General features: G+C 48.6%; 11 protein-coding genes, 13 long non-coding RNA genes and 1 pseudogene across 61 annotated transcripts in view; 16 read left to right on the forward strand and 9 right to left on the reverse strand.

Moving 5' to 3' along the window:
• The window catches only part of Timm17a (translocase of inner mitochondrial membrane 17A), an 11,509-nt gene extending 11,241 nt beyond the window's left edge, over nucleotides 1-268 (reverse strand). Inside the window, exon 1 of the mRNA NM_019351.2 lies at nucleotides 225-268. Within this exon, the coding sequence (NP_062224.1) occupies nucleotides 225-250 (26 nt within the window). The 5' untranslated portion in view covers nucleotides 251-268. The remainder of the gene's footprint in view (nucleotides 1-224) is intronic.
• An 11,409-nt stretch (nucleotides 269-11,677) lies between these two features.
• On the forward strand, nucleotides 11,678-53,322 carry Lmod1 (leiomodin 1). 3 transcript variants are annotated; one of them, NM_001430078.1, is given in 3 exon segments: nucleotides 11,678-12,158; nucleotides 50,157-51,660; nucleotides 52,623-53,322. In NM_001430078.1, coding segments are annotated over 3 exon segments (1,788 nt in total). In that variant the 5' UTR covers nucleotides 11,678-11,897; the 3' UTR covers nucleotides 52,646-53,322.
• LOC148001629 (uncharacterized) lies at nucleotides 31,743-37,717 on the forward strand. The gene is made up of 2 exons (XR_015635956.1): nucleotides 31,743-33,491; nucleotides 34,380-37,717. It is a non-coding gene; the product is annotated as an uncharacterized LOC148001629 (long non-coding RNA).
• A 4,922-nt stretch (nucleotides 53,323-58,244) lies between the features above and the next one.
• Shisa4 (shisa family member 4) lies at nucleotides 58,245-62,364 on the reverse strand. Its single transcript, NM_001077826.2, is given in 5 exon segments — nucleotides 58,245-59,043; nucleotides 59,271-59,438; nucleotides 60,418-60,551; nucleotides 61,666-61,837; nucleotides 62,179-62,364. Coding segments are annotated over 5 exon segments (594 nt in total). The 5' UTR covers nucleotides 62,252-62,364; the 3' UTR covers nucleotides 58,245-58,996.
• Nucleotides 62,365-71,723: 9,359 nt separating this feature from the next.
• Nucleotides 71,724-121,316, reverse strand: Ipo9 (importin 9). 15 transcript variants are annotated; one of them, XM_087580799.1, is made up of 26 exons: nucleotides 121,106-121,295; nucleotides 117,014-117,124; nucleotides 116,023-116,093; nucleotides 110,279-110,340; nucleotides 109,989-110,075; nucleotides 109,239-109,440; nucleotides 97,823-97,911; nucleotides 96,486-96,572; nucleotides 95,727-95,846; nucleotides 95,538-95,638; nucleotides 95,296-95,354; nucleotides 94,671-94,822; nucleotides 93,013-93,111; nucleotides 92,074-92,180; nucleotides 90,989-91,128; nucleotides 88,571-88,730; nucleotides 80,960-81,186; nucleotides 78,582-78,730; nucleotides 77,610-77,738; nucleotides 76,621-76,896; nucleotides 75,811-75,977; nucleotides 74,764-74,897; nucleotides 74,050-74,172; nucleotides 73,561-73,665; nucleotides 73,271-73,347; nucleotides 71,724-72,823 (listed from the first exon to the last, which is right to left on the reverse strand). In XM_087580799.1, exons 6-26 carry the CDS (start codon nucleotides 109,297-109,299, stop codon nucleotides 72,713-72,715), a joined length of 2,673 nt encoding a protein of 890 aa, XP_087436925.1. In that variant the 5' UTR covers nucleotides 109,300-109,440; nucleotides 109,989-110,075; nucleotides 110,279-110,340; nucleotides 116,023-116,093; nucleotides 117,014-117,124; nucleotides 121,106-121,295; the 3' UTR covers nucleotides 71,724-72,712.
• On the reverse strand, nucleotides 111,299-116,093 carry LOC148001630 (uncharacterized). Its single transcript, XR_015635967.1, has 2 exons — nucleotides 115,288-116,093; nucleotides 111,299-113,356 (listed from the first exon to the last, which is right to left on the reverse strand). It is a non-coding gene; the product is annotated as an uncharacterized LOC148001630 (long non-coding RNA).
• Nucleotides 121,317-125,603: 4,287 nt separating the features above from the next.
• Nucleotides 125,604-378,949, reverse strand: Nav1 (neuron navigator 1). Of its 9 annotated transcripts, NM_001427517.2 has the most exon segments (34): nucleotides 125,604-126,476; nucleotides 126,512-132,714; nucleotides 134,547-134,744; nucleotides 137,687-137,805; nucleotides 138,492-138,688; nucleotides 139,162-139,233; nucleotides 139,377-139,531; nucleotides 140,910-141,145; nucleotides 141,535-141,694; nucleotides 141,923-142,018; nucleotides 142,804-142,901; nucleotides 143,185-143,353; nucleotides 143,442-143,634; nucleotides 143,874-144,070; nucleotides 146,655-146,663; nucleotides 147,408-147,529; nucleotides 151,711-151,822; nucleotides 152,065-152,148; nucleotides 155,906-155,983; nucleotides 156,091-156,114; nucleotides 156,859-156,911; nucleotides 158,003-158,173; nucleotides 159,743-159,891; nucleotides 161,027-161,068; nucleotides 161,555-161,989; nucleotides 162,399-163,089; nucleotides 164,832-165,129; nucleotides 165,440-165,578; nucleotides 225,478-225,843; nucleotides 230,098-230,200; nucleotides 278,712-279,512; nucleotides 296,384-296,487; nucleotides 301,055-301,779; nucleotides 378,744-378,949. In NM_001427517.2, coding segments are annotated over 32 exon segments (6,459 nt in total). In that variant the 5' UTR covers nucleotides 301,747-301,779; nucleotides 378,744-378,949; the 3' UTR covers nucleotides 125,604-126,476; nucleotides 126,512-132,618.
• On the forward strand, nucleotides 139,395-142,532 carry LOC148001631 (uncharacterized). The gene is made up of 2 exons (XR_015635968.1): nucleotides 139,395-139,553; nucleotides 141,416-142,532. It is a non-coding gene; the product is annotated as an uncharacterized LOC148001631 (long non-coding RNA).
• Nucleotides 173,700-181,489, reverse strand: LOC148001632 (uncharacterized). The gene is made up of 2 exons (XR_015635966.1): nucleotides 173,948-181,489; nucleotides 173,700-173,891 (listed from the first exon to the last, which is right to left on the reverse strand). It is a non-coding gene; the product is annotated as an uncharacterized LOC148001632 (long non-coding RNA).
• On the reverse strand, nucleotides 194,787-199,049 carry LOC148001633 (uncharacterized). The gene is made up of 2 exons (XR_015635964.1): nucleotides 196,610-199,049; nucleotides 194,787-196,476 (listed from the first exon to the last, which is right to left on the reverse strand). It is a non-coding gene; the product is annotated as an uncharacterized LOC148001633 (long non-coding RNA).
• Nucleotides 205,750-211,899, forward strand: LOC148001634 (uncharacterized). Its single transcript, XR_015635963.1, has 3 exons — nucleotides 205,750-206,630; nucleotides 207,395-210,571; nucleotides 210,613-211,899. It is a non-coding gene; the product is annotated as an uncharacterized LOC148001634 (long non-coding RNA).
• On the forward strand, nucleotides 234,202-240,124 carry LOC134481562 (uncharacterized). Its single transcript, XR_015635965.1, has 4 exons — nucleotides 234,202-237,738; nucleotides 237,908-238,071; nucleotides 238,690-238,780; nucleotides 238,876-240,124. It is a non-coding gene; the product is annotated as an uncharacterized LOC134481562 (long non-coding RNA).
• Nucleotides 326,900-329,763, forward strand: LOC148001635 (uncharacterized). Of its 2 annotated transcripts, none has more exons than XR_015635961.1 (3): nucleotides 326,900-326,981; nucleotides 328,311-328,361; nucleotides 329,598-329,763. It is a non-coding gene; the product is annotated as an uncharacterized LOC148001635 (long non-coding RNA). The 2 variants fall into 2 exon arrangements; XR_015635962.1 differs by having other exon boundaries at nucleotides 326,902-326,958.
• LOC120096254 (uncharacterized) lies at nucleotides 349,230-357,097 on the forward strand. Its single transcript, XR_015635960.1, has 3 exons — nucleotides 349,230-349,340; nucleotides 353,369-353,468; nucleotides 356,821-357,097. It is a non-coding gene; the product is annotated as an uncharacterized LOC120096254 (long non-coding RNA).
• LOC102553722 (uncharacterized) lies at nucleotides 359,016-386,339 on the forward strand. 3 transcript variants are annotated; one of them, XR_015635958.1, is made up of 5 exons: nucleotides 359,016-359,194; nucleotides 370,951-371,096; nucleotides 377,279-377,405; nucleotides 377,799-377,891; nucleotides 379,361-380,329. It is a non-coding gene; the product is annotated as an uncharacterized LOC102553722 (long non-coding RNA). The 3 variants fall into 3 exon arrangements; XR_015635959.1 differs by lacking the exons at nucleotides 359,016-359,194; nucleotides 370,951-371,096; nucleotides 377,279-377,405 and adding exons at nucleotides 381,819-384,219; nucleotides 385,774-386,339 and having other exon boundaries at nucleotides 377,593-377,891; nucleotides 379,361-379,552; XR_015635957.1 differs by lacking the exons at nucleotides 359,016-359,194; nucleotides 370,951-371,096; nucleotides 377,279-377,405 and having other exon boundaries at nucleotides 377,593-377,891.
• Nucleotides 386,340-401,280: 14,941 nt separating this feature from the next.
• On the reverse strand, nucleotides 401,281-413,877 carry LOC148001636 (uncharacterized). The gene is made up of 3 exons (XR_015635478.1): nucleotides 413,533-413,877; nucleotides 403,475-403,539; nucleotides 401,281-402,746 (listed from the first exon to the last, which is right to left on the reverse strand). It is a non-coding gene; the product is annotated as an uncharacterized LOC148001636 (long non-coding RNA).
• Nucleotides 413,878-417,937: 4,060 nt separating this feature from the next.
• On the forward strand, nucleotides 417,938-439,167 carry Csrp1 (cysteine and glycine-rich protein 1). Its single transcript, NM_017148.2, is given in 6 exon segments — nucleotides 417,938-417,975; nucleotides 427,792-427,904; nucleotides 432,612-432,780; nucleotides 434,135-434,264; nucleotides 437,548-437,641; nucleotides 438,032-439,167. Coding segments are annotated over 5 exon segments (582 nt in total). The 5' UTR covers nucleotides 417,938-417,975; nucleotide 427,792; the 3' UTR covers nucleotides 438,109-439,167.
• Nucleotides 439,168-440,111: 944 nt separating this feature from the next.
• LOC148001637 (uncharacterized) lies at nucleotides 440,112-447,964 on the forward strand. Of its 3 annotated transcripts, XR_015635971.1 has the most exons (5): nucleotides 440,112-440,801; nucleotides 441,407-441,533; nucleotides 444,084-444,849; nucleotides 445,690-445,812; nucleotides 447,524-447,964. It is a non-coding gene; the product is annotated as an uncharacterized LOC148001637 (long non-coding RNA). The 3 variants fall into 3 exon arrangements; XR_015635972.1 differs by lacking the exon at nucleotides 445,690-445,812 and having other exon boundaries at nucleotides 444,701-444,849; XR_015635970.1 differs by lacking the exon at nucleotides 445,690-445,812 and having other exon boundaries at nucleotides 447,524-447,759.
• Nucleotides 447,965-451,033: 3,069 nt separating this feature from the next.
• LOC148001638 (uncharacterized) lies at nucleotides 451,034-453,243 on the reverse strand. Its single transcript, XM_087581962.1, has 2 exons — nucleotides 452,548-453,243; nucleotides 451,034-451,914 (listed from the first exon to the last, which is right to left on the reverse strand). The coding sequence occupies exons 1-2, from the start codon at nucleotides 453,241-453,243 to the stop codon at nucleotides 451,831-451,833; spliced, it is 780 nt and encodes a 259-aa protein (XP_087438088.1). The 3' UTR covers nucleotides 451,034-451,830.
• On the forward strand, nucleotides 452,923-456,009 carry Phlda3 (pleckstrin homology-like domain, family A, member 3). Its single transcript, NM_001012206.2, is given in 2 exon segments — nucleotides 452,923-453,684; nucleotides 455,348-456,009. A coding segment is annotated over 1 exon segment (378 nt). The 5' UTR covers nucleotides 452,923-453,241; the 3' UTR covers nucleotides 453,620-453,684; nucleotides 455,348-456,009.
• Nucleotides 456,010-465,554: 9,545 nt separating this feature from the next.
• On the forward strand, nucleotides 465,555-466,522 carry Rpl11-ps12 (ribosomal protein L11, pseudogene 12; annotated as a pseudogene).
• Nucleotides 466,523-471,692: 5,170 nt separating this feature from the next.
• LOC134481563 (uncharacterized) lies at nucleotides 471,693-473,165 on the forward strand. Its single transcript, XR_015635973.1, has 2 exons — nucleotides 471,693-471,830; nucleotides 472,799-473,165. It is a non-coding gene; the product is annotated as an uncharacterized LOC134481563 (long non-coding RNA).
• Nucleotides 473,166-488,272: 15,107 nt separating this feature from the next.
• Tnni1 (troponin I1, slow skeletal type) lies at nucleotides 488,273-500,538 on the forward strand. Of its 5 annotated transcripts, none has more exons than XM_087580518.1 (10): nucleotides 488,273-488,328; nucleotides 488,786-488,833; nucleotides 491,921-491,950; nucleotides 492,645-494,236; nucleotides 494,548-494,589; nucleotides 495,055-495,186; nucleotides 497,096-497,185; nucleotides 498,218-498,394; nucleotides 499,177-499,286; nucleotides 500,185-500,538. In XM_087580518.1, the coding sequence occupies exons 4-9, from the start codon at nucleotides 494,075-494,077 to the stop codon at nucleotides 499,282-499,284; spliced, it is 711 nt and encodes a 236-aa protein (XP_087436644.1). In that variant the 5' UTR covers nucleotides 488,273-488,328; nucleotides 488,786-488,833; nucleotides 491,921-491,950; nucleotides 492,645-494,074; the 3' UTR covers nucleotides 499,285-499,286; nucleotides 500,185-500,538.
• A 7,886-nt stretch (nucleotides 500,539-508,424) lies between these two features.
• Nucleotides 508,425-522,843, forward strand: Lad1 (ladinin 1). 2 transcript variants are annotated; one of them, XM_087581120.1, is made up of 10 exons: nucleotides 508,425-509,314; nucleotides 515,297-515,434; nucleotides 517,024-517,882; nucleotides 518,500-518,601; nucleotides 519,391-519,434; nucleotides 520,798-520,870; nucleotides 520,979-521,116; nucleotides 521,423-521,509; nucleotides 521,771-521,845; nucleotides 522,199-522,843. In XM_087581120.1, the coding sequence occupies exons 3-10, from the start codon at nucleotides 517,637-517,639 to the stop codon at nucleotides 522,202-522,204; spliced, it is 771 nt and encodes a 256-aa protein (XP_087437246.1). In that variant the 5' UTR covers nucleotides 508,425-509,314; nucleotides 515,297-515,434; nucleotides 517,024-517,636; the 3' UTR covers nucleotides 522,205-522,843.
• Nucleotides 522,844-526,200: 3,357 nt separating this feature from the next.
• Nucleotides 526,201-544,024, forward strand: Tnnt2 (troponin T2, cardiac type). 4 transcript variants are annotated; one of them, XM_087580053.1, is made up of 17 exons: nucleotides 526,201-526,300; nucleotides 526,492-526,500; nucleotides 531,185-531,236; nucleotides 532,192-532,202; nucleotides 532,313-532,324; nucleotides 534,641-534,670; nucleotides 536,811-536,897; nucleotides 537,172-537,207; nucleotides 537,999-538,032; nucleotides 538,939-539,002; nucleotides 539,200-539,316; nucleotides 540,437-540,514; nucleotides 540,986-541,096; nucleotides 542,449-542,558; nucleotides 543,098-543,188; nucleotides 543,450-543,490; nucleotides 543,781-544,024. In XM_087580053.1, the coding sequence occupies exons 1-17, from the start codon at nucleotides 526,240-526,242 to the stop codon at nucleotides 543,824-543,826; spliced, it is 990 nt and encodes a 329-aa protein (XP_087436179.1). In that variant the 5' UTR covers nucleotides 526,201-526,239; the 3' UTR covers nucleotides 543,827-544,024.
• Nucleotides 544,025-561,845: the final 17,821 nt, after the last annotated feature.

A 561,845-nucleotide genomic window follows, 5' to 3' on the forward strand; every position in this document is an offset into this window, starting at 1 on the left:
AAAGCTCCACCAAGCCGGGCACCGGACCTCCTCCCTATGCACAAGGTCATCGGGGTGCTGAGTTCCCGCACACTGCATTAAAAAGCCACCTTGGTCACGCTCATTCGCGCCACCCACAGCTGCCCAGCTCTCGGAGCCATGCGGCGCGGACCTCCGCTTGCACTTCGAACTCCGACCACAGCGGGCGGAGGGGGTAAGGGACAAGGGCGACGGCGGCAGCTCACCACGGCTCTCTCGCGTACTCCTCCATCTTGGCTCCAACCCGCGCGAGAGTGTAGGGCACGCTAGGCGGAAATTGATCCCCGCGACGGAAGTGATCCCAGGCGGAGGCGTGTTACTGGACGAGGATTGGGTCATCATTCCCCTCCGCAGCCAATAGCAATCGAGCTCCGCTCCCCCGCCAGGCTGTGGAAGGTTTGAGGGTTCGGAGTACAGCGACGGAGTTCAGGTTACCCCCGTGGCCTGGGATAAACATTTATTGTTCTTTTTTCCCCCCTTTAATCCCTGAGACAGAGTTTCTCTGTGTAACTCTGGCTGTCCTGGAACTCGCTTATGTAGATCAGGCTAGCTTCGGACTTAGAGGTGAGCTAACCTCAGCCTCCCGAGTGCTGGGATTAAAGGTGTGTGTCACCACTCCCCACACGCTGTTTTTTGTTGTTTTTGGATTGTTTGTTTTTTTTTTAAGTACTTTTGCTGTTTATTAATATTCCTACTTAATTTGCCGTGAATAGTGACTCTTTTTTTTTTTTTTGAATAGTGACTCTTTAGAAAATATATGAAGCTCTTGTAGGGGAGAACTGTTTGGTCATAGCGTCTGGAATGTAATATATAACTTTTTTAATAAAAATTCTTTTTATTACATTTATTTATGGATTTATATCCAGGATCTGGTGGATGCATAGAGGTCTGAGGAGAACCTACAGAACTGGAGTTATCAGGGTTGACAGCGAGCACTTTACCACTGAGCCAACTCACCAGGACGAAAATAAGTGTGCCTCTTACAGAGCTACTTGGACCATTTCAGGGGCCGTGACCAATTTGCGACCATTGATTTTGGGAGTTATTGATGCAGGACCCTCTTCCATGCCTCTCTACAAAGGATACCCAGAAAGCACGAGCTATGTTTAGCCCAGAGAAAAGAGACTAAAAATAGGGCTAAAGTCATACTTAAATTGGTAAAAGGTTTGCCTAGCAGGCACAAAACCCTGAGTCAGATCTCCAGCGTCACATACTCGGGTATGGTGGTACAAAGTGAAGGCATCGGTTCAGTGTTATATCCTCAGTTGCACGTGGAGTTCAATGCCAGCCTGAGATGTGAGACCTCCCTGGTTAAGGAAAAAACACTAAAAGCATGAAATTCTATCAGCCTAATTTTAACTACTATCAGGAAAACTTAGTCACTGTGCCAGCTGTGAAGGGAGTTTCTATCCATTCCACCTTTTCTTTTTCTTTCTTTCTTCTTTTTTTTTTTTAACTGTAGATATTTGAGGCTAGAAAGATGGCAATGACTGCTTTTCTAGAAGACTGGGGTTCAATTCCTGGCACAAATATGGCAGCTCCCAATTGTCTCTGGCTCCAGGGATCTAACACCCTCTTCTGGCCTCTGCAGGCACCAGGCCCACTTGTGCTACACAGACATAATACCCATTTTAAAGTTTTTTTTAAAAAAATATAGATACACACACACATACTTATTTTATGGAAAGGCCAATTGAATACTTAATAGACTGCAATGACAAATGAGGTGTTTTCCAGACTTTTGGAAGTAAGTGTCAACCAGCCAGATAGCTACAGCATAGAGACAAAATGTTTCTAGCCACAGAATAGCAACAAAATGTCAAGTCATCTTAAGCCCGGGTAGTGCACACCTGTAATCCCAGCAGAGAAGGGGGAGACAAGAGGATCCCAAATTCAAGCTCATCCCCACTTACAGAGCAAGTTCCAGGCCATCCTGGGCAAAAGAAAAAAGAAAGAAAAGGAAAAGTAGGGGTTGGGGATTTAGCTCAGTGGTAGAGCGCTTGCCTAGGAAGCGCAAGGCCCTGGGTTCGGTCCCCAGCTCCAGAAAAAAAAGAACCAAAAAAAAGAAAAGAAAAGAAAAAGAAAAGAAAAAAAAAGAAAAGAAGAAAAGGAAAAGTAAAAAAAAAAAAAAAAAAAAAAACCACTATCTGGCTAACTGTCCTGAGTTCAGTCAGAATCCACCGGGTGGAAGGAAGGAACCAGCTCCTATGTTCTATGACCTCCACATTCCATGTTGCCATGGTATTCAGGTAAACACACATGTGAACATGTTAATGAACTCTGATACTTGGAGTCCTTTAACATTTGAGGTTAGCTTCAAACAAACGGGACTGGAGAGGAAGCTCAAGATGCTTCACAATTTTAAGGACAGGAGTTTGTATCATAGCACCCATCAAACAAGCCCGGTGTCCTGCAAATGCCTAGAACTTGGATTCTAGAAGATCCAACACCCTCCACTGGCCTCCACATGCCTGCAGGTGTGCACACCCTACACACACTTGAGCATACAACCACACAGGCACATACACATAAATGTATTGTTTTGAGACAGGGTTTTTCTGTGTAGCCCTTGCTGTCCTGTGTAAATAAATCTTTAAAGAAACAAGTTATTGAATATACATATATATATATATACATACACACACATACACACACATATTTCTGTTCTGTGTGGCTGTAATCAAGAATAGTTTAATTAGTTGTACAAGCTGAATAGGGAATGTGAGAGGGACAGCATGTAGCGTAAGAGGAGGAGCTCAAAGAGCAAGGATTTGATGTTTAGTTTGTGTTCTAGACCTGTTAGGCACAACAGGCATGCACTCTTCTGGGTTAAGATATATTTTCTGGCTTTATGAGGTCCTAGAAATACCCTGAGGCCTGAGTATGTTCTTCTGCTTCCTACAGGAACTAAGAGCTTCTCAAGTGTTTGCTAAGAGCTTCGTAGCTCACGGTGCCACAGCATCAGTGAGGGAGAGCTTTTTCTTGGAGCTCTCTCTACCTCCTTGTCCTCAAGACCCTGTGTTATCCCAGCTTTTATTTCACACTCCCTGGGCGCTCTTCAGGTTGTTTGTTAGCTTCTGGGTAGATTCCCATGTCGGAATGAGCGCTCTGTCCTTTGCTTGTGACTGTTCTTCTCTACCTTGGAGTTAGGTATGCATCTCTCTCTCATGTGCTTGATTCTTTTGATTCGATCGCTAGCAATAATCAGGTTCTGCAGAGAAACAGAACTAATAGTAGGTAGGTATGTAGACAGATAAGTAGATTACTTGTGGTTAGCTAGGTAGATAGATGATAGAAAGATAGGTAAGAAGATGATAGATAGGTAGATGATAGATGGATGGATAGATAGATATGATAGGTAGAGTGGATGAATGCAGTTGTGGACATGTGATCGCAGAGGCTAGGAGGGACCATCATCTATATATCTGAAAAATGGAGACCCTGGGAAGCTGGTATTGTAATTCTATCTGAAGACAGAGGCCTAAGAAGCAGGAGAGCCACAGTGTAAACTCCCATCTGAAACAGGAATAGACTAGTTTAAATGACTAAGCAATGAGGAGAAACAGGAAGAATTCCTCTTTCTCCATCTTTTGTTCCGGGCCTAGACCACTTAACTTGGATATGAAGTTAACCAAGTGTTTGTATCTGCCTCCGGTGGGATTAAAGGCTTTCTTCTTCTTCTTTTTTTTTTTTTTTTTTGGGGGGGGGGTTCTTTTTTTTTTCGGAGCTGGGGACCGAACCCAGGGCCTTGCGCTTTCTAGGTAAGCGCTCTACCACTGAGCTAAATCCCCAGCCCCAAGGCTTTCTTCTTGAATCTTGTAAGTCTTTCTCTTCCTTGTAAGAAGTAATGTTTCAATTCAGAAGAAATGACTACACGGTGTAAGTGCATGCCACACTCAGATTACTCATCCTGTGAGAAAGTATTAAGTGCTTCCTGCATGTCTGATGCTGTTACATTTTCCATACATTATTTTCCTTATCATGTTTAATTCCATATCTAATGCCACAGACATGCAATCCCAGCGATCTGAGAGGCTGAATCCAGGGGATCCCAGGTTCAAGGGTGGCCTGAGCAACTTAGTAAGACCTTGTCTTAAAATTTTTAAAGTGACCAGGTGTGGTGCTGCTTGCTTTTAATCCCAGCACTTGAAAGGCAGAAGCAAATGGATTCACTGTGAGCTCAAGGCCAATCAATATATAGATATTGAATACCAGGCCAAGCCAGGGCTACATAGGAAGACCAAGTCTCAAAAAAGAAACAAACAAATACAAACAAAACCCCACCTACCCACAAATGTAAAAAGGCCAGGTGTGATGTCACACACTAACAGAAAACTTGAGGTAAGTCTGGACTACATGACACTCTGTCGCACCAACACCAGCTAGAGTTGAAATGGCCCAGATGGCAGTTTTCAGCAGCCACATCAAGCATTTTATCACCAGATGTAACTTTCGCTCCAAGAGGTCCAGTGACCTCTGGCCTCCTTAGGCACTTACGTGCTCTTGGTACAGGTAAATGTATGCAGACATGACTAAAATAGGGCCAGCAAGATGGCTCAGAGAGTAAAGGCTCCTGCGGCCAAGTCTGACAACCTGAGTTTGATCCCCAGAACCCACATGGTGGAAGGAGAGAACTGAGTCCTGCAAGTTCTGACCTCCACACATGTGCAATACTGTATACGTACTCATACACACAAACAAGACGGATAAATAGGTTTTAAAAACTGATGAGGATCCAGGGACTAAGCCACTACCCAAAGACTATACATGGACTGACCCTGGGCTCCAGCCTCATAGGTAGCAATGAATAGCCTAGTAAGAGCACCAGTGGAAGGGGAAGCCCTTGGTCCTGCCAAGACTGAACCCCCAGTGAACGTGATTGTTGGGGGGAGGGCGGTAATGGGGGGAGGATGGGGAGGGGAACACCCATTAGAAGGGGAGGGAGAGGGGTTGGGGGATGTTGGCCCGGAAACCGGGAAGGGGAATAACAATCGAAATGTAAATAAGAAATACTCAAGTTAATAAAGATCAAATAAAAAAAAAAACCTGATGAGGAGGGGGGAAATGGAATGAAATGGGGGCTTTCGGAGGGGAAACCAGGAAGGAGGGTAAGATTTGAAATGTAAATAAAATAACCAATAAAAAATAAAATAAATGATAATCTTAAGAGAAAAGAATAGTGAAATCACAAAAAAAGAATAATAATAGTAATAATAATAATAGTAATAATGGGGCTAGAGATACAGATCAGTGGTAGAGCCTTTGCCTCCCATACACAAAGCCCCAAATTCACTTCTCAGTACCACAGGAAGGAACAAGGCATCAAACCCTCACTCCCTATCTGTGAGGTCGGTCCTTGTTTTCTTCTTCCCCCTTAAAGGAAAAAGGTAAATACTTTTGACACCTACATTTTCCATTTCCAGAGGCTCAGAGAGGTTGAACAAGTTACACAGGTTACAGTCTCAGATTTGAGTCCAGTGTCATTTGACTCCAGAGCCTGCCATCTTACCTGCCACACTACACTGCCACTCTGTATTCATGGGAAGATGGCCGTTTGGGGTCATCCACCCTCTTCAAAAGCCGCTTAAAGGACCTTGTGCTCGCTCGGTGGTGGACATCTTTAATATCAGCGCTAAAGAGGCAGAGGCAGGTGGATCTCTGAGGGGTTTTTGTTTGCTTTTCTTTTTCTTCTTTAATGATTTATTCTTATTTCATGTGCATTGGAGTTTTGCCTGTAAGAGGGTGTCAGATCCCCTGGAACTGGAGTTACAGACAGTTATGGGTTGCCAAGTAATTGCTGGGAATTGAACCTGGGTTTTCTGGAAGAAAACCCACTGCTCTTAACATCTGAGACATCTCCCAGCCCTGCGTATTTTTTCATTGTTGTTGGATTTTGTTGTTCCTGTTTTCTTTGTTTTTTGTTGTTTTGTTTTTCAAGACAAGATTTCTCTGTGTAGCCTTGGCTGTAACATACTCAGTCTGGAACTCACTCTGTAGACTAGGTTAGCCTTGAACTCTGAATCCTCTGATGGATTTCTGAGTTTAAAGCCAGCCTGGCTAGCAAGTTGCAGGTAGACCAGGGCTATATAATGAGAGTTTTCTCAATTAAAAAAAATTTTTTTTTGAGACAGGCTGTCTTTGTGCAACAACCCTTGCTCTCCTGGAACTTGGTATGTAGACCAGGCTGGCCTCGAACTCACAGAGATCCACCTGCCTCTGCCTCCTGAATGCTGGGATTAAAGGCACATCATTGCTCTCAATAAAAAATTAGTTTTTAAAAAGTCATTAAAGCATTGGTTAAATTGGTTCTGAATAGTTAGTGTACCTTGATCTCATCACATTTTTTTTAAAGATGTATTTATTATATTTATGTGAGTACACTGTCGCTGTCTTCAGACACACCAGAAGAGGGCATCAGATCTCATTATGGATGGTTGTGAGCCACCATGTGCTTGCTGGGAATTGAACTCAGGACCTCTGGAAGAGCAGTCAGTGCTCCTAACCTCTGAGCCTTCTCTTCAACCCTCATCACATTTTGACCTTGAAGCCTCTCCTCCCCCACCCCCTCTGCCTCTCTCTCATCTAGCCACAGCAATGCTCACCTTCTGAGGACTCAGACAAGACAGAACACTCTGGTGCCCGAATGAATTGTTTTAACTAGAAGTAGATTCTCAGCTTGGACAACAATTGTGTCTTACAGTGTCCTTGACTTCAGAGTCTGAGCTACAGAATCTGCAGCTGTGGGTTCCAACATCCTCTGACCACAGCTGGGGCATCTTTCAAGAAAATATTCTCAATCCACGAGCAGTTTCCAGGGTTACAAAGATTTCAGTTTGAGTCAGAGTTGGAAGCTGTGGAACTGGAGGCAGAGAAGTTACAGGGGTTTGGGTGTAGACCCACCATTAGGATGCTGTACGTCCTGCTATTTGGGTTTGTAAACTGTGAGTTTAGAATGAATATATGTACTTTAGTGTACTCCTAGAGCAAAGGCAGAGCTCAGAAGTGACGGTCACTCAACCAATGCACTGAGGCTGGCCTTGGAGCTGAAGGGAGTTATTTGCATCAGGCCTGACCTCCTCAGGTAACAGCAAACATTTTGGTCACAAAGAGTCCCAGGAAGCTGGAGAGGGGTTCTTTCAGATTACAGATGGGCAGGTTGGGGATGGCTGAGGGGCCTTCAGAGTCTGGTGTCCCAGAAGGTTCTCTTCTAGGCAACAGTGAGAATGAGAACTGACCTGGGGGGATGTCAGGGGATCAAGAGACTTGGTGACAGGGCTGGCCTGGTGGCACACCTTTAATCCTAGCACTTGGAGGGCAGGAGTTCTCTGTGAGCTCCAGGCCATCCATGTCCACATAGCAAGCTCAGGTTCCAAGGCTGCATTGTGAGACCTGGTCTCAAATAAGGGACAAAAAGGAGAGAGGGAGGGAGGGAAGGAGGGACAGAGAGAGGAGCTTAGTAGGAACAGGGAGCAAGGAGCAAGGAATACTTGCTTGTCTACTAACAAGTTTAGCTAAACACAGACTCCAGCCCATATGAGTCTTTGTTGTGCCTCTGGAAGGAACCCACTGCCTCCTCCCCACACATAATGTGTCTTCTGCTGTCTCCTAACAGTCCGTTTGCCCTTTAAGTTTTCCTTACAGTAGAATTTTACAAACACCATTAAATGATAGATTTTCAAGAGGAGAACAATAATTTTCTTTACATAATACCCAACCAAGCACCTAAATGAGTTTTCCAACAAATAAGAATCCGGTAAGAGGGAATAAGTATGCTTTTATTTAAGTCATTTGCTGCTGGAGGAAAGAGAACAGAAGAGTAGACTAGAGAGAGAAGAACGCAGAATAAAGATAAGAATAACACAGGCCTGGGGTTGTATCCTTCCAGTTCCAGCTTCTCAAGGGTCCAAGGCAGAAGGATCGCAAATTCACAATTCACGGCCTGCCTGGGCCATAGAGTGAGTCAAGGCCAGTCTGGGCAACAGAGTGAGATCAACTTCAGAATAAAAAGTAAAGAGAAGGCCTGAGAGATGTCTAAGTGGCTAAGAGCTTGTGCTGCTCTTGCAGAGGACCTGAGTCTTGTTCCCAGCAACCATGTTGGGTGACTCATGACCACCTATAACTTCAGATCCAGTGGGTCCAACACCCCTAACCAATGTGGTCTCTGCTTTCATATGTTCACACACATGTAAACATGTATAACAATACACATAATTAAAAATAAATCTTTTAGGAAGGAAAAAGTAATTGAAATAAAGGTAGTTAGAGTAGCACTCCCCTTTAATTCCAGCATCTCAGACGCAGAGGCAGGATCTCTGTGAGTTCAAGGCCAGCCTGATTTACATAGTTACAGGCTAGCCATAGCTACATAGTGAGACCCTCTGGAAAAAGAGAGAGAGAGAGAGAGAGAGAGAGAGAGGAAAGAAGGAAGGAAAGAAAAGAAAAGAAATGGGCTGGAGAGATGGCTCAGCGGTTAAGAGCACTGACTGCTCTTCCAGAGGTCCTGAGTTCAATTCCCAGCAACCACATGGTGGCTCACAACCATCTGTAATGGGGTCTGGTGCCCTCTTCTGGCCTGCAGTCACATATGCAGGCAGAATGCTGTACATAAAATAAATAAATAAATCTTAAAAAAAAAAAAAAGAAAGAAAAGAAAAGAAATATGATAGTGTATGTCCCTTTATTCCCAACAGTCAGGAGGCAAAGGCAAGTGGATCTTCATGATTTTTGAGACCTGTCTGGTCTACAGAGTGAGTTCCAAACTTGCCAAGGATACATAGTGAGACCTCGTCTCAAAAACAAACAGGCAAACAAGGGAAAAAAAAAACCACCTTAACCTTTCCCCCAAAACTGTTAAAAATGGTCAGGGAGTGTATCTTAGCCATAGAAAGCTTACTTAGTACATACAAAGTCCTGGGTTCAAGCTTGGTTTTAACTCCATCATTGAAAAAAAAAGGTGCAAATATGGAGCTGGAGCAGTGGTTCAGAGGTTAAAAGCCCTGGCTATCTTCCAGGGGTGTAGGTTCAGTTCAGTTCCCAGCACCCACAAGGCAGCTCGAAACTCTGCAACTGCAGTCCCAGGGCACCAGCACAGGTGTGCACATACATAATCCAGTCAACCTGCTCATGTGCATAAAATTTAAAAAAATGTTTTTTAAAGGGAAATATAAGTAGTTGTAAGAGCTGCTAATGACTACTGTGCTCACGTGCTTCAGGTAAATGTCTTCTTGTATCTTGCAACTTAATGTTCACCTTACTTTGCCTTAGAATAGACTTTGTAAAAACTCCATTAATTGATCCATCTTAAGTTTTCAAAACTGCATTTATGTGCTATGGTGGAGGTGCACACACATACCTCAGAAAGAGTGAAGGTCAGAGGAGAGCCTGTCACATGCAACCACAGCTGATGAGCTCTGCTATACCCGCCCTGCCATGCTGGGTTAAGACCCCCTGAAACTGTGAGTCAGAATAACCCGTTCTCCCCACGGCTGACCTGTCAGGGGTTTGTGACGGTGACAAGAGAGTAAGCAACACAGGCAGATATGGCTGCCGTTCTTACTTTATAGGTAGAGAAGCCACTGCTCAAGAAGGGAGTTACTCAGGGTCATGTGGTCAGCCGGTGACAGTAACAGGACCTAAGGAGGGTCTTTTAGCCTAAAGAGCATAAGGCCTTGTCCATCTGTGTTGTTTTATTTCCTCAGAGCCCTGCACACACACAATCCTCTCTTTGAGACAGGGTTTCCCTGTGTAGCTCTGGCTGTCACTGTAGACCCTTTGATTGTGCTGCTTCCAGCTCAGAGATCCACCTGCCTCTGCCTCCTGAGTGCTTGGATTAAAGGTGTGTGTCGCCACGTCCAGCTTCTACACATCTCTTTTGAAGTGCTTTGCAAACTTATCTGAAACCATCTGTTTAATATCAGCCCTGTTGTTCTGCCTTTATGTCATGTGGCATACAGACTCAAAGGGAGGAGGCATTTATGTTGGCTCACAGGGACTCCAGACAACGGTTCCTGGCTTCTTTGCTTTGGAGCTTGCAGTGAGACAGGAGCATGGTGGCGGTGGGAACATGTGGCAGGGGCTGCTCCCTTCATGACTACCAGGAAGCAGAGAGAGGGCATGGGACCTGCAACGAGTTAGAATTTTTAAAAGCTTACCCCTGGCGACCTACTCCCTCCAGCTAGGCCCCATGCCCTAAAGTTTCTAGAACATCTCAAATTGAGCTACTAGCTAGGGACCTAATGTGGAATATGTGTGGCTGTGAGTGACATTTCGTCGTCAGACACAACAGTTATTGTTACTGACTGTGGGCTCCACAATGACAGGCTCACACTAGACGGTATCTTTAGTTACATCACCTGCTCTCTCGGCAGAGTGTGACAAGTGCTATTCACTGATGGGCATGTGACTGGAATTCAACTGCCAGGGTTCTCCAGCCCCTCCTCCATTCACCCTCCCGGGTTTGCCTGCCTCATTTCTGCCTTCCAGCCCCACCAGGCAGCATCAGCCCCTCTCCCGGCCTTAAACTAAAGCTGAGTTAGTGGGCATTAAATGCCATGGCTAAGTCTTAGTCCTAGATGATCTTTGGACTCAGCAAATGCTGATCAAGTGACTGGCTCTCTCTGGCTTAGGATGGAGAGATGCCAGGAAAGATCGAAGCATCTACCCTGATGGGTTACACCAGAGCTTCTAGAAGGGATTTTGTGGCAGGAAGGAGGGGGGCAGGAGATTGAATGTCTCTGAGACTTGCACAGGGCAGCATGATGGATGAGTAGTGGAAAGCCCTTCTATGAAAGAAACCAGACCTGTTGCAACAGTATCTCCCAGTGGCCCAGAACTGCATTTCCCTTAAGACAAGCTAAACTGTGCTCTGGATTTGTGGCTGGTGCCTGCTGGCTCCTCGTCTGTGCACCCAGAGAAGGTTGTCTATAGATGCCCCTGCAGAGGCGGGAACCTAGGAAGGTCACAATCCTCTTCCCAAGAGCCTTGGAAACAGAGCCCTTTAAGAGTTTCTTCCTCCTGCAGATCCCACCTCTTCCGCAAACACCTTCACATTTTCAGTTTGTATGCACAGTGAGGATGCCACCCCCACCCCTCCTCCCGCCCCTCCCCCCACCCACGCCCCACCCCACCCCCACCCCGTCGCCCATCCTCTTTTTCTCTTCAGAGGTGGTGAACACGCATTAGGGTAACTGATGCTCCGCTTTCAGGTGGGATGGTTATGAGAGCTGCCCCTCATCTTGAATTTGTGTCTTTCTGGAATTGTAAACGCCGGGGACTCCCCAGCCCGCCCCCGAACATTACCAAATACAGTAGAAAGGTGGCTGTGGCCACCCAGTGACCGAAAATGCGTTCTCAAACAGAGTTTGCTTCAGGCTGGCGAGGTAGCGAACCTCACGGCCCCAGTCCCTGCTACCCTGGCTTCCAGTGTCCGGCGGCTTCTGCCAGCCTTCGCATTTTTCTCTCTTTTTCTCATTGCGTGGCCCCCTTGTCTTTAAAAGGCTAAACTGCTCTGTACTAAATTTGGTCACGCAGCGCTCCAAGATTCCCTGGAATGTCCTCAAGTTTCAAACAGCTCTGACAGTGAGGCAGGCCCGCCCCCTGGCTTGGGGATTGGCTTCTCCTCTCTGGCTGGGCAGCTGTCAGGTTTTATTGGTTGCTGGTTAGATCAAGCAGGGTCCACTAGCCTTGGGCTGCAGGGAGGCTGCTGTGTCCCCCGGAACACCTGTAGTACAGCAGGGCCCACGGAGCTGCAGTGCTCACCTAGCTGGGGCTTTGCACTCAAGCCCGCTCAGTTCTAACCAGACTAGCGCTCCCTGTCCCTTCCCTGCCTACCACCAGCAAGCCCGCCAGACCTGGTAGGAGCAACTGCTCACTTTGCCAAGATGTCCAAGGTAGCTAAGTATCGGCGGCAGGTGAGTGAAGACCCCGACATCGACAGCCTGCTGTCTACCCTCTCCCCTGAAGAAATGGAAGAGCTGGAGAAGGAGCTGGATGTGGTGGACCCTGATGGGAGCATTCCCGTGGGGCTGCGGCAGAGGAATCAAACGGACAAACAGCCCTCCGGCTCGTTCAACCGGGAAGCCATGCTCAACTTCTGTGAAAAGGAGAGCAAGAAAATTATTCAGAGGGAGATGTCTGTGGATGTGAGTGACACACCCTGGAGGAAAGTAGGGTGGGGAGGGAGGGCGGGGCCCCTAACTCCAGGACTAGAACCCCTCTTTCTTAGAAAAACAGCTCTTACTGGCAGGGTACCAGATGCTTCAGAATAGGCTATTACGTGTTAAACTGACAGTGTGAACCTTTGCCCTTAATCTGCATGGTAAGCAGAAGTTGGATATGTTGGAGAGACATGGCACTTCAAAAATCAAGTAGGAAAAGGGAGCTGAGGCTGGAGGTGTCCTTGAAGGATGTGTCTGAGCTGATGCCGTCCTGCTCTCAGTATTCTTTCTTCACCTCCATCCTGTGCTAGGAGGGAGGGAGAGAGACTAGGATGGTGTTTGTGTCTTCAAGCACTCAAGAAGAGAAAGCCGAGCTGATGAGATTGGCCCAACTCCTAAGAATAGGAATGTAGGGAGACACAGTGGGAGGGTGGGTCACTGTCTCTGTCCCTGCCATCTATCCCCCAGGCCATGTTCATGGCTTTACCAAGGGGCTCAGGAGTTCTTACCCTGTGGGTAGGGTGGTTATTTCTTCTACAGCTTTGATAATGATGACTAAATATCAATACAAGTATGGGGGAATGAGGGGCTGGTGACCCAGAGCAGGAAACAGAGAAATGAAACTCAGTCAAGCTCTTGACACTTTTGTGACCATCCCCATCCCCACCCTCATCTCCACCCCCATCCCCACTCCCCCCTCCCCCTAAGCATTCACTCTGGAGTTTGGCTTTGCTCTTCTCTTCCATCCCCTGGGCTCTGGGCCCAATGACTGACTTGTGTCTGTGGCTTCTGGAGACTGAGGTCAAACAGAACTGTTTTCAGCCCTGGAACCAAACCCAGGGCCTCTCACATGCCGTGTAAGGGTGTTACCCTCCAGCTATGCAATTCTAAAACTAAAGCCCTTATTTAATTATAAAGCAAGAGGTTTAGGTCAAAGAGCACGGAAGGACTCTAGCCCTCCTGGGACTTTGATTCTCCAATGTTTCTGCTCTTAGTAATACTGCACCCTGACTCTCTCTCCTCTCTTGCCCGGTTTCCTGGCTTTGCCCAGGGATGGACTTACTTCTCCAGATGGAGCCAAGTCAAGCAATAGAGGGTGGGAGAGTAGGCATCTTTGGTCGGATTGCTGCCTTTAGGGCCATTCTTGCCTTGTAGAGATACTCTGTTACAGTCCGCTCCTTGCTCCCAGTGCAGGCAAAGGGCATGTGTCAGCACAGTGGGCAGCTAGGCTTTGGAATGTACAGAGTAGTGGGCCGAAGTCTCTGGCAACCTGGGGGAATGTGAGTGAACCATAACATGTAGCCTCTTTAGTGTTACTCTCAAAAGAATGATGGTGAAGTTAATTAAGGCCTCGTATTTAAATTCCAGAAAACCCTGCATGAGTACTAGCAACCCTTGCTGCCCTGTCTATGTGACTGAGCCACTCCCGAGCTACCTAGACCTCAAGGACAGCAGTACCTGCCTCAGAGGCTGTTGAGGCAGCTAAGAGGGTGATGGAGAGTGCCCGGCACTGTGCCTGGCACATTAGCACTCAATAAGTGGCAGCAACTGCCCTTGTCCAGCCCTGCCCACCCCTCAGTCTAGGCACTTGTCCCTTTAATTAGTGGCCAGAACAAAACAGCAAAGCTTGGGTGATCAGGTAGAGTGTCAGCTCCAGGCTGGGGAACTAACTCCAGCTCTCGCTGCCTGGGCCTTCGCTCTTCATGAAGACATAGCAATCCAATCGATTCGATAGCAAGCCAACCAATTAGCCCAGCCTGTGGAAGCAAGGTGGGCTCCAGAGAACCTTCTACATGCCCACCACAAGATCCTTCTTTTTCATAAGCCTTAACAGTCTTAGGAGATAACTTTTATCCTCGTCATAAAAAAAAAAAAAAAGTCCCAAAGAGGCTAAATGCCTGTCCCAGAGCGACACAGCTAAGAGGTGACCTCCCTCTTAGTTGAAGTTTGTACTTCCTCCCTTCACAGGATATCAGAGTAAAGGAAGGAAGACAATGTCAGCCCTTGCTTTTTTATGTTTTAGATAAGTTCTCATGTGGCTCAGGCTTGGTCAAACTGGACAGCTAGTGAGGATGACTTTGAACTCCCGATCGTCCAGTTTCTACCTCCAAAGCAATGGGGTTGCCGGTGTGAGCCACCACTGTGCCCACTTATACAGTTGAACACGCGGGGTCTTGGTGCATGCTAGACCAGCTCTGTGCTAACTGAGCTCCATTAGGATCATATAGTAGCTACATGTGAGAGCCCAGAGAGGTGTGACCCAGTGTGCTTGTATGTTGTCAGACAAGCAGTGACTGTGACAGTCTGGATAGTCTCCCCACTTTCTGAGGAATACCATTAACCACTAAACCAACCGTTGGCTAGGAAAAGTTATGGGGCGGTTTCAAGGAATTTTAGCTGATTCCTGGAGATGGGATGATGGCATTATGAACATTCTTTCAAAAGGATGCTTGTGTTTTAGACATAAGTAATGAAATATTCTTAGGACAACTGATCGAATTGGGGGATTTGCTTTAAAAGGATGGGGATAGGGATATGGGTCCACATAATCATTACAGTGAGCCCTACTTTTGTTTGAAACTAACCATACTAAGAGTCCAATAGGAATGAAGAGTGGTAAGCAGGCCCCTTCGACTTCTCCTGGGAGGGAAACTCTAAGACACTGTGGCTGGAGTGCTAGGGTGGGGACCCTGAAAGGGATCGGGGTTACCTCACCTTCACTGGGCTAGAATAGTCCAGGGATCCTTTGGATTGTTTAGAGATAGTTTTCATGAATATTCCTCCCATACCTCTTCCAGGTCTCCACCTCCAGGTAGTTGTCCCAGATTCTTAGCCAAAGCTGGGCACGTTGATTGAACATTCCCGTATCCTAACATTCTATCCTTTAGAGTATTTGTCATTAAGGAAGGGGGAGCGCGTGTGTCGTGGTGTGCGTGTGGAAGTCACAGGACAGTTTTCAAGAGTCAGCTCTCTACTCCCACTGTAGGTTCCAAAGATGTAACTCATGTTGTCAGGTTTGCCCGGCAAGGAGTTTTTCTCTTGCTGACCCACAGTCTTTTTCATGATGATGGAGATCGAACCCAGGGCCTTGAGTGCAGCTAACATCCCTGCTGTGGTGCCATATACCCCTGCCCCTCTCTTTTTGCATTTTGCTTTCTTGGCTGTTTCCCTCACCAGCATATATGATTCAGGAGGTAAATACTTACATAAGACCTCCCTACAGAAGATCCCAGGCTGCTTATGAAACGAATTTTTGTTAGCAGGAGATTCAGGGAAGGCTGGAGGCGGACTCCGTCCCTGCCTGTAAATGGGGTGGATCTGGCAGCCAAGCTCCTCTCTGGTCCTCTGGGAGTTCTCCCTTAGCCCAGGTGGAAGACAGAGCCCTCCCCAGTGCATGAGCCAGCTGTGGAGTGAAGCAGTCCTTGTCTCATGTTTCAGGGACCTGATCACCACAGGTCAACTCTTATTCTCTTCCCTTCCCAAGTGGTAGTGGTGGTGGGTGACCCCCTCAGCCAGCCTCCCCTGTCCTCCCTAGGGTGACAGGGACCCAGGATTATCACCTGCATGAAACTGGGGTCAGGGGCCAGAGCAGCTGGGCTCGGGGGTAGAGGAAGCTCTTTTAGGTTTTCCCTAGAGGTTAACCTGAGACTCTGAGCAACCCACTGCTGTCCTCAGCCTCCCGCTGCCTGTTAGCCTCCACAGTCCCTTCCTCCCCGTCTTCATTCAACTCCAGGCCCCTCTGGCTCCCTTCAGGAATGGGAATCCCTGAGGCCTCAGCAACCCTCAGAGTGCCCTTAGCAGATAGCTGGGTTAGTCAGGAGCATAGCAGGCAGCACGGCTCACCGATTAAGGAGATTAACCCCAACTGGTGCACACTCAAAATAGCCCTGGAGGTCAGGGTAGAGAGGGCAGGAGAGGTGATGGGGGCCTGGTGAGCTAGGTAGGCACAAGCACACCCCTAGACAAGGCTAGCCACGTTTAAAACCCACCTCCATCTGTAGTTGGAAAAGCAGCTGACTTGATCTCCAGCTGGGTGGCGGCAGCTGTAGGTGTTTGTCTCGGTGTGTTGTTTTTAAATCTTTCATTGGTAGTGCGTTTAATAATATTTAAAGAACTTTGTGGCCCGACTATGGAGGCACACATTTTTAACGCTCGCACTTGGAAGGTAGAGGCAGGCAGATCTCTATGAGTCCAAGGCCAGCCTGGTCTATGGAGAGGTTCCAGGACAGATAAGGATAACAACAACAAAAACAATACAAAACAAAACACAACCTAGATCCCATCTGTAGCATGGCTTCTGATGCTCTCCCCTTCTTGGGACAGCAGATCTGAGAACTTGAGAGCTTGGCAGAATAGGAAACATGAGAGAGAGGTGGGCAAGCCAGATGGATGATGGACAGGAATGAGGAAGATTTCCAACAACGAGAGGAACATGGGATGTTTTCAAAGTGGTCTGGATGCTGTCGATCAAGGAAGGCTGTCAACAGCAACCTGGGGAGTTGGAAGCATCAGGGCTTCAGGGACTTCATGGTCCCAGGCCTGGATAAAACAAGGAAGACAAAGCTTTCATCAAGTCTATCTGCCTTCCCAGCCTCTTTCCCTCCTCCAAGAGACTGTGGAATTATGGGTGTCAGCTCGTGCCAGCATGTCCGTAGCTGGCTCAGACTAGGCAAGCCTTGAGTGATAGATAGGTACTAAGAGATTTGCAGCGTGTGTGTGTGTGTGTGTGTGTGTGTGTGTGTGTGTGTGTGTACTCAAAACAAGAAGGACCACAAGGTACAGAGGTAGCGGGAGGAAGAAGCTGATATTCATGGGCCTGCCACATTGGATAAACAGGAATATCCTGATTCACAGGGTAAGGTCCAGCTTAGGTTGTATTGTGGTAATTGAACAACAGCACTAGGCATAACCAGCAGAAAGCGGTGGTTGACAGCCAGGGTTTAAGTCCCTGTTCAAGACTTCACTCTCTGCAGCCGGGCCAGGAGTGAGCTAGAAAACCATAGGCATCTGGACTCAGTTAGGTCTAGATTTGGGTTCTGCTTCTGCCCCTTACAGTGTCAATGAAGCTGAGTACCTTAGGGGAAGGGGAGAGGGAGGGGAAGGGGGGAGAGAGGGAGAGAGAGAGAGAGAGGACATTAACTTATTTAGCACGTGCTGGTCCCAAGGGCAATACCAATACCCTCATTGGCTTAGCTTCTTCTGCTCCATTACTTGTCAAGTAGGAATGATAAATACCAGCCTCGAAGGGCTATTGGAGGATTAAAGAGGACCAAGTATTGAGAGTTTACTTCATCAAGGGAGAGACTGTCTTCGCTCTAAATTCTCCAGGCTTTGTACCTGTCCAGATGCCAAAACGACATTAAAAAAAAAAAAAGTTCTCACAAGGCTAAAAACATTCTGTTGGCAGGAGTGAGGCAATGACAAAAGGGGGTGAGGGGAAAGGAGAAAAGCAAGGAAGTGATTTAGGGAAGAAAGCGAGGGTTATTTGTCACTTACTGCCTGACTCCAGTCACCTGATGTCACAGAACTACCTTTATTTCACCTCCTCCTCATGCCAGGCCCAGGGACCCATGCTAGTTTACTGGTTCTGAAACCTGGCGGGAAAGAGAAAGCTGAGGGGCTGTTCGGGCACGGAGAACTAACTCTCCTCGCCAGCCCTGTTCCATCCCAGCATGATCTCAGAAAAGCCAGGGCTGCTTTGGGAGTTTTGGCTTCAGCCATCTCTGGGGTCCACTGCAGAGGCCAGGCCAGGTTGTCAGGACACTGTGTACAAACAGCTAGGAATAGAAAGGCCTCCTGCTCCTCGCTCCACCCTCTCCTGCCCTCACTTCTTCCCTGCTCAGGATCCTTAGGCTCCACTATCTCACCAGCCCCTGGCTCCAGAGCAGGGGGCAGGGACAGCAGAAGGCAACTCCTACCTCCTGCACTGAGGTGCACAGGCCTCGGAGCAGGGCTCCAGAAGGCACGGAGGGTGCTGGGTGTGTCTAGTGGTTGGAATAGTCCCTTCAGAGTCCAAGCAGATCTGGGCTCCCATCGTACTGTGCATGGTAGCAGCCAGAGTGTCTGTCAGTGGAAGCTGAAGTGCCTGGTCCTGGGGAAGGGGAAAGGCTTGATATCTCCAAAGGGCTCCAAGAAGTGTGCTGGGTTGGAGATCTGGTACTGAAGGCTCATGAATGTTTGTTTCTTGCCTTTCCTTCGCGCCACCTCAGCCCACTCGTTCCCCTTCCCACTACGTATGCTTCCCTCTCCCCACCCCTTCTCCCTCGAGCACCCAGAGCCTCATACATTTCAAGCCTAGGCTCTGACCCACACCCCTGGCTCCCCACTCCCTTTATACACAGAATTCACAAATCATGTCTTATGCTTACAAGGACAAGGAGGAGTCTACTAAATCATTAATTTGTTAAGTATTCGTTGAGCTTCTGCTCTATTGGGCATGTTCTAAATGCTAGGACAGAGTGTGTAGCATAGAGACTGTCCTTGCCAACCCAGAGATTACATTTATTGTTTGCATAATTCTCATGGTCAGGGCAGATATTGTACTTTGCTTTCTACTGTCATAGGCAATGGTCTTTAGACCATGACCCAAAGCAACCTGGAGGGTTTACTTGATTTGGATCTCCAGATCACAGTCCACTTACAGTCCGTCCTTAATGGAAGCCAAGGTGAAAACTTAAGCAGGGCAGGGACCTGGAGGCAGGAGCTGAAGCAGAGACTGTGGAGGGACGCTGCTCACTGCTTGCTTTCCAAAGCCTGTTCTGCCCGCTTACTTATGCAACCCTGGACCACCTGCCCAGGGGTGGCACTACCTACAGCGTGCTGGGCCTTCCACAGCCATCATTGGTCAAGAAAATCACCCCACAGACCAATCTGATGATGATTTTTTTTTTCAGCTGAGGTTCCCTGTTCCCAGAGAACCTTAGCTTGTGTGTCAAGTTAACAAAACTAACCATCATGCTGGACTACACACACACACACACACACACACACACGGGGGGGGGCAGGAAGAGAGAGAGAGAGAGAGAGAGAGAGAGAGAGAGAGAGAGAGAGAGAGAGAGAACATAATCCCAACACTTGAGATACAGAATCAGGCAGACCTCTGAGTTCAAGGCCAGCCTGGTCTACAAAGCTAGTCCCAGGACAGCTAGAGGTACACAGAGAAAACAAGCCCAAAGCAAACCAAAAGAAAAGCCTATTTCCTATTTATTTGTTTTATGTTTGTGCACCGTGTGTGTGCCTGGTTCCCACAGTGGCCAGAAGAAGGGGTTAGATTCCCTGAAACTGAGGTAATGAATGATCATGAGCTGGGTGTCGGGAGCTGCTCTCTGCAAGAGCAGCAGGTGCTCTTGACCACTGAGACATCTTCCCAGCCTTTGAATAAGATTTAAAACCATGAGCCTAGAAGGGATCAATTAGGAGTGTGGTGTGTGGGTGGAGAAGAAGAGCAGACATTGGGCATTGGTAGAGGAGAGAGAATTAGTAGACTGAGGTGGGGAGGAACCTGGTGATCTCGTAAAAGCAAGTAGAAAAAAAGGAGTCAGGGAAAAGAGAGCTCTGCTCTCCACCTTGACCTTATTGCTAAGAGGTTTAAGAAGGCCAGGGGTCAGCCACAGTACCTGGAACATGGAAGCCACCGGAATAATGGAGTTATTTCACTATAGTGAGGAGTACACTCAGCAGTGTACACAGATTCAAGGAAGAATATAGGAGGTGTGTGTGTGTGTGTGTGTGTGTGTGTGTGTGTGTGTGTGTGTGTGTAACACAACCAAGAGATCCGAGGTAAATTTGGCATCGGAGAGGACTTTTATGAGACAGAGAACATTGTTGCCTATCTGTATGCTGTTGGGAATAAGTCGGCAAAAAGAAACACTTTGATGACACTGGGAAAGGAGTGAGGAAGAGACGGAGCTCACATGCAGAGGGCCACATGCCAGGCAGAGTCTCACCTCTGTGTGGAGGGAGAGCAAAGGAGATATCAAAGGAGTGATGCAGCCGGATTGAAAAATGTGGGGAGGGGGTTAGCGAAGCTGTTCTCTGATGCATTGACACGTGCACAGAGCGAGCTGGGAAGACACCACGGCAGCCATATATAGGCTGGATTGAAGCAGGGAGAATTTTAGGACGCCGAACAATAGTCAGAGGTCAAGGCCTAGGTCACCAGAAGAATGCTCCGTGCTCCCTGGGAGAGGTAGAGAAAACAGGAAAACACTTCTAGTCAAGATATCTGGCCTGCAAGCTGTCACCAGACTACAGCCAGGGCCAGCATTGCTTAAAATTCCAGTAGACTTTCTATTTCGTGTGCATCTGTCTGTTCTCAAGGCCACCCATGCTCAGGCATGAGGGATACACCATTCCTTCTCAGTACCTAGCTGACACCTGAGAGGTGGGACCTGAGCAGATTTCCAAGTCAAGTCAGGGAACATGGGGACTTTCCTGCTGACTCCTGACACTGTGTGGCTTCAGACAAGTGCCTAGCATCCATAGAAGCACTACCTTCTTTTGTTTTTTATTCTTTTTCGTACTGGATTTGTACTTCGCAAAGTGAGCCTTCCCCCATACAGCTTTTACAGCAACAAAAGCCATGCAGACGTGTGCACAGTACATACGTGTAGACAGAGTTGGGTGACTGACCAGAGTGATCAGGACATTGAACACATTGACAGTACCACAGCACCCAGCCAAGCTTCCTCCCCAGGGCTAACACCTACCTCAACTCCCAACCTCAGAGTTTAGTTTCATCTGGTTTTATAGAGTCCTATGGGAAGAGTTCTCTGTCTAGAGACGTTCACTCCACTGTAGGTAAAACCAAGGGTGGTGTCATCCATAGCATTTGGTTTTGTTTTGGTTTTGTTTTCTGAGATAGGGTTTCTCTGTGTAGCCCTATCTGTTCTGGAACTTGCTCTGTAGACCAGACTGGCCTCGAACTCAGAGATGTGCCCGCCTCTGCCTTCAGAGTGCTGGGATTAAAGATATGTTCCACCACACTTTTATACCTCCATCCTGTGCAATATTCCACAGCCTGAGTATATCATAGCTTATTTAATCCATCTTCCTGTTAACGGGAATGTGGGTGGTCTCCAGTCCAGGGCTATTACAAACCATGATGCTAACAAGGACATGGCTCTCCCACTTGCGACTTCCTTTCTGTTTGGTGTGTGTCTAAGTATGGAATTTATGATTCAAAACCACTTGACTTACTTCAAGGGATGACGCTACTGATTTGAAGAGTCTTTATGAAGATGAGATTTAAAAAGATGGAGTTAGTCTGACCCCATGCTTTGCAAATAATGGGTGCTTGGCAGATGGCTGTCTTGGTCATTTCCAGGCGAGCCCATCTTTGAGAGCAGCCAGGGTGCAGGCACGATCTTTGGATATAGTCTGTACCCATCTTCTTTCTAACATAGTCTTCTAAGAGTCAGACACTTTCCTAAAGCTGAGGCTAGGTTCTTTTACTCCGGACTCTCTAGCTTTCCAAACCGCGTGGACAGGAACAGTGTCTTCTAGCAGAGCCTGGTGGCAGAAGCAGGTGGATCTCCGTGAGTTCAAGGCCAGCCCCGTCCATAAATCAAGTTCTTTGACAACAAGAGCTATGTAGTAGGGAAACCCTGTCTCAAAAAAAAAAAAAAAAAAAAGCCACAAGTAGGAGCTGGAGAGATGACTACTCTTCTAGAAAACCGGGGTTCAAATCCCAGCACCCACATGGCAGTTCACACCAAGATCGAATAACCTCACACAGAAAAAATACATGCAAAACAAAATGTGCACATTTTTTTAAAAGAAAAAGGTAAATAAATAAAAGAAAGAAAAAGGAGGGGTTTTCTACTTGACACCTCCTCCCCTCCTCTTTGCTTGCTCCCATGCGGCAGCCCACTGCCTCTTCAGCTAAGTTCCAGGCCCCTCTTGGCTTAGTTTCCTCTTATGTCTGCGTTTCGAGTCGCTCTAAACATTGTTCTCAGCGCTCAGATTCAATCTTCTCCAGCCTGTTGTCTCCTCAGTGTGGTAGGACTGTCAGCATTTCCAAGCCACATCTGAACCCCAGTCACACCTGGAGAGAACGTCCCTGCCATCCATACCGGGCCTCTGTGAACTGAAAGCCCATTCCTCAGCTGTCCCTCAGAGCCACCCAGGACGTCTTGCCCTGACCCTCACACTCCCCAAAGGCAGCCGTGCTCTATGAACCATTTCTTTTCACCCTGAACAGATGACCTAGCCCACATTTCACAGAGAAACGTGAAGCCTGCACGGAAGATGCTTGAAAGCCTGTGAGCACCCAATGCAAACCCTCTTCTCTCTCTGCCCATGGAAAGGGCTTCTTTTCTCCTGCCCACCTTGGGATTTCACTCCCTCCTGGCTCCACAAGGACCTTTGCTACTTTGCACCCCTCCCTTCGGCTGCAGCATCCTCTGCCCTCAGGTCTCAGCTCAGCTCTTTTGCCTCCTAACCAGGCTACAGAAAAACCATCACCGCTGAGCATCTGCCTCTCCACAATGCCCTCAGCTTCGATGGGGCAGCCTGGGACCTCCCATTGCTGGGTCTAGGGCACATGCCTTGGTTTTTTGGAGACAGAGTTTCTTTGTGTAGCCTAGCCCTGCTATCCTGGAACTCACTCTGCGGATCAGACTGGCCTTGATCTCACAGAGATTTACCTGCTTCTGCTTCCTGACTGCTGGGATTAAAGGCTTGTGCCACCACCGTCTGGCCATTCTCTTGTTTTTTGTTTTGTTTTTACTTTTTAAAAAGTTACTTATTTAGTTTATGTACATTGTTGATTTGCCTGCATGCATGTCTGTGTGAGGGTGCTGGGTCTCCTGGAACAGGAGCTATAGACAGTTGGGAGCTACCATGAGGGTGCTAGGAATTGAACCCAGGTCCTCAGAAAGAGCAGCCAATGCGCTTAATCTCTGAGCCATCTCTCCAGCCCCTCTCTTGTTCTTTTTTTTTTTTTTAAGTTTTTTAAAAAGATGTATTTATTTACTATATATAAGTACACTGTAGTCATCTTCAGACACACCAGAAGAGGGCATCCGATCTCATTACAGATGGTTGTGAGCCACCATGTGGTTGCTGGGATTTGAACTCAGGACCTCTAGAAGAGCAGCCAATGCGCTTAATCTCTGAGCCATCTCTCCAGTCCCTCCCTTGTTCTTAAAACACTCACTTCTGCGGCACCAAGACACCATCCATGTCCACCTGGCTCTCCTTTTTTTCCCCCTAGTTACTCCTTCCCGCCTGCAGAGGGACATGGTGCCCTCTGTAATGGCCGGCTGGCCACACATCCTCTGCAGTCTCCCCAGGTGCCTTCTGCCCCACAGCCACAGCTACCACCCTATGCTCAGCCTCTATCTGTGGCCTAGATCTCTATTTTGGGTTCTAGATCATTCAGTTGCCTCTTGGATACCTCAAGTGTCTCAAATTCAACCCGTCTAAAAATAAATTAGTCATCGACACCCCAACTTCTTCCTGAACCTGCTTTTCCTCTACCTTCTGCACTTTGGCGCTAGAAATACCATCTAACCCAGAACCAAGGACACAACCCTGGAGGTTAGGCAGCCCTCTTGTCTCCCCTGGTTTCCAGGCTTGATGAGTGATAGAATCCTGCCTGTGACCCCTGTGATCTCTTAGCTCCTCTCTCTCTTACACATCCACCGCCTCCACCCATGTCATCAGACTCATGTCCTCCCGGCTCCCCGTCTCTCGACATTGCAACCTTTCCTGGCCTTGCCTGCCAGTCTTATTATAAGATGAAACCATGATCTTGCCCCTCCCTGCAGAAAAGCCTTCAGTTGCTCAACAGAGCTTCCATGATCAAATTTACCCTCCTTAGCATGGCTTAGGAGGTCCTTGGCGAGCCAGCGCCTGTCACTCTCAAGCCTCTAATACCCTTCTCCTTCACCTCTACCCTTTTCTGTAGTTGGAGTCCATTTGTTGGTTCTTCATAGCTGCCAAGCCTTCTCCTGCTCGAGCCCTCAGTGCCTTTGAAAGTTCTGTCACCTGAGTGGGACGCTAGGTCTCGAGAGACCTTGCTTCATTGACATCCTCTTTAGAAAGATGTCATGGCCGAGTGGTGGTACTCACCTTTAACTTCAGCACTTGGTAGGCAGAGACAAAATGGATCTCTGAGTTCAAGGCTAGCCTGGTCTACAAAGTGAGTTTCAGGACAGCCAGGGCTACACAGAGAAAAAAAAATTAAAACTGAAAACAAACAAACAAAAAAACCAACAACAAAAAACAACCAACCAACAAACCACACAAACCAGCAGAATTTTCCTGACCTCCAGTCTAGACCTGTATGCTCCGTTCCTGGGTTCACAGCAGCATCTGCGATGTCTGGCACTTTGCACCGCACCTAACACATCATTTTAGCATCTCCCTCTGTTCCTCCCCAAGCTCCTCCTCCTTCCTTTCCCTCCTCTTCTTCCTCTTCCTCCATTCCTACTTCCTCCTCTTTAATTTCAGAAGACTTATTATTGCGTGTGTATGATGTGTTTGTATATGTGAGTGTGGGTGGGTGAGTCATATCACCTGTGTGGACGTCAGAGGACAATTTTGGGGTGTCTTTTCTCTTCTACCACGGATTGTGGTTGAATGGGGTAACCAGGCTCCAGGGCTAAACGTGTTTGCTTTGCAAGCCTGAGGAGGAAGAGGACAAGGAAAGGTTGTAAATGTCATTTTTTACTTTATTTTACTTATGATTAGGGTGGGGTTTTACTTGGTACAGCACACTTGTGGAGGTCAAAGGAGAGTTTGCAGAAGTTGGTCCTCTCTTTCTACCATGTGGACTTAAGAATTGAACTCATGCCTAGCAAGCGCAAGGCCCTGGGTTCGGTCCCCAGCTCCGGAAAAAAAAAAAAAAAAAAAAAGAATCGAACTCAGGTTGTCAGTCTTTTTTTTTTTTTTCCGGAGCTGGGGACCGAACCCAGGGCCTTGCGCTTGCTAGGCAAGCACTCTACCACTGAGCTAAATCCCCAACCCAGGTTGTCAGTCTTAGTACAGGCCCCTACCCACAGATTCATCTTGCTGGTCTCAAGTATTAGAAAATTGAGCTTAACTCTTCTGAGAATTTTTTTTTTTTTTTTTTTGGCTTTTCGAGACTAGGTTTCTCTTCATTCCCCTATTGTCCTGGAACTCGCTCTGTAGACCAGGCTGGTCTTGAACTCAGAGACTTGCCTGCCTCTGCCTCCTGAGTGCTTGGATTATAGACATGAGCCACCACCACCAGACTTTCTTCTGAGGCTCTGAAAATACGGTTTTGTGCAAATTGTCAAAGGAAGAGGCCTTTGGCAGTGGTGTGCCACCGTATCCCAGTTTCTGTGAACAAAGAAATAAGCCCAAGCCTCATGTTCTTGGATAGGCAGATGTCTGGCAAGACATTCATACATCCCATTCTCTTCCTCGTCTTGTCTCTCTTTCTGAGCTCTGTAGGGATGTGAAATCACAGACGGACACTTGGACACTTCCTAGGAAACATGGTCAAATCCACCCAGGGCCCATGAACCGCTCAGGGCCCCTGAAGATGGAGTGAGCCTCCCATCATTTAGGTTCCCCCTTAAGCCTCCAGGAGCTTTGCCTGTAGAGCCAGGACAAACAGCATAGCTTCCCTAGAGAACTTGCTACAAGCAGTGTCCCTCTGGACCCTCCCATTCCCCTGCAGAGAGTCAGGAAGGGAGCTACCGTTCTCACAGCACTCACAGGACCTCCTCTCTGGGAGCCTGGGGCCTAGATATGTAGATTTGGAACCTAGAAAGGTCTGGGTAACCTGCTGCTGCAGCTATGGAAACATGTCTACTGGACAGGGCAGAGCTAAGATTAGGTCCTTATACAATAGACAATCCTCTGTCTTTCTTAGTCAGACTTCCACAAGAGAATTAAACCCTATGAGAGAGAGAGAGAGAGAGAGAGAGAGAGAGAGAGAGAGAGAGATCAAATGACTATTTTCTCAGTTCCCCTGGTGTTTCTATAACAGAAGACCAGTCTGGGAAATTATTACTTCTTTTACTTTTTTTTTTTCCCCCGGAGCTGGAGACCGAACCCAGGGCCTCGCGCTTGCTAGGCAAGCGCTCTACCGCTGAGCTAAATCCCCAACCCCGGCTTCTTTTTTTTAAATTGGATATTTTTATTTACATTTCAAATGTTATTCCCTTTTCTGGTTTCCGGTCCATAAGCCCTCCTATCCCATCCCCCTCCCCCTTCTTCTATAAGGGTGTTCCCCCTCCCCAACCACCCCCCTAGGAAGCCCATTTCAACTGTAACTCTCACAAAGATGTGGGACAGCTAGCCCTGTTCTCAATCCATAAGAAGGAAATAGATTCATTATTTGTAATGGATGCTTTGAGGAATTAGTGGTTGGTATTTCCTGCTAGAGTTCCATCTGCCTCAGGCTGGCGTTAGGACATTTTGCTTCTACCAAGTTTTCTGAGAACGGGCCATTTCACCTATCCCAATGGGAGCGCATCTGCCACTGAGCGATGACACGCCCGTCCCCTGTCCCCTGTCACAGCTAGGCTTAACTCAATCTCAGAATCGCTGGAAGGATGTTGGCAGTGACCATAAAGTACTGGAGATGCAACTGTTTCTGTGGTCAAGGGGGTTAGGCTGAAGTCTTCAGACTGGCTTCCAGGTCTGACAGTTCTTGCTTTAAAGAGCGGTGTGAGCAGGCCTGGTAGCGCACGTCTCTTTTGTTCGTTTGCTTTTGTTCTTTTCATAACTGCATTTCACTCTGTAGCCCTGGGTGTCCTAGAGCTTGGAGATCCACCTGCCTCTGCCTCCTCGGTGTGGTGCTAAAGGTGTGTCATGCCTGTTAGGTGGCACAGTCTTTTTTTTTTTTTTTTTTCCCGGAGCCGGGGACCGAACCCAGGGCCTTGCACTTGCTAGGCAAGTGCTCTACCACTGAGCTAAATCCCCAACCCCTAAAGTGGCACAGTCTTTAATCCCAGTAGAGGCAGACTAATCTCTGTGAGTTAGAGGCCAGCCTGGTCTACTACTAAATTCCAGTTTAGCTAAGGCAGCATAGTGAGACCCGGTCTCAACAAAACAAGAACGAAAAAGAGCAGCGTGCTACTTGTGGCTGGCTTTCTTTAAAATATAACTTATAACAGGAAGCGCTGGTGCATGGCTTTAGACCCAGCACTCAGGGGGCAGAGGCAGGTGGATCTCTGACTTCGAGGCCAGCCTGGTCTACAGAGATCATTTCAGGACAGCCAGGGCTCCACAGAGAACTCCTGTCTTGAAAAAGGAAGAAAAAAATTATATATAATTTATATATAATACATATATAATTTATAATGTATTATAGAAGTGTGACCTTCCCTGTCTTTCTGTCTTTTAAAAGTTAGCGTAATTATAATGTGTTTCTTTATGGCATTTTGGGGAGCAATTCATCCTTCCCCTTTGTCCTTACATATTTTTCTCCAGCATGGCTCTCCTGTGGAGAGGATGGCTCCAACTGCCCCCAGAGGGCTCTCCCTCTCTGGCCGCTTTCCTGTCACAGCCCCCATGCTCTCTTCCTCCCGATTACAGAGCTCCCTCCTCAGCAGAGGCCTCTCTCTGTGCTTTCCCGTTTGTGCCTGAGACCTTTCTGTGCACATGTACGTTCCATTAAGTTTTCTCTCCTGCTCATCCCATTCGTCCTTTCTTCATTTCACTAAAACTTCTTCCTAAACACCACTTTCAGTGGGCGTCATCACAGCCCACTGTACGGCAGTATGGAACCACTTGCCTATATTTGGACATTTACATGGTTCTCAATAAATATACTTTCCAAGGCCCCAAACAGATCTCTAGAGCCTCAACACAAGCTCTTTCCCTTGGCCCCTGGCGCTCATCCCCAGAGCTGAGGCCAGCCGAACCAGATGATAAATAGACCCATTATCGCATTTGTCTCCCAGCTGAGTCTCTGATGAAACGAAAGTCCCCGAGGAGAGCAAAGACTCCCTGATGCTGGAAACGCAGGACTGATGGGCAGCTTACAGGGCAGACATCCCATAGTGTGGGGAAACATGAGGTCACAAATGTTATTTTTCAGGGGATCATGTTCCCAGTGTTGGCTCATCTGCCAAGCAGAGCGCTTTTCCTCTTTCTCAGCTCCCTGGGCTATGCCAGGGTGTATGCACCCTGAGAGAGCAGATGCACCAAGGTTCCCTCTGTTTTGGAAAGAAGACTTATTGCTACTTAAAAATAACCAGAGGCTGGGGTGTGTGGCACAGTTGGTATAGGGCTTCCCTCTGGTACGTGAAGCCCTGGGTTTGATCCCAAGTGCTGCAAAACAAAACAAAACAAACAAACAAACAAATAAGGCAAAACAAAAGAAACCTACCAGCAGCAACACAAATGCAATAAAACCAGAATGCAGTCAAGACTCCAGCCTTGGGCAATATCAAGTAAGTCCAGAGAGAATATCAGGAAGGGGGAGTAACTGGTCCCTCCCTCTACTATGCCAGATGCACACAACACCAAGGGAAGCAGTAATTTCTCTTGGTGAAAACCACAGAGAAGCACCACACATACGGAGTAGCTAGAATCTGGACATGCATCTGGACCTGCCAGATTCATTCAGCCACAGTGAGTCTAATACCTCCTGTCTGTGTCAACCTTTGTGGGTTCCACATGTGTCACATGTGAACCTCCTGTGTGCTTGGTATGGCTAGATGACCTTTAACCTACCTGACAGATGAGAAAACTGAGTCTTCCTGAGGCCACGCAGCTGGCACCCAAGAAAGGTCTCAATTCTTCCTTTTGTCTTTAACTTGAAACAAATCACGTATAATTTGAAAGAAAAACAAACAACAATACTTTCCTATTATCTGTGTATGTGTGTGTGCATATGATGTGTGTGCATATGAAGTGTGTGCATATGATGTGTGTGCATATGAAGTGTGTGCATATGATGATGTGTGCATATGATACGTGTGCATATGAAGTGTGTGCATATGATGTGTGCATATGATATGTGTGCATATGAAGTGTGTGCATATGATGTGTGCATATGATATGTGTGCATATGAAGTGTGTGCATATGATGTGTGCATATGATATGTGTACATATGAAGTGTGTGCATATGATGTGTGTGCATATGAAGTGTGTGCATATGAAGTGTGTGCATATGATGTGTGCATATGATATGTGTGCATATGAAGTGTGTGCATATGAAGTGTGTGCATATGATGTGTGTGCATATGAAGTGTGTGCATATGAAGTGTGTGCATATGAAGTGTGTGCATATGATGTGTGTGCATATGAAGTGTGTGCATATGATGTGTGTGCATATGATGTGTGTGCAGAAGACAATTTTGCAGAGTCGTTTCTTTCTGTCCACTTTTATGTGGGGGCTGATGCTCTAACCCAGGTCATTAGGGTTACCCGGCAAGCACCTTTACCCACTGAACCATATTGCTGGTTCAAACTGTGTGTGACTTAATGGAAAACAAAAACCCAACCAACCTTGTTCCTCTGCTAGAACAGAGAGTGCATTTGTTCATTTGCATGTTTAAGGCTAAGGACTGTTGAGTCCTGGTGGCTGCCTGGCCCTGGGCAAACCCTGAAAACCCACTCTAAGATGGGCTCTGGTGGGAAGAATGGCTGCTGAGAAGCACGTTGGGCCTTTCTGTCCTGATTCCTTCTTCTGCTGGCCCAGCAGGGCCTGGTGTCCTGACTCCCTTTCCCACCCTTCTCCCTTACCACAGACTTTATTTAACTCGTGAAACTTCTGTCCTCTCTTCAAAACTGTCTCATCTCTTTCTTAAAGCTTTTGTCCCCAAACTTTGCTCTGGAAGAGGCCATGATTTCCCGCTTGCCTCTACGGACACTGCAGCAACCATACAAGCCTAGAGGTTTTCTAGTTAATCAGAGACAAAAATAAACTTAAAGAAAAGAAAAGAAAAGAAATGGGTCCCAGGGGAAGTGACAGACATTCTAGGCTTAAATTGTCCCCTACAGCCACCATTGGCCACATACTCAGTGATGGTTTGCTGTACAAGGGAGAGGACTTGAGTTCAGGCCTCAGAGCCCACATAGAAGCCCAGGCACAGTGGCATGTGCTCACACTCCACGGGCTGAGGAGGCAGAGCCAGGTGACCCCTGGAGTTTGTTTGTGGCCAGAATTTGGCTTCCAGTTCCAGAGAGACAAGAGTTGATCATGGGGTGAGAGAGTGGCAGAAACAGGAAGCCGGGAGATCACATCTTTAACTGAAAGCAGGAAGCAGAGAGATGGACCTTGTTGCAGGGTCAGAGTTTAAGCTTTCAAAGGCCACTCCCAGCAATGAACTCCTCTAGCACGGTTACACTTCCTCACGACTGCATCAAATAGTGACGCCAACTGAGGACTAAATATTCAATGCCTGAGCCTACAGGAGACATGTCTCTTTCAAACCACCCCCCCCCACAAAGCACAATTTTATTATACAGCTATATATGTATTATATGATAGATTAGTATACAATATGATATATTTGTATGTTGAAATGGTACCATTTGAATTGTTAAACTTAATTTTATCTTTTATGGTTTTTTCTGTGATGTGACTACCAAAAACATTTTGAGTTTATACACACACACACACACACACACACACACACACACACACAAACATGTATATATATATTATATATATATTATATATATTTCACATTATATTTCCTTCAGGATGTACAATATAAGATGGTTATTGTTTAAATATCCTTATAAGTCAGAGAAAATAGAAACATCGCTCTTCTGTAGTCTTAAGTGGAATTGGAAGACGGAGCGTGTCCTTTGCTTAAATAGCATTTATTAAGATGAAATTTCAAGCCGGGCACAGTGGTGCATGCTTTTTGTCCCAGCACTCAAGAGATCGAGGCAGGAGGATCTCTGTGAGTTTGAGGCCAGCCTGGTCTACAGAAGAAGTTCCAAGACAGTCATGGCTACACAGAGAAGCCCTGTTTGAAACACCAAAATAAAACAAAACAAAACAAAACAGCAACAACAACAAAAACAGTGAAAAATAAGTTTAGTCCTGGGGCTGGAGAGATGGCTCAGTGGTTAGGAGCACTGACTGCTTTTCCAGAGGTCCTGAGATCAAATCCCAGCAACCACATGGTAGCTCACAACCATCTGTAATGAGATCTGGTGCCCTTTTCTAATGTGTTTGGGGACAGTGACAGTGTACTCACTTACATAAAATAAATAAAATCTAAAAAAAAAAAGTTTAGTCCTATCGCTTGAGAGGCAGAAGCAGGTAGATCTCTGAGTTCAAAGCCAGCCTGGTCTACAGAGTGAGTTCCAAAACAGGCAGGAACCCCTGTCTTGAAAAGCCATAACGAATGAATGAATGAATGAATGAATGAATGAATGAATGAATAAATACATAAATAAATAAATGTTTGAGCAATATAAGATAAGAAATGAATCCAGCATGGTGGCTTTGTGCCCGTAATCCCAGCACCTAGCATGCTGAGGCAGGAGCATCACCATTAGTTCGAGGACAGCATAGCTCCAAAACCTAAATAGGACGAAACAAAGGAGGGAAAGACACAAGAAGGCAGGAAGAGTGGGACCGAGGAACGGAAGGAAGGAAGAGTAAACAGAAAGGTTGTGGGTTTTTTTTTTTTTTTTTTTTTTTTGGTTCTTTTTTTTTGGAGCTGGGGACCAAACCCAGGGCCTTGCGCTTCCTAGGCAAGCGCTCTACCACTGAGCTAAATCCCCAACCCCAAGGTTGTGGTTTTGTTTGCTGTAATTTTTCTATTATTTGTACACATATAAGGCCAAGATGCTTTCAGTTGTCTTTTCTTTCCATTGAGATACAACTCATATACTGTAAGACTTGCCCTTCTGCAGTATGTAGTTCAGGCCTGGGGCTGCAGCCCAGTGGTACAGCACCTGCCTCGTTCCTGTGAGGCCCTAGACTCATTCCCCAGTACTGCCCCAAAGGGGCGTGGCTCGATAGACTGGGTGTAACTATATTCAAAGTATTGTACAATCAACAATACTACCGAATTCCAAACTATTTTTTGATACCCTCCAAACCCTTTAGCAAGATGACAAGATGACTCAACTCATAAAGGCACAGACTTCCAAGCCTCTTGACCTGAATTTGATCCCCGACTCTCACAAGTTGTCTTCTGATCTCCGCGTGTGCACCATGACACATGTGCCTTGTGTCTACCACCAATCACTTATATTACTACTACTACTACTACTACTACTATTACTACTACTACTACTATTATTACTACTACTACTGCTACTACCACCACCACCACCACCACCACCACCACCACCACCACCACCACTACTATTCTGGATCCTTCCTGTAAGTGCAATCATACCATATGTAGTCCTTGGGTTCTGATTTCTTTAAACTATGTGACTTTGAGTTTCCATAATTTGCAATGGCACTTTGTTCTATTTTACGGCTGAATAGTTTTTCATTGTGTGGCTAACACACATTTCATTTGTATCCACTTTGAGGCTGTTGTGAATGATGCTGTTCTGGGCATCGGTAGGTAAGTTTTCTGGTGGATTCTTCTAGTTCTAGTTCTCTTGGGGTAAAACTACTGGTTCTGTGGTAGTTTTGTGTGTAGCTTTCTGAGCTCCACACTACTTTCCAATATGGCAGTACTTGTCTGCAGTATGTGAGCATTTCAGCTTCTCCGCCTCCTTACTGATGGTTATTATTGTCTGACACATCTAGTGGGTGTGATTAACACCCAGAGATCTGATTGTTGCTCCCCGGTTGTTACGCTTCTCTCTTGACTCTACTTCTAAACGGCTTCCACGAAAGAGGTTACCTCTGACTCTTTGGTCGAGTTCCTGCTTCCCCTGAGCATTCACACCGTGTTGAGGCCACTTAGCACCGGAGAGCAGGCCCCTTAGCCTGTTCCTTCCCCCTCAATCTTGACTTCATAACACGCATGCCTCTGCCAAGGGCTGGAGGCTGGCACCCATTGGTTCATGTGGGTAGAACAGCAAAAGGAATTACTATTATTACCTGTTTAAGTGTGATATGGATTCTGCACGCTTTTTTTTTTAAGTTTTTTTTTTTTTTTTTTTTGGAGCTGGGGACCGAACCCAGGGCCTTGCGTTTGCTTGGCAAGCGCTCTACCACTGAGCTAAATCCCCAACCCCCACTCCTGTCCTTTTAATCCACCCCTCTCCCAATCAGGCTTTAGGCTGGCCACAGTATTTGCGGGACCCAATGTAAAATGAGACTTGTTCAGAATTAAGACTTTCAAGGGGAAGCAGGAAAGAGTTCAAGGTTGAGGTTGGCTTGGGCCAGGACAGAGAAGCAAATAGGGCAAAGAATGAAGACTTGCAAGGCAGTCAAAGGAGAGCATTAAAAGAAGGCAGTCTGAATATTACTCAGCTATCAAAAACAACGAGTTTATGAAATTCGTAGGCAAATGGTTGGAACTGGAAAATATCATCCTGAGTGAGCTAACCCAATCACAGAAAGACATACATGGTATGCACTCATTGATAAGTGGCTATTAGCCCAAATGCTTGAATTACCCTAGATCCCTAGAACAAACGAAACTCAAGACGGATGATCAAAATGTGAATGCTTCACTCCTTCTTTAAATGAGGAAGAAGAATACCCTTGGCAGGGAAGGGAGAGGCAAAGATTAAAACAGAGACTGAAGGAACACCCATTCAGAGCCTGCCCCACATGTGGCCCATACATATACAGCCACCCAATTAGACAAGATGGATGAAGCAAAGAAGTGCAGACCGACAGGAGCCGGATGTAGATCGCTCCTGAGAGACACAGCCAGAATACAGCAAATATAGAGGCGAATGCCAGCAGCAAACCACTGAACTGAGAATAGGTCCCCTATTGAAGGAATCAGAGAAAGAACTGGAAGAGCTTGAAGGGGCTCGAGACCCCAAAAGTACAACAATGCCAAGCAACCAGAGCTTCCAGGGACTAAGCCACTACCTAAAGACTATACATGGACTGACCCTGGACTCTGACCCCATAGGTAGCAATGAATATCCTAGTAAGAGCACCAGTGGAAGGGGAAGCCCTGGGTCCTGCTAAGACTGAACCCACAGTGAACTAGTCTATGGGGGGAGGGCGGCAATGGGGGGAGGGTTGGGAGGGGAACACCCATAAGGAAGGGGAGGGGGGAGGGGGATGTTTGCCCGGAAACCGGGAAAGGGAATAACACTCGAAATGTATATAAGAAATACTCAAGTTAATAAAAAAAAAAAAAAAAAAAAAAAAAAGAAGGCAGTCCTTTCTGAGCCCATAGGAGAGCATTAAAAGAAGGCAGTCCTTTCTGAGCCCAAAGGAGAGCATTAAAAGAAGGCAGTCCTTTCTGAGCCCGGACCCTGTAGTGCTGCAGAGGCCAAGTGCTGGTCCCAATTAGGCCATTGTAGCGGCTTTGTTTAGAAAAGGCAGGAGGGTGGCTGGGTGGGAGCCAGGGCTCTGCTCAAACAGCTCCAGGCAGCAAGAGGACAGCATGTTCCTCCTGCCAACCCCCTCTCCCCAACCCCCCAGTACTCCAGAGGGACCCAGCATGCTGAGACAAATAGCTTACTTTTAAGTAAATCTTTACAATGTTTCCAAGCTTGCTGAGCTTCCTATCTCCGCTGAATGATAAGGCAGAAAGTAGCAGGCAAGCTTTTTCGAGTGCAGAGCGCTGAAGTGGCTTGTTTGTCTCTCCAAAGAGATTTCCTGGTTTCTCCAAAAATGGGGCTTGCTACAAGCTTCCCAGTGTGAGTCACCAGACCAGTTGGCAAAACAATGGAGCTGCCCCTCCAAGGACATAGAAAGTCTGCCCCATAGACGGCAGGCCCAGGCTGTAGCCCTCAGGAATCTCAAAGGGAACCCAGAACAGCTGGCTTGAAAGGTTGCCAGCCCAGCCGTGCCTCACCTTGCACCTCTCACTAGCCCTAGAATGCAGGGGTTCTGTGGAAGGAGGAGGCCAGGGGGAGAGCTCTCTCTCCCACCTGCTCTCTTCTGGTGCCTCTGGCAGAACTGCTCCTCCAAGCCAGGTCACCGCCTCCATTCAACACTCCCTGATTGGAAATCCTGACTCTTCAAGACTCAAGCAGTCAAGGGTCCCCAACCCCTTTAGTAGAATGAGCTGACAGATGACACGTTTTAGGAGTGTAGCCACCCAAGCTTGTACATCACTCCTGTTCTCTCGGAAGCTGCTTCTGATCCCATCACTTCCAGAGGCAAGGCAGGCACATCTGTGCGTGCATATCTGGTTTCTTGCCCATGTGGCCAACAAAGACCATTTTTCTCAGGATCCCCCAGCATCACCAGGAGATTACCTGGAAGGCGAAAGCAAGTTGAGGTTATGTTTACATCAACTCCAATTCTTGGATTTTTGGGTTTGGGGTGTGTGTGTGTGTGTGTGTGTGTGTGTGTGTGTGTGTGTGTGTGTGTGTGTTTGAGACAGGGGCATCTATGTAGTCCAGGCTAGCCCAGATTTGTGATCCTCCTGCCTCTTAAGTACTGAGATTTAAGTACATACTATCACGCCTAGCAGGCTTTGGTTTTTAGATTTATGTTTACTATTTTTTTTTTTTTTGGTTCTTTTTTTTCCGGAGCTGGGGACCGAACCCAGGGCCTTGCACTTCCTAGGCAAGCGCTCTACCACTGAGCTAAATCCCCAACCCCTATGTTTACTATTTTTAATTATGTGTGTATGTGTGGGTCTGCCCACGTGAGCTCAGGTGCCTTTAAATGTAACTATCCCTGAACTGGAATTACAGACAGGTGTGAACTAGCAGCCTAACGTGAGTTCTGGGAACTGAACTTTTAACCCACTGAGCCATCCCTCCAGCTCCTGAATTTTATTTTTGTTCTATGGATTAAGCGATTCAATGATAATTTTCTGTTTTAGTGAATAACTCTACTTTCTGTGGACAAGATTCCCCCATCATAAAAGCACTTCAGATATTAAACATCCGTTGGAAAAGAAACAGTGACATTGTTACCTTGTGTATATTCCAAAGTACTGCCCTGAATGACAAGTCTAGACTGACCCTCTCTCCTCCTCAGCCAGAGCTCACCAGGAAGAAAAGGGAAGAGCTTGGGAAAGGGTGGGGACAGCCCTGCAAAGGCCTAGCACCTCCAAGCTTCGGCCAGAGCAGAGCTGAGGAATTATGGGTGCAGGGAGGAAGAACCCCAGGCTGGGAGGAGGCTGGGTGTCTACATCTGACCCTGAAGGCAGCCAGGGAGCCATTGGCATGCTTAGGCAAAGATCTGAGAGGTGTGTGCCTCAGAAAGGCCTAGTGGCTGCAGGGCCCTGTTACTGGGAACATGGTTAACACTGGGGACAAGGCTGTTAGCCTAACCCTGTGAGGGGAAGGAGAGCCTGGACCAAGAGAAGTGTTATGGAATGTAGGACCTATATGGTGGAGACGAATAAAGAGCTCCTGTGTGAAATAGGATAGTTTGGGGTTGGGGATTTGGCTCAGTGGTAGAGTGCTTGCCTAGCAACCGCAAGGCCCTGGGTTCGGTCCCCAGCTCCGAAAAAAAGAAAAAAAAAAAAAAAGAAAAGAAATAGGATAGTTTTCCAGCCTCCTACTTTGGGCCACTGGTTGGACAGAAGGGAAAAGTGAGTACAGAAGGACCCATGTGACCACCATGTCTCCTCTCCTTCTCCAGCAGAGCCAACACTGGGTGTATAGGGAACCCTACACCTACTGTGTGACGCACACAGTAGATAGGAGGCAAGAGTTGATGGGCCCACATTTTGAGGTACTTAGAGTACACAGACCAAGAAGGTTACTAAACCTTAAGTACAAGGTTCTGGATCTGTAGTGTTGTGTGGCCCAGAGACAGAGCTTTGAGAGGCATTGAAACTGAATACGAGTGAACTGGGGCTGGAGAGATGGCTCAGGGATTAAGAGCACTTATTGCTTTTGCAGGGGACCTAGATTCTGTTCCCAGCACACTATGGTGGTACACAACCATTTGTAACTACGTTCCAGGGGATTCAGAAGCCCTCTTCTGATCTCCCAGAGATGTTGTGCATCCATACATGCAGGTGAAACATTCATGAACAAAAAATGAAATTAATATTTTTTAAAAAATAAAGACATAAAATCAATACACACACACACACACACACACACACACACACACACACACACACGAATGGCCCGAGGGTGGCTAAGTTACCAGGAAAGAGGGTGGGAATGTGAAAGCAAGGTTTGAGATTTGATCAGACAACACTGCTGGTCCTGTGTCTAGCGGAGGAAAAGGCACCTTGAGGACGGTTGAAGAAGATGCTAAAGCAAAAGAAAACCATGGCTGGAGACTGAGGGAAGGATGTGTGCTACAGGAGGCTCTGGTCGCCCCCAAGTGCTCCCTAGGCAGTTAAGGAAGGCAAGGAACAAGGAACAGAGATGCTGGGGTCATCGAGAGGGCTCAGCAGGCAAAGGTACTTGCCAGGGGACCCTGGCGACTGAATCCCATACGTAAAGGTGGAAGGAGAAAAACAGCTCCTGAAAGGTGTGTCTGCCCTGCACCGGTGCGCCGTGGCACAGGAGCCCACACACAGCGTTCGGATGTGCGCACACTATCAATAGCATTTAAGTAAGTAAAAGAAAATGTAAAAGACGGAAACCTGCTTTGGCAACAAGGGGTGGTAGGGAGCGATCTGGACGGAACTAACTTCTGTGGTGTGCTGAGAGGGAGGCAGGATTGTGTTGGTCCGAGGTGAAAACGTGGGACTCTCTGAGGAAGCTAGAGGTGGGCGAATCCTGGATACTAATGCCGGTTGGAGATAGAATCCTGATTTACAGGGGTGTATGAGCAAGTGAGAGGAGGAGCTGGAGAGAGGCAGTAAGCTTAGCCTGCGTCTCAGGACAGGGAGTGGGAAGGGAGGGGAGGAAGAGGAGAGTTTGTAGGTGTGACACAGGACAGTAGAATACCCTACAGCTGGGTTTTTGATCCTTTCTGGAATGTAGAGGAGATTCTTTGCAGAGGATAGAATAGAATGGGATTAAAGAGGCAATTGGGGGGGTGGTGGAGAGATGGCTCAGTGGTTAAGAGCACTGACTGCTCTTCCAGAGGTCCTGAGTTCAAATCCCAGCAACCACATGGTGGCTCAAAACCATCTGTAATGGGATCTGATGTCCTCTTCTGGTGTATCTGAAGACAGCTACAGTGTACTCATATACATAAAATAAATAAATCTTTAAAAAAAAAAAAAAGAGGCAATGGGGGAGAGGAATCCAGCAACTGTGCAGAGATGTGGAAACCGGACCGGAAGTAACAGTTGACTTATCCTGTAGGTGCCTCACTGAAGCCCTAGCAAATGGTCCGGCCAACAAGATGGTTTAATACAGCCAGTAGGATGTTTTTCTGTCCTGAAAGAGAAAGGAAGTGATGAGCAGACATTTATGAGATGTTTTCATTTCCTGGGTGGTCTCCTCCATTTAGCAGAACTTACGTGTCCTTTCTGTTTGGGTCTTAGAGACAGGGTCCTACTGTGTAGCCCTGCTGACCCAACACTTGCTACACAGACCAGGCTGGCCTTGAACTTACACTGATCCTCCTCCTTCCCCAGTGTTGGGATTACAGCTGTGTGCATGGCTTTTAAGTATTGTTCCAGCCTACATATTCCTCGACATCTAGAGTATTGGTAATGAGCTGGGTGTGAATTTAAGACTGAGAAAAGTCGGGGTTGGGGATTTAGCTCAGTGGTAGAGCGCTTGCCTAGCAAGCGCAAGGCCCTGGGTTCAGTCCTCAGCTCTGAAAAAAGGAAAAAAAAAAAGAAAAGACTGAGAAAAGTCAGCCTTCTTTGGAAAGATGATATTTATAGAGTGGTGGCCCGGAGGAAAGCCACTAGAAAGTCACTAATGGAGGACAGAGCTTGGACAATGTGGTGTGTTATATGTGTTTGGCCCAGGGTGTGGCACTATTAGAAGGTGTGGCCTTGTTGGAGTATGTGTGTCATTGTGGGTGTGGGCTTTAAGACCCTCACTCTAGCTGTCTTCCACTAGCAGCCTTCAGATGAAGATGTAGAACTCTCAGCTTCTCCTGCACCATGCCTACCTGGGTGCTGCCATGTTCTTGCCTTGATGATAATTAACTGAACCTCTGAACCTGTGAGCCAACCCCAATTATATGTTATCCTTATAAGAGTTGCCTTGGTCATGGTGTCTGTTCACAGAGCAGTAAAACCCTAAGACAGACAAAGATCTTAGTCTGACACTGAAAAACCTTTGCTTTAGAAAACAAACTTGGTTTCTTTCCAGCTACACAGTCCTTTGGGATAAAGTGGTAAAAATGGAGAATAAAATGGCCGTCAGCCCCTCCCAGTCTCCCACTTCTGGCCCAGTGAGGCAGGCTTCCTTGTTTATTGCATTCTTTTAAGGAACATCAGTGGTGGGCAGTCTCTGGGGACTGGACTGGCTGGCTTAGCTACTTCTTGGCTTCAACACCCTTCCTCTGCTTGAGCCGTCTTCAAGGTTACAGGAGAGGGAAGAAAAGACGCCACAGAAGATTTTGTGGATTCCAGAAAGTCTTAACTCATGGATATGCTCTAGCCTTCCACCTGGCATTGGGCTAGCCTAGTCCAAACCTAGACCCAATAGTTCAGCTGAGGGTACAAACTGATCAGGGGCTTTGAATGTACATCGTATGGACCTAAGCTTGTGGGAGAGTGAGGATCTCTCAGGATGGAGTGAGGGTGTGTGCATCCATTCTCTCCTGGCCCCTCTACTGGACGTCCTCCTATCTTACCCCTGGCTCGGATTGCCTGGGGCACATCCACTATACAAGCAGGTCACCTCCACTGGGCCTAACCAGTACCACAGTGAGGCTTGGGGACTGTGGCTCTGAGCCAGGACTGGCGGTGCACACTGTGTTCCCAGCATCTAGAAGGCTAAAGAAGGAGGATTTTGAATCCAAGGTTAGCTGGGGCTACATTTCAAGACTCTGAACCAGGCCGAGAGAGCCAGTGAATGTGTTTCTCAGATCTGCAGCCTCCCTAGACACAGAGTCGTTAGCATTCCATAGCTTCTGGTAGCCACTGACTTGTATTCTGGTTCCGATTTCAAAATTTGTTTATTTGTGTCAATTCTTTAAGAATTCCATTCAGTGAGTTTTGACCATATTCATCCTCCCGAGACTTCTGTCCATCCCCTTCCTTCCTACCCAACTTCCTGTCCTCTTTTTTCCTCCACCCTTAAAGTCTGATTTGGGCTGAAGACTCTGTGAATAGCTGCGTGGGTGTATGTGTACCATGTCTAAGGAAGCCAGAAGACAGTGTCGGATCCCCTGGAGCTGGAGTTACAGATGGCTGTGAGCCTCCATGTGGGTGCTGGGAACAGAACCGGGGTCCTTTGCAAAAGCAAACATCTAACCACTTAACTACTTAGCCATTTCTCCAACCTAAAACCTTAAAAAAAAATCTTTTACTACATTTTATTTGTGTTTTCCGTGTGAACAAGTGTGCTGTGTATGACACACATGGACACATAGGAACACATATGGACAACTTTCAGGAGTTCAGATCTCACCTTCTACCACATCCTGAAAATCTAACTCAGGTCCCCAGGGATGAATGTGAGCTCCTGTATCTACTGGGCCATCTGACTGGCTCCAGGGTCAGTCAGTCAGTCAGTCTGTCTGTCTGTCTGTCTGTCTGTCTTCTTTCTTTTTCCTTCTTTCTTCCTTTCTTCTTTCTTTCTTTCTTTCTATTTTATGTATGTGAGTACACTGTAGCTGTCTTCAGACACACCAGAAGAGGGTGTCAGACTCCATTACAGATGGTTCTGAGCCACCATGTGGTTGCTGGGAATTGAATTCAGGACCTCTGGAAGAGCAGTCAGTGCTCGTAACCACTGGGCCATCCATCTCTCCAACCCTTGTTTCTTCCTTTTATTTTGTTTTTATTTTGTCTCTGTATAGCCCTGGCTGTCCTGGAACTCACTCTGTAGACCAGGCAGGCCTCAAACTCATAGAGATCCTCCTGCCTCTGCCTCCCAAATGCTGGGATTAAAGGCATGCATCACCACTGTCTAGCCAGCACTGGCTTTAGTTTTTTGTTTATTTCTTTTTAAAGATTTATGTATTTATTTTATGTGGGTACACGTAGCTGTCTCAGACACACCAGAAGAGGGCATCAGATCCCATTACAGATGGTTGTGAGCCACCATGTGGTTGTTGGGAATTGAACTCAATCTTCCAAAGAGCAGTCAATGCTCTTAGCCTCTGAGCCATCTCTCCAGCCCTGGCTTTAGTTTTTTGGTGTACATTCTCTCTTTTCTCTGCTCTCTCTCTTCCCTTCCCCTTAAAACTGTCTCAAACAGCCCAGGTAACTAATGTAGAATGTGCTATGTAGCTGAGGCTGGCCTTGGATGTCTGATCCTTCTGTCTCTACTTCCCAAGTGCTGGGGTTTTAGGTGTGGGCCACTGTGTCTGGCCTACAGACTCTCTTGACCTTCATTCCCGACACGGACCTGGCTTCAGTTCGTGGACATCGTTCTCTCAGTGCGCCATTCACTTACTCCGAGTCAGAATAGATGCTGTGTGCGCCCCATGCTGTGTGCACCCCATGCTGTGTGTGCCCCATGCTGTGTGCTGGGCACCAGTAACTGGGAATGCATACTTGGTGGCCCTGATCCACTGAAAGAGACAGAGAGAATGAGAAAGACCAATGCAAGGAAGGGAAGAAAGGTATCTGTGGGGCAGTGGTACAGGGGGAAGAGCTTGACTTTTCCAAAGCAGACCTTGGTTTAGGCTTATACTAACTCTGGGTGATGGGAAGGCTGAGGCCCAGAGAAAGTGGGCTGAGAAATGCCCATGCCAAGGAGCAAAATGGTAGGGAGCGCAGAGAAGGAGCAAAATGCTAAGGCCCAAGAGGGACCCCCTCTCCACAGTGTGATCCGTTTACCAGGCCTCTTTCTCCTTCAGGAGTCAGCCCCGCATCCCTGGTGGCATGGAGCCTCCTCATCCTACTTATCCTTTCTCCCTCTCTGCTCCACGCGTGTCACTGCCTCGAAGGACTTTATCCGGCTTGTTTCCACCAGGAGCACTGCTGTCCGCCCAGCCTGTTCCTCAGCTCACTTGCGGGAACACCCATGTCTCCTTTGGGTCTCCTCTTGCAAGTCTGGTTTTCTCATTACTATGCCTTGCAATTTTAGCCTCAAAGTTTAGTGTCTCGTGGAGAAACAGTACGGAACAAACACAGGAACATGGCAGACTAAGGCAGCCTACAGTGAGGACCTCCGGCTGTGGTTCTGTTCCCGATGGTGGGGAGTTAGGAACACATGGATGTCCGATCTTGTTTTCCATCTCTGATGATGGCTGCTTCCTCCTCCTTTCCTCCTGGAAGGCCCCTCCTCTCACCTACATACGAAAGCTAAGGGAAGGCCGGTGTCCCTGCTAGAGCATCTGAGGCTGACACTCATGCAGCCTCCTGACTCTCTGCAGAGATCCAGGCCTCATCCATCTCCACCCACAGAGCCGAGACCACTGTTGCTCAAGTGTGCTGACCACAGCAGGACACTGGGGTGCCAGAAGGGTCACTGCTTTTCTCAACCCCATGACTGCCCTGTGGTGGTTTGATGGGGACTGGCATGGTAGCTCACTGATAAAGCTTTCCCTAGTATGTAAGTCCCTGGGTTCCATTCCCAGAACCTTAAAGAAGATGGCTAACACAGTCTTCTTACCACTCATTCCTCATATACCGAATCCATGCTTGGCCTCTCAGTTCAACATTTCCCAAGTAGGCAGGCTTCCCTGGGTGTCCAGCATGACCCTTCTGAAGCCCTGAGCTTTTGGGAAGCTGTGTACAATAGCCTGAAGCCTTTGGAGATAAGGGAGCCACCCTGCCCCCCACCCCCAAGTACATGTCTCCCGACCAGGTGCCAAGGGTGGGAACAGGCTGGCTAAGGCATAGCTAACCTCTGCTGCGGAAGGGTCTGCCTGAGCCTGACACCCCCATTTCTGGCAGTCTCCTGAGGGACTCTCTGAGGATAGTGCCCTGGGTTGTCAGCAGCAGCAAGCACTCAGAGAGCTCTTGGGCTGTGGAAAGGCCTCATCAAGGTATCTCATTACCCTTCCTCTCCCTTTCTTTCACCCTAGAGGCTGAAAGTTCCTTGGGCAAGGGAGTCCTCTGCAGGCTCATCAGAAAGTTCTGGGAGGGGCTGCTGGTATAGTTCAGTTGGTAGATAGAGTGCTTGCCTTCTATGTACAAGACCCTTTGATCTACAGCACACCCTGAGGCAGATGTGGCAAAGCACTCCGGAAGTAGAGGCAGGGGGATCAGAAGGTCAAGCTTATCCTCAGCCACACTGTGAGTTGAGATCAACCAGAACCTACATGAGACTCCTTTGAGAAGAAAACCTGTGAGAGGTGGCCCTGCAGCCCCACAGTAGATGATGACAGAGCCCACGTCAGTGTGAGGAATTGTTTTAGCCTTAATTCTCACAGGGTTTACTGTACAGTTGAGGTGTGATGGGGGCCAGAGTGGGAGACCCTTCCCAAAACCACCTGGTCTCATCCCAGCTTCCTATCCTCCAGGTAGGCTCCTGGCATCTGAGATGTCATTTCTTTTTCCATGGAAAAGTTCAAATTATAGTTCCCTTGGCCATTGAGTAAGTGTTCAATTTTTCGTACTATAAAAATTCTAAAATCCTTTTGAGCACGAACAGTCTCAAGTAGACAAGGGATTGGACCCTAATGATGTTATCATGGTTTCAGTGAGCATCTCTTGCTTTTTTCCTTCTTTCTTTCTTCCTTCCTTTCTTTCTTTCTTTCTTTCTCTCTTCCTTCCTTCCTTCCTTCCTCCTTTCTTTCTTTCTTTCTTTCTTTCTTTTTCTTTCTTTTTTCTAAATTTGAGACAGGGTTTCTCTGTGTAACCCTGGCTATCCTGGAACTCACTCTGTAAACCAGGCTGGCCTCGAACTCAGAGATGTGCCTGCCTCTGGCTCCCGAGTGCTGGGTTGAAGGCAGGCTCCACCACACCTGGCCCCAGTGAGCCTTTGTCCCAAGGCTTTCTGAACAGTCACACTGTGTCTCCTTTCCAGTCCTGCTTGGCAGCGAGCGAAGCTAGATCTGAGTCTGGCCCCAGCACACAGCCAGTTGAGAAACTAGGTGAAGAATCCCAGGGGACCAGCTCTGTTGTACGTGGGACAAGAGGTTAGAGGGCCACACAACTATGTAGAGACACATGTGGGGTTTGCACACAGGCCAACTGTAAGCAGAACATTTCTAGAACAATGTGAAATTCTCCCAACGGTGCTGATGGGAGGCGGAGGCTTTCCAGGACAGTAGCATTACCTCTTCTATCTATGTAAGGAACTGCCTCAGAGCAGGGGACATTACCCACAGGCTACCTAGGCACTACTGTGTGTCTGGAATGCTATAGTCTCCAAAGGGCAGGGGACCCCCCAGGAGAATCTGGAACCTTTACTGTCACTTCAGGTAGAATGAAGCAGGAGCCTGGGGGGAGTTCACTCCCTCTGTCCCCACCAGCCCTGGCTGTGTGTCTGTTTTGCCCTTCACACCAGCTTGAAAGGGAGCTATTCTCCCAGGGGATTTGTGGCCAGCTCCTCTCTGCCCTCCCTTGTGCAAACAGATGGCACTAGCAGCTTTGGAGACTGGGACTGGGGGCAGCGGGGGGGGGAGGGTTGGGGGAGGTACTAGAATTTGGGATTCTGAGAGAACGTATAGGACCAGGATGGAGAGGCAGCAAGGGGTTTGCCTTCTATAAGCAGGACCAGGAGACACCACCTTGTGCTTCTCTTGCTTTCCTGGTGAAAGAACAGCCTTGATCCTGGAGGAAGCAGCTGGCCAAGGCCAAAGGCAAGAGGAGACCTGCCAAGTTCTAGCTCTCCACACTGAGGCTGCCCATGCTGTGACACTCCACAGAGCACCAAGGTCAACACCAACATTGCTAAGGCCTAGAAAGAATACCCAGCAAAGACAGAATGGGGGACTCAGAGCCACTGCTCCAATCTAGAGCTCAGGCTGGGGCGATCTGGTTGCTTCCAGCTGGAGGGTCTTCCGGCGCCTCTCAGATCCTGGAAATGCAGTAAGAGTGGCTTTGAGCCTCTGAAGCAGAGTCACCTCAGACTTGCTGTGGGGAAGAAGCAAATGTGCCTGAAATGGAGGAGGCAGTGGGATCCCAGCTGAGGAGGGTGGTCACTGCTGCCTCCTAGGTAAGGTGCTGTCAACGTGGCTCAGAAGCAAAGGCAATTCCCTTCCAGCCTTCCTGTGACCAGCTTTGCAGGAACCACCTTCAAACTTGTTCTTCACAGCTGTGTGGGGCCAAGGAGACTCCTCATCATCAGGTGAAAAAGATAGTAGGATAGAGTTAGCCTGGGCTAACAGGGCTCCACTGTACAGAGCCTTAGTTCTTGCCTTCAGTGAGCTCTCGTGTCATGGACTTTCAAATAGACAAACCTCCCCTCTCCTGTCCTCTCCTGTCCTGTCCTCTCCTCCTCTCTCGGCACTGGAAATGTTGGCATGGTGGCTTCTCTGTAATCAGATATGACTTTACAGGAAGTAGCTTCAAGGGTATCTGGTGATGGGGACAATGCTGTGTTTTGTTCACCAGAGCCCTTGGGGCTTTTAGCAAACAAGACACCATCTCATGGCCATAGGCCTAGAGGAAACAGGTGAGGAGTTGTTTCTCACCTCTGACCCTGGGAGAGGTCCCTCCATGTGTCACAGGCCACCGGAGGTCCTCTACGGTCATAGTCTAGTGCATGACTCTAGTTAGACCCAGACCCACCCTCTGGGCTTCCTGTAACCTTCAAGCTTTTCCCAGAAAGAACAATCGCACTACCTAGATTCCCTCATCGGAAGGCTGACAGGCCTTAGTTCTCTTGAGTCCTTTGTTACATTTAACCTAAACTCGTTTTGCCATAAATGATGAAAAGTCTAGAGATAGCCAGCACCAGCAAAAAAAATAAATAAATAAATAAATAAATAAATAAATAAATAAATAAATAAATAACCTGTGGAGGGTGTCAGGATGCTCACCATTAATTCTGAAAACAAAAATCAAGCCACCAGCCCAAACTCCCTCTCAGATAAGCATAAAGGAGGAGGCTTGGCTGTGTGCAAGGAGCTGGACTCTGCAAAATCCCAGGCCTGGGAGCAGTCTGTGCTCCTTGTCCTTTTAAGGCAAGGTCTGAGATCCCAGGGCTGAGCTTGCTCCAACAAGCCACAGCCCCATTCATTCCTGGCTATTTGGAGGAAAGCAGTGATTAATCAACGTTTCCCCACCCCACCCCCCCACTCAGCCTGTTTTACATTTGGTTCTTTTTAAAGTGTTGGCTCACCTCTTGGTAGATCTCAGTCAACCTAGACGCCAGGTCAGGGGTATAACTGGAGGAGCAGCAGCTGATGTCTGAAAAGGTCAAAGGTCAGGATGTGAGAGATCTGGGAAGAGAAAGGGTTAAAATGTAAAGATCAAGACTTACTTACTTGGAGGTTCTGAATAGGGGTGGGAGTGGGGGTGATCTGTGAAGCTCTGGGGGTGGTGTGGCACTCAGGTAAGAGGAGTGTAGAGCAGGCAGGGCACGGAGCCTTGACCCCTAATAGGAAAGACCAGATGATACTCTCCTATTGACTTGATGGCTGCTAATGAGACAGTTGGGCCTGAGCTCCAGTTTTGTTTGCCTACGTCTGCCCAGTACACTTGGTGGTTATCTCAGCCTCCCTTGAAGGCAAGGCTGTGAGCTGAGCAGTCTGGGCGTTCTGGAGAGGTGTTTGAGCAATAAACAGTAAGCAGATGGCCATACCCGGGCAACAGAGAGAGAAGGGAAGGTAGCAGGCTCTGTCCCAAGCCGGACCTCCTCCAGAGCTATCGCTCTCCACCGTGCTCCTGCAATGAGAGGAAGGCGTTAAGGGCCCAATGAGATGGGATGGGAGAAGGGATTCCCAGGCTAGCTCGAGGAGGTCTTCTAAAGCAGCTGTAGATGGAAAGCTGCCCCAGGATCTCATGGGCCAGACCCAGCTCCTGGGAGCCAGTTAGAGAGTAAAGGGCTCTGCTCACCACACAGCTCCAGTGACACACAGTACAGCTGTTTTTTCTGGGCTTAAGATTGAAAGGGGCACAGTCCAAGGCCCAGTCTCCCAGGCCTCCAGCCCTTGCCTGCCTATGTGATCGTGGGAGAGAAGTCAAAAAACTCCAGGGCTGGTCCCTACTAGGGTGTTTGCAATTCAGGCCCAACCTCGTCTCTATCCCCTCTGGGAAGGGTCGTGGTAAGGAAGGGCTGCATGGCCAGAGGGTGCCATGGACTATTGCTCTTCCAAACCCTGACTCTCCATCTTCCTACACTCTGTTGGGCACACCTGAAAGAAAGAAGCTGTTCCTGGTCTCGTCATAGTAAAAAAGAAAAACTGCAGGAAAAGATCTCACACATCCCTTAGTGACGCAGTTGCTCCTGACTCTCCGTCCTATGTCTAGTCAAATGGCCTGCATCCTCTGAGGCAATCTACTGCTCCCTCTGCCTCTCCTGCAGCGATGAGAAGCAAGCACTGTGAAATGCCCATTCACACCTCTGCAGAGGAAGGAAGTGGGCTCTGTGGAGGTGCTGGGTGGCCTGTGCTGCCTGGAACACTCAAGCCTCTACTGACTGAAGTCGATTCCATCTCAGGGCCTCTCCAGACAACATCAGAGCATCTGTATTCAGAGTAGGCTGCCCTCAGTGGTTTCCAGGGCTCTGCACAGAGAGGAACTTGTCCCTGGCAAAGTGGTTTTTGTTTCTCCTCCTTCCTCTTCCTCCTCCTTCCTCCTCCTCCTCTTCCTCCTCCTCCTTCTTCTTCCTCACCTCTTTCTCCTCCTCCTCTTCCTCCTCCTCTTCCTCTTCATCCTCTTCCTTCCTCCTCCTCCTTCTTCCTCCTCCTTCCTCCTCCTTCTTCTTCTTCCTCGCCTCTTTCTCCTCCTCCTCCTCTTCCTCTTCCTCTTCCCCCTCGTTCTTTCTCCTCCTTCCTCTTCCCCTCCTCTCCCTCCTCATCTCCCTCCTCCTCATCTCCCTCCTCCTCTTCCTCCTCTTCTTCTTTGGATAGGATTTCACTACATAGCCCTAGTTAGCCTGGAACTCACTACATAGACCAAGCCAGTCTCAAACTCATATAGACTTGACTGCCTCTGTCTCCCTAATACTAAAACTAGAGGCGTTTGCCACCATGCTTGGCCCCATCAAAGTCCTTACTAAATAATAAAGATGACAAAACTGTGGACTGTTACAGAAGACACACACTCGATGGAACGGTTCAGCTCTATTATGTCTACCTAATTAATTAGTTCCTTTTTATTTCAAGGTGTGTCCATGTGTATATATATGCACACATATTCATTCAATGGTACAGAGAATAGAATTTAGAAATAACCTTGGTTGGTAAAATAAAATGTTAGCAACATTATCTTGATCATTCCAACATTTTCCCCTTTTGCAAATGTATTGGCTTCAGCTGAGGGTACAGCTCCATGGAAGGTGCACTTGCCTAGCATGTTTTGATCCTTAGTCACACACACACACACACACACACACACACACACACTTACAAAATTCATTATCCGAAGCCCTTGACTCCCTCAGGATTAGACTGAAGGATATTAAGCACTTACTATGAATGCAGAATGAATGCGAGGGGAGTCAGACACTCAAGGAGTCAGCCAACTGACACTTTATTGCAGTTAATGTATTATACTCAGTGTGTGTGCTTGTGAGTGCACACATCAGTATGCTCAGAGGACAACTTTTAGGAACTGGTTTTCTTCACCATGGGATCTAGGTGGTGAATAACTTTGCCTCTGAGTCATCTTACTGCCCTCTTTAATGTATATTACAACATAAACTTGGAGCTGGAGAAGTGGCTTAGTAGCTAAGCTCTCGGTGCTCTTGGTCAGGCATGGTGTTGCATGTCTTTAATTCTAAAACTTGGGAGGCGGAGGCAGGGGAATCTCTGTGAGTTTGAGGCCAGTCTGGCCTACATAGCAAGTTTCAGGACAGCTAAGGCTGTCTCAACATCCAACCTCCCACCCCTTTCCAAAACAACAGAACAGAAAACAAAACAAAAAAAGGGCAGGCTATTCTTGTAAAGTACCCAGGGTTCCCAGCACCCACATGGGTTCTCACAACCTTGTGTGACTCCAATTCCTAGGGAATCCAGTGCCCTCTTCTGCCCTCTGTGGGAACTGCAGGCATGTAGTATACATACAAGCATGCAGGCAAACACATAAAACACAAAATAAGTAAGTTTATTTGTTGTTTTGTTTTCTTCTTACTTGTGTTTATTTGTTTGTTTGCTTGTTTATTGAGACAAGGTTTCTCTGTATATCCCTCTGTAGACCAGGCTGGCTTCAGATTCAGAGATCCACCTGCCTCTGCCTCCCTAGTGCTGGGATTAAAGGTGTGAGCAACCACTGTCCAGCATAAATAAGTCTTTTAAAAATATTTTTTATGGTATCATTTGTATGGGCATTTTACCTGCATGTGTGTTCAGGGTACCACTTGCATGCCTGGTATCCAAGGAGGCCAATGGAAGGCATCTGAAGCAACACGTGGTTGTTAGGCTCCTCGTGGGTGCTGGGAATTGAACCTGGGTCTTTCTTGACCCCTGAGCCATCTTTCCAGCCCAACAATTAAATCTTTAAAAAAGAAAAAATAAATGCAAACAAATCTATGAACATTTAGCACTATAAACAAGACAGAGATTTTTCTGGCAAGAGTGGTTTTCCTTAGTTTACCATGTGTGTAGCAGGAAACTAAATTTTCACCCATGACTGGAAAGGCCTAAGGTACTCTGTGGAGGAACTGATCTCTCGGCATATTTTTTCCATTTACACATGGCCCAAACCCGAGGCCATGAGTCTGATGTCAGTCCTCTCTCTTGAGGCCAGAACCCAGTCCTGCCTCTACAGAACTCAACCGAGGCAGGCTGTCAACCTTCCCCAAATGTAACGTCCTTCAGAGATTCAAGGGCACTTATACAAGCCCTCCCTCTGGTCCGTACACGCTCTCTCTCCCTCCCTCTGGGGCCAGCTCTGTGTGCTTATTTTTCTTTTCTGAATTCTTAGGAAAGCAAGCAAGTGGGGAGGAAGACTGATGCCAAGAACGGAGAGGACAAGGGCAGCAATGCCAGCAGAAAGGCCCTAGGCCCCAGACAGGACTCAGACGTGGGCAAGGAGCCGAAGAAGGGCGTTTTAAAGAAAAGCTTCTCCAGGGATCGAGAGGAGGCCGACAGCAGAGGTAGTGAGAAGCCCAAGGAGGAGAAGGTCATCAGGGGCATTGACAAGGGCAGGGTCAGGGCTGCAGTGGACAGGAAGGAAGCCGGGAAAGATGGCAGAGAAGAAAGGGCAGCCGCCACCACGAAGAAGGAAGAGGAGAAGACAGGGAGTGTCAGGAACGCAGGCTTGAGCAGAGACAAAGACAAGAAGAGAGAGGAGGTAAAGGAGCCCAGCAAGAAAGAGGAGGTGAAGCTAACAGCAGAGAACAGGAGCACAGTTGGGAGACAGGAGGACGGGAAGCAGAAAGAGTCACGCGAAGATAGGGACAAGAAACCAGAGGTCAAGGGCATAGGATGTGGGAGCAGAGACTCGAGAAAGGAAGACGAAAAAGTGAAGAAGGAAGAAACCCAACCTGATAAAGGAGTCAGAGAAGAGGGCAAGACCAGAGAGAAGCAGCCCCCCAGCGGCCCCAGCAAGCCCTCTGATGGGCAAGCCAGGGCAGAAGAGGAAGCAGCTCCCAGTATATTTGACGAACCTCTGGAGAAAGTGAAGAACAATGACCCAGAGATGACCGAGGTGAACGTCAACAACTCAGACTGCATCACCAATGAAATCCTAGTCCGGTTTACCGAGGCCTTGGAGTTCAACACCGTGGTCAAGGTGTTTGCCTTGGCCAACACTCGGGCCGACGACCACGTGGCCTTTGCCATTGCCATCATGCTGAAGGCCAATAAGACCATCACCAGCCTCAACCTGGACTCCAATCACATCACTGGCAAAGGCATCCTGGCCATCTTCCGGGCCCTCCTCCAGAACAACACGCTGACGGAGCTGCGTTTTCACAACCAGAGGCACATCTGTGGAGGCAAGACGGAGATGGAGATTGCCAAGCTGCTCAAGGAGAACACCACCCTACTCAAGCTGGGCTACCATTTCGAGTTGGCTGGACCCCGGATGACTGTCACCAATCTGCTTAGCCGAAACATGGACAAGCAGCGACAGAAACGGCTGCAAGAGCAAAAGCAGGCCCAGGAAGCCAGTGGGGAGAAGAAGGACCGGCTGGAGGTACCCAAGGTCGGGGCTCTGCCCAAGGGCTCCCCCAAACCTTCACCCCAGCCATCCCCAAAGTCTGCTCCAAAGAACTCACCCAAGAAAGCGGGTGTCCCAGCAGCCCCGCCTCCCCCTCCCCCTCCACTGGCCCCACCCCTTATCATGGAGAACCTAAAGAACTCACTCTCACCAGCCACCCAGAGGAAGATGGGAGACAAAGTGCTCCCTGCCCAGGAGAAGAACTCACGCGACCAACTCCTGGCTGCCATCCGTTCCAGCAACCTTAAGCAGCTGAAGAAGGCAAGTGGTGGTGGGCGTGGCTATGGCGCCAGGACAGGTCTAGGCTTATTGGATAAGGCAGGGTACACAGGGAACGCACACGGAGGAGCCCGTGTCAGGCCACAGGGCCTCAGACTCCCAGGGCCTCTCAGCCATCCAGCCTCCAACAGGCCACATCATCTCTCTTAGAGGAAAGACCTTTCGCTCTTCCTCTGGACTCTGTTCTCTGCCTTCTCCACTTGTGGTGAAACCTGCTTCCCCTAGAAATGGAGAAGCGGCCCCTATATATACAAGGCTGCCATAGGTCCTGGCACGTGGCCTTTCTATGCTCTGGTTTTTCCAACAAAAGCCATCATTGTTCTATTTCGTTCACTCTCAGGATCAGCCCAAGTCCATGGGCCAGTCTATCCTAAAGGTCACCCCTAGGAGGGTATGCTTTTAACTCCCAGTGCCCTGGACACAGGACTGTCTCATTATCTCTCGATTCTCACATCCTTGCCTCCCTGCCAGTCCCACGTGAGTGACAGAGCCCAGAAACATTTGCCTTTCTGACTGGACACTTGGCTTTCCTCACCATCATTTGTGACTAAAGACCAAAACATAGAGGGGAAGGCAGCTGTGATCCAGAGGCTTCTTGCTGACATCTGTTTTGGTTTGTCTTTTAAAGATTTATTTATTTAATGTATATGAGTACGCTGTCGCTGTCTTCAGACACACCAGAAGAGGGTATCGGATCTCATAATGGTTGTGAGCCACCATGTGATTGCTGGGAATTGAACTCAGGACCTCTGGAAGAGCAGTCAGTGCTCTTAACTGCTGAGCCATCTCTCCAGCCCCAGCATATGGTTTTTGCAGAACATTCATCCCACAGACACATGCTGAGGTGTTTGCGTGGTGTCCTTTGGCAGGGAAGGAAAGTGAGTTAGACTCTAGGGTACGGTGTTGGATTCCTTGAGCTAACCCATCTCTGCTTTGCCTTACAGGTAGAGGTGCCCAAGCTGCTTCAATAGGACAGGCAGCCAGGCATTGGTACCAATGCCTGACTGCCTAGACTCTTGTTCCAGGGCTACACAGACCCCCGCCACCCCACCCTGGCTGAGCTGCTACAGCTGCCCCTGTCCACCATGGGAGAGCTCGAGACCTGGGCCGCGCTCGAGGGAGGACACCTCATCTCTTCTCCCTTTCCTTTTCTTGTCTCTGAGGCTCTTCAAAAATTGCTTTGAAACCTGGAGCTGGAGTGAAGTGTCGGGACAAGAGGAGTCCTTTAAGTACGTCACAGAGAAGATGTCTCCCAGGGACCACATATCCACCCCAGCCTCACTGCCTCCAGGGTCAGGATTCAGGCCTCTGAGGAGCCCTTGGGGCCAAGCGGCTGGGCCAGTGGCACTCCATGGGGCAGAGGTAGAAAGATGGAGGGCAAGGGAGTCGGAAGGCAGAGCAGGAGGGCTGGGAACACTATAAAGCCTCCATCTGATGTGCCTGGGCAGCGGACATGGTTGGACAGTACCTGAGAGAAGGTAGGCTCCAGCTGGGAGTAGACAGACAGACAGCAGCTGGACCTGAAGGGTTGATGCCAAAGCAGACGTTTCCTTCACACCACCTGCTGCTGTATAATAGCTATATATCTGTTTTTCCATAAGATTTTGATAATATATACAAACCTTTAGCTGCGAGTGGCTATACCTCACCTTTTCTTCATGTGTTAATGGTTCTAATGTTCACCCCGGGTTCCCTAGAAGGCCTCCAAAAGCTCAGGGTCCCTGCCAAACCATTCAAGGTGACCATAGACAGAGAGGGCAATATGGGGGAAAGCTTGAACTCTTGAGACAACCTCCCGACCTGGTGTTGCAGGTCTGTTCCTCGCCAGTCTCTTTGCCTCGTATCTGTGCCCAGAGCTGTTCTCAGGGGCAGAGAGTCACACAGGGCCCTGGCGATGGCTATATAAGGCACGTTCAGGGATGACCATTCCGTGACTCTTCCTACTGTAGGCTCAGGGCCAGTTCTTCACAGCAGTTACAGGCGAAGGAAGGCAGAGTGAGTCAGAGTGACTCAGGGAGGGACACCAGTGTGACTTAGGGCATGCTCCCACTGGAGGCAGGGCCACTACAGCTATCACTGGGGGTTTATGGAATACTGTTCCAACTAGGGATGAAGCCCAGCGTCAGCTCCCATGCCTAGCATGGAGGCCTTGGTTTCCATCTCCAACATGATCTCTTTCTGACTTACTGGCCTGAAGATTACTGTGCCACCATGAAATTACCACCTTGGTTCTGGGTCACAGACATCTGTCTGTCTGTCTGTCTGTCTGTCTGTCTGTCTGTCTCTCTCTCTAGAAGCAGAGAGGAAAGCAGTTGGAATATGGGTGGGGTCCCACCTCCCTAAGGAAGTAGGATAGCTGTTGTAGGTCTGGCTAAAATCAGAGAGGGCCTACTCATATCCCAGGGTACCTTCTGATTCCATTCCTTCCCCACCCCATTACTGCTTAAGTAATGGGCTGGCCCAGGGGAGGAGATATCCCAGCGCTGGCTCCCAGATCTCAAAGATCCTGATTTGGAGCCAAGCCCACGAGCTTGCATCTGATGGTGCAGGGCACTAGGTAGATCTTTACAGATGGTTGTGAGCCACCATGTGGTTACTGAGATTTGAACTCAGGACCTGTGGAAGAGCAGTCAGTGCTCTTAACCGCTGAGCCATCTCTCCAGCCCCCACTAGGTAGATCTTAAGGGTGCTTCTGCTTATCTTCCAACTCTGCGAGGTGGAAGCCAATAGCCTCACTGGTTTGCAGATAGAAATTAATCAGCTTCACATGGGTACATGGCTGATAAGAGGCAGGACCGAAGTCTTCACTCCTCTCTGCTGCTGAAAAATGGACCAGTGATAGTTTTTCACAATGACATTGGAAGCCAAACAGAAATATAGATAGGTAGATGATAGGTAGATAGATGTCGATGTAGATATAGATATCTTCCTCTTCTCTATGTAGTCCTGGCTGACTTAGAACTCCCTACATAAAGCAGGCTAACTTCGAACTCACAAACATCTGTTTGCCTCCACAGGGATTAAAGGTGTGTGCTACCACACCCGGCCAATCTCCAATCTTAAAGTCTCCTTTAGAACTTTTCACCTTTGCTTTCTTGTTTGTTTGTGTGTTTGTTTACTTAGCTGGAAACACGATTTAGGCGGGGTGGGGACTGGAGTCACACACACTCCCCAACCCTCTGCCTCCCAGAGCCCATTAAGCTTGGAATGATGTAATCACAGAATTCTAAGTGCCTTTAAACCTGATGTGGGGGCGCAGCGCCACCTCGAGGAGAACTGCGTCCCAGGCTCTTCTGCTCCAGAGAGCAGCCTAAAGCTTGGACCTGGAGCTGGCTGCGGAGGTCAGAGAAGACCAGAGATGGGGAAGGGAAGCTAGCCCCACCCTACGCGACTGTCGGTGCGGTACCGGACCCGCTCGAGGTGCGGGGCGGATGCTTGAGCTCAGGACACGCGGGATTCGCAGAAGCGTTTCTGTCGGCTCCGCGAGTTCTGCTGTCCGCCTGAGGATCCTGAACCCGGAGTCACGCGTCTAGCGGGTTTTTCCTTCCTAAAACCAAGGAAGGTCAGAACTAGCATTAGAAAAGATCTATCCCCATCTATCACCTACGTTTTACGCGGGGGAGGGGCGAACAGAGAGGTTCAAAGAAAGCAAATGGGGGTTGGGGATTTGGCTCAGTGGTAGAGCGCTTGCCTAGCAAACACAAGGCCCTGGGTTCGGTCCCCAGCTCCGGAAAAAAAAAAAAAAAAAAAAAAAAAAAAAGCAAATGATTCGTTCAAGTTAATGAATCCAGACTCAACTCCAGGTCGCTCCCCCAACCCCCACCCTGTGAGAGCAGGTCTTCTAGATCCAAGAGAAACCAACACCTGACCTCAGCCTTTTTTAGCATCCGTCCTGTTCTTTCTGAGGTTCCATTACATGCCTACTGCCCCCAAACCGAGAAGTTCCTCCTCCCGCTCTTCACTTTCCCTAGCCAGAGTGGGGGACTCGGGCGGGCCTAGGACAAGGGTCTGCCTGGCACGTGGGCACGGGCAGTTGGCTAGGCTTTTATATCATATCCCATATTGTCACTGGAGCTCAACATATGATGAGCTATGGCAATCAATGGGCTCCGGTCTCAGGGCCGAGCGTGGACTCCGCGCTTACTTGACCACTGTTGAGGCATAGATCTGGACGTGGGACACTCGCTCACGACCAAGCTTTTCTGGAAAACCAAGTTCTCTTGTCGCCATCTGGAGGACGGAGCACAACCCCCGCCCCTGATAGCAGATGCTATCCAGCTGAAATCAACCTGGAAGTCAGGCGCCAGGGGTGCTGCATTGGAAGTCCTGTCAGTGCCCCAAAAGCCTTCTCCTCTTCTGGAACTCCCCCTTCCAGGCCTGCCTCCCCATTTCCCCTCCAGGCCTCCTTCCCCTTCTTCCCTCTAGGCCAGAAGTGACTTTTTTGTTAAGGTGCACCTCCCTTCTAGTCAGCTACCCTGCTTCCTCCTCTTTCTCACTTAACTTTCCCTTGACCCCTGCGGTATTCTCATGTTGTCTTTGCTCTAACCCTCTCCCCTCACAGCACCCAAACCCCTTGGAGCTCTGTCACTCTACCCCTGACAAACAAACGCACCTGAACAGGTCCACGTTTGTCTAGGTTTGTGTGTGCTTCAGTTGAGAAGCAAGCCCAGGGCTGCATACAGTGTATAGACCATTCATTCATTCATTCATTCATTCATTCATTCATTCATTCATTTTATAAAAGCACACCTCCCCCACCCCCAACTAGATTCCTGCACCAGCCCTGAGGCTGTTCAATGTCTCCTCCTATCCTAGCAAGACCATGGTTCCATCACTGAGGTCTCCTAGTTCTTAACGGCCAATCTCCCCCCCCCCCCCAACCCCAGCGCTCCTCTTTCTGACCTGCCTGTGGTTTTTGGGACTGCTAAGTAATGGAAAGGGGCAAATATAGGCCTCTAGGCTCCCCCAGGTCTTGTCTTTTTTTTTTTTTTTTGTTTTGTTTTGTTCTTTTTTTTGGAGCTGGGGACCGAACCCAGGGCCTTGCGCTTCCTAGGCAAGCGCTCTACCACTGAGCTAAATCCCCAACCCCGGCTCCCCCAGGTCTTGCTGGGCTCTGTTTACTCTCCAATGAGACACACGCAGCAGGCTGGAAATTAAGAGTGTTTGAGGGAGATAGAATGTTATCCTCCATGAAGAAGCTCCAGTGTATGCTAGAAGTCTGCAACCCACTGCCCCCAGCACTGGAATGCTTCCTCTTTCTCCTTAGAATTCTTTTTTTTCGGAGTTGGGGACCGAACCCAGGGCCTTCCGCTTGCTAGGCAAGTGCTCTACCACTGAGCTAAATCCCCAACCCCTCTCCTTAGAATTCTTATTTCTGGTGCTTTGCTGTGTTAGCTGGAAATAGCCCTTCTCCACCTGCAGTTCTAGCTGGTGTAAACCTCCCATCCTACCCTACAAAGGTCCCAGATTGCTGACTCAAGGGCAATGAATTCCGTTATGTCATTCCCATTAACATCACCCCACCCCCACCTTCACCCCTCTCCCCCTCCCAGCTCCCCAGCAGAGATGGTCTTCTGAAGTCTAATGGAAGAAACAAGGTGTAACACCAGCTCCATCTCTTCCCTCTGCCCTCAAAGAGAGAGCGAATCTGCAGCTGTAGGCCAAGGCACGTCCCCAGGAGCATCAGCTGCCCCTCTGTGACAAGGTTCAGGCTCAGAGGATAAATTCAGGGACCCCTTGACTTCACTGAGGAGAGGAAAGCTGTGAACTCTGGGGCAGATCCTTGCTCTAGGGAGTCTATGACTCAGGCCCCAATGTTTCCACTTCTGGGCTATGTGATATGAGGTAGTGCCCCCTGGGTATGTGGCTACAGAGGGCTCTGGGGACATTGTGAGGACAATGGTCCTGCCTAGAACCTATAAAGGCTGCTGGAAGCCAGAAACTTGAGGCTGCACTGGGCTAGATTTCCTGAAGGTGGTTATAAAAATAAAAAAAAAGCTGAACTTAAAGAAATGGGAGTAGGGGACACTGGATAACTTGGCATTTTCCCTACTTGACCCAAAACTATTAAAAATGGTCTCAGGGTGAGTCCTAGTAGCAGGGCACTTAGTTATCATGACTGAGGCTCTCACAGCCCATACCAGCATCCCCAAACCTCAGAACTTCCTGCATCTGTCACCAGTTGTCCCGAGAGCACAAAGACTATGACTTTAAGGATCCAAGCAAGGGAAGATGGGCAGACAGCTCTGTGCATCCACTGATACCCCCCGGTCACCTCTTCTAGGTAGCCTTCACAGACCTTATACCTAGCTTCTGTGGACCGGGACATTGGCCTGTAGGACCTGACACCTTAGCATCTCGTGAGGATCAAGCAGTCCAGTACCTTACACCAGTGTGTTAGGGGACCACATCTCTGTACTTGGCTCTGAGTCCTGGGCCTCTCTGATCAGGAGGAAAGGACGGATTTATAGTTTCAATGCCAGTGTGTATCCTCCTGACAACTGTTATCCCCATTCAATACATGAAGATGTTCAGAGGCATGTTCAAGGTCAGGCAGTGAAGAGACCCACATTCGAATAGAGAGGTGCCTTTATATAGCTGGTAATGCCTTGGATGTCTCAGAGGCCTGGCCCTGAGAAGCACATGAGCACCCTCTTTTTGGCTGCCACAAATCTGCCCCGACAGCATTGGAAAACAGTTCAGGGATCCTCAGGGGTTTTCCCCGGGATGGGGCTGATGGCAGGGCTCTTCTCCCACTGGCGCTGCCCTCCCCTGCCGTGGAATGTGGAGCGGCGGGCAGCAGTCTGGGTTCAGCAGAAGGCAGGGTTAGGAGAAGGGGCCAATGATTCCACTGACGAGTGATATCGTTACAGCTTTAATCCAGGAGGCCTGAGCTCTGGCCAGTCGGGCAGCCAGAGGGAAGGGCTGTGGCCAGCTGTTGATAGAGCCCACCCCCCCCACCGGTCTCCACCTCTGCCCAAACTGGGCAAATAGGAGGGGCCCCACCTTTCTGATTGGGATCCTGGGAGGAGGGACTACTTGAAAACAGAGACTGTGACCCAGGCTCTCATCTTACTCCCAGTGAAAATAGCTCATGAATCCCAAGCCCTCCCTACCCACCCCTCATCCACGGCCTGGTTCCAGCTCAGCTCACGTTCCACTTCTCTGGGCTCTGTCCTCAGCAGGGCCCAAGGCTTGGCTTGACCTGGGGCCTGGTGACCAGAAGACCCATGCCCACCCTCAGGGCTAGATGCAGGTACAGGATGGGGACTCTCCCAACAAAACGGCGTCATGGAAGGGACAGCAGAGCCACAGCTGTTTCTTCAGGCTCCTGGGTAAGAGGGCTGTGGTGGCATATAGGGTGGAGGAGCTGAAAACCAAGGAGACAGGATGAGGGTCAGTGGGACACAGGAAGACAGGAAGTACTCCCCCCAACCCCCTTCATGGTGTGCAGATTCCACGGGAAAATGCCTAGAAGTTTCCAAGGAGACACGGAAGGAGCCTGGGAAAGGCACTCTACCAGGGAAAGAGGTAAGGGAGGTTGTGGAGCAAGGAGTGGGGACGAGAAGGAGCGAGGATTCCAGGCTGTGCATTTACCTGCAGGGTTGTAGATTGGGGGCCCAGCTGGATAGAGAGGATACTGAGGAGCAGGACCACTAGGTGGGTACATGAAACCAGGCTGTGGGGGTCCAGGTCCAGCTTTGGGGTCCGGGGGGTACTGGTATACTGGCTGCATTGGGATGCCTGTCATCGGAATCTCTTGGCCTAGAAGAGGGACAGGGGTCAGCATTTAAATACCCGGCTGGCTTTTGGTACCGAACGAGCCAGGGTTTCCCACTGTGCTTCCCAGATATTTTCTACCTGGTGTACTTGGGGTATATATTTGGTGAATAAAGTTACAGGAGGCCCTTCCTCTTCTGGCTTGACACGAAAAAATAAATAAATAAATAAATACCCGGCTGCTATGCAAACCTTCTCCCATCCAGGGAACCAAGATAAGTACTCTGGCGACTGCCTGGCAGGCTACTGGGTGGCCACTTGTGGCCTTTGCCTCCAAAGCCTGCTTGCCCCGAGTTGAGCAGGGAGCTATGTATGAAGCTAAGCAGGTCCGTCTGTGTTGACCAAGTTTGTTCCCCCAAGCAGCTTTGAGAGCCCTCTGGAGGCGGTCTAGCCTGGGGAAGCGCCACTTGGGTAGAAAATGGGCAGCTCCAGATGCTGGTATCTTGTCATCCAACACAGCTGCCGCTAAGGGGGTCCTCTCCCAGTCCTCCCCTCACACTGATCTCCCATATGGTACCATCACCCCATGTTTATCAGGCTTGGGCAGTTACACACAACACTCAAATATACATCCGGAGGTACTGAGACACACCCAATTACTGTCCACCACTGTGGACCCCACCTCATATACTCGGCCACAGGCAGGCTTATGCCTACAGCTTACTTGCCACCAACCGATGCATTCCCGCACATGACTGTATGTGCATGTGCACGCACACACGAGGGCACAGTAACTATGTGCATGTGCACGCACACACGAGGGCACAGTAGCCTGCTCCCATACATTCCTGGACAGACGCAGTCTAATGCTCAAGGGTTCACCTGCATGCATTTCTGGGTGGCGGTGTCCGGGCATACGGAAACTCACCACTGCAGAATTCACCAATCCTTGACCCCTTTGGTGCCCAGTGCAGGAATCAATCCCAGCCCATTTCAGACTCATCTTGCCTGACTCTGTGCATACCTTCAAATGTGCTCTGGAGCTGCTGGCGCCTTCGGTATAGGTAACAACAGGAACAGAGGAAGCAGCAGATGGTGGTGGCAACCACGGCAACAAAGAGGATTACAGCAGAGGCGATGCCTGCTATGGTCTTGGGACTTTAGACAAAAAAACAGGTCCTCTCACCTTCTGACACTCACAGAGGGACTCCTCACTGTGCCGGCTCCAACTCTTGGCCAGCAGGGAGCCACAGCATGCTAAGACTTGGGGTTCCCTGTGGGATTAACTCTGCCCACCCGGTTTAGTAGATCTAAGAGATCTCTACTTCCCAGGAGGCTATGCTGTCTGGCTAGTTAGTATGAGGCATGCTGGGATTTGTAGTGTGCCCACCTACTCCTGCTTTTACATCTACCATTTAATTGGTTAGGTTTACAACATGTTGGCCTCAATGGAGCCTTTGAAATAATGTAGGGCCATTATCACCAAATCTCACAAGAACTTGTAATTCTCTTATATCAATGTTATATGCTTGCTGCTCCCTTTAAAAAAGTTTGAAACCACTAATTTGGGGGCTAGGAGTGTAGCTTACCAGTAGCATGTCCGCTTGCCTGAGAACCTACCCTCAGCCCTGGGCTGGATAGGGGAAGGACCAGCAAAACCTTTAATTTTGGCAACTCTGTTTCTCTTCTTTTCTTTTCTTCTTTTTTTTCTTTCTTTCTTTCTTTCTTTTTTCTTTTTTTTTTTTTTTTTTTTTTTTTTTTTTTTTTTTTTTTTTTTTTTTTTTGGCGGTAGCATTATTTTTGAGATAGTCTCACTTTGTAGCCCAGACTGGTCTGGAACTCCTTAGTGATCCTCCTGCCTCAGCCTTCTGAGTGCTGGGATTACAGGTGTGAACCGCCAGGCCAGGTTAGCAACTTCCATATTATTCAAAAAGGTAACAACGATCTATAGAGGGCAAGTGTCACAGTGGATCACAGTGCTAGTAAGAAGCCAGCCTGGAAACAAACCCCAAGTCTTCCTGTCCTCTCACCAACTGCCTACCAAGCCACTTTGCTGTTTGAGTGTTAACTCAGCAAACTCCCTCCCAAGACCTATCAGGATCCAGAAAGCCCCTGGAGACAGCTCGGGCAAGCCCATGGTAACTAACACCAACCACCCGGCTCTGTCACCACTTGGAGTACTGGTGACTCCTTCAGTTAAGAATGTGGAGGTGGGCATTGGAGCCAGCAGGAGGCCTCTTAAGAGGGGGTGGAGTGGGAGTCCGCAGCCCACCTGAAGGCCAGGCAGTGTTTCTGCTGTCTCTCGGTGATGAGTAAGGTCAGGTCCCTGCAGCAGTACCGCTGGTAGCAGGTCCCGCAGCAGAAGGTGAAAAACTCGCAGTCAAATCCCGGATGCCAGGAGCCATTCCGGTCCAGATACCACAAGCAGTCTTCACTCGCCAGTGCTGCGGGCAGGGGTGGGGGTTGCCCAGTAGATACCAGTCCCGTTCAGTTCTGGACACCCTCAACCCCACTGCCTTGGGAAGCTGAAAGCTCACTTTTGTTTCCACCCTGAGGGGCTCAGCCCTAGAAGCCCCCCTCTCCCTGAAGTCACCCCGCGCCTGGCCGGGGTTAGGTTCCCACCGCCTGACCTCTCAGCGCCATTTCTTCTTGCTCCAAGAACAACCGTAAGCATCTGGGGCACATGGACAGCCGGAGGATAGCCTCTGAGGACACGGCTGGTCCCTTTAACCTCTCCCTGATCCCGCCCCACCCCACCCATCTCGTGTCGCTCTCCATCCCTTACCCAGAGGAGCCCCAAGCACCAGCAGGACGACGGCAGCGAGTGGCGCGACCCCGCGGGGCCCCGCGGGCGGCATGGCCGGAGGGGGCTGGGCGCGGCCAGGACGGCCTTGAAAAGGGGCCGCAGGACAAAGCTGGACGAAGCCGGCCGGCGGGAGCTGCAGCACCGCCCAGCCCTCCGCCAGGCTCTGGCTCCTCTCCCGCCTTTTGGGGGCGGGACTAACGCCCCGCCTGCAGTAACCCTGCCTGGGCTCCGCCCAGGAGTCTGCCCACCAGTGACGCCCACCAGCCTCAGCACCAGCCTTGTGCCCCTCACCCCAAGGCACAGCCCTGCTCTCCCTGTCCACAACAGTGCGGTGACTCCTTCAGTCTGAGCCCTTAAGGGCACAGCCAACAGCTGGTCACTGCGGTCAGGGAGGCCTGGCAGTACCCTGTGCCCGCCCCTCTCCTGAGACCAATCATTATCCCAGACCCCAGAAACACTGATCCTGGTGCCACCTCCTAATGACCAGCTCATGGGCCAACTCTGGAGGGGCAGAGCCGCACCTTCCCTTGTGTGGAACCTCCTCTGCTCTGGTGTCCAGTCTTGGACATCCTGCAGGGGGAGGATGGGGCAGCGTCACCCTGCCCCCATTCCTAGAAACAGGCGTCCATTGAGAGGAAGTTCAGAGAAGCTTTGTCCCCATCGGTGCCCACAGGCCTGGGCCCTGGCAGCTGCACTGGCTCCCTGAGATGGCCCCTTCTCCCTCTGAATGGACAGCTCCAACTATAGCCTCACTCCTCACCGGTAGGGGTGGCCCAGGCCACTTGAGACACAGCCAGCTAATCTCTTTACAGTGGAAGCTCTTTTTTTCTTCATGGAGCAAGCCTGCAAAAATACTACATAAGCTATCAGAGTCGACAGTTAGTTACAGGTGGAAAGTCTCAGGGTAGAGAGAGAGCCAATGTACCTTCACAAACTCATGTGGAGTTGATACAGGACTTAGAGTCACAGCCTGGGCTCCAACAAGCCAGGTTTAGCCACTCATCCTCGATAAGACAACTAAAATAACCAAGTTAATACTGAAAAACAACAAGGAAATTTATTCAATATGGCCACATTGGAAAGAGGAACAAGGAAATCCAGCGATTCCTTTCCAAGCTCTAATACAGTGAGTCTCAGTCTCCCTACCGTGGCAACCCTTTAACACAGTTCCTCACGCTGTGGTGATCCCCAATCATAACGTTATTTTTGTTGCTACTTCATAATTGCACTTTTGCTACTGATATGAACGTAATGTAAATATCTGTTTTCTGATGGTCTTAGGCTCTTGTGTAAAAGGGTGCTTCTAACCCCAAGAGGGGTCTGGGCACACAGGTCTAGTCCATCTTCAGGATCCTCAAGTAAGGGTAAAGTTTCAATAGAGGGTAAGCAGTCAAGGGAAAATGTGATTCCCCTGGCCATCACTGCCTTAGCTCCTAGTCTCCCCTGCAAGGTTACTGACAAACTGTAAATCTCTTACCAGGACACCAGTTCCTCCTCTGGATGCCCCTGGGCTTTAACCGATTCCTCACCCAGTTGGAAGTTCCTGGGAAAAGTCTAAATTTCTTGGGGTCCATTCTTTCAATAATCTGGCAGCTAAAGAGGGAGCCAAAGGGGTTGGGGATTCAGCTCAGTGGTACAGTGCTTGCCTAGCAAATGCAAGGCCCTGGGTTCGGTCCTCAGCTCTGGGATCGGGATGGGGGTGGGGGTGGGGGGTTTGAGGGGTTGGGTGGGGGGAGAAATAACAAGAGGGAGCCAAAGTTTCTAATCATATTTTCACTGCTGCCAGACAGGTAGTTACAGAATGTCAGTGGTCATGCTTCACCCTGCAGGCAACACCCCGACCAGGACTACCAATCAACTAAGGCAGAGTAATGATGACTTTCGTCTCCTGCCATGGACACTTAAACATATTCATGTGTATGATTATTTGCCTGCTTGTGCATGTGTGCACTACATGCATGCCTGTTGCCCTCAAGAGCATCTGATACTCTGGAGCGAGACTCATGGGCAGTTGCGAGCCACTGCATGGGCGCTGGGAACCAAACCTGTGTCTTCTTCAGCAAGAGCACCAAGTGCTCTGAACTGCTGAGCCATCTTTGACGCCCATCCCAAAATGGTAAATATTTTTATCATTATGTTACCAACACAGACTATAACCCAAATGTTAAAGGATTAGGGTAAAAGAGTACATGGGAAAGAAAATGGTAGGACCCATGATTTCTAGACAGGTGGATCTTTACTCACAGCTACAGATGGTGGCTGATGGCAAACGTTTCTGGTGTTCAGGGAGAGGGAATCAGAGGTCACGGGCGGCAAAGTTGAACGTTGGTGAGTTAGGAAAAGGAAATCACAGAAGGGTGGTCATAAACCGGGTCTTGTAGGTGCCTTCCAGAGAGGGAACAAGGAAGCTGCCAGCCACAGATGGGCTGGCAGGAGTGCCTACTTCAGTCGGACAGTCACTGCTGAGGACATGTCTTGACTCAGTACCCCCTATGCCTGCCATTGCTGTCCTTCTTCCTCCTTTATCCTGAGCTCTATGGAAGCAAGGGCTACGGTCACCAAGCTCGGGCCACAGGTGCTCAGCAAAAGGCTGTCCTTCCTGTTCTGCGAGTGTGCTTTAGGTCCTGCCTCGCCTGTCTCTGCATTATTCGGTATCTTTAGTTTTGTTTTTTGTTTTTTGTTTTTGTTTTTTTTTTTGAACATTCTTTATTTGTGTGACACAAAGTGAGAGGACAGCTTGTAAGCATTGGTTCTCTCCTCTCATCATGTAGGTTCCAGGGATTTAACTCAGGTCTTCGGGCTTGACAATAATTGCATTTTTCAGCTGATTCATCTCACTAGACCAAACTCCCTCCCCCCAACCCCCTTTTTGAGACAGATTCTCCTGTGTAGCCCTAGCTGGCCCGGAGCTTGAAGGCTGGCCTCTGACTCATAGAGACCCAACTGCCTCTGCCTCCCAAGCACTGGGATTAAAGGCATGAACCACCATGCCCAGCTACACCCGTGGTTTTCTGTTTGAGAAATTCTAGGACGGAGGATTAGGAGGAGTTAGTGGTTAGGGTGCCCATGCAGGTTGGGACACTCATGTAGGAACGTGCCCGCAGACATGGACAAAGGGTAGCCTTGCCTCAAAACTCCTAATCCTTGTGCCCCGGCCTTCTGGGTTCTGGCGGAAGCAATGACCCACCACTTCCCAACTGGCACTCTTTGACAGGGGATGGGGAAGCACAGAATGGAATGGTTACCATGAGCTATAGTTCCACAACGAACTAGACCCGCGTCCTGAGGGGGCCATGGAGCAAAGACTGAAGAGTGGATGTGAAGACTTGCTGCAAAAAATAGCGTTCTCGGGGCTGGGGATTTAGCTCAGTGGTAGAGCGCTTGCTTAGCAACCGCAAGGCCCTGGGTTCAGTCCCCAGCTCCGAAAAAAAGAAAAAAAAATAGCGTTCTCGGGGTTGGGGATTTGGCTCAGTGGTAGAGCGCTTGCCTAGCAACCGCAAGGCCCTGGGTTCAGTCCCCAGCTCCGAAAAAAAGAAAAAAAAAAAAATAGCGTTCTCGGGGTTGGGGATTTAGCTCAGTGGTAGAGCACTTGCCTAGCAAGAGCAAGGCCCTGGGTTTGGTCTCCAGCTCCGAAAAAAAGAATTAAAAAAAAAAAAAAAAGTAGCGTTCTCTGTATTTGTTCTTGTAGCAGGAGGCAGCACCTTTGCGGGGAGGTCAAAGGTATTGGCCAGTGTAGGGCGTCATCCTGCCTCCCAGCCACTGGTAGGAAGGGGTACTCTTTAAAATGTCTTTTAGGAGCACCTCTCAGAACGCCAAGGTCCTGCTTGTCTGCAGCGTTCTCAGCGATCTGAGCAAAGCTTCCGCAGCGTGGACTCCAAGATGAAGGGTGAAGCGGGCGGATGTGCTGGCGTGAGTGGAAGGGGAAGGGGCGGCCGCCTTCTTAGGCAGCCTCAGTCTGCTCTTAGGAGCTGGCCCAGGCAGTAGGGTGTGTGGAGAGTGCCAGGTTATCTTTAAATGGCAGTTTACTCAGCCTGCAGCTCTGCCAGCTGGGCAGGGTGGAGGCAGACAAGTTATTTTGAGACCTGAGAGTGAGTGGCGAAGGCTGTTTACAGCTCTCCTGTCTGTCCCCTCTCCTGGGAAGAGCTTCGGGCCAGAGCCTTGTCTCAAAACTCAGCTGCCGTTTTGTTTGCAGCCTTCCTAGCACAGATGGGAACTGTTGAATTCGGATGCACAGGACCTTTCTTAACAGGTTTAGGTGATGATAATTCCATTAGATTCCAGATCACACTAACAAGCTAAATCTAATACTGTAAGCTTCACTTCAAAGGACTTTGTATTATACAGACTTTATTGATCCTTACAGTCCCCTGTGGTACAGAGACCAGCATACCTATTGTGTGGATTTGGAAATGTGGATATAAAATTTTAAGTACAGCTTGCTCCAAATTACCAAAGCTGGTATGTGGTCCTGCAGATACTCAAATTCTAGCCTGGCTTCAGAGCCCACGCTGTGAATCACCAACTATGTCTGTGTCCTGCTCTGCCACTTCCTGACTGCCACTGAAAGCCACCTGAGCCCTCTGGTCTGGCTGGCTTCTCTCTTGTAGAAACTCCACCCTCTCTTTGTCTGATCGGGAGAGGGCTTAAGGTAAGGTAAAGTAAAGGTAAGGTGAAGGTCACTGTCACTGGCCTGGCTTCTCTGCAGTTGCTAGTTAACCTTCCTGCCAGGCACGAGGAAAGAGGCTATCGAGGGAAATGAGAGTTAAGAATCTGCAGCAACGGACTGGAGAGATGGCTCAGTGGTTAAAAGCACGGACTAGGGGTTGGGGATTTAGCTCAGTGGTAGAGCGCTTGCCTAGGAAGCACAAGGCCCTGGGTTCGGTCCCCAGCTCCGGAAAAAAAAAAAAAGAAAAAAAAAAAAAAAAAAAAAAGCACTGACTGCTCTTCCAGAGGTCCTGAGTTCAAATCCCAGCAACCACATGGTGGCTCAAAACCATCTGTAATGAGATCTGATGCCCTCTTCTGGTGTGTCTGAAGGCAGGAACAGTGGACTTATAAGTAGAAAAAAAAGGAATCTGCAATTACAAAGTCAGAAAAATTCTTTTTTCTTTTTGGAATATAGTTTTCTGTGTAGCCCTAGCTGTCCTGGAACTCACTATATAGACCAAGTTGGCCTTGAAATCAGAGGTCAGCCTGCCCGCCAGTCTCTGCCTCCTAAGTACTGGGATTAAAGGTGTGCACACCACCACCTGGTTGAAATTTTTTTTTTTTTAAATATTGAAATAAATCAGACTGAGTCTATCCTACCACCTAGCGGGGGAATTTAGTGCCAAACTCTGGGGTAAGCATTCCAGGCCTGTTTCCTCTGGTTTTAACACATGCTCACGATATGCAGGAAGTTCTGGTCTGTGTACAGAGCTCTTCAGGTATCCCATTCGGCCTTCTCCCAAAGTCTTTCTGTCACCTGACCGAGGCTCCATGGACTTCCTACTGTGGGATTCTAGGTCCCTCCTTTTACCCTCCCCCTCCCCCCAGGCTCTGCACTTGACCTCAGCTGAGCTTCCCCCTTCAGATTTAGAAATGTGGCTATCCTCAAGCCGTGGATTTCCACCTTTCAGAACCCACTAAGGTGATGAATTACAAAGAACTTAATTATGTTCGGAGAATGAGAGGTGGTGGTGGGGGGATAGGGAAAGCAAACCAATATACCAGCGATTTGTCATAGATAACCACAGAGCAACTGCATAGTGGGTGGTGGGTGGGAGCTGGGGCCACCACCTGTTCCCACCCTGTTCCTCAGGCAGGTCCACAGAGCTGTCCTCCTAGAGGCTCACCAAGCCTTTGGTTTAGCAGCAGCACTGGCATCTGTGAGGCTGATTTGAGTCACAGTCAAATCCAACCAGGCAAGAGCAGCCAGATACAGCTAGTTCCTGCTCTGTGGTGGGGGCTAGGATGGGGCTCTTCTCATATCCCGGTGAGATGGGCACCAGTCCCACTTTACAGACTGGGAAACCAAGGTCCCAGCCCCCTTCCAGCTACATTGTTATGCCAAGACTTGAAGGGCTTTCTGGGCCTTCTAGTCAGGCCAGTGACTGTTTTCCTTCTCATTGCCTGCTTGCCACATGGGCATGAGAAACCTTTTGTAATCATCTAAAAACAAAACAAAAAATGAGATCATTAGCTGGCTGGTGCCAACCTGCGTTATCCTCACAGAAAGGCAAATGGGTCACTGATTTCATAATTTTATTAACACGTACTTTCAGCTGCTTGCTGCTGGAATCTTCAAAAAGCACTGAGATTTAGTGTCAGTCTGTGTGAGTGGGGCTTTGGCCATGACTAACAGAATGCTTGACCCCTCTGATGCAGAGGACCTGGTAACATTGAGAAGACACAGTTGACACTTGTCCTTTTGGGGAAACTCTCCCAGGGGGTCACCAAACCTTCATGAGGCTTCACCGATTCATCTCTTCTCCCCGGGTTACGGTCTCGGCACACGCTGCAGCTCTTCCACCCAGATCTGCTGCCAGATGGCATTCCTACCTTCCATGGCCTCCCACTTCAGCTCAGGCTCCAAACTACTTTTAGTTTCTCTTAGGTGGGGAGTTCCTCTAGAGGAAGCAGGCCTTGTTGGAGCCTTTACCATTTGGCTCTACTTATCTTTACAGCTTTATTTCTGGCCTAGACTCCAGGAATCACAACCCCTTAATGTTTTTCTCTAGCTGGGCTGCTGATGTGGAGAGTAGAACCCTGGGCCTCGTGAATGCTAATTGGATGCTCTACCCCTGGGCTATATATGGCTCAGGATCCATTCTTTTTTTTTTTTTTTTTTTTTTTTTTTTTCTTTTTAAAGACATGGGCTCACAATGTAGCCCTGCTTGGCCTGAAATTTAGTGAGTTCTGTCCACTGTCCTCCACAGTATGTCACCTTCTATCCCTCTAGAATACCCTAACCAACTTTGACTGGCAAATACACAGGAGAGGTAAGAGTGTCCTAAGGACGGGATTTTGGATGGTAATCTCACACTAGCAGGCAACATTCAGCATCCACTCTCCTCAATCTATAAAAGGGTCAAGGAAAAGGACCTGCTTTGCAAGGTTAGCAGGTGTGAGGTCATTCACAGACCTGTTCAACAGCTCTAGCATTTCAGTGCTCACATTTTAGCAAGACGCTTTACTGAAGGGTCGTCATCTTCATGCCAGCGACTCACCTTCAATTACTGCTATCCCAGTCTTTCTTTGGGGGTGGAGGTGACAGTACACAGTACCCATTTTTCCTATAGCACTTGCCTCATTTGTTATTGATTTCCTATCTCATAATCAGCTTCCCCTGCCCCACTCCAAGACAAGGTCTTGTGGGCCTAGAACTTGCTATGTAGGCCAGGCTGACCATGGACTCAGAGATTTGCCTGTCAATAAGTGCTAGGATTTAGGGTGGGCACCACCATGGAGCCCTAGCCTAGCTTCTTGAGAAAAGCCTAAGGCATTGGCCTTCTGTACCTGACAGAAGCTAAATATTCACTGAAACTGACAAGAGGCAGAAATGCATCTTTTATTACGTTCTTGGGCACAGCTGGCCTGGCTGGTGGGCTGGAGCAGCACTTGTTGAACAAGCCCACACCGTGCTGAAGTGCTGTCCTGAGCCCAGCCTGTTCAGCCACGTCACTGCTTTCCCTCAACAGTGTAGGCCTTGGTTGTCCTTTTACAGAGTACTGTCATTGGTCAGGATCACTGAGAGGGATGGGGGTGGAGGAAAACCTGCAGTATTCTAACCTGGGCCCACACTGGAACTATATGGACTCCTAACACTCAGTACTTTTAATGAGGTACACAGTACTCTGATCTTCAATCTTCCTGATAAATACTGTTGCCAATCTCCTTTTCTTATGACTTGATCTCCTTGGATCCTAAATGTCACCCTTCCTAGGTTTCCCGTCATCTAAACTTTGATACGCACTCTTTCCTTGTTTAGGTCAGTTTCTTTTGCAAATGGCTTCAAACTTGTTAGCATGAATAAGCCCCCTCATCTCCACAGCAAAGACCCAGCCTGATTCTTCCACCAAGGGTTGACTTGTGGCTTGGTTACTTAGTGCTCACTCTACCTCTCCGGGGTGTGTTGGAGAGGCTAGTTTCCATTAGCTTACCACTTTAGCTCTTTGGCTCACAATGGCCACCTCAGCCCTGGTCGTCCCTTTCTCCACAGATATTCATCTGCTTTTGAACCATTTGCTTCTTAGTGACTTGCAGAACAGTTCCCTTTCTTGGAATTTTATCTGCTTTTCAGCTTTCCAGTGTTTCACCCACAAACTGGAAACCCTTCACACAGGGAGCTCACACCGCTCTCATGAGCTTGCTGATCTTAGTCTTTCAACAGTCCGCCTCGCCCCTTTCCCAAATGAAGTTGCCTTTCGTAGGAGACAAAATAGGAGCCAGAGGTCAACTTTGTCACACCAAGTCACCAACAGAACTTTCGCCTCGATCTTGGGAACAGTCTCTCAGCAGGATGGGAGATTCCACTGTTCCAGGAGGCAAATGCTCTGAAAACACAAGAATCTGTCCATCAAGGTGCATAAGACCCTCCACCTCCAATCACTTATGTACGTTGGCCAGGATGGCTTCCTAGGAACCTGTTTTTCAAGTTTCCCTAAGGCAGGAGCTTAGCCTTCCTATCAAGTGAAGCACTCGAACGGGACAGGCCCTTTGGACTAATTTTGGCACTACACATTGGGAACTGTTCAAACGTGCAGGCTTAGAATAGATATATGTCACTGTCAGCATATGAACTGGGGTCCCCAAGCTTCCTCAAATTCAGCAGGCCAATGCTTCTAACCTGGTACCAGTCTAACATGCTGAATCCACTGGACGCCTAAATCATGTGGAATGGTCTACTGTTTTTAGCACCAAATCCAGTTGGCTTTGAGGTCAACTGTGGAATGAGGTTCTAAAGTTTCTGCTGTGGTTCTCTGGGGACCACTGGGCAGGTATGCTATCATTTCTCTTTATCAGGAAATTCAACTTTAGGAGGAAAAGCAGCAAGGGCAGAGGACATACTGGTCTCCACTGCCAGGCAGAAGACAACTATACACACTTTCCTAGGCTTTTACAGTTGGTGCCTCTGACTCCAGGCCGAGCACTAAGGCATCAGGTGGTGTAGGCAACAAGCTGCCAAGTCCTTAGGCTCCAGAAAGGCCTCGTGCAGGATACACCCTGACCCTTCCGCTCAAGTTACCACTACATTCCCCTTCCTTTGTTAGCGCATCACCCCAAAGAAATAGCTCTGGCTATGTAAAATGGACATCAGACCTGGGCACTACCAAACAGAGGGAACACTGCTCTTAATCTTCACCCATTCTCAATTCGTAATACAAAGAAAACCCATTGAGGGATCTCCCTTGTTTTTTAGTACTGGGGCCTGAACTCAGGGCCATCCACATGCTGTACCACTGACTCTTAAACATATCTGGATGAAAAATATCAGTTCTCTAAGATTTCTGAGTTGCTTGCCAAATCACAGTAGGATGCCAAAATATGTTATGCTTTTTTCTGTTTTTACTTTGCTTCTAGAGGGAATAAACAGAAGGTAGAGGTGTTGAGATACCTTAGAGTATGCAGACTAAATTCATTTGTAAAGATTGCTTTACTGTCCTAGAAAAATACATGTTGCAAATTCGAGGGCTACAACTCAACCACTTTAGAGGATTCCTGAGGGAGAGGGATAACCTTTGAATATCAGACTCTGTGGTTATGTGCAGAAGAGGCATATTAAATATAGATGGGTCAGGCAGATTTAGAAATAAAAATCCTTTTCCTGATTTTTTTCCCTAAAAAAACAAAAAAACACAAAAAAACCAAAACAAGTTGCCATCCATCTGGCTTGCTCTCTCTCTCTCTGTGTGTGTGTGTGTGTGTGTGTGTAACAGCCTGGGGGAGGGGCTGTGGCATGCAAAGATGGGAAGATGGAACCTTTGACAAGGACCCTTAGTGTTGCATGAGGAAAGCATGAAGGTGAGGTTACTGGAAATGGCTTAGTATGTGGCTGCTCCAGCTTCTTACTGAAAACCGAGAGCATCACTGGCCGAGGGCAGAAAGCATAATGACCTCCCAAGGGGTTCCTATCTGAACACATCAGATGTCCTATGAAAGCAAACAGGTATGTTTCTGAAGAGTAATGGCAGTAACTTCCTGTGCTCCTGAAGTGGGGCAAAATGAGGAACCCACATCCGGGTCAATGTTTCTGGTCTGGCCAACAGAGGATGCTAGGAATGAAGGGGGTCAGAGCTGGGGAGAAAGTTCCAGATTTGGGGTATCTTCACAGGACTTTGATAAATGTTCTTTGCTTTAGCTTTTAAAATGCCAGCCCTGGTAAACAAGGGCTGAGTGTCAGTGTCACTGTCGAGGCTAAGGGCCAGAAGCCACTCCAGGCTGAGAAAAAGTGCATCTCAAGGCTGGAGAGGACTGTAGAATGGTCTGTGGCTGGGCCAGGAGGGAGCACACAGGCTGAAGAAGACTCTCCTTGTTAGATGCCGATAGTCTGTAGGACCCGCCTCTCGGTGTCGTTAAGGTGGCATGAAAACATTATGTAACAGGGCTGCTGAGCAAACTGGCAAAGGAAGTCTGTGAGATATGCCTGCAGGGAGGAGAGGAAGGAGAGAGCATCAGCAAACTTCCCCAAGGCCAACAGTGTGCAGCAAGAGGTACAGGAATGCTGGCTTTCAGACACATGCCAGCTTCCTAAGGGGTAGGTTTTCACACTGTGGACCTGCTGGACATTCAACCCAGTGACAGAAGTCCATAGGGAATCCAAAAACATTTCCAAAACTCCATCTCCTATTTCACCTGGAGAATTTCACAAAGTAGACGTAAAAGACGGATTATTGCTGGTATAGACAACTGGATAAAAATCCCAGTACCCCTCTCTACCCCAGGGCCCTGAGAACTCAAATAGACACTACCCACCCCCACTTTCTTGCAGTTCTAATGACGAACCATGAGTGGATTTGAACCCATAATATTGCTCCCATGCCTTTGAAAGCCATTGTAACTTGTATGTAATTGTCATCTATGGATGCCTCACCTGCAGATCGATCTGGTAGAGAGGGTCCTTCAGGGCATCGGGGTCATCTTCTTCATCGTCTTCATAGTAATCCTCCTCTGTTAGACACAGCCAACACAGGCAAGTCAGGACAGAGGCCACCATCAGGCCTAAGGTGGCACTCACTGCACAGCTGAGGCAGAAGGGGCAAAAGCCCAAGGAGCACCCCTTATGAGCCCACATCTCCTTTTTCCTGGGTACTCCATTCTTGGCACCAATGTGCAAAGAAAAGGTATTTACCATGTTGTCTTGTCTTTTCTCAAATAGCTTACCATATTTACTTGTAGCAAGAATGTCAGATAAAAGCTGGCCAGCTAAACCATCCTCTTCCTCCTCTTCCTCTTCCTCCTGGTCCTCCCACATATCATTGGAATCATCTATTTGAAGACAAAAAGCAGCTCAAACAATCATGCAGTTTACCTCCCCAAACCTTACTAGGACAGAACAGAAGGCCCCGAGGGTTTCTGCAATGTGGCCTACAGTCCCCAAATGTGACAGCACAAAGACTGGCCAAACCCTCCCGGGTGTCTGAATAGAAAAACTAAAGCTTTAAGGAGGAAGAAGGTAGCTGCTTCCTGGCTGCCCTCACCATCAACACTGAGATTTGAGTAAATCTGCCAGCGTCAGCCATGACACAGCTGCTTAGTAACACTCCGCACCACACCCTTAAACCTGTTCCTGGATAAACCTAATTGCCATCTGACAACATGGAACTTCACTCTCCCAGTGAGAAGTCTCCTGGGAGTAAGGGTCTGGTGCACCTTGGTTCCACTCGGCGGGAGTGGCCTGGCGAGCAGCGTTGGCCTCCATGACGTTGGAAAGCTCATTGATAATCAGCTTTAGGATCTTGACCAACAAAGGAATGTTTGTCCAGCGCTCAGGGTCTAGGAAGGAAGCAGAAACCCTCCAGTTAGACTGTCAGTGGGCTCAATATGGCAGCACCTCCATCCTTCTTCCGGCTCTACAGCAGGGTTCACATTCTCCCAGGTGCCTTCTGCCGCCCCTGATTACATCCTGCAAGGAATGAGGTACATTTAATTCTGCTGGTTCAGGAAAAGGGAGATGTAAAAGCGTTCCGGGATTAGAGATCAGTTCCTACTAGTGACAAAGCTGTGAAGCCAGCATGGGGTGCCAGTCCCTGCCAGAACTTTAACTTCTGAGACAGGGCAGACAATCACAGACTTCCAGTTAAGGCAGCAACTCGGTACAGTCCACTGCAGCCACAAGCCAGAGGTGACCAGAGAGCCAAGACATACTGAGCATGTGCCAGAGCCCCAAGGTGAAGCTGGAAGCTGGGAGCATTGTCCCAAGATTATTTTTGTCAATTTTCAACAACAAGGACCCACACATTCTGATTCATTATTGTTTAGTTTTCCGATTCTCCTTTATGAAACCCAGCAATAGAAACCCAGAACACAGTGTAGCCCTTCCCTATCCCAGGTCTGGAGCCCCTACAGATTGGACGCATGACTCACTTTTGGCTGACTTAGAGCGGGTGCGGATGCCCTCATCCATGCTGTAGATTTCTTCTCCCTTCACACGAATGTCTTGTAGCCGCTTGTCATCTGCATTGATGCCATGCTGAAGCAGTTTACATAGTGCCACAGAGCTGGCAAGGGCCAGGAAATATCATCAGCTCCCATCTAGAGCTTTCACTAAGTAGATTAGCTCACCCTCAGAAAACGAAGACCCTCTCTTTGATGGTGTAACTTCTTTTTACTACTAATTAGAAGAGGTAGCAGAGTTCAGTTAAGAATGGGGTTTGGTGTACACAAGGTGGTCTACTGATATTTGCTCATCTTGAACAAAGTTAGGGTGGGCAAGTGCACTGGACAGTGTATTTGGGTGATAAGACCTAGTGGAATACGCCCAGGCTAGAGAGTTGGGGATTTAGCCCAGGAGTAGAGGCTTGTCTATCAGACTCAAGGCCTGGGCACCAGAAAAAATAGAAGATAGAAGTGTAGGCTATGGAGTTGCAAAGGTTGGGTTGGTCAGTCATCTGTCTGTCTGTCTATCTAAAGAAGGATTTCTGTATGTATGTATGTATGTATGTATGTATGTATGTATGTATGTATGTATGTATGTATCTATCTATCTATCTATCTATCTATCTAAAGAAAGATTTCTCTGTATAGCCCTGGCTGCCTTCGAGCTAGCTCTGTAGACCAGGCTGGCCTTGAACTCACAGAGATCCACCTGCCTCTGCTTCCTGTGTGATGGGATTAAAGATGAACACTACGAATGCCAGGGTTAGGTTTGGGTTTATAAGGAAGGATAAGACACTAATCTGTACTTAACCAAGTAAAGTCTGTTCAAGAGGAGGGTCTTAGCAGAAATCAGAAATACACCTACTATGCTGATTGTTTTATTGGGAATTTCAACATGGAGATATTAAATTATATGGTTATCAAGAGAGACAGAACAGAGACTACAGGGACAGCTTGGTATGTTAAACCAGGGAAGAAAGATTTAACTATGAGCAGAAGTAGAAGGCCCAGAGCAGATATACGGCAGGGCCTTACCTAACTTTGCCTTCATACTGTCCATAGAACAGGTGCTGCCGACTCGTCCACTCAGCCATCACAAACTCCAGGGCAGGTTTCCCAGTTGGTCCTGGGAGGCTACACAGGAACTCCAACAGAGGTTCCAGCTGAGTGTGCACCAGATGAGCAAACACCATGATGAGCGACTAGAAGGGAACAGAAGGTACCTTTTTTTAGGAAAAGAGATTTCATAGACATAGGAAAGAGGGAATGGGCTGGTCAGTCAGGAAACAGACTCTGACGCTGGGCGTGGTAGCACATACCTTTAATCCAATACTCATGAAGTACAGGCAGACAGATCACTGAGTTTGTGGTTAGCCTGGTCTATACAGAGGATTCCAGGCTAGCCAGAGTTACACACTGAGACCATCTCAAATAAAACCAAAACCAAAACCAAAACCAAAACCAAAACCAAACTAGAAACAGAGTCTGGGGAGAGATGGCTCGGTGGTTAGGGCACTGCTGTTCTTGCTGAGAAGCTATGCTCGGTTCCTGGAATCCAAACCGGTGGCTCCCAAACATTTCTAACTACAGCTCCAAGAAGCTGGACTCCAGGTACGTGGTGCATATAGATGCATACAAGCAAAACACTTATAATGTGACATAAGTCTGTCTATATAGAGCAGAGTCCACTCATAGGACAGAACATGGGGCTTTCCCTCTCCATGTCTCTCTAGCCAGAGCAGATCCAATTTTACTGAGCTGTTGCACAAGCACAGGGAGAGAGTAAGACAGCCTGGGACCCACACACTCATGTGACCCCATGCACTAGTGCCCCACTGTCCTTACCTGCATGACACTGAGTGTCTCTGCCTGCTGCATCTTACTGAGGATGGCACGAAGAATCTGATCCAGATTCTCCCCAAGCTCCCGCCCTGCCTTGGAGATGAGGGTGGAGACCAGGCGGCCCACAAAGGCTGCAGTGAACTCTGAGGTTCGTGGGTCAAGGAGCTGGCTCACTACTTGCATCACGTACCATAGTCCATTGTGGCCTTGCTCATCATGCCACTGGGCTACCTGTTCCAGTGTCACTGACACATAGGCCCGCAAACACTCACCACCATTCTATGGAGACAGAAATGACAAGCAAGATTAGCCACTGGAGAACAGATGCAAGGAGACCCTCAAACTGTTACCGACAGACGTCTATACCTCCCGGGAGCAACAGGCTTACAGGGCTCGTGTGTCACTAGACACAGGAATTTACTGTCTATGGATAAAGACGGGCACTAACATGATCCTTCTTTTACCCAAATATCTATCTCAAAACTGCTTACTTCTCATTTCAGTGACCAATGACCAAGAAACCTGAGGTTTAGCAGTAAAGATTTACCTTTGGAATTGAAAAACCCTCTTAGATGTAGCCCTAATTAGGAGCATGGAAGGTCTTCATGGGATGCAGATGGACCTCACGCAAATCACCGTCTGGCTAGGGATCTCTACTCTGACCAGATCTACTATCTCTTCCCTACAGCCTTTACAAACAGAATAAAGACCCGAGAGTACCAGCGCCCTTCACTTCTCCAGGTCTATCACTCTGTTGACTATCAACTAAATATTCAGAAAGGTCTCAAATCTGGACCTCTATAGAGGCAATCTATAGGCTCCTCCATAGCATCAGTAATCAAATACAGATAGCCAGATGTCTGGTATTCACACTTTTCAAGACCATTAACAGACTTATATTTCAAAAGCATAATCACACGTCACATTTCCTGTCCTACTATATGGCTATGGCGGGGAAACTGTCTTCTCTCCAGTCTCTGAGTCTCAGATACCTGCATGGTGGCATTATCATCCGTGTGAAGGGTGCACTGTGCCACAGCAGGGAAAGCTTGACAGATGAGGAGCTGGGAAAGGGGAGGCTTTGTATTTCGAACTACTGTAGTCAAGATATCAATGGCTGTCTGAAAAAAGAAAAGTAAAAGTTACTTCTGGGGCGGGAGGCATCCAACAACCAAGATGCTTGCCAGGTATGTGGAGCTCTTAGCTTCACTGAAGCACTTATGATTTCAATAGCCATGGGGGTAGGTGGCATTGACAGGTAGGGTGACACGTGTGTTTATAATCCTGGGGCTGGGGAGGCAGAGGAAGGAGGCTTCCTAGGGCTTCCTGGCTGGTCAGCATACCTTACTTACTTGGCAAGATTCAAGCCAATGAGAAGTCTTGTTTCAAAGGAGGTAGATTGTGCTCTTGAGTATGACCAGAGTTTGTCCTCCTGTCCCCACGTGCATATATAGACACACATTGGTAGCAGTGGGGGAAAATGGCACCAGGCATGGTGGAGCATGCCTATAATTCCAGAGTTGGGCAGACAGAGGCAGGCGGCATATTTCTGTGAGTCCAAGGTCAGCCCTATAGCTAGTCCACATAGTGAGACCACGCCTCACACCACATACACTTCCTCTCTTACTACCCAGCCCCGCACTCCTCCACCTTTCCAAGACTGGTTTCTTTGTGTAGCCATGGCTGTCATGGACTCACTCGATAGACCAGGCTACCCTCAAACTCATAGATCTACCTGCCTCTGCCTCTCAAGTGCTGGGATTAAAGAGGTATGCTGCCAAACTCCCCACCCCTTTTTACAAAATCCTTAGGCAGTCAACCACTGTCCTCATGGACAGAGTAGCTCGTATGAAATACCACTCTGAACCTTCAAGTTCTGACTGATGTCCTGACCACAGGTGGGATCTGTGGGTGGTACCTGCTCTTTCCTTCTCTTACGCACTCACAAACTTGTAATCACTTACCGCACAGAGCCCTGCAGGGATCTTGTCTGCTGGGGCCTGCATTATGCTGACCAGAGTGGGAATCAGCCTCATCTGCATTGGACCTTGGCAGGCTTCAATCTGGGACAGTTCCTTGAAGATGTCCTGAGCCAGCGAGGCAACCACAGGGTCTGAGGTGGACAAGGTAACATGAAACCCATCTACCTCAGGTCAGATGGTGCTTGCTTCTTGCTCTAAGTCTAACATGAGTCAGACATTTCTGCATACAGTAAAACCTCACACACTTGGGAAATGGGAAGTGGAACAGCTACCTACAAGAGTCACCTCAAGAACAAGGGATGCTAAGTCTTCAAAAGATACATGTTTTCTTCAGGGCACAGACTCTTAAATAGCTACCCCTAAAATTAAAGGGCTTTTAGGGGTAAAAGTTAAAGGGGCTTTTAGGCTTTTCTTCTGGCGCAAAATTTTTTTCTTTTCTTTTTTTTGGAGCTGGGGACCAAATCCAGGGCCTTGTGCTTGCTAGGCAAGTTCTGGCGCAAATTTTAAGGTCTTTGTTTTCCTGAAACCTGGAATGATAATGAAACCCAATGATAAAAGACTCCAAACCAAAAAGCAAACAAACTTCCCTGCTACTTTGTTAAGAAGAAAGGGGCTGGAGAGATGGCTCAGTGGTTAAGAGCACTGACTGCTCTTCCAGAGGTCCTGAGTTCAAATCCCAGCAACCACATGGTGGCTCAGCCATCTGTTATGAGATCTGATGCCCTCTTCTGGTGTGTCTGGAGACAGCTATAGTGTACTCATATACATAAAGTGAAAAAAGAACAGAAGAATGTATAATCTTAGAGGAAGAGGAAGAACAGGAGGAGGAGGATGAGGAAGAGGAGGAAGAGGAGGAGGAGAAAGCTGGGATTGGTGGCCCATGTCTTTAATTCCGGCACTTGGGAGGCAGAGGAAGAAGGATCTACATGAGTTTCAGACTTTGAGGCCAGCCTGGTCTACAGGGTGAATTTTAGGTAGGACAGCCAGGGCTACATAAAGAGACCCTGTCTCAAAACAACAATAATAATAAGATATGAAATTTAAAATACTATTGTCCCCAGCCTCTCACATATTTAAAAAAATTTTTTTTATTTTGTATATGGGTATCTTACCTGTATACATGTCTGTGTACCCACGTGTGTAGTGCCCAAGGAGACTAGAAGAGGGGTGTCCCTTAGAACTGGAGTTGCAGAACAGTGTGGGCCACCATATGGGTAACTGGAAGAGCGGCCAATGCGCGCCCTTTCCTGCCCCTCTTACACCTTTTCAAGAAGTTGCGCATATTTCTTAGGGAGTAGTCATGTGACTGACAGGAGGGACTCCTGGGGCCCTACTTGTAGCCAAAGGTTCAGACCTCAGAAAGCAGAGCTTTACAAAGAGATGGAGCTTCTTTCTGGTGTGTTCTGAGAAAAGGTCTTATTATATAGCCTTGAATCTGTAATCCTCCAGCCTCAGCCCCTGGCTGAGAGATGGAACTTCATGTTAATCTGCTTTACCCTCGGAATAAAAGTACCTCTGTCATGTAGCATGAAAGGATACCTGTAGTGCACACTGAAGTGCATGCTAAAAGTAACTATAGCATTGTTTGTAAGAAAAAAACAGGCCACCCTAGCTCTCCAGAACAGAATGGGTAAGTAAAGCCATAGACAGCCACTTCACAGACAGTGCAGCCCAGCAGAGTGGGAGAGCAACAGGCATGCTCTGCAGAACCCATGTCAAACAGAAACCAAACACCCCCAAAGCAAATTAAATAACATGTTTAGTATGGTATCATATTAATAACTAACATTCCTGTATGACTTTTAGCTTCATTTTTTAAAACAGATATCTTTAATATTCTTCTGGTCTATTTACTATAAAAACTTAAAATGCTGAAAAGTATTACAGGAAAGAACAGACTGTGTCTCTCCCACCCAGAGACACCTTTGATATTCAATTATTTTCTTCTGGCAGAGCACTCGCCTCACGTGTGCAAGGTTTCTCGGCATGTTTCTTTCTTCAGTATCTTCTTCCCCAGTATTGGGATCAAACCCAGGGCCTTGGACATGCTAGGCAAGGGCTCTATCACTGAGCTGCACCTCCTGTCCCAGCACCTCCTTGTCCAATTCATTCTTAGGAAGTCACTTACTTTTCTACTCCATCTGAAGAGCTTTAGATTAGGTAGTTTTGCGTTAGTCGTTTACACTCTATCTTTCCTAGTCCTTATATGAATAAAATCATAGGAACTGGCATTCTACTTTACAATGCTGCTGTGTCTACAGGAGAACCAGTTCCTTTGTCAACTAGGGATAGCTCCTAAACCTCCAGTGACCACTTCTTTGGATGCTTCTCATCAACACACATATTCCTGGATGGCATACCATTACTGTACTTTAGGAAAATGGCGATGGTGAAGGGGCAGATTTTGCTTTCCACACTTGCTGTAAACTCTGGGTCAACAGTACAAACGATGCACAGGGTCTCCATCACCAGGTTGAGGACCTCGGAGCTGAACTGGGCTGCTAGGTGAATTAGGCCATCCAGGATGCTGGGGAGGAAGGGCTGAAGCACATGCGTACTCTCTGAGACTTTCAGCTGATCACAATAACTAGAGAGAGAGATACATAATTGAGAGTTACTCGTAAGCAGACCCTTCCATTTTTAGCCTTTCCAATCTTATGTGACACATGTATGCATACATAGCTTTATAAAGCTACTTCTTTAGTTAGCTATGTCTTCATATCTTTCTGTAGTATATTACATACATATCAGTGCCTCTACTTTCTTCAGAATTTCTCTTTGCCTGGGACAGAACCCAGGGTCTCTCAGACATGTTTAAGAAGGTGCTCTAACCGAAGCCACCCAGCTCTCCTATTTGCTATATTCTTTAAAATTTCATACAGTCACGTCATCACACCCAAATTATTAAGACACTAGTTAAATGCCTTAGGAGTTCTCAGACTACAGCATTAAATCACATCAAGATTTCGGTATAAAACGCTGGCAAGATAGCCGGGCAGTAAGAGTACTTGCCCCCAAACCTGATGAACCAGGCTGGATTGCTAGAGACTGCACGGTGGAAGTTATCCTCCAACGTCTACATGCTGTAGCTCATGACCAACCAGCAGACCTACAAAGCAATCCAGGCTGCAGGGGATCCACAGTGAGACCCTGTCTCAAAATCAAAACACAACCCACCAAAGGCAAAAACACCAAAGGCAGCCTTAAAACATCTCGTTATAATTGCATAATAGGAAATTATTTTTTAATTTCCATGTTACAAATTTTGTGTTTTGAGTGTCAAAATGAGTTTAATTTATATAACAGTCGATGAGACAGCTGGTGAGACGGCTCAATGATAAAGGTGCCCGAGGACAAACCTGATGCTCTCAGCTTGATCCCCAGGACCCTTGTGGGAGGAGAGAACTGAATGCCACAAGTTGTTCTTTATGTGCCACAGCAGACACACAAGCCCACACTACCTCCCACCATATACACATAAATGTAACTAAAAAATTACAATAGAATTGTTGGGAGTTGATCTAGTGCTGCTATCTATTCAAATGCTAAATACTGGCCTGCAAAATCTAGTTGCGTACCCCTCCCTCCCCAAGCAGATCCTCGAATAAACCGAGTGATGCCATATAAATCTTTTTCCCCAAACTTAAAGCTATTGGTTAAACAAAAGTGGCTATAGCCAATTACTAGGGAGAACAGTGGTAGATGGGGTTTCAGTTACCCAGCTGATCCCACGTAGGGTCCAAAATAGGGGAGGGAGGGGAGGAAGGAGGGAGGGAGGAAGGGAGGGAGAAGGAAGGAGGAAAAAGAAAACAGAGAGAACAGGAGGTCTTCATTAGACTAAATGGGCCAGGAGCACATGGCCGAGTGAAATGTCCCCCTAGAATGAACTGTTGGAGCAGAAATAACTCGTCAGACTCAAACAGCAAGTACTTGGGGAACTAACTGGAGAATTAACAGTCTAGTATACAGAAAAATAGATTAGTTATTGTGCTAAAGCTGATTTAAAAAATTCACAGCACTCTGCTTCGATTATTTGGGGGATAGCTGGGTCATATGAAAAACTAATAAAGTTATCAAATTAATATTTAAAATGCCATTCATATAGAATGGCAGTAATAAATAGAAAAAAGCGTGGTTTCTCTAAACAACACCTGTTAACAGGTACTCAATAACTTTTTTTAAAAGACGGGGTCTCCAAATGCCCTTCAACAGAGGAATGGATACAGAAAATGTGGTACATCTACACAATGTAATATTACTCAGCTATCAAAAACAATGAGTTTATGAAATTCATAGGCAAATGGAGGGAACTGGAAAATATCCTGAGTGAGGTAACCCAATCACAGAAAAACACACATGGTATGCACCCATTGGTAAGTGGATATTAGCCCAAATGCTTGAATTACCCTAGATGCACAGAACACATGAAACTTAAGACGGATGATCAAAATGTGAATGCTTCACTCCTTCTTTAAAAGGGGAACAAGAATACCCTTGGCAGGGAATAGGGAGGCAAAGATTAAAACAGAGGCAGAAGGAACACCCATTCAGACCCTGCCCCACATGTGGCCCATGCATATACAGCCACCCAATTAGACAAGATGGATGAAGCAAAGAAGTGCAGACCGACAGGAGCCGGATGTAGATCGCTCCTGAGAGACACAGCCAGAATACAGCAAATACAGAGGCGAATGCCAGCAGCAAACCACTGAACTGAGAACGGGACCCCCTTGAAAGAATCAGAGAAAGGACTGGAAGAGCTTGAAGGGGCTTGAGATCCCATATGAACAACAATGCCAACCAACCAGAGCTTCCAGGGACTAAGCCACTACCCAAAGACATGGACTGACCCTGGGCTCCAACCTCATAGGTAGCAATGAATAGCCTAGTAAGAGCACCAGTGGAAGAGGAAGCCCTTGGTCCTGCTAAGACTGAACCCCCAGTGAATGTGATTGTTGGGGGGAGGATGGGGAAGGGAACACCCATATAAAGGGGGAGGGGGAGGAGTTAGGGGGATGTTGGCACGGAAACATCCCCCTAAAGGGGAAACGTTACTCCCTTTAGGGAACAACATTCAAAATGTAAATAAGAAATACTCAAGTTAATAAAGGAAAAAAAGGAAAAAGAAAAAAAAAGACGGGGTCTCACTATGTATCCTGTGACTGGTCTGGAACTTGCTATGCAGACAAAGCTGGACTTGAACTTACAGAGATCCTCCTGCCTCTGCCTCCACAGCTCAGTGTTGGGCTTAGAGTATGTGTCCCCTTACCCACTCTTGTTTATCTTTTTGTTTTTTTAAAAGAATTTATTTTATGTGTGTGAGTACACTGCAGCTGTCTTCAGACACACCAGAAGAGGGCATTGGATCCCATTACAGATGCTTGTGAGCCACCATGTGGTTGCTGGGAATTGAACTCAGGACCTCTGGAAGGGCATCAGTACTCTTAACCCCTAAGCCATCTCTCCAGCCCTTCTTGTTTGTTTTATAGCCAAATGACATGTACTAACTGTAAAACTCCACAACCAGCGAAACCGTGGTTTATGTACGGGCTTGGTTTTGCTGTAGGGTAGACTTGCTTTTTTGCTCAGACCTAACATTTCTTTTTAAATTTATTTTCGGATTCATTTATTTAGTTTTCTGTTTGTTTGTTTTTTGAGACAGGGTTTCTTGGGGTAGCCCTGGTTGTCCTGGAACTCAAGAGATGTAACTGCCTCTGTCTGTGTTCTGGGGTTAAATGTGAGAGCCACTCCCTGCCTGGCTGGATTTATCTAAGTTTCTATGCATAAGTATACATATGCCTAGTGCCCGAAGAGACCAGAGGGTGAGGTATCCTGGAATGGGAACTATGGGTAGTGTAAGCCACCACATAGTCACTGCTTACTGGCTCTACCAGTGTGTGTGTGTGTGTGTGTGTGTGTGTGTGTGTGTGTGCGCGTGCGTGCGTGTGTGTGTGTGTGTGTGTCTATAAAATCTTACAAATGACCGAAAGTCAAATGACTGACCGCTAAGCTTACTATTTATTGCCAAGTCTACAAGACTTTCTCTACTCTCTGCTTTAGTAATGGTAAAAAATGCTGTACCCTTAGATCTTGCACATCCTGGTTTTAGACCTTGGCTCCGTCCTTATCGCTTCCTTTTCGCCTTCTACTGATCACTGCAGTAGACCCTCGTCCTTAACCACGACAGCAACTTGTACATGAGCTTCAACTTCTCACCGTGTGTTGTTATAGTTTTCTGAGCTGATCAGAGCCAGGCACCACCTTAGTGTTCAGAAGTTAGGCCTGGGGTTGGGGCTGGAGGGCCAGAGCGATGGCTCAGGGGTTTAGAGCTCAGGGGTGGCTCTTGCAGAGGACTCAGGTTCAATTCCCAGCACACAGCCCGCTCACAGTTTCAGGGGACCTGATGTCTCTGCTGGACTCCCCAGTGCACAGACAAAACACCCACACACAGGAAACAAATACACAAATAAAAAATAAGTCAGTCATAAATATGACTAAATAAATCTGACACACAGATGTATAATTATGCATCAATAAATATCTTGTTTCAGAAATCATTTAAGGTGATTACATTGAAATATAAGCCACTGCATGGAGGAATAAATTAAAGCTGGTACAAAAGATAAAAGCAGGGGCTGGGGAGATGGCTCAGTGGTTAAGAGCACTGACTGCTCTTAACCACTGAGTTCAAATCCCAGCAACCACATGGTGGCTCACAACCATCTGTAATGGGATCTGATGCTCTCTTCTGGTGTGTCTGAAGAAAGTGACAGTGTACTCATATACATAAAATAAATAAAAATATTAAAAAAAAAGATAAAAGCAAAGGCACCATGACGAACTGAAATGTTACAGTGTTAGAAATTTCAGGGACTGGAGAGGTTTCAGTGGTTAAAAAGCACAGACTGCTCTTTTTTTTTTTTTCTTCTGGAGCTGAGGACTGAACCCAGGGCCTTGTGCTTGGTAGGCAAGCGCTCTACCACTGAGCTAAATCCCCAACCCAAGACTGCGCTTTTAAAGGACCTGCATTTTTAGTATCCACTTGGGCAGCTCACAACCACCTGTAAGTCCAGGGCCATCAAAGTTACCCACGCTCCCTTGCACGTAACTGCATACACATTAATTAAATAAAATTAAACTTGGAAACAAAGAACTCTACAGTTTTAGTAATAAGGACTTAGGTGGCTAGAAAACCAAATAGGAAATGACTAAATTGAACATTTTGGCCAAGAAGAAAAGATGGCTAAGAATTTTTCATAGGGTAGCTCTTAAACATTTGTTATTTTACTTCTGTATGTGCGTGCATATGTGATATATGTATTTGCACATGTGTTTGAGTGCCCATGAAGGACAGAAGAGGGTACTGGATCCCCTGGAGCTGGAGTTACAGGAGGTTATGAACTTGGGCCTGGGACTTAAATTCAGGTCCTCTGCAAGAACAGCAAGCACTCTTTTTTTTTTTTTTTTAAAGATTTATTTATTTATTATATATAAGTACACTGTAGCTGTCTTCAGATACACCAGAAGAGGGCATCGGATCTCTTTACAGATGGTTGTGAGTTGGGCTGGGGATTTAGCTCAGTGGTAGAGCGCTTGCCTAGGAAGCGCAAGGCCCTGGGTTCGGTCCCCAGCTCTGAAAAAAAAAAAAAAGAACCAAAAAAAAAAAAAAAAAAAAAAAAAGAACACTTTGGTTATATTTGGGGTTGGGGATTTAGCTCAGTGGTAGAGCGCTTGCCTAGGAAGCGCAAGGCCCTGGGTTCAATCCCCAGCTCCGAAAAAAAGAACCAAAAAAAAAAAAAAAAAAAAAAAAAAAGTAAAAGCAGATGGTTGTGAGCCACCATGTGGTTGCTGGGAATTGAACTCATGACCTCTGGAAGAGCAGTCGGGTGCTCTTAACCGCTGAGCCATCTCTCCAGCCACAGCAAGCACTCTTAACCACTGGGCCATCTCTCCAACCCAAACATTTGTTTTTATTAATTGTTATTTAAAACATTTCTATGCTTGTGGGTATGTGTAAGGACGCAGGTGCTTATGGAGACCAGAAGTGCTGAGGCAAAGTCTCTCCCTGAGCTTGGGGCTTGTTTTTTCCTGGAAGATGGAAGTCAGCAAGCCCCAGCGGGTCTCCTGTCTCTCAACTCTCCCGGAGCTGGGGTTACAGAAGTGTGTCAGGATGGCAGCTTGTCACGGGGGGGTGGGGGTGGTGGGGGTGGTGGGGGTGGTGGGGGTGGTGGTGGCTAGGATTTAATGCAGGTCCTCATGACTTACACCAATGCTTTCAACTGCTCAGCCAGCTCTACAGCCCCTCAGTGGTTTTTTCTGACTATAAAATTTAAGCTTATTGTAAACAACCTCATTTACAACAATAAATGAAAGGTCGCTTTTGTTTTTTGTTTTTTGAATCCTATTCTTTCCTGTGAGAATCAATGTAAATAAGTTATGCCTGACAGGTACTAGTGTCTAAAATGTCCCAGAAGACGAGAGGCATTTACCTGAGCATTTATAAACTCACAAACTCTTCTCAGTTTGCAACTTTGCACACTCTGTAAAGTCACAATACAAAGCAGTCCTCGTACCAACAATCTGTTTAAATTTATTATCATCCTGATTTTATTCCTGGACCATTTTTTTTAAAAAGTTTTAAGTAATATACACAGGTTTTAATGGTTATTAGTTGGCAAAGGCTTTAAACTTTTTTCTTTAAAATGTTGTTGTTGTTATAATTATTTATTTACGTGTACATGTCCATGTGTGCAGATGTCTGGGTGTTTCAGGTCTCCGGAAGTTGGAGTTACAGGTAGCTGTGACCTGCCCGATGTGGGTGCTAGGAATCAAACTTGGGTCCTCTCTGAAGAGAGAGTTTGTTCTCTTAACTGCTGAGCTACTCTCCAACTCCTGCTTTTAATCTTATACTGACACTTGATATAAGGGATGTTTAATGCCTCAGGGACTAACTGATGCACGCATATAAAAATCAAGTTTTCCGAAGGTCAGAAGCAATGCAGGCAAGGTTAACCAGGTTAGGCTCCCTCCTCAGTCATTTAGGAGCTTCTGAAAAGCTGTACTTGGTTTCTCTTAGCACAGGGAAATTTTAAATTCATTCAGAGCCAAAGACTGGCTTTACTAAAAATACACAGGAAAAGCTGGGTCTTTGTTTGTCAATGTATGCAGGCAGAACAGGTGATTCCTCAACGTTCCCGAAGGATCCCCCCGACCCACATGCATGGATTCACAGTCACTATCTCAAATGTTAGGACAGGAACATAAACTTTGTAAATGTCATGCATAGAATTTAATTGAGATGCTTAAATTTGGATCCTTCAAATAGCAATGATTAGCTAGAGAGAGGGCTCAGCAGTTAGGAACACTTGCTACTATTGAGGACCTGGGCTCAATTCCTCGAACTCACAAGGGGGCTTACAACTGTTCTCTTCTGACTTCTGTAAGCACCAAACATGCACATGGTACAGACATGCACAAGCAAGACACTCATACACATAAAATAAAATTATAAATCTAAAAGAAAAAGATTTTCATATATCAATGTGTCCTCTGGTCTGAGCACGAACATAAATCATGACTACGAAGCTTTTTACCTATGAAAAAGAAAAATGAAACTGGGAGAAATGAGCGTGTTTTACATCATATTCTCCCAAATTTGGTTTCTAATACATAGACTACCAATGTGGCTGCTAATCAGATTTGTGTCCTTCACAACTACGCAAACATTATGCAAATTACCCCGGGCCTTGGTTAAGTGCCTTCACTGAAGAAAGGAACTGCTCCTTGAACGAAAGGGAACACCTGGAGTCACCTGCGGAGCTGCTTTCCCTTTCCCTCCAGTGCTCTTCCTGAAGAGGCAGGTCTTCAGGAGAAATCTCTAGGCACCATAATGCACGGGACAGCTGTGATGTTCTCTACCTCAGCCATTTTCCCTTCAAGCAGTTCTTACCACTCTAGAGTAGTGTACTTACCCCCAGATGGCTCTCACGGCAGAGATGCGAACTGACGGAGGCTGTGTCTCATGAAGACCACTAACTGTTGCCTGTAGGAACTGCTGAATCAGTTCAGGGGACATAGCGACAGTGAAGCGACTGGCAGCCCACAGTGCCCGGCCCAAGAGGAAAGGAGATGCTAGGAGGAAGAGCAGTCACAGGCTGGATGATGAAAAGTTCCTTTCCTGCCCAAGTCCATTTCTCAAATGTTAACAAATACTGGATGCTACATGACCTAAGTGACTTATTTGAAAGAAAAAGCACAATTTCACACGGTAAAAGCATCTGTGCACAAATGGCACATAATCCATTTCTCAACTCTACCTCTGACTATGACCATTTGGAGACCGAAGCCCTCGTTACTGCTTACCTACACTAGTCCATTTCTAAAGCCTTCTCCACTGCTGCTTCCTTCCTATTACCGTCTCAACACTAGAACATAAACTATAGCTGTTATCCCTCTATTAATAACCTGACAAATAATTTTATAGCCCCCCAAATACGCTCAATACGAGTGCTGACATTCAAGGCTCCCTTGATGGCTATGAAGCTCAGGCCCACATCCGGACTCAGAAACCACATCTCCCTTCATCAACTCTGAACTTTGTTTAAATCACAAGTCAACACATTCCTTTCTTGTTTTTTTGTTTTTTGTTTTTTGTTTTTTCAGAGCTGGGGACCGAACCCAGGGCCTTGTGCTTGCTAGGCGAGTGCTCTACCACTGAGCTAAATCCCCAACCCCAACACGTTCCTTTCATACTGTGTCCATGACCACTCAGTCTGCAGTAATCTCAAATATCAGAGCCACTCACGGCTCTGTGTGTTCAGCTTTCTCATATGCTTCTTTTGTTGATATTCTAACCTACTGGTGTAAGCATTACTACCTCCTGGCAAGAATAAGCTGTTTAAGGATACTGAACTTGGTCGGCTTGTCAGAGAGCTCAGCTTAGTTGCTCACACTAAAATGTCTAATGGAGGAATTATTGAACAGCTCGTAACAAAGCAGGAAATAATTACTAACACTTTAGATACAGAGGTAGTAACTGCCAAAGTATGGCTTAGGTATCTCTGAAAGCCCTTAAAGCTAAAACCATCACTTTTTGATTTAAACATTTTTAATTTTATGTGTATGGGAGTTTTGTTTGCATGTATGTGTGTATACTGCATGTGTGCCTGGTGCCCAGAAGAGGACATGGGACCCCTCTGGAACTGGAGCTATACACAGCTGTGGGCTACCATATGGGTGCTGGGAACCAAACCCAGGTTCTCTGAAAGAACAAGTGCTCTAAACCATGGCACTATCTTGCCAGCCCCTAAAATAATTTTTAAAGGAATACCAACGCAGTAACTTTTTATTCTCATTCCTTCCCAAAGATCAACAGCACTTTCCAGACATCATGGCTATTCTAACTACAGAAGAGATATAAGCCACATTCTTGTGGGGATTTTGTTTAAAGATTTTAATCTTATTTATTTATTTTTTTTAAGATTTTTTATTTATTATATAAGTACGCTGTAGCTGTCCTCAGACACACCAGAAGAGGGCATCAGATCTCGTTACAGATGGTTGTGAGCCACCACGTGGTTGCTGGGATTTGAACTCAGGACCTCTGGAAGAGCAGTCAGTGCTCTTAACCACTGAGCGATCTCTCCAGCCCCTAATCTCATTTATGAATATATATGTATGTGATGTGTGCCCATTACATACAGTGCCAGTGGTTGCCAGAAGAGGGCATCGGATCCCTTGGAATTTGAGGTACAAGAAGTTGTGAGCTACATCTCTTGGGGTATTAAGAACTCAACTCGATCGTTACACACACACACACACACACACACACACACACACACACACACTGAGAAAGTCAGAGACATAGCCAGACAGCCAGACAGACACACACACACAACTGAGAAAGTCAGAGATGCAGGCAGGCAGGCAGGCAGGCAGGCAGGCAGGCAGGCAGGCAGACAGACAGACAGACACACACACACACACACACACACACACACACACACACACACACACACACACTGGGGAGTGGGGGTGGCGCTAAGAGAAAAGATGGCTCAGGGGTTAAGAATGCTTTCTCTATAATCACATGGCTAGGAGTTTCAACCACAGCACCCATGCAACAAGCCAGAAGGCCCAGCAAATGTCTGTGATTGCAGCCCTGACAGTAGTGGAGACAGTAGGTCTGATGGGGTTTGCTGGATTCTGTCTAGCCAAGATGTGAACCCCAAGTCCAAGGAGAGATTCCGCCTCAAAGGACTAGGCAAAGAGTGATATAGGATACTTGACAACCTCTTCTGGCCTATGATGTGCATAGATCATACTCACACAGACTGAGTTAATAGCAGTTCCCAAGATCTTCTAGAATCCTGGTGTGTATTCAAACATACCTGACAGGTTGAGGTCTGCAAGAATGACGTTAGTCAGGAACCCATGCATATCAAAATGGATCCTGCCATTTTTCACACTGTCAGTGATGATAGATTTCACAGAGCCTAGAGCAAGCATGCAGGCTTCGTGGATCTTCCACCTGTAACAGGGATACTGCAGTTGGTAAAGCATATTACACTTCCAAAATAAGTAAGGCCACTCAAGAGTATTCCAAAGTGACTTGATCCCAAAATAATTTGTCAGTATTTCTAATTAGTCTATTTAAAAGTATATTTCTACTACCTATCAATCATCTATCTATCTATCTATCTATCTATCTATCTATCTATCTATCTATCTATCAATCAATCATCTATCATGTGGGAGCACTATCCATCCGTCCGTCCGTCTGTCCGTCCATCTACATCCATGTGTGGGAGCAACAGCAATGGTGTGGGTGCGGAGTCAGAGGACACCTTTCTAAAGTTCCTCACTTCTATGCTGTAGGCTCTGGAGACTGAACTCAGTTTGCCAAGCTTGACATCCAGCATCATCGCCTGCTGAGCCACCTCATCTGCCCTTGTTCTTTAACAAGATTTATTTATTTATTTAATGTGAGTACACTGTCGCTGTCCAGACACACCAGAAGAGGGCATCGGATCCCATTACAGATGGTTGTGAGCCACCATGTGGTTGCTGGGATTTGAACTCAGGACCTCTGGAAGAGCAGTCAGTGCTCCTAACCGCTGAGCCATCTCTCCAGCTCTAGCCTTTATTTGTTTTTATTTTTTTGAGACAGGGTCTCACACGGGCCAGGCTCGCCTCAAACTTGCTATGTATCAATGAAGATGGTTTTGGACTTCTAAATCTCTTGCTTCTACCTCCCAAATGCTAGGACAGAAGTCATGTACCACATCTAGGCTCATCCTTTCAACTTAAACACTATTAAATGTCACAGAAAACATGGAAGTATAATAGCAGAGTCTTCTAATTAAAAACAAAAGTCCCCCTTTCGAAGCTGTTTAAAAAGGGCTAGAACGAGCTCATTTTCCCTCAGATGTAGTGCTTCAGACAAGACTGTAAGCAGAGCTGCTGCTCCCCTTACCAGTGCTCAGTGCCACTGGCTTTCGTCTGCTCAGCTTCTTGTAAGTGCCGAGTGGCTGCAGTAGCCAGGGCCACTGCACTCTCATTCTGGAAATCTGTGGCCACAGCCTAGGAGAGAAGATTGAAACATAAATCTATGTGTGTGTATGGTTTAAACTCTGACGCACCCATTCTAGAGTCTCATCAGGTGTACTAAAAGTAACCCCGTTAGTTCCGGGTCTCTGATGAAATTAAGGTAACACTCGCAACTGTACAGTGTTCAGGCATTATAAGGCTAAATAGCTCTACATAGCTGATCTCTCTGGCTCTAGCATAAATGAAAAAATGATAGTTAGCTTTGGACAACAATGGACCAGATATTTATTGTCTTTGAAGCTGACTGATCATGAGAGTAAAAGGCTGCTCTAGTAGTGTATAATATTTTTCTGTTCTACTTTTATTGTTTGGTGCTGGCAGTTCAACTGAGCTCACTTTGCACATGCTAGCCGAATGCTCTAGTGCTGAGCTACACGACCAGCTCCTCCTGTAACCGTCACAGGCGCCTTAGGAACACTAAATACCAAGACACAATGTACCATAAACCCAACAGGAACTGGCAGGTTCTTCACAGCACTCAACCTAGAGGCAACCCTATGCCCTAGTTGAAGGAGCCAGAAAGTTCATGAGCTCACTTCCCAACAACCTTTTAAGTTTGTCAACTTCTTATTTGTGCCATGGAGGCCTGTTGAAGATTAAACTGAAATGTTCCTGATTCAGTGAGCCAGGTGCAAAAACTTTGCTATTTCTCAGTCTCAAATTTCATGAGCTACTTTCTCATGTTCTCAAAATGGTCTGAGGTGAAGCTGCCCCACAGCACCGCTGACCTGGGTTAGGTGTCTGGGAAGAAGAACTCTCCAGAGACTGGAGGGTTATTTGGTTGAAGTAGCAAGGTAATTCTTACCAGCAACAGGTCCTGAGCTGCAATTCTAACAGTGTAGGAGAACGTGTCGTCATCCTCGTCTTCTACAAACTGCTGTGGGTTAGCCGTCCACACTTTAATCTGCGAAGGGGAGCAAGTCGGCTCGTTCTGATCAGTCTCGTCTCCTGGTCAAAACTCTAAAGTCTTTTTCTTTTTGAGGCAGGGTCTCACTGTGTAGCTCTGGCTGGTCTTGAACTAAGAGAGATCCACCTACCTCCTAGTACTTTAAAGATTTTTTTGTAGAGAAACAAATCATTATCCAAATATATAGGACTGGTTATCTGCAGCGGAATCGTTCTCTGCTGCTGCCACCAGCGTGCTAATCTGATAAACAGACATACTGAATACATCAGGGATTTACTGTAAAAACACCAACTTCTGTGCTGGTATGTGTGGAAGACATTGCCATGTTATTTTCTTTGGGTAGCACTGGCTGTTCTGGAATGTACTTCATAGACCAGGCTGGCTTTGAACTCAGATCTGCCTATTTCTGCCTCCCGAGGGCTGCAATTTAAGGCATGCTCCACCACGTGGCATTATTTATATTATTTTTTAAAAAAATTACATTTATGCTTATGAGGGGGTCAGAGAGCAATTATCAGGAGTCAGTTCTCTCCTACCACATGGATCAGAGGATTGAACCCACGCTGTTAGGCTTGGTAGCAAATGTTTTACCTGCCAAGCCATCTCAATGGTCTAAGCTGATGCATTTTCTTTTAGTACTTTAAAAATACAGTGTTTTTATTACTCCTTTGAGAACTTCCCACAATGTGTTCTGAACATTTTCACTGCTTTGCTCATTCTGCAACTGTTCCCAGATCTGGAAAAATTAACTTATTTTCATTCTTCTTTTTCTTTCTTTATTTGAAAAAGGTTTCTCTCTGTAGCCCTTACTGTCCTGGCTTCCCTCTGTAGATCAGGCTGGCTTCAAACTCAGAAATCCACTTGCCTCTACCTCTTGAGTGCTAGCATTAAAGGTGTGTGCCACCATGCCTGGCTGGGAAAATGTTTTAAAAACCTAGTTGTTTCTTTCTTTTGTTCCTCTTCTAAGTGAAAATCAGAGAAGCCATGGAGGCTTCAACATGGCAAAGAACAGATGCTGATCAAACAATACTGACAAGTGTGGCAGCAGGGACAGGAGCAAACTGAAATAAAAGTCTATCAATATACCGCCTGCACTCCAGACTAGGCTAAGAAAATGTGACTCAGATTCAAACTCTACATTTTGATGATATGGATCACTTCATATTGGGCTTTGTAGATGGGATAAATCATGGGAACTCCCAGGGGTTCTTACACATTCCCACTAAGATCTCAGGGATCCCTAGTCTGAGCGGCTGCAGTCTGATGGCTGGCAGGTGATAAGGCCTAACCTCACTGCTTACAGGAAGTGCTGGATTGGTTCTCCTACAGACTATGATCTCTGCTCAGTAGTTTCACAGAGATTTTCCTAGTGAAAAAAATGTTCTGAAAGTCTAACATTAGAATTGATAAAAACAATACCATAACTTCTCTAGGATTTCACATAAAGTTAGTCTCTCAGTGTCTGTTTTATAGAAATGAGATGCTTACTTGACCAAGGTTTCACGTTCTTTAAGTTTCCAGTACGACTTAGTAACTGTCTCCCAAATACCAGTTACCTGCTCCTCGGTGATCTGCATGTACAGGATGATATAGTAAATGAGCTCAGGCAACGCTTTCTTAACGGTGCTTTTGAATTTGCTGTTTTCCAGTAGTGCATGGACAAATTCAAAAATGCTAAAGACGAGGTTTTCAAAGCCCAGGACTTCTCCTACAGGGATACATGAGAGTAGGAATCAATGCCATGGGAACAAAAGGAAAGCATCCATTCTGGAAACAAACTACATCGTCTTTGTGAATCAATGAACACGTAAAGTACTTGCTAATTGTCCCTGAAGGGTTGGGAGAAGAGACTAAAGAGTCAATGGAAGGAGATTAAATACGTTCAAGAGTAACACATTTCCCAGCATGTCTACTTCTGGTCACAGAAATGAAGGCTATCATCAGTGGGATTCCGAGTTAAATGAGACAGAGCGGCACAGGCGGCTTAGCTGATCAGACACCTGTTACACAGTTCTCAGCAGCTCTGCAATGTCCCTAGGATGACGTGGAAGATGGTGAATTCTCAATGGCTCACACACAATGCACTGAAAAGACACTTTCACTGCTTTTCTGTTTTCTGCCTCTGACTTGTCTGTGTCAAGATCCTTTCCCCTCAGAACTGGTATTTCCTTTACTACGTACCGTCAGAGTCCACAGGGTCTTCCACTTCTTCCGTGTAATTCACTTCTGTCCTCACATAAGTATGATGCAGAGTAAAGGAAGACAATCTGGAGTCTGCTTTACATAGTCTACACGGGAGTGCTATAAACCCCAACAAGGACAGACACATACTTAGACGTGGACACACATGACTGAGGCCCGGGCTGGATTCCCAATGTTAGGCAGTGGCGCAGCAGGACCTCTGGGTTCTCAGGAAAGGATATAAGGCAGCACTTTCAGTCAGAGTGTTCCAGACAATGGGCAGGATCTGTTGCATGGAGGATACCATGTGCTTTGGGAAGTTTTTCACCAAGGCTGTCACTGCCTGAGAGCAGAAAACACTACTAAGTAACACAAGAGCACACGGTGATCTCTGACTTCCTCAGCTCTCAGCCTACTGATAGTGTCTTTACCTTCAGAACCTCCATCTTAAAGCCACTGTCCGACGTGGGGCCGTCTGGCATCTGCAGCGCCTGAACAAAGGCCTCTGTGAACTGCTGCACCACGGGGAAGATCAGGACTTTGGCTGCACCCTGACAACAGAAACCACAGTCAATGCTGGACAAACCCTCAGAGCTTCAGCACACACTCTAAATCTCAGTTTTGAAGCATCTTTTAGGGACAGGTCCTAATCAAAGGGCACAGCTATAGTCACTGCGTGAGTTTCTCAGGCTTTCAGCCCTCAGCTCCGACCTGAGATCCTTCACTATAGTCTTCTGAAACCTAGCCCATGAGGCCACTCTCAGAACAGCATCCGGATCGCCGGGATCAGCATTCCCAGCTAGATCTCCTTCACACGAGAGGGTAGAAAGGCTTGAGATAGCCAATGTAAAAGGAACCAGGAACACTTGGAATATAGCTCAGTGACAGAGTGCTTGTCTGGAATGTGTGAGCTCCTAGGTTTAATTCCAAGCATGGAAAAAAAAACCCAAACCAAAGCAACCTCCACCCCCAAACCCCCACAAACAACAACGCCCAACCACAGAACAAAATATACAAAACAAAGCTAAAATATAGGCATTATATATGCTAAAATTTTAGTGAAAAATGCTAAATCTCTAAGACTGGCTAGCATGCTTTCTGATGGTTATGGAGTGGGTCTTTGGCAATGTAAAGTATAATAAACACTCTGAAGCACACACTCTGTTATTCCTCACCAAAGGCTCACCCACCTTTTCCAGTTCCTCCATGTTACAGATCATATGAGCACAAGTAGTAAAAATCTCCACTGCCCGGGAACGCGTTCGAATACCATACACCTGGAAAAAGATCATGGCTCAGCCACGGGACTGGAGCGCATATGTGTGTACATGCGACTAGAAGTAAACCAGGACTAACCAATCAATCCTCACAGTTAATTCCCTAAAGCGACACAGATGCAATCCACGCATCTGTATAAAAAAATGGGTTTCTGTAATTAAGAGAGCATAAGGTGGTTGATACCTTTAATCCCATCACTCGGGAGGTAGAGGCAGGCAGATCTCTGTGAGTAGAAGGCCAGCCTGGTCTACAAAGTGAGTCCGGTACAGCCAGGGATACACAGAGACCATATCTGTGTACTCAAAATACAAACAAAACAAAAACAAAAACACAAAAGAGAGAGAGGGAGAGCATAAGGCAGCAGAATGCTAAACTTAACTAGAACCAGCCTTTGATATACAGGCCTCTGTGACTTTAAAAACAGGTCCCATAACACTTAAAATCCTAACAGAGCTTGCCTCTGCCCACTGAGCGCGGTTTAGAGACGCCCTCCACCATGTCTGCCTTGGCTAATAGATGTTTTTCCTTTTGTGGAGATGGGGTTATGAGGTGCCCAGCTGCTGCTCTGTCTCTATTGTGTGATGAACCCAGGGCCTTAGAGCACATGCTCCATACTGAGCTGAATCCCTACTTCTCAATGCACTTCCTTTACAGTGGAGCACTCACTGGGGCAAGGGACCCCAGAGATTGGATACCTATTAAGTATTCCTATACTACTGTGTGCAGATCACTACTTATGTACATACTAGCAAGTACATATACAACACATTAAGATTCTATCTATTCTGGGCTGGAGGGATGGCTCAGTGGTTAAGAGCACTGACTGCTCTTCCAGAGGTCCTGAGTTCAAATCCCAGCAACCACATGGTGGCTCACAACATCTGTAATGAGATCCGATGCCCTCTTCTGAAGTGACTGAAGACAGCTACAGTGTACTTAAATATAATAAATAAATCTGAACAACAACAAAAAAAGATTCTATCCATTCTTGCAGTGAAGTAACAGATGATTTTAAATCCCTGGCTGAGTAGGTAAGGGTAGGAATGGCACTTGGGACAATAGGTGCAAAGCTCTGAGTGGTTGAGACATTTAGTTATTTCATCAAGTGCTTCCCTTGTTGTCATGAGTTCAAAGACTACGGTTAATTCAATTTCTGCTCTAGATCACACTCAGTTCTAGTGTCTTGGCATGGGCACGAGTGACAATAACCATCACTATACACCTGCAAGGTGGTACTGAGACTCCATACCTCGGCCATGGTGAATATCTTATACATCTCTGGGAGAATGACGGGAGCAACAAGTGGCATCTGTGTGTCTGTCACTTCCCGAGTAAACTCTGCAAAGACAAGAAGTAAAAGATGCTTCATAAAGACAAAGTGTAAAAACCACTTTAGTGTAAGCCACCTAGGTAGCAGTTCCCAGTCAGCACATAGGAATGGCCACTGGTCTAGCAAGCTCACTCTGAGAAAGAAAAAGGAGTCAGAAGTATCATTCATCAGAAGGGGAGAGAGATTAGGAACACAAATGAAGGTACAAGAAATGAAAAAGAAAACCACACAGATTGTAGCCATCTACAAAACAACTGCATACAAGTAAGACAAATGGGGACCCTTCTAGGTTTGTGTCATGTCAGCATTTGGGCACACTCTTGAGATCTCTCAACTGTCACTCTGGTTTCTGTCAGTTCTGTCCCCTGACAAGTTACATCGATGTAAATAACAAAACAAGATAATCATGGCATAGTGGCACTCGCCTTTAATCCCAGCACTCTGGAGGCAGAGACAACAGGCAGATTTCTGAGTTCAAGGTCAGCCTGGTCTACAGGGAGAGTTCCAGGACAGCCTGGTGAGATACTGGTCTTGAGAAAAACCAATCAACCAACCAATTAACCAATTCTCCACCCACCCATCCATCCAAAAATGTATTAAGTATTAAGCATCGACTCCGTTTATCAATGTGTAATTCTGGAGTTGCTGTTAACTGAACAGGAAGGGGATTCCTAAGTGAAGGTGTTTAACCCATGTGCAGATTTGAAAGAAGTGAGAATAGACAGGTCACATCTTCTTGTGCCTGGAAAAACTAAAATAAGAAAATGATATGCAAAGCATATAAAGACCCTGTGTCAATCCCCACAGGTCAAATACAGATCAAATACTGACTGTTCTTTAGGAATATGGCTTCCTTCTAAAAGATAAATTCCAAGCTTTATTTTAATAAAAGTGTGTCAAATTCCATTTTGATTGAAGTCAGTTGGGCTGGAGAGATGGCTCAGCAGTTAAGAGTTAAGTCTGGGGGCTGGGGATTTAGCTCAGTGGTAAGAGCGCTTACCTAGGAAGCGCAAGGCCCTGGGTTCGGTCCCCAGCTCCAAAAAAAAAGAACCAAAAAAAAAAAAAAAAAAAAAAAAAAAAGAGTTAAGTCTGTTCTTCCAGAGGTCCCGAGTTCAATTCCCAGCAACCACATGGTGGCTCACAACCATCTGTAATGGGATTAGATGCCCTCTTCTGGTGTGTCTGAAGACAGCGATAGTGTACTCGCATATATAAAATAAATAACTAATTCTTTAAAGATTGAAGACAGTCCAAATAAAATACACTGGATAGCATATTATCACGTCTGGGCCTTTGGCCTAAGATTAAGCATAGCCCGCATTTAGGAATAAAAGCTTTATGAACAAACACAGCATAGAGCTTGGGTGTAGCTGAGCACGTACAAGGGTCTGGTCAAATCCCCAGTGTCACTGCCACCATCACCACCACTACAAAGAAAAGACAGATAGAGGAGTCATTATTGAAGTGACTAACTGTACTTTTTATCTTTCCTATAATCATTCTGAGTAGTCTCAATTTGTTCATACTTTTTTTTTTTAATTTGTTTACTTATTATATGTAAGTACACTGTCGCTGTCTTCAGACACACCAGAAGAAGGCATCAGATCTCATTACAGATGGTTGTGAGCCACCATGTGGTTGCTGGGATTTGAACTCGGGACCTCTGGAAGAGCAGTCCATTCTCTTAACCACTGAGCCATCTCTACAGCCCCCAATTTGTTCATACTTTATAGGTTTAAATTCAAAGTATGTTTTCTGAGTTCATCAAGTCAGAAAAGTTTGGGACATTAATACCTAAATTTACAAAACTATAAGACAGAAGTAAAAGATTTATCTATTAGATCAAATATTTAAATTCTTAGCATATATTTCCTTTATATCATGAGATCAAGTTCTCTTTTATAAACAGAAAAATAACTCGAAAGGTCAAGAACAGTATCTTCCTCCAAAGTCTCAAAGGCCCTGGGCACAGTTGGCCAGGGCACAGTTGGCCAGCCTGCTTTCCCAACTATTCAGGGAGCTGAGGCAGGAGTTAGAAGTCAACCTGGGCAACACAGTGACCTCCATCTCAAAATACAAAGAAAACCCTACAGAACCGGTCCCATGTGTCTCACAAGGTTTATTCACACACTAATCCTTTTCTGTCCTCACGTACACCCCAGTTCCTGTGGGGTGAAGCTGAGAATCTGCCCTCTTACAAGTACACCGCAGTTCCTGTGGGGTGAGCTGAGCGTCCGCCCCCTTTTGAAATCGACTGGGTAGTCATTTGTGAATGGAGGTTGGCTGCCGTCCACCTCATGCCTGATGACTCATTACAAAGGATACAGACTTCTTCACCAGTTCCTTCTCTTGGCTGACAGAAACGTGACCTCACTGTATAGTAATTTCCTTAGTTAAGTACAAAGACTCTTCTGCATTCCAACCAGAGTAACTGTAGAACCATCCTTTCTTTCCAGCTCTGTCAGAGAGAAGCTGAACTCTGTACCTGAAGATTAGGACTTCCTCTCCGTTGCTAGATATCCTGGCACTATGAGAGCGTAAGTAAAGGATCTTGGAAGTTCAATTCCACAGAGCAGTCACCTCACTCATACAGAGGCAGGGAGGTGAAAGGTTAATCAAGGAGCACCTCAGCCTTTTTGATGTTTCTGAGCTAAAAGTCCACCAATAGGAACACAGTAGGTACTCTAACCTACTATTAATACTGAATGGGCATGTAAAACGCAGCGTAGATGCCAGGTAAACAGATTCAGTGGCTACACCTAGAAGTGCTGCTCCTCACACGCCTGTGCATAGGAAGGAGCACGGCACGCCACAGCAGGCCACATCACGCCACCCCATGCCACACAGTATGCAGGATGCAGGGAATTATTAGGAAAGGACTTTTGTTTTTGTTTGTTTTGTTTGGGACAGGGTTCCTCTGTGTATCCTTGTGTGTCCTGGAACTCACTCTAGATCAGGCTGGCCTCAAACTTAAGAGATCCACCTGCCTCTCTCTCGAATGGTGGGATTAAAGGCATGCAACACCATGCCTAGCAGGAAAGGACTTTCAATCTCCCCTCTTTCATATGCCAGAGCCCCAAGAACACAGAGGCTTCAGAGATCAAAGGCTCCTCTATCACACAACACCATGCAGAACCTATAGAGCCAGAGACTTGAGAATTAACTTGCAACTAAGTGCAGCTGAGCTAACAATTTATTCCATAACTATTCTTTTAAAAATATATATCTTATTTTTTAAATTATAAATGTGTGTGTGAGTGAGTGCAGATGTCCTCAGAGGCCAGAGACATTGGATCCCCTGAAGCTGGAGTTAAATAAAGGCAGCTATGAGCTGCTTAATGTGGGTACACAGGATTTAACTCAGGTCATCTGCAAATGCAGTATGCATGCTTCACTGCCGAGTCATCTCTCCAGCACTGTACATATTCCTTTTTTCCCCCTTTTGTTGTTTTGGAGATAGATCTCATTATGTAGACCAAGCTGGCCTCACACTCCTAAGATCTGCCTGCCCCTGCCTCTCAAGCACAAGAATCAATCTATCTACCTATCTACCTAATCTATCTATCTATCTCCACTTACTTACCTAACTACCTATGTATTCATCCATCCATTTATTATGTATTTTGGTGTTCTGCCCTAATGTATGTCTATGTGAGGGTGTTAGATCCCTTGGAACTGGAATTAGACAGTTGTGAGCTGCCATTTAGGTGCTGGGAATTCAACATGGATCCTTTGGAAGTATAGCCAGAGTGTTCCCAACTGCTGAGCCCAGAAGTGAGCAGGTTTTTGTATTTTTGCTTTGTTTCTATTTACTTACTTACTTAGATTTTTTGGCTTTCATACATGTTTGTACAGCACAGGCATGCATGGTGCCTGTGGAAGTCAGAAGAGCACATGGACGCCCTAGAACTGAAGCTACTTAACTACCTTTCCCCTTCCAGCTACACTTCACTAACCTCACACTGATCAATGCTACCTCCTCTTTCTTACCCATCCTACTTCCTATTTCTATTTCTCTTACCAATAAGAATCTGAGTCTACTCTACACTACTTCTTTTTTCATCTTTATTAACTTGGGTATTTCTTATTTACATTTCGATTGTTATTCCCTTTCCCGGTTTCCGGGCCAACATCCCCCTAACCCCTCCCCCTCCCCCTCTCTATGGGTGTTCCCCTCCCCATCCTCCCCCCCATTCCCCCCATTACTGCCCTCAATTACATTCACTGGGGGTTCAGTCTTGACGGGACCAGGGCTTCCCCTTCCACTGGTGCTCTTACTAGGCTATTCATTGCTACTTATGAGGTTGGAGCCCAGGGTCAGTCCATGGGTCTTTGGGTAGTGGCTTAGTCCCTGGAAGCTCTGGTTGGTTGGCATTGTTGTTCATATGGGGTCTCGAGCCCCTTCAAGCTCTTTCAGTCCTTTCTCTGATTCCTTCAACGGGGGTCCCGTTCTCAGTTCAGTGGTTTAATGATGGCATTCGCCCATGTATTTGCTGTATTCTGGCTGTGTCTCTCAGGAGAGATCTATATCTGGTTCCTGTCAGCCTGCACTTCTTTGCTTCATCCATCTTACCTAGTTTGGTGGCTGTATATGTATGGGCCACATGTGGGGCAGGTTCTGAATGGGCGTTCCTTCTGTCTCTGTTCTAAACTTTGCTTCCCTATTCCCTGCCAAGGGTATTCTTGTTCCCCTTTTAAAGAAGGAGTGAAGCATTCACATTTTGGTCATTCTTCTTGAGTTTCATGTGTTCTGTGCATCTAGGGTAATTCAAGCATTTGGGCTAATATCCACTTATCAATGAGTGTATACCATGTGTGTTTTTCTGAGATTGGGTTACCTCACTCAGGATGATATTTTCCAGTTCCATCCATTTTGCCTATGAATTTCATAAAGTCATTGTTTTGTTTTTTTTAATTTTTTAAGATTTATTTATTATATATAAGTACACTGTAGTTGTCTTCAGACACACCAGAAGAGGGCATTGGATCTCATTACAGATGGTTGTGAACTACCATGTGGTTGCTGGGATTTGAACTCAGGACCTCTGGGAGAGCAGTCGATGCTCTTAACCACTGAGCCATCTCTCCAACCCAAAGTCATTGTTTTTGATAGCTGAGTAATTACTCTACACTACTTAAACCTATTGTTTGTCCTCCAACAGTCTTTGACAATTGTTCAGTGGGGATATCAGGCAGCTGTGGCTGCTTTCACAGCTAATGTGGAATTCAGGGAGTAAGACAGACTATACACCAGGTCCCCAGAGCTGCTCCTGGCCCAAGGAATTATTTTCTGAACTACACATTCAATATCACCACATTCAAGTCCCATTTGAGCACTTCAAACATGCCATCTGAGATGTAACTGACAAAAAATAAATCAAGCAAAGAAAAAATATCAGATGTATAAATCCCAATGCAGTAATATAAAAAATTAGGAATAACCAAAGCAAACTAGGTCCTTCAAAATTACTAAAACTATAGCAAAGATCTCTAGTGAATCAGATTAAGTCTCTGAGAGAGAACCCAGTGTAACAAGCACATTTCAAGATACAAATAAACACCTGAATGAAATAAGGAAGACTAGGATGATTCAAAAGAATTCAAAAGAAATCAAAATACTAAAGAAAAGACAGGCACAAATGCTGGAATTAAAAGACACAGTTAAATAAATTCTGTGGGGGCTGGAGGGATGGTTTAGTGGATAAGAGCACTGACTGCCCTTCTAGAACGTCTGAGTTCAATTCCCAGCAACCACATGGTGGCACACAACCAACTATAATAGAATCTGATTCCCTCCTCTAGTGTACATGAAAACAGAACACTCGTATACATTAAATAAATAAATCTTTAAAAATCAATCAGTTAATTAATCAATCAATCAATCAATCAATCAATTAATTAATTAATTCTGTGGACAGTCTCAGCACAGAACGAATAAAGGAGAGGACTGCACCTGAAAGGTGCAGAGAGTCTGCACCTGAAAACAGGATGGAGGAACTGGAACAAGGACAAAGATAAAACATTAAGAGGGTCCGAGAGGGAATCCCAAGATAGACAAGACACTCTGAAAAGACTAAGTTGAAGGGGAGCAGGCAGAGGAAAATCTCATTGTAAAGGCATAGAAAATACTTCCTTTTATTTTATTGTTGGTTTTTAAAGGCAGGATTACTATGTGTAGCTATGGCTGTCCTAGAACTCCATCTGAGACCATGCTAGCCTCACTTCAACAGAGATCCACTTGCCTCTGCTGTCTAGCCAGAAAATATTTTCAAAAGAATCATAACAGAAACATTGCCAAAGTCAGAAAAGGAGATATCAACCCAGATTCAGGAGATAACACAAAGACAAGACCAGAAAAGAACTTTCCTTTGTTAGAATTTAACCAAAACCCTTTTTCCAGTTTACTTTTTGACACTGTAATAAAACACTGACCAAAAATAACTTGGGCAAGAAACTGCTTATTTTGGCTTACAGGTAATAATCAATTATCAAGGGAAGTCGAAGCAAGAAATGAAACCTGGGCCACAGAGGAACACTGCTACAGACTTGCTCCCTGGCTTGGTCTGCTGCCTTCTTATACAGCCCAGGTCTACCAGCCTAGGGATGGCACCGCCCACAGTGGGCTTGGCCTTCCCACATCAATTAGCAATTAAGAAAAAAAAAAAAAGTCCTCAAAGACTTTCCCACAGGCCAGTCTCATGGAACAAATTCCTCAGTTGAGGGTCTCTCTTCCCTGGTGTGTTGACAACACTAAAATACACAGAAGAAAAAAGCATAGTAAAAGAGGCAAGAGAGAAACACTGAGTCACACAACAGGCAAGCCCACTGGCCTAACTCCAGATCATTCAACTGAAGCTTTAGAAGCCAGCAGGGCTTGGAGTGATGTATTTCAAGTTCTGAAGAAGAACTATTGCCAATCCAGAGCACTGTGCCAGCAAAGCTACTTGTCATAACTAAGGGGAAGATAAAAGCTTTCTGTGATAAAAATAGACTAAAGGAATCCCTCACAGTGAAGAGAAAAACAAATCCACGAAAGAGCCACAGAAAATAAACCATGCTAGAAAAATAGCAGGCAAAAGAGGAAATGCACACCTTTCAATAATAACCAAATTGAATATAACTGAAGCACACAATCAAATGACACGGCAGGAAAATGGACGAAAACCACAATGTTAAGTGAGTGTAATCCAAGCCCAGAAGGATAAGCACATATTCTTTCTCATATGTAGATACTAGCTTTGAAATTTTAGATTTATATGCTTAATTTGGAGTATCTGAGGACAGAAGGAGTGAGGGACCAGAACCCACCTGATATGAGCATAGAGAATGCTGCAAGTTAAAGGTGAGAGGCAGGGGAGAAGAGGGAGTGAGGGCAACCAGAATCTAAAGATACTTGAAAACCCCAGATTTTAGGTCTCCTCAAAGGAGGAATTCATGTTTGTCCTGTTCTGTAAGAGACCATGGTTTGGGAGGTTCTAAGTCTTGGGGAAACATTACTTTTGTTAAGCAACTTATTCTCAAACTGCCTTCTAAATACCTGTGCTTAAACCCATGGATTAGTACTGCCCCCAACCTTGGCTAGAAAAGCCTGCTGGCCAGCAGACACTCCCTGCTGGTCAATGTGCTGAGAGTAAGTCGTGTTTATTAAGGATTAGCCCAAAAGGGAGTATCTGTATCAAGCCTCCACCTCACCACGGTTCAGGGAAACCGCAGAAGATGGGGCAGAAAGACTACAAGAGCAGTAGGATGGGTGTGCAGTGTTGTCTTCTGGACATGACAGGCCATGGAACTCACGACCTCACAGTGCTGCAATTACCTGTACAGGACTAAGCCAATAATTCTGCAGTGAGCAATGATTAGACTCAAAAAGGTGGGTGGCAGGGGCAGGGGAATGAGGACATGTTGGGGGCACTGGAAAGAGTAGAGTGGGGACTTGGGGGTAGTTATGAATAAAATACATTTTTAACATGTTTGAAACTGTCAAAAGATGCATAGGAGCTATTCTGTTAAAAAGGAGAAAAGCCAGGCAGTGACAGCACACACTTTTAATCCCAGCAAAGGAGAGGTATCTCTGAGTTCAAGGCCAGTCTGGCCTATATAATGAATTGCAGAGCAGAGAGGGAGAGAGAGTACACTTCATGATTTCATGTAAACTGGCAGGTCTCATAAGATAACTGTATGTGATTTTCATAAACCTACATGAACAGACGGGAAAGATGATTTTGAAAGAACCAGCACAAAATGGTTTGCCCAGCAGTATTATTATTATCACTATTATTTTCATTTAACATTCTGTTTGATATCTACTTAAAATTATTTTTATTATTTTTAATTACACATATGTATGTGCATGAGGGTATGTTGTCATGTAACCATTTTCTCTGAGATTAAAACATCCCATCCTGCAAGGAAGCTCCTTAAGCAGGAAGGTAAACAATTCAAAGTAGCTTCAGGAAGTCCCTGAAACTTAATGGATTCACTGGGCCCCTCCCTGCCAGAGTAAGCTATAAAAGCCACAAATTCCCTCACATGTAGCAGAGTCAAGATGCAAAAGAGAATCTCAGACTAGATCGGCTGCCTGGAAGAAGCAGAAACCAGGCAAGCTTCCTCAAAGAGGTTTAGACCAACTGAGACACCTGGAAAGGACAAGTTCCAACCTGCTGAGCCGCCTGTGCAGTATGCTCCAGGTTCCCAGCTTTGGGAGCCGTCACCTATGCTGGGGTGGGTTCAGGAAAGGTTTTGTCACACACCATATGTATATGTGACACAAGCCCATGGAAGTCAGAAGTGTCAGATCTCCTGCAGCTGGAGTTACATGTGACTATGAATTGCCCCACATTGGTGCTGGGAATTGAACCTGTGTACTATGTAAGAAGCAGTATGTGTCCATAATTGCTGAGTCATTTCTTCAGCCTCAGATCAGTATTTTTTAAAGACTTATTTTTATTTTATATGTACGAGTGCTTGTCTACATGTACATCTATGTACCACGTGTGTGTCCAAAATCCACAGAAATCCAGAAGAGATTATCAGATCCCTTGGAACTGAACTTGAATTATAACTGTGAGCTACCTTTGGGGTGCTGGGAACTGAACCCAGGTCTTCTACAAGACTGACAAGTGCTCCTATTTACTGAGGCATCTTTCCAGCAGCTCCAAATCAGGATTCGTGGAAGAATTTCCTACTGACTTTATCTAAGAGAATGAATATATGACAGAACTTTCAAAGGACCAGAAAACTTGGGCCAGACCTATGGATATATGAAAGAAAATTCCAGAAGGACTGATAAGTTAATCAGCCTTATAAGAGATATCTATCAAAACTCCTTTGAGCTGACTGTATTATGGTTGGTCAGGGTTGCATAGATTCTTTTTTTCCTTTTTTTCGGAGCTGGGGACCGAACCCAGGGCCTTGCGCTCGCTAGGCAAGCGCTCTACCACTGAGCTAAATCCCCAACCCCTCATAGATTCTTTTTATTCTTATTTCTACAGAAACTTTCATCTGACTGTGACCACTTTTGTTTTGGTTGTTTTGAGTACAGAAGACTGTACTACTCGGGGCTTTACACATACTAGACAAGTACTTCTATAACTCAAGACACACCCCCAGCCCAATCTCACTAGGCTTAAATTTTTTTGTATGTATATCTGTATGCTACATATGTGCTGGTTCCTTCAGAGGGTAAAAGATGGCATAAGATCCCCAAGAGCTGGAGTCACTGACAACTGTGAGCCACCTGATTTGGGTTCTGGGAACTGAGCTCAGGTCCTCTGGAAGAGCAGCCAGTGCTCTTAACCAAAGCTATCTCTCCAGTCCTTTAATTAAAAAAAAAAATTAATTAATCTGCATGTGAGTGAGGTCAGGAGACACATGCATGTGAGTGAAGGAGCCTGTTGAGAGGTAGGGGTCTAGAGCTGGAGTTACAACAGCAAACTGATGGAGTTAGAGGCAGCTAACAGCACATGTGCTGGGAACCTAACTTGAGTCTTCTGGAAGGGCAGCAAGCATTCTTTTTTTTTTTTTTTTTTTTTTTGGTTCTTTTTTTCCGGAGCTGGGGACCGAACCCAGGGCCTTGCGCTTCCTAGGTAAGCGCTCTACCACTGAGCTAAATCCCCAGCCCCGGCAGCAAGCATTCTTAACCAGTCTTTTTAGCCCTGACTATTCTTTTGTTCTATCTTTAAGACGGGGTTTTACTGGATAGCTCTGGCTGGCCTTGAACTCCCAGAGATTTCTGCCTTCTGAGTGCTGGGTTTAAAGGTGTGTGCTACCACCCTTAGCTGAACACTGACTACTCTTAATTTTCCCCTGGTTGAACTAAGAAGTGGAATACAAGTCTTTGAAATTAATCACTTTACACTTCCTTCATGTATTTACACATTATCATTTAAAGACGGAACTATCGAGACATTTTCTCAATAGGAAAGAATACCCCGGAATTATGTTAAGCCTAATAACTAACGCTTACTCAGAGTCTGCTATTACATGTCAGCTATTACGCTCAACACTTTACACGGGTTAGCATAGGTCAACTTCCAAAACCTCCTCCCTGGTGGTTTGAATGAGAATGGCCCTCATAGGCTCATATATTTGGGCGCTTATTTACCAGGGAATAGAACTGTTTGAGGAGGTATGGCCTTGCTGGAGTAGATGTAGCCTTTGAGAAGGAGTATGTCACTGGGGATGGGCTTTGAGGTTCCAAAGGCTTATGCCAGTTCCAGTGTCTGTCTCTCCGCTGGCAGAACAAGACATAAAGCTCTCAGCTACTGCTCTAGCACCATACCTGTCGCTTCCCGTCATGATGATCCCGGGCTCAGTCCCTAGAACTGTAGCAAGCCTCAATTTTATCAGAGTTATACTGGTCATGGTGTCTCTTTATAGCAACAGAACAGAAATAAGATTAACATTTTAAGACAGCATCTTAGAAACTAAGGCTCAAAGAGACAAAGTAAAGTTCTAAGGTGCATTCAGAATTCAAACCAAAACTCTTGAGTGCTATTCGCTATGGCACTCATGTATCTTTATATATGTGTGGTTTGGAGGCTTGAACTCAGGGACTTGGGCATGCTCTGCCGCTGAATCATACCCTCAGCCTATGGTACTGCTCTATAAAAATTTGGAAGAATCAGTAGTGCTATGCTAACTCAATTCCCAGGAAAGAATCAATAGCACTTCCGCTGGCTATAGATAAAAACTAGGAGAAAAACATTTACAAAAACCTGAGAGAGAGGAGAAACACTTAATAGATCCTTGGCCCAGGCCACATTACCACATAGCTTCTAATTGTTTCGCTCTCACTTAAGGCCCAAGAACAACACCAAGGAAAGGTTTCTAGTACCTGTCAACACACGCATGGCTCCATGGACAGCATTTAAGTCTCCGCTCACCAACATCTCCATAAGCAGGTTGAAGAGCTGGGGCCAGGCTTCGGGCCAGTCCCAGTGGGCAATGGCGGACACAGCATAGGCCACACTGGAGCGCACTTTGCTTATTGATTCTCTCAACCCGTTGGGTAATAGCTCTCGGATAACAATTTTTGCCTGTGGAGGAGGAAAGGGCACTTGTCATTGATCAGAGTGTAAGCAGCAGGCCTTGGGACGATCTTCACTGCTCAGTTACAGTAGCCACATTTCAAGAGTTCACCAGCCACAGTGGTGCTCTCTCATTGAACATCACGCATACAAAACACCCCCACAGTTGTACAAGGTTCTAACTTACAGTTCTAGACCTTTGTATCTCATCCTATCTTGGGTTTTCAGAGTGGTTGCTTAGTAATCGTACTAAGAAGAATTTTATTTAATTCTCAAGCCCTTTGAAGTTAGTAATTTTAATTCTAATTTTGGAAACTAAAGTAATTGAGTGTTCACAGCTAAATGTATCAAATGCTCTCGTGGCCTGCAGAAGGGCAGAACTGGATCTGAACACAGCCCATCCTGATGCTCACTTGTACCACAGCACTCATAATGCCACCCACCAATCCATTTTCTTCCTAGTCTTGTTTTCTGGGATCAGGAAGTGTTATATTGGTGCTGAGTGTCTTAAGGCTGTCTCTCCCATCTTTGTAGGTAGATTAACTATCAGCCTTTACCCTTTCTGTAGTTTCCGGAGGTCTGAACTTCTCTGATTGGGCACACCAGTGAGTTTCCACATACTGTTTCAAGATGACTGACGCCAGCTGGGAAGACAATAAGCCGTCATGTGCAACAAGAGATAGGACTTATTTTCACATATAAAAACTACACGTATGGCTTGATACATTGCATCTAATTCTGTACAAAAATCATGTTTTATACATTGTCCTTATTTCTTCTCCTTCCCCTAAGAAAGTTTCTGAGTTATTAAGTGAAGAGAAAGTCCTTATCAATTGAATGGACTTACCTGACGGATGGCCAGTGCCCCCTGAGGATCTACAGTCAGCTCTGCCAGGTGAACACCAAATTCTGAAAAAGAAAGTTTCCTGTGAATCTAAGGGTATTCATGAAAGCCACAGCACACCTCTGAGCTCTAGCCTTGAAGCGACAAGGGAAGAGCTCAAGAAGAAACCTGGCCCACTGCTCCTACAGCGCAGCAACTTCATTAACTATGACATTAGATTCAAGAAAACCTGGCTCAACAGGCTTACCCTAAAAAACAAAACAAAACAAAACACCAGGATTTTGCCTGGCTAGTCCTGAACAGGATCTTCCTGCCTGCCCCAGCTTTCCAAGTGCTGGGATCATGGGTATGAGTCAAACACTTAACTAACAGTCTTGAACTGCTTATTGAAAGTGTGTTATAAACTCTCACTACCAAATGAAAACAGACCCACTTACATTTGCAAAGTAATCAGTGTTTTATCGAGAATATAAGGTCAGGGCTGGAGAGATGGCTCAGTGGTCAAGAGCACTGACTGCTCTTCTAGAGGTCCTGAGTTCAATTCCCAGCAACCACCTGGTGGCTCAGAACCATCTGTAATGGGATCACAACCGTCTGTAACGCCCTATTTTGGTGTGTCTGAAGGCAGCTGTAGCACACACATATACATAAAATAAATAATTATTTAAAAAAAAGAATGTGGGCCAGAGAGATGGCTCAGAGGTTAAGAGCTGACTGCTCTTCCATTGATCCTGAGTTCAATTCCAGCAACCACATGGTGGCTCACAACCATCTGTAATGAGATCCAATGCCCTCTTCTGGTGTGTCTGAAGACAGCTACGGTGTATTAATAAAATAAACAAATCTTTAAAGAAAAAAATGTAAGATCATAATTTTATATCTCACAATCTAGGATTGCAAGCCAATATAGTTGCCGTCAGTCACAAACACTGAGATGGTTGTAAATGTAAACAATACCCTACAATTCTAATTTAGCATGAAAAACAAACATCTTTTTTTTTTTTGGTTCTTTTTTTCGGAGCTAGGGACCGAACCCAGGGCCTTGCGCTTCCTAGGTAAGCGCTCTACCACTGAGCTAAATCCCCAGCCCCGAAAAACAAACAACTTAATAATGGTTTTCTTTGCGACAAGAGTTTCACTGCACAGCCCTGGCTAGGGCTCATACAGAGCTCTCAGCCTGCTTCCTGACTGCCAGGATTAAAGGCATGTACAACCCTATCAGTCTTAACAAAACAAAAAATTGATTATACATGGGAACATCTGACATATGCCAGGTTAAATAAGTACAGTATTTAATTCATTAGCTAATTTTTAATTAATTAAATCATTTTTTTATTAATTCATTTTCTAGACAAGGCCTGGAACTCATTAAGTAAATCACGTTAACCTCTGCCTCCAGAGTGCTGGGACTAAAGGAGTGTGCCACCATGACCAGCCAGTATTAAAGCTATTACTCAGATTTCTCTCCATGCATATTGATCTGAATGAATGTATGCGGCCACATGTATACACATACCAGTGGGAGCTAGAAGGAGGCATTGGATCATAAGATTCCTGAAGCTAGAGTTACAGGCAACGTGGGTGCTGGGAACCAAACTTAGATGTGGTTCTGAAAGAGCAGCAAGTGCTCTTAACCACTGTGCTATCTCTAGCCTTAAGCATTAAAATTATTTTTACTCATTTCTTTTTTTTAAAAACCTCTTTAATATGGTTGGTAGAAAATTTAAAATTTTATGTCACCCAAACCACACACTACTGCCCCTGCCCCTCTAAACAAAGCAAACAACCCAGCAAGGTCTCTAGATTTAGGCAAGTTTCAGTTCAAATACTGAAGTCACCACACCTGTCCTTGGGTAAGTTATTTATCCTTTAAAGCCTGGTTTCCAAATCCACAAAGAAAGAATGTGGTGTCAATATAACAAACAATCCTATGGAAATTGATTTAACACACACATGTGGTTAGCATGAACCTCTCACATTGTAAAGACTGTACGATTTTGTTACTTATTTTTATTGCCCAGCTTTCTGTAGGGTTAAAGGGAACTCACCTTGTTTCTTCTAGTAGTTCTAGGACTTTGTTTTTTACATTTAGGCTCTTAAGTCACTGGGGCTTGTTTTTCTATATGATACAAATGGTTATACAGTTGTCCCAGCCCCATTTAAAAAGTCCCACCAATGGGCTGGAGAGATGGCTCAGCAGTTAAGAGCACCCGACTACTCTTCCAGAGGTTCTGAGTTCAATTCCCAGCAACCACATGGTGGCTCACAACCATCTGTAAAGAGATCCGATGCCCTCTTCTGGTGTGTCTGAAGTCAGCTACAGTGTACTTATATATAATAAATGAATAAAATATAAAAAAAAAAAAGATGTGTTTAAAAAAAAAAAAAGTCCCACCAAGCCAAGTGTGGTGGCTCACACCTTTAACCCCAGCACAGAGGCGGAGGCAGAGGCAGGTGGGTCTCTGAGTTCCAGGAGAGCTGGGCTACACAGAGAGACTATTTCCTCTCCTTTTCACACACTGCCTTTAGTGAGACGGTGTCTTACATTGGCCATGAATTGGCAACACTTCTCCTGCCTTGGCCTCTTAAGAGTTGGGATCACAAGCTACCAAGCCCAGACCATTTGTTTCTTTTTCTTTTGAACAGTATCTAACTGTGTAGTTCACGGTGGCCTTGAACTCAAGAGTCTCTTGCCTCTGGCTTCTTACCAGCTTAATACTATAAGTGTGGAGTAGCAAGCCATCAGTGTTCTTGCATTTTGACTGGCCTATCACATAATGCCAGATGCAATCTTCCATTTGCAGATTCATGCCAGTATACAAAAATTGTACCATATTTTGAAGTATATAATATTTGCAGAACAGGGATGCTCTTGTTTTACTCAGTTTCCATAGGTACTTGTGTAGAATTTTAAGACTTTCTGTCCTATAACTGCCTTTCTAGTTATGTGTCTGTGCTATAGTGTTAATTATAGAAACTTTATGCAATGTTTAAATGTCTGTAGAGCGTATCCCTTTTCTGGGAGTTCTTCTTTTCTTTTTCTTTTCTTTTTTTTTTTTTTTTTGGTTCTTTTTTTCGGAGCTGGGGACCGAACCCAGGGCCTTGCACTTCCTAGGCAAGCGCTCTACCACTGAGCTAAATCCCCAACCCGGAGTTCTTCTTTTCAATGCTATTATTAGTTACTCTTCATCCCATGTCTTTCTATACAATCCCTACAATCACCCTGTCTAGTTTATCTATGCTGTCCTATTGTTTGAGCTAATTACAGTATCTTTCCAGTTTGTTCACATGTAATGCAGACTGGAGAGATGGCTAGGCAGTTAAGAGCACTTACTGTTCTTCCAGAGGACCCAGTTTTGATTCCCAGAACTCACAGAGCAGCTCATAACCTGCTTTAATTTAGTCTTAGGGATTCAGTGCCCTTTTCTGGTGACTGATGGTACTTCATACACATGGTGGACAGCCATACATGTAGGCAAAACATCCCCCAGCACACACACAGAAAACCCACAGTGTCATCTAGAGGAATGACTCTCACAGTATCCTGTAACAACAGATTCTTACAGTTCCTGTTTGTTTTATTCCAAGTTATCTTTTTTTGTTTTTCGTTTGTTTGTTTGTTTTAGTTTTTCAAGACAGGATTCCTCAGTGTAGCCCTGGCTGTCCTATACTTGCTTTATAGACCATGCTGGCCTCAAACTCACAGAGATCCACCTTCCTCTGCCTCCTATGTGCTGGGATTAAAGGTATGCACCACCACCTCAATACCTTAGATGGAAGCTGGGCTTCTTGCCCGGCAAGTATTCTTTTGGAGAGTTAGCCCCCAGCCTCTCTAAGCTGCAGCTTTTGGTCCTTTTCTATGGCTCCCATCCTGTCACTCATGAAGAATGAGACTGTCTATAAAACCATGATAAAATGAGCTTTTCGATTAATACATGTATTAAATGTTTAAAGCACAAACACTTAAAACCTTCAGAATCATCTCTATGGATACTGAAATTCACTCTGATTCCTATGATTATTTTGGTTAGTTCAGATCCTGGGAAAATATAAAAGCCCTCTTCTTGCAATAGAAGAAACAGGTGTATAAACCCTAACATGTATGAGTCAGCTTTTAGAATGGACTTTATCAAACACACACAGGTCATTTACCATCTAAGAAGACCCTTGTTTTGTTTTTGAGATGAGGGTCTCACTACTTCTCACTCTGTAGGCCAGGCTGGCTTCCAACTCAAGAGATCTACCTGTAGTGCCTCCTGAGTGCTGGGATCGAAGGTGTGCACATCCTCGCCCAGATGTTTTGAGACCTCTTAAGTGCTAATGTTTAGGTTTAATCTAATGTGAACTATCTCACTGGAACAAAGTAAAATCCACTTTTAAAAGAACAGGTAGCCAATAAGACAGTTCAGCCAGCTAAGGCACTAGCATTAAATCTGATGCCTGAATGTGACCCCTGGAACCCACATGGTTAGGAGAACCAACCCCAACGAGTTCTCTTCTGATCTCCATACCCGTGCCATGGCACAAGCCCCATCTCCATAAATAAATGAATAAGATAGAAGGAATACTTCTAGTAAAGTTGCAATTCAGATACTCAGTGTGATAAGAGACATTAACCTGACGCCTTGAACCTGAACAGTCTTGGTCTCCTGGGACAGGGTGAATCAGTTCTAGTATGCCACGAGCAACGTCCTTCAGAGTGACCTACAAACATATTCATAAGCTACTTGGAACACACCGGACTTTCTTTTAAGGTGCTATTTAAATAAAAAATTTATGTGGGTATTAAAAGTTCCTGGCAAGAGCTTAATTTTTGCATCATTCCCATAAGGACAAGCTAGATTGAGGCAAAAAATAAGCAAAATACTCAATCATACAGCATGAAAAAGATACTGAGGAGTGGGGGGTTGGGGATTTAGCTCAGTGGTAGAGCGCTTGCCTAGGAAGCGCAAGGCCCTAGGTTCGGTCCCCAGCTCCGGAAAAAAAAAGAAAAAAAAAAAAAAAAAAGATACTGAGGAGTAAGACTTTTTGAGAAGGTTTGGAAATTTGAGTTTAAACCTAAAGCTTGAATAAATTTGAAGGAGCATTTTTGCAATGAGAACATCCGTGTTCATGGTTCTAGGTGATAACAAGGCTTAGGAAGGGAAAGGGTATGCATGTCTCTCATACCCAGGAACATTGCACACAGGTCTGGGACCACTGAGGTCCCTGACACTGAATGGAGATTGTCAAGACTACTTTCCAGAGAAACTTCTGTGGAAGGATTTTTGGTGTCTGTGCCAGGAGGAAGCAGCACTCAGTGAAGATCACAGCGCTGAGAACTTCTCCTCCACTGTCCTAAGGTAACTGTGTTTGGGAACCTAGCAAATACACAACTCACACTCCGCTCAGCAGCTAGACATAGAGGATGTGGAGAGCAGAGATTAGCCTTAGGTTAAGATCTATATAGAGTGCCTAAGAGCAAGTCAGCCAAGAGTCTCCACCTACACGTATTTTAAGATGAATTTTCCATAAAAGTTTATTTCCTTCACCTAAGAGAGAAGGTTGAAAGTTCAACTAATATGAATGTCTGTTTAAGAGTCTCCTGGGAAAGATGAGCAGACTAACTTGGCTAATTAAGACAAGATTTAAAGAAGAGCAGACAGAACAGCTTCACATTTTGGAGGAAATAGCAGATTAAAGAAAGGGAATTTCTGTGGAAACTGCATAGCTCTGAGGAAAGCATCTTACCTAAAACTGTAACTTACACCAAAGTTGACGAAGGCCTGTGTCCAATGATGATGGCGGTATGCTACTGACAATGGAGTCTGCTAGAAGGCTAATGCAGAGAAGGAAGACAGACTGTGATCAAAGAGCAAACAAATAACCAGCTGTTGAGCTCACTGGCAGAACCACAATCAACACAGTTGTTTCTTCAGAGGGCTGATGTCTAACCCAGGGCAGAGAACCCCATCTAAGGTATGGAACCTCACTTGAAGACCGGTACTGACAGAATCTATACCGTTAACTTCTGAGAAAAAAAACAAAACAGAAACAAAAACCACAACTAAGTATGTCTGTTTAAAAAAAAACAAAAAAGCAACCAACACTTTAATGAAAGCAGGGAAAACACAAGAGACACATACACTGGACTTTTGTTTTGCTTAGAAGAGTCTGATTCAGATTAAACTAAGATTCAATCTAAGATATTGAACCAAAGAACACTGTTATGGGAGCTATAGGAATTCCTAGAGCCGTTTTGTCAGGAAACATATTTCTCTTAGCTCCCTCTCCGAGGTGAAATAGGCACAGCCTTCTTTGGTTAATCGAGACTTTACTGGGTGCCTCTACTACAAACAGACATCCTTTGAGCTTTCTAAGGAACCCTTTGCCTTCTCTGACTTTCTAGTCTCATTTTCAACATTAGACTCATTTTCTAGTCTTTTGGGTGTTTGTTCTCTCTTTCTGGTGATCTTGGCCCCACTTCTCTTATCCTATTTGGCAACTAACATCTGCGTAAACTTTGACTTAGAAGGAAAAATGTAAGAGGGTAGGGAGGATAAAGGATAAGTTAAGAAATGCACACTACTGTTCTTAAGGGTCTATGAGAGAGACAAGAAACCTAAGGGAGATCTGGGAATGGAGACATCTGTCGGAAAGAGTTTTAAGCAGCACTCTGGCGAAGCCCCTATCTCTCATGGGGATAGGTAACCACCACAAAACCATTACTTAAAGGGAAAAGAAAACTCTACCACTGGCCTTTTTCCGAGCGTGGCCGCCTTCCGCTCGGTTCAGTGCCCGCCACATGCCCAGGAGTGCGTCTGGATCCTTTCGGGGTGCCCTTCGCAGGTGGACAGTGCTTATGCTATACTGTAAGAAAGCCAGAAAAGTGCCCATGAGAACCAGAAAGCATTTCCAGCCAGCAGGATCTTCTGTCTAGGCATCTAAGATGGGGAAACCATCAAACATAACCAAGCAGCATCTGAATGCCAGGGAGTCATCCATAGCCTCTGGTCAGTGCAATGGTGGGAGATGAAAAGATACCATGTATTCTCTGAGAAGGAAGGCAAAAAGACTGGGCTGGGGCTATAGCTCAGTGATAGAATGCCTCCCTGGCTAGAATGCATAAGGTTCTGGGTTCAACCCTATGCACAGAAAAGAAAAAGAAAGAAAAAGGAGAAAATATAAAAACACTTAGTTGAGGGTAAATGGTGTGTGCATGTGAGGCTGCGTGTGCATTCATTTCTAACAGATAAAAATAAATAGCAAGAGAGAAAAAAGACTAGGTCTGAACCTAATTATTTTTACAAAAATCTCAGCGGTGCTAGCTAGAGAACATAGGACTGTACATGGAAGTTACTCATCCCAACACTTAGGATGTTCTTCTTAAAGAGAAGTCAGAAAGTAAAAGAGGAAAGAATTCCATCCTGAAATATAAGAAGATATTAAATGATTAAGAAGTAATTAATATGCCAGAAGCAAAGAGGTGACATTCTGAAAGCAGTCTTACCATAAGCTGAATTAAAAAAGATGAGAAGGGAGGAGGAGGAAAAGGAAGAAGAGGAGGGGGAGGAGGAGGAGGAGGAGGAGGAAGAGGAGGAAGAGGAAGTTGTTGTTGACAGACATTAAGATTCGAGTCTCTCATCTATGCCCATGTTAGTGAATGCTTGCTACTAATGAAACAATTACAAGAACATGCTAATAAATAAAAAACCTTTTACTTTTACCCTATGTGGATAGAAGTAAATTTTCACAAACTCTCCTCATCAAACTCAAACTCTCAATCCTCTTGAGAAAAGGGGACAATCATCTGCTCAATACCACACGACACAGGAACTCCAGACTTTCCAGTACTGTCCCACTCAGCTCAGGGCTACAGCAACACCGGTAAGGTCGTAAATGGCATCATCTCTGTGGCATTTCCTCCTCCATGACTGATAAGGAGGCTTTCTAGGTAGCAGGATACTTGCCTAGTATACACAAGGCCTTAGATTCAACCCTCGACACTAGAGGGAAAATTCTATTTCTGATATAATTTGGCCAGAACTCCTTCCTTGCCCTTCCCTCTAAGAGGTAACAAGTGATGTGCCTTTCCCCCACAAGTTAGAGAGCCTTGCAAGTAATGTTCAGCTGGCAGCTAAGAAAGGCACACACCAGACATTAATGAAAAATAACAAGGCACACAACTAGCAGTGACAGTGTACACCTTTAGTCCCAGCACTCAGGAGGCCAAGGCAGGGGGATCTCTGAGTTTAAGGACAGCCTGGTCAACAGATTGAGTTCAAGGACAGCTAGGAAAAACAAAAAAGCAAAAACCTAAAATTTTATAATCCATGTGGGTCCAGTGTCTGATGTTTATGTGAGGCAATAGCAAATGGCTCACAGCGGGAGGGTAGAGGGACTAGATCTGATAAGTTACTTGACCCTGTGCTCTATTGACATAGAAAATTACCAAAACACAAAAATAAGACACCAACTCTCATAAACTTCAGATTGTAAGGAAGATGTTTTAAATGATCAGAAAGCAAGGCTCATCCTTCTGGGATAAAACTAGAACTGAAAGGCAATTCCAAGGGCGCAAATCATTTCTTCAGTCATTTGTAAGAAAGGCTCCTTATTGGGGTTGAGGATTTAGCTCAGTGGTAGAGCGCTTGCCTAGCAAACACAAGGCCCTGGGTTCGGTCCCCAGCTCTGAAAAAAAAGAAAAAGGAAAAAAAAAAAAAGAAAAAAGAAAAAGAAAGGCTCCTTATTTTTTGTCCCACTGAGATTTTCATTACAGGGACAATTCCCTGACACTCTAAGAAGCTCGTGAACTCCTCCTAGGAGACCAGATGCTGTTGTTTCATGTACAGAAGGGCCACAGCTAAGGAAGCTGTTAGCTTACGTTTAGAAGGTATCTCAGAGAGCTAGCCAGTATGTACAACTGGAGATGCCTGTGACCCAATGGGAGAGATTACTGTTGAAGACCACTCCTGGAAAAGTCTTAAGGAATGAACCACTATCCTCTAACTAAAAACAGGTACAGAGGGGGACAAGACTATTTTAAAGCCACTGAAGAGTCCAATATACTATATTCAACTCCAGGTTTGATCTAACTCTAACCGCATTCTATACTTGAGTCATATGCCTCACTACTAGGCCACCATTCCTGTTATTCTATCAGAGCTTACCCCCTGCCTCACAGCATGCCACTCAGCACATTATCAGTAGGTTATGGGGACAGGAAGAATTGAGGTGGCCTTTACCAGATTATTCACCAGTGGACTAGTTCAAAATTCTGTACTTTTGATCTCAAGACCCCAAAGGACAACAAGAGTAGGCGACAAGAACTTCAAAATGATTTCAAGAAGTTTATAACTGATTTTGCCGTAGAGGAGGCCATAGCATCTGGCCAGAGCTGGAAGAAGTCAGAGCTACTGTACAGTTTAAACATAAGCCCGCCTTTCACAGCAAGGTGTCAATTTGGGAGTTAGCTCAAACACTGGGTATTACTCATAGAAGGTTTGATTAAGGATCGGTTTGCATCAGATCCAGCAACTAAATGCAAGTAACAAGTTTAGTAAGGTTTCTGCCTATCAGCTTTCTTTCCTTATACTGAGGGAGCAGAGGTATGAACTGTAAAGTCAAGGAACATGACCGGGAAACCTCAGGTCAAGTTATGTGTTGCTTTCCAATGGCTTTCTCCCATCCACGGCTCCTTCTCTTAAGAGAGTCTGGTATGTTATAAAACTACACCTGGCCTTTGAAAAGTCTTTAACCTATTAGATCCCGAATCCCAATAGTTCCAACAGAAGGGAACTTTCCTTCAATGGTTGGGTCATATAAAAGAATATAAAAACTAAGTTCAAAGGAGGTCCCCCCACCACATCCATTTCTTTTCAATAAAAATAAGTCCCGTAGGAGCATTAATTCAAGGTTTTGGGGTTGGTTGGTCAAATATGGAAACAATCTCCCATATTTCTGAAGAAGCCTAAGTTTAAGGAGCAGTGAAAATATTCCCTTGAACTTGGGGAATCTGAGGATCTGGAATTCCAAATCAGATAGGTTTCTTACATAAAGACCAAGGAGATTTTACCCTTTTTCTTTGTAAAAAAAAAAAAAAAAAAAAAAAAGGCCTGCTGAAAGCCCACTAAACAGGAAATTAAAAGAAAACGTCAAATAGTTTCTTCTCTAACACTTTAAAAGGACATAATGGAAGGATGAGAACAAAGAATCTAAAACAAAGGAAAAACCGTTCCTGTACATAGAAATGCACAGTACTCAATAATTGCCAGTAAGTCTTTAAAAGAAAAATAAAACGGAAAGGATGGTCGGGAAAGTGATGCATCGTATGCATCGAACTGAGTTGATTTCTAGGAAAACAAGAGGTGTCTGAACAACTAGCCAGATTTAAAACTCTGATACGGAAACTTGTTTGATGGTGGCCGCCTTCTTAAGGGCCTTACCTCTCGCACTTCTCTAGCTCCCTTCCTTGATCCCACTAGAACCGAGTTGGAGAAGAAAACGGCAAAAGATCTTGTCTTGGTCTCAAATATCCAGATTGCGCGACATCGACAGCACCACGTCGAACTCCATTTCTGTCCTCTGCAGAACCCAGCCACTATCTATCTTTTCAAGTCTTCACCCACCCCATCCCCGCTAAGGCTCCACCTCCCCGGACCCTCTCGTTTCAGACGCGCCACCCTTCTTCTAGGACTTTCACGGCCGCCAGCGGCACCCCCACCCCCGTTTCCTAACCCACTCCTGACGCCCACCTCTCTCCTGGCTAAGGATCCCCAAATCCCTGTGGTCAGCGGACTGTGCGGCCGGCCCTGGTCCGAGCCATCCTCGTGACGGTCCCGCCTCACTCACCCTCTGTCACCTCCAGCACCTTAATCTGCTCCTCTGCAGCCGCCCGCACCTCCTGCACCGGGGACAGGATCCCGGTGAGGGTATCCACCAACGCCTCCTTCAATCCCTGTGCCACTGGACCCGGCAGCCCAGAAGCCGCACCAGCTGCCGCCGCCGCCGCCATCTTTCCTCCCCTCAGCCCGCCAGCCCCGCGGCCGGGACCCGCCACCGAATGACGGCTCCCGCTGACGGCCAATCCGCGAAGCCGCGCCTGCGCATCTAAGTAGGCGGGAGCGGGCGGGGGGCGGGGATAGGTCGCAGCCTCCCGAGACAGCGCCTTCTGCTGCCGGAACCGAACGGCGCTTTGCGGGCCAGCACGCTTCGGACGTATATGCACACAGAATTCCCATAACGGTTTGTAGTCCTGAAGTCGCACGCGCTGTTAGCAAACGCGCTTGGAATAAAGGCGTTTAACCTTTATTCCAACTGGGCAGCTCAGTAGAGCTGACCCCGATGGCAAGGGAGCCGGGTAAGGTACCCCCGAGGGCGTGGGCACAGAAGGCCCTGCCCCTTGTCTGCAATGGATTGTAGTGGGCACGGAAGAGATGCCTTTTCCCCCGCTCCCATCACCCCTTTCCTCCAGCGTTATTCTAGGCTCAGATTTAAGACGTGTTAGGACAGAGGTCCAGCTTTAAAGGAAGGGGATCAGAATAGCATCTTCCTTAAACCAACACCCCTCCTCTCAATTAAAAACTGCAATGATTCAATTGGGTCCGTTCATACGTTTTAGCTTTAGAGATCCAAAGACGCTGAGGGAGAGGACAGGGAAAAGGGGACATGCAGAAAAACTTAAGTGAAATTGGCAATGGGGAGTGGTCACTTTAGAAAAAGCCAGTTTTCTAGCTTTTTAGCTTAGATGGACCCAATGTCAAAAAGTGGCTGTCTAGGAGAGAGTGCCTACATGTAAAGCAGCCTTTCTCTAGAATGATTTAAGAAAAAAAAATCTACCTATTTGTCGTTATCTTGTTTTTGAGACAAGATCACATGTGGCTCAAACTGTCCTCAAACTTGCTCGGTAGCTGGCACTGACCTTGAATTCCCGGATTTTGATCTTCCTGTTTTCACCTGCCCCACTGCTGAGATTACAGGTGTATATATGTGCCACCACACACGGCTCTAGACTGATTCTCTATGTGACTACTCAGTGAATCCCGCAAATATATAACATTACTTAATTTTAAAAAAGTGTTGGGGGGGGGCTGGGGATTTAGCTCAGTGGTAGAGCGCTTACCTAGGAAGCACAAGGCCCTGGGTTCGGTCCCCAGCTCTGAAAAAAAGAACCAAAAAAAAAAAAAAAAAAGTGTTGGGGGAGGCCAGAAGAAAGACAGTCAAGCACCTGTGGTGGGTGGCACTATGATGAATGAATGTGTGATGGGAAAGAGAGAGAATGTGGTGCAGATGGAGGAGAAACCAAGCTGAGGGGTTCATACACTGTAAAGAGAGGTAGAACTAGGCTCTACCTCTAAAGGCTGTGAGGAATAGGGGGATATGAGGAGGCCATGCTGAGGTCCTGGCCCCGGCTGCTTCCAAGGGCCATGTCTGGGTTCCTGGTCCTGCTGCAGCTGCCGTCTGTGTCAATGTCTGTGACCTGAATTACCATCAAAGGCAAAGCAGATGTCAGTGATCTGGCCTGCCACCAGAAACTGTGTCAATATCTGAGGGTCGTGCTGCCAGGGGGAGGGGAGACATGCTAATCTGAATGACTGCACTGTCACTTGATGCCATGGGGACATCTGGACCCATGCTGCTGCCAGGGTCCACATGTCTGGGTCTGTGGTCCTATGGCAGCCAGATCTATGTTGACGTCCCAGACCTGTGTTACCACCAAAGGTCATGGAGATGTCCCTGGTCTGGACTGCTACCTGAGGCACTGTGCTGAGCTGACCCTGCCCCTTGCCTGGGCAGCAGAATAGAACTGACCATGATGGCAAGGGAGTGGGTTAAGCTAGCCCTGAGGGCGTGAGCACAGAGGGCCCTGCCCCTTGTCTGCTGTGGATTGTATTGGTCACGGAAGAGATGCCCTTCCCCCTACCCCCCACCCTTACCCCTCTCTCCTGCAGCAGGGGGAGAGCTGGCCCTGTCCTTCACCAGCTGTAGCACTTAGGGCCCTGTACTTTGCCTAGGCAGCACAGTAGAGCTAGCCATGGTGGTGAAGGCACAGGTGAGTCATTTGTGAGGCTATGAGAAGAGAGCTGAGGTCACTCTTGGCTGTGGCATTGGGAGAGCTACCTGAGACAGTACTGGAGCGCTTACCCTGGTGGTGCAGGTGAAGGACAGCTGGGAGGCTGACCTACTCAGCTACTTCTGGGCCCAGATCCAGGGCTTTTAATTGGCTCACCCTAACATCTACTCCATCTATGATCTGCTGGAGCCATGAAAGGCCTGTCCTGCAGATCCAGAGCTGCAGGATCTCCTTGACACAGGGCAACAACAGGATATCTGAGAGGTAGATCCAGTATTGATGGTGTAGCAGAAGCCAGAGGCCTGGAACCAGACCCAGTGACTCATTGCAAAGAACGTTTGCAAGTAAAGATTTGTAGACAAAAGGGTGTACTGTGTGACCCACTATTTCCATGACTAGATGTTTGGGTTTTTCTTGGTTTTCTTTTTTATTCTATTTTATTGGGGGTGGGGAGGTTGCAAGGGCAGAGGGCAGATATGAAGGGATGGGGAGATGAGTGGGATTGGGGTGCATGATGGGAAATTCACAAAGAAACCAATAAAAGTTTTTAAACAGTTTGTGTGTGTGTGTGTGTGTGTGTGTGTGTGTGTGTGTGTGTGTGGTGTGTGTGCGTGTGTGTATGTGTATGTGTGTATGTGTGCACATGTACACGCAGTACACTCATGCACGGGCATATTCCTTGGGATACCTGTAGAGGTCAGAGAACGACTGAGTGTGAAGTTTATCTTTGGTCCCCTTTATTTCAGAGTGAACTCGGGTTGTCAGATGTGGTATTTTACTGCCCCCTGAGCCATCTAGTTAGTCCAGCATTCTTCCCATCACCACCCCTCAGGGAAATTATAACTGGAGGGCTAAGGGAGAAAGAGTACTTTAATATGGCTAACAAGGGTAGTCACAGGAAATGGCCACAACAAAGACTCTACCCAGTAGAGCAAGTGGAGGAGATTAGAGCCAGGGATTACAATGCAGGCCACGCGTTGCCGGAACTCAGAGCAGGTATTTCTTGATAAGCTGCTAAGATTTAGTGTCTTAGATGTGCATACTTTGTAGGAACATTTCTCTTATTCACAAATGGTAAAGGAAACTAGCAATTCCAAAAACAGCCCAAGACTGTGGTTGCTAAACTGGTGACGACTGTAGTTTAAGTTGCCTAATCTGAAAATTCTTTAAAAGAACATTTGCAAGGAGTGCTCTAAACCCATCTGTCACCTCCTGTATCAAAGGGGGCCAAGGTAGCCTGTGTTACCATGGTGCTTTCAGAGGAAGAGTGCCTCTTGATTCTGCAACTCCATAGTGGAGAACAGTGAGGCTTATTTTCTGCCTTACAGTGGCCAGAGAAACTCAACTCCATTACAATAACTGTCCTTTTAGGTAAGTTCACTTTTGCCCCCCAAAAGAAAATGTTTCTCAACCTTCCTAATGCTGTGACCCTTTAATAGTTACCTTGTGGTGATCCCCAATTATATTTTTGTTGCTACTTCATAACTGTAATTTCACTTACTGTTATAAATTGTAAATATCTGATATGTAGAATATCTGGTACTTGACCCTTGGTGAAAGGGTTATTCAACCCCCAAAGGGGTCTTGGCCCACAGATTGAGAACTGTTGGTCTAGAGGATGGTGCATTTTCAACGTTTGCAGTGGATGGAGGACTCAAGACACACACACCCCTGCCCCCAGAAGTTGGAAGCCTTGATTTCTGGTGAGAGAAGCTGTCATAGTACCTGACATAAACTAGAATTACCTGGGAAGGAAGAACCTTAATGTAAGAATTATCTGCATCAGACTGGCCTGTAGCCAAGTTTGGGACCCACTTCTTAATTGCGAATTGCCACAGTGGGAGCCGGCCTACTGTAGTTAGTACCATTCCCCAGGCAGGTGGGCCTAGGCTAAGGCCAAAGGGGGCAGTCCAGTAAGCAGCACTCCTAAGTGGCTGTGGCTTCAACCCGCCTCCTAGAATTTCTGCCTTGGCTTCCCTTTATAATGGACCTGTAAGATGAAATAAAAACCCTTTCCTCCCCACGTTGCTTTTGTTCATGTTATCTGCGGCCTGAATAAAGTAAGCAACTGTCCACAATGTACAAGGTGGGCTTCTCTCCTGCCCACAAAACAGAAGTAAAAAGACTCCTGCTTATTAGCATTTGGTCAGGCGTTGACAAGCAGGTGGGGTTTGCTTCTGAGTTAGGCAAGTGGCCACAAGCTATCTGTCACTGTATACCAAGCGTTAAGATAAACGAACACAGAAACCAAGCAGAGAGTGGGCTAGAAAACCAGAGAACAGTACAGGAGATAACTTTATTGAAACGCAAATGGCAGCGAACAGATGAATTTTGCTGGATAGAGACATGCCTCGTAGACAGAGGACCCAAGGAAGGGTGGCCTCTGTGGCGATGGAGGAAGGCCATTTTCGGCTGGCCAAGGCATGGATTTAATTTTCAACCGATTTTCTTTTTCATTTAAAATGAATTACTGAGGGGACAGCCCAGCTCTCTTCATGATTGTTACCGCAACTATATACAACAATTTGCTTTTCGGATTCAGTTCTGCCTTTTCTACATCAGGTATAAAAGGGGACAGATTGGAATAGGCGAGGGTCAAATGAGAAGAAAATAAGACAAAACACACAGACACACACACATATCCTGGATTGGGATTTTTCTACCCAGTAAGTTTTAAAAAGTGATCATTCTTGCCCATCCTCCACCTGAGGAATGCCATGCATTTGAGAAACAGACTCTTACATGAGCAGTGCTGCGTAAAACAGGATAGGGAGGGGGAGGAAAGGAAGCCAGCAGGGCCTGGAACTCGCTATAAATTTGTTTTGTTAAGAGCAATAAACAGAACAGCACTAGGAAGTGGGGGTGGGGGGTGCAGCAGAGCAGTACCGGAAACTGGCAGCAGTGTGGGAGTTTGCTCTTTTTTATCTTCCTTCTTAGAGAAATGCCATGGAAGCAGGATGAGGCCACAGGAGCTAAGCAGGACGAGGCCACAGGAGCTGGGATGCAGGGAAGCAGGATGAGGCCACAGGAGCTGGGATGCAGGGAAGCAGGATGAGGCCACAGGAGCTGGGATGCAGGGAAGCAGGATGAGGCCACAGGAGCTGGGATGCAGGGAAGCAGGATGAGGCCACAGGAGCTGGGATGCAGGGAAGCAGGATGAGGCCACAGGAGCTGGGATGCAGGGAGGCAGGATGATTGTAGAGAGGATGATGTAGAGAAACAGGATGGTGCCACAAGAGCTGGATGGATGGTAAGGAGGGTGATTTTAGTTAAATGTTTTACTCTTGTTTTCCTTGGACTTTAGTCCTTCCTTTCAGTGCTTAGTCCCTGGGCTCTGGAGACCCAGTACCAGTGATCTTTAATACTCTACACAAAAGTGCTTTTATAGAAGGGAAACTGAAAATTTTGAAACAAAACTGCTTCTAACAGTCTCAGCTCTTCATGGCCACATCAGCTAGTTTATGAGTTTGGAAATCTATGAAGCTCTTTTGGGAAAAAAATTTTTTTAAATAGAGGATTTTATTTTGTTCTATTTGCTGAGTACTATATTTAGGTCCTGGTGTGGGAAAAGGCAAGGTTGAACCCAAGTACGCAGATACTATATTTTCACCATGCAGAGCTCTCTCCTGTGGGCTGAGCGCAGACATGGCTTCTGGCATAACTAGAGCCCCACAGCTGTCTACCGCTCTAGGCAAGGAGGGTCTGGCTAGTTTCTCTGGCTAGGCTCTCACACTCATCAGAACTCTTAGCCACTTAAAGAAGGGAGAGGGTTGTTGCCAGGAGAACATTTCATCATAGAAATGCAAATTAGATTTTTATTTTACTCTTCTTACACTATAATCAGAAAAAGAATCCTTCAGAACAGCAATTTGGATGAGACCTCCAACATGATTCCCCCCTTGAAGCCCGGTAGTTTGCCAGGTTGAAGTTTCAGAGGCAGGACGTCTCCTACTAGAGGCTGCACTCAAACAGGAAGCTGCAGAGCTTCCCTGACTTCCACCCCAAAGCACATATTTTCACTGTGAACTCCCAGAAACCTAAGTACGAGAAAAGTGACTTTGAAATGCTATCATTTGAATTAGACTGTACATGCTTCTTATTTGGGGTTTTCAAACATCAAACATCTTGGAGCAAGGGCTCTCATGCATTGGACTCACTAGGACTGTTAAAAGCATTGCCGGGCTCTGCCACAAAGATTTGACTTGGTAAGTCTACGTTAGAGCCTGGGAATTTTATTCCTAACACATTCCTATATGCTGCTGTTTCTCGCCTGAAAACATCCCTTTAGTGCCACTGCTGTATGGAACGAAAGGTTGAATCAAGAACCAGGGATTTCCCCTTTCAGGATCTCATGTCAGAGAATGTTCCCTGTGGCACAATCATTAAGGAAAACGGCCAGAACACCAAACCAGAATGAACTAACATAAATAGGTATACCTTTTAACGGTCGTTTTCTCCCTGCGGTTTCCAAAATCCAACTGCTCTTTCCTTCAAGGCTCTGCTGCTTTCCGGTTTACTCTGTCTTCCCTACATTGGCACGTGCTCCCAGGGCTAGAGTGTATACCAGTGTATCCTGGGCAGTGGGGAGAGCCAAGCTGGTGACCCGGTTATCCCTGAGCAGGTTGAGGATTGATAAGGCTGACTCAGTTATGAAGAACAGTGTCTTCAGGCTTTGGCCATTTGTAACATTTTCTGGGCCTCCTTGTTGGGAACTCTCACGAATAGTTCATACTACAGAGTGTATTACAGCTGAGCCTAGTGATGCAGGCTGAAATCCCAACTACTTGAGAGAAGCGTGTGTGTGTGTGTGTGTGTGTGTGTGTGTGTGTGTGTGTGTGTGTGTGTTCATCAGATTCAAAGCTTGCCTGAAATATTTAGTGAATTCAGAGCCATTATGGACAACTTAGTGAAACTTTGTCTTTAAAGCCAGAGTGAAGGCTAAAGATAGAGCTCAATGATGAAGTACTTGCCGAGTATACGAGAAACCCTAAATTCAATGGCCAATACTAGAAGAAAAAAAGGGCACCAACAACTGTTGGCACACCTATCTTATTCACCTCTATTAGCCAACCTGTTGGCACATCCATCTGATCCATCTCTATTAGCCAACCTGTCATACCAGCTATTTTAGTTCTTACCATGGGGTTGTTGGTTCGTGGAATCCATTTACTAGCTTCAGTTTAGCCACTGTGCAGGACTATGGGAAGAAAGGATAGAGAAAGATGCCGAGCTTTAACCATCTGAGTCACTTCAACACTTGAACCCTGGATTAGATTCATGATCAGCACAACTTCCTCTCCCAAACCCCTCTGCCATAAGAGATCACTAATGTCATTTGGATCACTGTAGCAGGCATGCACTCTCCGTGCACACACTGGCTGCTGTGAATGACTTCCATCTGGAATGATGGGAGGTACTGTGAGGGCCTGCTACTCCTTTCCCTGCTTTTCTGGAATAGGACAGGAAACAGTTCATCATCAGAGTCCCAGAAGGGGGTGGTACTCCTCTGAATAACGTGACTCATCTTTAAGAGCCATCAGGAAGGAGGTGGATATGTGAAGTCCACATAGACTCTTGCAAACTAGAAAAGCCACACAGCACAAAAGGAAACGGGGAGGGAAAGAAATCATTATTTTGATTTATGTCCATCAGTGTAGACAGATTAGAAGGTTGGTAACTCAAGACCCAAACGTTTACCAACCAAGAAAGGTTTTCTTGTGGGCTCTCTCTGTGGTCTTTTACCCCATTCTCCTTCCTTGCCAGCCTCTACCTTCCAAACGATTGGACTACATGAAAGACACTGGAATAAGGTTTTACGGAGACAGAAATAAGCACCAACGAGTTACCGGACAGCAGGTATCAAAAATAATAATGTTCCACAAAGCCCCAGAAGATACAAAAAACAAACTGCTCGTGTGTGAGAGGAGGACAGAGACGGAAAGATGCACAGACATCAGGTCCCATAGCAGCCTCCAATACCTAGTATTTTATTTTAGTGCTTAGGCAGGGACTGAGAAACAAACACACTGAACACAACTTATTGGTCTTCATCCCCAAGTTCAAGGGGCACTGGCGAGCCTCTCCTGGAGCTGGGGCTCTCCAAAGGTTGATGGTCTTCACTAGCCAACTTTGGTGAGGGATGGAATAGGGAGTTGGAAGGAAAGGGAATAGCAAAAAACTGCAGAATTAGATAGGTTGGGTTCTTCTGAAGGTGCCTGGAGATTGGGAATCTAGCTGTGGGACCCAGCTTTTCCTTTCTGAGGAGTCCCAGTAGTCTCAACCTAGAAGCAAGTGTGTAGGTTGGGAAGAATGCTGCGAATTTGCTCTTTGCCATGAATTCTCGGGCAGTGAGGGGGAGCTCAGGCTTTTTGCTTCTTAGAAGTCTGGGTGAGCATCCCAAGGGGTTATAGCACCATGAGGAGGCTCAACCTTCTGCAATTGCCACAGAACCATGAACCCTTTGTAGAGATGGTTGATCCTACTGTGAGGGGCCCAGATGTGCAACTGTAAACAGGGTCCCAGGCTCCAGAAGGAAAGTGGAGGCTTCAAAGAGCACTTCACTAGATGGCAACACACTTCCTGGAGGACAGCTATTTGAGGCCTGAACTAAATGCAGCAGTCAACTGAGAGAAGAGGGTGTTGGATCCCAGGAATAGAAATGAAGTTACAGTAGGAGAGGCCTCCAGACTCAACCTGCTGCAGACCCAAATAAAATTCTTGATGGTATCCATGGTCACCACAGAGACAATCCCTCCGGAGTCTGAGGCAATTGGAATGGAAGAAGGCATTTCTTACTTTCCTTCTTCTTAAGTGGCCAGTAACATCCATGTCAGAAGGCACTGACTGGGCAGCACCAGAAAAGAGAGTGAAAGGCTCAAGCGTTAGGATGTTAGCAAAAGTCCGAGCCTTGCCACGGTACTGGAGCTTTGGCTAGGGTTCAGAAGAGACCTATGTCCAAAGTAGGCCTATCCAGTCTTCCCTTCCTTTGAAGTTGGAACACCCAGCTCTGGGGGGCCTTCTCATTCTGCACAGCAGAGACCTTAAGGCAGTGACTTCAGCACCATCTTCGGACAGCCAGCCTCTTCCCACCACAGAATTGCATATTTTGCAGCTGAGTTGGGGATCTTCACAGCTCATGGAATTAGCAGCAGTAGCGACAATAGTGTCCAGAAGAGAGGACCCTGTTATTCCTGGGGCTACCAGAATATAGAAGCTTTTGCTGGGGGTGGAGGGGGCACAAGAGGGACAAGCTAGATCTTCTTCAGGATCGAAACAAAAATAGACTGTTAAAGAGTCAGATGCACGTAACTCCTTGGTGGGGTGGAATGTCGGTCCAGGTTTATTTGCCTACAGAATCTTGGTGTAGCTTACGCTAAGTCTGGTGCTACTTAGAAATCTGAAGAGCATACTCTTAGGTCCAGGCTATCATTATATATAGCCCTGAACTGCAGAGTGCTGACACATTAGCCCATGAGGAAGATTCAACCTGGAATCTGGTTTCCAGAAGCGACAAGTAATTTTCCCACTCAAGACAAGCAAGATTCCATAATTCTTCTGGCTTCACTTAAACTGATCCCCAATCTTCTGCCCACAACATATTGGAGATCTAATCAAAGGCTCCTTTTGACTCCTTGGGCTTCCCCTGCATTTCTCAGATGGTTTTCAAGGTCCAGATAATAAGGGGGTGGTTACTTAAAAGGAGGTTAACATTGCCTCCTAGACCTTGAACTTAAGGACCAAGTCCTGTCTTTTTTGTTTTAAAACATAGTGACTAGTATTCAGTTAAATACTCAGTAAGTGCTTGTCAAACGAAGGAGTGTGGGTTAGGAAGAGGGCAATTTCTGCAAGACGTAGATCTCTTTGGAAGGCAAATACTGGCCACCAAGTCGAACTCCTCGAGCCTTTTATTCTGACCTGAAGCAGCTCACATAGTTGCTTCACTTCTTGTGACTATTCACCTGTCAAAAAACAAATAATAAAGACTAGCTAGGGGATCTTGACTCAGTCAGGCAAAGTGGCTACCATCCAATAGTGCAGTGAGGGCCCTAACAGGCCATAAGACAGGCAGGTATTTCCAGTATTTTGGTTTTCCTCCCAGTCCACGGTGAAGCTCAGGGTAGGTCTATCATGCCGGAGGGTGGCAGTTGAGCTTCCAGGTAGAACATGTGCTTTCTCAAAACGAATCAAAGAGACTGAGTTCTTTTTCCCTTACTACTATGAGCCAATGTTTCTTGTCCCATATGAGCCCCAATGATGCCGGAGACAGTGGCATGGCAGGGGTCTGACTTGTACCAATAGTAATGGAATTAAATTCTCCAAAGAAAACCCACTTGGAAAGCAAAACTATCCCCTGGAAGGAAACCCGAGTATCTCATTGACGTGAGAAAACTGGAGGGAGGGGGGCAAATAAATAGGCAAACGGAAGGAAAAAAAATTAGAAATAAAATTTAAAAGTTAAAAAAATTAAAAAGTAGGGTTTATTGACTTTCATGCGCGTTCAATTAGAGGGCAGAAAGACAGCTCGTGGTCTTTCTCCGAAGGCTGTGATGTTACTCTTGTGGTTTGGTGACATTTTAGGTTGGCAGCCATCTTGCAATGTCCTCTATTGTCATCCAGAAGGCAAGATCTGGCAGCTGTCTTTCCATCTTGGCATCTGGGTCCCCTCCTTCCAGCATCATCTTTTCCACTGACGTTTTTTTACCTTCTACAGGTTGATTAACACATATATTTTTTTTTGTTTTGTTTCTGTTAAACCACATGCTTCTTTTTTCCGGGCTCTGGCCAGATCTCTGGGGGGGGAAGGTTGTTGGCAGTGTTGACAGGATTGGGAAAGATTTGCAAGAAAGTCTGTAGAGCTTCCTGCCTCCCTTAGATTTCCCCACACGTGACTGTCTTAGAGGTGTTCATGAGAACTGGCTTGAAACTGCTATAGTTGTTTTTGTTTGTTTGTTTGTTTTTATGTCTTCCAAATCCCTCCCCAGAAAGCCCAAGAGTTTGTAAGTAAAACAAAACTTGAAGAAAAGACCCAGAATCATCTTTTCTCCTAAGTCGTGAGAGGAGGCCAGCACATGTATTTAAGGGGCACGAGTTCCCAAACTCCACCCCTCCAATTCCTACTAGGAAGTTCTCAAAGGTTCAGCACCGAGAACCTATCCCTCCTCCTGCCCTCCTCTTCCCTCCTGTTCTCTTGGCGAGGCAGGTGAGCCAGAGCTATGAAAGAAGAGGGCAGAGGAGAGCTAATGACGCTGAAGCCAGCCTTCTGCCATCCAGGGTGACAGTGACTGCTGGGCCCTCAGAGTGTCGCCTGGAGGTTGGGGTCCAGGATAGTCTCTCGATCTGGCGACTCAATGTAGTTGGCAGCTTCTTGGAGCTTCAGTAGCATGGCCATCTGAAAAGAGGCAGACATGGGTGAATTCGAGAGGGGGATGCTGGGTCCTGCCTACAGGAGAACCCAACTCAAACCAACTAGCCTAAGCCTACCAGTCTATATCACACCTGATCCTCGGCGTGACTAAGAGCATGGAGTTTAGAGATGGTTCATAAAGAAGTGACAACCGCCTCGATCCGGATTGTAGCCCACGCACGTGGATGTGACCTGGGACACCTTGGCTATGGGAGCTGCCATGGGTGCAGAGGATACCAAAGAATAATACTTCACATGTTTCAAGATGCACTCCGGGGAATGAGAGAGGCCCCCACCTACCAGCTTAGACCAGGAGCAACGAGAGAAGTGCTGTAATTGGCCCTGGACTCTTGGAATTCCTTTGCAGTAGATTACACCGCAACAGCTAGGCTCTGTGCTACCCCCAGACGCTGTGTCAAGTCTACCACCACCTCAGTGTACGCCTCTGCTTTTCTGTTTTATGGTTCAGGCTTCAGCTACGTGAGAGCCTGGTTGGTGCTACTCATGCTACTGCCAGCCTCTTCTATCCATGTTATTAATCAGTCTTCCCATTAAGAGAGTATCTTGATGGAAAACGGCCATTTACAACCTTCAAAGTCCAAATTTAAGTAAAAATATATTACGACTTAACGGGAAATACTTCCTTCTGGAAAGGTGCAATGGCACACAACTGACCTGTGTGTTAAGTTTCACCGCATTCTGCTAACTTACCCTCCTCCAGCATGGTTTTAGTAACGAATATCCCCACAGTGGAGGATCAAAGTCTGCGCTTCAGACACTCTGCCCATTGCCAACGTAAAACAGTAGCTCCTTGATTTAATTTGCAGCTCAGCATTGTTAGATAGGCTGAGGATCCTACGTCTTAATGACAATCACATTTCCTCTAGTCAAATGCCTCTCCTGTCCTTCACTCAGTCTTTGGCTTTTAAGCTTATTTGTTTTCCATGTAATTTATTTTTCTTTCTTTTTTTATTGGTGTGTGTGTGTGTGTGTGTGTGTGTGTGTGTGTGTGTGAGAGAGAGAGAGAGAGAGAGAGAGAGAGAGAGAGAGATGCAGGTGTGCACATGCCATGGCATACATGTGGAGGTCAGAGGACAACTTTTGGGAGTCAATTCTGTCCTGAAACTGATTGTCTTCCACCTGTTGAGCCATTTTGCCAGCCCTGAAAGTGTCTTTTAACTTTATATATTGAAGATACTAATTGTTTTGGCTAGATCCATTGGAAATATTTTCCCCCTAGCTTACATTTTACAGAATCCATGTAGCTGATGAAGTCTCAGAAGAATAAATATCAGGGGAGGCAGAGAGGGAAGTGCTAACAGCCCTTTACTGTGCCATTTCCTTGGTTGATGAGAGGTTTTACATCTTTAATTTTATTATTTTTAACTGCGTGCGTCTGTATGTAGGTATGTCCACATGCGCACGGTGCCCCCACAGAACTGCGTCAGATCCCGTCAGAGCCGGAGTCCTAAGCTTAGATGGGTGCTGGAAGCTGAATCTGGGTTTTCTGGAATAGCAGCGAATGCTTGCAAGAGCCGAGCCATCTCTGTAGCCCTCCTCTGGTCTATCTCCTTATTGCCTGAAACTTGGTTCTTGGCTAGAATACATTTTCCTGAATATGTTATTTAGCTTCAGTTAGGATGCAGGCATGAGATCAAGGCAAGACTCCTGACGCTCAGAGTTCCTTGCTGGTCTCATTCTGGTCCTGGCTTTGCTGGAACCCTTCGATGCCTGAGTCCCATCAGCACATGCATGAAGAGTATATGAACTTAGTTCTGTTGTACTCTGTGACTTTTTTTTAGATGACTTTTACTCACCAGGGGGTCTGAATCGAGGGAGTTTGGGGTGCTGTCTTTGACTGTCCTATCCTCCGGAGGTGAGGCAATGCTGTGTGGGCCCACAGAAGGTGGGGGCAGGTGGTATAGCTTTGATTGGTCTTGCTGGGCTGATGGCCAGGGAAGAGTGTCCCGGACCCATTCCACTGGGTCTTCCCAAGCAGCTTTCTGTCCGTGAACCTGGAGAAGAAAAACGTGAACAATGAGAGGGGCAACAGAGTAGAGGTGTACTTATGTCGTCTCGTCTTTGTTTCATAAAAAAAAAAAAAAAAAAAAAAAATGGCCCCTGGAAGTATGTCCTTCCTTAAACAGAAAGATGAGGTTTTGATCTGTGAAGTTGAACTTCCCATGAAAGAAAAGAAGTAGGTATAAACTGCCAGAAAAATTAGGAATAATTTCTTATATTGTTTTAAAAGTTTGTCTAGAAGTAGGGTCTCGCTATAGCTCTTCCTAGTCTGGAATTCATTGCAAATACCAGGCTGGCCTTGAACTCACAGAGCTCATCTGTCTAAGCCTCCCAACTGCAAGTGCTGGGATTAAAGGCATGTGCCACCATAGGACTAGATAATTCAAAACAAAACAAAACAAAACAACAAAACAAAACACTGCAACTATGTGGTCCTGGCTGTCATGGTGCTTACTGTGTAGTTCAGGCTGGCCTCAAACGCAGAGCTTCCAGTCATGTGCTACAGAACTAGTTAAACCTTAAAAATTGTTCATTTTTTTCACTCTAGAGTGCAGGCTGGCCTCCAATCTGTGACACTCAGACCTTGTCCATTTATCCAAATGCTAGAATTAAAGGCATGTGACACACCAGGGCCTAGATTAAGTAAGAATATATTTAGTTAGTATCTGGGAATTGAGACTAGGGACTTAAGTCAAGTAGACAAGTGATCTACCACTGAGCTGTATTCCTGTGTTTATTTATTTTATTTAAAAATAGAAATTGCACTGAAGATAGGTGACAGGAAAGATAGGATGCGGGAAAGGAAACACGAATCACAAGAGAGGGTATAAACCTATGCTCTGTTCTAGTTTCAACTTTGCCATAGCTGCTGTTGCTGCTAGATGATGATGATGATGATGATGATGATGATGATGATGATGATGATGATTTTTGTCCATGTGGTAGATAAATGCATAAAAACGAAATCCAGGTAAAAGTGGAAAGCCATAGGTGACGCTCTATGGCTTCAGCACAGCCATTCTAACTGTATACGAGCTCACTGAGATGTGCAGACTTAGAGACTGGGCAAGCATTTAAGTGGCTCCTTAATCTAGCTGTGTGATGTTTCATTTGTGTCTTTGGGAAAACTCAATTAAAGCAATATAGAATTGTACACATTTATAAAGCCAGCATATTTAAGACACGAGTCAGATGTGGAATGGTTAAATCAGGCTAATGATACTCTATTTTGTGGTGAGAACACTTCAAGAAAACATATTTTCTTTAGAAATACACGGTAATCGACCTTAGTTGCCATGTCAGACAATATATCTCTTGAACTTACTCGCTCTGTCTGGATGAAACTCTGTCTCCTCCAGCTGACATCGACTCCACCTCTACCTCCCTAGCCCTGGCAACCACCTTCTCTGCTTCTCTGCTTCTGTGTGTTTGGCTTTGGTAAGCTCCACATATATATGAAAACATGCATTAGTATTCTTTTTTATTAGTATTCTCTGGCTTATTTCACTTAACATAATGTTCCGTAGGCTCATCTGACTAACAGGTTCTCCATTCCAGCTGACCCACATCCATGCTCACATTGCATTGAGCAAATGCATACATCTTCATTGTCTGTTCACCCATGGTGGGTGCCTGTGCTACACTAAAACTATATACAAATTTCATGACCTTGTAATTATACTGTCCAGGGAGTAATTCTTTACTTTAGTTATATAATATCTTTTAACATTTAATAATATATATATACACACACATTTTTTTTTTTTTGGATTTCAAGACAGGGTTTCTCTGAACTAAAAACTAAAGCCCTGGCTGTCCTGGACTCACTCTTGTAGACCAGGCTGGTCTTGAAATCAGAGATCCATCTGCCTCTGCCTCCGAAGGGCAGGCATTAGAGGCATGCACCACTGCCACCTGGCTAGATACTACCTCTTAAATTGAATTAACTACTAATTATACTGCAAAATTTTCTTAACAATATCACTCATTGATAAATAAAGTAATGACTGCATTTGCTAGAAAACACCTTTAGAAATTTAATACATCGTCCTAAAGATCTATCTCAATAAAATGGGGTTGGGGATTTAGCTCAGTGGTAGAGCGCTTGCCTAGCAACCACAAGGCCCTGGGTTCGGTCCCCAGCTCCGAAAAAAAAAAAAAAAAAAAGAAATGTGCATCAATAAAATTACTTTAATGGGTGATCCATCACTGAGAACTACCAGTCATTGAATCACAGGATGTCAGTGATCATTATGAGCTAATTACAGGTGATCAAATTTACCTAACTTCACAATAGACTGTAAGTAACTATTTCTCAAGAGAAGACATGAAGAGCCAAACAGTCGTTACAATTTTCTCAGGATCACTGATCACCAGGGTAATACCAATCAAAACCAAAATTAGTTGAGAGCCACCCCCCGCCCCAAAAGCTGGGGCAAATAGAAGCCTTGTACACTACTAGTGGGAATGTCAGTTAATATATCATGATGGAAAACAGTTCGAAGACACCTCAAAAAATTTAAAATAGAATCACTATATGATCCAGCAAGTATATATCTTTGCTACCATGCTGGTGCAGCACTGACACAGCCAAGTGACAGAAATTACCCGAGTGTCTACAACCAATGAATGGGACAAAGAAAATCTGTCTACATACATAGTACAACACGATTCAGTCATAGAAACTGAAGCCTTGTCAGTCACAGCAGACATGATTGCGAGTACAGAAACAGGCCGCACAGAGAAAGACAAGCATCAGAGAAAGACCAGTCCTACGTGTGTGGTACATAAAAACTCATCTTATAGATGTGTAAGAATAGTGGTTATCAGAGGCTGGGCAGCCCAGGAAGGGAAACCTGGGGAAGGCTGACCAGTGGGTAACAAGTCATAGTTAGAGCAAGCAGAAGCCTGAGTAGCAGCAGAAGGGGAGGCTGACCTTGATCCCATCCTTGGCTCCTTCCTGTAGATAGGGAATGATGGAATTGTTCCACAGGTCAATGAACCAGGTTCGGAAGTCCTCGATGCCAATGGGACAGGACAGAAAGAAGCAAGGGCCTAGAGAAAATGATGCAGCCGTGAAGAAACCTGAGAGCCTTGCCCTGCCCGGCCCTGCTTCCTTTACTCCTTACCACAAGTCACAGAGGTGTGGCATCCAGAGCATCGGAGAAAATTAAGAGGTCATTAAGAGTAATGGGTGCGGACTGTCCGGCAAACCAATGATATTTATAAGGTGGGAATGACACGAGAAAGAAGGGAAGTGTCTCAATTCCCTCCCGGATGCCTTCTCCCCCTTTTGCCATTAACCGTGAGGAGAAATGAGGGGGAGTGGCAGCTTTACTTTTTTAACCTGGGGCCTTGCACATGGTATATGCTCTACCACTGAGTGTGCACTATGCTCACAGCACATTTGTTTTAATTAACCTATCTACCTATTTTTAAGATTAGGGGAGGTTTCCATATATTGCTCAGGCTGGCCTTGAACTTGTAGTGGGTTCAAGCAATTCTGTTTCAGACGACTCAATAACTAGAACCACAGGTGCACAGCACACTGCCTGACATCTGAAGGGTTTTATCCGATCCACAGTGCTGTGTCACGAGGGCTTATTAAATACTCAAGTGGGTTGACTCCAGTAAGCAAAGAGCGCCTCCCTCCAGGAGGTAAGAGAAGGGAAACTGCTTGTAACCACTACCACCAACCACCCCCGCCCCACCGCCCCTGGGGAAGCAGCTGGACCCAGTACCAATGAGGAAGTCCGAGGTGCTGTGCTTCTCAAGGAAGGTATGGAGGTGGTACCACAGCTTGGGCACCCAGTCAAGCACCCGAAGCAGCTCTTCCTTGTTAGCGTTGACGTCGCTGTCTGACTCCACCAACTTCCTCCGCAGGTAACGGACCAGAAAGCCGTTGGCTGGCTCCACGTTGTTTGAGAAGGTTAGCATCCTGTCACCAGGGATAGGAAGAACCGAATCAGAGTGTCAGTGGGGACACTGCCAGGATCCATCCCGACAGTGTGGCCCTCTTCCTGCCTGTCTCCTGCTAATGCCCCCTTGACTTCTTCTCAAGCCACAGGGAGGTGATGATGGCACTTAGGTAGCAGCTCTGGGAATGACTTTCAATTCCGTCATCCTTCAAATAACTAACTGGCCTCACAGACTGACCAAGAGGAAAGCCCTCAGTATGACAGCCAGCCAGGGTCTCTTCTAGTCTTTTCCTTCCCTTAAAATCCTCTTCTTCGTCACTGTAACTGATATACAAGGCCATCTACTTCCTGATGTTCTACAGCCTGAAAGGGTCTGCCTGTTCTCCCTTGCTACTTACGGCTCCTCTGCCCACAAGTCCAGGATTTACTTATTATTATTATTTACAGATCCCTGGGGAAGGCCAGAAGGTTCATGCAGGGACATAGCTCTTACCTGAAGCTCAAATGTAAGCCATGGTTGGGTGTCATTTTTACAGGCTGGTTGGTGGTACCTATAATATAGGGACTGTGGGGAAAAAGGGAGGATTCACTTAGGTCACCTTAACGAGTGCTGTCTGCCACGTGCACACGGTTGGCAGCTCATAGGCTGCACCGGGCTGCATTCTCCTCCCTCTTCCCACGGTGCTAAATGGTCCTCCCCGATCTCACCATTTGTGATACTTGCAGGTGAGGGCCCCATTGACCAGCTCACTGATGGAGCCTGCTTCACTCAGATCATCCAGAAGGATCACCAAGGGCACATCCCCAATTCCTGTTTCCCGGTCTATCTGGTTGGCTAGGTTGGAGAGGTACAGTTGCAGATCCTGGAACAAACGAAGACAGTGGGTGAGCACTCAGGAATCAGCACTGGAAGAATTTGGAGAAGCTCTGTTAATTCCATATTACCTTGGGTCCCTCAATCCCTGTTGGATATATTTGTATATTGGATTGCAAAACCAGCTATCTGTCATCTATCTATCTATCTATCTATCTATCTATCTATCTATCTATCTATCTATCTATAACCTATTTGTATCAATCCATCATCCACCTATCTACATTTACCTATCATCTACCTAACTATATCTACCTACCGATATCCATCATCTGTCTGTCTGTCTATCTATCTATCATCTACTTATATCTATCAATCTATCATCTACTTATCTACACTTACCCATCATCTACCTATCTATCTCAATCTATCATCTACCTAACTATATCTACCTACCTATATCTATCATCTGTCTGTCTGTCTGTCTGTCTGTCTGTCTGTCTGTCTGTCTGTCTATCTATCTAAAGTCCTGGGAACTGAGCCTAGGACCTTGCACATGCCAGGCAAGCACTCTAACCACTAACCTAAAATACAAATCCTTTGAGCAACAATCCTAAATCCCCACAAAATATGGAGTATCTGTTCTGAAATGGCTTTTCATGGAATTGATGCCACAACCTTCTCAGTCGAGGCTTGTACCATTCCAGTTTTAGGTACACTCAAGATACATCTCTGGGGAAGATGAAATGTAATATTTAATTCTGAACACCTCCCCGCTATAGCCCACGGTCTGACGGTAAAACTGAAGAGCAAGGTGGTGGGAAGAAGATAAAACTGAATGGCCATGATTGACAGCACTGGCAGGGGGCAGAGAAGAGGCTGCAGTGAGAGAAACTACGCAGGAGGACAGTATGGGCAAAAGAAGCTAAGAGCAAGCTGGGGCTGGTGGCACAGCCTATAATCCTAGTTACTCGGGAGACTGAGGCAGGAGGATTGCAAATTCAGGCAACCTGGGAAACCATGGAGACCCTGTCTCAAAATAATAAGAGAGAGCTTGGGGATGTAGCTCAGTTTACAAAGTGCTTACCCAGCATGCACGAGGCCTTATGCTAAATACTCAACACCATACAAATTTAACTGGGGCAGAGGAGAGGATGGTGGGAGGACTGCTAGTTCCAGGCCAGTCTGGGCTACATAGCAAGACTCTGACTGGAAATAAAGAAAGGGGAGGAGGGGTGGGAAGGAGAGAAGAGATGACAAGAAAAGGGTCTCAGAGGAAGACAGGAGTGGGAAAGAACACTGGAGATTAAAAAAGTAAGGCAGAGCTGTGGGAAGGGAAAAGGACTAGGGGCAGGAAAGGGGCAGGGAAAGGCTTGCAGGAGGCTGAGGCCTGCACAGACTGGTAGGAGGTCTCAGGAGGAAGCCACCTTGCAAGACTGCTGGTGCATGTTGAAAGTGCTGACGATTCCATCCGTGACCTCGCGGCCTGAGCGCTCCACTAGATACTCGGCTAGCCGATTGGTCAGGTAGGTCTTGCCGGTGCCACTGGGGCCGGAGAGTACCAGGCGCCGGTGCTTGAGCAGAAGGCTTATGTAGTGCTGCATCATGGGCTTGGGGATGAGCGTCTCGAACACCAGGCTGTCCACACACTTCTCCTTCAGACCTGCACCCCACCCCAGAAAGCATGAGTCTTCACCAGCCCGGAGGGTGGCAAGACACCCAGTGAGCTTTCCCATCACCACCTAGGGGTCCACTGAAGAAAGTCAGAGATGCTTGTCTTACAGTTCCAGAGGAACCCCCCTCACCTCCAGCTTTGAAAACCTGGACCTCATTTTTAAGGGTACACTATGAGCTAGAAGAGAACGGGTAGAGAAAGAAGCCTGAGTTTGGCAAAAACATCTGACTGGATCTTACTAATCCTTTTACTTCCTAGATTACCCACGCTCCTTCATGTTAAGAATTTCTCATCCATTTCCTGTTACATGAATGTATGATGCGATCCTCTCCCGGCCGCCATGCTACACTATGTCACCCCAAGAGACAAAGACTGACCTTTGAGGGCGACCGATATGTTATTGACACCCCGGCGGCAAGGAGGCATCTCTGGGGGCTCAGCATCCAATACTCGTTTCACGTGGCTGAGACTATAGCCGTGTATGGACTCAGTGCTTAGTCCCAGGGTGGAAGCTGGGTCCATTTTAGAAATGTAGTCCTGATGGGAGAACAAGAGCAGTGAAAAGACGCAGCCACAGGTGGGAAAGCCGCAAGGAGGAACAACGATCATAGGCAGTAGGGGAGGCAAAGGAAGACCAGGTGGTGTGCATCCTCCTATGCTGCCCTCCTCAAGAAAGCACCGAAGGTTCCTAGGAGCCCAAGGCCTGGATGGCCAAAAGCCCCTTGGGAAGATGAGCAACGTCTGGGAGTGGGAGGAGCATCTTACCTTGAATACCTGGAAAACGGCTTCATCCAGCATCTTCCAGTCAACTTTACCACTGACCTTACTGCAACCCAGGAAGAACTCCTGCTGCTTTAAGTCCTGTAGGGTTAAAGTTGAATGAAGCATGTAAACCTCGGCAAGGCTGACACTAGAAGGGGAGGTTGTAGAACACCTCAGGAGCTGAGGACTCTGGCTGCCCAACTATTCGGAGCTCTCATTTTTCCGCACAAGTGTGATGGTACAGTTGCTCATCTCCCTTACGTGACAGCAACCCCCCAGAGGAGGATGCAGGAAGATCAGAATTTTAGGTCAGCCCCTGCTAACAGCGAGGTCGAGCTCAGCTTGAGCAGCATGAAAACCTGTCCTCCTTTCCCCAGCCCCAAAATCAAACCACTGAGTCAGAGCTGGAGAGACGGCTCAGTGGTTAAGAGCACTGACTGCTCTTCCATTGGTCCTGAGTTCAATTCCCAGCAACCACATGGTGGCTCACAACCATCTGTAATGGGATCAGATGCCCTCTTCTGGTGTGTCTGAAGACAGCGACAGTGTACTCATATCCATCCATAAAATAAATAAATCTTAAAAAATAAAAAACAAAAACAAAAAACTCAAACAGTTATGAGTTAAGATATGAGTTCAAAGTGCACTCAGCAAACTTAAGCCACAGGATCGTTTGCTGTTTAATCCCATGGCTGGGGGCTGGGGCTCACTGTCCTCATCCAGGGTCTTGGGTGTTTCAAATTACATACCATTAGCCCCAGGAACAGATTGAAACTCAAAATGGGAGTCGTTTCTGGTAAACACACATTGGTTTTGGACCAGTGTAATCTGGGGCCATCTGTATCACACTGGTTCCTACACTGGCCTTCCCTGAAGTCCCTTACCCCTTTGATGATATGCTGGGGCGGCATCCGTACCACCACCCGAAGCGTCACTTCTTCCTTCGGACCACAGGTGCTGATGCCATCCATGGGCGAAAGGTCTGTGGAGATTGAAAAGGACCGACTGGTTTTAAGGACCCAGCTTTACTTCAAGTTTGCAGTTATTTTCTTTTCCACATAATGATTCCATAGGTAGGACAGAGAGGAAGATGGGAGCATGGCTCAAAAGGCATGGAGGTAAAGTCCTAACAACTGCTACTGCCTATAGACAGCAGCATCTCCTGGACTTCAACGCCACTACCTCCTGGATGCCACAGGGCAGGTGGAAGGGTGCCGAGGAGCCCTTTCTCTTTCTACCCACACAGGCTCTTCTCAATTAAGTACCTGTGTCCGTGAGACTGGGACTGAAAGGGTGGCTGAGTGCAAGGCCCAGGGAACGGCGAGGGGACGACAGAGCAGACGACCCAGGGGCCTGCCCTGGAGTGGAGCCTGAGGAGGGGCCGGGGGCAACCTTCAGCCGGTCATTCTCTGCTTTCAGCAGGTCCACCTCCAACTGTGGGCAGAAGACACAGGGCAGGTGGCAGGGTGGCAGAGACGGTAGGCCCTGCCTCCCTCTTCTGCAGCTCTGCCCAGACACTGACCTGCATGTTGTGCATGGTCTCCCGAAGCTGGTCCAGCTGGTGGGCAGAGTTGAGGGCCTCCAACCGGATATCCGTAAGCTTCATCTCTTTCTCCCATAGTTCAGAGCGCAGTTCTGATACCTCCTTCTTCTCTGGCTCCTCCTCCTCGTTGGCTTGGAACAGTCTGGTATGCGGGGCTGAATGAGCAGGGGTCCTGTAAGAAAGCCAAGAGTCAGTCTGGATCCCACAGAAGCACTGGGTAGAAGGGGATACTGACATGCCTGGCCCATGTTTCCTTCTGGCTCCCAATTGGTCTGTCAGGAAGGGTCCCCCTCTGTGGGTCTCATATGCCCAGGGAAAGGGCATATTATGGTGGCACGTGTCAGGGTCTGTGGGCTTACTGCCAACTCCAGCCAGCAGTTTACCAGGGTGACCGGTGGGTAGAGCACTTACTCGGTGACCTCAGTGCCCACAGAGGACGAGTTGGAGGACTTGATGGAGGGGGATGCAGTCTCCGTGGAGCCATGCTGTAGTTTGGGGGATGACGGGGCTGAGGAGTCAGGAGTGGCGATCTCCTCAATATCAGAGTAGGAAGAGGCTGACTTGGGACCCTTTTTAATACTGAAGGCTTTGTTGAAGGAACTTCGAAGCTAGAAGAGAGCAGATTCCAGGGAGAGAGATGTCAAGGCTGTGTGCTGGGATGGAGAGAACAGCTTTAGGGCTGGGACAGGGACATAGAGGCAGAGGATTTACTTTTATTACACCCACTGTGTGAAGCGTTGCTTGATTGGTGACATATGGGCATAGGAGTTTATCTAGAAATCAGGACTGAGATAAAATTACAGGGCCGAGAAACTTGTTGAGTCCATGGAGGGAACTGTGTCCCTCATGTCAGAAAACAAAACAAAACAACCCAAGCCCCTCCCCAGGGGTCACATGGTGTCGCAAAAGTCCAATTTCACCTAACTTGGGCTCATTATGCAAGAACTTATTTGTCTCTTCACAAATCAATCAGAAATTGGCAATATTGTTCTGTGAAGATCCAGAGAATTAAGTGATAGCAAGTTTTGTTTAGTATTTCTTGTTCTCAGCACATAGTATAGTGGTTAAACCAACCAAATACGTGATCTCTTTCCCCTTTATTGTTTTAAAAGACCGGGTCTCTTGTAGACCAGGCTAGCCCTAAACTCTGTATGTAGCAGTGGGTGGTCTTGAACTCTGGATCCTCCTGCCTCTACCTCCCAGGTGCTTGGATGACAGGTGTTCACCCCCATGCCCACCTTGCATCACTGTCTACTGTGCCAAATGTCCTAGGACAAGAGCTATTTCCCAGCCAGTCTTCGGCTACGTGGGGCATTAAAATCTGAGCACGGCTTGTTTGATTCTGGTGTCGATGAGCTTTGGGTGTTAGGGATGTAAGCTAGATATGCAAGCCAAGGACCTGCCCCACACCCATTCACATGCCTCCATACAGCACGCACACACACACACACACACACACACACACACACACACACGGACACGGACACGGACATGGGATGGCAGCAAGAGACAGAGAGTAAAGGAGAGGTCGAAGGCTATAGGGGGCAAAGGTAAGCCAGATCTTTGGAGTGTGAGACGCGGGTGGCAGGATCTGGGTTTTATCTGCTTTCAAGGTATTTTTCCTTAGAACCCGTCTGAAGTTTCCCGGGAGCTTATGCAGCTAGTACGTGGTGTGTGTGGAACTTCCAGGTAAAATGTGAGGACCAAGCTGACTGGGCCAAATAGTTGAGTAAGAGTATGTGTTTAGTTGGCTTAGATGTATCATCATGGAGCACAGCACAGGGCTTTAAAATACCATAAAACTCAGCTCTCTGCAGAGATGAAGAGCTGAGAGCTGATTGACTGGACATTTGGGCTTCCTGATTTTCAACCCGGTGGAGTTTTCTCCACATCAGTCTCACGGGAGTCAGTCTTTTCTCTGTCTCCTTCCCTCTCTAGAGAGAAGTCCCAAGGGAACTGCTAGCCCACAGCATGAGCCCTCTGTCTGCGCTATACTTCGGACAGTGGTCCTGTAAGTGAACCTTAGCCTTCTGATAGTCAGGGCTGCAGGGAGCAGTTTGCTCTGTCCCTAATGCCTCAACCAGTGTACTTAGCCGAGAACCAGGATTCTTTGCTGAGGAGGGGGCGCCTTAGAACATTCCTGGTACAGATGTGCTAAGGAAAAATACAGTGCTCCTCAGAGGTGGGTGATGAGATCTCCACCTTCTAAGGAACATCCCAGTGGATTGGGGATCTGCGCAGCACACTTGGGAAAAGGCTACTTTAAGAATCCAGATTTAGATAACCAACTGGTCTCTTCATGTGTGTGCATCTGCTACAAACAGCATGTGCGTGTAGAGGTCAGAGGGCAACTTCATGGAGGTCACTCTCTCCTTCCACCTTCATGAAGGTCCAAAGCCAGGTGTGGAATTCCCTACGTAGCCCAGGCTGGCACTGAACTCACGGTTTTCTTCCTGTCTCAGTCTCCCTAGTGTTGGGATTTAGGCATGCTCCACCAGGCTGGCAGGCATGGTGCAATGGGTTCAGGCTTTCTCATCCTTTACAATCCAAGCACCCTGTTGGAAGGTTAGTGTAGGGCTCACACGTCTGTTTTGGAAGGGAAATTTGGGGCCATATTCTCTTTGCCTTGGACAACACTCTAGTCCCTGAGATGGTCTTAGAGGCTCCATGGTCTTTGGGGTGACAAGGATCTCTTATCCTGGATGAAATAAATCCCTTGCCTGTCTCTAGTTCACACTATTCTAAAGCTAGATTTTAGACTAGGCCCAAAATGACCAGGCCTCTAGAGACTGTGATCCAGATAATCTTCGCCCACTGGTCCTCTTCTCTACCAGGCTTCTACAGTGAGTGGGACCAAAAAAAAAAAAAAAAAAAAAAAAAAAAAAAAAAAAAAAATAGTTTTCTAGATTACCTGAGCTCAACACCTAACAGGCCTGTCTTGGAAGGAGGACGGCAGACAACAGATTTGGATTTAGTTAGGATTTCCAATTTGACCCCTAAGCAGACCACTCCTCTGTCCTCATGAGCGGCAGCGTGGATGGACCATGCAGTGGAGCGAGTTAGGAACTAGGGGGCAGTCGGGGTTATGAGTGGCCTTTTTTTTTTTTTTTAAAAGAAAGGGTGCTTTCTCTGGAAACATAAGGGTGTGCAAAGGGAAAGAAAAAGCACAGGAAGAGGAACCGAGTTTCTTACCTCATAGACCTGGAAAAAAATAGGGATTTGAGGTCAGCATTTTGAAGGAAATAAAAGGAAAAAAAAATGAAGAGAAAGCAGCAGCAGCAACACTAATCATGCATTTCACACAGTTGTTTCCCCACGCAGCTGGCTTCTGTCTGCACTAGCTCAAAAGTCTGTGGCCAGCCCTCCTCAGCAGGGACAGGGACAAGACGCTCACTCTGGGCCACTCTCCCTTTCAGTCAGTCAGGCAGTGCCCTACACCTGCTCACAGATTGTGGAAAGCTCATCCAAGGCCGGTTTAGAGTTACAGGGGACGACACACATGACAAACCCACCTCTGGACCACACAAAGGCATGCTGTGGAGCGACAGGGAAGTTCTACAGCCCTCCTCTCCCAAACTAAGGCAACGGCCCCCAGGAGCATCTAGCGTGTGCTGCTTGGCTTATAAATCCTCTCCACATGCCCCGCTCCCCCGCTCTCCCACTCGTGAATATTTTCTCAGCTCCTTCTGTGGCCAAATACATTTGATCTCATCAGTAGGCAAAGCCCCGGGATAGTAGACATTTATAAAGGCCGCAGGGTGGTGGTGGTGGTGAATTGACAATGGTTAGAAAAATGGGAGCTCAGCAGATTTTTGTCCCCAGCAGATGTCACAACACTGGCACCTTGTTAGAAGGGACCATCTCTTGGTTGATCCTGAAAGGGCCAGTTCCCTGCGGTGGGGTAAGTGACTCCTAACACGGGCCGGTCCCCAAGCCTTTACCTACCCAACTCTTTTTCTTCTTCTTCTTGGCATCGGCATCCTTGCTGCTGCCGATGCTGGAATGGCTGGTGATGCTGTTGAGGCTGGAGATGCTATCTGAGGAATTCTGTCTCTTGATCCGGAGTTCTGTCGGCCAGAGCAAGGAAGAACACAGAGGAAGATTTGAAGAAGATGCAAGGTCTAAGCAGAGTCTATCGACAGTCGACAAGAGGGAGTGGGGACTCATCAGCTTGTAGGCACACGCTAATCCAATGAACGTTTATAGTTACAGTTAGGCTTCGACAGAAGAAAACGCAACCGTGAAAAAAGAACGATTCCTAATCGCAAGAAGCTGTCAGTCCAAGTTGGTGCCCAACACTTGGGAGAGGGAGTGTGAGTTCTGGGCTAGCCTGGGTTACATAGCAACACCTTGTCCAAAGCCAAAATAAAACAAGAGCAAAACCACAACAAAAAGAAGCCCCAGTTTAGTATAAGAAATAGAAGGATTGGGTTGGGGATTTAGCTCAGTGGTAGAGCACTTGCCTAGCAAGCACAAGGCCCTGGGTTCAGTCCTCAGCTCAAAAAAAAAAAAAAAAAAAAAAAAAAAAAGAAATAGAAGGATTTAGTAATGAACTCAGATTGGCCAGTTGTAAAAAACCTGGCCCTGAATGAACACTTTTATGTAGATATCCCCAACTGTCTGTCTGTCTGCCTGCCTGCCTGTGTTTTAGCAGAGTCCCACTATATACACTAGGTTGATCTTGAACTTCTGACAGTCCTCCTGCCTTGCCTCCCAAGTGCTGGGATTACACGTGTATGAGACACCATATCGGTTTTTGTTTTTTTTGTTTTTGTTTTTTTCTTGAGATGGGGTCTCATTCCATAGCATAAGTTAAACTATAATTGCCTCTGTAGCCCAGGCTGGCTCTGAATTCTGGCAATGCTCTTAACCCATGCCCTATTACATTTTTATAAATCAATAGCTGTATTTTGCCTCAAGGTCAAGTATAAGCAGCCTTGTGCCTTGCATTTAACTTGACTGAGTTTCTCTTTGTCATCTGATAGGTGGAAAATTGAAATTCTCTGAGGTTTATAATAGCAGGAAAACCACTCTTCTTTAAGAAGGTGGAGAGAGAAGTAAAAGGACGAACAGAGGAGATGTCTGAATATTGAAAGAGCAGAGATATTTCAGACGGGAACACTGAGAAAAGCATTTAGGGCTGAAGAAAGGTAGGTGCAGACGTTTTGGGTTCAAGCCCCCTCATAAGTTTTTTAAAAAAAGGAACAGGTATTTGACTAGCATGGGGAGCTTTCAATGGTTGTGAGCCTGCCTATAAAGTTAAAAATTATGTCTACGATACTTTCAAAAGCAAACGAGAACTAGAGATACAGCCGGTGGTAGAGCGCCTCCTACTGTTCATAAGGTGCTGGGCTCGAGCCTCAGAGCTCGGGAAGGGGAAGAGTGCAGGCAGCATCGGAAATCTGCAACAGTTAGAAAACAGTTTGTACATCTTGGTTTTTGCTCCATGCAAACGCATTGCCTATATTATAATCAAAATACACCGAGGCATTACTGTTTAAGCACTCGCTCTAGTGAAGCTTCTAGAAGTCCTCCTTACGAAGCTGCTTCTTGATCGACATGAACAAGGGTGAACATTCTCAGCCGAAAGTAATAATGTACTCATTTAGAAAATGAGTACGATCTCAAGAGCAAGTTCACCTGGGAAGTTGGAAATGGCTGAATATTCTAGACCTGCGATAATAGATCAAATTATTCTCCTCGTTATAAAATATGCTTTTCAGGTTGTTGTCTGGAATTCGTGAGTACAGGTGGGAAAGTGTCCACCGGTGTGGCATGGTTCTTTATATGTGGAATACGGATCCAAGAGGAAATGACAGAAGGTGGGGCCAAAAAGAAAGGCACACCTTTGAGAAGGAGGATGCTGTCCTGCAACTCTAAAGGGCCAGAGATACATTCTTTCCTCTTGTTACCTGCCTTCCTGAAATGTTTCAAACACAGGAGAAAAGTTACAACCCAGCAAACGACTCCCAGATGCCCTGTGCCTAGTTCAACCGCAGAGTATTTAATTACACCTGTTCCCTCCCCGCTTTCTCACACAGTTTGAAAATAATGCCTGAAGATAAATCTCCTGTGAAATTGGCTATTTGTCTGATTATCAGACCAAGGAAAATCAGCCAAGTTCCTTTTTCTTTAATAACCTGCTCCTATTTAAATTCCCATGCATTCTGATGTGAATGGACAATGTGGTTACTCTGGGGGCACTCAGAGTCAGCTAGGGAATGATTACAGCAATCCAGGGAAGAACCTTGGAGGGCCCGAGCCAGGACAGGAGCAACACAGAGAGTATAATTGTGATTGCATAAGCACCAGAACGAACTCATTACAAAGACCAAACAGTGAGGAGAAAAACGTGAATCTTCTATTAACCATCCAGTACCAGCTGATGGTAATACCTGAGCTGGGCAAAACTGCAGACGGAAAAGGGTGTGTTGTGTATTTATACAAGGGTGAAGGGGAGGGTTTTCGATTTTAGGAATGTTAAGCTATGGATGCCTATAAGGTCAATTAAGCAGAAATGTCCAAAATATGATTAGGAACAAAGGTCTGGAGGTCAGGAGACTGGTCTACATAGAATTAGAAAGTGGAGTGGGTTAAAAAACAAAACAAAAACAGAGGAGGCTGGGGGAGATGGCTCAGCAGTTAAGAGCACTGACTGCTCTTCCAGAGGCCCTGAGTTCAAATCCCAGCAACCACATGGTGGCTCACAACCATCTGTAGTGGGATCAGATGCCCTCTTCTGATGTGTTGGAAGATAACTTGGTGTATTCATATACATAGAATAAATAAATCTTTTAAAAACAACAACAAACAAACAGAAAGAAGGGGGAGAGATGTCTAGCAGCTCACACCTGATTGTAACTCCAGTTCATGCAGACACATATGCAGGAAGAAAACATCCATACACATAGAATAATAAAAACCAAAGACAAAACAAAAAGACCATTGAGATAATTAAGCTAACCAAGTTTGTAAGCTATAAGATCAACACTTGTTCCAGGACAGCCAAAGCTACACAGAGAAATCCCGTCTCAAAAAATAAACAAACAAAAGGATCAAAATACAAAAATCAGTCAGCTCAATCGCAGACATGTTGCTGCAGCACTGTAATTCCAGCCCGTGGGCGAGGCAGACGCAGAGGGGTTGCTGCAAGTTTAAGGCTAGCATGGTCTACACAGTGAGTTTGAGGCCAACTAGAACCACATAGCAAGACCTTGTTAAAAACCAGATCCGTGGGGTTGGGGATTTAGCTCAGTGGTAGAGCGCTTGCCTAGCAACCGCAAGGCCCTGGGTTCGGTCCCCAGCTCCGAAAAAAAGAAAAAAGAAAAAAGAAAAAAACAAACAAAACAACAAAAAAACAAAAAACCAGATCCGTGCATATCCAGGCTTCCTGCTGGGCTATTCACAATGGCCAGGCAAGGGGGCCAGTCTGGATGTCCCTCAGCAGACGAATGAATAAAAGACATGTGCTACATGTACACAATGGAACTTTATGCAGGCACAAGGAGAAAACAAAAATTTGTTATTTACAGAAAACTGGATGCAACTGGAAATAACGTGAAGCCAAATGAGCCAGACTCAGAAAAAAATACGTTTACTTTTATATGTAGACTCTAGATCTAAAATGTGTGTGTGTGTGTGTGTGTGTGTGTTTGTGTGTGATGTATGTGGTGTATGTGTGATGTGTATGGTGTATGTGTGTGTGTGATGTATGTGGTGTATGTGTGATGTGTATGGTGTATGCGTGTGTATGTGTGTGTGTAGTACATATGGTGTGGTGTGTATGTATGTATATGTTGATGTATGTGGTACCTGTGTGATGTGTATGGTGTGTGTGTGTGTGTGTGTGTGTGTATGTGCATGTGTGATGTATTTGGTGCATGTGTGATATTGTGTGGTTGATGGGAACAGCAATGTGGTTCAGTGCAAAGCTAATCAGGGCTCCATGATGAGGCCCTGTTGAGATACCTTTGACTGGTCTTTGGCTCTGGACTAAAGGCTGAGGAGAGGAGAGCAGGTTTCCTCTGCTTGCCCTCATCCTCAGGAGATACGTTCATGTCAGGAGTTAGGGTCATGTTCCAGACGCCCCTCACTGGGCATCGAGACATCACACTGAAGAGTACCTAAGGACCCCTCTCCTTCCAGAAAGTGGATATGGAAGTTGGCATGTTGAGGGCCCCATAACAACCTTCCTTCCATCCACTCCTGTTCTTTTTCAGTTCCACTCACTCTCTGGCTTATATCCTACCTTTGGGTGTGGCTTCTGAGGCATTCAGTGCTCCCTGAATGACTGCCTGGGCCTCGGAATTCTTTTTCTTCAGAAAGTCTATAGTTTCTCGCAAATCCAACAACTCAGTGTCCTAAGAGAAATGGTGGTAGTGTTGTTAAAATGCTCAGCAGAAATACTCACTGGGCATGGGGTTCTACTGCTCTCAACAGAGAAGGCAGAGGAACCGGAAGTGAGGAGCACGGGACACTGTACTGACAGGCGGGCTGAGAACCAGGCTTGTTCTCACCGTCAGTGAGCGAATGGCTATGACGATGGAATGGAAGAGACCGCCTTGGCTAGTGGGTTTAGAATTCACCACCCTGGGCTTCTTACCTTCTCCTCGGCCGTCTCCGCCAGGTGTCGCAGGCGCGAGGTCATATTCACCAGGCTCTGCTCGAAAGCGGCCACTAGGTTCGCCTGAGACAAACACACAAAGAAGAACATAAGGCACTTGTGGCTGCAGAAGAGGAAATGGCTGGTACAGGAGTAGTTTAACAGATTTTTCCCACATCTCAGAGCTGACCGACCAACGCAAACAAAACTCTTGGTGGTTTTAACATATTGATTTCCGTGAGCAGACAAAGTGGAATCAGATAGGTTTTCTGAAGAGAAGTAGCTTCTAGAATAACGGAGCACAGGGAGGGCTGGGGGGCGGGGGGCGCTTTGGAGCTTCCGGGGAAGTGGAGATCTGGTTCCCATAGCCTCTCAGCGGTGGTAAAGTCTCTCCCTGTTTTATGTGGTAGGTGGTTGGAAGGCTTGATGAGAGGGCAACAGCCTCTGAAATCAGTCTTCCGGCTTTTGGTTTAACTCCACCACATAGGGCCAGCTCTTGTGGTACAAAATGACCTTCCAGTAGGATCTATTTGGTTATCTCGTCTGCCTCTGTGCCTGGATGGCTCCTTATTCTTCTCTCACCCTGGGTTTGGAATTAATGCCTTGTCTCTGGCAAGGCTGGCGGGGATGCTCGAAGCTGTGCAAATCACTTCAGGACATTCCCCACTTTGGCCACTAGTGGGCAGGGCTACACTGGAAAGGGTGCAGGATCCTGTGAGGACTCTGGTAGGGAGGCTGGGGAAAGGTACCCAGTGTTTGGACCTCCAGCTAGCTCCTGGAGGGTATAGGAAAAGTGAAGGGAATGGGGTACAGGAACAGAAAAGGGATCACTCAGGGATAGACAAATGGACCCCAGTGAGAGCACTGTAGCAAATGGTGAGGGTAACAAGAAGTTGAATGCTAGGGGCTGGGGATTTAGCTCAGTGGTAGAGCGCTTACCTAGGAAGCGCAAGGCCCTGGGTTCGGTCCCCAGCTCCGAAAAAAAAAAAAAAAAAAAAAAAAAAAAGAACAAAAAAAAAAAAAAAAGTTGAATGCTTTGGGCAAGTCATTCATGCAGTCCCTGTGGTGTCTGCAACACCCTCACTGCCTCTTATTACACGTCCTCTCTGACGACCAAGTCAAATTCACCAGCGCCATTGGAGCCTACAAGGCCAGAGGCAGTATCATCCATGTTTCCTGTATATCTTCTGAGTCCTGGGCTCCCAGGCAAATACATATCATGACCTAAGCATCTTTTTTTCACCTTCTGTCTTTTTGAAAGATCTGAGAGATTTCATTAAGTTACTCAGTCTGGCCTTGAACTTGTGACCCTCCTGCAGCTACAACCTCTTGAGTACTCAGGATTTTGAGCTTGCCCTCACAGGCCAAACTCTCACCTGTGCTTTCTCTCTGTCTCTGTCTCTCTTTTACATTTTAAATGCTATTTTTGTGTGAATGTGTTTTACCTGCATATATGTCTGCGTGCCTGATGGGTGCCAGGAGAGGGCGCTGGATCCACTAGGACTGAAGTTACAGATGGCTATGAGCCAGTACATGGATGTTGGGACCTGAACCAGGGTTCCCTGTAAGAGCAACCAGTGCTCTTAAGCACTGGGCCATCGCTCCAGCCTCTACCTTCTGTCTTCTTAATTTCAAGCTTGTTTACTTTTTTTTTTAAAGATTTATTCATTTATTATATATGAGTACACTGTAGCTGTCCTCAGACACACCAGAAGAGGGCATCAGATCCCATTACAGATGGTTGTGAGCCACCATGTGGTTGCTGGGGATTGAACTCAGGACCTCTGGAAGAGCAGTCAGTGCTCTTAACCACTGAGCCATCTCTCCAGCCCGCTTGTTTACTTCTAACTATACCATCCCATGCTGTTGGCAGGCAGGTAGTTTACAGTCCCTGAGAATCTACTTGGAGCCTGGAGTGCCCTGGCCTCTTCATACATTTCTACCTGGACATCTCCCTCTCTGATGAGCTGAACTTTCCTCTCTCTTCTCTCCCACCTCTCTTTTCCTCCATGGACCCTTGCTCTAAGGCAACCTCAGATTAGGGTGCCTGCCTGTAGGACTTTAGGCCAAGCAGTCCTTTTGCAGAGAATTTAGCATTGGAAGTGATACAGTGATCAGGGCCTCTTCCTGGCCAAAGCGTCTCATCTTCAGCAGCCTGGCTGTTCCATTCAACATGGCGTAAGTTTGGTTCAACGTCAGGAATCCTAAGGAGAGCTCTGGGGCCTGGCATCACATCTCCCGCTGAAGGGAAGGGCTCGGACCCTTGGCAAAAACTTGACTCTATAGATTCAGAACTCACCAGACCTGGGTGTTTAGTTTGTTTTCTCTTGGCCAAATGGAACTTCCCGTTCTAAGAAAATTCACCCTCTAAATTCATTTTCTGGAACTAGCCCAGCCTTGACAGCCACGATGGCTAACAGATTGCAGTGTAAGTGAATCAGGCATAATAATGTCCTCCGCCTCCCTGGCTGTTCTCCACCTCCCTGGCGCCTCTCCCCTTCAACATCTCCCAGACATGAATTTCTTAGGGTGTGCAGGACATGACCTACGCCACTAGCCTTAATGGGTGTGGTACAGGACGGTTCTTGTTTCTGTTATAATTCTTTTGGTCCCAGAGAGTTTGAAGCTCGATATGAACGTCAAGCAAACCAGTCAGTACAGGGCTTACGAGCTGAGGATTTGGGAAATAGAATAAAGATAACAGCCAATGTGGTAAGAGAGCTGTTGCTAAAATACATTGGAAACATGCAAAATCTTGGGGAACATTCTACCTGATCCCAAGAGCTAGGTCTCAGCCCTGGCAGCTGAACTTCCCAGAGAGGAAGGGAAGAGAGAAGAGAAGAAAGTGCTGTGGAAATTGCAGACGAGGTTATTTTTGTGCAAACACTCGGGAAGCTTCTGGAGACCCAGCTCGGCTGTTGTTTACAATTTTGGGAGAAAATGGCTCTTATGTTCTCTGTTTGTAGTTTGGTCACGGAAGAGGAACCACTCACAGTGGAGTTAGATGAGGTAGTTTCATTCCTCCTCGACTCTCAGACCAGAAAAACTAAGGTCTCGGGGAAGGTAGCCATTTTTTGTTGTTGTTTTTAAAGATTTATTTATTTACTTTATACATACGAGTACACTGTAGCTGTGTTCAGACACACCACAAGAGGGCACCTAATTCCATTACAGATGGTTGTGAGCCACCATGTGGTTGCTGGGAATTGAAGTCAGGACCCCTGGAAGAGCAGTCAGCGCTCTTAACCGCTGAGCCCTCTCTCCAGCCCCGAAGGCAGACATTCTAAGTGGACATACGGAGGTGGGTTAAATGCAGAAATGAAGGATGTTGGGCCCAAAGCTGAAGCTCAGCTCACATCAATGGCAGAATCCAGTCAGAGCCAACTGTGAACCACACAGGTAGCTAGAAAGGAGTTGGGCTTGAGCTGGCCTCATGTCACCAGGCAGAATTCTGATAATGGGCTCTGAGCCTGATTAGTTCTGTGGCATCAATAAAGAGAAAATACACCCTGGGGCAGTAGAAAGGATCCGAGGGCTCAGTAATTAAAATGCATTGCTATTTTTGTCCATGGCCAATGGCAAGGTTGTTTCTGCCTCCCTGTAGAATCACTGAAGGTCAAAGGTTACCAGACAGTAACTCATCCATACCAATTAAGGTGGGGAAAAATGGTTCTTAATGAAGGTTGGGAAAAAGTGAAGGACAGTCCCGGAGTCTTCTTTTGTAGAGCCGTGACTAAACCTGCTCCCTAGAAGTGTAAGACCAGGGCAGACCCGGTCAAATCGCCTTCTCACATTGCCTTGTTTAACTAGAGCCAGGTCTCACCCTGCTTCGGGTACTCACGTTGGCAGACAGCTGAGATGTCAGGGTGGCCACTTTTTCCTGGGATGATTCCAGTTCCCTACGAAGCTTTCGAATTTGCTGCAGAAGAGAGAGACAAACTACTGATGGCAGAGGTAGACTATTTAGAAAGAAATCGGAGTGCACAGTGGTGTTAAAGAAGCAGAGACAAAGGCTTTGTATCCTACCTCAGATTGCATCCTCTCCTCAGCCTGAAGAAGTGGGCACAGAAGGAGAGAAAGACAGAAAAAAAGCAGGTGGTTACTATGGAGGTGCAGAAGTCAGGCCCAAATGTCAGGGCAGAGACCGGAAGAAGCATGATTGACAGATGCAGAGAGGTGAGTCCCCTGTCTCTTGGCCCTGGCTCCTCAGAGCTACATTCAAGTTTAAATAATAGGTTTCCTTCTGGTGCTTATCTTTAGCCAACCTTATCGTTGCCGAGAAGGCTAGAGAATAAAGTTGGTTGGTCTGAAATAAACCTTGACTGTTAGCACCTTGAAAGAGTAAAGATTTAAGGTCAGAGCAAACCTACAGGTCAAAAGATATCTGAAAGCCAAATGCTGTGCGTGGTTCCCCACGGTGGACATTTGGTCAGTTCTGTACATTACTGGAGTCTCGAGGGTCTTGGAAAGCTACTCGGGTGCTAGAAACACTTCCAGTTCCCGTGGCAGGGAAAGGATGCTGTAACAAGGAGAGCTTCACTTTTCAGAGGGGAGAAAGCACCAGAGCTGCTTGGGAGTTGGTAGCAAGGCCAGGAAGAACACAGAGGACCCAAGACGCTCATCTGAGTGTTCCGAGCTCTAGATGCTGCCCCTACACCCACTCCCACAGCCAGCAAGTGCAGAGACAGTAGCTTCCCATCCCTATCCAGTTTACCCAGCCAAAGGAGGTCCGAGGGAGGGCATGTGCAATGGTAGGGGGTGAGGCTGACGGGGAAGGGACATTGATGGTCTTACTGAGGAGTATGTGGAAGAGGCACTGGAGGCCAGAGACAGCACCGAGCCATGAACTGGAAGAGAAGGAGAGCACAGAGGTTAGCAGGGGGCTCCAGGGCCCAGGAGATCCTGGGAGCCCACAGCAGGAGTTTGGACTCAGACTCTGGAAGGCATCTGGAGCAAACAGAAAGAACACAGGGCGCCCGTTCATATCCCAACAGCCCACAGCAGGCGAGAATCCGAGGACATGGTCCTGAGTAGAGACAGCCTCCCCTTTCATCTATTTTCTCTGACAGTCTGGGCCATGGTCCCTGGCTCAGCCTCCCTGAGGAGCATGGGGGGTCCAGAGAGAGGGAAAGGAGATTTTCATGGGTAGTCAGCATCTGGTCTGCTCAGCCAAGAAAGCACTTTAAGCTGTAAAAAGGGAGGAGTTTCTTGTCAGAGCTGCTCAGAACCAGTACTACAATTATGCCTGTGCCTCCTCTTCTTAACCTTGCAATGCCAGCCTAGGAGCCTGAGGACCACTCAGGTGGAAAAAAAAAAAATTAAGTGGTGAATATAGTGGAACCCACTGCAAGCACTAACAGAACCCACCCAGATCTATCAGGAATGCATCCTGAGAAGACTAATGGAGGTCTCATGAACCTCACGGCCTGGTCTTCCGTAACACCCAGATTAACACCAACAATCCCAGGGCCAGCCTGGGAGCTAGTCTGTGGAGCATTCTAGAAAGAGGGCTGAGATGCCTAGTTGTTTGTATGGATTTAAGTGCTACCGTTTTTTTGTTTTTGTTTTTTTGGTCCCCGTTATCTCTTTAGAGAGACCGTGAGGAAGAAAGACCACTCTTAGAACAAGGGGGACAGCTCTAGTCTCAGAGCACCTGAGGAGTCTCATTCAACCCTTCCAAATCTTGATTTCCCTTCCCTGGGCCCCAGTGGTAGATGCTCCATCCCCAGGTCCCAGTGCTAGGTGGCGCCACCCAAGGTTTCTGGGCCCCCAGACCCTTCAAAGTTATGGGACGACAGAACTGAAATGGCCCAAGTGGATGTCCTGTGAATTTTATGTATGTGTGTGGTGGTGGCAGTGGTGGCAGTGGAGGTGGTGGTGGGTGAGGGGACCCAGCAGGGCTGGAATGAGCGTGAACCGCGCTGGCATGAAGTCTCACCATCATCCGTGGGGTCTCGGAAGGATCCTGACCGAATCATTCCCTTGGGTCTCTCGGCCAGGGACAGGGTGCTCCCCATTTGGGAGCCGCTGTACAGCTCGAAGGCCGCCTCGTGGGTGGGGATGCTGTTGGAGCGGGTGATTCTTGGCGTGGTGGCCGCGGTGGGACTCACTGGAAGGACAGAGGGAAGGGGGAAGGGTATGGGAGGAGGAGGCAGGAGAAGAGGCAGGGTCATCAGCTCTCTGGTCCCTTGTGGGGACGGAGCAGGAATTGTTGAGAGGCAAACGGGAAGAGGCAAGGAGAGGAAGGAGGGGTTGGTGGGGCCGTGGGGGTGTGCAAGCAGCTGGAGGTTAGGAGCAGCCCCGCCTGGGAAGGTTGGGCCCTAATGGAGAAGGACTCCATAGTCTGTAATAAGGATCTTCTTTTAATGCTGCCTGCCTTGGAGCTGTTGCTTTTGAAGGTTAGGCTGGGGGCCCGGCAGCTTTTCTGAAACCTTCACATCACCAGGATGTGCCGATGAAAATGGGATGTTGTGGTTCTCGAAAACGTTAGCTGTCTTAGGGGGTGGGCTGATAATTCAAACCAAGACTCAGATCCAAATGAGGAAACAGAACAAGCTTCAGGGAAGCTAAGGAATCTACAGCTGTGAAACCTGTCAACCGGAGGCCGGCCCCACTTCTCTCTTGCTAGATCGACGCCTTTCAAGGTTCACATCCTTGTGTGCTCCCCTGTCTGACCTCTTGCCTCCATATAGGTGTGTGGATGCTCGCCCTCCCAGCTTATAAATTCACCCCTCTGTCTTGGCCTTTGTGAACTATCAAGATGGTTACTGTTTGGCCCAGTCCCTCATTCTACATCAAGAATGGCCTTTCTTCTGGTTTGGCCTTCAGTGTGGCTGATAAGCCCGCAGAAGCCAGGTGACTCTTCCTTAGGCACAAAGGACCCCCATTCCTAGTTTTCCTTAAACTCCCCACAGTCCCCGCACGGAGAGACGTTACAAGTTCTGGTAACCAAAGAACTCCTCCCCACGTCGCCCCCTCCCCCACTCAGCTGAAAGGAGAGATGGATTTAGAGATACACAAGCAAACAACAGGTCTATTCCAGACTTGTTCTGAAGAGATTCCTATTAAACCAGTCCTGGCACAGCGCTTCCCAGAACCAGGGCTGGTGTGCGTCTGGAGCCAGCTCCTCCTGTCTCCCCATCCCGTCTCTGAGTCACGGAGCCACTTCCTTCTCTCCCAGCTTTTTCTCCAAAGGCTTTAAAGAGGGTGTGGTGTGTCTAGGCCATGTTTAGTCAGCTTGCCCTTAGGACTAAGATGGCCCTGGCTCAGCCAGAGCAGTTGGTGAGTCTCGACTTTTCTTTTCTGGAGACAGACTTCACTCTGCCATCAATGACCCTTGTCTCTCTCGGGCTCAACAAAACCCACAGGTTGGGATTGCCCTCCCAGCAGCTGTCCACAGCAGCACTATGCATGGATCAACTTTCTTAAGCTCGAGACTTTGGTTTGTGCCCAGATTGTCATTTAGACCCTCTGATATCACCAGGACACTACAGCTGTGCCCCATGGCGACCTTTCAGTTTAAGACCTTAGAACACTTTGCCTTAATCTTTAGTTTGGGTTGGTAAACTGAGGCACCATGAAGGAACCCACTACACCTAGAGACACATGCATAGCTGCTTCGCCCCACTCTGCAGGGTGACCTCATCTCTTGCCACAGTGAATGACGTCAGACACTGACCTATGTTGGTAAGCTGGCCCTTTGCACTCAAGGACATGGAGAGCGCAGGGGGGGACGGCAGCTCTGCTTGGTCGTCGGATTCTGGAAGCCCACCGATAGTGTGGGAGTGCCGCCTCTCCTTGGTCTCCTCCTGGGACTGAAGCTGGTACCTGGAGAAGCAGCAGAGGGACTCAGTCTGAGCTGCTACAAAGTGACATCAGAGGCTTAGCCGTGTGTGGGATGTCTAAGCTCGGCTAGAGACGGAAGGAGACGGTCAAAGAGGGACAGGGAAAAGGAGGATTGGTCAGAGGCAATGGATGGCGACTCCCATGATAGCTGAAGGGACAGAAAGGATGGATGGAGGCTTTAGAAATTCATCTGAACCCAGAGCTGGGCTCTACATGCCATGTGCAGGCAGGTGACACGTCCTATCTAAGTCAGTGCTATCCTGACAGTGGAAGATCCACACTCCCTGTCCCCTGCCTATGTGAGTGGCCTCAGAAGTCCACTGTGGGGCGATGAACTGCACTGAGGCAGTTCATAGGACTGTGACAGTACATAGGACTGTGGTGGTTTGAATGAAAACGGCCCCCATAGGTTCATAGAGACTGGCATTATTAGGAGGTGGCCTTGTGGTGGTGGGCATGATGTTGGAGGAAGTGTGCTACTAGGGGTGGGCTTTGAGGTCCTAGATGTCATTCAAGCTAGGCCCAGTGTGGCTCTCTTGGTTTCTGCAGGCTGCTGATCTCTCAGCTCCTTCTCCGGCACTGTGTCTGCCCGCATGTCAACATGTTTTCTGCCTTGACGGTAATGTATTAAACCTCTGGACTATAAGCCAGCCCCAGTTAAATGTTTTCTTTGAGAAGAGTAGCTGTAGTCATGGTGTCTCTTCCCAGCAATAAAAATCCTGAGACAGAGACGAACCCTGTGTGCAAACTCACTTCTTCCCTGACACCAAAGAAAGTCACCTGCTATAAAAGCTCACACACTTGATGGTAAGTTAACAGAGGGGTTGGGTGGCATCTTTTTTTAGGACCACAATCAAATGATTGTCTAAGAAGGCCACTAAATTCATGCATGGGGTCATGGGGTAGGTTGGGTTGGGATTTTATTTTATTTATTTTTGGAGTCGAACACAATTGCTTCCGCCTCTCACATTCTGGGATTAAAGGTGTGTACTACCCAGCTAGAATTTTTTTTTTAAATAGGCTAGGAGTCTTGGATATGTATGTTATGGAAAACAAAACAAAACAAAACAAACCGGAAACAAAACAATATAACAAAAACCCCCACATTGAAGGTTACCTGAGTCCTTTCTTGGGGAGGGTATTCCGATCCCGCTGATTGCTGTGGAGAGAAAGAGAAAGACGGGTGGGCCCAGGATGGGGTTTGGGAGAGTAAGTTTGAAGGGTGTAGCCTCTAGGGATCGTGTATCAGACTGTGAAAGTCTGTATGAACAAATACTAAGACAGTCACAATCAAATTCTTGACTCAGAACTTGGGGAGGATCTGAAATGGTGCATGTTTTCCTCCTGTTAGAAGTGACGGTAGAGTTGGCCATTTAAAAGGTGCAACTGTAGAAGGTGAGGGCCAGGATATGATATAATAGAACAGATTTTGCTCTTGAGAGCAAAAGCCAGAAGACAAACACAACTAATTCTGAGACTTCAGAGACATGAGACCAAAAGAAAAACAGCTGACACTTCCCAAGGAGTTAGAAAGGAATTATTCAAAATGTGAGAAAAAGAATCAAATGTCACGACGTGGTAGTGGGGGGACCTGATAAAGGCCAAGTGAGTCTGAGGCAGGCTCAGCTCTGGCTCTACTACGTACCTGTCCAATTGTCCGGCCCTGGGGCTTCCACTCCAGGGCAGCTCTTCTGTTTCTTCCTCTGATGGAGCAGTAGGTGGGGTGGGGATGGGGGCAGTGCTGGGGAAGGCACTGGGCAGGCTCATTGGCATCTGGAGGGACTCCATGCTCCTGTGCAGGCCTGAGAGTTTGGGGTACATGCGGGTCTCCTTTGGGACACTGAAACCACTCATTAGCTCCAGGCCCTGGGAGAAGCTGGCTGAGTTAATATTGAGGATAGGTGCTGGGCTGGGGGTGAAGCAAGAAGGGAGAGGGCTCCCAGTGGATGAGCTCGTAGCATGCAGATCTGGGACCTTTGAGGCATGGGTGTCACTGGAAGATGGTAGATCCAAACTGTTGGAGTTGACCTTGTCTAGATTGGCTATGGAGGGTGGCTTGACAAAGCTTTTGGCTGTGGCCCTGAGAGGAGTGGAGACAAAAGACAACATTTAGAATTAACAAAGTACAGGGCAAAAGGGAATCCTTTTCTAGTTCCCTTTTTCTCCAGGCCACCTACTCAGTGAAATGTTTCCTCTGATGCTGCTGATAGTCAACTAGAAAGAGATTCAACACCTGACACACAGCACCTTCCATTGTAAGGGAGACACGAGGCCATTTGGGGAACATGCAAATGAACAAACGACATGCACACAGGTACTAAAGACAGTGTTGACACGGGACAATAGAAACAAAGTGAGTCTTCAGAGAGATGGGACAGAGGAGAGAGGAAGGATCCATGCAAAGGTATAGAGATGCAACAGATAGGCCATACCACATCTAGTTTAAGGCTGGAGACACAGGAAGAGAAGACATTGCCCAGTGTGGGTACCTGAGAGGGGTTGGTGGCAGCTCTGCTAACTTGGTGGCTGGAGGGTGGCTTGCTTGGTTCTTGGGAGTGCTTTCTGGGGAGCCTATACTCTTCAAGGAGATGTTGTCTGAGTCCAAGGCCACAGCCTTAGCTTTGGCCTTCTCCTTTTCCCGGTCTGTCTGATTGACGGGGGCTGGAGTGCTCCGACCACTGGCAACCTTGGAAGGTTCCTTCAGTCTGGAGGGTGTAAGGCCACCCTGCTTGGTGCTGAGAAGACTGGGATCAATGCTGCTGCTAACAGGCCGAGGTCCACCCCGCCCAGTCACACTCATAGAACTGGACTTGGCTGGCCTGGGCAGGCTACGGTATTGGATGTTGGACCGTGCTCCTGGAGCAAGGAATCCGGGCTCTACACTGTTGGACACATCCAAACTCGTCTTGCGCCCATTCAGTGGCTTGACAGGGATCCCTGAGGACTTCTGGATCTTGCTGAGAGTGGCTGAGCCACCGGTCTGCATGACAGTGGCTGTGCCGGTAGCAGGGGGAGGCTTCTTATAACCAAAGGATCCTGAAGTAGAGGGGCGAGCAATGCCCGAGGGGGGCTTCTTAGCATCACTCAGACGGTCCCGGCCAGCATCGGAAGAGGAGCGCTGGAGCCCAGTATTCTTCACTGCGAGCTTACCCTTGTCTGTAGCCTTGCCTTCAGGCTTGCCTGGGAGAGGGCAGCAAAGAGAGGAGGGGTTGCTATCATGATATCTTAAAAACACGTTTTCTTCTCTCTGGGGGAAAAGGAACAACTGGCTATATAGTATGAAGATCTAGAGGCCTAAATATGGGCAAACAGGTACTGGATAAGCAGATACAGTTTCTTGCCAGAGGGCCTGTGGGAGGAAGCAGGTTTTTCATTTAGTTTTTTTTTTTATTATTATTTTCTGTAAACTGTAGGACAGTTTATTTTTGATTAAAATGGCAGAAGTGACCACAAAAATGATCAAGAAGGAAGTGTGTCTGATAACTGGTCAAGGAAGAACAAGGAGGGAAAACTATGAATCAGACAAGGCAATGTGTAGACACCAGAGGGAAATGTCGATTAAAGCTGTAAGAGACCCACGGGGCAAGCCCTGCAAACAAAGTACTTCCGTTCTGCTGTTTCGGCTGTTTGGTATAGGATGATGTCATTATGCAGCAAGGCAGGTCCAGGATAAGGCGAAGCCTATCATTGGATAAGAAGGAAGGGTAGGTGGGGAAAAGTTGAGGAAGGAGGGAAGAGGAAGGAGAGAGATCAAGATGGAGTCTATGGAGGAGGATGGTTCAGATTTAGGTGAACTAGATCAATTTTATCTTGTCTAGGTGGGCAGTTTATATCTTTATTAACTGGCAGTGAATTTATTGCGTGGCTGTATTGTGGATTGAGAAATTAACATGTATATCCAATTGCAAAATTGCAAGTTTCTGGAACTTTGATTTACCGGGCTAAAGAGGACAGTGTGTGAAAGAAATGGCTGAGAGGCAGTTTTGGGGAGTGCAGATCTGGTTCTGTTGCCCAAGCAGAGTGAGAATGCACAAGGGCTTGCAGAACGAGATGTGTGTGTGTGTGTGTGTGTGTGTGCGCGCGCGCGCGCACGAGCGCGCTAGGTGTGGTAACTACTGCTAGGGACCTCGTGGAAAGGGTGGCTAAAAGGGACAGAGCTGGGAGAGGGCGGCTTCAGACCAAGTGGTAGAGTAGCAGCTGAAGAGCGCGGATCCAGCTCATGGGAACTTATAGAAAAACGTTCCTTTTGAATTTTTTACCGCAACAATTTGGTGTTTTAGGTTTTTGAGACACAGATTCTCTGTGTAGCCCTGACTGTCCTTAAACTCCCTCTGTAGACCAAGATGGCCTTGAACTCAGAGATCTGCCTGCCTCTGCCTCTTGAGCGATGGAGTTAAAGGCGTGCTCTACCATGCCTGGCTGTGCTTCTTCTTCTTCTTTTTTTTTTTTTTTTTCTTTTTTCTTTCTTTCGGAGCTGGGGACCGAACCCAGGGCCTTGTGCTTGCTAGGCAAGCGCTCTACCACTGAGCTAAATCCCCAACCCCCTGGCTGTGCTTCTTACTGTGTAGCCACTTGTCGTATTACTTCCGGAGGGGAGAGGAAAGAAAGAAACCAGTGGGAACCATTTGAAGGGAGGTCAAACCTGTCCCTGGGTACACTGTCTCCCTCTTTTTAGTGTTTTCAGCTGTGTGGTTGTAGCTCAGCCAGCTCACCCCTGAGTTATTTCCCACATCTGTAAAATAGTAACACCTGTCTTTCCTAACCCACAGGACTATCCTAGAGATCAGAAAGGATACTGTACACTAAAGCAGTTAGGCAAGCCTTTGCTATCATGATAGCATCATGCTAGGATGAGTTTTGTGATTCGAGGAAAACCATCCAGGAGAGGTCCCCCACCTTATCCCTCCTGTATTCCAACTCACCTGCGACTTTGAGGGCACTCTGGGCAGTGTGAGTGATGGGAGAGGTGACAGCCACCGGTGGGGTCTTTCCCTTTTTCAAGGACCCTGGGTGTCCCAGGCTGATGGGCTTTTTCAGTTCTCCACCCTTGGATGAGTCATCACAGCTCTCTGGTCGCTCTCTCCGCCACTTTGATGTCCCGGGTTCCATCTTCAGGCTGCCGCTATCGTACTCTAGTTTCTTAGGGGTCTTCTCCTCTGACTCACTGAACCAGCTGAGCCCACTCTCTGCCAGGGAGCGCTTCTCGGAGTCTGTGCGTAGCTAACGAGAAGAGGGAAAGGCAGAGTAAGTTGCTTTGGGGGGCGCAGGGGGGTGGAGGGTAGCAAGGTGAGCTGAAGGGCCTTGATTATCCCATAGCGTTAAATCAACTAGGGTTTCCCTCCATTCCTAGGGTTCTGGGGAGAAGTTACTTTATCTAATCTCTAGGATGCTTCTCCTTCTCCAATCTGTCCTTCTAGATAGGTGGGATGGAAAAATAACTGACACAATGACAACATTTATGCAGGTCCCTCCCAGTTGATTTCGTGTTCACCTTGACCTTGGGGTCTACCCGGCTGCAGAAATCACTTACCACTATCGTAGAGCTCCTCCGGGAAGCAGTGGGAGTGGTTGGGAGGGAGTTGAGGGAGGAGCTAGCGTTGAACTCTTCTGAGCTGAGGTTGTCCGAGGCATCGCTGAGCCCACTGCTGATGGAGCTGCTTTCATCCCAGCTGCAGGAAAAGAGGGAGAAAGGTGAGCTGTTTAGTTTTAAGTCAGTGCTAGACACGGCGTCTCACATGGATGATGAATGGCTTCATACTATTCTTCCCAAAGAAGGCGGCCTGGGGTTAGTCCTGGGTTTGCGGATAACTCACAGTATGACTTAAATGTTCTCGTAATTTGATATTCTACTATAGAAGGAAGAAGCAGTTGGCACTTAGCAAGAGACAGTGTCATATTTCCTTGGCAGGAAGGTGTGTTTTAAAGACAAGGAGGGGCTGTTGAGATGGCGCCATGGGTAGATCGTTGGAGTTCAATCCTCAGAACCTGCATAAAGGTGAGAGGAGAGAGCCGACTCCATAGAGCTACCTTCTAACCTCCACGTGTGCAGTGTGGCAAGAACACACCTCACAAACAACAGCAACAAATGTCAGCTCTCAACCTTACAATCTTGTGTTTTTGTTAGTTTTTAGATATATTTTTTCCAGGAATCCCTGTACTTTCTTTAAAAAAAAAAGTTCTCTGGCTTTTCAAGACAAAGTTTCTCTGTATAGCCCTGGCTGTCCTGGAACTCGCTCTGTAGATCAGGCTGGCCTCAAACTCAAGAGATCCACCTGCCTCTGCCTTAAATCCCCAGTGTTGGGTCAGAGTTGTGCGTACCACCGCCTGGCCTCTGAGACTTTCTGCACCTAGGAACGGAGACCAGGCAAAGGCTTCTCTGGGTTTGTTCTTGTTTGTGTGTTTTTCCATGCTGGAGGTTGAATCCAAGAGGGCTTTGTGCATTTGAGGTTAAGTTCTCTACTGCTGACTTTTCTCTCCAATTCACACTTCTCTTTTCCAGAACTTTCAGTCCTGGTCCTTCTCTTTGCCCTCTGGAGTCAGGTTCTGCTCCTAGGCTGCTTTTCTCCTAGAAGGGCAAGATTCCTGCCAAATAGTAATCAGTTCGTGGCCAATTCAAGAAATATATATCAGATGTAAGGTACTGAAGAGAGGTGTCCAACATCTGTTCTTAAACATTTGTATCTGGAGCCCCAGGCCTGTGTTTGAAATGAACTTAACTATACCTTGATATAGCTTGGTCCTTGAACCCTTCCTTAGTTCGATTTTTAACTTTAACAAGTTGTAGTCAGGAACTTTAATTTTTTTTATAGCAAGTTTATTCTAAATAGCTAAACCAAACGGCCACCTTTGCATGCCCACCACCTTCTTGATCTATCTTTGTACACTGGGCTGAGGCTTCTGTTAGACCACGTTCCCTAGTGTGCATGTGTGCTACCAAAGATGGAGATCAGCGACTTATATATACTAGGCATGTCATCTACTACAGCCCCAACAAAGGGACTTCTGCTCCTTTATTTCTCTTTCTCTTTTTTAAGATTTCAAAACACGGGTTTCACTAAGTTGCCCAGGTTAGCTTTGAACTCACTTATACTCATCTTCCCGCCTCGGTCTTTAGTAGCTGGGATTACCAGGCCCGGCAATGAGCACTGACTTGTAAGCCCAGAATTTGTCTCTTAGGACCCTTCTTCAAAGGTCTCCTGTTCCGAGCTCTTCCTAAAAGGATCTTAAGTTTTCACTTTGGCTTGAGAGTCTTGAACCGAACACAAGAGTTCCATAAACTCCGTAAGCTCGCTACATGCGAGAGTCTGTTTATGCTTTTGGAATTGACCTCTAAGTCTTATATCTGGTCAGAACGGACTTATTTATCAGCCCCGCGCATGTACAAGGCTGGAGGACTTTGTGCCGGTAATTGGAATAGGTTTCTTTTCTGATTTATTTTGAGTTTCAGATCATGGAACAAAAAAATCAGACATACGAGTCATTTATGAGCCCTGGCCCGGATTTCAGCTGACTCCCCTCTAATTCATGTGCTGGGAATAAGACAGTGGGTGGTTTAGCCATTTGGCTTGGCTGCTCTGTAGTGATTTAGCCAAATACATTGAGAAACAGCAGAGAAAACACGGGGGTTAGGACACACTGCAAAGTTATTTAGATTTTACTACCATTAAATATAGCTGTTACTGAATGAACCCCTGTGTCGTATATTAAATCTCCCTTTTATCCAGGGTTGAGACGCCACACAGCCCTTTTTTTGCAGAAGAAGGGTACTGGGGAAAGATCAATGCTGACTCAATGGTCGTATCAACTCTTATGGCCTCAGATAAGATCTCTGGCAGGCAAACAAAGAAACCATTCACAGCATGTTCTCTTAGGTCAGAGACAGAGGAAGCCTGGAGTACTGAATCTTTCATCTGAGATTAATTATTGGTAATCAAGGGCCTTCAGCGGGGATAGCTCTCTGTGGAAGAACTCTGCAGAAACAGAAGACCACAGCAGGCCAGGAATCCAGAATGGACCTTCGCGTGCTGGCCATTTAGACCAGTGCCAAATGGCAGCGGGGTTTTCTTTCATTCATTTGCTGGTTTATTTTATGTGTACGGGTGTTTTGTCAGCATGCATGTCTGTGCAGTGCAGTACGTGCATGCATGGTGCCCACAGAATCCCAAAGAGGGTGTCGGATCCTGTAGGACCGGAGTTAGATGGTTGTAAGCTGTCATGTGGGTGCTGGGAACTGAACCCAGGCTCCCTGGAAGTGCAGTCCTTTCTCTTAAACTCTGAGCCATCTCTCCAACCTCCAAAGCTCTTTCCTACATCAAAACAAAACAAAAAGCTAAAAGTTACCAGAGAAGGCTACACAGTAGTTAAAAATTTCCCAGCAAGTTTGCAGGTTGTACAAGGGAAAATTCTACTGTTGTCACCTAAGGCTTAAGTACCTCTATGGGGGGTACTCAGCTGGAGGGAGGCATTTCTTATCTTAAAAAAAAAAAAAATAGAAACATTGTTAATAACATTGTTCCTTTCTTGCTTTTTTCTTTTCTGTCTTGTAAGCTAACTTTGCTCATCATTTGTGTATTTACTTAGAGTCTCTGCCCATCTCTGTTCTTTGCTGTTTGCTCTCTATCTGCCTGGGAGCCGGCTCTGGGCCATGCCTCCACAGGACAGGCTGGTTAATTAAGCTAGACATTCTCACTGGGTTTTGCTTTCCTGTGCTGCCTTAATGAAGCACCTCTTCCTTGAGGTTCCTGGGAAAGTTGCTCTAGGGGTCAGTTCCCTCTCTCCGCTGCCCTGCATTCTGCAGGCAGATGGCCCCAGGAGGGAGGGTCTCCTGCCTCTGCCCTGTGTCTGCCTAGGAGTGCTGGGATTACAGATAGGAGCTACCACTGCATTTTTGGTCAGTTCTAGGATCCAACTCTTCTCATCAGGTTTTTTACTTGCTAAGCCATCTTGCTGGCTCTTTTTTCCTCTTCCTGAGACAGACTCATGTTATCAAAGCTGGCCTTTAACTCACTGTGGAGCTGAGGATGGACTTCAACTCCTGATCTTCTTGCCTTCGTCCCACAAAGTTTTGCTTTTGAGGATTTTTCTTTTCATTTTTCAATTCTCTTCTAGAATGTCTTTTATACAAATAATGGGTTTTTAGGCTGAAACTCCTGAGTTTCTTAAGCTTTTCTTTTGGTGGTGGTAGTGGGGTTTGAAACAGGGTGTCTAAGTTAGGGTTTTACTTCTGTGAACAGACACCATGATCAAGGCAACTCTTATAAGGACAACATTTAATTGGGTTGGCTTACACGTTCAGAGGTTCACTCCATTATCATCAAGGCAGGAACATGGCAGCATCCAGGCAGACATGGTGCCATAGGAGCTGAGAGTTCTACATCTTCATCTGAAGGCTGCTAGCAGAATACTCACTTCCAGGCAGCTAGGATGCTCATAGTGCCACGCCTACTGCACCAAGGCCACACCTACTCCAACAGGGCCACACCCTGGGCCAAGCATATACAAACCATCACACAGAGTTTCTCTTAAGTAGCTCTGGTTGTCCTGGAACTAGCTCTGTAGTCCAGGCTGGCCTTGAACTCACAGAAATCCACCTGCCTCTGCCTCCATATCTGACATCTTCTCTCAGCCCTCGAAGACTTTCTGAGCGCTCCTTCACTTATTGGGAAGGGAGGGAGGGCTACGATCTCTCCTCAGATCCTCATACCACAGTACTTTGTTCTATTTGCATTGGTTATCCGCGTTAGCTTGGGCTACACGGTGAGCCCCTGTCTAAGGCTGGAGTGGGTGTGGGGTGAGTGAGGAGGATTAGAAGAACAGAGATCAGTAATGAACTATAACTGGTGGGATTCTCCTACTCTTTTCATGTGTCTGATGATGTGTGACCGACCATTCTGCATAAGACAGGGACACTGTTGTTTGGAAGCTCTGTGCATACATACAGTGGTAGGACTTAGCACCTATGGCTTCAGGACAGTAGGTAGAACTGCACTGAGTCACTGAAGTACTCTTCTCTTGGGTTGGCCAGATGCTCTAGAGATGAATCTTGTAAACTCTACCCTGAAGGGGCAGAGTCTGGTGTTCTGCACACTGAGTTGGAGAAGCAGTGTGGAGCCGTCAACATTCAACATGCCAAGCTTCACTGACTCTCTACTGGATTTTGTTCAAATGCTGTGCTGACTTGTGTTAGAAATCTCAAAGTCCATACTCAGAACACACCACCACCACCACCACCACCACCACCACCACCACCACCACCACCACCACCACCACCACCACCACCACCATTTTCCTCTATCCAGAGATGGCTGGCCTTCTGTTGATAAAGAGAAAGGGCCGCTGAGGAGAGGAGAGTCCATGTGGGTTTTGCATGTGGGTTAACTATTCCTACCGTTTCAGCCTTCCTGCTGGCCCCATTATAGTGGCTGATCCCATCACCTCACAGACTTTTGAGAATTCGAGAGTACAGACGGCACCACTGCCAGACCTCACTGCTGGCTCCCAGTGTGGCTTCAGGGCTCACAGATCAGTTCCCACCTGCGCTTCTCATTCAGCCCTGTATATTCTCTTCACTATTAGCTCTTTGCTTCCTTACATAGGGTCTTTCCCCATATTTATTTATTTGTGTGTTGGGGGGGTGGGTGTTACTTGCCACAGATCATGTGTACAAGTCAAAGGACATCTTGTGGAGTTGGTTTTCTATTTCCATGTGGGTTCCGGGGATTGAACTCAGGTTGTCAGGCTTGGCGACAAGCTCCTTTACCTGCTGAACCATCTAGCCAGCCCTAGATAGTCTATAGTGACCTCTGACTTTGTGATGTTCTTTAGTTTCCTGAGTGCTGGTGTTATGATAGGTGATAGGTATCTGTTTCCCTCCCCTGAATCCCACCCGTTAACCCTCTCTCCAAGACAGGGTTTCTCTTTGCAGCTCTGGCTGTCCTGGAACTCACTCTGTAGACCAGGCTGGCACAGATCTGCCTGCCTCTACCCCCCTGAATGCTGGGACATGCACCATCCCTACCCGGCTTCTCTTATTCTTTGTATTAAAGATTTTATGACTTAAGAGAAAACTCTTTATATAAATCATTTTACTTTTGAGAAAACTCTTTAGAGTCATTTTACTTTTGTTGTAATATATATCAAATGATCAGCAATGAAACGTCCCAAATGAGTTTTAACAGAGCTTGCTTTGGGGAGAAGGGAGACGATATACCCCAGTGGGCAGCTTTTGAGTCACTAAAGAGACAGCAGATTTAAGTTTCATAATCTAATCAAACAGAGACTAAAAGAAACATCGAGAAATTTTTTTTTTTTCAATAAAGAGCTACAGGGGAAAAGAAGCTAGATGGACAGGGTCCGCCCTGAAACATGAGGCTGCTGACGGTGCAAGGACAAGAAATCTTTAGGAGAGTTTGCAGTTTATCAGCGCATGACTCAGAGCACAGCACAGTGAATAGCAGCCATTCAAGAGGTCACGGAGAAAGAAAGGCAATGTACATCTGGCCCCCAAAGAATACAGAGGAACACAGAACTCAGATAACGAGAGCTATTGCATCTGTGGTTTGATGTGCAGAATCCCTGTGCTTACTCAAAAGCTCTCTGCCGGCTCCCTCCTGTTTTTCATCTCTATTTCTCAGCCAAAAGAGAAACTCTCCACCTTTCTACCTCTCTTCCCGGACAGCACCAAACACTGAATGCTATTTGGTCCGTAGTTCCCCCACCCCGACTTCTCCTTACTTTTGTTCCTCAAGCAGATCTCAGGTGGGCACATGAGACCTGGGCAGCAACAAGCTAGACCTAAGTCCACCAGGACACGAAGCAGCAGAGAAACTTTAACATTCCTTTACGATCTAATCTTTTCAAAAGCCCAAACAACCACCCCCACCAGGCAACCGAGGCAGACAGAAGCTGAGAGCATCTCCTACGGATCACCCCACGTCACTTCGGCTGCTCTCAGGATAGAAGAGGAAACGACCGTGAATATCTGCACAAGGGGTTAGGTTGAACACAGACAGGAGCAGAGAAGAATGAAGCGCTTGCTAGCGAGCATAGGCCCAGGGTGCTCGAAGGAATTATGAGGGGTGAATGCTTTGCTCTATAGGGTACTTATTCTCCCACTGCTGTTCTATCTCCCCATCCTCCCTCCCACTAACACCTTCCTGCCCCTCACTCCATTGCTTCAGGGTTTCCTGTTTCACCACTGTCATCCAAACAAACAACAGTGAAGGAAGCTCAAACTCTTCAGCTCTTGCCCTCCCCAACATCCCGCTGCCCTTGGTTCGGTTCAGGGCCCTCTCCTCTCCCATGAACCAGTGTAAGCGTTCTCACTGGTCCTACTCTACGGATCCTCTCTCTCTCTTGTGTCACAGCTTACCTACCAGAGGCCTAATCTCCCTGGCATATGGTGCTTAACGAACCCACCGTTAGCTCCTCCCCACTAAGTCGGATCAGTAGATCCCTGAGCCATCATATGCAGTATGGTGATCAAGGGCACAGAAATCAGAATCAGACTGACGAATAGGTTTTAAGACCTGCTAACTTTTTGTTGTGCTGAACTCATTGGGCTTCTATAGCACATGTAGCATATGTAAGACACAGGGACTGCGCACAGGGCAGTGGTGGAACACGCTTTAAACCTCCACACTCTGGAGGCAGAGGCAGGGGGATCTCTGAGTTTGAGGCCAGCCTGGTCTACATAGTGAGTTCCAGGACAGACAACCACAAAGAGATATCCTGTCTCAAAAACACCCCCCCTCCGCCCCAAATTAAGGAAATAAATGTCATTACAGATTTAAAGATAACACACACAGGGAAATGTAGAAGACAGAGAAATTCATTTCTTCAGTAAAACCTTATTTGCCAAGTTAAAATATTGACATAATGGGGTTGGGGATTTAGCTCAGCGGTAGAGCGCTTGCCTAGGAAGCGCAAGGCCCTGGGTTCGGTCCCCAGCTCCGAAAAAAAAGAACCAAAAAAAAAAATATTGACATAATATGTACCTCTTCTGCTTCCATTTCCACCCTACTTTTCCTTCCCCTAGACTCCTATTAGATGACCAACTATCTCACTAGATCTCAGGGAACAAAGGCCTTGCAGGGGAATCTGGTTCTGCTCTCACAGTGCAATGATTTGGGTGCTAGTGAAGATTCTGGAGTCCAGGCATCGTCCCATGGTTTTCCCATTAGTGGACACAAGCCCTGTCCATCTCAAGGTTAAGACCAAATGACACGTCTTCCACGGGTGTCCCATGATCCTCCTTGCCAAGAAGGACCCCCCCCCCCCGCCCTCCTTTTCTCCTGCTGTATCTCTTCCTCTCTAGGAATACTCTGTCTGGAAATAAGTTTGTACATCTCTTTACTGAAATAATTTCTCTGAGGGCGGAGACCGAATCTCGTCCATCTTGCTTACATGGTATCTTGAAATAGCAGGCACTTAGCTCACTTGTGGCCTTGATTTCCTGGCTTACACAAAAGTCGGAATGCAAAACCTCAAGGAAGGAGTGGTGACTTTGGGACTGATACAAACATGACTAGCAATTTGTTTCCAAAGAATCCTTAGTGGGGAGTGGTGACACACAGGCCATAAATGTTGTCTTGGAAGTTCCAGCTAACTGTTAAAATTCACTATCTCTCCAAGAACATAATTAACCTTTACTAGGCCCTTAAGCATATTTATAAAGAATATGTATGCCTCTCATGGGCTAATTCTGATATCTTGATCTGCTTCTTCCAACTATTTTCCTCCTTAGTCATGTTTCTGACTCTTTTTGAGTCTTGTGGTTTTGTTTCTTTGCATTTTGTTTTTAATTATATGGCGATATTAAATATCTGAAAAGCACCACAGTCAAATGGTTTAGAACAGGCACCGTAAACCTTGTAGAACACTTGGGTCTGGGCTTCCCTGTACATTTGCTCAGTCGGTTCTCCAATGCAGGAGCAAGATGGTCCTTTCAGCAGGACTTTGCTCTGAGCACAAGACTCCAGGGTCTTTAGAAGCTGATGCTGCCTTCTAAACTCTGAACAGGCTCAAGAAGTCATTTGACTCTAAGCCATACAGCCCAGCCATAGGCACCGGTCACCAGCATTCTGTCCTATGGTGACATTTGCTCCTGGTGAGCCCCTTCTACACACTCAGTGAAAGGTCCTGGTTCTTCGGAGTCTTTCTCGTCTCTCCTCTTGTGCTCGCAGATTTCACTGTACTGTGCTGTGCTGTGAGCTCCTGTGCATAATGGGCATGTGCTGGGTGTTTCTCAGCATTCTGCCCTGCCTTCAGTCTTCAGCTCACCGAGACAGTGTATTTAGGGAAGACCTTCCAAGAAACAATTAGGAGTGGGTCCCCATGTTCTGTGATTAGGGTGTCTACAGCCCACACATAGGTAACTCTTATTTTGTATGAAATTCAGCTATTCTCTTCTCTTTCTCCATGGTGGATTTCTGTCCCCTGCTACCACACAAGGATAAACCTGTCGTGCATCCCTCTCCCCTAGGAACAGTGCGTGCACTCTCTTTTGGAACTTAGGCCAATTAGAATACTTGGGCCAGCAAAATGGCTCAGTGGGTAAAAGTGCTGACCTACATCAGCCTGAAGACCTGAGTTCAATTCCCAGAACCCATGTAAAATGCTGGGTGTGGTGGCATCCATCTGTAATCGCAGCACACTTAGGGCAAGATGGAGTAAAAGACGGGAGTCTCAGATATGTGGACCAGCCATCCTGGGAGTAGTTTTCATAGCAGAAACAACGAGAGGCTCTGCCTGACCAAGGAGGAAGGTGAGAACTAACTCCTCCAAAGTTGCCCTTTGACCTCTCTTCTACCTACGTGATGTGGTGTGCTCCCACCCCCCAACCCCCACCCTCCGTTTCTGGTCTCTCTCATATACACATACAAAATAGGTAAGTTTAAAAAAAAAATCTTTCTATGCTACAATGCTTACCATGCTTATCCAGTATATTCTTGTTAGGTAAGCATGCCATGTACCGTGATACTCCACCACACCTTACTGAATTCTCCCCCTGAGCGCCCTTAGAATAAATAAAGTCCTTCATCTAGGATCTAATAATGGAAACTGATTACCCTCCTTGTTTTCTTGCCTACTTCCTCGCACTGATACCCCAGTCTAAGGAACACTCTGGTGGACCCATCTCTGCTGTAGGATGAAAAGAAGGGCTGTGAGGAGGCCAGTTCCACCGAACACTGCCCTGTTTGTGTCTGTGCAGACACGTGGTGATCCACGGGGCAGGGAACTCTCCTCCCCTCTGGGAAAAACACCAGCATTCACATGGCTCTTGGCTAGGATCAGTCACCCCTCCCAGACTTCTCTCATAGTGCCTGCCCCTTACATTTGGGCCCGTGGAACCAGAATGGCCAAGGAGGCCTTTGGGCAGCCAGAGGGCCAAGGGTGTGGCCTTGCTAACCGAAGGGTGGACTAGGCTTGTGACTACATAGGAAAAAAATTATTGCTTCAGTGACACAGTGAAGTTCTCAAAAGCCACACTTGAACACTGAGCTGGTTCTTCTGTCCAGAACATATATGCCTGGAGGGTCAATGACCAAGTTGTTCAAACTAATGCTTAATGGGTGAGAACTGTGACTATGGAATCTAATCTTTCTTTCTTCTCTGATGGCAGAGAAATATCTAAACTACAGGAAGTTGTTTTAAACACCCCTGGCCCCATTTTGTTTTCTTCTTTGGAATTATGCTCGGGAAGAGTTTTGGACTTGGAAGCCTACCATGGATGCATCCAGGAGACACTTCCAACTTCCTGTTTTCCCATCTAGCACAGAGAGAAGCTGATGCTGCCTTCTAAACTCTGAACAGGCTCAAGAAGTCATTTGACCTTGAAATACACCCAACTTCAGGGAAGAAGATCACCCAACAATCATGAAAAGCCAGAACTGGAGTCAGAAGACTACGAGTCTCCATCCCTTTAACCAACATGGTAGCACTAGGTTCTACCAAGCGTACACACATCAGAGGGGATGGATGGCAGTCGACTGAGTTATAGTTAAATAGGCAATGGTGACAAAAGAATTTAGAGCACCCTCTAGCCAAGCTGAGCAGGTGGCAAATATAGTAAGCCTGGCTTTAAAGATCACCCAAGGGCTAGAACGTTCATGAATCCACAAGAATCAGTGCTTTCACAGTGCGTGTGTTTTATATATGGCTGTCACTGGATGGCTGTGGTGTGTGTGTGTGTTTATCTAACTATTCTTAATAGGTTAAGGGGAAACAGAAGTTTATAAAGCTCTATGTAGTCTGGGGTAAAATTAAGTGCTTAGGCTAAATATTCACTTGTCCTCCCAAGGAGGCTAACCTTCCTAGCTAGCTAGAAACAAGGCTGCTTTTTGTGAGCATGTCTATGTATGGGTCCTCAAAGTTCTGCTGCCTTAGCTTCCTCGTCTTGATGGACCACAGCCTTGGACCATGAGCCAAAGGACCGTGAGCCAAAGAACCATGAGCCAAAACAAACCCTCCCCCCTCCTGTCCCTCCCCACCTCTCTCCTGTGCTCCTTGCAGCAGGTGTTTTGTCATAGCAACAAGGCGAGCAACAGTATATAATCCTAGCATTTAGCAAGCAAAGGCAGGAGGACTGAGCCGAGCTCTAGTGTAATGTGGGCTGCAAAGTGAAGCCCTGTCTCAAAATATTAGAGATGGCTCAGTGGTTAAAAGCGCTGGCTTGCCTTCCAAGGACCCAAGTTCAATTCCCAGCACCCACATGGCAGCTCACAATCACCTGTAACTCCAGTTCCAGAGGATCTGATGCCCTCTTCTGGCCTCTGTGTGCACTGCATACATGCAGGCATTTAACACTCACACACATAAAATAAACATAAATGAAAATAAGTCTGTAGGAAATTAGAAGAATAAAGATAGTCATAAACAGGTGGATGAAGTAGGTCCAATCATATAAAACTTCTTGTAGGTAAAAATAATTCAATATTAAGTGTTTATTTTACTGCCTGGTTCTTACGTTAGCACTCATTTACTTTAAAAGTCCAGCAGTGTGTCGTAAGTTCTTGTTAGGAAGAGACAAAGTTATGAAGTCTCAAGGAAATGACACAAAGAACTACTTGTCTCAGGCTAAGCCTAAGTTAACACAGCTGAACAAGGGAACATGTTTGGAACTCCCAACTCAACCAATCTAGGATAGCAAAGAGATCTCACTATTCATTTGTCTTCTGTGCATTCTTTAGGGAGGTGAGATTCCATGCTTCCCCTAGGGTGAGTCAGAGTCACGGGGATATGGATTGTTCCAGCAAACAGACTCCCTTGTTCGTCCTCCCTCAGCTTCCCTCCCGTTTTGGTTTATTTTGGCTCCAGGTTTAAGAGTACTCAATCCATCATGGTGCCTGGTCCTGTCCATGGAGATGGGAGTTGGCTGCACAGCTTGTTGAATTGTTTTAAATTTTCCTCTTTTTTAAAGCAGCGTGGCGGATCTAGATCTGTGTCCCGGAGTACCTGCCATGTGGCAAGTTCAGGCTGAGATCGCAGTGGGGTTTTCAAAGACTTAGTAGGGAGAAAAGAATGGGGGAAAAATCTTTATTAATAATTTTTATATAAATTCTATTTTAGAACAATTATTTTAGATGTATTCGGTTTGAAAGATCATAGTTTCTCCTGCTTTACTTTATAAACTGATTCTACTAGAAAGTTTAAAGTCACACATGGGCCTTGTCTTTCATTTGCATTGAAAAGCTCTGTGCTAAGTAGGCAGCTGTAGGTCACTGTGCTAGATATCAGCTTAGAGGAACCGAAATCCATTAACTGCTTCGGCGGTCAGGACATCTGTCCTTCTCATCGATATCAAACATGGAAGGAAGAACTCACTTAGTGCACATGTTAGGTTTGTACCCACGGTCTTCAGAGAGTATCTAGGAGGTTAAAAAGCTACGAGTGTTTTCCAAAAAAGACAATGGGGCTATGAGTAGCAGCACATGTTGGTTATCCCAGCACTCTGGAGGCTTAGGCAGGAGGACGGCAAGGCACGTTACTTAGCGAGCTAAAAGAAAAAGAGAGGGAGACAGGGACAAGCTGGCGAGGGAGACGTGTAGCGGTGTTGGAAGAATTAGAACAAAATGGGGCAACTGCAGTGCTCAGCTTTGAAACTGTACCAAGAGCATCTAGAACAATCCTTAAAGTCAATTATCTCCCTTGCTTCTCACCCTCGTGTGGACTCGGGAGGACTCCCAGAGCAAGGGAGAGTAGGGTGTCTGCTCCAGTACATGTCTGTGGTTTGGCAGGGACTGCGGCAAGCCAGGCGAATCTGGCCAACAGAGGCAGACAACGGGAGGGGAGCATGGGTTCCACACTGAGTGAGGGGAAAGGATGCCAATACCAGGTTGTTTTGAGCTGGGAGTTATGTCACGTAAAGATAAAGCAAAGGTAAAGATCACCAAGAAGAAATTCCGAAGAATGGGTGTGTGAACTTCAGAGGATTACACAGTTAGGAAAACTCAACTTCAAGATAGATTAGCAGTAAGTGCCACAATACTCCAGTCTCAGAAAACTAAGGGTGTTAGTAATTAAAGACACTTTCTGGTTTAATGACTTTCTCACTGCTGGGACAAAATACTCTGGCCAGAGCAACTTAAGGGAGAATGGTTTATTTTATTTACTTCAGAGTTTGTGGGGGGGAGGGGTGCAGAGTTCATCATGAGGGAACCATCTTGCTGGCTGGACCACACTGTATCCTCATTCAGGAAGCAGAGAAAGAACAAAAGTAGGGCCAGGCCATACTACCTCACCAACGATCTTCAGTGATCTCCTCCTCCAGTGAGGCTTCCTGTTAAAGGTTCCGCCATCCTCCCAAACAGTGGCACCAGCTGGGACATTTCACCGTCAAACCCTAGCACATCCTTAAGGCCAGTCTGAGTAACAGAACTGTTTGATTAAATAACCCAGCTCCCAGACGCTGAGCCTTAATTCACAATAGACAATGAATTAGGGATCCCTGAAGTCAGAATTCAGTCCTATTGATCTGTTACAGGACATTAAATACAGAAGCACAGAAAGAAGTTACCATAGCCAGGGAGGCCACCACTTGTTGGTACCTGTTACCACATTTAAAGACAAATTCTGACCTAGACACAACTTGGGAAAATTAAAAGGTCAGCTTTACAGAATTGGAAATATTTCTGAGAGCAAGCCTACCGGAAGGGAAAGTCAAAACAAGCCCCCAATCCTGTTTGCCCCCATATCCTACTCTGCCCCCACTCGGTGTCCTATCCCCCATCCCCCATGTCCTGAGCCCCGCCACCGTCATTCTGTTCAACTTTGAAATCACGGGTTTCCATCACTACTCTTAAGTCACTCAGCCATAATTTCTAAAGTGACTGCCAGGGCTCCCCAAGGCATTTAGAAAGGGAGTTGGTATAAATAAACACAGAACTGGCACACCAAAGCACACCACCAGAATATAAAGCCACTCTGACGCATGCCAGGGCACTTCTGCTGCTCTTTTTGATGATGTAACAGAAAAGTGAGAAAACAGCTGTCTGCCTGGCCCCAACTCTCATCAACTTGGTCAACTCTTCCGTGCTCCAGGTCCCACAAGCCCTCGCTCACCCTGATATACCCAGGGGGCGGCATTAGGATCACTAGAGGTCCAGTTCTAGGTAGAACGGCACTTGAACAAACAAAGGCATGGTGTCCAGATGATGCTCCACCATCGGTCTGTTAGGACGGTGGCACTCACAGTCTGGAGAGCCAGGTGTCCTTATAGTTATCTACAGAATTCTGTACCCAAGGTCGAGGTTCCGGTATCTGATGACACTTTGAAGATTCTAAGCATGGGTATGATCCAGAAACTTTAAATTTCTCATCTTTCCTCCATAACACTCTGCCTTACTCATTGCACTTTTAAATTTTTATTTTATTTATGAATGCGTGTGTGTATGTGTGAGTGTGTGTGTGTGTGTGTGTATTTAGGGGCAGGGTCTCACTACGCACACTTGGCTGGCCTCAATCTCACAGAGAACTGTCTGTCTCTGCCTCCTGAGTGCTGGGATTAACACTCTCTTCCTTCTAGATATCGACTGGTATTTATATTGTTTTTTTTTCCCCTCAAGGAAAAAACTTACGATTTAGAACATTTTTCTTTGGTGCTGGGGATTAGAGCCCTGAACCTGCTAAGCATATGCACCAGCACAGAGCTTCATCTCCAGCCAAATGCTGCTTTGGACTGAATTACATCCTCCCCTCCATTCACATAGTGACTAAGATTTAGAGATGGGGATGAGGTCATAGGGTAGGGCTCTAATCCCATAGGGGCAACATCCTATTGAGGATGGAAAGCCCAGAGCCTTCTTTCAGTGTGCGGTCGTGGTGGGGAGGCAACAGGCTACACACCAGGAAGAGCAGCTCCACCAGAAACCACTCTGATAGCGCCCTGACCTGGGACTTTCAGAACTCTGAGAAAAGAAACGTTTGTTGTTGAAGCCTCCTGGTGTATATTATCTTATCGTGGCAGCCTAAGCAGACTACCGCAAGTTTTAAGGGATGGACAGTAACAGTTTCATGTAGACAGTACTACCCCAGTGCGTTACGGTGGACAGGGACTACTGCCCTGATTCAGGCTAGTTTCAACCTAGAGCTTTTTCTATCCCGGGCATTGATTGGATGGGTTGATTGATTGATTGGGATAAGAGCTTACTCTGTAGTCCAGGCTGGTCTGGAATTCACTATGTAGCTAAGCCTGACCTGGAACGGATAGTAATCCTCCTGCATCAGGCTCTCAATGCTCTGCCATCGTGCTTAGCTAATTTTAGGGCTTTTTTAAAAATAAAAGGCTTTCATTTGTTTACAGTTTGTGTGTCTATGTGATCTATCTATCATCTATCTATCTATCTATCTATCTATGCATCTATGTGTGGGTGGATGTGCACACACCATAGTGTATGTGTGAAGGTCAGAGGACAACTTTCAGGAGAGGGTTCTCTCCTTCCACCATGTATGTCCCAGGGATGGAGCTGAAGTCCAAGCTAACTCTGTCAGTTAAGGATGGGTAGAAGCTACAGTCGGGGAGAGTCAGAGTCAGGGTGAAATGGAAGGAATCATCTATCATTGCTGCTTTGACTGCAGGGAGATTCTGTCTCTCTGTGACAAAAATCAGGTTCTGTGGGTGCTCCTCGAATGACTCCGTGCCCTTCTTCACCCCGGCCAACAAACAGCACAGACGGCGCTTTGTGGGATGGGATGGATGTAATTGGATTAGAGGTATCGATATGTTTTATTGGGAGTTTCATGTGGCAGGCGGTAATTGTAGGGTAGTGGGGGACACAGAGAGAGAAGCGAGGCTATAGGGGGAGACATGAGAGACTGTTTCCGAGATGGGGGTTAAAACTTTGCCAAGTCAGCTGGCAGGGCCGGAGCATGGAATACAAAGCAGAAAGTTGAGCTCTTCCACAGGAGTCTCCTTAATGAGGACCAACTGTGGGTGAGGAATGCTGATTCCGCTGGCTGGCCGGCTGCGGCTTGCCTTTTTCTCGGGTTTCAGAGATTTCCCTTTTCCCCTGCCTCTAGTCTTTCCTGCTCTCCCCTTTTCCTTCCTTCAAAGGGATAGGGATGAAAAAAAAAAAAAAAAAAACCCAAGGCATTTTCTTGTCCTGTTCAGATGTTTCCAAGTCAGGAAATTGAAAGTCTTCAAGAGGCTGTGATGTAGCTGGAAATCCATTTCCAAAAAAACAGGGGAAACTCACAGGAACGCCGTCAAGTTCACCTTTAAAACACTCAAGGCGCAGCCTGTGGAACACGGGAAATGAGTTTCTATCTCCAATCGCTTTGTGACTGAAGTTAAATTAGTGTTTGTCTTGCCCTCAGTTTCCCCAAGTAGAGACACACCATTTAACTCCTACTAACCAAGATGCACAGAAAGCTAAACATCAAGAAAAAGATGAGGGGTTGGGGGATTTGGCTCAGTGGTAGAGCGCTTGCCTAGCAAGCGCAAGGCCCTGGGTTCGATTCCCAGCTCCAAAAAAAAGAAGAGGAAAAAAAAAAAAAAGAAAGAAAAAGAAAAAGATGAGTTTTGGGATAGGTTGTACTAAGTAGCCCTGACTGACCTGAAATTCAGAGGTCTACCTGTCTTTCCTTCCGGAGTGCTAGGATTAAAGTATGTGCCACCAGGCCCTGACACAGATAGTGACTGCTCTGACTCTTGGTCAAGAGAACGTCTTCATTCTAGAAGCTGGAAGCTAGCATGCCCCTTTTTTCTTTTTTTTCTTTTTTTTTTTTTTAAGTTTTATTTTATTGTATATGAGTACACTGTAGCTGCCTTCAGACACACCAGAAGAGGGCATCAGATGTCATTACAGATGGTTATGAGCCACCATGTGGTTGCTGGGATTTGAACTCAGGACCTCAGGAAGAGTAGTCGGTGCTCTTAACCACTGAGCCATCTCTCCAGCCCATGCCCCTTTTTTCTAATGAAGACACTCTACACTGTAGACCTCTAGGAGGATGAACATGTTTGATCTGGGTTCACAAAGTACTTCCTGCTGCCCCACCCCACTCAACCCTTCCTGAAGGCCTTCCTCGGGAGTGCATCACACAATTCCAAGGTCTCTGGTAAGGTGAAAAGGACTGAACCACACAATGTTCATATTTCCACATCTCTTGCAAACAAACAAGAAACAAGAAGAAACTGACAATAATTTGAAATGTAGGTGTACTGGCTAGCTTTGTGTGTCAACTTGACACAAACTCAAGTTATCACAGAGAAAGGAGCCTCTGTTGAGGAAATGCCTCCATGAGACCCAGCTGTCAGGCATGTTCTCAACTAGTGATCAAGGTGGGAGGAACCAGCCCAAGGGGGGTGGTGCCATCCCTGGGCTGGTGGTCTTGGGTTCTATAAGAGAGCAAGCTGAGCAAGCTACGGGAATCGAGCCAGTAAGAAACATCCCTCCATGGCCTCTGCATCAGCGCCTGCCTCCTGACCTGCTTGAGGTCCAATCCTGACTTCCTTTGGTGATGGACAGCAATGTGGAAGTGTAAGCTGAATAAACCGTTTCCTCCCCACCTTGCTTCTTGGTCATGATGTTTGTGCAGGAATAGAAACCCTGACTAAGACAGTAGGGAAAGCTCAGAGCCTGGTTTCCTGTGAGGACCAGAAAGTAACTGCTTTGGTCTCTGCAGGACATACAGTCTCTGTCACACTATTCAGAAGCAGCAAGAAGGCAATCAAGAGGAATTGGAGACAAATCACCATGCTCCCATATAACTTTATTTATGGACATTGAAATTTGAATGTCAAATGTTTGTATGTCACGAAATAATCTTCTTTTTTTTTTCAATCATACACAGATATAAAAATCATTCTTCAGCTTGTGGGCCATATAAAACCAGACAGTAAGGCAGAGTTGGCCCAGTAGGCCAACGTTCGTCAGTCCTGAGACAGACCCATAGACCCTGAAATGGGTATAGTGGTACACACTTGTAATCTCAGCGCTTGGGAGGCGGAGTCAGGAAGATTCGTCAAGTTTGAGACCAGCCTGGGGTTCACAGCAAAACCTTGTCTCACAAAACAAACAAGGAAACAAACAGGAAGCGCTGTAAACCAGAAGCTAATGATTCCCCGACAGACAAACCCTGACAGAAAGACAGTGACTTCTTAGCTTTCAACTTTTTACCAGCTTCTGATCTAAGCTGTCCACAAGCCCCAACAGGACTGCCAGGAGTGTTACAGGTTCCATTTGACTCGGGGACCATCAGGTGGGGGAGGCGACAGGCAAGAAAAGAAGCAAGGAGGCCTTAGCGTTGACTGCACCTCACTGCCCGTCCTCCAGTTTAGGAGCAGGCGACAGCTCGAAGCAGGATGGAATTCAAGCATATTTGTACCTCGTGGAATGAATCATGTAGGGCTAACAGGGACAAAAGCCCTTTTTAGTCAGAAACACAAATCCTGCTATGCAGACAGGTTGGAAGAAGTCATGTAGAGTGCCCATGTCCTGCCCATGTTCCTGGTACACCTATGGCAACAAATAAAAGTCCTGGATATTAAAAAGCTGCTGTTCATCCTCATAACCTCGGTTAGCTCGGAATGAGTGGTAGGAGGAGCAGGCAGGGCAGGATTTGGGCCTTCCATTCACACCACTGGCTCAAGAATCCATGCTAGGCATCCACTCTAAGCAGTTCTGCCAGCTCCAAGAGCTGGAGGCCAGGCTACTGGTGTGAAATGCTGACCTGGCAATAAACACCTAGAGCCAGGGAGCTGCGCTCTGAGGAATGAGGTCTCCCACCACAAAACAAACCAAAGGCCAGGCGCTCCCTTTGAACTAACACTCACTCTCTCTCTCTCCCTCTCCCTCCTCCCCACACACAGAGTCTTCACACATAAATCAGAACCCCAGGATTTCCCGTTGTCCCCCTTCTGTTAGGAAGTCCGGTCCTCTGTCACAGTGCTTCCATATGCACGCATGGACAACATCACCAAGCTTCCTTGTTTAACCCAAAAATTTTCATATCTCGATTCCAAATACAGAGCTTGTGACTCACCCAAACTTTTCTGCTAATAATTACCCTAATGCTGTCCACGTTTAATCTACCAAAGAAAAACAAAAGAAAGAACATTTTAAAAAAATCAGCAAAACAGAAAACGAATTCCAAATTCAAAAACCTTCACGGAAAAATCCTGCAGGCTGACACCTCAAGCCTGTCTGGGCGCACATCACCATACTAAAGGGCAGAACTCCCGGGAGAGAGAGACACACAGAAGTGCCTCATCAGGTCGAGGCTGAGGGAGGTAGGGTCTCGATTAAAGATGGGGGCAAGCAAAGTGCCAGTCTGGGGCTTTGTAGTATGCCTAAAACAAGGCCATCCAAACCCTGGCACACACCATAACCACAACTGCTGAAGTGTTTATTGCAAGTTAAACTGCGTGTTTTCCATTTCAAAGACAACAGGGAGAAACCAACCCACAGTGAAGTAGACTGTTTCTGTCAGGAATCCGCTCTCTTGAGATGTCTCAGAAGAAACTCAGAGAAGAACTTTGAACAAAGAATATCATTATAATACAAGTCAGATATGGGGGTCACACAAAAGTACCTGTTGCTCTTTCTCTAAACACAGAGGAAAATAAATATCCCAGGCTGGCAGAGGAGACATAGATGAGATTAAAAGATGAGGACCCTTTGCACGATGCAGCCCACACAATCCCCACCAGGACAACTTTGAGGTTCTGACCCCAGTGACCTGGGCTAGAGTTCTTCATTCCCAAAACTTCTGCAATCTCATTTAAACTCCATTAAACTTATCAAGGATATACGCTGGTAGTGACCACAGAGATGGGGTAACAGGATAACGAAGACCGTAACCCCACCCCAGCCAGCAGCCTCACAGGAGACCAGGAAGGTTAGTTTACTGATCCCTCAGCTGGAATGATGGCCGGGAGGTAGGAGAACTTAAGGACAGGCCCTCTGTTCTATGCCGTTGAGCTGTTTTTTCATCTAGGTTCAGCTGTCAGGATTTCCATTGTAGCAGAGCGATCCACGTAAGTCTGAGATTGCTTTGTGGGAGGCTGCTGTCTGTTCACTTAATCATCAGGCAGGCTGGGGTGTGACTCAACATTAGCCATTACTTGTACCCAGCCAGTTGGGCTTAACCCACAGAACCTCTGCGTTGCTGGAGAAAAGACATGGCCAGTCCACAGTTTTACCAAAATGCAAGATGGCTTTGTGGGAAACCACCTTAAATGATACGGAACTAGGAAGAGGACCAAGGGCACCAAGGAGCCCTCAAAAGATCTTTGCATGCGGAAGCCTAGGTGATGGTTGCTCTAAATCCTGGAGTCTGTGCAGCTGTTTGAGTACCCACTTGTTTATCTTTCTATAGCTTGTGTCAAATCAATTTTCTACTTCTCTACTCATTAATGCGCCTTGGAAACCCAGTGATTATGAAGGACTCACTGAGGACTCCTTAATATGCTGCCTTCTTATAATCACCTATGGCACCATTTTGGTTAAAAGAGCATGCATGTTTACATTATATTTTTAGTGGAATAGCGAGATGTATGCTAATTAATGCAAATATATTTTGTGTAATTATCACCAGGTATCATTATTAAAACAATAATTACTATATGCATACATTTATGTACGTCTGTCAAGCACTCTGCTGGGTACTTAAACATGCGTGCACAGAGACACACAGGACACATACAGCTTTGTGTAATTTTCGCATAGATTTTGAGATAAATATTTTACCTGTAAGAGGACTGAAATTTAAGACTTCATGCTTAAGGCATGACTGGTAAGGAAAAAAAAATACAAGCTTAATAAAAAAAATTTGTCTGGTTCTTAACAACATATATACTTTAAATGCTCTCAACATAAGACAGATAACTGGGGGCTGGAGAGATGGCTCAGTCGTTAAGAGCACCGACTGCTCTTCCAGAGGTCCTGAGTTCAATTCCCAGCAACCACATGGTGGCTCACAACCATCTGTAATGAGATCCGGTGCCCTCTTCTGACCCACAGGCATATATGCAGACAGAACTTAATAAATAAATCTTTGAAAACAAGAAAGGCAGATAACTGAAGTCAGGAGTGGTCACTGGGGAGCACTCAGCATCACTTCCGAGTCATGGATAGGCAGCTTTCCATTGACACATCACTAGAGAGTAAGGATCACTTATGCATCTCTAGGGCCTCCTTGCACAGAAACGTGGTCTCCAGGTCAAATTTAATTTGTATCTCCTTTGTTACTTCTACACCGAACTATAGCAGGCACTTGCTGCCAGATTTGTGGGGTTCAGCATTGTGAAAAGAGGTTAGTTCCCAGACTTCGAAAAGCCTGCAAACCAAAACTCAACGTGCTTGAAGCCGTGATATGTTCCTATTAACAAAAACAAGGCTTCAACAAAATGGGGTTGTAGCATATGCCATGTAACCTGATAGAATCCTTCCATGACTTTCAAGGAGAGATCAGTGTGTATTCTCAAGACATCACATAAAATCTCGAAGCCACATGCCTGCAGTGGAGACAAAGCCAACTGTGCCCAGGTATCGGCCGGCACAGCCAACCACCCCTGTAACAACCGGCTTAGCATCTGTCAGGCAGGTCATTCTATACCTCTCTCGTCCAGCATCTTCCTCCTAGGAACACTTGCGGAGGAATGACTAGGTTCCATAAGTCTAGGGGCAACCTTCTGGGAAGGAAAGCTTTGCACGAGACTCCAACACTGGTACTCTCTTGTGGTCAGGGGAGGAGGAAGTGCTGGATGAATCTTTCCACACATGGGATCACGATATGGAGATATCTAGCTGAGGTCCATGTTCTGTGCTCTCTGGAGGAGGAGGGAGGTACAGGGTGAACCAACAGGGGTCATTCCACACATGGATGTAAGAAAGACCTTCCATGATCACCAAGAACTGGCTGGATCATCTGCATCTCCATCCACTAGGATTAGGCAAACCAGAAACGCCAACGGTGCGGCCTAGTGTTTTAGCGGTTTCAATTAGGACTCAGACTTAACGCTGTCAATCAGCTGGCTGCCCAAGGCTTAGGTTTTGGGGTCTACTTGGCAACCACTGTTTCCCCATCACAGGAGCCCTGCCTTCTCAACAATATCCCCTGGCAATTGCTCATTGGTCTTCTTGATTCCAAGATAATGTTTACTTTACAATGATGCAAAATCAGGCGTTTTATCCAGATTGTGGGAGATGATTCTGTATCAGGAAGTAGAGATCCATGGAGTGGGGCTGTGGGTTAGTTAAAGCCATGTCTACTTCCTACTGTATGAGGTGGACGTGAAACTCCTTCCCTGGTGTAGAAGAAATCCTGCTAAGAGCCACAGTTCAAGAGGAAATGTAAAATTCTTCTGCCTCACTGGATGAAAATTAGCCCAAAATATTTTCCCAGATTGGTGGCAGACGTACCTGGCAGCTGGTTTTGGAGAACATCATTTGATGACTCCATTAAAGATTTGGTCTGAGAAATAAACTACACAGCCAGGTATGATTGCGCACACCTTTAATTCCAGCACTCGGGAGCCAGAGGCAGGCAGATCTCTGTGCATTTGAGGCCAGCCTGGTCTTACATAGAGTTCCAGGACAGCCAGAGCCATATGGTGAAACCCTGTCTGAAAAAGACAGGGGGTGGGGCTGAAATTGGGGTGTAAAGTGAATAAATAAACTAACCAAACAAACCAAACCAAGCCTCAACCAGATAAACGAAAAAGAAATTAACTACAACGAGTGTGGACTTTGTATATCAAGACAATATCCAATGTGGAGCTTGGAAGGAGCCTTCCCTGCAGGGATCTTGAGGACGGGAGTCAAGCCACAGGTGCAGGCTGCTGAAAAGGGAGGAGAGCTCTCAGGGAGAGCTCACGGGGACTGCTTCCTTGTCAGAAGGCTGACGCTGTGGGCTGCTAAAAGCCAGAAGCAAAGCACTGATGTTTTTGTAGCAAGCATGTTTTAACAGACCGCTACACCACACCTGCTTACTATTCCTGCCTTCACAGGAGGAAACGTTGGGGCAGGACAGAAGCCTTTTCTGGTCAACAACAAAGACAGACAAAGAAAGGTGTTGGGCTTGGCTGGGGTGGGTGTGGGGCGGGCTTGCTTAGTTTTGTTCCATTTTCAACCCCCACCCTCCGAAGTCTTTAAAAACTGATGCATGCGGTCTGGAGGAGGAATTTCTCTTCAGGGTGAAAATGCAGGGAATTTTGACATAAGGAATCAAGAGAAGACAAAAAAAAAAAAAAAAAAAAAATCCAAAACGCCGACTTAAAAGCAAACATCAAGGAAGTGGGGATTTTGGGGGATTATTAAGGAGCCGGTTTCCCTGCTTGGCTACAACCCAGGATATCATCAGCCTGTATGTGTGCAGAAAGGGCAAAGTGTTACTGGTCAACCATGCACAGCCATGAACATTGCTAGATGTACACTTCTCGGACCTCGCCTAGCCACTTGGTAGCGATACGTAAATTATACAAAGAGGTGGTAAGGTAGCTTTGTTGGAGATTTAGTAAGGCAAATATGAAGGATTCGGGAGCCATGCTGCTCATGTCTGAAATATGATTATTATGTAAAGACTGTGTAAACGTGAGGGGGTGGGAATCACATGAGGACTGAAGTTTCACCTCCATATAAACCCACTCCGGGTTCTCATTTGTCTGTTTTCCCTCTGTCTTCAGTCTGCGACCTAGAACACTTCCCCTTAGCAGCTTAAACAGTTATGAGGCAAGTTTTTCAGGTTAAGGCTGCTCTGCTCACTCCCTGTGAGTTAAGTAGAAAAAAAAAATGAATTCCCTTTAAAATCTCTGCCTTATGGGTCTCTTGCCGCGTGAAAGAACGGATAGGAGGAGCACGTAAGTTGTCAAATCTCACCAAGTCACACCACCTCGATTCTTGCGCTTCAGCCTCAACATGAAAATCAAATTAAGGTTGACTTGGGGTACGTGCTTGTAATGAAGCCCCTCCTGAGCTGACCCCAGGGGGGTCACCAGGGTGAGGCAGCCTGACCCTGTCTCAAAACCAACAAGAACAAGGCTCGAGAAAGCTGGTTACCATAGCAGGACAAAATCAAGTTGCCTGTGCAGTAGAAATAACCCAAGCTGTAGCATCCTAACATAGAGCACAGGCTTAGAGAAGCGAGAGCAGACAAATCCGTGTCTGTGCTTTGCTGGGTCCTGAAGTTGTAGTACTCGAGAGCCACAGGAAGAAGTTTGCAGCTGCATTTGCTAGCCAAGATCTTTCAACTTCCTCTGCTTGGTACTACGCCATCTTCCTTCCACACACTGGAACTTGGCAGGCTAGCAAAGATGTATATGCTAATATATGCTAAATTATATGCTAATCCAATTAGAGCATTTTAGGCACATCTGTCTAAACCAGTCAGTCAGTCGAGCCTTGAAATTCTTCTGCCTGCCTGACATAGGGACGGCGTTCTGTTCTTATCCCAACTCTTTCCTCTTTCTCTGTTCACTCACTAGTGTGCCTCTGTGTTGTTGTAAAAATATAAAAAAATAAGAAAAGTAAGGTTGTCATTTACCCTGCTAGGTCTAGCACCTCAGTGCCCCAAGATATCTGCTGGGTATCTTAATTCTGCTAAGAGTCTCTCCCATTCCACTATCAACCAAGACAGGAGAGTATCTTCCTACAAAGGGTATGGGATAACGGTTTGGTCAATAGATTCCAGTTATTGATTCCGGTTCTGGTCTTTTTGTTATTTTGTCTCCTTTTTTTCCCCTCGGAGCTAAGGACCACACCCAGGGCCTCGAGCTTGCTAGGCAAGCGCTCTACCACTGAGCTAAATCCCCAACCCCCAATACTTGATTCCAAATCAATGTGTCCATATGAAAATATCTTTTCCCGAACAGACAAGGCAACTACAGTGTACACATCAGAAAAGAAGACAGTTCAGAAAAAAATATTTGCTAACTGTTTTCTTCATTTTACTAATGAGTTCTAGCTTTGGACGTTTACCTGCCCTGATTCTGCCTAATGGTTTAACCCAGTAGCTTCTATACTTGGGAGAGTCAGCCCAGCACCTTCATAGGGTCCTCTTTAAACTAACAATAGCCCCATCTAAGGAAAGAGTGGTAGTGCCTGCCTTCAATCCCAGCACTCCTGAGGCAGAGGCAGGAGGATCTCTGCATTCAAAGAAACCTGGTCTATAGAGTGAGTTCCAGGACAGCCAGGACTACACAGAAAACCCTGTTTTGAAAAACCAAAGAATCGGGGCTGGGGATTTAGCTCAGTGGTAGAGCGCTTACCTAGGAAGCGCAAGGCCCTGGGTTCGGTCCCCAGCTCCGGAAAAAAAAGAACCAAAAAAAAAAAAAAAAAAAAGAAAAACCAAAGAATCAAACAATCAGTAAATAAATAACCCAGTATATTTACATACTAAATAGAAGCCTTCAGTGTATTTTTACAGTTTTCCTACCCGGTGGCCCAGCACAGGTTAAAAAACAGCACGGTGGAAGGAGGCTCTGCTATAACTGTTCGTAAAATTACTTGACCTGCTCAAAGAACCTCTTAAGACCCCGAAACCTCACCATGTCTGGGGGAAACATTTCTGCTACTCACAGAAAACTGTGTGAGCTGAGCACGGTCATTTTGAAGGATTCACTACAGGTTCTCTATCGAGTTAGCATATCACCCGAGATGTGTCTCTAGGAGGTGTGTCTGAAAGACACACTCTGACCACTCTTCAACCCCAGACAGCAGTCAAACAGAAGGTCACTAAATTTTCCTGTCATACACTGGATAGTGGGATTTAATTAAATAGAGGCTTCTCTAGTTACTCAATTATGGGCTGAAATTTAATATAGCACAACTGCTTCTGCTTTTTACATTTATAAAATATGCAATGAAGCCCTTACAAGGGGGCAGTATTCATGCTCCATCAGCTCAGAAATAGACTATTTAAAAACTATTACGTGATCATCTTTTTTTCCCCCATGAAATAGGTACCTCTCCTTAGACACATGGTGCTCCTCCTCTGGGAAGACAGTCAATGAGGGAGCAGCAGGATTTTCTTCAGTTGGGGGGAAGCAAATGGTTTCTCATCCATTCTCACATCCTAGACAGATCTGTGCTACGATACAAGGTAACCTTTAATTTAAGCCTCCCTTCACCCAAAGCACAGCCCATACATTCTTTCCTAATGTAAAGATTTCCAATAACAGCATAAAACTAGCAGTTAATAATAGGTCCCAGCATGTAAATTACAGTGGTCTCCAAAAATAAAGCTTCATGGGGGAAAAATTTGCAAGTTACCACTGTGAGGTAGACACAGTGAAAGAACGGAGTCCTCACACCACGGAAATCTGGTTGTCTCTGCGAAACTGGCAGACGCAAATACCCAGAACACAATCCTCAGAAATGGTGTTTTTTTTTTTTAAAGTGTGTGTAACCCAAACTATGCCTTTTCCCCTACCTTGTCTCTCTGCCTCCCTGTCCTCACACAACCTTCCAATTAAGTATTCAGAGCTTGTTCAGAAGCCTAAATTTCTCTTACATCTCTAAAGAGCAAAATGAAGACTAAGCCATGATCGTCCTAGTACCTTACCTAAGGTAACTCCTCAGGAAGCTCTTGTTTCTTTGTGCCACAGTCCGGAACGACTCCTCAAGAAGCATTCTCAACAGCTCCCTCCCCCATTAAGACCCCTCCTCTTCAGTTATCAATCCCACAGAGGAAAACTGGGCAGGTTTGTCCAAAGGAATCCATTAAGAAATTCTGTGGAAGAGAAAGTTCACTTGTCTCTGTAATCCAAGGAAGCTGAGTCTTCAGCCCAGGCTAAGGGGGGGAGGGGAAGATCAGTGCTCCGGCCCAGGAGGGCATTGTAATTTTTATAGACCTCTGGCCTTCATCTTTATTTCAAAACCAACCGCCCTCTTATCTTAAGTCATTTATTAGTTCATGCACTGCTTACTCTTGGTGAAATATCTTTGTTGAGGGCTCTGAAGGTTTTCACTTGAGAGAACAGGACAGCTGAATGGCACATTGTGTACAGGGGTCAAAGGTTGGTGTTGGAGCAAAAGCCCCACTAATGCATTGTGAAAGACCTTCATTTTCACCAGAGGCTTTCCATGCATGTGAAAGTAAGCGCATCTCTCACCTACGACAAAAGCTTTCAATGAGAGGGATGGAGACAAAGGGGGGGGGCAGGGGGGTGTCCTTAATTCTTAAGCAAGGAGTGAATGAAGTAAGGAACTTATAAAGAAACCAGGTGTTCAGGGGAGGGAAAAGGCATGTGATGCCTCAGGCATAACATACCAAACGAGATAAAGAATGAATGAAGTAGAGAATAATAGGAAATTGAAAAGATTTAAACTTCTTAAACCCCCACCTACGCACGCCAGATTCACCAAACAATTCTGAAAAGCAGACATTCTATGTAAGTTCACAGAATCACTTTTGAAGTCCTGAAGTGCCCTACAAATATGACGACCTAAGCATTTCTGAGGTGGTGTTGACTTCTAATATCCGCAATAGCAATTTGCATATTTGTAGAAAGTCCTTACTGATGTATTTCCTAGTCCAATGAAATGTGCAATCTCTCTCAACCTCCACACTCTCACCTGGCAGGGAAGCCCTAGTGGGGAGGGGTAGGGGGAGGACAAACAATGACAATGAAGGCTGAAAAATTTGTCTTGGCTTGTGGAACCAATCAGTGGTAAGGGTAGTATTAGATCTCTGGGTGTATAAACACCCTCACTTCAGCACCAAAAATGTCCTCCATTGTGGGCTGGATAGAAGACCCTGGCTGGGTGGATACTTGCGGAGACATCTGCACCTTCCCTGCTTCTGAGAGGTCATAGTATGATGCTTTCTCGCAGTGTCTCCTGAAAGCCAGAGCTAGTGCACATGCCTGGAATCCCAGCACTCAGAGCCTGAAGCAGGAGGATCACAAGTTCAAGGCCACCCTGGGTTATAGGAGTGAGATTCCGAATCTCAAACAAACAAAGGCTGACTCCTATGTTACCTCCTTAGATCAAGAGGGAGATCAGATTTTGTTTTCTAAAGATCCACATCTTGGGGGGGGGGGGAAATAACAAGCTTGCGAACACAGGAAATGAATGGCAAGAAAATTACTTTGGTATTAACAAGCTTTTCTTGGGCAACTATGAATAAAATCTGTTCTGAGGCTTCGGGAATCAGGCTGAGCTTTTGGCATAATCTTTAAAGAAGCTGGAGGAAGGAAGACTGAAATTAAAAGAAGAGAAAGTTAATCAAAATCAAACTGGTTTTGTTTCTGGAGAAGACTCCTTCTTACCACTGGCAGCAACAACCAAAAAGAGAAAACATCCTGTTGTACATTTATGAGGTTCTGGTGCAGGTTAAATACTGGCTCTGTCCAGTCATTCCCACTTCACCCTCTCTCGGGCACTCCAAACATTTCTGCCCGCCTTTCGGAGATTTGGGAGAGCAAAGTCCTATCCCAGTGGAGTTCTCCTTGGAGGTGGCTCTGAACGTCAGCCAAGTGTCAGGGGTGTGTAAATATAAAACTGCACGATTATCACTCCAAAGAGTTTGAAAATGAACACACTAAAAATACGTCCCCTGATCCCACTTGGGGAGATGAAGAGAAATAAGCCGTAGGGAAGACCCAACCTTGTACTTGTCCAATCTCACTCATGTTAGAGAGGAGTGACTTTTACCTTCTTGAGTGTTGAGCAGAAAACCTCAAGTGTGTAAAACACCCTGCTTTGGTTGGCAGGGTCCACCTGCCACTCCTTTCTCCTCTCCTCCTCCAGGAACATTCCCTCAACATGAAAACACTGCAGCTCATCTGGTACAGACTGCCTCTCTTCTGCATTTGAGTGTAGAGAGGTCCTTCCCAGGAAGGAGCCTGGGGCACTCATTATGTGTAAAATCCTCACAGCCACAAGTCCTTGTACAGAAAATTACACAGAAAGGCGCCAGCGAACCTCAGAGCTTGCAGCTCAGAATCTTAGAACCCACAGGGGTTTCTCCTGCCTTTCCAACTCAGATCTCCATGCCCAGATCCACGTAACATGCTGCGCCCACCACCGTCAGCTTTAAAATGGGACAGGATTTTAATGATGCAAAACAATATGAGAGCAATAGCTTTCTAGAACTTTTTAAATCTCCTCTAAACTTTAAGAATTTTTCTTTAATCAACCCCGCCCTATCAAGTTTTCTCAGCAATTTGCCTTTTTCAGAGTTTCCGTGGATCCCAAAAATAGTTCTGGTAAGAAGTGACTTTCTTTGTATTTAATAATTAAATTATACATGCGGCCATAAACAGACTTGGAAACGCACCCGAATCTTGGGAAGGAGTCCTTGTGACAGTAGGAGCAGAGATGCAGGCAGACCAGAGCAGCCTCTCTGCAGCTCCTGCTTCCTGGGCAGACGCTTGGCTAGAGACAGGGGACCAAGTGGATGCCTGCAGGGGGCTCTGCCACATCCGATGCTCAAGCCATTTCTTTTTTTTTTTTTTTTTTCTCCCCTGGAATTGGGGACCGAACCCAGGGCCTTGCACCCAGGGCCTTGCGCTTGCTAGGCAAGCACTCTACCACTGAGCTAAATCCCCAACCCAAGCCATTTCTTCTCTTCCTCCTCTTCATTTAAAAAACCCAAAGGAATAAAAAAAACTTTATTTTTAACTTTTTTTTTTTCTGAGATGGTCTTATATAGCTTAGGCTGGGCTTGAACTCCTGATCCTTCTGCCCCCACCTCCCATGTGCTAGGATTACAGGGGTATGTATGCTACCTGCCTGGACATGCATAAAAATACTTCAGGATGACAAGAGTGACAACCATGGCTCCAGTTCCACCCTCCATTGCTTTCAATATACTTCCCCTGCCTCACCTCTGAATGTCCCTGCTAGATGTAAAGATCAGAGGCGCGGGTACGGGTGTGAGGCTGACAGAGATAAATATTATGATTATTCTTGAATCTTTGGGCTGAAGTCATGGCCACTGTCATTGTATCTGGATGGGTTGTTTTACTGGCAGAAATGTTATGAGCTAGAATTAGCTAGCATGAATTTAAAACAAAGACAGAACGAAGCCAAGGCTTGCCAAAGCAGATTGGTATTTGAAACCCAGACACCAAATCCAGGACTTCTTTTGGGACGCTCCTATGGGCTCACTGATTCTCTGGAGCAGCAACATTTTCCCCAAAGGTTGGGACACTCTGGGGAATCCTAGCTACTTCTATAATGATTAGCTCTGTGCAGATTCCCAGAATTGGTGTCTCAGAGCGGGAGGGCTCCCATAGCAGTTGTGCATGAATGGGCGATGATACCCTCCCTCCTGCAGGGGGCTCATGGGAAGTTTCTGAAGCGGAAGGCTTGGTCTCTTTCCATGCCCTGGGGTTTTGAGGTCAGGGGGTGGAGTTTGATGGAAGCCGATGTGTTCTCTGGTGTGATAACTGAAGGTAGGAGCAGAATCCATAAAGCCACAGCCATATCACCAGACCAGTTTTGCCTGGGTTTCCTAGGACCTCGGGATAGAAACCGACCTGGGCTATAAAGGCAAACACGAGGATTGTCTATATAGGTTGAAAGTGATTTCTATAAATAACGTGGGGGGGGGGGGAGGACAGGTGCAATTACTGTACCTCCTCCATATTTAATTTCGAAGAGTAGAGGAGGAGGATTCTCAGTGGTGACATGAGGAAAATTAATGAATTAACATGCAGCTCCTGTTAGCTCAAAGGCAATCATCTTAAAATGCTTCCTGGTTGCTGAGAACCGGGTCTTTGTGGGCTCTACTCATTCCAAGCCACCTTCCCTAGAAAAGGGAGCTCGCCATTTTCTCTGAGGTCAGCTCAATGCAAGCTAGGAGGGATCTGCAGCCCGGATATTAGAGGACCCATTTGTGGGGATCGGGCGCACTGAAGGGAGGAGCTCTGAGTCCTAGAGGAAGCCAAGAATAAATGGCCCTAACAAGTATGCGTATGAGCTGACAACCATTGCAAGGATGATAACCTAGAATGCATGAGATGTCCGTATGAGGCAGGGTCTGGAATGTGTACGGGGGTGGGGGTTGGGGGATGGGAGTGTGGGGGAGACACCACTGCCATCTAAGCCTGGCAAAAACATTCAGAAACCTATGATGCCCAAGAGTAAATCCCAAGTATGTTTTTGCCTTAAAGGCCCAAACCTTCAGTTTTTTTTTTTTTTTTTTTTTTTTTTTTTTTTTTTGGTTCTTTTTTTCGGAGCTGGGGACCGAACCCAGGGCCTTGCGCTTCCTAGGTAAGCGCTCTACCACTGAGCTAAATCCCCAGCCCCCAAACCTTCAGTTTTAAAGCTGTTAAAACCCTACTTTTAAAAATCATACAGTGGGCAGATCACCAGGATGAAAACCTGACCATCTAGTATAGTATTATAAAAGAATTTAAAATAACGTGGGGAAATGTTCCAAGCCTGAAAAGTCACTTTCTCACACAGAAAGCCTGTGTGTTTATAGGAGCACAGAGCTCTGGGCAACTGCCACAGAGTCTCAAGAACTGGAGAACACTGAGAATTCATCAGTGGGAAGGACTTTATGATTCCAGTTCTTTACACATTTGCCTATTGGTCCCAGTGTCCCATAAACCCTCTTTAAGGTGTGTCTGGGACCTAGGGCTTTCTCTCCCTCTTTTATGCCAGAAACTTCCCTCTTCCAGAACATTCTCTACAGACTTCTCTGAAGTCTTTGAACACTTGTTGCTCCTTAATATACTGCTCCTTAGCCTGGGCATAAACATTCCTTATTTCTTTTTTTGTACAAAAAGATTTATTTATTATATGTAAGTACACTGTAGCTGTCTTCAGACACACCAGAAGAGGGCATCAGATCTCATTACAGATGGTTGTGAGCCACCACGTGGTTGCTGGGATTTGAACTCAGGACCTCTGGAAGAGCAGTCAGTGCTCTTAACCACTGAGCCATCTCTCCAGCCCTCCTTCATATTTCTGACTTGCTTGCCTCCAGTTTCCAGCTACTGTTATTCCTGATGCCAGAAATCAGCACTTAAATCCCTTATGGGTTAATTTCATTCTACTGAGGATATGAATAAATAGGTGGACTTTCATTTTCTTTGTTATGATTAAACAATTCTCGACATGGGGTAGGCCATTAATAACCACTTGCTGGTGGATTTCCTTCCATCTTGTGAATCGGTCATCCTTCAGCAAACAGGATTTGGCTCAATCTGAAGAGATCTGTGGTGGTTTGAACGAGACGTGTCTCTGGTACTCTGATAGTCTCATCCATTTGATTACTTGGTCCCTCCAACGTGGTGTTGCTGTTGGGGGAGGTTCAGATGGTACAGCCTTGCTGGAGAGGGACTTTGAAATTAAAAGCCTGGTGCCACTTCTAGTTTTTCCTCTGTATCTGCTATGTTTGAGGATGTGAGCTCTCAGGTAACTGATCCGGCTGCCATGCCTGCTGCTTGCTCTTGCTTGCCTGTCATAATGCACTCTATTCCTCTACAATTGTATGCTCATCTGTCACGACAGACTCTTATTCCTCTGGAACTGTAAGCACAAATAAACTCTTTTCTAAGTTTGCATTGGTCATGGTGTTTTATCACAGCATCAGAAAGCGTCTATTACACGATCCAAATGTAATACAAAGCGGGTTGAACAGACATTGAAAGCCGGCATGGTACATGAGCTCTCATGAGAAATCCTGTCAGTGTTTCCAGTTGTCACCACTAGTAAATGACACACCTATGTCACGTGAATAAAGGTCCTCAGACCCTATGAGCTGTGACTGGACAAACTAGAACCACGTCAAGAGCCAATATGAAAAATCAGATATAAATAGACTTGTTGGAGCGCAACTTCTCAGGAGGTTGGGGAATCTCATTAGCAGCCCCCTTTTTAATAGAAAGTGACCATCCCCAAAGGGATCTAACTTCTGCCGCAAGGCCTTCACTCTAACACATCACAGAGAGGAACGAACGCTCATGGAACCAGTCAGAGTTAGGTTTGAATTTCTACTCCACTACTTACAGGCTGTGACAGGAGACAAACGCCTTCCCTTCCTGAACACATACTTGGAGAACAATAAGGATCATATCACCATCAGCCTCTCCTATCACAATGCCCGTAGTGTCAAGAAGTAAACAAGATAAGGCTCATAAAGTACCTGGCTCAGTCCCCAGCAAATTGCATGCGGGTGGACTTCTCCCCCTGTTCCCTTCCCTTTGATTACCAACCACTACTGTGCGAATGGCACCTGCAGTCATACACTAAGTAGGAAATGTAGTTTGTAAGTTATACATACATAATATATGTTATAAATGTAATTTATAATGTCTTCTGTTTACAATGTCGTGGTTTGCACTGATCATTTCTTGACTGAGCTCAACATTTCATAAAGACCCCAGTGACCAGGCTTTTGTATATTCGCGTGCATATGGACATAAGGAGGGAAGGGGAGCCAAAGAATTTTGATGTTCCTTCTTTTTCAGTATTTCCTCCCCAGCCAGTGGTAGCGCTCGCCAGTAATCCCGGGTCTGAGGCCAGCCTGGGCTATAGAGTGAGATCATATCTCAAATTCTCTTTTTCCTTTCTCTGAGATGAACCAAGTTATCAGGAGCCTTTTAAGGTTTAAAGCAGCACACAGAAGCTGAGAATTTCCAGGGACTCCCTGAAATTAGAATTATCTGACTGTGCTTTAATGTCAGGGGCAAGGGCAGCTTATTATTCTCTGAACTTAACTAGAGATGACACTGGTCTCTAGTCCCCAAAAGAACGAGCCAGAGGCATTTCGTGAGGCTTCCAGATGTCGTATGTCACATCATGCTCAGAGCTCTTCAGATTGGGTATGGGAAAAAATTAGACACCAGTCTCAAAGGATTCTGCCTCCGAGGTTGAATCTGTCTAAGTAAGGAATCTACGCTGATGGAGGACCCAGGCAGACAGTGTAGAAGATGACGCCCCCTCATAACCCTCCCCTCTTCGAAAATAAATTCATGTCTCTCTAGAAAAGTCTTATTTCTCTCTTCCAGGTACAGTTATAATCACACACACACACACACACACACACACACACACACACACACACACACACGTACCCCGCCATGAAGCCGTTCATAGCCATTCCAAGGATGGTCCCTCCAAAGATGGCCGCTTCCTGTGTGCCTTCCAAAGGTCCTCACCACCCTGCATCCTTCTGCCATTCTCTCTTGCATTTCTCAGTTAATGTGAATGCACTGACTTTTACATGCTTATTTATCACTGTTGCATGTATGTGTATGTATACTATGTGGGAGTGCTGATGCATGCATATCAGGTGAATGCATACCATAAAGTACAAGTGCTGGTCAGGACAACTTTTGGAAGCCGATTCTTTCCTTTCGCTTTGGGATCCAGGAGTCAAACCCGCATTGCAAGTGGTTCTTACCCACTGAGCCGTCTCCCTGGCCTGCAACTATGAACTTGTCCGATTTCATTGCACAACTACAAGCTTCTGAAACCTGAGGGTCTACATCTCCCGTGCTATGCAGTATTAAATTCCCACTGTCATGCCTGACATCTGAAGGTCTCTGGGGTTGAGCTGTTTCTCTGGCATCAGCACAGTAGTTAGCAAGGAGTTATCACACACGGTAGATGCGGAGTGAATATTTCTGCTTGAAAAACAGATTGAGTTTTAAGAAAAGAGCTATATCTGTGTAAGTTGCCACTGAAATGTAAGTATACTATAAATAGCACAGAACCTAGACTATTAAAAACCTAAAGGCAGACAATGAAGAACTTCAGGGAAAATCAAAGATTCTAAGTCAGGGAGCTGACTTAGAGTTGCTTCGGGTCAAGATAGACCTAGGTGAGATGACTAGTATTATACTGATAGGCTCCGTCCTTAGAACCTGGAAGGGGATGGGTAAAATGGAAAAAACAGGCCAGGCATGGTGATACACGCCTTTAATCCCAGCACTCAGGAGGCAGAGGCAGATGAATATCTGTGAGTTCAAGGCCAGTCTGGTCTACAGAGTGAGCTCTAGGACAGCCAGAGCTACACAAATAAACTCTGTCTCAAAACAAAACCAACAACAACAACTAAAGAAAAAGAAAAGGAAGAAATACAATCTAAGGAGCTGGGAGTCTTCTTGTGGGTGGGAGGGTGCATGCTCGCCCTGGGTACCCTTGTGTTTAAAGAAAAAGCACTCTGGCTTCCACACTACCTCACTGTCCTCTCTGCACCCCAGGAAGGTAGGTAAGGGTTAAACCCATTTCACAGAGAGAGAGAAATTGAAGCAGAGGCTATGCAGCCTGTGTTCCGCCACAAAGCTGGTCAGCAGTAGAGTGACTTACAAACCAGGTCAGTTGACCTCAAGTACACAAATACCCCTTCCACCTTCCTGCCAGAGTCTGGGGCTAACCCAAAGCCCTGGCTGAGGCCTCCAATTAGCCTCAACTCAGAACCTTCAGCATTCAGCATCTCCAAGGGCCTGGATTAGTGCCACAAAGTCTCCAGTAATCACGGTAGTTAGAGTTGCTTCCGGTCAAGATAGACCTAGGTGAGATGACCTAGTGCAGCCCCTGTACTGCTGCACTGTGACATCTGGGGTGGGGTGATCTCGGACATACCTACTTACCCTCTTACATCTCTTCTTTTCATTTGTGAGACGAGATGATTAAAAGTAAAAGGGGGCTGGAGAGATGGCTCAGTGGTTAAGAGCACTGACTACTCTTCCAGAGGTCCTGAGTTCAAATCCCCGCAACCACATGGTGGCTCACAACCATCTGTAATGGGATCTGATGCCTTCTTCTGGTGTGTCTGAAGGCAGTGGCCATGTACTCGTATACGTAAAATAAATAAAATCTTTTTAAAAAAATAAATAAAAATTTAAAAAATTAAAAAAAAAACCACCCCACATGACCAAGAAGATTAAATGGGTGTCTAAAATGCCCTTAGCCTAGAGCAAAAAGGACTAGTGAGGAGAGGAGACTCCCTGGCCTGTATGGGGAAGTACTAGTGAGGGAAGGAGACTCCGGCCTCCCTTCTCAGCCAGGGCTGAGGTCTTGCAGGAGGAGGTTAAGTCAGTGAATGAGGTTTGCCTGGGGTGTGCATGTCTAGCCCCATAAAACCCCCTGAAGAGAAGCAGCTCGTTGGCTTTGGGCTTTGCAGTCCCTCACAGGTAGCTGTCCTCTCGCAGAGACTGACTACATTTGGGCCAAGCCAAAACTCTGTCCCAGGGACTTGCCCCGTGGCTCTGTGGGTTGTGTGAGCACACAGCGCATGCAGTGAATAGGCATTATTTACACCTGTTCCCCAGCTATACCTAAAGGCCATTTCTAGGAAGGAATGTTGGGGGGAGGGGGGGTTGGGAGGGGAGGGGGAAGGTGCTGAAGGAGCTCCAAGCTCGGACTTCAGGTTTCCTATTTGAATGACAGAGGAGGAAGGAATAGTTCTCTCCAGGGGGAGCCTATTGTTTGGGGTGTGTAAGGCAGTGTAGTAGTCACAGCCTTCCTGGGCATCTGCTATAGGGCAAGGAGGCATGGGGCTGAGAGCAGATCAAAAGCTGGCCATGAAACCTGTGAGGGCCAATTAAGTCATTCTCCTTGTAGCCTCAGCTGGGCTATCTCCTTCTGGGCTTGAGGGGAGCTGGAACACACAGGGAAAACATCTCTTTGATCCCCCACTGGCTTCAGCTAAACCCCATTTCCAGTGTCTAGCTGTCCTCAGAGCAAAGGCATGGATGGGTTAAGCTCCAGCTCTGTGGACCAGAGCCAGGCAAGTTAGGCTTTATAACCGAAGTGTAGCAATTCCAAGCCCGACCTACACTTTACAACATCCCCTCTCTCTGTGCTTTGTGAATGGTAATCCACATTCAGCCTGCAAATCTTGGGCCTGGATGGAGAGGAAACCACAGCCCCATCCCTGGGGAGGTGTAATGAGACCTCTGTTCTCTGGGTTTTGGCAGACAGGTCCCGCATCCCCCCCAACCCCCAGCACACCTGCCCAGAAACTGAGCCAGGTACTCAACAGCTGTGGCCCCAGGATGGGGCACTCAGCTCAACAAAGACCAGGTTCCCTGAGGACAGAGTGACTTCTCTGGAATGGCATGGGGCCAAAGAAGGGGACAGGAAAAACTATCAACCGAGAAGAAATCTTGTACCTACAGAGGATGGATGTGTAGGAAGATGAGGTGACAGATGCTGGGAGTCACTTGGAAGCTTTGGGCCACCTGGGGTTTAGGGGAAGCAAAGAACACATCTCCAGAAGGTGGCAACCCCTTGTGGAATCCAGGTAGAGTCTAGTTAGTTAGGGTGGTGGTGCTTTTAGAGTTTGGAGGCTGTGACCCACCTATCCTTCCACCTTCTCCAAGAGTCACTGAATTGAACTGTAGCTTAGCTGAAAGTCTTACCCAAAGAATCCCAGGAGGGCCCTAAGTGGATCTAGTCTCCATGAACAGCCTCGTCAGTCGCCAGTCGCAGGAACGATCAGTCAATACATTCTGCAGGCTTTCGCACCGCTGCAGCCTGTGTGCTATGGTTAGGGACCAAAAAGTTTTGGGACCTGTGTCTACAGCTCTGCAGAAGGAAACAGGCCTCCCTTCCTGAGCATTGGCCAGTTTTTTGCTTTTACCCTACCCTCGGTTTGAAGCAGAGCTACAACTTGGGAGCTCCCTCCAAGGAAACACGCGGAAGCAGGAGCCTGTCTCTAGGGGGCAAGTCTGGGCTCCCCAAGGGAGCGGTAGGGAAGCAGGCGCAGTGGGTGTGGCCACTGCACCTACAACAAGGTTCTCCGGGTCAACCCCCTCAACACCCCCTGAGGGAAACCAGTGTAGATCTTGGGATGATAGCCTAAGATAAGCTCCCAGGAAACCCGGAAAGTCCCAGCACTGGCCGCAGTAAAGGGCCACTTCTCTCAGTTTGGAGCACTTCCTAAGCTAGCTCCGGGGACTTTGGGTGGTGGACCTGTGGTCATTTCCACTTTGTAGTTTCAGCCTCCTCTCTCATCCTCATATTTATAGAAGAGGGCTGTACCTCACAATGCACCTCCTTAAGGACTCTTATTTTTTACCAGTCCCCAGGGCACAGTCCCATTCCAAAGGATCCAGGCAGCTATAGGGTCACAAATTCAACGCCCCTCCTTTCCCCCAAGTCTTATCTTTAGATCTCCCATTACCTTCTTTCCGGATTTAAAGCCCAGAGTTAGGGGTAACCTTGGCTGAGTGGCCAGAGCCATAGGCTCTCTCCAGACACCCGCCCTGGTCCCTGAGGACCCTGACCCAGCTTTGCAGCCTCCGATGCTGCAAATCACAGACCTGAGTTCAATCAACTTGTGCTATTGTCTGAATTCGTCCAGGTCTCCCGGACTCTCCCTCCAGGATCCTCTTTCCATACCTCTCCAAACCCGCAGCCCCAAACAGCAGCAAGCCAAACAGGGCGGGAGGGGAAGGGGGAGCCAGATGCACTGAGGTGCTGGCACTCCTTGCTCTGGCAGAGTAGCCCAGCCAAGATCCTCCTCCTTGCGGACCCCACGCCACTGCCCCGAGGCTGCAGATGCAGAGGACCTGGGAGCCCTGCTAGTGGGGATGCCCTAAACCGACTCTAGGGCTTACCTGCGGGGAAAATTCGCTGTTCTTCCCGACCTGGGCAGGGGCAGATGAAGCATCTTCCCTGGCTCAGTCAGCCATTCAGTAGATGAGCACCAAATATACACGAAACAGCCTTCACCTGGTACGCGGCGGGCACCCCAAATCGTAAGAGCCGCGGACCACGCGGAGGGGCGGACGCCGCACCGGTCCTCGGCCCTCTGCTCCCTTTTTTCTGCACAGCCGGCCTAGTACTTACGGCTCCAGCTGTACTTAAAGCGACAGAGCCCAATTTCTCTGTCGCTGACTTCTGTCCCGAGCCCCAGCGAAGCAGGCTGCCAGCGGGCTCTTTAACGCCCAGAGCAGGTAGACAAAGAGCTACCGCAGTCTTTACGATTTCAGTGGCCTCTGCGGCCTCTGTAGCCGGAAGGTGTGGAGGTAGTGGGGGGTTAAGGGCCTCGACCTCCACCTGGGCTGTTCCTGAGTTAACCCCTTGAATGCCAGCAGCAGTCTGGTGGGCGGCTTGCCTCGCGCCGCAAGGGTCGAATGAACGAAGGGGGCGTGAGCAGCTGAGCATTTCCAGGTCTCCCCGGCAGGGAGCCGAGGTGGTGCACCCGTGAGTAGGGCTGAAGAGGCCTGGGCAGAGCCTCCCCACAGAGAGGTCAGGTCCTTCCTCATCACTTACTAGGTTTTTACAAATTACTCAAAATTGGTGTACTAAAGTCATACACTCATCCTTGAAACAAGATGAAGGTCACAGGGGCTCCATATTGATTGAGGTTGGCTCTGGACCGTTATTGTAGGGGTGGGATAAGATAATGTGACCTCTCTCCCTTAAGGGGTGGGGAGAAAACAGATTTCTGGTATTCTGCGGACTACAGCAGAGGTGTGCTGGCTGCTGAAGGGACTGTGCAGGCAGTTTGGGGGTGGCATGCAGTTCACAGTTCCCAAGCTAGGGTCTGCACGCCTTCATCCAGCGGGCATTTCCAGCGGCCAGACTAAGTAGAAAAGGATCCCAAGATACTTGTCTTTAACCGAAGGCATTAAAAACAGTGCGGTGGGGGCTGGGGATTTAGCTCAGTGGTAGAGCGCTTGCCTAGGAAGCGCAAGGCCCTGGGTTCGGTCCCCAGCTCCGAAAAAAAGAACCAAAAAAAAAAAAAAAAAAAACAGTGCGGTGATAGCAGGGCTCAAACCTTGGGACTCTTCTGCCTTCAGGACCCGGCAGTGACAGACACCCTACTTTAAGTCAAAGGAAAGGGACAGCTGCTCTAAATATGTGGGTCTCGAACCCTCCAGGATCCAAAAACCCTTTCACAAAGGTTGCCCAAGACTATCAGAAAGCACAGATATTTACATTGCAATTTATAACAATGCCAGGATTATATTTATGAAATAGCAACAAAATAATTTTATGGTTAGAGGCTACCACAACATGAGGAACTGTATTAAAGGGCTCCAGCCTTGGGAAGGTTGAGAACCCCTGCGCTAGAGGACCACCTGCTTCCTCTGCTCCCTCCAGTCCTCAAGCCTTAAAGGAAGAAGCTCTGTGGTTGTGTCTCCAGCCAGAGGTGAGCCAAGCAAGCTAGGAAGACTGCGTTTGAGAAGCGGATGGATCGGATCTGCACTTCTTCCTTTAAAAGCCCCAGGAGGAGGCCAACGAGATGGCTCAAGTGTATGGCTTTAGCCTCTGGCCATGCTTAGACCAAGTTCAATTCCCTGGATGGCCAAAGCGGAATGAGAAGAGACTCCTAAAAATCGTGCTCTGGCATCCACACATAGGCCGTGGTACACACACAGCCACAGAAGCAAGCACGCGCGCGCACACACACACACACACACACACACACACACACACACCCCACAAATAAATCAGTAAAGTTTTACAAAGTTGAACAACTTCATGTGGACAGCACCATGGGACTGAGCTTCTCGGTCCTTAGACCTTGTAGTTTCTGCTTTAGCTAGTGAGCAGCAGGGGACATATCTGAGAGCCCACCTCCTCTTAGCCTGGGCTAAGGCCTGACGGGCTTTGAGTTTTCCCCTTAAAGCCTGACTTTCCCCGGACCTGTGACTACCCAGGGGCACTGACCTGGGGCTCTGAGGAATGAATCCTAGTTGTAGGGACCTTTGTCCCTGATTAGGCTGGGCTGGAGGGAGGACGCTTATATCAAAGGTAGACCATTGTTGAGTTCTACAAACACATTTAGAGATCCTAGGAAAGGGGAAGGCTGCAGTGACCCTGGCAGCTCTACCTTTCGGATTACTATGCCGTAGCATGGTGAGACAAGAAGATTTTATTACATAAGGAGTCTGGGTGGGTAAGACATAGGAACGATGCATTTGCCAGCTTTGTAGGAAGTAAGCACCAGGTAAATGGTCTAATACATTCTTCTGTCTTGGTGCAGAAATACTGTCCCTGGACTTATCCTTGGCCTGATACTGTCCTGGGCTCCCCATCCTCACCACAGCCACAGAGAGAGAATCCCAGGAGGTTCTGTCCCCACTGCTGAGCTGGAGTTGGCCTGGGTCATCTGGGGAACAACTTACAGCACCGTGAGGGATTCTCTTTAGCCCCAGCCAGCATGAATCCTGAATAAAATGGCTGTGTCAGCCAGAAGAATGTCATCCACAGGGGATTTTGTTCTCCAAATCTAGCTGTAGGTTTTCCATAAGGTTTTGTTTTTTTTTTTTTCTTTGTGGCTTTCTGGTCAGAGCTGGAGGGAGGATCCGAGGAAGGGTAAGAGATGGGAGTTTACTCAGAGGCAGGGTGGTGTGTGTGTGTGTGTGTGTGTGTGTGTGTGTGTGTACGCGTGTACATACAGCCACTCAGAGACCACAGGGCCATATTCTCCCTTATACTGGCAGCTTGTCTACCCAGCAGTCTCCTCTGACTCTGGCTACATCTTGCCCCACCAAAGGGACTAGGGGACCAGGCCATGAACAAGTCTTGGCCAGCAGCTTAGCCACAAGGAAAGGCTCTCAGCTTCCTGGTCCTTGTTAAGGGAATTCCTGGCTTGAAGATCTCCTTCCCAAAATGGATTTCTAAGCTGCCAGAATTCAGCAGAACAGGAGACTCCCTCCCTGGGTCCCCCTTTCCTCCTTCAAGCTGCACCTTGTGGAGTACCTAGTTTTTTGTGTAGGCTTGAGTGGGCTTTTACAGGCTAAGAAGCAGGGCCCAAGAGGTTTCACTACTTAAATAAATAGCATGCAAATTAGCACTTGCTATTTTCAGCCCACAGGTCAGGGCACTTTGGTAATTGGGCTGCAACTTAAAGGGGAATGCTGTCCCGGGCTTTTGTCAAATCAGAAAAACAGCCTTCCCTGGCAACAGGACCTACTCCTGTGCTTGAAGAGGCCCTGACCTTGCCCATCATGGAGGTGTGGCAGAATGGGGGTGATATGGTGGCCCTGGCCACAGAGGAGAGGCATGTAGAGCTGACTCCGAGTGCTCCTTTCTCAGAGAAGGAAGACACCTGCTGAAAGGGAGCTGGGTACCAGGCACTTTTCCAGAAAGAAATGCCAGCCAATGAGGGTGAGAGGAAAAAGGCCTGTGTGTGTCAGATAGACGTCCTCTGTGCTCCTTTGGCACTTCTCCTCAGAGATCCCTCAGGAGCTATGACCTCATTTATCTCCCATGCCAGCACCATCAGACTGCCTCTTTACAAGGGGAAACTGAGGTTTGGAAAGACTGGAAAACGTCCAGAGCAGAGGATAGGTCCCCCGTGTGCGTGAGCCCTTCAACGGATTACTGGGGATGATTTATGCTTCCTTCACACACTCCCCCCACTCCCCGATCTTGAAGGGTCTCCAACGAGTGTCAGGGCCCTCTTGGACAATGTCTCCTTTTCAGCAAAGATACCTAACAGAGGTTTTGAGTGGCTTCAGTTGCGTCCCTGACAAATATTTCAAAGACTGATATGGTCGGTTAGAATGGGGCAAGCAAAAAAAGACACAGGCCAGGTAGTTTGGCATGCTCTGCATTCTGAGGTCACTTGGCTAAGAATTTCTGGGGACCAGTGTCACCTAGCTGGGGCCTGATCTCATTCCTGCTTTCCTGGTGAGTCCCTTTGGTAGACTGAGTCCCTGAGTAGACACTTTTGCTTTATCCCTTGACCTGCCCAGTTCCTTTTTTCTCACCAACTCTGAGGCTATGGAATTTCTCAAATGGAAACCCCCTGCTCCTCCACAGGTCATCAGAGAACCTCCCTCCAGTCCTGTGGGTGACTGGACACAGAGACTACCCCCATACATTTGAGCTAAGCTAGTAACAGCTTCCCCTCCCTCACCCCCATCCCCCTTCTCTCCTTCATTTGTTTGAGACAGAGTCTCACTGTGCAAGTAGCTCTGACCAGCTCAGAACTTGTGAGTCTCCTGTCTCAGCCTCCTATGTATGTAGTATCTTGGCAGTGACAGGCATAAAATGGAGTGATTAAAAAAAAGAGAGAGAAAGAATTAAACAAAAAATGGTTGGACAGGGAAAGGAAAGAGAAACGATTTGGGAGAGGGAGTCAGTAAGTGAACCCTTTCCCCCACACTGTTAGAAAAATTTCTGGCTACATCCCTAATCCTGCTTCAAAGATCTCCCAGTGACTTCCAAATCTTGATGAATTCATTTGGTTTTGTTTGACCTGGAGAGAAATATCTGGAAAACTGATGTCTGGCTCTTTTTCTCAAAGGACCCAGTGATCTAAGGTCAGGTAGCTAGCTTTGTTATACTTCCTTCAGATCATCCATGGTCAGGAGGGTTGACAGTGGCCTAAGGGAACCTGCCCATGATGATGGCACTCCTAGGTCAGGAATTTCTTGACCCACTGGCAATGTCTGAGGTCTACCATAGATCTTGGAATGAGCTTTTCTTCTCTCTTAATGTCCCAGTCTGCCTCCAGGCTCTTCCGGGAGGAGGTGCCAGGAAGCCTGGACCAGATTCAACTCAGAGACCAGAGCTGAAAAGACTTGAAAGGTCACCACAGCCAGCCACAGGCCCTACAGATGAGGCCCAGAGGAGCAGGTAAGTGATGTGCATGGCATTCCTGTGCACAAGTCTCTTGGTTCCTAGACGAGGGTTTCTGCAGATTGTGGTATCGCCTCTTGCCAGATCCCTCCGCAGGGCCAGCCTGGGACTCATATTGGAAGGTATGGAGGTCAGGCTGTGGAACGGTTTGAATGCGGGCATTGAGAGTCGGCAGATGCGCACGGAGAGTTCCAAAGCCAGTCTCTAGTCCCAGCTGAGATTCCTCCCCAGTGGCAAATGAACCAGCTGAAGGAAGGGGCCCTGCTCCCAGCTGTGCTAGTGCTCAGCAAATATTTATGTAACCTTTGCCAAGCCCTGACTTTCCCACCATCCTGCAGTTGGGAACTGGAGAGAAGTGAGCCTCAACAGATCTTTCTTGGTAAGCTAGCATCTTCATAGGCTTCACTTGCCATCCCTGAGGAGAGACGGGATACTGGGGAGGGAGGAGGGAGGACAGTGGGAGGAGAGGTTGCTGCTCTAGCAAGTGCCTGATGAGCTGGGGTGGGAGATGGTGGGCAAGTGTCACTGTATGTGTATGTCATGTGTATAAGCATGTGTGTGTCCGGATGTGGGTGTGTACCATCTCATTTAATCCCGGCCCCCTCGTGCTTCCGGCTCTACACCAGGTGTGACTATCCGCGCATGCCTGCATTGTTGCAGAGGTCTCCTGTCACACTTTTCCTCCCACAAGAAAACAGACGGTGCTCATCATGGCCCACCTGGCCCCTAGCTAACTCCTGACCTCATTTCTGACCACGCTGTCCTCCGTTTACTTGGCTTCAGTGGCACTGACCTCCTTCTGGTTCCCTGACCATATATTTACTCTTGCCTTGGGGCCTTTGCACACGCTCTCCTGTTTATTGGATCAAAGAAAGCTTTCCTGATCATCCTACGTCAACTGGCCTACACCCGCTGCTCACCACTCAGCCTTGCTTTTCCTTATAGCACACAGCATTACTTAAGGTTATATTTTAATTTTTATGCATTTGCTTGCCATTTCGTTCTATATGACCCTGAGGACAACAGCCATGTTTTCTTCTCCTGTATCTGCCTTGTCTGCCATGCTGTAGCCATTCTACCAAGTATAGCTGAACTCAGAAACAAATATCATGAAGAGTGAAGCAAAAACAGGCTAGGTAACATCCCGGGTCGGTAGGAAATAGCGAACCGAAAATTAAATTATAGTCAATCAGGCTCTGGAATGTTCCGTAGACTGTCGCTCTGCTTCCCAAGAAAAGGGAACTTACCTCGGGAGCAGGTGAAGAAGCTGGTGAGATTGAATAGCTGCTGCCTCCAGAGGGCAATGGGGTCTTGGAGTGAAAAGCACACTTGGAAGTGCTTTGCCCTGACGGGTGGGCGTGGGCGACTCCAGAAAGCAGGGGACAGCTGGAGAAAGTTCACTTCAGCATGGGCTGGAACCACTGGCTATCCCCAGGGCCCTTCTCCCCAAGCTCATTACGGATTGGAAAGGGAAATGACAGCCAGATAAATCTTGTTCCTCTCCTAATAACATTCAGTGGAACACCAGTGGCCCTGGGAACCCCTGTTGCTAGCAGCTCTATGGCCACATATGTGGCCACATGTATCGCCAGATCTGTGGCCACACGTAGGTAGTGCCAGTCCTAAAGTGCCCCTAGTTATCAGACCTACAGTGTCTGAGAAAGAAGTCTGCGGGGCAGTGGAGGAAGCCTGAGACAGGAAGGGGCGGAGCAGTGAGAGGAGGGGCGGAGCAGTGAGAGGAGGGGCGGAGCAGTGAGAGGAGGGGCGGAGCAGTGAGAAGAGGGGCGGAGCAGTGAGAAGAGGGGCGGAAAGAGTGTGAAGAGCCAGGATGGGTGAGAGCTGGGTCTCTGTCTCCAGACAGGTGGTGACAGAAAGGAGAACAACTCAGGGCATAGCCCGTGAATACAAACCAGAGGAGAGAAGTGAGGACTGAGCATTCCACTTGCTCTTCCTGTTCTGGATCAAGTGCAAGATCATTCACTTCCTCTGGGAAGTCCCTCCTCCTCTCTGACGCTGCTTACTCCGTAAAGACCTGTGCATAGGTGGCTGTGCATCCCCAGGCGATCGTGCACACACATTGCTTCTACATCCAGTCACTTTTCACCATCGTGCTCAGATGGCTCTCCCACACTGTCCATCTCTCCCTCCCACTCCTGGATATGCACAGAACTTTACCCCACGCTCGGATTTACCCTCTCTCACCTGCTTGCTCTCCTTAAGCCTGCCTCCCAGATTCAGTGAGGGTCTATCCGTTTCTGACCTAGCCACACGCTTTGGATCTCTTTTCTATTCTGCTTTTCAAATCCAGACTTCTATGCAGACTTCTATGCTGGTGCTTGCACCACTGTCATCGGAACATGAAGCACGAACTGTCTTCAGCCTCTTTGGTGCACCCTCCTGAAGAGAGGAGGGTGGGTAAACCTCCTGCTTGGTCTGCTGGCCTTCCTTCAGCTGCAGTGAATGGTGCTTTGCTGCCTGGCCAGAGACATCTGATAGCCCAGAGGCCTGAGCTGGCCCCACAGGAAAATCCTGGGACAGCTATGTCTTTGAGCTGGAGTCAAGCAAGGACATACATGCAGAAGCCTGGGTTGCTCATTTGCCTGGCCCAGAGCTCCCAGCTGTGGCCACTCTGTGGCTCCCCAAAGTGAGGAAGATGGAGAGGTTGCTTAGGGGCATGTCAGCAGGGTCTCTAACAATGAGTCTCTGCGTGTTTAGCAGCATGGTCTGAGAGCCCAAGCTGCTGACAGGAGAAGCCATGGTCTCTGTCTTTGCAAAGCTGCCGATCCAGCGATCCAGCGGAAGGCCGGTGATCCCGCCTCTGACATGCTCCCAGGTCTTAGGGAAACAAGATACACACAACAAGGCAGGTGGTAGACTGGGATGGGAGTCGGGGGTCTGGGCTTGGCTCTGATTCTGCCATTCTGAAGCTAGGGAATCCCACCATCCAGCTAAGCCGAGTTCCAATTTCTTAGCTTGTAAATCAAGGTAAAGAATGTCGAATTCGTTCGTATTGTTGCTAAGATTAAATGAGATAATTCCATGTTAGTGCTCCACAAGCCGTTCCTTTACAATTGTCAAGGAATCATCAAAGCACAAATTACTGTAGCACAAATTATGCACATGAGGTTTGGAGCAGCCCAGTCAGAGAGCAACCCCACTGTAATGGGGGTAAATTAAGCAAGGCTCCCCGAGGAGAGGGGATTGTGAAAAGATGAGTGTGGCAACCAAACACTGCCACCTCAGCAGGAAACTTCCATTTCCAAGATGGCTTTTGTAGCTTAGGAGTTCCAGAGAGTCAAACAGGAGAAGCGGGACATAAACATTTACACCACGTCCCTTACATATACTGAACGGCTATTGCATACCAAGTACCTTATATATACTGGGTTCTGTCGCCTTCCAACAATCCCAGTCCCATATTGTCATCTATACTTAGAACACACAGCTTCCCTGACGCCTCAGAGACGAGATCTGACCCAGCCTATCAAACTTCCAAACTTGTGCTCTTCTGGTCATATTAGCTTGTGTGAAACTTTGAGGCACACAGAAAACATATGGGTGGCGGAACAAAGGAGGAGGCTGACAATTTAAAGAGGAGAGACAAATGGACCGGGAGACAGGTGGGTGGGGCTGGTAGAGCAAAGCCATACCCATCTCAACAGCTCCCTTCGATGCCTATCCTCCCTGCCTGTCAGCCAAATTGCACATCATCACACTCAGTGAAAACTCGAGCAGCTCAATTGTAGGTTACTAGGACACCCAGAGGAGGGGCCCCTCCTCAGCCAGCATCTGTTGCCACGGTAACACAAGCAGCCCCTCTGGAATACCTGGCTTGCTCCAGGTTTTAAGAAACACTGCGTAAGACACATACCAACTCTGCAGGCCGAGAATGGTCCACCATTGTGCTTTGAGAATAAAGTGAAATTTTGAGAGCCAAGGGCTCTCTCAAATTAACCCCTTCCATTAAGATTCTACGCACTCCCTCCCTCCCTCCCTTTCATGCAATGTCGGTGTCTCACCACTCTCCTCTCCCCACTGACAATATACATGCACCTGACGTGGTTGCAGGCACCTGTGGCTGGGACCTAGCCAGAACAGGTTCAAAGCGCTGCAGCTGGTATCTCCAGGAGTTGCTGCATTTGATAATGAATGGGAGCTGAAAGGGAAATAGCCATTCTTCCCTGACCCATGTAGGGTCCCTAACCTCCTAGAAATCTCTAAGCCTCAGAGGCCCATAGCAATATCCTGTGCACACCCTACTCACCCCATGCAATCGTGCCCCAGATCAGCTCACTCGGAGGTGCTCACCCATATGGCTTAATGTGTCACCTGAGATACGGGGCATGTGCTGGAAAATTTTCAGTGCGATGGTGTTAAAATGTAGGACTTTTTAAAAAAGATTTCATTTATTTTATGTATGTGAGTACACTGTAGCTGTCTTCAGACACACTAGAAGACAGCATCGAATCCCATTACAGATAGCTGTGAGCCACCATGTGGTGGCTGGGATTTGAACTCGGGACCTCTGGGAGAGCAGCCAGTGCTCTTAACCACTGAGCCATCTCTCCCTGGTTAGTTCCAATGGGGGTGAGTTCCTACTAAAGCAGGAGTTAAAGAGGAGTTCTCTTGACCCTCTACTCCCCACACAGGAGGTCCTCAGCAGACTGGCCCTTCAGTCTTGGGCTCCCATCTCCCAGAAATATAAGAAAGAAATCTCTATTCTCCATAAATGACCTCTTTGTGGTATTGTGTTAAAGCAGCACACAGGGAACTAAGATACTAGCCCAAATCCCCCTTTGTGTGTAAGCAACGTTTGAGTAGGGGACATCAAGCCCAGTGAGCCAGGTCACGATAGGAGAAGGCCAGAGTCCCTGTGAACCTGAGCACAGTTAGTTTAGTTCTTAGATTGTGCTTTGTAAATTTATTTTATTTTTAATCCTGTGTACGCGTGTGTATATGTTTATGTACATGAGGTGCAAGGGCCCTCTGAGACCAGATGTCAGATCCCCCCGAGCTGGGTTTAAAAGTAGTTGTGAGCCAGCCTGGCATGGGTGCGAGGAATTGAACTCAGATCCTCTGTTAGAGTGGCAGACGCCCAGCCCCTGAGCCATCTCTCCTTTCCTACAATTAGCTTAGTTCTGTGCATAGCTGTATGCTGTATTCATGACCCAGATCCCAAGCCACATGTGGGTACCACTTGTCAAAGAAGAACATTGCAAGCATAAGTGAAAAGGGTCAGAGTAACTCCTTACTCCCAGTGAAGATCAGAAACATAATTTTCAGCAAGAAGGCAAACACACGCACACACACTTGGAAATACAGCATTACCATTATTTAGGACATGCGTGTGACATCTTAGGCCTGTCAGTGTGTTGATGCCAGTCACCACACAACTGGTGACGGCTAGAATGCATTGAGTCCTTATGGTATCTAAAGTAAACATAGCAATGAGTTTAAGTCTCACGTCTTAGGAGACAGAGGCACCATGCTCCAGTCAGCAGAGAATGCATCTGACCGCACCTAGCTGGGAAGAGGACCCAGCAGGATGGCGGTGTGCTTTTAGCCCCTGCTGCTGACAGCTGTGATGTCCCTGTGTTGGTGAACCTGATCTCAAACGCCTGTCTTACTAAATGCATGCCTGGGGGACCAAAGGGATGTCAAGACAGCACTGAAAAGCAGTGAAATCGTTCTTCCAAAGAGAACTCGAGGCCTAATTCCAGTGTATCAGTTACCAAGTTTAAGCAACTTCCCTTTGGCTTCGGTTTTGCGGGACACCCCGTAAACCTCAGAACTTGGAGGAGGAATGATTGAGTTTAAGGATACGTGGCTTGCTTGGCAAAGCTCCCGCTGTATGAGTGTGAGGACCTGTGTTTGAACCACAAGCATCCATGTAAAAGTCAGGCATGGCAGTATGTACCCGTAACGCCAGCACCAGGTCTCAATGACCTGGTCTAGCTCAGCCAGCGAGCTCCAGTGTCAAACAAAATAAGGTGGAGTACATACACACACTCTCTCTCACAAACACACACGTTTACCGTATATATATGGGTTCTAAGGCAGACTGAGCTACACGGTGGGGCCAGGCTAGACCACATAATGAGACCCTGTCAAAAAAGGGGAGGGGAGTCTAGGGAGGTGGGTTGAAAGTTTAGAGCACTTGCTGCTCTTGCAGAGAACCCGGTTTCCATTCCCAGCGTGCACACAGGGTGATTCACAGCTGTGAATTCTCAGATTCCGACACAGGGTGATCTGAATGAGAAGGGCCCTCCTAGGCTCATATAGCTGAATGCTTAGTCCCCATTGGTGGAACTGGTTGGGAAGGATTAGGAGGGGTGGCATGGTTAAAGGAGGTGTGCCACTGGGGGTGTGCTTCAAAAGTCCATGTCATTCCCAGTTAGCTCTCTTGGCTTTGTGGCTGTGGATCAAGATGTGAGCTCTCAGCTACGGCTCCAGTGCCTGCCTGCCTGCCTGCCTGCTGCCTGCCTGTCTGCCTGCCTGCCTGCCTGCCTGCCTGTCTGCCTGCTGCCTGCCTGCCTGTCTGTCTGCCTGCCTGCCTGCCTGTCTGCCTGCTGCCTGCCTGCCTGCCTGCCTGCCTGCCTGCTGCCATGCTCCCTCTCATGATGGTCATGGACCCTAGCCCCCTGGCACTGCGAACCCCAAATTAAATGCTTTCTTTTATAAGTTGTCATGGCCATGGCATTTGATCACAGCAATTGAAAGGTAACCAATATAGCGACCATTTGTACCTCCAGTTCTAGAGAATCCCATACCCTTCTGACCTCTGTGGGCATCAGGCATGCTCAGGGTGTGTGGTGTGTGTGTGTGTGTGTGTGTGTGTGTGTGTGTGTGTGTGTGTGTGTGATGAATATATACATCCATGCAGGCAAAATACTCATAGAGTAAAATAAAAAAAATCTTTTAAAGTTTTCAAAAATAAAAGGAAGGGAGGGGACAGAGGGGAAGAAGGGAGGGAGGAAAAACAGGAATGTTATTTTTAATAGTCTAACAACCTCTGAGACAGAAGCCATTGGCTAAGCAAGAAGAATATGAAACTGAAATAAGCACTTCAAGCTAACGTCCCTGTGTACTTTTCAAAGTGCTCTTACACATTCTTTTCTACTTGCGCCCCACCTGGCAAAAATAATCTGTTCCCCACCCCCACCCCTTTTGGTTTTTCAAGACAGGGTTTCTTTGTGTAGCCCTGGCTATTTCTGGAACTTGCTTTGTAGACTAGAGTAGCCTCACACTCAAAAGATTTGGCTGCTTCTGCCTCCGAAATAGTCAGATTAAAGGTGTGCCCCAGTAGCCTGGCTAAAAATCTTTCTGTGGTGTTGTGTGTAGCCCTGTATAATGTGGAACTCAGTATATAGACCAGGTTGGCCTTGAACTCGCAGAGATCCACCTACCTATGTCTACCAGGTACTGGGATTAAAGGTGTACACCACTATGCCTGGCTTCAATTTCATTTTTACAGATGAGTCAACTAAGACTCAGAGAGAGGTTAAGTGACTTGCTTAGCACCACACAGCAAACTAGAGGTGTTCAGTATTGAACTCCAGATCCTAGATTAGCCCACTGCTCCTTTCCATGCAGTGAGTGGGAAGACGCCATATGCCAAGTGCACATGGATCTGCAGACCAGCACTGCAACTGTTCGGTGCTGTCCCAAAGAGTCAACAACCATTCTCTACTTCAGCTGCATTTCCTTTCATTTTTCTGTAGACCCAGAAAGTATCCACCCTACCGTTTATTTATTCATTCATTTTTTTCGTACTACACTATTATGGTTTCAATGTGAAATGTGTGTTTGAACACTTGACCCCTAGCACCGTTTGGAAGGTTGTGGAGCCTTTAGGAGGAGGAGCCTTGCTGGAGGAAGTGTGCCACTAGAGTTGGGCTTGAGGTTTTATAGCTTGGCCCACTTCCTGTCTGCTGCTCTCTACTTCCTGTCAGTGGATGTGGTTTGATCAGTCACTTCATAGTCCTGTTACCCTACCTCCTTGCCTTGATGGACTGTGCCTCTTCAAACTGGGAGCCAATGTAAGCGCCTCCTCCTTTAAGTTACTCCTCCTTAGACATATGACCACGGTGATAAGAAAAACACTTGGGGATAGAACCCAGGGCCTCCCCAGTGCTCTACCACTGAGCTATATCCCTAGCCCTTACCTCCGTTTTAGATCCTGCACTTGAGCACTGGCTCCTCCCCTTGTGTCTGCTCCACCCCCCACCCCACACACACACCCTGCATTCACTGGCCAATGAAAGAGCTGGTCCAGCTGCCCACCAGAGGGAGGCCTAGAGATTTGCCAGGAAATAGACAGCAAAGGCAAAACAAGATTGAGGGCAGCTCTTCCCTGTCCAACCGCACTCAGCGGGCTCTTTGGGAAAACTGCAAACCCAGTGCCCATGCGGGGTTCTCGTCCCTGGCAGAGCTGGATGAGCATCTTGGGGCCTGTCAGATGTGAGCTAAGATGGACAGCCATGGACAGGGGCTCTTAAGGAGCAGAGGTAGGATGCTGTGCTCTGAGACTAAAGGTATCTCTTTAAGACTTGAGCTCAGTGCCTCTGGGATAAAGAGCCAGTCTGGGAGAAGGCAGGGGCCCATGGTTTATTTTATTTGACATTTTTTAACGCCAGGACACTTTAGAGCCAAAGAGGAAACGAATCCCATCTGTTGCTGAGCCCCCAAGAGCAGTGCAAGAGAACAGGCCAGGGAGGGAAAGGAGAGGATGGGGGAGGAAGCAAGAAGTTGGAACATCTAGCCACACACAGAGCACGACACCACCTGGAAGAGACAGGGTGTGGCAGTCGCCACAGCCCCTCTATGTTTACCCACAGCTCCCTCAAGATGGAGCCCGCTGAAGCTGCCTACTGCTCTGTGGCCCTTGGCATAGGTTGTGCTGTAGCAGTCCAGTCAAGGATGCAGATGATGTGCCTCTGTGTTATAAACAGCACCCCCTGGAGTTGTGGGGCTCGGCAGGCCTGAGGATGCTTTGACCTGCCACCTCCCATCAGTGACTGCCAGAGTTCCAATGCAGCCCACCCAGACCAGCCCTGACACAGACAGACATGGAGACACAAGTCCGAACCACATCCCGGGAGTGAGATGGGGGTGGGGTGGGGTGAGGAGATGCTGACTTCCTGTTCTCTCTGCAGTGCTCAGTCCCAGCACCTGAGTCTGCCTCTGGCCTCGACTCCCTCCCGCCTGTCTCTGGATGCTAGGGATGGGAGGACAGATGGCCGGGAGACTTAACTTCTTACTTAGATTAAATTCCAGACCCCACTATTTTTAGAAAAACAAATTCCTTTTGTCTTTTCAAAGGGTAAAAATGTCCCAAGCTGTCCTCTATGACAGTCTGCAGTGCTATGGGCTGACTATCACCCCGCAGGACTCCTTCTGCTGTCAGGCCAGCAATCAGTTTAGGTGCCAGCTTTAAGAGGCTTGCTGACAACTTGAGAACTTCCATGGGAGGGGGCACCAAGACAGGAGCGGTCCGGAAAGCTGGCTCAGTTTAGAAAGCACTAACATTAGGTGGGGACCTGTGTGTTCTTTCTCATTCTCTCTTTCATTCTCTCTCTCTCTCTCTCTCTCCCTCCTCCCCTCCCTCCCTCTCTCTCTCTGTCTACAGAGTAGCTGAGCAATCATTCATTAGCAACCTGCTGACACATCTGAACAAGGAATTACTTATTTCATTTTTCCCAGACAATAATATTTGAATTAATCAGCAGGAGTTATTATGAGGCCGAGTCCAGCTGACTATTAAGAACTTTGTCATAAGAATTAATACTATGGAAAAGATAATTACTTCACAATTTTGGGAGAACTTTTAGGAAAATGCGGTTTTCTGAGGCAGCAATACTACTCTGGGGTAGAGGTTTGGAAGTTTTTGGTTTTTTTTCTTTTTTCTTTTTTTCGGAGCTGGGGACCGAACCCAGGGACCTAGCAAGCGCTCTACCACTGAGCTAAATCCCCAACCCCTTATTTTTCTTTTTTAAAATTAGCTGTGAAACTCTTAGAAGAAAACACGGGAGGATAACTATATCCCCTTGCACTTATCAGTGATTTCTTAGATATGATCCCCAAAGCACAGGCGATGGAGAGGAAAAAAAATAGATATACTAGACTTCTTCAAATGAAACCTTCAGCAGGTGTAATGGTGTGTGCCTGGGGTTCCAGCTGCTAAGGAGGCCAAGGAAAGAGGATTGCTTGAGGCCAGAACTTCAAAAACAGCCTAGAAAACAGTGAGCTCCCCCTCTCAGTCCCCTACACCACGCACGCACGCTCGCACGCACGCTCGCACGCACGCTCGCACGCACGCTCGCACGCACGCTCGCACGCACGCTCGCACGCACGCTCGCACGCACGCTCGCACGCACGCTCGCACGCACGCTCGCACGCACGCTCGCACGCACGCTCGCACGCACGCTCGCACGCACGCACGCACGCTCGCACGCACGCACGCTCGCACGCTCGCACGCACGCACGCTCGCACGCACGCTCGCTCGCTCTGAACCAGGCATGGTGTTATGATTCTGCAATTCCAGCACCCGAGTAGTTGAGGTAGGAGGATCTTGAGTTTGAGGTCAGTCTGGGATATTGAGTAAGACCTTGGTACAAATAAAAAAAAAACCAAAACCACCTAAAACCAAAACAATTTTTGTGTGTGTGCATCAAAGGACACTACCAATAAAAAGATGGGCAACCACCAGATGGTAGAAAATATCTGCAAATCATGTACATGATAAAGGATTACTACCCAAAATATATTTTAAAAAAAAGTCTAATAGCAAAGTCTAAATAATCTAATGTTTTTAAGGGCAAAGGGTTTGAGTAGATATTTCTAGAGAGAAGAGCTCTAAAGGGTCAATAATCACTTAAAGACATCACTGATCCTTGGGGAAGTGCAAACCAAAACCATAATGGGGTGTCTTCTCCCCTTTATTAGACAGGCTATTATTTAAAAAAATACTGGTTGAGGATGTGGGGAGATGACATGATGACAGTGGGGATGAAAACTAGGGCAAGCATCCCAGAGAACACGCTGGATCCCCAGACGACTAGAAAGGGTATAGACCCGTCCTGGCCCAGCAACCCCACGACTGGGTATACTGAAGATACTCCTGCAGTCACACCTTATGGTGGCACAATTAAGAACAGGCAGGGCACAGAGTCAACCTGTGTGCCCACTGACGGATCAAGGATAAAGAAAATGTGATATACATCGTAAATCGTAAAGGAATGCTGTTCAACCATAAACGGAATGTAATTGTGCCTCTCGCAGTCACATGGATGAAGATGGAGAAGCCTGTATCGGCTGCAGTCAGTAATGTGGTCTTCTCAGAAGATGGAGGGAGGGTGGTGGCTACTGGAGGTAGGGGGTGAGGGAGGCTAACAAGTACAGAAGTACAGTTGGGACTGAAGAGTGATTTTTTAAAAAAGATGTATTTTATTCTTAATTGTGTGTGTGTGTCTTTCTGTCTGTCTGTGTCTGTCTGTCTGTCAGTCATACATGCCCATGAGTGCAGGTGCCCAAGGAAGCCAGAGGCACGGGATCCCTCTGAAGCTGAGTTACAGGTGGCTGTGAACCACCTGACATGGGAACTAGGAAGCAAACTCAGGTTCTCTGTGAGAGCACCATGCACTATTAATCACTGAGCAGCCTCGCCAGTCCCAAGAGTAACTTTTAATATTCTATGGCATTAATTACTAAAGTGTGAGAAATGTCTTCTAATATTCTGTGGTTGACAGCAATTAATTGTATATTTCAAAAGAGCTAGTAGAGAGGATTTTTAATGTTTCCGACACAGGGGGATGACGTCTTCCTTGATAGATTTGTCAGTTACTTGATCTGACCACATCATATACATATATTGAAATATGCACAATCATTTTCACCAGAACAACAACAGCCAGGTGTGGCGGTACATGACTATGAGCTAGCACTTAGGAGGTGGAGACAGGAGAATCAGGAATTCATTCAAAGTCATTTTCAGCTACATAGTGCACTCGAGCCCAACCTGTGCTCTATGGCTTCATTCTGCTTCAAAAGCCAGAACTAAACAACAACAACAACAACAAAAAAAAAAACCACCAACACAACCCCCAACTAACCAAAAGCAGCATCATCATCATCATCATCATCATCATCATCATCATCATCATCATCACCATTATTGCCACTGTTGGATTTTAAGTGTTACACAGAGGTCGTGTGTTGGAAGCTTTGGGAGGTGGTGAAACCTAGCATTATGCCTTAGGTTATTAGGAGCGTGCCTTTAAAAGCTAGGAGACCTTATTCTCATCCACAGGGCCATTGGATTCACCGAGTCCCACCTCCATGACCTACTTACTGCATTGTCATGGCTTCAAAGCAACAGAGACAACCAGCCATGCACTAAATCCCCAAACTCTGACCCTAAACTTTCCTCCTTTAAAACCACACATTTCCCATCTCTACAGTCCCGGCATTTTGCTACAGTAACAGAAAGCTGACTAACACAATGAGGATGGCTACTTTTTCTTAAACCAGATATGAATAAACAGTAAGACTACAGAGACGCAGAACTGGTGGCAATGGAAAATGGTCCTGTCTCAATGGAAAACAGTACAGTGGTTCCTCAAGAGAGGACATACAGAACAGCACTCCCATGAGACCAGCAATTCCCCTCTATGTGCACGCCCCAAAGAACTCAAACAGGTTATTTATATAACAAGGTCCATAGTAACCCAATGTGGGTTTCTGAACCTAAGCTCCCTGAACCTAAACTGTGACTAAAAGAGCCAAAAAGACAAAGAAAACAGAGTATACACACTCCAGGGAATGTTATTCAGCCATGAAAAAGGAAATTCTGACACATCCTACAATATGAATGAGTTTTGATGATAGGTAGGATATATCACAAAAAAAGACACTTGCGTGAGTTGCCTAGCATAGTCCAAACCACATTTAAACTCATAGATGGTAGTTGCCAGGGGCAAGAGGGGAGCAGGAAGGGGAGCCACTGTTGAATGAGTATTGAGTTTCACCTCAGTCACCTGAATTGCAGTGGAGGTGGGGGGAGGTGACCAGGGACCACAGTGTGAACATATTTAGTGCCAGTGAACTGCATTTAAATCTGTCTCTTCTAGAACAGTGGCTCTTAACACACTTCACTCATTTTCAAACTTCATTTTAAGCATGTGACTCCACTGGCGGCAGTGCATGAGTCTCTCTCCAATCTACTGTGCTCAGTTGTTTGAAGAATGTGCACCTCCAGTTTGCTGAGTGACAAGCCAGGGAGTCACCTGCTGCTAGACAGGGCCAGGACAGCTGACTCGAAGCTGAACGCAGCTGGGAAGAACCTGTCAGAGGACAGTCCCTGTGTGATAACTGAGAAAGGGCGAGGGCCACTGCTGCCCACTGTGGCTCACGTGGACAGCTTGTGGCCAACTATGTCACCCACAGGGAGGGCAGAAGGAGGTTCAGCAATCTGGAAAGGGGACATTCAAATACTGTAGGACCCAGCTGATGGGCGGGTGGGTAGTGTCACCATGTGGGTAGGAAGGGCCCAACCCATCTTATAAGCTGGAAAGACAACGTCCTTAGTAAAGTGACTTAAAGAAAGAAAACTTTGTATGCATGCTTTTCCTGCACGTATTTCTGTGCATCATACGCACATCTGGCACTGGAGACCAGAAGAGGGCATCAGATCCCTTCCAGCTGGAGTTGTAGGCGGGGAGTGGGCTGCCACGTGGGTGCTGGGAATTGAACTCAGGTCCTCTGGAAGAGCAGCCAGTGATCCTAACCACTGAGCCATCTCTTTTGTTCACTTGGATAAATGATACAATCTAGCAGGGAACCACAGTGGGGATGAAAGCATTAATGGAAGCTGGGGTGAGGGGGCGCAGCTCAGGTTTGCAGGGTCACCTAAGGATTTCCTGGAATCGAGCATTTCCTGCTTTAACGTAAATGTATAGTCTGAGAACGGCTAACTGAAGAGCAATGATCTGCGTTAAAGTCACTGGACACTGTAAATGGATTTCCTTCAATGCTGGCTTCCTAAGCACATTCAGGACTGTGTGGTGGTTTGGATAGGATTGGCCCCATAGACTCATGTGTTTAAATGCTTGACCCATAAGGAGTGGCACTCTTGGGAAGTTTGGCCTTGTTGGAGTAGGTGTGGCCTTGTTGGAGGAAGTGTGTCACCCTGGAGGTGGGCTTAGACGTCTCCTATGGTCAAGACAGACCCAGTGTGGCACACAGGCTGCTGCCGCCAGCGGATCAGATGTGCAACTCTTAGCTCCTCCCTTCTCCAGCACCATGTCTGCCTGCACACCTCATGCTTCCTGCCAGGAGACCTCTGAACTGTGAGCCAGCCCCAATTAAATGTCCTCTTTAAGAGTTGCCATGGTCACAGTGTCTCTTCACAGCAGTGGAAACCCTAGCTATGACAGACACCCTTCTGTTTTTGGTCTGAGACAAGTACTCAGGGGCAGAGAACACTTAAAACTAGTGCAGAAAGTCACCAGTATCTGAAAATCAACCGTCAAAGACACATATGGAATGGCCCTGCAAACAGCATCACAATTTATAGTCTCGTCTACTTTGCAGACGTCATCGTGCCGTTTATCCTACACTCTCCATAGGACTCCATGCTTCCCTGGCCTCCCAGCTGCAGGGTAAGCAGAGATGTCCAGCCCTCATTCACATCATTCCTGAGGACTTTGTTTTGACTTAATCAAGGGCACACACACTACGGGAGCAAAGAGGCGAAAATGGGAGTCAGACGGCAGGTGGGCAAAGACAACAGATTTCCTTTCCTTCTTTCCCCTCAGCCCTCTGTGCTCCATACCTCACCATGTCCCCAGCATTAATCAGGAGCTACTAGATCTGTCCTTGCTACTGATTCTGGGTGAATGGGGACCCGTATAGACCATACACTCTTGTACACTCTCTGAGGGGAAGGGTGTGTCCGTTGGTTAGTCCGGGATTCTGACACCATGAGCAACTGCACTGAGCCAAGAATTATACTAAGAAATATATAAAGAATTATATGTATATTAACCCTCCTTAATCTTCATAATGGGCCATAGGTGGTCCTATGGCTATGTGCACTCAGCAGTAGGCAGATTAAAGTTAGAGGCTAACTAGTTAGCTCGAGCTCAGACAGTTGGCTCTACAAATCCTGCTACTTTAGTCAGAGTGGCTCTCTCCACACAGGGTTCGTGTGCCTTGGTACTTGGTACTTTGGGGACATCAGCGGGGTTGTAAGAAAGCTGATTATACCCTGAGGCTGAGGGTCCTGCCAGTCCTGGAATTCCTGAGCACAGATGCCACAGTCCTGAGCCCTTAGCCCCTTTGTGCTTCCCTCTGCTCTGTGGGGCTGGCACATCTGGACGGGGACTTGACGCTCTGGCACAGGCTCTTCCCAGGGCATGAGATCTGTTTGGAACAGCTTCTCCACCACCTTGGCTCTCCCTCCTCCCTATCCCAGGCTTCTGACCACAGCAGCAGCTGGGGTCTGACTACAGCAGGACTTCTCTCTATCCAGCTCCAGGCTGGCGGATCTGAGCGTGAGGTCGGGCTGCCCCTGGGACCTCTCAGGCAGTAAACAAGCCGTGCGTGCGTCACTTGTTTTGCTCCTGGGCAGCCTGATCAGCTGGACAGACCCTGACCAGACTTGCCAAGTTTATCCCCTTGGGTGGGCTGCGGGCTGGGAGTGGTGGATGGCCTGGAACTCGCCAGTCTTTCCGTGCTCCTGAAGCCGCAGGGCTTTATTAGGAGCAGCCATCTCTGGTAGCATGGTTTTAGATACCTGAGAGATAAGAAAAGGGCCACTGTGGCTTTACAGTGTATCTAAGGGATGGAGACCCCAGAAAACCGTAAAGGAAGAATGGAAGGGGGCAGGTCTGATGAGGGACACCAGAGAAGTTTCCAGAACCATGCAGCTCTCTGGTCTCAGGGCTTGAAAACGTTGGCCAGAACACCCCAAACCCCAACGGTTCAAATTCTTCCTGTCTTCTTTGCACTCCCAAGACTGCCATGTCTGCCCCAGCTGTCTCCCCAAGTCTATCCTGTCAGAGAGGGGTAAGCTGAGGGTCCATGGGCAGGAAAGAAGGCTTAGTTGGCTGGGGAAGGAATAGGGTGTAGCATTATGGATGGAAGGATTGCGGAAGCAGAAAGTCCACAGAGGATATAAGCCAAGGGTCAGAGTGGGAACCCCTGGCAGGGGAAGTGGAGTCACCACCCGACTCTCTGACTGGTTCTTCCACCTAAATTCTGCTTTCTCTTAGCAGGTGGAAGGAGATGACATTACTGGCCTCTTTTTGCAAAGGCAGAAGCAAGTTAAGTCACAGTCTACCCAGTTTGCAGAAGACCTGGGCTTCAGGTATGTTCCCAGACCTCTTTGGAGGAAGACAGGCCTAGGGAGAAGGGCACAGCCTAACAGACCAATCAGCTCCTCCGTTTCCAGCCCCACCCACCACACTCATCTTGAATAAGCCACATCCCGTTGCAGAGGCAGTCACTGCATGCACAGCCCCTGTGTGCAGATGCCTTTTGTCACAGCCCAGCAAACCCATCATCCTCTGCTGCCGTCCTCCTCCCACACCTCCTGCGCCAGCCGGCCTCTGTGCTTACCCCGTCGTGATATCATCATCCTCCGTCATGGTCTTGCCCATGAGGTCACTGTCGCTCATGTAGCCGGACTTGAGGTCCACCTCGTCAGAGTCCAGGGACTCCACCAACTCCAGTCGAGAGATATGGCTGAGCTTGCTGGGGCTCCGCATAGGCATCGTGTGGGAGTAGTGTGCCCGCTCCCCGTGCATGTACCAGGCTGGGGGCCCCTCGGAACGGCAGCTGCCCCCAACAGAGGGTGCGTCGCCAGCCTGCAGCCGGGGACTGGACTGCCCGTAGCGCCAAGAGAGAGGAGAGGAGCGGTTGGAGAGGCTGGACACACTTCGAGGGTTGGCATCATCACTGTCGTAACAGGACATCTCCAGGGAGCTGAGGAGAGAGCAGACAGCACAGAGTTAGTCCTCAGGCCATCCACTCATTGGGATGTCCCTATGTGAGGCCTTCTAAGTGCATGTTCCTTTGTTACGGTCTCTCAGGCTGTCAAAGGACAATGATCCTACTAAGTCAATGATCCTACTAAGTACCCAAGGCATGGATCCCATACTAAGCCTATCCTGCAAGTGTGGCCAGTGTTTAATATGTTTTTTGGTCATTTTTTTTTTGGTAAATGGCCCAAAGAAAGAAATTAATCTTGCTGGCCCAGTGTTTCCCATCAGTGAGATGGGGTAATGCCTACCTACCCTATGTATGGTTTGTAGAGTTGAGAGGATTGTAGCCATACAAATCTGACTGGGCCTGATATATAGATGCTCAATGAACCAGAATGAGCCAGTGAGCTGCTGATCACCAGAGCTCAGAAGACCTTGACTCTCCACTTTATTCAGGGTGGACAGTCAAGGTGGCCATCACCTCTCTTTCCCAGTGAGCAAAGAGCTAGCTGATTCCCAGGGACCAGATCTAGATAAACCTAAAATCGAATGTCGAAGGTACAAGACAAGCTTTTAGGAACCTTGAATATTAAAGCAGACCCCAGGAAGACTGGTCAGCGATAGGCCTGGGCATCAGGGGAAGAAGTGGACCTCCTACCCTACCCCCAACCCTCTAGAGAACAGACATAGTCTTCATGGGTAGAGAACCCAGGAAAACAGATGAAAGGTACAGCAAGATTCAAGGTCACAAGCCTTAAGGCCATGAGGCCAGGCCAAGGCAGCTGCAGGCAGGCAAATACCAAAGGGCCTGAGTCCCTAGGTCCTTCTCCCACAGGGCCAGAGTGGAAATATGGCTGAGATCTGGCAAGAACGGTGGTCAGTGCTTTGGTTCAGCTAGCACCACGACCAAGCCTAGCAATGGCTCTGCTCAAAATGATTTGACTCTTCTCTATAAGATGGCCTGACAGGGTTGAATCAGTGACATGCATGAGGTGTGTGGGCCACCAAAACTGGGTGAGCTGAGGCAACCTATGGCTGGATGTGGGGTACACAAAGCAAAAGAATCTTTGATCTGTGACATTAGTCATAGGCCATTGGGTTTTTTGTTTTTTTGCTTGTCTGTTTTTAATTGTAAGTTGCTTGAAAAAAGAAAAGCCCTCCCAAATGGTCTCTATTGAGCCCCAGAAAATGGTCTTCCTTTTCTTCAGCAGAGTTGGAGGAGTCCTGAAAATTCAACACTGGTCCTTGTAGCCGACCCATGGCAATGAGTGATGCCCAGCATGCTCTCCGCTGGCCTACACCCATCCTTCCCTCTGAGCCCAATAGTCCCAGCATGCCTTGCAGGTCTGCATCAGCTTCTAGATACTGTGGCCCTCCCCAGGAACACCATCTCCTGGGAGGACAATGGAAGTTCCCTGATGACAGGGAAGCCACAGTCATGGTGTAACTCAGTCTGAATGCTCACCCAGTATTCCAGCACCTCGAGAGGGATCATCAGGGACCAGACCCAGGATGACTGTGCTGAATGTGGTGGGGACTGTCTCACCACAGGTGAAAGGTCGGGGGCTCACGCAGTAAGTACTTAGCAAAAATAAGCGGACCATGAGATGATGATGACAATGGTGTTGATGATGATGATGGAGGAAGAGGAGGAGGAGCAGGAGGAGCAGCAGGAGACCATGCCAAGAACATGAGAGTATACAGGGGAACTGGTTTGTAGCAAGCACATAAGGAGGGGAGGGTTCCCCACTCACTTCTGCCTCCGGCCTACCCGCTATGTTACTCTCTGAACACAAAATTCCTCTTCCTCTATTTTGAGGCTCTATTTTTTTTTTAAATTGTTGTTGGTTTGGTTTGGTTTTGTTCCTCGAGACAGGGTTTCTCTGTGTAACAGCCCTGGCTGTCCTGGAACTCACTCTGTAAACCAGGCTGGCCTCGAACTCAGAGATCCACCTGCCTCAGCCTCCTGAGTGCTGAGATTAAAGGAATGCAATACAACCATCCAGCTGTTTGCACTAAACCCCATCTCTGGATCTCAGGGGGAAAGGGTTCTAGCTCACAGCTGATCTTCTAACCTACAGCCAGTCCCTAGCCCCAGGCTTGCCTCTCAGGGAGGTCAGTTTTTGTTTCTTCTCCTGAACATCTCTACTTCAGACTCTTCTCACGGAGGGAAACCTACCTACAGAAATAGAGGATGTGGCCCAGAAGTCAAGTTTCCAAAAGAGGAACTGAGTCTAAGTCACCCTGTGAGTCCCAGGAGAAGGGCAACCTTGGCAGAGGCACCCTTGAACCCTGAGGCCCTCGGGGATGAGACTATGTTTGCTCTGAAGGCTGGTGCCTCATGCTGTGTGGACCCACAACTGCCCCCATCAGCCTGTGGGGTCCAGCATGTGTATCTTCTCCCAGGTCTTTTTTTCTAGTCTAGGGAATATTGCTCCAAGGTACAGGGAGAGATTGATTGATAAAAAGCACTTTACAAAGCAAAAGAACCATAAAAGCTGGGACACTGGTGTTTGGGTTATCCAAGTGTGGACCAGAGCTAATGTAAACTAAAGGCTAAGAGAGGAAGTGACCCGGAGTCCACAGTAAACAGAAGGCCCAGGCGCCCGTTGGAACTTTCTTTTCCATAAAGGGAGACAGGAGCCAGAGGCCCCCAGGCCCTTGTGTCAACCAGTCAGCTTTAGGCTTCCCTTCCCATCCAAGCAGAGTCTTCCCCCCTTCCCTGGGGCCTCGGGGCAGGCATGGAGACACCAGGAGACTGGAGCAGCTGCCTCTGCCCTGCTTCTGTGGGTGAGTCATTTGGGGTGTGACTCTTACAGCAGCTCAGCAATTCTCAGCGTCTTTGGCACCATTCTGGCCGGCGACTTGGCATGGAGAGATGTTCCAGAAACTTCCTTGGATAGGGGAAAGACTCATCTATAGGGGACTAGACCGTTGGATGACTCCGCTGAGTTAGAGCCTCCTCTCTACCTGGATTCCTACTTAGGGCTTGTGAGATGGACAGTGGCTGTATCGGGGCTCCTGAAGCAACACAGACCATTTTCTTCAGACACCCTTGACCACTTCCTCTCTGGTCGGCAGGAAAATGTTTAGGCGTTTGGGAGTAAGAGCCGTGTTTTCAGGGCAGGGATATGAGTGGGGATGTGGGAGGTGGTGAGAGGTAAAGGGAAGGAGAAAGGTCTCAACGAGGAGACCTAGGGCCAATGGGTGGAGGCCCCTCAAGCTGGGATTCAACAGCAGTCATGTTTTCCCACACAGACTGAGAGGCCCTAAGGTAACAGGTCCTCTGATATTGAAAGGACACAAGTATGTCTGGATGCTCTCCTGACTAGACATGCCCTGAGCTAGTAAAAGTCCCTTTCCCACTGACCCCATGCCCCAACTCTGCACTCAGTTTTCTAGCACCAGGAGACAGAGAGGAACCTACTGAGATTCAACTGAAGAGGTTTCTGGTTCTTAATACACAGGCTTCTAGTCTCTTATGTCCGTGCCCCATGATTTCCCAATCTTGGCTGCCTGCTCACCTCCCCCCTCAGAACTTAGCCGGGCCCTCTGTCCCCCTTAGAGCTGACAGTATGAGCTCATCTGAACAGCCCAGGGAAGCCCAAAGGAACTGAATGGGAAATTCTGACTCACGGGGGCCACTGCCAGAATGCTGCTCTTGGGAAAAGGGCTGCGAGAGAGCTGTGTACCCTACAGCTGGAGGCTTGGGGGTTTCTGTAAGGGCGGGGGGATGAGAGGGATTTCACAGGGTTGATTTTGTGGGTACTAGTATGTAGGCTCTGCTGGGCACTCAGCTCTCCTTTTGCAGTGATAGAAGGGACCAGAGGACACCTGGCTGGCAGAGGCTGATGAGCCCAGGTGTTGGGGGGGTCCTTGCATCCTAGAGGGATGGGACTGGAAAGCAGGAGGAGTTTTAGTAAGCGAAGCCCTCTTGAAAGAGGAGGAGAGTGCAGCCTACAGCAAGAACAGGTACCACAGATCACAGGCCGGCTTCCCACCTATACCCAGCCTGTCACGGGTGAAACCCTGTGCTCAAGCATAAGCAGAGGAAAGACTGAGCAGGGTTTCCGCTATGGTGCTGCTGGGTTTCTCTTTCCTCACAGCGCTGGCAATATGGGGCTCCAAACGCCTGTGTTCAGAGGCCAAGGCTGTCTGGTCAACTTGGGGTGCCCATGTGGAGGTGTGGGGAGACACTGAGGCCTTGCCCTCCAGACCCAGGGAGAGCGTGTCACCAAGGTTAGCTCGAGCTTACCTGTGAGTCACCTGGGAGCCTCGAAGGCTGGACATGGTTTCTTCCAGGTTCTGTCGAAGATCCAGAACATTCTGTACTGTCCTCTTTCTCTGCGACTCTGGATCTGGCAAGGAGAGCAGAAAAAGGTGGTGAATGAAGAGAACTTCTGGAAGGGACCTGGGAGCCAGGAAAGGGAAGACTGACCATATCTCCCAGAAGCTAGACTCTAGGGCTAACCTGCTTCCTCAAAGGTGACCAACGGAGCAGGTACAGCTAATGATCTTCATGTGTGCCCTGGGCTGGCTGAAGCCCCAACCCCAACAAGAGCTGCAGACAGGGCCCTTCAGAGCCTCTCTCTGAGTGACCACTGTTATCTCTCAGGCTTTGGTTTGGGGAGGTTCTTCTCACAGCAAAGACAGAAGTTCCTGGCAAGTTTTCCTGTGGTGGAGTGAAATGGGCCCCCTCCTCAAAATAACCTCCTTTGGAGCAGTGTGTTGGTGTGTACTTGCTTGGGGGCTCCTGGAGGAGGGGACACTCTGATGGGCAGAGCTTGCCGATTTCCACCGTGTAACTATCCCTACTCGGCCAGTTTCAATCCATCAACCTATCATGGGCCACAGTTCGGAAGGATTGGGAACGTGTGGAATTGCTCTGAGGGGTCTAAGAGGCGGTTCTGACAGTGTCCTAAAGGTGAGGTGGCTGGTGGGAGACGGAGATGAGCAGCCATTTTCTGGGGCACTTCGGACCCTATTCAAAGACTCCTGACCTCGGAAGAAGCACGGGTGTAGCCAGAGTCTGAACCAGTCAGCACCACTTTGCTCAGCCTTGGTTTCTGGATGATGTTAGCCTAGACAGATGAGAGCCTCTAACCGGAAACGAAACTTCACACTTTCTCCCATCCAGGGATGGAAATAGCATCCAAAATGATGCAACGACTCAGAGGACCTTCTTCTCCCTTCTATTGACCAACCCAAGAAATCTTTATCAAACACCCACTCGGGGTTGGGCATGGTGGTGCATGCACACCTTTAACCCCGGCACTCAGAAGGCAGAGGCTGGTGAATCTCTGTGAGTTTGAGGTCAGCCTGGTTTACATAGCAAGTTCTAGGCCCGCTGAGGCTACATAGTGAGGCCCTGTTTCAAAAGAGAAAAGAAAAAAGTGGAAAGAAAGAAAACAGAAAAACAACAAAACCTCTAAAAGAAAAAAACCCAAAATGAAACAAAACAAAACAACCCTCCCCCCAAAAAATATCCAAAAAAAAAACAAAAATCCCCAAAGATTCCAACTCAACTTGGTACCAGGCACTGGGCTAGGCTCTGAGAACACGAACGAAGAGGCTTGGACCGTGTCCCCTGAGTAACCTTGTACATAGGGATCCAAGTCACTGTCACTGAGGAACCAGTCTTCCCAATCCTTAAAACTGCTTCAGTGGTTAGTGACAGAGGTAACAGTGGGGCCATCCCTCTCCTCCTGCCCTCAACACTTCCAGCCTTCTAGACAAGCCAAACTTACCCCTATTCCCAGGCCCAGCCTCTCTCCACCCACAGACTCAGCAGGAGAGCGAGCTCCTTTTCGCTGCCAAAGAGAGCATTTCTGAATCCCCTAAGAGGTATGTTTTTTTTCTCAAGACTGAGCTCAAGCTGGCTGACTGACTGTCACTGGCTGACTGTCACTGGCTGGCTGTCACTGGCTGGCTGTCACTGGCTGGCTGTCACTGGCTGGCTGGCCAAGTGAGGCTGGGTGGGGTGGAAGGGCCATGCTGTGTGGCTCTTCCCAGTGTCTCTGGGACACCTTCTTCTAGGACCAGCTCCAATCTTGGACCCAGCCATCTTGTTTCCCTCCCCTGGGGTCTTGACCCTATCCTCCAGTTTCTCAAGCCAGTCCCGTGTACTCAGGCCTCCATGTTGGTGTCAAGGAACAAGGAAAAATGGCAGGCCTCCATGCCAGTGGTCTGAGCTCTGCCCACAGCCCTGGCGTCATCTCTCTGGCTGCCAATGCCTGTTTATTCTGGCAAGTGTCACCCTGCGAGCTGCGAGCTGCCTTTAAGTGATGGCTTGGCAGGGGACACAGTCAGGGTCAGACAGCGCACACCTATATATTTTAAGGTTTAATGTGCAAGACCCTGTGTGGGATTAAGAGCATAGCATGGGTTCACAGAAGGGTGATGCCTTCTACGACTTGGACGGAAGTGAGTCAAAGGTGCGTGTATCTCTAAAGGGTGTTTCCAAAGAGGAAAAGTGATGGAGCGTTAGTCAGAGGCTTCTGGGTATGCCCAGTGCTCTGCACACATCATCCAGTCCAACCCCAATGGGAGATTTGTGCTATCAGTCCATTTTACAGATGAGAACACTGACACTTTGAGATCAAATGAATCAATCAAGCTACTCACAGCTAGCATAAAATAAAGGGTAAAACCAGAATCTGAAAGAAACTCAACCTCTTTTATTTATTTATTTATTTAGATTATGATGTGGACCTCAGACTCGCAATGTTGAAGTCATCATGCATGAAACTCAACCTCTTTTGATGTAACACAGGGCACTCCTGCAGTGTCATGCGCAGTGACTGCATACAGTAAGTGCTTAATGATATCCCAAGATTTAATGAGAGCTACCACCATTTAAAAGTTTTTGTGTATGTGTGCGTTATGGGTATGTTTGTGTGTGTATGCATGTACGTATGTGTGCATATGTGTATATATATGTGTATATGTACACATGTGTGTTGTATGTGCATGTGGTGTTGGATAAAGATGTCCCCTTCTCATTAAGGAAAAATGATTAAGCTATAGAGTTGGTCAGCTTCATTCCTAATTCTCTACTTTTACCAAGCTTCAGGGCGCCGCAGGGAATGATGGGAACTAGAACCCAGAATCTTGGTAGTGACAGAGAACACTATATCAACTCCCGACACCTTCACTATATCAAATCACGGCACCTTCTCGCCCCAGCCTCCTCAAAGACCTCTACTGCAAGCCCTACATTCTTCCACATCAACAGAGTAGGTCACACACACCCCTCCTCCCCCCACCCACCAAGGACTCGACTCTTCAAAACCAGAGGTACCAAGGTCCTGGAAATGGCTTGGCCCAGTCCTGTGTGTCACAGGGTTGGTGGGAGGTCAAGGCGCAGGGGCACAACCATCTGGGAATGTCAGAGAGGTTAAGAGTTATCTGCAGGCACCAGGGTAGATTTAGAGATGGCAAGAAGGCTGTATTTGATGGGAATGACAGATCTGTTCAGTGCCCTGGTTGGGACAGTCCTGAAGAGGCTACACCCTAAAGCTCCCTGGGTGCCTCAGCAGTGTCGCCTACTGGCCATCTAGGGTATGACACCTTACATTTCCACAGCTGAGTCTGCTCTGTGTGTATGTGTGTGTGTGTGTGTGTGTGTGTGTGTGTGTGTGTGTGTGTGTGTGTGTGTAGTATGTAGTGTATGTGGTAGTGTATGTGTGGGGGGGATGATATTCATACTTCTGATCCCCAAGTCATTTTATGTATATTAAGTTATATTTGCAAAAGAACTCAACCCACCCCTTACCCTCACCCACTCCAGATCTGTAGCCTGCTCTACCCCAGCACCCGGCCTAGTTTTACTAAGCTTTTTCTTACCGTGTGCAGTGAGAATGAAGATCTGGGAAGGGGTGGAGGGATTTGAAATACTAGTTGATTTGTGATGACGTTAACATAAACTAAAATTAATGCTACTGGTTAAGTCCCCATGTCTTGGAGGCTGCCTCCCTGTGTCTTGGTCAACCCTATGGTCTCAGCCTGGGTAGGCCTGGGGAGGGGGTGAGGTACGTCAAAAATGGAGGAGTCTGGGGTTGGGGATTTAGCTCAGCGGTAGAGCGTTTGCCTAGCGAGCGCAAGGCCCTGGGTTCGGTCCCCAGCTCCGGAAAAAAAAAAAAAAATGGAGGAGTCTACTGTTGCTCAGGAAGTTTCCAACTTATGTGACACCTTAGTGCACGTTAGAGCTAAGTTTTTGCAGAACGCATCTTAGATCTAAAGGATGAAGTATGTGTGTGAGTGCATGCATGTGTGTGTCACATGTGTATCATGTGTGTCATATATGTATCATGTGTGTATCATGTGTGTATCGTGTGTATGTCATATGTATCATGTGTGTATCATGTATGTGTGTATCGTGTGTGTATCATATGAGTGTATCATGTGTGTATTACATGTGTGTATCATGTGTGTGTCATATGTATGTATCGTGTGTGTATCATGTATGTGTGTATCATGTGTGTATCATGTGTGTATCATGTGTATCACATGTGTGTATCATGTGTGTGAATTGTATGTATGTATCATGTGTGTATATTATGTGTGTCTATATACAAAGAGCATACTGTCTGTGGAGTCTTACTACAGAACCATAATCAAATATACTCGACACACTGGTGCATGCACACAGTAATGCCAGCGACCATGTGTTTGCCCCATGTGAGGCATGACGCTAAGCACATGACTCTGTGGTATTTCACTTGATTCATCATATTTGTCTGGATTCCAACCCTCCTGTTCTTTCTATCATGATACCCTGCCTCAGAATATGCTCCTCTCACCAAGGTGTGCCGATACAGTGTTCCGCAATACACACACAAGGCGATTTGGGTGGCTCTGCCTCTCACTGTGAGACAGGAAGGTGGCTAAGAAATTCATGAAGAAAAGAGGCAATTTGTGCCTGAGAAGGGAAGGCCCAGGGTACACTGGGAGGATGACACGAGCAGATTCCTTCTACCTGCCTTGCATCAGACAAGGGGAACAGGCCTCCCAAGAACGCCAAGACCGAGGGTTTGCCGCTAAGCTAAAAACTTGGACACTGGGAAGAAACTGACTTTCAATTTGGTGACAAGAACATAGTTCTTAGGCCGGCAGCTGTGGCTCAGGACGTTAATCTTAGTACTTGAGAGGTAGAGGCCAGCGGAACTCTGAGTTTGAGGTCAGTCTCATCTACAGAGTGAGTTCTAGGACAGCCATGTCTATATAGAGAAATCCTGTCTCAAGCAAACAAACAACGAAAACAAAAAAGAACACAGTTTTTTGTGTCAAGAAGAAAACCCACCATCCAGGTCCTCCACTGCCCCTTCGCAGCTGGGCTGACCCTGACCAGGTTACTTCATCTTGCTGTAGTTTTCCTTTCTGTTAAATGGAGAGGGATGATGACCTCACTGCAGTGAGGCTTATGGGCCTAGCTCACTAACACACTTAGCCTAGCCGGTCATACAGCACACTGCCTGGAAACACAGCTGGAATCTGGCAGAGGTGGGCAGAGGTGGGGCTCGAGCTCCCCACACTCTGCCACTCCCAAACAGGTAGGACCACGCTCTTGCTTGCCGAGGCCCTCACACCTGGACTTGGGACAAGTGCGATACACTTAGCAAACCTTGCTTCTGCACCACGAAGCCTGACTAGCAGCTTTCCTCAAGGGCTAGTCTTGCCTGTGGGACTCACTTTGCTACACGGATTTCCTCGGACCAGAAGGCTGAGCCGTGAGATGGTCATGGACAGGGAGCCTCCAGCTCCAGGGTAAAAGCCCCAACAGATTCAGGCCAAGCTCCAGAAGGAGGAGGCGCAGGGGGATCCATCACCCAGTAGTCAGATTCCCCCACGTTCTGTGAGGTTTTAATTATTAGCCAGCAATTAAGTAAACTGCAATAACTTTTGACTACTGAAGCCTTAATTACCTTCACAAATGCTTCAGAACCCACAAGCCATGTAGCTCAGGGGAGGGCAACTAAGAACTAACCAGGTCTGCACCTTACCTCTAGACTGGCTTTCTCTGTGAATGGTGGGGTGAGGTACAAGCCCCCAGGAGGGACAGAAGTGAGCCAAGAGGGAGCTGGAAAGCATTTGCCACCCTCTCACATTAAAGACAGGAAGTAACCTCTCCTCTAAGTCCACACAGGGGACTCAGGGCTGCTGTGAGTTTCCGTGCATGGGTTCTTTTTCTCACTGTCCAGTACTGTGGCCTGAGACAGAGGCTCAGATGTCTGCAGAAGAGGTAAGTCACAGCCAGAATTATCCACAGGGGATGGTCTGGGCCTAGATCCATGTAGAAATCCTGGCCAGCCTAAACGACCTGGAAACAGGAAGGACCGGGCCTCTCTGTGTCTGTTCCTCTCTCACACATCTCAACAACTCCTGGGAGGAAGAAAATTCCCCAGCCCTATTTGATCCCCAGTATGGGGGTCTGATCTTTAAATTCTGGAAATCTGTCACAATTTCAGCTTCTAAAAAGATTCCAGCCCTAGCCAGCAAGTCACTTTCTCCCAGTATTTACTGCAACAATCGTAAGACGCTGGAGAATTTCACACACCGCGGCCAGGATCTGTTAGGCAGTAAGTACTCTTGTGTTTCAGTGGGCCAAATGTCTCTGAGAACTGCAATCTTTTTGCCCTTCTGCTCCACTCGAGGACATAAATCTCCCAGCTCAAGCAAGAGCAGGCCATCACAAGGTTCTCCTGGTCTAAGGGCACATCCCAGGGTGCCCCCAGGGGCTCAGGGTTAAGCTAGGCAATTCTGTGGAATCTGCACCAGTCACTTTGTACTGGAACCATTCCCACCCCTGCAAAGACTGACTCAGGCGCCATAGCAGGGAAAGCTAAAATGTGACAAGTGACTGCTACACAGATCTCCCCTGCCCGAGGTTAGAGCACAGCAGCTTGTCTGAGGGGCAACTCCACCCTCTTTCTTCACCCCTTCCCCAATCATCTGCTGGCCCCAGAGGTCCTAGAAGGAGACAGGGTGGGCGGGCCTCCATGGCAGAGACACTCCACTGTCATGGGGCAGGCAGGCAGGAAACTATTTATTCTGTTACTAATCCCATCAATTCCTCTCATCCCCCCACTTAAGTCACAATATTGTCAGAGGCGGCTAACACAGAACCCTGCAGTGCGGCAAATCCTGCGCTGGTAGCTGTTCTGTGCACAACTGCTCCCCAAAGGAGTCCCCGGGGATTTTCTCTTTACCCTGGAGAACTGAACCCACTCAGTCAATGAGTGGGCTGACTGGAGTCCTCCCGATGGCTGCTCCATCATGAGGCCCCAGACAGAGCTGGGACTTCAAAAGAGAAAAGCAAACGCATCGGCCATATGGGGGCATTAGACAAAAACTACAACTACAAAGAAACCTGGGGCTAAACAAGAGAAGTACGCGGAGGCCTGGAATCCACCAGGCAGGAGTCGCCCCGCTTCATGTGCAGTTTTGATTTTCATTGAGGTAAAAGCCCCAAGCGAACACATCTCAACCAGCTGTGGAACTTGGGGAAATGACTTCTCCCTGGGCCTCAGTTTTCCTGGTCTGTAAGTAAGGGAGCAGTGTAGTTGACTAAGCGCTGCTAGTGTGGTCCTGTGACTTTGTGCTAGACTGAAGTCTGTATAAATGCTTGCTTTTAAGCATAGATTCCAGGGTGTCGTTCCCAGAGTTTTTTTGGTTCACGCGCCTAGAGGTGGCTCCCGGGAATCTGCGAGCTGCCAGCTCCTAAATGAGGTGATGTGATCAGAGGGTCCTACTTTGCATTTGTGTGAACGTTGCAAGAACGGGAGACCCGACAAAGCACCAGGGCTCAACATCCCCACCCAAAGTGATGGAGAAATATCGCTGGCACAAGTCGGAGCTCTGCTCTTCTGCGTTAAGACAGCCACCAAAATCTTGCCAGGTCTCTGGGGCTTGTTGCAGAGAACAACCACACGGGGGCGCTAGGGGTCCTCAGCCGCTTTCAGCCTTGCTTCGGGTTGATGCCGCAATGCTGTAGGATGGGCAGCTGTCTAGCTCTCGGGTTTGGGAGAAGTCGCCCAAAGGTCTCTTTCCCTCTAAATTCTTTGCAGGCTCTGCACTCCTGGGGCAGACATCCTTTTACCTCCCAGTCTCTGACCCTGGCTAAGTTAGCACGCTTGGGGAAGAGCCCAGTGTTTGCAGCATCGATTTTGTGGCGCCATCTACCCAGTTTAAGAGCAGGGCCTGGCTTACCGGGATTTTTCAACCACTTAAGGTAGAAGTGGGCTCTGGAGACCCACAGATTCCCCTGGCAAGCTCATATTCAGAGCCAAAGTTTGAGAGCGAATCCAGTTTGCGTTTCAACACAAGCGCCCGCCCTGAGAAGTGTGCGGGGTCTAAGTCTGTTCTCTGGAGGTTTCATTTCTGCTCTTTTGCAGTGTGCTTGGGGCAGGTGGCTTTCTGGGAGAGGTAGGAGGACAGACTCCTTCCATTATGCCCCATGGAGGTCCTTTTGGGAAGAGAGGAGGTCTCTTCAACGAGCTGAAGGCAGGAAGGGAACCCACAAGGCTGGCTGCAATGGCAGCACAACTCAGCTTCACACAGCCTTGCGTACAAAGCAGCCTTTGGCAAAGAACTTGGGGAATGAGCTTACAGATCCAGGGGACAGCTACTTCTCAATGATTTGCACTTGGGGAAGGCTTTGCTAGATTAAGGACAATTAGTACTGAGGGCCAAGAGATCAGAAGAGGAAGGACCCTGTTTGGAATGACTGTTGTAAGGTCTGTTAGTTAGTCCACCTGTCCTTCCTTCCTTCCTTCTTTCCTTCCTTCCTTCCTTCCCTCCCCACCCCCTCTGTTTTGTTTGTTTTTGAGACAGGGGTTTCTCTGTGCAGCTTTGACTGTTCTGGAACTCACTCTGCAGACCAGGCTGGGCTCCAACTCAAGAGATCCACCTGCCTCTCCTTCTGAGGACTGGCATTAAAGGTGTGTGCCACTGCCACCTGGCTAGGTCTATTTCTAGTTCTTTTTCTATTACACTTCTAAAGAAATTCCTCTGATCCCATTCCCTTGAACACCAGGTTACAGGATGAGAGAGGATTCTGAAGATTTGGCGCTGGACTGGGCTTGTAAGCAGGCCTGCAGCAGAGGATAACCACTGACAGTCTGCCCATCTCAGACACTCAGGCGGGTCACTGCAGAGGGCAGGCCCTGGACCTCCTGCCTGGTGAACCTTAAGGTTTACTTTTGCTGGAAATGTTTCCCTTTTTAACAATGCCCAGAGCCTTCCTGTGACACTCTGCTCAGAAGATGTTGATGATGTCTTCTGTGCAGCTGCTTCTGGGAACCGGGAATGGTTGTTATAGCAACAGTTTACACAGCAGACAGCCATCTGCAGGCGAGGGAATGGGGAGGAGAGGAGAGGGGCTGGGCTCAGGTGTGAAGAGCATTGGGAGAGGCCTGGGGGGGTTTCTGGTTGTGACCCTAGTAATACTAGGTCTTGGCTAACTCTTCTCTCTCTGATATCAGGTACTGTCCTAGAGGCTTTATGTATATGAGCCCTGTTTGGTAGCACGACATGCCTGAGCTGGTCTATTTATTACTTCAATATCATAGCTGAGAAAACCGGAGACTGCTGTCCAGGGTGACACGCAGCACATGGCAAAGCCAAAATGTGAAGTCAGGTGTTCTAGCCTCGTCCAATACTAGCGCCACGAGCTAGAGATGGGGAGACATGTAGACGAGGTTTAATCACACGCTATAAAACCCACTTTTTAAAATATGTAATTCCATGGCTTGCACCATGTTTGTACATCATCGCTCATGTAATTTCAAAATATGTTATCGCCACCTCCCAGATAAGCCCGTACACTAAGCACTCACCTGTCTTTCTCTCCCTCCTCTAACCCTGGCAAACACTAGTCTACCTGCTGACTCTGCAGATCTACCCATTCAGGATCCCTCGTACAAACAGGATCACACACCTTTGTGGCTTCTGTCACTTCCAAGTTGGTCTATGTTGTATGTTTCACCCCCTGTTCCTTTTCATGGCTGAATAGTATTCTACAGTGTGGATAATACTTGCTCATTTAGCCATCATTTGATGAACATTTGCTTCATCTCTATCTTTTTCCCAGTATAAATAATGCTGCCATGAAAATTCACATGGGGGCTGGAGAGATGGCTCAGCGGTTAAGAGCACTGACTGCTCTTCCAGAGGTCCTGAGTTCAAATCCCAGCAACCACATGGTGGCTCACAACCATCTGTAATGAGATCTGATGCCCTCCTCTGGTGTATCTGAAGACAGCGACAGTGTACTCATATACATTAAATAAATAAATTTAAGAAAAGAAAAAAGAAAAGAAAACTCACACGTGTGTGGACATCTTCTATTTCCCTTGAGTGTGTGCTTATGCTATAGTTATGCTGTGCTTATGTTATGTACCCCTAATATGCTTAGGATCCTGTGGTGACTGTGTATTTAACATTCTGAGGAATGGCTGCGCTGTTGCCCAAAGTGTCTGCACTGTGCCTCATTCTGGCTTTGGGCTAGCCTCGGCAACACTTGCTATTATCTATCGCATTGTGGCCAGCCCAGTGTGCCAGGCTATCTCACCACAGATCCAACATGTGTCTTCCTACTGAGTTAACAATGTTGAACACCTTTTATACTGGAACTAATTAAGGTGTGATTCCCTCAACTGCACTAGCCACATTTTAAGTACTCGCCAGTGACCTCGCCACGTCGGCTATGGATACCACTCAGCCTTGCTACTAAGCATTACTGAAAGTGCTAGGCACTGTGTGCCGTGTGGGAGTCCATTGGAGTGGGGCTGGATAATACCACCAGCTCTTTCTCAAAAAGTCTCGCACACACCCTGCCCTGAGCCTCCCTTCATTCCTCCAGAATCAGCCCCCTGGGCGGGATTACACTGTGTGTCCCAAGCTTCATGTTCCCAGGGTCCTGACACTGGGACCCAAAGTGGGTCAGTCATAAGCTTGCCAAGAGCATGACTAGACCTAGTGGCGGTCAGGAGCAGAAGGTAAGACCTGGCTGTATATGTGGCTGCCTTTCACATAGCTCCACCCCCAGGATAAGGTCTCTCTCCCTCAGACCTGTTCCTAAAAGCTGCCACCCTTCCTCCCAGAACCTGTCGGTGGCAGTGACTCTGTCAAGGTGACGCAGCCTGTGGACCTCTGACCAGGCCTGACAGTGGAAGACGTCAGTGGAAGGTATAGGGTTGATTTGAAGATTCTGAGGAAGAAAGCTAGGGGCAAAGTTTGGACTTTGTAGGGTTGACCCAGAAAAAGGAGTGCCCCCAGCCATGGAAGCTATTCGCTCCTCCAGATCCCTGAATACCACCCACACAGCATCTGATGCGACCTCAGCCCTGGTGCTGACTGACACTCGGGCTGGGTTGCCTCTCAGAGGACTGTAGTTCTGAGACCGCCTTCTGTGTTGCTGATCCCCAGCCGCCATCACCGAGGACCTTCGCGTCCAGCCATCTGTCACTACCTCCAGGGTGACCCTCAATGCCCTAGACAAAGGCTTGGGAGCGTCCACCTACCCCCTCCCAGGGCTTAGGCGCAAGGCAGAGTTACCAAGCTGTTAGCTTTAAGAACAGCCTTCAACTGTGAGACAGAGAAGCCCGAGGTGAGGAAGAATGAGGTCTGCGGAAGAGATAGTGGTCTTGGGGACAGGCAGGGATGGGAAGAAGGGAGACGATGGCCTGAGCGTGTTCTACGTGCTGCAGTTGATCTTAAACTCAGGTAGACATTCTGTCCTTGGGAGACAGCGATCCCGGAGGGGATAAAAATAGTTCTCCTCATGTATAGGTGTTTGGTTGTGAGAGGCCAGTTAACTCTCTAAGGGATCTAGGTTCCGGTCTCTTTGAAGCCCTTGCCTCCCTCCTACATAAATTACCAAAGCCAACAGAGACAACCTGGCTGGGCACAGGAGGCCCCCTCCTGACTAGCGTGTTGCAGCCAGAGTCCTCACAGACCACAGGATGAGGCCTGCCCTCCACACTGGGATGAACGAGATAAATCACTGCCAGGAGACAGGGGAGTCATGGGCCACTGGCCAGGCCAAGAGTTTTCTACCTCCACGATGCAGGGCTGCCTGCCAGTCTTGCAGGACTAACTGGCAGCCACTGCTCCTGTCCAACACTTCCTCAAGGGAGTCCTTCCTCCCCAACTGGGCTTTGTCCCAGAGCAGCAACCTGCAAAGCTTCTGGCCTTGGAGAGAGCTTCCTAGAACGCCTGGCAGGCAGGGCTATGGCCTGCTTGGCAAGCCAAGGCCAGTCATTGCCTGCACAGAACATTCAGAATTCTCTCTCTCTGAGGCAGCCTGGGGACCTGGGCCACAGAGCCACCTGCGAGCACAGCAGAAGCAGCAGCAGCAACAGGCAGTGCCTTCATCTGCTGCTTCTTCACCGGGAATACCTCAGGAGGAAGAGTAGAGATTAGGACTAAGGCTTCCCTGCCCAGTCCTGCCCTCACTAGCTGGTCTCTGCCCCTGAGGAACCTGGGTCTCCTACAGCTTAAAGGACAGCACCTTCAGCAAGAGTTCCAGTCTGGGAGCAGAAGTTCTGTGTCCAAGTCTCGGGATCTTCTGGGGCCTGCGAGCAAGTAGATTAGTCTCTCTAGGCCTCAGTTTCTCCTGGGAAAGATCATTAAGCCCATTCCTTAATGATCTGTTGAGAGTGGGGGAGGGGAGCTCCGAGGGGAGAGGACTAGAAGAACACGTGAGCTGAGCGCCTGCAGAACCAGAGGGCCATGAGTTGCTGCCAGCCTCCAAGGGCAGGGGGTCCTCATGGGGGACCCCATCAGAGTGGGGCTTGGGCAAGATCAGGAATAGGGGAATGCCCAGGCCTTCCACCAGCCCATGCCTAGCCCTGCAGAGCCTGCAGTCAGCTCAACAGCCATGTACCTACTGAGTGGCTGAGCATCTTAGGGGGTGGAGCCATTCGAATGGAGGTCCCTGAACTTTCCAGGCCTACCAACCTGTATCTGAGTTAAAGGGCAATATGTCTTCCGATGTGGAGTGCCTACTACTCATACCCTACTTAGGCCTGGCTGCCCAGGTGTGTCCAAGGCTGTGGAAAAGTCTAACCTGGGTTCTTGCTGCCACAGTCCTCTCAGAAGACACAAGTACATGGAGGAAGGTCACACTTGGTGGGCAGGACATCACTTGGACTAACCAGGCACGCACACAGGGCAAAGCACAGTGAGAGCGCTATGCCCAGGGCCCTGGAGTTAGAGCCAGGAGTGTCTTTCTACAGCACAGGAAGAAGGAGACCTTGCCCTAGAGGGACTAATAGCAGCCACCAGATGCCACCTCTTGTGAATCTCTACCCTTTGAACTCATCCAGCTTGTAACAAGAGGCTCGAGCATGGCCAGATGGCCCTGGGGATTAGCTTAAAGTTGAGAAAAGGCAGCTCTTAAAGAGAGTAATCAGGGCTGGAGAGATGGCTCAGCGGTTAAGAGCACCCGACTGCTCTTCCAGAGGTCATGAGTTCAATTCCCAGCAACCACATGGTGGCTCACAACCATCTGTAAAGAGATCTGATGCCCTCTTCTGGTGTATCTGAAGACAGCTACAGTGTACTTATATATAATAAATAAATAAATCTTTAAAAAAAAAAAAAGGAGGAAAATGGAGGTGTGTGTCTGTCTGTCTGTCTGCACGTGAACATGTGTATGTGTACATGTATGTGCATTTCTCTGTGTGTGTGTGTGTGTGTGTGTGTGTGTGTGTGTGTGTGTGTGAGTCAGGGTGTGTGTGTGTGTCTATCTGTCTGCACGTGAACATGTGCATGTGTACATGTATGTGCATTTCTCTGTGTGTGTGTGTATGTGTGTGTGTGTGTTTGTGTAGGAGTCAGGGTGTGTGTGAGTGTGTGTCTGTACGTGTGCACATACCTGTGCATGTGCATGTGCATGTGCATGTATGTGTTTCCCTGGGTAGGACCCAGGGCTAGGCCGACCTCAATTCTTGGAAATACAGCAGCCTTTTGGCAGAACCTATGCCATCTGTTTCTCTACCTTTGGAAGCAACCTATTTGATGCCTACTGTGTGCCAAGCATTTCACACACTTTAAGCCTTTAAGGCTCCCACGATATCCCATGAAATATGTTCTGTGGGAGTTTATCCTGTCACAGAGAGCCTGATTAGAAGTTTGCGTTTGCTTTTAGCTCTGAGGTGCAGGGCTGGGGTTTGAACCCAAATTCACCAATTCCGACCCCAGTGCTCACCGCACCTGATCACTGTGAAGCCTGTACCTCCCCCATCGGCTGTTTTCAATGAATAAGAAACACAACAGAGCCCAGAGCCTAGAGCCTAACTAGACATGGCTCTCCCGACTCACTTCTACCTGCTACTGACTGCCATGTACCAGCTCTCCCAGCCCCTACCCCTTCTGCCTCTTCAGTCAGAGCAGGCAGTCATGGCCATGTTGACTGAAAATGATCTTCAGCCCATCTCTGGCCAGAAGCCCCAGCAGCTGGTGACCCCTGAACCCCCTCCCTTGGGTCATCTATGTTTAATGAGCAGGATGCAAAGGGACTTCAGAATCAGCTCCCTGGGCCCGGTTGAATTTCCCTGGTCCTGCCCGTTTTCTACGCTTCAACTGGGGCAGCTCATGGCAATGACTGGGGAGCTGCCCATCCCTTCCAGTTCCTTGTATTCCATACACCCTTAGACCAGGCACCGGTAGGTAGTTGCCATGGGAACAGCTGGCTAAGGCTTCACTCCTGGGGACTACTGAGCCTAGCCTGTGTGTGTTCCTTCTCCCACTGGGAAGACAAACCGGAGGACACACTCAGGAGTAAGATATTCATGCAGAAGCACCAAGGTTAGAGGCTTGGGGATGACGTGGATGGCTTCAAATGCCTCAGCCACCTACCACCTACAGAATCTCAGAGCAGGTGCGCATCCACTGAACCTGAGGTCTTTTCTTTGCATTGTCAGACTTCAGCTTCCCAGATGACCCCAGATGACCCTAGGGTCCTTGGCCTAGAGTCTGAGGCTCTCTGCTATAATTGTTTGACATGGTATTCCTCCACACCCACCCTATCTTTTCGCCCATTCCGCCAGCCTGACTCCCCCATTGCAATCTTGCCCACCTGTGCTTCCTACTGCTCTCCCGGAAGGCTCTTCCCTGCATAAGCGAATGCCTGGTTCAGACCACATCTCTTTGCAGAAACTTTCCAGGCCCACATCAGATACACCTTCTTCAGGTTCTAGGGCTTTCGATCAAAGACTTGTTGATCAAGGAGTACATGTTATACCAGAGCAGTGGAGTAGCCTGTAGTCCCAGCACAGGGGAGGTGAGGCAGGCAGATCTCTGTGTATTTGAAGCCAGTCTGGTCTACCTAGTAAGTTCTAGGACAGCCAGGGCTGCACAGTGAGAGCTTTTCTCGACAAACAAACAGAAGAGTGCACTGTCACCTCTGCAGTGGCAGTCCCTAGTAATGCCCACTGGTTTTGCCTACTGTGACATACTGTGACCGCCCTCCCAACATTCCTATCCGATGCCAGCATCACTGGTAATCAAGCAGCAGGTACCCAGGAAACTTAGCTTGAATGACCCCTAGAGAATGCAGACTGTCCTTCACCCCGCCCTTCCCCTTGTGGTGTGACACTATTCCTTTCTCAGAGTCCCCGTAGCAGCCTCTGCCACAGCCTGTGTATGCTTTCTGACCCATACCACTTTACACAGCCACTGGCTTTGAAGGCAGAAGCCATATGCCATCCATCTTTGAATGCCTGTACCCGACATGGTACTTAGGCTATAGCTGGTGTCCTAATCAGGGTTTCTATTGCTATGAAGGGACACCAGAACCATGGCAACTCTTATAAAGGAAAATATTGGATTGAGGCTGGCTGACAGTTCAGAGGTTTAGTCCATTACCATGGCATAAAGCATGTTGACATGCAGGCAGACAGGGTGCTGGAGAGGTAGCTAAAAGTTCTACATCTGGATCAGCAGGCAGCAGGAAGAGAGAGTGACGCTGGGCTTGGCTTGAGCATCTGAAACCTCAAAGCCCACACCCTGTGACATACTTCCTCCAACAAGGCCACACCTACTCCAAGGAGGCTACTCCCTATAGGCCTATGGGGTCATTCAAACCACCATAGCTCATCTTCAGTGCAGACTTTGCTATATAAACACATCTCCAGGCCTCTGGTTAGACCCTTTCTTTCCTTCCTGACTCGGGGCAGAAAAACAGAGGAATTAAGGGGACATGGGAAGGAAACTAAGCCCTTGCCTTGGGTCTGCTAGGAGCATCTTGCCAGTTGAGCAGCAACAATTCCAGCACAATTAACAAAGTCTTCTGTGAAGATTGCCTACTTAGAGACAACACACCTTTTGTACAGAGCTCTTTCAAATAGGAATGTTAAAATAGCAAAGAACCATGGGTAAGGCCCGAGCTCGCATAACCTCCAACTAATCTTCCAGATGCCCAAAGCTGGACATTTCACGAACAAGACTACTAGAGGAGTTGTGGTTTTGAGACAGGGTTTCTCTGTGTTGGTGTTGGCTGTCCTCTGTAGACCAGGCTAGCCTTGAATCGCAGAGATCTGCCTGCCTTTGCCTATGAGTTAAAGGCGTGCACCATCCCCAGCCGGCTTACTAAAGTTCTGTTACAGTAAAAAAAAAAAAAAAAAGCCTCTTTCCTCCCTCTTGCAACCCTTATGAGTCAGCTCAAATTCTAACCAGTGCACCTCAGAATCCACCCTGCTATACTAAAAACAAACTCACAATTCCTTAAAGTCCCTTAGACAAACACTATCTTCAAAAGCCACGGAATTGTATGTGTGGTGATTAAGACACAGGGTGCAACTGTCTCTGGAGGAGCTCACACCCACGCCTGGGTGTGCACTCTTTTCACTGAGAGCTTCTCCTATCAGTGTCTATGCTGACGCCATGCTGAACGCTCTTAATGAACTCCAGCTCCACTTTATACCCATTCATCCTGAACTCGTTTCCTGATGAGCAGCTTCAGCTGAGTGGAGGCCTCTGTCCCCATTCCCCACCTGTCAGGCTCCCCCTGCTCACTGATTAACAAATGAGCAAGGACAACTCTCTCTCTCTCTCTCTCTCTCTCTCTCTCTCTCTCTCTCTCTCTCACACACACACACACACACACACTCTCTCTCTCTCTCTCTCTCTCTCTCTCTCTCTCTCTCTCTCTCTCTCTCTCTCCCCCGTCACCTACAGCCTTCACTCACCTGAACTGCCATCACTCCACCTCATCCATCTCTCCAGCTCATTTCCCTCAGGTTCCATGCCCAAGGCCAGCTGTAGGGCCTCCAGTCTCAGTTTTCGCCCTTTCCTTCCAAATGCAGCAGCCTGACTCTGTCAGCTTTTTCGGCTATGACAGGCTTTATTCCCCACAGGTGGAGACCACCTTGCCCTTGATTCTGTTTCTGATTCTGAGGGGGCCCAATCCAGGACTCTGCCTTGGATCCTCCCTGCAGGTACAGTCTGTGGCTCTGCCCCATGTTCCAAGTGAGTACCTGACTTGGATAGTCTCTGTCTTACATATACATGCACACACACACACACACACACACACACACACACACTCATGCACATGTGCACACATACCACAAAAATGTATACATACATACATACATACCACACATATACACTACACATACAACACATACTACATACACACTCAACATGCATGTGAGCATATTCACACACCACACAAGAGCATACATGCATACCAAACATGCACCCCACATGCACACCACAATACACTACACACACACATACACACACACACGCACACACACATACACACACTCATGCACATGTGCACACATACCACAAAAACGTATACATACATACCACACATATACACTACACATACAACACATACTACACACACACTCAACACGCACGTGAGCATACATGCATACCAAACATGCACCCCACATGCGCCCCACAATACACTACACACACATATACACATGAACACCCCAAATACACATACCACATACATACTACACACACTCTCCAAACACACCACACACCACACACACCACACACACACACTCTCCTTTGTCTTCCTCTCCAACATCCCAGCCTCCACATTCTCCTCAAGTACAAATCAGTGGGAAATGTCTCCCCAGACACCATAAACGCTTTTAATGGAGACCAGGAACGCATTTTAAAGATTTTCCTCCGTTTTCAGGGCCATTACAAATTCCTGTTACCTGGGAGTCAGAGCAATTGTCCCCAGGCAGGCAGCATATATTTTACTGGACATACGACTTTTAAACACACACAGAAAAAAGCTACAATAAAACTCACTACCCAGACTTTTAAACGGAGCTATCTGTCACTCACCCTAATTCCCCTCTTTCAATAGCCCTTTCCCTTAAAAGGTGTCTAAAGGGCCTCACTCAGCCAGCTGTTAGGCAGCACTCTGGCTCCTGCCACATCCTCTAGTCCTTACAACTCAGTGCTCAGCGTGTGGTAATGTAGTCTCCTGCCCACTCTGTATCGTGTGTATCGAGATCCTCAGTGAGACAACATAGGCTCACTAAATGTTTGCAAACTAGAGAATGTACGCATAAATGAATGAATGAATGAATGAATGAATGAATGAGACAACTGGGAGAAGAGATTCCAGAGAGAGAGAGAGAGAGAGAGAGATATCAGCTCCACATCCAAGAAGGAATGGGGTTGGGAAGAGGGAGAGGACACAGAGTCCTGGAAGAGCTACAGCACATAAATTGTGAGCAATGACCAAGAAAGACTCATGCTTCCTGTCTGAGTCGGCTTGTAGCAGAGCATTCCCCACTGCTGACACGGGCCCCTGGTCCACAGCTGGGGAGGCCACACGTCTGCTCCATGAGCAGGTGCTAAGTTAGAACCTTACGCTGGGCTGTTCTCAGAATTCCAAGGCCACTTCCAGGTTCGCTGGGACAGAGTGCTGTGATCAATTAATGGAAGATTCAGAAAGCTGCTCCCTTCCCTCTCTCATTTAGCGTCCTCCCACCTGGCAGGAAAGGAGGCCCCACAGTTCCGTTCCTCAGCCACGAACCAGGGACAAGGTGGCTTTTCTGCACTCCATGGAAACACCCGCACCACCAACACCTCTGTGATTCCCTGGATGCATCTACCTGTCAGAGAGCACGCAAGCTCTCAGGCCGTCACTGTGCCAGATCTTGGGATAACAAGTGAGCAAAGCAAGCAAGAAGGCTGGTCCCTCACACCTCTCCCTGAGAGCCTTCTCTCATGAACCCATTCCTGGGCCCTGGATTGTTCAGCTGTGACTCAGTTACAGTGGCTCTCAACATAGAACATAAATCCTTGTGGAGACGCTTTTGACTAGATGTACTCTATTGGCAACAAGTATGTAGTGGCTGTGGATGCCACCAAACATCTAGTAGTTAAGAGCCCCTGAGGTGGAGGCAACACAGGGCCGCGGGCAGCCCAATAAGGAAGCCATAGAGGATACAGTATACAGTATACCGACACGAAGCAGGCAAAACCCACGGCCCAGATGCTCTGAGATCCTTAGCTGAGCATCCACCAACACTCCCATGAGCGCTCACACCTCTCTCAGAACGTGGGCAAACTGAGCTCCACAGACAAAGCGGCCTCCTCGGAGTCTACTCTTTGCCTTTCCCGCAGTAGCTTTCTATAAACGGCTTCTATAAATGAAAAGGAAGATGAGAGGCTTCCATGAGACGCGCGGGGTTCTTGGTGGGCACATTGGGATTATCTGCCTCTAGAAACCCTTCCTCAGAGCCGGTTAATCCCTAACTGATTGTAGACCTTGCTCTCTATTCCCCTCCTGACTCCCTGGATAAACTGAGGCCTTAAGTTCAAGGTTAGAAGTGTGTGGAGAGCCAGACACATAACCTCACACACAGGTCCCAGCCTCTGCCGCTCCCCTTACCCGCCTTCTTCTTAATGGAGGTAGAATTTATCAATGTGAGAAGCAATTTCACTCTATCATGTCAGGGACAGGGAAAGGAGATAAAAGGACATTTGACTCCCCGCTGTCAGCCTGGGATGCTAATGAATCCTTTGCTTCCGAAGACGATTATCGAACAGAATAATTCATCGCTAGAGATTAATTGGACTAATTATGTTGGCTCTCAGAATCCCCGTATAATTATTTTGTATTGGGCCAGTGTCGGTGATAATCCTGTGATACAGGAACCCCTTCCCCTATGGGAACAGCCCGCAGAACAGGATGCCTGGGTTTGAACAGTGGGCAGGTGTAAGTGACACGGACGGCCATGTTTCTGTTCTGATCTGGTTATGCAATGCCTGTGTTTTGTGTGCTAATCCTTCATTCAGGGTAATATGATCGTCTGTTAAACCCCATATCGCTTTCCATGCTCCTTCATTGAGCACATTACTCTAGCTCTCCCAGTCCTTTCGGATTGACCTCACTCCCAGGAAGCGGCTGGCCTGCTCTAGGCACACCTAATGTGCTTTGTCTTCTTAATGGATGTCTCCAGCCACCCATCCCCGGCACCACACCAAGGAGTTAAGAGCCCAGGGCCCAGCAGCAAGGTGAGTTCTATCCGCTCTGATTAGCCGGAACATCTCCTTACTTCAGTCAGCAACCTAACACCAAGCTCTATGAACGCAAAGCTTGAACAAAGCACACCCAGGTGACCCGAGTTACTCTGACCCGTCATAATCTGCATTGCCGCTCCACGCTCTGGAGCAATTAGACACAACATGGCCAGGCAGTTTCTCTCCTCTTCAGGGGGTACACAGGTGAATTAAGAATGTTTGGAATCGTGTTACAGGAGAGGGGTAAGGGTATATGAGAGCGTCTGGCTTCCTTCTCATCTGCCCACATTTGAGGGCTAGCTTTGAGGAAATAGACTTATCATTTTTTTCTTCCCTGTCCATGAATGAAGCTCAGCTTCAAGAAAAAACAAACTTGAACTATGGCTGGATAGAATAGTATCACTTTAGAATAGATGGATATAGCTAGATTCCCAACTACAGAGTCTAGGTAAGCTTAGGCAAGCATCTTTATGTTCAAAAGCCTCAGGTTTGTGTGTGTGTGTGTGTGTGTGTGTGTGTGTGTGTGTGTGTGGTAAATGAAGTAATCATACTTACTTTTCAGAGTTACTAGAGAGATTAAACTAGCTAGCCCACATTAAGTGCTAGTATAGGGCCTGGTGTCTGGTAGGGACTCAAAGGTTGTCATATGCTACCGTAATTTCCCCATATATCCCAGGTATCCCAGCAACCCCTGGTTCCCTTCAGTTTTAAACCTGGCTGTCTTCCAAGGGACCTCCGCCTTGTGCTCTTGTTAGTCCTCCAAGGAGCTGAGGGAATGACACACAGCAGATACATACGAGGCTGAGAACGTTCCCCTGGTGACTGGAGATGGCTTCCAAGATGGCTACCTAGATTCAGGCATGGAAACCTATTTATCCAATTGTAAATCCTTAGATGGAAGACCACACATCATTCCATGCAACAATTCAAATAGCTGCAGATACGCTCGCAAAGGAAACCTTCCTGGATAAGCTTATGTGGAGCTCTGAAGGAAGAGAGGGTGAGCATTTCCAAGCCTGCGAGGAGCTGAAAGGTTCTGTTAATGGGTGACGATGCATAATCTGCATAATCGCAAAACACCTTTTGAGCCAGGAAGGGGCTCAGGAATTGAATGGTAAAGCGGCTGCGGCTCTGGGCCATGGCAGCAAGCGAGTCACCTCCTGTCATCAGCAACTCCTGCTGTGGACAGGGGCAGCGGAGTGCAATCTGAGGCTGGCAAGAGAGGTGGACTGCAGGGGTTGGGTGGGCAGTTCTCCAGGAAGAAAAAGATGTTTGCTGCCCGGAAGCCAACTTAAGAGCTCTCTAGGAAGCAAAGGCAGCCAGATAAGTAACAAAGAGAAGCCCACCCACAGAAGCTTTGACAATGGGCAGTTGGTGCAGGGTGGCAACACCAGGCAGATGGAAGGAAATGCAACCTTGTAACGAAGCCCCAGAGTTTTAAGTAAAAGGAAATCAAGTTAGAAAATGCTGTGGAGGCACTAAGGACAAAGCATCCAGGGGCTGGGGGCTCAATGGTTAAGAGCAGGTACTGTTTTTGTACAAGACCTGACTTGGGTTCCCAGCACCCAAATCGGGAGGCTCACAACTCTTTCTCCAGGGATATGGTTCCCCCTTTTAGTCTCCACAGGCACCTGCACTTACGTTCACACACCACCAGCACATTAAAAATAATAAATCGTTTCTAAGTATCAAGTAGCAAGGTAGTGGTAGCACATGCCTTTGATCCCAGCCTAGGAAGGTAGAAGCAGGTGGATCTGAGGTTAAAGCCAGCCTGGTCTACAGAACAAGTTCCAGGACAAACACCAGTGCTACATAGAGAAACCCTGTCTCAAAAAAAAAAAAAAAGAAAAGAAAAAAGTTATCTAGGAAACTGTTTCCTGACATTTAATTACACTGCTTACCAAAAACTTTAACTAAATGAATTGGTGTATTGGTGGGGAAAGATGTGACACAGCATTTTGGAACAGACCTCTGCATCAAGGAGTATGATGACTGGTAAGCCATTTCGAACTTTGTGGCTTCTACTGGGAGCCCTATACATGCCTTCATTGTCCCCTCGTGGAAGTGGTTGCTGGGCCGAGGGGATGGCCAGGGATTGTCACTGAAGATTCAACTTCAGTCTATGATAATGGATCCTAGACACTCTGGCTTCACCACAGGAAGTGTCAGGTGTTCAGGGAGAGAGAGGGGGGTGGAAATGAACAGAAACACCCAAACATGGGTTAACAGACACCTTGGCAGAACTACAAGCTGTTTCCTTCCAGAATCACCTGGGGGAGGTGAGAGTAATTTGCCTCACAGCCTCGGGGCTGAACAGGCACAGGTCTGGAAACCCAGAGCACACACGAAGGGACAGATATGGGACAACACAGTTCAACTCAGCAAACACTGGCATGCATGCTAAATGTCTCTCAGCCTTTGGAACAGCCTTCAGCCTAATCTTAAAACACTGTGATTGCAAACAAATGGTGTTTGAAACTCCCAATTTGTATAGTGACAAAATGCTAATATTTAAAAACCTGGCGTTTTGAAAAGCAGCATAAAGGGAAGATTAGAATGAACCATGTGATTGTATATTAGAGTTGGGAAATCCATATTGTTTATTCATATATCCCTATATATCATGGTCACACACAGGTTAACACAGACACACATACTCCTAGTTTCCCCAACTGGAAGGGCCTAGAACAGCAATGAACGCACCCAGAACACAGGTCTCAGCTCTTAATTCCTCCTCTAACCAAAGCAACGAGGGTTCCTTAGGAAAATGGCTGATGCTTGGAACACTGAGCAAGGAAAATGCCAACTTGGTCTAGAGAAGTTTCACAGGGTCAAACACTAAAGAGAATTAAGATTTGAGAGGTAGAAGCGGAAAGCAGAAATAGCTCAGATTTGGAGCTGAGAAGCGGGACATGCCAGGGACAGCCTGGACTGGAGCCCCCTCCATTTTCCTCATCTCTCCCTACGTATCAAGACTGCTGCAGAATTCTCCAACACAGCAAAAAAGGAAGAGCACAATAAATTCAACCTCATCCACAAAATAAAAAAATACAGTCCTGGACTATATCTCAGAGGATAAGAGAAATAACCACAAGTCCGTTCTGAGATACATCAATCACTCAGTAAATAAACAGGGAAAACAATTTCACTGTAATTTATGCACCTAATCTGTATAATGATGTGAACCGGGTACCCAGCATCCTGTCTCCCTCTCTGCACCACAACCAAGCACAGCCTCTCTGGGAGGCACAGAATGAAGCAGCCAGAGACCAACTCCCTTCCCATCACTTTCTTGTGCAATGACTTCAAGCAAATTACTTAACCTCTCTGTTTCACTTTCCTTATCAGCAGGAGAGCAAAAATAATTCCAACCACATAGGCTTCCTACGTGGAGCCAATAAATGTAAAGTGCTCAGAACAGTGCAAGGGGCATTGTAAGTGTGCAGTAACATTCAGGGATTCATCTGGCTTGGAAGGGACCAGGATCCTGGGCCACGAATGAAGGGGGTCAATGGAAATTCCGAGGAAGATCAAATGAAGAGAACAGGCTGTGCCTGTAACTCGGTGACTGAACATTTGCACGGTGTGTGCACGGCCCCAGTTCCAACCCTAGCAGAGAGCGTGGCAGGCGTGACCTGGGAGAGGAAGGGAAGAGAGAGGAACACGATGAAACAACAGGGCGCTTGGTTGAGGGGATGGCAGGGAGAGAAGATCCAGGTACTGGCTACCCTGCCCCTCACAGGTGGTAGGAGCCTCGGGTTGCTGTTCGCATCCAGTTGCTTCCCTTTCCCAGATGTGCTCTGCTAATTGGAAGCCCTCAGGTTCTTGTTCTTTGAACACCTTGAGAGACAAGTTGTGAATGAGACCACTACCCAGCTTGGCGAAGGAAAAGGTGTGGAGAAGGGCCAGCTGGCTGCCTTCTGCCTAGGTGCTGGAGGGCAATGAAGGAGGGGCTTCATTTGGGTGACTGTTGAGGCAGGCAGAGGTAAGATACATTGTGGTCCCACCCCCCAGTGACTAACCCCCACCAATAGTCCTCAGCTAGGCAATACCACCTTTCATCTGGGCTATCCTACCTCAGTCTCCAACTGAACCTCCATGCTCTACCCCGCCCCCATCTCCCCAACCCCACCCCTGCCCAAGGCATCCTAGCCGGAAGCCGGGGTGGGGGGTGGGGGCGAGGGGGTAGGGGTGGGGGGGTGGGGGGTGGGTGAGGAGGGTCTGCCAAACTCTGCCCACACCCTCGGGCCTCTCCCCACCTCTGACTGGTCCTTCCTTGAGGCTTTTCAGTCTGAGATAAGTATGCGAAGCCTCCCTAGGGAGAAGAGATGGCGGGAGGCACCGCCTTGAGACTGAGATTACGAGTAGAGTAGGCGGTAGGAAGGCATGCATTACGGAGATGAATGGAAGCGCAACACTGCAGGAAGGCAGCCTCTTCTGGAGGCTGGATGAAGTCAGAAAGCTAAACAAAATTGTGGGGAAAATTACTCCTTCTATAAACCTTCCTTTCTTCCTTAAAGGCACTGAAGCCTCTGACGTTATGATAGGGGGTTAAGAATGAAGGTTCCGGGAGGGGGAGGTAGTTACGTTGGCGAAGGGCTTGTTGCGCAAGCATGAGGACCAGAGTTCCATTCCCTACAACCCCCCAGACTCTACATTTTTAAAAAGCTGAGTCTGATGGTGACAATTTGTAATCCTAGCGCCAGGGAGGCGAAGACAGGTAGATTCTTAGGGGCTGTCCATTGGAGGCCCGTGCCAGTGAGAGAGAGAGACCCTGTCTCAGAAAACAAAGTGAATGAACATCTAAGGAATAATAGCTGAGGTTGACATCCGGCCTCCATGTGTCTATACACACAGATGAAAATGCATACACGTGAATATGGGTACGCACATACACACGCACGCACGCACGCACGCACGCACGCATGCACACGCCCCAATCAAAACCAAGGCTGCAGGGTTCAAATGTGACTGCACTGGCTACCAATTCCTGACCCCTAGCAGACATGACTCTTTTCTACTTCTCAACCCTCTGCTGGTTAGTGTTTGTCAAGCTAACACAAACTAGAGTCGTCCAGGGAGGGTACCTCAACTGAGGAATGCCTCCTCCAGCTTGGCCTGTGGGATAATTTCTTGCTTAATGATTGATGGGGGAGGGCCCAGCCCCGAATGGGCAGTGCCACCTCTGGGTTGGTAGTCCTGGGTTATATGACAAAGTCGGCTAAGCAAGTAAGAGAGCAAGCTAGTAAGCAGCATTCCTCCACAGTCCTTGTTCCAGTTGTGGCCTCTAGGTTTTTTGCCTTAGGCTTCCCTCAATGATGGGACCAAATTAACCCTTTCTTCCCCCCCCCCTCAATATTTTTCAAGAAGCTAAATGGGACAATGTCATCTATAAAACGGAGGTAGAAGCACCTGTCTCAGAATTATACTGAGCACACCACTGCCTGGTTTGGTACAGTGTGTTATACACCGAAGCCCCTTACATCATCAGCCACTTCGCTTCCATGGACCATTCAGGAGCGTTCAGAAGGCCTGCACACAGTAAGAAGATTTAGCTGGGAAGTGGGAGGCCTAGGTTTGAGTCCTAGGAAGAGGCATGAGCTCAGTCGTTTAAGCTCAGAATGCAGCTCCCTTGTCTGTGTAACCAGGGGTAATAATACAGTGTCCACTCTAAGAGGACTTTATATTTATATGAGACTATGAGACAATAAGACCACACAAGGCAGGAGACACTAGGGTTCTTCAAATTTGGGCCTCTGTGTATTTCATTCCCCAGCCCTCTGCTGAAGCAGGCCATCAGGTTCCAGTGTCTTCAAGGAAGGGCAGGAAGAGAGTCAGCCAGCTGGGTAGCTGGTGAAAGTTTCAACCTATTCAGGAGATCTGGGGGGCTAAAAAGAGAGTAGCCATGAGAGGACAGGATTCTCTTGGTTCAGGAAGGAATGTGGACCCAGGAGTGAGTGGACCAATGTGTTCCCACACTGTAGAAGCAGTACAAAGGGGTCGGGTGGGGGTGCAATGCACACAGGTTCCTGGCTTGGCAAACAGTGCCATGCCCACAGCATGACAGCAGCAGGGCACTCAACCTACCCACTAGAGGGCTACTGCCCAAGAAGCCTGCAGAGGCCATATCTTGCTCTCCGAGCCCCTCTTAAACTCTCCTGGCTTGGGTGCAAGTGTTCAGTTGGGGGAAAGGACCACAGAAACTCTGGAATGAAACATCTTGGAGTTCAGGTAGGTAACGACTCAGAAAAAGAATTATGGGGACTTGGCAACTCTTAGGGTATCTGTTCAGTGTCCAAGTTTGTGGGCTGACATTCGTGTGTATTACAAACAGACTCCAAAGTTTTTAAGAGGTGCAGAGCGCCAGAAACAAGGTCTACGACACGATCATTAATTACCTAATTATTTTGGCATAAAAATGCTCAACAGGACAGGAATAGGGGATGTTCAGAAGAGCCAGGAAGAATTTGGACTGGAGCCCTTCAGAAACTGTGTCTCCTCTTGGCAGAGCTGGCTGAGCACTGAGGGGCAGAACAACAAAGCACCCAGGCCCTGGCCTTGCTCAGTCAGGCCAAACCAGCTCCGTGCAGTTCTCCCTAGAGCTTCTCCGGCATAGCCAGCTTTGACCCCCCCAAGTCCTGCTGATTCTCCCGTCCTGGAGGTTCCAGGAGACACGTGGCACATGGGAGAAACAGCTGGGCCAGTATCCTAAAAGGTAATAAGTGGTCTTCTCAGCTTTCCTGGAGCTCTGTTCTAGTCGTGGGGGCAGGGGTGGGAAGAGGAATCCCTAAGTCCTGAAACGTGAGCTGAGCCTGGCTTGAGTTAAGTACAGCTTTCAGGGGAAAGCTGAGTTTTCACAGGCTATGGCTTCCATTGAGCGCTAAGCACAGGGTTCAATGCCTCAGGGGCCAGGGTCTCCAGGGTATGCTTCGGGCACACCCTGGCCTTCTCACAGGTCTGGAAGAGGCTCCCAGGTCTGCCAGGGTTTGTGAACAGCTCCATCTCTGAAACGGGGCCTGGCATCCTCTCTTTGGTGAGGGAGAAACTGAGGCCTAGGACGGTGAAGAATATGTTCTAATTATGAATGATGACTGCTGGCCAGGCCACGGGGGGGTCAGGGGGGCAACAAAATGTTTCTTTTGAGGTTCCTCTCCTGACCTTTCGCTTCAGAAAATGGCTCAGGGGTTCCACCGAGCAATGGCCCATTCCACAGACTGTTCAAGCACCACCCTGCTGTAGGCAGTGCTGAGGGAAAGAAGGCAAGAGGTGGGATTTCTCCTGCCTCAGTGAAATCCAAACACCATCCATCTCCTTTGGTGTTCACTGGGAGGTCGCATTGAAGAAGAGCGGGTTTCTCTGTAGGGCAGTTCTTCTGAGCATGCTCAGTATGACTCTCTCACCGCTCATGACAAAGGGACCTTCAAGTCTCCACGCTGAGCTGGCCTGGGACAAGAAGGCGCTGTCAGGGGGCTGGGGATTTAGCTCAGTGGTGGGGCTGGGGATTTAGCTCAGTGGTAGAGCCCTTACCTAGGAAGCGCAAGGCCCTGGGTTCGGTCCCCAGCTCTGAAAAAAAGAACCAAAAAAAAAAAAAAAAAAAAAAAAAAAAAAAAAAAAAAAAAAAAAAGAAGGCGCTGTCAGAAGAGAGACTGACTGTGAAAGGTGGCTGGGCCTGGAGTCTCTGGCTGGAGCCTGGCGACAGTGGCGTATGAATTTTGCAGATTTCATGGTGTTGCCGAGGAGCGGACCTGGCACTGAAAGATACTGTTGGGCAAGGCACTCACCAGGGAAATGGAAGACATGTTTTGCATTGGACGCCCTCTGGGAGTATTCCTGGGAGTATCAGTGTGTTTCTCAGAAATGCTGGGCTAGGCTCTGGCTCTCCCACCATTCCCAGGAGGAACTTGAGGAGCCATGGATCAGAACCCTGGGAAGTGCAGCACCGCTACAAATGGTCCCCACCACCCTTCTTCTCAGCTGCAACCCGTCCCCAAAATAATTTTTGATTTTATACACGTCTCCATGGCAACTCGAGTCCCCATCAGCCAGGGGGTTACCATGGTGACTTTTCTTGGCTCTGTCCACAGCTGAGGCAGGCTCTGTTCCTTAGCTGGCAAGCTGGGCTCACAGGGAGTAAGGTGAGGAGAACTGGAGCTGGGGTTGGCCATGGGCACTCAGAGGGTGTGCTAACTGCTGCCTGGGCCGAGCAGAGATGTCTCAAAGCAGGAATTGGCCTGATTTCCAACAAGCCTGAGAAACAATGTGTGCAAAGCTATCCCTGGTCCTCGGTCCTCTTTCCTAGCCACTGACCCAGGTCCCCAGTCCTCCCTCCCAGCCACTGACCACACTCTACCCCCCCCCCCCAGATGGCAACCTTTGCAGCCTCTTCCTCCAGCTGATGCCCCCCTTGGTCTGGGCGTCTTTTTTTTTTAATTTTTTTTTAAAGATTTATTTATTTATTATATATAAGTACACTGTAGCTGTCTTCAGACACACCAGAAGAGGGCATCAGATCTCTTTACAGATGGTTGTGAGCCACCATGTGGTTGCTGGGAATTGAACTCATGACCTCTGGAAGAGCGGTCGGGCGCTCTTAACCGCTGAGCCGTCTCTCCAGCCCCCAGTCTGGGCGTCTCTAAGAATCTATCTCTAATTCCATCTGTCCTCTACCGCCCCAGTCCTCGGCATCCTCCTGGCATTCCCAGTCTCAGTTAACTGTGTCCAGACAGCTCTTGGGCAACATTCCATGTCTACGCTCTGAGTAGAGTTGGCATTCAACTGCTTGCGTCCCTTCCTATGTGCCACAGCTGTTCTTACCGCCCAGTGGCTGGCCCTCTCCCTGCCAGAGGCTGGAGCTCCTGACTGCTCTGTCCTCTCTTCCCTGTCCGGGGAGGGGCTCTCTGTGGGAAGACTTTGTCTCTTTGCTTTGAATCTTGGTACTGAGGTTGGCCAAGGGTGCAGAGCACTGGGAGCTGAGAGGGGACCATACTGGAGGTAGCTGAAAGCAACAGGGCTTAACCCTTGCAGTTATGAAAGCGAGGAGAGAAGGATGTGGTTGTCTCACTTTGGGAGAGGCTAAGAGTAATTAAGAACTCCGCTTCCGGGGCTGGAAAGATGGCTCAGCAGTTTAGAGCTCTTGTTGCTCTTGCAGAGGACCATGTTCGATTCCCAATATCTGCATGGCGGCTCACAACCACCTAAGTTCAGTTTCAGGGGATCCAATCTCCTCTTCCAGCTTCCTTGGACACATGGTACACAAACATACAGGCAGGAAAAATACTCATAACTGTGCAATGAAATAAATCTTCAAAAAGAAAAAAGAAGAATTCTGCTTCAGCTATTCCATGGTCTCCCAATTTTCCCTGTGTCCCCCTTCCTTCTCTCTACCCATCTGATCATCTCTAGCTACTATGCCGAGAGAAGGAACAGAAGTGAAATCTGTGTGTGCCTCCCACGACTACCCCTTACAAATGTACGCCAAGGCCCATCTGTGGGTCTTGCCTGCCCACGTGCAGGAATCCTTGTCTTAGTCTTAAGAGCAACTTATAAAATATGGAGACACATTCTGAAAAAAAAAGGGGGGATGTTAGTCTTTTTTTTTTTTAGACTTTTATTGCATTTTCACGGAGCCTAAAACAATGCATTCATTAAAAAAACAGTGAGAGTGTATGATTAAGCTCGCTTGCTTTTTTTAAGAGTCGGTGAAAAGTGTTATTTTTAAAATTAACAGCAGTACTTTTTAAAAGTCAAAGATCAGGCTTATTTTTTTACTCTAATGCCCATTGACCAATGGGCAGAAGAGTTTTAGAACCTCATGTTAGTTCCATCAAGCTCTGGAATCCATAGAGCAGAGGTACCCAGGCATCTCAAGGGGTTATGACGGCTCGCACAGCACACCCACTTAGAGCATACACACAAGTCTTGCAGAGCAACAGAAACCAGCTCTGACTGGAGACACACGGGGTTTTTTTGTTTGTTTTTGTTTTGAGACAAGGTTTCTCTGAGTAGCCCTAGCTGTCCTGAAACTTGCTCTGTAGACCAGGCTGGTCTCAAAAATCACAGATGTGCCTGCCTCTGCTTCCCAAGAGCTGGGATTAAAGGTGTGCACTGCCACCTGTCCGTCCCGTGGCTACCGCTGACTTAGAGTGCCACGACTGTCCCATCTACAACCCCACTTTGTTTCTGTGGCCTCTTGGCAGCCAGGAGCCTAAGCGTTTAAGGTTGCAGGTTTCTGGGGTCCTAACTCATGGAGCAGGGTCAGACAATGAACCTTAACCCTAAGTTACGTCACTTCCTGGCCCTTCAACTGTGAGTGCTGAAGACAGGAACCCTGCTCTGTAGTGCTGTGCGGACTCACGGCTCTACTCTGTAAATGTGCCTGTGTCTGGGACCGAGAAAATGTTCCCATACCCAAGGTCTTGGTGAATTGGCCTCCCAGCCAGTTTTCCCAGGGATCTCTGCGCTCAGAGAGGAGGCCCTTTGAAACTAAGGATTTTCAAGGCTCAGGCAGTCTGTAGATATGGTAATCAAGGCAGTGGATTGCAACCAGCTTGAGGGAAAGAAAAAAAAAAAAAAAAAAAAAAACAAACACACCATAAAACAAATCAAGTGGGGTTGGGGATTTAGTTCAGTGGTAGAGCGCTTGCCTAGCAAGCGGAAGGCCCTGGGTTCAGTCCCCAGCTCCGAAAAAAAGAAAAAAGGAAAAAAAAACAAAACAAAAAACAAAAAAAACAAATCAAGTGCATCCTACATAACTGTTTCAGAAAATTTCAGATTAAATAATGTATATACTGGGTTTGATGGAAAGTATAATACTGATTTGGGGTGGGAGGTTAAGGTTGAAAAACAAAAACAAAAACTAGAAGGCAGTGCACACCTTTAATCCTAGCTCTTGGGAAGCAAAGGCAGGCACATCTGTGATTTTTTTTTTTTTTTTTGGTTCTTTTTTTCGGAGCTGGGAACCGAACCCAGGGCCTTGCGCTTCCTAGGCAAGTGCTCTACCACTGAGCTAAATCCCCAACCCCCACATCTGTGATTTTTGAGACCAGCCTGGTCTACAGAGAAACCTAAGAGACTATCACACGCTGTATGACAGCAGTGGTATCAGTGAGAAGGAACTGTTGTGTCCTGAGGAGAGGAGGGGCTGAGAAGGAGAGGGTGACCATTGCTCAGGGTGAGGGTGAGAAAGAAGGTCGAGGTCCGGAAGGCAAAGCTAGTCTTCCGTCACCCACCTTTCACTCCTCAACGGAGCCTGAGCCTTCTGCAGATCCGAGAGGCTTCCAACAGCTCCTCCTCAAGCCTGACAGTCGACTCACCAGAGATAAAGGCTAGTATGGACACGCGCTTCCCCAGGGGAACTCCTGGACAAGGACTCCGTTGTAGCCAGGTCGGCTGACCAGACAGCTGGTCGACTCTGCGAGGAATGCACAGTGCCTGCAGAGGTCCCTCCACTCACCCCCATGCCCACACATCTGTGATGGTAAGATGCCCTCATGCCAGCAGCAGCTAGGAAGGGTGGAGACGTATCTTGCAAGATGCAGAACAGGAGGACCCAGGAAGGGGAAAGGAGTTGTTCAGGGTCACAGAGAAGCATGGGACCGAGCATACAGTCCTTGCTATTGGCAAAGCTCCACTTACTTGCCTTTTCTGTCATGGCAGCAGAGGTGGGGTGGGAGTCAGGTACAGGGGTTGTCAGGTATGTAAAGGGGTGCTTTAACACATGGGAGCGCGCACGAAAAACTGTGGGTGTGGTCTAAATGTCTGCACAGCAAAGCTCAATGTGAGTCACATGGCGGGCAACAGTGTTCCTGAAGTCAAGGTTCAATCCTGTGTGTATGTGTGACGTGTGTTTGAATGTGGGCAGGTGCAGGCCTTAACATACGTATGGTGGTCAGAGGACAGCCTCTGTGCTGGGCCTCACCTTCTGCCTTCAGACAGCGTGTCTATTGGCAACAACTACAAATGCCGGGCTGGCTGGCCCACCAGCTTCCAGTGATTTTCCCCTCTCTACCTCAAATCTTCCCAGAGGCCCTGAGATCACAGATACCCGCATTACTGTGCTGGGCCTGCAGGTCCAAATGCAGCTCATCAAGTTTGTCGGCAAGCACTTTACCCTCTGAACCATCTCCCCAGCCCCTCAGGAACCAATTCTGCACTTCTTCTGTGACCCCTATTGTGGCCTAAGGAAGTGAATTCAGGTCCTTTGCAGGAGGCTCGGGGGAGGCTGCCTTTAACTCTTATTTTTGGGCATACATGGGGCGGCCATGACCCATATCACAATGATTAATTCTAAGAGCATCCATCACATTAGTGTTCCCTGAGACTACAGAAGGCATGACTGTCCTCACCACCACTAAATGCCATTGCAATCACCATTATCATCTTGCCTTCCCTATATTATTGACTACTTTTCTATCATCACATCACTGGCCCCCAGCATCAAAAACTTATCATCACCACCACCACCATCATCACCATTATCACCATCATCATCACCACCACCACCACCATCATCACCAGTACTACTTACTACCATCGTCATCATCATCATCACCATTCACCATCATCACCATCTCTACCATTGAGGACCGTGTGATTGCCCCTCCCTCCTCCCTGAGTTTAGTTTGGATGAATCCTGTGGGCACTAAGTTCAGCTAAAAATAGCTGACGTTTTTGGCAGATGGCATTACTAGAAAAAAAAAATTGAGAATGTTGTAGCTTTTAGTCAAATATGCATGCTTTACATGTAACAAACTTTTACGTGCAGGCAAAAATAAAAGTTTGTCAAAAAATAAAGTCTGTCAGTTAAATTTTTTGAAGTGAAAATGAAAAATACATAGATATGAAAATTTTAATGCACGAGGGCAGAGGTGATCACATCTTGTCACCGAACACCTTGCTGAGGGTCAGGGGACAAGCTCTCCAGGACTGCTGGTCCTGTCCTTCCCCAGAGAGCCGCTGGCTGGGGGCTCTCTACTTTCACCCTCTCCCTGGCGCCCGTTCGTTCGTTCCCTGCAAGTCTCACATCTGCACTGTGGGCCCCCTTCTCTGGAACACAATGACGTCACTGGGATGGTTCAGATAGTCTTGGGGTCTCCCAGGTGGGACTCTATCACTCTTGCCTCCCCTCACTTTCGCTCAACAGCTGCCCGGGCAGCTTTCACAAAACGCAAACCTCAAATCGCTCCTCCTCTTACAACCTTTCCTGGGTGCGGGTGGTGGAGGCAGCGGCCCACGCCTTGGGTCTCGAGTTTGAGGCCAGCCGGGTGTACAGAACTAGTTCCAGGACAGTCAGGGCTACCCCCACACACCCAAATAAACAAAACAAAACAAAAACCACAACGTTTTCCTATCTTTTCACTGAGCTTAGGGGAAAATTCAGAATCCTGATTCTACCCATCAGGTGTAAACTCATCCCAGACCCTGCTCCTATCCGCCCCTATCCACCCAGCACCGTGGTGCGCCCCTTCTGCCTTGGCGACCTGCTTCTCTTCATAAATACTTGGGCTCACTCAGACACCAATAACACTCGTTGCTTTTCTTGGCGAATCTCTGCCCAGCCACCGGGCCTTGGCTGACCTGTATCCTGGTCCGAGAAGGCCCTCCCTGACCAGGCCCTGTAATCTGTGCCTTCTCTCTCACCACAGCCCTGAGGCAGGGAGACCAGGAGGAAGGTAGGTGGGCAGCGAGACAGGACCGAGCATCCAGGAAAGCCAAAGGGTCACTGTCTCAGCATACAGTTCTCTAGCTTAAAGGTTCCAAGACGCATGTTAGCAAACACATTTCAGCCTTAGGAAGGATTGCCTGGCCCATCTGCATCTGCGCACAGAGCCTGTAAAGACCGTGAGAACTGCGGAGCCCGGATGTTAGCAGCTGTGGTGGGTGAGACTAGGGGCCTGTGGACCCTGGCTGTGGGGCTGAAATACAGCCTCGCCCGGGGCCTACTCTGAGAGGGGGCTTGGGATTATGCAGACATGATCTCATCTTCCTACCTCCACTGTTGCTACCCTTGCCCAGCTGCAGAGGAAAACAGAGGCAGTTTTCTATCTATAGGGGGGAGGATAGAAAACGCAGTTTCTTGGGCTTGAGGCCCTAGTCTGGTAACAGGGCTTGCACTGCCCATCCAAGGCTGTTGGGGGTCTCTGTCCTGCTCCTCTCCGTGACAGCATCTCCTTACACTTGGGACTGTTGCAGGCAGAGTTTCTTTAATCAGGCCGGGGCTTTCGAGACAAGATTTCTTTGTGTAGTCTTAGCTGTCCTGGAACTAGCTCTGCAGACCAGGCTGGCCTCGAACTCACAGAAATCCACCTGCCTCTGCCTCCCAAGTGCTGGGATCAAAGGAATCATCAAAGGAATGCACCACCACTGCCTGGCTACATCTTGGTGAGTGTTTTATGAACTTCTGCAGGTGGTGGAAACTATGAGGTGACGGGCAGCATGTCTGCCTTCCTCAGGATGACTGCCTAAAATAAATATCATGGGACAGGTACAGAAATCAGAGACCTGAATCTAGAGCTTGTATTTGCCAACCGTGGGTTGGGTGACTTGGGGCTAACTGTCCTTTAAGGTACCGGGTTTCTTCTCCTGCTGAGTGGCGGGGTTGGGGGAGGATTCAAAGATGAGGTCTCACACTGCTCTGACATTCTTGGGTCATCTGCCCAGGGTGTGTTGGAGAATTAAACTGGAGGAGGAAGACGGGGCTCTTCAGATCAGGAGTCAAGGGAACTCAACAGAGCCCAACCAAGCCCTGGCCTCAGCTTCCCCAACTGCAAAATGAAGGCTTTGTACATCACCCTGAGCTCAGATCTCTCTGGCTATATGACATAATGATGTTGCCACTGAGCTGAAGAATGTCTCCCTGACCTCAGCTGGGTTTAACTAGCTCCAGTGGAAAAGTGTCTTGACCTCACCAGGGAACGTCACCGGGTGCCCTCACCTCTCTCTGTTCATGGCTTTCATATTTGAATTCCACTCAGAGAAATCTTGACTTGGAACATTCCAAAGGGCGGCAGCCGACTGGCTGCTTAGTGGAGCTCAGATAGATCCCCGTGACCCACTGCCTCCCAGAGGCACACATCCTTCTATCTGAAGGGCCCTGAAATCTCAGGGTCAGACAGAAGAATAAGAAAAGGCCACCCTGCTCAAGGAGCCAGCTGTCCTGTCTCACTCACTTGCCCTAACCCTGACTCCAGGCCAGCAAGAAGCCAGGTACCCCAGATGAGCTTGCAGCAGACGTCCTTGGGCTCCACCCACATCCCTCCCAGGTTATCACGAGGCAAGCCTTCAAAGTCTCACCTCCATTCTTTCCTCTGCTATCATTTCCCCCTGAGATCCCCTCCCTCCACAGAGGGACAGAAGGGACACTTGTCACCTCATCAACCATCCCCCACTCCATCTGTTTTTCTTCCAGACATATTTCTCCTACATACAGAGCTGCCAGAGATGATGTAGGTTTTTTTTTTTTTTTTTTAAGGAGGGAGGCAAGACAAGAGGGGGTGGAGACAGATCGCTTTCCAGTGATATCTGGTTCAAGCTGATGCTAGTGTCAGTTTGCATTCCCTGAACATAAGGGGACCAGAGAGCCAAGGAACACAGGAGGTAAGAGATTGACAAAGGGGGAGCGGGTCTCCCTAGTCCCAAACACAGCAGATCACAGCACCCAGCATGGCTGAGAACAGGCATTATTGAGAGATGCTCCACCTAGTCACCTAGGAGCTTGGCTCCCTCAGGCATGGCTACCTGCTCATCTAGCCTCAGATCCTATCCAGATGACCTTCCCCACCCACTCACCCAGAGTCTCTGCTTCTTCACTTCCTCTGTACGTGAGTTCAGGGACTCGGAAGAGATACTCAGTGTAGTCAAAGGTGTCTAGAGTTGGGCGTGGTGGTGCAAGCCTTTCATTCTAAGACTTGGGAGGCAGAGGGATCTCTTCTTGAGACCATGATAGGTCCCAGGCCAGCCAGAGTTGTTCGGTGAAACTGCGTCAAAAACGAACGAGCAAACAAAGCCAAAAAAGTATCGGAAAATCAGAATAGGAAAACTAAATTCTAAACCTCAAGAAGGGCAGTTCAAGATGGGGTGGATTTAAACAAACAAAACAAACTTCTATATCCTACATAATGGAGAATGGGTTTATTTGTGATGCAGACAGCAAAAAAGTCTAGGTGCTGATAGGTTTGGGCTCAGCTGGGGACAGGCAGGAAGCAGAGGCAATCCTCTTAATGGAGAGTCTCCGACCTGGCTCTAGAAGCCAGGGGTTCTGAGCACCCTGGATCTCCTCATTTCCTATCTCTTAGCCAAGGGGAGCACAGTGGTGACCAGATGCCTTCAGGGGAGGCTCCGGCTGGCACCAGTACTCTTGCCTCTAGTCCTTGCAGAGAGACAGAAACAGAGGCCAAAGAATGCTTGCCTGAGATTGCTGTGCGCCTAGTGGCTTCCTATGCACGCTGGTGTCTGTGGTGACTCAGAGCAGAGACAAAGGACCATCTACTCCACTTCTGAGCGCCTTCAGCTCAGCACACCTGTCTTCTCAAGATTTGAGGACACGGCCTTCCTGATTTCCAGTCACTTTTGGCTACAAGGATATGTCTTGATTCCTTGAGCTCATGCACAGAGAAAGTGAAGGAAGGAGCGGTGGGTGGGTGGGGCTTGTTTGGATGAAGATCGAGGCCTGATAAGCAGTTTGCCAGAGGTAAGGAAGCAACTTCACCATCTTCTAGCAAGTAGCTAGACTCTTAAGAGTGCTAGGAACTGGGTTGGGGATTTAGCTCAGTAGTAGAGCGCTTGCCTAGCGAGCGCAAGGCCCTGGGTTCAGTCCCCAGCTCCGAAAAAAGGAAAAAAAAAAAAAAAAAGAGTGCTAGGAACTGACAAGGCTGGACCCCCACGGACGGTGGACTCTAAGAGTGTGGAAGCCACCAAGAGTAGTCAGTGCTTCTCTGAGCACAGCAAAGGGAGAGGGCAGGGAGGATGAGGAGTCCCTTTGGTTAGGAGAGGAGAAAGTTGAGAAGGAAATACTACCAGATGGGTGGATGCTGGCCCTCCTCAGGCTAATGCATATCTTTCAGGCTGCACTAGAGTATCTCACTTATGTACGTCTGGAAGTCTGGGGGCATGGCAGGAAGAACATCTTGGGGGACTCCTGTCCATGCAGAATCTGAGGAACAAGTCACCCAGTATATATAGGCATAAGGAGATGACACGGAGACAGAAGCGTTCAGAAGACGGCAGCCTGGATACAGGAGAGAAGGGAGGGCTGGAGTGGACCAAGTTCTATGTCCTCTCTCTGATGACCCCTAGGGGATAAGGCAATGACTTAGGCTCTTGCTGAGTGCTCAAGTTGAAACACTGAAAACATTATCATTGTGATTCACAGATGCAGGGCAAATCCAATCCTTACAGAGTGTGAGAAAATGGCTGGAATCCACCCCTGTCCTGGCTCAAGTTTTGCTCTCCCAGCTCAGAAGCAGGGCTGACTCCTCTGGGGGAGAATTTCTTCCTGTCTGCCCTTTGACATACCGTTCACTAATGCAAAGCCAGCTCCACTCCTACTAGCCCAACACCTTGGCTCCAGCCCTAGGCTTATGGGAAATCACAGGTCAGCCTCAACCTCATCCACCTGTTCCCAAGAGAAAAGGGAAGGAGCCAAGCTGTCCTGGCTTTCATTCCTCCACAGATGACTTCTCAGCTGTGTGAGAACAATCACAAGGGTAGGTCTCATGCCTCTGCTCCAGGAGGAACAGAGACCATCAGAGACATTACTGACCAATAGAAGGACAGATGAGGTAAACCAACAGATCCAACCTGAGTCCCCAACCTGCCCAGAAATAAGGACATTTCTCATGTTCACTCTGATCTAGATAGTGTGAGCTCACCCTGACCTAGATCCTGGGCTGAAGGTTACAATGGATGCTGACCTCGAACCAAGATGGCCACCCTTTGCCAGCCCTCCTCCACACCTTAGTCTATTTTTTTCACTCTGCTTTGGAGACTTTATTTTCATAATAGTTCAAACAACTGCCAGGCTACCCTGTAACTGTAAAACGCCAATTTCCTCTCCTTGTGATAGGTCCGCAGGCGCCATCTCCTCCCTCCTCCCCTGGGTAAATCAGCTGCTCTCCTGGACCGAGCGTGGGCTTCCGCACTCTGCCACGTGGACCGAGAACAGAAGAAGCCAGAAGTATGATAGGAGATGAATCCAATGTGCAGAGCAGATCGGGGCAGAGCCAACATGCTGAGCTGGCAAAGACACACTTGGTACTATTAGCTCCATCTCTCCTGGAAACCTAGCTAACTCTTGGTGTCCTCCCTGTCCTGCAGACGCTATAACCTATAAGAAACTCTCCCATTTTGTTTGCGTTCCAGAGGGCTTCACAGTGCGCATCTCGGAGTCTGGGCTGATTTGAAATAGGTTCACAATGATTGAGCCAAACCATGAGTGGGGTCGCTTGGGATGACTGGTCACAACTAGGGCCAGACGAGCTACGGTGGTTAGAACAAGGAAGAACAAACAATACTACTGCAAACCTGTAGGGGAGGTGGGAACAGAATTATTTACTGACTGCCTAACTGTATGCCAGGTACTCTGGACTTTCCCTACAATTTAATCCTCACAGTGGCCCCCAAATGTTGGATATTAGTCTTGGCCTGCAGATGAGGAACAAGTTCAAAGACAGCCGTGGACAGGAAAGAGTTGATCTGAAATCTCATAATCAGGCCTTTAAATCTGGTGTCGTTTCTATTACCCCAGGGAATCACAAGTGTCCCAGAGACACAAAGTGTCCAGGGCAAGGCTAGATCCAGAGTCTTGGTACACAACTGTCTCCTGTAGCATGATGGCCGTAAGCATGACGGCCTTTCCAGGCCATCAGGATCCAGGGTGGAGAAGGGCATGCAGATGGTGTGAAAGTATACAGCAGCACACCTCACTAAACGTCTTAAATCTGGCAACAGGTACCCAAGGAAGTAAGGGGACCAGCTAGGCTCCCAGAACCACCAAAATCTTACAAAAGCCATGGGGCCCCTGAAAACTCAACGTGTCCCCTTAATGGCAGCAACAGGAGCACAGCAGCCTCTCCATACTGCCTGCTGAGAGTATCAGGAATCCCAGGCCCAGCCCTGGCAGCCATGGAAGGTCATCTCTCTTGTCTGCAGTCATCCACCATGACAGACCATGGCATGGCCTGGAGCATAGATGCTGTCTTTGCAGTGGCTGCTCCCTTCCAAGGGCTGAAGCAGGGACATGTTGACAGCAAAGCCAGGGGTCAAGTCCTGCAGCAACTCCTGGATGCTCTGTCATCATCAAGGCCCCGTGGAAGGATTAAGATGCTAAGTCTACTCTCCTATGGCAAACCCTGAACTCTAGGACAGTACACTCTGCGACAGCTAGATTCCGTGGCAAAGCAAACTCCTCCATGACTCCTATAGCAACTGAGTCAGACAGGAAGAAAAAGGATAGAAGTCTTGAGTATAAAGTAAATGGGACCCTCACATCCTGTGTGCCCTCTTAACCCCAGGGCAGCCTGTTTCCTTCACTCCTTGGAGGACTGTCTTCTCCGAGAGCTCCAAGCCGTGCTACACTCATTCAAACAAAGCTGGATGAGTAGCAACCTCTCTATGCCAAGGTTATGTATGATTCTGCTATGTTTGTGTGGAGGGGGGTCAGATAGGGCTGGAGAACAAGCCTAGATTTTGTGTATGCTAGGCAAATGGTGTACCCCTGTGCCTTTTTAAAAAAAAAAAAAAACTTGGGGTTGGGGATTTAGCTCAGTGGAAGAGCGCTTGCCTAGCAAGCGCAAGGCCCTGGGTTCGGTCCCCAGCTCCGAAAAACAAAACAAAACAAAACAAAACAAAACTCTTTTGAGGGCTGGAGAGATGACTCAACACTGACTGCTCCTCCAGGGGTCCTGAGTTCAATTCCCAGCAGCCACATGGTGACTCACAACCATCTGTAATGGGATCTGATGCCCTCTTCTGGTCTGTGTCTGAACACAGCTACAGCACATTCATATAAATAAAAATAAATAAATGTTAAAAAAAAAAACCACAAACTCTTTTTGAGATAGGGCCTAAGTTGCGTTGCCAAGTGTTCTGACTAGTCTATGTGTACTTGATACAAGCTATAACCATCAGATAAGGAGTCTTAATTGAGAGAATGGTTCCATATGATCAAGTCATAGGCAAGCCTGTGGGGCATTTTCTTAATTAGTGATGGATAAGAGAGGGCCCAGCCCATTGTGGGCTAGTAGTCCTGCGTCTATAAGAAAACAGGCCAAACAAGCCAGTAAGTAGCACCTCCCATGGCCTCCGCATCAGCTCCTGCCTCCAGGTTCCTGCCCTGTTTGTGTCCTGACTTCCTTCAGTGATGAACCTTCCTGGAATTGTAGGCCCGATAAACCGTCCCCAAGTTGTTTTGGTCATGGTGTTGCATTGAAGCAATAGAAACCCTAACTAAAACACCACAGCTATTCTTAAACTTGCAGTCCTCCTGCCTAAGCTTCCTGAACATCTGAGATTACAGAATATATACCACCATGCACAGCTATGGTTTCTTTGAATATATTTCTAACTCCTTTGGTATGGCTTCTTGAATCGAACAGACAATTCAGAGGCTGAAATGCAGCCTCTGTTCTGTGTATCCCGGCTTCAAAGTCAGATGTAAGTGAACATTTCCATGGATGTCGTGGGTCTTTGCTTGTAAAGCCGGGAAGGGCAAGATCAAGAGTTCAATATTTATCCTTAGCTAACTATCTAATCAGAGGCCAGCCTGAGCTACAGGAGACCCAGGTCTTGGAAAACGAGGGCAAGAGGTGAGGGAGAAAAAAGAGAGGAGGAAAAGAGAAGGGGAGGGGGAAGGGGAGAAGGGAGGAGGGAAGAGGAGAGGAGCTCTAGAGTCCAGTTCTGGGGCTGTGCTGTGGGTGGTCTGGTTCATGCTTTGGGGGCTGGTGGTCTGCATTTAGCAGGGCACACATAGCCTAGCTAAAGCTGGAAGCTAAAGGAAGACCAATTCCTGATAAGGACAGAACACCGCACCTTAGACAGTAGGCCCCATCAGAACCGTACCTAATGAGGAAGGAAGCCTCTGAACAGAGGGATCCTTAGGCACCTCTCTTAACAGCTACATCCCTCTCTAGTCAGCAGATGCAGAACCCGAAGGCCCTGGGGAGTTAATGTTACTGGCAACCTCACCTAAGAGGGAGGATACACAGGACTTTGGGGGCGGTCCTTTGGAAACCTCCTGTGTTCATTCCTTCTGATGTTTCCCCAGAGCCTATTGGCCCAGCGTACTCTTTCCCATCAACCGCAATCCCACCACCTGTTTCTTCTCCTAGACCACCTCTCCTCCAGTCAGCCAGGAAGGAGCTCTGCCCACCTCTCCACCTAGCAAGCCTGCCTAACGCCCCAGTCTCATTTGCATACTGGTTTACCCTTGCCAGCCGCTTGACATGTTTCTTATGAATTAAGCAGAATTAGAAGGGAGGAAAAAAACTGGGGGAAGGACTGGGGATCTAGGAAGCAGTACATCCTAGAGATTAAGTTCAAATTCTGGCTCTGATACTCATTTGCTTTCCTGGCTTCAGGTGGCTTTTTTTTTTTTTAAGGTCTCCATTTCTTCATTTGTAAGTACCAAGAAATAATGACACATATGCCCTAGAAGCCACACAATGCTAAACACCACAAGCAGATATTGTATTCTTAAGCTTTCCTTCTCCCTCCACCTAGGAAAAATCCAACAGCATGGCTCCTGGAAAGTGCCTCTCCAGCATAGGGACCTTGGAATTCTAGGCCCCATGGCACCTTGGGGACTCTGTAGAGAGAAGGCAGGGCCTCCTGTCTGGATGGCTGCCAGCTCTCCCTAAAGGGAAGGGCCTGTTTAGTGGGTCACCAAGGGCAAAGAAAGTCTGTGTCTTCAGAGTCTGAAGGGTAACCAGTACTTAAAGTGCTTGTCTGGGAAAGAAGCCAGGCCTCTGAAGCCTGCAGTCTCTGCCTGGGGGTCTGTTTGGGGGAAGTTGCTCCTCCGTGGTCATGTTTCACACTCTTAAACTGGTCCAGCCCTTGTGTACATACATATAGACACATGTAAAGGCATTTGTGCTGGAAACCAGAGTGCGCCAGTACTGACATGCACTGATACACATGCTACCCTGCTCAGTCCAACATTCAACCCAGGCATCTGCTGTGTGTGCCGCATAAACCATTACGTCAATACTTCCACTGCATCGTGCATTTGTCGTCTCGCTAGTCATCCTGAGGTCACAGTTTATGTCACCAGCTCTCTATGAAAACATCTGGAACTCTTGACTCAAATCTCCTGCACCCAGCTCTACCCAACAGCAGGACTCCAATGGATAATCCTCAGACAGCAGTGCAGGGGACAGACAGTGGGAGTGGCTGACCATATTGACCAAAGTGCTAGTTCTTGGTGCCCGCGTTCCCAAGTCACAGGGGTAGCAGCACCATCAGACACACTGTGCGAGACTGCAACCCAGAAATTAGAAGGTTCTGCAGAGAAACCACCCACTCCCGTGGCCCTGAAATGTATCATTGAGATATCTAAAATAGATTCTGGGATGGCCCAGGCCAAGGCATGGCTCCTGCCGAGAGTCCCCGGTTGCCTTACTGAGGTCTGGACGGAATGGGATGAAGAACTGCGCGTATAAACACAAGACGTACAGTGGTGTTGACAGCAAGAGCTGGAAGCCTGCAGAACATCTATGATCCCTTCCTCCCCTACCCACTGTAGCACAGGCTAGGCAGCCCCTACCCATTGTAGCACAGGCTAGGCAGAGGAACACAGACGCCTAGTGGGTCCTAGACCAACTGTGTTCCTGTCTCCACCTCTCGTGAGAAGACATCTTCCCAGTCTGCACACTGATGTTTGCCAGCCAGAAGGAAGCAGAGACTTGACTTTATTGAACAAAGTGGAACGGAACGGAACCAGGGAGGTTTGGGTGTCTGGCCTCCCAGGCGGCAGAAACAGCAGTGTGGGGAGGTGTCTGCCTTGATGGCAGGGATTCTGTGGGCTTCTGTTGGAGGTCACCTCTCCATTTAGGGTAGTCAGCTGGGTCTGGTGCCCTGGCTCTTTATGTGTAAGAGAGGGAAGGCTGCAGGCTCCCTGGACATCAAACACATGTGGGTAATCCAACAGGGTGTGGGGGGAGGTCAGCCAGAGCAAATGAGAAACAGGTGATGTCCATTTCCCTTCTGCTGGCTGGCTAGCACAGGAACTCAGGCAAAGGGAAAGAAAGGCTTTGTCTGGGAACAGCTTCTCTGGGACAGAGGGGAAAAACCTATAGCCAGGTGCTCTGAGTCCTACGGATCCTCAGCAGGGAGTCGTTTTAAGAGGTAAACAGTATTCGGAGGCAGGAATGAGATCTGATGGAAGAAAGGCACGATCAGGCCTGGGAACCAGGTGCATATAGGTCAGACTCCTTCTCCATGAGAAAGAGATAAGAAAAGACAGGGCTAAGGGAGGAAAAGACGAGATGAAGCTCTGACAGGCACTGAACTTCTGTGAAATGCAGGCTCCCTTCATCTGTTAAGGATCCAAAGAGCTAATGTGCACCACGGAAGAAGTTCTCAGGAGACAGCATCTAGACGGGGGGTTGGGGACCTTCCGACAGTGAAAGCTTTCCAGGAAAATAAGGTAGTGAGCCCTCTGTTACCAGGGGCATGTAAACAGAACACCCACCTGCCTGTGGTGCCACAGAGGGATTAATTTCAGCGTTTAGTGGGTGGCTCATCTAGACAATTTCCACTCGGTGGCTCTAAGAAATCCCAGGGAAGGCTGAGCAGGCTGTAGAGAGGAGGGCATCTCGCCCTTGCCTGTCCTGGGAGATGCTGCAGTGTGGTGCAAGGGCAGCTGAGCGACGGCAGCTGAATGCAGCTGTGCACCCTGGGGACTGGAGATCCAGGAAGCCCCCTGCATCACTGAGCCCTGGGGCCAGAGGCTGGAGAAGTGGAAATGAATGTATCAGAGAGAGTAACAGGAGAGGAGAAACTGGTTGGGCAGCTTGGGACGAGGGGCAGGGAGGGGCTGATTACAACCCCAGGAGCAGACCTGGCACAGGATAGAAAAATAAAACAAGAAGAGAGTGTCAGGAAACACCTGCCAGGGTCCCAGATGACTTAGTCCCATTTAAGGTCTCTGGGCTTGGAGTCAGCCAGTAATGGGAAAAACATCATCCCAGACCTGTTTTGGGGGAGCCAGAGAAGCTCTGGGGCACCCCTGTTCCTTCTTGAACCTTCTCCCCAAGGTAAAGGGCCTACCTCTAAAACCTACTCATCCAGGTCTTTTCCTCTGCAACACAGAACCTAGGTTGTCTTGTGAGGGGACCAGCTCAGTCTTGCCATCAGGAGCAGCGGAATAGGACTCCCTGTCTACCCTGGGATGGAGACTCAAGCCTAGCCTTGGGTGAAGCCATCCTGAAAGTGGCAGGGAGAGAAATGTCTGCTCAGTGGAAAGCAGGAGGCCCTGAGCCCTAAGGTCCTGTGTCACCTCCTATTCCACATGAGCACATTTACCAGCCAGCCCTGCATGCTGCCACAAACATTTCATCAACCTGTGATTCCAAAACTCCCCTCTAGCCAAACACCACTATTCAGGGAAGGGAGGTGGGAAGGGTTGCCCATGCACTTTCCAGGCCCCATAGAACTCCTGGAATCACCCACCATGCCTGTGGGTGGAGCTTCTGATACTAGGTGATCTTGCATATATTTGCATATCTTTGCATATTCATAAACACCTGCCTGCTCAAGGCAAGCTATCTACAGTCACATGTCCACTTTCCGCCAAGGCACCGGAGGAAGGATGGTGAGAAGTGCTTGGGAAAGGAGGTCATCCCACAGCACTCAATATAATATAGTCCAGAGTGCATTCTCCGAAGCAACCCTTTCCCAGCCCTCCTCCCCAACGCCCCAGTGCCTTAGAAATGGATAGCTTCCTGCCTCTCCTCCTTAATTGTATTTGGTCGGTGCTTCTGAGGGTAGAGAACAGTTGCCATGGAAACCCATCCATGGATGCCAGACACCTTCTGTGAAGAAATGGGACTGAACGCCAAGACCTGGCTTCTTTCTCACCCTGACCTCAGGTCTTTCCTGTCTTGCTCTGTCCAGTCTTTCCTGGAAGGCTGAACGTTTGGGGAGTCAACAAACTGACTGTTTTAATCTTCAGATGAAGAGGCGATGGGCTGAAGTATGACTTGGGGTATAACTGTAATTTTAACTTCTCTGTGTTAATATAAGTTGTCTTTGATCCACCCAGGTTGTGCACAAGGTCTAGTCCCTGCCTCTGCTCTTACAGGATGAGCCATGGGAGGGGCCTCTTCCACTCATATGGGGGAAACTGAGCCCTAGAGGAGGAACCAGAACTTAGGACTTCTGGACAAAGAGTCGGGAAATATAGCTTTCTGCTTTGCCCCAGAGCTGGCCTAGTGTCCTTCCTCCATAATCAAAACTATCTCATATGGACTGTCAAGGTAGGGTACTCGACTTGGCCTATTTCCCCTGGGACGGGCCCTCAGCCTTCTATGCTTCCAGCACTCTCCAGGGAGACCATACTCGGCAGCTTCGGGTTAGGGAAGGGACAGAGAGCTTGTTTAGATCATCTGCAACCCAGGTGAGACTGGAAAGGGATGACCAGATTTCAGTGCTTCCCCTTCATTCCAGAAAGGCTCTCACTTGAGGCTGCCCCAGCTCCCTGCCCTTTACCTGTAGAGTCGGGTCTGAGACAGCACAGGGAATGTGTATGAGCTGACACTGGGCCTCATGGGCGGGAGCAAAAACTCCATGACTTTAGCCATTCGGAGACATCATAACAGCCTTGTCCCCAGATGCCTCTGTGCTGCACACCAAGGGCCTTCCCTAACCCTGGGCATACTTGTACAGGCCCTGGGATGCCCACCTTCCCCACCTTCTTCCTTACGCCTCCTGGTGTCTTCCTCATCTTCACATAGGAAAAAGGCTTGGCCTAGAGTCATCAACTGCCTCCTATCAACTGATTCCAGACAGTGTATTCTGGGGCCTGATGCCACTGTATCTTGGTCTTCTCACCCAGAGGCCACATGGCGACCTCTGCAGACTTCCCACCTCTCTCCTCCACCTGAGAGCGAACCTCCATCGCTCTCTAGGAGGCCACTGGAATGGCTCTGCTGGCCCAAGGCCAGTACACACACCTCCATCAGACCCTTCCACACCTGTGGGCTCCTCCTCCTCTTAGGTGTTCCACAAAAGAGCAGCAATTGAGGATTCTTCTGCTCAAGCAGCAGGCTCTTGGCTTTGGCCCAGCATCTGACCAGCTAGAAAGGGAGGAGTTCCCCGGCCCCCAAACCCCCATAATTGTTAAGTGATCTCCTGGAAGTGTGCTGGAGTGTCCTAGAAAGGACACCTAGGCAGGACTAAGAGAGCACAGCTCAAGTTCTCTTCCTCTCCTGCTCCGAACCTGCTCTAGGACCATCTTTCAGAGTTTCCGTGGTGACCCTTCTTGAGAAGCAGCTAAGAGGCCTTTTATGGTCAGTGTGGGAAATGCCTTGACTAGGGAAAGAGGGCTAGATTAACTAACCAACCCCAAACAGGGGAAGCCCTGACCTTGAAAATGGGGCTGTGCCCTCTACTCCAACACTCATCTTCCCGTGCCTGAAGCGTATGAAGACCCTTTCCCCCTCAGTCCTTTCAGATGATGTTCATTCATTCCAAGATAGCCCCATGTCTCAAGGCCCAATTCCACGGCCACCTCCTCCAGTGAGGCCTAAGACAGGCCCCCCCTTTTCCGTCCCTCTCCAGACCCCAGTCCAGTTTTCCTCCCCCACATAGCCCTCCTGGTGCCAAGTGTTCTGTTGCCCTTACTGTCTAAGCCCTTTGAATGGCAAGCTGCTTGAGGGCAGGATCTCTGATACACTCAACAGGCAATAAGGTGGCACTTCTGCCTGTCACCTCTATACACTCCACCCTATCCCTCCTTTCCACTGTCAAATCGAAATTTGGGGGCAGCCTAAAGGCACAAGGCAGTTTTCCTCCCTTTGCCCTTGTTCAGTCTTCTGACTGCCTCTACCAGAGAGAGCTATCTGTGTCAGAGGTGGAATCCCTGTTCAACAGACCCTCAGCACCCCACAGCTGGGGGTGGGGTGGGGTGGGGGGAGGTCTCAGGATGACTGCAGCAGGCCGAACAGGTTTCCTTCAGCATTCTCCAGGGGCCTTGGACCAGCATTAGCTTCTCTCTCCATCAATATGGTCACTTGGACCGCCACCCTCCTCTTGGCCCCGCCCTTTCACACGCTCAGGACACGCCCCTTCCCAGCCCCCAGCAGAGCCGGTACCCGCCTACAAGGTACCCAGGAAGATGGGGTCCCTGGGCTTTGACGCCTGAGGACCCATATCCACTGCAACAAGTCTGTGCACTTAAGGTGGCTAGCAGCCGGTCTCCTACAGCTCCTGGACTGCCAGTGCCAGTTTCCAAGGCACAGCAGCCTTGTTAGGCACATCCTCCATGTATCCCTGTCTGAGGACAGGGGCTCCACAGAAAGAAAACACGGTTCCCGGGCTGGCTCTGGATTTTTTCCTCGGACTGTTCAGGCTTGGAGAACAATGGAGCAGCTCTCTGGCTTCCTCCACCGAGGAAGCTTTGTCCCTCCCTTCCCGCCAGCTTGGCTTTCATTAGCCAAAGGGCAAAGGCTTCTCCGGAGTCTCCTTGCAAAAGCCCAGACCTTTTAGGGGGACAGGGGTGACTGCTTGGGGCTGGGGGAAAGGACGTGTATCCAGATGCACACAGCTGGCTGCTCGCCCGACTCCCTGGCCCCAGACTCTTCTTGTTGCCAGGTCCCCCACACCCGGGGAAATCCGACTCAAGCTCCCACCCGGGATTCACAGAGGAAGTGGAGCCTCAGCTCTGCTCCAAGGACCAACTAGCCCTTACATCTGCTTTCCTCACATCTTTGCCCTAGATCTGGGCTCTTACCAAGGCTTTCCTAGCCATGCTGGATGCTGTGTTACTCAGCGCAGACCACTCCTCAGCTGGTGTTTCTACCAACCTCACCGCCGTTTGCCATATTAGGACTACGGACTTCAAAATTCAGGGAAGCTAATGATTTCTAAGCACCCAAGTCTCCCGTCCCCATTGTCCACCCTCACTTACAACAGGCCACAGCAGAACCCAGGCTCCCATCAGCGACATCTTTAAGACACACACGTTAGCCAGACACAGCTGGAGGTAGGCCAGCTCTGCACATCTGGGCAGTAATGCCTCTCCTAACCTGGCCAGTGATCGCTATAAGGGGAGAAAGGGTTTGGAAAGCTTCGCTTTCACCACCTCTCCCTGAAGCTGGCCAGGAGAAAACCAGGGGCGGGGTGGGGCGGGGCGGCAAGACTTACCTAGCATTTGGCTGAAGAGTAGCTGCTCCAGGTCGCCCAGCACGGTAACCACAAGCTCGGGGTCCACCTTGAGGAAGGCCCGCTCCTCCTGGCCCTTGGCAGAGGGCACAGTCCCTGAGCCCTTTTGCGCCTTAGCCTTGCTGGAAAGTAGCTCGTCATCCGATTTGCCATCATCGCTCACCGCTGCCTCGGGCGCCTTGCTGAGAGGCTTGACCTCTGCATAGGGTCCCCGAGGGATCCGGCTAGGTTTGCCTAGGCTGGGTGCTAGCGGTGCCAGTGGGGTCTTGGCGCCGCCCGCAGGGCCACCTTTGGGCTGGAAGAGCGAATGCTCAGACTTGGACAGTGTCTTGGACATCAGAGGAGTCTCGCGGCCCTTGGGCCCCAATTTGCCCAAACCCTTGGGTGCCTTGGCCATATCATCGCTCCACTCAGGCTCATACAGTTGCAGCTTTTTCTCGGAGTCCGTGAGAAACGAGAGGTTGGTGAGCGACTTCTGTTTGCGCAGGTTGGAGACAGGCAGCCCGCCGGGAACACGACTGTCCACGCTGCCGGACTTGAAGACCTTCAGCTCCGCTGCACTGGCCTTGGCCATACTGCCACTGCTGCCTGCCGCCTTGGCGCGCTTGGGCAGCATGCCTCTCCCGTCCGCCGCAGCTGCCTTTCTGCTGGCTCCCCGAGGCTCGTCCGCACCCTCGTCGCCGCCGCTGCCGCTGCCGCCGCTCAGCTCCACCTCGGGCTGCACGCTCTTGACGCTGCTGCCCAGCATTCTGCCTGTGAGGAGCGCATGGACGATCCGCGCGTCTGCAGGCACGGGGCGGGGGAGGGGGCGGGAGCGCCGGGAGAGGAGGGGGCGGGTTGGGGGGGGGAGGACGGAAGAAACCGCGGAGGAAGGGGAGAGGAAGGGGAGGGAGCAAGGGGGCGAGCGGAGGGCGAAGGGGAAGGGGAAGAAATGCGGAGAAGGGAGCCCGGGAAGAGGAAAAGGCAAGGAAATAGCGGGTTGATGGGGCGGGGTCGAAGGAAAAGGGGCGGGGCGGGGAGAATATAAATTAAAAAATTTAAATCAGTCAAAGGAACGATAGAAGATCAGCGGCTCCATCAAAGCCGGGACGTGCTGTGATGCTGGTATCTCGTCTCGGTACCCCGGCTGCCGATCCGTGCTGCGGGCTGCACACTCCCGGGCAGCGCCCTCTCTACACTCCTCCCTCCAGCTCGAGAGGCTGCGGGCTGCAGCTCCCAGCGAAAGAGGGGAGGGGGAAGGCGGGGAGCAAACAGGAGGAGGGGTGGAGTGTGCGCAGGGGGAGGGAGGTAGGGGAGAGAGTGTGTCTATTTCTGGCTCGGGAGGGGGAGGTGTCTGTGAGCTGAGCCCTGGGGGCACAGAGAGGATCCCACCAGTTTTTCTCCTTGCTTTCTACAGACAGATGGGGTAGAAGGTTCCCTGCTGCATCTGGGAAAAAGCATGAGTGGAGGAGGGGAGACTAAGGGGTACAAGTGAAGGTGCTGGGAAAGGGTGTCTTAGACCCAGAAGAAAGAGTGGCCCTGTAGGTCTTGGGTAGAAACTAGCAGAGTCTGAAGGAAGTTCCCACAAACCTTTGGTTTCCCTCAGAAATTCTCTTCAGTTTCTAAGATACAGTTTGCCCTCCTACACCCAGAAGGGACACAGGGCAGGACAGGGTGCTTTAGACAGAGCCCAGGGTTGACAGGGAAGGGGAACTGAGGTGTTGAAGAGGCTAACCCTTGGGAGCAGGAGTCTGAGTCTCCATTCCACTTGATCACGTGACCTTGTCAAAGTCATTGAGTCTCAGTTCCTCTTACAAAGGTTATAATACTAGCTCCCCAGTTAAAAGGGTTTTGGGACACTAAGGACTCAGAGCAGAGTTAGTCTAGGTCCCTTGGCAGAGCTGCAGAACCGATTTAAAAGATCCTGGATATGTCTGAACAGGATAGGAGCTCTCCAAGTGCCATGCTATCCCAGAGTAGGTATTAACAACTCAGGCTCTGAGGCCTGAATGCTGGACACTGGGGTGCTGACTAGAGCCCAGGATACTCTAACTTCCATGACCCCGGGGCTGGATTGAGATTCTATAAAGCTTTCTAGGACAGAGACTGTAGCAGACAGGCTGCGTTTAGCACGGTGCGGAGTATGGGATTATTGGGCAGAGAGGTGCTTGGCAAGAGAACTGTGGACTTTTAGCTGACCTTGGAGATCCAGAGAAAGATGAAGAGTGTCTACGCATCAGGAACTTAATGTCTGGCAGGGATTCAAGGCAGACAACCCAAGACTTGGGGAAATAACTTTGTCCCAGGGAAGATGCAGTGTCACCCACTTGTCTCTGGAAGACAGGCGTGGTCATGTTGTGTTCTAGTTACAGCAATGACAGGAGGTGCCGCCTCAGTGTGCAGGCAGAGGTCTGGGTGTTGAGAGTCACCAGGCAGACTGTCCTCAGAGGCCCTAAGTCCCGATCTTTGGAAACTCAGAGTTGGAGCCAAGCCTACGAGAAATCTGAAGCTGGTCAACTGGATAGCCCAGTTGAGGGCTATCCAGGTAGACTATGCGCAAGCATGGACAATGTCACAGAACACACAAACACTCATGGTTATACCTGAACATCAGCTCCTAGTTCAAGAGCTAGAGCTTCTCTGATCCCACAGATGACGTGTAAGAGTGTCACAAACCACTGGACCTTGGGATCCTCCTGCTTCGACCCCCCAGAGTGGTAGGATTATGGGAAGAAACCATCATTTGTAAAGTTCTCATTCTGTTCTAGCTGCCATTCTGTAATTTATACAATTATTATTTATACAATAAATGCTCTGACCCAACCGCACAGGGATGTTGCTTTGTCTACAAATTGCAATTTGGAAACCAATGGAGGCCTGTGGGCTGATTCACTAAGTTGTTGATTGTTATTGATAATTCCCCAACACCCGGCATAAAAATTCTTCTCCTCTGGTGACCATCCTGACTGAACAACACCATGTCCATCCACTCGTGTCTACTGCTGCAGCCAATACTCCTGGCTCAACCTGACCCTTCCTCTCTGACGTGCCTGTCTGTAGGAAAGCCTTCAGCATTTTGTGAGGCCCTAGTCCATGAGTTGTTCTATCCACCTGCATTTCCTTTGCTCCGGATGCCCACTGCCCCCGGGACCTGACCTTCCTTCCTCCATGGTTGCCTCATTCCCTCACTTGATCCCGTGTGTCGGCTTATGTCTTCCTCCTCTTCTCTGTATCCTCTTTGTTCCTCTAGGCCGTCTCTCACGGGATGTTGTATTCCCCAAATCTCAGTCCCTTTCCTTCCTCCAGTAAACAGCCCCTGAAATTCTGCTTCTCTACAGAATAAGACAGACCAGATGAAGGAAAGATCGTTCCTCAGCCTCTTGGCTGAAATCAAGTCAGTATCTGTTCTTACCAGAAGGGAGGCACCTCCCTTTTCTACCTTCTAAGCCTGGGGTCCCTCCCCTCCCACACAGCATGTCACCTGTTGGTTTCTGAAATGTAAAATACTATCTATGCACAATGTCACAAACTGACTCGTTGCCAGGCTTCTTGAGAGCAGTCTTCCTCCTGTCTTTAAAGGGTTTGGCCATGGCCAGGTAGTGGTCCCTCCACACACCGTCTTGGAATACCCCAAGGCTCCAACACACCTCCGTCTCACTCTTTCTCATTCTTTTCACATCCCCAGCGTTTCCCAACCGTCCTCTTCTGTAGGGAGGATGCTCTGCTGCCGTGGCAACAGCCATCCTGGCATCTGTCGATAAAGCCAAGATGTACAGAGTGTTCCCTCCAGTGATTCCTAAAAAGAGAGGGTTCTGCCATGCCCTACTGTCCCCAAGATCAGCCCCGAGCCCCTCAGACTCAGCTATTTCTCCCTTTGCCACCCTGTGAAAATGCCAGGTCTCAAATGTCTCATTGCATGGAGGCCAGTGATCCTCAAGGGACTGCAAGATGGGGGTTGGGGGGAGGAGTGGACTGGGTAGACAAAGGGTGCTACTGATGTCAGTGACCTGAGGGCTGGCTCCTGCCAGTTCCTACTGGGGAGGTGGGGAAAGAGGCTGGTTTGGGATCATTTATATCTTCAGTCCCTAGCTCTCCTGTAACTCAATGCCCCGTTTCTACCCATTTCTGTGCTGGGATGAGGATGTGCAATTCAACCATGTCTGCTGACTGATAGCTTGAAGCAATGTAAGGAATGGAGATGTAGGTGTGGGGCCAGGGAGAGGCACACTGTGGGGAACTCTACATTCTCACACCCCTGGGACTGGAAATGATGTTGTAACACCGGGGTGGTGGGTGGTCTGGGGCTCCGCTGCTTCTTGGGACGGTGTTAGCAGAGCTGGGGCAAAGGCAGTGGAAGGGAGAAGAAGGTAGAAATGAGAGCTGGGCTCTTCCTGACCTGATGACCTTGAAAGGTGACCTTGGGGGAAGGAATGTAAGGACGAGAGTAGTGGGGGGCTGAACCCAGGACAGAGTTTGGGGACTGACAGCACTCTTGTTTCAGTGCCCAGAGTCAGGAGCTGGAGAACAAAGACGAGAAACCCAACCATGAGTGCCTGCAAGCCTGGCCCATCCCAGGCTAGGTCCTGGAGCCATCAACCCCAAAGAGTGACAGGCTCGCCTTTAAGGCTTGCTGTGCTCATCCCTCTTTGATAACCTTCTTTGTAACTTTCCAAGAAGATTCTGACATGCCCCTGTCTCTGTAGAATGCTGCTCCCCACTTCCTTCTACCAGGTCATTTCCCTAAGTCACTCTACCCCACAGTAGGTGGGCAAGGCCAGGCCAAAGACTGTGGAAACAGCTGATGTGTGAGCACAACGTCTCTAGAAAGACAGCTCTTGGTTACTCATGCTGGTTCAGGTCCGCTGGGATAGATGTTGGGGATTTAACAAAACACAAAACAAACCCTTTTCCTCCGTGGGAAAAGACAGACAACAGATTGGCTAGAGATACCGGCTACTTCAAAGCTCTAAGGAGGGACCAACAGGATAGCTCAGCGGGCAAGCACACCTGCCACTAACTGGCTTGACAACTTCCGTTCCATGCCCAGAACCCACATCGTGGAGCTGACTCCTAAGAGTTGTCCTCTAAGTTCCCACAGACACACACACAAAATGGATGTTTAAAAAAAAAAATGCTAAGGGCTGGAGAGATGGCTCAGCGGTTAGAGCACCGACTGCTCTTCCCGAGGTCCTGAGTTCAAATCCCAGCAACCACATGGTCGCTCACAACCATCTGTAATGGGACCTGATGCCCTCTTCTGGTGTGTCTGAAGACAGCTACAGTGTGCTTATATATAATAAATGAATAAATCTTTAAAAAAATGCTAAGGAGACACAGAGCTGGGATGAAAATAAGAAATTCATGGTGTATTTTTTGAAAGTCAACAAGGAAGGTGAGACGTTAGAGAGAAAGAAGCAGGGAGGCTGCAGGAAGTTGGGGGAGAGAGGTGAGGAGGGGCGGGACACAGAGGGCTTTTGGGGTCTTTATATACAGATGTCATTCAGAATAACACTGGCAGGTCAGGGAGAGAGAGACCTGGCTTCCTTTTGAGTCTCATGTAGAGGCAAACTGTACTGGTCCTTGGCTGAATGGTGAACCCTGCCGAAAGACAGTGGTGGAGACAGTGGTTGCAAGAGTGACCAGCAATGGCATACCGCAGCAGAGTCATTAGAATCTGCTCATGGGCTAAATCTGGGTGTGCAGGAAAGGGGAGGTCAAGAATTAATATTTGGGGCCTGTACAGCTCTTGGATGGGTGTTATTTTTTTTCTTTCTTGAGACAAGGTCTCACCAAGCTAGCCTTGAACTTAATATCCTTCTGCCTTAGACTTTTCTGAATGCTGAAATTGCACGTGTGCTACCAGACCCAGCTTTGCTCAACCCTTTGTGAAGGCCAATGCCCCTCCTTTAAGGATGGCATCCCCAACCTGCCCCACCGTTCACTGCAGCCACTTTGATGATCCCTTAACATCTGTAGCTGTCATTCATCATCTGTTTGTGTTTCTCGAGAATCCATTTTTGGTTGAGCTAGGCTTCAAAGGCGATTGAAGTCCCGTGCACGTAGTAGGCTCTCAGGAATATTTGCTGAGTGACGACTAATTCAATGAATGAATGCGTGACTCACAGCAGATGTGCGGGGGGGGGGGGGGGGCTGTAAACAGGGTTGACCTCTCAGTACCCTGTGGTGAGAGACAGCACAGCTGGAGCTCGGAGTGGGAGCCAGGCCTCTGGGATGCAATCCCAGTAACATCTTTTCTCACTTCTCAGCAGCCCTGGGACAGGGGGAGGCCATAGAATCTGTCCTTGTCCCTTTCAAAGGAAACCCCATATCTTTGGGAATGACCTTGGGAAATCTAGCTAGAAGACTTCTTCATGTGCCTCAAACTTCTGCCGTATTCAAAAGTATGGGGGAGTTCTGCTACACGTCTGAAAGAAAGGGGTAAGCAAGGCCACAGGTATCCTCACAGCCCAGACTGTCTGGTACATGTTTAAGCACTAAATTAGGACTAGGGCTCACCATCTACTCCTATGTGCATAAGAAAAAGTTAATGACAAACAGTGGTGTCACACAGTCACCCTAGCACGCTAACCCCCAGGAAGTCCTGTTAGATTGTTCTGCTTGCTTGCCAACAGCCCAGCTGCTAGCTTTGTTTTGCAATAGAACTGGTAGAGAAGAAATTACTGTGTTCTGTGCAAGTCCCTGGCATCCCCCTCTCTAGTCCTACAGACTCCCTGAGCTCAGGGATTATAGATTATCATTCTAGGCTCAAAGGTCAGATGTGTGAGTTTAGGGGAGAAACTGTGATCTGCCTGCCTGTCAGGGAAAACGGCTTGAGATGAAAGAATGGTAACAGAACCAGGGTTCTAGAGCCTAACCCCCACCCTGCTCCCAACCCTGCCCCAATCCCAAGAGGACAGAAATGTGGATCAACCATCAGCTGCTGCACACATTCCTTGATCTCTCAGCTGCCTGGCCTCCCACTCCTCCCTCCTCCGAGCCCTAATACCGACAGGATAGGGAATAACACAGGGATGAGAGAGGAGGCCTGGAGAAGAAAACCAAGTCATTTCTCATCACACAGGGAGACAGGACCTGAAGCCACTAGAGAATGTCTCTTTAAGGATGAAGAGGTATTGGCCCTCTTCTACAGGTCTGCAAAACCTGAGGGAACAGGGTTCAAAAGAGCCTGTTCCAGACCTACTGTGTAAGGGCAGGCCCGTCCTCCAGTCATGGGTTCCTCAGGAACCCCATGGGTAGAATGTCTGGGGCCAGCAGAACCTAGCTCTGGGCTGTACTGTGCTGTTCCTAGTTTTCGCCAAGTGTTCCCGGGCCCATGCTTATACATGGGGTCTTTCTTCCTGGTGGCTGGTTCTCCGGGGGCAGTCCTGGAGGTAGAAGTGTGGACTCAGGGTCCGAGGGCATAGAGGCCTTCCTCTCCTCATAGCCACAGCTCTGTGATCTTCAGGAGGAAGATCTGCAACTTGGTGGTCTGGATAGCCTTTCAAGGTAAGGACCACTCCACCCTTGGGGGGCCTAGCTATCGAGTGGGCCTGTGCTGTCCAATATGCAAGACCTCCATAGCTCTGACTTTGTCTCCTGGCAACCGTGGCCCCTAATACTTCTCTACCTGCCTCTTCCCAGGTCTAATTCTCCCCCACCAACCCCCATACCTTTGCTTTGCCAAGCCTTTCTCTATGTGATAAAGTCCAATACATCTCGCAAGGCCCCCTTGCTCAGAAATCCCTTTTTGACTGCCCCGCACAATTTTGAGCCTCTCCTCCCTGCTGATGTAGTCAGGAGCCATGGAATCACACTCTGCTTAGCTGCATCCTAAGCCAGACCCTCTCCCACCACTGAATTGAAATCTTACTATAGAAGACAGAAGGTGATAGCACACTGAGGTTTGCTGAACTGAGGGCAGGAGACCCCACGGACACCACATACCTGGGCCCTCTCGTATTCGTTGTGTACCTTATAAACCCTGTGTATCAGGGAGTATCGTTACCTTCATTTTATGGAGAAAGAAACTTGCCCAAGACCACACTGGAGGTACCTGAGAAAATTAGACCTCGAGTGCAGGCCCGTGAGGGGCCTACAGCCTTCCACACTAACCTTCGTCAACATGCAGCTGTATTTGGAGACCTGCTTTGTACTGCATACTATTCCAAGAAGCATGGAGCCCCCATAACAAGAAAGTCCATGGTCCTACTGATGAGATGCTGTAACCCCTATACTTGCTGTACCGGAGGTTAGAGTAGCTCCTGGACCACAGTCACAGTAAACCTGGCCTACTGAATCTTGGGAATGGGGAGCGAGAGGGGAACCATCCCATGGACAGAGGAAGTAGCATACAGTACCACCAGTCTCTACTTGTCTTGGCTTGGTGAACTCTGTCCTTCGCAATCCCAGTGACCCTAACGCTTCCCGCAAGCTTCCGATTAGTCCTTGCTACACGACATTAGACGACTGTATTCTCTGCACCGCCACTGGTCCTGTAAATTAGGTAGTGTGGGAGGATGTAGAATCTCCACTTCCTCTGCTCTTAGGACTTCCGGGAGAAGCTGGAAGAAACACCTAATGTAGAGCCAGGTCTGAAATTGAACTCATTTACAAACCACATCCCCTTGCTTCTCTGACCAACAAGAAGTTCAGATGTTTCCACCTGGATATGTCCTATCTGTTACCATGGCAACTGTCCCATACACACACACACACACACACACACACACACACACACACACACACACACAGCTTCACTGGCCCTTGCACACTGGGCCTCGGATGAGCTCTGTACCACCTAGATAACATGGTCCATAGACCAAGACCATCCTAAATTGGTTGTCACGGCAACTATGGGCATGAGGCAAGCAAAGGGAGAGGAGAGTGAAGTGTGTGTGTGTGTGTGTGTGTGTGTGTGTGTGTGAGTGTGTGTGCCCGCACGCGCGCGCGCGCACCATATATTCAGTAGAAGCAGGCAAAATACTTGGGCGAGTATTTTTTTTATTATCTAACCAAGAGTCAAAGCAGATCCTCCATGCAACGTTACTTGTCTCACGCTGCTGAATCACAAGGTTACATGGGACCTTAGAGATAATCTTATGCAACTTTTCCCTCCCGGGAATAACTGACCTATTTGTAATAAACCCTATTGCCTCACTTGGGCCAAGTAAACCCCCAAACAGAAGGAAAACACAAGGCCCACAGCTGAGGCTGTCTTGCCAACCCATTGATGACATCCTACCACAGAAAATAATGTTATGATCTGTATCCACAGACCAGATTTAGGAGGTCAGCAGACCGAGTCACCAGATGTCAGCCACATGCCCAGATAGATGACAGTCATTTGTCTCTGAGACACACTGCCCATCAGTTTCTTAAGGAGGTTCAGGAGCTCCAAACAGTTAAAGATAACTGTATGAATAAAGAAACCTTAACAGGATGTGACCAAGACACTGCTTAGAGCCACTTGGCCAAGTACTGCCCACAAAAGACACTCCCATGCTGTGGCTGCTCTCACTGGTCGCTGACACCTCCTGTTAGCGTTTTTTGTTAGATTTCTCAGTAAGGCATAGTATTCCATAGAGGGCTGCCATGGATTTGCATTTCAATTATTTTTAACCGGTATCACTGGCAATTGGTGCAGAAAAATAGCTCTGCAAATCCTGGAAATAGTTCTCGGTGCAGTGGGCGGGACTTTTAGAGCTGTGGGCGGTCTTCACCTTTTTAGAATCCAGTCTTACCACTGGGAGCTTGCCATTTCAGCACTTCCTCCTGCCTCATAATGGACGTCGCTTCTACAGCGGGGAGGATGCAATGAGCTCACAGAATCCTGCTCCTGATTGGACCTGTTTAGTATGGAATCCTAGGATCCATATACCCAGCTTCCACTTCCACTGAGGTTGAGTTCTCCTTCAATTTAGAAGTTCTCTTATCTATCTGACCCCATTTACACTGCAGAACACTCTCAGTTTGTATATCTGCGGTCAGTGGCAGTGAAATCCTTAAAAGAGGGTACAGGGTTCATGTCTGGAATTCCAACACTTGGGAGGCAGAGGCAGGCAGGTCTCTGTGAGGTCCAGAACAGTCTGGTCTGTCTGTCTGCACAGCAAGTTCCAGACTAGCAAGTGCTACACAGTGAGGTCCTGTCTCAAGAAAATAAAACAAAAGAAGATATATCCAGGTGTTTTTTTTTGTTTGTTTGTTTGTTTTTTTTTGTTTTTTGTTTTTTTTTTTTTTTACTTTCTTTTGTTCCCAGGACTTTTGGCTGCTCTGAAGCAAGTGACCAGGAACTCACTGGCCCTACCTTAGCTTCCTCCAAAGTCTCAGCCTCCTGTCCCCTCGAGGTCACACAGAAGATAGTACCTATGCTCATGGCCCTTGTGTCTGCTACCTTTCTCTTCAGCTACTTGTCCCGGAGCTCCTTCTCTGTAAGTCTGCTGAGCAGCCTGGACAGGCAGAGCCAGGGGCTCTAACCCTCTTGCCAAGGGGACCGTGTGGGATGTGAGAGGCTGTAGTCCAGTTTCTGTGCAGCACCAGGATGAGGAAGCTTTGACTCCTTGAGCCCCCGTGGCTCCTTACCCACCCTGGGATTTCCGAGAAGACCACAGTACAGAGGTGCTAAGGCAGCTGGCCAGCCTTCACTGGGCAGGGCAGAGCCAGTCTGGGGAAGTCCCTAAGATTAGGTCGTTCTTTTATGCTCAGTCTGTCCCCCATGGGCCACTGGTCCACACAAGCTGAACAAGGGGCTGGGGCTTCTGAGAAAATCAAAGACAAAACAAAACAAAAACCAACAACACCAATCAATCAATCAATAAATAAATAAATAACTCTAGCAGTTGCCGACAGTTAAAGAGTGACTCTCCCTATAGCAGCCAAGTCTCAGACATACAGGATCTGGGGATGAGGGCGGGGGCATCATTCCCAGGAAAAGCATAGAGGAAAGCATCTAGTCTCTAGTTCCAAGGAAGTAGCAAGGACCCAGATGAAGGGGGATGGCCACAGATGACTTATGATGATGCCGTGAAACTTGACAAAGACTGGTTTGAAGAGATGACTCAATGGTTAAGAGCACCAACTGCTCTTCCAGAGGTCCTAAGTTCAATTCCCAGCAACCACATGGTGGCTCACAACCATCTGTAATGTGATCTGATGCCCTCTTCTGGTGTGTCTGAGGACAGCTACAGTGTACTTATATATAATAAATAAATCACAAACAAATTTGACAAAGATTTAGAATTTCCAGGGAGACAGGCCTCTAGACATACAGAGTCTGGGAAGACCTAACTTAATGGTGGGCAGGATCATTCCTTGGGCAGGGGCTGCTGGACTGTATCGGCAGCTAGAGGGGAGGGCTGGGCACTGGGGTGCATGTATTCACTGCCCCAATAACTGCTTCAATCTCCCGAATCTCCTTCAGCTTTTCCACCATGAGGAACGGGAACTGAACCACTACCGATGCTTCTAGTTTCAAGGGTGTTGGGAGGCTAGCCCTCTACTCTGATCTCTGGGATGGGACACACAGGTCAGGGCAGAAGCATTGCTGGATTCTCTGTGGATCCTGCACGGCTGCACAGCTCCCAACTGCATCCTAAACTCCTCAAGGACAGAAGCTTTCTGCCCATTTTGTTCAAACTTCTAGGATACTACCTGGCACATAGTAAGTGCTTAACTAAAAGGTTGCTGTTCGGGCTGAAGAGATGGCTCAGCAGTTAAGAGCACTGACTGCTCTTTCAGAGGCCCTGAGTTCAAATCCCAGCAACCACATGGTGGCTCACAGCCATCTGTAATGGGATCTGATGCCGTCTTCTGGTGTGTCTGAAGACAGCGACAGTGTGCTTATGTATAATAAAAGGTTGCTGTTGAACATTAATTCCTTCCGGGGTTGGGCAGGCAGAGGTTTTAGTGTAGCAGAAAACAGGAAAACTGGGCCTTACCGACTCCACGTACTATGTTTTGAAAACTCAAAGTGGCAAACGCTGGGCGGAGCCACTCTCATACCTGCAGTAGGGGTGATATGAGGAGGGCCTGGCCCAGGGCAACACTGGGAAAGGGAACTCCAGGCTGCCCAGCTTCTGCAGTTCTTGATATTTGCTAAAAACTGTTCCTACTGGGTTCAATTTGCTCTGGAGATAAATCTCATTGCCAGCCAAATGCTGTCGGGAGGAGTCGCTCAGTCTTCTCGCTCCCCCTCCCTCCTCCGAGCCAGCAGAATCCAGATCCCTCTCTTTCTATTTCAATCCCCTCTGGCAGGATACCTCAGATGACCTCCCTCCTCTAGCCCCTTCCTTTGGACCCCTCACAGAGGCAGGCTCTGCCAGGTTGGCCCTCCCAACGCTTCGTCCCTCAGGCATGGACCCCTCACTGAACTCAATACATCTTCGACAAGGTCATAGCATATATGGCTGAGTGTACAGCCCCCAAAGATGGGCTGCCTGGGTTCAAATCCTGAATGAACCAAGTCGGGCAAAATCATTTAAGTACTTTGTACTGCAGTTTTCCCATCTGTACGGTGGGATGAAAAGCATAGCACTTATAATACTGGGCCCTCATTAAATAATTAACTAAGTACCCACATGGAAGCTTTAATTCCCACTAACCTGAAGGGGAGGGTGTATGTATGTATGTATGTATGTATGTATGTATGTATGTATGTATTCACTCACTCCTTTAATACTGTTTTTAGAAACACAGTCTCATATAGCCCAGGCTGGCCTTGAACTTACTCTTTAGGCAAGGATGACCTTGAACTCTCAAATCTCCCTGTCTCCACCACCTAAGTATGAGAATTACAAGTGTGAGCCACCATGCCCAGCTTCAAAAGCTACCTTTATTGACCCCAGAAACAACCCAGAGTAAGGAAGGCACAGAGAAGTTGTCTTCTCCAGTGCTGTGCAACTGGCCAGTCTGGAGCTGAGAGGAAGGCTGCAGGGCCAGGCTGCAGCCCTCATGCCGGATTGGGCCGATTAAATGTGCTCTAAGGATGCTTGGCTTACAGAAAGCTACAATGAGTATCAGTTGCTGCTACAAGTGTTATTGCCCTCCACCTCAACTCCTGGAAGCCTACTTGGTCCCAGATGGCTGCAGTGTTTAGGTAAGAAGGGCCTTCTGAGCTCTGCCACACTGGGGCCTCCCCCTCTGCCCCACTTGCGGCATAGCCCTGGAGGACATAGCATCCACTCCGAACTCACTCTGTTTTCTGGTCAATTGTGTGCATGTCTCACAATTGGATGGCTGGGACATCAGGTTTATCTGGGCCCAGAAGTCCCCAGAGGACAGGGAACACAGCCGTGTGAACTCAGCATGAAATGACACGGACCCAGAATGACAGAGGTGTAGCAACATCCTGATCCGCTGGGGTGGAGGGAAACGGAGGTAAGGAGTGTGGCTCGCTGACCCCATTTTCTTCCCTGCCACTTGGCAGGGGGTCTTTGGCAACTGAGCTGCGCTTGGACCTCGTGCAGTAACCACAGTGAGCCCTAATGGCAGATGGCAAGGCCAGGAGATGCACAGAGAAGGGCATGACCTTCAGACAAGCAGGGCTCAAATCCTGACACAGCCCGGAGTGTCGAGCCTTTAGACGGGTTTCAGAGCCCCGAGTTCTTTTATTTCTAAACTGAGCAAGTAGTGTCGAAGAGCCAACACCGAGTTCACAAAGGACTTCCTGTGCAAGTGCCTAGTGCATGCTGACACATAGCAGGCATGCGATAAATGCTGGGCCTCCGTTATCATTTGGCTACCTTCGTGTTTCAGGACTTGGGTGGCAATGGTCCTGGTTTTAGTCCATCTGTTGACTCACCACCATCAATCATAAGGCTAAGGCTTTTCCTCCTCAGGGAAAACGAGGCCAAGGTCCAGTGAAGTTTTTACTCACGGTGGTCTTTGATGTCGGCTCGCACCTCTGTGCTGTTCAATGAGTGCACAGCCATCTCTGCACCCTCCCCCCGAAGAGCACAGCACTCATTCCGCACTCTTGTCCCAGACTAAGTCACAGCAGCTATACTGTGAAAGCCATAACAGCTTCCTTAGAACGAGCGCTGCTCTGCACCCCGATCCCCAAAGGCATGAACTGTGGCTTAAAGACAGTCATCTCACCAGTGGAAAAGACACCAACAACAAGTAAAATCTCCCAGCCAGAGGCAAACTGCACAGGCCCGTCCCGGTCTATGTGTGTATCAGCCCTCATGTGGGAAGGAGGCAGAGAGGAGTCTCTGGTTGGTTCCCCAGTGACACATGTTTCTATGAGAAAAGATCTCTTCAGTGTGTGTCCACTTAACACTCATTCAAACATGCCACAAAGTGGAAGCAATTAAGGAATCCGTGTAAACCTCAAGGCGACCCTTTCCAGTCCTGCACACAGCCTCACACATGTGGGCATGTGGCAGAGTCGGCCCTGGTTTCCTTGCCTGTTCAAATTAAGGTCTGAGGACGGCTGCATGCAGAGAGAGTCCCGGCGATGCAGAGTGAGTGTGAGGCGATGGGCCCAGAGCCAAGCTGTCCCTGGAAGACCCAGGTGCACCCTGGGATAGTCAGGGAACGTGCACAAACACCTGTGGCCTGGAGTCTGACACTCTTGCCCCCAGGGCAAAGCAGAAGGAACAGCTGGCTGTGGATAGTCTTTGGTGCACATGAAGGCCATCATCCCTAACGCCCCAGCATGGTGGCAAGGCATCATGGGAGATTTTCTTCTTGCTATATAAAGATCATGAAGTACTTGTTTGGACTCTATTTCAGGCAGAGTAAGGTTATGTTTTGTTTTGTTTTAAAGTGGGGTATATGGCAGAGAGAACTCTCTGGCATTCTCCTTCTCTATCCCTTCTGGGACCCTGCACCTCCCCCGTGCTTATGAGAGAGTAAAGACTGGTGGCATCTTCTCAGCTGGAAGAGCAAACCTGGCTTACATGGAAGGCACAAGTGACAGACTGTTCACTCTGGGTTCCTTGCTCATCAAACACAGGGAATTCACCAACAGGCAGGGGCCATACCTGAGCTTAAAGGCCTCATCTCCCATGGGCTAGTATTAAAACAATATAGCCAGCAACCAGGAAGCAGCTGCATGCATGTGCTCCAAGGCGCCCTGTTATCCTTCCACAAGAAGTGGCAGTGATGTGGGCCCTACTGCAGCACGGTTTATGCATGCCCGGCACAGCCTTTGTCAACAGGCACACCGGCAGGACACTGGGTGAGACACTGGGGACAAAGATGCTCCGAAAGAACTTGCAGAGTGAACCCCTAAACTGTGAATCCTTGAGGTCAGGTTAAAGTCTTACTCATTTTCTACAGTGTCAGCAAGTGTCTAACACAAAGAAAATGCTCACTGGGCACTTCCTGACACAAGAGAGTGACTCAGGACGTGTCCCGAGTGAGTTCAGAAGTAAAAGAGCAAAACGAAGTGGAAACCCTGCTCTTTCCTTTCTTCCCCTCTCCCTGTTCTTCAAGCTCAGGAAAGAGTGGGGTCCCCCACAAAGAAGGCATATCTTAAATCTCTCCCCACCTAACCCATCAAAGAAGAGTTCAGTGGATCCTCCACAAAGATGGGTCTGTCACCATGACAACCAGCAAGGACCCCAACAGAGGCAGTCCGTGAACCTTGATCCCTTCCCTAGGTGTCCCTGGGGAGGCTGGGGCTTCCCTCTGTTCTTGTGAATCTCATCCCCAGAGTTCATTCGCCTTCCCCACAGGGATCACCTAACCTGGGATCTAGTGGACATTTTGAGATCTGACTGGAGAGGGTGGCATCCAAGCTAACAAGTCAAAGGGCTCCCCAATGTCAGCCTGCAGCGGACATGAAGAGCAAAAGTCCTCGTCCCAGCTCACAGGGGTCAGGATGAGTAAGGAGCGCCTGGCTAGGTGGATGGAGCTCATTAGCCTAACAATGTGGTACACACATAAGGAAGCCATTACGCTAACAGAACTGCAAATGTAAAAATAGAGTTGCACATAGTTTCCTGGTTACCACATTCTATTCTGACGCTCTGTCAGCGCCTGTGAAATTCGGTTTACTTTTGTCCCTGCCATGCCCTGCATGTGTATTTGTTGTGGGAGGAGGTGCTTGCCCTTTAAATGCCCAGGCCCTGCCCTAGAACCTTCCTCTGCAAGGCCTGCTATAGGAAGCCAGTGTGGTAGCGCTGCAGTCTTCCGGGATCAATGCTGTTGAGCTCTCTAGAGATGGCTCCAGAGAGCCAGCTCACCTTCCCACCTGCCCAGCAGGGAGAAGAAGACACAGAGGCATGCTACCCATAACAAATGATGTCAAGGCCAGGCTGTGAGCCCAGAGTCCAGCAACGAAGCTATGAGACCAACCTTCTGAATAGCCTTGGGTCTTCTAAAAGCAAGTTCATTATGGACTGGCAGTGTCAGCAGTCCACCATGTGTCTGGCATGTACAAGCCCCTAGGTTCAATCCTCAGCACCACAAACAAAACCAAGTGTATTGCTTTTGCTGGAGTAACTCTCCCTTGGCCGGGGCCACTGACAGATAGCGTTTGTTCCCTGCAGTGTGCTATCACGTGTACTTTGTTTGGTATTACACGTTGTTGGATTCCAAGGTATATTTTTCTGTTTTAAGGCTGCAAGGAAATCAATCAACACACAAAGGTAAATCCTATAGGGCCTTTAGAATGTGACTGTCTTAGTCCCAGTCAATGGGTCACAAGGCACTTGGTTATTTGTTCATCGTGTGCGCATCCAGGGATACTGACACCTGAGGATGTACTTGGAACAAGTGTATTGCTGGGAATAAAGTCAAGGGTCTTTTGGGTCAGTCTCGGGCCTTTGGGTTTGTTAACAGTATATGTGTACTGGGGGTCACACAGAGTCACTGGATGACATTGTGATTATGGGGACACAGAGAGGGGTGCATGTGTGGGAGTGACTTGTTGTTATGAGTGTTCCTGGGAGTAAGGCGGGCGTTGGGCAGCCAGGTAGGTAGCGCTGGACTGCCACCCTGGCTCCCAGCACCGTCATGTTGAACTTGGGTTTTACTACAACCTGCCTTTCTCTCTCCCAGCTTGTTGCCTCTCTACTGTGATCTCCCTGTGACGTACACAGAGATTCTCACTATCTGAGCACTGGATAAACATTGGCCCCCCTTGTGGCCACCTTCCTAGCCTGACCCTGAAGTGCTGGTAGGCTTGACAGCTTTACTATGAGTTGAGTCAAGCAAGGGGGAAATCTTCGGGGCAGTTCACAGGTGACTGTCTCCCGTCAAGAGACAGGCCTGAGGGCCGAGGAGGCTGGGCAGACACAGGCACCTGTTATCAAGGCTGATGACCTGATTTCAACCCTGCAACCCATACGATGGAGGGAGAGAACCAATTCTTACGAGTTGACCCCTGACCTCCATGTGTGTCATGACATTTTAATTTTTGAAAGCTTTAGGGCTAGCTTGGTAGATAGCCTTCATTGCAAGGTTTAGTCCAGCCAGGGGTTACATAGTAAGACCCTGCCACAAAACAAAAACAATTTTTTAAAAAAGAGATAAATTTTAGCTGGGTGTGGTAGTACCATCTATAAGGCCAGTGCTGAGGCTGAAGAATGACAGGTTTGAGGCCAGCTTAGGCTCCTATCCTAAAACAACAGAAATGAAGCTGGTCCTCGCCCAGGCCACTTCTATCCCTCAGAGATAGGAAGAGTTCAGACAGCAGGTCCCGTATAGGAAATCTTTCCCAGGGTACTTACCCACGCAGGAAAAGCTGTCCTCAGTCCTGATAGGGGGGCTGGTATATCCATCAAGGACCCTGCTTTCCTGAGGAACGGGGCCAGGTTCTTGGTCTGTCTGTAATCTGTGGGACGAGAAGGAAAGGTTACTCATGACCTCAAAGCCCCCCTGTGGAGTTTGGCAAACCATTTTTTGTGCTTGGGTCCTCTCTTCTACAATGCCTAGGCCTCCTGGGGATGTGCTTACAGACAAAAACACTCCAGCAAGCAACAGAGCTGGACCAGGAAGGAGTCTCCAAGGGCACGGGAATGTTCAACATCTGTTACCCTTTGCAGCCCAGCAGTGTACACCATTCACAAAGCAGTTAGATGCCCCAGTAGCTCCGGCTGGGAGTCTTCTGCCTGCTGTGATTCTCGCCCTTAAGATGGTCATGTTTGCTCGACAGAGAGCATGTTGGCAGGGAAGAGCTGTCTGAAGTTGAAGCCACAGACTCCAGGCACTCAGAGGGCATCTGGCCTCTGTGGAATTGCTCACCTCAAGCACACGAGGTCAGGAATGGAGGAGTAGGCTCAGTCTGAGCCACTGTGACTCCCGGGAAGACAAGTCCAAGCTAGGCCCATGGTGCCAACGGGAAGGGCGAGGTCTCTGGGCACTGGCTACCAAGTGCACAGACCTCAGAACACAGCCCCAACCATACAACCGCTCCAGGAACAAAGGCTGTGGGAGCTCTCCTTACATGCAATTACCCTGGGCTCAGAACAGTCCCGCCTACCCCCATATCCCCGCCCCGATGTCACCAGCTAAATGGACCCTTTGGCAGCTTGGCAGGAGGGGGAAGGGAAGGCTGTGCAGACAAGAGGGGAAATTGACAGGCTGGGCCAGGGAATCCTGGGAGTCTCTAGTGCTGCTATTTGTCTCTTAGGTTTTCACTTTTTTCAGTACCTCTCTGTCTGGGGCTCTTGAATCCAGCTCTGCCGTGAGCTCACTGTGTAACCCAGGGAACACCTTCCCCTCTCTGTGCCTGGCTTTCATCAGGAGGGAAAGATGACCTCTAAAGGGCCCGGCTAGAGTTACAGTCTGACTGTCTGTGCTTGCAGGAAGGATCTGTGGCTATAGCTGCCTTGCTCTAAGCCTTCTGGGCAGTCTTGGGGTGTTGTGTGCCTGCCAGCCCTCAGATGGGTACCCAGCACCAAATGAGGCGGGGTGGAGTAAACTGAGAAAGCAGGAGATCTCATGCTGGCCTCTGGGAGGTGCTTGATATGGTGGGGACATTCGATCTACCCAAGTATTGAGCAGTTGAGGAGACACAGAGAAAGGAGACTGTTGTTTTCTTGGGAAAAAAATAGCATGGGCATGCGACCTATTGTTGTGAAACTGACAGATATTTTGTGGAGGCAAGGGAACGCTATGTATTAAAGGTTTCATTGGTTAGCATCATATAGAGAGAGCTAGGCAGTGTCTGTCTTGGAGCATATAGGTGCTACCTGGCTTTGACTGCCACATTGTGTTACAAGGGCAGATGAGACTGAATCACCTGTAGGTACCAGGAACCCCAGAACTAGGAGCATGGAGGAAGGTAGCCTTTGCCTCTCTTCTCTTGGTTGGCTCTAAACCTGTGTCTATACCTGTCTTACGTCTCTCTATATGCCAGGGCTTGTCCTGCCTTTCAGCCCAGAAGGACAGGACAACAAAGTCAGGGAGAGGGGGCTGAACCAGAGAGGAGAAAAACCGCATTGGTGACTTCAATGACCCTACATTCTGGACACCTTTAACCAACTCCTTAACTCCAGTCTGACCCAAGACAAGGCTGAGGACTGAAAGTGTGCACTATCGGGAAAGGAAGCTCTTGGTAAGTGGAGAGACAATAGATTATGATATAGATGCTGTGACCTTTCTTTCTTTCTTTTTTTTTTTTTTGGTTCTTTTTTTCGGAGCTGGGGACCGAACCCAGGGCCTTGCGCTTCCTAGGTAAGCGCTCTACCACTGAGCTAAATCCCCAGCCCCGATGCTGTGACCTTTCAAGGAACTGTGGGAGTTAAGGAGGAAGCTGTGATGGAATTGGATGTGTGAACCAAAACCTGGAAGATGGCCAGAGGGGCATTCTGCCTTCTGGGGCCCAAGGAAGAAGGGCATCAAGAAGAGGTGAGAGGTGAGAGATGGGAGTCAGTGAGCATTTGGGATGGCCACACTCACGATCTTAAAAACAGAAGGCTGGGAAGTGAAGTGAACCATGGGTAATGGACTCGTTTCCTGGACCATGCTGGAGAAGAAGAGGACCCCCATTAATGTTTGCTTCTGCATTCACCTGAGCTTTTACAGAAGCCCAAGGTGTTGGGGGTGGCGATGGATTTCCAGGAAAACAGGATGTCTATGGATTCTAGGGAACAGATGGCAGCTCCTTGGCTATAGAGCCTAGATGGGTGGCCCAGCCAAGCTCTTGGCAGAGCAAGTCTATGGCAGCAGCTCTCGGCCGTGCAGAGTGTGCGGAGATCCAGCCCATCTGCCTACAGCATGCCGGGGTATCCTCCATCCAAATCTTACTCGATCGAGCTGTGACCCATCCTCCAACCACAACCAAGGGACTAAGAAGTGCAGGGGGCTAAGGATGGTGGGTAAGGACAGCTCTTCCCGGAGAGGTGGTATAGCAAACCCGCTCCTCTTAAAAAATGCAAACATACGGTCCATGTTTGCTGAACGGTGGAAGCATAGTTCTCTCTCTAAGTTGCATTAGAATGTTCAGAGGGAAACAGGCTGACCTCTTTGAAAAATGCCAGACTGTAAATATACCAGGGGACTTGTAGGGTGGATAATGAAATATCTTAGACTATTTAATACCTAGGCACTTTTTCCCAAAGAATGAATTCAAAATGAAGGGAATCAGGTAGGAGAAGAGAGTCATAGTCACCAGGGAGGCATTTAGCTGCCATTCAAATGAAGGTGGGGGTCTGGTAGTGGAGCCCTTGCCTAGGATGCTAGTGGTTTGACGCCTAACAAGAGAGAAAGCAAAAAGAAGGCCTTCCCTGAGTCTGTTTCTTGATTTAGCTTTAGTTTCAGAATCTCAGGTAGAGGGGAAAAAAGGGTCAGACGTGACCTGCCCCTTAGGGAAAGGGACATTTGTGCATTGAGTCTATACGTGCAGTTGGGCAGAAGGGCTTGCCTAGCGGAGAACTCTCCTGGGCTGTGGAATCAGCTGGGATCCTGTAGTAATATAACCCTGCCTTACGGGCCGTTTGTGAGCCTCTCTTGCTGTTGGAAACTTCTTTCTATCCAGCCTCAAGTCTATCTTGAGCCACACTCTGACATTGAGTCAGCTCTTTGGAGCTGGCCCAAGCAAACTAATTCATCTTACAACGTGACAGCCTTTCCCATATTTGAGAACAGCTCATACGCCATCCTGCACCTTCCCTTTCCAAAGCAGGCAAACTTCCTCACATCCCCTAGTCGCTCTTAAGACACCTCCGAGGGACTCCTCGCCGAGCTGTCAGCCCTTTTCCGGACGAATTTCGGTGCATGGATGTCCTTGTAAAACGTAGTGTTCGTAACCCAATGTAGTACTGAAAATAGGCCTGACCACACGCAGAATATGGTGGATATTAATTTCCTTGTCCCGGGTCCCAACACCTACTACTGTGATATAAAGTTGCACACTCTTGTCTAGAGATCTAAACATACCAGCTGACCTCTAGTGAAGAACGGGTGATGTTCCTAAGGCCCTGGCCTTCAATTGCTGTGATGTCTCAAGAGTCCCCAGTACCCAGGGGCTGAGGCAAAAGCCTTTATATACCCAAATGCAAAGGGACAGCTACTTCCTATATTAGCACAGGAATTTGTGTGTGTGTGTTGGGGAGGGAGGGAGCGAGTGTAGTCAAGAAGGGGTTCAATTTTCATCCTGGCATTTCTAACCTATATAATGATTAGTAATTAAAGTTTAGTTTACTTAATGTGGTCATGTTACTAAAGAGTTTTTTTTTTTACTTAAAAAGCCTAGTTGGCTAAATGTTATTCTATGCACTTAGCTCGCCATGTGTGCCAGCTGGGGAAGGAGGCTGGCACGTTGACCACGCTGCTTCGAATATGCTGCCACTGCCAATGACAACAGTACCTGCCTGTCGACTTAAGAAGTAGTACTGACCGCCAATATGCCGCGCGTTTCAACAGGCATAAGGCACTGTGACAAGTGGTGCAAACAAGCAGGTGAGGGAAAGAGAGGTGGACAGACAGACAGGCACGAGAGCGCTAGGAGAACAGCACAGTTAGGTCTCTCTGCTCAAGCAACTGAAGACTTGGTGCTCAAGACAACGCCGTTTGTCTAACACGCAGCGGTGGCAAGCAGCCTACACAAATTTGGCAAGCCCAAAGCACCTGCTGGTGCACCTGCCTGTGTATCTGGCTGCTCACACACCTTTAATACCCAAATATAGTTTCATCATTTCCAAGAGAGTGTGAAATGGCCACTTTAGGAGTCTCTTCATGAGCTCCTGTTTATTGTCAAGGGCCCAGAGGGGAGAAAGCCAGAGACTTTAGATTGCAGTCCTATCTCAGTTCACCACACTCCCGTGTTTCCAGCCATCCCCCTTTCCCTTCTGGCTCTGTGTCCTCCATACTATGTCACCAAAGCCTCTGTTCTCTGAGTTTCCCCCTTGATCTCCTCACAGTTCCCCCTTTCTCTCCCAGGCTGCTCCCCAGCTCACCTGTACTGAAAGGGGGCTACCGTGGCTGTGATTGGCTGGCTCTGCTGATGGGCTGAGGAAAAGCTAATGACCCCAGGAGTAGCAGAGGGCCTTGCGCTCTGTACAGGGCTGAGCACTGGAGAGGAAGTCCCCGAAGCTTCCCCTTCCTCGGGCTCCAGACACCTAGGGGCTTTGTAGTTGATGTTTCTTTGATCTTTTCCACGACAGCCAGAAGGCAGTCGACCTTCAGGAGGCCCTGGAATTTGTGTCTCTCCATGACAGCTTGTCTGGGGCGGGCTCCTTCCTCGGGTCTGGCGAACTGGAATTCCTTCCTGGGTCTTCTTCTTCTGAGTGCTTTGTGTTTCCCCAGTTCTTCTGGATCCTGTTTTGGGGGTTACCCTGGGGCTGTTCCAAGGGGAGCCAGGAAGGCTTTCTATGCTCCCAGCCAGTTCCCTGGCTGGCCCTGCACCCCTGGGGGTTCCTCTTCCCCTGTAGGCCTTGGGGGATGAGTTTCTAGAAGAGACTGCAGCCTTGCCCCTTCTTGGGGAGACCCCTCGCTGGGGGCTCAGGGCCAAGTCAGCCTGTTGGCGAGGCCGCAGCTGAGGAGAAGCGCCTGGGGTGTGAATCCTGGTCTGAGAGGAGGCTCGAGGCACGGGGATAGAAGAGGCATAGTGTGGACGGCTGGCGGAATTCACGTTGGCCATCCCATTCATGGTCAGCAGCAGAGGTAGGGCAGCATTAGGATCCTGCAGAGAGGGGACAAAGGGAGAACGTCAGGTAAAGTCCCAAGTCCCTGTCCCTAGTACATAAGAATCATGCTGGCATTGATAGAGAGCCACGGGCTTCCTGCTTGACTCTAGACAAACATGCCTGTGTGTGAAAAGGCCATGCTCTACATGTCTGCTTTGCTTAGCGTTCCTAGACTCTGCTCCTCTCTGGTAATGGAGACAGACTACCTCACAGCTCAGACCTCTTCATGGTACCCCGGGTTCTCAAGACACCTTCCAAGGAAAACGCAATATTCTTCTACAAGCCACTGGACCAATGACGTGAAGACCCCAGTTCCTCCCCCAACTCAGAAACTTGTAACTAGTGAGCCTGTCTCCTCTTAGGCCTCCCACTCTCTTACCTTCCTTGTTGATGAGCTCTCTTCTGGTCCTCCTTGCTCTCCCCACCCCCACCACCATGGGGGGGGGCGGTTTGAGCACCTGGCCCAGTGTCTTTGCTGGATCCTCATCTACCTCCTGCCTTGGCGAAACTGTTCTCTGCCATTTCCTGCCCCCACACCTGTAGGTCAAAGCTGCTGCCCCAGATAACCTCCTGTCAATAGCCCTTCATCCTTCTCTTTAGCCGTGACCGTTAACCATCCCACCTCTCTTCCAGTTCTCTCTCTCCCTCCCCTTCTCCTAGTCACCAATTCTGCCACGTTAATGAGTGAAGTAATTGCTCTCAATTCAAAGAGAATTTGTAGCACTTTACAAAGACATATGTGATAAAACTCAGATCAATTGGAGTTAAGCCTTAAAAAAAATCAAAATATAAGAATTTACAGAATACAGACACGAACGCATCCATACGTTTGTTATAGGAAAGAACTTCTTAAGCACCACATCAAAGGCAGATATAATCAAGGAAATGCCAATAGGTTTTGAATACATAAAAGTTAAACTTTCTATATGGATTTTTTAAAAAAAATAATAACCTTTTGCAGGCATTCAAAAAACTACAGGGATACCTGCTACAAGTGTGGAAAGCAAAGAATCATTGCCTCAAAAGACAAGACCTTTACCATGCACAAGAAAGGGGGTGGGGAAACAGGGCTGGAAAGATGGCTCAGTGGTTAAGAGCACTGACTGCTCTTCCAGAGGTCCTGAGTTCAATTCCCAGCTCACAACCATCTGTAATGAGATCTGATGCCCTCTTCTGGTGTGTCTGAAGACAGCGACAGTGTACTTATATATAATAAATAAATAAATCTTTTAAAAGGGGGGGGTAAACAATAAACAAAAATCCATAGGAGCAATATGAAGTCATCCAAAACAAAGACAAAGGCTCCCTTTGCATCCTGGCCTGGCCTGGAACCTGATAAGCAGAGCCGACTAAAATTCACAGAGGTCAGTGTGTCTGACTCCCACGTGCTTGGGATGAAAGACATGGGCCACCAGGCTGGGCTTCCATTCAAAGACTTAAACATGCAAATGAAACAGGCTCTCATATGTTGGTATCGATTACTATCTTATTGAAAATTGTAACACGGACCGTTGGTAAGAACCAGGCCCTTTATCCCACTGTGGGAACAATGGCAAATCTAGAAAATTGTCCTAGGAACATGATTAAAGATGTGGGCAAAGATTTATGTGCAATGAAAATGCTCAGGTTGCCTTTTGGTGGGATAAACTGTTATCACTGTGACAGTGGTGACAAGGACCTTTGTGGATTGCGAAGAAAACTCCCAAAGCTTGGTCGGTCCACCTGAGGCCACCCACACAGCCACTCTCATGCTGACAGAAGCAGTCAGCAGCTGACTGGGGTTGTTTACGCCTCTCTCTGACCTTTGAGCGGGGACCTGGGACCAGTCCATAAGAAATTAACCTGGAGTGTTAAGCAGGGGTGGGTTTGTAGATTGGCTTGAAGGCTCCGAGTCAGTGTACAGAGGCTCAACTTCCCAGCAGATGACAAGAAGGAGACGCCATGCCCTCTCTCCCCTTTCCTCCAGTTCATAGTTTGGTGGCATGATGCCATCACTGGAAGAGCTAAAGTCCCTTCCACCTGCTCCATTGGCGGTGGTTAGCAAAGCCACGTGTATTCAGAAACCATGACAAGTTCTCTTCTGTCCCTCCAGTGTCGGTACCTACAGGACCACAGTCAAGGTTCATCTGGCTCCTGCTTCCCCACTATGCACTCAGAGCCTGCCCATCAGGAAGGACTGAGAGAGTGAGTCACCCTTTGCCTGTCCTGCTTTGTCCTCAGTGCTGAAGCAAAAGACCAATAAGTACCCTCCTGGGGTGGTTTGAATAGGCTTGGTCCAGGGGCACTGTTAGGAGGTGTGGCCTTGTTGGAGAAAGTGTGTCACATTGTGGGGATGGATTTAGAGACCTTCCTCCTATCTGCCTGAAAGATAGTGTCTTCCTCTGACTGCTTTCAGTACAAGATGTAGAACTCTCAGCCCTTCCAGCCCCATGCCTGCCCTGACACCGCCATGTTTCCCATGGGCCTTGATGATAATGGACAAACCCCTGAATCTGTAAGCCAGCCCCAATTAAATGTTATCCTTTATAAGGGTTGCCTTGGTCATGGTGTCTCTTCCCAGCAATTGAAACTCTAACTCACTCCCAAAGAAACCTAGGAGGAACTCAGGCAAGTCCTGCCTGTACCTGCTGGAACATAGACAAGTATTCAACCTGCCCATGCTTAGCCCGAAAAATGAAGGCAGGATAATATTGACAATTACTGAGGTACAGACCATGAGTCCTTCAACAAGGAGAGCGCCCCTGGCTTTAGCCCATGGCCGTGGATTTAGCCTGTCATCTTCCTTTTACCCAGCCCTACCTACCCTTTAGCGATCGGCTCCGTGCATCAGTGACGGTGCCGAGCCTTAGCTCTGAGGTTTATGTGGGCTCAAGCTGCTGACCTGGCCTAAAACATCAAGCTGTGCCGGGCTCGGAGATGTTGAGCTAACCCGCAGTCAACTCACAGCAAAGGCTCTAGACTGCTGTACTCAAGCTCAAGAGCTTGTCTCTTCTATGGTCTAGCCCCCATGGTAAACAGCTGCATGGCCAATTTGTGTTTCCATTCTTAATCCCAATCCAAATGCAATGTGAGGACCAAATCCAGTCAGGCCCCTCAGAGCATCATGCCTTCTGGAAATTACATCTTTAAGAGAATCTTGAAATTGTCTCTTGGTTCAGAGTGTCTCCACGGTGTTGCTTCTTGATTCAAAGGCCACCCCAATCCCCCATTAGGAGCCCAGCTTACCTACCTTATCTGCTAGGGACCTCCAGCTCCTAGCTCTGCAGAGACTTCCTTGCCTCAGATGTCTCTATACCCTCTGGCTAGGGCTGGCCCGATTTCCAGCTCTCACAGTCTGAAGGCCAGGCTGCTTCTAGCTCCCTCGCTAATGGAGTACACCCACGCCCCCTCTGCTTTCACTAGATCATCATTTTTTTAAAAGCATGATGGGAGAGGACTTTTAAAACAGCACCTTGGTAGGTCACTGAGGCCCCGCCCTGCCTCTCCACTGCAGTTGGGACCTTGCTTGACCCTCCTCCTCAGAAGGAAGCCTTCTAAGAGATAGGAAGCAGGTGACAGTCATTGTCCCAAGTGGGATGTGGGAGAACCACGTTAGCCTCAGAGTAATAGAGAATCATCCCCATGCAGCAAATTATTCTAACCTATGGCAGAGGGTTCAGCAAGGGGCTTTCCTAGTTTGCCTTTGAGTGTGCATCTCCAGGTACCAGGCATCTGTAAGGGGAACACAGAGGATGCCCAGCACAGCCACCTGCCCTTACCAAGCTATTCCCTCTGTGTCTCTTAGTGAAGCATCATTTCCAATCCTTACAACAACAGCCTGAGAAGGTAAGGTTTACTATTCCCCTTTCACCAGACAGGAAGATGGTGCTGTGGGTAACTGAGTTAGGCCAAGACATACTGCAGATGGGGTGGGCTCTGTGGATCCACAGGCTCCATTCACCACCAGCAGGGCCCAGCCCCAGCCTCCACACCCCTTGCTCCATGGAGCTCTCTCTCCTTGCTGTGATGGCTGTTCTGAGTCTCTCAGAGGTAGAGCTGGGAGGCAGACTTAGTCCATAGGTTGGAAACCAGAGCAGAAGAGAATCACTCCTGGGCAGCATGGAGACGGGGGTTTCCCTTCTTTTCTTTCCCTGGTGTTCCTCATATCCTACACGTTCCCTGCCCCCTCACTCTGTTTGCCATGGGTTAGTTGAGGGGAGAACTGATAAGGGCATGGGAAGGGGGAGGGGGAGTGGGAAGAGATGATAGAGGTAATCCAGTCTGGCCCCAGGTCTAATATGCCCAGTTGGTGGCTGGTGACACATGTTGGCTAGGGTAGATGCTTATACGACGGCTAATCTTGGTTGTCAACTTGATTACGTCTAGACTCAACTTAAACCCAAGCAGCTGGGCATCACTGTCAGGGATTTTGTTGATTGGACAATGTGAGATAGGAAGAGCCACCCTAAGGCTGGACACATAAAAGGATGGAGAGGAAGGACGCTTTTGCTTTTTGCCTGCTTGCTTTCACTCTTGCTGGCAAGTTCATCTATCCTGCTGCTGAGGCATCCCTTTGCTGATATCAGAACCTTCTTCTTTGGGATTCCAATGTAACCGAAGCCCAGCACCTCTCTAAGGATCCTCTAGGTCTCCAACATCATCAGACATCCAGTCTCATGGACTGAAAAACTATAAGAGTCTTGGTCTTTCTGTCAGGAGGTAGCCATTGTTGGATCATCTGGACCACAGCCTATAAGCCATTGAAATAAATCCCATAAACACATGTGGGATTTATTGAATGAGTACTATGAATATATTAATGAATGACTATAGATGAATATATGTATATACTCACTCTGTCAGTTCTGTGTCTTTAGAGAACTCTAACACAGCTTAGGAGAAAGACTGTGGAATTAGGAGGAGGGGTGGAGAAAGATGCATGGAGGGGGTGCTCTGAGCTGAGACATGGACAGTGGTGCCTCCTGAGGTCATCAGTAGGCCCAGATATTTTCTCTTGGGGCACAACCAAATGCCTGCTAGCTGTGGCAGCTACTGTATTCTTAGTGAGTGAAATGATTTTGGGGATTCTATACTTGCTCTGGGGCTCACTCTGCTCCTGCTCTGCCCTTACCTCTCGTTGTTTTGAGTCCCGAACAGGCAGAATAAGGCAATGCTGGGGAGATGCTTGACTTTATCAAGGTGGCTACTAGTACCAGCATCCTTCATGACAACTTCACGGCCATCTTAGGAGGAGGGTCAAGGGCAGATGAAAGTTAGGGATGGAGGGAGGGAGCCCACCAAATCACTATGCACTCTGATCTGAAACTTCCTTTGGTCTCGGTGAAGAAGAACAAGGTCCCAAGGGTCCCTTAGAGTCCTCATTCTGAGGATCCCCATCCTCAACAAGCTACATTAGGGAATTGGTATTCCATGTTTCAAATAGCATCCCACTTTCCAAAGGGTTCTTGGCATGATCTCTGTTCAACATTCACACGCCCTAGCTGGGTACCACCCATTTGCCAGGTGCTTTGCCAGGTGCTATGTCAATCAAGGTGGCAGACACCCAGGTTCTGCTCTCAAGGACTGAAAGATACACCAAGAACCTTGGGCAGTGAGCACCATAAGGCAAAACGAAGCACCACGGAGACATCGTGGCCAGAAAAGGATGTGGTATCTAGTGAAGCCTCAGTAGAGAGGTAGCAACAGGGCTGGCAGTTGACAGTCTTGGAAATGGTGGCTTGGTACGGGGTTTTGCATACCCATGGGTCTATTCATCAGCTCCACCATCCAGACCCTGATTTTCAGTGGGATTGAGCACCACAGTGATGAACAGGGCTTGGAGCCACCAAAGTTTCTGGACCCAAAGCCTGGCTCTGACATTTGCTTTTGATCTGACCCCTGGCAAGTTCCAGAACTTGAGTTTTGCATTCTACAAAATGGAACCAAGGCCAGCACCTACCCTACTGACACAGTTTCAATATGTAAGTTAGTTAAATGCAAAATACTTAGAACCATGCCTCAACAAATAGTGTTGTTAGGACCTCAAAGACAACAGCTCTGTCTGTCTTTAATAGTTTATCGCTAGTATTTGTTTATCTGTTTGAGACAGAAATGCACATATTCTAGGCCGAAACTCACTGTGTAACCAAGGATGACCTTGAACGAATGATCCTCCTGCCCCCACTTCCCATTCACTGGGATCACAGACATCAGCCTCCGTGTCTGTTTATTCAGTGCTAGAGATTAAATCCAGGACTTCTTGCATGCTTGACTCTGCTAACCCACGCCCTTAAATAACCTTCTTTTTCTAGTATCCCCATCCTGTGTCCCCAGGATGGAGGCTGATTCTCTTGTCAGAACTCTTCAGCAGGACACACTCGGCCCAGATTCCACCCAAGTGTCCACCATGAAAGGAGGAAGAGACCGAACAGTTTGGGAAACGTGTCGCGTCACACTGTGCGCGAAGGCTTCCAGCGGTCCGGAAGGCTCACCAGTTCTTGCTCTGTGGCTTTAGACAAGTCAAGTTTCCAAGCTTGGAGTCCTCGCCTGCAAAATCTGGTCGTGGGCTTTCAGGAAGATTACATGAGGGAATAAAAATAAGACACCCAGTATAGTGACAGTCATATGGTGGTGGCAGAAATTATCTTAGAGAAAACATCTGTCCCTCCTCCAAGTTCAGATGCCTAATGGGACTGCCTGACGTTCTGCAGGTAAGTCAAGGGGCCGGTGGCTTCAGGTAGAGCAATGCCAGGACCCCCAGCATAGTGCATGGCACCCTCATCAAAAAATTGCAGCTTGATCACCCCACCCTATCCCCCTTTTGTCTATACTCCAACTGTCTACTCTCACACACTCATCCTGGTGAGACAAATACATATCGAAAGTTTTATTTATTTTTAAATATTATGTGTGGGTGTGTGCGTGCGTGTGTAAGCGCCGATGCCTGTGGAGGGCAGAGGATCCAGAAGAGCTGGAGTTACAAGCAGTTGTGAGCTGCCTGGCGTGAGTCCTTTCCCAGAGCCGGAAGTGCTTTTAACCCACGAGCCATCTCTCCAGCCTCTTATATGTTATTTTTAAACTAAACTCTTTTTAAGTTGCCTTTCTAGGCTGCACGTCTGACACCATTCTAAACATTGCACCTGCAATAACTTGCAATGTCCTACTAATTGGTGTCACCACTGTCCCCACTTCAGAGGCACAGGCTACAGGGAGGTTAAGGGTCTTACTTGGGATCACACAGCTTACAGAGGGCAGAGCTGGGTGACACCTAGACGGTCCAGCTAGCTCCTGAGTCCATGCTTGCAACCAGCCCCTGCATTTTCTCAGCCAGCAGCTAGAACCTGCCTCCTTTCCTGCCTCCACCCAAGCTCTCAGGCCCAGGCCACATCAGGACAAATGCCAGCTAACTGCTTAATGCTCTGCAAATCCCAGAGCCAAGAAGTATTTTGGGCCTATAAATATTTTACTCTAGCTTAGAAGGTGGTGAGAACCTAAATGCTAGCTCCCTCCATTTTGCAAGGACTGGGACAGGCCTTGGGGAGGAAAGCAGTCCCTTGCGAGGCTGGGGAACTCTCCAGATTGCTAGTTCTAGACTGTCCGTCCTCTGCCCCACTTGCCCATGCAGCAGCCCGCAGTCTTTGCAGGGTGGGTCTTGCCGTGGTGCTGATAGGACAGCTCCTCCCGCAAGTGCCTGTTAAAGGCGCCACAGCTCTTTGGAGGAATCAGTTAAGATGCCCATTTCACAAGGCTGGAACATCTTAACCACACCACACCATAAGGAGGATGGATATATAATATGGAAACAAAAAAGCAGCGGTGGAGGGGAATAAAGGAAGAGAGGGTAAGGGGAGAGAAGAGCCTAGAGCATTCCACAATATAGAGCGGTAGCTAAATGCAGATCCAGAGCTGCCCGGATTTTCCCCATCCCTACACACCGCTATGCAAATATGGGCACTGATGGTGCCTGAGGTCTAGAGGCAGTCCAGAGCATAGATATACAGACAGGGGCGCTATGAAAGGAAGGGTACAAGAGTCTCACTCTTACTGTACTGCCTGTTAGTAAGGCAAGACCTTACTTAGCACAGCGCTGATCTCTCTGTGGTCAGCATCGTGTCAGCCATTTCAAGGCAGTACAAACACTGCACAGAAGGTTTCATATCTGACCTAAGCTTCATTTCCATTTGGGTATCATTAGACCAACTGATGTAGGTAGGACTGGAATGGAGCGGATATCCGAAGCTAGACAGCAAGCGGAGTTTTCATGTTTAAACTATGGCAGGGCTGGTGAGGAGACTCAGCAGGTCAGAGTATACTGCTCGGGCAGGAGAGATGGGTCAGTGGTTAAAAGCATACATGTCCTTGAAGACAGACTGAGTTTAATTCCCAGCTTCCACATCAGGCAGCTCTCGACAACCTGTAACCCTAATTTTAAGAGATCTGACACACCTCCAACCTCTCCAGACACCTACACATAACTAATAATCATTAAAAGGAAGACAAAACATACTGCTCTTTCAGAGGACCCGAGTTCTGTCTCCAACACCTACACCATGCAGTTCACAGCCGCCTGTAACCCTAGCTCCAGGGGATCTGATGGCGCGCCCCGTACTCAGTGGGCATGTGCATTCAGAAGAGAGTCGGCCTTTATCAGACAACGAATTCATGATGTCACAGCTTCCAGAACCATGATCAACACACCCACATAGGACGTACGCATAATTTTAAAACAATATTTTTTTTAAAAGATCACAGCAGGGACTAGAGAGATGGCTCAGTGGTTAAGAGCACTGACTGCTCTTCCAGAGGTCCTGAGTTCAAATCCCAGCAACCACATGGTGCCTCACAGCCATCTGCAATGGGATCTGATGCCCTCTTCTTGGTGTCTGAAGACAGCTACAGTGTACTTATATATAATAAATAAATAAATCTTAAAAAAAAAGTCACAGCAGGCTGCAGAGATGGCTTAATGGTCAGAAGCACTGGCTCCTCTTCCAAAGGACCTGGGTTGTATTCCTAGCACACAATATTCCCAGCACTCGCATGGTGGTTCACAATGTCTGTAGCTCTAGTCCCATGGGATCGAAGCCCTCTTCTGTTCTCAGAAGGTATTAGGTATGCACACAATACACAAACTGTGTGTGTGTGTGTGTGTGTGTGTGTCTGAATGATTTGTTTCACATGCTGAATAATCTCCAATGTGTAGCATTCAAAGGCCGGGCCCTTGGGAAGTGACTAAGTCAGGACAGAGTTCCTATGAACAGGATTAGTGCCTTCTTCCACGTGGCTTAAAAAATGCCGTCATCCGTCTGTGACGTGAAGACACAGAAGTGCAGGGAAGAGAGTCGGCCTTTATCAGACAATGAATCCGTGATGGCATAGCTCCCAGAACCATGATCAACATATTTCTGATATTTATATGTTCCACAGAGTAAGACATACATGCTTGTACCAAACACACAGAAGTATGTACCCCCTCACCCCAGATATACGCACTCACACTGAGACCAGACATACAGGGGCACACACACTCTCATACACTACACATACACATATACATGTACACATATACAAAAACACACATGTTCACTCTCACATGTTCTTAAATGCATAAGCCAGTTTAACTTTACTGTTTTCCTTTTCTTTTTCTTTCTTTTTTCTTTCTTTTTTCTTTTCTCTTTCTTTCTTTTTTTTTTTTTTTTTTTTTTGAGACAGGGTTTTCTCTCTGGACCCCTGGCTGTCCTGGACCTCATTCTGTAGACTAGAGACTGGCTTCAGACTCAGAGATTCACCTGTATCTACCTCCTGAGAGCTGGGATTAAAGACACGCGCTGCCATTGCCCGGCTAACCTTGCTTTTTTTTTTTTTTTTTTTTTTTTTTTTTTTTTAAACAAGGTCTTTCATTATGATCTGGCACTTGCTAATTCAGCTAGGCTGATTGGTCAGGAAGTCTCAAGAATCCTCCTATCCCTGTCCTCTCCTGCCATGGATTTATAAGCACATGCCACCATGTCTCCAACTTTTAAGTAAATAAATACACTGGGAACTGAACCCGGGCCATTATGTTTGCATGCCAAGCACTTTATCAACAACACCGACCCTTGCTGTCCTTCCCTCAGGTCTGTTTCCAATCCTGTCGGGTGGCCTGTAGTAGCAGCCAGCTTTCCTTGGGGAACAGTTATGGACCTGAAGCAATACATGTGTGGTACCTGGGGCCGGATGGAAAGGCAAAAATGGGCATCCTCAGCTTGCAAGGAAAGGGCTTGTCCTGAGTCATCGTGTCAAGTGGCAGCAGAGCTTGAGGTGACCACTCGGCCTTCTGTCAAGGTTAAATCTCAACCTCTCTCAGGTCTGGAATTATAAAGAGACTCTTGGGCTTGAGGATGGGGCCTGGAGACATTTGCTAGTGTTCGTCTGGTCTAGCCTCTAACCTCTGGCAGCCTCTGAGAACAGAGGGAGGACAATCTAAGAGGTGTCTGGGACACCCTCCACTGATTCATGGCCAAGTCCTTGGCAGAAATGGGGATCCCTAGGCAGCAGAGAGAAGACAAGGGCAGGCAGCTAGTGTACCCATTGAGTGGGCAGAGGATTGGCAGAAGTCAGAGGAAACGGCTACAACTTGGCAAGAGCCGTGTGGGATCAGTACCCCGAGCCCGCCTGACTGGCTCCTATCTCAGAACAGGGATTAAGGTTGTTCAGAGACAATCGGATCCACTATTTCCCTCCCATATGCCTTCTGAGCCCTAGGACTCTGCAGTTCTTAAGAATTCCCTGATCCCCAGATTGGCATGGCCCCCTTTCTGACCTAAGGGAAAGATGGGGCTCCTGAGGTAATCTCAGGTACTCAAACTTGACTCGGAATAAATCATCGAGCAGGAGCCCTGCACCGCCTCCAGCCCAGCCCTGCTGTTCCCAGCAGAGGCTTCTGAATGCTGAAAAGCCCAGATTCAGCATGCCCACCACCCATTTCCCAATCAGCATTCTCTGACTGTTCCCTGACCCTGAGGGAACCTACACCCCCTCTGCCAGAGGGACATCACATAGCTAGACGTTCTGAGTGTCTCACCTCTACCCCAGAGCTAAAACAAACAAAACACGTTTTCTAGTTCTTCATTCTGAGGCTTGCTTATCTCAGCGCCTGGTCTCAGAAGCAGAAGTGAAGTCTGAACTTCAGGGAGAGGCCTCAGAACTTCCTGGCTACAGACTCCTGCTGTCAGCATATCTGGTTTATCTTGCTGAATTGCTCCATCCAACGGCTCCACGCAAAGCAGTATCCTTGGTTCCTTTTCAATTAGCCAAGAGGAATGATTTAGTGCTAATGAAAATCAGCGGTTTAAAACTGTCCCACAAATCACAGGGGGCTGGAGGTCTGGTATAAATGCCTCCTGGGGAGGCTGGGCTAGGCCTGGGAAGCATGAAGCCCGCCCAAAGCTTCCTACAACTAACTATACAGTGGGGCAGAAAAGCCACCCTCCTTCCCCTGGTCCTCCCCCCACCTCTGCTCCTCCTTACTCCTCCCAGTCACTTTCCTGGAATCCAGAATGTTCCGGCTTCACAGCCTCCAACTGCAAACACGCTAGCACTGTGTTCGGCTCCTGTAATGCAGATTAAAACTTTGGAGTTCGAAGCTGCAGGACAGACATCTAGGTCCTGAGGAATAGGACTTAAGAAACCATCTGGAGGTTTTGTTTCTTAAGTGACAGCTTAGGTCCAGGGTGGAATGAGCCAGGCTGCTGGGTGGGTGGGGGAGGAGCAGCTGTGAGTGGAGCCTTGGGAGTGGGGACCTCCATCAGACAGAGTGAGCCCTAGGCAGCCAGCCAGGTGACGGTCTCCATCTTTCTCATGTTCACTCTATGATTTTCCTCTCCCAACCCAAGGCTTCCAGCATTTCTCCATAGATGAGGTTTCCAGCTGGGCTGATGGACTGTCTCATTCGGCAAAGGCTGGGGCACTGGGCTGGGCCAGGGGAAGGGAGGTCCCTTGGTGACAGAGCAGAGAGATCTCTAGGATTCTGGAAGGGCTTCCAAGCCTCCAGCCTCCAAGCCACTTTCCTGTGTGGGGGCTGGGTTTTGCTGAAACCACAGGTCAGGCAAGTCAGTACCTCTCACCTACCCTCACCCCCACTAAGTTACAGTATTAACTTTTCATGGCTATTTTTAGGGTGTGTGGAGGATCTATCTATAAGGTGTGTGGCTTCTGGGAAGTTGCTTAGCCTTTCCTAAGCTTTAGATGCTTCTAGAGAACAAGGGTGACAAATATCACTGAACTATAAAGATGAAACAAACATTCAGGATAGGAACACATGGGAAACACTTTAATATTATTATTATTAATATGTTATTATCACCATCAATTATAGTATTTTATTTATCATCATTATTATTATTGTTATGCTGTTATTCTTCTTATTATTCTTATTATTATTATAATTATTATAATAGCTGGAGAGCTGGCTCAATGGTTAAGAACACTTGCTGCTTCCCCAAGGATCCAAGTTCTACTCTCAAACACCCAGGTAAGCCGCTCACAATGTCTGCTCCAGGGAATCCAAAGCCCTCTCCGGCCTCTGTAGACACCAGCACACAACTGACACATATGCATACAGATAAGTAAAAATAAATCTTAAAAAACAAAACATATATGTAAGAAAAATCCAAAAATGCATATATACCGTAAAACTGACTGTACTATCAATTTTTTTAAAGATTTATTTATGTATTACATATGAGTACACTGTAGCTGTCTTCAGACACACCAGAAGAGGACATCAGATCCCATTACAGATGGTTGTGAGCCACCATGTGGTTGCTGGGACTTGAACTCAGGACCTCTGGAAGAGCAGTCAGTGCTCTTAACCACTAAGTCATCTTTCCAGCTCCTATACTATCATTTTAAGTATTTATCTCTTTACTATAATAGACTAAGCTACTTTTTTAAAAAGAATTATTTAATGTATATGAGTACACTATAGCTGTCTTCAGACACACCAGAAGAGGGCATCGGATCCCATTACAGATGGTTGTGACCCACCATGTGATTGCTGGGAATTGAACTCAGGACCTCTGGAAGAATAGTCAGTGCTCTTAACCGCTGAGCCATCTCTCTAGCTCTGCACCTTTCCTTTTTACTTTTCAGTTTCCGAAAGTCATTCAACATATACTTACTGGATCACGAATCATATGTGACTGGATTGCCTGAACCCTAGCTAATCTTCTCCCATTGCTGCCCCTGGGTGGTGTTTCCAGTTTTCCACTGTTGTAGTTTCTTATTCCGTTCTGTTTTGTTTGTTTGTTTCTTGGGTTTTTTTTGTTTGTTTGTTTGGGGTTTTTTTGGCTTGTTGCTTTTGTTTTTCAGAAACAGGGTTTTTTCCTGTATAACCCTGGCTGTCCTGGAACTCTCTCTGTAGTTCAGGATAGCCTCAGACTTAAGAGATCTGCCTGCCTCTGCCTCTGAGTGCTGGGATTAAATGTGTGTGCCACCGCCACAACCTGGAGGTTTTCCCAACATCGTGCACAAGATCCTGACAAACCGGCATACGTTTTGTTTGTGATCTGGATCATTTCCTTAGGCTTCATTCTTAGACGGAGGACCGTTGTGTCCAAGAGGAGAGTCCTGAAAAGCCTCTCAGCTACAAATCGCAGATCGCTGTTCTGAAAACCCAGCCAACTCCTCCTGCATCGTGTCTGGAGCGTCTGACTCATTCTTATCAGCAGGGCATCATGCATCGCCACTGCTGTGTTCTGCAGAGGGCCTGTCCCCCAGCTGGGAGCCTGGCCACACGTACCAGAGCATGAATGGGCCAATGGGTAAAGGAGCACAGCTGGAGAAGGTGTGTGGGCGCCCCTCGACCCTCACTAGTCAGAAGAGCCCGTCTGTTCTCCCTCCCACTAAACCAAGAACATGGACTGGCTGGGTGTGGATGCATATGCCTTCACTGCTAGCATTGGAGAGGCAGAAGCAGATCTCTGTGAGTTCAAGGCCAGCCTGATCTATAAAGTGAGTTCCAAGACAGTATCACCCACTGAGATCCTGTCTCAAAATCAATCAATCAATCAATCAAACAAACAAACAAACAAACCTCAAATGCTCTGAATTGGGGCTGAGAACTTTCTGTCCATAGAGAGCATTAAATAATGGGTCTGTGCCTTCCTCAGTGTCCTCTTGGCATTTAAAGACACAGAGCTGTTCCTCTAGCTGGAATACTCAGTGCCAGGGGTGTGGTAACCTGTGTCTGTGGGAAAGCCTTGCAGTCCATAGGGCGCAGAACCACTGAGGAGAATGCCAGGGAGGCTAAGTGTAATCACCACGGAGCCCCTGTGAGTGCTGGGTACTAAGATGCATAGTTGTCAACATGATCTGTCTTGAATAGTTAAGCACTGCTAGAGCAGCCTGCTCTGTCCACGGGAGAGAAGGTCTCATGGTATGAGGCTCCTTGCCTTCCTGAGAGGCCTGGCTGTCTGCTATCCACATGGGAGGGGGACAGGGTGGACGGGCAAAAGCTTATGACACCCCTGCTCCTTTACCTATGTCCCTCAGTGCTGTAAGCCCGGCAAGACCTTGTTCAGACACAGCCTGTGGCCTGTGGAGAAACTCTTCATTGCTTGTCTCACCAACCTTACTGAGACCTCCGCCTTGTGTGGGTTTCAGAACTATCTCACAGAGAGGAGCTCGCGTGGCCCTGTTCCACCATCCGTCCATGCAAAGTGTTCATGGCTCTCTGCCCTGCACTTCACATGAGCACCCCTAAGCTGAAGCCTATCTCCCCAACTCACTACAAGCCATCTCAGAAGGTTTAGGTTTAAACAAAGTAGGACAGCCTCCTGCTGCTGGCAAAATGGCAGGAATGCCCTGTCCTGCAGTACAGGGTCCTCTTGCTACCACCTGACTCCTCCCTCCCTCCCTTTTTGGGTAATGTTTGTTGCCATGGAGATTCGAACACAACGGGGCAGGTAGAAAGCCTGTTGCTTGGCAACGAGATGCTAAAGGTACAGGATTGGCTGCCAAGGTCTAAAGGAGCAGAAAAGATGATGTGGGAAGGTGGGACATAGAGAAACACCCTGGGGGGACACAAAGGCATAGGAGAGAAGCAGAGAGCAGGACCAGATGGAGAGAACATAAATACAGAAGCAAGAAGAGAGAGCAGCATGTGACCTCCCTAGGGCTGGGTCACCATTTGTGTATTTGCTAAAATGCCCTTGGAGAAACAACCAAAACAAACAAGCATCAGTGTCTTTTCATAAACTGTGTTTATGTTGTAGCAGGATGACCAAAGGAAAAAAAAAAACAAACCACAAAAATTTTAAAAGTCCTTAACTATAAGGGCTGAGGAACCTGATGCGGTGACATCATGCTGCAACAGGAAGCAAACCTGGGGTGGAACCTACATTCTTCCTACGACTTCCCTGGTGTGTGAGCCAATTGGGAGGGTTAACCAGCTTGCTCTTCACTTCTCTCCTCTGTAAAATGGGAACAGCAGAGGTAGGTGACACACACCTGTAATCTCAGCACTCCGGTGACTGAGGCGGGACAGTCATAAGTTCAAAGCCGGCTTGGACTATCTAGTGTGACCATGTCGATAATAAACAAAACCAAAAGGTGGAACAGCAACGTGTACCATAGGGCTGGGAAGATGCGATGGACCCTGGCACATGGGAGGTCAGGTCACTGCTGGCCTTTTACATTTACAACCAACCTGTGCTGTTATCCCTTAATCACTACGTATGGATGAAATGGACAGAGTCCTCTTCGGGTGCCCAAGGACCTGACTTCCACTCAAATTAATGAACCCACTGTCTATGGTACCCAAGCAAGCTACCAACAGAAGCCAGTGGCTCATCTGCTAAGTGGCATGACAGTCTCTCACAGCAGTGGGTAGAGGAGCAGGCTGGTGTGAGTCTGCCCCAATGTCTGCTGGGTACCCTGAACAGACTATTGGAGGCCCACGATCTGTAAACCCACCCCTATTGGCCCCTCCTCCTGGCAAGCCTTCGGAGTAAACTTACAGATCCAGATGGGGGACTTTCGAGCTTCCTGAATTGTATGTGACCGTGGAGAAAACCACGAGAAGCAGAACCCAGTCACGTGGTTGGCAAAGACAGCGCCTCCATTGTAGTTTTCAAGCAAACTAATTTGGTCAGACTAGTGACTTCCATCACCAGAGGCAAAACAAAAAAGACTGACAGAGGCAGCTGTGTGACTTCTGAATACACCATGCCATGTGGGAACCACAGGAGGTCCGTCATGAGTGGAGGGCCACAAATCTTAGGAGAAGCTGTTTAAGGAGGGTGAAATTGTCCCGAGTTATTTTGGGCAGGACAAATTGTCCAACCACTGGTGCTACAGCTACTCAGGAAACTGTAGCAGCTTGGGGCCCATAAAGTTCAGGGAATCCTTTCAGACCGGTCTTGAGTCTTTCTTGCAGTCATTTTCACCTAAGTGTGCTGGTCCTGCCTCCGGGAGCGACTTCGTGGGCTGAGAAGGTACTAACTCAAGGTTCATGCAAGGACTATGGTGGCAGGCAGGCGAGCAATGACTCACTCAGACAGATGCTGTTTAACTCAGCTGTCTCGCTGTCTCCACGGCTTCCTGAGTTCTCTCCCCCGGTACTTGAAACACCTCTGTGGTTTTAAAGCCAACTTTCCCAATAATGCCAACAAGATACCAGAGGGGCGCAGCTGCCATTTCTGTTTGGCTAGAGCCTAGCTTACCAGAAGTAGGATGGCTGAGAGTGGAGATTGGTAGGACCAAGGAAGCCAAGATGAATGCCAGCAAGAGCTGGTAGGCTCCCGGCTCCAAGCTGGGCCCACTGCAGCACCCTGAGCCTAGAGCAGTTCTCTGGGGCCTCCCAAGGGCTGGATCTACAGCAAGGCTAAAGAACTAGGACCAATTTCATGGTAAACAAGACAAAACAAAATTTAGAGGAGGGTCTTGTCAGTCTTAGGAACATGGGGTTACTCTAGGCAGGCTGGTACCCTTCATGAGGAAACATGAAGGAAAGTTCTTGTTGAAGTACAGCAACAAGAGAGACTCAAGACCACTGTAGGAGACAGCCTTGACGGTGAGTGTGCCTCAGAACCATCTGGCTTGGTCGTCATCTTCAACGCATTGATGGCGAGCAAGTTCACCCACAGCCACTCACTCAGGTGGGTAAGTAAAGGAATGGGTAAGGGAAGCATTCATGAGAGGCCTATCGTGAGGTCACCAGAGAGGAGGGAGTGGGTAGCCTGAGCTAGGCACGGTTAGGTTTCCTGAGAGCTCGTAGAGTAAGTGTGGGAGACACCTGTGTTTCAACTACTTTCACAGTTAAGTTTTTATTGTATTTATAATGTGGTGTGTGTGTGAGTGTGTGTGTGTGTGTGTGTGTGTGTGTGTGTGTGTGTGTTCATTCATGAACATCCATGTTGTGGTAAAAATAAAAAAATAGATCGGCGGCTGCTGGTTCTCGCGTGCTCTCACTCCACATGAATCCGTGGGAGCCGCGTGCTCCGGCTGTCTCTCTGCCAGCCACTTTCACACACTGTCCCCTTGGCGGATTGTTACTATGCCTGACACACATCGTGCTCCCAGGGCCGTTCTAGTGTGGCACCACAACATGCTAGCCCCAGGCATTTCATAGTCGCCCTCTCGAAGCTGTCTCTCTGCCCGCAGGGAACTATGCTCACATCCCCTGTAGTCTGGTAAAGTCAAAGTTCCAGGAACTTGTAACTTATCAATCAGATTTATATGTTAACTTCACAATCCACAATACATCCACACAATAAATTCACTGCCAATTAATAAAGATATAAACCGCCCACCTAGACAAGATAAAAATTGATCTAGTCCACCTGGATCTGGATCATCCTGCTCCGTTGTCTCCATTTTGATTTTTCTCCTTCTCCTCCTCTCTCCTTCCTATACTTTCCCCTGCCTACCCTTCCTTCTCATCCAATGATAGGCCTCACCTTAGCCTGGACCTGCCTTGCTGCATAATGACATCATCGTATACACCTGTGCCGTGGTATACATACAGAGACCAGAAGACAACTTTTAGAAGTCAGTTCTTCTTTCTACTGTGGGTTCTAGGGGTTGTCTCGGGTGGTGAGGCTTGGATGGTGTGTTCTCCTCACGGGCTAAGCGCTCTCACCTGCCCATACTGCAGATTTACATCCTAAATACTGGTTCTTCATCTATTCATCTAATCCATTCTAGCTGTTGCCACAAAATTCTACAGCCTGGGTGGTTTGTGGCCGACATGTACAGATCTTTCATACTTTGGAAGGTTGGAAGCTCAAGGTTCAGGCATTAGAAGATTCGCTGTCTGCAAAGGGATCACTTCCTGGTTCAGAGGACACCCTTGCTGTGTCCTCCCACACAGGGAAGTTGAGGGTCTCTACCCCATGACCTAATTAACCATTCTTCCAGAGGCCTCATCGCTCAATCACTGGGCTGAGGTAAGGATCCAATGTGTGAAGGCCAGAGGCATGCATTTGCTTTCCACATTGGGTTTATTAAACACTATATCCCCCTGGGATGGGCATCGGTGGGCACTGCTGCTTTAATCAGTCCTCTCTGACCAGAAGCTGAGAGCTTGGAAAGGGAGAGAGAAAAGCGGGCTTAATGACCAGCCTTTGCAGAATCACCAGGAGAGATGAGCATCCCAGGAATCAGGTCTCAGATACGAAGTCCGCCCAGTGCTGGAGGCTGGCTGCCCTGGGTGAACTCCATGGTAAGCGCTTCAGCTCAGGAGAGATCTTTGCTTTACTCCTAGATAAGGGGCTGACAGCTAAGTATGTGAGTAAGCCTCCTCACGGCTCTCGAGCTTTCTCACTTCTCTCTGTCCATTTTCTCCCCTTCTTCCACATTTTCTTTGTAATATTTTCGTTTGTTTGGTTTTTTGTTTTGTTGTTGTTGTTTGTTTTTTGGCTTTTTGCTTTGTTTTTCAAGACAGGGTTTCTCTGTGTAGCCCTGGATGGCCTGGAACTCACTCTGTAGACTAGGCTGGTCTCGAACTCACAGAAATCTACCTCCCGTATGCTGGGATTAGTGTGCATCACCACCACCCAGCTCTAAAGTTTGTATCTTAAAGTATTATTGTTTTGGATTTGCATATATTCATTATACACACTTCAGGTTCCAGAAGGACAGCTTGGCATGTAAGTATACACTGCTTGCCGGCCATGTGTTCCAGCACACCCTCTCTTCTTCCCTGCCCCTCCCCCTTTCTCTTAGTCCCTATATTTCTCTCAGTTTTGCTTTCATTTCTATGCCACGAATGTATGTGTACATATCTAGATCCTATAGGTCTACATACAGCTTGGTTTAATTCACTCGATGATACAATCTCTAATTGTATCTATTCTCCCGAAAAATGACATTATTTTGTTCTTTATGGATCAATAAAATTCCGTTGTGAATATAAGCCATCTTTTTCTTACCCATTCTTCTGTTGAGGAACACCTAGGTTGCTTCACAACTTCTCTTGTAAGTAATACAACTGTGAACATTGGCGTGCGGGGTCTCTACACTTGGAGTGGTAGAGCGGGATCGTGTAATACAATACTTACATTGTTGCTGCTGCTTTGTTTTGAGGAACCTCAATACCGATTTCTGTACTGATTGTACTGGCTTAGTAGTGTAAGTGTTCCCTTTTCCTTGAATTCTCACCAGCACTTGCTATTATTTATTTTCTTAATGAAAAGGAGCAGCACTTCCATCTACCCTCTGCCCAGTTTCCCTTAATATTCAACTTTCACATAATCATGGTTCATTGTCACAACCTGGAGACTAACACTGGCACATTACTATTTCTTTAAATTATTTTTTAAAGATTTATTTATTTATTTTATGTATGTGAGTACACTGTCACTGTCTTCAGACACACCAGAAGAGGACATCAGATCCCATTACAGATGGTTGTGAGCCACCATGTGGTTGCTGGAATTGAACTCAGGACCTCTGGAAGAGCAGTCAGTGCTCTTAACTGCTGAGCCATCTCTCCAGCCTGGCATATTACTATTGACTAAACTGCAAGTTCTCTTTGGAATTCACCAGTTTTTCCTTCTATGGCCCTTTCTTCTTCCAAGAACCCCCACTGTATTTGGCTCACCTCCGCCTTTTAAAATTCACAACTCCCTTTGAAGACTGGATTCTGAACCAGTGAGATGGCTCAGTGGGTAAAGGCACTTGTCAGCCATTTGAGTTGTAGTCTCAGCCTTGGCACAGTGGTCGGAGAGGACCAACTCCTGCACATTGTCATCCTGACCTCCATAGACATGCCATGGTGCATGTGCACCCACATGCAAAATAAAATTTTAATTAAAAAAAAAAAAAGACGGGTAGTCGACCTTGCCATGCTTCAGAGAAAAGGCAGAAGACATTTATTTTATTGTCCACTCCAAGTTTGGAGCCTGAAGGCTGATGACAGGAAGGAGGAGAAAATATGTCTCAGAGAAGGTGAGCCCTGCAGGAGACACACTGGCTGCCTCCACCTGGAGACCTTCATGGAAACCTTCCTCTGCCCCAGCCTGGGTGCCTTCCTGTCCAAGGGTCATTCCAAGTACAAAGGCTTTGAGAAAGAACTGCCCCAAAACCCTAACAAATAAGGGGAACACAGAAGAGCTGACTCCTCAGGACCCTTCCCCTGAGGACTGATCATTTGGCCTTTGGATGCAAGCCCAGAACGTGGTCTGTAACTTTAAGACTCAGCCCCTGTTTTGAGCACACAGCAAGCACCTCATAACAAACAGCTGGGAAGAGAAGCTGAGACACTGCATCTCAGCAGAATTGTTCCCAAATAAAGTGTTGTCTCTCTCCCTCTTCAGACTATCCCTGGTGATGCACCCAGTGCTTAACCACTGAGCGATCTTTTCTTGCTTATGACACAGGCACTCTCCCCTCCCTGCTCCTCACCCGCAGGCCCCATTCCCACATGGCCTCTTTTATAGCAAGGATAAGAATGGTGTTTACAGGAATCTGAGTGTTCTCAAGAAGCCTTCCTACAGCTCCCCTCATTAAAAAAAAAAATAGACCCCTGGCAAAGACTTATCTTTCTAGAGAGGTAAGATTCATGGAAAGACATTTCTAGAACATCGGCATCAGGGGGTGGGGATGGGGATCCTGTGTCTGAGATCCCATACCTCTGTACTAGGGTCAGGACCTCATGAAACTCTCAACACATTAGTTTTGTGCTCTGTAGTTTACGAGGGTCACAGGGAACTGAGTTGTATCCGGAGCAGGGTGATGGTGGGAGGGCTGGCCGGTGAGAGGTTAATGGACTGGGGCAGCATATCCCAGATGGAGAATCAAGGGATGCTGGCTAATGGGCTCTGCAGATATAAAACCTTTGTCTTCCATTTTCACTAAAATAGGGTTTTGAAGTCCCTTTCCAACCATAAAAATTGGGACCAGAGAAAATGGCAAGGGCAGCAGCTGAACTTGTGATCCATGATGTGTGTGATATTACCTTCTCAGAGAGCCCTCTGATATGATTTCTCTGTCCTAGGGATCCTAGCCAACTAAACCTAGGTGAGGAGACTGGGAAAGTCGGTGACCCCAACACACAGATATCTAGTTTGATCCCTCCTTATGTGTAGTGGGACCTATCCAGTCCTGGGCCCAGGGAAAAACTCCAGAAATGTTTCTGTTGTTTTCTGTTTCTTGAGACAGGTTCTCAATATGTACTCCAGTATGACCTTTAACTTGGGATCCTCTGGGACTATAAGCACACAGGGCTAGAAATGGTTTCTGGGTAAAGGGCCAAGCCCCCTAATCCTAATACCTCCCTGATAATAACCACCTGTCCAAGGCAAGGGGAAGGACAGGATGACCTTTGTAGAACTCACCCAGCTCCAAGACTAGCCACAGAATGAAGAGCAGCCTCCTCTCCCTATCCCCCGGTCCCTGAACTGCAGACTGCTTACTGGTCGCCAGGGTCCTACCAGGCTGCAACTCTCCAGCCTTGCAGAAAAACAGTCCAGCATCTGCCCTCACCCATGCCTTATTTCCACGAGAAGGTGTCTATCTGATGGACGATGACCTTGATTGAAGATAGAAGAACTCAGTTCCCAGACTTTGGACTAAATATCTACAGACAACCCCAAGGTCTGGACTGGCTTCTCTCACCCCCTACCTTCTGGTTTCATTACGCTAACTCAGGATGCTCTTCTCTCTCCCTCCCCACTAGTTGGTCCACTCATGATTTCCACACCGTGAGAATAGCCTTATCAAATGATTGAGCCCATGACACACAACTGGGTACATTCAGCTTCTCGGGTCCCCTAATGCCCCACAATCCTCACTTCTCCCAATCTGACACCACCACTTGCCCACACGAAACAGGTTTCAGGTCTGTCTTTAGGTAGTTTTAGTCTCCTGCTACCACTAGGATTTCCCATCTGAGAAGACCTCCCTGACCTTCTCTGAGGAGGTAAGAGGCCCTGAGTTCCTCCATGCCATGCACACAACAGTGCTCTTCACTCCGGATCTATCCTGGACTACTCTCCAATACCGCCTTCCTGAGGAAGTTAGCCTGCTGCCTGGTACTGTATCTGGCTCACATTGGACAACCAATGTATCTTGGTCAGCTTCTTGGTCCCTGCAGCTGGTCTCCTCTCTTCTCTCCCTTGAAGAGGCAGGAAGGTCATTTTCCCCTTACTCTGTTCTCTGGAGGCCCCGGAATGAAGGAAGGCAGGATCCCAGAAAAGGACTGGCCTTACCTCCTCTCACTGAGCTGCTGGCTCACCAGTCTGAATGAAGAACACGAGGAACAGCTGTTAAGGAAGCTGACCTGGACATCTTCCGGGCTAAACAGGAAGTAGGGTGGAGTGCAGGGGCGGAGCTTCCTGAGGAGTAGGACAGAGGAAATCTGGCCCACGTGTGTGCGGTGTTTTCGGGTAATCCTAGCCTCAGCCCAGCAGAGCAGAGGCTGCAGTCTGCAGGTAGGTGTTCGTAGGTTCTGTCTTCAAACATCAGTCAGAAGCCCTCTGGGGCCTGTTAGGTTATTCGATCCCCTGTGGTTCGAAGCCCTGCTCAGAAGGCCTCAGTTCCAATCGGCAGGAGCAGCCCCCAGAAAGATGGTAGAATTGGAAATGGGGGAGATGTGGTAAAGACAGGTGTGTGTGAATCCCAGAAAATGCCGAGTCCTTGGAGAGGGTCGAGGCTGGGAAGCAAGGGGAGGCTGCAGAAAACCCAGAACACTCCTTCTAACCTGTTGTTTTAGGGTTTCTATTGCTCTGAGGCGACACCATGGCCACAACTGTTAGAGAGGAAAACACTTAACTGGGGCTGGCTTACTGTTCAGAGGTTTAGTCCATTATCATCATGGTAGGAAGCACGATGGCACGCAGGCGGGCGTGCGTTCAAAAGAAAAAGTTGCTGAGGGTTCTACATCTCCAATGACACACTGACCAGGCTTGTGCCTATGAGAACACAGAGCCCTCTCCCAGCAACACACTTTCTCCAACAAGGCCGCACCTCCCAAGAGGCCACTCCCTATGACCCTCTGGAGCCATTTTCATTCAAACTACCACATCGGCCAATACTGGCACCCCTCCTAGTACTTGGCCTCTGATTACAAGGTCACTCCTGCAGCCCTATGGCTAAACCAGAGATGCCTCTGTTCTTTGTTAAAACCCTTCCTACCTGTTCAGTCTCTTCTTACAAGGCTGTTAGTTCAATGGGGGCATTCTGTCCACCCCCACATCCCACAACCCTGGTGTACGGTTGGTGTTCAATAAATGCTATTAAGTAGATAACTACATGAAGTACTTTGGGAATGACAAAAAAAAAAAAAAAAAAAAAAAAAAAAAGGGAAGCCTGGGGTTGGAGAGGTGGCTCAGTGGTTAAGAGCACTGACTGCTCTTCCAGAGGTCCTGAGTTCAATTCCCAGCAACCACATGGTGGCTCACAACCATCTGTAATGGGATCTGATGCCCTCTTCTGGTGTGTCTGAAGACAGTAACGGTGTACTCACATATATAAAATAAATAAATCTTTGAAAAAAAGGGGTGGAGGGTTTGCATGATACAGGAATGGGGTGTGTGTGTCAAAGAATGACACTGTTGGTCCTCCTTGACTGATCTAGAAAACAAAACAAAACAAAACAGGAATTTTTTGTTTTCTAACCCATGAGGGTGTCCAGATGGTAATGAGATGAGGTTGATCAAATTCCCTTGGTGTGTTCAAAGCCCTAGCTAGCTTAGGGCTAGCATCAGTGTCAGTGTTGGAGTCCCCCCAAAGAGGGATAAGACAAGAGCTAAATGTATGGGATATTCACCATGTTCCAGCTACTGCCCCCAACCTTTCATATGGCCTTTCATAGCTGGCAAGCTAATTTCACTTCAGAAAACCCCATAATGTAGAAAATGTTATTGTTTCCATTTACAGGAAAGAAAAGGGATGCTGAATCTGGTCAAAGCACACTAAGAAACAGATTAGATTGGCCAATATTTAAACCCAAGCTGCAGGCATCAGAGCCTTCCTGGCTTCCCATGACATCTCTGGTACAAACAACTGCTGGGGTGCTAACCCACGATATAGTCATGAAGGGAGCTAACCACAGTTAGTTAATTAGCATACCAGAAGAGGGACATGCTGGGAAGGAGTGAAGCAGGAGGAAAAGGGTATTCTGGTTATAGAAGATGCACATGTCATAGCAGAAATAGCACAGGAATACTGCTTTCAAGTCATCCCAAAGCAGTGGGATGGGCTTTCCTCTTCCCTCTCTGGGCTATAAGACAGTGGTCATGCTGGAGGGCCAGCCTCTGATCCTCATCTTCCATTGTGCATAGCTGCTCCAGCCTGTCCTTCCTCAGTTCAAAACCTGCCCCTAGATTAACTAAAAACCTGGGGTCTTAGGGTTTTACTGCTGTGAAGAGACACCATGACCATGGCAACTCTTATAAAGGAAAACATTTATTGAGGCCAGAGGTTTAATCCATTATCATCATGGCAGGAAGTATAGCAGCACACAGGCAGTTGTGGTGCTGGAGAAGGAGCTGAGAGTTCAGCATCCTGATCGGAAGGCAGCAGGAAAAGATTGAGTCACTGAGCTTGGGCTTGAACATCTGACCTCAAAGCACGCCCCCTAGTGATGCGCTTCCTCCAACAAAGCCACGCCCACTCCAACGAGGCCACACCTCCTAATGGTGCTACTCCCAGTGAGCCAAGCATTCAGACACATGGGTCTGTAGGAGCCGTTCCTATTCACACCACCATACCTGGTATGTCTGGAAAGAAGGAATCTGTAAGTGGAGGTGATGCTTTGGCATCTGGGGCAGGGATGGGGCTTCAAGGAAGTACTTGAGGGAAAAGTAGCAGTTGGGCCAGAGAAGGGAAGCTCACTGAAGATAGCATTTTTGAGAAAGTATCAGCCAAATAGAAAGGGCTTGCTGACTGGGGGAAGAGAAGAGAAACTATGTTTGATTCTAACAGCTATGCATCCGGATAAGGTACCTCTGTGATTTCTCATATGTCCTTGTGCCTAGCACAGCCCAGGAGCTCACAGAAGCCCCTGATAAAATAGAGCTCAAATGATCATGTTTTGAAGCAGAGACAGACACTCGAGCTGAACCTTAGACCGCAGACAGGAGGGCTCTCCCAATGTGAGTGCCTGAGGACCAAGTCACACTGGCAGGCATGCTTGGACACACCAGTACTCAGACACACAGTGGGTCCTGTGGCACCCCAGTGGGCCGCTCGCTTGTTGGTCACCCTGTTAGTACTAGAGGCACAGACGGTTCTCTACGTTTTGCCTTTGGGGCTGTGTCAGCTGTGCCTTGTCTTTTCTTAGTGCTTAGCTTTGAACATCATTACTTTTCTTATGCCTCTCCCCGTGGAGAAGGTTCAGCTATTCTCTTCTCGGCGTTTCCTTTTCCCACTAGCTGGTCCCTCAAACACACCTCCCTGAAACACAGAGGAGCCAGCAAGTTGAGAACAGCAATTCTCGGAGGGACTCTGCTTTTCTATCCGCTTCAGGCTACGGGTCTTTGCTGGTTTCAGCAGGCTTCCGTGCTGGACAGCTCCCACACCTCCCAGTTCCCGCCTGGAAGCCTGTTGCAGCTTTCCTGTCTGTTTCCTCCTTGACCCTTTCCTGCAATTTTGCCCCTTCCTTTACAAGACTGGCGGGGGCCGGGGGGACTGTCCAACTGCCTTTCCTGCAGACCTTCACTCTCCTTACTTTCCCATTACCTCAGTGCCAGAGGATCAACTTTTGATACACACTCAGGACATAACACTTACCTCCCAAAACTGTTTCCTCCTCCTCCTCTCCCTTCCACCAGAGTCAGGCAACCTGGTTAGACCTCACCTCTGTCATTATTTGATAATGGGCTCAAAGGCTTGCATCATGATGGCTTCACAGTTGGCCTTGTTACAGAACTACCTGAAGTACCTTGTCTCTAAACGTAGCCATTCACTGGTCTCAGGGTAAAATTTCTAAAAATTCCTCTCAGCACAGACCATTGGGTGGCTCAAAGGCACCCTTCCTGCAGCTTCCTGAGGTCCCTGAGCAGTGTGGGAGCTTTCTTTGGCTTGTCATTCCAGCTGTCACCTCTTCCTCTCTCTGTCTCTACAGCCATTCTGAAACTCAAGGCCTGCCTGGATAGGAGCCTTTGATATGGACAAGGTAGGCAGAAGTGAGCAGCCACTAAGACCAGTCTTGAGGGGTGTAAAACGTGTACTTAAACACACGTTAAACAGCTCCGTCCTCATTGTATCAGTAGAGTTAATAGCAAGGAAATGCACCAGTGACCACAAATCTGGTGCAGGTCCAGGGCATAGAAGCTGAGAGAATTGAGCAAAAGAATGGGAAGAGAACAGAATTCGACATTTGGATAAACTCTGGGTTCTGGATCTGGTGCCTCTGACTCATCTGTCGTCTAGCCGCTGCCCCGGGGCCTAACTAATTGAAGGAAAGTTAAATAGAGCCAAAGAAAACAAGGGAGATATTACAGAGCCCCAGGTTTCTGGGGCTTACAGGGGAGAGCAGATGTCTTAATTTATGAGCCTGCATTAGTCTACCCCAGGGGAGAGGAAGACTCGGGCCTGGAATGGATTGGAGTCTGAGGGCTAAAGTGTCCCCTCTCTCACTGACGGCCATGAATCTGATGGATGGATGGGGCCTACAGCTGCAGAAAGGTTGGGCCTGGTAAACGCATTCATTATAGAGCCAAAGTCCAGAGACTTGTGACTGAATGCTGCTTTTCCCACCAGAGTCTTGGTTATAACTCCTATTTGGGCCCAGATGCAAATGTTCAGGGTCCAGGGACATTGGCAAAGCTTGGGGACATCTTTGATGATAAGGACAACCTCTCCAGAGGCTCCTCGAGATCAGGGAAAGAGAAAGAGAAGATGTAACTGGGAAGGCATGACCCCAAAATGAGAATGACATCGCCTGAATCATAGGAGAGGGCAACGAAATATATTCCAACCATCCCTGGTCTGACAGTGGAGCCTGAACGAGAGGGACAAGGGCTGGATCCTTCAGTTGGCCCTTCAGCAAGCTGTCCCCATTTTGCTGACTGAGCTATGAGACCTGCACTTTCCTCGACTTCCCTGCAAGATACAACTGGTTATCTCCCCCTCCACTCTCCACCCTCCACCCTCCACTCTCCACCCTCCACCCTACTTTCTTTTTTTTTTTTTTTTTTGGTTCTTTTTTTCGGAGCTGGGGACCGAACCAGGGCCTTGCGCTTCCTAGGCAAGCGCTCTACCACTGAGCTAAATCCCCAACCCCTCCACCCTACTTTCTAATGGCTCTTAGCTATCTGACTTTGAGCATGACCCCAAGACCACAACCTCCCAGGTCTTTGATCCATTGCTGATGTGCTCACTGACCACTCCCCTTTCTATTGTCTCGTAGGAGGAGCAGGAGACATGCCGGTGTTGGCTGTGGGACTCTAGGGAAACTATTCACACACTCTGGGTCTGATCCACTACCAAGAGGAGCAGTAAAGCTAAGAGCTGTCCAGACTGTAGTCCAGTCTCTGGATGACAGATTGGCACTTGCTCTTTGGTCCCATCTCCTCCCAGTTGGCTCTGCGTTTTTTCAGAGTGGGACCTACGGGCTTTTCCTTCAAACTCGGTTGAGGCCCACATCTGCCGTGACTGCCCCGCAGATTGAGCAATAGTAAACAAGAGGATGTGTGTTCTAGAAGAAGACTGTGAGACGATGGATGCTCAGTAGAGCACGGGGGGGGGGGGGGAGCGCCACAGGAGAGTTAGTGTCACCCATTTGGCACCTCAGGAGACCTGCCTTGTGAGAGGACAATGGGCTCTGAGAGGAGATAGGTAGAGGAGGCCCACACAGCCATCTCCCCACTGCTTGCTTTGCTGGAGAACCCAGAGCTCTGCTTAGATTGTTCCAGAAGCTGGACGGTAGGTAATGCCCCATCTAAAAGCTGGTGATTTTGACATCTAGGGCTAAACAGAGACTTGCAAGCAGGAAGTGAGTTAACTGGCTTGCCACTTTCCCATGCTGTCATCCCCAGCTTGAAACTGTGTCTCTTCCTTTCCCTGCCTGGTGACTCAGCTTTCTTATCTTCCCAGACCCCCTGTGGGGTCCGGGGGGAAAACACCACTGTGAAGAAGCAGACACTACTTAGAGGGAGAAGTAGGGAGAAGAGATTAATGGGCCAAAAAGAGATGTTGAACCTAGGGTGGGGTGCAGGCTCCTACCCAGAGATCCCTCTAGGCTCACTGCAAAGCTGCAGAGATTTGCGTACATCTGCATACATTTGCATATGCTTATTTCCCTTCTGAGTGCAGGCCTAGCTCCCTATGGTTTCCTATCCTCTCTTCCTCTACATCCTGCTTGTTCAGCCAAGCAGGACCAGTACCTCACCAGGAGCCCCCAGGAGGCCACTACACTGCAAGTGAGCTAAGGTGGGCCTGACGGAGACACCTTGTGCATGTATGCACAGGGTCCATTTCCTCCTGGGTCCTGAACTGAGAGGCTCTTATTGGATCACCCTGTCACTTGAGGCTAAAGGATGACAAAAACTACCTTCCTTCTCTGTCTCCCCACCCACCCCCAGGTACCCACATTGTCTAAGAAGCAGCAAATCAGAATGCAGGGCTGGAGAAAAGCCTTAGAGGTTTTTGCCTCTTACACATGTGTTATACAGAATGGCAAAAGCACAGGGCTGGACCAGTCATTCATCTAGCCAGTGGGGTCAGCTTTGCCATGGACACCATTGCCCCAGGGCTAGGAATTCTGCAGGGAACAGAGTGGTCTCCCATCCGTCTCATAAAACTGACTGCACTTAGCAGGCAGAGAGGCACGAAGGAGAAAGATAGGTAGCTGGGTAGATGGTGCCACTGATCCAGGAAAATAAAGCCAGAGAGGGAGAAGCAGGAGGTAGGAGCCATGAGGAAGACGAGCCACTATGGTCATCGGTGGTCCAGACACTGAATCAGAGCTGCAGCAGGCCCGCCTAAAGTCCAACACAACCCCGCCCTGCTTCACTCTTCTGGTGCTGGAAAAGAAGGCCTAGGTGGCTCAGCCTTAAGATGTGGCTGGCCCAGCTCAATGACCAGTGACTACATAGTCTGACCCTTGGCCTAGATGAGGCATAAGCTTCTTCCAAGCAAATAGCGATTTCTCCTTCCCTTTGAGGGTGCCAGGGACCAGGAAGAGGGAGGCTGGCTGCTTGGAACTTTTTGGAAAATGGAAATGTTTTATATCATGATTAAAATTAAACAACTGTGTAATTTTGTCAAAAGCACGTTGAATTTCATTATACCTCAAAAAAATGCTGCCAAAAAAATTAAAAAAATAAAATAAAATGGAAGGCAGGAGAGAGTGGGATGAAGAGAAGGATGGAAATTGGCAAGCAGAGGACCCTGGATGCATTTCCTGTCTCATCAGTCCTTGTAACCAGCATGGTGCCAGGTGCTTCCTAATCATATCTCCTCCCCTCCCCCTCACTCTCCGGACCTGTGAAATGGAAATAACCTTGTCTTCCCTTCACGGTGCTTGGGAGGGTCAAGCCATTTGGGGTCCACTCCATAATACCTGCTCAGGTAACAGCAATGACCCTTTTGCTAGGCAGGCATTGTTGTAAGTGCTGTACTAGGTACCAATATCCCCAACTCATAGATGAGAAAATTGAGGCACACAACATCAAGTTTTCTCCCCCCTTCCCTTTGGATAGAATGGAAAACTTGAACCTTTTTCTGTGTTTTGCTGTGATCCCACTGACACATAAATGGACCGTCACTATCATTCTCTGAACTACAAAGGATCCACAGTTAAATAAACTAAAGAAATGCTGGGGTCAAAGAAACACTCATTTATTTCCTGTCTCAAAGGATCTGTCCATTCTGAAAATAAGCAGGCTCCCCACAGCACATGGCCTTTTGTGTCTGGTGTATGCCATGTGCATAACGGTTTCAAGGCTCACCCTTGATGTAGCACGAGCTGATCCTATATTGACTTTTATGAATGGAGGCTATGCCACTGTGCTGTACACTGGTTGCTTTTTGCATCATTGTGGCCACAGCGCAGAGCAGAAGCAGCCTAGGGGAAGAGAGGATTTCTTTTGGTTCACGGTTTCAAAGCATCTCACTTTGTCACAATCGAGAAGGCACGGCGGGCGGGGTGCATGGGGACAGGACTGAGAAATGGGGGCGTCTCTCATGGCATGGACCAGGAAGCAGAACAAGGAACCCACTTCTAACTCCTAAGCCTTACTTCCTACAGGTCCAACAGCCTTCAAAAGCCTACGAGGTGGAGAGCGGCGCTTAAAACATGAACCTGTGGGGGAGCATACTAGATTCAGATCATAACATATGGACATACTGCACTTTATCTGTTGATCAGTCATTACATAATCTCCACATTTTGAATTGTTGGTGCTAGGAGCACAAGTGAAGTTTTTGTATAGACATGGGTTTCCAACAGTCTTGTGTGTGTATCAGAAATCAAATGCTGAGTCAGGGGCTGGAGAGATGACTCAGCAGTTCAGAGCACTTACTGCTCTTAAACTTACTTGCTGCCCACAACCATCGATAGCCCCAGCTTCAGGGAATCTGAGGCTCTCCTTTTGTTTCCATGGACACCCACATGGTATACATGCACCCAGACAAATACACATACACACAAATAAAAACAAATACTTGAAAAATTGTCAAAGTCAAACGGTATTTTTGTTTTAAGACCTGACAAAACGTTTCCCAAAGCTACTACTCTCTTGCTTTGCACTCCCACCAGCAGTGCACGGGGGCTCGAATTCCTTTAGATTTTGCCAACTGCCTTTAAAAAAAAAAAAAAAGATATATTTATTGTCAATTTGTGTTCTCAACCTTTTGTGCATGTGAGCGTAGGTGCCCTCTGATGTCAAAGACTTGGAGCCCCCTGGGACTCCTGGGAGCTGGTGACCCTTGACCTAAGTGCAAAGAGCTGGACTCTCACCCCCCTCCCAACCCCTGAAAGAGCAGGACACATTCCCGGCTGCCAAGCCTTGTCTCCAGGTCCCTGTCCACAGAGCTTATTGTCTACCTTTTTGACAATAGCCACTGCCATGGGGGACGGGTGTTCTGTCATGTTTTGATTGACATCTCCCCAGTGACTCCTGCATTTGGCATCTTCTGGGGCTTACCTGCCATCTGCGTGCCTTCTTTAGAGACACGGCTACTCAAATACCTGCTCATTTTACTTTCTTTCTGGGACAGTAGGGATGGAACCCAGAGCCTCAAGGATAACAAGCAAGTGTTTAGTAGCGAGCAACATCCCATGCAAGCCATGAAGAAAGACCTCACCAACCCTGGCATTTTGTTCTTGGGTATCCAGACCCCAGAATCTCAAGAAGAAAAATTTTTTGGCACCTTGATATGGCAGCGTAAGGAGACTAACACAAACAGCGCCACATGCGTTCAAACTGTATGCAGCCACTCATGCCATCTGTCTTCCGAACCCTTTCAACTTGCAAAACAAACTGTGCATCCACTAAAAAACAAAAAAAACAAAAAAAAAAAAAAAAACAAAAAAAAACAATTTTTTGGGGCTGCAGAATCTGCTCATTCCAAGGACCTGAGTTCTTCCCAGCACTCACATGGCAGGTACAAACATTTGTAATTCTGAACCCAGGGGGGAATCTGACAGCTTCTTCTGGTCTTTCTGGGGACCAAGCACACCCACACCGCACAGACATACATGCAGCCAAAATACTCATACACACAAAAACACATAAAACAAACAAACAAGCAAAAAACAAAAACAAAACCACCTCTCTTCATTTCCCTTGCTCCAAGCCTCTTGAAACTATCTTTTCTCTTTTTCTTTCTTTTTTTTAGTCATGAAAATTTAATTTATACATAAATGGTTCTTTGAGTACACAAGGTATCAAATCAAAGTAGTAGTTAACAAGAAAATAAATCTGCAGAAATAACTATCCAATCAGTAGTAATATTTAAGACCAGCATTTCAGTGATCTTCTATATTCAAAGAATGAGAAAATATTGAGTCAATCCTAAGTCATCGTGAATGACCCTGGACTATCCTGTCAGTGACATCAACTGTGGGAATATTGCAGGCAGGAAACACCTGAGAATGTCAACAAGCACAAAAGGCTGTGCAATGGTTTGAATATCCTTGACCCAGGGCGTGGGCACTATTAGAAAGTGTGGCCCTGTTGAAGTAGGCGTGGCCTTGTTGGAATAGGTGTGTCACTGTGGGTGTGGGCTTAAGACCCTCATCCTAGCTGCCTGGAAGTCAGTCTTCACTAGCAGCCTTCAGATGAAGATGCAGAACTCAGCTCTGCCCTGCACCACGCCTGCCTGGATGCTGCCATGTTCCTTCCTTGATGATAAAGGACTGAAGCTCTGAACCTGTAAGCCAGTCCCTATAAGAGTTGCCTTGGTCGTGGTGTCTGTTCACAGCGGTAAAACCCTAACTAAGACAGGCTGGTTTAGTAAAACACAGATTTTAAACACTTATTTCATTCAACATTTTGCAAGATTAGTAAGACTACTCTCCCAGGGTTTAGGGGGATAGATACATGAACTGCAAGCTAAGGAAATGGATGCCGCTCTGAAATGGTGAGTCCAGCGAACCCAGCTGTCCCTATCAGTCCTGAGGGCTGCATCCTCACCACATGGCCAGTAGCATCCTGCCGAGGTCCCTTAACTCATACAGTGTTAGTCCGTTTGAGGCTGCATCAATCCATGCACCTTGTTTCTGTGTTGTAGCGGTTGTCAGAGTTCCCCCTTGTGTGTGTGTTTGGGGGGATGTGTTTGAGAAGAATCTCACTCTAGCTCAGGCTGGCCTGAACTTACTTGATCGTGCACCAATCCTCCGATCTGTGCCTCCTGTGTGCTGGGATCTACAGGCGTATGTCGTGATGCCTGGCAGCCCTTTTAAAACATGCATATAAATATATATATCACATTATACACACAGAGATATACACATATATACACATATGCATACATATACTGTGGAAACACAAATTTTCTTTGGGGTTCGTAAATGAGGAATTTCTCAGAGGGTTAGGGATGTAGTTCAGTGGTAGCCAGATTGCCTGCCATGTATGAAGTACTTGACCCAACTCCAGCACCAAAAACAAAACAAGAAAAACCTCTCGGAGCCATGATTCTAAGAGACAGATGGGTTGTGCTACATTTCCAAAACTTAGCTGTCAATCACCTCTCTCTAACTCCCCTCACCAACATATTCCTCCTCCTCACAGAATCCCTGGTAAGAAGCCACAGAACACTGTGAAATTGTCTGCTCTAAGGGTTTTTCAGGACTCCATAGGAAGCCTCCAGAGAAAACGAGGCTTTACAAATAGAGGGCTCTGAAGCCCAGAGAGAGGCAGCCTGACGTCAGGGTCGAGGTACAAAGGGGCTGCCCAAAGCTGGAGAGACCAAGATCAGATTCCCAGAATGGCTATTCACACACGGAGCCCAAGCCAGGAAGCCTTTACCTACCCGTTGTGCTGTGGTGTGGGGCAGAGGCTGAGTAAGGATTGCAGCCTTTTGCTTGCCCTTGAGGCCTTGGTTGAAGAATGCAGGCCACTTCTCCCGTCAGGTAGATTGCCAGGGCCTGGGTTTCCTCCCAGCATGTCCAGATTTCCCCTGATTCCCTCTATCCCTGTCTGCTTCAGACTCTCCCCAGACCCTGTGTCTGGATGGCTCAGGAGCAGGTCCAGAACCCAGCCCGTGGAGAGGCATCTGGACTGCTCCATCCTGTCAGCTCCACAGACAAGCTAAGCCCCAGGCAGCTGCCGGGGACGCAGAAGACGTTCTAGAAACAGGCTCAGAAGGGCTCTTGGCACCTCACAGTCATGTCTGCTGCACACAGGCACATTCCAGACTGAACCAGATGCCGAGTTAGCTTTAGATCCATCTCCAGGCCTCAGTTTACCCAAAGATGACGCAAACTTCCTTAAGAGTCTGCATGCATATCTTAGGCAATCTTTCAGAGTCCCACAGTGAGACCAGAGGAACTAAAGCTCTTTCTTATTCATTCCTTCCCAATCACAGTATCGCTTCAGAGAAATCAAAGTGTCAATATTCAACACCTTCACCTTTTACTAGGTTTCTTTCTTCCTTCCTTCCTTCCTTCCTTTTTTTCTTCCTTCCTTCCTTTTTTCCTTCCTTCCTTCCTTTCTTTCTTTCCTTGTTTTTTTGTTTTGTTTTGTTTGTTTTTGTTTTTTTGATATCAGGTTTCTCTGTGTCATGGCCCTCGATGTTCTGGGTCTCACTCTGTAGACCAGGCGGGCCTTATCCTCATTCTTTATAGAGATCCACCTGGCTCTGCTTCCAAAGTGCTGGGATTAAAGGTGTGCACCACCATGCCAGGCTGTTCCTCCCCCCCCCCCCCCCGTGCAGTTCTATCTTGTAAGGAAACACGTTTGTCATAAAAAGGGCAATAATTTAACAGCCTCCCTGGCACAGGTCTGAGGGAGTTCTCCAGGGGCTGGGTGACCTTGGCCAGCTTGTTTAACCTCTCCGAAACATGTTTTTTCCTCCCTTAAACAAAGGTAACATTACCCATGAAGGAGCCAGCAACGTGGTCCACTAAGTGTCGCTCTACTTCTCACACTGTCAGGTCGTTGGCAGTGAGATCTCCCAGCTGGAAAGCATTTTGGGGACTATCAAGCAGAACTCTCTAGAGCTGTGGAGGAGGAATCTAGAGCAAAGTGCTTGCTAAAGGACACACTGTGAAATGGGGTTGCTAAATCCTGTGAGATCCAAGTGCCTTGGGTGGTTCAAGCCTCTGGCTGCTCCTCTTTTCCAGGCTTGACAATTTCCCAGGCTTGACAATACTGGCTGTCAGTCTACTTACTTGCAGGCTTCATCTCCAGGGTGTGACTTGTGGCTCCTGAAAATATTATTAGCCATGATAATAGAAGACTGGGGACGTCTACAGTAACGAACTGGCAACCTGGACAACGTCTTTCTCATCCCTGTTAGCTTTCATGAGCAGAAGGGAAGGGGAGAGAGGATTTACAGGGCTCAGGAAAGGCAAACTATTTGCCCAAGGTCACCCAGTTAGCTGAAGGTCACATCAGGACCCTCCTACCAGCCCCACCTGCTCGCTCACTCACTCACTCACTCACTCACTCACTCACTCACTCACTCACTCACTCACTCACTTCCTTTGGCTTCCAGTCGTCTCACTCCAGCATCGAAGGAGTTAATGCCAACCTCTGCTGGCCTCTGCAGGTGCTGCACTTGAGGGAAAGCCTCGCAGCACAGTCTACAGATAATGCAGGCAGCAAAGATAACGAGCTTTCTGTTTTAATTGCAGAGGGGAGACAGGGTGGGCTTGTTGGAGGGCTTGGGCAATTAACACAGCTGGGGCACAGGGCTGACGAGCCCTGGATGGGGCCTTGCCCCTGCTGGCTCCTTTCTGACAAGCACAGAGATCAGGGCTATTATACCCACACGGCAGGCCTGGCGCAGCATGAGCCTGGCCAAGGCACACAAAGAAATCAGCCAGGCAGAGAGGAGGCTGAGAGCCACCAAATGGGCTGAGCCCCCGGGATGCAGAGCCACCATGTTTGGCCTCATCCAGACAGCTGGACTGCCAGAGGATGGCTGAGACCCACTGTGCCAGACCTCAGGCCTAGCACTCAGGACGGAGGCAGGGGACGCTGAGGGACAAGGACCAGCAGCGAGAAGAGCCTGAGACCAGACTGGGCTTATGAGTTTGGAATTTAGGGGCATGGGCTTCGTGGCACACTCCTACAATCCCAGAAATTCAGAACTGGAGGCAGGAGGATCAGAGAGAGAGAGAGAGAGAGAGAGAGAGAGAGAGAGAGAGAGAGAGAGAGGAGGAGTGAGGAGAGCATTGGAGAGAACATTCTTCTTTTCAGCCAGCCTTACTGGGCCAATGGTCACTGTGCTGCATGACCTCTCTGGGGGGGGGTGTCCTGCAAACTGCCCCCCACATCTACTCTCTCACTATGTTTTGGCTCTTCCCCTCAGGGAGAAGTTGGCTGACTCCCTGGCTTAACTATGTTAGCTCTGAGTCAGCAGACTTCTGCTGGCAGAAGGCACATTCAAGACACAGGAAGAGGGAACGGTCCTCTGCTCTGCCTTGGAAAGCATCTAGCAAGCTCCAAGACACCCTGCTTGCCCGCCGCCTCCAAGATGGCTCCAGATCACATAGGGCCCAGTTCCAGTCTGTCTAGGTACGCTGGCTACTTCCTCCTCCTAACTCAGCTCCTCAGATCTGTAACCCTGGTAACCAGACACCTGTACCAAAAGTCCTCCTGTAAATAAGTAGTTTCTTTAGGGTGGTGGGGAGGCACACATTTAACCCCAGCCCTCAGGAGGCAGCGACAGGTGGATCTCTGTGGGTCCGAGGCCAGCCTGGTCTACAGAGCGAGTTCCAGGACAGCAGGGTTACACAGGGAAACCCTGTCTCCCAAAAATAACAACAGTAGTTTCTGATGGAAAAGCATGCCAGCCTGTGCCCCGGCCTTCCTCACACTCTGTCGTCATCTTCCATGCTTCCTCCCTGACCACCCGTGTGTTGCAGCTCTGCTCTTTCTTGTTGCTCTATGTCAGTCCTCACGGCCCTCTCAATATATTTCATATGTGTACATGGGCACGTGTGTTCAGGTGCGCTTGCCCATGAGTGTGCACGTGGAGGCAGGAGGTTGACACGGAGTGTCTTTCTTACCACCTTATGTTCTTCTTCTTATTTTTAAAATATTCTGAAGACAGGATCTCACCATGTAGCTCACTGGCATTCTTTCCCTTAGTTGGAATCACATGTCAGGAGCTAAGCTCTTCCCTTCTCCCTCAGCCACGGCATCCTGTGACCCTTGTCTCCTAAGTAATTGGATCACCCTTGCAATCTGCTTCCACCATCACTGTGCATGTTGAACCAGCCCTTAAACTGGAAGGGGAGCCCACTAGCTGATTCCTTACTTCTTGTGTTGACTACGCTGGAGACCACTAAGATGGGCAAATCTGACTGATTGTTTTATATTTAAAACCCTTTAAGGGTAGGCAAAGTAAACAGTGCCTCTGCACCCCCTCTCCCTATCTCTGCTAACGTCTCTGGTTGGTTATATCATACAGACACCGTCCCAGGTCATACCCAAAAGGGCCAGTGGGGATCTGCCAGAGACTCCTGCTGTTTGATGCCCCAAGCCTTTGCACCTGCTGTCCCCTCTGATAGAATGCCCCATGTCATCAATCCTACCCAGAAATCTGTCTATTTGGCTCAGACATAACCTACCTCCTCTAAGAAGCCACTTTTGACCCTATTCTATCCATCCCAGGTAGGATGGTGTCATGCTTTGAATATACTTGGCCCAGGGAGTGGCACTATTTGGAGGTGTGGCCTGATTGGAGTAGGTGTGTCGCTGTGAGCATGGGTTTTAAGATCCTCATCCTAGCTGCCTGGAAGTCAGTATTCTCCTAGCAGCCTTCAGATAAAAATCAGAACTCTCAGCTCCTCCTGCACCGTGCCTGCCTGGATACTGCCATGCTCCCGCCTTGATGATAATGGACTGAACCTCTGAACCTGTAAGCAGCCCCAATTAAGTGTTGTCCTTGTGAGAGTTGCCTTGGTCATGGTGTCTGTTCACAGCAGTAAAACCCTAACTAAGACAGATGGTAACAAAACCCCTTTAAGCTCTGGTAGCAACTCAACTTCTCCAACTGAAATACTTGAGGATTGAACACAGTAGGTGGTCTTTGCTCTGGTGTTCTTTTTTTTCTGCTAGACTTTGAGGTCTCTGAACACAAACAAACAAAATAGTGATGATGATAATACTAAATAATAATAATAATAATAATAATAATAATAATAATAATAATAACAACAAATAATAATACTTAAATTTGTCTTTAAGTGTTGCCAGAATGATTGTTCAAGGAATTATTCGAGGAGGATGAAGCTGTTAACTTGACTGGATTAGGAATAGTTGGTAAAATACAATTTCTAGGAATTCTCTAGAAGAACCTGGCATCTGGACACATGGATAAAAAGAGTTGTCATTACCAGGTTGTGTCTGTATGTGTGTGTGTGTGTGTGTGTGTGTGTGTGTGTGTGTGTGTGAGAGAGAGAGAGAGAGAGAGAGAGAGAGAGAGAGAGATACACAGTTAGACAGACAGACAGACAGACAGACAGAGACAAAAACACAAACACAGACAGGAAGACAGAGAGACAGAGAGAGAGAGAGGGAGACAGAGAGACAGAGAGAGAGGGAGACAGAGAGACAGAGCCAGAGAGACAATACCATTCAGTTAACTGAGGGTTCAAGTAAACAAAAAGGCAGAGAAAAAAATGAATGTGTATTCTCTCTCCCCTCCCAAAGTTGGAGAACCCTCTCTGATCCAGTCCCTTACCATCAGGACCCCAGGTCCCCTGGTATTTGGACTCTGAGGCTTGTATCAGTATCCTCCTGGTGTCCCAAGACCTTTGGCCTTTGACAGAACCTTATACCATCGAGTTCTTTAGGTCCAAAGCCTTTAGACTTGGACTCAGCCACACTACCAGCTTCCTGGGTCTCCAGCTTGCAGGCAGCCTGTTGTGGGACTTGTCAGCCTCCGTAACTGTGCTGGCCAAGACTCCTAGTAAATGCCTCTTGTATATCCATTTTTATCCGTGTCTATTTCTGTCTCCTGTTGGTTGTGATTCTCTGAAGAACTGTAGCTAAAAACAAGCACTTCTGATTCCTTCCTCTAAGTAAGACTGAAAACTCTGGACTTACATATAAAGCAAACATAATGAGGCTCTGACCAGTACCGAGGAGATGGCAGGTGGGGTGGGGACCTTGGGATTGGAGGGACAGCATGGTGATGAGGTTCCTGGCTTTGATTTTTTTTTTGTTTTGTTTTGTTCTGGTTGGTTCATATACCCCAAACTTGGAACAAAATGACCAGTTGCTTAGAAACTCCACAGAGTATGAACAAGGAAAACCTCAACAAGAGTCTGCTCCTTCTTTTTGTTTAGTTAGGAACTGTTTAGTCTTTTCAACCCTGTGGGAAAAATCATAGCTCCACCTTCACTGTGCCGGAAAAGGCTATGTAGGGAGCTAGAACCCACCCTTGCCGTGCTGTGATGCGACCACCAGCAACCCTCTTGGAGTGAACTCCCATGCCTTCTTGCTTGCTTGACTAGGTTTCTCCGCCTTGGTGGAGAAGACCTCAAGCAGCCAGACTTCCAACCCAGCAGGAAGGAGGTCCCTCCTTTGGCCCACCAAGGTGACATCAGGAGAGTATGAGTAGGGGGTGGCATCCCTTCCCCCGCCCCCAGAGCAGCACTGATGGTCAAGAACATGGGGGCTCTGGAGGAGAGCCTGATGGGACATTTTAACTACAACTGCGGTAGCTGAAAAATGGAGGCCCATCGATGAGATCAAGAGCTGAATGGGGGAGAGAGAGAGGAAAGAACCAGTGATCTGGAGGCAGCACAAGTAATACTAAACTGAATGGCAGAGAGAAAACACCGAAAGAGCCTTGGAGGCCTCTGGAGATTTAGTAAAAGACCTAGATTTTATGTCATGGGAGTCTCGGAGAGGAGGAAAGGGATGATTTTTAAAAGGAACTATTGTTAAGCAAGAGGCAGAGATTTACAGATTTAAGGGAACAACAGATGCCAAAAGGATAATAAACACAAATAAATCTATAATAGGACAAGCCACAGTTAAATACTTAGAGCTAAATGATGAAGAGAACAAGTCTTGAAAGCTAGACACGTAATACGAGGCCTCAGGATGCTGAAGCAAGAGGATGGCAGAAGACTATATCAACACAAAAAAAGGAAGGTAGGTGGCTCACCAGGCTTAACAGCCCAAGGACAATCCCAGGACCCACATGGTGGCAGGAAAGAACCAACTTCAGCAAGTTGTCTTCTGACCTCTAGTTCACCCACTGAAGGTATACTGGCGTGCACTCGGGTGCGTGCGTGCGTGCGTGCGTGCATGTGCGTCACATATCCAATAAATAAACAAACAAACACATAAATACATAAGTATAAATATTTTTGTAAGTCTTGAAATTCCTAAAAAACACATAATTCTTCTGTTCTCTCCGGGAACTCAGTTTCTTGTTGAGAACCCCGAGGGCCAGAAGGAAGTGGTGCCATGTTTTTCGAGTTCTAGAAGAAACACTTAGGAGCCAATAGCCAGTAAAGTACCCTTCAGAAGTAAAAAGATCAAGAAATTCTCAAAGAGAGGGCAATTAAGCAAATAAACCAGAAAAAAAAATTCTAAAGGAAGCTCCTTGAGCTGGAAGGGAAAGAACTGACACCCAGGAACAGACCCGTGCAAACGTGCCCAACTGACTTTGAGGTATTCAATCAGTTCACTAAAGCAGTCCTAAGGCTCAAACTTGCAGCTTCATGCATGCTAGGCATGCACACCCTTACTGCACGCCTTCAATCCCTAACAATGTAGGTATGGTTAGTTTGTAGAGGAAGCAGCCATGTTTGAAAGTGATTCCTAGAGGCCAAACACAGCAATTCAGTGAGAAGCTGAGAAAAGCCAGATTGAATCAGTCAGCTTGGAGAGGAGTCTGAGCCAGAGCAGCTGAGTTGAACCAGCCAGCCAGAGTTCAGAAAGAGCTAGATAGGGTGAGCTGATTCAGCAGTAAGCCTCCGAGGCCACAATTTCAGCTGGCAAATAAAAGCTACAGCTTTTACAACTCGGAACAGATTGTGGACTTAAATGTCACAAATGAAGCTATGTTGGGGGTGGTGGAATTTTTGAGAGGAAAGGTATGCAAAAACATCTTTGAGGTCTGAACCTAGGTGAAGAGTTCTACACTTTGAAAGAAGCCCATAAAATTAGAAATGGGTGATGAGTTAGACTTTGTCAGAATTAAAGAAGTCTGGCTCAGTGCGTGTGTGCGTGCGTGTGTGTCAATCCAATAAACAAACAAACAAACAAACACATAATAAATACATAAGTATAAATAGTTTTGTAAGTCTTGAAATTCCTAAAAAATCCCAGCACTCCAGAAGCTGAGGCAGTCGGTCTGGAAGACTGGGTTTGAGGCCAGTCAGAGTCTCATAGAGGGAGAAACCTGGTGGTTTTGTTTGCTTGTTTTGTTTTGTTTTGTTTTTTAAGGACCTTGGATCTATATTAGATCTTGTTAAGGGGGCCTGGGTGGGGCCAGAAAGGCTACTGAGTAGGAAAAAAATATTTGCCAACCACAGAGCCAACAAGGAACTAGCATATCAAATTCACAAAGAACTCTTATAACTCATCAATTAACAAGCAATTTAATTAGAAAACGGGCAAACGAGGACTTGTTTCATGGAAGAGAACATACAGATGGCTAAATAAACACATGAAAAGAAATCCAGACTCGCTGCCCATTAGAGAAATGGAAATTAAAGCCACAGTGAGCTATGTCTCCACACATGTCAAGATGGCCCAGATTTCACAGTATGGTCAATGCCAGAGCCGGGGGTGAGAAGATACTGGGTCACTCGAACAGCACTCGGGGATATGTTAAGAGTTCTACTCGCTTTGGAAAATGACTTAGCAGTTTCTTTAAAAACTAAACACATGCCAGGGGAATCCCTGTGTTAAAAACAAGCAAACAAACAACAACAAAAACCCAAAACTCAAAAAACCAAAGCTAAACATACAATCCAACAACCGTGTATCCCAGAGAAATGAAGACTTATCTTTAGAAAACCTCTATGCAAATGATTTTTTAAAGTTATTATTGAGACAAAACTGGAGGCGACTCCTGTATCCTTCAACGATAAACAAATTATGCTACAATTGTGCAGTATAGGACCCTATTCAGCAATTCTAGGAAGGATTACATAACCCTGAGTGACAGCCGAAGATCTCTCAGCTCAGCCATTAAGAGCTCTTCCAGAGAACCCATGTCTGGATGTCTGTAACTCCAGCTCCCACAGGACCTGGCACCCATCTGGCCTCTGCAGGTACCTGCACACAGGTGCCATGCACTCGCACATGCACACAAAATAAAAACAAATATTTTAAAATAATAATAATAATAATAAGGCCATGATGATTTCCCCAAAAGGGTATTCCAGGGTCCTGGGGTCATGGGAGATGAAGTACCCCAAGTCTGGTAATGAAGGACCAAGAGACACATAGATGCTCTCTAACCTGGGGGTCCTCTCCGTTCCGTACCTGTCCCCACCCTTCATTCCTTTGTATACAATTACACACACAGATCCCATTACAGATGGTTGTGAGCCATCATGTGGTTGCTGGGACTTGAACTCAGGACCTCTGGAAGAGCAGTCAGAGCTCTTAACCACTGAGCCATCTCTCCAGCCCCCTTCATTCCTTTGTAATCAACTCAAAAAACACTTAATCAAAGAGACGGTCCCAGCTTAACCTCAGCTTTGGCTTTGTCACTAACCTGCCTCTCCAAGCATTCAACGTCACCTATGACATTAGGCATCTATTTGTCTTGTTCAGGTTTAGCCCCTCCTGGAGAGTTCTGTCATTACTTCCTCCATCAGGCTAGGGGCAGTTCAAGGGCAGACACCTTCATCATCCCAGCCAGCACCCTTCACTCTCCCCCACCCCCACCCCCACCCCACTATTGCAACAGAATCCAATACTAGCCCTGCTGACCCCCGTGCATTTTGGTGTTTCCAAAGGTAGATGTCAATAAGCACTGGCTGAGTTGACTTAGACATCTATCTATAAGGTCTGTAATGGGCAGGAATAGAAGGTATAGCTTAGCAATTCGTAGGCAAATGGCCAAGAGACAATGAGGAGTCAGAAGATAGTGAGGAAGGAGATAGTAAGGACAGATGAGATGGGCTCAGGAGTCCTACAGAAATGCTGGAAGCCCTCCCTGCCAACAAGCACTTCTCTCTGTGTCTGTCTCTCTGCCTCTGCCTCTGCCTCTGCCTCTGTGTCTCTGTGTCTCTGTGTCTCTGTGTCTCTGTGTCTCTGTCTCTTTGTGTCTCTGTGTCTCTGTGTCTCTGTGTCTCTGTCTCGGTTTCTCTCTCTCTCTCTCTCTCTCTCTCTCTCTCTCTCTCTCTCTCTCTCTCTCTGTCCCAGGTTTAGAAACATATCCAGAGAGACATAAAGGGATGTTCAGCCATTCATCTCATTTTGAAGTAGGACATGAAAGGTAAATACCCCAGCCAGGATGGTGTCAGGTACTCTTTGGGAGACCCTGCTGTCCCCGGTAGAAGAGATAAAGGCCTGGTGGATACACCACAGCTCTCTGTCTTCTTGCTGGAGAGGGGTGTGGCTTCATCTCCCCAGCTTCCTATGCTCCCTACCAAGTGCAGGTGGTGGTCCGCTCAGCAGAAACAGGACAGTGTGGGGCTGGCCACAAGCCCCCTCATCTCCAGCTCCTCAGTCTAGCACACTGATGGGCTCAGTGATAAACAGGAAGGTGGGACAGAACCCACACCTCCATGATGAATGGCTGGGAATGCTGGGAACAGTGCTGGTTCGAGTTTCCGGTAACAGTAGCGCGGTTGGTCAGGTCAGTCTTCTGTGGCTTGATGTGGGCAGAAGCTCAGGTTTGCCAGCCTCGCCCTAGCTCTGCGATCTCAGACTTGTCCTTTTGCTCTGAAGTTAAGCTGAGCAGACTCCTTTGCTTATAAAGGAACCCTGAGGGTCCTGGGTGTGGTTAGCCGCCTCTGGGATCACTCTACCAGGAGTGCTGGACTGATGGTGTCCTTGCTTCCTGGGTGTCTACCTTCTATCAAAGATTACCATGCCCCAAACCAGCATCCAGCAAGTCCAGCTCTTAAGGCGCATCCTCCCTGGAACCACAATCCCCTTGAAGCCCTCCAGCGCTTCTCTGGCCTTTTACTCTGACCTTCCTGTCTTATACTTCAGAGTGCAAATGTCTCTGACAGGTGGTAAGTCCCTAAAACTAGGGTCACCTCCTGCCTACCCCGTTTCTAGCCCTATCCTCTGCACTGGACAGTGCTCAGTAAACATTCAAGAACAGAACTCAGCTGTCCAGATTGGACAGATTATTTCCCTCATCTTGGAACCTGCATGTGTGGCTTTGGACTCAAAGTTCTTTCAATCAGCATAAGAACCACTCTTCTTGAGAAAGGGCCTCTCTGTCTTAGAACTTCCTCAGCCTCCTGAGGGATTAAAGGGGATTAAAGCTGTTCACCATCATCCTTCCAAAGGAAACTATGATCACTGTCCTCATTTTATAGTGGCTCAGAGAGATGAACTAGTTTGCCAAAGTTACGCATCGACTAGGTAGAAACACCTTGAACTTGGACAGAGTCCAGACTCTCTGAACCATGGTACTATCACTAGAATCTTGTAGACAAGCACCACTCTGGACTGGGATGGACTGGGAGTCTCGAGACTGTGTGGTCGCTGGCTGGAGTCTCCGACAAGTTTTCCCTTCACCCAGTGGGCAGCCTGGCAGTGAGTTTGACATCACTCTTCACCAGCTGCCTTCTGGGAAGTGTGAGTTCTCAGAGTCAACGAGGTGCCAAGACAGCAGCCTGAAGCCCACTGCTCCGCTGAGAGAGCTGGGCTTTTTGTGTCCATGCCCAGGGCAACCACATTTGCAGCAAATCACAAGCAAAGGGCAGGCTGGGCTGGTGCAGAAGACGTTAGGCCTCTGTCATTGTGGAAAGTTCTGATCTGAAGACAGGGAGGGAGTCAGGGGTGATGAGACTGAGGGAGAAACAGAAGCTCCTAGTCAGGGGCTATGCTGGGATTTGTCTCATTTCCCTTCCTTCTTCCCTCCCTTCCCCATATCTCCTCTTTTTTCTTCTCCCTCCTTTTCTTTCTTTTCTCCTATTCTTTCTGTATGTCTGTCTAACTGTCTGTCTCTGTCTCTGTCTCTGTCTCTGTCTCTCTGTCTCTCTGACTCTCTCTCTCTTGGGCTTGTGAGTGAGAGCGCGCGCGCGCGCGCGCACACACACACACACACACACACACACACACACACACACACACACCCCAATAAAAACCTCTTTGGGGATTACAGTCCTATCTGGGATATCAGTACTTCAGGGTCAGTTCCCTGTGGCCAGCTTTGATGACCTGTTACATGGATGTCCTTTACAACAGAGGGTCTGGCCTGAATGATAAACTCCACAGTGACACCCCACCCCATTCAATCTGAGCCTGACTGACACAGATAAACACTAGATGGGGATGAAAATGAAATTGACTGTTTGCTTCCAAGGCACCAGCTCTCCCACAGACGGCCCAGTGACTTTGGTTTCAGATGAACTTTCGACTATGGGGCTGACAGCACCTGGCTCAGGCTTCCAACAGAGAGGGACAAGGATGGGGTCAGGAAGACTGAGAGCAACAGAAAGAAAAGTAAGTTCAAGAATCAGTGGATACGGTCATTCCTCCCCACAAGTCCCAGAGCCAAAGACACCAAGACAAACCTGTGTCTGCCCCTGCATAGTTCAGAGACAGCTACTGGCTGCTTCGGTGGGTCTTGGGATGGTATCTTGGGTGAAGGCCAGGTAAGTATAACTGTCCATTTCCCTGATGACTACAAAGACTGAAAGAGATCAGAATCCAGGCCAGTTAAGTCTGAATCTCAACCACGTTGGACACATTACAGTTGTCAGACAGCTGCAGATGCCAGCTCGGCTCAGTGGCTCTGCAGGCTGGAGATGTACTGCACACTGCAGCAGAAACCCAGCAGGCAGCATAGCATGCTGTGTACCTCAGTCCAAATACCCTTGCTCCCCCAGTTCCTCACGCTCCCACCATGAGTACTGTTCTTTTCCCTCTGATTCTCTTTTTGTTCATTTTTTTTTCTGTATATCCTTGGCTATCTCACTCTGTAGATCAGGCTGGCCTCAAACTCGTAGAGAACCGCCTAATTCAGCCTCCCAGGTACTGGGATTAAAGACGGGCACCGCCACCAGCACCCGGCCCTATGATCACACTCTTATCGATGACCAATTTAAGGAAAACATGAATGTGCCTGGAATCTGCTCTGTGAATGCTACCAGAATGGTTGATGAGAGGAACTAGAGGAAAGGTGGCTGAACGAATGAATGAACTCTTATCACTTCCCTGGGACTCACTAAAAACATTAAATAGGCCTCTTCACTAGATGGTGAACCAGGCGATCAACCCGTCTGGTATCAGGACCCACGCTAATGTTTGTATCCTTCCTCTGTGATACGCAATCCCTGCACACAAAGTGCACTCTTCTTCTATCTCTCTGTATACACTGATGGTCATTTACTTGGCATGAACTCCCAAGCAATCCCACTTTAAGAGTGGAATAAACAAGACCAAATTAGGAAGGGAAATTTACTGCAAAAGAAAAAAATACATAACAAAGAAATTCAAGGAAAACAGAAAGCCTACGTAGGCTCCCAACTCTTTTTTTTTTTTTTTCTTTTTCTTTTTTTCGGAGCTGGGGACTGAACCCAGGGCCTTGTGCTTGCTAGGCAAGCACTCTACCACTGAGCTAAATCCCCAACCCTGGCTCCCAACTCTTGATGGTAGATATGCTGCTAGGCTTCCATAGCTAGAGAGATGGAGGACAGCGCTGGATTGCTCACACTGGGATCTGCTCTGCCTGGGTCCCTGTCGGCTGGGTCTGCTTCCTCCTCCAGCGTCTGGAGCCTGGCGGTACCCAGAACAGGGAGGATGCTATGCAGAAGCCTGTAGTTGGCCCAAAGGCATATTAAACCATGAAATGAATGGGGAGACAAAGACAGGCATTTCTCTCTTGGGCACCGATTGACTGGGTGCCTGCCTGTGTTATCACATCCATTATCTCATTTAACGAGAGTGGCAGCGTCTGCTTTCCTCCCAAGGAAATGAGTCTGACTTCCTCTTGACTGCACTGCAACTGCTCAGACTTGCCTGCTTCTCTAGAGATCCACGAACCATCACCCCTGGATGCACATGGTGTGTGCTGATCACTCTTTTGAAACCACTGGCTGCCAGTCCCGGCAGGACGGATATAGCCCTTGGCAGAAACAGTCACAATCACAAGGTACCTCTGGGTGGATGTGGACACAGCGGAAATGGGTGCAGAGATTCTGCAGAGCACAGGAAATGAGAGGGCTTTGTTGCCTTGGCAACGGGCAGCCAGGGTCAGCGGCAGAGTACAGCAATCATGGGGCTAGTGGCAGAAAACAGGCCATGTTGTCAGGTCTGAGGCTCTAGAGATGGAGAACCCACAGAGGCAACCTTGTTCCTATACCTGGGCTTCGGTGAGCATGTGCTTCAGAGGGCGGAATCCTAGTGAGGGAGACTGTAACTGTCCAGCGCCTCTCCAGAGGGATGGGGGAGGGGTGACAGCTGCCTGCTGAGTCTCACCCACAGCCTAGCCCTAGCCCCAGTACAGCTTTTAGCCACCCAGTCTGGGACCTTCTAGTTTAGACCAGGCTGTAGCAGAAAGAGGGAACTTTTCGTTGCTCCCCTACCCCACCCCCCACTGCCACCCCGGGCACCATGTTATTTCTCCTATAACCTCTCTTTGCTATTGGCCACATCTGGTTTAAAGATTTCTCTAAGAGAACTCACCTCAACTGCTACCTAGCTGTGGAAGCCTCTCCCTTCCTCCTCACAGACTGCAGAGAGGACAGGCACGGTGGGGCATATGAATAATGAACTCTAAAGTGAGAAAGGAACTGAGTCCAGGGATGTTCTGCCAAGCACTTCCCTAGTGACTGCAGGAAGGTGCCTGACCCAGGCAGTTGCTAGATCTTGGTCTGCAGTGGATAGGAAGGAGGGGTAGCCATGGGCAAGCCTGCATCAGGGCCACGGTCTCCTCCCAAGAAAGAAGAAAACCTAATTCTCTCCACCTGCTCTGATTTTCCTGGTTGAGTTTTTCAGGTCATTTTAATGAGGTCACACAGGAGGGCCGGGCTACCTTTCTTAGGGATGGCTGTGACTAGGGTCTTAGGTGTCCAGTGTGCTGAGACAGAACAGGAACAGGAGAGACAGCAAGGGCACCCTCACTCAGACTGACCAACTGACTTCATCCCAAGGGGATGAGCCCACGATGCAGGGCCCCCTCTCAATGCTGCCCCAGAAAAGCAGTGTAGAAACAGCCAGTAACTAGCAACACTGTAACCTCCCCTAGTCGACTGAGTTTAACACACACACACACACACACACACACACACACACACACACACACACATGCACACATACATACACATATACACATGGGCATATACACACATATATATACATGGACACATTCACATGCATATATATACATACATACACATATACACATGGGCATATAACACATATATATACATGGACACGTTCACATGCATATATATACACACATACACATGCACACACACATATACATATAAACATGCACACATACATACACACATACACATGCATGCATACATACATACACACATATACACATAAACACACACAGATACATGCACACATACATATATACACATGTACACATACACATACATACACATGGACACATTCACACACATACATATACACACATGCACACAAACATACACATATACATACACACATACACATGCACACATACATATATATACATGCACACATACACATACGACAATCTAGAGTATCTTATACAGTGTCAACTTGAACAATGGCAGATGAACCTCTTTGGGGGACAGAGAACAGAGTTCAAGAGTGCTTGCCTAGCACACACAAGGCCCTAGGTTCAATTCTCAGTGCCCAAAGACAACAGAACATACTTGGTGCCCTCTCATGTGAAAGGAGTTTGAGTTATTAGCTTCAGGGGCTATGTTGCCTTTCTGTGTCAATGCAACGTGGAAAGTCATGCTTGGAAATCCTGGGAGTCATTTGCTTCAGGAACTGAAAGTAGAGTTAGGTGTGTGGAGCACACCCATAATCTCAGCATTAGAAACAGAGGCAGAGCTGGAGAGATGGCTCAGGGGTTAAGAGCACTGACTGCTCTTCCAGAGGTCCTGAATTCAATTCCCAGCAACCACATGGTGACTCACAACCATCTATAATCAGATTTGGTGCCCTCTTCTGGCCTGGAGGCACACATGCAGGCAGAAAGCTATATGGTGTATACATAATAAATAAATATTTAAAAGAAAGAAAGAAAGAGAGGCAGGAGGATTGCTGCAAGTGCAAGACCAGTCTATATAGTGAGTCCCAAGACAGGTTACATCGGTAGATCCTGCCTCAAAACAACAATAGCAGCAGCAACAGCAGCAGCAGCAGCAGCAGCAGCAGCAGCAACAACACCAACAGCATGAACAACAGCAGGAACAACAGCAACAACACCAACAGCAGCAACTACAGCAATAACAGCAGCAACAACAGCAGAAAAAGCACCTGGACCTCCTCATAACCGAATGTGCTACCATCCAAACGCAGAAGGAACAGACAGCAACAGCAGCAACAACAACAGCAGGAACAACAGCAACAGCAACAACAGCAGCAACAGCAACAGAAACAACAGCCTAAACAAGAAACTAAACAAAAATATAACAACCACAAAACTTAAGGGACCTAAATCCGTCATGCACCAACTCAGCTCCATGCAAGCCCAGCATCACAGGAAGTCACGTCATAACCATGAACTGCTACAGCTGCTAGATGCCTCGGCAGCAGGCAGTGGCCAGGCTAAATCTCCCCGGAAAGGAGCTGCATGTGAGCCGATGACAGTCAGCCCCCAGCCTCAGCCCCAGTGACTTAAGCACCCTCTGGCCAGGTCTGGCTGCCTCCACTTTGACCAAGTCTACACTGCCCCAGAGTGTCCTTGAGTACTTGATGGTTATCAACCATCAACAAGGTTCTGGGCATTGGAAAAGCTGCCTGGTTAGCTCTCAGCAGGGAGGAAATGTGCTTTTTCCTGGTAACCTACTAACAGGAAGCAGCTGTGAGGAGTAGGTAGCCAAGGGGGCCTTAATGCACAGCCATCCTGATCTTTAAGTTTGATCTTCTTCCCTAGGACCGGTCACTCAAGCTCTCTGGCCTAAAGGGACCACCAGAAAATTCTATGTGCGCACATGTGGACTTTCAGACCAGATAGACACCTGGGAGAAGAAGGAAGGCAGTGGGCATCTTGGGAACCCAGAGACCACAGCAAAGAAGCCAGCTTTCCTGAACATATACTCTACTGGGAACTGGCAAACAAGCATGGCTTACGTTATCCTGGTGAATCCATAACGTGTATATGGCAAACATTCCCATTTTACAGATGAGGAAACTGAGGCCAGAAACAGACTATGCAATTCCTAATTGCCGCTGGTAGTGTCAAACCTATCTCCACTGAGCCAACTGTGTACATCCAGTGTGCTCATAGTCATATGTGGATGCAGCTACTGAAACCTTACAGAAAAAGCACCTGGACTTCCTCATAACCAGATGTGCTGCCATCCAAACTCAGAAGGAACAGACAGCATGGCCAAGGAACTCTAAGGCTTAGAATGCAGCCTTTAAAAGGGGTGGAGGGATACTGGTGTTGTGTTGACAAGTAGTCATTGAGCATGGAAAAAAAAAAAGACAAGCCAGGGTTCCAGGGATGTGGCATTGACAGCCCAGATCTTTTTCCCACAAGAGACTGCCAATGAAGGCTGAGACGAACTCACCCAAGACTACAATGGATGGGGTAAAGGCCTTGCTCCCTGCTCTAGGCCAGTGCCAACCCAGCATGCAGCTGCAGGAGCAGTGAGAAAGGCTCTACCCAGACAACCACCGCCTCCCCACCAGACCTCACAGGTTCCTTTGTCTCTCTTAGGTTGGACACCCTTGCTAACGACTTCTCCGGCAAATGGTCTGGGTAGCCTCCAGTGTGTGACTTCTCGTCCCTCAGGGATGGTTGTGTACTCAAACTGAACCATACGGCATTTTGTTGTGGTTGTTGTTTTGAGACAGGGTTCTCCTGGGTAGGCCTGGCTAGCCTAGAACTCACGACAATGCCCCCCTCCCCAATTTTTACCATAAGATCTTGAAGGAGAAGGGGCATTCTCAATGTATATCTGGAGCTCATAATCATGGGGCATGCAAGGCCTTAGAAACTCAAAATGCCTGGCCAAGCTGGTACCTGGGAGGGAGCTGGGAGGAGGCCACAGTCTTTCAGGAGAAGACATCTCTTGGCTCACCGTGAGTCAGTTCCCACGTTCTTACCCAAAAGTATCAGGACAGAGACTGTTGCCAAGTTGGATTTGAGCACAGGTTCTAGGAGCTACAAGTTCCATCTTCTCAGACCTCTGACAGCCTCGGGCTCTTATGTCTATACGCATAGGAGAGCCTCGTTCCTGATTCAGGGATGCCGTGTGGTTGTCGGTGGATTTCACCTCTCCTAGCAATACCTCAGGACCATTGGCGGTGACAGAGCCTTCCAGGTGAGAGCTAGCAGACACTGCAGCTGCATCCAGCCGCATTTCGCACCCTTCACCTGGTGACTTAATTCCTAGGTAGACTCCAACCCCAGGTAGTCTCTGCAGGACACGGTTCGCCTGACCAGTCTATGCCTTTAGCCCGAGGGTAGTTCTGTCCAAGGGAAAAACAAAACAAAACAAAACAGAACAGAACCAAACCCCAGCAAAGATAACCCCTGAAGCTGCAGAAGTCGGCTCCCCGGGAACAGGGTGGAGATGTTTGGTGATGCTCCCTGCAGCTGATATTTTCCTCATCTCGTTAGGCGTCGGGGTGTGGGGAGGGTGTGAAACTGGTTTCCAGTGCCACCCAGTTCAAGATCCTAATCAGAGTCCTGTGAGAAGCAGCTGATAATAGCTTCCGTCTTCCGGTGGCTGGGGGGGCAGGGGCGGGAGGGGGCAGACTATTCCAAAACACTAATAAAGCTGCCACCCTGTCTTCCGGAGGTTATTCACAAAGAGAGATCGTAGATACACGGGCAGATGATGGTATGTGCAAGGGAAACACAGTAAAAGGGTGTGCACAGAGATGACATGGAGAAACCACCTGACATAACATAGAAGTATAACATTATGTGCAGGGCGTGATCTCAACAGCGCAGAGCCAACTTTAAACGTAGGCAATGAGAATGACTCTTGCTTCCTGAGTGGGGGATTTTGGGCTACTTAAAGATTTCCTATTTTTCTTTGAGCTTTACTAATAAGAAAAAATCTAAATGCTACATAAGACCTAAGTTAGGGGAGGAAGAATGGTGTAACAGGCAGAGAGGGGGGAGGCGGTGGGGGGCTTATGCCCTTGGCTTACCAAGGGACAGACAAGGGACAAAGGTGTCTGTAGGTGGGCAGGGGAAGAATGCTGTCTGTGAGTCCTGGTGTGGCCTTGAGACTGGAAGGGAGATGCTAAAGACCTGGGGCGGGGCTGCTGGAGAGTTTGCGCAGGGGGCTTCCTCCCTGGAAGGAGCAGCCCTAAGAACCAGACAATAGCCTAAGTTGAAAGATGATATCAAACATGTGTGACCCGAAGCTGTGCCCTTAATCAATGTCCTGGACAGTGGTGGAGCCCAGAGCAGGCAGAGGTTTGACAGAGTATGGCAGGGGCAGGCTGAGAGAGACAGAGACATTTCTGGAGGCCTTAGAGTGAAGCTGGGACGGGGTGGAGGTCCAGCTGTGCATCCACGGAGGCAGAGGGAGGCTTCTCATAGAAGAGAGAGGGGGCCCACATAACTGCCTGAGACAGGTGGTCTACCCTGGGCTTATGGAGCAAGCCCGCTTATCCAGCTTAACAGCAGAGCAACATGTGAACTGGGGTGGGGAGGGTGGAGGCAAGGACAGTGTGTGTGTGTGTGTGTGTGTGTGTGTGTGTGTGTGTGTGTGTGTGTGTGTGTGTAGGGGAGAGACTCTGGAGCCCACAGGAAGGAGTGTGGATGGGGTCGGGGGAGGGACCAAGCTTCAGAAGATGGAGGGGCAGCCAAGATTGAAAAGAAAATACCAGCCAAACTGGGCACACAAGAGGGTGGCTGCATTTCAAATGATCTTCTAAAGAAAAGACTGAATGAATGTGGTGCCTAGGGGCCTTTGGGTATAAGTTTTGGTCCATTTCAGTGACTGAGGATTACGGAAAGGGTACTCCTGGCACATGCATGCACGCGCGCGCGCGCACACACACACACACACACACACACAGGAGTAAGATGCTGATCTGACAATAAGACCCCTAGAGGGCAAGTCTAACTCATGCTCATCATGTGACCTCACAGTACTGCCTCCTGCTCTCTGGGCCTCAGTTTCCCCTAGAGGGGTGGGAGCAGGGCTCAGGGGCTCTGCTAATAAAAATGATTGTAAAACTCTTTTCAAATAGTGTTCCCTCCTCACAAGGGAGGCGATTCTTTCCCACAGAGAGGGTTCAGTTCCTGCAGTGATCTTCTTGGAACCTCTCTGCCCTTCAAAAGAGGGGCTCTTCTGTTCCCTTGTGATCTGGGTGAATGCTGTGTCCTTGGGATAGCAGTGGGCCGGGCCCTGTGCCCGAGGCTGGCAGCCGCCCGCACGCAGCACAAGGGAAACGTTGTGCGCCTCCGGAGCCTGGCGTGTGAACTGCCAAGTGCAGGGTGGGGGTGGGGGTTCCCCTTTAACAATGGAGGAAACTGAGGCACAGGGAGAGAGCCAACAGAAACTAAGGCTGTAGCTCCTTAGCTTGGAAAGTGTTACTGAGAACGAGCACTAAGTACTAGTGGCAGCTGCTGTGGTTTGGTTTGAAATGTCCTACTCCAAGGCAGTCACCTCATTCCCACAGCCACAGGCCTAAGCCATTCTCACCAGCGTGCCTTCCCCCCACCATGATGGTCTATATGTCCTCAGACTGAGACAAAAACAACACTCCCCCGCCCCATTAAGTTACTTTTGTTAGGTATTTGGTCCTAGCAACAAGTAAAAATAACCCTGGGGCTGGAGAGATGGCTCAGTGGTTAAGAGCACTGGCTGCTCTTCCAGAGGTCCTGAGTTCAATTCCCAGCACCCACATGGTGGCTCACAGCCATCTGTAATGAGATCTGATGCCCTCTTCTGCTGTGTCAGCACCAGAATATTCACATACTTAAATAAAATAAATAAAATTTTTTAAGGAAAAATAACCCCCACAGATAGCAATACCCATGTGCTTACCAAGTGCTAAGTATGTGAGTGACTTCACATGTTACCATTTTTTCTGACATATGTTTACTCCTGACACTTGGACAGGGAGGGACCATCAATTTCCCCCTGTTTGGTAGAATAGTAAATCCCAAAGATGTTCATTCTTTAACGTTCAAACTGTGGGTGTCACCAAAAATGGCAAAGGGGCCTTTGCAGATGTGAGAAGCCCTCCGATGGGGAACGAATCCTAGTCTGTCTGGGTGAACCCCATCACGTCACACACATCCTGACAAACCAGAGCCTCTGCCTGCTGCAGTCAGAGGGATGGCAGCCTGGGGGGCTCCTCCAGTTCTTCCTGATTCTGAAGGCCATGCATGGATGAAGCTATGGCCGGTTGAAGTCAGCGGAAGCACTGAGCAGATTCTCCTGGGGTATCCAGAAGAATCCTCTCTACGGATATCTTGAATTTTGTCTTATTTCCTTTTTCAATGCTAGGACTGGGACCCAACCAAGTCTTTATGCATGCTAGGCAAGTGCTATAACATTGAACTCTCTCTGATTTTATTCAGGGACACCCTTTGGGCTTCTGATACACTGGGCTCTAAGAGAACCAACCCCTATCCTTTAAGCCACTCTCTTTGTGGTCCTCTCTTATAGCAGTAAGGGAAAGCACTTGACTCCTCTCTTACAGGTGAAGGGGAGGAGGACAAGAAGGTCCAGGCAGAACTGCTAACGGAGGAGGGGCTCACCTTCAGTCAGCCCTCTCTCAAGGACCGACCCCAACATACTTTTCTGTAGTATAACCCGGCCTGGGAAAAGTGGCTGAAACTGAGCCAGAGGGCCATCAGGACCTGAGACTCCTCCACTTACACTGGTGGGGTGGTGGTACCCTACGTCCCTGCTCCGAGTACTGCAGGCCCCTTCTACACCTGAGATAATAAAGAACCCAGAGTCTGGGATTGGATGTAGGAGAGCTGCTGTCATCTGATGTGGCCGCCTTGGGACTCTATCTGATACCACACGTCTCAGAGCCTCAGATCCTCTACCTACAAAATGAGAAAACCAGTTCCTGGTCGGTGGACCTGGATGGTAGTGAGGGTGGGATGAGGTCGTATCTGGAGAGCTTCGGAAGGCAGATGCTGTGACCGTGAAGAGCAGGAGCTTTGCTGACAGACAAGTCTCAGGGGACCTGATTGTTTTCAGCGTCATAAATGTCACGAGGGCTCACACCGCACGCTTGCTAAGCATGTACGTACCCTTAGTCTCTTCTGTCAGTTCTTAATTAGTCTGTCGCTCCCCACCCCACTGTCCTCCCTGAGGGCTTCACTAACAAGACTGAGACAGCTTAATCAGAGCGCTGGTCACCCCAAAAGTCTAACTATCATTTATCCTTGTAAGACTTGTTTGCCAAGCTCCCTTACAGGACCTCACTGGCCCTGGGCCTTACCCTGAGCTGTGATTAGTCTCACTTTTCTAAAGAGGAAAATGATTCTCAGATAAATTTTAACCATTTTCGCCATCATCCGGGACTTGGAGTAAGGTGGTGACCTCAGAACTCACCCTTTCCGGTGCTTTGATGATACGATCAATAGTAGAGGCAGAACCTACCTACCCTCTCAGGGCCCTACCCCTGAATCTGCTCACCTCCATCACTTCCAGGCCAGGAAACACACACACACACACCACACACACATACACACACACATACATACACACCACACACACCACATACCACACACACACACACACTCACACACACCACACACACATACACACCACACATACCACACACCACACATACACACACACACACCACACACACACACACCACACACACATACACACCACATATACCACATACCACACACACCACACACACACACACCACACACACATACACACCACACACACCACACACCACGCACACACACATACATACACACCACACACTCATACCACACACACACACCACACACATACATACACACCACACACACCACACATACACCACACACACACATACTCACACATACCACACACTGCACACATACACACCACACACACACATACGCACACACACCACATACACCACATACACACACACAGTCATACATACCACACACACACACACATATACACCACACACCACACATACATACCACACACATTACAGACACACCACACACACACACCACATACACCAAACAACACACACACACACACACACACCACACGTACCACACACACACATACACACACACCACACACCACACACCACACACCACACACACACATACATACCACACACATTACAGACACACCACACATGCACACACACACACACACACACACACACGGAAACAGAACGAGAAAGCCACCTTCTTTTCCACATATCCCAAAATGGCCTGTTTGTGAGATCAGGTCTTCAGCTGGGCTCAGAGGAACCCAGGACCTCTTGAGCACATGGCAGAGAGAGCGAGCGCCCTGTCAGTTCTCCAGTCCTATGCAGCTGAGAGACAGCTGTGCCCCAGGCCAGCGACGACTGCACAGTCACACCTGGCTGGATACACCACACAGCCCAGGCCTCAGGCCTGAGGCAGCCCAGCTGCTGGGAAGTGGCTGTGAAGGGCGAGTGAGTCATGGGGCCTGGAATCCCAAGTCTTCCAGGACTTCACTCCTCCCAACCCACTCTACATCTGCCCTCCAGATGTCTGCACTTCAGAAACACCCTCTGTCTACAAGGACCCAAGTTCTGGAATACACTTAACCTTAGCAAAACACCTTGAGAGCCGTCAGGTACCTTCCTAAGCAAGAGGCCTCTCAATGAGTCTCAAATTTCATTGGTTATACTCACTGGGGACCCTTGTTTTCCACATTAAACTTCCTATGCCAGAGCTGTGCTTACCGACTGAGGCATAAGAGGCTGTTGGAGAAAACACAGCCCTCCCTACAGAGAAGTCCCTGTCTTGGGAATCAAGACCTGGACATGGAGATCCTGAGACAAGCTGGGGTCACAACCCTATACCTTAAATCGACCCCCTGTGGAAGAGGCAGGGCTACCTGAGGTAAGTAGGGAGGGCCATCTCTATCCCTGGGGAGTTTCCAAAGTCTAGAAATAAAGGACCCAGAAGAAAAGTCCAGAAACAGAGACAGAAGAAAGAGACACAAGTCAGTTCTTATATAATGCCCACTCTAGCCCAGTTTCAGATATGCTCAGTCTGGGCAAGCATTGGCAGTTCTCACTCACAGTCACAGCTTGTAAGCAGCAAAGTCAGATGGGACCGCACCCTGCCTCTGGGTGGCCCCGTGCATGATCACAGATTCATCTCTTCCTGTGTTATCATCTAGACTAGGAACCAGCTCATCTTCCTGCCCGTATCCTCTAATATTAAATATCGCTACATGTAGGGCAGTCTTCCTGACCACATTATACCACAACCAGATGATCTGCTGACTCTGTCTGTGTAAAGTCGAGAAGGATCTCAGGAGAACTCTCGTCTTTCTGCTAGAGGAGCCCCCACGGTGGAGGCAAGCTATGGTCTAGGAAGTGCTGTTGGTAGTCTCTGGGAGAGAGAAGCTCAGGATGAAAAGATTCCAGCTTGGTCCTGGGCCAGATTCTAGGTACAGTTGTGTAGGATTTCTGGAAATAGCAAGAACTGAGGCACACAATTGGAAAACCTATGGGGTACAGGAGGTGCTGCAGGAATGCTGGATTCAGGCACCTCCCCTTCCCCTACCCCAGGTCCACTGCCTACTCTGTGGCACCTGGGATAGGAAGCCGATTGGAAGCCATCACTGTTCAGAACCCTGGGAGACCCAGCTTTCGGCACACAGCGGAAAGCCACAGTGGACTATATGAAGACCACAGAGAGTGCTTTGCAGCTCCTCCACTCCCAAAAAGAGGGTCCACAGAGAGGGGAAGAAAAAAGATAGCTACATGGCCCCAGATGCGGGTTTATAGAGAGCGGTTTCCCCCTATGGGAACAACAGCTTGAGACTTGAAGTACTAGGTGACGCAGTTTCACCAAATCGTTGCTTCTCCAGACATGCTATGGTCAAGGGCTCTGGCAAATAATCTGGGTCCTAGGCTTATCCCTGTTCCTCCCAAACTCCCGCCAAATTACCACAGATGCGCAGGAGTTCTGTTGGCCATTAGCCAAAGAATTCCAAGGCTAAGCCAGTGGCGGTTTGGGGCAGGGTTATGTCCATCTACAGTGGGCACGTTAGCAAAGCCACGCAGGAGGGTTGTGCTGATAGGGGAGGGGAAGCTGGCTCTGGCTTCCGGTCCCAGTAACTGCAAGAAAAGAAGGCTCCAGAAACAGCCAGGCTAGACAACATTAACGTTTTGCTTTTGCCAACCAACACCATCTATGTCTGTGTGAAATCACCCAGCATACCTGATGGGCTACGTCCTGAAGTCCCAGGAGAAGAAAGAGAAAAGCTTAGGTCTCGTTTGTTTGTTTTTTTTGTGGGGCAGTTCTGTAGGTAGAACCCATGCCAAGAATCTTAAGTCTTAAACACCATTAAGGGGAACAGATCCTGCTCTGCTCTCTAGGTCATTAAAGTCCTCAGCTCGCCTAGTTTTCCCAGTGCAGGGCTGCCCCACCCGAGGCTCTCATATCGCGCCCCCCACCCCCGCCTGTCTTTCATCTATGTGGAGTTGAGTGGGTAAGCCTGGCTGCTTTTCCCAGCCCAAATGACGCAGGGGCCAGCCAGCTGGCTGCTGCAGAGGAGGGCGTGGGAATCCTATGGGTTGTGCTGGGCAACTGCGCCCTCTTGTGGTAGCCACAGGACGATGCAAAGACACGCAGACAAAGGGTGAACCAGATTTCCTATCTCCTTTTCCTGGCCCTTATGGTACTGTCAGTACCAGATGACTTAGGCCCTGCTCAAAAGGAAGTGGAAGGACACAATGTGGTCCTTACCAACTTCTAAACCCAACCCACGTAGGAGGGAGGAGACCAGTGCTTCTACACCCTGGCCACACCTTCTCTGAAAGCCCTCCTCTGGTTACAGCATACTCTCATCTCTCTTAAAACTCTTTCAGACTCTCCTGCCTGAGATGATAACTCTGCCAGAGGAAAAGCCTAACCCTCCTTCCCCATTCAGAGACTTGAAAGCCACAGTGTGGGCTTCTTGGAGGATGAGGATCTGCTTCTAGTCACCCCAAAGCGGGGGACTGCAAGCATTCCTAAGGAAAGCGTTCATGGACTGAGAACCCTTCCCATGCTAAGCCATTTGCAGCCACAGTCTCTCAGCAGGCCCCAAAGGAACCATAGTCAAACCCCAATTTACAGAGAGGAGGGTCGGACCTCAGAAGGTCAAGTGTCTTGTCCGTGAGCTACCATTTGGTAAGAACCTCCAGTCTCTACAAGCCTGGTGCTAAGCTAAGCGTGTTGTTACACAGACAATCTTACTCAGTCCCCATGAGCTAGGCTGTCCAGCGAGCTAGGTTAGAGTCAGCTCCCGTCACAGATGAAGGTTCAGAGACAGGAAGGGGCACGGGGTATATTCAAAGCCACAAACATAAAACTCAGACACACACACACACACACACACACACACACACACACACACACACACGCCTAGGAAGTGTCAGAAGCATAGAAATACACTTCTATTTCCTCCTCACTCTGATCCTGGTTTTAGATTGTTATAATGCATTTTATTCTTATGTCTGTGTGTGCAGATGATATGTGAATGCATGCCCTGTGCATGGCAGTGTCTGAGGAGGCCAGAAGAAAGCGCTGGATCCCTTAGAGCTGAAGTTACAGGCAGTTGTGAACCACCTAATGTGGGTGCTGGGAGGCAAACAAGAATCCTGGGGGCTGGAGAGATGGCTCAGTGGTTAAGAGCACTGACTGTTCTTCCAGAGGTTGTGAGTTCAATTCCTAGCAACCACATGGTGGCTCACAACCATTTGTAATGGGATCTGACACCCTCTTCTGGTGTGTCTGAAGACAGCGACAGTGTACTCACATACATAAAATAAATAAATCCTAAAAAAAAAAAAAAAAAAAAAGAATCCTCTGGAGGATTCTCAGAAACTCCTAACCACCACGCCATCCATCCAGGCCTCTTTACTGATGCTAGTTGTTTTGATTTTCATTTGCTTCATTTTGGAGGCCTAGGTCACCTCCTTTCTGCCCCACGGAATGCCTCACACCAGGCTCCATTCCCACTACAGCATAGCCGAGATGACATCTGAGGTACCACATGGTAAGGCACAGCACAGCACCACACAGGGCCACACAGCACCACACAGGGCTGCACAGCCCAGAGAGCATCTCAGGTACCACACAGCATATCACCAGAGACAGCTACCATATAGCACAGCACAGCCCAGAGACAGTCTGTTCTACAGCGTCTGAAGCGTCCTTCGTCAAGCCACAGACATGACCTCGGTGCCTCCTTCCTTCTTCCCTTCATCTTTTAATTCCTGCCGAAGCCAAGTCATGGCTGCCTTTTTCTCAGCATGATTACGGTAAAAGGGCTGGATCACGGCCAGTGGTTTCCTGAGCAATGGCCTGTTCTTCCCAGGGTAAGCGGTGTGAGCAAGTGGGCCTCGGTGAGCTCATGTAGAAACTGGGACGATGGAGAGATATCTGCTGGCAAGTCATCACCAGCGAAGGACGGTGCTCGGGGGAGAGGGGAGAAGGTGGAGTTAGTGTGGTCTCCCCACGGCGAGCCTTAATCACCTCCTAAAGTTGCCTCTGTGTGAGGGCACATGGTCACTAGGATAGGGGATATGGGATATGTTCAGGAGCTACTCAAAGGGACACTGGATGAGCATGCATGCCAAGCTTTTGTTTTTCTTCCTGAACCACTGTGCTCTATTTTATAAAACAGGAAGCTGGGTTGAAATTTGCCCAGGCTCCTTAGAGGCCCTGGGATCCTGCCTTGATTCTAATCGCAAACCACCCTGGTTGGAAGCATGGGGGTGGAAATATTGCGTTTCAACATCGCTGTTGGTGCCGTGGGAACGCAAAAGAATCTGAACTTGATACCAGGACTTCCTAGGGTTTTCTTAAGGAAAAAAACGGCAACCCATCTGCGTGTCGGCCACTAAGGGGGTCTGCGGTCTAGCAGCGTCTGTCACAGAGGGCCGGAGGAGAGCCAGTGGTCGGAGCTGGGAGTCACTGAACGACTCTGATGCCCTCTGCCATAGAAAGATCCCACAGCCCTGAGCTCTCACGGTGATAATTACCGCTAAGAATCCTCCATCAGGCCTCTGGCTCTTCTGAGAAGATAGATGCTTTCTCTGGGGCTTCTTGATGAACTGGCCTTTGAGTGTGGTCACCTCACCCCCACATTTCCTACACAGGCAATGGAGAATGTCCTCTCTTCTAGCTGGGCAGAGGCAAAGGCCCTTGAGATCCATCAGGAGACCCCTGATAAGGACTGCCCTGGAGACCCTCAGTTATGGTTTGGGGTGGGGACCCCAGAGAGCCAGGAGAAAGGAGAGCCACTCTCATCTCCACACCTTTCTCCCCACCTGGAAGCGTCCAGCTTCCTTCCTGGGCTTGATTGTATTCCTAGATGCCCAGGAGGAAGGTCTCCCAGGAGACTTTCTGCTTCTCCCCGCTGCTGCCTTTTCCTGTCTCCCAGGACTCTAAGCACCCTTTACCGTGCTTAACACCCATGATCACTGGCTTCTTACCAACCACTCTTACAAAAAGTAGCTCACATTGCTTCTTGGGAACATCTACCACATTTTAAAATGACAACTATCCAGCGAGCAAACAAATGGTCGCAGCCTTCACACATCTCTCTTGGCCCTGACCTCCTATGTCTCCAGCCTAACGTCTTCATAAAGGTCTCTTTCCGATGTCTATTCTCAGGAGGTTCTTGAATGGCGGGCCCCAGGCAGGGTCACATGGTCACCAGAAGCTGGCATCAAAGCCTTGGGTACACCTGCTGACCTGACCTCATTGTACCTCCCTTCCAGCACCCGGGAACTCAGCTGGGCCCGCCCCCACTCTGCTTCTCTCTTTCCTGGCCTCTCTTCCGGAAACACGTTTTTCCTCTCCATTAGACCACAGTGCTTCCTGCACAGGAAGAAGGACTTTGGGTGTGGGGTGCTATTTATAGCGTGGCTCCCTCCTTGTAGACCTCACTGAGGAAGGACCCATGGCACAGCGGTGGTGCTGGAGGATACTGGCTTTCCATGATCCTCACCATCAGGATGAGAAACCTGAGATGGCAGATGACTATTGGAGTCTAGTGGGAGCTTCAAAGCACCTCTTGGGCTCCAACCAGGGTTTCCTTGATGATGTCTACATGTGCATGGCCCCACAACTCTCCCATTGCCCTGAACCCCTAACTTCAGAGGCAGAGTCACACTCTCTACATATGTGGAAAACTTGAGGTCCATTTTGTAAGAAAGAGACCCAGAGAGATTTATATGAATTCTGTCCCATGGGACATATCAGTTATGTCCCAGACTAAAAATCTCTTGACACGGACAGGCTAGAGAGATGGCTCAGTGGTTAAAAGCGCTGACTGCTCTTCCAGAGGCCCTGAGTTCAATTCCCAGCAACAACATGGTGGCTCACAACCATCTGTAATGGGATCTGATGCCCTCACCTAAAGGATTGCCCCAGCAGTGGTGGCATCTTTGGATGGGCTGAATGTGTCACCAGTCAAGACAGTTGAACTCCAAGCTTCTCAGAAGATGGTTTTATTTGGAGTCTGGTCATGGCAGATGTAATTGGTTAAAATGAAACCTTACTGAGGTAGGAAGTTGGCCCCTCATCCAATATGACCTCTGTACTAACAAGAGGGGTATTGGACCCAGATACACACAGCAGTAAGACAATATGAGAGGACCACAGGGGGACCATGTGGTCTCCATAGTGATGGATCTAAAGCAATGGAGACAGAGGTTGGAGTGATGGGTCTACAGATCAAGGGAGGCCAAGAACTGGCAAACACTGGAAGCTGGAAGAGGTCAGAAGGGACTCTTCGCCGTGGGTCTCACGGAATGAACCTGACCCTACTAATATTTTTTAAGGACTTATTTATTTTTTGTTTCATGTGTATGGGTGTTTTGCCTGCATGTACATCTGTGTACATGGTGCCTGGTGCCCACAAAGACCAGAAGAGGATGTCGACCCCTCCAGAACAGAAAGTACAGACAGTTGTGAACCATCCAACATGGAGGTTCTAGACACTGAACCTGGGTCCTCTGGAAGAACAGCCAGTGGTCCTAACGCTGGGCCAGGCCTCCAGCCTTTGCCCCGCTGGAATCTTGATTTTACACTTTCAGTGTAAAACGTAAACAATGCACTTCTTGGGTTTGGGGATCTTGTTGTCTGTTTAGTTTCCTGAGACTCTTTATAAAACCGCTTGTTTGTATGTTTCCGAGGCAGTGTCTCACCATGTGACGTGACTCTGGATGGTTTGGAACTCTCTATGGAGACCACCCTGGCTCTGCTGGGATTAAAGAATGCACAACTGGGGTTGGGGATTTAGCTCAGCGGTAGTGCGCTTGCTTAGCAAGCGCAAGGTCCTGGGTTCGGTCCTCGGCTCCGGAAAAAAAAATGCAAAAAAAAAAGAATGCACAACCATAACTAGCCTTCTTTTTTTTTTTAGATTTACTTGTTGGGACTAGAGAGACATACGTGTAAAAAACAATTAAAAATCAAGAGTATTTAGTTGCTGCTTTATGTGTATGGCTGTTTTTCTGCATGTGTGTATATATGCACACCACCTGCCCGCCTAAGGCCAGAAGAACACATTGACTCCCTGACACTGGCATTTCCGATGCTTGTGAGCCACCATGTGGGTGGTGGGAACCAAACTCAGGTCCTTAGCAAGCACAGCCAGAGCTCTCCACTGCGGAGCCACCCATCTTTCCAGCCCCATGTATGTAAGTACACTGTCGCCGTCTTCAGACACACCAGAAGAGGGCATCAGATCCCATTACAGATGGTTGAGAGCTACCATGTGGTTGCTGGGAATTGAACTCAGGACCTCTGGAAGAGCAGTCAGTGCTCTTAACCACTGAGCCATCTCTCCAGCCCCAAGACGGGGTTGGGGGGGGTAGGGGGGTTAATCTCTCCATCCTCCTGCCTCAGCCTCTGCATGTTGGGATTGCAGGCATCACTGATGAACTTCTGCCACCCAGTTTACTTTGTCATGGCAGCCACAGGACCTGACGTGACACTTACGTCAGAGAGGAGGACTCTAAGAGCAAAGAAGCTTACATGAGCTGCACCAAGAGGTGCAAGAGGGCTCCACTCCTAGGTCAGTGATCCTCTGAAAATACTACTCCACTCTGGGCTCTCCAGCCATTGCATCCCTCACACACACACACACACCTGCATCGCTCCACCCAGCTGGGTTTTCCTTTGTGAAACCCTATCCACCCTTCCTCTCCCTGCAGGGCTCCCCAAGCTCAGACCTTCCATAGGGAGTGTGACAGTGGGTTTGATGCCCCAACTTCCTTTTTCCAGACCATTAGTCATCAACATATCTTTATCAAACGCTCTCCATGTATCAGACTCCATGCTGAGTGCTGGGTTCCCAACCGTGCACAATGTAGCCTGGGACAAGATCCCTGTTAGCCAGCTGCCCCCTCTGGGTCTCCACCCTCTCCATCACCAACAGAACCCTGTCCTACTCTGGCCCCTTTGTCCTTTACTGGCAGGGACAGACACTCCTGCCAGTGAGCTTCCTATTCCTGGGTGAAGGCAGCCACAATCCAGGAAAGAAAAGAAGGTCACCATAGGAAGGAAAGACGGTCTAGAAACGCAGTCCCCGAGAACACGGCTAGGATTCCTTTAAGGATGGCCAACATAGATTCTGTTTTTCTCCCCCCTTCGCCCTCTCCAAGTTGGGTTTCACTAGGTTGCCCAGGCTGGCCTCAAACTGATAATGGAGCCTAGGCTTGCCTGGAATTCGTGATTCCTTTGACTTCCCCCTCCCAAGAACGAAGACCACACCCACCTCCCTACCAGCTTGTCCGAACCCTCAGAACGGACACCACGGTTGCCCTGCGGTGTCATTAAGGAACCTATAAATTAGCAGCGGTCCTCTCATAACAGAAATGTCGGCTCACGTCAGCAATCCCAGCATGCACGGGGATAAGGGGCAGGATTGCTTATGAGTCTGAGACAAGACTGGATCACGCCGTCAGACTGCTCAGAGACAACACAAACCAGACCCTACAGCTCAACGACGATGAGTCTATAAAACTTGGTGGCTGAACTGAAAAATTGCCTTTACCTGGAAGTAATCTATGCTCAGCTAAGAAGTCGGACTCACACAAAACATACTCCATTATTCATCCCCATGAAATTCATTAGTAGACAAAACTAATTTATGGCAATGCAAGTCAGCACTGGGACACAGCTGGGGGAGGGGAGGGTATCTACCGATGAAAGAGACAGGGGAAAAATAGGCTATCGGAGCAGTGATTTGTCAAAAAGACATCAAGCCAGACACTTAAGATCTGCTCACATCACTGTTGGTAAATTTTATCATGATTAAAATGAAAATCAAATACAACAAAAAAGAGACAGGGCCCTTTCTTTTTATTTGTAAGGGAGTCTGGATTTTCGGAAGGCTGCAGGAAACTGGGGGCTCCCGTTTTCTTCCGTGAATCCTGCAAGGCCTATTCAGACCTATCCAGGTTTCTTAGCACAAAGATGAAGTGCAAGGAAACAGAGTAGCAACCTTGGCTCAAGGACCACTGAGCCTGGCTCTCCTCGGCTTTGTGAGGCAGGGCTCTGCCTCTGAGGCGTCCAGACTGCCTGCTCCCGATGTCCTATTGTTATGGAGATGGACCCATCTGCCTCTTAGCTCACAAGCTGGAGTTCACCTTTTCAAATCTCCCACCTTTCCATATTCTTTGCCTCAGCCACATCTGTGATCCCTCCTCCTTCTGAGGCCAGTGGTATTTGTAATACTCTGAGGCACAGACTGGATCAGATAATGGGCTAGCCTTGCCGAACGAACCCCAGGCCACACTCATCACACACCACATGCACACGCACATGCAAGCCACACTGTGCAGTCTGGAGCCCAGTGGGTTCAGAGGGATCGTATATCTCAGAGCTGGCACTGGACGCTCTCCTATTCTACCTCTCTGACGCCATGGCAAGGTAACATTGTCTCACCACATGTCTGGTGTATACATACCCTACTGGAAATAAATCCTCCCAGAAGAATGATCTGCAGGGCTGGGGCTCACGCTTGATGCTACTACAGTGACTTTGTTCAGTTACTTTCCTGTCTGACACAGACCCTCAGTGGGCCAACTGTTAGTAAGTATAGAAACATGAATCCCTGAACGTGGATCAGGGCCGGTGGTCATGACCAACATTCACTTTGTACCGGCCCACCAGCTCCTCCCTAGAGCACCACACCAGAGGCCCAGCTCCCCCCCAGAGCACCATAATTCTGTAGATCAAGTAATGCCACCCACCCTTGTCTTCTAGATGAGGAAGTTGAAAGTTGGGGAAGTTACAGGACCCCAAGTCAGGCCTGTGCACTTTTTCTAAAATCACACTTCAGAGGCCCAACATTCAACGAGAGGCAGAGCAAACAAGAAGGTGGCCTCCAAGATTGCTGGGGAAGTCTGGATCCTGAGTATTCCTGAGGCTGGGAAAGGGGAACAGACAGGCATTCTTGCCCTGCTTTTGCCTTAGTTGAGTCTAAAGGTGACTTTTATCCCTGAGTAACCAATCTGTAAATGTTTTCCGAGCCCCTACTGTGTGCTAGCATTTGCTACCCCCATGTTCTCAGCCCTGATCGGGCTTCAGGGATGGACCTAGGCCAACCCCTGCCCATCACTCCAAACACGGAGGCCTTTGTCTATCTAGGCTTTTGTGTGGGTGGAGAGAGGCCCAATGTCCCCAGCCAGCTCAGTGGCAGTCCTTCTCATCCATGTCCCATGGCCACCCTGACCACTCAGTCACTTTCTAGGTATCTCTAACAGCCTCTGATTTCTCTAAGGGCAAGAGGGAGGGAAGCTGCCTCCGATGTGGTGTGGTGGGCTTGTGACAGCATTTAAAGGGGGACTGGGAGGGAGTGACAGCAAGGCGGGACAGCATAGATGTGTAAAGTGGGAGTGGCCCATTTATTAACCATAGACTAGCTAAGCATTTTAGCAAAGATTTTAATGAGTTGTCAATCTGACATAGGCTTGACTTTATGTATAAACGTTATTCTCAATTCTTATGAGAAGATAAGAAACAGAACCCAAAACACAACCAGTTTATGTTGTTGCTTTGACTACCTGGGTACCAAGTGAAAGAGGCCAACCTGAACTACACAGTAAGCACAAAGCCTGTCTACACACACACACACACACACACACACACACACACACATACACACACACACGGACACACACACATACACACACACACACACACACACAGTCATATTGCTGATTTTATTCTTTGAGACAGGGTTTGGTACTTCACTTTGTTCAGGTTGGCCTCTCTTCACCATCTATAGAAAGGGGGTGTTTGCCCTGCCTAGTCCATAGGGCTGCCATGAATGAATGACTGAGCTGTGGGGTAGGAAGGTACCTGCCTTGGATCATACACTAGAGGAACAGTGCACGCCTAAGGAAGGGCAGCGTTAGTAAAAGGCAGAGAAGACATGGCCCTTCCTCGGAGGATGACACACACCCAGCCGAGGTCCACGCAGCCCAGGACTGTCCCAGAGTGGTGTGGCCCAACACTCCCCTAGAGACACCTTCGGGGCCCACACTTGTAACCCCTAACCCCACCCCCTTCCCCCCAGGAAAGAAACCCAGAGCCAAGGAACTCTGTAGATGTGAACAGCAGAAAAATATGTTACATGTTCTAGATCACAAAAATGTAAACTTGGCATTCATCAACATGCCATTAAACATCTACAAAATGCCACACGTCAATGTCACCCACATTCAAACTTAGTTTTCACAAAAATTTCATCATATTTGAAGATAACCTTTAAGTTAAAAAAATTTCATTTCCCAATAATATTTGCTTATATATTGTTCGGAGTTACTAAAAAAAAACACTTTAAAAAATTAAATGAGGGGTTGGGGATTTAGCTCAAGGTCCTGGGTTCGGTCCCCAGCTCTGAAAAAAAGAAAAGAAAAAAAAATAAATGAATGCTGATGTTCAAATATTTTTACAAGCAAAAAGATCCTTCAAGTTTATTACGTCAAAATCATCATGACAGGTGGGCTGTGTGGCACTGAGAGTGTCCTGTTGAGTGTGCAATGCGTGGGCGCCTCCGAGTAGCTGCACCCAGAGCTTAAGAATGCTCTCTCCAACCCAGCTCAGTATTGTAGGGAAGCCTCACTAGACCAGGACTGTATCATCCACTCCTTTCTGCACTATGAAATCAGAAAGGAACCCAAAGCAGGCTGGGTTCCTCAAAACCATGACGGGAGGTTCCCATCAGAACTTTTCAACAGCAAGCAGTAGTTTCCTGGCCTGACTCCTCCTGACCCTGTCCTGTTGCCTAAACCATTAGCTCTTTGGCTGCTTATCTGCCTGGACTTTCAATGATATGCAAATCACTCTAGTTCCTGTTGTGTCACCCTTAGACCGCGACTATCACTGCCAGTCCAAAAGAATGGAAACGGGTGTTTACACTAACACTTATGACCGAGTGAGTGTTCCAACAGACCTAGACAGGCTAGTGACTGTCACCTGCCAGTTCATCAATACACTATCGTTTCCTCCTGTGCTTATCGCCTGGCATGCAGCGAAGGGGCAGAGGGGATCACTTGAGTCCACGGGTTCAAGGCTTCCTAGTCTATGTAGTAAGAAACTAAATCAATCACTCCACCAATCCAGTGCTCTTCTTCCAGATATCGTGATCTCAATCGAAAAGACCCTGACCCTCCTTCCGGGAGATAAAACGTCCATTCAGGCCTCAACATGGTGGCTAGAAGATTAAGAAAAAAAGTGAGCAGCCCTCTGGTGTGCCTGGAAAACAACCTGGGAGTTTGATATGGTTCGTATTTTAGCTAATTCTGTTAGGTCCATTTAGGCACGGTAGGTATGTAAGAGAATGTCTCTTTCCTTAGGAAACACAGCTAAGTATTAAAGGTTTGAGGGTCATGATGTCAACAAACTATTCCCAAATGGCTCTGTATATATTCTTTTTTTTTTTTTTTTTTTTTTTTTGGTTCTTTTTTTCGGAGCTGGGGACCGAACCCAAGGCCTTGCGCTTCCTAGGCAAGCGCTCTACCACTGAGCTAAATCCCCAACCCCTCTGTATATATTCTTAAACAGCAAATGTATACATTTACTTGACAATGACATTTTGTTACATTGCTCTTTCTACACACACACACACACATACACACACATATATATATATATATATTATACATACATACAGTCTGTTGTCCCCCGTCTTCCCTCTCTCTAGTCTCTATGTAGTCTTAAGAGCCTCCCGGGGGTTGGGGATTTAGCTCAGTGGTAGAGCGCTTGCCTAGGAAGCGCAAGGCCCTGGGTTCAGTCCCCAGCTCCGAAAAATAGAACCAAAAAAAAAAAAAAAAAAGCCTCCCCCTTCCTCACATAAGGAAGAGTAAGAGGGTACAGGTAACAAAATGTCAGAACAGCAATTGGATGTTCACTGCGCTCCCCTTCTCTGCCGGTTTGGAAGTTTCTAACAAAACCTTGATGGGGAGAGTAGCATGGGGAAAGCACTATTGTTTCCTAGTCCGTCTCCCTGGCACCCTGAGGACACAGCCTCCACTCAGGACAGGAGTGAGCATCGTGGTTGTTCTCTTAAAGCTCCTGAACAAAGCTCACAGTGCCCAGGAGGTTGTGCAGGGCTCAGTGGTCTGGGGGCTGACAGACATCCGAGGGGAAGCATCTAGGTCCCCAACACAATCAAGCCCCTCCAATGTTTTGGGCAAGAAAAGCCCAGGCGACTTCACAGAACCACCCAATGAGAGACAGAAAGGCAGCTGCCGAGTTCTGGTCCTGGCTGGGCACCCTCCACTGTGTGTCTCCTCAGCTGCTTCTTCTTTGTTCAAGGCAAGCAAGAAGAGAACAGGTGGCGTCTTGGCACCACCAGGAACCCTGTTTCTCCTTTCCAGTCAACTTAATTATCTGCACCACTGAGCTGGGAAAACAGGCCCTGGGAATTGACTCTAGTAATAATTTATTGAATATCCAGTCTATGCAATGCTTGAAGCCTACTCCCTCACAGTAGATAAGACCAAAACAAAATGAGCAGAAGATACAGCGAGACTTTTCATTGCTTTGGGTACTCTTTTATCCTTTCTCAGGGAGCCTAATTCTCAGGTTTTCGATCTAAAAACGGGCGGGGGCAGGCGTGAAAACACTACTTTGCCAACTAGGTCATACTGGGTAAACTGCCTACAGGTCACCTATACCAGGCAGCTCATAAATGGATTGCTGTTTTTCTGGACACAAGTGGGGATGAACTGTAGCTTGTTCCAAGAGTGCCAGGTAAAAAGAAGAATCTGACATTTACTGAACTCGTGCCTTTACCATAGACTCAGCTCATGCGATTCAGTCACTCTCTAGCTGTTTCCTCTCTAGCTGTTTCCTCTCCAGCTGCTTCCCACAAACTCGACACGTTTGAGAGCGTCTCCGTGTGGCGAGTGCACCCACATGCAGGGTAAGGGTGGCGGTTGAGATCAGAAGAACTGGGAACATGATGACGTCCCAGGAGTTAGATATTCTCATCCCACTTTCTATGGAGAAGCAACCGAGTCTCTTAACAGGATCTGCAGCCTGCCTACGATGATACAGAAGTAATGGCGCAAATAGGGAGGCTGTGGTTTCAAATCCAGTATTTGCCGGACACTCACGTAGGTTACACTTTACACACTAAATCAAGATATAAAGTGTAAACTCCAAGGCTGGCTCGAAATCTCCCTAGCATATCATGTGTGAACATCTCTGAATATCCCTGCCAACACACCAAGCGATGGTCTGAAGGGCTGGTGAGACCAAGGAAGAGAGGAGGACAGGGCCAGGGTAGCTAGTCTCAAATATCGACAAGGTGGCATGGCAGGCACTTACCCTCATCCCACGTGGCTTGATTTGGGGATGCGCTTTGGCGATACTCACTAACCTTGTGGTGATTTCCACCAAGAGGTAAAGGCTACGACCATGACATTTTTAATACGAGGGAAACTCTGAAAGCAGAACTATCGAGCAGGAAATAAGTTGATTTTGGCAGTGTCGCTAGGAGTTCCCTGGTAACAGAGACGTCGCCGCCCGATGAGCACTAGGAGAGAGATCTTATGAGGGGGCGAGACGACATAATTAATGCTCTTTTCAACTTCGAAAGTATTCATTCTGTGGGAGTTGCCATTTACCGTGTTTGTAAATAGATTTTCAAATTAGTAACGGGATGTAGAGCGGGTCAGATGGGAGGGAAGAGCCTCTCTGGAAGCCGTGAGCAGTCAAAGGGTCCAGCAGTAAATCAGCTCAGCCAGTTGCAGGCCTGACCCTCACACAGCATTAGAATTACCAAGGCAGATTTATTTTAAATGACAGGTACTGAAGCCATAGTCCAAACTGACGGAAGCTAAGTTTCTGGGGATGGTCTAAAAGATCAGTAATGTTTAAAAGGTGCCCCAGATGAAGCGAAAAGAAAAGCAAAATGAAGGCTCACAACCAGAGGAAAGGAAGGTCACACGGGGCTTGAGGGAGACCACACATTATCAGCTTGTACTAATCTGAGCAATCATGTCTAGACCGAGGGATGTTTTGGAAGACTAAACGACAAGAAAAAAAAGAAATATTTTAACCCTATCATTCTTAAGGACGTGTTCACAAATTTATAGATATAAAAATAATTTTGGTAGCCAAAAGACAGGAGGAGGGGAACTGAGGTTTTATTCATTATTTGGTTTTAGTCACTTGTGGGATTTTTTGAGACAGGGGCTTGGTCTACAGACCTGACAGAACTCAGCCTCCACCTCTTCCGGAGTCAGCCTTCTAAGTACTGGGATCACAGCCTGGGCTGATGTGCTCAGCCGGGAGTTAATCTTTAATAGGTAGCTTTTAGGTTAGGAGGATTGAAAAGCTTTAGAGATAGCTGGTGGCAGTGATCACGAGACAATATGCAGCATCTAATTCCACTAAACTGCACATTGATGAGTGACTTAAAGTGCTGGGTATGGTGGGTGGGGCAAGTTTGTAATTGCCGGCCCTTGGGAAGTCGAGGCAGGAAGAGGAATCAGATCTTGTGGCCACTTTGTGTCACACTGTCTTTTTCATTTTCGTCTTTAAAAAAGTTGCTAAGCCAGGTTTGGTGGTCACGCCTTTAATCTCAGCACTCAGGAGGCAGAGGCAGGCAGATCTCTGTGAGTTTGAGTCTCCATAGAGAGTTCCGGGAAAGCCAGGGTTATAGAGAGAAACCATGCCTCAAAGGAAAAAAAAGTTGTTAAATTTTATGTTATATATATTTTCCCATGATAATTTTTTAACTGTTTTAAGCACAGTGGTGAAGAAAAATATAATAGGCACCATCCCATTTCTGGTCTAGGTACATTCTGTCACCCTTAGTTTGGTGGCAGAAAATCGCAGATTGTTGAAAAAGGAAAGGAAAACTTCCAGAGTCATTTATCCCGGAAGGCAAAGGCAGCTCAGGGAAGGAGAGAAGGGAAGCTCAGCACGAGCCACAGGAAGGGAGGAAAGAAGTCACATGGTTCACGAAGAAAAGAGCATGTGATGCAATACAGCGTCCTTTCACACTATAAAAAAAATAGAAAAGTATAAATAGAATCCTTACCAGATGATAAGAGGTAAACATGAGACACTCACAGCTCATATCGTATTAGACACAAAGGTTTTTCCCAAGGCGGAGAACAAGGGGGTGCATCTCTGTTGCTGCAGCTACTCAGCGTACTGAAAGTTACGGCCCAAGCAATCGGGCTGGGAAGGAAAGCACCTACCTACACCAAAGTGGAAAAAGTAAAACTACCTTTATTCCTAGCTGCTGTGGCCTCAGATACAGAAGATTCCAAACTCATACACGAAAACACTCCCAGGTAAACCCAGCAGGTTATAAGACCAGCCCACAAACATAACAGGCAGCGAACAATCCAGAAAGGAAACTAAGAAACAAATCCATTTAGAAAAGCTTTCAGAACATCAGAGGACTGGCCATCAGACTAGCGGTGTAGTCCTTTGAAGTGGAAACATCTTGTTATTAACAGCCCTCCGCCAGGGGCATGCATCAGCGCCCCCGATTTTTCATGCATATTAGTACATCTCAGATTAAAATTAAATAGAGCAAATAGATTTGATGAGGGTGGCGGTGGGGGCTTCACAGGCCGTGCATCAGAGGCTGAATCAGATCTGTGAGCCATTCAGATTGGTCTGGGTCAGAGCCATCCGGCCTCCCTTCTTGTTTTAGGAGTCACAGGAAGCCGGGATGCAGAATCCCAGACCCCTTGGGGGAAACTAAGCCTGAGTCAGCCTCCCTGGGAGATTAGGTCCAAGCAATCGAGGAGGGTGTTTCCACTTAAAACGTTGGTAATTTTTTTTTGTATTTTTTTTTATTAAAAAGGAACTTTAAAAAAAAAGAAAAGGGAACTAAAATGTTTTTATTTATTTGTGTGTGAGTGTGTATGTGAGTGTGTGTGTGTGTGTGTGTGTGTGTGTGTAAGGGACTAGGGGGGCCAGCAAGGTGAAGCGTTTGCCAAGTATTGCCACACTTCTTAGATCCCAGTGTTCTGCAGAGTAAGAGCTGATGGCTGGAGACAGCTTTTCTTCCCAATTCCTGTGTTTCTGCTTTTCTCTTTCCCACTAACAGCTCAGGACTGTCTGCTGCCATCCGGCCATCCGTGCACGCAAATACTACAGACATAGAGATCTGCATACAAGGTGCCAATTTACTAAAGAGACCGACCTCTACAAAGAGAGGAGGCTTGAGCCCAAGGTGGGCTCTGCAGCACCAAAGCTATGTGGCCAGAAGCCCAGCCCTTCCTTCAGGAGGCCTGAACTCTGGGCTGAAGGGAGAGGAGCAGGAGTTGGGCAGAGACACAGAGGTTCTTTTAAAATGCTAGCCTATGATAAACCTTGTAAAGATTCTAAAGTACTTTAAAAGAGGGAGAGGTGACATCAACTAAAAATGGAAGGCTTGAGAAGATGCTCTCATGCTTCCTGGAACTCTTTCCTAGTGGCCCAAGGCTGGGCTGAGGACTGGGCTGTAGCTTGGTCCAGTGCACTTTGCTTAGCATACTTCAGGCCTTGGAGTGCAGACACTGTTCACATGATGTTGAGGTAGGAGACAAATTAGGCAAGGTAAGAACATTTCCTCAGGCCAAGACCCACCAGGGCCTCGGGATACCCAAACCCATTGTATGGGATGGTTTTGGGAGGCAGACAAATCAAGCAACTCTCAGAGAAGGATAGCCTGCCATTTGCATGAAATGGAAGGTAGTCTCTGGGTGCCATTAAGATTTTTCTCTCCCAGGACTGGAGGGATGGCTCAGTGGTTAAGAGCATTGACTGCTCTTCCAGAGGTCCTGAGTTCAAATCCCAGCAACCACATGGTGGCTTACAACCATCTGTAATGGGATCTGATGCCCCTTTCTGGAGTGTCTAAAACAGCTACAGTGTACCCATATACATTAAAAAAGTAAATCTTTTAAAAAAAGATTTTTCCCTTCCAGTTTTATTAAGTTGGCAAATATTTATAAAGTGCTTATGATGTGCTGGTCAGATCGAGTGAAGATTCCCACCTGTCTAAAATCCAAAGCAAGGGTTTGGGGATTTAGCTCAGTGGTAGAACTTGCTAGCAAGACCCTGGGTTCAGTCCTCAGCTCCGTGGTGGTAGTGGGGGTGGGGAGATAAAATAACTAAAGTCCAAAACAGAATCAAAGGCCTGCCTCTGGCGAATTAAGACCAGCCCTCTGGAGGCCTCAGATTAGCAGCAGCCCCTTTACCTGGCAACCTCAGGTAAAGGCCCCTGGAGGCTGCCACAGAGCAGAAAATAAAAGTGCCTGTTCTTCTAGCAGTATCTCTCTTTCTGGATCAACTTAATGAGCATAAGGACCAGAGCAGGATTTGTTCTTGCATCCAAAGTCCATAGCACAGCCAGAGAAACTACATTCTGACAGAGAATTTATCTAGAAACCCGCCCCTGGGTAAAGCACATCTCAGGAGATATCCATATGGCTGCCGTTCTCTTCCCAGGGTAAAAGGATGCACCAACCAAAGCAGGATGAAAACAGTGAGTAAGAGGAGGAATGGGTATCTTTGTCCTGAGGGAAGCCAACGTCTCTGGAGTGATCATCTGCGAAGTTCTCCTACTGCATCACAAGTGAGTGACAGGGGTGCCAAAAGCCCAGGGATTGAAGTAGGTGGCAGTGCCAAAGTCTGTATGAGCCCACAGCCTTTGTCGGGAGAACTGGCCACAGGCTTCTCAGCATTGAATTTGAACCAGCCAATGGTATCCCAATGGCTGAAACAGGAAGCCAGATAAACAGTGTGTTATCAAGGGGGGATCCAGCACTTCCCTTAAGCCGGCGCCAGCTGCGCTCTCCGACCGACCGTCCTAACAAAGTCCCATTGAGTCACCAGCTGATTTTCCTGTGTTCAGCTCTGGGGGACAAGGGACTCTCTTTGCTGGATGGACATTACTCTAGTGCACTGCCCGAGCCACTCACCACTCAGGTCCGCCCCAGTTCCTTCCTTCCCTTTTTGCCATCAGCAGACTTGGCCCACTCTCTATCCTATGGCCAGTTCTGGTAGACTCTGAAGATTAAAAGGGACCACAAAAGCCCAGGCACCGCGCTCGCACCCTCAGGTGAGCATCTCTCTCACATTTTCCCAGCTTCTCTTTTCTCCTCCCTCCTCTCTCCCACGAGATGCTCTTTCTGCTCCCGGACGTCCTGGGCAGACGCCAGAAGAAACAGCCTTGAAGAGGGCGCTTCTCCGCATAGCCGCCCCCCCTCCGGTGCAGGGGGATGGTAGTGGTGGCTGGGCAGTGCACATTTCTGGAACAGCCTAGCCAGGTCACCTGCCCCAGCTCTTCTTTTAGCTCCTTCTGGGATGTTCAGAGTTAACTATCTGCTTCAGAGTGGGTGGTGGTGGTGGTGGTGGTGGTGGTGATGGTGGTGGTGGTGGTCTGTCTTGACTACGTATGTCAGGAGGTATCTCTCTGTGTGTCTCTGTCTCTGTGTGTCTCTGTCTCTGTGTGTCTCTGTCTCTGTGTGTCTCTGTCTCTGTGTGTCTCTGTCTCTGTGTGTCTCTGTCTCTGTGTGTCTCTGTCTCTGTCTCTGTCTCTGTCTCTCTCTCTCTCTCTCTCTCTCTCTCTGTGTGTGTGTGTGTGTGTGTGTAATAACACAGCATTTAGTGCCTTTGATTGCAGGAACTTAGCGCACTTTAAATGGCAGGTATTTCTTAGGAAGGGAAACTGAAGCTCAGAGGGTTGTAGTTAGATGGTCGCATTGTCAACCCTAGGACAGTCACAAGGTCCAGCTGCCCCGTCTAGGCTCTCGGGCGAAGCCACTAGCATCCCGGTTATTATCCCGCGCTTCTCCTGCGCCAGCCCGCAGCCTCCCTCGGGCACCAGACTCTCCTCCCTTGGGCTGACTCCAGCCCTTCCAAGTGCAGAGCTCAGCGCCGCCGCCTCGCCCGCCCCGTGCGGGCCACTCACCGGAGCGACTCTGGTCCCGGGTTGTGGGTCCGCGCCGCCGCTGTTCAGAGTCGCGCATCGCCCGAGCAGCGCAGTGCCGAGCGTCTTCTCCTTGCGACCAGAAAGTTTCCCGGGGATTCCCGGGGCCCAGCCGGCTCCCCGCGCGAGTCTCAGCCCGCGCCGCGCGCTCCGGCCTCCAGCCTCTCACTAGGGCGGTCGCGGGCTCCGGCTCTACTACGAGAAGGAGGCGGCATCCTGAACAAAGTGCCGTCCCCCGGGCCGGGCGGCCAGGGGCGGAGCCTGGTGACCCGCTGCCCTAGGCACACGCCGGCTGCCTCGGCGGAGGGCCGAGCCAGGAGCGCCCGCGGCTGGGGGTGGGCGGGAGGGGAGGCCCGGCTACGGATCGCCCTCGCTTTCCTCCCTGCACTGTGCCAGCTTAACCCGCAGAGGGGCGGAGGCATGGGTCCCTTCCAGACTTTGTCATTGGAAAGCTATTCCCGTAACCCTTTCCTGCGTTAGCCTTCCTGCCCCGCCTCTCCAGCCGGCCGGCCGCAGAAAGGCGGCTGCTGCGTGGCGGGGGCTACGCCGGGAGTTGTCAGGACAGGAAACCTTAGCACAATTGAGCCTTTCCTTTACAGGAGGACCCGCCACCATCACTTCCAGGAGAGGTCCTCCAGCCCAGGTCCTCTAACTACCTCAGTTGTTCCAGAGAAAGGTGCAGATGGATCGACGAAGAGTCCTAACCTGCTTCTGGAGCCGCCCATCCATTTCCGTCCACTTTGGGACCCTGCAAGGGTCATGCTGTCTGATCTGGAACCCTTGGGTGAGAGGTAACAGGAAGTCCGGGAAGTTATCTAGCAAATAGTAGAGGTTCAACTGAACCTTGCAGAGAAGTGGGAGGAAGAAGAGAGGAGAAATTACAAGATGGTACCCACATCCTTGTGCAACTATCTTCAATCTTGAGATGGGGCTGAGCTTAAGGCGCTTGCCTCCTGACTTGGGGCCTTCCAGACTGCAGCTGAGGCTGTGCGTGACACAGAACACCTGCCACCAGGGACTCAGGACCTGAGGATCTTACCCTCTCCCAGCTTCAGCCAACAATCAGGAAGACTGATTTATTTTCAAGGTGCTGGGGTTGGTGGTTGGGAGAGAAAGCAAAATGCTCTCTCCCTGGTCTGGGAACAGTCAGGATTAGAGCTCCAGGGTCTTGCCTGAGGCCCCACCTAGACACTCAGAGTCATAGGATAAGGGGAAGTAGGCAGTAGACAGGATCTTTCTCAGGTAGCCAGGGAAATGACTTTAATATGACTTTTGTCCGCGAATGCACATTGTCCTTTGGAGGGATGAGACAGCTGCAGAATTAATACCTCCCACAAGCCCCTTGCTCTGTGTGTAATGGCTAAAGGTGTGGGCTTTGAAGGCGCAGAGTTCAAGTCTGCTGCCCCCGGGTTTAACAAGTTCTTTTATCTCTGGCTACCTCAGTTTCCTACAAGAACGGTATGTCTTGTCTTCTAATAGTTCTGAAAGGATTAAAGGAGGTAGTGCAGGTGACGTGCTTGTGCCTGGCGTTAGTACATCGTCAATAAACAGAGTTTTAAGAGACTTCATGGGGCTGGGGATTTAGCTCAGTGGTAGAGCGCTTACCTAGGAAGCGCAAGGCCCTGGGTTCAGTCCCCAGCTCCGAAAAAAAAGAACCAAAAAAAAAAAAAAAAAAAAAAAAAAAAAAAAGAGACTTCATTTAACTTGACACTCGTCGGTTGGAATTCTTGTACTTCTCAGAATACCCCCAGCCTGCGTACGGGTGCCTTGTTTTAAGAAGATGCCATTTTGTATGGGTGACACAGACCTGTACTCTCAGTACTCAGGAGGCTAAGGCAAAGGGATCATAAGTTTGAAGCCACCTTGGATTACACTGACTCTCTTTCCCCGGTGCTCACTGACAAGGGCTGCTGAGGTTTCTTGGCCCTGCAGTCCCAAGGACAAAAGACAGAAGTCGTGCAAATGGGCATCAGAAACCCAACTGCCCACTGACATTGAGATCGTGCATGGGGCCCTTGCGGCCACACTGGTAATGTCAACATGACTTCACTCCTTGGATGCTTCTCAGAGTGGAAAGGAAGGCCAACACAATACATTTGTGAGATTTCAGTCTTATATTTAGATCAATATTTCTCTCCGGTGATCCCCCCTCCCCCAACACTACTATGTTCCAAATGCTTCAAGCACACGTCTCCAACAGTGAACTTGAGTTTGTGGGTAAACACAGGAGGATGCCTATAGGTTATGAAAGAGAAATAAGGGACCCGGTCTTGTTGGGGTGACAGGCAGAGTGTCCGAAAGGCTACCAAGACGGGGCCATAGGTGAGAGAGAAACAGCCAGCAGCCAGTATGGTCAGAGTCCTGTTTGGAGAAGAGGCAGAGTCCTACCCATAAGTGGCCTCTGCCAAGTGCCTACCTTGAGTGGTTTTTGTCTGAACACCGATGATTCAGTTGCTCTGAATCAAATGGATTTTCCTTAAATATGAAAATCAATGAGAGGCAAAGACAAGGGCTGCAGATGGGGTCAGATGGAAGGAGCCAGAAGGATGCCGGGGAGGGGGGGGCAGATTGGTTGGTGAAGGGTAGGAGAGTGAATCAGGTTCTCCTGGGGGACCTAGGCATGGCCACGGTTTCCATAATGGAGAAGGTGGCTTCCAGAACTGCTGACCCCACTAAGGCATGTCCCTTCTCTGTCCTCTGCTGCTCAGCACCGTCCTGCCTCAGGGCAGTTTATTAACAAGAGGATTAATGTCAATGTGACAAACAGGGCTTTAAAAATCAGCCCAGGGAGCTTGTGGTCAGCCCATTGAGTCAGACCTGACCTAAGATGGGAACATTGGAAGCTCCGGAAAGCACAGTAAAAAAAATTTTCTGCCACAGCCTGATTGTTTTATGGGGTGGGGTGGATCTTTTCTTCCTAGGCTGAGCACTGTAGCCCAGTGTTCAATTGTCCTGCCACTGGGATCACCCCATGTGGGACTTAGGGCGTTTGACTAGAATCATAGCCTCTGCATTCCCTGTGGAGGGCGCAGCCTTGATCCTCCTTGCTTCTTTCAGGGCTCTTAGAGCTGTCTGCAAGGAGCTTGGCAGGGGTATGAAGAACGCGCGGCTTCATTTTCTTCAGCAAGAAACAAACATTGTTGGTGCTCTTGAGGTGGAGTCCAGGGACCTTCTGACTTCCTCCTCTGAAGCCAATGGAAAAACACTGAGCTCGACTGCAGAGGACGTGGCTCCCTCCACGCCTGGCTGGTGCCACTTGCTGAAGTACATCACCTCAGTTCGCTCATCAGTCGAAGTGGGCATCCACCCAGGGGACATCAGCACGCACCACCAAGGCTGCGGTATCCGCGAAATCATAGAAAGGGGTGTGGCTTAGGCAGTGCCACTCAAACACAAGCAGAAGAGTAGCAATCACACAGGAAGTACGGGATCCTACCCAGCCCCGCCCCATCCCCACCAGGTCATGCCCAGCTCCGGACCCTGCACTGGGTTCCCCGCAACCCTCCCAACCCCCTCACTTCACCGATTGGGACCTCAGTGCTGCAAAGTATAATTTTGGGAGACAGAAGTCTGTCCATGCATAAGTCTGTGCTCTCTAGCTTGGTTCATTAGCCAGCAAGGGGGCTTCCGGTACAGCCAGAATGCTTTGCCCCCCTGCCCTGTCCTTGGCCATGCTGACCCCATGATGTTGGCCCTGGGTCCTACTTTTAACGTTGATTGCTAGAGTGAAGGAGGGCCCAGGAGGAACAGTCTGTAGGGAAAGCTGGCAGAGCAGTGAACGTTTTATGAGAGCCAGCAAGTCACTGCCTTATCGGGAAGATGAGCTTCTCCCTCTTACCAGAAAGTAAGATGTGTGGAGAGCCAGTGTTTTTCCAAAGATGGCCTTTGAAGAGGAGTGTTCCTTTAAGGGCCAGGAAAATAGAGGTGGGGCTGGTGGAGAGAAACTGGGCCCCTTTAAGAAACCTGGCTCTGGCAGACTTTGCAGTCCCAGAGGTAATGAAAGTCTGTATGCACTTGCTGGGTGACTATAGCTAGTGCAAGCCTCAACCTATACCAAGCCATATCTTAACAAGCCTAGATAATAAACATCAGGGTTGGGTTTTTGTTTTTGTTTTTTGCCTTTTATCAAAAGTCTTCAAGCTTCATATTAATAATGTCTTTGTGTGTATGAGAGTTTGTGTGTTTGCTGTGTATAGGAGGTATGTGTGCAAGAGAATAGCCCTAGGCATCATTCTCAGGAATGCTGTCCACTTCCTTTGAGACAGGATCTCTCACTGAGCTGGAGATCACCAATTAGGTCAGACTGTCTGGCCAGAGGGTCCCACGGCTCTGCCTGCCTCCACCTCCCAAGCGTTGGGATCACATGCGCGCGCACGCGCGCACACACACACACACACACACACACACACACACACACACACACACACAGCCTCTCCCCACACACCCTAAAGTTGCTTTTTAAAAGACAGGATTAGGACGGGGAGCTTAGCAGATCAGGATCTGGAGAGGTGGCTTAGCAGACAAGAGAACAGTGTCCACATTTGATTCCCAGCACCCACACGGAAGCTCACAAAAGTCTGTAACGCAGTTTCAGGCATCTGGCGCCCTCTTCTGGCCTCTACAGGCACTAAGGACTGAAGTGGTGCACGGACATATACGCAGGCAAAACACTCATATAACATTAAAGAAGACAGGATATCTATATGGCGTAGGCAGGCCTTAAACTGCTTGGCTCAAGTGATCCTTCTGCCTACTGAGTAGTAAGAACTGCAGATGCATGCCACCAGGCCCCTGGCAGTTCATTAAGTGTCCTTTTAAAAGTATTTATTTATTTATTTATTTATTTATTTATTTATTTATTATTTATTTATTTACTGTGCATGATCTCGACCATTGGTGCATACATGTGCACAGCGTATGTATGGAAGTCAGAGGGCAACTTGTAGGAACTGCTTCTCTCTATCATGCAGATCCTGGGGATTGAATTCAGGCCATCAGGTTTGCAGGCAAGTGCCTTTACCATAGCTATTAGGCCCCATGGCTATCATTTCTATTTCTATTTTGTAATCGAAGAAATTGAAGTTAAGTATCTTGTGTGTGCGTGGGTGGGGGGCTGAGGTGGGTTTTTAAGCGCTAGGGCCAGGATTTAACCGCATGCCACCCCGCTCCTGTAGTCCATTCCTATAGAGGACAATGCATGTTCAGAGAGGAACGCAGACTATGGCAACATGGGTAGTGGGGGGAGGCCCTGCCATAAACTAGCTTCAGTGCGTACCTTTATTCCTTTTCTTTTGACAGCTTTATGGATGTATAATTTACTGTAAAACATACCCAACATAAGTGTCAAACTGATTTGTGGCAAATCCACAGAGTTGCCTGATCATCACCACATTCGACTGATAGAACATTTCCCAAGCCAAGCGATATGTCACATCCCAGCACTCAGGAGGCAGAGGAAGCTGGATCTCTGAGTTCAAGTCCAGCCTGGTCTACGGGATGAGTTTCAGGACAGCCAGGGCTACATACACAGAGAAACCCTGTCTTGGGGGAAGGGGGAGGGGAAGGGACAGGAGGAGGGGAGAGTGGGTGGAGAGAATATTTCCTTCATGTTTTCTCACAGGGCACACGCTTTGGTCTGAGCCTTAGCGCCCTCATCTGTAAGGGTAATAATACTGCCAGTCTCACGGGAGCACGAAATGGGAGGTCTGAGTGGTGCGTGGCTCACGGAGCATCAGCTCTTGTCACTCACCAGTATTACTATATAGTCTCTTAGTCACCGGAACACAGATATTTAGACTGGAAGTGCTATAAAGACTGTTGAATCTCACCCCTTCCTTTAACTGAAATACAGTAAGGTGCCAAGATACCTGGCAACTTTTCAAGTGAGGACACACAGTGCCCATGGTAAGGCTGGAGCTGGAATCCAAGTTTCTTGGTTGGTGGATCGATGCACTCTTTTCTTCAGAGGCATTTTCCTTCTGCGGCAAAGGCACGGCATTGTTCCACAGCACTGCCATAGCTGTGGGTGCCTCTGGAGCAATGCTGACAGGCAGGCAGTCAAGGACCCCGCCCGGGAGCTTGCTTAGCAGTCTGGCCTTGGAGCAGAGAAGCAGCTGGAGCAGGCTGTGTGCAGAATCAGGAGACAATAGCCAGTGTGGAGGCTGAGACAGGAATGTCCATTGTCAGAAAAGGGCAGGCATTAACTCAGAGAATGGAAGGCTCTGACGGCCAAGTCAGCAGCTCTCCATAGAGCTTAGAGGCAAGGCCAGCTCCGTGGGCTTCTGAACATGCCTCGTGCTTAAAGGGCCTCTGCTTGGCTTAATGCCTGCTATTCTGAAATTCCTGGTACGTTTAAGCAAAGAATCTCACAGTTTTGTTCAGCACTAAACTTTTTAAATCCTGTAACCATCTTTGTGCACGGGGCAGAGCAGAACAGAGCAGAGCATGGGCTCCTAAGGCCCCATCAAGGGATCATGTCTCCACCCTGAATTTTTATTCACGTGTACTCTACTCCAGAGGATAAAGCAAGGAGGATCACTTGGGTTCTGGGGCTTTGGCCTAGCCTGGGCAACACAACCAGACCCATCTTGCAAAGGAAGGAAAGAGAGGGGGAGCAGGGAAAGAAGGAACATCGGGATAAGATAGGGAGGTTGGGAAGAAACAAAGGTGAATGTGTGGTGTGCATCTGTTATGCTACCACCAGGGCAGCCAAGGCAATGTTACAACAAACTCAAAGCCAGCATGGGATACATAGCAAGTAGCAGGCTAACCAGAGCATATATGTATATGTGTGTGTATATGTTTACACACATAGATGTATGTGTGTATGTATGCATACATGCATAGACAAGCAAACAAAGTTGTAAGGCAACTTGCATTCTATGAGTCACGGTCATATGTCGAAGGTGGCTCACAAAACTATATTTCTGCATACACATATATGCAGGGGTCTTTTGCTTTGTTCTCACTATGTAGCACTTCTGGCTGGTCTGAAGCTTACTCTGTAGACCAGGCTGGGCTTGAACTCACAGAGATCCTTCTTGTCTTCCTCCTCCCAAGTGCTATGACTAAAAGTATTCAGCACTATGCCTGGCTCTGTATATAGTTTTTAAAGTCTACACAGATACTTCAAGCTAACAGAAGTTGTTCCTTCTTCTGGCAGATTTATCAAGGGAGTCCACTCCTCTGATTGAATTTTTACTTACTATTTGTTTAATTTTAAAATTTCATTTAAAAAAATCTTTCAGTGTTTTGAAAAGTCTCACGTACCCCAGGCTGGCCCCCATTCAATATGTAGCAAAGGATTGCCTGGAATTTCCTTTTACCACCTTTTATTTATGTATATGTGTACTTGCATGTGGGCACACTGCCATAGAAGTGCTCCTGCCGTGGTAGGAGTTGGTTCTCTCTTTCTACCACGTGGGTCTCAAGGACTGAACTCACTTCATCAGGCTTAGCTACAGGCACCTTTACCCACTGAGCCCTCTCGCCAGCCTGAGTTGTTTGCCTTGTATAGGGAGAATGTGTTCATGCATGCCTTACTTACGTAATTATAAATAAAAACATGGTATACTCCTACTATGTTCTGCAAACATTTTCTTATATCGATATATAGTCTTGAAATATTAAGAGAGGTGTTTTTGAGAGGATGTGTTAGTTACTTCTCTTGTTACCAAGACAGAACACCCAACAGGAGTAACTTAAAGGAGGAGATTTATTGGGGCTACAAGTTAGAATGTACGGTTTCTCGCAATGGTGAAAACATGGCTGGAAGAGCTTGTTGCTACAGGTTACATGGGATGGTGAATAGGAAACAGAGAGCACCAATGGGAGTGGGTGCTTCTGGGCATTGCCTCCCTCCCAAAATAGCATCACCAGTTGGGAACCAGGTATTTAAATCCTGAGCCTGTCAGGGACTGTGGTGGTTTGAATGTAAATGGCCCCCATAGGCTCATATATGTCAATGCTTAATCACCAGGGAGTGGAACTGTTTGAAAGGATTAGAAGGATTAGGAGGCGTGGCCTTCTTGGAGTGGGTGTGGCCTTGTTGGAGCAAGTGTGTCACTGGAGGTGAGCTTTGAGGTTTCAAAAGCCCATACCAGGCCCAGTACCCACCCCCTGCCTACAGATCAGGATGTAGTTCTCATCTACTGTTCCAGCGCCTGCCACCATGCTCCCCACCATGATAAGACTAAACTCCTGAAACTGTAAGCAAGCCCTCAATGAAATGCTTTCTTTCATAAAAGTTGACTTGGTCATGCTGTCTCTCCACAGAATAGAACAGTGACTAAGACAGGGACATTCCACATTCAAGTCATAGCAGAGGAGAAAGTGAGGAAAATGTGAAGCATGGGGGCCAGAGGGATAGAATTCTTCAAGGAAAGAACTCAGCCATGACAGGATTGGGGTAGGTGTGGGGCTGGGGGAGAGAGAGCTGAGTGTGGGAAGAGAGAGAAAGGAGCTGTTAGATGAGATGGTCATAGGCCATCAAGGTGATCATGGTGGCAATGAACGAAAACAAACAAGATGGGGTGAGACAGGACAGAGAAAAAAGGAGTTTGAATTTGCCAGGTACAGTGTGGCCCAAAGGATGATGCAAGCTTTGAAGTTAATTGAGGGGGCAATAAAGCCTCACCCCCACCACACCCTAAGTATCCAATGTAACCTCAGTTCTCCTCTACTCAGCAGAACCGCCCCTGACAATGCCCCTGTTGCAGGTTTCCAAGGAGGATAAAATGAGGTGGCATTGGTGAAGCCAGACCCTGACTTAAACTAAGAATCCCCAAGGCTCCCCAACATCAAGCAGCCATTCACTGTCTAGAGAGCCATTTGTGTGTGTGTGTGTGTGATATATGTGTAGGTATGTGAGTATATGTTCATGTGGTGGTGGTGCAGGAGCACATGTGTGCATGTACACATAGAAGCCAGAGATCCACCTCAGGAGCCATCAGCCTTGTCTTCTGAGACATGGCATTCATTGGGATTTAAGACTCACCAATGGGGCTGGGGATTTAGCTCAGTGGTAGAGCACTTACCTAGGAAGCGCAAGGCCCTGGGTTCGAAAAAAAGAACCAAAAAAAAAAAAAAAAAAAAAAAAGACTCACCAATAAGACTAGGTGAGCTGGCCAGTAAGTTCTAGCGATCCATCTATCACTGCCTCTCCAGCACTGGTATCACAAGGTCAGGCCACCCGGGTGTGTCATGTACTGCCACACACATGTGGAGGGCAGAGGACAGCTTTACAGAATTAAGTCCTTCTTTCCGCAGTGGCGTTTGGGGCATTGAACTCAGGTGGTTAGGCTTGGTGGCTTGTGTCTCTCCCTGGTGAGCCATCTCCTGAGTCTGCACCTGGAGTTTTATTTGCGTGTTGCAGGGTGAGGCCACGCCCTCATGCCTCTGCAGTGTGTGTTTTATTCAGGAGTCAAACCATCTCACCAAAGAGCCTGGCTGCTAAAGCAGTGTTTCTCAACCTGTGGGTTGCGACCTCCTCAACCGCCCTCCATCTCAAAAAATATTTGCATTACAATGCATACCAGTAACAAAATTACAGTTATGAAATAGTAACAAAAATAATTTTATGGTTGGAGAGGGGTCACCACAACAGGAGGAACTATATTAAAGGGTAGCAGCCTTAGGAAGATTGAGAACCGCTGTAAAACCCTCCACACTTCTGGCTTCCTGGAAGAGCTTGGATTCTGAGCTCCACCCTGAAAAGTTCTGGGCTCTACTGGCCAGGAAGAGAAATTGGCTGCAATCCAGGGGCTGGGGAGTTACCTAGAGAAGGAGATCCCTTCCCCCATTCCTATGCTGTAGACCCATGAGGCTGAAACTGTGGGATTTCTGTGCTCAGGTTGCCTCTGTGGCATTTCCAGGATAAAAATGCTCTGTCAGTACTGATCTGAGTTTCCCCAGCCTTCACGCAGTGCCCTAGAAGGCACTCCCCCTGCCCCCGAAATCTGAAATCCGAGGAGTGCTTTGGTGAGTGATGGGCCAAGCTGTGGCTGCCGCCTTCTTGTTAGTACAGATGTGCTTTGCAGCAGCTGTGACGGAAAGCCGCACCTGTTGTCTAGATCAGCTGCTGTAACTCTACTCCTAGGAAAGCAGGCTAGTGGGGAGGCCTCTTCCAAGCCCCCCTTTCCAAGGCATGTGGAAAAGCAGGCATCTGCCTGTCACAGCAGCAGGGGAGCTGCTTGGAAGGTCCTGGGGCTCTGGGAATCTCGGCCACTAACTGGAGTCTTTCAGTTCAGCCTTATCCTAACTGTACGCGGGCCAGAGCCCCTTCCTCACTCCCCCATCAGGTCGGAGTGGGGAAAACCGAGAAGCAGGAAGATGGCAGGGAAGTCATGCTGTTTCCAAGGAGCCAGATGTTTCTAGGATCTCTGATTTCCCTGGGGACCTTCATATTTAACAAGGTGGCCTGAGCTAGGAGGCGGTGCAAAGGAGCGAACTGCAAAATGGACTGGAGACGTTAAAAAAAAAAAAAAAAAAAAGACTCCAGGGATACGGATGAGAAGCTGAGCAGAGCTTGCTTTTCCTGGGCATCAGTCACTGAGACATTGGCCATGGAGACCCGATACTACTACAGGAGAATTCCGTTCCACTGAGCAGCGTTGGGTGTGACGGGGCTGGCGTTCGTGAAACCGGAACACCAGTCATTCCCAGAGCTTGGAGAGTCATGAGTCCCTCGCTGGCACCCTGGGTACTAGGTAGAATCCAGAAAACCCAGGTCTTTGCGAAAAATCTCAGCAAGACAAATCCAAGTTACGCACTGTCACCTAGATCCACACAGTGTCGCCTGCCAATACACATTAAAAATCTGGCGGTGAAAAGCAGATGGTGAGCTGGCATTGCTGATGTCTGCGGTGTACGCTCACATCCACATCAGCGCTTTTAATGACCACACGCCACTTCACGTTCAGGGGAGGAATCTCGACTGGCATATTAGAATGGTGCCAAGGCCTCACTCAGCAGGACAGCACCCTCTAATCCCCCAGCAGCCCTGGCAGCGCCGGGAAGAGATGGCGCATGTGGCAGGCGGCGCCCAGCCAGATGTAGAACACTGCTGACCCCTGCTGGTGTGGGCGCGTCTGCAGCGGAGAGCCCCAGGGAGAATGCTGGACTGGAAAAACCTCGCAATCCGTCTGGGACGGGTAGGAAGAAATACCCCAGCTCAGAATCTCCCCATCTGGAGATCCTTTGAGGAGACAAAGCAGAAATTAGAATAAAACCCAGACTGGATTTTCTGAGGGGAGTGCGACAGACTAGCAAGCGTGTCCTCCCTCCAGCCCCTGTGGCCTGGAAACCCCTGGGGCCTGTCCTCTTGAAACTAAATTGGGAAACCATTAGCAACACCCATTGCCAAATGCAATCATCAGGGAGACAAATATGAAAGGGGGCGGGGAAGGGAGGAGGGAAAGAAAGACAACATTCTCAAGTAGCTCAATCGCTTTCAATCAGAATCATTATCTCTCTCCCTCCCTCCCTCTTCCCAGAGTGGTTTCTTTATTTCAGCAGAGGCTTTGTATTTCAGCTTGACTTCCTGTGCTGTGGCGTTCCCCTTCGACCGGAGGCTGCTTTAATATCGTCTTTCCCTGAGGGATGTTGCTATCATGGTGTCTGGGTGCCTTCTGCTAAGAAACCTGGCATCTAGAATATTTGCGTCGGGGCTTGCGTAGGGGCTGAAATTTTTTTCTAACACCTTTTATACGCAGTAAAAAAAAAAAAAACGGGCTGGAGAGATGGCTCAGCGGTTAAGAGCACCCGACTACTCTTCCAGAGGTCCTGAGTTCAATTCCCAGCAACCACATGGTGGCTCACAACCATCTGTAAGGAGATCTGATGCCCTCTTCTGGTGTATCTGAAGACAGCTACAGTGTACTTATATGTAATAAATGAATAAATCTTAAAAAAAAAAACAAAAAAAAAAACAAATAAACAAACAAACAAACAAAAAACAAAAAAAACAACCCACAAACCCAACTATCCCAGGATCTCTACTGAAATAATCATCACAGGGACCCAAGGGGCACCAGGGCCCTGCTAATTCCAACAAAAGCAGTACAGAGTCCCCAAGCAGAAGCAAAAGCCACCCATTGCTAAACCTCTTTCTCTACCCGGAACCGGGTTAACAAGAACCTGCGCTCACCCCTACTTCACATTAGACACCACTGAGGGTGTAGACACAGTCCTCTAAGCTGCCACCATGTGTCTTCCTCTGGGCACAGCACTGAATCTGCTCTTATCAAGGAACTGTGGCTTCTCACAAGCGCCTCTAACCTGCTTGTTCCACTTCTCACACCCTCCCCTTATCTTTCTCTCTTTTGTGCTATGCTGGGAATGGAACCCAAGGCCTCAAACATAAGCACGCACTCTACCATCAAACTACTACATCACTAGCCTCCAGTTCTCATTTTATTTGACCTCTGCAGCATTTGACATTTGGTACTCACTTACGCTTGTTTGTATAAAATTACTGTGAGACGTTTTAGATATATAAAAGGTATAGAAAACAATACAACAAGGAGTTGTTCTGGTAGTATCCTTTAGAGGCGCAGACAGTAGTTTTGCGTGTGTGTGGACAGATGGGTAGACAGACACATAAGACGGCATGCGCACGTGGGCTAGAGGCTGGCAAACATCAAATTCTACAGGATGGGCCAACGAGCTGAGATCAGAGAAAGGCAACAGCGTAGTTAAAAAGCCAGCAGACTCAGTTTATGTGCAAAGGCTAGAAACGTTGGTGTTCCAGTCAGAAGTAAGACAGGCAAGAGGAGTTCTTGCAGAGTGAGGAAGAAGCCCATCTTCAGTTCAGTTTAGAGCATCTGATTGGACAGGCTCCTTCCTGTTAGAGAAGACTGTTTGCTTTATTCATTCTTCTGATTTAAATGTTAATCTCATCCCAAAATACCACAATAGAAACTCTAAAATAATGTTGGACCAATTATCTGGACACCCCATAGCTCAGACAAGCTGGCACTTTATAGATTTAATGATTACAACTGTATGCGGAGTTTAGGAAATAAAACATTACAAACATAGTTTATGCTCCTCTTCCATTGCCTTTCTTTTTCTATCCACAGAGTAACACCGTTTTTTTTTTTTTTGTTGTTGTTGTTGTTTTGTTTTTTTTTCTTTTTTTCGGAGCTGGGGACCAAACCCAGGGCCTTGGGCTTGCTAGGCAAGTGCTCTACCACTGAGCTAAATCCCCAACCCCAAGTAACACCGTTTTGAATTTGCTGTTCATCTTTGCCACACACGTTTATAATTTTACCCCACCCTATGCTGCACATTTTAACTGCTAAATTCTACAGCTTTCCTTCTTGGATTAACATTATACTGTAAGGTTCATCTGCACCGATGCATGTAAGTTTGCCTATTAATTTCTACTGCTTTTAATATTGCATTGTTTTATAATTCATCTGTTTTATTGTATAGGGTTTTTTTGTTATTTTCAATGGTTTCTATGGGAATTTTGATTTTTGTTTCTGGAGAGTTGTCTTAGTTGGGTGCTAGTGCTGTGAACAGACACCATGACCAAGGCAACTCTCATAAGGACAACAATTAATTGGGGCAGGCTTACAAGTTCAGAGCTTCCGTCCATTATCCTCAAGGTGGGAGCATGGCAGCATCCAGGCAGGCATGGTGTGGGCAGAGCTGAGAGTTCTACATCTTCATCTGAAGGCTGCTAGGAGACTGTTTTCAAGGCAGCTAGGAAGAGGGTCTTAGAGTCCACTCCCACAGTGACACACCTACTCTAACAAGGTCACACCTCCAAATAGCGCCACTCCCTGGGCCAAGCATAGCCAAACTACTACAAGAGTGATGCAGAGTTTAAACCTGGGACTGCATACATGCTCATAAGCACTCACCACTGATCTACAGCCCCAGTTCTTGGGAATTCTTGCATACTTCTTGTGGTGCACATTTGCATTCCTTACTAGTCTACTGAGGAGTGAAATTAATAGTCTTGGAGTCTGGACACTTTTCACACAACCACATCTTTGCCAACAGTTGGCATGGTTACCAGCCCCCTTCATGTCCATGTTGTTATGGGACCGTGTAGCATCAGGGTTTGTTTGTTTGTTTGTTTTTAGCTATATTAGCACAGTTGATAGCCCCTCGTAAATTCATTCTTCAATAGGATCGCTTTCTATTTCTCGCCTCCTAATCTTTTCCCAATTCTGCTCTTGACTTTCTTCTCTTTGATTTGAAGAATTACATATTGTGAGCGGTTACCCTTTTTTTTTTTCAAGTAGAGACTTTCTGCTCATTTTTTCCAAATTAGTGGCTCCTGTCTCTTACCGCCATAATGGTTTTTAGTGAGGTATAATATATGTAATTCACTCGTTTTAAATATGTAATTTAATGATTTTTAGAAATCAATTTAAAGAGTTGTGTAACTGTTGCCACAGTCCAGTTTTAGAACATTTCCAACACCACAAAGCAATTCCTCCCACCCACATGCAACCAACTCCAGTTCCCACCCCCAGCCACAGACAACCACTAATGTGCTTTCTGTCTCATAATTTTGCTTTTCTAGACATTTTATATAAATGAAATGATATGATATGAGGTCTTTTGCATCTGTCCCTTTTCAGTTTGAAAAATGTGTTTGAAGGTTTGTTGGGACTGAAGTTGAACTCATTACTTTTCTTTACTGAAGAATGGTGCCCCCTCACACGAACACAGAACACCCTGTTTGTTTGCCAGTCAGGGAGTGTGTGGCTTACGGTATATCTCACAAGAACCAGATCTCAAGCTACATATGGTGGCACACACTTACAACCAAGGACTCAAGAGGCATATGCAGGAGGCAGGAGGATTGCCATAGGTTTGAGGTCAGCCTGGGCTGCATAGCAAGATCCTGTCTTAAAAACAAACATAAAATAATAAAGAAAAAATATGAGAGAGAGAGACAAACAGAGAGAGACAGACAGAGAGAGAGACAGACAGAGACACACAGAGAGACACAGAGAGAGACAGAAAGACAGAGAGACAGAGAGAGACAGAAACACACAGAGAGACACAGAGGGAGATAGAGACAGAGAGACAGAGAGAGAGACAGAGAAAGACAGAGACACACAAAGAGACACAGAGAGACACAGAGAGACAGAGAGAAACTGGGGACAAAAGGCTACAAACAATCACATAAGATATACGTGGTATAAACATTTCATTTTTAAAAAGACTTATTTTATTATCAGAAAAAGTTCATTCAACCTCCAGTTGGATCAGTACAAAGAAAATCACACAGCATATTATAATACAATTGCTAGAAACCAAAATCAAAGAAAAGTCTTACTAAGAACCTTCAAAAAAATATAAAAGCACATTACACACAGGAGGCCAAATGGGAACTAAAAATGAGGGCTTGCTTGCTTGCTTTCTCTTGCTTAATTTTTGAAGCAGGTTCTTGTTATATAGTTCAGGGTGAACTCAACGTCATAGTTCTCTTGCCTCAGCCTCTTTAGAGCTGGGCTTACAGGGGTACATCCCCACCCCCATTCCCAGAATCGACACAATGACATTCTTTTAATTAGCATTAGCACAATCTCTCTTTTTCTGTATTTTTCATGGTTTTAGATACAAAGTTCATTTATTGCAGATAGTAGCAAATAATTGAGTATCACCTAAGGTAAAACTCCAGGCAGGCACACACTGTACTCCTAGTACTCAGGGACCTCAAGCAGAGGGTTCCAAACCAGGCTTCAGAAAAAGCAGTCCGCATTAAACAATCTGCCTTTAAAAGGAAACGTTTAGGAGGGTGGAGAGATAGCTTAGCAGTTAAGAGCACTTGCTGTTCTTGCAAAGGACCTGGGTTTGCTTCCTAGCACCCAATGGCAGCTCAAAACCGCCTGTAACTCCACCTGTTTTCTGGTCACTACGGGCACCAGGCATGCATGTGGCATACATACATACAAAATATAAATATTTTAAAAATAGATCTATTTATTTGGTATGTATACAGCACTCTGCCTGCGTGTGTGCCTACAGGCCAGAGTAAGGCACCGGTTCTCATTATAGAGAGTTGTGAGCCACCATATGGTTGGTAGGAATTGAACTCAGAACCTCTGGAGGATCAGACAGCACTGTAAACCTCTGAGCCATCTCTCCAGTCATACATCTTAAAAACATAAAACAGGTATTTCAATGACGTCTTTAATGTTTGCATACTATGGTTATTAATAGGGTTTGGTTTGAACCTGTCTCTCCTTGCTCTCTGTTTTCTGTTCGTCTCCTCTGTTCCCTTTACCTATTCTCTTTTGTCTGCTTTTACACTGAGTGCCTTTATGATTCCTTTACTGATTGGTTAGTGGAAATTTCTTGGAATGTTTATTTGTTTTTTGTTTTTTTAATCTTGGTGACTGATTTAAATTCTGCATGTCTTTGGCTTGCCCATGTCTTCTTCCAAGGGATGCTGTATCATTCCCTGCACAGCTTACAACTGCGTACGCCCACTTCCCTCTGCTTGGCCTGTAAGCTATTACAGACATGCATTTGTTTTCACAAAATTCATAAACCCCAAGATACATTGTTATCATTTTCAGTTAGACAATGATCTTTTTCAAGGTTTTAAATAACTTTTTTAAAAAACCCATCCTCACCTAGGCGGTTAACATCTCTGATGTTCTGAATTTCCTTTTAGATTCATGTTTATTTCTGTGTAGGTGTGTCATGGTGTGTGTGTGTGTGTGTGTGTGTGTGTGTGTGTGTGTTGTGTGGAGGTCACAGGACACCCGTAGGAGTAGGAGTGGGTTCTCTTCTTCTACACATGTGGGTCCCAGTGGTTAAACACAGGCTTTCACACTTGTCAGCAGGTGCCTTTAACCTCTGAGCTCTCTTCCTGGAACTAGACCCAAAACCCAGCTTTGACAGGTTTAGTGCCTATAAGGCCTTGCTCCCCTGTCTTCTATCCATGCTGTTCCCTATGAGAAGCAGAACATCATCCTTTTCTCCGTCTCGTCTCTTCTGCCTTGGGACTTCCTAGAGCAGCTGCTGAGTGTGAATTATTTTACTTTTCATCTCTGGAAATGTCTTTATTTCACTTTAAAATTTAATCAACTTTATCTAGATGTAATTTCTGTACCACACAATTTACTCACAAAAAGGTACATTCAATTTTATCTTATTTTTAAAGTTTAAAAAATATGTGTGCGGGGTTGAGGATTTAGCTCAGTGGTAGAGCGCTTGCCTAGTGAGCACAAGGCCCTGGGTTCGGTCCCCAGCTCCGGAAAAAAAAAAAATATATGTGTGCAAGCAAGGTGTGGTGGTGGCACATAACTTAGATCTCAGCAATCCCGAGGCCAAGGCAGGCACATCTCTGGGTTGGAGTCTGTTATATGCACGTGTAGGGGTCAGAAGACAACAGGTGGGAGTCTGTTTTCTCCTTCTATTCTATGGATCCCATGGATCAAGTTTGTTTGTTAGGCTTGTTAGCAAGAGCCAGAGCCATCTTGCTGACCTGATTTTAAAACATTTTTATTGGCATTCATTTCAGGTAAGTTTTCACCCCTCCTTCTTCAGCCCGGCCCGGCCCTACCACTGCTAATCTTCTCCTTATTGTTATAGATTTGCCTGTTTGAGGGATTTTGTGTATGTAAGTAGCATCGCACACTGCACAGTCTCTTGTGCCTGGCTTCTTGCTGTGTGTGTGTGTGTGTGTGTGTGTGTGTGTGTGTGTGTGTGTGTGCACCTGCACACGTATGCATGAATAACAGCATGTCTGTGGAGGTCAGAGGATGACTTGTGGCAGTCAGTTCCCTCCTTCTACTGTGTGGGTCCTGGAGATGAAACTCAGATCATCAGATTTAGCGATACATGCCCTTTTTTGTTTTCGTTTTTTATTTTGTTTTGTTTTTGAGAAATGATCTCTTATTATGTTGTTCAAGTTACTTGAAGTGGAAATTTCTTGTTTCTTTGGAGACTTGGTTGCGCCATGTGATTTTTTTTTCCTGGAAACTGTCATGCATATGAGAGAATGTTTTGCTGAAGCGAACACGTGGGAGGATACTTTGTTGAGAACAGATGTATGATGTTTTTCTGGCAGCTGCCTGGGAAAAGGACATGCGATGTTTTGCTAGAGGATGCTTGAGAGGACATGTGATGTTTGGAAAGGGCATAGGTATAACCCAACAGCACAGTGACATTGGCTCACCTTGTCACTCTTTGCTGGTCTTCCTTAGGTTTTGCCTGTAGTAATGATGCTGTGGCATTGGTTCCCCTTGCCTTCCTTGCTGATCATCGTTTGTTGTGACTTTCGTAGAAAGAAACGCACCAAAGAACTTCTTGTGATATTCTGGTGGCTTATGGTCACTTCCGTGGACTCAGGCTGATTGGCAGAGCCTTGTGGTTTCTTCTGTATTGAACTGTGGTTGCTGATTCATGAATGGTGTTTGCGAGTGGATTGAACCACTGATGCTGATTCGTGTGAATTGCTGATACAACAATGAAAGCTGGAATCTCCCCAAAGAACTATTCCAAAACAGGTCCTCATCCTCCTTTGCCCTGTTTACCTTTACATTCTACCACCTCTGGTGGGTGGTGGACTAGAAGGGAGGTTAAAGCATTTAACCTTATTAAAATAGGTTTTAGAAAATCTAAGCCTACACTGTCTTAGCTAGGGTTTGCATTGCTGTGAAGAGACATTACCAAGGCAACTCTTATAAAGGACTGCTGCAAATAGTTTTCACTACCCAGCCTAAGCTCTGTGAATGGGCTGCGCTACCAGCCCCAACCCAGCTTCCCTTAAATCCACGGGTAACAGACACATACCAGGTTGCTCATTTTCAACTTGCCTTCTGACACAGTTGCTGGGTGCTACTATCTCCTGCCTGGAAAAGGTGCCTTTATGGTTATTCTTGTCTCTGCTCCTCCCACCTTCCCTAAACTTTAGTGGCTCAGTCACATCTAGCCCCTGGCAAATGCCCCTGACCACCTGCCTATAGGAGTGGCCTGTGTGGTCACTCCATTTTGAGATCTCACGTGGCTCTTCCACCCTCCTCCATCAGAAGCATGGTGAAACTCTGCCCTTCCCCCCTTGCATCTATGTCTTTTCCTCCAGGAACCGGGAAGTCCCACCTATTCCTTCTGCCCAGCTATTGGCCCATGGCTTCTTTACTGACAGTTCAAGAAGCAATTAGGGAACAGGACAGTATGAGAAGCCACCCCTACCAAGGACAACATTTAGTTGGGACTGGCTTGCAGGTTATGAGGTTCAGTCCATTATTATTGTGGTGGAAAGCATGACGGCACCTAGGCAGGCATGGTGCTGGAGAAGCTGAGAGTTTTACATCTTATTCCGAAGGCAACCAGGAGAAGACAGGCATCCTCAGGCAGCTAGGAGGAAGCTTTCTACCATAATGGGTGGAGCCTGAGCATAGGAAGAGACTCCAAAGCCCACCCCCACAGTGACACACTTCCTCCAACAAGGCCAAAACCTCCTAACGGTGCCACTACTGGGGCTGGAGAAATGGCTCAGTGGTTAAGAGCTCCGACTGCTCTTCCAGAGGTCCTGAGTTCAATTCCCAGCAACCACATGGTGGCTCACAACCATCTGTAATGAGATCTGGTTTGTCTGAAGACAGCTACAGTGTACTCATATACATTAAATAAATAAATAAATCTAAAAAAAAACAAAACAGTGCCACTCCCTATGGGCTAAGCATATTTAAATCACCACATTCCACTCCTGCCCCCGATAGACTTGTTCAAACACATGAGTCTATGGGGGCCATTCCTAGCCATAGCATAGCCCACAAAGTCCTATAGTCCATAGCAGTCTCAACATTAAAAGTCCAACGTTAGAAGTCTCTTGAGATTCATCCAATCACTTAACTGTAATCCCCTATAAAATAAAAATCAAAAGGCAGATCATATACCTCCAGCATTGCAGGATGTACATTATCATTCCCAAACATCATAGTAAGGAAATACTGGACCAAAGCAAGACCAAAAACCAGCTGGGCAAACTCCAATCTGCATCTCCGTGTCCAAGTGCTCTCCAGAGCTCCAACACCTTTCATCCTTGTTGACTGCTGTTGGCAGATCTGGCATTCAGCAGCAATAAACTGTTCTGCTGGGCTTTTTGGAGACTTCCTTTGTCAATGCAATTAATATAGATCTCTTTACATTAGCCTCAGGCAGACTCTTTGGACAAGGCCAAAAGCAGGAACGTTCTTCGCCAAACCATCATAAGAACGGTCATTACAGTTCAAAGTTCAAATCTCCCTCAGCACCAGTGTCTTCCGTACTCCCACTAAGATGGCCGATTTAAGACTCACTTAAAGCATTCCATGGCTTTCCACATCCAAAGTCCCAAATTCCACATTCCTCCAAACAAAAACATAGTCAGACTTATTACAGCAATGCCCTACTTCTGGTACCAACTACTGTCCTAGTTAGGGTCTCTAACAGTCTTATGGGCCAAGCAGATTCAAACCACCACAGTAACTAAGTCAGGCCTAAAATATGGTTGTGGTTGGCATAGAATTCTGTGGACAGTTTGGGCTTGTGCACTTTGATGGCATCATTCCATTACCCATTTGCCTGTGTTCTTTTCAGGGAGAAATCTGCTGTCCTTGTCTTGGCTATCCTGTACTTTGCTCGGTTCTTCTCGCTGCTGTAGGGCTTTGAACAGTTGACTCGTGCTGTATTTGGAGCCTTTTCCTCATGTTCCTCACACTGGGCTTTATTGAGCTTTTTGAATGTGTGTGTTTATAGTTTTTATTAAGTAAGGATATTTTGCGGTGTTATTTCTTCAATTACTGTGATGTTTTGCTTTCCTACCTTTTCAGCGAATTAGATGTATATTAGATTGAAGATGTTACTCAGCTCACTGGTGATTTGCTCCATTTTAAAAATTATCCTGGGGGTTGGGGATTTAGCTCAGTGGTAGAGCGCTTGCCTAGGAAGCGCAAGGCCCTGGGTTCGGTCCCCAGCTCCGAAAAAAAAGAACCAAAAAAAAAAAAAATATATATATCCTGGAGTCTGGGGCTCAGGGGGTTCAGACCATTTGCTGTAGAATCACAAAGACCTGAGTTTAACACCCCTCCCCCCAGCCTACACTGGAGAACACATGCACAAACAATAAAGAATATCTTTACCCTCAGTGTTTCATTCCGTATGATTTTTTTAAAAGATTTATTTATTATGTATACAGCATTCTGCCTGCATATACACCTATACACCAGAAGAGGGCACCCGATCTCATTACAGATGGTTGTGAGCCACCATGTGGTTGCTGGAAATTGAACTCAGGACCTCTGGAAGAGCAGACAGGGTTTTTAACCACTGAGCCATCTCTCCGGCCTCCTCTGGATGGTTTTTAAGGGTGTCTTTGGGTGTACAAATTGTTTCCTCTGTGATGTCATCGTGATTTTCATTTCTAGAAGCTAATTTGTTTTTTTTCTTTCATTTTATTTTTCATATTTCAGTAGAGCTTTCTGAAAACTCAGAGTATCGTCTCAATACCTCCTTATCCTTCAGCATCCTTGCTGGTTAATTCTGATTTGTGTCAGTTTTCCATTGCTTTTACTAATTTCCAAGCTCCCTTGTAATATCTTCTCATTTCTTTTCATGTGGTGTTTGTGTGTGTGTTTGTGTGTGTATGTCTGTGTGTGTTTGTGTGTGTGTGTTTGTGTGTGTGTGTTTGTGTGTGTGTGTTTGTGTGTGTGTGTTTGTGTGTGATGTTGTACGATCTACCTCATTGGGTAACTCTTGTTTTGTTATTCTTGTATAAATGCTTGTACGTTGTGCTGGGATGTGGCTGTGTTTGGGAATAGCTTCTATGAACTGAAGATGAGTTCACTCAGTCTGGGGTTGGGTCACCCTGCTGAGGTACATCCTCCTCCTTTGCTCACTAGACTCACAGGTTTCCGTTCCTGCTGGTGAATACAGACAGACACTGCCTCTGCCCCAGCTCTACTTCGTCACGCGTGTTCCCGTGTTTTCTTCTCCAGCCTCAGAGATGGCTCTTCCTGCGAGCATGCAGGGTCACACACTTAACTTTGCAAGCTGAGCCTGTGGAGATCTGATGTGAACTCTGGGCAGCATCTCATCCTGTGCCCTGTGAGGTCTGTCTCCCTAGACTCTTGGCTTGTTTTCAACTCAGGAAATGTTCTTCCCTACTGTGTTGTGGCCTGGAAATCCTTGATGGGGAACCTGAGGCGACCCAAGACTCCCTCCATTCTTTCTCATTCATCAAAAGTCCTATGGCCTCCTTGCCTTATTCGAAGCTTTTAATTTGGCCTATTTTGTCATGTGTGTATGTGGTTGTGCATGTGTGCACGTGTGCGTGTGTGTGTATATGTTTGTGTGTGTGTGTAGAGGCCAGAAGTTGTTGCCAGATGTTTTTCTTCATTGCTCTGGCAAGCACTTTACCCATTAAGCCATCTCCTCGGACCCCCAATTTTGGCTTTTGTTGTTATTTTAAATAGGAAAAATTCTGGGCCAGAAGCAGAAGTTAAATTAAATGCAAGTGCCTGATTAGACAAGCTATTTAAGAAATATTCATTGTCCTTTAGTGTTGGCATACACCTTTAATCCTAGTGCTCAGGGGGTAGGGGCAGGGGGCAGAATGAGGCGGGTGCAGGGCAGAGTGAGGGTGGGGGCAGGCCTCTGAGTTTGAGGGCAGCTTGGTTTTTACAGACCAGTTCCAGAACAGCCAGGGTTACACAGAGAAACTATGTCTTGAAAAATGAAAAAAGAAGAGGAAGAAGACAAGGAAGAGGAGGAGGCAGAGGAGGAGGAGAAAAGAAAAAGAAAGATACCAAAGAAAAGTATTCTTTGGGATGGAGAGATGGCCGCCGGTTAAGTGCACTTACTGCAAACAGCTTGGGTTGGTTGCCAGCCCCGCCCACATCAGGCACCACTAGTTCTGTTTCCAAGGGATCTGATGCCCTCTGCCATTTTGGGGGACACACGCACTCGTGTGGTGCACAGAAACTCAAGGATATACACATTTAAAAATGTTCTTTAGGGCAGGTGGATTGGTATATGTGTAACTCCTGCACTTGGAAGGATGAGACAGGAGTTCAAGGCCAGCCCCGAGCTACAGTTGTAATTCAGTAAGAAAAAGGAGGAAAATCATCAATTTTAATATAGGTAAAGGATCTCACCCACTGTGATTCCAGTACTCGAGAGGCAGGTGAATCTCTTGTGAGCTCAAAGTCAACCTAGTTTAGTGACTTTCAGGCCAACCAGAGCTACATAGTGAGACCTTGTCTTCAGTTTCACCGTGTTTCTTTGAAGAAGACAGAGATAGTAATAGGTGTATGTTGCATCAGCAGCCACCAGGGAAATACAAATCAAACCCTCAGTGAGATGCTGTGTCAAGCCCACCAGGATGGCTATAAGGACCACAGTTAACAACAGGTCTGGACAAGGATGGGTGTATTGGACAGGTTCTCTAGAGTTTTAGAACTTATGGGATGTCTGTCTAGAGTGAGGGGATTTATTGTAATGATTTACAATCTGTAGTCCAGCTAACCCAACAATGGGCAGCTTTGAATGGGAAGTCCAAGAATCCAGTAGTTGCTCAGTCCCAGGAGGCTGGTTGTTTCTGCTGGTCTTCTGTAGAAGTAGATTCCAACAGATGTGCGCACATAAATGCAAGCCAGTGAAGAAGAGCGAATCTTCCTTCTTCCAATGTCCTTATGTAGGTCTCCAGCAGAAGGTGTGACCCAGATTAAAGGTGTGCACCACCACACCAGGATCTGGAACTTGTTTTGTCCCAGGCTGACCTTGAACTCAGAGATCTCCTTGCTTCAATCTCCTGGGATTAAAAGCGTGTACTACCTTGCCTGGGCCTAAGCTTTTCATAGCCACTATGCCTCAAGATCTCCGTGCCTAGATCCAGGTCAGAAACTTGTGTCTTCCAGCCTCAAGATCTGGATCACAGATGAGCCCTCCAATTCTGGATTGTAGTCCATTCCATATATAGTCAAGTTGAAAACCAGGAATAGCCCTTCCAGAAGGGGAAACAAGAACCTTGATAGTGGGGATGCAAAATGTCGCTGTTAATCTGGAATGCAGTTGCCAGTTCCTTAAAAGCTAAACATTAAGAGTTACCATAGGACTTAGCTAGTCCTCTCCTCACTAAATACCTAAGAGAGATTTAGGTATTTAGCGCCCACAGACATAGGCACACACTCCTCAAAAAATACAAAACAAAACAGAAAAGCAAAAAGCAACAAGCCAAACCAACCAATGAAACACTGTACATGAACATCCACGCTCAAAATAGCTAAAGCCCAAAGCCAAACTGAATATTTAGAACTGATAGGTGAATAACTAGTATGTTGCCTATCATGCAGCGATGTTATTCAACCATAAGAAAAGAACAAAGGGAGGCTGGAGAGATGGCTCAGCGGTTAAGAGCACTTGTTGCTCTTACAGAGAACCTGGGTTCGATTCCCAGCACAGACATGTTGGCTCCCAATCACCTGTAACTCCAGTTCTGGGGATCCATCGCTCCCTTCTGATTTCCATGGGCATCAGCTATGGACATGGTGTACAAAGGAAAAGCACTCATACACATCAAATACATCTAAAAATACCTAAAAATAGCACAGAGCACAAAGCACCGATGTGTTCTACAACACGGATGAACCTTGAAACACGCTGAAGGGAAGTCCCTGAGGCCGCGCTGTACACACAGTATGCATGGACGTTCAGAACACCCACATAAATAGAAACACCGGTAGCTCGGTGCTTACCAGGGCTTGGGAGGCTGGGAGTGATGGCCAGAGGGCATGGATTCAGATCCACTTGATGAAATGTTCTGAAATAGATTGTGGTTATATAACCTATATAAACGCCTACTAAAAGCTGTTAGAGTGTGCACTTTAAGTGGGAAAATCGTGTGGTGATGTCTCTGTAAAGTTGTGAGGGTGATGTTGTTGTCGCTGTCGTTGTTGTTGTTGTTGTTGTTGCTGTTGCTGTTGCTGTTGTTACAGCTATCATATACCATGTGTCCGTATGGGTAACTTGAGGCAGCGTCTGCAGTGCTCCTGCCGTGAGCTGATGGGGTCTAATTTGACACATGGCACAGTGTTTGTATCATCAGACCCTCTTCTCTTCTGCCCTCCTTGTCTCTTCCTCTCTCAGACACTGCCTATGGGCCCAACACTGTTCTAGGCACTGTGTGTCCGCAAGCTGACCCAGAAAGTCCCGTCCTGAAAGCAGCCGAGCTCTTGATTCTTCTTGCCAGTTTGTAGCAAAGAGGCCTTTGTTGGGACCACTTGTATATGTCCCAACCCGTGAAGAAGAAGCCTAGTCCAAAGGCACAAAATGGGGCCTCTGTACTCATGAGCTACTGAAGAACCCAGACAGATAAGATCCCTTAGTTCCTGTGTTGATCCATTTCCTGTCTCTAGTAACGCAAGGGCACAGGGTGGGCAAGTCAGAAAGATAAGACTTTTTGCAATATAGTTCTAGAGGTCTGGGTCAAGGGCCCATCCCGCAATGGCTTCCTGCTGTGTTCTGAGGCAATACAGGGCATCTTGTGGCAGGAGGCAAGGAACGGTTGTGTATGGTTGTTCTTTTTGGATTCTCTCTTTATATAAAGCCACTAGATTTAATCATGGGTCTGTCCTAGTGACCTTATCTGATCCATATCCCATTCCAAAGTCCCCGAGTACCAAGGTTGAATGAAATTTCTACTCTATTCCCTCTCCACAACGAGGATCAAGTTTTAACTCTCAGAGCCTCACCCCCAATCCAGTCAGAACCATTCCTGTCTGGGCTGTGTCACAGAGTCCTCATGGAGAAGGGAGGTGTTATCTAGTTATCTTGTGTCCCGGCAGAGACGTTAAACATCATGGTGAACACACTCAACAGGGAGTCAGTCAGCCATCACCTCCCTTCACAGACAGCCAGGGACACACTCCTAGGATTCCTCACCTGTCAATGCTTTACTCAGACTCTTGCTTCCTTCCCTATAAGGCTTGAGATTGACCTGCAGGATCCTGCACCAAAGCCTTGGTTGGTTGGCCGTGGTCTGTGAGCATACTCCCTAAGCATTTAGGTACCTCGCCGAAGTGCCTTCTAACCATAACACTGGGTCTTACCTGTAAGCCAGTCCTTGCCTCTGTTAATGACAGATGCCTGTTTCTGTTTTACCACAAACTGACGACAGCTACGTCCAGTGGTGGTTATTTGCGGGCACACCTTATCTCTCTTGAGACAGTGTAGCTTCTAATTAATGGTGGCTTCCCAGTTTAGCCCTTTCCACACTCCACTGCTGTGCTTCAAGATACAGCTCCAAGAGGCAGCTTTGACAGAACTCACAAGATGGGCTCTGTGGTGGCCATCTTGTTACTGCACTGTCTCAGTCATTACTCTACTGTCTCAGCCTACTGGTATAGGCCGTTCTTCTCAGCCTCTGGCTGCCCCACTTCAGCATACGTGTCTTAGTGAAGATAGTAGAGCGATTTCTTCCAAAATCTCACGGTTTCCTCTTGGCAGCAGCCAGTCTATGAAAACTATTTTCTCTCTTAGAGCAGGACCTCTTACACTTTTTCACCCATGACCTCTTCCTTGCCTGCAAAAGCTTTTTGAACAGTTATTTGTGTTTGTGGGGTATGTGTGTTTGTGTGTGTGTGTGTGTGTGTGTGTGCATTGTGTGTGAGTGTGTGTGTACATTGTGTGTGAGTGTGTATGTGTGTTTGTGTGTGTGCATTGTGTGTGAGTGTGTGTGTGCATTGTGTGTGTGAGTGTGTGCATGTGTGTTTGTGTATGTGCATTGTGTGAGTGTGTGTGAGTGTATGTGTGAGTGTGTGTATGTGTGTTTGTGTGTGTATTGTGTATGTGCATTTTGTGTGTGTGAGTGTGTATGTGTGTTTGTGTATGTGCATTGTGTGAGTGTGTGTGAGTGTATGTGTGAGTGTGTGTATGTGTGTTCATGTGTGCATTGTGTGTGTGCATTTTGTGTGTTGTGAGTGTGTATGTGTGTTTGTGTGTGTGCATTGTGTGTGTATGTGTGTTTGTGTATGTGCATTGTGTGTGAGTGTGTGTATGTGTGTTTGTGTGTGTGCATTGTGTGTGTGAGTATGTATGTGTGAGTGTGTGTGAGTGTGAGTGTGAGTGTGTGTGTGTGTGTGTGTGTGTTGCAGCATTCATGTGGGGCTCAGAGGACAAATTTTGGGAGTCAGTTCTCTCCACCTGTACTGACTGGGTATGTCAAGTAGACATAAGCTGGAGTCATCACAGAGAAAGGAGGCTCAGTTGAGGAAATGCCTCCATGAGATCCAGCTGTAGAGAATTTTCTCAATAGTGATAGACAGGGGAAGGTCCAGTGAGTGGGTCCATCCCTGGGTTGGGTTGGTGGTCCTGGGTTCTATAAGAAGGCAGGCTGAGCAAGTCAGGGCAAGCAAGCCAGTAAGCAGCACCCCTCCATGGCCTCTGCATCAGCTCCTGCCTCCAGGTTCCTGCCCTGTTTGAGTTCCTGTCCTGACTTCCTTCAATAATGAATAGCAATAAGGAAATATAAATCAGATAAATCTTTTACTCTCAAATTTGCTTTCTGGTCATGGGGTTTCAGTGCACCAATAGAAACCCTAAAACACCATCTATCATATGTATTCTGGGGACAAAGCCATTTGCCAGCCCATAGTCTAAAAATTTTTAATAGACCTTAGATTTAGAGGTATATGATTAGCTATATAAATCAAATGTTTACTAATAATCATAAAGAAACTAGTTCTAAAACAACACTTTGGTATATGTAACATTTTGCCATTTATTAAAGATAAAATCCGATGTACATATGGATAAAATAGGTCGTATCTGTTTTTCTTCACCTAACAAGTAAATCTTGGCTGAATATTTGGTGTAGAGCCTCCTGGCTGCTTTTCAGGGTTGGTCAATGCTTAAGTTTTCTAGCCCACAGTGCTGAGAACTTCACCTCTCAGAAACATACAGTACAAGATGGCAGAGGAATATATTTTAAAAAGGGTTGGAAATTCTTTCCTAACCCCCAGTCAAAACCTATTGAACACTTTTTAGCAAAACTCAAGCCAGCAATTCAACCAGCAGTTTCAGAAGTCTGACACAGTACAATGCAAAACTTCATCAACTGAAACGTCCACGCCGAGTCTTGACATTTCAGTGGTGTGTACAGTAAACACATCGAAATCCATAACTTGGTGTGGAATCTGAGCCAACCTGTCTCAGGCAGCGTTCCCCGGTGTGAGAGATCACTGTGTTCAGGCCCTAGGCTGCAGTAAAGGATCACAGTTTGGTTGTGGTTATGCATTCAGAAAACTGTTACAGTTGCCAATTGCTTTCACGGCCTGTACAGGGGTCATGAACCCAGAAGAAGCTGGGTCTTAGCTAATGAATTTCCAAAGGCAACAGCCACAAAGTAACACCTTCCCACCTGCAAATTGTGTTTTACAAAGTGGTTGCCAGACTTGCACTCTGTGAGCTCTTCCAAGAAGTCAACTTTCTGTCTCATTCCTTTGGAATGCTGGAAGGTTTGTGAAGGTCTCAAAGCCCAAGGGTCAACCCAATGTAGAAAATCCCTCACTGAGACTCTTCTAGGCGATTCTAGGTTGTGTCAACACAGGGGTTCTGGCTAATAGCACTAACTGAGGTCCCAGCTGACCACCGACCTTGGTCACCAGCCATGGGTGCAAGGAAGTCCTCTACCTATCACTTGATTAAACTAGGAGAGTTTGTGAGAAGAGTATGGAGCTGATCTCAAGAAAGCCTCAGAAACTCAAGAGACAGCAATAAAAAGCTCTTACTTAAAACACATATATGTTATTGTATGTTTAAATTAGCTGTGTGTATATCGGGGTACCATACACCCATCTGAAGAGGCTAGAAGAAAGTGTCAATTGGATCTCCTGGAATTCCATATGAGTGCCAAGATTTGAACTCAGAACCTCTGAAAGAGCAGCCAGTGCTCTTAACCACTAAGCTATCTCTCTAGCCCCAAAGTTGTTGTTTTAAACTGTTAAGCTTTGAATGGCTTGTGACCTAGCAACAGATAATCAAAACATGGCATCCTCACATGCTACAAGTCTAAGGACAATTCTTTGTCCTTCTCTGTCTTTGGAAATGAAACCCAGGACTTTTCCTGCTAGGGAAATGTTCTACCATTCACACACACACACACACACACACACACACACACACACACACACACACAAACACACGGCACCAAACTGTCCTTTCTAGACCAGCTCCTTAGCCTGTCTCCTCTCCTTGGAGCCCCCAGACACCCACAGTGGGATTTCTGGTATCCGCCCCCTCTCCACAGGTGGGGAAATAAATACATCTTCCCAGCCATTCTGTAGAGGTGTCTGTCTGCAGTAAACACTAAGCAAATAATAGCTCATTCTTTAAAAATAAGGAAAATTATTGATATATTTAAAAACCTCTCTTAGCACACTAGAATGCTTATTTGCACAAAGAAAACAATCTTGCATAAGATCTGTCACTTTGAGGATAAACGGATCCCCAATATTTGAGTGGAAAGGCTGGACATGGTGGCACATGGTGACCTCAGGACTCCAGAACAGCCAGGGCTATGTAGAGAGACCCTGACTTAAAAAAAAGAAAAGAGTGGAGGATGAGAAGGAAGACAGCTTTTATGACAGAATTGTAAAGAGATTTTGGAGAGGAGGAGTCTTTTCTTTTTTCTTTTTTTGAGACAGGTCTCTTTGCATAGTTCTGACCGTTCTGAAACTCGCCATGTAGACCGGATTGACTGACTTCAAACTCTCCAAACTACACCACCATGCCCAGCCAAGGGACGGGGTTAATATAAATAACTTTGGGGCTTCTTAAGGTGTGTGTGGCCAGTTGGGCGGGGAAGGCTGAGTCTATGTGTTCTTGAATTCACCAGCAGGTGGCGATCTTACTCCAGGTCCTTGCAAACTTTGGCTTCACTTCCGTGGCCACAGTTCTGAAACCCAAAGGAAACACCTGCGCCAGATGAAGTCCCCTGAGAGATACCAAGGAAAGTAAGCTAAATGCCTGCTTTCCGGAAGCTCCCAGGCTAGTAAACTCCATGCTTCTTGAGTTTGCCCTTCTGGTGAGCTGGTTCTCCAAGAGTCATCCGGTTCTTTTTACTCCAGAGCTGAACAAGTATCACCCGGTCAACTCTGACAGAGCAGAAATCTGAATGTTTTCAGTCCAGATGACCCTGGAGGGAGTGTGGGGAGGGGCGCCCTCGACCAAAGAAAGAGGGGACCAAGATTACAAAGCCAGAGGGAACAAAGAGAGGGTGGGTGATTAGGACTGGCTTACCCAGAAGGGACAAGGTGGAGGGAAGAATAGTTGCCTAGGCAGCAAGGAAGGGGCTATCCTGCTGAGCCGGTCACCCACCCTCTGGCCACAGACACTACGGAAGTTCACAGACTTCCTGGCCCCTGCGTTGCCCTGACCTCAGAGGAAGCACCTTTCCCCTCCATCCCGGGCACTCCTGTCTCCCCTCCCACACCTACTTTGAGAGCCAAGCCTCAGCCTTGCCTATTTTGGGCAGAGACTGTCCAGGGAGTGAGAGGGCCTTGCTATGTGTGACTGTCCAATCGTTAGGCCCAGGAAGTGGAGGATGGAGGGGAGAGGAAGTGGTCACTTAAAAAGCTATCTAGACTGTTTCCCAATGTCCTTGAGAAGCCAACCCTGAGCCATTTCTGTGGACTTCTGGATCACCTCTCCCCTGGAACATTCTTTGCTCTTTATAATGTGGACTCTGGCGTTTCCATCAGCCCCAGGGCCTTGGCCGGGTTCCTCTGGGCCAGCGTTTTAGTTTTTCCTCCTGGATTTCCCCTTTTCTTGTCGCTAACCATCCAGTCAGTGTAGCTTCCCATTGGCCACATGTGACCTTTTCTGACCTTTCTGCTAGATATTGCTGTGGTCTTGGTACAGCTGGAAAATCTGCGTGCTGGCACTCTGGTCCCCAATGAAAGGCGTTGGGACTTCTAACAAGTGAGAGCTAGTGGGGGTCATTGAGTTATAATTGCCCTCCTGAAGGGATTCGGGCAGGCCATGGGAGTATTAGGTGGCTTAAGTTATTACAAAAGAGCAAGCTTTGAGTTTGAGGCTAACCTGGTCTACGTAGCAGGCAGACATAGAAAGCTGGAGCTCCATAGGCAGACCCTAGCTTTAAAGAAAAAAATTCTAGCCCAGCCTCTGCCCCTCTGTTGTTCCTCTCTTGCTGTGTGGCCTCTCTCTCACATACAGTATCTCTACCATGAGATACTGGTCACTGGTCACTGTGAGGCTTTTACCGGAAGTCACCCTGGTGGTGACACAGCATAAGAAGTCTGATAATCTCGGAGCGATGGAGGAGCCCCTTATCTTGGAGTCTAGGCTGAAGCTCTGGCCGGCTAAGAACCTGTGCAGAGGACGTTTGCTGCAATAGGATCCGTCAGGGAGATAATCGTTGTCTCATACAGAGAGACGGCATCAAAACAGCAGTGAATCAACCTTAAGGCCAGACACTGTGTGCCCTTCCGGTGTCTGTAGCCTCACCCTTTCCTCACATACTTGTAGGGAGTCCCAAGTAAGACTGAGTGTTACTTACAGTAAAAGTGCCTTCACCTGCCCGGTGACCTTGAGACCCAGTGACCCCGTGACCTGGTGCATAGGAACAACCCTATGATCTCATCCTAGTTCCTTAGCAACTTCAGAAGCTGCCCCAAACAGTACATTTGGCTACTGTAAAGACTTCTCAGAGAGACTCTCTTTGAGAGGGTATACCTTACTGGGTGTGTCTTTCTGTCTTCTCTGGTGCCCTTTCTTCTATTAGCCTGTTTTGAAATCTGTTTTCAAAAAAATAGCTTTTTGACAGACTTCAATTCTGTTTCCCTCCTGGAATTCTTATCTGTGGCAAAGCCAGTGATCCAGAATTACAGGAGTAGAAGTCCCTAAAAGATGAGGGACTGCCTCAGCCTGCTGCTGGCAGTTCTGGGTTCTATCTCTTGTCTTACTACTGACAGTTCAATGTTTTCAGATAACCCAGAGCTAAGAGCTAGATAAACCTCTTTTCCTTATAGAGCATCCAGACTCAGACATTTTGTTATAGCAACAGAACATGGATAAAGATAGCTCACAAACTCAGTAAAGCTTGTTAATTCCTGTGAGAGTCTAGGATCTTCCTTGGGGAACAGATGCAGAGGCTGATGAGTCCAGGTCAAAAATGCTGGGCCCCAACTCACATTTCCCTCCTGCCTTGCTTTGTCCCAGCATAGAGCTAAGAAGAACAGAGAACAGTCTGTGTGTGTGTGTGTGTGTGTGTGTGTGTGTGTGTGTGTGTGTTACATGTGTGCATATGTGTGTGTGTGTGTGTGTGTTTGCAGTGTAATGCAAGTACACGTGCATGTATGTGGGCACTCGTGTGGAGGTCAGAGGCCAGTGTTAGGTGTTTTCCTCTATCAGTACCCACATTATTTTTGGGGAAGTGGCCTCTCACTGAGCCTGAAGCTCATTCATTCAGCTAGATAGGCTGCAGTCACCTCTGAGGAAGCACTGTCTCTCACTTCCCTTCCCCAGTGCTGGGTGGGGTTCCCAGTGCACACCACCACATTCCACTTTCACACAGGCTCTAGAGATCCAAACTCAGGTCCTTATGTTCACGTGACAAGCACTCTTTCCCCCTCGGCATGTCCCCAGCCACTAGAAGAACCTTAAACACCACCTAAGTGTGTCAGTTGACTTATTCATAGTCTCAGGGGCCCATAGTGGCTTACCATGAATGCTACACAATAAACATTACATGTGCTCAAAGGCATCCACTTCTTTTCATGAATAATCCCAGCACTTCAGAGGTGAAGACCGGAGGATGGGAGTTCAGCTATGTGTGTCACAGCTCATGTGTGTGTGTCATAGCTTGTGTATGTGTGTCTCAGCTCATGTGTGTCACAGCTCATGTGTGTGTGTCATAGCTTGTGTATGTGTGTCTCAGCTCGTGTGTGTCACAGCTCATGTATGTATTACAGCTCATGTATGTGTGTATGGGGGTGTGTGTGGGTGTGTGTGAAAGAGGGGGGAGGGGGATGACCTCTTGTAGAAATGGGTCCTCTATTTCTATCATACGGATTCAAGGTTTCAAACTCAGGCCCACAAACCCTGGGCTTGCCGCCCCTCTATCTTTTGAGCTATCTTGTTGGCTCAAAACCATAAGTTTAAAAATTACCTTTTTATCAAACATAGTAGTTGTATATAAAGGAGGAAGGAGAAGTCAAGCAAACTTTTTATAATAAAACATAAGGCTTTAAGGCCATGGGGAGGTATTGGAGTCCACGGGGAGTCCAGTTACCCCTCTTTACTGCCAGGCCTGCTTGCTGGAGACTCTGAGAATGTTGTGGTGGTCTGGCCACTTATTTTATGCAGGAGGAGGGCTGGCTGGTGGCTAGAGCATGGGCACACAGCCGATGAGACAATTACCCCTCCACACCTGTGTCCTCACATGCAGACATGAGCCTTCTGTCACTCACTCACTGCCCATGAGAACAAAGAAGACAGGGGTGGAGAGACCTGTCCCTCAATGGTGCTGGGCAGTTAGCTCTGTCTTTATCAGTGTTTTCAATGATTATGACAGAGCTGAGGTGCAAACTGCCAGTTTGAAGTTGGAGGTTTGGTTTTTGTTTTAGTTGTTTCCCTCCCTCCCTCCCTCCCTCCCTCCCTCCCTTCCTTCCTTCCTTCCTTCCTTCCTGTCATTTATTATTTTTTCTTTTATTGTTTATTGTTGTTGGGCTTTCTTGTAGCGCAGGCTGGCCTTGCATAGCCAAGGATAGCCTTGAACTTCTGATACTCCACCTTAGAGTAAATCTTGAACAAAACCTGCCAGACTCTGACTGAGACCCTCTGTTGAAACTCCAGCCCTTTCCCTGTCACCGCCATTGCTTAACTCAGCCATCCACCATCACCCGCATCCTGGTAGCCAGATGGAGGCATTTTCTAAAGATAAAACAGCCTTGTCTGGACAAACAACCCCAGGAGGGAGACCCTAAGGACTGACACATAGTTTTATGACTCTGCACTAACTTCCCACTCACCCTATGGAAACTCAGGTATCCCTTCCCTTATGGCAGACACTCCTCCCCACCCCCCCCACCCCGTATCTGCCCCCTTGCTGTTTGAAATAAACAGCCCTGTCTGTTGAGGCCAGACTGGTCTCTTTTCTGCTCCCTCTCTCTTTAAGCTGCCTTGGGAATATGACAAACACTCCTCGAGTCCACCTCCTGAGTGCTCAGATGATAGACAAGTTACAGTAGCATGCCTGGTTTTGTGCAATGCTGGGGACTGAACTCAGGGCTTCCTGTGTGTTAGGCCAGCACTCTTCCGAGCTACATCCTCATCCCTAAGAGGGGGGATCTCTGAAATCACCGTGGATCGGGTGTTCTCACAGGCTTTTTTTTTTTTTTTTTTTATTCCATCAGCTCTAAAGTGACTCTGTTGTCCCTTGAGAAGCATGAAAATTGACACTTGTCTGGTGGGACACAGTTCGTGCCTAGCAGCAGGGCCTTGCCTCCAGAACCATTGTGCCTCCCCAGATTTGTGTCTTTAGCACTAGTGGATCCTCAAAGGATGAGTCACATATTTGGGCAACTCTGGGAACAGTAAAGGAAACTTAAATGGCTCGGTAGTGAAAAGGATGAATATTCTTGTTTAACAGATGTTACATCCTGGTCATCCTACCTCTTTAGGGGGAGGGGAGTGACTAGAACAGACTGTGTAGACCAGGCTAGCCTCAAGCTCACAGAGATCTGCCTGCCCCTGCCTCCTGGGTGCTGAAACTAAAGACCAGACCGGACCTTACCTTTCCTGATCTTCCCACTCATTTTCTTCTCCTGGTGGCGCCATGCTTCCCAGGTCTCTTCTAAAACAGCATGAAGATGAAGACCTGGTGCATGTCATGATCTGTCCCATCCCCAGCCTTCCCCTGACCTCCATGGCATGCCTGTTATCCCAGATCTGTGATAAGTCCTCAGTTTCCTTTTCGGGCTCTCAGCCACTCTCAAACGGCAGTGTCCCTTGGGCTTCTAGGCCTGCTCCTCTTCCCAAATTCTCTCCAGACTGACAACCCCACATCTCTACCTTTAGCCCCAGTCCCTCCCTCTTTGGCTCTGTGTATAACTGCGTACTAGATATCCCCAGGCACTTCAAGTCCAGTGAAACTGAGGTCATCATCTCTCCCTGCTCCTCATTTGCATGTCAAGCTTCCTCTGTAGCAGCCAGCAGAGACCGGTTGGCTCTGATCACGTCATCTGTAGGTGTGGGTACTGCTGCCTGATGGAGCGGGTCTGGGCACAGTTGAATGGGACCAGTATCACCAGGGACCAGTACTCCACCCTATGGAAATGTAGGCATAGCTGTCACCCCAAGTATGGAGGATGCTTTCTGGACTGCGATTTCAACAGGAAGCTTGTGCTTGTTTGCAGGGCTTGTACGCCGACATTATCTTTGACTCAACTCATTCCCAAGGTGTTCCTTATCTGCTAGGGGGCTCAGTCCAAGCCCACACGATGGCAGTGTGCAAGAGATCAATATAAACAAATGTATGAGGTGCTGAAGAAAACAGGAGAAAAGGAAGGGCATGTCTGGCTTCCTTTACCTCCATCCCACTGCCTACATGGTTGTGTTCCTCAGCTGTGTATGCAGACACAGCCTTTGCGTGGATAAGCATGTTGACCATGACACACTGAACACCATTCTATTGTCGAGTTGCTTTCAGATGCACTGAGGACGGGGTGTGGTGTCACACAATTTAAATCCCAGCACTTAGCAAGCAGAGGCGGGCAGATCTCTGTGAGTTCCAGGCCAGCCTGGTCTACAAACTGAGTTCCGGGACAGCCAGGGCTGTGTTACACAGAGAAACCCTGTCGCAAAACAAACAAACAAACAAAAAACAAAAAACAAAAACAAAAAACAAACAAACAAACGAAGATTCACTGAAAGAAAGACAGGTTCGGCAGCCGTTTCTGGTTTCCTTCCCCTGGCTCAGCTAAGAACATTTCACAGAACAGATTGGTATTCTCCCTCAGGGAAATCTATCGGCAAAGCCACTGAGGACAAACCCAGACCAAAGAAGGAAATGCAGGCGTTTGCTCTCTTGTAGTCTTGGGCAGAAATCCAACGCTTGTCTCTCCTGGATATTGAATACTGATGCTTCAGGGGAACCCCAGCCGTAGGAGTGACAACTGGGCCTGGAGCCCACGGTCTCTAAAGCTGACTCTAGTTCCTTAAATTAATACACCTGTCCAAGTATAAGAAAGACCCAGAATCCTCCTGGTTTCTCCTCTTAGTCTTGAATACATCAGATAGGGGAAGCTATGCCTTCTGCAAATGCTGGGTGAGTGCTTACAGACACCCTGGGTTTGGAGAGAGTCCTACTTGGGTTTATTGTTGTTCTTGTTGCTATGATAAACATCATGATCAAAAGCAACTTGAGGAAGAAAAGGTTTATTTAGCTTATATTCCCAGGGAACGTTCTACCACAGAGGGAAGACAGGGCGGGAATTGAGCAAAAACCACGGAAAAATGCTGCTTGATGTTGTGCTCATGCTCAGCTAACTTTATTAATAAATAATAAATAAAAAATAAATAAATTACTGTTTTTTTTTTTTTTTCAGAGCTGAGGACCAAACCCAGTGCCTTGTGCTTGCTAGGCAAGCGCTCTACCGCTGAGCTAAATCCCCAACCCTGATTTTTAAGACAGGGTTTCTCTTTGTAGCCCTGGCTGTCCCAGAATTCATTCTATAGACCAGGTTAGCCTCCACCTCAGAGACCCACCCTCCTCTGCTGTGTTTAAAGGCGTGGCACCACCACGCCTGGCCCTGCTATCTTTGTAAATACAGCTGGACTGCCCTCGGTGGGTTAGGCCTTCCCGATCAATCAACAATTAGCAAGGCAGAAAACTCCGAAGACATCCATCCTCACAGGCCAGCCTGAGGGAAGGGTTTCTTGAGTTGGGTTCCCTCATCCCAGGTAACTCTTGACTTCGTTGACAGCCAACTTTACATGGAACAGTGGGTCTCTCGTAAACGATGGGTCAGGTTCAACGGTCGATGTGACTTATGGGAGAAAGAAAGAAAAAAGAGCCCAGATAAATGTCTCATCGTCTGAATCATGAGATGCTTAACTTTATTTCTGGAAGAGAGTAGATTCAATAGAGCTGCTCTCCCATCCCTGACTAGTCTCTCTTTGTTTATGACACCGGGGAATGAAGCCAGAAGCCAGGGCCTTGTACAGTACTAGGTGTGGGTTCTACCACTGCGCTATGCCCACGGTTCTCTTCTACTTTTTATTTTGAATTTGAGTCTCTCTCTCTCTCTCTCTCTCTCTCTCTCTCTCTCTCTCTCTCTCCCTCCCCCTCTCCCTCTCCCTTCCTCTCCCTACCCCTACCCCCCCTCTCTCTGGGTGGTGTTTGCAGTTGGGGATAGGTAGGCATTCATGAGCCAGCCGTGTGAGTGGAGGTCAGAGGGCAACTTCTGGGAGCTGGCTCATTCCTTCTACTATGAGTTTTGCTCAGCAAACTCCTTCGCTCGCTGAGCCATCTCCCTGGTCCTTTCTGTTTTGAGTCAAGGCCTCGCTAAGTACACAGCCCGGCCTTTCAATAACTGTAACTCAGGCAGGTCTTGAGTTTGTGTCCTTGTCTCAGCTTCCAGAAGCGCTGGCCTTACAAGTCTAAAGCCACGGAATCAGGCCCCAGGGCTTTCAGTGAAGCCCACGAGCACCTGACCCCTGACACAGAGCGAAAGATATAGCAAGCTATACCTAGAGATGCTTTCGAGGCGGCAGAACACAAATGTGACTGTCCCCGGTGGACACAAGAGGCCATTTCCTCCGCGAAAAGTGTAGATGGCCAGGACGCGTTAGAAAGGTCCCACCAGGCATATCCATAACAGCTTGTGAAGCCATGCTGAAATCACAGTGTGACTTATTTCCCTGCACTTGGTGAGAATAGTGTGAATCAACCTGCAGTGAGGATGGCAGTCTTCGAGGCCCTTTGACCTTAGAACTCATCCGTAGTAAGGATGCTAGGAACTGGGACTTTAATCATAGCACTTAGGAAGCAGAAATCTTCCTAAGATAGAACTCAGGGAAATCTCTGAGTTCAAGGCCATCCTGGTCTATATAGTGAGTTCCAGGCTAGCCAGGGCTACCCAGTGAGCCTCTATCTCAAACACAAAAATGTTACAAAACACAACGAATAACAACAATTATCCTATAAGATAGAAGAGGGCCTCCTTTGAGGCTCTACCACACCAACCCGAATCCCCGGTTACGGAGAGCATAGTTTTCCTTGCATAGTCCTCATTTAGTTCAGTCCTAAGGGAATCGTCGTGCTTCTTGCTTGGAGCTGTTTGTACCCATAGTGAAAATGGACCTTTTCTTTTAAATCTTTTAAATCCTGACACGTATTAGGCCCAGGAGCAGCAGTTCACTTCTAGGACTGGGTTTCTGGACGGGCAGCTCTGCAGACTGAGAGCAGTTGGGCCCCATAACAAGTTTTGGTAACCACCGCAGAGACAGTTTTCGGTGGCCTGAGCCTGTGTCTGTCATTCTGTAGGTTAGCCCAGAGGAAGGTCCACTTAGGAGTGGGGGAATGATCTGTTGTGGGTAGCAGGGACATGGGGAAAGCAGAAGGACAGGAGCGCCAGGTGGAGGGCAGCGAGGCTAAGGGCTCCCAGGTCTTATAGGCTCTCATCCCCATCACATCCTGGTGGCACATATCCCTTTTACTGATGAACCTGATGTCAGCTGTCTGGCAGAAGTCAGTCACAGGAAGTAGAACCTTGCTTGTTTTACTCTGGAGTGCAAGTCAGTCCCCTCAATATTGTGACATCAGACCTCAAAAATTTAAGGACCCTCGCTCTCTTCCCTATAGGGGGCCCAAATTTATCTCTAGTCTGATTTCACAACTAGGTCTCGCCTGTCCCACGTGACAGACCAGGAACTCTTAAGCCAGCCCTTACCCCCCACGTAAAGATTGCCCCCCTCCCCAGATCTCCACAGGGTGCTCAGAGAAGCCACAGTTGGGGCAGGGCCACGCCCGGGCTCCCGGTTCTGGGTTTTGGGTGGGGGAGGGACAGCTTCTCCGTGACATCAGCCCTGTTGTGGTGCAGTGTGCAAAGCCTACTGGTTGGCGTGGCGCGGGAAACGCCTTCCGGAGGGGGGAAACAAAACGGCGCGCAGTACGGCGCAGCCAGCCACCGCTTCCCGGAGTGCTGTCGCCCGTGCGCCTCCTAGCAGCTGCCAGGTGAGTGCGCGCCCCGAGTAGCCCGCCTCGGGTCCCCGCAACTGCCCGAGCACCTGGGACGCACCCTGCGCCTATTGGTTTTTCCGGTCCTGTCGTAGCCCCGTCACTTGTAAGAAAAAGTTTGTAGGAAAAGTGATCCCAGGAGGGAGGTGGTGAGAAGTGGCCATAGTTAGCCCGCCAGTGCTTCCCTTTCCTGAAAACGCTGGGTCCCTCCCCATCCCGGGGCTTCCAGGGCAGCTGACTTTCGCGTGCTCTAGACCCAGGGTGACCCTGCTCCTCCCCACCCCCAACCCCCACCGCCTGCAGGTCTTGCAGAACAATCAGCGATTCTGTGGGCCACTGACACTCATTGTAAGGCTGAGGGATGAGGACATCCGTGCCACCCCTTCCCTCTCCCTCTGTTCCTGAGAGAAAAAGTGCCCGCGAGTGGGAGGGGGATGCATCTGGCTTGGTAGCCCCAGAGCGCAGGTCTGAGTTTTCTCCCCCCCCCCCCCCCCAGAGAACCAGATGGAAGCGGATTCATTTCACCTCCGCACTAAAGTCTTGGTGCTAGGTGAGAGACTACTGAGATCTCAAAGAGACAACAGGGGCCGATTCTTGAAAGCTGGGGAGCAGAAAGGACCTGAGAGAGCACATTATTTCTGCTAGTTGCAGTGTCACCCAACAAGCTGTTATCTGACAGGTGTTCCATCCGGGTGGCCCAGGTCTGGGTCTACTCTGCATGCTTCTGCTCCTGCACTGTTGCGATTGGTCAGAGCAAGGCTCTAGACTCTGAGCAATTACTTGATGTCAGGACCATGCCACCCACTTCTTGCTTCCTGAGGTGAATGAATGGGCAGGCCCTCCCCAGAGGGCACTGCACTGGGACACCATCACTGCATGCAAGCGGTCCATTTGCCTTTGGTGGAACATTTATCATGAGACCTACTCTGGAATTTTGGAGACAGGGTTTCTGAAAGGCAAGCAGACTGAGTTTCAACTCAGATTTGACACTTAATAACCAGATGACCTCAACGGCTCAGTTTTCTTCTGGGCCAGTACTTGGAGCATCTCTCTCTCTCTCTCTCTCTCTCTCTCTCTCTCTCTCTCTCTCTCTCACACACACACACACACACACACACACACACACACACACACACACACACACTGGCGTCCTGCTTTCTTTTTGCAGTAGCTCAGTGGACTGGACTTGTTAGCACTCTGTTATCTCTGAGCTAGATTGGGCTTCAGGACTGGACCCTAAAACGTCCTCCCTGACTTCTGATCCTCTCCCCAGGCCTTTGCTTAGGAAGCCAGGCCACTGTGTTGAGGAGAGACTGGTCTGAGCTCTGCCTAGGCATCTTGGAGAATCCAACTTGGCACTGCATACAGACCCTTTGCCTTGGCAAGGATATCCGGGGCGGGACAGTCAGTCCGGGAAGGAAGTTTATCCTGCAGAGGGTGTGGTGTTGGCCTGAGGAGGTAGAGAGGAGACTGTCCCCCAAGGCTCAGATGCTGAGGGATTTGGGAGGTTGTTGGAGAGAATCTGAAGGGCAGGGTCTCCAGCTCTGTGACTACCTGCTGAGAAAATGCGAGCAAGCTGCCTCTGGCCTTCCCAGGCACTGGCCTTCTTGGTTCAGCTGCTTTCTTTTGTAACTCACAGACTCTAGAACCAGTCAGTCCTTACTGGGTCAGAGTTGCAGGCTGAGAGGGTCATGTTTGAGCTTGATCGATGGTAAACCAACGTTGGGTGACTGAAGCTGGCTGTGGTGGCACGTGTCTAACCCTGGCACTTGGGAGAAGATGGTGGAGGATCACAAGTTGGAGGCTAGCCTGGGCTAATACCTAAAACAACAACAACAACAACCAGTCAACAATCAAATGCTGAATGAATGTATGTGCAGTCGTAAACAATTACCAACTAGTTTTTCCATGACTTTAGGGTTTGCAAGTTTTTATTCACTGTGGGTCTCCTGACAGAGAAAGCAAGTTGGGAAGAAATGTTAGTGATAAAAAGCTCCACACCATTCAGCTGTTTGGCATTAAGCAGGCAAATGCTTAGAGGCACCAGACTGGTTTCAATGGTCTTTCTTAAAGATACTATCGGAAGCAAGTGTCCTCTGTGCTTGCTGTGTGCCAGCTGGACCTAAAGCCTTCCCTGTGCTGTCCGTTATGAGGAAGGGGCTGGTGTTGGCAGCTGCTACAGATGGAAATGCTCGGCAGTGTTAAGGAACAGCTCAGGATCGCAGCTGGTCCCCGAGGAGCTGCTTTTCAAACTCTAGTCTGCTCCTACAGCCTGCAGTTTTTCTTTGCTCCTCCACACTTCCGCATTCCAGGTGACCTAAGGAAATGGAGTCATTCCTGAAGCCCACTCTGAGGCGACTGGTATTTAAAAGCATGGCTTTAGCATGGAAGGCTTCACGGTTAGATTGCCTGACCTCCAGGTTACCAGTCTGCTGCGTGGCTGAGGGTCCGGGGAGTTCCACAAGTCACTTCCCAGACACGCTTTCACCCCACCTGATCTGTGTCTGCGTTTTGGAGTCATGTTTTTAGGAAAGGAAAAAACAAAATCCTGGAAAGGAGACGGCTAGACTGGGGGGCTTCCTGTGGGAGCTGTCGCTTGAGGGATGAGAGGTAGCAGCTTGAGGCCTGAGAGGAGCCTCACCTACTGTTTCCAGTTGTCAGGATCGTCTGTGGTAATGACATGGCGTGGACTACGCAGCTTCCCAGGAATTTGCCTGACGTCAGTGTAGAGTAATTCCCATGTATGGTAAAGTGTTTAAATACCAGGCAGCTTGTGTTTCCAGACTCTGGCGTTGCCACTGTTATCCATAGAGAGTGAGTCTTAGGACTAAATAGAAAGCCCAGAGCTGGAATGCAGCCCAGCTGTCAGGAAGGTCCTCACCCCCGGGGCTGGGTGTTCTTCATGTGGGGGGTACGTGGGCCGGATCTCTCTGAGATGTCAGCTGTGAGCAATCCTTTGGTTCCCCCCCCCCCCTTTTTTAAAATTAATCAGAATCATTCAGACCTTTCTGTTCAACACAGGGCACAAACAACTGGTTCTGCTCTCAAACGTCATTCCAGGCAAAGAGCAGATTCAATTTGATCATAACTTAATTATAAGGTTTCTTGCACTCGTTTAGAAATACTTAAGGAAGTCTGGGGCTGGATGCAGCCCAGCAGTAGAATCTGCGTCTAGTCATGGGCCCTGTTTCCATCCGCACACATGGTAATCAGATTTCTGAACTCCGAGGGTAGATAGAGAGCTGGGGCTGGGGAGTGAGGGTCCTGGTGAGGCGGGAGAACAAGATCTCGGTTTCAGTCAAGGCTTGGGAGACATGGGACCTAGAATAATGACAGCTGGGTGAGGTCTGACTGACTTCTCAGAGGGGGACCACATACAAAGGACTAATGAAGTCACTTTTGGGGGACCTGTAAAGCTGAAACAGAGCTCATTTTGGGGGTGCCCCTTTCTACCAGGGACCTTTCTTCAGGGTAGGTCTGTCCCTTAGGCACTCAGGTGTCACACCTAAGATGCAGGCTCCATGGGCTCTGAACTGGCGCCACCTTCCCTCTCTCCTGGCTCCGCTCTGGGTTTGGGGGCGGGGAAGAGACAGCCGCAGGGTTGGAAAGGGTGACAACACTCTTGTCTACCTGGCAGGTTCCAGAGAGCTCAGGGAACTTCTAGCAGCTCATTTCTACCCAGATAAATACCTAACAGGTCTCTACCAGACCAAGAAGGTGGGGACTTAAGCCCTGAGCTGGTCAAACCCTCTTTCACCCGAGGGAACAGGGATTATGGAGTGGGAGAGATGGTGTTTTTCCACTAGAGAGAGATGTGAGGTGGCTTGTCAGGTGTTTGACCAGGCAGGCCCTTCTTGGGCATAGGTGGCTGGCAGGCTTAGAACCCAGATAGATGATTCTTTTGACCTGAAACATGACCATCTGAACCCATCACCTCTGTTAGACTTAGGATGAGTGTAAGAGTCCGTGCCCTATGTCCACACCATGCCCACCCCATCCTCTACTGCTATAAAGGTCTTGCACCCTTTTCAAATTGAGCCTCTGTAGAGCTAGGCTTCAGCCGAATAGGCTGAGCAGCAGGCTTGAGTTAGTCTGTCCGGAGAGGGCAGCCATTGCCTTCCAGCCTCTGCCTAGCCCTGAGGATCTTGACATTTCAAGTAAACAGCTGATGGGATGTACCCAGCCATTTGACAGAAAATTCAGATTTTCTTCTCTTTTGAGATTATCAAGACAGTTAACTAGGACAAACAGAACAAAGTCAGCAAGTCCCAAGGGGAACAGGACTCTGAATGAACCCTCTGTGGATAATGCAGCCATAGAAGACAGAAGTGAGTCCTTGTTGTTATTTTCAGACAGTCTTGTGAAGCACTAGGATGTCCTTCCTAGTCTCAGTGGTGATCCTCCTGCCTCTCCTCCCCAAGTGGTTATATGCTTGTGCTCCTTAGCCCGACAGCAATGATTTGCTCATCTAGGGCCACATACCAGATACTCTGAAGAAAGATCCAGGCCCCTGCAAGTGACCAGGGGGTACTGGAGAACTAGACTCTAAGGAAACAGCTTGTCATAGACTCATTAGCTTAGCTAACAGGTGGGTTAGGAGATCCTCGGCCCCTACTTAGCATGCTAAGTCTCCTTCCAGACATAGATCAGTCAGGAAGGAAAGTGGTCAGGCATCTGTCCCCACATCTGACTGAGCTAGGCTGTAGGTGGCAACTGGAGGCATGGCCTCTACAGTGCAGTCCCATTTGTCAGTTCTAATTTAGGCGTCCCAACATGGGGAGCGTTCTGTTTTAGGGATGAAGTTGAGAAGTGCCACAGTCTAGGAAGAAGTGCACTGCACTGTTTAACCCCAGCTCCAATTTCAGTAAGCACTGGGCACAGCCTCCCCTAGGTCTTCTGTACCTCAGAACCAGGAAGGCAATTGAGAATGAACCACCATCCCTCTAATCCAGGCCTCTGGCTGACTAAGAGCAGCCTTCCTTTTAAGGCAATCTAACTTCCCCACAGGCGGAGTTTGGCTGTTGGCAAGAAGGGGCAGAAAGGAGGAGGTGGGATGAGGAGAGGCATCACCTCACTCTGGAAGGAGATGGCCCCAGACCTCTCCAGCTGGGATGTCTGCACACTGACTCCTGAAGGGTCGTCATCTAGCCAGAGAGAACAGAGCAAGCGTCCTGGCTCTGGCAGTGTTTCTGCTTTCCCTCTCGGAACCTCTGGGGTTCCAGCCAGACTCCCATCTCAAGGAATGGCCCAGACAAGAGACATCCTGATTAGACCCCCTACACTGGCAGGTCCTTGGGTTTCACCCATCCTCCCTGACCCCCCTCCAGCGGCTATGTTCCTGATTCCCTGGAGCCCTGCTGGATATGAGCCCCTGACATCGGGCCAGGGAGAACAAGGAGAGGCCTGTATGGAGCTGTGGGTCTCCCCCAGCGGGAGAAGGGCTTTGTGTCTGAACAAAACACTGCTTGGACCGGCTTCCCACCACGTGGCGAAGGGACTGTGACTCCCTTAGCGGGTGTCCCTAGGGACATGAGCCTGTCCCCTATTGCTTTAGGGGGTTGCACAAGAAGGAGAAGGTCCAAGAGGAAAATCCATCTTGATGAACTGCATACCCACCCCGGGCAGCAGCCCTTGAACTCGCTCTGTCCTTAGCCTGATGACTGGGGTCACAGGAGGGCAGAAACGTTTGGATCTTTCTTAGAATCCAGTTCTGCCTCCTACAGCTGTGGTGCTATGAACTGGTTGCCCAACCTCTCTGGACTTGGTACTCTTTATCTGCAAACTGGACATCTATCTCTTCCCTACCCTCAGAGGACAGCTGCATGAACTATCCTCTGATTCAGAACCTGGGTTCCCAGAGCAAGGAAGGAGCAGGGATGGCTGACAATTAGATGGTGATGTGTTTGCTTTTCTTGCTGAATTGCTCTTCCTCTTACATGGGCTTGTGGCCTCGAGTCTTTGTGTTCAACAAGTAGGGCTAAGCCCTGGGTCCTCAGGACAGAAAGAGGTTGAAGGGGTCATGAGAGGCTGGGATGGAGGCTGGCCCCAAGGTTATCTGAGGAGGCGGAGAGGTCATGGACAGGTAGAGGAAGCTACACCTCAGGAGGTGTGGGCCCGTGGAGCTAAGGTCAGTCCTAGACTGAGGGAAAGTGTGTGTGGAGAGCCAGCAATGGTCTCTCCAGTTCTTCTGTAGGAAGTGATGCGGCCAGCCTCATCTGCATCCTCCTAGCTAGCTCTTCAGGAAGGCATGGTCTGAGGCTTCTTTCATGTTGGGCTGGGCACTCAGGGTTGAACAGAGACTAAATTGACAGCTTCAGGTCTGTGGGTAAGTAAGACAAACCAGCTGAGGTCAAGCAAGCTGAGGTCTGCAAGACCCAGGGCAGAGTTCTGATGTATGGTGGCAGGACATCCCTGGTTTCTGGGGGCTATGGAGGGATGCTGTATGAGAAAGCTGGGAGCAGCTGCCTGGGGAATGATTAGGGTGTGTCAGGACCGTCGCTGTGTACACCACTTATGTGACTGTCAAGTAAGTGACTAACAGTAAATAAAGAGAGGTTGTTGCTTGTGTAACCAGCATGAAGAAGCACACTGAGCTATCGATTTGGCTTAAGCTGGTTGTTCAATGGCATCAACCGAGACTGGAGACTCCGTTTACTTAATAGAACTCTTTCAGTTCTATTTTGGGCTGACTGCCCCTTGTTCCTGTCTCCTTGCTTAGGGTAGGGGTGGAGAGCACTTGCTCCAAGGAAGGTCTCTTAGAAGACAGGGTAACTTGTTTCTTCCAGAGCTCCCAGGAATTCCTATTCTATACTCTTACACATAACCAACCATACATAACTAGGTTAGGCCCAGGTCACATGTCATGGCTAAAAATGAGACTAATATATGTAGTAGACATATTCTTCTAGGGGTGGCCATGCTTGCTGGGTGAAGGTGAGTCAACCAGGCAAGTGGAAGGGCTGGGAAGAGGAGCGGGGTAAGGTGCTTGAGGGCCGTAGAACCTTAAGGGCATGCATGGTATACAGCCTTGGGTGTGAGTGAGTAAGGAAAGGAGAGCAGAGCAGGACACAACTAGGGAAGAGTGAAGAGCCCCCATCTTTGTTCTTTTACAAACATAGAGGGTAGTGATGGAGAAATCGGGAAAAATTGGGTATGAGTCTAGCTGGCTCATCTGCAAATGGAGGTATTGTGGGTGAGTGCTCCTAGAGAAGCTCATTGGAAATTAGCTAGGGTTGAACTAAGAAGAAAAGCAGGGCTGCAGATATATGGGAGTCTGCATGGAAGTAGCAATAGATAGGTAAGAATGGAGGAGACTGGGTCTAGATGGAACCCCAGCTTTCAGGATGAGGGGATGAACATGTATCTCTCCTGCTCCGACAGTACTTTGTGCCTTTTGATGTGGTGGTGTTTGGCCTCAGTAATCCAGGAACCAGCATCACCACCACTTAGGCCGACTTCTCAGCCTGCACAAGGTTTACTGGGTCCCATTTCTAGGTCCCAGGTGCTGCAGAGAGATACATCTGACCTGGACTCATCTGAGCTTTTAAAGCCACCCATTCCCCCACTGCCCTTTGGATACCCATTCATTTACCTGTGTGTCGGGTGCTATGCAGGGCGTGGGGACTCCATGACACAGATTTGGGGGCACTTTCTCATTAGACTCCTTTGGCTCTTGAACAACAGACTCTTGCATCTCCCATTTGTTTCCTTCCCTAACACCCTGTGTCTACTCACTGTCCTCAACCTCCTTCAGACCCATCTTATATCCTCCATCGATTGAGCCTTCAAGAGCTTATCTTCCTTTCATAGGCTTCTGTTGGAGGAGCTTGGAGGGTCATTGCTCCTTCAGTGCTTTATTTTTGGTGGGGAGAGGGAAGAAGCAGGTCATCCACATAAGGACATCCAGCATCCTCGAAGTCCCATGCCACTGGCACGTGAGATCAGCTGTCTGTCCCCTACAGTTGCTGGCTTGTGTTTTATAATTTTGAACACTCATGGTATGCCAGACCTTTGACATCCCATACTTCCTCTAGTCACTGGAAATTACCTATGAAGAACTCTTACTTTCTTTTCCATTTTCAAGATGCAGAAATGAAGGTCTGGAAAGTCCAAGTCCCTTGTCCAGGGTCATCTCTCGAGTGAGAGGCGGGATCAAAACCAGACTGAACTATCTGGCACTTGGAGTGCTGGTTAAAGCGAGAGTCCTAGGCTCGGCCAATGCCTTCCTTCAATCCCAGCCCTAGGCTGTCAGGCCTAGAGAGGAGGTTGAGGGGTGGAGGGTTGTGGGGGTGGGAGGTGGAAGGGTAGGGTTGGGGGAGGTGGGTATAGGCTCTTCTACCATACCTGGCTTGTTTTGGATTTTAAGACATGTTCTTTCATTATGTAGCTCAGACTGGTCTCAGGTGTGTCTCAGCCTTTCAGTGTTGGCATCACAGGCAGGAGTTAACCCTTCCCTGCCGCCTAATATACCAGAGGATGTGTGATGCCTGTGTGTGTGGTTCAAAGAATGTTATAAAGGAGGGTCGGTGGGTCAGGCAGTAAAAGGTGGAGCCAGAAGACGCTGCCATGAGTGGAGATGGCCCATGAGCACGTGGCCAGGAGAAACACGTAACAGGGGACGTGATGGTGCGGGATTAAGTTAGGATTGCTACAAACCTGCCCTGTCTAGGCTTATAGTTTGTAAATAATATACCTGGATCATGTGTGCTGGCTGGGACCATAAACTCATTCTGCACTTGTACTTTGGCGTTCTCCCAGCAGATCCTACCTTTCCCTGTTCCTTTCTCGGTGATGACTCTGGGCCAGTGGATTGTGATGGCCCTGCCCTCCATCTTCTGGGTTACTTTTCTTCTACCCATATGTCCCTCCATTGACAATACGAGTGTTGCTTACTTGTGAACTTTGCGCTGCTTTAAGAGCGACAGACCCTGTTTGGGCTGCCCCCTTTGGAGCCATTCGCTGTGATGTGCCGTGGTGACACCTGGCCCAGTTAGCTCACTTACGCTGCGCCTGGATACTGTTTGCAAGCCTTGTATCTTATGATCTTTTCATATAGGTGTGGAACATAGGGCCAGTTCCCAGCAGCTCCCCAGCAAATAGGATGAAGTAGGAGAGGGAGGACCCCCACACATACGCGTGCGCACACACACACACACATCACACACACACATACATACACACATCACACACACATATGCTCACACACACACATACATACATACACATACACATACATACAGACATCACACACACATATGCTCACACACACATACATACATACACATACACATACATACAGACACATCACACACATACACACACGCCACACACACATACATACACACACACACATCACACACACACATATGCTCATACACATACATACACATACACATGCACGCATGCATGCGTGCATACACAAACTTGCCAGCAGCAGCTGGAGAATGGTCTTAAGAACCATTCTTGGGGTTGGGGATTTAGCTCAGTGGTAGAGCGCTTGCCTAGGAAGCGCAAGGCCCTGGGTTCGGTCCCCAGCTCCGGAAAAAAAGAACCAAAAAAAAAAAAAGAACCATTCTTAACACATGGTGGCTCACAACCATCTGTAGTGGGATCTGATGCCCTCTTCTGGTGTGTCTGAGGACAGCTACAGTGTACTTCTACATAATAAAATAAAAAGTTAAAAAGAACAAGTCAGAAGTAACCTGCCATATCTGGCCATCCCCTGCGAGACCTCCCTGCTGTGGCAGTGTGTGTTTTCATCTCCTTGTGTGTAAACATCATTCTCATTTTTATGTTGTTTTATTTTTTTCCCAGAATGCCAAACTGGGGAGGAGGCAAGAAATGCGGGGTGTGCCAGAAGACAGTCTACTTTGCTGAGGAGGTCCAGTGCGAGGGCAACAGCTTCCACAAATCCTGCTTCCTGTGCAGTGAGTACTGCCCAGGCCTGCTGTTGCTGCCAGGGGACCTGGACAGGCCTGCCCCCACAAGCTTGCCCTGTCGACACCCCAGGGAACTGCTCCCTGGGGATGTAAACAGCTTGACATTTGGCTGAAGCACAGCTGGGGAGGAAAACACTTAAGGGCCTCTTTGTTCCCTTCAGAAGCTGTTTTCTGAGGGGTGAACTGGCCCGAGCTGGTGGGGGGGAGGGTGCTGGGGTGTGTGTTGGGGTGGGGGTGGAGGCAGGGCTGGGAGCCAAACTGGAAAGGCTCACTCAGGAAAACTTTCCACTCTCCCTTTGTTCCTGCCACTCTCCTATCATTTCTTTTTTTCTTTTTTTTTTTTTTTTCTTTTTCTTTTTTTCGGAGCTGGGGACCGAACCCAGGGCCTTGCGCTTCCTACGCAAGCGCTCTACCACTGAGCCAAATCCCCAACCCCTCTCCTATCATTTCTGAGAGACACTTTCAACCCAGTCTCACCAGCCTTCCAGTTAGTTACCCCTGGCTAGGTAAGAGGCCTCGACCCTGTGTGGAGGGTCAGAGAGAAAGGAGATTAAATCTCTCACAGCCCCTTGTCCAGGGCACAGGGGCCTCAGGGTTCTCATCCCGCTCACCCACCTTAGCCGGAAGGAGGAGTTCCAAGTTCATGGCTATCTGCAGTGATCCAGTGTGAGCCGCTCTAGCACCTCGATAGTATAGGAAACCATGCACAGGGCACAGAGCAACCGGGTAAGGTCTGCTTAGCCCAGGAACCGGACCTCTCTGATGCTGCTGTGGCTGGTTCCTGGATTAGGTGATGTGTCCTTGGAGAAGCCTCTCTCAATTCTTAAATGATACGCTCTTTGTGGCCAGAGCAGAAGTCTGGCGTAGCCGCTGGCTTTTCTGGAAAGGTAGGCCCTATGGCAGGCAGTAGGATGCCTCGATTGAGCCTCAGTCTTCAGAGCCAATCTGATCGGAGCTGGGATTATAATTTACTATTGTCCGTGTGATGATGGACAAGTTCAATACTGCGTAGGGTTACTGTGAGAGCTGAAGTGAAAAGAGTTTATAAAACAAAAGAAGCACAAAGTAGTGTGAGTGTTCAGTAAATACACAGAGTCATTGACACACACACACACACACACACACACACACCACAGCAAGAGGGAGCTCAGGAGAGCTCACTGGAGCTGAAGTCCCAGCCCATCTGAGACCCAGGATCAGTGGCCAGGAGCTCTGCATTCCTTTGCTCCCGGGTGGTCTGATGTGGAGTGGGATCCAGATAGCACACTGTGTATTCGCCTGACAGTCACATCTCTACCTGTGGCTGAGCAGGCCAGCCTGACGCCACCCAGCACGGGTCAGCTGGGTTCTCTGCCCAGCAGGCCTGGCTGGCCAGTCCCAGGGTTCACGTCATAAATGAGGAGATGACAAGCTTTCGTGGAGCTCTGCTGGCTTCCAGCCTGCCAAGGAGGCCGTAGACAGCAGCTGCTAGTCCTTAGCAGCTCATCACGTAGGGGCTTTTCAAGCCTTTATTCCCCTCAACCCCACATCTACCCCCAGAGGGACTAAGACAGCTTGGTGCCAGTTGGGAAGGGGGTCTGGACTTCTGGGTCTGAAAGTCTCCTCTTTGCTCTCAAATGTTTCCTAATCACTGACTAAAAGGGACCAGCTGTGTCCCTTTTTAGAGTCCTAATGGGAAGGCCTAGCTTCTGGTCAGGCATGGATGGAGGTCAGGAATTCAGGGGGCGGCCCAGAAAGGAAGAAGTAGGGCCTGGGACAGGGTGTGAGGAGGTGTCAGGGATTAGAAGTAATTGCAGAAAACCAGGCTGAGGAGAGGTTGCAGCTGTTTCTCTCTAGGGCAGGAGACCTATGGTGGGGGCGGGAGTGGGGCAGGAGGCTGAGGGGGTGGGAAATGGGGGAAGAGGAGGAGTGGGGTTTCCAGGGGTCAGAGCTCTGGGCTAAGCAGAAGTCCTGTGCTCCAGGCCTGCTGGGATGCTATCCCCACTGTCTTATCTCTAGTACCTTAGACAGGTACCATTCATGATGGCCACTAGACCTGGTCAGGACTGGGAGGAGCATCACTCTCCCTTCCAGTCAACTGGTTGATACGCCTGCCTTGAATTCATGGTAACCCACAGACTCAAAAGTTTTTCCTCAGGAAGGTTCAGCAGGTTCTGGCCTGGGTGGCAGTCGGGGCCATTTTGTTAGCCTAGGATAGTTCCTTAAAGGTCTGTTAGTTCCAATCCTTGGTGGTAGATTCAACCCAGTTTGTCACCCTGGAGGTTTAGGATTAGATATGAGGAAGCTGGAATGATGCAATAGGAAAGATAAGGGAGGCCACATCTTCCTGGGTTGGGCCTGAGGCGAAAAGCCTACAGAAAGCCTGCCCTCACCTCCACTCTGCCCCCTTCAATGTAGTAGAGAAAGACTTCTTCCCACCAGACAGCAAGTAGGTGATAGGTACAGTTTGAGTTCAGGACTATAGGAACCTTCCCTGAGGTGGCACGTCCAACCCTGAGTTGTAACCAGGTCCTCCTTCTTGGGGTGAGCTTGGCTGAGCAGCCATTTCTGCAGACGGGAGAGGCCTGTCTGCCTTATCCCTGTGCTGGTGGCCAATGGAACTGGTCTGCGGTGGCCCCTAAGCTGTTCCCCAGACTCCATGAGCACAGGAGAGACCCGCAGGCTAAGGCCTAAGGTCAGTTTTCACTCTCCACTTCTTGGAGGAGCCACAGCCTGGCAGAAAACCAGGACTGGAAATCAGATCTGGGATCTGACTTGGTCTTGCTTCTGGAAGACTCTGTGACCCCGAACATTTTTTGTGGGTTTTGGTTTTCCTTCCAGAGGCAGTCACTCTCCGTCTTCGGGTGTGGTGAGTGGGCACCACTTTTCCATATTCCCCAAGAGCCAGGTAGTGTCTGAAAACAGTTACCAAACAATGCACTTTACTGACCTAGGGTTTTTGTTTTGTTTGTTTTGCTTAACCTGATTTGGTAGACATTTATTTAGGTCTTCCTTGAATGAAGGATATATTCAAATTTTCCCTTGGCCAAGTGTTTTGGGGGACCCCACAAGTGAACCCCCACTATCCTTACTTGGGTGGAAAGGGGGGAGGCTATGGTGCGGTTACAATGGGTGGGACGGTACCTCTGAGAAAACCAAGGTAATGTAGAAAGGAGCAGGAGGTCTCGACCAGCATACGGGAGAGGCGGACATCTACAGGCATGGGCTTGGCCCTGGTGGGTGTCTCCAGTGTTCCTCAGCCTCTGCTGGAGACACAGGCCAAAAAAGGCCTTTTCTTCCTCAACCTCGATCTCTGTTTTCTGCCTTCCCTTCGATTTTGGAATTCCTGATTCAAAGTAGGTCTAAGTTTCCACAGTTCCCAGCTGGGCTAGTTCTTGACTTCCCTCCCTAGAAGGGAATGTCGGAGCCTTGGCCTGTTGTTCTGGCTTTAGTGTTCCCTGGAGCCAAGCCCCAGGGGAGGTGGTGGGAGGTTCCATATTTGGGTGGCTGAGAGTGCTGGAATGAAGTAGAGATCTCGAGTCCTGGATAAGAGGGTCCTTATTTAGTCTGAAGTCCCCAACCTGGGGATCAAAGAGAACTGGGGGAGGGCTGGTCCTTTAAAGGTAAAAATGGCAACTTGTAAGGAAGCTTGGCCTCTCCCTTGGTGTCTGTAGACTTCCACCTTCAAAGGAGGTGCTCTCCCATGCTGTTCAGTTGGGCAGGCTCAACTCCAGTCTCTAGGGGATATTAAGTTGAGTCCCCTGGGAGAAGTAGGAGGCAGGATGGAAGTAGATGTTCTCACTCCCATGCTCCTACCTGTACACAGTGCTACTGGGGTAGCTGACATTTATTGCGAACCTTCTGTGTGCAGGACATTGAGTTAAGCATGTTACGCCTGAGATCTCACTTGATTTTCCTAACTACCTTTTAGGGCCAATGAGATTGCCCACGCTCATAAACGAGGACACTGAGCCCGGAAAGGCAAAATTGTTTGTCCCAGCCACCTACGTGGACTGGAGAGCTGATTCCAGACTCTCGACAGACCTTGTATGTTGGATATCTGGCACAGCTCATTGTGAGATGAACAGTGTTCACTGCTTGAAGGTTTCCTAGCTCACTCCAGCCCTGCCTCTCCTACGCTGTGACTCAGAACATCCTTCCATTGTGCCCGTCCCCTGTTCTCCCCGTGGTTTGATAACTTCTGACACTAGAAACCACAAATGGAGTTCTGATCACTGTGACTTGTATCTCATTTCAAAACCTACTGTTTTGGGGACTTATCGGCCTTTCATTTCTTTTCGGGGTGTATCACTTCACCTGCATTCCTGCTCCAGCTGTAATAACACCCCCCAGATGTGTTCTTTCTATGCCACTGCCAGAGGCAGGAAAACACTGTTCCTTTCTGCCCTCCTGTTTCCTCTCCTATTGGGACACAAGTTCTCTCTATTAAAAGCAGGATGAAAAACTCCATCTGGTGTTCTGTGGCTTAGGTCTGCCTGGGCTGTGGCTTCTGAATCTTGGGGCGCACTGAGACTTGGATAGGAACCAGGGTACAGAGGTTTGAGGGAAACACCCCCAGATTCCTGGAGGCCAGGCCTTGACCTAGAGTCAGATATTCCTGGAAGCCAGCCCATTGGTCACCCTGATGGGCTCCTTTTCTGTATGAGTCACTCCTGGGAGATCCCAGGACTCACCAGTCCCTCGTCTCCTCCCCAGTGGTTTGCAAGAAGAATCTGGACAGCACCACTGTGGCAGTGCATGGAGAAGAGATCTATTGCAAGTCATGTTATGGCAAGAAGTATGGACCAAAAGGCTACGGCTACGGGCAGGGTGCAGGCACGCTGAGCATGGACAAGGGGGAGTCTCTGGGCATCAAGCATGAGGAGTGAGTACAAGATCCTCTCTGCCTTTACTTAAGTTCTTGCCCTGTTCCTGAAACGGACACCAGCGACAGACCTTTAGTTAAACAGTGGAAGGTCTGAGAATGCACTGATTTAAAAGGGAAAGCTGTACAGGGTGGTCCATGCCTGTCATCCTAGGGAGGCTGAACCTGGAAGATCATGAGTTCAAGATCTGAGCTACAAATAAAGACAGTGTCTAAATAAAACCCCAAACGAGGCTGGGGAAAGGAATCACTTTGTAAAGTCCTTGCCGCATAAACATGAGGACCTGAGTTTAATCCCAAGTATCCAATGGGAAAGTTGGGTATTGGCAATGTGGACCTATGATCCCAGTGTTGAGGAGACAGGAGGATACCAGGGACTTGGTAGTCAGCTGGTCTAGCCGAATTGGCAGGTTCCAGATTCAGGGAGAGACCTGTCTCAAAAAAATAAGGTGGAGAGGAATTAAAGCAGACACGAAATGTTGACCTTTGGTCTTTACATATATGAGCACATGCATGCATGCATGTTCACCTTACATGCACACACACACACACACACACACACACACACACACACACACACAAATAAAAAATAAGCAAATAAAATAAGAATAGATGAGAGGAAGCCACGGAGTAGGTCTCTGTGAGGAGCTTCAGGGGCAGCTGAGGACTAAGTGTGACCTCTGCCTGGAGCGCTCAGCCTAGATTTTTACAAGTGTCCGAGCTGGAAGGGGCCCTAAGAGTTATGGTCCAATTTCTTCATTTTATAATTGAAAATTCAGAGAGTGTCAGCGCCACTACCCTTCACCCCTGCTCAGGGGAAGTAGGCTCCTGGGCCATGCCTCAGGGTGTCACTGGGTCTCCCCACTCTTAACCTTCCGTCATCTCTTGCCTCTGAGCTGCTGGGAAAGGGTGGCTGTCAGCCTGGCTATTGTCTCTGTAATGGGGAAGTGAATGGAATGATGAAGACTCACCAGATTTCAGCCAAGGTCATTGCCCTAACGGGAATGCTCTGTCAGCAGATTTCTCCCGGAACGAATCTAATGGTAGATGATCTACAGAAGTGAGGGGCAGAGGCGGGATTCTTAGAAACGATGTGTTAAGTGATTCTGGGGGCTTTAACTAGGTGATGAGGAAATTGTACTGTGTTGCCAATCCTTGAGCTTTGGGATCTCAGAGGCCATGGTGGCCTTAGCTTTGGCCCAGTCCACAACAAGAGAGGAAAGGGTTCTACCCCTGCACTCTTAGTCAACTTGCCACATGTATGTACTTTTTTTTTCTTTTTTTCGGAGCTGGGGACCAAACCCAGGGCCACTGAGCTAAATCCCCAACCCCATGTATGTACTTTTGTGTGTAGAGCCCCCGGACACAGGCCTACCACCAACCCCAATGCATCCAAGTTTGCTCAGAAGATCGGCGGCTCTGAGCGCTGTCCGCGATGCAGCCAGGCAGTCTATGCAGCGGAGAAGGTGATCGGTGCCGGGAAGGTGAGGCTCCTCTGGATATGAGGGAGGAAAGAGGGAGGTGCACTGCTGAAATGTGAGTTACAGAGCTGTTTGAAGGATGACTCTAGATCCGATCTGGGCAGCAGCCTGAGCCCTGCACTTTGCCTCCTTCCAGAGATAAAGTGACCTGTTCCTGTAGGCTGCTTGTCCCAGATCCTAGAGAACTCATTTAAGCCATGAACTGTACCATCCCCAGTGCCACAGATTGTCTCTGGTCCCTTTGTAGGGCATTGCTAAGGTTAAGAATGTAGGTGGATATGGAAGGGCCCACCCACTAAGATTTCGAGGCTGGGTTTCCTTCCTTCCTTCCTTCCTTCCTTCCTTCCTTCCTTCCTTTTTCTTTTCTTCTCTTCTTTTTCCTCCAGCTTCCCCCCCGTCCCCAGACTGTGAGACCCTGGCTGTCCTAGAACCAGGCTGGCCTCAAACTCATAAAGATCCACATACTTCTGCCTCCCCAAGTGCTAATATTAAAAGGTGTGCGTCACCAATACTACACGGCTAGGTTTTCTGAGAGGGTTTCTCAGATAGTCCAGTGGTTAAGAGCACTGACTGACTGACTATTTTGTGGGATGTGTTCTGCCAGAAACACACTCCTACAACCCTTAGGACAGAGGCTTTGTGGGGTAAGGTCCTGTCAGCCTGCTGGAAGAGTTTACCACATCATCATTCCTTTGCCTACCCCACCCCCATGCTATTCTGATAGTAGCTTCAGTGGGTGGGCCCTCCCAGCTCCCAGTCTGCAATGCTCAAGGAAAATCACCCTGGCCAACCAACTGTCCAAACAGCCCAGCGATCATTTCCTTGATATTCAGGCTTTGGTGGGAAAGAACAGGAGAGCCCTGGGGATTTGCAGTCTTAGACTAAGAGTCAGCAGATCACAGAACACGTACCCTCAAGCAGTGTGGTCAGAGAGGACATCTGGATCCTCACTCGAGGCCTGGGCTGAACAAGTGATTTGGTCATGCTCAGACAGCAAGCCAATGGACCTATGGTGCGTGGGGCCTGTGGCCAGCTCTTTTTGGTTTGTCCCATGGCTTCGAAGGCCCTTTGATCTTGAGGAATGGGTTAGTAGTGGAACGGGAATGGATGCTTGGGCCAAGTCTGGATCACAGGACCTCTTCATTGCTGCTGAGATTATCCCCGCCCCACAGATCAAGAAGATGAGAGTCCACAGGGATGCATAACCTGCTCATATCTTCCAGCTAGGAAGCAAACCAGAAGCCCAACCAGGCTTGCCTTGTTCTGAAGCCCTGTCTCTTACTACTGCTGACTTCACTGTGGGCCACTTAACCCCTTTGAAAACATCTCTATACTTGCAAAGACCGGAAAGGGCTGTTGAACCCGCCATAGCGATGAGCTGCCTCGGTCCTGCCTAATCTGCTTGAATCTTGGTTTTGCCATTCACTTTCAGGCAGCCTTTCTGAGTGTCAGTCATGTGTAATGTGGGCCAAGGGAGTGGAGCTATGATGAAGTGAAACCATGACCACCTCTGACATACAAAATGTTTTTAAGATTATATGAGGAAATACATGTGTAGTGGGCATTGCCGTGCCTTAAATGTCATGAACACAGGAGCCTGTCATGGCCACACATGCCTGTGATCTCAGACTAGACCCCCAAAAGGAGGAAAAAGGAAGAAATAGTAATATCAGAAGTCATCTTTTCCCTTTGCCTACCCAGGAGTCCCAATTTCCATGGCTTAGGGTAGATTGAACTGAGGCCGGGCAGGAGAGGCGGCAAACGCCTTTAATCCCAGCACTCGGGAGATGGATCTCTGAGTTGGAGGCCAGCTTGGTCTACGGAGCGAGTTCCAGGGCAGCCAAGGCTACAGAGAGAAACCCTGCCTTGTAAAACAATAAAATAAAACAACATAACATAAAAGAATAGAATAATTGTCCTAAGGAGCGGACTAAGAGCATTTTGAGTTCAGCAGGAAAAGGGACCAAGAAGCCCCCTTAAGAAGCCTTAGGGAACACAGCATGCCTTTCATTGTCGGGTGAACTGGCAAAGACACTATTTCAGGGGTGGCTGGAAAGTATGAGGGATGCGTTGGGTGCAGGGGTAGTGGCTTCTGCTTTACAGAGAGGCTTGCACAAAGCACTGAAGGATAATTAAGATGGTCTGCCCACCCCATCCCGGCCCCCTGCTGCTGTCTCTTGGGCACATGAGGAGCTGAGGAGTGAGGTCCAGTGACCAGGAAATCTGAAGGCCCCAGCTGCTTTTCCTGCCCTCCAGCCTGGGTGCTGGTCACACTGAGGAGCTCACCAACCTTACACGGCGTTTTGTTGTCTCAGATGAATGCGGCCAGCCTCTTCCTCGTACACATCACCTCAGCGTGTTCAGCTGCTGCCGCTGGGACTTGGTTGTTGAGTTGTGTTGTTGATGTGTAGCCGTGTATGTGTGTGTGTGTGTGTGTGTGTGTGTGTGTGTGTGCATGCACGCATGTACGTGTGTCTGCCATGTATAGACTTGAGTCCTGCCTTTCTTGAGAAGCCCTTTGCCTTCCTTTGGAATCACAAAGGACCTTCTGTGGCTTTCTGTTGAGTTCAGTGCACCGCAGACAGACCTATTCCCCTTTCAGTAACCATACAGATTTGACTCAGGGCTTCCTCCAGGCCTGGCCCCACGCAAGCACTTGACTCTGGTGAAGCCATTTAATTCTGGCAGCTGCCAAGCAAAGGAAATAAGGCCACACCACTCTCTGAGAGGAACTGAAACGAGGCACCACGTTCTAGAACCTCAGAGGTTGGGCTGGTGCAGGAAAATCACAGTGATAGATGCCTGCTCCGCATGGCTGTACACCAGCCATTCACAGTGATTATCTGCCATTTTAATATGAAATCCTCACATCCACACTGCATCCTGCATCAGCGAGGTCTCCTGGGAGGACATCAGGGCAGCTATCCTAGTAGCCTGTGACAGAGCCAAGATAAATCCAGAGCCGTACCAGTTTCATAGGCAAAATGGTTTGGAGAAGGCTTGCCTGTCAGTCTGTGGGGGTTGCAGCCATCCAGGAGGGCTGTGGTGCAGCTGGAATCACTAAGCAGGGAGCCATGGTAACATCACATTCATGGTAACACATCACTAGTGTGCCCTTGGTGCCTGGCCTGCTCCCTTTTCGTCTGGGTCACATTCTCCTAGCGTCCCTGCCACTCCTACCTGACTTGCAAAATGTCTGCCCACTATGGCATGTAATGGTGGGGTGGGGTAGGGTGGAGTACCTTAGTCTCTGGTAGTGATGCTAACCATTTCCTCTCTTACCTAGTCCTGGCATAAGTCCTGCTTCCGATGTGCCAAATGTGGCAAAGGCCTCGAGTCGACCACCCTGGCAGACAAGGATGGTGAGATCTATTGCAAAGGTGGGTAGCTCCACTTCTCTCTGGAGACCAAGCAACCATGCTGTCGCTAATGAGCCGGCCCCTCCCTTCCAATCCAAGGGCCAGAGTGGTCTCTTCACGACACAACGGGAAACCAGAGAAGGAGAATGAGGCTTGGGCAGAGGCAGATGGAACGTAGGGCAGGGGGTAAGGGCGGAGCCTAAGATCTTAATACCCAGGGCTTTTCAGCAAACGATGTACTCCCTCATTGAAATAAGGGGAGATGTTCTCCTCACTATGGAGGCCAGGAGTACGATGGAGACGGGGAGGCGGGCATTGGTGGACTGCCCTCCAGAGACTGGGCACAAGGAGTGGTAGGAGGAGCTACTCTGGGGACAGGAATACATCCTTAGCCTTCTCTCTTCTCTGCAGGATGCTATGCCAAAAACTTTGGGCCCAAAGGTTTTGGCTTTGGACAAGGAGCTGGCGCCTTGGTCCATTCAGAGTGAGGCTGCCGCCTGCGTACCCTGCCTACTCCTGCACTCTCATAAGCAGTCCGTTCCTGGAAGCCATGGACACCTCCAAGATCCTCTCTCTCACTCAGCCCTGCTGCACATCACTAATGCCTTGGACTTGGGTGTTCTTTGGCTTAGGGGTCTGCCTGAGTTCCTTCCCCACTAAGGGCTTCCTCCTGCCTGGCATTCGATACCCTTATCTTTAGGAGACATCTGTCTAGTCACCCCTTCCCAGATACCAGGTCCCTCTCCCCACACCTTACCCCTACAGACCTCTGTGGCCAGGACACTCTCTACTGGCCAGGACACCTGACCCCACATCTTTGGAGCCCAAAAGAGCAAGGCGGAAGACCTGCGCTAGGGAAGGCTGTGGTTTATTGTATCCCAGAGTCTCTCTCTGGGTAGGATGCTGAGCTTCTTGGTGCCTCTCAGTCTGGGAAGTCCCCGTGAGAGGCAGAGAGGTGCGGATAGGATTGTGGGGTCATCAGAAGGAGCTTGTTCTCTGACCTCTTGCCTTTGAATGTGGAAATAATAACTTTTCACTTAGGGATGAAGAAGAACGCAGGTCAGAGGACCCCAAAATCTAGAGGTTGCCTGACCTCAAGTTCCCTGTTCCATGGGCAAGGGAGAGCCTAATGAATACCTTGAACAAGCATTGACATGGATCAGTGGTCCAGATCTTAGAGTGGTCAGTTCTGGTTCTAAGCTTGGGTCTGGTGGCTGGGATGGACAGCTTCTGTTGCAGCATAGCCCAGGGTAGAGCTGTGTTCTAGCCACTCCTGAGGGTCCTCCGAACCCCAGTCCTCCTCTCCAACCCAGACCCTTCGTTCACCCCACCTTTCTCTAGTAAACCTTCGCTCCCTTGCCCATCCCTTCCAGGCCCCAAGGTCAGGAGCAGAGGGAGGGAGGGGAAGAGCTGGGCCTTAATGCTCCTGGGGATGGAGACGGGGACAGAAGGGACAAGGCTGTGTACAGCTATTTGCTGCAAGGGCTGTAGGCATGGGCTGTTGAAGCTGATTTATCATCTGATCAATAAAGCAATTTAGAACTGAACTCTGCTTTCCTCGTCTGTCTGTTGGGGTCCTGCCACATCCCAGAGCCAGGACTGGATTGGGCCAGAATAATCCCAGCAAGGCCTAGTAGAAAAGGTCAGTTTACTTTATAGTATCGATTATAAAGGAACCAAATGACTAAAGGTCTCACCCTGTTTGCTCTCCACCCCTTCTCAGGGTATGGACATTTTGTGGACTTAGCTTTTGAAAGGTTCAGTTAGGGCCCAACAATGCACTCAACTCTTCAGCTTTTGGAAAGCCCCTTGCAAAGAGAAACTTGGCCAGAGGAACTTTCTGGATCAACTCCAGAAATTTCACTTCTTGGAAGTGTGTGTGTGTGTGTGGGGGGGGGAGGGGTAAAGAGGGGAGGCAGCTAGTTGTCTGCTTTTCTGTTAGGGCCCTACACCCAGGTACACAGAAGACCAGACAGGAAGTAGGCATGTCTGAAAGGTTGTAGTGTTGTTCACTTGTACCCAGAGTTTGGCTGTGTCAGTCCATGAAAATGTGCCTACACTGAATTTTTCAAAATGGTGAGTAGAGTTTAGACAGGTTTTATGCTTGTATTAGCCAGAGGGTCATGCCAGTAGTGCTCCTCATGGGACCTACACCACAGTGCAAGGCAACACCTGTCCAACAGCTGGAGATCAATGACTGTCATTCCTAAGTTGAGCCAACAGCTCCCAAACAGGGTTCAAGTCCGACAGGAAGTTCTCAGGGGTTTGTGCCCAGAGGACAATGGTTTATTCCATAAATGGATCCTCCTACTCTGGGCGGGACCACAGAGTACCAGGATGCAAGCCTTTGGAGTCCAAGGTGGAGACAGGCTGCCCTCTGCTGGCTGCTCAGGCAGGTCTTGGTTCAGCACAGTACCACCAGGAAGGCCCTGATACTCCATTTCACTCTTCCCCATTGATCTTTCACAGTCACGTAGTGCGGAAGGGATGCGGGGGCGCGCGCGCGCGCGCGCGCACACACACACACACACACACACACACACACACACAGACACGCATACACAGACAGACAGGCAGACAGACAGACAGACAGACAGACACACATACACACTGTAAAGTCCGGGTACCAGCGGAAGTCTAATTGCTTAGAACGTTGGTAGTCCCAGGGACCTGCAGGCGCCGAGCTTGCTCTATACCGATAGACACCAGGTGGCGCTATCCGGTCAAGGCCAAAGGCAGCCACTCTGGTTTTTTCTTCTTTTTATTTCTTTTTATTTTTGTTAGCTACTCCCTTTCTGCTGTGGGTGTTGACGACCTTTTGCTTCTGCGAGGGCATCTAATCTCTCCGGAAGGAGGTGTGTTCTAATACTGACCTGTGGCATAACCACAAGAATGACCCAAAAGAGAGCAGCAGAGCCCACTTTTTTCCATTTAAGGGAGACCAGGGCATGGCCCAGGATGCCCTTAGGGGAAAGAATAGCATGAAGGATGCCCAGTTGCAGGAGTGCCCTGGGCCTTTAGGGTGTGGTGGAAGAAAGTTGCCTGTTCTGATGGAAGTCAGGGTTAGCTCCATCAGTCTTCCTTCAAGACCACAGTTTGGTCATCTAAAAGAGTGGCTTGCATGGGGAGTCGGACTGCAGAGATGAGGGAGAATGTGTTTGGAGATTGAGGCATGAAGAAAGTAAGTTCAAAGCCAATCTTGCTACAGAATAATGTTGCTACAAAAGTGTGTGTGTGTGTGTGTGTGTGTGTGTGTGTGTGTGTGTGGTTTGCTATTAGGTGTTTAAGTAATCCCCAAATCAAGGGTACATGCTTTGTGAAGAACAGAAACACAATGAAGCTACAGCCCAAGCATCCTTAGGCCCTGGTAAGGGTGGAGGTAGTTTGAGAAACAGAGCAAAGACCTTTGGGAACCAGTCATTGGATGGTTCGAACTCCTTCCTCCAGTCCCTGGTCCTGCCTCCAAACACACACCTCTTATGAGAACCATCGCGGGGGTGTGGAGGGGTGCTTTTAAAATAGATCCCAGATCCACCCTATAGATTCTGATCAGGTTGGGATGGGGCATGGGAAACTGCATTTGAAAGGTGTCTGCCTGAGATGATGCTACAGTCAGCCAGGCTGGAGCACGTGGAGACTACGCCAGCCTTGCAGGGAGGGAGCTCTCTCCCCTGCAGCCCACTCGCCTTAGGACTAGTGGTTACAGGAACCTCTCCCCTGCAGCCCACTTGCCTACAGGAACTTCTGTAGAAGGACTGACTTGAACTTTCTGTTTCTATTTTCCAGAGTCCATGAGAACAAGTCTAAGCTTCTCCCACCTGACAGCTGTCCTCCGGTCTGACTGTGCTCCTCTTTAACCCCATCCCCAGAGAGCTACTGGAAACCCTGAGGGCCCTTTCTATTAGTAGAACAGGTAAGAGGAGTTTTCAGTATAGCATTTAGCTAGCATGTGTGAGGCCCTGGATTCAATCCTTAGAGCAAGAACTGGGTTGGGGTTGGGGGTGGGGGTGGCACAACTAGGCACTTGAAGTACTAGGATGTGTCAAGGCAGAACCATTCTAGGAAAGGCCTATAGACTCCCTCAGGCTAGACCTCCTTCTTTTGGGTAGTTTGGAAACATAAGTTTGTCACTTCTGGCTTATTCTGTACCACAGACTATTCAATGACCTTTTGAGACTGAGGCAACTCATTTATAAACCACCAAACTAAAGCCAGTAACCAGGGAACTCTTTGGGAACCAGTTCAAGGTCAAACAGCAGGACGGGTGTTCACAGAACCTCCTGGCTTATCCCTACGCTGTAGTAATGTCTATAGAGAAGCAGGCTGGTGTCGGGAGGTGGAAGGGTGGCCTTAGAGCAGAGAGCTAGGACTGTAGTGACTGTCGGCGTGCATGAAGCCTAATTTGGGGGCTGTCTTATCTGGGGCATGCGCAAGCACTTGGAGTTGAGTGTGATAGCCTGTATTATAGGAGAGGGAAGTGAGAGTCAGTGCATTTTTAAATGACTTACTCAAAGTCTCTGGCAAGTGGTGAGGCCAGGATTGGAACCAGCTGTGTAACTTTGGGCCAGCCTCCTCCCCTCTGGGTGTCAGCGCCTCATTTGTGAAATGAAAATGTTGGCCTAAATTAGTGCCAGGGAAGTACTTCCCAGGCTCTGATGTGCATATACATCTCCCAAGGAATCTTGTAAAACACAGATTCTACTTCAGTAGTTTTGGGTGGGGCCTGAGACCGGATGTCTCCCACAAGCTCCCAGGGGAAGGTGGTGCTGATGTTGTGAATCCAGAGACCACACCGGAGCAGCCAGGCTCCAGGGGACCCGCCCAGCTCTGATGTTCTTTGTTTATGAGCTTAAGAAGACTCGCCCCAAAGGCCTTGAAAATTCAGGAAGTAGATTATCCTGGCTGAAGATCTTAGTGGGCACTTTCTATGTCTGGACAAGCCCTTGTGCCTAGTCTGAAGTGTCTGCTCCTGATCCTTCTATACTGTCTCACTGTTGACCTTGGACTGGCATCTCCAGAGTGTTCGAGACACTTGCAGTCCCCTATAATAGGTGTTAAAGAAGAGTCCCTAAGATCTTGGGCTCACCCGCCATCCCATAGCTGCCACTTTGTGTAGTCTTTTAGGATTCTTCACAGATACCTACCAATCTTCTGAGTGCCTGGTAAGGCTACACTTTTCCTCCCTCCGCTCTTTAACTTAGATGTGGCCATGCGCCTGGCTCATGTGTTTAAACTGAAACCAAAGTGACTCATAGCATTTCTGTTCAGAACTCTTCCTTTTGCTTGGCTGCCTGAGGCCGAGTTTTGCTCAGTCTGATCTGGGGCTCGCAATCCTCCTGCCTCAGCCTCCAGGATCTCATCACTTGTGCCCATCTTGTACAGAAGGCTTGTGACTTGTTTTTGAGATACAGCTTTGGTGTGTAGTCAAGGCCATCCTTAAACTTACAGTCCTTCACCTGAGCCTCCCAAGCGTTGGGATTACAGACTGTTTAGAACTAGTTAGACAGTGGGGCTGGAGCGACAGCTCAGTTAGTTTATTACCTGCTTTGCAAGCAAGAAGACCTGAGTTCAAACCCTGCACTCATTGCAGGTTTCCTTACAGCATCATACCCGGGGGGCAGATAGGCAGATGCCTGGTGTTCACTAGGGAGCCAGCCTAGCCTAACCAGTGAGTCTTAGGTTCAGCGAAAGACCCTGTCTCAACTAAGGTATATGGCTCCGGAGGGATCGATGCCCAGGTTGACCTTTGACACACGTGGGCCTGCTCACATGCCTCACACAACCATGGGTATACGCTTGCACATGTGCACACACACAACTCTTGAAGAGCTGTCCTGTGAATCTTTCTTTTCTTTTCTTTTCTTTTTTTTCGGAGCTGGGGACCGAACCCAGGGCCTTGTGCTTGCTAGGCAAGCGCTCTACCACTGAGCTAAATCCCCAACCCCTGTCCTGTGAATCTTTATGTCCCCTTTTGCCTTCCAATGAGGATGGGGGCAAGTACAAGATGGAACTTGAAGTCACTGTGCCAGTGAGCAGAGCCCTCCCTGGTGTCCCGAATGGGGCTTGGATAAACAGTTTCACCAGAGACAGTTCATTAATAGCATGAGTAGCCCATCCTGGCGACTATAGGCATACCTTGTATAGGCAGTGTTCATTCCTAAGAAGCATGTTTCTGTGAGTAGAGGGTTAATGTTCTCTTCAGTGAGTAGAGGGTTAATGTTCTCTTCAGGGTGTCTCTTCAAGAGGGGTCACCTTGCTGAGGTGGAAGGGGTGGGTCCCTGAACCTATGAACACCACCTGTCCTGCTTTGCCAATCCCATGAAGAGAACTAAGATTTCGTTCCCCTGCAGCTTAGCCAGAGCCGCACTCAAGGGACCCTCCGTGATGCTGCAAGATGGACTCTGACTTTCTCCCCCTGAACCCCTCCAGCTATGTGTTCATGTCTTCTTGATCTTGTTCTCAGACTGGACACCTCACAGCCACCTTCTCTACCTGATCTGGCAACCTGGGAAGTCGCCTATCATGAAAGTAACAGGAACGTTTTTGTTGGGAAACATCTGAAAATCAGGGGCAGGAAGAAGTTGTGATGAGCTTCTCACCTAGAAAGACTCAGTGCGGACTTCTCTTGCCTGTCATTTCCCTGTCCCCCATGCCTGTTTTAGGACCCTCCTAAACAGAGAGGTCAGCTCTCCAGAAAGAGAGGAGCCATCATCAAGCACAGAGATATCAGAGTGGGAAGGGAACTTATAGATCCTCCCGTCAATCCCACAGCGCCGGTGAGGGTGCTACTTTATACTATTCTGAGTGCAAACATACGAAAAGGAAAAGTAAATGTTTGGTAGGACCCAGGACCAGCCAAATTGATTGTCCACCATAGGCCTGGGGACCAGAAGGTAGTGAAAAGATATTGTCTGGTTTTGAATGTTTTAAATTAAAAAAAGTGTCTATGGCACATGCCACAAGACAACACATCCATCAATGTTAGAGCACAGAGGGCGATGATCTCATTAAGACTGGGATAAGCCGGGGTTGGGGATTTAGCTCAGTGTCAGAGTGCTTGCCTATGGGTTCTGTCCCTAGCTCCGAAAAAAAAGAAAAAAAAAAGAAAAGAAAAGAAAAGAAAAGACTGGGATAAGCCGAAAGGGTTCTGCCATCTGGTTTTGCTGTCATTACAAGTTTGTGGCCTTGCTGGTGGAAATGGATCTACTTTCCTCACAGGAATATTGCAGGTACGTTCATGCACAGTGACAATATGCAATCATGTTATGCTACGCCATACGTTACACTTGCTCATAGACGACAAGCTCACCTAACAGTGTGCTTCAGAGTGTCGCTATCACTGAACAGTAAATGAATGTGTTTCGTGAATGTAAAAGAAGGTTTTCTTACCCATTCCCACTAGAGACCCCTTCATACCTGGGACATTTATATACGATCATAGGTATATAGATATGTAAAAATATTCACTGATAACAAACGGTAATTGATTTAAACCCATTCTTTGGTATATATAATTAAATATGAGAGCAAATTTGCATTCTCTTGAGATGGGTGTGTTTATTTTTGCATAAATAATTAAGTCGTGGCTGAATATTCAGTACTGCAGGGCACAGAGCATAGTCAATATATTTCAGAATTGCCTGGTATTTGGCTCTTATACTCATCCGGGCTACACATACCACTTCACATAAACATGCAGTCCAAAATGATACTCGACCATTTAGGGCCACTTTAGAAATTGTTGGAAATTCTAATCATAAATCAAAATGCATTGGAAATTTTTTTTAAAGAATTTAAAAAAAATCAAGCCAACAACTCAAACAGTAATTTTAAAATTCAAACATTCCTGGTTGATATAGATAAAAATATTTGTTCTTTGATTCCACAAGTACGATGTAGCACACATGTCATTGCGTCCCGTCCCCCCCCCCACCCCTGCCAATAATTATATTCAACAATCCAATCCAATGATATACTAGGTAAAAAACCTTACACGCTCAGGATTATTGCTGTGATTAAGCCACCGTCTTTGTATAAGAGCCGAAATCTTTTTTTTTTTCCCTCTCCAGAATGGATTTGTTTATGTTGTTCTGCTTGTCCTTGAACTCATAGAGCTCTGCCTGCTTCCGCCTCCTAAGGACTGGAATTAAAGGCGTGTGCCACCACTGCCCTGCGAGCTGAAAACATTTTATGTATGTAAAAAAAAAATACTGCAATTCATAGCATATAATACTCTCCAGTGTGAGCCAAGGTGTTCCAGCAAGGGAAACGTACTCGGCGCATGCGCAGTGAGAAGCTCGCCTTTCTATTATAAGGATCGTGGCTGTAATGAAGTCATTAGAAACTATGTGGATGCGTGTTGCCAGATACACCACAGATTCGTGTTTTGTGTTAACTTTTGGTCTCTCCATGCTCAGAAAACTTTTAATCTTACCAAGATGTTCACAGCCCCCACATTCAGTTATACAATCCCATACAGGGTTGGGACTCGGGTTTAAGGCACTGTAATTCGAAGCACATTTTTGTTATTAAAAGAGAAAGGTAAGAAACAGAAAATGATTGAAATGTCCCGTTGCCCAGCTGGCAGGTTAATAAAGCTACTAGTTGCTTTGGCCCCAGCCTGTTCGGGTGATCTCTCTGCTCTTGTGGTCCAGTGTCCTGGAAGGCCATTCTGGGGCAACCCTTTTGCTTCTGCAACATGGGCATCCAAATGCCAAGATGGCATGGGAAAGGGGAAAATTCTGCAGGTCCCAACCTGAATTCCGAGCCCACAAATCCAATCTCTGTCAGACCCAAGCTGGGATCAAATGCCTTCAAGTCCAGACTCGGCCCCATCAGAGACGGGCAGTGGGCGCTCTCAAGACGAAAGGGATCCCTGGTGAATCAGGAAAGTTATTAGGTTGGAAAGTGATTAAAGGGCTGAGTGTGGGAGGGGATTTCCAGCAAGAGAGACAGGCCCAAGAGCATGCCCGGGCTGGTCAGCTGCACGGTTGCTGCCCACTTGAGGTCTGTTGCAATAGTGCTTATAAAATTCAAGTCATTAGAGGCTTGAAACTTGGGCCAGTTTTCAAGAAAGCAGAGATCGGAGGAAACCCCAAAGCCCTGGACAAAAAGAGCTGTACATCAAAGGGGAATGAGGAGATCAGAAATGTGGGGAACAGATCTGCTGGGGTGAGAGAGGGAGGCAGGGTGGGGCAGAACTATGGGTGGACTCCTGCCCCATGTTGGTGAGCTCCCTGTTTCCGATGAACTAGGAACAAGGACCCGGCTGAGGAGGAGTCAACGATCATCCTCTTTCTTACCTATATGGCGAGTTCCTGGAGGCCCTGTGAACCAACCAGGCTTCCTTGGAAATTGTTATTAACTTTGCAAAACAGAGCCTGGCAGCCTTCAATTTACAGTGGGAAGTGGAGGTGCGATCAGGGATGTGACTGTCCTGAGCGCTGTTGAGCTGATGTAATTCCTTGGGTGTCCACCATCAGCCTCGAGCTCCTTGAGCTCCTTCCTCTCAGGGGTCCGTAGTCTTCTCACTGATTGCTCAGCATTAAAACCAGGGCTCTGACTCAGTAGGTCTAGGGTGGAGCCTGGAATGTGCTTTGCCGGTGTTGCTGGACCTGGGCCTTTTAAGAACCATTACTTTAAACATTGGCTATCTGTCTAAAGTGTATGGAGTAGTATCAATAATATATAACAAGGAGGCTTCTAGAAATGCATATTCTCTGGTCCTAATAGACTCCTGAACGATCAACATCTGTCCCTAGCAGCCAAAGTTTTCCAGTCCCAGGGCCAGATACCCAAGGTGCACAGGAGAGCTGCCTCTTTATGCTTGCAGAGGTTGGTGGAGGGGGTGAGGAGAGGGTCTGTCTGTCTGTCTGTCTGTCTGATACTGATATTTCCCAGCAGGAGATTCTGCTGTGCCCACCCAGGAAAACCCTACAGATGCTCTTGAAGACAGCAATCTCCAGGAATGCATCTGAAATCGACCCTGCTTTCAAGTCAGCCCCGGACTATCCGTTTCATAGAAAGTTCTGAGTGTAAACTGGATGTGGTGGCGTATGCTTGCAATCCCAGAGCTGGGGCCACTGATGCAGATCTCAAGTGCTAGGCCAGCTTAGGTTACACACAGAGACTGCATCTCCAAAAACTAAAAGAAAAAAAAAGAAAAAGAAAGGGCAAACCTCTTCAGGTTAGCCCACCCACACCCCACAGTTATATTGGTTCCACATCACTATGGAACTTTCCAGATTTAGCCTACACAGCAGAGGTGGGCTTCAGTTCATGTGGGGTCATGTTTCATACTGTGTTATGCTTACGATACTAAAATAGTCCCCATTCAACCACAAACTTTAGCCAGCTCTCTCATTTGTTTTATTTAAACATATTTGTTCAATTTGTGTGTGTGTGTGTGTGTCTCTCTCTGTGTGTGTGTGTGTGTGTGTGTGTGTGTGTGTGTCCCTGCTGTAGCACATGTGTGCAGAACCTATGGGGATCAGAAGAAGGGTTGGGACCCCTGAAACTGAAGTTACAGAGGTTGTGAGTCACCATGTGGATGCTGGGAACTGAACCTGGGTCCTCTGCAAGAACTGTAAGGGCTCTTAACTGCTGAGCTGTCTCTCCAGCCCCTCAAACTCATTATTAATTGCATACATGTTGATGTGTTGGGCACTTAACTAGGTTTGTAAAGGAAGCAAGTCAGGGAGAGGGTTGAAAACCTCAAGTACTATAGAACGATGACAATTAAAAGAGAAATAATTCTGTCCTCTTCACCCTTTCCCAGAGGCACTGTTAATGGCTGAATCTTGGTTTTTAATCTTTACATTTGTGCATGTGGTTGGTGGAGCTCTGGTCTGATAGCAAGCACCCTTACCTGTGCTTGCTGGGTCACCTGACCTGCCTTTATGAGACATGCTGTCACTATGTAGTCCTGGCCAGCACAGAACTCACAGTATAGCCCATCCTGCCTCAGCCTCCTATGTGCTAGGACTACAGATGTAATCTGCTAGGTCTAACCAGCTTCGTTACTATTTGAGGAGGTACACTTATCCCTCTTTTAATTGGTTCATTAGCTTTCAACAGTATCACCCGTTTCACCTCCTAATTTTTTAGCTCTATTTTTCTGTTTTGTCCACTCATCCATAACTGTTTACTGAGGCCAGCCTGGGGTGGCAGTGCACACTTCCAGCACTTGGGTGGCAGAGGCAGGCAGAACTCTTTATGAGTTCAAGGTCAACCTGGTCTACAGAGCAAGTCCTGGGACATCCAGGGTTACAGAGAAACCCTAGCTTGAAAAACAAAACAAACAAAATTGTTTACTGTGAGCCAAGCAGCACCTAGTGCTGGGGTTATGAGGGTGAAGAAGATATTCAACTCTTGCTGGCGTAAAGCCTATATTCTAGTACAGGATGAACAGTAGTTAAATAGGAAACATGGGGCTGAATGGAGCAGAGAGGGGACATGGTGTGCTTGTGGGGAGTGGGAGGAAGTCTGAAGCAGGGCGTTGGGGGAAATCTCATGAAGAAGGGAGTACCAGAAGAAAGAACTGCAAGAGGTTAAGAAGAACCAGGTTATAATTGGAGGATGCTTCCTTCAGCCAGAATGCAGAGTGCAAAGGTCATGAGGAAGGGGGTTGAGGCTAGAAATCTAGAGCAGGTCCCAGGCCAACAGTCCTGGAGGGTCTTGCCAACCTACCTGCCAGCATTAATCATACTCGTTGCTCTTATGGATCCTGAGCAAAGAAGTGTCATCATTTTACACTGTTAACTTTTTTTCTCTTTGAGACAGGGTCTTACTATGTCGCTAAACCTAGCCTGGAACTTTCTATGTAGATCAGGCTAGTCTCAAACTTGTGGCAGGTCCTCCTGCCTCTAAAGTGCCCAGATTATAGGTGCATATCATTATGCTGGGTTAGTTTAAAATTTTAATGTTAATTTATTTTATTTTGAAACACGATTTAAATTTATTTTAGACAAGAACAACCTTGACCCCGAGACAGGGTTTCTCCGTGTAGCCCTGGCTGTCTTGGAACTTGCTTTGTAGACCAGGCTGGCCTGAAACTCAGAGATCTGCCTGGCTCTGCCTCCTGGGTGCTGGGACTAAAGCTGTGCACTACCACTGCCTAAGCCATGACTTTCTTATCCTTTTGTTTTTATTTGTAGTTATTATAGCTGTGCATCCCTCTGCACTGTTTACATTGTTGATAACATTATCTTTACTGCTGTTACTCTGTCTAACAATGTATCACTCCTTGGCTTCGTTTATTCAAAGAAGTGTATAAAATACTAGCTCCTGGGCTGGAAACTCCGAGGCTGGAGAGAAGGCTCAACGATTAAGAACTTGAGTTTGGTTCCCAGCACCCATGTCAGATGGATCATTCCCTCCTGAAACTCCAGCCCAAGGGAACACAGCACCCTCTTCTGGCTTCCATGGGCACGCCACATGTGCCAATTCACACACGTGCATACATACACATCAAAGTATAAGTAGAACTATTTTAAAAAGAACAGCGATGGGGACAAGAGAGATGGCTCAGCTGAGTACTGAGTTCTTCCAGGGGACCCGGGGTTCAATTCCCAGCACTCACATGGTAACTCGCAATTTTCTGTAACATAGACGTACGTGCAGGCAAAACACCAAAGCACATAAAATAAAAATGAATGATTTAAAAAAAATAAAGCCAGCTATTTTGTTTGTTTGTTATAGCTCTTCAACCAGGAGCTGTGCATGTCCCCCTGAGTGGCTCCCTCCTTCCTTACAGTGTGTAGAATGGGACATTCATAGCTAGAGCTGTTCTTGGCTCGCTCCCTGCCCCCTCCTCAGGACATTTCAGTCAGTCCCAAACAGCTGGACTCAGCTTGCCTGCCGGGGCAGATCAGCTTTCTATTTGGTAGGGGCAAGGGGAGGCAGCAGCTCTGGGTTGCTACAGGGGACATTCTGTCCATCTGTCCCATGTGGAGTCAACAAGTCAGTAAGAGTTCAGTCAGAATCCCGGGACTCAACCTTCTTTCCCCGGGTCAGGGGCCTGAGCAGGCTGAGCTGTGATTCCTGCTCCTGGTGTAGTGTTGGGCACCCTGATGGGGAGGCTCACTCTGCACCCTCTGCTCTTGAAAACTTGACCCCTCGATATTTAACTAATACAACCTGGACCTTCATGAAGAAGTCAATCCTGGGGTAACTGAACTCTCTTTCTTAAACCCAGGAGGCCACACAATCACAGGTCAGTACTCCTGGATTCCAAGGACTGACTCTGGTCTTTGGGACGGCCGTGGAGGGTCCCGTAGCAGGATGCTCCGCTGACTTTTCCTCCTACGCCCTTTTGCTCACTCTCTTGCTACCACTCTCGCCCTTCCTTTCTCCACTGTCTGGAAGCCTCCAACCCTCCAGCCAGTAAGGAAAAAGTGTGGGTGGCCATGTCGTGCGTTAAAAGGGCTCAGTGTTTATGGAGGCAGGGTGATGTCACCAGCGGATTCCAGGTCCTGTAAGCCACATTCATACATTGGTACCCTACACTCTCCAATTACAAAGCCGCAGGAGACCATTTACAGTGTTTGAGTCCTATGTCTTGCTTTTTTTTTCTCGTGAGAAAAAAGTGAGCAGAACACTCTGACCTCTCTCTCTCACGAGAATTTAAAACATAGGAGAGGGCTCCGTGAATTTTGTCCTGAGAAGGACCCAGTAGCTGTAGAAGGCATAAAAGAAAGGGAAGGAAGCATGAGAGTCGGTTACAATGGAGACACTCCTCCCCATCCCCACACCCCCTCTCCCATTTCCTAAAGGAGAGCAGGTTGGTCAACTCTGCCAGGTTGGTCAACTCAGGAGACCCTAAAAGAGGGCTGAGGGGAAAGCCACGATGTAAGGCATGTCTGGCAGACAGGGTCCCTAAAGGCACCGTCTAATTCCTCTTCTGGAGGGGCATTCTGGGAGTTGGGAGCTGAGGGAAAGGGAGAAGGTCAGAGGGAGGGACAGACAGACACTGGGCACATGCACACCACAAACAGGGCTATGGGCAGAAAACTGATAGTTGTTTCCCTCTGCAGCTGGCTTGGTTCTGCTGAGGAGGGTACCCCTGGCTCACAACAGAATCCTCCCTGTGCCCGTTAGCCTTTCTGACATTGAGGACCAAAACATGAGGTGTGAATACAAAGAGGCCTTCTTCTTGTCTGATTATCATTAGTCCCAGAACATTTACGGTGAACATGTCCACGAGTAGGTGTTTAAGAAACTTTGACCTGGAGGAGTTGATTGAGAGGGCCAGATGAGGCCCTAGGAGAGACATCTTCTTCAGGCACAGACCTCATCTGAAGGAAGAAACAGGAGGAATAGAGGAGTAGTTGAGTTGCCAGATCTGTCCTGGGTCCTTCACAAATGGTCACTAAGTTGCTCTTCACAACAATGCTACCAGATCAGGATAGATTAGTTATCCCACTTGATACATGAACCTATGAAAGGTTAGAGCCATTAGCCAGGTAGGAAAGATAATGCAATCAAGGAAGAGAGGTTCGAAGCCAACTGAGAGATGCTTGTCTCCCTTCAGCTTAGTGTCCTAGAAGAAGCCCATTTTCTGGTGTGGAATCTACAGAGACGCCACAGGCTGAACCCTAACTGCAGTGGGCATGGCTGGCCCTCCAAGTCACTCCTCTATGGGACAACCCCACACCCACAGCACGTGTATCTACTTCCCACTGTGGTAAAGTCGTGTGTGATCCGTCAAGATTTCTCTCTCCCCACTTTCTATACACTACTTTCTAATGCCTACCCTAAGTAGACGCAGGGACAAGTGGGAGAAGAGGTTGTCAGATCTGTGGCCAGCCTTCCTGAGCCCAGCAGAGAGACATCTGCAGATGGTGGAGGGACCCAACACTAGCTTTTGGCAGAGGCTGAGGGACCAGGACTCCCATGGTCTGAGAAGCAGCCAGCAGGTTGATACCCACCTTGCCTAGTTGCCACTGCGCTATCATCAAGCCCGCCCCACTCCAGGCTAGCGACGACCCGGCTCCTCTAGGAGAGGCTCCTCGGCCCTCCCCCACTCCTCCTCTTCTGCCCCCTTTCCCTTTTGCTACGTCCCGGGTGTGAGGCCGGGGTGAGGGGTGGGGGCTTGGGAGTGTCGGGGGCTCTGTTTTAAGGGGCAACCCGCAGGCTATTAAGTAAGCAGCCCCCTCCTGGGCCCGTGCTGGCAATGGGTGTTGGAGCCCCGCTGCGGCCCCGCCCCCTGGGGCTCTGTCCGGGCGGGTGCGCGGCGCAGAGGGGAGGGCCAGCGGGGCAGGAATGCGCAGCGGGCGGGCGGCGCAGGAGGCGAGCGGCCGAACATGTAAGGGCACATCCCGCCAGCAGCCGCCCAGCGCGCAGACTGAGTGCAGGGGAGCGGGCGTGCGGACGGAGAGGCTCAGGGCACCCGGTAGGAGTTCGGGGAGGTCGGAGCGGTGCGCAGGGTACGGAGCGGGCGGCGAGCGGGTAGCATCCGCACGCGCATCCCGGGTGCCGCTGTCTGCAAGGCGGCCCCGGCCGCAGGCTCGGCTGGACAGGGAGCAAGGCCAACCAGCCCCAGGGCGCGAGAAGCCGGCGTTGTAGAGCCGGGAGAGCCGGGACCGCCGCAGCCTCCAGCGCTGTGGGAACCTCGGGGCGCCCATGACGGCGGCGGCGACCGTGCTAAAGGAGGGCGTGCTGGAGAAGCGCAGCGGCGGGCTGCTGCAGCTGTGGAAGCGGAAGCGTTGCGTGCTCACCGAGCGCGGGCTGCAGCTCTTCGAGGCCAAGGGCACGGGCGGCCGGCCCAAGGAGCTCAGCTTCTCCCGCATCAAAGCCGTGGAGTGCGTGGAGAGCACCGGGCGCCACATCTACTTCACGCTAGTGACCGAAGGCGGGGGCGAGATCGACTTCCGCTGCCCCCTCGAAGACCCCGGCTGGAACGCTCAGATCACCCTGGGCCTGGTCAAGTTCAAGAATCAACAGGCCATCCAGACTGTGCGGGCCCGGCAGAGTCTTGGAACTGGGACCCTCGTGTCCTAAACCACGAGGCATACCATTTTATCCACATGCCCCCCTCCCACCTCCGTGCCCAGAAGACATGCCAGGTAAGTCCCAGAGCACTGAACCCTCTCTCTTCTAACTCCTCTGCCCTCTATAGAAAACCAGGGGCTTTATTTTCTGCCCCAAAGCTGGACGATCTTAGGGGGGGTTGCTGGGAGCAACAGAGAGTAGGATCCCAAGAGGATGTGTTTGGGAAGCCTGGGCCCTTGGCCAAATGAGCAGAGCAGGCCTTTCCCTAGGTCGCCAGGCAGGAAGGTCCTTAATGTGACCCAAGTGTTGGAGAAGGCGGGTCCTAGGAGAGAGAGCATGGGTGGGATAGGCCTCCTGGGAGATTGGTTCAACCCTGAATCATGTTCACCCAACACAGGACTCCTCCTGCGTTGTATGACTCTCTTCCAGAATGAATGCATGTTGAAGCATTTAATCGTTGAACTGCGGTGAAAACTCACCACCGTGTAGTTATCGAAGGAGTTAGATGCGTTTGCGAACAAAACCATGTTGTCCAAGGTTCCCACCTGGGGCCTCAGTGGAAGGTTGGGCTGAGCCAACTCATTCTTGACAGTGGATTTTAGGGTGCTAGGGCTGCGCTATCAGGAGGATATGGGAGCAAGAGATGTGGAAGGTGGGATGTGCTGACCAAGGCATGCTGGGCCAGCGGAGGATAAGCTAGAAGAGGGGATGGGTGGCTGAGAACAGGATGGGACCATGAATTATTATTCGTGATGTCTTAATCCTCCTTGAACAGTAGGCAGAAGGTTTCGGGTGTGTGTGTGTGTGTGTGTGTGTGTGTGTGTGTGTGTGTGTGTGTGTGTGTGTTGGGGGTGGTGTTGGTGTTGGTTTGTGGTTAGAATGGCTCAAGGGAGGGACCAGGAATAGAACCTAGAAGCCATGGCACTTAGCCTTGTGCCCTCTTCCCTAGATACTACTCCCTCCCCATGGGAACCGGAGCTGGGTCAAGGAGGGGTTTATATAACTCTGCCCTTACCTTCTCCAACGGATTCTTTGGTCCCTCTGGGCCCAACTACACCACCCACAGTACCTCACCCCCACCCAACACCCCATCCCCCGTTTCCATCTCCAGCAAACAGAGCCTAGGTGTTATCTAATGCTCCAGCCCCTTTGAGACTCCTGTTTGCTGCCATACCCCCACCCCATTGTAGGGAAGCTGGATCTAAAGTAGAAGCAAACTCACTGGGCTAAGAATGGGTCCACCTTGATCCTCTAGGACTCAGGGTGGGGCTGGAGGAAACAGTTTCCACTGGCCACAGTATGCTATCTTGTTATCAGCCTTCTGTCTGTCTGTTTCTTCTCTGTGGATTCCCTCAATCCCTGGTCAAAAGTAGTTGGGGGGAAAATGTGGCCTGAACATTCACAGACCTCTTTTTTTCTTGTCACTATTTCCCAAACAGTGCAGTTTAACAACTATTTCTATAACGTGCCATTGTGTTTGGTATTAAAAATAATACAGAGATGACTTCGAGCACGTGGGAGGTCTGCATAGGTTATATGCGAAAACTACACCCTGTTACAGAAAGAAGCCCCCAGAATTTAGTGTCTGTGATGTGACCTGGGACCTGTTCCCTGTGGGTAACAGGACAGAGTGGCCACATTATTTCCTTCTGTTCTGGTGTAGAAAAGGTTGGGAAGAAGGCCTGGTGGGAGGCACCTAGTAAATGGACCGTCCTAACCACCGTTCTTTCTCTCCAGCTTCTCTGTCCACTTTGGTTGGTTGGGGCCTGATTACATGTGATGTGGCAGAAGCTATCAACATGTGGAAGACATACCTATCACCATGGAAGGAGCCAACTGGCCGGAGGCAGACAGCAGAAGCCAATAGGGGCTGAGGATGAAGATTCAGTTCCTGAACACTAAGACTGTTAAGGCCACAGGCCTGGCCTCAAGTATCATGATGGAGCACTTGGGCCTTACCTGGCATCAAGGCCCCTCCCACCAGTCTAGCCCTTGGTTCTGGGTTCTGCAGACTGCTGTTTGGCCTCTGGCTTTGAGACATGCCCAAAGGAGGGCTGTTCTTCCTGGTGTGCTAAGGCAGTGCCTCAGAACTCAGGAGGCCAGTCTGGGGTCCAAAAGATGACCACCCTACCTTCAGACAGCCATTGGACTCAAGCTTGTGGAGGGGGATCTGCTGGGCTGGAGGCCTGTGCCTGGGGGTCTCTTGCTGCTTAGGTCCTTTTGGGACCCCCCACCACCACCATCTGTACCCTTTCTTTGCACACTTCCTCCCTCACCTCTGTTGCCCTCTCCTCACTTCGGTGTTGGGCTTGGAGGGGGTGGGGGTGGGGTAAGGGTTGGGCCTTTACCATTTCATGCTTATTCCAGAATGAAGAGGCCCAGTTCGTGGGCAGTAACCATGCTGTCTGCTGAGTGAAATTCTTTTAACTACGGGACACCTAGGGCCTTGGAGCATCTCGTTACTCCTTCTCTAGCCTACAGGCCCTCTGAAAGATGTAACTTGAGGGGTATAGGCACTGTACCTCCAGTAGGCATGGCCTCATTGGCCTTAGGAAGGAAGGGCCCCAGTGTGACTGAAGAATGTCACAGTCCCATAGCTGACTCTCCTGTAGAAGGTTACTTTGCCCCTGCTAACCTGGGAAGTGACTGTAGTTTCTAGGTAGGCTTCTCTCCCTGTTTACAGATACAAATGCACACATTAATACATAGTTAAGACTTCCAGGGGTTGGGGATTTAGCTCAGTGGTAGAGCGCTTGCCTAGCAAGTGCAAGGCCCTGGGTTCAGTCCCCAGCTCCGAAAAAAAGAAAAGAAAAAAAAGACTTCCTTGGTGAGTAAAAGGCGGGGGGGTCATTCCTACATGGGAAGCTGCAGAGGAATCATGACCTTGAGTTAGACAGAACCAGCAGCTGAGTGACCCGTGCGGCCCTTCCCAGTATAAGTATCAAGTCTCCCCTCCCTGATGGAGCAGTGACCTGCTTCAGAGCCTTTCCAGAAGGAACAACAAGGCCAAGGCAACTTGCTTCTTAATAATCTGAAGTCTCTTTAATAACCTTTTGGTTCTCATGGTTCACCACTTCAGGGTTCTCTTGTTTTCTAACCAAGATTTCCCTCTCTTGGGTCCCTCCGTCTGCAGATGTCTCATGTGGGATGAGACCTATATCTCACAATTGAATATGGGTGTGTCGTTTACATTTAGCAACAGTCCCATTTATTACCTCATTAGCCTGCACCACCCCCCTGTGGATAACTGAATCCCACCAGGTCAAAAGACATCATCTTCTGAGCCAACCCAGATCAATGCTCTAAAGGTCAGGGTTAAGCCAGCGAGCGCACTCTCATCTATTGATGATGTCTTCTGTGGGTGGGGGGAGAGTCAGCACTTTCATGCTTCAGGAATGGAGAGAAAGTTGCCACTCCTGCCTTGGTATAGCTGTCACCGGGAACGGGTTAGTTTCCCTGTCCTTGTGAAGCAGCATGTTTCCAGGCTATTCCAGCAAAGCCCAAGAATCGCTGCTGGTGGTAGAGATTTAGGCTTAAAGAGGTGAGGCATCAGGCACTCAGAAATGGGGGGAGGGAGGTTTATGAGCAGATGGAAAATGACATCATTCACCAAATAATGTCTCCTCTGGGCCAGGTGCTCTGCTTTCCAGTGGATGTGGAGGGACAAAAAAGACAGACCTGATTTCTGCTCTAGGAGTCCAGAGTTTAGGGACAGACAAACCAATAGCAACCGGTGCCAGCAGGACTGATCACAGGCGGCCTCAAAGCATTGGACAGTATTCCCTTGCTGCTCCGTGTTCACCTCAGAGCTGAGAGTTCATTGTGCTGCAAAGGGCAGCATACAGGCCAGGGCAGAGTGTCAAGGGCAGAGGGCGGGTGCTTACTTGGGCAATGGAGGCAGACTCTGATTTCTGATTTCTGAAGCCCCCTACTTCTCTAAACACTTAGCCTTGGTTTCTTTTTTTTTTTTTTTTTTTTTTTTTTTTTTGGTTCTTTTTTTTTCAGAGCTGGGGACCGAACCCAGGGCTTGCGCTTCCTAGGCAAGGAGCCTTGGTTTCAAGTGTGCTTCCACTCTTGCCCAAAGGCGGCTTTGGTGTGTCTTCTTGCTAGGTGAGTCCCAAGCCATCTAAAGTGTGCCATTAGAGACCCTCTTGTGGACTTGGCACACACGTGTGGGTGGAGACTGTTACAACAGAGTGGATATTTACCAAAATTCTGAGAGCCCTGGGTTCTGGAGAACTCTTGCTGTAGAGAGAGATCTGGTGCTCCCAGAACAGGCTATTTCAAAAGACCTTTAGGGGAGGGAGCTCTGTATTCTTTTTAGGAGGGAAGGGGTCACTCCGCAAGGTTGCCCTTTCTTCTGTGAATTTCCAAGAAGGAGCAAAGGCCTTCACCCTTGGAATGCCTGCTGGACTGCTGAGTAGAGCAAAAGCCCTTTGGTGACAGAGGCAGGCCTTCATGGTGCCAGCAGACTCTCGGGAGAGAAAACTGCTCAGCTGGGCCCGAGGACACTGAGGCCAGGGAGGGGCTGTTGCCACCAACTCTCCCCCTGCTCTGTCAGCCAGGGCCTCACCCGGCCTGATCCATGAGTCATCAATGGGAAAATGAGACGGGGCATGTCTCAGCTGAACAACTGGAGTCCGATGAGATGGGGTGGGGAGGCTGAGGGGAGAAGGGATGGGCTCATTCTGGTCTGGGAGAGCTGGGTTGGGAGTTGAGGCTTTGGCAAGAGTGAGCCTGTTTCAGGGAAAGAATGGAGAAGGTGGGAAAAGCCGCAGAGTCCAGAGCTGGAACTGCAGAAGAAAGGAGAGGGTGGATCTGCAAGGCACGCTGGATTGTCGGACGGAAATCTGGAGCCAGTGATAAGGCACCATGGGCAGCTGTGCCACCAGGGCCAGCATCCAAGGACCCTCGAAAGAATGCCAGGCTGGATGCCAGGCTGCCCCGAGGCTGTATAGAACGTTCTGGCTTGGGTGCCTCCGGTCTCCTGTTCCCATTTTTCCCATTTGCCCACCACAGTCTACCAGAGTGATCTTTAAAAATGCAATCAATTCTTCTGCCAGCACTAGCAGCTGCTTGTCCCCTGCAATGGGAGAGGCTCCATCTTGATTGCGTCTGTCCTCTCTCTACGTGCTTGTGTTTGTACATCCAGGACCCTACAGGTAACTGTTCCCACCCCAGTACCAGTGAAGGTCACCTCACACTACAAGCCATTTCCTCCAAACTCCTCCTACACGTTTTGGTATCATGGCTCTGAGCTTTCGTGCTTCGAGACGCCTCCCCTGACTGCCCTGCCTACAGGCTAGCCTGAGTAACCACTCTTCCTGCCGTGCAGCCATTTCTTCTTTATTAGTCACACGGAATTCGATGGCTGGTTTGTATGTCTGCCTGTGCACTTGTGTCTTCCTGGTGTCCCAGATTACCCGGCACCCAGTACACCCTTAATAATCGTAATGGCAAGCGGTACATGTGTTTACTGTGTATTGGTTCAAAAGCTGTAGTGCTCAGACATCTAAAAGTGCACTTAGTACTCGATGAGAGAGGTGCTTGTCTTATAAAGAAACCGGGACCCAGGGAGACAAAGTGACTTATTCAGAGTCACAGCAGTTAATAAGTGGTGCCATCAGGAATCAACTTAGTCATGGTGGAAATCAAAGCAGGTGCCATTAACCCAATGCCAAGCAGATTACTTCTCACTGCATGAGCGAGCGCACAAACGAATGATTTAAGTCCCAGCTTTGCTGAGAGGAGGGAGCTCAGCGGTGAAGGAGCTCTCCCATGTTAAGCTCCCGGGAGTAGGAAACTTCAGAGAGCTGTCTGTGAGCTGCTGTGTGCTGGGGTGTTCATGGAGGAGGTGACTAGAGCCAGCTCCTGGGACAAGGGTGGGACCAGCGCTAACACTTGGGAGGCTAAGACATGTAGATCAAGAGTTTGAGGCCAGCCAGAGCTGCACAGAGGCCCTGTCTCAAGTTCCCATTCTACCCTAAAACAAAACAAAACAAAACAAACCTAGCGAGGATGGAGTCTGAAAGTAGGGGAGGATCCAGTTATTTGGGCCATCTGAAAGTGCAAGGTTGGGGCAGGAGTATTCTAGAGAATAGAGGGGCCTTAGGACAGGAAGGGACAGCAAGAACTTTGGGGAATCTAAGGAGACTCACTCCCAGCTCCAACTGTTGTCCCTATGCTTGTCTAAGATATTGTTTGTCTCAGGTTACCCCAGCCCCAAAGGCCAAGGTTCAGCAGCTCTGGCTCTTGTGTGGCACCAGCCCCAGGGGCCTCAAGACAACATGTGTAACTTTCCTGTTTTCTCCCTTATTAGCCCTGACCAGTTCGAATTCTCCACAAACCTGGACAAGTTGTTCACTGACCTTCTATCAGCCGTCCTCCTGGTGTTACCCAGAGGCTCCAAGAAACCCAAACTTGCAGGCAACCATGCTTTCACTAGGAAGCCTTACCTCCTTTGGCAACATTTCCTACCTTCTTGGAGAAAGGGTACCAAACCTCTAACCGCAGGGAGAAGAGTCAGCAGGAGTCTCTCTGGGGTTCTCCTGTCAGCTCTCTGCTCGGCCCCTCTGCTAAGTTTATCAGTTTAACTCAACCTCAGTGAAATGTTAGCACTTAATATTCACTGCATAAAGAGATACTGGTCTGGTAGATGTTGGTTTCCAGGAAGCCCCAAGAGTTTTGAGACCAAGAATGTGGCAAGAGAAAAGCAGGCTAGGGTAGGAGGTATTCACAGAGGAGACTTCGAAGGTGGGATAGCATTCTGACCACAGGGAACATTCCAGATGAAGGAAATTGATTGTGTAAAGATGCTAGGACCAGAGAAGATGAGGTGAGACAGAAACACAAACAGGTTTGCACAGAGCCCTGGAGTGACAGCTGAGTACGGGCCAGAAGGGTCACCTGGATCACTTCTGGGAACTATGCTTTTATAGGTGTTGGGGACCATAGCTCTGCCACATACATAAACATGCATGCACCGAACACACACACCACACACACACACACACACACACACACACCACACACACACACATACACACACACATATACACACACACCACACACACACACCACACACACACATACACACACACATACACACACACACCACACACACACATACACACACACACATATACCACACACACACACACACACACACACACACACACACACCCCTTTAGTTTGTTATAAAAACCATGTTTCAGCCAGGCCTAAGACCTGTAATCCCAACTACTCCAGGAGGTTGAGACAGGGGGATGACAAATTCAAGGACAACTGGGCAACTTGTCTTAAAAGTAAAGAGGAATGGTAAAGAGGACTGGTGGGGTGGTTTGTGGGTGGAGCATATGCTTAGCCTGTGCAAGGCTCTGGGTTCAATTCCCAGTACTGGAAAACAAAAACAAAACAAGTCCCAACAAACCAAAACAGGACACGTTCACTAAGGAAAACTGTGGAAGGGCTGAACGTGCCAAAGAAGAAAACAAATGTCACCTTCGTGCTTTCAGCCCGAGTGTTGTCCTTGCACTTCCATCCACACGTATTTCTATGCACACGGCTGACATTGAACATGAAACTGTTACTAAACAATTTGCCCTTTGCACGGGGTTTTGCTGTGCGTCTTCCGTTGCATGCTGGTTATTTTTCCCTCCCTTCCTCCATCCCTGCTCCCTTCCTTGTCTGTGGTGCGAGGGATCAAATCTGGGCATTGCGCATAGTAGGCAAATACTCTACCACTGAGCTTTAGCCTCCATTTTAATTTTACTCATTCATTCATTCACTCACTCGTTCGTTCGTTCATTCATTCATCCGTTTATGTGTACGGATGTTTTGTCTTCCTGCATGCATGTGCTCCACATGCATGCCTGCCTTCCATGGAAGCCAGAAGAGGGTGTTGGATTTCCTGGCACTGGAGTTATAGACATTTTGAGCCACCATGTGGGTGCTGGGAGCTGAACCTGGGTCTCCTGGAAGAGCAGCCAGTGCTCTTAACCACTGAGTCACATCTCTTGAGAGCCCCCCTTTTCCCCCTTTGGGGTGTGGAAGGCTACAGTGACCATTTCTGCTGTGTCCCCATGGTTCTGTCCACGTCGAGTTCCAGGTCCCCGTTGGAAGGTGAGCAGGATTGTACTAAACGTTGTGCTTTAGGATGGGGGGGTGGTGGGTTCACCAGAATGGAGGGAGGAGGCCTGTGGGGGGGGGAAGGCCAGGAGCTGAAGCATTGGGCTCAAAGCCAGCAGTGGGGATGGGGAGGGGAGAGCTGGGGAGCAAGAAGGAGTGTAAGACTGTTTGGGACCACACAGTCAAGGCATTTCTGTCCCCGTATGGAGGTGGTCTAGTGGCAGTGAGAACTGTGGGTTCTCATAACCGGCCTGAGTGTGATCTTCTCTGTGCTTCATTCATATCAGCTCCGAGACTCGGGCAGGTTATCTGGCCCCTCACTGAAATGGAGGCGTTAATAGCCCTGCTTTCTAGGATCGCAGTGAGATGTAATTGAGCAAATTCCTGTAAAGTAGATAAAGCACACAGATAGCACACACTAAGTGTTTGTTTTTATAGTAGCATATTAATCCTCCCAGCAGCCTTGCTCCACCTAATCCCCATTTAGAAAACAGCACGTAATTAACACTGTAAATTAGTACCACTTACTGAGTGCTTTTACCTAATCCCAGTGCCAGCCTGGCCTTCGTGGAGTGTGCGCTAAGTTTCCTCGACTCGGTGCGAGACGAAGCTAACATCCAGAGAAGCGATGTGAGAGTCAGCGTGGCCTTGGGTGTCTCCGCTATAGTCTCCTACGTTCTCTTCACCCTTTCGCCTTTGTCTTAGCTGAGGATTCTATTGCTGTGACGAAACGCCAAGACCAAAAGCAACTCTGGGAGGAAAGGGTTTATCTGGCTTACACTTCCACAGGGTAGTCCATCATTGAAGGAAGCCAGGACAGGAACTCAAACATGGCAAGAACCTGGAGGCAGGAGCTGATGCAGAGGCCATGGAGGGGTGCTGCCTACCAGCTTGCTCATCATGGCTTGCTCAGCCTGCTTTCTTATAGAACCCAGGACCACCAGCCCAGAGATGGCACCACCTACAGTAGGCTGGGCCCTCTCCCATCAATCACTAATCAAGAATGTCCACAACTGGACCTTATGAAAGCATTTTCTCATTTGAGATTCCATCCTTTCAGATGACTCTAGCTTGAGCCAAGTTGACATAAGACTAGCCATGATACCTTCCTCCCCAGCCTTTGGATTTCCAGCTTTGAAGATGGCGAGAAGGCGTGGCTCTCTCCCATCTCCATCGTCTGCCAAGTGCAGTGCAACATTACGGCTATTGCCAGTATCTCTCACCAGGCAATTGTCTAGAATAACTCAGAGCCCTTCACACACATCTGACATCCTCTTTCCCAGCTCCCCACCACCACCATAGAAGAGACCACAAGTAGCATGACTTGTCTGAGTGTACTGGTTACTCCCTACTTACCCAGCTGCAAACCACATGCGAGCAGCTAGCATTCCAGCAACCCTGGTGCTGTCTCATATGCCCAGGAGGGTGATTTCTCCAGTGGGCCAAATACAGACCCTTTTTGCAAAGTCTCTAGAAGAACTCCCCACCCACACACACACACACTTCAGCCTTCAAACAATCTTTGTATCGTGTCTGCGTTCCTACCTAAGGCTCTGACTCAAAGGGCCATCAGATGTGACCTGATTCTATTCTCTCTCACACAGCTTTATCATGTGATCTTACAGTGCTACCTGACCATCCCTGCTGTATTTACTGATAAAGAGAGTAAATCTAAGGCTCTGGGGAGGAGTGCGTCTTCCCTGTGTTTGGGGAAGGGTTTCCAAGTCAATCTCCAGGCTGAAATAAAAGCTAAGTGTCCTCCTCACTAGGGTGGTGGTTGCTGTGACTGGTGGCTTGCATGCATCTGGGTCAGCTGTTAGGTCAGGGGAAGGATGCCTGGCAGCACTTCTGGCCTCGGTGGCAGCTAGTCTGCATGGCCTGCTCCCTTCCACCATACTTTCCCAGTATCCATGCTGTCCCAAGAGACACTCAGAGTTCCTGTCTACAGAGCATAGAGAGAGGTCCTCTGGCTGCAGCAACCAAACCCCCGCTCCTGTGCTTAGCTGCTCCAGGCCTGGCCAGAGCCAGGTCACTGGAATGGACTCACAGCCCGCAATTATTTACTGCTCTGGGCTGGAAAAATGCAGGAAGCCAGGACCCCTGACCTCGGGCTGTACTCTGTTGGATTCCCAGGCCAGTGGCTGGCTGCATCCAAGCAATGCATAGAAGGAGAGAAAGAGGAGAGAGAGAGAAAGAGAGAGAGAGAGAGAGAGAGAGAGAGAGAGAGAGAGAGAGAGACAGAGAGACAGAAACAGAGACACAGAGAGAGACAGAGAGAGGGAGACACACACACACACACAGAGAGACAGAGAGAGAGAGAGACAGAGAGACAGAGAGACAGAGAGAACGAGAACTAGGGACTGTTATTAACTGGCAGGGCAGGTGCTTTTTGACTATGTGACTATGAGTGGCCATGATGCCACTGTCTCACTTCAGACACATGAGGTCTGGAGAGAGTCAGGTCAGGTCAGGGACCTTCTGGGTTCTTATTCAGACTGGTCATCACCCACTGCTGTGACCTCAGGCCCATCTCCATTCCTGCCCTGACTTGCCCTTCTTATAAAATAGAAGCTGATCACTAAAATGAGCAGAAACGGGTGCTTTGATAAAAGCACACAACCTACTGGACAAGATGTTTGTCATCCGAGTCATCAGGAGGCTGAGGCAGGGGGATTCTAAGTTTGAGGTTAGACTGGGCTACATAGTGAGACTCTGTTTAAAAACCACAGCAGCAACAACACCACAGCCAGGAATTGTTTCAAGCACTTGGAAGGCAGAGTTCAAGGCCAGCCTGGTCTACATAGAGAGAGTCCCAGGACATCTAGGGTGACATAGCGAAACCCTGACCCAATGCATGCATGTGAACACACACACACACACACACACACACACACACACACACACACACACACTACCCTGAAGGCTTGACATATCATTTAGCTTTACACACGAGGGTTCAATGTTCCTTGGTGACTTTAACGGGGACAGCCCTTCCTGTGCTTTTGGTGTCTTTCTCTCACTGTAGGTTGTCTCTTGTGGTTTTCTTTGTCAGAACCTGCCAGTGTCTAAATAGTCCCTGGAGAAGAGAGCCCCCTGGGGAAATGGGCTTCCGGTTTCATTTCCAGCTCTGGGCCTCAGTTTCCACAAGTGTTTGGAATAGGATCAGAGTCACCCTCCCTTCTAGGAATACTAAGGTCAAGCACGCAGAGACCATGTAGTGAAATGGAAACACCATGTTGTACACGTGTGCAGGAATATCATGCCAGGCTGCTGAAGGATGGGTGGTCAGAGAACAACAACCCAGTGGCTGGGAGCCTCTCCCTGAAATCTGGAAGAGCCCTCCGCTTAGCAGAACAAAAGAATCCCCATGAACTGCCAACCATCTATGTTTTGCGGGCAGCATCTCTTGTATCTCATGCTAGCCTCAGACTTGCTATGTAGCTGAAGATGGCTTTCAACTTCTGATCCTCTTGCCCCAACCTTTGAGTGCTGAAATGACAGAATCCCAGGCATAGGTCACCTTGCCTGGTTCTGTGGAGTGCGTGGAGGTGGAAACCCGGCTTAGTGAATGTTAGGCCGGCTCCTGGCATCTCCATCCCTGTGACTTGACTTTTAACCAACAGAGTGGGGTTGCTGTCACTTTTGCTGTGAGGGTCCATAGATTGTGACTTTTGTCCTGTCCATTCTGACTCTCTTTCCCTTGGTTTTGATGATACACCTATCTTACTGCCAAGGAACTGAGAGTGGCCCCAGGGATCACAAATCTTTCTCTTTAGGTATGAGGTACATTGCCTCAAACCCCTGTGTCTGGTACAGTATGAGTCCAGCAAGTAATCAAATCTCTCTCCATGGATTTGGAAGTTTGGTTTTCCAGAAACCATGCTGGCCTCCTTGTAATTACTGATTCCTGGAAGACTCTAAAATATCCTTGGGTACTAGAGCGGGAGACAGACAGGCTAGCCCAGGGTCTATATACTCATGGCTCACCCCAGAGGTAGTTTGTATTTTGAGACAGGGTCTCTCTATGTAGTCCAGGCTGACTGGGGCTGGGAGTGGGGAACTCAAGGTTCTCCTGCTTCAGCCTCTTACTTAGTACTAGCCTCCCAATTACAGACCTGTGCCACCACACCAAGCTGGCCCAGTAAGCCTGGAGGCAACATCAGTCACCAAGAGGTCGAGATCTGATACTGAAAGAGTCCAGGTCTCCGAACTCCTACTTAAGAAACACATCCATTCTCTACCATGGTGTAAGATCAGAGCGAAAAGGAGAAGCTGTGTGGGAACTTGGCATCTGCAAGCTCTGCCTCAATATCTGTGTGTGGGAGAGCGGAGACAGACTGACCCGGGCAGCCAAGGTGTTGGAGCAGCTCACAGGCTGGACCCCTGCGGTTTCCAAAGCTAGATACACCATCAGGTCCTTTGTCATCCAGAGGAAGGAGAAAATTGCTGTTCACTGTACAGTCCGTGGAGCCAAGGCAGAAGAAATTCCGGAGAATTCTGGCCTGAAGGTGCTAGATTATGAATTACGGAAAAATAACTTCTCAGACACTGGAAGCTTGGGTTTTTGGGATCCAGGAACACATTGACCTGGGCATCAAATATGACCCCAGCATTGGCATCTATGGCCTGGATTTCTATGTGGTGCTGGGTAGGCCAGGTTTTCAGAAGCACAGAAGAGGTTGCATTGGTGCCAAACAGAATCAGCAAGAGGAGGCCGTGCTCTGGTTCCAGCAGAAATAAGATGGGATCATCCTGGCGAATACATTTTATCCAAAAGGCCAATAAAATTTTCTCAGGAAAAAGAAAAAAGAAAAAAAGAAACATACATTCACTAACCGCTTTGCTAAGCATGGGCACCCTACCTTCCTACCTCAGGGGAATGCCCTTAGGACAGAGTACAGTTCCAGGGCAGGGTTAGGGTGGTGGTGACAGACTCTTCCTTGAAAAGGAAAGGACAATCAGAACTGGAAAGAATCGATGGGCAGGGGACGCTCTGCTCCATCATCCACCTGGTTAGGTGGCTGGCTGAACTGACTTTCTGTCACTACTTAAAGAAAGCCTTCCCCTACTTTCGACTTATCGAGGCTCCGGGGATGAGGTGGGGCAAAGACTATAGCCATCTGCAGGCCAAACTCAAGATTCGACCAGGCTGCATTCCTCCTGCAGGCTGGAGGGGAGAAGAGTCTGGTCTCTTTTGCCTCGAGTGGCTCCAGGTACGCGGTGGTTTATGCAACACTAGCAGTCTCTGCCTCTGTGGTCACAGTGTCTTCTGGTCTGTCTGCCGTGTCGGTGTGCCTTCCTCATTCGAGGATATTTGTGGTGGTGTTCACCCTCCACGGGGGTCATCAAAGTTATCCCGCCCCCCAGGATGCTTCATGTGTGTGATCACAGGTCTGAGGGACCAGAATATGGATATTTGAGGTTCCATTAGTCACTACCCCCAAAGGGGGCATCAAGAAAGGAGAAACATTGACAGCATTAGATTCTCTTCTGGAAACGGAAGCCTGAAGTTTGAGCTCCCTGCCGCTGATTACTGTCTCCACATGAACAGAGGCCCAGGACAGGCAGGGTCAGTTCTGTCTTTATCCATCTTGATATTCAGAGTCAGGGTGGACCCCAGGCTTCTATTTCCTGCCCCCATCTTTCCCCCTGGCGCCGCGTAGGAGGCCCTGGCTTCGAGACAGAGGAGTCTGACCTCACGGCGAGAACTCTGCTTTCTTGTCGCTCTGAGAGAGAAGCATCTCTCCTGCACAGGCTGCTCAGCCCCACATTGTGGGGGGCTGGGAAGCTGTAAATCCCCTGCCCGCCCACGGAAACAGCTGAGTCCTGGGCTCATCCTGTGGGCTTAACCCCTTTCGGGCCTGTGGCCCCTCCCTTTGGGTCCAACTGGGAAGAGGTGGAGGCCTCTTCAGGGCCAAGCAGGGTTTCTTCAGCTGTATGCATTGCTGGCAGTTGGCCCTAGTACTGTTTATTGAGGGGACTTGAGCCTGACCCTCCTTCTCAAAGTCAGGAAGGGATGGGCTAGTTAACCCTTGGTATGGCTGGTGAAGACCACACAGCAGCAGTATGGGCGTGGCCTGGGGCACAGGAGCCTCCTTTGCAGCTATTTGCTAGCACCCGGGTAGCCCGTCGTTCTGAGCCTGAGTATGGGGGGATCTGGGTTAAATACCGGACCAGCTGGCCATGCCCTGCGCGTGCGCACATACACACACGCATGCCCACATGCACATGCACGCCCACAGGGACACGCACACGCGCACCTGCCCCAAGGCAGGGCCGCTGACAGGAAGCTACTTGTCTAGCCCTCTCCTTGCAGGATGGAAGCTGTCCAGAGAGCAGGGGCTGTGGTTCTGTGTCGTTGGCAGATACTGCGTTCTTTACAAATGATTCAATGGATACTCACAGTTTCCAGCTCCCCCAAGTAATTTCTCCTTTTTTTTCCTCCCTCCCTCCTTCCTGTCCTGTCTCACTATGTAGCCCAGGCTAGCTTGAGATGCTGAGGTCTTCTGCCTCTGAATGCTGAGTGCTGAGACTACAGCCGTGCACTACCAAGACTGCTTTAATATGAAGTGGCTTCCCTGTCCAGTGCTGGGAATCGAACCCAGAGTCTTGCACTTGCTGGGAATGTACTCTATGATGGTGTGACATACCCCTTTCTGCATCTTCTTTAAGTTTAAAAATTAATTAACTCATTTTCTTTGTATGTGTATGTGTAGGTTAAAAGACAATTTGCAAAGGTTGGTTTTCTTTTCTGCCATATGGGTTCCTAGGATCAAGCTCACGTTGTTCTGCTTGGCCACAAGCTCCTTTATCTGCTGAGTCATCTTGTCAGCCCCGTTTTGCCTCTTCTGACATCATATTTATACAATGCTGTTATTGGCCACCTGCCACCCTCAGATGCCCAGGGTTGAAATGGAAAACTCTGAGGTTGTCACCTGGGTCCCACATTCTGACTTCTGTTCCTTTCCCCCCTGCTGTTGGCTTTGTATCTTCCAGAGTGCCTTCTACAGCTTAATGCTTTCACCCAGGGTGGTTCTCCAACCCCACAAAGCTGAGTAATAATAGCATGTTATTTAATGTTACATGTAGACTAGAGCTGCTGGGCACCTGGTTAATCAGAAAAAAGATAGCAAAGGAATAAGGAGGGGCTGGATTGGGAAGATAAGCGGGCAGAGGCCACCGCATAACAGTAGGCATGTTGGCCAAAGACTGCAGAACAGATCCTGGTAGATATCTGGACTTTTCAAGGAAAGAGGAAGGCGCCAAGAACCATAGTATAACAAGTCTCAGTTGCAGGGATTCAGACATAAGCCTGGTGAGCCAGGCCTGGCCCTGGTGGGCTCTGGGCTGCTCCTCCCTCAAGCCTCAGCAGAAACACAATAGTTCTAGAGAGCCCTCTCAAGATTGGCAGCCAGTGCCAGGCTGCCCAGCAGGACAAGGAACCTTTGTGCCTGCTTCAGCATTAGATCCTGCTCCACCCTCCCTAGCCCTGGGGGGGTCGGGGGATGGCAGTAGTTGGAAGTTCAGATCCTGAAGAGGCTGCAAGCTCATATTGTGTGGCTTATGCTGGGACTGGGGTCACCTGGAGGTCTCCAGGGAGCCAGGAAGGATCTGGGAACAAACTCTGGATGCTGGAGACTGGGGGAGGTGGGCCTGGGTTTGTGGCTTTCCTGGGACAGAAATGTTAACGTTTCTAGATATTTTTCCTTTGATCCTCCCAGACCCCCTGGAGATCAGTACAGTGGGTGATTAACCATACATACAGTTGGGGAAACAGATCCAAAGAGAGGAAAGGTTTCCAGGGGCTATCTAGAGAGAGGAATAGGATGCTCTGGGGTCATAAAGCACTGGGTGTGGGGGTGGGAGTTGGGTAGAGCACAGTTTGTGAAAGCTTTTTAAAGCTTTTTATTCCCAAACTTACCTGGGGTGGGAGCCACAGTGATGGTCAGGATTGTCTTATTGTCCACTTGGTACCTCTCCTTCCTCAGCCTTCATCCATCCATCCAGGGCAGTCTCCTGGGAACCTAGGCCAGGTCTGCACCATTCTAGGGAAAAGGTGGTGCTAACAGCTGCACCAGGGAAGCCCAAGAGCCATGGGGACAGCCCAAATCCACTCAGCTTTTCCTTGAAATTCCACACACCCTGGGCGTTTGGCAGGAGCCTGGAATGTACTTCATCGGAACAATTTGTCTTTCACGGTCCATTTGCATCAATCAACCCATTGTTCTATGCCTTTGCCTGGACCACTCTGGCTAGCTGAGGCCTTCCTGTGCTTCTGAGTGGACCGGTTAGAAGACAGAGTGCACGCCTATGGGGAGGAGCGACCCCTGGTGGTCTGATCTGTAAGTACACAAGTTTCCTTGCTGAGCGTTTCCCAGTGTGGTTCTCCCTGACTCCTGGAAACAATGGGAGGGAAATACTTGGGAGCTTCGAAGGTATAAATAACACAAGTTAAGTCAGGCACTTGATGAAGCGAAAGGGCGCTGTTGTTGAGAAAAAAGACTGCACACCTGGCCAAGCCCCGCAATGCATGCTGGGATTGCCTCGAGAGTCCGTGGCGCGCCATCCTCTTTGGGCCTAGAGGTTTATTTATTAAAGGAATGAGTGTGGACTGAAGACAATATCTAATACCGCTAAAATCCCAGTCATAGAAGATTCTTCCGTGGGGTTTGAATTCTAGATCTACTCTTAGCTAGTTGCCAGCTAGTTGCTCCGATGAGCTTTAGTGCCTCCATCTTGTGAAATGAAGAGTAACGCCTTTAGTTCTTGTTACGTGCAGATTTTATGTTTGGGAATTACTGTTCTCCGCTAATGTTTCTTCGTAATTACCTCAGGCAGCGTGTTGGACAATTCTCATTGTCTGAAGCACGCATTTGCTGAGGGAAAGAAGGCGGTTCTGCTGCTTCTCATTCTGGGAGATTTATTTATTTACTCTCATATGTACCAGCATTTTGCCTGAGGGTATATGTGTGAACCTAGTATCTACAGAGGTTAAAAGAAAGTGTCCCCCTGAACTGGAGTTATGAGGTCTGGGAATTGAACCTGAGTCCTCTGTAAGAGCAACAAGCACTCTGAATGGCTGAGCCAGCTCATCAGTCCCAAAAAACGTTCTCTCAAAGTTTATGTAGTGCCATTACGGGGAAGGGTATTTTATGCTTTTTGTTGATCTTATGAATCATTGTCAAGCATAGTACTCTGGGGTTCCTGAGTGGGAACAGTGGGCTGTGATATGCCTCATGGACAAAGTATGTAAGGTAGATAATTTTTTTTAAATTTTTATTGTCTTTGTTATATACACTGTAACTGTCTTCAGACACACCAGAAGAGATCATCAGATCCCATTACAGATGGTTGTGAACCACCATGTGGTTGCTGGGATTTGAACTCAAGACCTCTGCAGGAGCAGTCAGTGCTCTTAACCACTGAGTTATCTCTCCAGCCCAAGATAGATAGTTTTCATGGAGGGTTGCCCTTTAGTGCTGTTGCCTATGAATTCATTGTTAATGGGCAGTATGTATTCAACATGGCGTCTTTAAGCAGAAATGCCCTCAGTATACGCTATGAACTCATTAGTAGATAATCAGATGGTGTCCAGGGGCTCCTGGGAACCAATCCCTAAGTTTCTCCTAGGAGCAAAGGGTTGCTGATTGAGTATGCAGGGTACCATAATTCCTGCAAATATGAAAACACCTATAGTTACTTCATTACATGTCAACTGTCGTTCATAGGTAGTGCAGTTGTGAGCCTTCGAATCCCCATGCGCCTGGAAATGGGAGGCTCAAGTAAGCATACTCAGAGACGCTCAGCCCAGCTTCTCTGTTCCTGCCCGGAACTTCCTTCATGAATACTTAGTTCACTGGGTTCCAGTCAAAGGCCAGCATGGCTCTTGGTGACTCACAAAGGTTCTTTTTACTGACGTGACCTCATCAGATCCTCTCAACAATAGCAGGGTGGTGGCATCGCAGGCTCGGTTCTTCAGATGAGCCTGGAGTTCACCGAGGCTAAGAAAGCAGCCCAAGGTCATCCAGTATGTTGGCAAGCGGAGCCAAATTTCACTGTCTTTCCACCAGGAAACTTAGACGCTGTGGAGGAGGTAGGAGCCAGACCTTGTTGTTGATGCTTCACTGTGAACGAGTGCATTGAAGTCCCTAAGGAAACTGGCCGGGAGCTGGTGAGGGATAAACATCTTAGCGCCCGCCCACTCTCCAGCCTCTGCCTCTGCTTGCAGCTCCCTCACGCCTCCCACCCTCCTCAGTCTGCAAACCCCATGGGAAGCTCCCTACCTCACCGGCTTAGTCACTGTCCTAAAAACCAATTCTCAGTCTCCTGCATCCTGAGAGCCAACAGGATGTGTTTGCCTGCAGGAGGGTCCTGTCCCCACTTGCTTGCCAACATTCACGGGGAAATCGGCCATCAGAAGAGAGCAGATTTTTGTCTGTCTCAGTCAGTCACTCTAACATTTCCTTCTGAGAAAGCCACGGCCTTGGGGCTATGGATCCCCTTCATTTCCCGATGCCCGGCACACTCCCAGCGTTCCCTCCTTCCTCACCTAGGGACGGCATTCTGGGTATGCTTTTTTTCCCTTTCAGCGCGTTCTTTTTCAAGAATTTATTATGACCAAATAAACATAGTAAATTTTACCTATGATCACGGTGGCCTGCACTTATAATCCTGGCACTTGGGTAAGTAAAGGCAGGAGGATTATGAGTTCAAGGCCAGCCTCAGCTATGTAGCAGGGTGAGCCCAGGCCATAAGAGGCTCTGCCTCAATACTCAAATCATATGCATGAATACATGACTAAAAGTTCCCATGTCGATCGCATCTAAGTGTAATGTCACTATTCAGGGACACTAAGAACATTCACCATGGGGTGTGACGGTTGGGTCAGCATTAGTCCGAGGCACCAATCATCTGGCAAAACGGGAGCTCTGCTGGAGCCCCCACCCCCACCCCTTTTTGCCCTGAAAACCTTCCTTCCATGTTTTGCCTGCTGAATTTGACTAGGAACCCCACAGGACGGGAACCGTGTAGCATTTGTCTTTTTGTGACTTGTTTTCTCAGTAGCATCATCAGAGTTCGCCCATGTTGTAGCTGCCTTCAGACGCTTCTCCTTTTTGAAGATGGAACCGGATTCCATTGCGTGCAGACGCCATATTGTGCTGGCCCATTTCTCCGTCCCTGGGCCTCCAGCTGCCGTGATTCAGTGGTAATGGGCAGGAGTGTACGGATATCTCTTCAAGATCCTACTTGAGTGTTTGAAACAGCACCTCACTTACTCTATAGCCCAGCCTGGCCTCAAACATAATCCTCCTGCCTCTTCCTCCCAGAATGCAGGGTTGATTGGTGTGTCCCACCGTGTCTGACTCACTTCCAAATGTTTTGGATATCTATGTCCAGAAGTGAAATTCCTTCCAATAAAAATTTTTTTCTTTTCTTTTTTTCGGAGCTGGGGACCGAACCCAGGGCCTTGTGCTTGCTAGGCAAGCGCTCTACCACTGAGTTAAATCCCCAACCCTCCCAATAAATTTTTTTTAATTAAGAGTTTTAAAATGTATTTATTTTATATGTCTGAGTGTTTGCTTACGGGTTTGTGTGTGTGTGTGTGTGTGTGTGTGTGTGTGTGTGTCAGACGTCTGTCTGCCATCTGATGAGGTCAGAGAAAGGTTCGGATGCCCTGGAACAGGAGTTACAGTTACATCTAGAGACCCACCGTGTGGATGCCGAGAACTGAGCCCAGGTCCTCTTGAAGCAGCCAGGTTTCAGTCTCTCTCCAGCTCCTGGTAATGGGAAGCCAATTTTACCATCTCACTTTTCAGATGTGTGACCCTGCTACATTGTTTCCCTCAGGGCTAACCCACTGGCTTTCCACCAACAATGCCCAGGTTCCAGTTCCTCCAATTCCAGCCACCATTGATTCTTTCCTCTGAACCATCCCGATGAGTGGTTCTAGGTTTTTATTTATTTTTGAGACATTGTCTCTATATGGGTCAGGCTGGCCTTGAACTTGCAACCAGCCTGCTGATTCTGTCTCCAGGATGCCGAGGTCACAGGTGTGTGTTTCCATACCAGGTTGGCATGCAGTTTCGATTTGCATTTCCGTAATGGATGGTGGAGTTGGATATTTTTTAGGTGTTTATTGAACATCTATGTAGCTTCTCTGGAGAAATGTATCAATCTGTTCAAATCCTTTAATCAGTGGCCATGAAGTTGACTGCTCCATTTCACACTCGTGTAGGACCTTCTCTAGAGCCACCTTTTGCTGTTACTTTTATTTATTTCCTGGTGTTACGAGTCAAATTTGGGGCCTGATGCATTACAAACAAGGGCTCTACTACTGATCTACACTGCCAGCCTTATCTATCATTTTAATTACCATTTTGTTATATGTTTAATGTTTCTGTATTACTCATTCTATATTATTCATAATAAATGAATATTCATGTATGAATATTTTATACATAGATCTCATATACATATGGGGGGGGAGAGAGAGAGGCTGACCTGGAACTTGCTATGTAGCCCAGGATGATATCAAATTTGTAATTGTAATTCTCCTGCCTCAGCCTCTTGGGATTATAGGCACATAACACTGTGCTCACTTTAGTTTATAATAGTTGATAATGATTATTTCTAAGGTTTGCTAACTTATCCTGAAATCTAGTTGCCACTATAATGTCATTAGAAGGTGGGCCCTGACTGGGCAGTAATGGCTTCTTTAATCCCAGCACTCAGGAGACAGAGGCAGGGGGATCTAGTTCCAGGAAAGCCAAGGTTACATAAAAACCTTGGGGAGGGGAGAGAGAGGAAAGGGGGGAGGGGGAAGGGGGAGAGATGGGCCCCTTTTAGAGCAGACTTGGTCATGAAGACTCTGCCTTGAGAGTGGTTTTTAAAGGCCTTTAAAAAGGATTTTCAGTAGACTTTAGCTGGGGCTGTCCATACTTGGAGTCTAAGCCCTTCTGAAACTGAGGCAGGAGAACTGCCTAGGCTGGAGTTAGAAGCCAGCCTGTGCTACATAATGAGTTCGAGACCAACTTGGGCTATACAGTGTGTTTGAGGCCAGTCTGTGCAACACAAGATCCTACCTTTCCCCAAAAATGCTAAAACAAACAAGTGAACGAACAGACAGACAAACGGCGTTCAGCAGTGTGTTGTGGGGTCTCTTTCTTGCCTGTTTATTTCTGCTGTGTGGGAAGGTAACGTGAAGCTCCTTGTCAGATATCAGCACCTGATCTTGGGTTCCTCTGACTCTAGAACAGAGAACCAATAGGTCTTTATAGATTATAGATTCCCCCATTCTGGGCATTCTGTTCCAGCCATTCATGATGGACTAGATGGTGATGGTGATGGTGATCATGGTGGTGGTGGTGGTGGTGGTGATGGTGATGGTGGTGGTGGTGGTGGTGGTGGTGGTGATGGTGGTGGTGGTAATTGCCTCACCTTGGCCTCAAATTCTTTTGCCATCCAATCCTTTTGTTTTTAACTTTTACATGAGCTGTCATACCATGTCCCCCTGGCTTATGATTCTTCGATGGGTGCCGTATAAATGCTTGCTGCCCTAGCACCTGCTGTCACCTGTACACCCACTTCCAGCTGCATCGTCTGGTGCACAGGCTAGCCTTTCGCATCCCAGCGAGAACAGAGCGCTTGGCGTCTCCTTTGTCTCACCACTTTGCTCTCTGCTCTGCTCTTGGGTCTCTAAAGCCTTCTTACTGATGGACTGACAAGCTCTTGTACTTCCTACGTAACCTAGCTTGGGGGTGTTGTCTCTCTGAGGCACCACCCCCACCCCATCCCCACTCCGTCCCCCACCCCCACTCTGCTGTTGACCAAATCCAGGCCCTTGCACATGCTAGGCCTGTGTGATTCACTGAGCTGTAACTCAAGAAACTTTTCTTGAGACAAAGTTTCCTTGTGTAGCCCAGGCTAGCCTGGGAGCTTAAGACTCCCCCTGCTTCCTGAGTTCTGGGGTTAGTGAATTATGCTACTGTGCCTAGCCATGTTCTCCTTCCTCACTGGACAGGAAAGCACAGCTCTCATTAGGCATGTCACAAATGTCTGAGGGAAATTTTTAGATTTGTGTGGCAACAAAAGTAAGTTTAGACTTTGGTTTGACTCTCACAGAAGTCACATGTGTTAAGCTCAGGAAGGGGATAGGAGACATGTTTCAGTCCAGGCTGAACCCCTGAATTATTCTGAAGGGATCATATCAGGAAGTGGAAGTGCTGGTGTGAGAGAAATGTCATGTTGTCCCAGGGTATGAAACTCTGGGCTTCCTGGACTCCACTAGTCACCCTGAAATCTCTATAATATATTGAAAGTGATACAATATTGAAATTTATATTAAATGATGTATCTTTCAATAGTATAAACAGCTGAATGAATTTTCTTCAGCCAACCTTTGCTCTTCTGAACAATTAAAACCAGGTCTACTTGCTCCCTGTTCCACACTGCCCTCTAGTGGCAACTAGAGGTCTAAGGGGCCTTCAGGTTTTCCCAGCAGTCTCTTGGCCTTGTCTAGAGAGGAAGAGGGGCCGTGTGTGTGTGTGTGTGTGTGTGTGTGTGTGTGTGTGTGTGTGTGTGTGTGTGTGTGTGTCTGTGTGTCTGTGTGTCTGTGTGTCTGTGTGTCTGTGTGTCTGTGTCTGTGTCTGTGTCTGTGTGTCTGTGTCTGTGTCTGTGTGTCTGTATGTCTGTCTGTGTGTGTGTCTGTGTGCTGGGGGGCCGGGGTCCAGTATGCCCCAAACACAGTCTCTCTAAGTGCTTGAAGACAACTATGCACACAGTACAGTGTTCTCTTCCTCACGTATACTTGACACCTCCAAGAGATTATGGCTGTCAAAAATGTGGTGCATGGCTGTGTGGTGATGGCGCAGGTCTTTAATCCCAGCACTCAAGAGGCAGAGGCAAGCAGATCTCTGAGAGTTCAAGGCCAACCTGGTCTATGGAGAAAGTTCCAGGACAGCCAGGGTCACACAGAGAAACACCGTCTTGGGGGTTGGGGATTTAGCTCAGTGGTAGAGCGCTTGCCTAGGAAGCGCAAGGCCCTGGGTTCAGTCCCCAGCTCCGAAAAAAAGAACAAAAAAAAAAAAAAAAAAAAAACAAAAAACAAAAAAAACCAAAAAAAAAAAACCAAAAAAAAAAAAAAAAAACACCGTCTTGAAAAACTAAATAAGAAGAATGTGGTGCATGAATGGACATGGGCTTCACAAGTCCCCAAAGAAAGCCCTGCCTTCTCTCTGAGAAGTGGAGAACAGCACAGCCAGTGAGAGCCTGCGGGGAACTCCTGGGTTAGCCTCAAGGAAAACTGAAGCTTAAGAAAGTCAAACGTTCCCTGTGGGTAGACTGGGGTTGCAGTCGATGCTGGCATGTTCATCCAGAGGCTGCATTTGCTGCTCTTCAAGCCTCCCCTGGTATTGATCCAGAGGACCTCACTGGGAGCAAGGAATTCGAGCAGAATACGAAGGGAGGGGTGGGTGAGAGCTGAGAATGGAAACACATCTGCCTGCTCATCAACTGGGTGGGGCAGAGGGAGGAGAGGGATCGGGATGGGAGATGGAACAGTCATAACGTAGCCAGTTACTTGGAAGTTTCCATCTACAAGTCACTCACGTCTTCTGTACCACAGACACACAGAGTCCTTCAATGCTCCATCTGGCGGCGAGCAGAACTTCATCTTTTTCTCCAGGAACCTCAGCTTCTAGATACACCCAGAGAAGAACCAAGACAAAGGCAAAACAACAACGACGACGACGACGACGACGACGACGACGACGACGAGGACGACGACGAGGACGACGACGACGACGACGACGAGGACGACGACGACGACGACGACGACGAGGACGACGACGACGACGAGGACGACGACGACGACGACGACGACGACGACGACGACGAGGACGAGGACGACGCCGCCGCCGCCGACGACGACGACGACGACGACGACGACGACGACGACGGCACATCCCCACAGACACTTCCTTGGGGCTCAGCAGGTAAAAGTGCTTGTAGACAGACCTGGCTACCTGAGTTCAGTCTCTGAGACACATGTGGTGGAAGGAGACAATCAATTCTTATAAGCTCTGACCTACACACACACACACACACACACACACACACACACACACTAAATAAATAAAGAAATAAAGAAATAAATCAGTAAAGTTTTGAAATGACTTGGTTGATTTTTATTAATGACTGGAACTTTTCAAGGCTAAACATTGCACTTAAGTTTTTGATTATCTTATATTTATCTGTTATTTATCTGTCTATCTACACTTTCCTGATTCGTCAAGGACATACTTAAGAAAACCAGTGTTTTCCTCAGTGAGTGTTGCTGGGGAAAAGTACCCAATCACAGGTACAGGTAACTTCTCAATCACTTTGGTTCCATTGTCTTTTTTTTTTTTTAAAAGATTTATTCATTTATTATATATAAGTACACTGTAGCTGTCTTCAGACACACCAGAAGAGGACATCAGATCTCTTTACAGATGGTTGTGAGCCACCATGTGGTTGCTGTGATTTGAACTCAGGACCTCTGGAAGAGCAGTCGGGGCTCTTAACCACTGACCATCTCTCCAGCCCTGGTTCCATTGTCTTGATTCAAGCTAAGGCACTAGTGGTTTTTCTCCATGGCTGCATGGGTACCTTCTATGCAAATGTCAACTAAGTATAAAAATGGTCAGCAATATAACCAGGTCCTAGCAGTCCACACTGTGAGAAACACTGCTTTAGATTCTTCCACAGGATGGCCTTGATGAGGATGTCTCAAAATGGCCAACAACAGCTTCATTGTTAGCACTTATGCTGTGAGATTTATGCCCTCCAGTGACCACTCTGGCTACACTTCTGCCTGCAGGACTGCACCCCCTGGTGGATGTCCCATGGCATTTGCAATTAGGGCCTTGGGCTACCAATTCTGTACCTGAACCTCAGATGAAGATGGTGGAGGTGGTGAAGATGCAGTTGGGGAGAGAGGGGGGTGGGGGGATCTGTGTTGAGAAGGAGATGGAGGAGGGGAGCTCCTCTTTCTTCTACAGCAAGAGGTATAGCAGCTGTCTCTGCATAGAAAGAGTGGGAGCCCATGAAAGCACACCTTCAAGAGGAGTTTGGAAGACATTATTCTTCCTGGCTGGAGTCCTGAAGGAACTTCATTAAGCTTGCCAACCAAAGCAGACCTCCCTGGCCAGTCACTTGCCACTTAAGTAGCAGGTCAGCAACTTGAGTCAGTTGATTAAAACAGGAACATGTGGTTGAGCAGAAAGGAGAGGCATTGAGTTTGAGGGGAATGGAGAGGGAGTTGGAGCAGGCAGGGGACTCACAGACCCTTAGCTTGTATCAGTGCCTGCTTTCCTGGTACCTGGACCTAGCCTGGTATGGGACTGAGAGGGAGTGGCCATTGCTTAGGATCCAAGCATGATAATCACAAAGGCCAGGTCCCCAGTTCTTGTTTCTTTGTATGTGTGAGCACACTGTTGGATGGCATCTCCTATGCCAAGGTCAAGCAGGATTGGGGATGCTCCCACCCCCCTGGGGACAGCTGGTACCAAAAGCCCGGACAACATAGATTCCTAGCCAGCCTTCTCTCTGAGCTTTGAGCCCCTCACCTTCCTTCAGGACCCCCAGAAAAAGCACAGATCCCTTCTGAGCTGGGAAGTGACTCCTTGCGCTGTGTCTGCTCAAGAAGGCACCTCTCAGTGCCGTCTGTCTGTCTGTCTACTCAACTAGTGAACCTTGGTTGAGCACCTACTATGTATGTCCCCAAGGGGAGAGGAAACAAAAGAATGAAGGCTGGGGTCTACACTCCAGTTCCTCCCAGGGAAGGAAAAGGATGATGTCAGCGTTGGGGTGGGAAAGAGGGACATGAGGCAGGTGGTAGGGCCAGGAGCATGGGCACCAGGGGTGACTGGGCAGATTGAGGGTTGGAGGAAGTCTGGAGAGAAGGACACCCCGACAGTAGTGCCAAAGCCCATGGCCAGTGCTGTGGGAGCAAGAAGCCAGGGAAGCCATGAGGGATGTGAACCGACTCCATAGCGGTGTCACATCCTTCCACGAGCGGGAGAGGCTCTGGCTGCAGCCAGGAGAGCAAGACACTGGCTATGGCCAAGGCGGAACTGGTGCCATGGTCTATGCAGACTAGGGACCTCAAGGTGGGGCAAGGCAGACACTAGGGCTCAGCTGACTTTCAAGAGTGGCCCACGGTGGTGGTAGCTGTAGCTTCCTGTGACCCAGAGGACAGAGGGAACAGGTTAGCGACAGACACATGACTCAGATGGTAACTAGCAGGTGAAGAATGCTTTCGAATGCCTGAGTGAAGGTGATGGTCAGTGGCAGGCCTCAGACAGGAATCCAAGAGGAACGCTGAGACAGACTGTTGGGGGCATGGAGTCTATTAGAGGAGTTAGTTATTGATGCCTTGGATAGACAGACAGACAACACTGTGGCAGGACCCTTAGGAGTCCAGACCCCAGCACTGAGGATAGATAGCATGGTTGAAACTTAGAAGAGAGGAGGTTAGAGCCCATGCAGTAGAAGTGGGCATCTATACTATACTGAGATGAACTGATGGCTCGGGGCTTTATGATATACAGCTCAGCTGCCTGGCTCTCTGACTGCCAGGTAGGAGGCAGGGAAGGGCAGCAGGATGTGTGGCCAACAGTACTCGCTTTGATATAAACTCACTTCCCTGGGTAAGAAATCCTGGCACCAGGAAGTCTGCTGGCTAGAGATTCACAGGCTGCCCCTCCAGTGTCTACATGTCCATATCTAAGATAGGGGTAGGGCTGCTATAGGTAACGTTGGCCTGAATAGCAGCTGCATTCTAACATTACGTTCTTTCTTCATTTATTTGGGTTTTCTTTTTCTTTTTCTTTTTTTAAAAATTGCATCTATTTTTAATTTATTATTAATATATATATATATATATATATATATATATATATATTCTGCACTTAGATATATGTTTATTTTTCAAGATGGGTTCCTCTGTGTAGTCCTGGTTGTCCTGGAACTCGCCCTGTAGAGCAGGCTGTCCTTGAACTCAGGGATCTGCCTCCTTCTGCCTCCCTAGTTCTGGGATTAAAGGTGTGTGTCACTACACCAGGTTCTAGCATTATATTCTTAAAGTCAGGAGGCTCCCTTCTCCTCCAGCCTTCTCTTTGCTTCTGTCTGAACACTGGCCAGGTGGAGCAGCCCCGTCAGGGACTCTATCTTCCCTACCTTGCTCTTAGCTTCCTAGCCCCAGGACAAAGCTCCTCCTGATGACAAAAAGGACAATTATTCCTGTTCCTCCTGGACTGCTCCTTGTGGGGTGGGGAGTGTAAAAGCAGCAGGAAGGGGAGGGGAGGTCAGAAGCCCCAGGGCTGGGCCCCTCTGGAGGTCTGGGCGTGGCTTTTTTGGGCTGCTCCGTGCCTGGTACTTACAGAATGAACACACATGCATAGCTGAGAAATGGGTTACTGGAGACCTACATAATTCTCTGGGAATGGAGGGTGGTATGGGAGGATGGGTCACGGAGCTGCTACTCTCTACCCACACCTAGAGTCTGCTTTGGAGCAAACTCAGGCCATATTTGGGCATTTTACCCCATGTTGTGTTTGCCCAGAAGGGGACCTTTTTGAGTGATTGTCAGACCAGTGATACCAGCCAGACCTTGTTAAAGACATACATTTCCAGACCTGCCTCAGCCCTGCTGAAGCAGAAACTTGGAAGTTGAGGACCAGAACTTATGGTTTAACAAGCCTTCTGGCACATTCTGAGGCATCGTGGTTTAGAAAAATCGCTGGGCTAGCATGGGCTCGCTCTGTTGTGCACCATGTTGAATCCTGCAGGGGCAGGCAGATAGAGAGTAAAGACCCTGTCACCGGCCCCTTGAGGCAACTTTCCCAGAGGAAAGTTAGACTGGGTACGCCTGAAAGCTAAGGCGCACAGCGCCTAGAATCAGGTGATCTGTGCAGGAGACCCAGGAGAGCTGAGGCAAGCAGGTCTGGGGGGGAGAGCTGCCTCTACATTGTGTGTGTGTGGTGGTGGTGAAGCAGCAATATAGAGGGGAGAAACACCGCAACTCTAGAAGCCTGCAAGCTCAAAGGTGCAGGTATAGAAACCATAGAGTCTGGGTTTCTATAGAGTAAAGAGGCCAGTGTCCAGGTGCAGGGCAAGCTGAAAATATCATAGGAGAGGCCTGAGAGTTGTGGTCACCAGGCTGCAGGCAAGGGGCGGCGTACTGGGCATGCGCAGTGGGCAGGGCGGGGCCGCATTGGGCGAGCTGCGTGCTGACCTGGTGTCCTAGTTCCCAGGTTCACTGACTGTTCAGATGCCAGTCTAAAAAGGATTTGTTTATGAAGGGTGGCACCCACACCTGGTTTGCAAGCTCTCTCCATTTCCATACCCCACGCCCCTTTACCGTGCCCCACAGGGGCAGCCCGAACCTTACCTACTTATTACAGGGATTTCTGGCCGGGCAGCCTCTTCTGCAGGGACCTGCCAAGGCATGGCCCAGTCCTAGGCTCAAAGCACGAAGGCCCAAATGACAACTTGAAGGCAGCCTGGGGTAAAGAGTGGGGGTCTGGGGATTTAGCTCAGTGGTAGAGCGCTTACCTAGGAAGCGCAAGGCCCTGGGTTCGGTCCCCAGCTCCGAAAAAAAGAACAAAAAAAAAAAAAAAAAAGAGTGGGGTCTGCCTTGGGCGCCCCTTGTCTGTCCATCCCAGTGCATGGCTGGAGGCAGGAAGTAGCCAGAGAGGCCAAAGCAGATTTAGTGCAGAATGGAGTCAGGTTTAGCTCAAGGAGCAGGGAGCCGGAGGGAGAAGTGAGACAACAGGTTTGGGCAGAGGGTGTGGGAGGAAGTCCGAGGCGTGGGAGGTAGCAGAGAGTACAGTGTGAGAAAAGCAGCCGGGTTGAAGGTGGCAGGGCCCACCCTGCTGCTGCTGGAGCCTGCTGGAGCTTGAAGGTTCCCACCGCCTCTCCGGGTGGGTTTATTCATTCACACCCCCGAATTCCCTCTCTGCCCACCACTGGCATCCCTGTAGCACAAAGAAAATCTTCCTCCTCTTGGAGTCTGAGAGCTGAGAACAGAGACTGTGAGCTATTTCTGGCTCGACAGACACAGACAGACCTCCGATAAGAATCAGTAACACAAAGCAGTACATTGGGTTTTAAGGAGCTTTGGGTCCCAAGGAGTTTTGAGTCCCAAGGCTGGTCCATTCAAATTTTCAGTAGGAAAATTGAGAACGTTGAAGAAATAAACATTAGAGTGTTTACGGAACAGTTCATGTATGCCAGGCTGTTACCAGGCACCGGGGTATATTTTTTGACCTGGCCTCCTCCTCTTGCTAGGGGTCATTGTGAAAGTTGCTCACTTACTGTGAGTTCCGTTTTCTCATCAGTGCGATGGGTTTGATAAAAACGGCCACCTCAAGAGTAATTCTGAGGCTTCGGTGAGGATACACTAAAAGGCCAGGGAAAGAGCACAGCGGCAGAGTGCTTGCCTAGCATGCTCGCCGCCCTGGATTCAATCCGGAGCATCAGAATACACTAAGAACTTAATATCGGCTAAGGGCTTGCCTCATGCCAGACCTTTGCAAAGCCCTTTGTACACATTACCTCACCGCAGCCCCACAGCAATCCCCTGAGGTAGACACTATTATTATCTCCATTTTATGGATGAGGAAACGGAATCTCACAAGGGTCAAACTGCTCAAGTTACACCAGATCAGATTTGCTGGGAGTGAGGCTGTCTGTCTCCAAGCTCCAGGGTTGACTCACTCTGCTAGGTTTTCCCTCCAGTGACAAGGGCCCTGGACACACTGAGGTGTGACAGCCTTTCTTTGTTCTGGCTAATCTCTCTTCCTCCATTCCCTCCCCTCCCCCCTCCCTGGGTCTACCGCAGACAACTGATCCCAGGGCAAGGCTGGAGTGGAATGGGTGTGGAGAGGGGGCTCCAGTTTGGCTGTCACTGAGGCATGGTCCCTGAGCAGTGTGGGAGAGCCTGCTGGCAGGACAAATGGGCCGGCTTTGTCATTTGCTAATTTCGGTTCTTCTGCTTTCCAAACAACGCCAGGGCAGCTGGGGCTGGCTGACAGGTGTCTTCCACTGGGACTGTCCACCCTGACTGTACCACCCATGGCCTGGTAGGCCTTAGCTCTTCTGGCAAGATACTTCATCCTCCCATACCCTGTAGTCTTTCTCGCCACGGGAGAGGCAATAATGACATTGGAAGCCAGTGTGACCAAAGGTCGCATACTCCACCTAGGCTCTCTTCTTCCACTAACCCATTCTGGGTCTCTTTCCTGCCCCACCCTTCCCTCCCAACCTAGAAAGCCCCGATACTCCTGCATTCTTCTTCCCTTTCTCCTTGCAACCCAAACTGTCCTCAAACTCATAGCCACCCTCCTGCCTCAGTGTTGGGATTATGGGTATGCACCACTGTGCCCCTCTTTTGTCCTGTTAGTTTCTCATTGAGTTGAGGGACATAGAAGTTGTGACTGTGGGGGTCGGTCAGTCTCTGGAGTCCCAACTTCTATCAACACTGCCTTAGAGTCCTTGGACTTTTAAAGAAGCTAAAGGAAGTTCATCCGTGTTCAGTGCAGGAGTTCCCCAGAAGGCAAAGGGCAGTTCCTTGGAAGCCAGGCTCCCTTAAGGTCATGGCATACTCCTAAGCCAGCTTACCAATGAGAAAGGTTCTAAGGGCCCTGGGGGGCTGGCTTACTTAGACCTTGAGTCTTTATTCGGGTTAGGTTCTGGAAGGTTGGCATTAAGGTTGGGGACGATGCCGAGACGAGGGTGGAGGAGGGGTGAACTCAGCTGCTTCAGAGAGTTGAAACTGGGAGTGAATCTGGGAGGCCCTAGGACATGTATGTAGCAAGTGGTCATCCCAGAAAAGCAAAGGAGCTCTGAGAGCGGTGGGTTAGGTCCACCCTGAGCTGGAGGAGCCCCAGTGCCTGCTAGTCTTCTTGCATTAAGAGGGGCCTGTCTTCTTATTTGCTCAGTGGACACCTATGGGTCTTAGCAGAGTTAAAGACAGAGATAGGGGTGTGTTTGGAGTAGAAGGAGGAGCAGGAGCAGAGTTAGGGCAAGACTAATGCTAAAATTAGGGAAGAGTCTGAAAAGGGTCTGCGCAGTCGATCAGAAGCACTGAGCACACGTACTTGCCTCTCCATGTTCTCCTGGACTGTGGGGCCTTCCTCCTCTGACCTCCTTTGATCCTCCCAGCAAGAGAAAAAGCTGGCTTTCAGGAAGGGAAAGCTCTAGGGGCTAGGTTTTGTCAGGAAAGTATCAGGGGCTTCCTTGAGACTGCCTTGCTTTGGGGACACTTCCCCTACCCTAGTTCTTCTCACTGACCTTGCCAAACTCACTGCTTTCTGGCTGGCCCCAAGCAGACCTGACCATGAAGCCTGGGGCCCTTCAAGTTGCTGAGAGAGCCCATTAAGTTCTTATTGCTGCTATAATAAGCCACCACAAGGTTAACTATCCAAAACAACACAAGTTATCTTACACCTGAAAGGCCAATGTCTAAAACCAGTCGCACAAGGCTGGGAGATGAGGTATTTTCAGGCCTGCTTCCTTCTGGATCCAGGGGGAGGCTGTTGCCTTTTCTCCTCTAGGTTCTGGAAACCACCTATGTTCCTTGGCTGGCTCTCGTGTCCTCCGATGGTGTTTTACATCTTTCTCCTTTGACCTCTGCTTTAGTTGTCACATCTCATACCAACCCTTAGCCACATGCCCCAGTCTTTTCTTTTCTTTTCTTTTTTTTATTAAGGATTTATTATATATGAGTACACTGTAGCTGTCTTCAGATACTCCAGAAGAGGGCATCAGATCTTATTACAGATGGCTGCGAGCCACCATGTGATTGCTGGGATTTGAACTCAGGACCTCTGGAAGAGCAGTCAGTGCTCTTAACCGCTGAGCCGTCTCTTCAGCCCTACATGCTCCTGTTCTAAAAGGGCACTTGTGATAACTCAGGAGAGCTTCCCATCTTTAATCTACTCATGTCTGTGATTTGGCTCTATGAAGTACCATACTCACATTGTCATGTTTGTGGGACGTTTATCCACACGACCACAGGAAGTTCTGCCTGGGGACTCTGGAGAGTGCTGGTTCCTTCTGGTTCCATGTTTAAGGAGAAGCTAGACATAGCCTGAAGCTCTTCAATAACTGCCCCTGTAGAGGCAGAATAGGAAGGGGGTGACCTATTCCCAGATAGATGTGAACTGAAAAGGAAGTGTTCTTTAATGTAAGCTGGGAGGTCAGGGGAAAGTGACAGAGGCACCTTGGTAAGGGCAGCGATTGAAGTAGCCAGGCAGAGATGTATGGAGTGAGCCCTTAGCTAGACAGAGGACTCCTGCTAGAGATTACAGGGCCGACCTGTGGGTGGCTCTGAAGACCTCTGTGCCCACTTCTATGCTTGGGCAAAGTGGAGCTTGTACAAGCACCACAGGCCTCAACAGACCTAGTTTTGAAGGCCGTTTCTGAATGATATCAAGAGACCGACACCAGAGAAGTCTGTGGGTCAGTGTACAAAGCCAGAACTGGGGCCAGAGTGTAAAGCTGAAATTGGAATCATGAGTTGGGGTGGACCTGAGGGAGAGAGCTAGGTGCTTGGAGCCATATGATATGGAGGGAAAGAAAATTGAGGTAGGACACTAGGACCTAACATAAAAGGATCAAGACCCTCCGCATGGCCTTGTGGTTTCAGCAGAGAGGACACCCTCCTAGGTGGTCCACAGTCACAGTGACCTCGGTCACCTAATTTTTGGCTTGTTTTGGTCCTTTCTTATGCTTTGCCACATTATCTTTATTTTCCTTTTCAAAAAGCAAGGTGATTCACGCAGACAATTCATTTTCAGTGTGATGTCTTAGAAGAAACTTATGGTAGGTGCTGGAGGGATGACCCACTGTTTAGGATGCTCGCTGTCTACTGAGTTTGATCCTCAGCCCCCACATCAAGAGCTGGCAACATCACCTCAGCACCGGGAGACAGGCTGGTCTCTGGGGCTCTCTGGGAAGGTAGCTTAGCTGAATCAGGGGACCACAGGTTCCCATGGGAGATTCTGTCTCTAAAAATACCGCAGATGTTCTCACCGAACAGTACCCCAGGTTGACTATGGGCTCCACATTATCAATATGTCTCTGTACGTACACTTATGTATGCACTGTACACATACACACGAGAACACACACACACACACACACACACACACACACACACACACCAAATGTTTAGAGAGAGAGAGAGTAAGAGAGAGAGAGAGAGAGAGAGAGAGAGAGAGAGAGAGAGAGAGCTACAAGAAGCCAAGGCACTAAGCCTCAGTGGACCCTTCCCCAAAGTTCCTAAATTCCTTCTCTACAGCTGCTCCCTGTGGATTGATGGGTGCCTCTCTCTACTTGGAATCCTATGGCCTAGCCCCATTGCTTCTCAGACTCTGTCCCTTCTCCCTGCAGCCATCAGCAAGAGGCTTCTCGAATGTGACCTGTGAAGTACAGACTTGGAGCCACCTCTGCCAGGCAGCAGAATACTAGTGTCCCTACGGAAGGTTATTCCTTCTTTATGGGCACTGGAAATACATCTCCTTAGTTCACCCTTGCCCACCTACTCCCTCCCCCTGTGAGCCTGCTTCAGGCCTCCCAGCAGGGTCAGGGCTCTGTCTGTCCTGCCTAACCTGAGATCTTGGCCCACAAGATGACCGACTATAATAGCTACCGGATTAACATAGCAGGCATTGTCTTTCTCTGACTATAGGGTGGGTATTATGTGTTCATCAACAGTCCTAAAAATACCCAGGAAACAGGTGTGGCCCTGCAATCAGGCAGGCTCTGGTTGACATGAAGATTAAGCAGGGAAAAGACTGTTAGCTTCCCTGGGTTCAAGAAATGGAATGCGGAGTGCTACTTAGACCCTTGGCAAGGAAGATTCCTTAAAGCCCACCTGAAGAAGTGTAGAGATCTGCAGGCTTCCACGAACATAGGGGTGGCCCGTCTGCTATTGTGACTCAGTTGGACCCCAGAAACATGCTATGGGGCCGCCAGAACCCTGCAGGCACCCTCCTATCTCACTGGTACCAGAGACACAAATACTTAGGTCTTTGGTTTTTTGAGGGTTTTTGGAGCATGGTCTGGGGTTGCATGTCTACATGTCCTGGCTGGAGAGGAAGTGTCAGCCTGCTAGCTCCCTCCCTGATCTTTAATGGTTCCTCAGACCTCCCAGTGCCCTGATTCCCTTCATCCCCCTTCCTGTTCACATCTCTGGTCAATTCCATATCCTGTCTAGTCTTCCCGTCTCTGTCCTCCCCCAGGTGAGTGCTGTTTTCCCCAAGTCAAAGGCTCTGTGTGTGCAGGGTTTGTGTGTGTGCTCCTGATGTATACACACTGGTCTCTAAGCCTGTGAGGTACACACGGCAGCACGTATCTGCCCTGCGAGGTGCGCATGGTGGGAGGGGGTGGGAAGGAGGGGCAGCTGGAGGGGGCAGTGGCTGTTCTATTTTTACTGGCCAGTTGCCGGAGGCCACGGTTTTCATAGCCTGCCCTCAGCTCTGCCCCCACAATCTGCCGTCTGTGGTGAGGCTCGGGCCAGCCTAGCTCCACGAGGACTAAACTAGGTAAGTGTCTACAACACTGACCATGGACCTGGGCAGCTGAGTAGAGAGGTGAGGTTTTGTTTAGAGGGAAAATGAAGTTTGGGAGACAGAGATGTTTCTTATTTGGATTTGTTGGGCAGGTTTGTTGGCAGAATACTCTAAGACTCCTAGCCTTTTGACCCACCAAATGGCATTTCTCCTGTACGATGCTGTGGGCAGTTGGACCTGGAAGGGAAGAACTGTCCAACATGTTCCTCAGAAACCCAAAGCAGTGGACTATGCTCTCACGAGGGACTGCAGCCAGGGGCAGGGTGGACCGAGCTCCTGGTGGGAGGGGTGGCCCTGGGGACCAAGGCATCACATTTGGGAGAAGCCTGGGGGAGAAGCACCAGTGGTCATGCAGGACTCTGAGGAGACAGTCCAGAGGGCCTGCTGACCGAAGAGACCATCTCGTTTCTTTGTCCTTTCTCTCTGACAGGTGCTTTGAGCTCTCTTCACCCGTCTCATCTGCACAGGACACCAACAGGTATAGACAGACCACCATGCCTCCCCACTGCTCCTGGCTCTGAGTCGGAGAAGGAGTTGTAGGGGAGGTGGATGACCACAGTGTCTGGGGTCGGAGTACAATTGTCTGTGAGCATGTAAGCTAGCAAGACATCTACAGCATGATGATCGGAGGAGGTTTGGGCTAAAGGCAGCCCCTACCCCAAGTCCTGGACCCTAAGCGGTTCTAATGCTGGACTTCCTGGCCACAAGCTTGGGAGATCAGCTTGTTAGCACCCTGTTTGGGAGGATGGGGTTGCCCTTGAACTAAGTTCCAAGGTCAGAGGTGGGGAGCAAGGGTAGAGCATGACGCATACGGCCCTATCAGGGGGTTGGTTCCTTTCTGCTGTGTCTCACACAGGATTTACACACTCCATACTCAAGCAAGTGGGCTTGGCGTGGAAAACTGACAGTCTTTCCACACCAAGGGCCTCAGGGCCAGGAAGGTGAGTCTTGAGTCAGGCCTGAGTCTGCTCCCTTCCTTCCAGCTCTGTGCTTTCTCTTATCTCTCGCTTTCCACTTGTGGTCCAGATGGAATTCGGCCCTCCAGCCCCTCTGCTATCTATATCCTGGCTTCTAATCAGGCCCCTGCTTCTCTTCCATAGAGCCTGTCAAGGGGTCCTGCCTGGTGGGTGTCAGAGCACAGGTCAGGGCCTCATGCTTGATGTGGGACCCCTGGGCCTGGCATTTGTCAGTGAGGCAGTTAGGGACTGCCTGGAGCTTGGCAGGAGGCCCAGGCTGGGCCCAGCAGTGGGCCCCACACTGGTGACAGGGGGCTCTCTCAGGGATAGAGGAAGGATAGCCATGGCTAAGTGCCCACCAGGGCGAAGCATAATCTAGGGAGACAGATGCAAGACCTACTCGGCTAAGACTCGCATTCCCAGAGGCCAGACAGACTTGGGAGGGGAGGATCTTTGTCAGCTAGTGTCTCCTTTTGGACTTCCCCCAGTGTCTTCGGAAGAGCAGAGCTCTTGAGTCAGCAGCTGTGTATTAAACCTAATTTCAGCTAAGCATCTTGGGAATGCATGAATGGTTCCCACATCTCTTCCCCAGTAACCCCTGGGGACAGCTGAGACTCCAGGGTCACCTCCCACCTAGCCCCATTCTCTGCATGAACAGAGGCTTAGGTGCAAGGCTCTGTAACAGGCTGGGATCCAGGAAAGGAGAACTAAGCCTAGTCACTGGGCTCCGGGTGGGGGTGGTGGGGTGGGGGTTGGGAGTTCTTCATGTGCACAGGAAGGATGGCTATTGAATGACATTATTGGTGGGCACCTTGCAAACGTCCTGTAGTGCTCCAAACCAGGTCCATGAACCAAGTCTAAACACGGACTCTGAACTCCATGCCTGCCCCCCTCTCTATAAGCTGCTCCACCTGACTCTTCACTTTATCCCCCTCCTTAGGCCTCCTGACCCACACCACACATCTGTCCCTAACCTTCCTGCTTCCCTGAGCTTCAGCACAGCCATGACCTCTATTCCCCACCTACACACTCTGTAGGGCCCAGACAAGAGGGCAAAACAGGTCTGTGGCCTCTGCAGCCTTCGGGACTCCAAGGCGGCCTGGCCCAGAGCCAGCCTGTGGGGCCTCTCATTGCTCCATAGCTGTGCTCTCTCAGAGGCTCCTGAACTGCTGCTGTGCTGGCTTCTTTAACCAGAGTCATTGTTACTTAGTGGTTGAAACTGCTTTGCCTCCAAGTGAGATCTGGTTTGAATGAAAGGTTCGAGGGCTAAATATTAAGCACACTACTAGCGGGGCGGTGGTAACGCACACCTTCTTTAATCTGCGAGCTAATCTTGAGAGGCAGAGGTAGGAGGATCTCTGAGGTAGGAGTTCAAGGCCAGCCTGGTCTGCAGAGTGAGTTCTGGGACAGTCAGAGCTACACAGAGAAACCTGGTCTTAAAAGACAAAAAAATCCCAAAAAAACCCAAAAATATTTTTAAAAAATGGAGAAAAGGAAGAGGAGGAAGAGGAAGGGGAGGGAGAGTATGATAATGATAATAATGATGATTATGAGGAGGGGGAGGAGGAGGAGGAAGAGGAGGAAGAAGAAGAAGAAAGAAGAAAGAAGAAGGAAGAAGAAGAAGAAGAAGAGGAAGAAGAAGAAGAGGAAGAAGAAGAAGAGGGAGAAGAAGAAGAGGGAGAAGAAGAAGAAGAAGAAGAAGAGGAGGAGGAGGAGGAGGAGGAGGAGGAAGAAGAGGAAGAAGAAGAAGAAGAGGAGGAGGAGGAGGAGGAGGAAGAAGAAGAGGAAGAAGAAGAAGAAGAAGAAGAAGAAGAAGAAGAAGAAGAAGAAGAAGAAGAGGAGGAGGAGGAGGAGGAGGAGGAAGAAGAAGAGGAAGAAGAAGAAGAAGAAGAAGAAGAAGAAGAGGAGGAGGAGGAGGAGGAGGAAGAAGAAGAGGAAGAAGAAGAAGAAGAGGGAGAAGAAGAAGAAGAAGAAGAAGAAGAGGAGGAGGAGGAGGAGGAGGAGGAAGAGGAGGAGGAGGAGGAGGAAGAAGAGGAAGAAGAAACAGTAGCACATTACCTATCTAAGCCCCAATTTTGCAGAGAGAAAAAAACCAGCTGGGAGGGACTGAAGACACGCTAGGTTTTTTTCCCCTCTTGGCTTAATCTCTACTCAGGGCATTCTGCCACTTGCCCGGCTGTAGGTACTACCGAATGGCAGGCGCCACTGGAGTTGGGCCACCAGGAGCTGCACACCAACTTCCATTCTGTTCGGCTCCTCCTGCACCTTCTCCGAGTCCTGATCCACAGGCGAAGTCTGAATTCAGCTGAGTGTTCAAGGCTCTCCGGATCTGGTTCTGTCCTAACTTTCCAAACACAGCGCCTACAGATTCCATCCTGGTCTGCACCAGACTCAGCAAGACTTTTCTGGAAATAGCCAGTTGTAAATGTTTTAGGCTTTCCAAGGTCATAGGGAGATGTTGTCTTCTTGGGGGGATGTTGTCTTCGTAGTTGTTGGTTAACCTACTACCGAATCCATGTCTTCCTGCGGTTTTTTGATTCCCCACAGCTGCTGGGGGTTCACAGCAGGAGGTACAGCTTCTTCATTAAGGATTCCTTTGTCCCCTCTAGGTGCTGCCTTGTTACCACCATGCCGGAAGTGTAAGTTGTTTCCCTCCCATGCAGGGCTCCTGGGAGGCTACTCCCTTCAGCACAGACATTAGCCTCACAGCTGAGGACAGCCTGGCTCACCACCACCCCTCCCCTAAGCTACTCCCAGCAGAAGCTCCTGAGATAGGAATGAGCCTTAGTGCCTGGTCAGCTCTGACTGTTTCCCTAAGGTGTCCAGGAGCTCTCTCAGCTGAGCAGAGCTCATTCCCAAGAGGGAATGCATTTGGAGGACATGTTTGACCTATGCTTCAGAGCTGGCTTGTCCATATGGATCAACGAACCAAACACACTAAGCTATGACATCACATGGATGTGGTGGATTAGTGGAGTTTTGGGGACAGCACGCCCAGCAATGGAAGCCTTTGCAGAATGCATTGCTGTCTGTCAAAGCCTGCATGACTTCCCACTAGATTCCCCTACAGCTTTGAATGACCAACATCTCCCAAAAGGAATGAGTAGTAGCCCAGAAGGTGGTTGAGCTCTTCTCCTTGTTTGCTGAAACACTGACGTGGTCCCCCTCTCCCATGGTTGGTGCCTTTCAGACATGTTGTCCTTACCTGTCCCCTCCCCTGAAGCAGGTCTGCTTGGTTCTGTTGCTGCCCATGTCTTGTATTTGGTTCCCACTCACTCACTCTATGTTCTTTCTGCTCTTCCTTCTGGTTCCTCCCATGACGGATGCGTAAAGTGAGGTGAGTGGCGTTTGAGTTTTCTCTGCGCTGCTTAGTTCTTCTAACTGTTGAAGATGGGGTGGACCTGAGGGGAAGATGGAGATAGGGTCAAAGCCAAGATAGGATGGGGATGCCAGTGACGGAGAAAACTCCCAGGAGAAGAGAAGCAAAGACCAAAGCTGTCATGTGCTTGGATGCAGGGCTCCGGGATGCCCCTCACAGGTCTTCATGTTCTCCCCTGGGCCTTCCTCAAGCTCCTGCATCCCCGGGGGCTTCATTCTACCTCTTGCAAAGCTGTTGTCATTTGAAAAGCTTTATGGCTGAACACTGAGGAAGGAATGCAGGTGTGTCCTTAGGTTCCCCTCAGGATCATGGCCACCCTCACTCTGGACACTGTCTAATCCAAATTTCAGGCCGCAGAGAAGACAGCCTGCATGTAGTCCAGGGGTGAGGGCTGAAGGAAAACTGGTGTGCTGACTCAAATGGAGAGGTGATGTCACTGACAGAGGGGACACTTGGCCTGGCTAGTCTGAGCGAGAGGCAAATATAGCATTTCCTCATGACCGTATGAGCCCTTCAGTTTTGGTGAGGCTCCTATCTGAGTGAAACCCTGGGAACCATTGTTTAGATGAAGAGTCAGCGAGTGGTGGGAGAACGACACTGCAAAAGGCCATTCCCCCAGGGAGTATCTGGGAGGGTGAACCAGGTGCTGTCATGGCCCCAGCAACCGGCTGTTTCTCTCATTACCTGGAGCGTAAGCTTTCGAAGATAAAAAGATAAGCCCCCGGTGAGTAGATCGGGAGTCATACTCTGTGTGCTAAAGCTCACTCATTGCCTTTCCCCTCACTGCCACAGAGCCCTGTCATGTCTGCCTGACATACTGAGGAGCAGACCCTAGCTGTGCTCTCCCAGGGCAGATAACACCTGAGATAGCCAGGCTGCTCAATGGGACAGCAAAGAGGAAACCCAGGAGAGACACAAGGGCTCCAAGCCTCCTAAGCCTAAGTCAGCAGTAAGGTGTCTCTGTCACCTTCACCATGCTGGGGGACACTGTCACAAGGCTGGACTTTGAAACATTTTTTAGATAGGTTCTTCCATATAGTCTATGATTTTCCATGATGGCCCTCGACATGTGAGCCTCCTGTCTTAGCTTCCGGACTGCTGAGGTTGCACATATGATCCACCATGCCTGGCCTTGGAGGAGACTTACTAGGAGTTACCAAAACATACCTATTTGGTCGTCAAGAATTTGCCTGCTCCTTTTGGCTGGAATATCCCCCAGCAATGTTTTTGTATCCTAGAGATTGGTGTGGATGAAGGTAACTCGTAAAGTAGTTCTGACGTCCACACAGACACACTTCCCTTCTCTGGGACACATACAGCATGTATCTCTGGCAGGAAGGAACACCCAGATAGAGCTGCGTTATCACCCGGGGTGCTAAAACATATGCCTGTTTTGGGCTTTTCACGAAGGCTGCACATCTGTGCCCTCATTTGGTCCCGCTGGAGCTGTGGACTAACCACAGTTGTCAGCGTGCTCCTCCGCAGATGCAGAAGGTACCTGTGGGAGGACATCTGCAGTTTCCCGAGGGATCCTTCCAGCAGTGAAGTAAGGACTGGAAGGTGGGGGGGGCATCAGTTAGGTCAAGTAGCTGACTACAGTGTTCTCTGAACTTGACTGGTTCCGTCACAAAGACGGGCTTTAAGAACCCTAAAGTGAGGGTTGGGGATTTAGCTCAGTGGTAGAGCGTTTGCCTACCTGGCCCTGGGTTCGGTCCCCAGCTCCGAAAAAAAGAAAAAGAAAAAAAAAAAAGAAAAAGAAAAAAAGAACCCTAAAGTGAGCAGAGGATTCTGGGTAGTGATGAAGAAGCCAGTTCTGTAGCCTCTGCCTTACTGTTGGCCTCTCTTTCTCATCCCCAGAGGAAATCTAAGATCACTGCCTCCCGTAAACTCATGCTGAAGGTGAGCCTAGTCCCATGGGAGGTGGAGGGGCAGCCATGCAGACTCTAAGGGATGCAGAGGGCAGGGACAGCAAGGAGGGAAACCAAGAGTAAAGGAAGATGCTCTGACCATTGTCAAAGCTGAAGGGTGACCAGTGGCTTGGGTCCTGCCCCTCCTGGGTGCCTAAGAGGCAACCGGAAGTAACCTAGGGTAGGACTTTTGGAGAGGAAGAGAGATGGTTCATTTTGGTATAGCTCCCTCTCTGGAGCTCTATGGGGCAAAGGGGAGGGAGAAGGGAGACTGTTTGGATAAACAAGCTCTGGGGCTAAGGAATGCCACACGGCTTACCCAAGACCTGGTGACAGCTACTGCCACACTGAGCGATGGCCTCAGATCCGGCCTAGTCTAAAGCCTCTTTCCCCTCACTCTGAGATGGGTATAGAACATGAGGAACCAACCCTGGCTCAACGGCTTGGTCCTTTTCAGAGCCTGATGCTAGCCAAGGCCAAGGAGTGCTGGGAGCAGGAGCACGAGGAGCGAGAGGCTGAGAAGGTGCGTTACCTCTCGGAGCGCATCCCTACGCTGCAGACCCGCGGTCTTTCCCTCAGCGCCCTTCAGGTAAGTCTGGCAGGTTGGGCTGGGCTCAGTGCTTCATGTAAGGGACTCTCTGTAGATCTTGAACCAACAACACAGCTCTGTAACTTACAAGGCGCGCCCACACCAGTCTCACAACTGCTTTTGAAGTGATGGCAGGATACTCCATTTTACAGACTTGAGAGGGGAGTTCCAGAGGAGAGGATGGACTAGGCTGGCTAGAAACGGGCTGGCTTTCCATCCGTTGGTACAATGGCATGGTATGGCTTGGCAGATGGGCAGGATTTCAGACGGCCCATCCCATCAAAGATGTGTACCCCTCCAGGATGCGTCTCCTTTTTCTTTTTATAATTTTTTTTTTTTTGGTTCTTTTTTCGGAGCTGGGGACCGAACCCAGGGCCTTGCGCTTCCTAGGCAAGCGCTCTACCACTGAGCTAAATCCCCAACCCCTCTTTTTGTAATTTTTAAAGATAATTTATTTATTTCCACTTTATGTGCATTGGTGTTTTGCCTGCACGCGTATCTGTGTGAAGGTGTCAGATCCTGGAGTTACAGACAGTTGTGAACTGCTATGTGGTTGTTAGGATTTGAACCCTTGTCCTTTGGAAGCGTAGCCAGTACCCTCAACCGCCGAGCTATCTCTCCAGTCCCAAGTCTTTTGCTATTAGTTGCTTTAATGACAGTGACTGCAGAGAAAAGACCAGATGAAAATATGTCCATGTGTCTCCCATGGCAGTAGCTACTCTAATTTTATTATTTCTGTTTAATATAGAGTTTTCAAAATTTCCACCATTAACTTTTATTGCTTTTTTAATAAGAAAACTTTTTTTTTGTTGTTGTTGTTTGTTTTAGAAAATAACCGTGAGCTTGACACTGAGACATGTGCTTGTAATCCCACTACTCAGGAGGAGAGGCTGGAGGGATGTGAATTAAAAACACTTTTTAATTCAAACATTTTTATACAATATGCTTTGATCATACGGTTCCTCCTCCAACTCTTCACAGATTCTTCTCAACTCTCTGCCCACCTAACTTTGTGCTCTTTCTCTCTTTAAAAACAAACAAACAAACAAAAACAAAAAAAAACCCCCACACAAACAAACAAATGAGAAAAACAATAAAAAACCAAAAACATGAAAATTAAAACAGAAGCAAGAAGACCAGGTTGGGTGCGGTGGTGCACACCGTTAATCCCAGCACGCTGGGAGGCAGAGGCAGGCGGATCTCTGTGAGTTTGAGACCAGCCTGGTCTACAGAGTGAGCCAGGGCAGAGCTACATAGTGGGACCCTGGGGAGAGAGAGGTGGGTGGGGTGGAGGGAGAACAATATGACAAAAATAAAAAACAAACATGAAAAACAAACAAACAAAACAGAGGAGACATGGAGACATGGAGTTCGTTCTGTGTTGGCTGACTACTCCTGGGCATGGAACTCAATAAAGCCAGGGACACCCCATTGGAGAAAAGGCTTTCCTCTTTCCCAGCAGGTACCAATTGCAGAGAGCTCTTGGTTAGGGGTGGGCCTTTGTGTCCGCTTCCCCTTCTCTGCACTGGGAAGAATCTGGCTTGAATCAGTGTGGGTCTTGTATATCCCGTGCCTATGAGTTCATATATGTAAAGATTAGGTATGAGTTTGTGCCTAGGCGCTCTCAGTGACAAGGCTTTCAGGCCAGCCTGGGCTACCCAATGACACTACCTAAAAGAACACCGTTAGCGTTTACAAAAAGCTAGAAAGAGAAAAGCAAAGCCTTGAGTTGTTGCCTTGATGGTGACAACTTTGAGCCCGATGTGGAGGCTGCTCCCGTTGGGATTACAGAGCAGGCAAAGCGATGGACCATAGGGCTAAGCGTGCTCAGTGTGCAGACAGAAAAGGGAGGCTGGAACTGGCGGCCCTCCTCTCTTCTCCACTCTCATGCCTTCGATCTCCTCCTCAGGACTTATGCCGAGAGCTCCATGCCAAGGTGGAGGTGGTGGATGAGGAGCGCTATGATATCGAAGCCAAATGCCTCCACAACACGAGAGAGGTAGGCCCTGGAGAGGGTGCGGATGAGGCAGCCTGGGCTGGCTGCGGTGGGCATTGGTATGGCCCGCCTGTTTCTAGGGGGCCTCGCAGGCAGGCAGTCTCTCAGCATGAAAGTTTAGTTTTCCACCCTAATGCCATAGGCCTGGAGATGGGCAGGAAGGATAGCAACACGTGAAAAGAACAGACTTCCTCCCCACCAGCCACGTGAATGCTTCAGAAGCTGCCGGCTTCCCTCACCCACACAAGTAATCAGATGTCTGTTAATGACATCTTACGTTTGTGAAGGGCTTTCAAGTGTGTTGAGTCCTTTGATCCTCCCTACTTGCCTGTGGGGGACATGGGGGCTATTACCTGACCCTGACAAATGAGGACATCGAGGCTCACAAAGGCCTAGAACTTGCTTGGCTTCGGTCACAAAGTGGGGGTCCTAGTATGAATGCTGTGCTCTGGTTCCCACTCCGGGACCCGGCCCTTCATCATGGGGTGTGTGAGCATTAGGACCAGCCATGAGCTGCCTCTGAGCATTGGCCCAAGGTGAGAGGGCACTTCCCTACCCTGCTTGCCAGGATGTTGTGTGATGCCATCGAGCTCCAGTGTAGACCGCACCCTGGGATTATCGGGGTGTGGGATTTAGGGCTTCTCTACCTGCTGTGTCAATCAAGGCTCAGCTGCTGTGCAGGCCCCCTGGGGAGGGCTGAGTAGCAAGAGCAAGGATGGAGGACCAGAGAAAGCAGTTCACATTCCACACAAGGCTTCCAAATGGGAATAAAGGTCTATTGGTCTTTCACTCATTCGAGGGTTGGGATGGGGAGGGGATGAGGTTAACTAGTGTGCTTAGTCTGTAAAGTTCATTTAGCGTGTGTGCTGATTACTTGGAAAAGGATAGGAGATTCTGAGGACCTCAGACGGTCTGGCCTGGAGCCCGCAGGACTTGTAGGATGGTTCTAGCTGGAAGCCTAGTAGGTAGATCCACAGTAAGAGAGCTCTAGGTCTAGCATTCCTGCCACAGAGCCTGGCTCCTTCGCTCCTACAGATCAAGGACCTGAAGCTGAAGGTGCTGGACCTCCGTGGGAAGTTCAAGCGTCCACCCCTGCGCCGGGTCCGTGTCTCAGCCGACGCCATGCTCCGAGCCCTACTGGGTTCCAAACACAAGGTGTCCATGGATCTGCGGGCCAACCTCAAGTCTGTGAAGAAAGAAGACACAGAAAAGGTGAGGACCGCTCTCCTCCGACCCACCTACTGGACTTTGCCTGCGACTTCTCAGGTTGCATCTGCAGTCTGAGGTGCTCTAGTCAGGGTGTGAATCAGAATATTCTAGAACCCGCAAGGAGGCCAGTGCTTCCAGTCTAAGGGGACAATGGGACACGAGAAAGGCCGACTGGAAATTAAAATAGACACTTGCTCCCCATATCAGTTAAGATGCGACCATTGCCTGGTCTTTTCAGCTTCTCATTGCGGTTACATGAACATGAGTACACAGAAATTGGAGAACTGAGTTCAGTTACTTGCCTAGCAAGTTTGTTACTCCAAGTTTGTTGGCCTCACAGTACATATCTAGAACTGACAGGCTGTGAGGAGCGAGGTGAGAAAGCAATCTATCTCTCTGGCCCAGGGAGCTTAGTGAAGACAAACAGGCCAGGCAGTTTGCTGACAAAATCAAAAATGAGTTGAATGAATCAGGAAAGGCTTCTTGGAGGAGGTGACCTTGAATTGCAGGATGTCGAGCAGGAGGGTGTTGTGGCACTTGGAGGAGCAGTTGGTCTGTCATATACTGGGAACCAGCTTTGTGACCCTATGACAGTTACCTAGAACCTCCCATCCACACACTCTGTGTTCCTGTCTGGCCTACTCATCTTGTATCACATGCTGGTCAGGATTTCTTATCTCTCTGAGGAGGTAGATTTTCTCCCATCCACTTTCTCTTGAGCTCGGGGGGCCTTTGTTGCCCCTGCAGCCTGGCGAGGCTCTGACATGTTTGTGGATTGCCCACAGGAGCGGCCAGTGGAGGTGGGAGACTGGAGGAAGAACGTGGAGGCCATGTCTGGCATGGAAGGCCGCAAGAAGATGTTCGATGCTGCCAAGTCCCCAACCTCGCAGTAGAGGTGCTTAGAGTGCTCTTCTTGGTGCCCCTCAGAATCCTGGGGCACTCAGGAGAAGGGATGGGAGGCTGACCCAACGTACAGAACTCTTAGGAGTCAGCTCTCTTGGGTTCAAGCCTACTGCAGTGTCTTCAGACACTGGGCACAGCATGCCTGTGTCAGGTCTTTTTTTGCTGTTGTTGTTCCCTCATCAATAAAACTTGGGCTTGTATGTGATCGGTGGTCCTGGATCTGAGAGCATCTACATGTTCTTGATGGCAAAGACCGAACTGGAAACTGTGGGGCTAGGGGATCCTAGAAGAGCCTGAGATAGGCAAGACTCTGAGGATACAAGGTTAGATGATCCCCAAGGTCCCTCCAGCTCTAACGCTCCAAGAACCTTTCATTTGTCACTTTGGTGACAGCCTTTGCTTCCATACCCTCAAAGAAGCCTCCCCAGTCACTGCTCCCAGGGAAACAGCAGCTAAGAGAAGCTCAACCTTCCCACCCTCCAGAGAAATAGCTGCAAGAACTGCCAAAGCAGCAGAATGGGGCCATAACAAGTCCTGCTGTGGCCTGAGGAGGGGAGGTGTAATAGGCAGGTCTGCAGGCAGCGCAGAGTCAACTTTAGCACAGAGCAGATCTCAGCTAGTGATAGGTGAGGGTTCACATATGAAGGGGAAGGGCTGAGGTGCAAAGGTCAGCTGTGGGAGGGAGTTGGTCTGGAAGACGGCCAGGACAGGCTGGAGGGAAGGAGCTAGAGAGGGAGGGAGCTTGGGCTCCGGACAGAGCAGTCCCATGGGTGGTATAAGGGAGAAGCCCCAGGGACTACAGGGATTGTGTGTGCTGTGCGTCAGTCCATACCTAAACAGCACACATCATTGGGATCTATCTGATAGCGTCTCCTCTTTTGTCCTGACAGGTCGGCTTGCTGAATGGCACTCTGGGTCACGCTTTGGTCCCCTTCCAGCCCCACTCACCTATCCTTCTGCCCATGCCTGGAGCCCTTCCTCCCTCCAGCTCTACTATGCCCACCTTTGAAGCCAGGATGAGTGCACACAGAGGGGAAGAGAGACGCTGGTGCCTGAGACCTCATTCCGGCAGTGTGGGCTTACAGTACCCACCGGGCATGCTGGGGTTATCCAGACACCCCAAGGGGCCCTAGGCTGAGGAGGGAGGCAGAGAGAATGCCTTCGCAGCAGCCCCATATTGCTTCCCTCCACTTCTGTTGCTATCTGCAGTGTTCCCAAGTTCTCCATTAAAAAAATCCAGGGTATGAGGAGTCTGTGGAAAGTGATTTGGGGACTCTGGCCTCCAGCCAGAGGAGTTCAAGCTCAGAATAGAAATTTAAGGGTTTGGCGGCTGCTTACTAATGTGCCCCAAACAAGTCTTCCTTCCAAGTCACAACGATATCACACACTCTCATCATCCAAAGCCTGGATCTCAGAGGACCGCTGAGTCCTACCCTAAGACTCCAGCTGTCAGAGAGGCGACCCATTAAGTGTCATATCCCACCTGATCTCCCTAACCTCCACAAACATGGACCATCTGGTGCCTTCGCATGTACCTAACTGTTGTGGGCCAAGAGGTCAAGGTGCTCACCGGCTCTCATCTGGTCTGCAGGGCCCAGGGCCTGAGAGTCTTTACACTCCAGTCTCAGGAGGGGCATACTGCAGTTCCACATCCGGCCACCAGGGGGCGTCCACCTTCATCTCTGGCACCATGGCTGCTAGGGTTCTAAGTCTTGCACTTCTGAATTACTTCCTCTCTTCAGAGGCGGAAGGAGGAGCATTTCCTGAGGCCTCTGCATAGACCTTCTGCCTTTTCCCAAAGGGCAATAGTGTGTCAGGGACCCCAGTCTCCCTTCACACTCCTGTCAAAGTCAAACATTCTGCCAGGTGTCTAGTTCACCTAGTGGTCTGACCTTTGGGTCAATCCCTTTTTCTACTTCACTAATGTTCCGGCCCAAAACCCAACAGGGGTTTAAGCCAGGAGATGGGATGGGGGCAGTCCTGTGTCCTCAAGTTGCACCTCCACCCCCCAAAGGAACAGAGAGCAAAATTCAGGGCCAGAGTGAAACTTGACTTTTTAGGGTGGTGCCAATGACAGTTCCAGAGCTAAGACACCAGGGCAGTGACTGGCCCCCAGGACTAATCCCAGCAGACTCACTCACCTGCCCCTGGAATTACCCCTCTCTACCCTCTGATCTCCGCTTATTGTCTGTCACGAATGCCAGGCTGGGGCAAAGTGCAGCATTGGTACAGCCTGAGACAGGCACGCTCAGCCTGCCTGTGGCAGTGGGGACAAGCAGCTTGAGGTGCATTAGGAAAGGCGGCGCCTAGCACAGGGTTTTTGCTACAAGCTCATCAGTAGACAGGGATGAGCAAAGAGCTTGCCTACCGTGCACCGTGTGTGCCTGCAGTTATAGCTACACCCAGACACACGTGCGTGCGTGTACACACACACACACACACACACACACACACACACACAGAGAGAGAGAGAGAGAGAGAGAGAGAGAGAGAGAGAGAGAGAGAGCAAGAGCTAGGGAACCTGACAGGGCTGGTTCATGCCACAGAGCATAGGGTGAGGTTTCGTGCCTGGGCAGCCTAGAAACCCACCCTTCCCTGCCTCACGGGCTCCTTCCTCCCGGCTGGCTTGGCTCCAAAGCATGCCTCCGTGTTTTGTCTCTTCCTAGCCCTTTGATAGAACCAGGCCTTAAGTTCCTGAGGCAAATCTCAGACTGCCAGTAGACTGTTAACCTAGGGACTGGGGTCTCCACCCTACCCTTAAAGAGGTAGGAGACCAGCCCCAATCCTGACTCAAAGCAAACATGGGATACAGAGGGCTGCTGGGAGGTGGGGGTGGGGCACTCAGCACACCCAAGCCTATGGCTCTCTGGGAGAGGGCAGAGGACCTGTGCAGAGGACTCCAGAAGGTCACCAGCCCCATTCTTCTGCTTTGGTGCCCTGAGCCATCTCCTTGAGGATGGACTAGGGCTCAGACAGATACCCACACTCATCTGGGGAAGACTGAGCCCTTGCATGGCAAGGAGAAGGTGGGCTTCAGCATGGGGAGGACTCTGGGAAGAGCTCTTTGTAGCCCAGGGCTGGGCCTGGGGTGGAAAGCGAATCTATAAAGTCCTGATTCTGCATGGAGGTCCACAGTCCACATGGCTTGGATCTAGCTATAAAACAGGAGTGAGCCTTGGGGCCTCCCTTTGATTGGCAGCTCCCACACATAGCATGTGACCATGTACCTGGCACTGCTTTAGATTCTTCGGTCATTTAACCTTCACATCTGCCCCGTGAGACAGCAGTGTCACCATCCCCTTGCTACAGGGAAGTATGGAGGCAGGAAATTCTAAAGACTTCCATAGTCACAGAGCAAGGAGGGAGGCAGACCTTAGCCGAGGAAGTCTGTCAGCGCCCAGACTCCCATTCACTCTCCACAGTGACAACAATGACAAATGCACATGCCAAATGCCTTATCAGAATTTGTCACACGTCCTCAGAAAAGCTTGGAGGTATACCTCTAGGGACGGAGCCCTGGGGAGTTTGGGGCACTCTAAGGGCCTGAGATTGACAACTGAGAGGTCCACAGGGGACATCACTTCCATCTACTGTACGGGATACTTTTTTCTAGAAACAGTCTTGCTTCAACAGAGCCCAACTAACTACTGATCAAGAAGGACCCCACTAGAGTCCTGCCTGTGCACCAGGGAGTCCGCATATCCCCACCAAAGGGGAAGCCATTGTGTGAGGGGCAAAGGGAAGTATTATTCCTCAGTTGTCCGCTCTAGCTGAGAGTGGAGGCCCAGGACTTCTTGGGGAAATGTCTGCTGTGAACAAACCCAAAACAGCTGTGCGGGCATGTCTCTGTGCAGCTGGTGATGGCAGGATGTTCCTCCCTCCTGGTTAGGAACAACCAGGGCAGGATGCCACTTGCTACCACCCTGCCTGTTTTAGAGTTCTCAGGAGGCCAGCTGGTGTCTTCCCCATCTTTGGTGAGGTACCCTGTCCCCACTGGCCCTAAGGCCCCAAGCCCAGTGTTGTGTCTGAATCTCAGTGACTGGAACAGTCAGGGCAAACTTGTGTTCGAGAGCTTTCGGGGCTAAAGTGTCATTCTGAAGGAGGGGCCAAGTTAAACATTAGCCACAATGGCCCCCCGCAAAGTGAGTCACACCCCCCCACAGGGCTCTAGGCTGGGCAGCCATGGGGGCAGTTTTGTTCCAGGTGGGTGACCAAGCCGCTGAAGTCTGGGACAGGTCTCTGGGACCAGCACAGATGGCAACTTCCTCTCTTGACCCCCCTCAGGGTTCTCTTTCCTCAAAATGTTTGCCTGCCCATGGGGCCTAGACTGCAGGGAGAGGCAGGGGGTTCCTCACTCCCAGGGTATATGTCCAAGTGGCTTGTGCCCCAGCCCCCGAGACCAAGGCAGAAGAGGATGAACTTCAGCGTCCCTCTGGCATACAGTATTGGCACAGAGTGCTGCAGTCAGTGTTTGGAAGCATTCAGAAAGAGAGTGGTTTATTCAGGGTCACAAGGGGCTAGGACATAGGTCCCCTGACTCTAGTCTACTTGGAACACTGAATGAAGGAGGGCATTGCAAGGCTGGGGCTCTGAGAAGTTTGCCTACCTCAGGACCCCATCTTACTCCAGTGCTAGCCTCCTTCACTGGTGGGGCCAGTCCAGGTTGGGAGAGTCTTGCCCTTTGCTTTGGGTTCAGGGAAGGTATGCCTCCCCTGGGTGACAGGCAGGTAGGTGTTTCAACTTGGAGGCCCAGAGGGGAAAATGTGTGAACGCCATGGTTGCTTAGAGAAAGGATAAGCAGGGTTATATGGCACACCATGGGGAACATGGTCAGTGGGATATCCACACTGTGTGGCTTGGTGCCAATGTTTCCAAAGGGCATCTTCCCAAATGGCTGTTTGTGACCCTAGCCCCTCGGTTGTTCTCTGCTGAAGAGCCAATGCCACAGATATTTAGAGATCCCATAGCTAAAAGAGAAGAGGGGAAAGGGCTGTCTTTCATCCTGCAGCTTGCATGCTTCCAAGTTGTTATTTCAGTATGAAATTAGCCTTTTGTGGGAATTGTTTTCTAAAGTCTTTTCCCCCCGAGACATGGTCTTACTATGTATTCCTGGCTGTCCTGGAACTCACTCAATAGACCAGGCTGGCCTTGAACTCAACGGAGAGCCACATGCCTTTGCCTCCTGAGCGCTGGGATTAAAGACGTGAGTGCGCTGCCACCACCAAGGCCTTCCAAGGTCTTTTCAGGCCTTCCAAGGTCTCCCTACAGCTTGAGCTGGTGCTGTCGTAGGCAGGCACCACTCTGGCTTCCAACGTTCTTGCATCACAGATTAAGACAGTGGTAACATCACTTCAATATTCAGAGTTTAAGAATATTTAAGAAATATTGCTAGTTATAAAAATGAAAAGTCAGGGGACCACTGGTCTGGGGTCCTTAGGATGTGGGCATTATTGCTTCCTCCTTCTCCTCCCCCTGCTCCTCCTCCTCCTCCTCCCCCTCCTCCTCCTCCTCTTCCTCTCCCCTCCTCCTTCCCCCCTCCTCACACCCTCCTCTTCCTCTTCCTCTTCCTCCTCCTCATTTTCTTTTTCTCAAACAATGCCAAAGGCCAGCAGTTGTTCAGTGGAGATAGAAAATGGGGCCAGAACTGAAATGTCAGCTGGTTGAGATTGGGGATCCCCCAAATTTCCATTCTAGCCTCCCTGGAAGAGATGCCCTATGAGTCTTGTGTTTTGGGGGATTCCAGAACTTGCCTGTCTGTTGTTTGGGTGCCTCAGAACCTCAAGGGAGGGAAGAAGAGGGGTGACCTCTGGCTTACGTTTGTCTGGGAAATGGCAGAAATCCCCTCCCCTTGGTCAGGAGCTTCCCAGTCACAAGGCTCTGCCTTGGTGGACTTTCCTTGAAGGAAGTGTGATCACCACATTTAAACATATGTGTAAATAAGGAATTATAAAGTAAGCACCCATGTATGGAGAGTTTATATCTTTTTGGTGCTGTGGCTTAAACCCTTGGGTATTCATGCAAGTTCTCAGTCGCTGAACTACAGCCTCAGCTCCCGGCCATTCATTTTCAGAACTAGGACAGTGTGAAATGCTTTGAAGCCCTTCCCCACCCCCCAACATACTGCATCCGTCTCCATAGAGGTGAATACACATGGTCTTCAACAGTGTGTTTATGAGAGTCTCCCTTCTCCAAGATTTGGCTTTCCGCAGTCTCAGTTTTCTGTGGTCAACTCTGCCCCAAAGATACTAAGTGGGAAAAAAAAAATCCCAGGAACAAGAAATTCCTCCATTTAAAAGCGCATGCTATTCTGGGTAATGTAATGAACTTTCGTGCCATCCTACCCAGGACCTGAATCATCTCTTGTCCTGTGTATCCACATGGTGTAGCTTCTGTCTGCTAACCACTTGGCCATCTCTGTCCCCAGATGGGCTGTGTGGTATCACACTTCTTGTCTTTAAGTCATCCCTATTTTCTCAATGGCCCCAAAGTACAAATGTCCTGTAGCTGGCAATTGTATCACACTGTGTTACTTATGTCTCAAGCCCCCTTCCCCCTGTATTTTGGGCTGGCTTGGAGCTTACTACATAGCTTAGGCTGGCCTCTAGTCCTTGGCAACCCTTCTGCTCCAGTCTTCTAATCCAGGGATCATAGGCACAGACCTCCCTCGATTGCTCTATTTCATGAGACTTTGTTTGTTTGTTTTCTATGTAAGTGACTGAATCCAGAGATTTCTAAGTGCTAAACATACATGTTATCATTGAGTGCCACTGTCAGCCCTTAATTCTAAGCTACTGGTTCGTTGTCCATGTTTAAATTAAGTTTTATCTTAAGCATGTATAGGGAAAACATCACATGTAGGGCTGGTATTATCTGTGATTTCAGGCATTCCCTAGAAGTCTTAGATCCCGTGAGGATAAGGGGGCTGCTGTATAATTCCCCGACTCTCTGTGTACATTTATTTGTGCATGTTTATGAATTCCTTAATGTATGCTGAGGCTCCCACCTTCCTCCATGCTTTATACAAACACATGGGCTTTGCTTTTTCTCTCTCAACACTGACTCAAAATCCACAGAGTTTCCATTTTCACTGCCAAGAAATGAAGAAAGGGTGAGGGTGCCAGCCTTTCTTCATTCCCTCCCAGGCTTCTGCATCCTAGCAGTGCTTCTTCAGATATCTGTGGGCCCCTCCTCTGATGTTCATGCCCATGCCATTTTCTATTCAGGAAACAATTGCTGGAGAACAAGAACACCATCACGGTTGACAGCCGTACCCTTCGCAGGCCACCTGCGGCTCTGAGAAGTGTGGGGGCACCATACCCCAATGTTTATGTTTTTATCCCTGATACCAGAGACCAGGGGTCCTGGATGCCTAGAACCCCCTGAATATCAGTTTTCCCATGATCCAGACTCCCAATGTCAGCTTCAATGGGGATGGAGCTTCTTCCCGAATTAGTGTAATCCTCCAAACTGCCATTGAGCACGTGTGGGCCCAGCAAAGTGTTGAGGTGAATCTGGGGCGAGATTTGTTTTCCGTGTTTGGGAAGGCACGGATATATATATATATATATATATATATATATATATATATATATATATATATATATAGCCAGCTTCACGTTGTTGAAAACACCCTCCTTCCTCTTTCCTACTCAACCCCTGTCCTTGGGCTAACGGGTACACAGTGCCAAGTCCTCTCCTGAGCTCCCACACCAACATCCCATAATCTACCGGACAGCTCTTTTTAAGACCTTCAGTTCAAATGGGCGTTGGGTGCAGCCAATGGCTTGACAATATGTCGGCAGCTCCCCAAACGGAGCATCATCAGGTCAAAATGTCAAGAAACCCTCTGTCCATCTCTGGCCAACTTTCTCCCTAAGACCGGTGGAATCCTTGTCCCTTGCCCTGAATCCCTGGCTCTGGAATCCCAGGCCCTCTCACAACAGGCAGAGAGGAGTTTGTTAATGCTAATCACGTCGGGGCCCACAGTTCAGCTTTCCAAAGCTCTCGCTGACCCTACCCCCTGTTCAGTGTCACCTTTGATCACACCCCCTTCCCTTCCTTCGTTCCCTTTGTAGAGTACAAAAATAGCCCCCCAGCCTGGCATGGTGGCTCCTGTCTTTAATTCCAGCATTCCCACTCAGGAGGCAGGGGCAGGTGGATCTGCGAGGCAATCAGGCCAGGGTCTGACTTCCCATCCTGTGTGCCGGGCAGCACCCTAGCCTTCTCTGAACAGTGCCATTTCTGACCTTTCAAGGAAGAGAAAAGTCTCCATCCCGGTACCTGACCTTACATGTTCAGTCAGGAGGGGGCTCCCAAGTGGGAAGCAGCAGGCTGCTGCTGCGCTCGCCCACGTGTCCCCACGGGTGGTGTCTGAGTTGCCTCAGGTTATTTCAATATTAATCTCGGTTATGTATGGGCCTTCTTGGGGGGTGGTGGTAAAACTGTGCTTCCTGACCCTTTAGCCCACTGTGGATATCAAGGAGCAAGGACCGTGCTTTTGGCGCCTATGGTTTGTCATAGCGGTGTCCACTCCGTGTGGAGGAGCTTAAGTCGATTTTAGGAGAGCCTGGGTTTTCTCACACACTACCTGCTTATCTAAGCCGAGTCTTCCAGGTAGTTTCTAACCCCTAGGATGTTTTCTAGGAGCCCCTCACTTCTTCACCTCTGCTGGCATTCTACACCCAAGATTACGGTACCTGATCTAACTTTTCTCCTTAGCTTCCAGCTCTAGGGTTTCTGCAGGCTAAGTCGATTTCCAGGCAGAGAGCTCAGCCTGACCCCGATCTTTGGGTTCCACCCCTCTCCCCGACTCCCTGGCACTCTGGACCACGACTCCCAAGGAAGACGCGGGCGGGCGCCAAGCTGGTCCAACTGGTTCTGGGCAGGAAGTCTCCCGCCCTCGCCCCAGGCAGCAGAGCAGCCCCGCGCTAGCCCCGGCTTGGGTGCAGCCCGCAGCTCGGTGCGACCATCCCGCAGATCGGCCGCGCGGGAGACCCGCCCCGGCAGAGATCTGCGCGGCTTTGTCTGGGACGCCCACACCTCAGAGGCCGCTCCCGGGGCGGGCGAATGGGAGCGCTGCGGCGCGGGGCCGAGCCAGGCTGAGATAAGCGGCCATGTGACCCTACCTGGCGCGGGGAGGGGCTGCAGGTGAGCGGCGGAGCACTGAGCTCGGCACGCGGCGGCCGCGGGGCTCGGCAGCATGTCGGTCAGCAGAAAGGACTGGTCCGCGCTGTCTAGGTGAGTGCAGCCACCGGAGCCGGGTGGCTCGGGGTTGGGGGACAGCTGCGCCCCTCCGGATCTCCTCTTCCGGACACAGGCCTGCTCCCCCGACGAAGTGAGACCGTGGTCTTGTTGCTCTTCGCTGGGGACAGAATTAAGACTAAACTCTGGTTCCCTCAGGTGACAGAGAGGGTGGTCTCCCTGCTCCTCAGCTTCCTGTCCTCTTAAGTCTTTAAGGGTGGGCTTGTCGGCCGCCTGGACCGCCCAGGGTGCCTCTGTCTGTGAGCGCAAGGGAACGTTTTAGGCGGCTGGGAAAGTTCAAGATTTACCCCAAGACTTACTCTTGAGCGGACCCTCAGTCTCTGTGCCTCTTTTAAGAGTTTTAGAGTGGGTCTGGGAAGTGTCCTTTAGCCCCACCTTATGGAGTCAACAGAACCCGGGTGTGTGAACAGGATCAGAGAAAGCAGCTCCCCCCACCCCTATCCCAAAGAGAGGCTCAGATTCTGAGCACGACGTTTGGAGTGGTATCTATGCCAGAGGCAAGATGGTATCCTTGTCTGTGCTACAATCTTGTTTTTGTGAACTGGTCTCAATATTTGCCATTTCTGCCCCCCTGGACAGCCTATCCAGGGTCAGAGAAGCGCAAGGAGGGGCGGGTATCTAGGAGGCAGCCCCTCTCTTTGTGCCTCCTCTTGGAGCTGCCCCTCCCTCTCCAGAAGTGTTGGAATGAGCATCGGTTCTTCCAGTTCCTCTCACCCCTCTCACAGAGTCCCTAACTCGGAATGCATCCTTTGTCCTAAGGTAACAAGCTCCTACGGGGCCCTGCTCCTTCTATTCCTCACGCTCCAGTCAGTGTGAAATTGGCCTCTTGGCTTCTCTCAAGTGGGCCTTAGGTCTTCAGGTCTTTGGTGGGGTCAGAGCTATATCTGCAGGTGCAGCCCGGCATGGGTACCACCGCCTATCAAGGCATCGCTCACGCATTCCCACCACCTGAGAGCTGCTGCCCGTCAGGACCTCCCTGAGGGCTTCAGAGTTCTTCAGTCTCTTGTCTGTCACAGAAGCTCACCATTTGGTTTGAGGACTTCCTCCTCAGAGCCTTTGGACACTGCTCTGAAGTATGGTTGCCCCTCAGTCTCAGAGCAGAGAGGCACGGTAGTATCTCGAGAAGGGGAAAGATAAGCTCCGGGGAGGATGGGAGCTGCTGCTCTGGAAAGGGGAACTCACGCTACCCTGAGAGGTCAGACACACCCCAGGGAAGGTATGTGCTGAGGGTGGAGTTGGTGCGGGGGCAAGGCCTTGGACTCTGTGGGTCAGTGTGCCTGGGGTTGGTGCGGGAGTGTCTTTGTTTCTGGGTGTGGACATATCCACGCCTATGAATGCAGGCTCAGATGCATATTGTGTAGCCTGTGTGTGGGTGAGCTGATTTGTGGCCTGTGCAGAGATGAGATGTCTGCGGGCAGCTGGGTTTGCTCCCGGGACGCTCCATCTAGGTGGCTGTTGAAGACATTAGTTCTGTGTATTGTTAAAAATACAAAACAGGTCCTACTTCTTCAGAAGGGCCCAGATTGATGAGGGTGTTGGTGATTTTTTTTTTTTTCTAATAGCCTGGCTGTGGTGTGAGTTTATGTGAGTGTGTGTATGTGTGTGTGTGTGTGTGTAAGCATGTGTGAGCATGTGTGTGAGCATGTGTGTGTGTGTGTGTGTGCGCATGTGCATGTGTGTAGGGGATTTGTCTGGGAGGACTAATGGGAATGAGATATGATGGTACCTTGACTACTGCTCAATTGGGCATAGACTCACATGGCTTCAGGGGCGGGACTGAGTTCCCGTGGGATATCCAGGCTAAGTGCTAGAGAAGCCCTGGGGAACCAGTCCTGCTATGCAGGACCTAGTCTGGCCTCCCTGCCTCGCTTTCATGGAACCCCGTGGGCAGCTGCAGGTGCTGCCCACAGTCTCCCTGATGAGGCACCTGGAACACAGGACCGTTCCTGCTCCGTTCTCTTAGTGAGCAACAAGCCTCAGCTGGCCACAGGAAAGGGTGTGAGTCACGTCAACCAACTGTGCTGAGGGCGTGACAAAGGTGGCCTCAACTAGAGCCAAGGCTGAGATAGGGTGAGCCTGCACTCCCTGTCCTCAGCTGTGAGACTCTAAGCTGCAGGCCCAGGATGGGGCAGCAGTGAGCTGCTTGCCCAGTCTGTCTTGTCCTTTCTTCCATGTGCCGACCTGGTGACCAGTGAGGACGTGCCAGCCTGTCTGTGGGGGGTGAGGGGTGGATCTCAGCCCTGGGACTAAGTGGCCACTGGTTAATCATTTCCTTGCCTGGCCCTTAAACAGCCTTCTCACCTCTCATGCTTCTCTGGATTCTTCTGATACCTTTCTTCAGACAGTCTGGTGCAGACCACCCACCAAAACTCCTCAGCGTGTGGAAGGGAAGCCCGAGGCCTGCCTGCTCAAGAGCTAAACTGGCCCGAAGTCACAGTCACACCTAGGGTCCTTCCACTGTTCTCTCCTTTCCCATGCCCAGTTCTTTGAACCCCAGGAGCCACTAAATGCTTCTGGGACATCTTCACGTACCTTCTAGCTACTTAAACCAGAGCAGCTGAGCCCTCGTCTGGCCTGTAACAGGCTTCTCTGTGACCTCTCGGGGAAATGGGTTCTACTACTCCTAAGTGTAACAGGGCAGTTACACTTCAGTCATCCAAGAGAAAGGGTGGGGTTTGGTGAATCAGGAATGGGGAGGAACCGCAGCCTCACCTGGAGGCAGAGAGGGAAGTGTGTCCCCCAGTGAAGGCCAGGAGTTGGAGAAAAGGGTGTGGAGGGGTGTGAATTGTGAGCTGCTTGGCTGGGCTGCAGTATCACCTGCCAAGTCCCCCAGCTGTGTTAGGGCCTGTGGGATCCACATAGGGCCTGGCTCTAGGGCTCCATGGTCACTGGCTTTCCCCAGCTGTTCTCCCAGCTGCACCCTGAGCCCGGCTGTCTCTTCCCTCCTGCTTAGGGGAGCTCCCATTTTTTCTTCCGAGGGCTCAGCTGTTATACGCTGGTTTAGGACCAGCACTGACGTCCTAACCAGGACACTGAGGCATTTTTTCCTGGTCCCTGGTGTTTGGGTTAGGGCACGAGGCTTTGAGAGGATGACACAGATGGGTGGTCTTGGGTCCTCCTTTTCTGTAGCCGTGCCTTCTCCAGAAAGTTGCGAACTCCTCTAAGCCTCAGGTTTCTCAAATTTGAGTTGGGTAGCACCGCCTTGCTCAGAGCCTTGTATGGGTGAACATCAGTGGTATTTGTGAGGTCCTTAGGCCAGCCTCTGGTGCTGTAGTAAGTGCTGACCCACTAGTGCTCACCTATGTGTCTTCATTCTTTTACCGTTTGATTCATTTTTCACCATATTTGAATTCCAAGCCCTGTTTTAAGCCCCCAGTAATTGATTTATTACTGGGATTTCAATGGTTGCACCTGCTAAGGAACCGACCTTTGCCCTTCTTTCTCTTCCATGTCAGTTCACGTCTTTAAAGGCCAATAATCTTCGCTTATGAGAGATAACATCATCCCCCCCCCCCCCCCCCCCGCTGGGGTGAGATAATGAGAGGTCGCATGTTTGCTGGGTGTCAGCAGTTGAAGGGTGGCCCCGTGATTTCTGATCACATTGCCTTTCTTGAGTGTTGGGGTCTTGGAAACACTGACAGCTGGCCCTGACTTCTGCAGCCGGCTCTCACCCAACCTGGTTATGAGTCATGTTTGAGGAGTCCTGGTTTAGGCTTTTGGCCCAGCACATAGGGCCCCAGTGGAGGGCAAACAACGCCCCTGCTTTCCCCAAGGGCAGTGAGCAGCATCTGAGAACAGTGTTGCTCAGGGAATCCTGGAAGCTCCAGCCTAACCCTGCTGGGTGTGGGTTGGGGAGTGTTCACTCTCCTCTGGATATGGCTCTCTCTGGAGGGTAGACATTCTTCCCAGTCTAGGACAGGGGCAGGGAGCAGGCAGAGTGGGAGAAGGAGCAGTGTCCTCCTTTGCAAACCAGCAGAAGTTGGCGGGGGAGAGTGGGACGTCAGACCCTGGCTAAGGGACTGTAGGTTCATGTGCAGTGTGGAAGTGAACAAAGGAGGAGTCTGTAAAATATACAAAGATCACAGGGCTCAGGTGAAGGCCCAGGGGCGTCCTGTTTACTATCCATGGTCAAGGACAAAGGGAAAGGTCCCTGGTCCCCTTTCATTTGCATTAGGTGGAAGACAACTGTGACTGAGGTAAACAGGAGAATTGATGTTGCCATCATAATGGTTAAATTGAGATATTCCAGAAGGTTCTCTTCTAAGGTAGCTCCGTTCCTGGGGTGATGAGCAGACAAACCCTTCCCTGTGTAGACAGGGGTAGATTGCCTTTGGGGCTCCGACTAGCTCTCTGTTTGTATTCTTTTGCATTGAGTTGGTGCAATTCCTCAGGAGAGGAGAGTCCTGGGTTCTTCTGTTTGTTTGTTTGTTTTCTTTTAAAATATTTATTTTATTTATATGAGTACACCGTAGCTGTCTTCAGACACACCAGAAGAGTGCATCGGATCCCATTACAGATGGTTTGAGCCACCATGCGGTTGCTGGGAATTGAGCTCAGGACCTCTAGAAGAGCAGCCAGTGCTCTTAACTGCTGAGCCATCTCTCCAGACCCAGTCCTGGGTTCTGACAGTGACATTTACACATGCTTTCCCACATTTGTTGGCACTTTTGATGTATGCTGGTCACTGTGTGAGATACCAGAGGTCTCCACAGCCTGCTGCTCTGTCCTTATTCCCCCGAGTAGTTCCTCTGCAGGCTGTCCCTAGCCTACCATCTCCCCCTGAGCATCTGGCTCTCATACCGGGGCTTTGCACTCAACCCCTCCTGGGACCCTATGCCACCAGATATGACCATTGGCTCCTTTCCTGGGTTTGTTTCCTTATTGTGTGACTCCACCAGCCTCTATGAAGGGAGATATGTTATTTTCTTCCTGTTGTGTTTTAGCTCCCAGAATTATGCCCAGCCCGTGGGCTCTCAGAAAGCATTTGGTCAGAGAATATTGACTGTAAAAATGTGGGACCTAGCCTGAGAAAATAATTGTCCTCTCCAACAGTGAAGAGATACAGGAAGTGACTTGCCCAAAAGCAAGGTGACTAGGAACCAGGACCCTTAAATGCAGGTCCACCCATGCATTTTTAGATGCAATTCAGTTGTATACAAATAGTGAGTTTTGCAGTAGTGTTAGGAAATAATTAATGATAGGGGTAGCCACCTTCCTCCTAGGGTTTTGATTTCTGTCTCTTGCTGACAGTTTTTTTTTTTAACATAACTGATTAGTCCACTTTAAAAAGACTCTTTCTCCCCTCTCTAAGAAATCTCCTGAGTGTAATAGTTAAGTATGGCTAGCAAACTATACCTTATTATAATGGATATATAAGTAAACATCCCTTTGAGGAATGTTTTGTCTCTATTTCCTTCTTCAGCGGCAAGCCAACACAGTGCGCCTTTAAAAAGTTGCCTCTTCAAGGGCAGAATTTAAGAGAAAGAGATATGCCAAGGTCTACTTCCCTTAATACCCAAACTTGGTTACAGACTAGGGGTGCCATTCTTAGAGCCCTTGAGTGGTTATGTGTGCTTGGGGGGAGGGAAGGTGGGGTTTGGTAGGGCAGGTGGATAAAGATGGTGAGAAGGGCTGAAGCGTGGGCTGATTGGATTGCTGGGTGGCAGAGTCCCCTTGCTGCCCCAGGCAAGTAGAAGACAGCTTTAAACGTCCCTGAGAAGGGAAAGTCTACCATGGATCTCTTCGTCTCTCACCATCAGTGGCTAAGGGCTTCTGTGAGGGATGAGCAACTTTGAGGGAACTCCTCGGTTGTTGTCAGTGGAGGACTAAGAAGAGAGAGGGCATTGTCAAGGTCACCTTTCCCTGTTCCTGTTATCCAGAGATAATCTGTTCCCACAGTATAATCCGGCACACGCAGAGGTTCTCAGCTAGGGCTACTGTAACTCCAAGGAGCTATTTGGTAATGCTGGAGACTGTATTTGTTTGTCACAACGGGGTGAGGCTGCTGCTACTGGCATCTAAGGGTGCTTGCTGCTCAGTACTTATGGTCCAGGGCACCTCCTCAAAAGGAATTATCTGTCTGAAATATCAGGAGAAACTGTGGAGAAACTGTGATCTAAGGAGACATCGCTGCAAACCGTGTAGACAGAAGCTACTCTGAAACATTAAATTATCTAATAGTCACCTGAAAGAAGTAAAAGGGGAAAATTAAATCTCATTTGCTTTACTATATCTAAAAGTGATCATTTCAACATGGAATTAATATACATTCTCTCTCTCCATTTCCCTCTCCCTCTCCCTCCCTTCCCCCCATCTCTGTCTCTTGGTCTGTCTGTCTGTCTGTCTGTCTGTCTGTCTCTCTCTCTCTCTCTCTCTCACACACACACACACACACACACTAACTCACACACTCACTCTTTTCTTTGATACAGATGTAGCACAGGGTAGCCTTAAGTTCCTAGGCTAAAAGCCTTCTAGATAGCTGTTACTATAGGCAGAGGCCATCACAGAAAGTTACACTGTTTCAATGAGAAACCTTGCACTTCTCTTCTTCATCCTGGGTCTTTGAAATCTGGTGTGTATTTGCATGTATAACCCACCTCTGTCCCAATAATCTGTACTGGAGTGCCCCAGGGCCTCTGGCAGCAGGGCTGCCTTCAGGCAATACGTCTTCTCCAAGTCTGGCTAGGGAAGGCGTTCACCTGGCCCTGGGCTGTGCTGATCCCCACTTCCTTCTCCTAGCCTGGCCCGGCAGAGGACTTTGGAGGATGAAGAAGAACAGGAGCGTGAACGCAGGCGGAGGCACCGCAACCTGAGTTCAACCACAGAGGATGAATCTCCAAAACTCACCCAGAATGGAGCTCAGAGATCTGTGGAGAGGTACTTGCTTGGGTTGGGTTCTGAACGTCATTTTATCATTCTGAGTGGAAGTGGGGTCTTAGCTGTCCCAGCAAGACTATGTGAAATCAGTTTGACCTGCTAAGGATTCGGTCCTGGGATAAGCCTGATGGTGGGAAGATGAACTTCAAATTCCTCATCATCTCTAGACCCATCCTTAGCCCAAGCACGGTTTCTACCCTTGTTGATACACTCCCAGGTGCTGTTTGGTGAAGCTGTCCATGAGCCCTTCTCTGCTGGACATTTTATAATGCAGCTCCCTTAGTCCTCACGGTGTTCATAACCTGTTTTACAACAGGAGAGGGTCACAGAAGCATGCTAACTCACTGAGGTCCTATACCTAGTGAGCATGGCCAGTGTTCATCCAGATTTGTCAAGCGTCCCAGTACTCTAATCTTCCGGACTCTGAGGGAAGCAAAAGGGGACAGTCATGACAGCTAGGTTTGGGGATTATGAGGGAAAGGAAGAGAAGGACCCAGAAGTTTCTGAATGTTGCCCACGTGATAGGGCTTTGCTCTCATGGGATACCTCTTATCCTGGGAGCTATCCAACAAGCTCAATTTATAGAATTGAAGGGCTCAGTCAGTGAGTAGATGTACGTGAAATCACATGAAAAAGCGGGGACAGGAGGCACAGACAGACAGACTCCTTTAGATGGAGACCACTGCCTCAGAGTTTTACACAGGTTTTTGTTTGTTTTGTTATCTTGCTCCCCTCTCCCCTCCAGCAATGAGGAAAGGTCAGGCTGTGTCCCCTGGGCTGACCCAAACCTACTGCCATCACTGTGTTCTGGACATACCCATGTGACAGGCAGGGTAATAGAATGGTGTCTCAGAAGCCTTGGGTTTTCCTTTTAGCTCCCTACCAGTTAGCTCCCATGGCTGCCTCTAGGCTCTGATGGCCAGAAACTATACTCATTCCTTTGAGCTCTCCCAGTCAATGTTTCCCCAGGCCTAGAACCTATAAAGCCATTGCTTGATCAATGTTAGCAATTGTGGTTGAACAGTTCACTGTCCTCTGTATAGGAATCTGGGAATTTAAAGATTTGTTTATTTTATTTATATGAGTATACAATAGCTGTCTTCAGACACACCAGAAGAGGGCATCGGATCCCATCACAGATGGTTGTAAGCCATCATGTGGTTGTTGGGATTTGAACTCAGGACCTCAGGAAGATCAGTCAGTGCTCTTATCCACTGAGCCATCTCTCCAGCCCGATTGTTTTATTTTTTTATTTTTTTTCTTTTTTCTTTTTTTCGGAGCTGGGGACCGAACCCAGGGCCTTCCGCTTGCTAGGCAAGCGCTCTACCACTGAGCTAAATCCCCAACCCCGATTGTTTTATTTTTTATTATTTTTTTAATATTTTTAGAGCCCAGGGTGCTTTGTTTAAGTGACACTGAGCACACAGAATACGTAGAAGTGATTATTTTAAAAATAGTGGTGGGGAGGGAGAGGGAGCAGTTGGTGGGCCTGGAGGCATTTCATGGAGGCAGCTATACTCAGGGTCACCCTCACTCCGGATATCATCTGATTCTGTCCATCTTCTCTCCCTGTGTCTTTTTTGATTTAGGCTGCCCAGTGTGGAGGAAGCAGAGGTCTCCAAGCCATCCCCTCCAGCCTCCAAAGACGAAGGCGAAGAGTTCCAGGCCATCCTCAGGACCAGAAAGGGGCGGAGACAGAGGCAGCAGGTGGTAGGGGCTGTCCAGGCTCCGGGACAGGAGAAGGTAGAGGCAGAGGAGGAAAGGGACAGCCTGGGCCCTGAGCAGACCGTGTCGCAGCCCCTTGTGCCTAAGAAGAAAGTGGAGTCCCTGCCTCGCCGGAGACTGAGTCGGGAGCAGCGAGGCCCTTGGGCCCAGGAAGAAGAATGTCTAAAGAGCAGAGAGCTTGTGGAAGGAGAAAAGGGGCGTCCAGAGGAGACAGCAGCTCAGCAGAAATCGCCTGTCTCAGAGAAAACCCCAGTGTCCGCCAAGAGACTGGTTTCGGAGAAAGCCTGCCCCTCAGAGAAGGGGACAGCCACAGAGAAAGCGTCTCCAACCGAGAAAAGACCAGAGAAGTTGGTTCCAGAAAGAACAAGTGTGACAGAGAAGTCACCAGCCCCTGAGAAGACACTTGTGTCCCTGAAGACAGCAGCACCAGAGAGAAGGTCCCCTCCAGTTCTAGAAAAAGCCACCGTCTCTGAGAAGATGCAGGAGAGGAAGCTGGTGTCGGAGAAAGCGTCCATCTTCGAGAAGCCACTGGTCTCAGAGACGAAGCTGACTCCAAAGAAGGCAGCGGTGTCAGAGCAGCCCCAGACCCCTGGGGGAAGCCAGGCCACCACGAGGGAGGTCAGCGGAAGGGCCCTCCCTGGGAAGAGCCCACCTTCCTCTGCAGAGCAGAGCGCACCAGACCCGCCGACTAAAGCGTCTCGCTTCCTACCCGTCACACTGCAGGTTGGCATTGATCCCGTTCTGTCTCTCTCTTGCCGGCTCTAGCAGACCTCACTGCAGTCCAGCCCTTGTGGCTTGTGGCTCCTCCCATTTTTGAGCTGGCATCGGGGGCTTCTTCTCTCCTTGTTTTTCCTAGTTACTGTCAGAATAGGACACCGAGTCAGAGACAGACTGTTGGACCTGCAAGGGACCATGTGCAGGGAAAACCTGGCTTCTCTAATCACATCCTCATCCAGGTCCTAGGCTCCAGCTCCTAAGACATTTATTTATGCTCAGAGCCAGGGTAGCCTTGTCTCCTGTCCACTACAGAGCCTTCCAGGGAAACCTGCACCCATTAAGTATGGGAGCCTAAGTCTATATAGCAAACTCTTAGGAAGCTTCAGATCCTTCCAAAACTAAAGCTCTACCTGGTAGCCGGGCTACATGGGACTATATAGCCATGGCATGGCAAAGAGTGAGACACAGGTAGTCCAACTGACTCTCTTCTTCTAACTGTAGCTTCTGGGATGAGCCAGGCCACCTGAGGTCCCCCTTGAAGTTTGGGGGTGCTTGGGCCTAGGAGCACCCTACGATTGTACTGAGGAAGATGAACTCTTGTCTGACACCTTTGTTTCACTCAGGTGAAAATTCCCAGCAAGGATGAAGATGCAGACACATCTTCACCCACACTCACCTACAGCAGTTCCCTCAAGCGCTCCAGCCCCAGGACCATCTCCTTCCGGGTAAGAGCCTGGGGACCCTAGTCACCCACCAGTCAGCTGCAGAACACGCAAATGAAACCAGTACCCATGAAGCAAGAGCTGTAGGTTATACTGGATAGAGAGAAGCTTTGAATTATGGGTGCCCAAACAAAATAAGTCATTTTAAATAAAGAGAGCAGGTTGAAGATGTAGAAAACCTGCGTGTGCGTGTAAATAAGTGTGAGCAGCCCCACCTAGTGGATTAGATCAGCACTGCAGGAAGATGCACTTGCCAGACCAGATTGCCTGGATCAACCCTCTTGTGTCTTCAACAGTCCCTGTCCTTCCTTGGGAGGTAGGGGCAGGGCAGAGTTTCTCTCCTGTGTTCTCTGCCTCTGCCTTGCTGCTGTGTGATGAAATTGGAGAGTTCCATCTGGTCTGTCTCAATACTTAATCTTGCTTCTGTTTACTGGGTCATTTGTTCTTCCATTGATTGAATGTGCCTTGTGCCCCGAGGCATGCTAGGCTCTGAAAAAGAGCTGGTAGGCCTGAGGTTGACCAGTACTCCCAAGGCTCATGGTCACTGAGGAGGTAGAGAGAAATACAGGTTGTAGCAGGTCCCTTGGCAAGGCAAGGGGGGGCCCGAGAAAGGGCTTTGGACCCACACTGGAAGGTGAAGGCAGGTGCTTTCAGATAAGACTTTTAATGAAGGCTTGGCACTCTGAGGTGGGGGTGGACTCTCAGAAGGAAGAGAAGAGCTAGATTCCTCCCTGGGGAAGGGGCGTGGATTTCCTGAGACCCTCACTTACCAACCTTACCTTCTTATTTCAGATGAGCCTCAAGAAAGACAACCCAGAAACAACCTTAACCCGCAGGTGAGCTGCCTGGAGGCCTTGCTCGCTTTTTTCTGGTCATATGTATATACGTATTTTCCCCTGCCTGTCATTATTGTGCTACGCTGGGCCACAGGATGCGTGAAGGAAGATGGAGATTTTGTAACATTGAGCCAAGCAGAGGGAGGATGGTACATTGTGCAAAGGTGTGGGAGTAGGAAATATAGACAAACATTTTTTTTTTTAAAAAGCTCTAAAATGTAGTGCAGATGTTACAAGGTTCACCCACCTGGTTGTCGTAAAGATATAAAAATAAAATGAATAGTTGTCTATTTCCCCGCTCGGTCCACACCACCGTGTCCCAAGATATCTGCTAGATATCTTGGCGGATACACATCTCAGTCGCACACTTTCTTACACTCAAACCCTCACATAAAAGAACACACAACACAATAACCTTTGACCCAATTGATAACATATACTTGCCCACTTAAGCATACAAAGCCCAGTACCATCCATCCCTTAGGAACATTGATAACAACCTGTAAATACACAGAGCAGAATCGTAACATCACCTGCCATGGCTTCTCCCCTCTCTCTCTCCTCTGTCTCCTGTCTCTTCCTTTCTCTCCTAGTCTCCTCTTCCTTCAGACTTCTCTCCCACCCATCCTTCTCCAATGATAGGCCTCCTTCTGTCCTGTACCTGCCCCTCACCTGTACTTTCCAAATTCAATGGGGAGGTGGTTCTGGTGAAGTCACTGAGTTCTGAGTCCTTGACTAGGCAACTGTCCTTGGGGCAGTGGAATTAGTATCAAAATACAGATAACTTCAGGGCAAACCACAACACCCACCTGTGCTGTATCACGTGCCTGCTAAACCTTTAGTAAGGGCTTGTGTTCCTAGGCCTGGGGCCTGGGGTGTGGGTGGGGCAAAAGGAGACCAAAGACAAGCAACTCATTTGAGACACATTGAATACATAGCCACCTAAGCGGGCAGGATGCAGGGACAGCAGCGGTGTAAACGGAGGGTGGGCTCACAGGAGCTGTCATGACCGCCCAGCCTGTGAGAACTGAGGTGTTTTAGTGGAGGTGACAGGGTGTGAATGGAGAAGGGAGGAAGGGAAAAGTTGGAAGTACTTCTGATACTGAGATGCCCGATTGAAATCACGTAGGCAGATTGTTCCTCAGGGGTGAGAAAGTTCCTGAGGTCTGTAGACTGCACCCTGCCTGAGTCATTGCAATCCACTCTGCGATGAAGGCATCTTCATCAGTTTCTGTCCTCCCTCTTTGCCAGCATCTTTGGGTACCAGGAGTGGTTCTTCAAGTCCCTGGGACAGGCCTGGCCATCCTGCAGAATTTCATTCTGGCCTCCCTGGTTTGTTTCTTTCTGTCTTCTCTTCCCACAGTGCCAGTGTGAGGCTGCCGGCTAGCACAGTCAAGCTAGGGGAGAAACTGGAGAGATATCACACGGCCATCCAGGTAGGAGCAGAGGGTGTCTCTGTGAGAGCAGGAGCCTCTGCCAAGGTGGAGGGCGCTATTTATGAACCTCACAGTCGCAGCTCAGCCACTCGCATCTCTGCTTTGCAGAGGTCAGAATCCGTCAGGTCTCCAGGCTCCTCCCGTACCGAAGTCCTTGTCACTCCTGCTGGTGTAGCCAGCAAGCGCCACCTCTTTGAGAAGGAACTGTCAGGCCAGAACCGCACAGAACCAACCTCCATCCGAAAGGTGAGGGCCAGATCCCAGCTGCTGGGCTCCAACATCCTTGAAGCCTGGGCCTAACCCTTGGCAAGGTTAGAACTGTATTGTCTGTCAATGTTGGCAGGACCTTGACTTGGCATTGCGTTTCTGAGATTGTGTCTCCTTAACTGGGTGCAGACTCCCCAGGGTGGGGCCTGTCCCAGGCACACATAGCTTGTGCTGAGTCACAGAATCTTGTGTGGAGGACAGAATCTTGTCCCCATTCTAGGGTCTTTGGAAAAGCCTTACCGTTGTCAGCGACTCTGAACCCAAAGGTGGAAATTTTCTTTCTAGGAGAATCTGCGTCTGTCAGGGGTCGTGACATCCAAACTTAACCTGTGGATAAGCAGGACCCAGGATTCGGGAGACCACGGTCCTCAGGTGACCTCACCCACATGTTTCTTACAAGGTCAGGGGAGGGATAGGCTCAACAGCAGTGGGTCATTCCAGAAGTGGAGCTGGAGGCAGGGGCTGTGGGGTAAGGACACAGTCTGAGGGGGGGAGAGCTGCAGAGAGGAGAGTGTCTGGGTCCTCTTCCCTTCACGAAAAACAAAGACATCTGGAGTAGGGGACAGGTGGGGGACTCAAGTTCCTCTTTGCCTGTGTCTGAGTTCCTGCTCTTTACTCTGATGCCCCAATCAGGAGGTACGAAAAGAGGCATCAGCCACCAAGAGGGCTCAGTGGGGAAACAAGTCAACCACATCTCTGGATGCAGAGGTGAGTGGGGCCGGAGGGACTGGCCCTAAGATACAGTGGAAGGCCCCCAAACCTATCCAAGTGCTTACTCTTAAGAGGGTGGCAGTTTGGAGTTGTGTGGTCTGAGTGCCCAGGTTCTGCCTGTCCCTGCGTGCTCAGATGACTGACCCAAGAATCATGGGAGCCCTTGCACTAGCTTGGCTGAGCTGTAGTTTGGGTGCCCTATCTAACCATTAGGTTTTGGGTATCTTTCCCAGTGCGGGTGAAGGCTTGGTTGATCAAAGGTGTGTTTTCTTATCCAGAGATGCCACTCCTCCCCCGCTCCCCAGCCCTAGGAACTCCTTTCCTTGTTCTCATTGGCCTTTGTCCCACAGGTGTGACGATCCCTGTCAGGACAGACCTGCAAACCTGCATCCCAAGGGCCTTCGTTGCAGACCCCACTCCCTTTCTGCCTCTGGGACAGTCTGGTCGGGGCCTTTGGGGGCCAGGAACATGAATGGCACTCCTCCAGCCCCTCTCCAGCCCAGACTGTGGGCAGATGTGCTTTGGTACTTTTTTGTCCCGCTGCAGATACAAAATATCCTGAACCCAGAAGGCCCCAAAGCACAGCCCTGGCGCATCAGCTAATGGAGTCTCCATGTCCTCCCTAGGGACTGCCTCCCTAGGGACTGCCTCCCTTTGCCCTGCTCACTTCCAGCATCAAGCCGCATTATTTTGCAAACTCCAGAGTTATGTCTTGCCTGCTCCCGGCAGGCACTCAGTGTGCCTGTGACATCTCCACACTATGTCCTAGACCTGTTGATGGCTCCCTGAGGCTTTTTCAAGCCAGACTGGAAAGGAGCAGCCCATGTGCTACATCCGCTGCTTGTGCTGTGTTCCCCACCATCCTGCTGCCCTGATCGGGAGCTCAGTGCCCTTTTGTCTTACCCCATGCCTATTCTCTCACCCAGAAAAAACCTTCCCCAGGAAGGATCTGATAAACTCATTCAGTCTCAGGCATAAGTGGCTGGTAATGTTGATGGGTTTGTTCCCATGGGCCTTGCTTTCCTGGAGTCCACTGTGGGAACTGAGGGACCATCGATTGGCTCTGCTGGAAGAAGAAACCCATCCCTCACTCCCATCTCCTCCCATTTTAAGGTCCTAACTTTGTGACTAAATGGTACGTACCTGGGAGAATGGCTCAGCAGTGAAGAGCCCTGGCTGCTCTTGCGGGGGACCTAGGCTCAATTCCTAGCACCTATACATTGGCTTACAAATGTCTGAAACCCCGGTTTTAGGGAATCTGTAGGCTCTGCATAAACACGGTACGCAGTTATATGCACAAGCAAGACACATAAAACTCATTTAAAAGCGCAGACTACACATACCCCCCTTCCATACTTCTCCCCAGGCTTCCTCCTCCCCAGTCCTCAGAACCATGACCCCGTGTGCACTTGTAGAATGCTGAGCCACCCAGAAATGCTCGACAAACCCTGCAACTCTATTATGGCTGGAGTCTGAAGGAGGTTACAATCTAAGCCATTCCAGCTCCGATTCCCTAACGACTGCTCTGGATTCACCTGGAGCAGCCTTGAGGGAGAATGGGTGCAAGGCTGCTCATACCCACTTGCCCTGGGGCATCCCACAGTTTCTCAGAACATGGCTAGTAAGTGTAACACTGGGTCCCTGCTCCCCTAGTTAATGGAACAGAATCGGTCAGTCAGTGTCATGTTTTCCCCCACCCCCCAGCCCCATTTTTTTTTTTTTTTTTTTTTTTTTTTGTCCTGGGTGAAGGCCCTTTCAGCATCCAGGCTGGCTTACCTCTGAGAATCTCCTGTAGATGATCTCACCGTTTTTGCTAGGCTGGAGGTGGAGGGAGCAGGCCCTGAAGACTTGCCTGAAACATCCATCCTGTATATCCTGAGAAAGGATTCAATCTGCAACTGAGGGTTGGTATAAATCTGGGCAGGGCAGGGAAGGTAGCTATGTGCCACCCGGACAGTGGAGGGTGTAACTTCTCTGGTTCTGCTGAGCATGTTGACTGTGACCCCCAAGCCCTTCCCTTCTCTGAATTCCAAAAGTTCAAGCAGGTGACCGAAAAGGCTTGGGTGTTCGTGATGTGAATTTTGGGGAGTTCCTTGGCAAGTGAAGTTCTGAAGCAAGCGAAGCTGTCCTACAGACTCTTAGGAGAGGCTCATGGTGCCCCCGAGACAGTGGAGGGGATGCTCATTGGGTGCAGGCTTGAAGTTGAATGAGCTCTGTCCGCACCCTCTCTTTGGGGTGCCCACTGTGAGCAGACAGTTGGTGGGAGTCCTGGGCAGCTGCCTTCTACAGCTCCTTTTGCCTCCCGCTTTGCTCTGGAGACAGCTGATGAACAAGGGTGTGGTAGTGACTGGAGCTAGAGGTAGGGGTGTGTGTGTTTGTGTGTGTGTGTGTGTGTGTGTGTGTGTGTGTGTCCGTCCATGTCAGCGCGTGCATAGGAGGTGATGTTTGAGTGCCCCCTGGTGGCAAGTCTACCTCCCTGCTCTGCTGTTGCAGTGGCCTGGGGACATCCTGTCACCGTGGGTATCCCAGTGCACATGCACTGTCTGCATGCTTCTTCAAATCATCACATTTCTGATTTTCTGCCTCTCTGTCTAGACCTGATTATTTGTAATGACCAGACCTCTAAGTTGCTTCCAGACCATCTTGCTATGCACTGGTGTGACTGCCAAGAAGTGGCTGTCTGGAAAAGTCCCACACCTAAGATACTAAGTCTCCAGATAAGAACCCATTGGTTTTTCTAGGAGGAGGGTGCTCTGTGTGGACAGATGCCCCCAGATTCCTCTTTCAGGCATCCCTGAAATCTGGCTATGACCTGTTTGAAAGGTTATCGACTCTCTTGGAAAGGAGATTAAGTTCATGGAGGGTTTAGGGAAACCAACTCATAGATTCCCGGAGGTTCTAGACTGAGATACAATGTAAAAAATGGGGCTTCCATGGGAAGCAGGCTGTCTTGCTCTTTATGAGGTCAGTCTGGCTTCTGTACTCATCATCTTGAATCTTCTCCCTCCCTCCCTCTGCCTTTCCCAAGCTCCCCAGATTTCCTGAGCCCTCCCTTTCCTGGGATGCTGCCCCTCCCCTGCCTGTGGCCCCGCTTGTCCTGCGACTGACCTGCTGGCAGCATGGAGACACACATGGCTCAGGATAAGCCTGGGGCTGGGGATCAAAGTCACTGGGCTCAGAGGCTGCTAAGGATCATGGGAAGGGAACTGTGTCAGCTGAATGATGGACGAGTTGGCTGGTGGTGTGGATGATTTGTGTGCAGAGGATCCTTGCAAGGGCTTTGGCATAGAGTGATTCCTGTCTCTCTTAAGTGGTAGAAGTAAAGGGGATCAGGAGAGAAGAGATGGCAGGGGCTGGGCGAATCTGGTTTACTTGCTATAAACAAGAGACTGAATCTGACAGTGTCTGGAAGGGTCAGGGATCTCAGGGCTTGGGGCACCTGGGAAGTCGGGCCTGGTCTGTGGGAGTACACGTCCTTCAGATTCTGCTTGGACCTGCTGAGAAGATGAGTGGAGAGAGGGAGAGTGGAGAGAGTCAGCTGACCCCCAACTTAGTTTCCTCTTAGTTTTTGTCACCCCCTGAGCCCCACCTTGTTCCAGTCACTCTGCGTGGGCTGCTGGACATAAATATTCAAACTGCAGTACAAGCTTGGTCTCGATCTTACGATCTAGTGGTTGAGCCAGTGATCTAGTGGGCGAGCCAGACCAAACAGCTCACCATGACGTCTCCAACCCTGGGGGAAATTCCAGTAGTCCTCTCCACCACACTCTTACTGACAGAGCAAGGAGAGTGGCCATTCTTGGGTAACCAACTCCAGCCTTGGAGGCTACTTCTGTGAGGACAACATGGTGTGTGGCCTTGGGGCTCATGGAGAGGACTCACCAAGGCCTGCAGAGCCATCTGCCAGAGGCCGCTTAGCCCATAAGAAGCAGCCAACAGCCCAGACAACATTTTTAACCCCCGACTTCATTTCCAACGGAGTTCTAGCCCTCTCCTCCCCAGGACCTGGCTCAGAGGCTCGTGAAGTGTCTCTGACGTTGACTACTTCTGCCCTCAGCTCTGCTCCCAGCCTGCTCTTCTGGACCTGGGCTTCTGGCGTCTGCTTTATCGGGATTCTCAAGAGGGACAGCTGGTTTATGTTACAAGCCTGTTCCCTGCATATCTGCTCTGGTTTTAAATAGCTTTATCTGAGCAGCTGGAGGACCACATGAGCTTATATGGCGTGGGGTACTTGTTCCTTTAGCCCTGTGCCGGGCACCTGTCAAAATAGTAGCCAACACCCCCCCCATTGTGTTGTCCCCCCCCCCCCCCCATCTCCTGCTGCACATTCCTCCCACCGTGGGGCTTGGCTCACAAGGCCCCAGCCCACATGCTTGCTTAAAGCTCTCCCCATGCCCTGCCCTCAGCCAGTCCCTGCTGAGGCTGAGCAGACACCTCAAGTCCTGAGTGCAGGTCCCTGTTCAGAGGTAAGACAAGGGGAGGCTCTAGGAAGGGACAGAAGTCGGCGGGAGAACGAGAGATTTGGCCCTGACACCTTTCCCTAGCCGTGTGCTTGTGTCTACCCTGAGTGGTTGGGTACCAGGAAATCCAGGGCCCTTTCTAGAGGGGAGAACACTTCCTCACTGAGTGGACTCTAACGTGAGTGCCACAGAGTGGAGAGAGCTTGCATTCTTGATGGGGAGGGAGTTGGAGGTCCCGATCTGCCACTGAAGATACTTTGTGGTTTTAAAGTCTTGAGTGGATTGCTTCCCTCCCAAGACCTTTTTATTATTTTATTTATGAGTAGAGTGGTCTAGATCATTGTTGGGCCATTAAATACAACAGAATCCTAACCAATGGGGATTCCCAGATTTAGGTTAAGGATTAGCCAAACCTTTCTTAGAGGCCAGAGAGTAGGATAAGACCACAGTTATATTGGCCGTAATGATCCAGCTCTCATGTCCAGAAACAAAGATGCTGTCCTAGAAGCACTGAGAAAGGTGACATGTACAGAGGCAGGCGGGCCTGGTGGGGCTACTCCACACACATGTACTGTCTCCACTGGGCATCTGTGGCCAGGTGGGATTCCACTCCTGGAGGAGATCAAGGGTGACTATCCCTGGGGGGGTACAGAGGAATCCAGATCCCTTCCCAGGAGAGTCTGGCTAAGCCTGTCAACATCGGAAGGGTTTCCCTGGGACCCACTATGTCCCTTCCAGTGTTACCCTTGCTTCACCCCAACCTTCCCTTAGGGATTGCTCTTGTCTGGTGCCTTCGGATTGTAGGCAGCTTTTCTGACTTCGGGGCCTAGTGAAGGATTGTTCCAGAGGTAATTGTTTCAAGGGTAAGAAATTTTCCAGCACATTCCAAAGGGAGTCCAGCTGGGAAGCCACCTGACCTCCAGGATTCCTCCTCTGACCCTCTTCTCACAGGACAAGTCCTTCTCTCAGGGCATAGGAATCTGAGGGGATCAAGTTACCTTTGCCCCTCCCTTCTGCCCACTGCTGAGTCCTCAGCGGGCTAACAGCTGGAGTTTTAGGAGCATCCCAGCTTAAGGCTGTGTCCAAGGCTGAAGGACAGAGCCTGTGGTCCTCAGCCATGGCAAGGCCGGAGTCTGAAGCTAAGCTCTTTTATAGGTAAAATGATTAAAGCTTCAGAGAGCTTAAGTGACCAGCCTAAGGCCACACAGTAAAAGCTGGGCTTAAAACCTAGACCTTTTGATCCTCAAAGAGTCTTCTTTTGGCTTCTGTTGTTTATTGCCCATGAAAGGTGACCCTGTGGCTTGTGGTGAGGGTAAGTCAGATGTTAAGAAGCTGGTGGAACTAGGGCCCTTGGGACATGCTCTGTTCACCTCTCCATCTTCCCCATCTCACCCGCTTGGTAGACCTCAGCCTCAGCCTGAGTCCACCTGGCTTGGGTGTGGTCCCCTGTGGGCGCACTTCTTAGACACTGCAGTCTGTGCTCTGGGTGCTTTTTTGGGAGCTGGATGGTGTTCCTGGGATCAGGAACCAAGTTGCTCCTGCTTCCTCTAATCTCAGCAAGCTGCCCAGTGGCTCTAAGCTGGTGGGAGGGCAGGAGAGAAGCCCTGGGGCAGCCACATACCTCCCCCTTCCAGAATGTTCCCCTCATCCCCATCCCAGGCAATGGGCTCCTCCTCACAGGTTCTGATAGCTCCCCTGGGGTTTACACAAGATGAGTCTACTACCAAACTCCTGGGCTCAGGAGGAATGGCCATGCTCACCCTGTGGTCTAGGTGGAGGTCATCTGGTGTTCAAATCTTCTCAGTAGATACAGCTCCACCCCCTGTTAAGACACCATACACACTTGGCATCCCATCTCTACTATCTTAATATGGGGGTGGGGTGGGGGTCAGGGTGACATGTTGCACAGGGCTGCTGACCAGAGTTCCACTTGAGCAGGGCTCCTCCCCACAGTCCAAGTCTTAGTCCAGCGGAGGGAGCAGAGTGGGGACTTGCTTTGCTTGACTCCAGCAAGCAGGCCTGGACCGATGCCAAGCCATGGTGGGTTCTGAGTCTGAGGCAGTCTCTAGAGCCTCTGGGAAGTCCCAGCTTCCTGGAAACCTCTCACTGTCGAGGGCGGCCTTCTGACCATCAGTTTAATACAGAGTGCGCTGCATTTCACGGATGTCAATAGATGTGCACCTGGGGTCTCAGCCCTCTTCTCTGCATTGGGATATACATGGAAATCTGGAGAAGGCAAGAACAGGACCATCCGTGTCCCACCCTTCTGTACTGGAAACGTGGGTCAGACTACAGGGGTGTAAGCAAGAAGCAGGGCACAAGAGAAAGACACAAGGGTGGTCCTGCCAGTCAGTTTGTTTCTACCGCCCTTGAGCCTGTCACATCACAGGCTTGTACTTCTCCCTTACGCTTCTTTTGTTAGGAGGGCTGTATTGCAATGGACAAGAGGCGTTATCCACATCTCAGTCAATGTGCTAGTGTCTTTGGGCTAGGCACTGATATGACTTCAGGACTTGGGTTATAATAATATGGGTTGAGTTTGGACCCTAGACCAGCCTACTGCACCACCTCCAATCTTGACATTCTGTAGCATACACTGCAGGGGAGGAGACATAAATGACCTTTCCAAGGTCACACTCAATGACACCAAGGAGGCAGCATTCAAAGGCAGATGAATCTCACACCGAGACCTTACTATTTCCACCTCTCTCTGTGGCTTCCTGTGACTACAGAATTTGTATAACTACTGTTGTGTCTTATAAAAATAAAGGGAGAAGGAATATGTTTGGTGGTGGTGTGGTAAGGTGTGGGGGAAGGGGTACCTCTGCCGGCCCATCCCTTTCCCTTCTGAGGTACCAGCCACCATTCTATAGTACCATTCTGTAGTATAGAATAGAGTTCATTCAGGGCATGGGGAGGGGAGTTGAAAGGCACAGAGAGAGAGAGAGAGAGAAAGAGAGAGAGAGAGAGAGAGAGAGAGAGAGAGAGAGAGAGAGAGAGAGAGAGAGCGCAAGACAGGGGGAAGAGGGTAAGGGAGCAAGGACCAGAGAGCAAGAGGAGCAAGAGCGGGTGGTGAGCAGCTCCTTTTATAGTGAGTCAGGCACATTTTGCTGTTGCCAGGCAACTGTGGGCGGAGCCTAGACTAACAGCCAACAACTACACCTGGCCATGTCTAGGCGGTCAGTCATTAATATCTGCTGGCTCCCCATAGGGTCCCTAAGTGGGGATGTCTGTATTCCATCATTTAGAGAGAACCGAAATGAGGTTCAACTGCGCTACAAACACACCAGCACCTCAGCGACTTCCAGAGGAGAGCCAGAAGCCACTGCTGTTCCTGGCACAGTTAAAGGACTATCTCCACCAGATTCCCAGGGAAACTTTAAAGCTGGAATCTTGATTGAGATTATGTGGATTAATATGCAGTTCTAATACAAAAGGCTGGAGAGATGGCTCAGCAACGAAGAGCGCATACTTAAGGATCCAAAGTGGGGTCCTAGCGCCCATGTCAGGTAGCTCACAGTCCCCTGTAACTCCAGCTTCAGGGGCTCTGAATTCCTCTTCTGAATGCTGTAGACACCTGAGCTCATATGTGCACACACTCACACACAGACACATGTTAAGGAAACATTTTAACAATCTAAAAAAGGAAAAACTACAGAAAAAATTTTTCTTGTGTCCTGTTGTCTGCGTTCTCCAGACAATAATTTTACAAAATTATATAATGTAACATCAAAATTATATAATGTAACATCGAAATTATATAATGTGATGCGCACAGTGTATAGACACCGTTTCAGTCTATGCGCACTCTCAGACTGTACACCCCTGCCTCACTTGTGTGGTGTTTGGGTTGAATTCGATACAGTTTTAATTTGGGTAGGATCATGTGGTCATCCCTAGAAGACACACAAGGAAACCTGTCAGATGGCTCAGTGGTGAGAGCGCTTGCCGCCAAGCCTGATAACCCGAGTTCGATCCCTGGGACCTACAAGGTAGAAGACAAAAATCCGTTGTCCTCTGACCTCCACGCATGTATTGTGACATTCATGTATGTCTGTGCGCGCGCGCACACACACACACACACACACACACACACACACACACACACACACACACAAATACATTTTTTTTTTTTTGGTTCTTTTTTTCGGAGCTGGGGACCGAACCCAGGGCCTTGCGCTTCCTAGGCAAGCGCTCTACCACTGAGCTAAATCCCCAGCCCCACAAATACATTTTTAAAAACCCAATACGGATCCCTCGTGAACATTTTTACTACCATTTCCACTTCCCTTGTGGTGCCCTCTGCACGAGTCCCGATGACTTGTTCTCCGTATTCATAATCTCGCCATTTCAAGAAAGTTATCAGTGGGACCGCACAGCCGCAGTCATACAGCGTGTGGCTGTTACAGTTGGCTTCTCTCAAGCGACTGCTTGAGAATGTAATAGTCGTTTATCTCTTCTAGTGGTTGAGTTCCACGCTGGGGAGGGCCCCAGTTCTTGCCACCGGTTCCTCAGGGGAGCTCAGTGGCAGGATGAAAATATCCAGTGAGAAAAGAAAGGGGGCGCTGTTCACTAGAACTCTCTGCTCCCCTGAAAAGTGGAGAAGCAGGGTTAACCTTTCTTTGAGGAATACAAATACGAACGAAGTCTAGGGTGGCATGCCCGCTCAGGGGCAGGGAACGGGGAACACCAGTTGGCCATCTCGGTGTGATGCAGGCGTTGAGGTTGCTTCCTTGCGGAGGAGGAAACGAGCATTTCACTGTGGACCACACAGGGGATTCACCCCCAGGCCTCTGAATTCTAGCTGGGTGCAGAGGGCTCCGGTGGGAGGCAGCCCTCTCTTCTCACCCGCAGTGATGATTTTCTCTTTCTGGAGGGAGAACGGAGAACATGTCTGACGCCGAGGAAGAGGTGGTGGAGTACGAGGAGTAAGTATCTGGAACATCCTACTCACACGGGGTCAGGGAGCCATGCCGCAACCTCGTAGGAGTGGCTCTGCCTGCTTCCAGGATCTTGAGTTGGGATTTCTTCCCTTCCTTCCTATTTCTGTAACCCTGATTAACAGATCCCAGGCAGACCTCAGGTCGGGGACTTTGGGAATATAGGACTCAGCTCCAGGGCCAACAGGGTCTTACTTGCTGATGCACTGGCTGCCAGAGGGAAGCTGAGACGCTGGGGCTGTTGAAACTTCGAACAGTTCAACAGCTCCCCCGAGGCCACAGAAATACTGCTATTTCCCATGCTGCCCCAGGGGATCCTGTCTCCTGGGGTCCCAAGTCACTTCACAGTGCCTGTCTACAGGCCTGTCCTGGAGAAGCCAGAGGTGACAGTTAGGCAACCCAACAAGTATTCCATAGAGAGTTGTCATCAGAGAGGTCGCACTGCCCTCCACAGAGCCTCCTTTCCCTGGGGTAGGAGCTTAGCAAAGGTGTGTTACATGCAGATGTGACGCAGGAACTTGGGAAGAGGGAGGACAGGCACTAGGATGGGTGGAGGCAGAAGTGTGGAGAAGGTAGACCTCACCTGGCAGCATTTAGAGACTTGGGAGAGAAGGGCTTCCTAGAAAGGAGAACTGCCTGGGAGAACCTTAGAGGTGGGGTGAAAGGAAGAACTGGCAAGAATGCTGGAGGCCAAGATTATTGGCATAGAGATTTGCTAGGGACAGTGAAGATAGCGCTGGCTGAGAAGGGTGAGAAGGCTGACTTTGCAGGGCAGGTCAGAAGTTAGAGTGCCATTTGAAGAAGAAAAGGGGGGTGGCTGGCTTTAGGGACAGGTCATTGTGTGGAGGTGTGTGCGCACGAGTGTGTGCATGAGTGTTTGCACGTGTGTGTGTATGTGTGTATGTGTGTAGCATGTACTGACAGCATCTTCTTTCATATTCAGGGAACAGGAAGGTAAGCACTCACAGGGATGCACAACCAGATGCAGGACAGTATGGCTGGAAACTGGAAACTGACCTACTCCGTCTCTCTTTTCTTTTGCCCTGGCCTTCTCTTATGAGCAGAAGCTGTGGAAGGTATGTTCCTAGGACAGGTGGGGAGTCAGAGAGGAGTTTCAGGAGGCCAGTGTTTCTGGGAAAACAGTTTATCTTTGTTCTGAACTCCTAGATGATCAGAGATATTATAAATAATCACTTCTGTATATGTGTGTAAAGCATATACACGTACATACACATACATACACACATGCATGCACATACATACATGCACACACATATACACACATACATACACACATACACACATGCATACACATACACACATGCACACACACATCCATACATGCATACACATACATACACACATACACACATGCACACACACATACACACACACATGCACACACACACACCTCAAACTTTGAAATGCATGTAAACAAGAAAAGTATAATGACTTTCACATTCTCATCACCCAGCCTCCACCATTGTAAACACAGCAATCTTATTTTCAGGTGCTCCTAGCTGTTCTGAAGGGACACCCCAATCCGTCCTCAGATACATGCTTGACTATTTCAGCACAGATTTCAAGATATGAGGCCTGGAGAGATGGCTCAGCATTTCAGAGCACTGACTGCTTTTCTAGAAGACCCAGGCTCAATTCCTGGTACCCCATGGTTTTTCACCACTGTATATGACTCCTATTTCAGGGGAGCTGACACCCTCTTTTGACCTGCATGGGTACCGTGCACACAAGTAGGGCACAAACATACATATAGGCAAAACATTAAATATATATATTTTAAAAAGATAAGTACCATTAAACAAACAAATATAACCATAATGCCATGAACGAACCCAAGAACATCCTGTTTATTACTTTTTCAGAATGTGGTTATGAATCTGAAAGTGCTGTGTTACCTAGGATCTTTTCTGTGGGCATAAAGTATTATTGTAACCTAGCAAAGTTCTATCTTGCTGTCTCCTCCTCTAGGATACAATGACATGCCACTGTCCTTAGCTTGGGCTCTTCTCTCTCTCTCTCTCTCTCTCTCTCTCTCTCTCTCTCTCTCTCTCTCTCTGTCCTTCCAGGCCATAATGACCCTGTGGCTCCTGGCTTCTCCAGCACAGGCAGGTTGCAGCCTGGCTTGCAGTGGTCTGGCAAAGGCATATCATGTATGGACACAGGGAAGTGGTCTTTGAAGGTCCAGGAGCTGTACCTCCCTGCTTTCCAGGCTCTCTGGTTAAAACGGGGAGTGTCTTGCTTCTTTAAGCCTGTTCTGAGTCATGTGGCCAAATAAGAGCCAGGAGCAAAAAATGCCCACAAATGCCATTTCTGGTTTTCAGGTGCCATTAGAAAGATCACTCACCCTGGTCCACCTAGCATTCCACCACTGATCTAAATCTCCAGACCATGGCTTTTTCTTTCTTTCTTTTTTTAATATTTATTTTTATTTTTATTGTTTTATTTTTAGTAGTGCAGGATGGTCTCAAGCTGTGGCAATCCTCCTGCCTCAGGTTCAGTACTCAGGCATGCGCGGTGAGCCACCATGTCCAGCTTCAAAAATGCACTTGAATCAAGAGCTCAGCTGCCTCTAACCTCCTCTGTAGAAGGAAACCCCATCTGCTGGGGATTCTTTGGTCTTGGAGGATTTTCCAGCAAATCACAAGAGGTTCTAGGTGGCAGGGTTTGGGAAACAGACTTGCGCCAGATTTGTGACCTCCATCCTGGATATAACACACAGTAGGATCTGTCTGGGAGCTAAAGAACTTCTCATCGGAGCTCTTACAGCATCTGCAAGGACCTTAGGACAGGTAGTCCTAAGAGACTTTTTCCCATTGCTGGGAAGCAATTCTTTAACCAGAGATTTGCATCAAGAACAATGGGGCAGTGGTCAGTTTCCTCAGATTATGAGACCAGGCCTTCCAGCTGTTATGCCAGCTCCCTCAGTATGGCTCCCAGTGGGACTTTCCTACACATGATTCTGGGAATCGGTTCCTACTCATTCCGGGCAGGAATGTGGGAGAACGTGGAGGAGGAGTGAAATTTTTGCCTATTCTCTGCTACAGAGGTCCACCATCTTAGTGAGAGAGAAGCCAGGGCCTGTAGCTGGCCAGGGCTAGTTAGTGTTTTCTCAATGTTTGCGAGTGCCAGGCATGCTAAACGGTTCCATTCTCAGTAGTGGTTGGCAGGCGATTGTCCTGTCCACTTACCCGAGGCTCGGGGATGCCTCAAGGAGTGAGCCTACCATATTGCTTGAGTGTTGACTTGGGTGTGAGTCGGAGTTCAGGCCTAACTCTGAGCTGGCTGTGGCCTGCGCTGCCACCAGGCTTTCTGCTGCACACTAACCTGTTCCGCTTGCTCCCTTTGCGGCCGCCACCTCCTGCACCCGGAAGAGGAAGACTGGAGCGAAGAAGAGGAAGACGGTAGTATAGCTTTCCCTGTTGTTTCTGTCCCTGCTTTCCTGCTCCTCCTGGGCTCTGGGCTTGGGCTAGGGAGACCAACAAACTTCAGAGGGGTCAGGACCCTAGGACCCCTCACCCATTCCCTCTTTTGCTTCTGGGGGGGGGAAGTGGGAAGGATCTGGGCTATCTTGTCTTCCCACCTGCTCCACCCATGGTCACAGAAGGATCCCTACCTACGGCAGGAGTAAACCCCAACTGTTCCATTGTGCACGGTTGAGTCCGGTGAGGGCCTTCCTTGTTTTGCCTAAGGCAAGGGGTAGGGCTCTGGGGACAAAGTCAATGAAGAGTATCAGAAGGCTGGAAATTGCCAGAGCAGAAAGGACAGTGATATCAGCCTTCAGATGTGTTCTGCTCGAGCAGGGGAAAGGCTGGCCTCGCTTCTTGGGATAACAGGAGGGCAGGGGAGACAGAATGGGGCTGAATTTTAGGACTGGCTTTCCCACAGTGATGTCCAGGGAGGCCCTAACTGTGATCTGCTCGTTGGCTTCTAAATGACCATGGGGCACATGGCACGGAAACAGAGATGAAACCCAGGGTGAATGGGAGAAGGGCTAGCGTGGTGGCTCAGGGTGGACCCCATGACTGGCCATCTTCCTCTACTCTCATGCTACCTGACAAACCTCCTGCAGGGTTGAAGGAAGAGGCACCCCAGACATAGTGGGGACCCAGTCCTAGGAAAGGAGGGAAGAGAAGATGAGGCAGAGTGGGTGGAGGTCCTCTTTCCTCTGATGGGTCCTTCTGCCCTGTGGTGCTTTTCTCTCCCTCTGCCAAGGGGCCACCACTTGTCAGTCCATCCATCACTGAATGTTACAAGCACTTCCGCCAAGCCGAGCCACGGTCTGGGCGGCATCCTGTCTCCCTAATCTGTCTGTCCTTTCTGAATGTTGGGAGAGGCGGGGGTCCATCCACATCCTGTCAAGCAAAGGATGAAAATAGAAACTCCTGGCAACCTCCTGGGTAGCACGTCTCTCTAACCATTGGGCATTTCATCCGCCCGCACATCCTCACAGCTTTGGTTTCTGTTAGGTCTGGAGGAAGGACTTGTAGAGTCATCGGATAAACAACAGACCTGCCCTAGCACCCCAGTTTAGTCAGGACCTGTCCTGCGGTGCCAGCACTGAGTGGAGGAGCCCCTGGAGTGAGCAGTTAGGGAAGACGATGGAATCCTATCACCAGGAAGGTTGTGGGGGAAGCCAGTTCTAGATTGGGCAGAAAGAGGCTGGACAGACTCTCACCTCAGTTAGTCCCCAGCGAGTCTTGATGTCCTCCACTACTGCCCACCCTATCACCTGCTCCCACCCCCAATATCTGGCTTGGCCAGCAGTTTCCAGTTAGCACACATATATCTATATATCTATATGTCTATATGTCTATATGTCTATATGTCTATTTATCTATTTATCTATTTACCTATATATCTATATGTCTATATGTCTATATATCTATATATCTATATATTTATTTATCTATATATCTATATGTCTATTATCTATCTATTTATCTATATATCTACATGTCTATTTATCTATATATCTATATACCTATATACCTATATATCTATCTGTAACTCTATCTCTCTACCTTTCTATCTCTATCTCTATATCTATAATCTATATATCTATATCTATATCTATATCTATATCTATCTATATATCTACACTAGGGAAGACTGAACTCAAATTTCCAAACTCCCAGGGAGGCAAATTTGGGACACTTACCAGTCAGCTGGGACCCTTCTGTTGGGTTTCACTTTTCCTGCAAAGGAGCAGACCGCGAATACTGTGGGCATGCAGGCCCATAGTCCCTGGGGGCACTGACCTACGAGTGGGGTTGAGACGTGGGTGAGAGTGCAGATGAGTGGGTGAGGCCATATGGATCTTTGCAGAAATAGTCCTGGGCTGGGTGTGGCTTTGCGATCCAGTTTGAACCAGGAGCCAAGCAGCATTCCTTCTGTCCTTTGGGTCCGTGGCTCCCGTATGTTGTGAACCCAGATGTCACTGGCTCTGTTCTACCGTGCCTGGTGTGATCTCTGTTCTGGGGTTGCTGTCTGCACGTTGAGAGAGGGGCCTGGTTGATCTTGGTGTCTGTTTCACCTCTCCAGAGCAAGAGGAGGCAGTGGAGGAGGAGGATGGTGAGGCCGAGCCTGATCCCGAGGGTGAGGCAGAGGCAGAGGAGGACAAGGCAGAAGGTACAACCCAGGGTGAGGGGCTGAGGGGCCGGGAGGGCCGGTGTTTTAAGAAGTCGTCCAGCAGGTGCTTGCTAGCTTGTGTGCCTGAGATCCCTGTCTGGGCTGGGAGGCAGCAGCCTGTTGTCTGGCTGAAATTTGTCAATCCAGAGCTTCTTTGGTGGTTGACCATACAAATCAGCAGGGTAGCCTGCCTGACCATGGGAAACATCCATCACTCTTGAGGGGAAAATTGAGCTGGAACGGGACCTCTGTTGATTGCTCATGTTTTGTTTAGAGGTTGGTCCTGATGAAGAAGCCAGAGATGCTGAAGGTAAGTGATGCTGGGCATCAGCACGAGAGAACCCCTCAGAGTAGACTTGGGTAAAACCACCCAGGGATTCCGGTATAACCAGAAGTTATACAGGTAAGGGTTGGAAGGCAGAACTTGGGGGTACGTGCAGGGCTTGGGGAACTCTAAACCCTTGTCTTCTTCATCTCAGAGAAATGGCCTTAGTGTCCAACAGGAGAGGGAACCAGTGTCTAGTCCCTGGCGTGTGCAGGGTAGTGCTCTTAGAAGTAACATTCGCACCTGACGCTCCTGGTACCCAGGCTATGCCAGTGAGGTCTGATGTTTGGAGGAACGACTTCCAAGACATCATGGTCCATGCTGTGGCATCATGGTCCTGGTCAGGCTATAGTCTCTGTCAGCTGTCTCCAGTCACACATACCTAGGGCAGGAGGGCAGCCTTGGAATCATGACCACTAACTCTTCTGGCCCTGTGGCCATCAGCAAGTCCAAGGTTCAAAACATTAGGCCTGAGAGGAATTCTAGGGTCAGGGCCCCTGGGGCCTTCCCACAGGACTGTGCATTACTGCAATGTCTGAGAAGTAATCTTCCTAACCCTGAACAGGCAAGTATCCTGGGCCTGTAAACACAGCCAGCCATTCTCTGTGACCTTACCTCCAGGTCACCTTCATGCCTGTTGGTGATTATGGAAGTCTAGACTTACAGGAGAGGCCTCCTGTGCAGATAGGGAGACAGAGGCCCACAGGTGTCCAGCTCAGGGTGGAGCTGGCAATATTCAGGTTTTCTGACCCCATACACCCTTCTCTCTCCTCCAGATGGTCCAGTAGAGGACTCCAAACCCAAGCCCAGGTGAGCAGGATGCCTTATCTATGCCCAGTGAGGCCAGTGAGGGAGGGTGACCAGGAAGGGATAGGAGTGCATTCGCACACGCGCAGGTGCTGTGGTTAGCACAGACTTCCACAGAGAGCTGAACAGGTTGTGCACTGCACAAGAACCTCTGGCTGACGGGAGGAATGGGAGCTGAACTTTGCCTTGACCTCACTACCTTTTATTTACACTAACATGGAGGGAGGTACAGTCATCTACAGAGTGGGGAAGGGCTAGTCATGGCCACAGGACGACTTCTCTCTTTGCTGGGTTGGTACCTAGGGGAGAAGTGACATAAACGTTGTGGAACCAAGCAGTGATACTGTGCCATGTCCCAGGGATGACAGCTCCAGGGAGCTGCAAAAGGGCAGAGCAGGGCAGCTTCAGCCCATACCTGGAACCACATCTGGTGGCTGTGAGTAGGGCCATCGAGATAGGGAGCACTTCCTTTGGCAATGTTTATCCTGCCAGCAGATGGCGCCATAGTGCCCTCGTGGCCTTTAGTGGCTCCTACCAATCATATCCCTGTTAGTCCCTGGGTGCTCTGTGTATCCTGGAGCATCTCCTTTTAGCTGAAGGCCCATGAAAATATGAGGAAATCAAGGATCAGAGCGCCACTAGGGACACCATCTTAGCTTAGTACTTCTGCTTCCTAACTGTGTAGTTTTAAGCCTTGGTTTTCCTAGTGGAGGTCAGCACTGTCCCCTCCAGGGATTTAGTGAGAGGACAAAATGAAATTACCTTGGTTGCTGTCTGAGCAAGTGAGGTAGACACTGGTGTGGACATTATGACAGAGGTGAACATTCCTGCCGGACAAAGGCCCCAGAGGCTCCAGGAACGCATCCCCAGTGGCTTTGGTGACCCCTGACTCTCCATTCCTCTCTGCAGCAGGCTCTTCATGCCCAACTTGGTGCCACCCAAGATCCCTGACGGAGAGAGAGTGGACTTTGATGTGAGTGGTGGCTCTGTGGGGGAGCGAGGCAGGCGGGGGTGATAACAAGAGCTCTCCTAAGAGCGACAGAGCTCCTGATTGGCCGTTGGCAGGATGGTTTAGGTTCAGGTTCAGGCGCCAAACCAAGGCACTACCTTTTGCACTGAGCCCGCCCATTTCATGGGCGTGGCAGGCTCTCAGGCAGACCCTCCCCACAGGACATCCACAGGAAGCGCATGGAGAAGGACCTGAACGAGCTGCAGACTCTGATCGAGGCTCACTTCGAGAACAGGAAGAAGGAGGAAGAGGAGCTCATTTCTCTCAAAGACAGGATCGTACGTGCCAATCTTCCACAGTTCGCCCTGTTCTTCCCCTGCAGCCTGCCTCAAGCTGCCAACCTGTTGGGTACTTCTCTGTTGGGCCCCTGCCACCTGCCTCTCAGTGTGGATGCTCCTTGCCAACAGGAACTGGATCTGATAAGTTCTGGTTCTGGCTGGGCCTAACCAGGCACCACTGGCTGTGGACTACAGACCAGGCAAATGTCTGTGCTCTCCCTGTCCCTGACCCATCAGTCATAGGTGCTTCACTAGATGGGGAGCATGGGATCGGTTTCTGGAAACCTAGACGACACCCAGAATTCCATTCTGAGAGAGGAGATTATCTGCTTCCTTGTTAGTCTGTACCTCTAACCACCTACTTTCCTCAAATGGGCATGCCAGCCATACGTCTTAGAGCACAGAGAAGCTGTCCGGGCCGGGGCCGGAGCTGGGGCTGGGGCTGGGTTCCGGGGCCAGAGGTGGGTCCCGGGCCCGGGCAGGGGCTGGGGCCCGGGCCGGGGCGGGGGCTGGGGCCGGGGCCGGAGCTGGGGCTGGGGCTGGGGCTGGGGCTGGGGCGGGGGCCGGGGCGGGGGCCAGGGCCGGGGCCGGGGCCGGGGCCAGGGCAGGGGCTGGGGCCAGGGCAGGGGCTGGGGCCGGGGCCGGGGCCGGGGCTGGGGCCGGGGCAGGGGCTGGGGCCGGGGCCGGGGCGGGGGCTGGGGCCGGGGCCGGGGCTGGGGCTGGGGCTGGGGCCGGGGCTGGGGCGGGGGCCGGGGCGGGGGCCGGGGCCGGGGCCGGGGCTGGGGCCAGGGCAGGGGCCGGGGCCGGGGCCGGGGCTGGGGCCAGGGCCGGGGCCAGGGCCGGGGCTGGGGCCGGGACCGGAATATGGATACAGCTTTTAAAGGAGACAAGAGAAACAAGTTATCATTCCCCACAGCATTGAGACAGCCTCTAGTGGGCTTTCAGGAGGCTGTCCTTACCCAGACAGGACACTCTTCTAGAAGGTGTGACGGGCCACCTCCATCTGCATCCATGGAACAGGCTGAGCACAAGCACTCGGAAGAGGGGCCACCTCTCCCTTCCTGTACCAGAGCTGCCAGCCCTCAAGGGCACACACAGGAGTTTCTACCTCTTTCCCTAGGAAAAGCGTCGGGCAGAGCGGGCTGAACAGCAGCGTATTCGCAATGAACGAGAGAAGGAAAGGCAGAACCGCCTGGCTGTGAGTGACCCTAGCCTGGCCTCTGAGCCTCAGTCCCCTCTCGATGCATAGACATCGGTTCAAGAGGCAGCATTTATCACATCACATAAATCCAGGTCATTGACCCAGTGCCGACAGCATATCAACAAACAGGACAGACAGGCCAGGGCCTCAGGTTCATGATTTTAAGACCCTCTAGCCCTCATCCCTTCCCTTGTGCAGACCACATGGAGACTGAGGGCCTCTCAGCCTGGGGGCATGGTGGGATTTTCCAGGCGTGAATCAGGGCTTCATTCACTCATTCATACAACAGTTCATCTCTCCGTTCAGTAAGCTCCAGTATGCCCATCTTGTGCCGGAAGGTACCTCAGAGAGCTCCTCGTCCAGAGGGAAGAGAGCTGATCTCATTAATATAGAATGTCCCTTTCAAGTCACAGTCGGGTTTTTCCCACACTTGCCATTAATCTATTCATTCGATTTCCATGACAACAGGAAGAGAGGGCCCGGCGTGAGGAGGAGGAGAACAGGAGGAAGGCTGAAGATGAGGCCCGGAAGAAGAAGGCTCTGTCCAACATGATGCATTTTGGAGGGTACATCCAGAAGGTAGGTGGAAAGCGGTCTTGGGCACCAGGACATCCCAGTGTATCCTCGAGGCCGCCTTTGCTTGGACCCATGAAAAAATTCCCAACCGCTGTGGCGGAAGTCTAAGGTCTCCTCATGCCTAGCCCCTGAGCTGGCTATCCACCTGACCATGGCTTCCCTAGGAGTGCTCTGCTGTGGGTGAAGGTTAGAATGCTAATATGCCTCGCAATGCTGGCTCCCCAAGGTGACTGGGAGAACCTTGGGTCCTGGTGTCAGCGTGCTGGTTAGAGGCCTGATTCTGCCTCATTCAGCAGCCTGGCCTGCAGCAACCTCTGCTTCTTCACATGGCTTGCGATTGCCTGTCCCGCAGCTTCCAAGAGACAGATGTGCTAACACGGAAAACCCGAAAAGTGTGTGGTGCACAGCTGTTGGGTGGCTTGCTTGTGGCCAGTCAGTTCTTCATGCCTACTAGATATCACCCTTTCAAGGCTGAGCTCTGACTTCTTTATTTCTATTTTTATTTATTTATTTATTTATTTATTTATTTATTTATTTATTTATTTATTTATTTATTTATTTATTTTGAGACAGAGCTCACTGTGTAGCCCTGGCTGTCCTGGAACTCACTGTGTAGATGAAGCTGGCCTCAAACTCACAGAGATCCAACTAACCTTTGCCTCCTGAGTGCTAGAATAAAGGCATAAAGGCACAGGCTGCCATACCCAGCCGGGCCTGATTTTTTTTTCATTTTTTTTCGTATGCATGGAGGCATCAAAATATTTTGTTTTACATATCCTAAGTCCCTAGCTCTGCTGTATGTCTCTGTGCTCAGTGACCCAGTGACTGTGCCAGGCAAATGCAATCAAAATTACCCCCTCCCTAAGCCCCAGACCTGTGCTTGGCATAGCAGGTAGCCTCTGCCGAGCATCGGGTCACCTTCTCCTTCCTGTCTTCCTGTCTCCTACCCCGCTTCTCTCCGTGTCTCTGTGGCGGTCTTGGTCTTTCTCTCTGGGTCTTTCATGGTTTCCTGGCTTAGCAGGCTCAGGTGGGTACCAAACCTCCAGTCCTCTTCCTCCTCACTGTAGCTTTAGAGCTCCCTGGGAGGGGAGCACACCTTGTCAGAGGAGGAATGGTGGGAGGAGGGAGTCTAGAAGAGTAAGGCAGGCACCTAGGCCCTTCCTTGTCCCTGCCTCATTTTCTCTGGTAGGCGGGGGGATTTCAGAAGCTAATGGTATGTCATGTTGCTAGAGCAATAGGAGAGGAGCCCAGTTGTTCTTTTTCAGATCTGGCCCTGCTCCCCAGGGTATTGGGAGGGTCAGGGGACAGGGAGGAGCCATCTCTAGCCAAGTGTCCCTGCTCACCACCCCCTTCAGACAGAGCGGAAGAGTGGGAAGAGACAGACAGAGCGAGAGAAGAAGAAGAAGATTCTGGCAGAGAGGAGGAAGGTGCTGGCCATCGACCACCTGAATGAAGACCAGCTGAGGTGGGGACAGTTGGTTGGGTGGCCCCTGGCACTCTTCCTAAGTGAGGTGGAAGGTACTTCTCACTGGAAACCACCAGAGGGAGGTACTCACTCACACATTTGCCAAGGCTCAGTACTAGTGCTGGCACTAGGCCTTAGCAGCCCGGGCTTCCCCGTGTGAGTTTTGGTGACAGGAAAAAGAGAACTGAGCAGGCCCCTTTCTCATCTGAGATCCTGCTTGATCAAATTCACACAGGATGTGGGAAAGCTGAACTAGACGCTCTACTGTACCAAGAGGGCTTCCCCTCAGCTCCCAGCACTCTATGCTGGCAGCTCCTGGTGTCTGCCCCTGAACACTGAGCACAGTACTAGGAGCCAGAATTCCAGAATGGCCAGGCCCATAGCATAGGCTGGAGCATAGGCACCCTTTGCAGACCTAATTGTGCAAGGACAGGCTGGGGCCCATGGAGGCTGAGTTAGGTCCAAGGTGAAAGCCAACCAAGGCCAGTACAGGCCTATCTTTATTGCTTCTCACTCTACCTCCATTGTGGCTCCTGCAGAGAGAAGGCCAAGGAGCTATGGCAGAGTATCCACAACCTAGAGGCCGAGAAGTTCGACCTGCAGGAAAAGTTCAAGCAGCAGAAATATGAAGTGAGCTGCCCACCGTGCCTGTCCTACCATGATCCTGGTTTGACTTAGTCCATGCCACTGCTGACCCCCAGGCCTCTTTCCCTGTCCCCTGCCAGACCATTCAATTCATGCGCTGGTCTCCAACGGTGTTCTAGCTCTCCCCTCCTCCCCGTTTGTACCCTTGCTTCTACACTGAACCCCCTTTCTCCTCCCAGGCCTCACCGAATGAGCCCCAACCTTATCATTTATCTTCTCTGCTTTTTTTTCTCTTTTTTTTTCCAGATCAACGTTCTGCGAAACAGGATCAACGACAACCAGAAAGTGTAAGTGTCCATGGCCCTTCTCTTAGCACGATGCATCCTGCCTCCCCCCTTCCCCGTCCTGTGGTGAGGATTCTGACCCCAGCTCTTCTTGCCTTTGTCACAGCTTCCTTCTTCCAGCCTTGGGCACAGCACCCAGTGTAGAGTGGGACAGGGGGCCAACGCAGTTGTCATATGCTATCCCTGCTCCAGAATGTTCATCTCAACCCTTAGTCTCTCCTCGCCTGCCCTCTGCCCCATTGAGAACTGCTACCCCATTGCCTCCCTCTGATGGGCTCGTGTTTCTCCTGCAGCTCCAAAACTCGTGGGAAGGCCAAAGTCACCGGGCGTTGGAAATAGATGGAACTGTGTTCGACAAAGCTCTGTTCCTTGCCTGTGCCCTTGCCCTGTGAATCCCAGCTCTAGGTCTTGCCAGGCACCCGATGCAGACTCCTGTCTGGAAAGTAGGAGCTGACCTAGCTAGAAGCCAGTACTCTGCCTGACCCCTATGCCCACACCACGTCAGGAATAAAAAGCCAGCACATTGTGCACATGGAATGGTGTTTCTCATTTCCCCCCGAGTGTCAGAGGGAACTGAGACCCTTGTATCTGTCCGGCATGGAGGAACTTATACCGGTCTGGTCTTTTTCCCACCTACAGCTGGGGAGACGCTGATGTCCGAGTAATGCATATGCATACTCAGAGCCCAGGAGGGAGGTGCGGACAGTGGACAGGGTTTGTGATTTTAGCCTCTGTGAGTCACCGGGAACAGCATGCTGGGGAAGAGGGTTGTCACACAGGGAGGGAGCATTCCCCATGTGAGTCATTTGCTGGTGAACAATGGGGCCTCTTTGGATGGTTCCTGTTTTCTTTCTCCTCCTGGCCTGGGCACTAAGAGTCCACTGTCTGAGGGGGCAGGGAGTCCTTGAGGGAGGAAGGAAGGCTGGTTTCATTGGGCAGTTGTTCAGGCTAGAGCTGCCAAGAGACTTGGCCTAGCCGCAGTGCCTCAGTTTCCACTTTCCCATGATCTGCATACCTTCCAGGGCTTAAAGATCTCAGAACTGAAAGGATAGCACAGTAGCAGTTTCTGAGCAGGACAGAGGATCCACAGGAGACGGCAGAGAACGTTCAACAGCTCTCTAGGGCAATCCTCCAAGCAGGCAGGTTCTTCTGTACACTGGGCCTTTCACAGGCCTCCCGCTGCAGGAGTCCCTTCTCCCGTTTTTGTTTTGCTATCCATCAGTAACACTCTGTGAGTTTTGTCTCAGAACTTTGCCCATGATCTCCAAGGCAAAGTGGATTCACCTCTCATTGTGCCGAGCCTCTGAGCCCAACTTAGGCCTTCCACACTATCAGCTCAATCTATTCCTACAGGCATCACTTGACTCTCGGACACCGTACTGACCTATTTATCCTGAGCTATGAGCCTACAACAGACGTTAGTGATACAGACATGGAAACAATATGGCTCTAGGGGCCTAGCCTGTGGTCCTGGCTTTGCTTATTCCTTATTGCTGTAACAAAATACCAGACAGAAGCCACTTAAGGTAGCAAGGGTTCATTCTGGCTCACGGTTTAAACAACAGAGTCCATCATGGTGGGAAAGCACACAGAAGAGCATGAGGCTGCTGACTCATTCACATCTCTGTGGATCAGGAGCACAGACAGCCTGGACCAATGGTGGAGTGGGCTACAATCCTCAGGTTCCACCTCCAGGGCCTCATGACTGCCAGTTAGGCCCCACATCCAGAAGGTTCCACAACCTCCCCAAACAAAGTCATCATTGGAGAACGAAGTGTTCAAATACTCGGGCAAGTGTGCAAGTGGTGGTGGAGTGGTGGGGGGATGGGGCTGTAGTTCACAGCCAAACCACAGTGCACCCATCCCTCAGTAACTATGTCCCGAGCTCTGACTATACGCTGGACTCTGTGGGTCACAAGGAGACTGTGATTGCCATAAAAGGAGCAGATGGGGTCTCCCCTGGCCATGGTAGGCAGGAGTGCTTTTGGAGGAAAGTTTATCTAGTGAGCCCTAGTGGGAAGAAAGGGGAAATCGCTGGGAGACCCGTATATGGACAGTGGGAGGGTTTACAAGTCTTAGAAGGAGGAGGCCGCCTGCTCCCTTGCTCTGAACTCCCCGTCCCCCAAACCATATCTTTTCTCCTAAGGTCATCTGGGGTGTTGGGAAGATTTTATTTTAAACCTTAAGTGTTCACAATTTCTTTGTTGTGAGGATATTTGCCATGAGCTTTTGGCTGAAGTAGTTCCCACACCTCAACTCCAGTCCATAAGAAGTGGAAGCACAAGTAGTTCAAAAAGGGGGGGGGGTTGGGAATTTATCTCAGTGGTAGAGCGCTTGCCTAGCAAGCGCAAGGCCCTGGGTTCGGTCCTCAGCTCTGGAAAAAAAAAAGGTGGGAGTGGGGAAGGGCAAAAGAGAATGGGAAACATACAAATAAGTTTTTATTCTGACATACTAGTATTATTGTCCTATTTCGTTATTACTTTTTCTAGCCTTTTGCTGTGCCTGTTTTGTAAATGAAACTTTGGTGTGTGTAGGAAAACCATCACATATGTAGGTAGGGTGTGGTCCTATCCTTGGTTTTAGGTGTCTAGGAGGAGAGGATTTTCCTCAGAAAATGGAAGACTGAAATAATTTGAAATATACTACACACAATATATTATTATTAACTGGCAGGGCCTAAGAACTTATCTGCCCCCTGATTAGCCTCCTCATTCTCTCTATTCTCTGCTTCTGTTAACTCGATTCTTCTAGATTCTATATCCAAGTGAGGCCTTAACAACAGCGTTTGTCGCTGTGTCTGGCTTTTTTTTTTTAGCTGGCATAAAGTCCTCTAGGTTTACCCTACAGGCAAGATCTCACATGTGTCCAGGTCCCCATGGAGGCCTGACCAGTCATCAGGTGGAACATAATAGGCTAAACTGAGTTCTGGCTCTAGTCTAGAGACCTGATGTCCATGGTCTTTGTGATCATGAAGCTTTTGGTACTGTGTGGAGCTAAAGGAAGTAGCCCTGTCCTATGTCACTCACAGAGGAGAAAGAGCAAGAGAGTGTCAGAGTGCAGGGCCACACACAGGTGATGAGGCAGGGAAGGAAGCCCTTCTAAGTTCAATAGACGAGGGTTTGCATTGAGGCTAAGTGGCCCTCCACATTACCCCTGGTCTTCCTAGGGAACAGAGGGACCATGGACGTACACAGAAACACCCAGATCTCCAAGCAGAAGCATGCGCCCTTACTTGTTTTATCTATTCTGTACATTGCTCCTGTGTTCACCATGGTTCTGGGTCTAACATCAGAGGTGCAGGGATGGCCAAGACTGGGCTGGGCCTCTTACTACCTAAGGGTTGGGGGGGGGGAGTCACAGAGATGGGAATGGGAGTTTATGCACACTCGACACCCTGACTTCAGTGTGTCCATCTTTCTTGTACATCCCCAGGAACAACCTTTCTACCTCCCTAAATTCCAATCTCAATCTATTATGGACTCCAAACCTCTTGCCTCACGAAGTTCAGTGCCCTGGGTCCACTCACATGACCCACATGGTCCTGGGTTGGGAGAGTAGGACCCTTGCTCCAACTTGTCAACAGATTAGGTCTCAGACCTCATGTCCTGGGTAGAGCTCTTGCCTACTGTGCCCACTTTAGAGGTGGGACAACTAAGAACAGGTGTCTCCTGGGATCCACTCACCTTGAGATCAACTCTCGAAGCTGCAGACTCATGCTTTGGACCTAGAACTTGTTCAGTCCTACTTTTGCCAGGTTCTGACTCTGGGAACTTTGGGAAAATTCTTGCCGTTTTTGTTTCTGAGTCTCCCTATCTAAAGGCGAGGCGGCCGTGAGGGTTGACTGCAATGATGTGTGGGGTAATTAGGGTGGCGCTTGCTGCCGATTAAATGCACAGTCAGCGTTAGCCACTGCTGTTGCCATTCTAGTTATCATATGCAATCAGTCTCTCTCAGGGGCTCAAGGTTTGGAGAAGCCAGCCCACCACTGTTTTGTCTGGCTTGATCAGACTTCTGGAAGTTACAATGGGCAGGCACTGCTGCTTAGGACTGTCCTCTAGGTACAAAGGTCAAGCTTGTACTGAGCTGCGCTTGCTTTTAGGCAGGTCCACATCTGAGTGTGCAGCACAGTTTCTGGAAAGGGTGAGACAAAAATCTCAGCTTTCCTGGACCCATCTTGGTGGGGGACGGTGCTCAGGTTGTGGTTCAGAGTCAAGCCCCGTGAGAGGCTTCACTTGGAATTGGGGATAGGCTAAGACTGGAGGGAGAAGCCAACTGGACTCCAGGTATCCACAGTACAGCCATTGGCACTTGCCCAGCAGAATGTGACCTCTCTCTGAGAGTTCAGCCTACCTGCTAATCCTATCGGGAGGAAGATGATGGGATATTTGAGGGGACACTGCTACTCATCCAGGTCAGTTCACTCCCTCTCTGCACATAGGCCTTGCAGGTGGAGGGGCACTCCAAGCCTCCCCTAAGTTTTATTCTCCTGTGAAGTAGCTGTGGGTAGACCTGGGTCAGGGTACAAAGCTTGAGTCCAGGGACTCAGCTCCCACTGCCCCTCTCCTCCTTTCCCTGCCTTGGACCTGACAGGAGATGGGGGTCCAGCAGAGGGAGGCCAGACTGAAGAGGGCACTCTGGAGTCATAGAATGCACAGGCTCAGCTAAGTAGGTGGGTGGAGTAGGGCCCATGATAGCTCATTCCTAGGTCTTGTGGACCATGGAAGTCATTGCTTAGACCTGCCCTTTTACTTTCTAGTAAGAAGGGTTAAGCATCCTTCTTTTAAAACATTAAAAAAATACATCATGTGTGTGTGTGTGTGTGTGTGTGTGTGTGTGTGTGTGTGTGTGTGTGTGTGTGTGTGTTGGTGTGTGCATGGGAATATGTGTGGATATCAGAGAACAGCTTGCAGAAGTCAATTCTCTTCTACTGTGTGGGTTCCAGGGATTCACCTCAAGTCTTCAAACTTGGCAGCAAGAACCTTTACTCACCGAGTCATCTTGTGGGTCTCTTTACCCCCATGTTTTAGTCTCTTTTGCCTCTGCAATGCTCTTTCTAACTCCTCTGTTGCTCCTTCCCAAGCTCACTCTGCCCGTCTCTGGGCTTCGGTCAGTCCCTGTTTCTCTGTCCATGTCTTTAGCGCTTCCTTCATGCTTCCCCTGAAGAGGCCTCAGACTTCCACCCGAGGACTTATCTAGGTTGTGATTCCCCAAGTCAGCCTTGCGCTCCCCGCTCAAGCCTCGCTCCCTGGCTTCACCCACCAGCTCACCCTAGGTTCTCAGCCTCCACCCCAACAGCTACAGGAATCTAAATTGCTCTCAATTGAAGACTCAGGAGAAAAATGTTTCCACACTTTGTGCAGAGCACCCAGGCCCTGGGGAGTGGGTGTATATTTGTCGTCTCCCTATCCCACCCCGCCCCTCCCCGCCCCTCCCCTACTCCACCCTGTGGCTCCACATTCAGTGCTGGCCAGGACTACAGCAGCCACACCTTAAGTTCATGCCAATCTCAAAGTAGTTTCCTCTGGAAAGTCAGGCCTGGGCAATGTAGATCCTGGGCCAGGCTGGGCTGCTCTTAGGGAAAGCAGTGGGCAGGCAGGGGGTAGGGAGGTTCCCAGGCTGAGACCTGCTGAGTTTGTGCTGGGCTAGCAGAACAGAGTGACAGGTGTGAAGGCCTGTTGGGGATGAGTTGTCTCACCTCATCCTCTTCCCACCCTCCATGTCCTGCCAACTCCCCAAAGAGGCTGGCAACTGGGATGAACGTTTTGTTGGGGAATGAACAAAAGTGTTTTCCCTTGAGAATTTGACTCAAGGGGACCCTTTAGCCCGGTGGCTTTGGCCCACGTGGGGAATGAGGGAGTGAGTGGTGGATCCCTCTGAGGCACAGGGTATAGCTTTAAGCTATGGAAAATACTAATAAATAATGTTATTCCCCATGTATTAGGTGTCTGTAGTGTGCCAGGTACTGCGCTATGTAAGCTCTAGCTACAATAGCACCCAAAGTTAGGTCCTACATAAGTAAACCCATTTTATACACAAGGAAATTGAGCCCCAGAGAGGTTGGGTGACTCAGCCTATGTCACACAGGGCAGGGGTTACTTTTGTTATGATTGAAGATAGGATCATTTTTTATTATGATTTTAATTATTTGCACGACACACTTTCCATATATCTGATGAGGACAAAAGAAGCACATTTTCAAGAAGCTACTTCGTATTCTAGCCAACAGCTCTTCAAATGGCTTCTGATTATGTGAAGCAAAACAAGTGCACATCAGTCCTTGTAACAGGAACGTTTTCTGTGAAGCAGTGGTACAAATCTATTAGCTGAACCCTTTGATCACCATCTGGCCAGTCAGACGTTATCACTGTTGTCAGTCAGGCCACGGCTTATGAATTAAAGTCCTTTTCTCATCTAGTTGTGACTGTCGAGTCCTTCTTCTTACATAGTCTGGGCCTTTCCTGACACCAGAGCCCTAGCTCATTCATAGATTCCCATGCCTTACCAAACAGAGTGACTATAGAGGTTATTTCCACGGTAGGCAGCCTGTGTAGAACTTGATGGCTGGACATCAAATATTAACATGGTTGGAATGTATGGTAAACCAGACATCTTTTGCGGTTGTCAAGTCCTGGAATAAATCAAAGTGATAGACTATCTATCTATCTATCTATCTATCTATCTATCTATCTATATTTGACACACAGGCACACACACAGACACACACACACACACAGACACACACACACACACACAGACACACATATATATTTCCATCTTGCTGCTCACAGACTGCGTGTGTCCCAGGAGCGTGATAGGCTTGACCCAACACATTTGTAGACAACAACGGCATCTCACTGTGTCAAAAGGTGTCCTTGCTTTAGAAGAACAACTTTTCTCTTAAAAGGTCATGGACAGGACAGGTATGATGGCATGTTCCTTTAATATTAGCATTCAGAGGCAGAGTCGAGGTGATCTCTTTGAGTACGAGGCCAGCTTGGTCTACATAGCAAGTTCCAGGATAACTAGATACCTAGAGAGATGCTGTCTCCAAACAAACAGACAAACAAACAAATACCAAACAAACAAGCAAAATAAAAAGCAGAATGGTTGAGGGGCAGCCCCGGAGAGATGGCTCCGTGGTTAAGAGCTCTTGGAGCTCTTGGAGAGGATCTGAGTTAGGTTCCCACACAATGGCTCATAGCCATTCATAGCTTCAGTTCCAAGGGCCCTGATTCCCTCTTCTGACCTTCCTGGGTCCCAGGCATGCACATTGTACATGTACACACATGCAAGCAAACACACATGGAAAATAAAAAATAAATCTTTAAAAATAAATAAAGAGGGATAATGTACTTAACCGATACACATATCAGGGTAAGCATTGAGTCTGTTTAAGTGTTGGTGTTTCTTCTAGGAGTTTTTTGATCTATTGATCCAGTCATTCTATACGTTTAACACATGTTTATCAAGCACATCCCTATGTCAGCTACTGTCTGGTGATGAGGTTACCATGGGAACAGACTGAGACTGAGCTCTGCCTTCACAGACAGGGGGAGAGAGCTAATAAGCAGACATTACACTGGTGAAAGTGACAAAGAGATGTTATAAATATAGTTATACCTGTGGGTGCCTCTGTTTGAAAATGTGAAGAAGAACCCAGAGAAAAAGAAAATACCCAGTGTGGACGTGATTTAACAGAAGGTTTGATGAACAAGCATCCTTGTAGAAACCTTCGTTGGGTTCTCAGGATTGTCAGCAACTAGTCATAGGAAGCGAGTGGAGAGGATGTTGGCAGAGAAAGAATGGCAGGGAACGTATGTGGTCAAAGTACTGAGAAGAGGCCAGAAAGGATGGGAGAAGGGACCAGGCCAGGCCAGCATCATGTCAGTCTTTGCAAGTCCTGGGGAAGGACATCATGGAGAGTTTTTAGCAAGAATGAAACATACTGGTTTATATGTCTGTCTGTCTCTCTATGTCTCAATTCTGTCTATCTATCTATCTATCTATCTATCTATCTATCTATCTATCTATCTATCTCTCTATCATCTATCTATCTCTCTATCATTCCCTGTTTTGCTGTCTGTAACTCTCTATGTATCTGGAGAGAGCTAGCCTTAACCTTGAGATACTCTTCATCACCCAAGTACTGAGATTATAGCACAGCTCTGTGTCACTATCTAGTTCCTACACTAACACAAGCACACATACTAACACACACACACACACAGGGAGTGGGCAGGGAATGAAAGAGAGAGAGAGAGAGAAGGAGAGAGAGAAAGAGATTATAAGTTAGCCTCACCATATAGTCCACAGAGGCTTCCAATAGCCCACAATCCTCCTGCCTTAGCCTCCCAAGTACTGGGATTACAGATGTGTACAGTGAGGTTAGCCTGATTTATGCTTTTAAAAAATCCCTTTGGTTAGTGGAGAGCCAGAAGGACAGGGAGACAGGACAAAATGGCTATCACTGGTGGGTCAAGTCAGTGATATGGGTAGGTAGTGGAGTGAGAGAGGAGAATGGGGCTGGAGAGAGTTAAAGCGAAGCCCACAGAGTCAGGGAAGAAGTGTGTTGCAGCTCCCCTCTTCCCCTTCTTCATGCCCTATAACATCCTGGTTTAGGTTATAACATGCCTTATAACCACCCTTCTGCTGAGCAGCTGGGGCCTCAGGAATTGTCCCCCAGTGATGTTCACCTTACTTTCTGAGATGTGGTCTCTTACTGGCTTAGACCTCACCAAGTGGGCTAGAGTGGTTGACCAGTGAGCCCTAAGTTTCTCTACTTCAGAGAAAGGAAAACATACAATTAAGTTTTCCCTTCTTCGTTCTTTCCTTCCTCCCTTCTTTAGCACCAAAACCCCATCTGGATAACCGTGTACTTAGGGATATAGCTACTCTTAATTTTGATACCAGCTGCTTGTGTATTGTGGGTAGATACAGGTTCCCCTCCTAGTAATACTGTCCTAGGCCACTTTTGGGGTACCCGGCAGCTCCAGCTTCCTATTAAATAGTTCTAGAGTGCGACTATTGCTCAGGGTCTGGGCAAGCAAATTATAGCCACAGTGTGTGGCTTGGATCGGGGACTAGGATAGGCTCTGAGTCCTTTGTGGAGTCAGATGGACGGTGTTGGAAAGGAATAGAATGGTCCTGTCTTGTTAGGGGAGACCTGCCTCTCTCATGGCCCAGCAGTCAAAGCTTTCCTGACCCCCTCTAGGCTTGTGGAGGCCACGGCAGGATCAGGGTCCTGGGACAACTTGCTGAGTTTCTCTTACCTCCAGAGGCTTCAAGCACCTACCCTTGCCCTCAGGGTGGGAGAAAGCAATTTGGCAGGGGTTGACTGTGGAAAGCTGGAAGAGGCCAGGCAGTGTGATATGGTATCTTTCTTGAAGACGGGTGGTGGGGTAGTGGGGTGGTGGGGTGGGGGTGGGGTGCATCACAATGTTGGCCCAGGGCTGGGATCTGGGGAGTTGGTGGGAGACTTTCCAGTCTCTGAAGCAGCTGCATGAGACTAACACTTACTACTGACCCCAGGCAGGCCTGATGCGCCCCTCCACCCACCTACCCCCAACTCCCTCTGAATCTAGCATGAAGTCAAAGAAACCTGGAGCGTCTATGACGGGGTATCAGTAAGACAAACATGAAACCAAGGCTTCAGCCTTCCCCTGTCCTGGCAGCAGGCATGGCAGTGCCTAGCTTCCTCCCTGTTCATCCCCCTCAACCCCAGTCTAGTCCGTGCTGGTCAGAGAAGGAAGAGAAACACTGAATTGCAATGGCGGATCAAGCTTCAAAAGGATCAGGGAGCTTTTAACAACTCAAGTGTGACCCATGTAGGACCTACGGCTGACTATTGGGGATTGGAAGCTGCGACAGACCCTACAGACCAGCAGGGTGAGGCTCTCACAGGAGTGAGCACCACAGGGAAGAGGTGATGGGGTATGGCCAGGTCCACCTTCTTGGGGTCTTCCCAGCACCACAGGGAGGTGATGCCTGGCCACCGGAGCTGGCTCTGCAGGTCTTCCTCCACTCTGTCTATTCCCTATCCTTTCGCGTTCCTCTCAGAGCTATTTTTTTTTTCAGACTCTGTGCTGTATTTTCCTCTAGCTCATCCTGTTTCCACAGCACCTTTCCATTTGACTGCAAGCACAACCAGAGCCCGGATTGACCTTTTGTTCCCTAAGCAGAGGTGACACTTTGGTGACACTCAGGGACAAGTTGCTGGGTATGAGGGATGCTGGATAACTTTCTCCCAGAGTCCAGGCCTCTCATTGAGCAGGTTGCACACACACACAGTGTTCTCGGAAAGACAGAGAGTCTTGCAACTCTGAAAGGGGACAGATTTGGGGACCCCAGGTGGGAGCAGCTGGACATCTGAGGAAATCCATTTAGGAGAAGCCGGGTCTACTTCACCAGGAAGGGAGCTTAGCAGAGAGGTTATCATGAGAAAGAGGTTGGGCCAACTGTCATTCCTGAAGATAGATGTTCTGGGCCTGGCCACCAGCAACCCGCCCTACATTCTGCTCACTTGACCAAGGGGAGGCGAGCAGGAGAGAAGAAATCACATGTAGCCTGGAATTAGCTTCTTTTGGAGAGTCATTAAAGGCCCAAACCGTGGCACCAGGCTTCCTGGGTTCAGTGCCTCCTCCCCCACATATCTGTTGAGTGGCTTTGGCAGCGTTCCTATGTCTGGGTTTCTTCCTCCACACAATGGCAGTGATAGTCGGAATGACCTCACCAGGTTCTTGTGGGGATTAAACGAGCTTGTGTAAATATCAGTGCCCCAAACAGCACGTGGTGGAAGCATGTGAACGTTCGCTGTGATCTCTGGGGTCCTGTGGGACGGAGTGTGTCCTCCCGCCTCCCCTGTTCTTCCTACAGCATAGTGCTCCCTCCTCCCACACACTTCCTGTCGCTTCCCACAGTTGAGGTCCCCATCTCCTCCCACCCTGCTGAGCCCTAGGGTGTCTGTGGCTAGGCCACTCCTCCCCCTTCCCAAGCCTGGGACTTACAGGTCATGGGAAGATGGTTCTGGTGGGGTGAGTCAGCTGCTCTGCCTTGCCCCTTGTTAACCAGCCACAGGAGGCAGAAGTTAGCTGTTGATGATATTCCGTCTCCCAACAGGATGGCTTCGGTTTCTTCAGAGAGAGGAGCATAGAGCTCAGTCACACCGGTCATCTAAGGACCCAGCTCCGACCCTGGCTATAGGCTTCAGACCTCGCTGATTACCAAATGTTGGTGTCCATTTTTCAGCCATTACTTGTGTCTCACACTCTAACCCCGACGGTAAAGTCTCTACCTCAGCTATCTGAGCCCAACTCCTTTTCACATCATCCCCCAGCCCCAACTCTCTCTTCTGCCTTTCCATGTGACTCCGTTCAAATCAGCCTGACTCTCTGGGAAACCTTCAGAGGCTGCCTAGGAGCTTGCTATTCAAAGGGTGGCCCTCCGATGATTGGTGAGGGTTTTAATCCCTGAAAAGACCGAGAGTCTAGGGACACGTTTGCTGGTACTGATGGACCAGTGATAGAGGAGACATCATGTCAAATTCCACCATAACAGAGAAGACTGTGCACCTGCTGTTCAAAGCTTACTCCTATATGAGCCCATGCCTGTGGCTGGCAGAGGGCTGGATATGCCAAGAGTCCTCTTCCAAGGCCTCGTTCTGGCACAGTCTTAGCAGAGGCAGAGCTCTCCTTTTTGTGTCCTGATTTGCCATGGTATGTTCCAGAGGCTTTGGTTTAGGAGTAAGAAACCTCTCTCCACATGTGAGCTTAAACAATCCGAGGTTGTAGCCCAGGCTGGTTCCTTGGCCAATGTTCTGTTAAAAAGTGTTCTGCAGAGGCTCACGGGAAGGTTGTGTGTTGTCTCCCTCCTGACTTTATCTGCCCCGACACCCCTTAGGTCATTAAAGCTTCTGAAAATCTCAAGTAAAGAAAGCTACTTTCCTCATTTGTTCAGAGCTTCCAAAATGTAGACCTTGTCACTTAGCACCCACGAGCCCGTGCAAGTGATGTCAGGATAGTTTAGTTCTTTACTCCCACACCCACACACCGATTGCTAAGGTTCTCGTTGGAGGTGCTTTGAACTCTGACGGACCCTTGCACTCACTACTCAGGAGGGTTGGTAGTATTGGTGGGAGGTCAACACACACACACACACACACACACACACACACACACACACACACACACACACCACACATACCTCTCCATTTCTCCTGCTCTGGATGGTTCTACCTTTATTTTGAATCTGAACTGTTCTGCATTCTGGTGAGCGCTCCAGTCTGTGCTGGCATTGGAGTCTCTGCTACAGGAGATAAGACCGCTCCTGTGGACTGACGGCCACTGGAAAGGAAGGTGTGGTCCATCCAGAAGGAGTGCAGTTCACAGGGGGAAATTCCATTTGCCTTGCCCACCTGAAAAGTATGCAGCGACAGGGATTTCTCGACAACCCCTGAACTGGCTTTTGCTGACTTTGTGGTTGGACGGAAGGTGGAGCTGGCAGGGTTGGTCCTGGCAGCCTGACTCATGGCTTCTGGAACCACCACCTCCTGTCACTAGCAGCTTGGTTGGGGAGGTTGGGCCAGGGAGGTTCTGGGAATCTGCAGGAATGCAATATTGAGCATTTCTCTCCCTAGCCAGTGAGCTGGGGCCAAGGTCTGGGGTTTGCAGAGATTCTGGGGATCCTGGGGTGTGTGGTGACAGGAGGCACAGAACTGACACTCTGAGATCATAAAACATTAACATAATATGGCGGCACTGAGGGACCCCAGGAACTCACATTGGTATTGGTAAAAAGGAAACTCTTGAGGTTTTCGAGGCTGCACGTTGACGGTGGCGATCGATCTCTTGATGGTTACACCAAGACGACATTTGTGTGGCATCAGGGTCTTTTCCCTGTTATATTCAGAATAGCATGAGAGTAAGCATATTCCAAAGCAGAATTCATTATCTGGGGAATTCCACTTCTAAGTAGAAACATAGATCACACGTTTTGTCTTTTCCTCTTCATTAGCTTCCAAGGGAGGCTGCCAATGAAAACTGAAGGAGCTCAACTGTGTGGAGACCTGCAGTCAGAAGAGATCCTCGGTGCCTGCAGATGTCACTCGGTGTAGAGGATTTACCCAGAATGCAAGAGGCCTAGGTTCTATCCTTAGCTTTACACGAGGGGAGGGAAGGAGGCAAGGAGAGATTGATTGAATGAGTGAGTGAAGGAGGGAGGGAAGGAAGGGAGAGAGGTTTTCACATGAATTTCTAAGGAATGGTGTTCTGGACCTACCCCGACTTGGTGGTTCTGGCTCTGTATTGCAGAATGCACTAGAAATGGATGTTCCAGACCTGAGAGGTCCCAGCCCCGCTTGATACCCACAGATCGAGTCTTCTGCCCTCCTTTATTCGGTGCTCTAGTTCTTAAGAGAAAGGATGACAATTTGAGGTGTGTTCAGAGAAGGGGACCATGACAGTGACGAGGACAGTGGACCAAACCTTTAAGGGATGGCTGAACTTAGAGGCACAGGAGGGCTGCCTTAGGGAAGGAAGCGAGACCTACTCTCCATGGCCCCTGTGCTTAGAGACAAGGGCAGCTGGGAATGCCATAGGAACAGGACAGGACGGGTGATCAGCCCATGCTGTGGTCTCTTCCCTGTAGAGCCGAGAGCTGGCAGCTGGCTAAGATGGACGGCCGAAACGGATCAGATTTTTATAGTCAACATGCGTGAAGGGAGTCAGGAAGGCTTTTGAGATCAGTTCACAGGGCAAGGCTGTGAATCTATACTCAGCCATCTTCAGCTCAGAGTGCCGAGCCCATGGTCTGGGATGGACTCTAGGCTAATGTCAAGACACTAGCAATGAGTAGGTCACCATTCACGGGCAGGAGACGGGGTACCACGAGGGCCTCGGAGTGGTATAAATAAACAGGAAGGCCTACTAGAGGGAACAGCATGGTAGTCATCTCTTGGGAGGAAGGATAGGGTTTTACAGGTAAAGAACTCATCAAGCCTCAGAAACGACAGAGACAGTGGGATTGAATCTGTGCTACCTCGGGGAGATGCTATCATAGGGGAAGCCCAGGGAGAGAATGAAGAGAACCAGGAGACAAGACAGAGGCTGGCCTGAGGGAAACATGGGTGGAAAACTCAGAGTCGGCAGGTGTTTCCCAAAGGGTAGCGGGTGTGGTTAGCGTTACTACAGATCAGTCTCTCAGAGGCACGTTTCGGTGGCAGTAGGATGGCAGTGAGATGGTGTGAGAGCAAGGCCAGCCAGGAGGTGGCAGCATAGAGCAAGGAAAGGGCCAGGCTTGATGTTCCCTGGCCGTGGTTAGCACTGTGTGGAGATGAGAAGGCTTGATACCTGACTGGAAAGGGAACATTAAAGGCAAGGCCAGAATCACTAGTTTGGGAGAATGGGCATGTATCAACTGCAATTAGCCTTTGTTTCTTAAAAGCAAACAAACCCAAACTACCTGTGGTTTGGGCTGTTTTTGAAGTTTATGGAACTCAGAGCCACCGCAATTGTGTGCCGGGTGAGCATTTCTCCTCTTGGACCTCGGATTCCTCTGAACACAGAGCAGCAATAGGTATTGGCCTGTCCATCTGCGAATGATCCAGACCATCTCCCCTGTCTCCTCACCCCTGCAGGTCTCCCTGCATTTCAACCTGCATCTGTAAAAGCCAGTTCTAAGCTGGTGGGAACTGACATGGCATGTTTATAGCATCCCCTGCACCAGCCTCCAGAGACCCCCTTTACCCTGCCCTCCTTTCTGCCAGCAGAGCTATTTGGTCTGTAGGCCTTAGCCTTAGATGTAAGCCCAGCTATGTAAGCCCATCTCTAATCTCCAAGCCTGGGTTCTCAGGCTGTTTGGAAAGGAACCAGCTGTCGATTGTGATCGACTTGGAGATGTCTATACATTGGTCTTGGAGGTGAGGTGTGCTGCTATTATGAAGCTTTTATTTCGGTAGCTAACACACATCTGTCTGCACACTACACCATTACTGTCCCCTCTGCTGTAGTCACCAACAGACATCCCAGGACACTCCCCTCATTCCCTGAGGAGTTCAGTTTTAAATCCACCATCACTTTCTCTCAATACGCGCTCTGGCCCAATGATTCTCTTTTCTTTCTAGCGATCTTTCTACCATCCTGGTTTCTCAATCCTCAGTCTCTCTCCCAGAGCTTGATTGATCCATTCACTTCCACAGTTGACCAGACTTTCTGTGGCCACTCACCACAATTTCTCTGTATTATCCATTTGAAGCAGTGCACTTTGTAACATATAGCTCAACATCCTTATCGCCTTAATTTTAATTATTTGTTGTTAGTGTGTGTGTGTGTGTGTGTGTGTGTGTGTGTGAGCGCTCACACATGCACACACTACATATGAGTGTGGAAGCCAGAGGACAACTCTTGGGAGTCGGTTCTCTCCCTCCACGGTGGGTCCAGGTTACCAGGATCGTGTGCAGAGCTCTTTTACCCACCGAGCATCTTGCTGGTCTCATCAGCTTAATTTCAAATGCTGCTCAGTCTCTGTGTGCTTTATCCTCCTTTAATCAGATTAAGGCTCACTGTCTATCCTATCCTTTCTTTTGTCCTTGGCTTGCTTCATTGTCCCAGCCAGAACATCCCTGAGGGCTCTGCCCTTGCTCTACCCTGTCACCTGGGTGACAGCAAAATGGGGAGAGAAAAGTGCATGCTTGCTGGGCTTCCAGCTCATGACTGTGAGAGAGCTTCCTCTCTTTCACAGCTCCTCCCTTCTTCCAGAGATCTAACGTTATCCCCCCTCTGGATCTTAATCAAGCTTCTTGTCTCATTAAGAACATGCAGACAGGGTTGGGGATTTAGCTCAGTGGTAGAGCGCTCAAGGCCCTGGGTTCGGTCCCCAGCTCCGAAAAAAGAAAAAGAAAAAAAGAAAAGAAAAAGAAAATGGAGACAACACAGAGAGAAGAGGCTGAAAATTCCTACCTCATTAGCTCCTACCACATTAGCCCACCCTTGTGTCTGTGACCACAGATGACTGGCTAGTCACAGCTGTCATTTGGATACCCCGTCCTAACCTCTCTCGTTCTCACAAAGACCTCTCATTCCAACAGTCTTTCCTCTTGGACCAATAGCCGTTCCTTGTCCCCAGAACACCTCACAGAAAGGCCCATCTAAACACCACATCCGCTGCCCTGTAGCACCTATTTTCTTGCTATTGAAATGCATTTTATTTTATATGTACGGATGCCCTGCCTGTGTGCTGTGTGTATCTGTGTGCCGAGTGCATGAATGGTGCCTCTGGGGCTTGAATGAGGTATCAGGCCCTCCGGAACTGGAGTTTCAGTCAGTTGAACTGAACCATTACCAGCCCCCGACCCCCATCCCACCATGACACCTGAGGCCCCCACCCCCACCCCTTCTTTCTTTGCCTTCACCAAGAGCTGTTTGGGAAACGGAGCAACTTGCCCTCATAATTCCTTCTTTATGCTTGAATACACTCCAGCCAAATGTGCGTCCTTGACGCGACCACAGTCGCACCCACCAAGCATTGATGTTTTCCATGCCACTCATTTGGTGGCCGGAGAGTTTCAGTTCCAGAAATGGCGAAGTAGCTTTTATCAAACCATTTTCCTGTAGATAAGACTCCCACCTTCTAGACACAGGTAAAAGTAGATAGCAGAGACTGACCAAAGGCAGGCAGGGAGAAGAGATTCCACTCAGTGAGCCTTCTATTTTCACCCAATGGCAGGTTGCAGTTGGTCCTACACAGACTAAGAGTCAAATTGAAGTCCGTCATCTCACTGGCTCTAAGAACCAGGGGAGACAGTGTGAGGCAGCCAGGAAGTAAAGAAAGGGGTCTAGCAAATGTGATACAGTCTCAGGGCAAATGCTTCAAATTCCAAATATGGGTGCTAACATAGGGCTGGCAAGAGGGCTCAGCAGGTAAGGTGCTTGCCACCAAGCCTGAAGATCTGAGTTCGATCCCTAGAACCCACTTGGTGAGAGAAGAAAATTGACCTGCAAGCTGTTTTCTGATTTCTACATGTGTGTGGCATGTGTTGTATGTGTGCAACACACAGAAATGTACACTAAACGCAAATAAATAAGAATGTAATAAACATCTTAAGATGATAAATAAACCACACCTTATGTCGGATTCCCCCCTTTTTTAGATTATATAATATGTATATATACACACTCTGTAGCTGTCTTCAGACACACCAGAAGAGGGCATCAAATCTCATTACAAATGGTTATGAGCCACCATGTGGTTGCTAGGATTTGAACTCAGGACCTCTGGAAGAGCAGTCAGTGCTCCTAACCTCTGAGCCATCTCTCCAGCCCCAGATTGCCCTTTTAACTCTGCATGTGGGGAAGTGCACATCGGTAGCTTAAACAAGACCCCAAAGCACTGACCAAGTGTTTAGCTGCTGCTCACACAAGGGAAATGGAGGCCAGAGTTTGAGCTCAGCCAGTAAACTGCCTGATAAAATGTCAGCATCCTTCAGATAGTGAAGAGGAGAACCCAGAAAACACACAGACTCCATTCATTATGTTCAGGTTGTAAGTTGGAAATTCGAGAATATGGCTGGGCAGGAAGCAGAGGCAGAAGCAGGAGTAAATGGCAGACAAAGACAGAAGCAGCACCTTAAAGGAGATGAAAGAAAGCAGGTGGCATCCATCTGCATTCTAGAGAAATGTCCTTGAAGAGTGAAAATAAAATAGAGGCACTTACCCTATGCCCTTTTTGACTTGTATGTGTCTATATGTGGCGTGTGTGCATTGTGTGTGTGTGTGTGTGTGTGTAGTGTGTGTATGTATGAATGTATGTATGTATGTGTGTGTAGTGTGTAAGTGTGTGTAGTGTGTATGTATGTATGTATATGTGTGGAGTGTGTATATATGTGGAGTGTGTGTACGTGTATGTGTATGTGTGTGAGTGTATGTATGTAAGTGTGTTTGTGTTTGTGAGTGTGTATACGTGTATTGTGTGTGTAGTGTGTGTGTATGTATGTATATGTGTGTAGTGTGTATGTGTGTGTAGTATATGTGTGTATGTGTGTGAGTGTGTATATGTGTATATGTGTGTATGTGTTTGTGAGTGTGTGTATATGTATATAGTGTGTTTGTGTGTGTGAGTGTGTGTATGTTCATGTGTGTAATATGTGTATGTTTGTATGTGTGTGAGTGTGCATGTGAGTGTGTGTATGTGTGTGAGTGTGTATATGTGTATATGTGTGTATGTGTTTGTGAGTGTGTGTATATGTATATAGTGTGTTTGTGTGTGTGAGTGTGTGTATGTTCATGTGTGTAATATGTGTATGTTTGTATGTGTGTGAGTGTGCATGTGAGTGTGTGTATGTGTTTGAGTGTGTGTATATGCATATATA

Source organism: Rattus norvegicus, chromosome 13 (genome assembly GCF_021556685.1).
Source record: "Rattus norvegicus strain SHRSP/BbbUtx chromosome 13, alternate assembly SHRSP_T2T, whole genome shotgun sequence".
NCBI lineage: Eukaryota > Metazoa > Chordata > Mammalia > Rodentia > Muridae > Rattus > Rattus norvegicus.

Coding starts and splice junctions, on each gene's coding strand:
- Lad1 (XM_087581120.1), top strand. CDS start 517,637: ATGCAGGAGAGGAAGCTGGTGTCGGAGAAAGCGTCCATCTTCGAGAAG. Junction 517,883..518,499: donor TCCTACCCGTCACACTGCAG/GTTGGCATTGAT, acceptor TGTTTCACTCAG/GTGAAAATTCCCAGCAAGGA. Junction 521,510..521,770: donor CGGGAGACCACGGTCCTCAG/GTGACCTCACCC, acceptor TGCCCCAATCAG/GAGGTACGAAAAGAGGCATC.
- LOC148001638 (XM_087581962.1), bottom strand. CDS start 453,243: ATGGGCGCCCCGAGGTTCCCACAGCGCTGGAGGCTGCGGCGGTCCCGG. Junction 451,915..452,547: donor CGCAGTGGCAACTAGGCAAG/GTGGGTATCAAC, acceptor TTCTTCCTTCAG/ATGAGGTCTGTGCCTGAAGA.
- Tnni1 (XM_087580518.1), top strand. CDS start 494,075: ATGCCTGTTTTGGGCTTTTCACGAAGGCTGCACATCTGTGCCCTCATT. Junction 494,237..494,547: donor GGGATCCTTCCAGCAGTGAA/GTAAGGACTGGA, acceptor TCTCATCCCCAG/AGGAAATCTAAGATCACTGC. Junction 498,395..499,176: donor AGAAAGAAGACACAGAAAAG/GTGAGGACCGCT, acceptor GATTGCCCACAG/GAGCGGCCAGTGGAGGTGGG.
- Nav1 (XM_087581655.1), bottom strand. CDS start 301,746: ATGAATGGGATGGCCAACGTGAATTCCGCCAGCCGTCCACACTATGCC. Junction 296,488..301,054: donor GTAGCCCCCTTTCAGTACAG/GTGAGCTGGGGA, acceptor CTCGTCCCACAG/ATTACAGACAGACCAAGAAC. Junction 156,115..156,858: donor CCTCTTCCACATACTCCTCA/GTAAGACCATCA, acceptor CCACTTCTTCAG/GCTGAGGAGAGGATGCAATC.
- Tnnt2 (XM_087580053.1), top strand. CDS start 526,240: ATGCCCTGCCCTCAGCCAGTCCCTGCTGAGGCTGAGCAGACACCTCAA. Junction 538,033..538,938: donor GACTCCAAACCCAAGCCCAG/GTGAGCAGGATG, acceptor TCCTCTCTGCAG/CAGGCTCTTCATGCCCAACT. Junction 541,097..542,448: donor TTGGAGGGTACATCCAGAAG/GTAGGTGGAAAG, acceptor CACCCCCTTCAG/ACAGAGCGGAAGAGTGGGAA.
- Lmod1 (XM_087580790.1), top strand. CDS start 11,898: ATGTCCAAGGTAGCTAAGTATCGGCGGCAGGTGAGTGAAGACCCCGAC. Junction 12,159..50,156: donor AGAGGGAGATGTCTGTGGAT/GTGAGTGACACA, acceptor CTGAATTCTTAG/GAAAGCAAGCAAGTGGGGAG.
- Ipo9 (XM_087580791.1), bottom strand. CDS start 117,061: ATGTGGCGGGCACTGAACCGAGCGGAAGGCGGCCACGCTCGGAAAAAG. Junction 73,666..74,049: donor TCCCGCCGAGTGGAACCAAG/GTGCACCAGACC, acceptor GTCTTCAAATAG/ATGATTCCAATGATATGTGG. Junction 72,824..73,270: donor TCTACCAGATCGATCTGCAG/GTGAGGCATCCA, acceptor TCCTCCCTGCAG/GCATATCTCACAGACTTCCT.